Source organism: Pituophis catenifer, unplaced genomic scaffold (genome assembly GCF_029215685.1).
Source record: "Pituophis catenifer annectens isolate HBS135680 unplaced genomic scaffold, rPitCat1.0.hap2 SCAF_3, whole genome shotgun sequence".
Lineage (NCBI taxonomy): Eukaryota > Metazoa > Chordata > Lepidosauria > Squamata > Colubridae > Pituophis > Pituophis catenifer.
The window spans coordinates 160,572,845-161,149,560 of NW_027256883.1; the positions used below are offsets into that span (position 1 = coordinate 160,572,845).

The 576,716-nt window shown below is 38.2% G+C and overlaps 2 protein-coding genes across 4 annotated transcripts in view; both read right to left on the reverse strand.

The window, feature by feature from the left end:
* KDM4A (lysine demethylase 4A) overlaps window positions 1-266 on the reverse strand; it is a 21,977-nt gene extending 21,711 nt beyond the window's left edge. Inside the window, exon 1 of one of the 2 annotated variants that reach the window (XM_070941422.1) lies at window positions 173-266. The gene's annotated coding sequence lies outside the window, so the exon portion shown is untranslated. Of the gene's footprint in view, window positions 1-5; window positions 81-172 lie in introns of those variants that run through there. The other variant, XM_070941421.1, reaches the window with a different exon arrangement.
* A 26,371-nt stretch (window positions 267-26,637) lies between these two features.
* On the reverse strand, window positions 26,638-357,938 carry PTPRF (protein tyrosine phosphatase receptor type F). 2 transcript variants are annotated; one of them, XM_070941423.1, is made up of 32 exons: window positions 357,857-357,938; window positions 284,714-284,859; window positions 283,006-283,147; window positions 148,893-149,081; window positions 133,219-133,329; window positions 112,218-112,487; window positions 110,722-111,303; window positions 110,063-110,196; window positions 108,627-108,771; window positions 100,710-101,015; window positions 98,451-98,644; window positions 93,408-93,434; window positions 85,865-85,982; window positions 82,236-82,814; window positions 81,698-81,795; window positions 76,991-77,244; window positions 76,251-76,341; window positions 72,963-73,175; window positions 69,280-69,431; window positions 66,371-66,486; window positions 62,093-62,190; window positions 48,571-48,694; window positions 47,032-47,207; window positions 41,271-41,390; window positions 39,965-40,119; window positions 38,479-38,764; window positions 36,354-36,532; window positions 34,623-34,749; window positions 31,759-31,884; window positions 31,356-31,510; window positions 30,924-31,059; window positions 26,638-28,203 (listed from the first exon to the last, which is right to left on the reverse strand). In XM_070941423.1, exons 1-32 carry the CDS (start codon window positions 357,936-357,938, stop codon window positions 28,135-28,137), a joined length of 5,700 nt encoding a protein of 1,899 aa, XP_070797524.1. In that variant the 3' UTR covers window positions 26,638-28,134. The 2 variants fall into 2 exon arrangements, with proteins under 2 accessions (XP_070797524.1, XP_070797525.1); XM_070941424.1 differs by lacking the exons at window positions 93,408-93,434; window positions 357,857-357,938 and having other exon boundaries at window positions 284,714-284,851.
* Between the last annotated feature and the right edge of the window lie 218,778 nt (window positions 357,939-576,716).

Sequence of the window (576,716 nt, forward strand, 5' to 3'; positions counted from 1 at the left end):
CTCACCGAAGGCCTCACAGGACCCACCTGCACTTCTGACAGGGCCCGAAATAGAGTTCTGTATTAAGCTTGGGGGCCAACCCCGTCTTTGGTCCCGCCCCCCTTCCACGGTCACGTTCTTGACGTTTTCCCGGCCACGATCCAATCCCCAAGAGTTCCCGCATCCGTTTTACCGTCTCATGGGTTAGGGGAAGTGCCAATCACGCCCCTTGCATTCGTTTCGTAAGCGTCGCGACGGCGGATCGAATGAGGACTCCCCGCTGCGAAAGTAGTTCCGTAGCGATGCACGGATTGAGCGCGACGCGGTTACGCCACTATGCGTTTTTAAACGAAGTTAGACGGATCCCTCCGCTGGAGTCGCTTAGTCGTCTTTTTCTCTCGGCATTTTACCCCTTTTATTTTAATTCGCCGTTCCCCTTCCCCTCCGTTTCCCAAATTTCGCATAATTATTGCTCAGGTCCAGTCAGTAAGAAGTGCCTGAACTGGCCAACCAATCAGCGAGAAAGGATCGGTGTTACTAAGCAGATACTGTTTTGATTAGCGTTAGAAGGGGCGGGTAGAAAAAGCGAGATAGGAGAAACTGATGCTGCTCAGGCTGTTACCTAACCGTTGTGAATGCGTTGCTAGTATCACGTAGGATTGGAGGAGAGCGGTTACGTTTGTTGTTGTTTTTTCCCCCCTCAGCTTTTATTTTGAATGCTAAACAAATGTGATGCTAGATTCCTTCTCTCCTGCAGAGGAAAATGGCTGATAAGCCCCCTATAAATGTTCAGTTGACGCATTTTCAAATTTTTCAGGACTAAGCTTGAAGCTCAAATCGGATCAGATTCAGGTGAAATAAGACGGGTGGAAATCTTTGATCAAAGAAGGCGATTGAGGGAGGGTGGTAAAGCTGTATCGGGAGAGGAGGTTTAAACGTCTGAGGTTCTCCAACTCTGGATAATCGTCCTTGAGGCAAAATGCCCAGTGCTTTATTGCCATTATCTTTCAAGCGCTAAGTAACTTTTATTGGCCTTGCCATTCTTTTATAAGCTTTTTTTTTTTTAATTTGATTTATATGCCGCCCTTCTCCGGAGACTCAGGGCGGTTTACAATGCGTTAAGCAATAGCCTTCATTCTTTTGTATATTTATACAAAGTCAGCTTATTGCCCCCACAAACTGGGTCCTCATTTCACCTACCTTAGAAAGGATGGAAGGCTGAGTCAACCTTGAGCCTTGGCGAGATTCGAACCAGCAGAAATTGCAGGCAGTTGTGTTAATAACAGGGTGCACTAAACCACTGTACTATCAAGGCTTTCCCCCCCCCCCCCATGTACTCTGATAAATTTATTATGGAGTATGTTGAAAATATGGATCCTACACCTGAGAAATAAATCATAAAACTGATTAATAGGAAATCCTGAGAGGACCCTCTGTACTTTTAAAATTTGAATGGCATTAGGTTGCTGAAACATCATGCTTCTGTAAACTCCTCAATGTTGCATCTAGCAGTCCTAAAATAATATACCATATTTGCTCAACCTACAAACATTTCCATAGATTTATTTTTGTCTTATCCATAAGGAGCCGCCTCTGTGGGGTATGATGTAAGATATTGCTTTGAAATATAGCACACTGCAGTATAAATCCTGGTTTACAAATAATGAGACAGGATTTGTCAGATATTGTATATTTCTCCCACCCTGAGAGTGCTTATGATTCAGTCATGGCAACATTTAGTATATGTTGATTTAGAAGGAAGTCCTATTAGGCTCAAATATATATACTTAGTCATAAATTAACTTGGCATCTGATACTTTGGCAGCACAAATTTGTTCTGGATTTCTGCCCTGATTGTAGTATACAGTTTGTTTGTTCAGCCTGGAAAAATACAGTTGTGTGTAGAACTAGAAACAACTGAATGCCAGTTGTGAATCTGACTAAGACTATATTTAATACTACAAAAGGCTAATATGCTTTTTGCCTGTGCCTTAGTATGTGGTATGGGAAAAATCCAAAATTGATAGTTTTCAATTGTTATATTTAATTACTTCAATATTTAAGTTTATAATTTAGAAGTTAGGTGGTATCAAAGTAATTGTCTATTAGAAGCTTCAACATTGTAATAATTGTAAAACAGGGATTCGTGTAATTAAGATTTTTTTCTGGTAGAAATCCTACATTCTCATTATACTTAAAATAACTGGGTATTTGGTTCAATACTGGTAGATGTATTTCAACTCCTATAAACACAGACAAGTTTATGTTGGATAATTTGACTTTAGAATGATGCTTGGAAGAAGGAAAAGGAAAAAAGATGAGCACGTGCCTCACACTGAACTTGAGCTCCTCCAGTTGTAAGAAAAAAAAAGTAATGCTTCCTACCTTGTCATATTTATTTATTGCATTTGTAGGTCATCAAATCAAGAAAGGACTTGAAGCAGCATTTACAGCGGTAATAACAGTAGCTGTGTCTTTTTTGAATTGAGTTCCATTCCTTGTGAAATCGGAGAGCCAACCATAGTTTCATTTTCAATAATATGAAAATGGTTTACAGCAGGGGTGTCAAACTCGAGGCGTCACATTGTCGTCACATGACGTATCATATACTTTTTTCCCTTCACTAAACCAGGTGTGGGCGTGGCCAGTGTGTGATGCATCCGGCCTGTGGACCATGAGTTTCACACCCCTGGTTTACAACATACACACCCCATCCAACTATTAATCCCAAATCAATTTAGTGTCTGAACTCAGATGTGGGAACTAAGTACTGCCATCTGTTGAACCATATTTATTTATAGGAGGTGTTGGGTCATAGATCACTACCCCAATATGTCATTGCTGAAATTAAACTACCCCAACAGGCTGCCAGCAGGAATAGTCACATGCAGGTAGTCCTTATTTAGCAACCACAATTGAGCCCAGCAACCTGGTCATTAAGCAAAGCAGTTGCTAAACAAAACTGTCATTGTTCTTACAATCTTCAGAGTTTTACAGACCTGTAAAGGTCATAAATACAAGGACTGATCACAAATTTATTTTTCATCACTATTATAACTGCGAACAGTCGCTAAACAAGTAATTTTATACTACACCGAGTATACACCGAGAGCGTATGCACCAAGACAAATTCCTTGTGTGTCCAATCACACACAAGATAATAAAGAATTCTATTCTATTTACTAAATAGAGACTACTTGTATGTTACAAGCTCTTTAAAATGGGGATTCATGTACACATTTTAAAAATTTTATCCTGAGCCACTGGTGTCATTTGGTACAGAAATCAAATGCATGTCTATAACTATATTCCAATAAGCAGATATATATTTCGTATCCCAGGCCAAAGATCTTCTGAGCAAAATTCCTTTTTCCAGTCATATACAAAAGATGGTCTTATTGAATCTTTCCAGAACAAATCTAGAAGAGAATGGATTTTTTTTCTTCAGCAAGTGATGAGAAATGTAAGTTATTTTCAAGATTCCTTAATGCTCAGGAGAGTGGCACAAACAAGTTTTAGCTCAGAAAAAGATGGCAAGAAAATATTGTGAGTTGGTCTGCAAAGACTTCTAGAAATATGGATTAAAAATTTTTGTGATATTGAAAGAGCAAGCTGATGACTGAGGAGTAGCTGGGGGGGAAATGCTGTTTCCATCTTCATAGGTTACCAGGCATATTGTTTCAATTCCAAAGTCCTGGAGCAACTTTTAATATTGTGCAAGATGACATGAACCATTTTTTAGAGTGATAAATAGTCTAGAATCTGCAAAGGAAGTATGTGATGTTGCTGACACTTATTGTTACCATGGCTATAGAATCTGCTTATTAAAAAAAACAGTGAGAGGGCAGCAGTAGACAGTTTTTGGAAGGAATCAAAATCATTCCTATACTCAAAAACTATTACAACTGGGCTGAGTAAAAGAAACTGCCTTTAAGGAACTCATAAATGAAAATAAGTGAAAAAAAATATGACCCTTCTTTGATTTGGTTTCCTCTATAAACCTTCCCATGTGGAGCAGACTTAATAGATTGCAATTTAAATTTACAATAATGCTTTCTTTATTGAAATAATCACACATTTCAGCAATACCAAATAAATTTAAATAGTTTATATTTGGGGTATGTTTTTTTTCTTAAGGCAATATTATATGGGCCGTATCTCTCTTATTTCTCTTTTTATGTGATGCATTTTTCAGTTTTCCCTCATCTGAATTTTAACTCTGAACAAACTAGTTTGTAACTGCTGGGCGATTCATTGGTAATTTTGATGGTGAGAGGAAAATCTTTGGTTCCTATTGGTTGAGCTGATGGGCCTTATCATGGCTGTGAATATGCCATCTGCTGAAGGAAATGATCAGCCATGCCTTTGGTTTCACCAGATGAGGTAAATGTTTTTCACAAGAAAAAAAGTGATGAGTGAAAAGCTTGATGGAAAGAGGACCCAGGAGGTAGAAAAGCTGAAAGGCAAATTCTGAAATACAGGGAAGCTGAAGAAAAGTGATATAGAAGCTGATGAAAGAGGAGATAGTGACAAATGAGAAAATTTATTATCAGTTCCTTGCCTGTCTTTCAAGAAAGGGAGGGGAGGCAAGATTAAGGAAAGGAATGGCAGTGCAAAAAGATAATAATCATGCAAGCGTTTTACATGAAAAAGAAGTCAAAGGCTCAAAGTGGTGAGTAGGGCCCTCAGAAAATGCATGATAAAGAAGGCTTGAGAAGGGTAACAGCCAAATATATGTTTTCTGATTTAGCTATAAAGTAGGATTAATCTTTACACTTAAAGGGGTGGGGAGGATGCATATCCGTCGGTGTATGTCCATTCCACTCCTTAGAAAGGCTGTAATATAATGCAATACTACAAAGATATTAGTTACTTTGTAATAAAAAATCATAAGAAAGATTAAAAACAAGATTTTGATATGGTCTTATATGGTTTGAAAGAAGTGATCAAACATGAGGGAGAGAGTAGCCTTTCCAAAACTAGGACCATCCGGAATCCTGGAATCAGGATTCCAGATGTATTGATCTTTTTGCATAATTCATATAAGTTTCACCCAAAAGGTTGGGAGACTTCCAGGATAGAACATACAGCAGACTTCTCCAGTCAGACACCTCCTGATGAGTTTGATTTGAAATTCTGTGAAATTTAGCCAGCAGTGCCAATCTAGGGTGTTGTACTTCTCCTTAAAGTGAAGCAAAATCTGTAGTTTTATTTTTTCGCAGCCTCTTAAGAGAGTTTTTCATAATACCATCATTTTGACTTCCAGACCTCAAAAACCATTTTAAAATGACCCCACTAACATCTTCACTTTGGCTTCTGTCTATAGCTAGACAGAAGCACTTCCATCTACTATCATTGAAAGACAGAACCAGGAGCCACAACATTCAAAGTGATTTCAGGAAATAAATTGCACTTCTTTGAATTTACATTTTTTCTATTCCAATAATCTATTCCACAGAAAAAGATGAAGCAAATAATTTCAATATAATGCTATGTTTGCACAATGTACTAAACGAACTATATTTTAGCCTAGTGTCAACCAGCACTGAGCCTGTTTGGGCAGTTTATGATTCATTCATACAAGAGTACAGAATATTGTCTCAATTGAATAAATCATTGTTATATCAACAATGGATAAGCATCATGCAAACGATCTATGAGAGTAAATGTAAATCAAGAATACTTTTGAAAAGAAAACACTGCAAGGTATTGAGAACTTTTGAAACAATCCACATAATACCATATTTTCCTGACTTTCCTAGGGAACTTTTAACTAAAAGCACTTTAAGTTCCCCCCCAAATGTGGAGTCCCCCAATCTCCAAATCCATTTCCTTTTCTGTAATCATACAAATAGATGTCAGATCATCAGACATTATTTCTTGATTTACATAAACCTGTTTTAGTAAATACATCATTTTCTGGATTTGCATAATACATGAATTGTATAGTAAATGAGTCACATAATATACTGAACTATAATCAAAGTCCCTCCATTAGCTTCTCCCATAAGATTTGGCTGAGATTTACAACCTGCCAATAGTCAACTGAGATTCCCTGTTTGAATCTGGACATAAATCCCTCCGGTTTTAAGTTTGTTGCCCAAACATGCCTTAGCAACATACTGTATATACTTGTTAGAAGAAATGTCCTTCTGGGTTCAGTTCCAAGTGGGGAAAAAGACACTGGAAACAAGGTAGACTGCTTGGAAAGATGGTTTTTAAAGGTGGATAAGACCTCATGGCTTGAGTTCCTGAGCAGAATCACATGGCTTGAGGTCCTGGCAGAAAAGATTGATCACATGCTTCAAGATGTTGAGTGAAGAAAAAAAGGACCGAGATACTGAGAATGCCTGAGTTTATACCCTCTGTTGGGTCCCACCTCAAGAGTTTCCTGTTCCTGTATAAGAAATGCACTCTGATTGGTGGTCAGACTCCCAAGGGGCATGGGTTCTAGGCTTGTTTGAGTGCTGGCTGATGTAATCTTTCCAGGTGCCATGTGGTGAGTTTCTGTTGCTTGATGGGTCCTATTATGTCTTTTGTGATGCAGATGAGCTGGCTCAGACCTTAATGGTCCATTGACAAAGGTGTGGGGAATGAGTTTCTGCCTCCCTTTTAGGGGGAAATATTCTGCCCTTTTTAATATTTCCCAAAATATTTCATTTTCTAGGAGAGGGGTGGGTTTACTTCCTACATACTGTATTTTGACATTGACTTCATCCCATCCCTAGTTCATGGGTGAGAGCAAACTTACAAATCCCTTATTCTTTACTATCCAGGACAGCTTTTAGCAAAACATAAAAATCTGTTAGGTTTTGTCACTATTTTTCCTGTGGGAAAGTCAGGCATCTCTGATGACGTGAAATAGAAGCAAGATGGGGATCAGCAATAGGGACAGCAGACCTCACACTGATATAGTTTTCTGCCTCTTCAAGATGGCTGGACAGCAATAGTGAAAGGGCTAATTAAAGATGTAAACCAATGCATTACACCAGCTCACATTTACTAAGGAAAATGATAGTGATAATGATGGAATGATTCTAATATTCAGAAACAAACTTGTATTGGCTCTGGAAAAATGAAAAAATCCTCCTACATTTGAAATCCATGAGACTTCAAGAAAGATTTTAGGTGCAATTGACAAATGTCAAGGAGCAGACTTAAAGACCGTAAGTGTCAGCTAGCATTATCTCAACCTCTCCAGCTAATACCGTACTATCACTCCTGGAATGAGAGAGGGGAAAGCTTCATAATCAAGTTTAATTACATTTTTTTCTGAAGGAAGAGTAAAACAAGGAGTTTGTTTGCAATTCCATCCTCAGTAAAATCTAACCCATAGATGACAATAAACCTGAAAAAAACATTCTTGACTGAATTGGGCATTCTTAATAACTTAAATATCTTGGCACTGAGAAACTAATGGATATCGGTAGTGAAATAAAATCGTATTTTATTTAGTGCAGAATTGAGAGCCCTTTGTTAGACACCTCCTCCCACGAGCCTCCTTTTGAAATTTTTTTTCAAGAATAACCACTTTAAGAGATAAATTGTTTTTCTACCATTATAATTTTTCTATTCCTTAGCTATCGTTAAATTATACTGTATATTAAAGAGTTCTTTTTTATGTAGAAGTTGCATTTGAGCTTGATGTACAATCTATGTTTGCATATCTGGTGTTTAGCCTTTATTTATTATCCTACCTTAATATTTTTATAAATTCATTCAAGTCGGTGAATGTAAGTAATATTCCTATTTCCCCCCAAAAAACTAGCCTGTGAAATAAGTTTGACTGAGAGAGAGTGACTGGCCCAGAGTCACCCTGCTGGCTTTCAAGTATCAGCTGGGACTAACACTCAATCTTGTTGTTTCTGGCCTGATACCTTAAACACTAGACCAAACTGGCGAGTTGTTAGTGGGTATATTTGATTATGGATTTCAAGAAGTCCTCAAACAAAAGTCCACTTAAACAAAAGTGTTTTGTATAATGTTCCTATTGAGCCATAGAATATTTCATGGTCACTTTTTCAGAAACTGACACAAATGCCGCCTCCTCCTCCTCCTCTCCTCTTCCTCCTCTTCCTCCTCCTCTTCTTCTTTAAACATGAAACTCAGTCAACTGAACATTTAAAAATGTATCACAAATATCATTGACTGGCTCTGATGGTTGATATGGGTTGCTGCCAGCATCCTAGATATTGACTAAGTATCTTCTTAAAATGTATGTTGTTCTGAGTAGTGCAGTATTTTGTAATTCCGCTGGTTTTATTGCAGGAAGCTGCAATTTCTTCATGTACTTTGTAAAATTCTTGGACATGGTGCCAAGTACCCTGATGACAATGGGTATCAGTTCTCTTTCTTCGACTCTGGCATAGAAGAAAATTGTATGCTTCGGTTTTTGACAACTATGACATCTAGCGTGTTGTGTTCCAAACGATCCATCTGTATTTGAAAGTCCCACAAAATCTTCACCTTATTTTCAACCATTTATGTTCCCATGACTTTTCAGATACAGGTAAGTCATATTTTTTACATAATGACCAATGGATTAATTTAGCAACTCGGTTGTGTCTAGTTTTGTAATCAGTTTGTGCGATTTTGCTGCATTCACATGTTAAATGTGAAACAGTTTCGACTTTGTTGTTGCAAAATCGGCAGTTTGGATTGTCGGTGGATTTTTGTATCTTTGCTTTCATGGCATTAGTTTGTAGTGCTTGTTCTTGAGCAGCCAGTATTAAACCTTCCGTTTCTTTCTTGATGGTTCCCATCTTAAGCCATGCCCATGTTAAGTTGTCATCACATTTTCCTTCAATGTTTTTCAAGTGCATGCAAAGCTTTGGTTTTCTATCTATTTAATCTGTCATCCAGCTGTTTTTCCTTATATTCTGCCTTTGTTTCTGTTGTTTTTATAAAGTTCTCCGTTTTCACAGCCTGCAGCAACTTTTCTGTACTTTGGTTCACATAATCATTCAAACTTCGTTTTTCTTCTTCTACAATTTAATGGATTTGCAATAGTCCTCTGCCTCCTATTTTTCTTGGCAGGTACAACCTGTCGATATCACTTCGTGGATGTAAAGCGTGGTACATATTGAAAAGTTTGTGTGTTTTCTGGTCCAAGTTTTCCAGTTCAGCCAAAGTCCAGTTGATGATTCCAGCTGAGTAGCGCATCATTGGAACTGCCCATGTATTAATGCCTGTAATTATGTTTCCGGCATTCAATTTTGATTTTAATATTTTGCGGACCCTCCTGATGTATTCCTTTTGCGTTGACTCTTTGACTTTTCCATTCAAGATGTTATCTGCTTCCAATATGCCTAGGTATTTGTAACCATCATCCTTTGCTAATGCTTTTACTGTTTCCATTTCCCAGTTCTATTCCTTCTATTTTTTCATTTTTCCTTGCTACATTGATATTATTATTATTATTATTATTATTATTATTATTAATAATAATAATAATAGTTGATGTTGTTGATGATGTTGATGTTGTTTTCTTACATTACCAGGAAAAATTCAAATTTCTAGAAACATCTATTTCAGAATAACTTTTGCTCTTCCCTCTCCACAAAGTAGAATGCTAAATTAGTTTGGAAAGGAAAGGACTGATTTTACTTGTTCATGAGTATTTCTATTCAGTATAATAATAGCAAAGGCTTTTAAAGTCCCTAGGGTCCTTGCTTTATGTCTGTAATTTACCTTCATTGTATTTTACAGATGCCTGTTAGAGCAAATTCGTGAAGTGCAATTGCATCAGATGGGAATGCAGAAGAAAAATTACAGACAAATACGAAATACATTAAGAGAATCAAGAAGTGGGATAAAACTCATACAAAAAGGAATAAACCCTGAATACATTAGTACTAATGATTGTCTGGGGGAAACAGACCAAAGGAAGGACTTGCGAAAAGGTTTAGCTAAAACTTGTTGGAAGAGGTGAAACCCTAGAAAAGAAGAGAAGGTGACATTTTAGTGGAAGTTGAATAATGGGGAATGTGCAGCTTAATAAATTTATACAATAATGTTAAATTAATGGGGTTAATTATTTAATGATATTTTTTCTTGTTTAAATAAGAATGGAATGTTAAAAACTATTCAGTACAAAAAGAATTTATGAGACTTGGGCTTGTCCAGGTTTGGTATTTTCCCTTCTTACTCCATATAGCTTGTGCAATGAAGTCTTTATGCTACATGACAGATTTTCATTGTCTGGTTTGTCACTGTCTGATGACATGAGTCACAATTAAGAGCCACAATCCAATCTTCCTTTCCCTACAGTTATTCTTCCCCCAGTCCCTTTATCTGCCTTCCTTTGTGCCAAAACAGAACTTGAATGGTGCCACCATAGGAGTTGGAGATGCACTTGGGATATATAAGCAGCCTCTCCTCTTTTGATGCCTCAGGAAGTGTCTTTCCCTCTTGACCTCTCTCCTGAAAAATCACATTTTCTCCCTTTTACTTCTTTACCAAAGAACAAATTCACAAAGGCTTTGCTTTGGTCTTGTCCAGTGTAGATAAAGGGAATGTAGAGGAATATATGTTTTGTTAGTTTCTGTCATTAGGAAACTAACACTAGGTAATATTAGAAAAGGACTGCAAGTGAAAAGTGCATGTATACATTTTTTTTTAATGAAGGTGATTGCTTCAAGTAAAGCTCTAAAATGAATTCTGAATATTGTCCTCCTTATTCTGTTAGATCTTTATTTTAAATGACAGTAATGAGCTTGAAAATTCACATCTTCATTAATGTGTTCATAGTTCATGCTACCAATGTTAAAGCAATATATATACCCCACATTCTCTCCCTTTAGACTGAGCTATGAGTATGGTTATGAGCTGTGTAATGATAAGAAGAAAAATTGGTATGAAACATGCTTCTCAAGCAAGTTTCTTCCTTAATGAATTGTGTATAATAGTACTGAAACTCCACTTCCAGGTGGCTTCTTCAGCATCCTGTTATTTTCTTCTACCAAATAGCTTTATGTTTTGGAGCAAAATTACTGTCTGACTAAAAAACAATTCTTCCTATTCATACGTAATGGATAGCCCAAGCGGAATAGCTTGGATTGTAGTTTTGTGATGTTGTAATGGTTTTTCTTCGGCCACACGTAGTTTTTTTATCTGCCTGAACAGGGATGAGAAGTATGTAGCATTTTGGATTTTGCTGAATTGCAGCATATAGCAGCTGAAAGCTAGAGTGATAATCCAGTGGCATCTGGAAAAACACAAGTTTATCAACTGTACTCCAGAAAGAGGTAGACTACTGGACTAGATCAATCAAGAAACCACTGAAAGGAATGCAATCATCTAATTTACTCAATTTTAAAAAGAAGAAATAGTTGGAGTTGCATATTAGACACAGAAAACACTCTACTTTCAGAATCCAAAAGTAAGTACTTTATTTTAGTTGGTTTTAGTTTGTTATTTATAAGTATCTTAAGCCACAAGGCAATGAACTTCATAATTTCCCCTATAATTATTAAATTATTTGTGTTATTTGTGAAAATAAACTTCAGTTACCTTATGTTTTATTCTTGGTTGTAAAACAATTGTTTTCTTTTAGGAACTTTTTTCAATAAGTTCTAAAGTTCACAGGAGGTCCCAAAAATCCTCTTTGGAAAGTGAAACTTAGAAGATGGATAGCCTACTTACAAGGAGAACTGGAAACATAAGAAACTTATGCTGCCTTATTTATTTATTTTTTAAATTGGTTGCTACCCATCTCGCCACAAGGTGATAACTTAAGAGACTGGTAGAAAGAATTAAATGATGTGCATATGTGTAATTATATCAGAACTACTATGATATAATGGTTAAAATGCTGGAGTGAAGACAGGTTCCAGTGCTGTCTTGCAAACTGAACTTGGCTTTGGGCCAGTCAGTCTCTCTCAGCTCTCCCCCTGTTTTGAGATAGTGGGTTTAGTTGTTTATGTTGATATGACCTATCTGCTCTCTGTGTGTATCTGTGTCTGTATTAGTGTGAAAAAGGGCTTTCTCATCCTGACCTATCTTTCTGATGATTAAAGGGCAAAACAATTGCAGAAATACTTCCTCTTTGACCATGCAGTGTAGTGATATGATAGCTAAAGGATTCAGCCCTTCTTTTCCTTACCTCCTAACCTTTCATTTGGGAGATAAACCAATGTCAGGCTAGTTAAACAAAGCCACATTTTAAAAAAGACAAAACATTCTTTTTCACTCTAAGTTTTATTTAGCATGAAAGGAAAAGGTTACAGAGCTGCCAGAACAGAGAAATACAGCAGCTTGGAAATTAGAAGAGAAAAAAGCCATACCTTGGAATAACACAAATAAAAAAAAACTTTGTCCAAGACTGGAGAGAGTTAAAAATATTAGATCCATGTCAGATTTAATAAAAAAAATACATCTTCATGCACAGCCTAAAATTAAGCACTGATTATTATAACTTGTGCAGACATGAAAAAAATAAGACCTGTTACAATGTCAAACTATAAATTAAAAACCTAGCAAACAGGTTCCTTGCTCTAGGTATTCTGTATTTCTGTAGGAATTTACCCATTCCTAGAGAAATAGAAGGCTTCCTGAAGAATGTTGCCATCTGCTTCAACTTCCTGGACTTTTCCAGTTCCTTGGAGATTCTCAATGATGATCAGAGGCTGCTGGGAATCATTGAAACCCTGTAGTATATTCAGCCTCTCATCACTCCATTTTTTTTCTCTGTCCCTCTTTTTAACAAAGACCATTTTTTCTTATATCCAGCAGAGGGAGGGGTTGAGGTAATTAGAATCTGAATCCATGAACATGGCAGAGAATCATAGCTCACTTGTAGGATGCACAGCAAATGGCATTAAAAATAATATCTGGTGGTAGATAGTTTGTCAGCTTTTAGACAGATGAAGTTTTGAGCTGTGTTTTGGGCATATGGAGGGTTTTTGCTTACCTTGGTTATATCCACAAATATTCTCTCAACAGTTTGTGGTTTCTGGATGATAAGGTTGAGAACTAATGTATATATATGATAAAAAACATCTTTTCAGGATTTCTAGCCTATTGGCTTCTTAAACATAAAGTATATTATAACTTTTCAGAGTCTAGAATTGTGTGTATTTTCTCACTTGGTCTGGATTACTAAAACTCTTCTAATTATATTTGGGGAAATACGTTAGGGGTGATACTGAATATGTTGATACTGAATATGCTAATTTCTTAATTTGGAACACTTAGAATGGTTCAGACTCCTACAGCATCCTTATTTGGTTTCTACAAGTTAACTGTTTAATAATATTTATGTATACACATATACATACAAATACTACAAACTACACATATACAGTCATGGCCATAAATGTTGGCACCCCTGAAATGAAGTATTTCTCACAGAAAAGTATTGCAGTAACACATGTTTTGCTATACACATGTTTATTCCCTTTGTGTGTATTGGAACAAAACCAAAAAAGGGAGGGGAAAAAAGCAAATTGGACATAACGTCACACAAAACTCCAAAAATGGGCTGGACAAAATCATTGGCACTCTTTATTTAATATTTGGTTGCACACCCTTTGGAATAAATAACTGAAATCAGTCGCTTCCAATAACCATCAATAAGCTTCTTACACCTCTCACCTGGAATTTTGGACCACTCTTCCTTTGCAAACTGCTCCAGGTCTCTCTTATTGGAAGGGCGCCTCTTCCCAACAGCAATTTTAAGATCTCTCCACAGGTGTTCAATGGGATTGAGATCTGGACTCATTGCTGGCCACTTCAGAACTCTCCAGCACTTTGTTGCCATCCATTTCTGGGTGCTTTTTGACGTATGTTTGGGGTCATTGTCCTGCTGGAAGACCCAAGATCTCCGACACAAACCCAGCTTTCTGACACTGGGCTCTACAGTGCAACCCAAAATCCGTTGGTAATCCTCAGATTTCATGATGCCTTGCACACATTCAAGGCACCCAGTGCCAGAGGCAGCAAAACAACCCCAAAACATCAGTGAACCTCCACCATATTTCATTGTAGGTACTGTGTTCTTTTCTTTGTAGGCCTCATTCCGTTTGCGGTAAACAGTAGAATGATGTGCTTTACCAAAAAGCTCTGTCTTGGTCTCATCTGTCCACAAGACGTTTGCCCAGAAGGATTTTGGCTTACTCAAGTACATGTTGGCAAACTGTGGTCTTGCTTTGTTATGTCTCTGTGTCAGCAGTGGGGTCCTCCTGGGTCTCCTGCCATAGCGTTTCATTTCATTTAAATGTCGACGGATAGTTCGCGCTGACACTGATGCTCCCTGAGCCTGCAGGACAGCTTGAATTGCTTTGGAACTTGTTTGGGGCTGCTTATTCACCATCTGGACTATCCTGTGTTGGCACCTTTCATCAATTTTTCTCTTCCGTCCACACCCAGAAAGATTAGCTACAGTGCCATGGGTTGCAGACTTCTTGATAATGTTGCGCACTGTGGACAAAGGCAAATCTAGATCTCTGGAGATGGACTTGTAACCTTGAGATTGGTGATATTTTTCCACAATTTTGGTTCTCAAGTCCTCAGACAGTTCTCTTCTCCTCTTTCTGTTGTCCATGCTTAGTGTGGCACACACAGACACACAATGTAAAGACTAAGTGAACTTCTCTCCTTTTGATCTGCTTTCAGGTGTGAGTTTTATATTGCCCACACCTGTTACTTGCCCCAGGTGAGTTTAAAGGAGCATCACATGCTTGAAACAATCTTATTTATCCACAATTTTGAAAGGGTGCCAATGATTTTGTCCAGCTCATTTTTGGAGTTTTGTGTGACATTATGTCCAATTTGCTTTTTTTCCTCCCTTTTTTGGTTTTGTTCCAATACACACAAAGGGAATAAACATGTGTATAGCAAAACATGTGTTACTGCAATACTTTTCTGTGAGAAATACTTCATTTTCTGGAAAAATTTCAGGGGTGCCAACATTTACAGCCATGACTGTACATACACATAATATATAGCAGCGGTCCCCAACCTTTCTAGTTCCGAGGAGCTGTAGCAATGGGGGGGGGGCAATGGGGGGGCAATGGGGGGGGAGAGGGGATGGTTTCATGTGTGTGCATGCCACTTGCACAAATGCAGCTTTGCACTTTTGACTGCTGCTTCTGCAACCTGGTTTCAAATGGGTGGCAGACCAGAGGTTAGAGACCGCTGATATAGTTTATGTAATACTGTATACACACATTATATGTCTTTGTCTTCATCTCCATCAATTTCATCTCTTATCTATCTGTTTATCATCCATCCATCCATCCATCCATCATCTATCTATCTATTATCTATCTATCTATCTATCTATCTATCTATCTATCTATCTATCTTCTACACACACACACACACACACACACACACACACACAAACACACAGTGTATGGTGTCTTTGATACTCTCTGAGCTTGATTGTTTGGTTGCATATATTATGTTGCCCAAATAGCTAACATCATCAGTACTAGTGAGTGAGGGGTTTGCTCCCTACTTATGTACAGTAGCTTGCCCTGCCAATATTGGTGGAGATGTAGTTTTCTTGATAGTTCCTTAGTTAGGATATTGTCTGATGTTAAAATCTCCTTATCTGGGTATAGATATATATTCTATTTTAACTGTCTTTAGTTCAAACTGTCCACTTCCGCATGTGTCCAGTAATAATTCCAGAAATGTTCTACAAGTTGGGCCAAGATATTAATGATTTTGATGGTGTTTCTCATTCTTTGGATGTATTCACTAATCATATTTTTAACTTGGCAATGCTTGATGTTATCCAACTATCAAATGCCCAGATACCTTTAGGCTTGATTCTGATAGCTTCTGATGGTTTCATTACTTAATATTTCAATTCCATTATTGTTTTTGATTTGATCCCAATTTATTGCTACTGTAGCACATTCCTCTATTAGGCCAAATTCTATTGCGGTAAAATAGAATTTGTGGTAAATTTTTTATGGTATTTATTAATGACTGGAATTTGATTTTTGATTTTCCATAAAGCTTCAGATTATCCATATAAAGCAAGTGTGAGATTTCATTAGCTTTTTTTGCTGTTTAGTAGCCAAGATTTGTTTTCTTCAAAATCACTTAAAGTGAATTCATAGTAATGACAATTAAGGGTAATAATGAGTCACCTGGATATGCTGATAAGCCTGTATTTTTCATTTCCAATCACCAATTCTGTCTTCGACTGCTTCTCATTATTTTTTTTCTATAAACATTCTAATGTTTTACTGACACCAGTTGTTTCCAAACATTTGATGAGCCAACTAATCCTTTTTATAATGAACCAGACATATATAAATAGGTTTTTTATCTTTTACAATACTCCAAAACCATTTTATCAATTGGAAGTTGATCTTGTTTTCATATGCGTTTTTATAAAATACCTCTAAGGTATGGCTGATTAGAAAGCTTAGTTTGTAGAAGGCAAACACGATATTGTTACTTGCCTCTCTGTAGCCCCTCTAAATGTTCTTAGCATTCTAATGTTCTTCCTGAATAGGTAGGCAGATATTTGCTAGAAATTTCCACAGGGAATATGTGAGGCCCGGAAACATTTTATAAATAAAGATTATGATACAATGCCAGCTTTCTATTTATTTTCAATTTTAAAAAAGGAAGGAAGTGAACGTGGCAGATAACTAAGGAAGTCTCTGCAGGGACCTTGTTACCCTTGGGCATAACATTACTTGTCCCTGAGGAAGGGAATGGCAGAATATAGATATTCCCAAGATGTAAAAACTATAAAACTGTACGCCAGGGAGATTTAAGATTGCTTCAATAAATTTAATGTTTCCTATTGCTTTTATAAATCTGACTTAATTAATATAAACAAGACTTGTATGTTACACTATTGTTTCATTATATGGTAAATGGTTTGCTAAGTCATAGCTGGCTGGACTTATATAATATGCTAAACCAATTGCCATGGTTTACAATAAGTATGTTTACATGTATTAAATCATAATGTAATTGACTTATATGTAGCTTAATGTGATATGTGAACCCAGCCATTACGTTTAAATAAGTCATGCTTTAAAGCTTAAGAGTTCTTTTTAGATTTAATAAGCAAATCATGATTTACATTATCATAGCTTACGGTAATGTATGATTCATATCCTGACAACATTGCTTTAAGATTTTAATGAATATATGTAAGTTGTTGAAGTAAAACTCTGACACAAATAGAATTGTTAAACAGTGACTCATATCTGGGTTTGTGACAATTTCCCACTTTTATTACCCAGCAGATTTTCTTAGAAAGTACAGTTGGAATCAGAAGCTTAACATTTGAACAGATAGCACATTTAGTTTTGAATTGTGGACTAAGAGTGGAGAGATCTAGATCCAAGTCTAGATTCAGCTGTTGAATTTCTTCAGATACATGTTCTCCTTTGTAGTATGTAAAGTTGCACCATGCAGATAATTCTTGAATTATAAACATAATGGACCCTTCCCATTACAGTTGTCAGTTGTAATGGCCATAAAACAGATTGGTCCCATGACAGACCCAATTTTACAATGTTTTTTGCAGCGGTTATCAAGCAAATATGGTGGTCAGAAGTGCGAATGTTGTAGATGTTGAGAAAATGCCACATCCGTTAAGCAAACCCATCGTTCACTATGATGCATTTTTGCCAAACCTGAAGTATCTGATTTTCAGCAGAATTGTTACTAGGCAACCAATTGTGAATTGAGGACTACCTGTAAATTTATATGTAACAAAGTGCAATAAATTTTGATGACCAGGAATATCAGATTGTTTAAAATATGAATGAAATTTTAAATAGAATATTAACTATTAAAAGTTGCCATTGCTCATATAAGAATGACAGTGTCGGTTTCACTTAACATATTATATATAAAGTGGAATAAATTGACATTAATTGATTAATGCTTTCAGATTGTCATCAGATTATTCTTTTTGCTAAAAAATTGTCAACTTTCTAAAATTTGATGGTTTTATATTCATTATGTCAAGATGGTATAATTGTCATATTTTGATGAGGAAGCACATACTATGTTCCACTCAGTCATAACATTCAGAATTACCATAAAATAAATTGGACTAAGAGATCTTGTCCAATGTATTTTATGGTAATGCTTTGAGGAGAAAATGAGATTCTAATGCTAGTCTCAAGGATTTTTTTAAGGGAAGCCAAGATATAAATTATATGTCTTTGTTACTACCAAAAAAAAAAAAAAAAAAAGCAGCATGGATTATCCATGTATTTTAAGAGTATTTAATTACAAGCATTGTTGCAATTTTGCTGTTGGTGATAGGGAAATAAAACATCCTTCTATTTATTCCTTTAATTTTATAGCTATTGCTATAAACTATGTTGTATATACTAGGAGCTATTGGTACATCTGAACCTAACAGTGCTGTTTTGGTAAACTAAGAAAACTGAAGGAATTATTTATAACGTATATTGTAATAAGGAACCTATATACTAATTTGGAAATTTAATCATTTTTTTTTTTTTTTTGTAAAACATGACCTATGGGATTCAATTTAAATTTTCTTACTTTAGGATTTCTTTAGAGCTCTTAGCCTTTTTTTCTCAGAAACCCTTTAAAAATTATGGAGGAATGCAAAACAGCTTTTGTTTTTATGGCTTTGTGTGACTTATTTATATGAAAATACTTTATCAATACATACTTATCAATACTTATATTTATCAATATTTAATTAAAAATTAAAAATGATGTATTCACTGCTACTACTGCTTCTCGCTATTGTTTAATGGGATTTTATTATTGTATTATTTTTCAAAATAGACTGACAAATGATTTTGATTTTGCAGTTCCCTTAGAGAGTCTTGGGGAATCCCAGGGATTTGGGGCCACATTTTGAAAACCACCACTTTAGAATGTCCTGAGGCACACCTTGATTTCTTACTTCTTTTAAAGTTATTAGTTAAAATTTTTATTGGAATTTTAATCTGAAATGATAGTTATTGGGTACTTTATGAGATTGCTTGGAGTTTCCCAAGAGCAGCCCCAGTTCCCTATGTTGTGATGAGATTTATTATTTTTATTCCTCCTTTATTATTTGTATAAATAACTTAAGGCAGCAAACATACCCAATACTCCTTTGTCCTTCTATTTTCCCCACAACAATCTTGTCAGGTGGATTGGGTTGAGGGAGAGCGGCTAGCCTAAACTTACCCTGCCAGTTTTCATGTCTAAAGTGGGACTAGAATTCACAGTAGCCTGGTTTCTAGCTCGGTGTCATTAGACCAAACTGGCTTTCCAGAGATTACCAAAATTGGGGATTATAGCTACAGATGTTAACATGCAATCAGTTCAATTGCTTGAATAAAAGAATTTAGGATTCCCCCCCCTCCCCAAGTATCTCTCATTTAGCAAGATAGAAGAAGGGTAGGATTTAGCACTGCTTTGCTTGAACTGGAGGTTGGTTTGAGATCCTTCCTGTACAGCCTTCCGGCTTTATGACGAGCCTGCCTGAGAGATTTTCTGGAGTAGCAATAAGAAAGGGGTACAGGAGAAGGAATTAGCAATGGTTGGGTTTTCTTCCTGTTTCTCCAAAAAGGGAGCCTCATCTGGATTTGGTGTCTTCCTTGAACAGGAGGAATATCCAGTTCAGACCCAAAAGCCACTTTTTCTCACAAAGGACAGGAATTACTTCCCAGGAATCATAGCACTGGTTAAGTGTTCTTACTCATATGGGAATATAATTAAGTAATTACAAATAGTTCAGAAACTTCATCTGTTAATGAGATGCTCCTGGCTGCAATTGTATGCTCAAAACCACCAGTCAGCATTTTTGACTATATTTACCTATTTATTAATTATATTTGTAATATGCTGAATGGTCATTTACTGTATGTGAATGCTATCATTTAGATTTTCTTCTTGAAATCAGTAGGAACTTACTGCAAAAACGCAGAGAACAGCAGAATGAAGAATACTGCAGTCACACTTTTTTTTTGTATTACCCAGGGTCAACTTTTGCTTTGGCAAGTTTTCAGAATGGCATCCTTCTTTGCCTGAAAATACAAGCTCATTGGATTATGCTTGTGCCAGACTTCTGGAGAGAACAAGTAACGTTTAAGTATAATGAAACTTAATTGAGTTGTATAACATGTATCATCTCCTTCTCTTTGGTCCTTTATGAGACTACTGCATGTTCCACTGCTTCCCCCAATAGGTATCGTACATTTAATGGAGGTACATATATTAGCACAGTAGGCATTCAGATATGTTTATTTGGCTCTTAGTTGCTTCAGTATTCAATCAGGAAATCATGTGTGACTGGCATATTAGTTACCACTGTTTGGCCTCATTTTTATTTGTCCACTGAGTGTTTAATTAGCATGTTAGAATGATTTCTCTCTTTTATTTTATGTTTTTCTAAAAAAAAAAAAAATGGGGGAGAGTTGATTGGATTCACAAGCTAGTTGATTGTTTTGGATGCCACTCTGTGTGCAAGCCTTTAATGGGCTGCAGCATTTCTACAGCCTGAATAACAATAACGCTTTATCCTAATGGTATACAAAAATTACCTCATTCTGTTTGAGGTCATTCCCCCAAAACCCTGTACTACTGAAATTATTGCAAATATTTCACAGAACAAAGGCCATGTTTCTTATATGCTGTGCAGAAAATAAAGTGGCCCAGTGAACTAAAAGTCTATAGTGAAAGGGAAAAGGAGAGGTCAAAGACCCACCATTGTGGTAGAACTAGTAGAAAATTGAACAGCAATAGACGAGGCTGCAGTAGTTCTAAATGAAAGGGTTGCCTTTACAAAGGAAACAGTGATGACTTTGGCTGTTACTGAAATAATCATATGGAAATAGGAAATTTTCTTCCAGTAGCAAAGGCTGTGGAAATTCTGGGGCAAATTAGCACAAAAGATGGGCAAGTACAAAAGGATAAAATCCTTTCCTTTCCCGAGCAGCTTAGTGATCCAGAATAAAAAAGTGATTGGACAAAGAACAGATGTTAATTAGAGAGGATCCATCTCGATATTTCACCAATCCCCAGAGTTCCCAGGCCTACTGATAGAACTAGGTCATGAGGAACCTCTGGAAAATTAAGAGATGAAGCCCTTCTGGTAGGTAGGTCCATTCTCATACTACTGGTAAATGAGAGAATCTTTGTTCCTCTCAGTTCCTGGAATAGCTAAATATAGCTAAATTCTTCTTACCAAACTTTAGACTTTGTCAAGAAGGGATGCTATCACCTTGCATGTTCCAGCATTACCCATGCCCCATGCTTTGTTCAGGGACCAGTTTCAAAACTTTTCTAGTTTAGGAGGATGGTTCATCTTTTCGTGCAGTGCATTTCTGAATTATAGTTGCTAGTTTCTACTATTTGTGGAAGAATCCCAAATGAAGCTCCCAGTACACATATTTGACCTTTTATCTGCTGTTTTAGTAAGCAAGAGGATAAGTTGTCAGGCATCACTTTGAATTTCCAAATAAACTATTGTCTCAGAGTTTTACTAGGATGAGAGGAATGTGCAAGGAGCACAAAACTAAAATTCTTATCCATTGTAGAAGAATCACCACAGGATTAGTTTACAAATAATTTAACTGTGTAGTATATGTATGGCATGGATATTCCAAGCCATACACTTAGATTTAGGTACATTAAGTAAAGCAATGAAAACATGAAGTTCATTTTCTTGTAGGAATCACTTTGTAATATTCTCATGCTTTTTCTATAGCATTGTTGAGAGTTTCTGGATGGGTAAAGGGTTTTATTTAATTATAAATACATTCATTGGGAATAATAATTGCTGGCCAATGAAAGCTGCATAGAGGTTTGCAAATACATCTTACTGGTATTGGTACAATAATACATGACCCAAATCTTCATCATTGCAGAAGTAGCGGAATGGGCATTATGTCAAATGCAGCCACCTCATTTCATACCTCAATATGGTGCTCATAAGAAAAGGAAAATTAACAGGAAAGCCCTTTTTATGTCTAGTGTACAACTAGATATTAAATTTCAAATAAAGCATGCTAATCATTTATTGTGGCTATTTAATAATAGCCACAATAAATGAATAATAATAATAATAATAATAAAAAACAATATAATGATACTATCATTCCAGATATTCTTCTAACTAAACTAAATCAGCTAGCTGTACCTGACCACACTTGTAAATGGATCATAAGCTTCCTAACAGACAGAAAGCAGCTGGTGAAGCTAGGCAAAATCACATCTGATACAGAGCCCCCCAAGGCTGTGTGCTCTCTCCACTTCTCTTTCTATACCAATGATTACATCTCAAAAGATCCCTCTGTTAAAGTACTGAAGTTTGCAGTTGATACAACAGTGATTGGTCCATTCGAGACAACAATTAATCTGCATACAGACGGGAGGCCTTGTGGTGCAAACAGAAGAATCTTGAACTAAATACACTCAAAACTGTAGAAATGGTGGTAGATTTTAGGAGGAACTCTCCTATACTACCACCTCTTAACAATACTAGACAACACAGTATCAACAGCAGAGCCCTTCAAGTTTCTAGGTTCTATCATATCTAAAGATTTAAAATGGACACCTAACATCAAAAACATCATCAAAAAAGCACAACAAAGAATATTCTTTATGCACCAACTCAGAAAGCTCAAATTGCCCAAAGAGCTGCTGATTCAGTTCTATAGAGGAATTATTGAGTCTGTCATCTGCACCTCTATAACTGTCTGGTTTGGCTCTGCAACCAAACAAGACAGACACAGACTTCAACAAATAGAACTGCAGAAAAAACAATTGCTACCAACGTGCCTTCCATTGAGGACCTGTATGCTGCATGAGTCAAAAAGAGGGCTGTGAAAATATCTACAGATCCCTCACATCCTGGACATATTGTTTCAACTTCTACCCTCAAAATGATACTATAGGGCACTGCACACCAGAACAAGAAGACACAAGGACAGTTTTTCCCCCGAATGCCATCACTCTGCTAAACAACTATTTCCCACAACACTGTCAAATTAACTACTAAGACTATTACTATTCTTCTCATCCTTACTAGTACCTATCGCTTCCCACTAAATGGCTATATCCATGTTGCTTGTATCTTTACAACTTATATTTTTATTGTTTCCTAGTATGATTTGATAGCTTATTAGTATCTTATGACTATCACTAAGTGTTGTATCTTATGAGTCTTGATGAATATATTTTATTTTTTCTTTATGTACACTGAGAGCATATGCACCAAAGACAAATTCCTTGTCACACTTGGCCAATAAAAAATTCTATTCTATTCTAATGGTCTAAAATAGAAGCTTCTAAAGTCATATGCAGCTGACTGTTCCTTTTTTATTTTCCCCCAAAAAAGTAGTATTGGTTTCTCCTGTATTGATGGGGTTTACCAGGAAAACCGGGGAGGTAACTTTTATTCATGTTGTACTACTATCTGACTGGACAGCCTGGAAGCAAGAAAGGGTAATTCTAAGTAGCAAATGCTGAATATGTAAAATTCAGTTGACCTTATGAAATCTTGGGACTATGGCCTGGTAGACAACGAGTGACATTTTGGTATTTGCTTTTTACCTTTTGAGGAAACCCGCCCCCCAGAAAATAACTTCTGTATCTAGATGAAGACAAATATTTTATCAACAGTCCCACAAGCTACGAATGTCGAGACCCTGATGCCATTATTGTTGACAATTCTGCCACTCCAAGTTCTATAAATAAAACAGCAGGCATAATAAATACAATGCTGCTGGCTACTAATGAAGTCATTGCTCACTGCTTATATTGCTTGGCATTCGATAGTGCCATGCAACAATTCCTGGTCTACCTCAAAATGGTGCCTTGGTTTGTGCAAATCAATGTAGTTTCAGACTCTTTAACAGAGCTGCCTCTTCTTTTGCATTGGTGTAAAAGGGAGATCATCAGTTCTGGAAAAAGATGCAGCTGCTTCAAAGAGCTGTAAACAGATGCTGAAATATTTAAACACTTTTGAAATCAAGCCTAAAGTGCTGCACAACTATCACATTTTATTTTACATTGTACAGAGTGGAAAACTAATCTGCAAAGTGTTTTGTTTCTTCAGCATACTTCTATTATTATGTATGCAGTGTGCTTGTGTATTGACCTCTGTAAAAGTTATGCTAGATAATAAGTCATCCATCTTTAAAAAAAAATTACTTAGGGCTTAAACAGGCACTCTGCTTGCTCTGGTCCTGAAATATTCTGCTTACTAATAGTTGAGGATAGGCCCTCACAACATAGCCTCTATCTGGGTGGCAACCTTTGATCCAATAGAAAAGTGGTGTTTTCCATTGAAAAATGTAATAAAACCTCCTATGCAAACATTCTGTGTCAAGTGAAGAAGCTCCAATGTAAATTATAGTAAAAGAGTAAAGAAAAAAAATGGTTGTAATTAGTTTTCAGAAAAATCGCTTATTTATGTATTCCTGCAACAATAACCAAGTATTTTGTGACACTTCAAAAATTAACCAATTTATAAACTTTGTGGTATGGTCTATTTAATCAGATGCAAGCAGTATAGTCCTGTGAGAGATTATATACTTGCACAGTTGTTGCTAGATATTCCCTTCGTATGTATAAGAAAGCCAAGTAGTCTTTGCTTCTAAACAACTATTAGCAAATGAAAATATCACATACTACATTTATACAGGCGTGACATCCAAACCTTGTGGCTGAACCAAATGCCAGTTCTTCCTTTGGGTCTATGCTGTCAATATGTAGGACCAAATAATGCTACTTTCAGAGACATAAATACTTGCTCATTCTCCAATATATGATCATTGGCTCTTGCCCTGTACACTACTTAATATTTATGCAAAAGGAAGGGACAAAAATCAGGAAAGGCAATAGCCCAAAGCTATTGGGAGAACATTTCAAAAGTTCCTAGGCCACTTTATCTTAAATTTCAATAGCAATTATTGAGAAGTTATGGGGATTAATTTTGCCATAAAACAAGTGAGACGGAATTAATAGTTTTGATGCAATTTCTCCACAGATCAAAGAAAGAGATGTTAACTATATATTAAATAGGAGTTTATTTGATGCTTATTTTGTGCATGGAAACCTTTCTCATCTTTCTTTCATCATTCTCCATTTTTCTTTCCCTCTGCTCTCTCACCTTAGCTCTATGTTTATGCAGTGCTTCACAAGACTTTGTCTGATGAAGGGAATTGTGATTCACAAATAGTTTTGTGAAAATGTTGCTAGCCTTCAAGATGCTAGAAGATTGGTTGTCATTATAACAGATTCAAGCCAGTATTTCTCTTGAAATAACATTTTTAGTTTTAATCACTTTACTCAGAACCCTGGGAAAATATAAAAGTGTGATACAAATAAATAAAAATATAAACTGAACAAGAAAAATAATGGTGAAAGAAATATGGCTAGTTTTTGCAAAAAGTCTGATCACAGTGAGCTGGATCTGTTAAACTAGTTTACTAGAAAGGAGGTTAGGAAATATTGCTGAAATACTGTTAGGACACAAAGCTGCTTGAACAATCAAATTCTAAAAAGAAGTTTCTCCCTTTGGTTTAAAAAAACAAACATTTATATGCTGTTTTAAAGGGTACAACTTCTCAGAATTATTTACAAAACAGCAAATAAAAAGGAAACTTCAAAAGTCAGATCAAAATCATTGATTTAGACCAGGCATCCTTTTTGTCCTTCTGAGTGGGTGGAGGCAATAATTTCAACCCCGCCCACTTTTGGTAGGTAACACTTGACAAGCTATGTAAAGACTTGTGTGGTTTTTGAACCAAGAGAAATGGTAGATTCTAGTATATTAAAGTTAGGCCTTGGAAAGAGATCAAAAGCAGTGTCAATCGTGCTTCCCAGGGAAACAAATTCCAAAGGATGAATGCAGCTCACCTTTTATAGTGCAGGTGGTATTTCCGGTGGTAATCTGATTCCCAGGTTTTGTAATTTTGAAAGTTAAACATAACCCTGGGATTCAGGGGCCTCTAATCTTTATAACTTTATTCTAGATTTGGGGAGTTGGGGGAGCCGGCTAATCATGGATATATAGGGATCAGAAAAATAAATTCTGTAAATGCTCACAATCTAAACAATATAGATTTATTTCATAAGTTTCAGGATTATGAATTCTGGTTAAAGTTGGCACTAGTAATTATGAATGCTAATGGAGAAGAAAAATGTATTTAAAGTACATCTGCCTGCTAAAGCAAATCTAGGGCAACTACATAAATATAACAATAAGGAAATTAAGTACTTAACTACTCAAGTCTCAAAATCATTAAGTAGCTTTTTTAGAAATCTTGCAAGCATAACAAATCTGTTTCAAATCAGTATTTTTGCAGTGTTGGTGGATTCGTGTGGCATTTGAATGTCCCAACTCCTCTGTATTAAGCTCACTTTCTTAGATTGGGTTTTATTGAAAAAGTTCAACTGCATGGATTCTGTGCATTTAAGTGATATGTACTGATTAACAACCTAGTGATAGGTTAATAAATATAAAGGATTTTGCCTAGGAGGGACAAAGGATTTTTTTCCCCTGGGAACAGCCCAATCAATAAGAATGCATCCCTTTTTTTTTGTTCCACTTCCTCTTTGTACTATAAGAACAGATCCAATTAATTCTACCACAACTATAATTTTGGAGAGTTCCTTCCTGAGAGTTTTATCTTTTTACTTATTTCCAAATAAAAGACAGCATAACAAATATGTAGGAAACCTGATTATTCAAATTTATTAACATCAAGAATTATGCAATGATGCTGTAGAACTTTATTAACAAATAGAAAACAGACTGTATACAACAGTGACCCCTACAGCACTATGCTATCACAAGGTAAAAATGAATGTTTTCTCCAACATCACCACCCAGGATTGTTGATTTCAATGCAGTTTGGATACATTGGATAATACAGTTAGAGACCTTTCCACCACCTTTATTTTTAGAGCTATGCACCTGGGAGAAGGCTGTAATCTTCCTGCCTTTAGTGCAAGTGTAAGTTAATAAAGAGGAATAATATATAGTACCATTAAATTAATTCCAGTAGTCTTGCCACATTGGTTAATTAAACCATCTTTACATTGTTGAAAATAACAGCATTCTAATGACTTTTAAATGTTTACAGGGTAGCAAGATTTAGACCCAACCAGCCTCTAAGAAGTGATTTCCTTACTTGAAAACCCCCAATCCTTCTCCCCCTCCTATATCCAAGGCACCCCCATTCGGGAGCTGTTTGTGCAGGAAGGCTGGCCTTCCAGAGTTGTGCTCTTTTACCTTGGAAAATACTCTGATACACTTTGTTGGTCACATTTTCTATGTAACCACACTTCAGGATGCTATTGGCACAAAAAGGACTAAATAAAGGAATGTTATGGTGAGGTCCCTTTTTAGAACTTGACTGTGTGGCAACAATGCCACATTTCCTCCCATCTCAACAAGACAAGCTCTGAGGGCAGTGGGTCTCTCTTTCCATTAGAAATTTTACATGGTATCTGTTGAAATATATGAGGTCACTGGACACATGTCAATAGGATCAAGCATCTGATCTAGCTGCTAGAGCCCCATCTGACAGACAAGCCTATGGAAAAAAAAAGTCTTTAGAAGTAATCATTAGGTTGGCTCCAACTCTGTGGAAATGAATACGGTATTCTACAAAGGACTGAAGAGGGAGTTGGAGGATCCCAGAGCTATGAGCCAGGTGCTAATATTAACCTGGGAGTGCCCGAAAATGGGCAGCGCCACTATGGTTGAGACAACATAAAAGGGGGGGGGGGGAAAGCAAAGGAAAATTCAAACCCCACCACCTCTATTCTCCTGTTTTGCCTGAGCAAAACATTAAGACTTGCAAAAGAATTTTTTAAAAAAGAAAAGATATAAAAGGCTAGTTAACTATTTTACATATATAAAAAATTCTGTCCCTTCCACCTAGTGACCCTCACCATGAAATGTTATTGGGGTGGTGGAGGGAGGAGGAGGAGGAGGAGGAGGAGGAAAAGGAGTGTAGGCATTAACGTAAATCCATCTGGTGCATGGAAATGTGAGAAGATGGTCCCATTTTTAGCATGGTGGCAATGTACCTAAATACTGTGGTCAAAACTGGTTGGTCATGGGGAGGCTGTTGCCGCAACAGCAGCATCTGCACAGAAGGATTAACAAATGGGCGGCTGGCTGGGAAGAACCCGTCTCTGCACTTAGACATTCCTGCTGCAACTTGTTGAAAGCATTAGTTACGTTGCATAGTGATCAAAGCTGCCAAGATACTCCAGAGCAGCCCGATAACACAGCTGATACTGGTCCTGGAAAAAGGAGAAAAATAAAAATCAGTGCTAAGTTGTAAAGGTAGCTGTCAACTGTTCTATTACATCATAGTTCAGAAATTAAGAATAGGAGGTCTTGCTCTGCACTTCATATTACAGGTTTTGCTCTGCACGTCAACCTGATACAATTGTGGCCATTTCTGGACTGGGGGGCCTTGCTCACAGTCACATATGCTTAGTCACCTTCTAATTGGATTACTGCAATGTGCTTACATGGGGCTGGCCTTTAAGACCATCCAGAAGCTGCAACTAGTCCAGAATGAAGTGCAATTTTGGGTATTCTGTGGTTCACTCAAGTAACATCGTTGTGTGAGCTGCACAGGTTTTCAGTTGCTTTCTGGGTACAAGTCAAGATGCTGTTTATAATATTTAGAGCCCTACATGGCACAGGTGGAACTGTCTCTCCCTAAGGGGTACCTGCCCATCATACTAGATTAGGATGGGTGGGTGTGCTCCATGTCTCATCCCTTAAATATTGCTATCTGATGGACATTGGAGGCATACCTCTTTGGTCACCACTCTAATCCTTTGGAATAATCTCCCACTAGAGATTGAGAAAGACTCCTAATCTTTTAGCCTTCAGAAGATGGTGAAGACCTGTCTCTTCCCCCAAACATTGGGCCAGGACGAGAAGGTTGAGCTTAAGGATGTTTGGTCTTGTGCCTGGGGGGAAATTATGTTTTAACTAAGTTCTATGGATTTCTGTAAGTCACGTAGAGTCATTGGATGAGACAGGTGGCCATATAAGCCCTGTAACTAACTAAGTAAATAAATAAATGCAGGAGGTGACTAACTAGTACCAAGCAGATGCTAGAGCTTATACCAAATGAAAAGAAATATCAGACTCATCTTTTTATATATCACACTTTAACGTGCCAAGCAATAAGACTATGGTGGGAGCTAATTCCCAGTACAATCTGTAGCTTTAATGGCAAGCAACTGGTTGTTTTGATATACAGAAAACTCAATTATGCAGAATTTGTGGCTGCGTTTACACTTACCTCACATTAAAAATACAGACTGGAAGATCTATTCTCTCCCATCCAACCCATTGAAAAGGAAAGATTGTCTTGATATCAAGAGTAGCAATTGGGAATAAGGTGTGTAATCAAAAGCAAACTGTCTTACAAAAACAGTTTAGTCTTTCTGGACTAAATACTGGATTCTCTTGCTGTTTTCCTGTAAAGGGGCAAAGGCACTTGACTGGTTTTTGGGGCTCCAGCTGTCCTTTAAATCTGGCAGGCTGATTGGATATCATTGAATTATTCATATGGAATGGTATTCATGTTGCCTTTCAAGATGAATTTACAGAGGGCTGGTTTATCCCTTCTAAATATCTGCTGGAGCTGTTTTTTTTAAATTCTGTTTGTATCTCTTGTTCCAGTTTTTGCAGATTATGAAGTCAGTTTGGGATTTGTGAATGCTTCAAAAAGGACTTGGAAAGAATGTCCTGCTATTTATTAAAGTACCCTTTTTTCAAGCACAAGATTAAGAAAAATGGTGATTCTTTAAAGAATGAATTCATTAAGTTAATTAACCTCTTACAACAGGAACATCTTTTCTCAGTCTTGTGCAGAATATGAAGAAACTTACTTTGAAGCAGGCACTATCTGGTAACACTCCTGCATCATGTGATCCTTGAAAACTTTGGGTATTTTATTTATTTATTTAAATTTAAATCCAATTCTAGTGGACTTTGGGTGGCATATTGCCCTCTTCACTGGAAGCCGCCCTCTAACTATTACATAATTGTAGTTTTAGGATAGGAACTATCATGTTGCTTGTATCCTTACGATTTATATTGATACTGTTTCCTGATTGCTTGTTTGTATCCTATGTCTATCATTAAGTGTTGTACCTTATGATTTTTGATGAATGTATCTTTTCTTTTATGTACACTGAGAGCGTATGCACCAAGACAAATTCCTTGTGTGTCCAATCACACTTGGCCAATAAAAAAATCTATTCTATTCTATTCTATTCTATTCTATTCTATTCTATTCTATTCTATTCTATTCTATTCTATTCTATTCTATTCTATTAATTTTCTATTCTATTCTATTCCTTACCTGAAAAATAACTGCATTATTAATTATAATTAAATTTGAAATTAGTAAAATTATATATTTGTCCTATTTTCCAGTGTATTATTCAAAGACCAGTTGGCAGATCTTCAGACAAAAAAAGGTGGGGACTATTTCTATTTTTTGTAATAGTTCACATAGTGCTCCAGTAGCTTTCTTCTATCCAGCACCTGAATAACTGGCCAAATCAGCTGCTTTCTCTCACTGTGCCTCTTATATGCTTAGAAAATAGACTACCAATATTTTGTCGAAACATTTTTTTAACTAACCTTACTGTCTATATTCTAAATCTCATGTTTCATATAACACTATACATATCATTATGGAAACAAAAACAAGGCCAATAGTGGTCAATTAGCAGCTAAGTTAGGCCAGGGCTGTCAAACTCCCGGCACATGGGCAGGATGGGTCATGCTCTGGGGGAAAAAGTCCCAATACGTCATGTGATGCCGCCGTGACGACGTGCGTTTGACACCCCTGAGTTAGACACTCCTATTTTTAAAATTAGTTTTCTCATATTGGAAGACAGAGCTTCATTCCACTTTCATCTAATGAATGCTCAAGTTTCACCCTCTTCCATTTTAAGGCAAGAAATAGCATGGCAAGTAGGTTTACCTCTGTCTGCACCATGGCTGGTCGCTGTGTTCTCAGGGTCTTCACTGTCTGGAACATGTCAACTACACCTTCATAGCGCATACGCTCCAGTACAATACTCAATGTGATGAACACCCCTGTGCGTCCGACCCCCGCACTATGTACAGAGAAAAGAGTAAATGAGTAACAATCCCAGCTTGGATTACATGCAAGCAATTGACACACCAGAAGCTCACAACTTCACACAAACCTGCATTCTAAACAGCTTCAGTTCAAATGCCATGCTACACTTTTATAATTAAAACAGCAATTTGCTTGTCTTAATTCTTAAAATGCTTCTGTGTACAGAACAGTGACATCAGAAGCTCCCTAGCTTTCCTGGCAACCTTATTTACCTCACCATTAGCCTATCCCTAAATGAGCTTTCAGAGATAGCTTAATGCCCAAACTCACCTGCAGTGTACTGTGATGGGCCCATCCTGTCCAAACTGCTCCTTAGTTTTATGTACTTGGCCAATGAAGTCAATAAAGCCTTCGCCTGTTTTTGGTACTCCCTGCTCTGGCCAGTCAGTGAACTGGAATTGCCGGATAGTTCTTGATTGCCCATCCTAGTTGTAGAAAAGAGAGTAAAGTCACTGCACCCTGCTTTCATCTTATAGTGTTGCTTGCTAGTTCCTGGGAAGACTGAGGGGAGTAAATTAAATCAGAGCATATTAGCTACAGTATTTTATCCCAAAATGTCACTGGCTGTTTAAATAAATAATAAACAATAAAGCAATGCCTTTCTGTACCAGGGAACTGCAGTTTGTGATGGAAACAACATTGAGGAATTCAGAATATGCTGGGTAATACTCACTCTAGCATCAGTGACTTTAAACTCACGAAGGATATATTGAGGCATGTTATATTCAGCCATAGGATCTACTACGAAGTACTGGTACCGAGCAGAGCGTTCTGCTGGCCAGTACTGGTGGCATTTTTCCTGAAAAAAAAAGAAAAAAGAAAAAGAAAAAATTCATTAGTGGCCAACAATATAATATTACTTGCACTAAAGCTATCATATTCAAAAGTGACAGAGTAAGACTTTTCTTAATAAATGGCTCCTCCCTTCCGGCTGGAAATGACTGATGAGTTTTACCTTGAATAGCTCTTCCTCCCTCCACCCCCCAACACTTTCCAATAAGCAATCAGGTTGTACTCTCATTTATCTTCCCAGTTCAATGTTTGATAGGCTTTATTGCTTCAATTGAACCTTCTCATTGGGTGGTCCTCAATAGTTTCAGAAAGGGTATTTTCATGCTTTAAAACTTGCCATTAATGAGTTGATACAGAGAAAAATAACATTTTACATTTAAAAATTCAGATGTCTCATATGCCTTAGGTATTAATGCATCATCACTGACCACAAAATTCAATGAATGAGAACTACAATGAACAAAATAGCTTGAAGGTTTAACTCTCAAATCTGTATCTCCCTCCTGTTATTTCTATTCATGTTGGCACCAGTATTGTTTCTCTTTTAAGAAACATGATTGTCATACCCACTTGCTCAAATAAATTCTAAAAAAATTCCAGACTGATAGTCATTATTTGCAGGGAAACGTTCATGAGTTTCTGTTGTTGTTACAAAATGTACCACTGAAGTCATTTCTTCCATATGGCTGGTGTCAAGTGTGCTGTCTGGCATACCAACAATATTTTCTTGACTTTAGATCTGCCACAATCTTCGGTTTGACTTTTCCTGCCAGTAACAGTATGACCTCATTTAGAATTGTTTTCCAAGATAGTGCTATGTATATATTTCTTTGGTTGTGACTTTTCTTAGATACTCCTAATCCACAGCATCAAATTCAACTGTCATATCTACAGTTTTAAGGAAGTTTCCAGTTTTTGGCACATTTAGCTGAACTGAAGAACCACTCAAAAGCTAGAGTTGCCCAACATTCTTACAATAATGGTAAGCCTTTTCAGAATGTTTTGGCAGGAATGAGACTGATTCAATCTTCTCTTGATGCTGTTCATTCGTGGTGGCCTTTAACCTTGGTCAAGCTCTTCCCACTTATGGGGCATTAATGATTTGATGCCTTCTCAAGTGGCAGATTTTTGCAGTCCTTTATTCCTCTAGGACCCAGTGTAGCTTGAACTTTAGAAGAGTTTACCATAAAAGCAACATTCAAGCCATGGTTTTTCCACTTTTTAATCCAATGCCAATAATGTGTTAGATGAAAAACTTCTGAATTCATTGTGGTTGGGAGCTTATTGTGATCCATGTAGTACAAGAAGTTCTATAAACCACTGAATCAACAGTCCTGGATCATACAGACTTAGAGAATTAAGGAGCAACTTAAAAAGCAGTGTTTGCAACTTAACCACATTTTTCTCTGATCAATACTTTTTTCAGTAATGTGCATGACTATATCCATTTGAAATGGAGACACTGACAGAGGAGTAGCTGCTAAATCAAGAATATCCTGACTAACTAGAAGATCAGGCATCACCTCACTTCTCTGTATGTCTGAGAAGAACTCCTTCCTGCTTAAATACAAAAGCCTCCTCTACTTGTTTGCTTTTTCTGAATGCTGCCCCAAAGGGTTATTGTCTTTCACTTATGGTATAGGATATAGCCACTTTTCTCTGCCAGCTTTGAGGCTCTCAATGCTCAATTTAATGAGACAAATACACAGAATGGTAGCAGAGGCTGACAAGAGAAGATACCATCATCCTAAGGGCCTAAGTGGCTCCTAGTATTATTTTGCCTTGTTTGTGATCAAGTTGACTGTCTGTTTTCTTCAAGTGGATTTGGAGAAGTAGGAGTTCCACAAGAGGATCCCTCACAAAGTGGTGTTAAATCAATCCAGGCTCTTGGAGAAAGTTAGATAAGTACTAGAGGCTTTCTCGCACCTCCTTTCTCTCCTCTATCTAACAGTTTATGCTCCTTTAGTAACTATGCATCATTAATAGGCACAATTTTATTTACTTGGTTGGTTTTTTTTTACTTTACACAATAGTAAGGTTTCCCTTCTCCAAGATCTAGTACTTGAGACAATTCCCATAGGTTGAGGCCAGCCCTGACAAATGCTGGCTGAGAGGTTGCTCAGATGGTTTCAGGGGACAGATCTTTTGGACACCCAGACATGGCTGGGAATCCAGCAGAATCTATCAGCCATAAAGGCTTTGTGTCACATTCTCTACTTTTTATTGATTCACCTGTACTCTGTTCTAATGAGGGAAAGCATGTTCGGCTGAATTATCTGTTCATGAATCCACCAGGACTGGAACGCAGGGTATGTTGTGGGTCCTATTTATTAGAAATGTGTATCTGGTGGCATTATGAAAAAGGGCCTTCTCAGGCCCTTGTGGGGTTCCTTCCCTATGAAACATAATTCTGATGGAGTATGATTGGCCCCATCTTGTTGCTTTTTCAAAAGGCATCTAAAGATGTGGTTTTATCACTAGGCCTGGGGACTGAACAGAGATGGAGCCGATCAAGTGATTTGTTTGTGTTCCTGCTGCCATGGAGGATGAATTGGGTTTTATGGTTTTATATTGCAGATTTTTAATGTTGCAAGCCACCCAGAGTCCCCTGTGTGTAAGTTGGGAAGCCTTATAAATTTGTTAAATAAATAATAAGTAAATAAATCCGGAATCTAATAAGTAAATAAACCCGGAATCAGGTTTTGCAGTTCAAATCTCCCCCTAGAACATAGGATGCTTACTAACCCGTCCCATTTCTCGCAGTTTTGTCAGCATCACTACAATGGTGGAGTTGTGTTCCCACAGCATTCTCCAGAAATCCTCTGTAGTCTCAGCCAAAGGTCCCTGTGTGGCGATGTAAGCCTTCTGTTGTCTGCAAGATATCAAAGAGTTCAGATTAGTGACCACTCTGGTACTTCTGACATGGGAAGGAGACTGTAACATACATCATATGTTGTAATTAGTTTCATTTATTGCTTCAAAACGGCAGGAAACCTGTACTACTAATCTGGTGAAATCATGCTGCCAAAATTTTTGTCACGTAGTTGGAGATCTAACATCACAAAATCTAGGTTCAAAAAAACCTAGAAATGATTGAACATCTGCATGCATAGGGAATTCCCTGTTAAAGCATCCCAAAATCTAAGTCTTGTGAAGTCAGGGATAGAGATCTATATTCCATGGTGACATTAAGAAAGAATGCAAATCCAACCAAATCTATAATTGAGGCTGTGATACCTTTATTTTACCACTATGGGGCACTACAGATCCTTGTATATATAACCTTAGGCACCTCACTCGTTTAATCTCTCCAGCGGTGCTAAAAATTAATGAATCTGGTATAGGACAGCTGTAATGATGCAGGACAGAGATGCAAGCTGCTCCACAGTGGATTTATAAGACATCATAAAAAGTGGGAGCACAGCGAGGGTGAGGGGAGGAGAAACAAATAAAAATGCAGCTTCAGTAGCACCTTGGGCCAGTTGATCCCTTTTGATAAGGTGGAGAATGATTGCTCACTTCAAAGAGAAGGATGAGAAGAGATAAATGGGAGCCCTCAGGGATGGTTTAGGTAAGACATGAAATGTTATCTCCTCCAGTTTGGCAGGCACTCAATAGTCCTCTCTCAATAGCATTTCTGTTTTAGCAGTATATACATGAAAGTGTATCATACTACCTACAGTTGCTTTATTGATGAGAGGGGAGCATATAAACTTAATAAATTAATAAAAATAAGGTGGCATCTCATAGGGTTAATGGCAGGTTATGAAGCTTAGTCATCATCAGCAACTCTTCTGCTTTTCTAGTTGTAGCACAGCTCAGAGGTCTGCTGAAGTTCTTTACTCTTGTGGGGTGAAAACGTCTTTCATGTTCCTAGCTCTCTGCCCACCATGTCTTTTTTTAAGTCATCCTTCATATTGCCAATTCATTTATGCTTTTGCAGCTCATAAGATATAGGGCGGGGGGAGGGGAAGAGGGAGATAATAAAATAAAGGTCAGTGCTTCCCCTCATGCAGAAATGATTATTCCATGAAATATCTCTGAATCCACTACTGTAGGTAAACTGCTCTGCAGCCTGATTTTTTCCTTGGGCCACATGTACTGCATTAAACCTTTCAAGTGATAGTAAGGGGCTTATCTGCTTGTATTGCAGTGCTGGAAGGAGATCTGACAAATAAGATGTGCATGTGTTGGTGAATGAATTATATAGCAAGATGCTTACAGTGGGTTGACTGCAGGGAAACTAAGAATGCTGAAACCAGTATCTTTCAGTTAACTAGATAATAAAGCTTGAAATGAAAAGGTAGGAAGAGAAAAACCATTAAGAAAAAGTAGTTTAATATATGTGCCATGAATCTGACTGATTATGCATGCTCTTCCTGTCTTAGCATTGCTTGACAGAAGTGTCCAAATTAAAGAAGCAGGAACGAACATCACAAAAGAAAGTCAGACTTTGAGCAGGATGGCATACTTTACCTGTAACCATCTACAAAGCTAGCATTGATATAATCTGAGCCTTCAACACCCCGGATTGGCTGTAGGCAAACCCGTGTCAATTCATAGGGCATGATATTCACTAGGCGGTTTTTGAATTTGTTGCATGGAAGATTGGCACTGATGAATCGTGAGGTATGTGCTTTGGAATTGGCAAGGAGCTGTAAAGAGAAGTGACAAATTGGCAGGAGAAATTGGATGCAACACTCCAGGAGTAACAGGTCCCTCAACATCAGGTACAATTTTTCACACTTAATACAGAAAAGAAGATTACCTGAAGAGAGGCTAGAACTTGTTTAGGTAAGAATCACTAACATGCATTCCAGCAGGGAGAATATTCTTGCTCATACTGGAAAGTTTCTAAAAATTTGTTGCTGAGCTACTGTACCATTAAGACTGGAAAGCACAACCATCGCATTTCCACTTTATATTTTTTAGATGAGCATCTCAACACATCTTGCTCATCTAAAAATTCATGAAAACAGGCCCAAATTTGATCTACATACATATCAGCACTGCACAATATTGTTATTCGGCAATATGGTCTGATACTGATTGTGCAATGCCCTCCAAACAGCCCAAAGCCGCCTATCCATTATTTTCACAGGTTTCCCAATCCTTACACTAAACAGGTCCAGGAAGATCTATGAATATCCACATGCCTGGCTGCTCCTGCTCTGAGTTCTGTGGAAGTTTATTTGGCAGAAAACTACTCATGTGCTCCATCACAAAGGAAATGCCCGGAAAGCAGGCAAGAGAAATTCTATTGCTTTTTACCTAGTGCAAAGTCAAACTGAGATTTTGGATTAGATTTTAGAAGCATTCTCCTCCATCCTTCTGTTATTTTTGAGCCTAAGACCAAGTCACCTTTAGTGGTAGGGGTGGTATTTGTATTGTATTCCTGGCAGTTGTTGAAATCTACTGTCAAGTCCCTGGTTTTATGTTCCTGATCTTATCACTGCTAACTGCTAATAGCAGGAGTCACTTAGAAATGGTAGACTGACTTTAAGATCAATTCTTATCATAATAGAAAGGGAAATGGTATAAAAATGACTATTGGTGGCTCTCTTGCCTTAGCAATGTTCGTACTTGCTCTCTCCTTTTCTGCTCTCTGGAAATGGTAGTAATGGAAGGAAGAAGAAACTTTGCTGAATCTTGCGCCCGTCTCCTAACTCTCATTAAAGCAGAATCAGACACCCAACAGTGCTGATGGCGCTAGCTCCTGCTAATCTTTCATAGGAATAGTATTTATAGGAAAAAAGAACAGCTGCTGTTAGCCATCATCCATTCACTCCTTCCTCTGGCTATAGAAAGGATTAAGCCCAGAAACAGAGAGGTGAGTAAATGGAGGTACAGTGAGAAGAATCAAGTTAGCAATGTTCCTAATTCGGCATTGGTTTTGCATTTTGCTGCTTGAGCAATGAATAATTCTGTTGATTTTAAAACTAAATCTAAAACTATACCCGCCACCTAGTTTTTTCTGAGCAAATACACATGTTAAAGCTGTAAGAAATACTGGCATGAAACTACAGATGCAATAAATGCTGACAAGCACTGACACTTGTGACCATCAAGGCAAGAGGCATTGGAACTGCTTGATTTCTCAAGGCTTAAAGTAAAAAGTATGTCCAGGTAAGCTTTTCTTAGTGATATCATGAACACCCCAATTTCCACTGGGTTCTGTTCTGGATATACTGTAGCTCCAGCTGGTAATGATGCTGAGAACTTCATTTTAATCTGCCTGCCTATATACCAGGGATGTCAAACATGACATATCACAACTTTTTCCCCCTTCGCCAAACCGTGTGTGGGCGTGGCCAGTGCGTGATGCATCTGGCCCATGGGCTGCTAGTTTAACAGCCCTGATATATACTTTGCTAGAAGCTTATCAGTACAGGACATATATGTTGAAGACACAGAACTCTGCATCCAAATGTATACAGGTTTAGATATATACCAAAGGACCATTATACTTAGAAAACTATCTTCCTTCAATAGAGGAATAAACTGTCAGTGAGAAATGGCAAACAAACATCTCATCTAATCCTAAAATTGCTCTGTAGAGTTTGCATGCACAGGTACACATTGAAAATAATCTTTTACTCACCTTAAACTCCAGTTCCATTGCTGTGACACTTTCACCTGGCGGTACCTGACTTAGTTTCTGGATGTGGGCAAAGAGATTGCGGGCAGGCACCTCGGTGTTTCCACAAGTGGCTGCTTCGAGCAAGGCTTCGTGGATGAAGATATATTGATCCTCAGTCTGCACCATATAGTTTCTTTGTGAGCGCATGCATGTCACATGCCCATAGATGTCCACTGTCTTTTCATGCTTCATCCTCTCAAGCATGGCATCAATTACAATGAAGCAGCCTGTTCTGCCTACACCAGCACTGTAAAAGCAAGGCATAGAGCATGAAATTGGGCTTCTGCACAGTGGCAAAGCTCTAGATATTCTGAATCTTTTTCTAGTATGATGCAAGAATAGTTTATTTTCAAGGTCACCTTTATGAAGTACTGGTATTAGAAGTTCCGATAGGAAACAGATAGACCTTTGGAAATAAAATGTAACCTGCTAGGATGCTGAACTTCTGAATAACTCTATGTCCTATCTTATATAAGCATCTCTTACCGTGGAAGGCCAGTGTAACCCAAACTTACTTAGTGATGGCAGTCCTTATGGGATAAACAACTGACAACCCACCAACAAGCAACAGATATGGTATCTGACAGGAAAGAATTCCGCAGCAGGACATTTCCTTGCAGCTGCCCATGTGCAATTCTTTACAGGATTTTAATAGGGAGAGAGTATCTGTTAATTATACATGACTCCCATCTGAACCAGAGCATGAAGAGAGAACATTAAATACCGTTTCTAAGGAGTTTGTGAAAGCTGCAATGATGAAGAGGTTTGTTCAGTAATAGTTCCCACTCAGCTGCAAGAAATAAATCATTGGCTGGATAAGATGCCAATTCCTAGTGAACTAAAGTTTATGGCTGAAGCACTTTTTTAGCTCCAGACTGCAGCATAAGAATTTACCACTATGCATGCAAATAGTGTGTTATATACTTAGACAATACCTGCAGTTTTGTGCTTTTATATACATGCAAAATGATGCCAATATGTTTTTCTGTTGTCACAAACATTTTACCGCCATGTACATGTCTGCTTTTGAGATAGTTCACATCGTTTTAGTGAGATTTTTATTTGTTTTCATGTTTCAATTTTAAATAAGAACTGGAAGAAACTCAGTAACACTAATAATGGCATGTTTTGTGAAAATTCACATGCGCACACGTTCAGTGAGATGATGTAGTTGTGCTATTGGATGCATATGTAGAATTTCATTCTAAAGTTCCAATATTAATACTTGTTTCTATTGTGATTGTTTCTTAAAGGAAACAGTGGATTAAGAACTTTTGACTATAAAATGCTGTATATATTAGCAGAGGAATTATAATGCCAATACTATTGTTGCTGCAGCAGTAGGTTGCCTATAAATCCCCAAAATACAGAGATTTATAATTTTTCTCTATCACATTATCCTGATAGTTCATCATTACAGATTTACATGTGCAGGAATTAGCCTTACCTGCAATGTACAACCACTGGGCCAGCATCTGGAGGATTGCATGCTTTCACTCGTCTTAAGAATGCTAAAATAGGAGTAGGATATTCTGGCACACCATGGTCAGGCCAAGCCATAAACTGAAACTGTCGCAGTTCCCGTTTTTCGCTGGATCCATTCTGCAGATAAAGCCGAAATACTTTAGCTGGAATTAATGGGCAGCAAGTGAATTCCTTGATTTGGTACTCATGTAACATAGTAAGGTCTTTTCAACATGCAAGATGATTTCACATCTTCTCTTAACTACATGCTTATTTACTGTATCACTTAGTTCTATTTTTAAATAATATTCTTACAGATCCATGCTGTGATTTATTGTTCAATGAATTTTCTTGTGTCTGTAATATGAATCCTTATGCAATTCTGAAGACCGTATGTACAGACAGTAAGGAATATGACCTTAACAGAGATGTGCAGGAATTGTTACTAAGGCAAAAGGGGCTGAAACATTTTAGAAGTCAAGACCAAACATTCAGAAGTAGTTCAGGCACAGGACTCCCTAATTCACTGAAGCATAAATAGGACGAAGTATAGCACTATCAGAGTTATAAGATTCTGTTATTATAGTCAATCTCATTAAAAATAATTTCAGTCTTCCAGTGGAATTGATTTCCTGGTCTACCTAGTAGGACTGAAAATATCTGAGGAACTGCTTTTAAATATTTAAAAACAATATTCCTCAGGCTATTTACATATTTAATTACAGATAGTCTTCATTTACCGATTGATGTTTTAGTGACCATTTGCAGTTACTACTATGCTGAAAAAAGAAACTTATGACCAGTTTTTAAACTTTGGGCTGAAGCATATCCACAATCTCTTGATTGTGAATCGGATGTTTGGCAATTGGCATATTTATCATTGTCACAGCAATCTGTGGTCAACATGATCACCCTTTGAGACCTTCAAGCCAGTTTCCAACAAGCGAAATCAATAGGGTAGCTGGCAGGAAGTTGCAGTCACATGGTATGATGAGCAGCTGGAACTGACACAATGAGCAGCTGGAACTGCATGGTCATGTGATGTTTCACTTTATGGCCGTGTCATTTAGTGATGGAGTTGTTGGTCTTAATTGCAGTGGGTAAGAGATCTGTACAATATGTTATTATTATAAGTCATGGGCATTTTATTTATTTTATTTTATGATGCTATAACTGATTGTACCATGTTGTTTTAAATCTATACTTCACTTAGTTGTAAACATGCAATTCCTTCTCCTCTTTCTTCAAAATCCATCCATTATAACTTATTTCCTCCCTTTTTCCAGTACCTTGTACAGGGCAAATGTTCGGACTGTATAAGTTGCAAGTTCAACAGTATCCAGCAAAGTCACTTGGATCAACCCATAGGTCTCTGTACCACGTCCAGGCCAGTACTGATCACATTTCACCTGCAATAAAACCTTAAAATTAATGGATAATCCCTGGAATGTACCTTTCATTGGGTTCCACAACATAGATTGATACTTTTCTCCTGTTGTAATTCTCAAATTTTACCTGTATCTACTAGAATTTATTGGTTGACAGAAGAGGACCTATTTGGGAATAAAATACAGAAACACAAAACACCCAGATTGCATTTGGCCATGGCATACAGAGAAATTGAATACTTTTTATCGTATCTTGCACCTCATTTTATGAGACCAATATGACTAAATGACCAGGCAGGGAGCAAAGAAAGATACTTGATGTTCAGAGGCAGGGCTAAGAAGCAAGGATGCTAATAGCTATAAAAGAAAGAAACTGAGAGAAATCGTCAATTCAAAAGCAATTTCTTTCCATATAATTTTCTGTCCTTTCCCTGCTCTTTGGAAAGATTGATATCTGTAGACAAGCATACTCATTTATACTCTTCTCAGGGTGAATACAGGAAGCCTGTCTCCAACCTGTAATCCTCTGCTTGGGATTCTGCTCAGGTTCCTTGCATAAGGTCGCCAGCCTTACTTTTCCTAGGTATCAGTTGTGAGAGGAAGGGCAGTGCTTTACATAGGCAGGATACTGCAGCTGTGTAACAGAGACTCACAGCAAGAGACCTTGACTGAGGGAAACTTAAGAAGCTGAGCAAGAGCAACAAGTTCAGGAGTGGAATGGGTTTCATCCCTTTGCTACAAGGCAGCCCAGTGCATGTCTGGTCTATGTGCACACAGGGAGAAGTTCTTTCAAGGGATAGCTGAAAAGGTTACTCTTGCCTGAGGTCATTAGTCTCCTTAGTTGGGAAGGGCCAAAAAATAGGAAATTAATCAGGCTGTAGTGCCCATTTTATTCTGTTTTTCATTCTTATCTCCACAGCTGCAATTACTGATAGTCAAAGCCAAAGACTAAAATGGAACTAGCAGCATCTTTTTTGTTCGTAGCACAACTATGGATTTGCCCCTCTAAATTCCCGTATTTTCTAATGTGAAGAATTAGCAGTAGTAAGCTTTTGTATGCACAACCCATTCCAGGTCAGGTGGAAGTAGCAAAACATGGACTATATTTCTCCGTATCCAACTGTCACATTTCAAAACATTCATGCATGCTAAAATTTCCCCAATCATATCTTGCCCTCTGGTTTCTATTCTACATCTCTCTCTGTCTTGTCCATTTACACAATGAATCAATGTTTGATTAAAACAGGATAAAACACTCTACCCAAGAAACAATAAACGTAATTATATAGAACGTGTGGAGAAAGTTAACAGACTAATTGGAAATCAATGATGTTCTGCTTTTTAATAGTCAACATTTTTAACGGGTGAGCCTTGTAATCATTCCTGGATGAAAAATGAAAGGACATCCTAGAACTTAGAACACTACTGAAGTGTACCTTGTTTTCTGTGGTTATCTGGAATTCTATGTTCAACCTGGATGGTGAAGAATTTTTTACATATGTAACGATATAACATAGGAAGGCAAAAGTTGGGCTAGCAATAATTTGAGCAAGGGCCTTCTTTTCCACTCTTTCTCCAGGGAAATTGTATTACTGTGTATATACAAGCATAAAACAAACTTTGAAGTAATCTATCCCAGGGTTTAATAGAGAGTCCTAGCTGGTAATTGAAAATTATTTATTCATGACCAGATAAGAGTCACTCACATTTTCTGCCAAATTTACCCATAATGTTTATGCCCCATTTTCAAGCTCTGTAAATTTTATGCTGAAGCTGATGCAGGATGGCACTAAACCAGATAAGAGAGCCTTTCTTCTGGCACTGCTCACTTCTCATTAATGTCAGGAACGCTCACAACCTGGAAATTCATTTACTGCTGGCAGCCCAGTGGTCCCTCAGTTGCTGGGAGAATAAGGAGTTTTAACAATGGGAGAAGAGCTAGTTTGATACACAATTCTACCTAGACTCATTCTAAAGCTCGCAGTCTGCAAATCAGGGAAAAATCTCTAATTTATTTGGACTTGTGTATTTATTAAATGATAGAGAAACTGGAAGTGAGAAAGGGAAGAAAGATAGCCTGGATTAATTTTGCATTTAAAAGAGCCTTAGAGATGGCATATACTGTACTGCTGATTTGGTTGACAACTGCAAAGGCATTGGATGTAGAAAGTGATCTGCTCTTTGCAGCTCTTATGTAGTATACATGATAACTAAAAATGATGCACCTACCATCAGGCTAGGATTTTCAAGTCATAAATACCAAGCAGCTCACAGATCTTTTTCCAAGACTGTTGCTATTTCACAAGATTTGGAAAGCATTTGAAGCACTGAACTCCAGAAATCCCAGATGTCAAATGTTTAAGGCAACAATTCAAGGACAAAGCATTACTAGGATTGAGAAAGTGACTGCACCTGTTAGCATTTGTCTGAAACAGCTTTTAAAACTCCTGGACTGGGAAGAAGCCCTCATGCTTGGAGATAAGAAAAAGGTCAAGCTTGAATGAGCATTGGAAAGATGCTCAAAAGATGTTTAAATGCGCATCCTCTCATTAGAAAACTCCCAGGAGCAGGGATTAGGCTTTTAGTTCATGCTTTACTTCTAGCTCTTCAATGCCTCTTTGAACGATTCCATTCTAAGGCTATTATGACTCCTCAGAGACAGGGTCCCCTAGGTGGGAGTTTCTGTTCTATAGGAACCGTATTGTATCTGTAACTGTTAGCAAAAGCAAGCAGGCCTCTAATGAATACTAGTGTGAACTCCGTTAAGTGCAGAGGAACAACTGGGTAAGCACTCTCCCCCTACTATACTTGGCTGAGTGGGTGGGCAGGCTAACCTGGTGGAGTATGTCACCTCAAGGGTGCTATGGTATCCTCCATTTCCTAGGAAGTAATTAGGAGAGCGAAGGATGGGAAATGTGCTACCAGAAGATAATGTGCATTTCAACAGCAGCAAGGCAGGAAGCAGAGACAGGTGCCCAAAGGATCTTACAAACCATGTTATCTTGGAGAAACATACTCTGTGGGGCATCTTCTATAGCTGGGCAGCCCCCAAACAAAACTAACTGGACTTTGGATATTCACATATTTTGACACACACCAAAAGAGGGGAGGGGACGATTTCTCTTTTAACTCATCTGCAAATATTATTCTAAACACAAAGCCCTCTTCTAGACTAATAAAGCCTAATTAATAAAGTGCAAGCAAATAATATGGCTACTGCTTAAATGCAATTACCAGCAACAGCAACTGAAAAGTGCTTAAATTATTGGAGCTTGTGGGGCATTTACTTCATATCTCAAACTTTTTAAGGCACAAAGCTACCGTGTTTCCCTGAAAATAAGACCCTGTCTCATATTTTTTTGAACCCCGAAATAAGTGCTTGGCCTTATTTTCGGGGATGTCTTATTATTTTGGGGTGCGTGGAGCAAGACGGGGCTCCTCTTGCTGTCTTACCTGATTTCCAGCTCTGTCTCCCTAACCCTAACCAGAGGAAATGGTGGGGATCGGCTGTGCATGGGTTTAAATATTTTCAGGGAGGGCTTATCTTCGGGGGGGGGGAGTGCTTATTTTAGCGCATGCGATTGGGCTTATTATCAGGGGATGTCTTATTTTAGGGGAAACAGGGTATCAGCATTTTGATGTTTAAAACACAACCAGATGTCACATCAAAAAACTGGGTCTTATTTTTTATGTTTGTAATCTATTTCTTGCCACTGTTTTGCTAGAATAGGCTTATTACAATGCTTTCTCTCTTCCCACCCCTTTCATCTTCACCATACGCACAGTAGCGTTCTGGATGACCGCATATCATTCTGCTTGCCCCACCTTAAAAAAGCAAAGGGTACCACTGCAGAACATGCATAAAAGATGAGAAGAAAAACAACAGCATATAAGGACTATCTTTAGTTGAATAAAGCTTTAATAATAGGGGGTATTTATCTTGGAACAAAAGATTACTAATGTGGGAGAGATTTATGAGATTGTGAGTGATAGAGCAGGAACAATTAGAAAAAAAAATTCACAAAAACTTGAAGTTACCTATTAAAGATGAAAGTTATGCATTTATATACTTAAGTCAATTTAAAACATTTTTTCAAAAATGCATATCTAACTTATTAGAATACCCACATTAGAATGAAATGATGCAACATGTACAAATTCTTTTTAAAATTAGGGTATATTAACACATGAAGGAACTGAACAATAAATGGCACTAGTCATGACACCCCAAAGTATATTCTTTTGAGTAGTGTTTGCTATTCATGAGGACAAACACTTTTTCAACCTGAAAAAGAAATACGGGCCCTTTCCAATGTACTCTTTGGGGTTCTGTAGTATTTTTGTGACACAAAGTGGCATTCTTCCTTCAGTATTAATTCAGCAAAGCTTAAAATATATGGTTGCATGCATTGCTCTCCTTCCACATATATCCCCCGCCTTTATTTAGCTGTTCCCTGAATATTCCCTATCTCTATTGCCGTACTCAAATGTATTTGACTAAAGAAATGAGTGCACCACAATCCTGTGGTTGGCATGGAAACATAATGTATTCTGTGCTCATTACAAGAGATGCTATCTTCTGAAGAACTCTTTGCCCAGGATCTCCAAGCGAGCTCCATGTTTTGCAAGGATATTCTGAAACATAGGTGTCTCCCATTCAGAGACCTTAAGGCAAATAAATCCTTTTTACACATTCAAACTGCACGAAAGTCAGAATTTAATATGGCTATAATTTTTGGTGCCAGACACAGCAGAAGACATTTGCAGAATGGCTTATACATGGAGATTGCTTCTCTCTCCCACAAATTTCCATCTATAGATTATATATAACTGATATACACAACCCTACTCTGATGATATGCTTCTCAGTGTATGGGGTCAATTATGCCAAAAGTGTGTGATTTGCTACTGTACTCTCCTTTGAATGCTTTTGAATTTCACAAGGAGTGAGATGAACTCAAACCATTAATTCCCACAATTATTCATGTTGTGATTTTATCACTTATATGGTATTCCATAAATAAGATAAATAAGATAATCTGAAGGGCCATAAATGGCCGTTCATATTATGAATTAGACATAGGATAGGTGACAAATTAATCTCATAAAACTATTTATAAATAATTCACTTAAGAACTAGATGGAAAAAGAAATTCCATGATGGACATGTTGGTAGCAGTGGTGGGTTTCAAAATTTTTTACTACCGGTTCTGTGGGCGTGGCTTGGTGGGTGTGGCATGGCTTGGTGGGCTTGGCAGGGGAAGGATACTGTAAAATCTCCATTCCAACCCCACTCCAGGGGAAGGTTATTGCAAAATCCCTATTTCCTCCCAATCAGCTGGGACTTGGGAAGCAGAGAATAGATGGAGGCGGGGCCAGTCAGAATTTTTACTACCAGTTCTCCGAACTACTCAAAATTTCCGCTACTGGTTCTCCAGAACTGGTCAGAACCTGCTGAAACCCACCTCTGGTTGGTACCATACATTATTCCCCCCTTTTTCCTGCAATGTTGTACAATTGTGATTTTCCTAAAGATTTGCCATTAGAGTCCTAATATATAAAGCTGCTAATATTCTTGGTAGCACTGCATTCCCAGTATCAACATGGACTACAACTCCCTGAAGCTCTTATGGTCAGTAGGAAAAACTAAGTTTGTCCATACCCGAGACTTTTCCTCCAGTCGTGTCATCATGACGATTGTTGCTGTACGTTGCTCCCATACCATTCGCCAGAAGTCACTGAGTGTCTCAGGCAGTGGCCCCTGTGTAGCAATGTAAGCGTTCTGTTTGCGGTAGCCATCAATATAATTGGCATTGATGTAGTCACTTCCAGGGACTCCTGCATGACAGAAAAAGGGCAGGAATGTGTAAGGAAAGGGACAGCCAGAATCCTGAGCCATTCAGAGAGAGGATAAAGATTATAAGGATGCTGATGCTAACATTTGATTTTAATTTTATTTGTGCTGTTTGGATATTGGTATATTATCTTACAGAACTCCTGTAGGAGTGCAGCGGTTTATAAATGCAGTAAATAAGTAAGTAAGTAGCTCTTGACAGAATGCAAATTGATGAGGAATACATTTTAATGGACACTTAAACATTATACAAGAAGGAAATAGCGTGGAATAGGACACATATCCTCAATCATTCTGGAGGCAATCATGGCCAAAGAAAGATTTATGCCATTATTTTTGTGCCTTGTTAATGCAACAGCATAAAATCAAAGATTAGTTATTAGATGTTAGGACAGCTGTGCAATCTAAGTCTCTTAAACAACAATATTTCTAGAAATCCATCTGGAAGAAATGAATAAATAGCTCTTTCAAATAAAGGCAGTTAGTTTTGGAAGATCACAATTTTGTAAACTGACATTCGTTTTGGAATTACTGGCTTTAAATATAAAATGATTAGGACACTTATTAGAAGTAGAAAATAACCTAGTGAGTCACATCTCTTTCCTTTCCCCAACCCAGTTATTGTTTTGTCAAATACAATGTTACAACAGATTGAATGGATCAAATGATTTGGGACTTGAGTGGTATAAATTTAAGAAATAAATTTGATGGAAAAATATACACTGGAAGACTTTAATTCCTGTCCTTAACATAAATTCATGATAGTGAAAATATGATAAGGAGTTACTGTACTTCGGAAATCATAGCGTTGCTCAGACATCTGGATCTAAAACTTCTAGTTATGGCAATAGGAATGGCTGTCTACTTATTCTCTCATATACTAGATGTGGTTAAGAAAGCAATGCACACTCTGAAAAATGCACTTTTTGGATTGACAGGATAATATCCATTGAAACCACATATATACACTGATCGATTCAATAGTGAACAATCTTTGGATCAAAGACCTATACATTAACACACTGCTATAAAATAACCCAAGTGCTAGAGAATGTAAGAGAAAAGCACAGTATATATACACTTTCTTTCAGCCTCATGTAAAGTTTTCAGGTGTGTCTTGAGAAATGTGATTAGTAATCTTCAAAAAGTATGGGTTATGGAGTCCTAGTGTCCATTCATTCAGCTGATCAACTAGATTCTTGACAGTGTTGCAGATGTATTGCTGTCTTATATTTTGTAGTCAAAGCTGGGCAGATTATAATTGATTCCACACTACACTGCAGAAACTTCACAACCTTATTTCTGATGCTGCAGTTTATTAGTGAAAGCAGCTGTTAATAATCTTACCATCAATGGAGGTCAAGATGACCCGAGAGTGATCATAGGCAATCACATTTGCATAGCGATTCTTTGGTTTGTTCACTTCCAAGTTGGAGTTCTCCCAGGTGAACTGCTGCCCAGGATCAATGGACTGCAAGATAAATGATTTAAAAAATGGAAGAATAAGTATCCTTTTTCCTCTCTCTCTCTCTCTCTCTCTCTCTCTCTCTCTCTCTCTCTCTCTCTCTCTCTCTCTCTCTCTCTCTCTCACTCTCACTCACACACACACACACACAGCATATTTATTACCTTTCCAACTCTTACACAGTTTCTCAATGTTGAAACAGTATAGAATATTACACTGAGTAAACATAAGTTTCACATGAGTTATCTGATTGATGATTAGAGAATTTACTTGCTGCGTGGGACATCCAATCTTGTTACCACTTCCATTTATGTTACAGACAATACCCAACAGTAATTTTAAGAACAGGCCCTTTGCCAGTTAAATACAACATTTAATGTTTCTGTCACATGAATTCTCTAACCCTGAAACACAGATGTGATATGAATTGTTGAATACTGTCTCATATCAGTAAATTTTCATATACAATATACCTGAAAATATTGTATGATTAGCATTTTTTGATGCCTAAAGGCTAATTTTCCAAATTTCTTTTTTTTTTTAAAAGTGTAGAAGCTCGTATGCACACAGGCCACACACACACTCTACACACCAAGAATCTCTCAGGAATGAAATGAGGATGTGATGATTGAATTTAGGAATACAGATCAGTGGACACAAAAATGGATTGTTTGTGTGTATGTATTTATGCATACATGGAAAATGAACTGCTCCCTTGCAACCTCTCTTATAGCTATACCTAACTTGGCATGGCAAACATTCGCTATTCATCCTGGAATAAGCATCTTGGAATGTACTATTGAGTGGGTAAATCATCTCTCCCAACTGCTATTGTTTCCCCACAAATAATTTCTCGCAATACTTGGCAGCAAAGAAATGGCAATCCAGGTCCTTAGATCAATATTTGCTGTTCAACATTTATACCAGAACCAAATCCCTCATTTGCTTACCTCAGCTACTATAAAAGAAAAGTATCAGTCATTTTTCCAATAAGCCAGAAGATTATATGCCAGGAAACTAAACAGCAAAGAAATGACAGCAGAAATGCTAAGGTAGAACCCTGAGTAACAAAATCAACTACCGAAGTCTACATTTAGGTTATTTCCAGTATATTGAGGGAGGTCTGTAGGTTGTGTACAATTCCCCAGCACCATCTGTAGTCCTCCAACACTGCATGGCCAAATTTGATGGCAAAGTGTCTACTTTGTGGCAGTGCAACTTTGTGTTCCCTTGCTTAAAGAAAGAAAGGGAGGTTTCTGTGAGATTTCTGCTCCCATTTCCATTTTACAAAGCCTAAGCCTCTGACCAATTCTGAAGTCTTTAAAGATAGAAATAGGGGTAAATCTCTTCTTCTTTAAAGGCCTGATGTTCCCTTAACATACACACACATGAAGGTTTATAAGTCCCTTGAAAGCCAATCTTTATTAACAAAAAGCACACGTATCGGTATCAACAGAAGGAATGATGGCCAAGTTCAAGATATTAAAGATGCCTTTCTGGAAAAATTGAACATCTCCACATCAATTGTAAAGGATTTCCATTTCAAGGAACAGCAATTGAACATATAAAAGGGATTTTCACAACTTCAACAGGAAGGATAGGACATCATAATGTGGCTAATAAACGGTTTGGGAAATGCAAGAGGAAAATAAACTATTATCAGCATAATAAGCAGGCAGTGCAAAGTGACAGACCAATTTTTATAGCTGACTGTAGTCGTATTAAGCACATCTCTCAACTGATAGAGGCAGGTCCAGGAGTGGTTCTAGATAAAACTTTTATAGAAAAAGCTGTATTTCATCCATTGAGTTTTATGAAGGATCAACCAGGTCATCCTTCTATACTCAGCCAATATTTCCCTGTTGTCTCTGTCTAACTCTTCTAATCCTCAAAGGGGGGAGGGGAAAGAGTAGAGTAAGAATGCATTTTTTCAGCCAACATGATGAGAAAATAAACAGCCACGATATGGTTAGATGAACTGTGGCAAAAATGGATTTATTGGATAAATATCTTCCAGCCCTAATATAGTGAGATTGTGAATCTGACCACGAAAAATCATAGTTATTTCTATTATTTACACACCTATCATGCTATTCCTTTTAATGGTAATCAACATTATGTAAAGTACAGATCTCTTGAATCCACATATTTTTTTGCCCATGCCATTTTTAGCTTATAACAAAATGGCAGTGTTTGACAGCACTACAGAAAGCAGCAAACCTTTTAGTCCAAAGTTACTTGGGGCTATTCATCTTACGCTTAGGTAGGTTTGCTTTGTCCCAGGAAAAAGGAATCTATCTGGGTTCCTCATAAAAGGAAGTTCCCAATTTGCAATAAATCTATGATAGAAAGCTTTTGCTCTTGGACAGGTATTTCAATCTCCAAATTAGCACAAAAAATGGAGGCCATCTGAAATCTGACATTATAAAGAATGATGGGCAGTTTAAAATAAACTAATAAACACAATTATGTCTCAAACTACATTTCAGTAGATGTGATATACTATATAATATGCTCAAATTCAGAACTTTTGTTATTTCATCACATTTCCTAGATGTCAAAAAACTTCTGCAGACACTTAACTTTGTGTCATAGAAAATACCTGGTATAACTGAATTTCATTATTTTCAAGTATGTAAGAAGTGAAAACATCCCTCAGAGCTATTTCACAGGCCTTTTTCAAACCCAGAAAGGTTAGGATAGAAGTACAAAACTCACCTCTGTACTAAGTCACACTAAAATTGCTGCAATGTGTTGAAAAAGAAAGGGAAAGGTGGCACAAATTAACCATCCGTTCCCAATTCCCAGCAATGCCATTACAGCAATTGTCTTGTGAAAGTGTAAAATCCTTGACTATGCTGTCATTAACAAGCCCATAAGAAGGCAAACAGGTGAGAAAGGCAGGAGAAGGAATCCACCTGGCTGCGAAGAGGTGCTAATTAAATACGCCTGCAAATGAGTGACTCATTTAGTAGTGAAATGATTTAAACTCTGATGAATTAATGTGCACCTGTTTTGCCCTTAACACAAACAAATGAGTAAATAAGCCAGAGAAGGTGGGGTGCTTAGAATGCATCTGAAGACCATTATATGCTTCTTTTACAGATGGGCCACACCAAGTAACTTCCCACCCATCAAACTACCTTTTGTTTGGTGGAATATTCAATTTTTTTTTGAACATTTGAACACACATTTGAACATGTCCAACATGTCTCTGAATGACAGCAGCTCTTTGTCAACTGACCAATATCCAACCATGAAACCGTTCAAATGAGGAGTCAATCACACAACATTATTCCTACAACCACAAGGAAACAGCCTCTACTAAGGCAGTCATGTTTTTGGCAATTTATATATAATTGAATAAATGTACGGGGGGGGGGGGATTTCACAACCCCAAATGCTCCTTGTCATAAAAGTTCGTTGCTACTGGTGTATTTGCCCATCAATTTTCCCAAATGAGATCTGCCTGTCTGCTGTGGACTGAAGCTCACGTCCTGTATGCAAAGCAGAAAGAAGAGATGGATAGAATAACAGACTTGTACTCTGGTAATACAGAACTGCTCTCCGATGTGCTGAATTCTTCAAGTGACAAGCAGCATCTGAGGGAGCTCTAAGAAATGCCAGAGACCTTGTTCTGCTGTCAAAAGAGGTCTAAGGAAAGTCTGGAAAGGGAGGTCGGAGGCTGCTTGGGCAGAAGGTAGAGAGCTGTAGTGAGGCACAGACCACATTTCTCTTTCTTGTCTGTAGCTGTCATCACAAAACTACGTATTTTCACCTTGCCAGAGCTCTGAAGGGCTCCTAATGCTGTGGCAGATGGTTGCAAGGGAAGGGTTAGAAAATAATAACAGGGCAGATTCACAGGAGCATTTGATAGTGTTATATGAACATTCAAGGGGTAATTATAAACATATTGTCTCAGCAGGTGGTTGGGAAGTGGAACATGTAGGGCTTCCTATTGCCTTCACAGTGTTATCTCAGAAAGAATGAAGCATGCAGGACATACTTGGAGTTACAATTAAGAGCTTCCACTGTAATGGTATAAAAAAAGGGAAGAGGTTGCTCAGAAATATCCTACGTTATCTTCCCTCCTGTTCCGTGGTGGCAGGAAATTAGAACTAGCAACAGAAGCAGTGATTTTCAGGAATTCATTCAGTGCAAGCAGTGCTCTTTGATAGACAAAAGACTGCTGGGATTTGCTTCAAAAATTCTTATGACAATGTATGCGCATTCCATTACACAGGAATATATAATACTACAGAGATTGCCCGTGTCTGTGTATATTTATAAGCAGATTGTACCTGCATTTAATGAATATCATTTGGTGTCTCAGAGTAAGGGCATATAAAGAAAACATTCAAATCTAAGCCCAGGGCACTTTCTCTATTTCCATAGGGAGGAAGTGCAGCTATTTGGAATTTTGAGATCATATTGTACCGTAGTATTCTCACGAAAAGGCTACTGTTGTGGGCACTATGAAAACACCCAATTGCTAGGCATTAAACTGGGAAAGATGCTTTCTGCTACAGCTATTTATTCTTCCTACACTCAGGATCCATTTCCTTCTCTGCCCCCCACTTCTCATTTTCTAAGATTTTCTACAGCATGTGGAATACAGAGGTGTGCTTTTATAGGTATTTAGTTAATTTATACCCTACATGTCTGCTCTGACATGTGGTCAAGATGGCCAACAAAAATTAAAACTAAAATTTTAATATAACGGTTTAAAATATTTCAATTAGAATAAATTGAATAAATTCAAAAATCATTGAACAGTTGAAAGCCTAGCCACAAAGATCACCTTTACAGATTTCCTACATAACTAAGGGAGGGGCAATGCAATTCCAGTGCCTGCATTTGGTAGCTTTGGATCAACACAGATTGTCTTTTCTCTCATTCAAGAAAAAAGTGTTTCTGATAATCAGGGCAGGGCTGGAAATGCTTCTTCTGCTGTTCTTATCAGGACAAGTTTAGTGGTTCCTAGATAGTCAGATTTTAAGTTGTTTAGGGCTTTAAAGGTCAACATCAACATTTTCATTGTATTATGGTAAGCAAATGGCAGCCAGTGCTGATCTTTTCTATGTTTTTTTTCTTTCAGTCTTGTTCCACATTTACTGACATATAGTTGCCAATACAGTACTTATTTCTTTTTCTGCAACTCACACTGTTCAATGTCTGCATTCTATACTTTCTATTGCATAGCTGTCCTACTCCTTGTTACTTTCAAGCAAGTCACTTTCTAGTATGCACTCTGTTCAGTCTTTCAATCACATTTGTAAAGGGTTTCAATACAATTTTCCATCTGCCTTTAACTCACTTGCCTCTATTGGATCTCTTCTATTATTTATTCTTAAGATCTACTTACTTATAAATTTTCTTGTTATTTTTCTGATCTTAAAAAAGATTTTCCTTTTGTTAAAATTTTCTTTTTGCTGACATTTTTGATTGAGGTGCTTCTCATTCTTTCTTGTTTGACCCTGAAAGTCTGCTTTCAGTTGTTGAAACATCTTTTTTGCTGCTTAAAGCTTTCATTTTTTAATTTCTGTTGGGCTATCATGACAGTTTGTGCTGAAAGCCACTAAGATTTATGTTAAATTTTAATCCTCTGCTTCAGTTCTCCATAGTGAAGACACTCCACACTTTCTTCCCATAGCACTCACAGATCTCCTTTAAATGTACAGAATCTTTCCTTATATGGATAACGTATATGTTTTCCAGGTGAAAGTTTGTGGGTTAACAATTGTAGAAATTTAACTTATATATTAATTCTTAATGATGGAATTTTATTTATTGTTTAAGATATTTTTTACTTATATGAATTACTCAGAGTTTGTATAAATTAAGCAGGATACATGTAAGATTTTAAAAGTTTAAAGTTTTTGCCTGTCCAAGTCACGATGCTTATCTCTGATTCTTAGCTGAAGGAGCCTGCATTGTCCAAGAGATGATTCTGTCATCTATTTCTGTGGCCAGCATGAAAATACAGAATGCAGTAACCTTTCCGACCAAAGCGGTACCTATTTATCTACTTGCATTTGCATGCTTTCAAACTGCTAGGTTGGCAGGAGCCGGGGCGAGTAACGGGAACTCATCCCATCGCATGGAGCCTGGGTCTCAAACCTGGGCTGTCAGTTTTCCAGATGACAATCTCAGCATCTTTAACTGCTGAGTTATTGTGTCCCCTTAATGCAAGTATTTTTATATCAGTATTTCATGTTTCTACCCCGCAATCTGCACTGGGGGATATTCTGGCTGATTATACTGCATTTTGCTATAGGAAACAGAATCCTGAAGCAAATAATAAAAGTACATTACTCCACTAAAAAATAAATAACCACAATAGAAGACTAAGGCAAAGAAACTGCATTTGTTTTCCTATCTGTTTCCATTTACCGTATTTTTCGGAGTATAAGATGCACCTTTTTACCCCCCAAAAGGGGGTAAAAATTTAGGTGCGTCTTATACACTGAATGTAGCCCTGCCCACCCACTGGCTCCCACCCTTTGGCCTTTGCCTCGCAGCAGTTACCTTCTTGCAAGCAAACAGCAAGAAAAAACAGCCCCTTTCAGCTTCAGCATAGGTTAACTAGCACAAGTTGACTAGATCGGCCTCCCGACTCTCAGCTGATTTGCTCTCAGCTGTTTTGCGCAGGGCTTTCCTGCTTGCTGCAAAAAGTGCTGGAGCAGATTTCCCCCCTCCCCAGCTATGCTGAAAAAACGAAACTGAAAGTAAAGCAGATTCTTTGCTGCAACGTGAAAATGAGGCAGAAAGAGATTTCTTTTTCTTTTTTCTCACCAAAAAAGGTAGGTGCAAACAATGGGAAATTTAGGGGAAAAAAGGAGAGTTCAAGATTTTAAAACACAAAAGAAAAAAAAGCTCTATTTAACTAGGGAATTGTAATAATTGAGATAGTATTAATTGTATATTGTGTTGAAAGCAGAAATGGTTAAGTTGTGGTTTGGAGGAATATATGGGGAAAATTATTTGGTTTATTATTATTGGTAAATATAATTAACTGATTTGTAAGAAATTGGATTGCATGGAAATAATTGGAATATTCATGTTCATATTGATTAATATACAAAAAACTTAGTTATAACTAATTGATTTATATAAAAATGTTGAATTTGTATTAAACAATTGTAATATTAAATAATTAACCAATGTGAGGATGGATATAAAAATATATGACAATGGGAAGGGCTATAATATAGAATAGAAGGGAAAAATTGAATTTGATTAAGATTAGAGATGAGAATGAAGGGTAATATTGTTTTTTTTAAAAAAAATAGATGAGGAATAAATATGGCAAAAAGGAAATATAGAAATTGTAAATTTAATTGAAATGACTAAACACTGTTTAAATTTGTGAACCAGCCAAACACTCTGTTCAAAGAAAATACATTGTATGTTTGTATGTGTGTTTGTCTAAAAATTTTTAAAAAAAACTTTAAAAAAACAACAACCAAAAAAGGTAGGTGCGTCTTATACTCCGGTGCGTCTTATATTCTGAAAAATACGGTAATTCTCTGTGCATTTATGTGGTTAATTAGAAGATGGCCACTGGATGCAGACAAATGTCACATATTTCACTCTATAATCATCTCTCTACCGTCTACAGCTTCCCATATTTTACTTAATTCTTATGGCAAGATATCATGAGGAAACTCTCCATGGACCTTTTGGGTAGCAAATCCTACTGTTACTACTAATAAAGAGACCTGTCCTTAGAAATTGTTGGAGATGTCAAAAGAAATAGTCTATTCATTTTCTTTAGACATAAATTTGTTGGACATTTTTAAAGGTCATTTATTTCCAGTTCTAATAAATATAGCCAATATTTGCTTGAGCTCAAATTAGAAAGACTGGAGCTGGGAAGCCGCAGATCACAAATATATAAAATGCTAATTTTGAGAGATACTGTATTATTTTACACTATCATTAATGTCTCTTGTAAAAGTCATACTCCTCCCCACCTACCCCCCCGGACATATTCCTGTCGCAGTATCACTGTGCCCATGTAAAATAGGCTGTGTCCAATTATAATGGGTTTGTATACAGGCATATAAGAAGATAATCCCAGATTGTTTTTCATTCAGCCATTTGAAGTGACACCCCTTTTTTTTAATAAAGATGGATCAGCAATGTAAGCATCACAGGTCTCCCAGAATGCCTAGATTTTGCTCCCGCTTTTGATCACTAACCTTTAAATAGCTAGTGCTTCTCTAGAGCTTCTTGGTCCCTATACAAAAGTATAGGGACCAAGAATTTGAATTCAGCATGTAAAGTGTCTTCTGAATCAAGGGAGATATACTATAGCAAGGGGAGATGAGAAGCAGAAGATAGCAGGAACTATAGTACATATAAAAGGCACGTTCTCCACTTATTTTCTGCCTCTCCCCATATGAATGTTTGCTCATGATTTAAACCTTCTGCAGCCGAAGAAGATCCTACAGAGTTTGATGCAAGCACAGGAAAACATTTATCTTGCAATAGAATTTCCTCCAACACAGCAATTTTTCAAATTAACCATTTCCCCAGTAAATGCTTAATCATAGACAAACTAGCTACCAAACAAGACTCATGACAATTCCTGGGCTCCTAATATCATTATTTTGGACTCCATCACAGCAGTAAGAGCACTGCAGTGACTACTGCCAAGTTTCACCATCGAAATATAGTTATTCAGAACTGCAGGAGATAACAGAAAATGTAATGTGAGAATGATCAGATTAGTATGTGTAGGTTTCAGAGAACATCATCAGAAAGCTGCTGTATATAATTTTTATGTTATGGAATTTTATAGAATTTATTAGCATGACAGATGTTTTGATCTTTATAATTGTTGTGATTTGTTGTAAACCACCTGGAATCTATGGTATAAACTGTAGCAAAGGGGGAAAAGTCATATTCAAAAGGGTTCAAATATGAAAGAGTTAAAGAGAGATCTAAATCTGATGTGTCAATCTAAGTTGTGGGTAGAGACAAAGCCTAGGGCAGGGGTGACAAACTCGATTCCATTGAGGGCTGCATCAGGGTTGTGTTTGACCTCGGGTGTGGGGGTATTTATTTATTTATTTATTTTATTAAATTTCTATACCGCCCTTCTCCCAAAGAACTCAGGGTGGTGAACACATAAATACAAAAATTTAAAATAAATTAAAAACGAATTAAATAATTTGGCTGAATTTAAAATACCCCATAATTTAAAAACAAATTAAAATTTACATTTAAAAAGGGGAAAAGATTTAGGCCAGGCCAGCTTGATGAAATAAAAAAGTCTTAAGCGCGCGACGGAAGGTGCACAGATCCGGGATCCTCCGTATCTCCGGGGGGAGCTTGTTCCAGATCGTATTTGGGTATGTGGCCAGGGTGGGCGTGGCCAACTCAGCATCACTCGTGTTGGGAGTGCCTGTGATGGCCCGAGCGCTCTGCCAGCAAAAACGGGCTCCTGAGTTCCATTTTCACTAGCAGAGGGTTGCAGAAGGCCGTGACAGTTGAAAACGGAGCTCGGGAGTCCGTTTTTGCTGGCAGAAGCATCATAAGCCGGCCCGTTGCTATTTCCAGGGCGGCCCCTGGGCCAGATCTAAGCACCTGTGGGTTGGATCTGGTCCCTGGGCCTTGAGTTTGACACCCCTGGTCTAGGGAAATGAAAACTAAGCAGCCAATCAGGAAAAGGAAGATTTCTCTGTCAGGTGAACTACTGAAAAAAGGAAATGAGGCAGCTCAATTTTGTCTTTCTCATTGCTTTTTCTCTCACAAGAGGAATTGAAGCACATCTTTCCAGGATTTCTCTGATTGGAGTAATACTTTGCAATGTCACCTGGGATTCATTTATGTTTTCAGAAACTAAGAGAGTGAATCACATTCTTTGTACTGTTATGTGTAATTTGGACCCTTGTCCCATTTGGTTCCTTCAGGCAGCAAGGAAGACACGAGTGACTGGTGGTTAAATGCTACTTTGAGAGAAGCGATAATGCTGCTCACCTTGAAAGAGTGATGTGCCTTGTTTCAAAAAAGCCATCTGTTGAGCCATCCTTATTTGAAAACTCTTGTCTTGTGTTTAATTTCTCCTCTTGGAGAAAGCTTATTAAGTATGAAGTAGCTCAACTGCAGTCAACCCTAGAGGTTTAGGGTTGGTATGGGATGGAAATAACATTGGTCACTCTGTTGGATGATCTATGCCAAGTTCTGGAGGCTGATATGTACCTGTCTTGGTCCTGTTAGAATTTTTAATACCAGAAACCAGGGTATCTTTTAGACCATAGGAACTGAAGTTGGAAGCACTGATTTCCAATTGTTCTGCCTTTATTTCAGTGGTTGGTTCAAATCAGAAGTGGTGACATCATTCAAATTGTTGGGTACCACAAGCTTTGATTCTCTCCCTTCATCTCTTTAACATTTATGTAATGCTGCTGAAAAAGGTCATCTGTCAGACTGGTATGCGTTATCAGCAATTACAGAATAAAAAGGACGACTAACAGACACAGGCAAGATCCATTACCAGAGTAACAAGGTGAAAAAATATGACTATTAAGATATACAGAAGATACCCCAAAAAACATTTCAGACACCTTACTTTACAGGAATATAAGTTGGGGAGGAGGTAAAACAGTTAGATTTGCAAGATTGATATTAGTTCCAGACCAGAAAGCAAATCCACTGGAAGACAAACCACCTTTATTAAGATTGTTTATAGTAACAGAGTCTTGAATTTAATCCACATTTTTTGCCTCATTGCTTAGGTAAAGAATCTTACTTATCTCTTCTCAAGGTCACCCTTTTTATTCTGTATAGCAATACTCTTGATGATTATCAGCTTTACACTGCCACCCTAGGCTGAATCAGAGATATTGTGGAAATCTTCTCATATCTAAACTTTGTGATGTTCCAGATGGGTAAAAGCTCAAACTAGATCCTAGCAAGAGTAAATTGCTTCTTCTCCAGAACTTTTCTTGTCCAAGCTGTATTCTTGATGAGATTACCCATTCCCTAAAGAAGATAGTTTGCAAGCTGAGATTCCACAGGAAACTTCTCTAACACCAATACTCTTTCTTGTCCTGCATTTTCAGAATAAAACTTCTGCTTCTATTGAATGCACCAGGAAAATAATGTCTGTATCATTCTGATCCTTATAGGTATAGGTACATTTCAGCACTGAAATAGCTTTTCCAAGGCCTTCGTTGCTATTCTACCACTTGCTAATGTGCGGTATATTTCTTGACTGATGATTCCTTTGTTGTTAACACAGTAGTCAATCCTAAAAGGCTAAAACAATCTACTAGGTCGATATCATTGTCGATTCTAAGGCTGGTTGCTGTACTTGTGGTCATTAATTTGGTCTGTATACTTAAGTTACATGTTTTCACTGTGCTCCTTGAATTTCATTACTAGAGCTTGCAGATTATTTCAATTTTCAGCTATCAGGATAGTGTCATCAGCATAATACAGGGTATTGATTTTTCTTTCTTTAGTTTTAAAACCACACTCAACTTCTTCTAAGCTACCTTCAGTATACATTTTGCAAAGAAGATGAATGAGCATATTGCTTTGCTCACTCCTGTTGCCAACCTAAAACTAGAGTGTTTGCCATGTTCCTTCCATACCAAAGTTTCCTATGTATAGGTTTTCTATCCATACTGTGGTTTCCTAACCTGTTTACAGAAAATTGAGATGTTCTAGAATTGCCATTTTTAAGTATTCTTCTGGCCTTTTAAAAAGCCAGCTTGGATATCTGGCATCTACTTTTTCATGTTGGGCTCTAATCACATGGGATGAGCCTAAGCATTATTTTGCTAACTTGTGGAATTAAGGATATTGCACAAATAGTTGGCAGATTGATTTCTGTGGGCTACAATTAGTTCTTTGGGTTTGCTGGTAAAACATAATTAGGACTTTTACTGAATCTTTTGTTACTTGCCATAATGCTGTAGATATTCCATCAATTCCTGTAGATTTCCAACGTGGTAACGACTGAAATGCTGATCTAGCTAGAATTTTTCAGAACCTTCTTGCAAGTACAGAACATCTTCTAGTATAACTTGGATGTTGACATCTATATTGTACAGAATTTCAGTATGTACCTTCCATCTTTGTTCAGTCACCTTTAATTCAAGTATTATCTGTCTGTTAGTGTCCTTTAGCATACCAATTCAAGGTTGCAACTTCCTTCTGAGTTCAGAGATTTTTTGGAAGATGTTCCTTGTTTTTCCATCTTTTATGTCTTTTACAGGTGGTGTTGTAATACTGCTTCTTGTCTCTTCTAAAGGGTCTCTGAAATTCCTTCCTGAGAGCTTGGTCTTTCTTGCTTTTGGCTTCTCTTTTCTTCATGACAATTTCTGCTGTTTCTTGTAACATCCATTATGCTTTCTTCTCTTTCTTGATTTTTGGCAGTCTCTTCTCAGATTCATCCTTCATCATTTCTTTCAGTTTGTTTTAAGGTTCCCCTGATTTCCAACAAAGAGGTTCTTCAAAGCAATTCCTGATTTTAAGTACTATATGTACCTGTTCTTTAATTACAGCACTGATTGCTAATAGATTCCCAGCTCCAATTCAATTAGCTTTTTTTTTTCACCTTTAAGACTTTACATATGTTTGCTCCAGGATAGATTACTGATGACCTCCTCCAAGTGAAATCTGCCTAGTCACTGCATAACTGAGGGGATGTATTCCTACAACAATTCAGAAGGACAAAAGCTTGAAGACAGCTCTTCTCTGTGGAGGCCCTCATGGGTTGGAATATAATGACCCCAGAGTTTTACCCTTACCCCACTTTGGTAAGATGTTGAAAACTCTTTTGTGGCCATTTAGAGTTTAGTAAAGTAGTTTGGGACTATTTTAAAACTATTTTTGGGAGATACTTTTTTAAAAAAAAATCAATTCAGCTTTTCTTTTGTATCATTGTGTTATTTTTATTCTTCTATTTTATGTAAAATAGAGTCAGGAGTCATGACTGAGCTAAGAGTAGATGTTAGAAGACTTGAGAGTGAAGTAATTGGTAGTCAAACAGTAGAATTTCATAAATTGTGAATATGGATATGATTATGTTATTACACAGTCAACTACAGCATAGACAGTTACTCTTTCTTAGTATAAAGGATAGCCAGTTTTGTCTGAAAAACCGGTCTGTTCTAGAGGTTAAGGCACTAAACTAGAAAACAAGAGACCCTGAGTTCAAGTCTTGCCCTAACCATGAAAGTCAGGTGGGTGATCTTGGGCCAGTCACTCTCTCTCAGCCCAACCCAACTCACAGAGTTGTTGTGAGGAAAATAGGAGGGTGAAGGAGAGTTGGATATGGTTGCTGCCTTGAGTTATTTGTAAAAATAGTGATATAAATATAAATAAAATAAAAACAAAACACCAAACTATCCCCTCTCTCGCCAACCCCGCCCCCAGTCTTCTCACCTCATATTCCTGGGAGAATTTCAGTCCATCGTTGGCTTTCAGTCTGTCAATATTGTCAGCAAGGTCTGTCACTGGAATGGGAGGATGGTCACGCATGCCTGTCAGATCAAACAAAACAGAGGGGAACATAGTATCAGGAAGAATCATTCTTTAGCTAAAGGGAGAGGTCGTCTTTCATATGTGCATAGTGGAGCTGATGGCAATGAATAGCAGTAGCACAGAGAACGGAACATGAAGAAGTCAATGTGGCATGCGGTGCCTGTAAAAAGGCAGAAAGTATCTGTTCATGCTTAGATGACACAACAATCAACCAGGTGGTTTCCAAATATAATAACATCCTAGAAAAGGTGAAAAGTCTTGAAGCGATGCCCCTACATGTCCTCAGGCTAAAATAAGGTTGCAGGGATAGCAATAAAGCTCCTGAAGAATGGGACTGTGTCTTCATTTCGTATCAGCAATATGCAGTACAGTGCAGAAACAGAAATTGTGAACAGATGCTTGAGGAACAGTTTGAGTTTCTCTCAACAGCTTATTTGTCATAAAGTGACAGGGGCAGGCAAGTCATAAGTTGTACGTCTACTAAAGAAGCATCAATAAACCTTATCATTTAGAAAGACTGTATATTAACTTTCTTGAATATGCATTCTGGATGAGAATATACAGCCAAACAAAACAAACTTACAGAATTCAGTAAAACCCTATTTAATCATTTGAAGAGAGATGATATCCTATCCATTTATAATATGAAAATATCTCACTAGGACAGTTTGCACCATTTGCAGCAAGTTTTGTCATTTGCCGAATGACATTGTTTATAGGTAATGATGTCACCCTGCAAATAATCTAAAGACATAAATGATAAAAATTGATACAAAGGGTATCATTCGTGTCATTTTCATACTGACAAATTCTGCAAACAGTCTAGATCAGTGATGGTTAACCTTTTTGCCATCGTGTGCCAAAAGCGGGGGGAGTGCAGGGGGGTCACACACGCATAATTCTATGCGCCTCACCCCCATGCATGTGTGTCCGACCCCTCCGCGCTTCCCCCGCTTTTTGCACGCGATGGCACAGTGGGCCCAGTAGGCCCGTTTTTCACCCTCTCCAGGCTCCAGAGCCTTTCTAGGAGCCTGGGGAGGGCAAAAACGGCCTTCCCCACTCCCCAGGAGGCCCTCTGGAGGCCAGAAACGGCCTGTTTGCTGACTTCCAGTGGGCCCAGAAGGCCCGAAAATCAGCTGGAGCTGAGCTTGCGTGCCCATCAATATGGCTCCACGTGCCACCTGTGGCACGCGTGCCATAGGTTCGCCATCACGGGTCCAGATGATAAAAGATGTAAAATCATGGTAGAATCAATATAAATTTAACTGCTTCATTGGACTACTTTGGGTGCAATGCACTTGTCATTTTTTAACACCGGAGTGGGGTGTGAGGAAGAGAATTCCTGGGTAGAAATTTGGTCCACTGTATCTGAAATGTACAAAATAGGAGTCTGCTAAGCTGTGGTCTCATTATAATACTAAGCTTTGTTTCCCCCTCTGACATCTAATTTTGCCTTTGTTCTTTGGTAATTCTTCAAGCATCAATATTCATTTCCTCTTCCTCCTTAGAACATGAGCACCAAATTCTATAACCCTATGGGGCCAATCAATTCACAAATGTTATTTTGCCTGCAAAATATCATAATATTACTAAAATAATGCTTGTTTTATTTGAAGCTCTGTAAGATGGAAGGAAGGAAAGAAAGAAAAAGAGAGCAAGGAAACATGGACTGAAAATGTTTCAGCAAGGTACGGGTAGTCCTCGACTTACAACAGTTCATTTAGTGACCATTCTAAGTTACAATGGCACTGAAAATAGTGACTTAGGACCATTTTTCATACATGATCCTTGCAGCATTCCCATGCTCACATGATTTACACTCGGATACTTGACAACTGACTCATATTTATGACAGTTGCAGTGTTCAGAAGTCATGTGACCCCTTTTGCCACCTTATGACAAGCAAAGTCAATGGAGAAACCAGATTCATTTAACAATCATGTTACTAATTTAACAACTGCAGTGATTCACTTAACAAATGTGACAAAAAAAGGTCATAAAATGGGGCAAAACCCACTTAACAACATAAATGGGCTCAATTGTGGTTGTAAGTTGAGGACTACCTGTATTGCCAAGAGAATAAAAGTTGAAGTGCAATTCAGAGGATGATTAAGTCTAAGCCTACTGGACCAATTTTGGGTAGTGAGCATTTCCACAAAATATTACAAATTAGCTCCTCATAGCCTTATGCAAGGACTACAATTTCATGTTTCAGCCCAGCTGGGAACTTCAAGATTTCTGATTGGAACTGCTTAGAAGATTGTGTACCTTTAAACTCTTTTTCTTTCTTCCTGTGCAAGCTAGAGCATCTTACATGAGAAGCACCAAAAGCTTGTATTGATGAAACATCCTGGCTTACTAGAAAAGTGATCATGATATTACTAAATCTGTGGTGAGTGAGGTCGACCTTCATGATACTCAACAAAAGGAAATGGGAAAGAAGGAGTTGCGTGGAGTGAGAAAAAAGCAAAGCAGGTGGAAAGAAAACTAACTTGATATATTCGGGCAACTGGGGCCACTGGTACCTGTAAGAACAGAAATCCCATTACTGTTGCTGAGGCAAAGTCAAGGAGCAAGAGAAGGTCAAAAGGTAACACAAAAGTCCTCATCACCACCTTCAAAACCAAGTTTGAGGATAACAATTTTAGCTCCACACTAGTTACACATATGGAAGTATAGTAGGTATAGTATTAAAACAATATCAGTTATAACAAGGATTATTTTACAGGTAATTTTATCACCAATATTATCTTGTCTCAGGTAACAATAGTTAGGATTGTCTCAAATCTTATGATAAATGATCTGGCCTTTTCTCAAGACCATGCATTCTTTGTTACAGGAATTTTATGACCAAAGTGCAGTCAGGTAACAGTAATATGTTACCAAATTTGCCTCAGCTGAAAATGAAAATGAATATAAAGAAACTGACAACTCATGTAAGAACTGTTTGTGAAGTAGAAATTATTAAGGTAGAAAGCTTTATAATGAATTAGAGCAGTTTAATTAATTATGTACTAAGCAGGACCTTAGTACAACCTTCAAGAGTTGCTACCAAAGATAACAAACTACCAGTCTGCTGAAGATTTAGTGGTTGTTTGGTTCCAGATATTATTCAGCTCAGCCTAAGGTGAGATTAGATGGAGGCAACTGATAGTTCAGATTGTAACGAAAGTATCAGTCTTGAAAATCAACTGATAAACTAAAATGGTGCAAAGAATGGGAGCAAATTCTGGACATAAAAACTAATTTGCTTTCCTCAAGCTGTATCTTTTAACACAGACATGGGCATTTTATGGTGTCTGGGACACATTTGGCCCTTTGGCTGTCCCTATCCAGTCTGCCTGAGGTCGATCAGAGATCAGAAATCAAATGTAGATAAGTCTACATCATGCATGCGATACAACTACATTACTTCTATTTTGAAGGCGACTGCTACGATTTTCAATTTATGTATGTATTTGAGTGTAGGCCTACGCTTTGGGCCAGCCCTCCACTACAGTCCCAGTTTTCATATGGCCTCTTAGGAAAATTAACTGCCCATCGCCCACCATATATATACACACACAACCTGAATAGCCCTAACCTCTACTCTGTTTCTAAGATGACCTGAGTAGAATAATCATGTCCAGCTGTAGAGTAAGAAAAGGCTACATGCAGCCATAAACAAACTTGCAGATCTAACCTTGAAATGCTTCCCTGCCCCCATATCATTTAGGAAAAAAATGTCCCAACTTGATGTGTAGACCTCAGAAGCCAAATATGTCCTTTTTTAATTACTAAAATGGCTTAAATGCTTTGTAAAGTCCGCCACCTAAGGAAGGCAGGATGGCAAGTTATTTCGCATAAACAAGTGAGAAAACAAATCAAGTCTGTTCAGATGAGAGTGAAATAACCTCCAAAAAGCAATAAATCTAGAAAATGCTGCCTTATGAAGAGACTCTGCTGAGGGTCAGCAGCGACTAATAATTTAACATGTCATAAGAACCAGAAGGTAGGGAGCACTTCAGGAACCCAATCAGGAGCCAGCCTACTAAACCTGCCAACTTGACATCTGATCTATCAGCAGATTGGACTTTTATTTGGCTGATTAATTTGAACCAAGTATGATAGGTACACCCAGTGAAGAGATACACATAACATGAGGGATAAGTATCCCTGGACAATATAACTATAGCCCACCTGGTGTTTGGTAGTTAAGTCGCCTCATTTCAACAGGGTCAGAGGAGTGGGCCAGCAAGGAGTCCTTCAGGCCAATGGAATGTTCATCCTTGGATGAGGGTGAATTGGCCCTTTTCCTAAGGAAAAGAAAGAAAAGCTTATACAAGATAAATTTGGGAAACAATAACAAGATCCCGGCAACAGTCTCAGAAACATATATGGCAGCAAGCAAAAGGACTATTAAAGCTCTCTATCTGACAGGAACACAATGACAAACCTTGACATTTCTCTTTCTCTTCATATTTATTTGTAAGGGACTATTTTCTACGGTGGAAGAATACAGAGGATTCTCTGTATTAAAAATTATTTAAAATGTGAAGAGTTGTAATGTACAAGGATAAAGGGTCTTTAGGGTAAATTTTATTGGTCCATTAATACTTGTCTTGAATGGCTGAAGGCCCTCCAGGCATTTGTTAATAGCATAATAAAATACATTGTTGTCTCTTCGTGTTATATTTATGTCCATAGTTTTGCCACCCTAGGCTCTTATCCCGGTAGATTTCACTAACTAAGCAGAGAAGAACCTGTCCAGAAATTAAATGGGACAGATTTGCAGGAAATTCTGGAATGGCAAGAAATATTATTGGTGAGGTCACTGATTACCATTAAACCACATGACTCCATATGGTTCTGTTGTTTCTTAGCATTCACCTAATGCATGTTACAAAAGGTTTCTTTTTCAGCCAACCCAACTCTTACATATGTGCGTATGTTTGTGTGCATAGGTGTGCATCAGTGGTGGGTTACTCCCAGTTATGACCGGATCTTGAACACCGGTAGTAAAAACAGTGGGAGGCTCCACCTACCCACTTGGATGTCATAAGGTCAATCTGCGCATGCGCAGAAGTGTGTGCGTGCTCCCATTGCGAACCAGTAGTAAAGGAAAGTAGAACCCACCCCTGGTGTGCATGCATGCAAGTGCACATGACTGGCTGTTCAAATCTCTTGAATATAGGTAAAGGCATTTTGATGCACTCCTAGACAAGGTAAATGGGACATTTTGGTAAGTGAATGTCTTCCTGGTGACAAAAGGCCATTTTTTAAAAGGAAAAAAAGTACCACAAAATTGCATGATAGGAAACTACTTGCAACTTATAGGAATTAGTGCGAGTCAGGTTGCTCCAGCAGATGCACTGCTGTTAATATTTTTTTCAAATCATTTTCTATGACATTTCAGGGGTGGAATCTGTTCAACATATTTATTATATATGTTTATATATTTGTAGCGTAGATTGGGAGGAGATAATTTATAAAGCAACCACATGTCAGAAAAAAAGTATGTCATCAATCTGAATTCATTACTCAAACAAAAGTATATAGAAAAATGCCAAGATACTTTGTTTTGGCCTCTAATTTCTGTTAAAAGTCAATTGTGCTCTTCTATAATAGCATTACTTTGTTTTACCAATGATCAGTTATGTAACAAAGTTAGCAGTCAAGTGAGAAGAAATCTGGTTGATAACAGGAAAAAGGAATCATTCAGAACAAGGCTTATGGAACTGATTAATAGAACATGCCACATTCTTAGCCAAACTTTCTCATTGTAGACATGTAAACAGACAAATCCTAAAACATGGTAATCTTAATTGTGAAGTTATTTATTTATTCTAACAATGACACGAGGTAGGTAAAGGATGAGGAAGTATGGCACAGTAGCAAGAAAGGCAAAGAATTATCAAAAACCAGTCTGGTTTGAGCGGTACATATTTTGGTTTTAACAAGATGAAATTCTGGATCTCAGCATAAACAACAAAAAGAGAAAGATGCTAACTACCTTTCCTGTTTGCTAGATCCATGGAGAGCAGAAATAAAGAGGAAACCAGGATTATTCAAAGATACTAACCATATATGCAATAACCCAGTCACTTTCTTTCCCTCCACCTTGGAACCATGCATACGTTTATTTACAGCAAAGTTATGATAGGTTGTTTAGGTAAGAGATGGAAGGCTTTGCATTTGCTGTAAATAAATAAGTTGTTGCTACTTTAACATCACAGGCAGATGACACTGGACATTCTTGCCAAGAACATGGTCGCAACTAACATGATAGGGCCTCCTTCTGCCCCACACTGAATTCTATATTTTCGTGGATTAAAGCACCAAGACATTCACTAAAGTAATGGGGGGGGGAGAGGAGAGACACTACTTGGCATAGATATTATATAATTTAAGCAATAGTAATCTATGGAATTTAACCAAGCACTTATATGAAGTTGCTCATTCTTATTATAGATAGGAACCATGTATAATCATTTGTTTAGCTACTGTTCAAAGTTACAACATTGAAAAACGTATTGAAAAAAGTGACTTACGACTGGGCCTTGTACTTATAAATGCTGCAGCATGCCCATAATCATGAAACCAAAATTTGAGTGCTTGGCAACCAACATATATTTACGGGGGTTGTAGCGCAACAGGATCATGTGATCGCAAGCTTCCGACAAAGCATAGTCAATGGGGGAAGCTGAATTTGCTTAAGAATTGCACGATTCACTCAATGGCAGTGATTCACTTAACAACTTTGCAAAATTGGGCACGACTCATTTAACAACCACCTTGCCTAACAACAAAAATCTGGTCCTAATCGTGGTCATAATTCAAAGACTACTTGTATACACAAAAAGCTTATCAAATGTTGGCAGGTTCATTCATTCCATTCCAAAATGAAATCCATGGACTGTTATTTCCCATCTGCCTTTGCCCTACAAGTGAGCAAAGCTTTAGGTAGAATCAAACTATCTTAGAGATGGCTGACTTTCATCTTAGATTCAACATTATGTTAGTCGCTGTGAAGAACTTAAGCCCCTTTAAGCTGCCATAATATGGGACCGTAGTCACCGCATCTTCTGTAAGTATAGGCTGCTGCTTACCTTTTGAAGAGTAGGATAGCAATAACAATAATGATAATCAAGATGACCGCAAGGACAGGCCCCATCACCCACAGCATTTCTGGTTCATCTTGCTGCTTTGGTGATACCTCCATCACAATCTCATCTGAGTAGGGACTGGCTGCATACTTCTTCTAGAGAATGGGAGAGAAGAGTAGACAAAGACAATGGAAGTGAAGAACTTCTTCCATTATTCTTTTGTTATCCTCTGCCCAATAACCCCATGAGGTCTATCTAAAATTTTCTTGAGCAACAACCCTGGAACCATCAGATACTAAGACCAAAATCAATTGTCTCCCCTTTGGTAAGCAAAAATTTACAACAGCCAGGAAGTATTTCAATTGCAGAATGAAATGGTCCAGTTTAGAGCAAGTTGCCAGTCTCAAATGCCCAGAGTCAAATTACAGTCTTTGGTATTGCAGCTAAGTGAACATGGTTGCTTATAGGTAATGACTAGGTAGTTTAATTTATTAGCCGTTTTAAAGCATGAAAATGTGAGTAGATACAACAGGTACCACTTCGTTGGCAAGACATTCTCTGTGCCTTGACGTATAGTCATGCTGACTACATAACCACGGAAATGTCTTCAGACAATGTCGGCTCCCTCAACTAAGAAATGGAGATGAGCACCGCCCCCTAGGGTGGGACACGACTGGACAGGGGAAACATTTACCTTTATAAACAGACCGCCAAGCTTGATAAGTTAGGGAACACCCACTGGGCAAACTACTGCATGTTAAAAGTCATTGGCAGGCAACAATCTAAGCCTTGAAAATAACATGTTCACCTACGGTTTCCCACATATACATCTGCATTCAAATGGTTATCTATAAAACTAGAGATGTTCTTGCCTGGTGCATTCACAGATCAGCACTTAGGTATGCTATTCTCAAGTCAAAATAGAAACCATCTGTACATTGCCTTTTCAGATTTACCTTACAGGTCAGGAAGAGACACAAGAACGAACACGATTACCCTTTTTATAAATAATACTAATTGCCGTGACCAAGGAAGCAGCATGCGTTGACCTCTTTTGAGCCAGTGAAGACTCCTGCTGATCTAAAGTTGGACAGCTGGAGGATGAAACTTTAAACAGCCTCTATGATTATTTTTTGGCAAGAGAAGCAGAAAACACTCATATCAGTCTCTTTTTGTGGGTTCTCAGCAGGATGCATATATATAGGGCTTAATTTGAGCCATATTTCCTGATTCAGTGTCAGACCTTAATGCAAGAACTTGAGAAATAGGTAATCAATACTTAGAGTCCATTTTAAAGTTGAGAATAAATTCCAAATGTTCTGGGATTGAAGGAAGGAGCTACAGAGATTTTGAACACCTGACCATTCTCATTTTAGAAAGAACATATGCTAAATGATAATATCCCCTGTAATGTTTGCACGGTTCTTCAGCCAACAATACTTAATATAATGAGAATCATAAGGGAAGCTTTAGTTTATAGCAAGTAGGATTAACCAAGCTCAATATTAGAAGGGGCAAGCAAAGTACTAGAGCTTAGAGTAGCCAAGAAGAAACTCTAAGAGCATTGGAGCTTAGCTATAGAATAGCAGTAGCTGGATCACTTCCAGGGATGAATGGACGACTGAAAAAGTGAAGCTGATAATGTACTAAGAATAGGGAGCTGACAAGCAGATTGGTTCCTTTGACCCTCACTGGGCAAGGAGACGATGCAAGATTGCCTAAATTGCACTCCATAGGGTTGCCTCTCACAAGGAGGAGGGAAAACTGGGAGCCACGAAAACGTGTCATACTTGCTCCAGCCACAGTCAGAGTCTTGCAAAAGACACTAATTTCACACTTTTTTTGGGCTAATCGCTGTTTTAGAAATTGCCTATTAACTACTTTAAAGAGATTAGACACCTTCAAAATGACAAGGCAGTGCCTTCAATCCTTAATATAAGAAATTGAAACTTTCTTTAAAAAGCTTTAGAAATTCAAAAGAAATAGCAAAAAGGAACACAGAGTTTTGAGCATAGAAAGTTTTAAATGGATTAAAGGGTCTGAAAACATCAGAACATTTGATCTCGAATATTAAGACTTTGAAATTAATTCTAGAGAATTAAGTATTTTTGTGGGAAAATGTTTTAGATATTGGAGACATAACGAGATATAAAAAGCTAAGCAACTTATAAAGGGTTTCAAGACATTTTTTAAGGAATTGCATCAGGATACTGAATCACTGTCTCAGCAGTGTTGTCTATTCTTAGGAGCAGTCTGTTCCCAGATGAAACTGTTATAGAAAAAAAAACTGCAACAAAATCTGAGAATGTGAACAAGAATTTGTCATTAGACGTGCAAAAAATAAAATCACCTAAGGCTTTAAAAATTAAGAAGAAAATAAGAATGCCAATTTCAGAAAGTAATTGATATAATTTCACCTTGCTGGAATTTCAAGAGGCTTTTTAAAGTTTTTTTAAAATTAGAGATGAGTATCAACAATAATATAAATGGATTAAAGAGCAAGATTGTTTTACCTCAAAAGAAGGAACACAAAGTGGCTTTATTCAATCAGGGTTAAAATGGGGACATGTTTTTACTTTGAGTGGTTGTTTTTGGATTTGCTGACACCCAGACTGGAAAAATGTTGTGTACTGGATTTGCTTACAGTTAACATTATGTTTAAGGCTTTTTTCCCTTGTATATGTATATTGTATCCTAACTGGACAGCATTTAAATTAGTTTTGTGTTTAATTGACTTTTTATTTAAAGTATAGGATCTTTGTGAGCTCGCTCTCTTTAAAGGACATAATGTTCTTTTTTGCCATGTTAAATTTCAGCCTTTTGTTTATATCAGGATACTGGGACCGCTTTATGCCTTCTAAATGCGGACTTGCTTATAGTTGAGATATGGAATAATGAGTTTTATATTTGCTAATCAATATATTTATTTTAGGGATCTGTTTGATCTTTTTGGTGATAGCTGGATTGGAGAAGATATCACTTATTAGATTTGCCACAGTTTAAGAGTTGATTTATGGGATTAAGAGTTTTATTATCTATTATTTAAGGGAATAAAAATAGTGAAATTGTTTATACTTACTATGATGAGCTGGGAAACCACAATTTTTAGTTGTTGCTTTTATTTCTTTCATGTTTTCTTGCACCTTTTATTCTCTTATGTTTTTCCTTTCTTTTTTTAGTGTGCATTTTACTATTTAATTAAATTTTTAAATAAAATTTTTAACAAAAAATAGCTGTAGCAAAACATATCAAATACCTGGAAAGTGCACTCCGCTAGCCATGAGTGCCTTAGTACATTCACTCTTGTATACTGTAATACACAACTTGTCCTCAGCTGGCTGCTCAGAGTCCTCACCCTCCCAACTTGGTTGCACATTTGCTATGTCCGTCACTGAAGTGTTCAGACTGGGTGACTAATGGAGCATTTGACCAGCTCTAACGAGCCATTACAAGTAAATGAGGCTGAAAGTAAGAGCCACAGTATAGGACAGGACAGAACAGAAAGACCCAAATATCTTCATTATGCTGGACATTACTTACTCATCCACACCAGTGTGCAACAAAAGATAATGCAAATGCTTATATGGACAGGCAAGTGGAAGGAAAAACTTCCACAACCTCCACTATGCCAATCATCCAACAATGCTAACTTTGTAACTGTCCTTTTTTCTTTCAAGTGTTCTTACCGTATCACCATCCTCCAGTGAAGCCAGCACAAAACAACGGTAGCTCAAATCTTCTGAAAGTGGCTTATTAAAGAAGCCTTTATAATTTTTTTCATCTCCCAAAACAAATGTTTCTGGCAGTTCTTCCACTTGGGCTGCGATATAAGGCTTCAGGCGTTCTGCTTGTCGACGTTGGCGTCTTTCTGTGGCCCCTTGGTTTATGGCCTCAAGTAGCTGGAGAGCCAAAGAAAGCTTATGTAAGAAAAAGTTCTGCCAGATACCTTTGTGAACTGCACTTCACAAAAACTTATGCTTTTAATAACATTCGTTAATCGAAAAAGGTGCTGCTGACTTTGTGCCACCATAGACCAACATGGCTCACCTCCTTTAGAAGACAAGGATAATCCTAACCCTAACCCTTTCATTATATGAAGAAAAAGGAAGAAGAATAGGTGAAAAGAGTTTAGGGCAGTAAGCGATTGACAATACCCAATGCAAATATTTATTTATTGGATTTCAAGAGCATTCAACTCCAAAAAAGATTCTGGAGGGCTTACAACATTTAAAAGAATTATTTAGAGAAACATACATAACTACATAAATATTTTCCAGAAAAAAAAATGGCCTGGAAACAGAACCAAGACTTGTGGAAGACTTGGGAGACTTGAAGAATGGGAGCAGTTATGTATGTCACACAGAATGCATTGTAGTAGTCCAAATGCGAGGTGAATAGGATATGAGTGACCATCTGAATTTCTTCCTGATTGAGGAAAAGGTGCAAGTGGAACACAAGTACTATTTATTTATTAGTTAGACTTCTATACCGCTTCAAAGTGCTTTACAGCCCTCTCTAAGCGGTTTACAAAGTTAGCATATAGCATATTGCATATTAACATATTGCATTAGCATATTGCCCCCAACAATCTGGGTCCTCATTTTACCCACCTCAGAAGGATGGAAGGCTGAGTCAACCTTGAGCCGGTGAGATTTGATTTGCTGATGTGCTGAACTAGCAGTCAGCTGAAAAAGCTGCAGTACTGCACTCTAACCACTGCGCCACCTCGGCTCATATTTACTGTTTGAGCATTACTTGTGAATCCTAGAGGATTTCCAGACTGCATACTAGTCTCAAATGGGGAAGTACAACCCCACCCAAGACCAAAGATTAAAATATCTGAGATGGGGAAATGTCGGGGTGCTAAAGAGGCACATCCACTTTTGTTGTGGATGTCTTGATAGGGTGCCTCACCCAGCAATTTGATGTGTATATTAAACAGGAGGGACGAGAGCATTGAACTTTGAGGGACCCTCCTTTCAACACCAAATGGTACTGACCATTGAGGAAGGAGGTGAACTCCTGTAGCACAGTATCCCCACTTCTAATCTGCCTAACTAGTCCACAAGGATATTGATAAACAGTATTGAAAGAAATCAAGGCGCTTGAGGATGGATGCAGCACCTCCATCCCAAATCTGCTAAAGGCCAATGACAACCACAACCAGTACTACCAGAGTACTATATCCTGGCCTGAAACCCCACTGAAATTGGTCCAGAACCCTTTATAACTCCTATCCAACCACTTTAACCAAAAAGGGGAGGTTGGAAACTAGATAATCGCTTCCAAAGTATCTATTGTGGAAGCCCATGAATTTAAACTTTCAGAGAAAAATAATAGTTTGGCAGGCTTTGAGATGGGTTTATTTTACCCAACAAGCATACTTTGCAGTCTGGAGTACTGTCAGACACATTATAATTTTCCATATTGTATGTCTGCATTATAGCAAAGGTGTTGTTTTTTTAATAAAATTCCATATGGTACTAACAGATTTCATAGGGGATCCAGATTTGTAAAAATGAAGATCATAGTCACCCATAAATTCATAAGAATGATATAAACATATCAATAATTTAATTACATTGCTTGTATATTTAAGTGTGCTTTTCTAATGAATACAAATGATTGCCAGGGTTTGAAACGGAAATTCTAATTTAAAGTGAAGGAAGGCATAACATATATTTCACACAAAATGGTAAAAACAAACATAAAGCAGAAGAGCAAATATGATTCCCAAAAGATAGACGTTATATAAAACCATGCTGTTATTCAGTATTAGGGATAGAGGCTGTTGACTTTTGGTCTCCAGAATGATATTGTTGCTTTACATCCATACACTGGGTCTTCAAGTCCTATCTGTTGAGGTCAAATACAGATACTTCCAGAGTGTAACCTTTTTGCTTGGAAGAGAGTGTGTGAAATAGAATGCAGAAGGAAATGAAGTGTGATCCATAAATGCAATAACACCTCTGGGAATTCTAGCATAATGACTTCTTTCAAGTTAAAATTGCAGGCAATTTTTAGATTTAGTTGGAGTTAATGGGCATTTGAGGAAGTTAGTGCTTCTAAGAACATTAAGAGATGGTGATAAACTCTGCTGTCCTAGGGGAATAATCTCACACATGCAAAAACAAGGATATCCAGCTTCAAAAAATGCCAAATTCTCTATCAATACTACTATCCCCAGCACACAGGATGAATATGACTGCTGGTGAATATGACTGCTATAATCTTCTCAGTTTAGTATATAGGCTGTGGATAATGCTCAAAGGCCTTTTGGAAAAGATGGGTCTTTACAAGTTTGTAGAAGACCACTGGAATAGGGAGTACTCGTACCTTGGAGGGTAGGCCCTCAACCATTGATGTCCTGAGCAGATATTGTCTGCGTTGTATGGGTAGCTTTTATCAGGCAAAAGTGGCCTTTTTAGATACCTTCATGCCATTAAGGTTTTAAAGGTATTAACAGCATTTTGAATTGTACTTGGAAACCTACTTCCAACTAATGCAATTATTCAATCATTGTGTTGTTTTATTCATGAGGGGAATCACACATATTTATCATTTAGGTCAGGGGTGTCAAACTCATGTCGTCATGGCGGTGTCACATGACATATTGTGATTTTCCCCCTTCACTAAACTGGGCATGGGCGTGGCCAGTGCGTGATGCATCCGAGTTTGACAGCCCTGATTTAGGTGCACGGTTGTCCAATCCTTTGGCTTGCCTGAGCCATACTGAATGAAAAGGAACAGTCTTGGGCCACATATAAAAAATATAATATAGTTAATGTATCTAAATAACAAACTTCCTTTAAAAATATTTTTATTATCTTGTGGGACTGCATTACTAGCTATCCAGGGCTGTGTGTGGTCAGCGGGCCGTGGGTTGGATACACCTGACTTAGGAGGTCACAGATTCAACGCTCAACTAAGAAATCTGAGAAGCCCTGCAGTAGCATATATCTTTCTTCTCATACCTGGTCCAGTTCCATCTCATCTGGACTCTTCAGTCTGGAGGCAAGTATACTGCTTGTGTGCTCTATTGGTACTACCACAATGTAGTACGACCTGTGGAGGAGGAAGAAGAAAGAAAAGGTGAGTTCTAGATATAATGGAATGCCCTCCATAAAATCCTTGTAACGGTCCCTCACTGCTTCACTTTCTTTGCATTCTTCAGACTCTCATGAATTAGAGAAATAATGTTGTAAAGCCTAGTTATTTTATAGCTGAGTACCAATTTCAGTGGTATGTTATGGAACCATAAACACGAATGAGACTTCAACAAGCTTTGCAAGGGATTTGCATTCTTTACTCAAGTAATTGGGCAGATAAGGTCATCTTGGGTCCTTTAAAAGGAAAGAAAGGGAGATTATGGCTTTATGGCCTTAATTACCATAAAGAATATATAACTTAAAGAAGCAATATGCAGTACAAAAAAATAATTGTCTAAAATCAGAATCCTATATGCTAATCTCTTGTATTTTGTCCTTGCTATTGTGATATATTTTGGAGCATTTTGTAGTTGAATTAATCAGTGTCTATGAAATCGGACGTGATTCCCAGTGATACCATCTTACTGCCCATACAAAAACCACTTTGCAGGAATTTCTATTCTGAGTAGGAAAATACAGTACTAATTCTACTATATTGTTTTTTTTTGGAAAACATAGTGACAGATCAATATCAGAATGGAATCAGAGATGTGGACAGAGTATACCTGACTGGCACAGAAGTCTTCACTTTGGGGAGGGTGAAGGTGAACTGTCCATTATGGATATATTTGTATGTGGAAACAGGCTTTGTTTGGAAAACATCAGGTGATGTCCTGATGAAGACCCGATGTTGCAATGCGCCTGCACTACTTCCCCGGTTTGTAAGAGCAAAGGAATAATTTGTGTCCGGCTGCAAGTCATTAATCAGCTTCTTCATAGAATGTCCATCTACCTCCACAGTCTGCCCATTGTATAGAATCTGAAAGCAAAATAAATAAAGCATTGGATTTCACACTTAGAAATTTTCTCCTAGGAAAGAAATTAATTTTGTCACCAAATTTCTATTTCCAAGTTGGGTCTTTGCTGTGATCTTCTGGTAATATGTGAAAACTGATTTTAACTGTAATCACTACTAAAATGAGGTATTTATCTTGGGAGTTTCTCAATATTCAGATAGCACTCGTTTTCTAATTCCACTTCAACTGGGCTCTAGACATAGTTCTTAAACTGCAATTATCTTGATTCTGTGGGAACATTGTTGTCCAAAATGATACCTTGTGGATTGCTTTGGAACTTAAAGCACGTTTTGTTTCCGTAGACTGCAATATACTCTTGATGATTCCTATTTGAATGGATGATTTCAGAAGGTGGCACTCAGAATCTTTCTTGTGCTAGTCTTTGGAAGAAACAGCAATTCATGGTGCCTCACAGTTTTGTTACTGATTTTTAAATATAATTTTTATTGCAGAAAATCTTAAGATTAAAAACAATAGAAATATTAGAAAAGAAACAAAAGATAAGGACTAAATAAGAAAGAAAATAGAAAAAGAAAGAAAAAAAGAAGAAAAATTAAATATAAAGGTTTTGTTACTGATTTTTTTAATGTTTTAATTTTATGTTGTTAAGAGAAAGACAGATATATAGAGAGAATAAAAATTCCTTTTCTTTCATGGCTGATGCAGACTTGCTCAGACATTTGGAATATAGTGAGCATCTCTGGTTTAACAACCAAACTTTGATTCCATCTTTAACTATAGTCTACTATGGCAAAGCAACAAAAGCAATCAAAAACCCCTCCTCTGTTTCTTAAATAAACATCTAATACTTGCTAAAAACTAAGATTGTGGATGGTAAGCCAATATTCTATACGAGTGGTCCTCAACCCCCGATCTGTGGACCAGCGCCGGTCCGCAGCAGGACATGCAAACAAGCAGAGCCCCATCGGTGGGATGCAGGCAGCATCAAAACTGCGCCCCCTCCAGTCTGCGGAAAAACCTTTCTCCACAGAACCGTTCCCTAGTGCCCAAAAGATTGGGGGCCGTTGCACTATATATCCAGGAATATTCTACTTACAATCTCATGAAAATGTGTAAAGTCAGTCACATTTCAGAAGAAAACATACATCTAATACTCCTTGAAGAAATAGGGAAGAAGCACTCTTATACCATGGACATCAGGTTCAACATCAAACAGCCCATTGAAGCATGAATGCAACAACAGACCATCACAGTAAAATGTGAAGAAGGAGGGGGGCCGGTATATGCCAGATGAGGTCTGGGGGCCTACCATAGCTATACATAGATGGGCTCTGGTGTGGAGCCAGAGCCAGCCAGCTGACTGCAACAGGCACCTCATCATAATGCCACTACTACTCATTCCACCAGACCAGTCATTTTTTTTTGCAGGGAATTTATCTCCTGGTCCAGATGAAATAATGATTGTTGCTGGAAGAAACTGAAAGCCTCTCTATTGATTTTCAGTAAAGAATTTCCAAAGGTCCCAGTTCTCCCCCATTAAAAGAAAGAAAAAAAAATCCATGAGATTTATCGTATACCTCCATGCTATCATCTAGACAATGTACGCTTTAATTAAATCTGTTAAAGGGAAAGAGGACACTGTTTGGGCTGTAGATTTAGTATGCAACTGTTTATCAAGTGGAGATAATGCTAATTGTTCCCATGGAGATTTATCAGCAGTGCTTATTAGATTATTAGGCTTTGGCATGGCATTCTACATGTGTGAATTAAACAGTTGGCCACACGTGGAGCCTTGTTTGGAATATTCCTGCTTCACAGATCATATCCAGGCCAGTTATTCCTTCGGTACCTAACCCTGCACATAACCTGCACAGCTAGAATCAGCAATAGGTATAAGGAAGCTCATTTACACTTCTTATAATTGCATGGCTGCTCTACAGTTAGCAACCCAATAGCATCACCTGCTCCCAAGTCTCCATGTGGCCAGCTTGCAGGTGAAATTGATGTCAACTCTAACTTAACCCTCATCAGCAGCCTAAGCTATATTAACCTAGCCAGACCTTCTGAACTTTACACACTGTAGTATCTTGATAATTCATTAGTTCTATTAAGAACACATTGGATCTGTTGAACTGGAAATGAGGAAATCCCAGCACAGAATCCACTATTAATAAACTTGTCAGGCTTCCCTGTCCAGGACTCAGTTGTAAATCTTTAAATCCTGATTTTAACATGCTTGGTTAGGCAACAGAAGTTACATATCTCTGTCAAGGTCATCTTCCCTACTCCCTCCAGGAAGCTTAATCTACAGCAGTGGTTCTCTGTCCATTCAACATAGTGTGACTAAATACAAATCTTTATTGCAACCTAGAAGGCTTATTAAACAGTTGATTCTTGCCGGTTACGGTGAAGGTACAGTTCCTTTCTTATACTCCTGGGACTTTACATCCGTTGATGCTTCCTTGTGCCTTTTCCATGCTTCCATGGATTCTTTGCTCTGTACTTCAAGGCCCTGAACCTGAATATTGCTGACTGTTGACATAATTTGCATCTCTGTTCTGAGAACCTTTTGGCTTAACTCTCACAGTATATCCACTCACTGCTAGCAAGGTCAGCAGGCATAACTTCGTACCAAGATGTTTTTAGTTTGCTCTAAGGCATTGTTTAGAGTGGTCAGATGTCCAGAATTATGCCAGACAGTCTGGATTTTGTAAATATTTTCCCTGTCTACGCTCTGGTGGCTCCCGTTTTGACTGCCATTTTCATCGGTTCCTGTACATGTAGCATATTTGGGTTGTAAAACTCCAGGCATCCAAAAAATGGCATCTCTGTTGCCATCCAATGAAAGTCCAGACTTTTGTAGCCCAGATATGATAGTTGTGTTCTGATTTTTTGCAGGAAATTTGGAGGAAGTGAGAGTACATCCAGACATGAGACTGACTTGGCTGTCCTCCAAGGAGTCTGCATGATGATGGCAGAATGATCTGGGTGGAAAGGAAGTGGGAGACATAAATACAACATCTGATGCAAGATTCTGACTCTTTATCTATTCCCTGGAGGCTTTCAATACAAAATTAAATAGTTTGCTACAGGCAGCTGATGCTGCTAGGGTCTGCTAGTTAATAGAATAGAATAGAATAGAATAGAATAGAATAGAATAGAATAGAATAGAATAGAATAGAATAGAATAGAATTCAACTCTTTATTGGCCAAGTGTGATTGGATACACAAGGAATTTGTCTTTGGTGCATATGCTTTCAGTGTACATAAAAAGAAAAAAATGTATTCATCAAGAATCATAAGATACAACACTTAGTGATAGTCATAGGTTCCTAATAAGCAATCAAATCATACTAGGAAACAAACAGAACAATATAAATCATAAAAATACTAGCAACATGGTTATCGTCATAAGTGGGAGGAGATAGGTAATAGGAAGGATGAGAAAAATAATAGTAATACAGTCTTAGTAAATAATTTGACAGTGTTGTAAGAATTAGTTATTTAGCAGAGAGATGGCATTCGGGAAAAAACTGTCCTTGTGTCTAGTTGTTCTGGTGTGCAGTGCCCTATAGCATCGTTTTAAGGGTAGAAGTTGAAACAATTTATGTCCTGGATGTGAAGGGTCTGTAGATATTTTCACAGCTCTCTTTTTGACTCGTGCAGTATACTGTACAGGTCCTCAATGGAAAGCAGGTTGGTAGCAATTGTTTTTTCTGCCTGTTCTAATTATTCGTTGAAGTCTGTGTCTGTCTTGTCTGTATAAAGGCAACTCCCATCCCAGGTCTCCTTGTGTGTATCAGTAAGAGACAGAAAGCACAGAAATACAAATGTGCATGTGGGAGGGTAGGGTTAACTTGTATCAATCTAGTAAGTACTCATCTAATATTTCCCTCTATCGTTACATTTTTTATAGGTGAAGGTACAGTTTGTTCTCTCATCACGATCTTTCTTTTGCTTATAATTTTATAGGGTTGTTATCTTCCTTTTAAAAAAGTATTTTAATAGGCATGTTTAAATATTACCTTAGCTAAATGAGTTACTCTGAATAAACTCCCACGGTACTAAGTTTATGTTTCTATGCCCTTTACTAATACAGTAAAGGGAGCATTTAGGATATGCAAGGAATTTGGAGGGTCTGCCTAGCAGCTGATTACTACACTTTAGTGATTGAGACTTAAAAGAGGTAGAAATGAGAAAGTGTAAGTAACTCTGCAGCAGCTAAAACAAAGCATTCTGCTGCCAAACTCCTGATGTGGCTGTCTGGGTTTTAAACGCTTAGGTGGTTTCAACAAATAGTGACCTGGTGGCAGCAAAACAACTGTTTTCAGATAAATAGTCTGATCCCTTATCACTTTTATCAAATCAAAGTCAGATTTAGGACTGCAAGGAAGACTCTACAGTAATTACTACACTTAGATAAGGTTTCTATCTTGGATGTTGATAGTACCTTACCTTGAATGGTACTGCCGATTTATAAGAATCAGGCACTTCCCAACTAAGTAGCACTGAGGTTTTCATCACTGCGCTGACACGGAAGTTCTTTGCGAACACTGCAATTAAAAAGACTTCTCTTGAACATTGTCAGGGGAACAACTAAAGGCAACTGTTATCCAATCCTGCCCTTCCACATCTTAGATTTAAACTAACACAGATTTTTTCACTTCCTCCTTTGGCTCGTCATCATAAAAAGTCAAAAGAGAATAGTTACTGGGTACTGGTTCCTGAAAGAAATTCCTTTTTTGAAGTTTACATGACATCAGTTGTGAAATCTTAATCTGTTCACTGCCCTGAGTCCTTCGGGAGAAGGGCGGTATAGAAATTCAATCAATCAATCAATCAATCAATCAATACAATGTTCATGGCTGTTCCTCCCCTCCCCTATTATAAGGTACAGTAAGACTGAACAAGATAAGGTAAGACTAAATGGGATGTTTTTTACCCATTTTCTATCATAGGAATTCAGAATTTGACCACAGCAAGAGGTGCCTACCTTGTTCCATTGGCATCGTTCTTGATTGAATGCTGGGGCTGAGAGGTCCCGCCCCCTTGCTAGTGTGGGCTCTAACTTTGATGTCATAAGTTGTATCCGATTTGAGATTGGTCAGAGTGATACTTTGTTCCTTAGTAACATTGGTCAGGTTTTGCTGGCTGTTTATGTCTCTGTATACAACTGTATAGTTGGTAATTTTTCCATTCCTCTCAGCCAGCAGTGGTGGATTCCATGTCACTTTAGTGGTGGAGGTGGTAAGCCCAACCACCTCCAGGTTCTGAGGGAAGCCATTTGGTGGCTCCTCTGGAGTACTTATTTCCTTCTCAAACTCCTCCCCAGGGCCTGCCCTATTCTTTGCAGACAATTTGAAGATGTAAGTGGCACCCTTGTAAAGTTTGGTCACAGTGTAGTGATCGTCATCTTTTCCAAACTGAATTACTATCATCTTCTCTTCATCAGCACATTTGTATCGCAGCATGTAGCCCAAGAGCTCTCCAACCATCTCTTTGGGTGGCAGCCAATTGATTAGGGCAGTGTTCATAGATGTTGTACTGATCATCATAGTAGGTTTGCCTGGGACTGTGGAACAAAAACAGGATATTAGGCTATGAATGGAAGCGAACTTAAGATCTTGAAGAACTCAAATAGCATTAGAGCAGAACTACAAACTGAATCCCAGCATCTACACAGATTTTTCTGAGATTATGCTGCATCAGATTGCAGATAAATGATCCCATATCTAAATGAATTAGAATGTTAAAAGCATTTTGCGCACCCAGGATGGCACATGTGAACTTCCAAAGTGCCCTGAAGTGGTTGAGCCTAGGAAGAGCTGTTCTTCATTGTAATTCTGAATGGGTAGCTCAGTTTTTACTACTTTCTGTATTCCATACTTAAATAAAAACAAATAATTTGTCCAAGTCTTTATTTTATGGGATGGTGGACACTTTAACTCCAGAAAAGAAGAATAACGATTAATCTAGCATGTTATTAAGTGATGTAGCAACATGCAGAAGAAACCAAATTATAAGATAAATCATTTAAAATGCAGAAGATACAGGTTTGGTTTTTAGCTTTATAAATATATCCAAATTTAACAATTATCCACATTGCAACCAAAATCGGTATCTATGGATTCCTTATCCAGCTCTGTCTTAAATCTCAGTGCATCTATTCAAGCATTCCTTGAACCCCAACATTTTTCAAAATGTCAGATAATGCAATCTTGGATAGTTTGAACAAGGTAAAAAGTATAATTATAACAGAGTTATTTGGTTACTAGTATAAGTTATAGAGGACATGTCCAGACTCGGCTTTGGAATCCCTCCTAGTTTGATGCAGAGAAATTTCATAGTAGCAGTTATAATTTCACCACCTGTGTGAGCTCTCGAGAGAGTGTAGCATGCTGCTTGCAATCAAAATACACTGTGTTTAAGCTGATGAACTGGTTCCTGCTAGGAATGCTGATGTGATGGCTGTGCAACAACCTGATTCCAAATTTTGTATGTGCAGTACAAATTAAGGGCTGCTCCCATCAAAGCTTAACACCTGCTGTATAAAATGGATGGTTTCATATCTCAGTTACACCCACAATAGATACATCTCTTTCCCCCACATCAGGTGAAATTGATGTGTAAATCCAACTGCAGCAGAACTATTGAGACCCTTTTTACTGCCAAAATAAGCATTAGCCTGTGTTGGATTGTGGCACCCAGAGACAAATCACAACAGCACAGTAATATTCCACATATGGTTTGAATAGGTTTAGCTAAGTTATGATGATGATGCTCTGTGAAAGCCATTCAGATTATGGAAAATGTTTTAACAAACTTTTTACTTATTTCATTGGATACTCTGGTGATAGGGTGAACAGAATTGATATGACAAAGAAACTAAGAGATGGCGGCACTAAGAATGGCACAAGGAGAAATCATTCCAGTATCTATGGAATGATTTTGAAGAACTTGGAACTAATCTAAAATTTTGTCAGACTACCTGGCATATATTAGATCAGAAGAGATTAACCCACACTTTTTATATGACAACAAAGCTCCAAAGATATTCCCCATCTCATTTGTTCTCCAGATACCTGGCTTCTCTTTCTACCATTGCATTAACATTTCTGGAACGAGTATATTCTTCAAGGAAAAAGGTTTTAAGAATGTCTGTTGAAATTTGGCAAATACCAAGACAGAGTAGATAATCTTTTCATTCATTGTTTTAAAAAATTTAGTTTACAGTCTTAAAAAATGAGCAAAATCTGAAGCCAACGGAGATTAGCATACTGTAAACAACCAGGCATCATTCCAAAACAAGAGACTACTACAGAAAGTCATTTAAAAAGCTCTGCTTTGTTTCATTTGATATACTTGGATAAGACTGTAACTACAAATCCTGAATATAGCAGGCAGTTCCAATTGAATCCTAGTGTGCTTTCTATTGAGGAACTTTGTGTGTCCCCAAGTACATTTCCATCATCTGTTTGTTTGTGCTTATTTAGCAGGAAGAAGGAACAGGCATAAGAAATGCAGCATTTCCTTAATCAAGGGTAATAATTTCTGTACTGCAACTAATTTCAATGCTCTTCTGTTTTTGTAGTTTTATCTTCGTTTCAAATATCATTTCCAAACAGGTCAATAGAGTTAAGTAATTATTCAGAAACACAGCTCAGAAGATATGATTGAGTCCTAGACATCATTTAATTCATTACAATTGTATACTTCAATGGTTTCCAATCTAAGGCATCACTGGCGAATTGAGAGTCTAATATGGGTAGTTACTGATACAGGTACTAAAAGATTTTTTTTTAATTAAAAGTCTCAGGAAGTCACTAAATTTGATACAATTTTATTCATGCTTGATGTTGGCAATTTCAGTATTTTTTAAAAGTTGATAAATTTTTTTTATTTTGGGTATCTGAAGTATGGCATCAGGCAAAAATTATCTGTGCTGCATGGTGTATATAAACACAATGTTGTCAATTCTTGACCATATTATCTGTATTAAAAGCTGTTGTCCTGATCCAGATAAAGGAAAGATTAAGAATGACAGACACAAAAAGGCATCTAAATGAAAATATATGTTTCCCACCCATGTACCTTGTAAGGACATATAATTTCTTCTTTGTGTGGTATACTAAAGTTGAGATAATTCAATGAATTATAGATAGGATCAGAACAGACAAAACAGTTTATAAGAACATCAATATCAAGTGATGACTATATGCCTGAGATAGACAATTTAGAGCCTATCCGTGCCATGAAATGTGGTAATGGCCACCAGTATAGATGGGTTTTTGAAAAAAGGCAATCCATGGCAAATAAATCTACAAAAAACTGTTAATCATGTGAGCTAAAAAGTTCCGGTTCTGCTTGAGACATCTGCTGTTGCTAATACCTGTAGATTAGAAAGGATGAAATGGACCTTGGGGAACAGAGGTCTGTATTTAGTTCCATTTACTACCAACAGTCTACAGCCCAGGTTAAAGGGGTAGAACTCTCAAATATTCCCAATTTCTTTGAAGATTTACATTTCTGCCATGACTTCAACTACATCAATGATTCAGCAGCTCAAAAAAGATAGTAAAGTAGGCCTGTCCATCAAGACGTATTGTAGAACAAATGGCTTACCTGCTCCAGTTGTAGCAATCACTCTGGCCTTGCTGCGGGCTCCATCCCCTTTAGTGGTATAGGCTGCGATGCTGACAGAATAGGTAGTTTCTGGTAAAAGGCCCCCTATGATGGTTTCCTGTACGGAGAAAAAAAATATCATATATATCAAGCAAATAGAAAAGGAAATGAGTAGCAGAGCATTTCTGACTCTCAGCTCTACTCTGGAGTTTTCCTCTAACCAGTTTAAAAGTGTGTTTGGTTTCAAGCTCTTTTAATTCTCACAGCTAATACATCTCTTCACTGAAACTACAGAGTTAAAATTACAAATCAGAAAGGCACATTTTTAAAGATTATAAATATAGGTCAAGAAACGTCTCTTTTCTCAAATCGGGTACACAGATATTCAACTTTTTTCCTCTAATTTGGGCAGAAAGCAGAAAAAATCTGGAGAAGTTTGTAGAACTTTACAATTATAATGCAACATGACAGAAGTTACTTGTGGTCTGATAAGTGAATAGTGTAATTTAATCAATAAACAACAAAATAATATCTCTTAATTGAACGTCACCAGTGGAGAACCAAATGCTGTTGAGTAGCTAATAAAAATAATCAATCATCCCTTAGTGAGGCACTACTTTGTCATGGTTGTGCTGCTACCGTGTTTCCCCGAAAATAAGACCCTGTCTTATATTTTTTTGAACCCTGAAATAAGCGCTTGGCCTTATTGCCATGCACTCAAAAGCCCGATTGGGTTTATTATCAGGGGATGTCTTATTTTGGGGAAAACAGGGTAGCATGTTCTGAGAAATGTGAGAGCTATGCTAGACCTTCAAGCATTCTGGACAGATGTCATCAGAAGAAGCAGATGAAGAGTGTCTCTCCCATAAACAATATGGTGAGACATAACTTACAGAAACCTATATTGGATCAGTTATTACTTGGGTCAATAAGACCATGCTAGGTGTTGGAGTTTCTGGACATCTGGTGACAAGTGGATTACAGGATTCAGGACTGTTGGCTGAGCAACCAGGGCCAGCAGCTGAAGAACTACTGGAAGAAAAAAATTCTTACCCATTGCAAATATAAAAAGACTGAAAACAAAGAAATAATGATTTGCTATTACAAATCCAATAAAAAGAGGTTATCTGAATAAGGATCCACAAGTTCTGGAAAGAACAACATCAGAATCAGAAATAACAGAATAGCAGCTAGCAGATCAGCATCAATTTATAATATGAAATAAAATACTCAGAAAAGTAGAATTAGGAGAACTGCAAAGGTCTATCCAGGCCAAAGAAACTAAGCCTTGCCAGAAGTAGCTAAGACAATAGAGACAAACCAGAGAGAGTTGATGGTAGAGGAAGCCAGCGTAGCTATTAAACCATTCTCGTTTCCAAACCAGGCACCCTCTCCTCTAACTTCTCAGAAACAAAGAAACCCCTAACTGAAAAAAACAGGAGGAACTGAAATGAAGAATTACGGAGCATCTAGAATAGCACAAAAGCATCAGAATAAGTTTGCCTGATTGAAGCTTATTAAAAAAGCAGCTTGCACAAGCAGTAAAAGATGCCAATACTGTAATATCAAACATAAGCACCAGCTCATTGCAAGAAATAAATCAGCTGATGTACAGCATGGTTGCAATTATAACTGAACACCTGGGATACAAAATCAACGAAGAAGAAAATAAGTCAAATAGTGTACCACCAAGATGGAAGATTAGATTGGAAAACAAGAGCACCAAGATAGAATAGATGAAAAAAAGGAAGCTGAAAAACAAAAAGACCTAATCAAGAAACATCTCCTAGAAACAAGTGAAACTAAGGAAGCACTGGAAATAATAAAGCAGCAAATAACAGCTTTGGCCAAAATGATCAGCAGATATGCTCAACTTGCACACTGCAGAATCTTCAATTTCAATTGAATCTGAAAGGTTTCTACCAATCCATCAATGGAGCCTGCAGTAAATCAATCAACATCTGACAAAGGAAAAACCAGCTCAGTTCCAGGAGCAGCTATGGAACAATCCAAAGAAATATAATTTGTATGCACCTTAGACAAAAGGAGGTGGATAAGAATATAAAGAAGCTGAACTGAAATAACTTGTACTAACTGCAGAAATAGTACAAGAGAAAATAGCAAGGAAGATCAAGAAATGGTCAGCACCAAGTAAAGATAAATTGCATGGTTTTTGATTGAAACACGTCATTGGTCTACAATGACTCATTGCCAAGCAGTTAACAACATACTGCAAAGATATGAAATGGAAGATTGGTTAACATCTGGCAAAACCTATGTGATAATGAAAGATCCAAGAAAAGAATAGAATAGAATAGAATAGAATAGAATAGAATAGAATAGAATAGAATAGAATAGAATAGAATTCTTTATTGGCCAATTGTGATTGGACACACAAGGAATTTGTCTTGGTGCATATGCTCGGTGTACATAAAAGAAAAGATACATTCGTCAAGAATCATAAGGTACAACACTTAATGATAGTCATAGGGAAACAGTCAATTTAAATCTTAAGGATACCAGCAACAAGGTTACAATCATACAGTCATAATTGGGAGGAGATGAGTGATAGGAATGATGAGAAGATTAATAGTAATGCAGACTTAATAACTAGTTTGACAATGTTGAGGGAATTATTTGTTTAGCAGAGTAATGGCGTTTGGGAAAAAAATGTTCTTGTGTCTAGTTCTTCTGGTGTGCAGTGCTCTATAACGTCGTTTTGAGGGTAGGAGTTGAAACAGTTTACAGTATGTCCAGGATGCTAGGGGTCTGTAAATATTTTCACAGCCCTCTTTTTGACTCGTGCAGTATACAGGTCTCCAATGGAAGGCAGGTTGGTAGTAATTGTTTTTTCTGCAGTTCTAATTATCCTCTGAAGTCTGTGTCTGTCTTGTTGGGTTGTAGAATCAAACCAGGGATAGCACCAAGCAACTAGAGGCCAATTGCCTGCTTACCAACAGCGTTCAAATTGCTAACCAGTGTGATAGCTGATGCAGCCAACAGCATCTAGTTGAAAACAAACTCTTTCCACCTTAGTAGAAAGGAAACTACCCAAACAGCTAAGGAACAAAAGATCAGTTCCTAATTGACAAGATGGTACTGGAAAACTGTAAGAGAATGAAGACCAACTTAACTGTAGTTTGGATTGATTACAAGAAGGCATTTGACTCCCTGCCACATGGCTAGATATTCAAGTGCATAAAAATAACAGGATCAGTAGAAACATCAGCAGCAGCAAAGTAGAAATCATCAGTAGAAATCATCAGCAGCAGCAAAGAGCAATGGCACAATGGAAGACACAGTTAATATCAAGAGAGAAACCTTTCAAAGAGTCTGGCTATCACCACTACTGTTTGTCATTGCACTGATTCCTCTGTCAACAATACTGAACAAGTTAGGCCATAGCTATCAAGCATCAAAAATATCTGCCAGACTATCCCACCTTTTTTACATGGATGTGGAAAAACATCATTTGAAATAGAATTGCTGCTTAACAGTGACCAACTAAACAGTAAAGATATTGCAAGTAAGTTTTGACTGGACATATATGGCCATCCTCTTCATCAACCAAAAAAAGGTAGTAAAAACTAAGGAAGCAAGATGCCCTATGGAAATAACATCAAGAGTTTGGATGAAGACCATGGCTTCAAACTGATAACATTAGACGTGAATACAATATGAGAGTGAAGAGGATCTCAAAGTTCAAACTCAGCGGCAGAAATATCATCAAAACAATTAACACTTTGGCAGTTTCAGTTGTTAGATACACAGCTGGAATAATGGACTGGACTCAACCAAAACTAAAAGCCCTGGATAGGAATCCCCAAATATAATGAGAATGAATCATGCCCTTCATCCAGGCAGCAACAAATTCTACTAACCAAGGAAAAATAAGCAGGCGTGGAAGGTTGCAGGTACATGAGACAGGTGAAGAAGAAAAAAGGGCACCGGAAGAATATTTGAAGGATAATAAAGAAGATGCACTGAAGCTAGCATACCATGAAGGCTTACTGTCTCTTTCCAAGACCGAATTGGCCTACAAGAAAGACCAAATGAAGAACAGAAAAGCAACATGGAAAGATAAAGTATTGCATAGTCAGTACAATAAAAGAAATGGCAGGCAAATCACATAACAAGAAGACCTGGCAATAGCTAAGAGCAAGAAAATTGAAGAAAAAGACTGCACAAGATCATGCCTGAAGAACAAATGCATACAAAGTCAAAGCTGAAAAGACAGCAACAGACCGCAAATGCCGCCTCTGCAAAAAAGCTGAAGAAATAATGGACCACCTAGTTAGTTGCTGCAAGAAGAGCACAGGCTAATTACAAACAGGATGACAAGGAAGCAACAATGGTGCATTGGAATATCTGCAAGAAAGACCATTGGCCTGCAAGCAAGAACTAGTGGGACCACAAAATAGAGAAAGTCATAGAAAATGAAAATGCTAAAGTGCCTTGGGCCTTTAGAATTCAAACAAACAGGCATCTGTCACATAACCCTCCAGACTAAACAACTGTCAATAAGAAAGACAAAAAAGTCTGGTTAGTGGATGTTGCAGTATCTGGAGACAGCAGAATGGCAGAGGAAGAACTGGAGAAACACAACAAAGACCTGCAAACAGAAGTAGAATGACTGTGGCAAAAGGAAGCAAAGATAATAATAGGAAATGCCTTGGGTGCAACCCTAAAACATCTGGAGCACCACTTGAACATCATTGGCATTGACAAAATCACCACTAGTCAATTGCAAAGGGCAACTTTACTTGAAACATCTTGGGATGATACCTTCAATACCAGCAAACATCTGCCTGTCCCAGATCCTTGGGAAGGATTTGGTAGGTAGATAAAAATGCCAAATCCAGTCTAAACTTCTGGCTGACTGTGTAACCAACCATAATTTATTATGGCCGTCCATCCCACTAAACCTTGGGCAGTCTACACAATGCAAATACAGAGTTAAAATGGACAACCCAAATAAACAATAACAATAAAGACATGGTTAGCCTCACAGACACATTAACCCCAGACCTGGAAACAGAGCCAATTCTTAAAGGCTTTTTGGAATTCCTGGGGCCTGGGTATCATCCGTATCTCTGGAAGGATGCTGTCCCAGAGGCCAGAAGGAGCAACAGAGATGGTACAGTTCCTGTGTCACCGCAATATAACAACGTTTAATTGAGGGGTCCTAGAGCATAGTCATTCTGCCAAAAGTATTGGGCAGGCAGAAACAATCGGAGTAGCAATAAGGAAAGATTAGTTTGGTTCCATCTAATTAGTATGATAATTTATCTGTTTGGTCTGAAATTGTTAATCTCTCACCTCAATCTTTCCACTTTATTTGCTTTAACTTTCAAAGCTTTTCTTTCAGTTTATAAGTCTAAATTTTACTATGTCTTATTTTCATTTATACAAAATGCTTTCCAGCATCACTGTTTATTGAATTTTAATTGCTATATGAACCACTTACAGGAGACAATTTTTATTTTTAGAAATGGAGTCAAAATTTAACAGAAAGGTTCCTCAAATCAACAGGTCATGCATGCTATGTTATATGCATGTGGTGATAGGAAAAATTTCTGTGTTGCAATGTATTGCTTGGATACATGGCAAAAACAAAAAACAAAGAACTCCACCATCAAACCCCAGGGCAGGGCAGGAAGCTAATATGACTGTGATTACAAAAAGAGCAGTAGTTCTAATTGGCAAGAAAGTTTTCCTACAGAAGTCTGCAACACATACCAAACTTACCAAAAAATAAAAATAAAAATTGGGATGGGCAATAAGATTGTGGGTGAGGCAGCCAAGTTAAATCATTTGCCGTTATATGCCCAGGTGTTCAATAAAATGCCCATCCCATAAATGGAGAAAATAGGTTATAACAACAACCAAAGGAAGTTGCAAACTCCATAGAAAAGAAAGGCATGGGGTGCTAGTTTTCCTTTCTCATTGATGTACTCACAGTTTTAAAGAAGTGTCTAATCGCATTTGAGTGAGTGGAATTGGCTTTGTAGACTGTGGCTAGGGAAAACAATTTCTGAGGTAGTTCATGTGTTTTTTTAAACAGAAGCCTTATTTTGGCCTTGAATACATGAGCTAATGAGCAATCTACAGCTTGATTCATCAAAGTCAGTTAATGTGTGAATGCAAGACCCTTTTTAATTCATCCCAAGAATGAAGGCAATCAAAAACCAGAGCAAATTTTCCTATTTTTTTATCCTGCATGGAGAAGGCCAGAGTCTTGTGTTCATATAGCAGGCTAACCAAACCCCAGATACCCTATTAGTTGCACCTGTTTGCAGGTAAAGTCCCTGTGTGAAATAGAGTTCACTTGCAAATCAACAAGTTGTATGATTTAGTATGCTATGCAAAAACATTCTGACATATTTATTTATTCTGTGGCCAAACTGAGATTCTGTCACAGAATTCTATCGGGAGCAACCTGTTTAAAAGGGATCAAAAGGTTTTCAAGCAGAATTTAAACATATTAACTCTGTACATGAGAACTCTGTACAATTGAATATCCAGGCACTGAATTTCACCAAATCTGTACTATAATGGATAGAGCAGGACACTTTCTTGATTTCTCAGAATTGTTAGCATTTCTTCATTGTTTTCATTTGGAAACCCAAATTAAGAAATACCAATCAGACAGGAATTAGAATAGGAAAAGATTCCCCTTTCCCTGGAAGTTTGCATCAGTGACCTGAATCAATCAACCCACATTAATCACGTCAATTAAAATAACATGGAAAGGGAAACTAAAATATATAGCACTACAGGCTATAAACATCGCCCAAAGAAATAGCGAATACCACAGTGCACACAAAAGACATACTCTTACATGCTATTGGAGAAAGTGAAGTAGAAAGAGGGAGGAAAGAAAGAAAAAAACATGGACTGGGAGAAAAGACAGGTACCATTCCAATGATTGTAGGCATAGGGCTGTCACTGCAAACCCCTTCTAACATAGCCCTTCTGTTTAAGAAGGATTGGAAGTCACACCAGCTAGTTTAAGCATTCTCTTTCTCTCTTAGTTCCCCTGTCCCCAAAGGCAATGTTCAAACTTCTTCCTTCAAATTTATATTTCAAAATTACTTCCCAAAAATTGAATTTGACTGTTTGAATATGATTGCTTTTGTATTGTAGCCCGTGTTTCTACCAAAGGTCATAGCTGAGAGAGCACAGTATATTTCATGATTGGGAACAATGAAGTTTAAAGATTATATAGAACTGATTTTGCCATGTAACCAGTTGGGCAAGGACAGTAAAGAGGGGCTGCTCTCCCTTCATCTGTCTTAAATTGCATTGCAACAAGCAGGGAATAAAGATGACAGAAATGTCAATTGCTTTTCTGCATTATTTGCAATCTAAATGCCAATTTGTTCAGGATTTGTAGCTGGTTGAAGCTTCGGAGTAACTCCTCAAAATATCTGAGAATTGATGGGGATATTTTGACAGCACTATGCACAAAGATTTAAAGATTTCACAAGATGATCCTCAGAACCTTTTGATCCAAGCAAACACACTAATAAATGGTACTTACGTGGTCAGCAGAGTCCTTAAGCCTCAACTGACGAGAAGGAGGAAAGAAAATGGAGATAGAATAAGGGAATGGTGATGCAGATTAACACATTCATACGTGAGGTTTGGCACTAGCAAAATCCCAATAATATATACAGTTCTTCACAAATATATTCTAAAAACGTAAAACGCATTAGAACCTGATATTTAACTTGCTTTCAACTGTCTAATTCCCATCACAAAGCTAAGCAAGAGAGCTTGTCTTTTCAATTTGTGCAGAATGACGACAACTGCAAACCTAAGTATACCTAGGCATGCTCCATCAAAATGAACTGGAATTTAGGACAAACTAGCCACATATCTGGTGGCTTAAGGCATTTATTATATCTAGTGCAGAGGTAGCTACCTTGGTGTTCCTTTGATGCTTCAAACAAATCTCAGAATCTTTCACTATTTACTGAGGAATTGGGGGGAGACGAAATGGGTGAAGAGATGCATAAAGTACTGCTGGAGGGCACTCATAAGCAGGTCATAACATATCACTGATGATGAAATATCACTATTTGTATGGCTCTTCAGTGCCCATGTGTTCAGAGGCCTTGTTTAGGATGACCCAGGTCCTTTTGAATAGAGCAGGCTCAGAGGTCTACCTGTAGGACCATTTGGAGGAATATGTTGGGCATTTATCTGACAAAATCCTTCAGATCTGCTCCAGTTAGACCCCAGTCTTGGGCCAGGGTACAGTTTTGCTTTATTATCTGGGAGGGGTCTGATCCTGTTGGGACTGAGGAAGTGGACAAGTCCTTGTGATTGAGCCTGCCCACATGTATATTAAATCCATGTCTATATGCAAACTTCTTATCCTGTTTCTTTCTTTCTAGCAAAATGTATTAATCTTTATTCATTTCCATTCCTAAATCAAAGACGTAAGGACTGTTGGTTTTCAGCTGCTGTATTATATAATGATGATTATTTTAATATCTATAGACAAATATTCTTTAGTTTATTACATGCTTTGGATTATTTCCAAAAAGTGGGTTTTAGGATAATGACATTGCTAGCAATAACAATCCTCCCCCAAAGAACATTATGGAATAAATATATTAAAATATGACACATACATCACCACTGTTAAAGATAATGTATATCTATTAGTAAAACATTCAAAACCGCCTCACAATTATACAATTACTGTATTTCTTAAAAGAACAGGGTAGAAATATGTAAAATGAGCCAGAAAAATAGTGGTGCATATTCAATTTTAAGTTTGTTTTTTTTAAATGGTTACACTGTCAACTTCAACATACAATAATCTTTCCCTTTCATCAGAGAAACCTCTGTTTTAGGAGCATCTCTATGATGAAATCAGCTACAGGTAAATGTTGGAATTTATAAAACTGCTACCTACCAGATAAAACAGTTCTCTGCTAAAATAGCCCAATTGCTTCTTAAGTATTTAGTGTCACTGAATAAGATAAATGGCTTTGAGGGAACCAAAGGCCTTGATAAAAAAAATCTGCTGCTGTTACTGCTTAGAGAGAGTAACCAATGTAAGCAGAGCTAATGTTGGCAGTTGATATCACCAAATCTACAGTTCTAGTAAGAGCACCAAATAGATTAGTTTGACCAAGACTAGTCTGAGATTTATTTTCTGCCCTGTTTACAAACTGTTGCAAAGAAGGCCTGCCCTAGCACTACACACACGATTGTTGAATGCACATTCTTTACTTTAGCTGTCTGATTAAAGAATTACTGTGTGTGAGTTGGGCAGTCATATAAATGAAATAAAATTCTTTTAAGAGCAGTGAATCTCATGTGGATCTTGTTAATGAAGCCAAACCGAATAGTCAAATAACTCTCTTTCCAGAAGAATAGTTGCTACCCAGGACCCACTTCTCAAGAAAGCAACAGCTATTTTGAAGTCTTATTTCTGAGTTTATTTTATAAGTTGTCAATCAGTGTGGACACAAGGTAGACAATTAAATATCCTCCAGATTTTTTGGACAATTCTCATAAATTTCAGTCAATCTGACTTATCGCAAGAGTTGTGGAAGTCATATTCAGAATCAGGAAGATGCATCACATTGCCTACTGTATGTTCTTATTTTATCCTAAGTAAAATGCTTTTCTAACTTGACAATTAAAATGAATACAGTACGGTCAAGTATCAAAATATTATGTGTCTTGGAATCTTGAAATGACAAAATATATTGGCACACAAAGCCCAGAGTAGAATTGAAATGTGTATATACAGGATGGAACACAGCAGTGTGATTTCTCTGATACTGGAAATCCAAAGTTACTGTCAGATTAGTACCTTTAATTATTGTATTAGAAAAGGGCTGTTGCAGCTTTATACTTAGAAAAGCAGAATATGTTTATGTGGTAAACTATACAGTGGAGAGTACTGTCTCCTGAACTCTGCTGAAGTAATACATACAGGCATATTCTTGAGATAAAGTCATGCTTGTCTGTCCATGTAGGACACAATGATTGACGCTGTCCTGCTAGCTACTTTTCAGCTGGAGGCAGAGACGCAGCACAGAAATTTACTTAAGTATAAAGTTCTCTTACAGAGCAATCAGTTACTAAATTCGAATGAAAGAAGGAATATGTAGCACATTTTAAATTTCCCTTCTATTAGTTTTAAATACAGAATGAAGAACAGTATATATGACAAAATGTTCCTCTAAATATTCTTGACCAATGTGTAATAGGGAGATGAAGGGAAAAGAGGAACTAAATGACAGCAGTATTATTTATCAACACAATGTGAAAAGCTCAGTGCATTTCTGATAATCTTCCCAAAATTTTAGAAGGCAATATTATCTGAATGGTCAATATGAAATGCTGACTGCATTTCTGATGATAAAGTCCCTAACATTTTAGAAGGTGCTATTATCTGAATGGTTTTCTGGCTTTATGACTGTTCTCAGGCAGCTGGATCAAGTACATGATACATTGCTACACCTTTAGCCTTCAAGCCTTTCACCTGACTGTGCTTGCAGCTTTTCCATCTGTCTGGTTATCATCCAAGAACACCCACCCATATAACAAAAATGGCAAGTGCCTCCAGGAAGGACAGATCATTGTAATTCCCATTCACACTGACTGATTCCTTGGATGAGATCCAGAATTAGCCTGCACAAGTAGTTGACTTATTAATTTGCTAGGAATCCCTTGCTGTTTAAATGTATCCCCAGTTTAGCGTTTATGTTTCTACAAGAAACAATGACTGGAGACCAACTGAAAAATATCCCAACAAATATGTGTGAACAGTAAGAATGAAGCCTCTTTCTAGCAGAGAATGAATGCAAATCTTATCTGGCAAATAAGATAAATAGAAAGCTTTGCAAGGCATGGTCTTAGAGTATTATACTGCACCTCCATTTGTTGAAAGATAGGATATTTCTTTCAAGAAATAAAAGGCAAGTCATATCCATGAAGGATAATCAGAGGAATACACACACACACACACACACACACACACACACAGAGAGAGAGAGAGAGAGAGAGGGGGGGGTGTTTTACATCAAAGTTAAAGATATCTGTTCTACTTTGGCTGTTTCTGCATATACTCTTTTACTTTCTTATACAAAATGTGGTGGTTCAATGGGTTTAATTAAATTATTTCATTTATAGGAGATTAACCATATAGTTTATTGAAGAGCAAATCTTTAGCCCTAGAGAAAGATAGCAAACTGATGAATTTTACCAGCTAAAGGGACAACTTTCTCAAAAACACTGTGTATCTTCCCAGATACGAAAATTTTGAAAAGATTCATATAAATTCTGATGATCTAATCCAAGAAATATAATCCTGTGCTAATAGGTTCTTATTTTATTTCTTCTTCATTCTTAGGCTGGGCTTTATTTTCTAGTGTATGAAAGGTGTGTGTGATTTATTTTATTTTCTTATTGTTTGCTGTGCTTTGCTCCCTGTTGAGAGAGAGATAAATAATTCAACTATACTTAGGAAGCAAATCAATTAGTCTGTGCACTTGTCTTGTAATTCTACTGGGTGCCATTAAAAAATCTAGCTCACAACTGATCACCCCAGCTTGCAACTGTAGAAACCTCAGGAACTACAGATTTTTTTTCCAGCATGAATCCTCTCCCCCCTCCCCACCAATCCCTCCTGAATCCAAAAGGTATTCTGTCTTAGTAAGCAGAAAAACTACAACAAATGGTTCAAAACTAAGACTTAGTTTCTTATTTATTTCAGTGACATTATGAGTATACTACTTACACTAAGCAACTCCTGACAAGATACTCAGCTCCAAAGAGATGATAGGCAATGCTTATATTATCTTGCTCCCTAGATTACATTAAGAAGGAGCTTAGATTTCTCAAAAACTATTTTATTCTATTCAACCCTTTCCCTACTGCTTTCATTTCAGAAAGTTTTTTGATTTGACAAGTCATGTCAATCAAATATAACAAAACCTTATTAACACTTGTAGTAAAATACAGAACCATCAATAAAGCATAAATTTATTGCCAGCATACTACTGAAGAATCCCAGACTTTCCATTTAGGATGACTTAATTAACATTAGAAGCTAATTCTGAAACTCATTTAATCCATTTTTAGCGAAATTAGCAACATTTAATAACACTTAACCTTTTGGATGTGTTATTCAAAAAGCCCATTTAGTTGTATTTTCCTTAAACCTATTCCAACAAATTGATTCTTTTAGATTAATTCTATCTTTTCATTCATTACTTGAATTTCATTATATGAGTTTATACTTGCAATCTCTAGTTATATGGTGTTGTATGCCACATACTGTGCAGTTGGCCTTAAATTCCAAATTTATTTATTTAGAGTAAACCTAATGAATCTGTGGCCTTCTAGATGTATTTGGACTGTAGCTTCCATTAACCATGACCAATGGCTCTGTGGATTAATTCAAAGGGGATCAGTTCAACACCATTTGGGATCATAGATTTCCCACCTGTGTTAGAATTTTAACCAGTCCTATGAACCAAAAAAGTAATAATAATCACTGACATGCAGATAATTCTGCAAATAAGTATGCATATTCATCAACAGCGGGCTATACCTGGGATTCAGCTACCATGACATCTTTGATGACATGTGGTCCAACTGGTTCATTGTTCTCCATTTTTACATAGGTGACTTGGTAACCTCGAATTTGGCCATGCTGTTTGTTGGAGATGGGTGACTTCCAGGAAACACGAATTGCTGTTGAGTTCACTGACTCTACCTCCACTTTCCGTGGGGGAGCACTGGGCACTGCAATGTACATAGGAAAACTTAGTTAGAGAGAAATTATCATGTTGCATCTAACACTAGTACCTTAATTGTGATTGCTTTCTCTAATGCCCACTCTTCAAATAGTTTTCTCAGGAACAAGTATTTCTGTACATGCATGTCTGTATAAATAGACATGTCAGATTTCAAAGATTAACAGTGTATGGCATACATGTACAGCATCTTCAATGGTCTAAGCTATCCTGTTATTATAAGAAGATGCAAAGCTTTCCTCAGAAAACTAATCCCCCCCTCTCTTTGCATTAAAGAGTGAGCAGAGAAGAGAAGCAGATTTATTAAAGAGGAAAGAAGCATTTAGAACAATGGCTTACAGTCAGTTGCTCCACTGCTACAGCAAAAGGCTGTTCTGAAGATTGAGATGCCTGCTTATGCTTCCAGGTTATAGAGTGCTTTTTAATAAAAAGTGAAAAATGGCAGTTGCCTGAAAAATTTCAATTTTCTTACAAGGAGGTACTTTCTCATAAGGCAGTGTACAACCTATTTACTATTTGGCAAAATTGCATTCTTATTATTCTGGGTTCTTACACCGAGAGACAAAAATATCAATGCAAATTTAAAAAGAGCACAGAGGGAAGGGATGGAGGAATGCTTTCTCAAAGAAGCTTTTCCTTCCCTATATGAATGGGGCAATGTATTCATTTTAGAGTCCCCCTTGCCATACGGCTATTCAGCCTTAGCTTGGAAAACCAAAACAGCATTCAACTTTTGCAAAAGCAATCCAGGGCATTCAAAAGCACACAGTGCCTCAATTGTCAATACAAGAGGAGGTTAATTGGAGGCTGGGAAGTGGGTGAAATCTGCAAGCATGATTCCAGAAAAAAAAGATATGGCTGGCTGACAGTTGCTCAGCTTTAGGCATCACATTATTTTCCATAGATCTCATTCCTAATTGTAAATAGTTACTTGAAGAGGAGCATCGAGGGAAATCATGATTTAGCAAAGGAAAGGAGGAGGACAGAATGGGGAATGATGTATGTTCTTCAGGCTTTCCAAAAAGCAAGTGGAAAGTAAACGTAACAGTGTCTTAACAAATTGATCCCTTTTCTTATTAGAGTCAGCTATGCCTTGAATGTTGCTTGTGACAGCTCTGCAGGGCCCAGCTACCATGAATCTTACCTGCTACAGAGCCTTATGTTAATGGCAACTACTCAGGAATTGACTTATGTTGGGTTAGTATGTGTCACTCCAATTATAAAAAGAATGTATTAACTAACAAATATATTTTAAGATACAAAAAAGGATTTCATTCACCTTGCCTGCTATTTATGAAACTTCAGTGTTAATGGAAGCTTTCAAAATCACGCCTGACAAAGCCTACCTGGGAGAGCCAACTCTGCAGCCCTCAGACTAATGTTTCAAGTTTGCTAAGACATTTCTAGGGTAGTAGCTTCCCTCTAGCTAAGGCTTTGCTAAATGAGAACTAAAGCAAACAAATCAAGTAGCAGAGCCCACAGACATGTTTCTTTTCCTGGGAAACAGTCCCTGAACATAGCTATGCATCACTTCCTAGAATGTCAGCAATGCAAGGAGTAATACAGCAGAGGCAATAAAACCAAAGAATGCCTGCTCTCAGTTTAAGAGTGGCTCGCTTCCTCCTATGTTTACTTATGGCCTCTCCAGTGTTTTGAGGCCAGAGTGTAACGTAACAAGTGCCAGTCACTCTGAGTACTGTCACTCTCTAGACAGGAAACTTAAGTTGAGACCTAACAGACTTGTCTACCTAATGCAATACATTGTTTTGCTTCAATGTGTCCCTGATAGAGAGTTAAGAAGCAGATCAGTATAGGCAGCAGCATTCTACGCAACTTATCTATGAACCTTACATGGACAACACTCTTATTACTTATTGATTGACTCTGACTCACATTCTAACTGAATATGATTATAAAGGAGCTGCCCTATTTTTTTAAAAAATGAACATAGTTGTTTATATATTGAAGAATAAGATCCACAGTGCATTCCTAAGAAACAAACTTGTAACCATCAATAGAGTCCCTGTTACCTTTGACCATGTGTCAAAACCTACCGTCTTCATCAGTGCGAACAGAGACAGGGATGCTCTCTGGTCCAGGACCAACATCTGTGTGAGCCCTCACCCACACTTTGTACTCTGTCCATTTCTCCAAGTTGCTGATCTCCCAGCTGGAATGCTCATGTCCAATGCCCTCAACCACATGCTTGGTGCTGTCCTCTCCTTCCACTGCCTGGTACGCGATGGAATATTGTGTGATGACTCCATTGCGGCTCTGAGCCGGTGGTGGTACCCAACTTACCCGGATGGTGGTAGAGCTGATGCTTACACATGCGACCTCTTGGGGTGGGGCAGAAGGGGCTAGGTATAAATAAATGAAGTGGGAAGATGTAGGGAAATGGTTGGGCAAAACATACCAAGCACAGTGAGATCTTACCCAACCAACAGAGGTTCTCCTAATACAGAACAAAGTTTGTATTTCTTTTTATTTAAAAATATATATGCACAGGAATTAGGTCTATGTGTGCCATTCACAGGATCACCAGTTTTGGTTACCATAGGATAAGTGTGCCATATATAGGAAAGAAAATTGGAAATCATAGGTCTTAGAAAATACTTAGAAAAGAACAGAAGAGCAGAAGTCCTCAAGAAAGAATGTGAGATCTAAAAAGGATAACAAACCAACTAAGAATAATGTATCACATTTAAATAATTCAGTGATATTCTTTCTGAGGAGTGGTATTTGAGCAGTAGTTTGCATGGATACTTTTTGCTTAAACCGCTTAGAACAGAATCCTAGAATACAAAGTCTACTGAATCTGACATATAATGCCATAGCTTTTAAATTCCTGAGAAGGAGTTGAAATATAAAGGCCACGAAGAAAGTTTTTAAAGAGATAAAAACATGATTTGCAGGATGGAAATATCACTAAGTAGTGAAGGAAACTTAAAACATCATTTTTTAATTTGGTAAGCAGAACAAAAATAAACTAGCAAACATCAGAACAGGAATATTTCATATACTAAACTGGAGGAAAGGCAGATCAAGACAGTTATTAGGAAAAACGTAAGAATTATGTGAAAATTAAACTTAAAGCTACACTTTAGATTGCAAGGACCAACATCAAACTCAGAGTTACCTGAGGATGCTAAAGCAGGGGTGAAATGCTCCTGGTTCGGCTGAATTGTAGTGATGGTGGCCGGTGGTTTGGAAAACCGGTAGCGATGGCAGCGCAAGGCTCCACCCTCCCGCCTGGTTGTCGTTATTTCCTGGTTTTAACCAGGAAGTAATCTGTTTTTTACCCTCTGCTCATGTGCAGAAGGGTTTGCGCATACACAGAGGATCTGCGCATGCATGTCATGTGCGCGCACACACTTCCGAACCTGTTGGGATACTAAGCTGGCAGGAATAGTTAACACACTAGAAACAGGGGTGAAATCTAAATTTTTTCCCTACCGGTTCTGTGGGCAGCAGAAGGATACTGCAAAAATCTCCATTCCTACCCCACTCTAGGGGAGAATACTGCAAAATCCCCATTCCGTCCCCACTCCTGGGGAAAGGATATTGCAAAATCTCCATTCCCACCCCACTCTGGGGCCAGCCAGAGGTGGTATTAGCCGGTTCTCCGAACTACTCAAAATTTCCGCTACCGGTTCTCCAGAACCTGTCAGAACCTGTCAGAACCTGCTGGATTTCACCCCTGCTTAGAATATAGGTTCAAGATTCAGATGGATCGTGACAGACTTGAACACTGGGCCCTATCTAACAAAATGAAATTCAATGTAGAGAAAAGTAAAGTCTTACACTCAGGTAAGAAAAACCAAAAGCACACATATAAACTGGGAGAAACCAGGTTTAATAGCAGTGACTGAGAGAGGGATCTTGGAGTCTTAGTGGACAATCAGCTAAATATGAACCAGCAGTGTGCAGCGGTAGCTAAAAAAGCCAATGCAATCCTAAATTGCATTAACAGAGGGATACAATCAAGATCAAGTGAGGTACTAATACCACTCTATAGTATACTATACTATACTCTATAAAGCCCTAGTAAGACCACACCTAGAGTACTGCATCCAGTTTTGGTCACCACACTATAAAAAAGATGTTGAGACTCTAGAAAAAGTGCAGAGGAGAGCAACCAGGATGATTAGAGGACTGGAGACTAAAACATATGAAGAACGGTTACATGAACTGGGTATGGCTAATCTAGTGAAGAGAAGGACCAGGGGAGACATGATAGCTGTCTTCCAATACTTGAGGGGTTGCCATAGAGAGGAGGGGGTCAAGCTGTTTTCCAAAGCACCTGAAGGCCAGACAAGGAATAATGGATAGAAACTGACCAAGGAGAGATTCAACCTAGAAATGAGGAGGAACTTTCTGACAGTGAGAACAATCAACCAATGGAACAGCTTGCCTTCAGAAGTAGTGGGAGCTTCATCACTTGAGACTTTCAAGAAAAGATTGGACTGCCATTTGTCAGAAATGGTGTAGGGTCTCCTGCTTGAGTGGGGGAGGGGGGTTGGACTGGATGACCTATAAGGTCCCTTCCAACTCTGTTAATCTGTTAAAGATGTAAAACAGTTGCTATTCAATCATTCTCTTCTCAATCAGATCAAATTATGGGAAACCTTTTATGATTGATTATTTCTGTTTATTAGCTGGTTTTGTTAGGTCCACTATTGTTATTGTCACTGTAAAAAAGTAATTAAAATGAAATAGTAAATGATTATAAAATTCTCTTAGGAATCTCACAAAAAGTTCCAAAGTATTCATATTAAAAGATTAAGCAGTGTGTGGGTATCAAAGATATAACACAGCAGACAAATAGCAAATGGTTTAGATGCCATTTTATAGTATGGATATTGCCCAATATCATGGTAGGTTATGCTAATTTTGATGATCAGAGGGCAGGTAAAGCTAATGAAACTCACCAACTTTGAACTTCTAGTATTAATTATAAGCAAAAGCTGATTAACATCATAGCTTTATTGAAAACATACTCTATATTTGAGAGTTAAGAAGTATAAAAGAGATTTATAGAAAACTGAGGAACTAAAGGAAGCAATATGAGATGAAGTGTCTTAAATCAATGTTTGAAACATCAAAGTGCAACTCCGTCAAAAATGATTTATTTCTGATACCCCAGTCCTCTCAAAATGGCTGCTATCTACAATATATCTTCACCAGTCTACCAGTGAGGTATGATACTGGCACATATATGTGGCTATGCTAGGAATATCCAGCAGTAGAAGCTTTCTGGAAACAAGAACAAATTGAGTATATTTTCTTTTTTTTTTCTTTAAAAAAACCCGCTGAACATCAATACAAGTTGAATTTACAGCTCGGCCTGTGCACTGATTCCAATAGAGTTCCTAATTATTTACTTGTTGTAGGTGCCAGAATTTTTTTTAACAAAACTTGAAAAAAATATGGGATCCTGTCACTAGACCTATGCTGCCATGATAATCCTGTTTCATTAGATGAAAAATAATTGTAGATGTATCTTATGCTTTCTGGAATATATTTATTGCTATTAGAACTGTACAACAATGCTTCAAAAACAATTGGGGAGATTATATATAGGTCCCACACAAGCATAGCATTTCTCTGCTCTTCATTAAAATGGCTTGGATTTTTAAGGATGTTGTTTAAACTAAAAAAGGGTGCCACTTCTTTAAGAATTATATTAACTTTAAAGAGTGGGCTTCTGAAAGCAATATCATCTTTAATTCAGACTCACATGGAATCCTAAATAAAGTTGTGCATCTATTATTTATTGAAAACATACACACACACACACACACACACACACAAATAAGGAATAGCTAAGAGCTGCTGTGCCTGTGAAATTTGCAAGCACTTTTTCCTAATCATTTTGAAACATTCTACTACTTATTGTTTATACAACAAAAAGAAGAAAAGAAGAAGAATCCTCCATAATCATGAATGTGATCAAATGATACTCTCTGCTATATGCATTTTCCACTGTAAAATGGAGAAACATTTAGGCTGTTTTGTATGATGTTTGATGTCCTGGGATTCCAAGTTATGATATTTCCCTTTTGATGTTTCTTTTGTTATGCATGTAAAATAAAATTATTTTAAAATGATAAAGCAGGCTTGCAAGCTCAGTTTGCCCAGAAATTTGGCTAGTAAAGGAAGAAAGTCAAGACCGCAAAAGTCAAAGATAAAGAGAAACACGAGGTACCAAGAAACAGGTAGTAAACATGTAGGTTTCCTGGGTACAAATAGCTAAGCAGTTCCTTCCACACTTGACTCATAAACATTTTGGAAATTGGGATTCATTGAGACAATTTTTAGAAATTTAGAAAAAGGAGAAATGAAAGATGTTTAACAAAGTACAGTAAGTGAACCATGTGAGGCACAAAATTATTTTTGACTGCTGATAGCTAATGGCTGGGTAAGAATCTCATCTGTGAGAGTGCCAATATACAAACAGCAAATTAACATTAGAAGAGGTTAAAATTAAATTAAACAATGGAAACATAAAAAAACCTGAATGAGATAAAAATATATGCCAACATGTATCTAGATATTATGCACAGTCAATGTCATAACGTTCACCATGTTCATACAGACAACATGATCACATTTGCAATGCCTTGATTAAAATTTCCTTGCAATGTACAAAGGCCAGCAGTTCATGCTGATATGATGAATACCAGGACCTTAATAATGTAATTCCAATGTATTTTTAAAGGATTGAATGAATAGATCATTCTCATAATGCTGGAAGCAGTATCACTTTTTACAAGGGCAACATAACTACATCCAGAATTAAGAGAACGTTTGGCAAGTAGTTTTCTTTGTAATATTTATATTTATCTAAGTTCTAGATATTTTCTTTTAGCCTTCCATTTGATCCAGGCTTGATCTGAAGTTGGTATACAGGCTTGTAATGCCAGTTCCTCAAAATGACCACCTAGTTTTAAGTGTATAATCTTTCTCGTCATATTCCATTGCTTTTCTCTTGCCAGATTCCCGATAGTTTAATTATTCAAATCTTTACTTATAACCTTGAATCCCATGGATCAGCTACTGGAAGAATAAAACATCTACTTCCTCTATCAGTTCTCTATTCTGAAGGACCCTCTATAGTGAGTGCTTTATAGTGGTTGATGGGCCACTGGCTTAAACATCTGGTACATGTATGTGTACGTGTGTAAAATAATGTGTACCATTATGCAAAACCACAACTTAAGTTCTTGTATCAGATGTTGGGATACAAGTGCAAATAACAGCCCTCATCATGACATTACTGCACATATGTCATTTTAATATAATCCCAGTTTGCTGTAGATGACTACAGACACTGAAGTAATATTAAATGTGATTGAAGTGAATGTGTAGACTGACTAGAATATCTGAAATGATTTCCTTATAATTTAATCATTACAGAAATCTTACACACTAGGGCTTGCAATATAGAGCAGGACTGGAAAATCCTTAATGACTAGAAATAAGGGAGAACAAGAAGTGCTGTGGATGAGTTAATTATGCAGAATGTCATATAATGGGTGTGGAGGGGGTAAATATATTTTTCATTGTTTTACTTTTTAAGCTGTTTTAAATATATTTTCTGACTGACACTATAGTCCTGTGATTTTTCTTGCCTCAAAATGATGAAGTATCTTACTACTGGTTTTCAGCAGTTTGTCCATCCTACATCCTGTTTTGGCACATAGATATGAGCATTATCCAGAAAAATTAATATCAGAGACGTATCAACTAAGTTCAGGGACTTCTTCCCTATTTCTATCTTCAGTGCCAACTTAACATGCAATCTTCAGCTGCAGACTGGGATCTACAACTGCTTATAACACACTATCAGGATTATCCTCCCTTATTACAGGGTAGGCAAAATAGCTCCTCTGGGAGTCACACACATTTCTTTCTGCTGCTAATTCTGGATGTATTTTAATTTGCAAGTGGATGGAAATGTTTTTAAATGAAAGAGTCTTGAGACGCCTAATCACATCTTATTTCCTAGAATGTTTCTATGCAACATCAACTCAGAAACAGTATTAGGAAGGTAATATAACATGAAATAACAGGCAGTGCTTTATTCTGATATTGACTCTAGTGGACCTGAAGTAAGAGATGAACCTCTCTGCCAAATCTAGCAAGGCAGCCAAAGAGGACTTCAAACGTTCTAGGGAAGAGTTTACGAAATCACCAGGACTAGGGTAAGAATGGTGGTTTGATAGGTTTGAAAAACCAAGTCAGGAGTCTACAGACAATAAGAGAGAATGCGAGGCAACACTGAAGATAGAGTAAGGAAGGTCTGTTTATAAATATGCATGTGAGTTTTTAAATACATATGTACTGTAACAGAGAGTATAAATTATCTGGAGATATTCTACGAGGGAAGGAATCACACGAATGGTTCAAGAGTGGTATGTGTGATAGAAGTGTGGGCTTAACAGAAAGAGTGGGAGGAAGTAGATCCTAAATTGGGGAAGCTGTAAGTTCAAAGGAGTGGCTGCATATTTTGATTTAAATTATATGATAAAGCTGGAGCAATCACAGCAGCTATTTAAAGAATGGACTACGCCATTATATACTTTTGTGATAGCACCTATCATACTCTACTCTCTCAAAATGCAAATGTGCTTAACAAGCCAAAATATTGCACTCTAACTGCAGAGGCATCATATATTGCTCAGTTACACACAGCCTTGCATCACAATTCACATTATCATATTTCACATCTGAATTACTCTTTGTTTCTGAGATCTGTCCTTTTGGTTTAAGTACAATGATTGGGAAAGTACCCAATTGCTCCCTATCGATTCATGGATTTCTTCAGTAGCTGCTACCAGTTCTATAAATATCCCCATCCAAATTATGTTCTCCAATATCTAATATTTATAATATCTACATTTGGGTATCATTTGATCTAATTTATTGGTTTGGCATTTCATTAGTTTGAGACTACGATTCCACAAACAGGACTGCTGGAGTCCTTATAAGTGATATGCTGCTAATGAGAAAATGAACCGTAATTTCAATCACAAGGAGAGCAGTTCCACCCTGAGCTGATTCTACTTGGGAAAGCATTGGCTGCACACAGAAAGCTCTGCTGTTATTGCCTTCATTTGTTGCCCCATGGAGTCACTAAACTCTTGACAGATGGCACAAACAGAAATGTCTTACTTCCACCCTGAATGTTTTCATAAAAGCAAGCCCTCAAATCACCAGTGAAAACAAGCTTATCTCAGAGCTTTTTGATAGCCTTAATCTGCTTACGTGCTACATTCTGAGCTGCCAATAAGTGAACTGAGCTTGTACTTCACCAGCACATGGGCTGAGAAGAGAATAAAAAGCAATCCAGTGTCAGTCTCTTTTCATCCGGCCATCTGATTATTTTTACTGTTGCCTGGTATAGTATATAGTATGAACATGCAACATGGCATACCAGACTACTTAATTCAGCATTCATTCTCTGCAGAACGTGTTAATGATTTTCTCTTCTTATAGAGATTGGAATTCCTCTTTTCCAAGTGAATTCATAGAAATTTCCAATGGCAATAACATAATGTGTATAGCACATAGACAGCTGGATGTCCTGGGATGTATGGATATAAGCAAGGGTATTTCTCAAAGGGATATGAGCACATGCAGAGCAGGGATATGCATGCACAAGGTTCAGAGATTGAGTATCTTGTTTGCAACGGAATGGAGAGTGGGAGAGGATGCAGTAAAACTCACAGAGATAGGGAATATATCCTATTTGCTTTTCCCTGTAAATCTGTGAGTCTACCTGTTGAAAGGGCATGATCTGAAAGAGAAACAAGACTTACCCTGGCCAAATGGGCTCCTGCTTCAGAACTATAGCTGGTTTGTCATTCCTCATTCCTCTAGACAATGGTTCTAACTCCCCATCAACTAGCACAGTGGCAACAGCATTTCCCTTGCTTACATTCCCATAGCCATACAGAGACACTTACTGGACTGTGCTGTCCGAGCTTCCAAAATTGGAGTAAGGACTCCTAGTCCCTGCTCAGACCGGGCTCCTAGTTGAAATTTGTAGAGTGTGTCTGGCTTGAGCCCTTCAACTGCATAAGATGAAGTCTGGTCGAATTCCACCTTATGCTGGAAAAGATAAAGAGTCGTTTTCTTTTTATTTGGAGGGGAAATAAGGAAAGCCAACCTTTAATGTTTTTTTTTTGTTTGTTTTTAAATCATTTGCCCATCAATACTTGCAGATTAATCAAGTCAATAATACAACCCAAGTTACCCAACCCAAGTTACTGAATTTGCATAACAGTAGGAAAATCATTATCTTCAAATTGAGGACACTAACAAAGCACAGTCTTGTGCTCTTCGGAAACAAAATATCTATTAGAAATGCAACCACAGCATTCTGTAACATGTCAGTGTAAAAATGTGAGGAAAGCAAAAAGAATGAATTTTCCCTCCCAGAATTTTGTTATGTTAAGTAGCTTTTAAATCAGAGTTTGAGCAATCGTAATATAGAAACTTTATACACAAACACATACACAGAGACACTACTCTCTTGGGTGTAGTCTACAGAAGGTGTCTTGGATAGTATTGTGCATTCCACAATTTTATACAGGTAGTTCTCAACTTACAACAGTTCATTTAGTGACCATTCAAGGTTACAATGGCACTGAAAAAAGTGATGTATGACCATTTTTCACACTTATGACCATTGCAGCATCTCCATGGTCACATGATGAAAATTCAGATGCTTGGCAACTGACTTATATTTATGACATTTGCAGTGTCCTGGGGTCATGTGATCCCCTTTTATGACCTTCTGACAAGCAAAGTTAATGAGGAAGCCAGATACACTTAACAACTGTGTTAACACTACAGTGATTCATTTAACAACTGTGGCAAGGAAGATCGTAAAATGGGGCAAAACTCACTTAACAAATGCTTCATTTAGCAACAGAAATTTGGGACTCAGTTGTGGTCTTAAGTCGAGGATTACCTGTATAATCATTGAAAAGTCACAGAAGTTAATGTTGGTCACAAACAAGTCAGCAACCAGAGTATTTCATTGCCTCTAAGTGTTAATGTATAAAATTGCAAAGAAAAGATATGAAAGATAAGAGTCATGCCTACCGAAAATTCAGTCAGAAAGGTACTTAATAGAATTTCTAGTGAATATATCAGCTGGGCTTCAGCCCTTTATCCCATCAGCAGCAGAAACTAACAGGCACATCCAGATTTGTTTTCATTTGTATAATTCATATCACAAAATCCAGTATTACAGTAATTTTAACAACAATTGTTTTCAACAACAATCTTCTGTATTTACCTATATTTTGACAAGAATCTAACTGGCAATATAGAAAAATCTGCCTCACTTCCATAGGAAACTATAGTATAGCAATCAATTATTATTATTTCTTACCTGGATCCCATTTGTTCCCTCCCAGTATATCAGCTCATACTTGGTGATGCGCTCTTGAGAGGCTGGCAGCCAAGTCAACATGATCCGTGTGTCTGACTCGGCCTCGGCTTGGAAGTCTGCTGGTTGGGCTGGAACTAGGGACCAATGAAGTATGAGTCAGTGGAGGTAGATCTGAGGAGCTTTAGGAAGTGCCCAAATCTTATTACTAATGTAAAACTTTACAGCATTTTCATAACTCTGTTCAGTACCTTCCCTTTCTTGTAGATTCCAAGTTCAACAGTTTTCTGTTTAACCTTGTTAGCTAAGCAGATGTCCATTCTTGACAAACATAAAATGATGATAAAACAACATGGTATTTATAATCTGAAGAAGATCATATTTTCCTCAATCTTAATTAAGAAGCATAAGCTTGCTCCTCAATGAACAAACCCCATGTCTGAACCATACCATGATCATGAACTTTGCCTCAGATGTCTGAAAGAGTTAGAGCAGACTAAGACATAGAGGGGACAATTTTAATTCTCGCTTTTTCCAATCTATTCCTCCCTGAATAGTGTTGAAACAGCAACTCCCAGAATTCTGTATCATGCAATCTCAACTCACCTGAGGGGTTATCAGATTGGGGGAAAGCTAACTTATACCAAACATATGGTACTTACCGCCCTGCTGGGTCTTGACTTGAATAACATCAGAAGGGGGGCCATCTCCTACTGAGGTGAAAGCCAAGACACGGATACTGTATGTAGTCTCAGTTATCAAACTGCCCACAGTGGTAAGATGACTGTCATCAGTGTTGTGCTTCTGCCACATGCTGAGTGGTAGATGGGGATCAGTGGTGTAGTATACCCGGTAGCCTCGAATCAGTCCATTAGGCTCTTCAGGTTGTTCCCACTGGACCAGCATAGTGCTAGCACTCAGCATCCGTGCCTGCACTTTGAGAGGTGGGCTTGATGGAGCTTGTTCTCCTGTCCGCGCCTCAACCAGTTCACTAGGAAGGCTCCTTCCAATGTTGTTTACAGCAATAATGCGGAACTCATATTCTGAGAAGGGGCTTAGGCCACCAATACTATAGCGGGTGGTGGCCACACCATCTACTTCTTGGAATGTTCCTTCCAAAGATTTCGACTTATATTGGATGACATAATAGGAGATGGGGTCTGCATTTCCAGAGTCCCAAGTGAGAGTAACACTGGTGGCTGTTGTTTCAGTCACTAATGGCTCTGTTGGGGGCTTTGGCAGAGCTGAAAATATGAAAACAAAACCATACTATTAATGCAATTGATAGAATGCATAAAAATATAAATGAGGTTCAAAATTTCCTTAACCTTCTTCTTTAAAGGCAGAAATAATTTTACCGAAACATACATTTTACATTACACACTACCACATATTACTTGGAGTGCTTTTAATGAAAGGATAAACATAGCAATCATGTTATTAGATGTGTTCACAGAACTTGTTGGTGGCTGGTTAAATAACCATAATTTAGACAAGAATCCAAGTCAGCTTTCAAATGGAAAAAAAAGGTTCTTCAGCTGGAGTACCCTTCAGGAACTTTTGTTCAGGGCCAATTCACCAAGACAATAATACTTACATTGTACTACTATTACAAGAACAACATTCTTATCAGATGCAAAAATCAGTGGGAGGTACATTTGGGTGATGGGATAGTACAGCATCCTGGCCATAATAACTCCAAGCATTTGCACAAAATGTCACAATCTTCCTGTACTACTAGATAAGAAAATCTAAGGCCAGTATTGTGATCTGGGATTATTTTATATATTGATTTTATGGCAGGACTATATATAAATAAATATATATATAGGTACAAATAAGAGAAGAGTTACATCAGAGAAATTAATACCAAAAACATCTGTAGGTTTGTTTGAGAGTTGTTCTCCATTCTGGGAGATGTTGGGTATCTGTTTTGTGAAGTAAAAAATAATTAGATAACCAAATGAGAAGAGACATGTTACGTGTCTGGGACAGAATCTGCTCTAATTCCACATTTTATATTATATATAAAGCATTATTTGGCCAGTCTCCCTCAGGAAAAAATAAGAATGTAAAATCTGAATAAAAACTAGGAAAAGACAGCTGCAACTGTATATATCTGTCATAATTTCTTTGGACATAATCTGGAATTTCTTACCTTTGACAGTTATCTGTGCTGTTGCATGGATTACTCCCAGTGAGGACATGGCTTCACATGTATAGTTGGCTGATTGTGTAATATTGATCAGTTCTAGAACATTCCTGCCCATTGGCATGTCATCTTCTTTTGTTAATTCCACATCTCCGACAATCCACTTCACATACGGCATTGGAGACCCCACTGCTACACATGTGAGGTTCACACTCCCTCCAGGCATCACCTCATGGTTGCTTGGAGGGATTGAAAATCGAGGAGATACTCGCCGCACTGAAATAAGAAACAGGGAACTAGTAGGGTCACAGCTTCAACTTGTGTATTCATTTTTGCTTTCAAAGTCGATGGGCGGTGGGGACATCAACACTCATCCTATTAAATTGTGGTAAATCACTCTGGAAAAAGAAAATTCTGTGCAAGACGTGTTTACTGAATTTCATGTCTACATGACTCCTTTTTAAGTCACACTGGCATTATTTTCATCAAGAGGTCTGGCATGTTACATCATGTCACTAATATGAATCTTCATTTCCACTGCATCCCGTTAATTAGAAAATGAGTTCATTTTCCAATCCATAAAGTACACTAAAATTCTGCCAGATGGGTTTATTTAAGTAGTATCATTGCAAAGTGGTCTGTCTGCAGGCCAAATCTATGTTATAATGGCAGGTACAAATTTCCTTTCAAAATTATTCTGTATATTATAACTGGCTAAAACAGCATTCCCAGAGAAAATGTAAAGAGGCCTAGGCCATATGCAAACCTAGTTAGCATTTCTTTTTTGGAAAGGAGTTCAGATCCACCTTGACACAAGAGCACTTGGACAATGGATCCTCCTGCCTTTGGAAAGCATTCCAAGGACAAATAACACCCTGTATTCACTCATCAGTATTTTTCTCTTGGTTTGGTGGCAAGCCTTCAGATGTACTAAAGTTTTCCGGCTATTAGCTGAACCACTTCATCTAGGGAAATGGTACATAAATGATGCTCTTCGCTAAGGCCAGTGTTACAGGCCAATTTAAACAAGGACAAAAAACATAACTGAGCAGAGTAAATCTTTGTTTCCTCTGGAAACAAATTAATTCCAGGTTTTAAAAAGGCTTGTGTTGTATTTCCTCTGGGAAACCTGTATCTCCAAAATGAAGTCAGTGCTTATATATGTGGAATCCTCGCTTTCTTAATAATACAGCCTCTCCAATTCATACCTCCTGATTGTTAAGCAAATAGCTAAAGGGCAGAGAATCTATAGAAAAGACCCATTGGGAGTGAGATTGCTGAGCAAAGCTTGCTCAAAGGGCTACAGTCTACTGCAGGGGTGTCAAACTTGATTTCATCAGGTTTGTGTTTGAACTTGGAGGGCCGGGTGGGGCATGGCCATGGTGGGCGTGGCCATGGTGAGCATTTGACACAGGCTTAAGATGCATTTTTCCTTCTATTGTTTTTGTCCTGCAGAGTGCTGCTGGAGGCAGTGGAGGCCAAAAACGAGCCATGTGAGGGCCTCCGCGTGGCAGACCGCTGTTGGAGGCTATGGAAGCCAAAAAAGGGCAGCAGGAGGGCTGCATGCCCCCCCCTGTGGTCTGTTTTGGCTGGCAGAGGCACTGCGGGCCAGTCCTTTGATATTTCCAGGCTGGTCCCATGGGCCAGATTTAAGCACCCTATAGCCTGAATCCGGCCCGCGGGCCTTGAGTTTGACACTCTTGGTCTACTGGGTGCGTTTTATGCTGGACTTCTTCCTGTGCTGGTTCTAGCATCACAAAATCATGTTAGAAAGGTGCAGCTACTACCATATGAGTACAATGGTAGTATTGATGAGACTCGGCTTCAGGTTAATAGGTTAACAGTACCCCTAATAAAGTTTTGCTTGAGTTCTTTTTGATGATTTATCAGTCCAGTGGATTCACAGAAAGAAAACTGGCACTGAAGGCCTCACATTACTATGAACAACAGAATGAAGATTTGAGGATAAATGAAACAATACTGTCAGCAATATGCATATTACATATGAAGTATTTTTGGGGGACAAAAAGGGGACACATTAGCTTCATAACAGCTGGAGAAATAATAATGTGCATGTTTTCAAATGTGTAAAAACAGGTTGGTTTTTTTTTTTTAAATAAATCAATCTCAAATCAACAGTTACATGCATGGTTGCCAGTGAGAGACTTGTTACCCAACTGAAAGGAAGTACTTTATAAACACAAATTAAAGCAAATAAAAAGGGGTCACATTAGCTCTAACATAATTATCCAGATATTTGATGGACATGGCAATGGGTCAACATGATGGGGTGGTTGTCCAACATAGCCTGGATCTGATCGGCAAGAAGCAGGACTCTTCTCTTCCCCATCCCCCACCCAATGAACATGAAGCTGAGCCAATAGAGGAGAAGTTTGCTTATATATTAGGATTTCAGTTCAGTAGACCAACCAACTTCCCACCCCTTCACCAACTAAACTGGTCTCAAACAAAAACACGCTTTAGGAATAATGCTACAAACTCGTGCATGGCAATTATTCACTGACTTGACATGCACCAGACAGACAAAAGACCAAAAAGGGAAAGGAACTAATATATAAAATCTGAACAAAAAAACCAAAAACCCCAGCGGGAGTGGTGGAAATGCACAAAAATGCAATTACTGAAGTCAGAAATGAAACTGGGAGAAATTCATGCAGAAGGATCAAACACAATCAGTAGCATGCCTTTGCCGTATCTACTTCTGTGAAAACCAAGCAAGATAACTCCTACCTCCCATTCAGATTATTTAAACCACATTCAAACATATGCATGCATACTCAGTAGTTAAAATTAAGTTAGTTTTGACAGAACAGAATTTCATGACTTATCCCTCAAATATCAGTCCTCGGTTATCTCCTTTGTTGCCATAAAAGAACCTGTCAGGACTACGCAAGGAAGAAAGAACACAGCTTGTGAATCTGCAGATAAGAGCTTAAGTTCATTCAGCAAAGTGCTATCGAGAAAACCTCTCGCCCTTTTTGAAAGCTGTTGTTTACTATTCTGTGGAAGGGGATGAGAAAAGGTTATTTGACAATATATCAGACATGGGGCTCTTCTAGCCTAGTCCCAGGATGAATGGCAATGAAAATCACCCCCCCCCCTTCAATTTCTGCAAACAAAACAAAATAAGGGGGAAAAAAGATTTTTTTAAAAAAAGCCTATAGGCAAGCCTTTACTTCATAGGTTTTGTTACCCAAAGATAGGATCTAGGGACAGAAAAAAACATTTCCCCAAACAACTCAGCCAAATGCCAATCTCTTGACTGAAAACAGATACACATCTCCCTAAGGCCAATACTGACACTAAGCGGATGATCTCTTTCTTCTTCTTGTGGTAACCCGATTTTGTGGTAGTCCCCTCACATTTGGGCTTAAAAGTGTGGGAATAAGGTTGTCCTAGATTTTTTTTTCATAGTCTATTCTGTTCTGAGCCTTTGGCTAAAGGAATACATTATTTTTTCCATTATGATATTAATAATCCATATGCCGGCCTCCATCTATCCTAACAGAGAAGGGAATGGTTCCTCTGTTGCCCAAAAGGAGAAAATGAGAGTGAAAGGAACTGCTAGGTAAAAAATTCAAGATGTCAGATGTCAAGCTCTGTTGCCTTCCTTAGCATCTCCTCAGTAGTTTTGTTCCTCCCAGTCTGATTATAAATAACCATTAAAAGTGCAGCAAATCAAACTTTAGTTCTCAGCATGCACAAGGGAAAAACAGGGGCAAGGCAATCAATAGAAGCTCAGGTTCTTCCTTATTAAATAAGGATCAGGGGAAAGCTACCCTTCTTTCCCATTTTTAAAATTTATCTTAAACCTCACACTGAGGTCTTCAAGCGTATAAAAGAGCAAAAAATGGGCCCAGTGATGCTATGGATTGGATCAGAGATGCTATAGTCAATCCTAGTTGAAATTCTCAAACTCGGAATGTAACACTAGTGCAACTGGCAATTTTATTTCCTTGAGTTCAATAGGACATGAAGTAAGACTGTCGATTAGCTCTACAATTCTCTGGCAGCACATAACAGAGCTGTGGAATGTCACTTATGCAACAACCATCCACATGTGCTGATGTTCTTCCAGGCTCTAATCTCTTGTTCTTCCCTGCTACTAGTGTGGGAAGTGAAGCAGAGCTGTCAATCAGTGTTACAACATTTTGACAGACAATAGTACAGCTTATGAAAGTCACTTACACAATGTCCACATATGTGTATAATTCCTGCCAGGATCTAGTTCTTGGCCCTTCCTGCCAATGAAATCAGTTACTTAAGGAAATTCCAATGTGCCAATTACAGAAATCTTCATCTAATTTACAAGGTACCAAATTGGTCTTAAACATATTTTAAAAATACCTTTCCCTGACCTATCAGGATTTGCTACAGGTTGGGTTTTTTAAAAAAAAATAAATTAATAAATTAAAAGCAAGTAACAATTTCACATTTTGTAAGAAGCGTATTTGTGAAATGTTACTGTAGGATAATAATATTCAGGATTTCGTTTAGCACATTTTCAGAGAATAAATGCACTGCCAGTCCTCCCAGGTTATGGAACAACATATAGCTTGCAAAAGGTGGACATTCCCTACTGAGCTGAACATGTAGTGTGGGCAATAATTTATAAAATTATTAAGTAAGTGACATGGTCTATCTCAACCTACCACAAAGCAATGTAGGTAGGAAAAATATCCCAGCAGAGACTAGTTTTCCATTCTGAGAGGTTGAGATGAAGCAAACAATACTACAGAGTATTAATAATTCAGCATGCAATAATGTGCACTTTTCCTGCATCCAGGGCCAATGAGCATGTCTCTCACATCACAGTAGTGGCTTCTCAAATTTAATCAAACACTGAGGTCATTCTATTAAAAGTCCTCTTCCCAGCAGTTTCTAGCTTCCTTTTGAGAATTTCCAGGTACAAAGCAATTGCTTAGTACTGAGATGTTGTAACAATAATTAAATGGTTATAACAAAACTAAAATAAGTGGGCTCCCTAAAAAAGAACAGTGAGGATGGCCGGTTTAAACAGAATGTAAAGGCCATTAGCCAAGCTACTTATATGTGCTAAGGTTAAATTCAGACAACTTTCCTGCAATGCGTATTTACTAATGCTATGAGAAAAACCAAAGTCTCTGCTGTATTATTTGCAAGACCATTTAAAAGCAGTTGATATCAGTGCAGCAGAGACAGAGCTTTTCTTATATCATGGGCTTTAAATTTTGAATCATACAGATTGGTTCTGCAGGAAATATATTTACTGGTCCTATGTCTCCTAGTCCATAACTTACTGGGTCAGAAATAAGGGTTGTAAATTAAAGCTCAAGTTACATAAGTCTTTATTTTATGCATCCTAGTTGTGGTAAAAAAAAAAAAGCCAGGATTAGTCTCTAGATAGTCCAGAAAGAATGGCAAAATTGTTACCACCAGGCCTTCAAATTCAAATTTTAAACAAATCTTTGTTTAAATTAAAGCTATTGTTAACAAATTAAAGCTATCATTTAATTAATTACAACTACAACCAAATTTTGAGGGGGGAAAACATGCAAATTAATCCTCCATTCATTATTTAGGGCTAAAAACGGTAGAGCAGCTTTCAAGTTGAGCTTGATTTCAGGTGACTACTGTATTTTGCTATTAGCTTTGGTGTTTTTTTTAAAAAAATAGATTCCAGGTCTAACCTAGAGTCATGGATTTCTCAGGAGGCTTTATCTCCTATTACAGTAATCAAATTTGGCCATATTTAGTGTCCAAGGTCAATTAAGTTTAGCTCACTGACCGAGGCTCACTTAGGAGGAATGGTTATATAAATCATCCACTGAAAATGTTATATGGTTATAACATTCTTGATTTTTGTACACCACTCCCCTTCTTTTACTTGTTTCAGCTTACACATAGGGAATTTGCTTTATAAGAAAGCTGGGCTAGGTCAAGAGAACTGGGATGTTTGCTATTTCCTTTTATTGTCTAATGCCCATTGCATTTACTTATTTTGTTAAATGAATTTGCTTTTGGAAGTTGGAGAAAGTATAGACTGAAAATATTATTTGGGCAATTCTTTTACTCTTTTTCTCCTCCTTACCACAATGATCTTAAAACAAAATCTTCTTGTGGTATGGTGGTACCTGGGGCTTTTCCAACTATTGACAGAATTATCAGCAGGAGAGAAAAATGGAAGCAGAAAAAGTGCATTTAGAAGTCTATCTTCTGCTCAAACAGTGCTGTACTATTTATATTTTTAATGCATCCCTGAGTGCTGACATTTTATATTCCAATTTCCAAACCAGGGCCGAAACATTGTTGAATTATATTTCAGCTATAACTTTTAAGGCTAATTATTTGCACTGACAACCCCATATAACAGAGCATCTATCATTACAGCAGTACAATGCCAAGGACCCATCACAGTTCAGTCTGGTGACATGGTAATAGCAAAGAAAGAGAAAATCAAACTGCTGTTTTGAAATTTGCATTCATTTACTTTTAAAATAACACAGCATTAAAGATGGAGAGAGAGAGAGAGAGAGAGAGAGAGAGAGAGAGAGAGAGAGAGAGAGAGAGAGAAAGAGAGAAATGAAATGCTTTATCAACATTTAACTTTTTAATATATAACCTGGTAGCAATTGCAGAGCAATAATTAAATGCCTGGATGAATCCTTCATAATTGAAAATAAAGGATAAAAAAAGTCTAAGATGTATTTATTTAAATAAATAAATTTAGAAAGCTGCTTTAATCCTGAATTACTTTAGGTAGTTTACAAATTTAAACATTCAGTGCCAAACAAATTATAAAGCCAGGAAACATCCCACAGGAATATTTAACACCTTCTCTATTTCACCCTATTATATAATTGAGCTGTAAAACATTTATGGGTGATAGATCTTAATGAGATCCATTCTTGTTTGTTGAAGGGCTGTTACAAATTCAACATTTTTTCTTCAAGGGTGGTAAAATATATCCATTTGAGAATAATTTTACGTTTGAAATCATGGGGTTTATTCTGTCAAATGGTTTCAAACGTATGCACTTGAAAAATTGATTACTGCTAGGTAAACATTGTTCCTGCAGCTGAAACTGGAACATGGAACTACTTTCAAACATGAAATAGTTCTTAAGTGTCCATCCCTCAGCCAAGGCTGTTGGCACTGATATATATTTCTAAGAACTCATGGAAGAAATACTGCTATTTGATCTTGCACAACAGACCACTAGGTATGAAGAATCTATGCAGCTTTATGATCTTCCTCCTATTTCTCAATTTCCATCTCTGCCAAGATGTCATGGAATACCGCCTTCAATAAATTTCAATTTAAGACTGGAAATAAGAAAACTTTTTTATTCCATTGTTGGTTAAGGGAGCGTGTTAAAAAAAGAATATTGAGAACAAAAGCTACTGCCTCAGGACAACTGCAACAGCAGCTCATTAAACATACTCTAATTATAATCTTAATGAAGTATGGCTTGAGGGGCCTCAGTTTAAAGCAAGTACAAACAGCAGCTTTACACAATTTAGGGCTATTATGCTATACATGGAGCGCAAGAAACCGAAGAAAGCAGGAACCTTTTAGTGCAGACTGCAAACATGAGATCATTTTAAATATATGAAACAAGTCAGGGGAACAATATAGGAAACAATATAGGAAAAATGCTGGGATGGGTGAACTGCAGGATGTACATGACTTCGACCACAAAACTGATGTGTAAACAGACTGCAATTCCTAATATGATTTGCTCCATTATAACCGAGGCACAAAAAAATAACAAGAATTTTCTTATTCACAAAAGAAGAAATACCCTGAGTAAGAAAAAGTTCCTATTATATTAGCATTACAGCTGGCTGAAGCAGTAGCAACTCAGAAACAATTTATCTCTCATCCCAATGCATAGTACCATTTTGGAACTATCTGGCTTGACATTGTACTGCAGCAAAAATACTAGACTTGCTTATTTCTGTCATCCATGCTACTCCTGTCCTCCCTAAAATACATGGATGCCCCAAAGCACCACCAGCAATAGATAAAAAATAAAACAGGGGCACATTTTTCTTTCTCTAGCACACAGCACAGTGGGAAAGACTAACAGCCCTGAGACACTGTACAAAATGAAAACTTGAGAACGTTCATAATTACCTACAGCTTTCTGTATATAAATTCAGCATTTGAAAGAGATAGGGGAGTATTAAATGAAGCTGGAAGCCATGTTATTCTTTGGGGTGGGACAAATGTGTTTTAGCTATACTGCCAAAATTAAGTTACTTCTATTATTCTATCCAATGCTTATACTGTATTATTTGCCCCCTCACATCACAAGACAGTCTAACAAAGTCAGTACCTTCTCTGCTATCTAATAATTTAATTGCATGCAATTCATTCCCCCTCCCCAGCCCAAAACAAGGGAAAAATTGCAAGGGGATTGCATGCAGATAAAAGTCTGTGCATATAAAACATCAAGCAACAAAGGCATGCAACCATGGATCAATGCTATCAGCAGGGTCATAGCAAGTTGGAAGCAGATTCCATCAGGGCTGCAGGGCAGGGCCTGGCATGGAGCCAGCAGCCATCAGATCCCCTTTCTGCAGGGATGACTCTCAATCCCCTACTGGAAAAATCCCATCTGAGGTGGCATACTGTAGGTGGATAATAAGTGAAAAGGACCAACCTTCTCGCTGATCTGAGAGATGAAAGTTTGTTTTGTTTGATGACATTGTGCGATGAAGATGAGAAGGGAATAAAAAAAGACAAGGAAAAACACAGAGAGTAAAAACAGGCCAAGCTGCATGTGTCTGCACAGCACTGAAACAAAACATGATGATTGAGACCGGCCAGGACTACCAATTCTGCAAATTCATATACTGTACAAACATCCTCCCACCCACATCCACTCACAGGTACACAAATTGACCATTCTTGTTTCAAAACAGCAGATCCAGCTTTTCTTCGTTTTCCAGATCCACATAACCCTCAACACGCAGTAAACTGCTTCATCCCTGGCCAAGTGTAGATAAGGGTGTGCACACATTCAATCCAAAGGTACGTATGCACCAAATTTCATTCAACTCAGGATCTCAAAGCCAACCACTGCTATAATATCAGCAGAGCTACTTAAATCCCACCTATCCCATTCGCAGTTTTAATATAAGCACACCCACTCCCCCGCCCCCCCAAATCATCGCAGGAAGAGTCTTGGTGAACAGTGGCAATTCTTCTAGCACGAAGAGCCTCTTGCTCTCTCTTCCCAATCTCAGCTAGAAACAGCAGAGAAACATTAGTGCAATACGAACCAAGAGCTGAATACCGTATGGTATATATATATATACCAAAAAAAAAAAAAAAAAGGAGGGCAAGAAGTGAAAATAACAGCCACCCAAATTGGCAGGGCAATCCAGTACATTTCCTGCTTTTGTTCCTGCAGGAGAAACAGTAAGAGGTTAGTTCTGTTTTCCAGAAGGGCATGAAATATCTCATTTCATCTTCAGGAATGACCTTACAGAAACTAGATATTTGTTGTGCTCTGTCTGAAACCGTACCTTTACTGAAAGAATGTAGAGGCTGCCCTCTACATTAAAAACTGCTTGTGATTAAAAACTGCTTGTGAGTCACATTTTAAAATTGGAGAGAAGAGGGAAAAACATGCTTATCAGCAGGCCATCCATTTAAAAAACTTCATGGGACAAGAGATATTGTAGAGGGTACCATAAATAAATAATTTCCAAGGATAAAATAGAATGAGGCTTCTATTACTTGGTCCATCTGTATCTAGATTCCATCAAATTTTGGTACAACAATCCATGGAATTTATCTTCAGTGTTGACAGTGCGAGCTGAGATACGGGCATTATAAAGAAAGGGTCTTTTCTTTATAGAGAACAGAGACTTAATAATTACTCAATGAAATGTCAACAAAAATATAATAGCCATTAATAATAGATATTAGGAATGTGCTGTGCTTTGGATTTGAGCTCAAAAAGGTATTCCAGAATGTGTCCCTGGGCATGTATAACTCACTTGCTTCTGCCACCTTCAATAAGTCAAGTGATTCAAGGAAAATGTATGTTTAAGTGGCAACAGGGTGTGATTGGATGTTTTGGACTGGACTTGGATAGACAGAAGTACCTTCTTAATTCAATGTTTACTTTCCTGGGATTGATGTGTTACTGTGCAAGCCTAGGAAAAGACACAGCTTGTTTAATGAGGCACTGGCCAGTGGGACATGTGCGCCTATGCCTGTCCTTATATACCTTTTGGGCTTAAAATCTGAAATGTGGCATATCAATAAATTACAGTAGAAATAATACCACTGTTCACTTTAGGAATGAATGGAGTTGCCTGATTTGTTTTCTGGTGTGAATGTATGTCTGAGCATGTAAGAAGGAGGAGTGCATATGTTAAGAATATACCTTTTCATTTTGATAGGACTACATCACTTTAAAATCTCAGTTGTTTCCAAGGCACGATGTGAAGGAACTAAATGATGAGCTTCTGAATATGTAGCCAAAGAAACCATTGTTGAAACAAGGTTTGTTCTCATTGAACTTCAGTTTTCATACAGTTTGGGAGATATTTTATATTAAGATACATTTAATAACAAGAGAATAATATAAATTGATGTTATTGGGTATTTTACACAAAAAATGGAATTATAAAATACCAGCTCACCTTTCTTTCTGTAGTTGAAGATTTTACCACTGGGAGTCATGGCTGGAGGACTATTGAGGAATTAGGGCTGCATATACAAGTTTACATGCTTAACTCTCTGTTCTTTTCTATTGTTAAGTAAACCGACTTCTATATTAATACTGTTAGCTATATAACATGACACGGATATATATTTAAAACTAGTTTTGTTTAACACATTAGAGATGCATGCTTTTGTGATGCTTTTGTGCATGCTTTTGTGCTCTCTGTTGCCGTTATTGTTATTCAAGAAATAAAATCAACCATTTTATTTGGTGCCAACCACAAGCAAATTTACTATCAGAACTGGGCTTAAGGGTCTACTTTGTTCAGAATTATCCACTTTCTATGAAAAGGACCTCTAGGACTGAGGTGAGCCATATAAAAAGAAAACTGTGATGCTCAAAACATTACAGTGGGATAATACTGTTCAATATTGAACTGCCTGGCTTCACCCTGGAGGCCAAAGTGCTTTGGATTACAATAAGGAAGAGGTACTTATGAAACACACTAATATAAATAGTTACCTTGCTGGGCTGTCAGTCAAGAATAAGCTCCGGGCCTGTAATTTACTACTCATGGATTATCTCTTAATCTCTGCTGATACTAATGGACTATAGGGAATAAACATTAGAGCTGATTCCACTCTGGAAAGACTGAAGAATGGGAGAAACTATAGTTTTTCATATCTAATATTGAAATTGCCTTTGTTTTATCAGTAAATATTTCAGGACCTACTAAATTGTAATGCTTATTTTCTCTCTTCTGAGCCTATCATTTCACCCCTTATCTCTGGCACTCTCCCCTCTTTTTAGAATCCTGACATATGAAGAATTGCAGTAAATTACATTGGACCTAGGAAGAGCAACATTAAGATGCAATAACCATATAAATAAATAAAAGCAACCATAAGCTGTTGTCCTACAAGATGCAAAATTGGCTTTTATGGACATTATTTGCTAAAAATAGCCATTAAGTCTGCCTCACTTGATGAGGGCCAATAGCATCAGTATTATAAAGGAGAAGCAATAACAGGACACTCTTCTCAGTGTAGAAATAAACAACAAAATAGAAGATGAATCAAATCAGAACAATAGATGGTTATTGTAAAATCCAACAACAAGAATATTAAACTCATAATTTAGGAACTATGCAAACTAATGCCAACCTTTCCATTTTTAAAATTCTCTTCCTAAAACATGGCACAGCTGGCCTTAGATGTTTATTACAATTATTTCAAAGGATGTTTCTTTCTTTCACATAATCATTTTTTCAGTTACATTTCTCTGATTTATTTAGAAGAAAGCTAGGCAATCATTTTGCCCTGAGGGATGCATCTGGTGCTGGGTTCAATTTTTGGAGTGGTATCCTTTCCCATATTAAAAGTAAACAACTCAGTAGTAGATTGGCTATTACCAAAACTAGGAAGTGATGGAAATAATAACTCCTGCCCTAAAGGGAATTTGCATTGGTGGATTCCAAAGCCAAACCCTCACTATTTAGAACATTCGTGTTCTACATTTCTTCTTTTCAATAAATAGTTGTTTTACTACAAAGAGAACTGAGGCTTTTAAAAATTACATTTATAGATTGCTGTACTTCTGAAAGATTCTCAGAGTTTACAAAGACAAAATACACAGTCAATCAATATGCAGTTTTAAAAATGCAGGAATAAAAGATCCAGAAATCAGTGAGGTTGGGAGCCACCTTGTACTCCATTGGTAATGGTTACCACCAAAGCCCCCTGCACCTCTCTAATGTGGGGAATTATTAACTATTATTAGTTTTGAAGTGCAGATGTTTGCATATGTATTCAAAGATAAGCCAAGAGCATTTATGCCCTAAATAAATAAGACTAGGTTTCTAGTCTGTGCTAAAGTATTCCACTGATTATATGCCTACTGTGTATAAAGTCCTCCTTATTCATTATAAATCTGTAACACCATACAAAATGCATTTTATGCTATTCAACTGTACATTCAGTAATGTTTGTTTATAAGTTATATAAAAATGTTCCATTCAACATTATTTTATTTTTTATTTCTGTCAGTTTTATCTTTAATTCATTAACTATCCAAGAATAAATTTGGCATTAAAGGGAAAACAGAAGCTATAATCATTATGTGAAATCAAAATGTATTTGAATAAAGTACAATTATTTTTCCAAATTTATTTTTGAAGATAAAAAACTATTCTTCTAAGATCTCACTGCTACAAAATGTTAAAACTCATTGAGATTTGAACTTACATAGTCTCTAAGACATTGTGGGGGTGGGGGTTGTAGGATGTTACTGTTCTATTTACTCAGAGGACCAGGTCATCATTAAAACTTTACTACTTAACAATAACAGCTCAGCAGACAGAGTATGATATAAATTGTTTCCTTTTGGGAGAGTGACCAATAAATCTATTCCTCCATGTTTAATTACTCTCTGACTTGTCATAAATTATTATAGTCTCTTTTTTCCCTTTTCTTTCCCCTCTTTATTTTGTGCAATTGTCAACTCTCATTTATCTTACAGTTTCTTCCTCAAGGTTATCTTAGCTTTCTGATTGCCTTCATTATAAATCAATTTATCCTGAACTTGCATTCTATAGAGTAACAAGTTACTTTTTAATCACATGTGCTATTTCAGGGAGTTGGCCAATAATATGAAATGGAAAGGAAGTGATTTAATTTCATATCATCTCATATTATCAATAATGGACATCTAATGTAACTTTAAGGTAAGACCAGTTTCTAATTCTAAATATATGTTGGCTATGTGCTTTAAAATGTCTGTACAGACTGTTCAAGTTATTACAGATCTCCCCAGAGCTACTTTTGACCCATTTTTGGTGTTATGATGACTACACACACACCACACAGTTACGATATCGCATTTTGGGTTCTTGGTCATCAGCTCTCTTTTATGACCATTTACAGCTTTCTGAGATGAGATGATATGACCACATTTCTGATTTTTTTCCCTAGTTTCTGGCATTTACTTCCGGTTTCCAGCAAAAAATGCCCATTGGGGAAAATGGATTTGCTTAATGACTGTGGTGTTAACAACCATCTGCCCCCCCCCGAAAAGGGTCACAAAAATACAAATCCAGTCACATGATGCTTCGATTATAACTGTAATTCCAGGCTCAACTATGGTCATAAATCAAGGACTACCGGTATTGTTCTTTGTAAACTTAAGTCATATTACTAGGTACTACAGTTAGTCCTTGAGTTATGACCATAATTGACCCCAAAATTTATGCTGCTAAGTGAAACATTTGTTAAGCGAGTTTGTCCCATTTTATGACTTTTCTTACCACAGGTAACTGAATCATCGCGTTTGTTAAGTTAGTAACATGGTTTTTAATCTAATTAATCTAGATTTCTCATTGACTTTGCTTGACAGAAAGTTGCAAAAGCTGATCACATGACCCTGGGACACTGCAGCCATCATAAACATGAATCAGCTGCCAAGCATCTGAATTTTGATTGTGTGACCATGGTGGTGCTTCAATGGTCATAAGTGTGGAAAAACAGTTATAAGTCTGAACTTATACTTTTTTCAGTGCCATTGTAACTCTGAATGGTCACTAAATGAACTGTTGTAAGTCGAGGACTACCTGTATACCTATGTGGAAGAAAGGAACAAAAGGAAAACCTATGAAAGAAATTGGCAAAAAAAATAAATAAATGTGGAGGCAATATGCTGACTCTGTAAACTGCTTAGAGCCCTATGAAGCGGTATATAAGCCTAAGTGCTATTGCTATCTTTAAATATTTTTTTTCTTATTAAAGTTCTGTTTGAGAAAGAAATTTGATACTGATCATTCAGGCCATAGGCCTACATGCAGTGGTGTGATTCAGCCAGTTCGCACCATTTCGGGAGAACCGGTTGTTAACTTTCTGAGCAGTTTGGTGAACTGGTTGTTGGAAGAAATCATTAGGGCAGAGAACCGGTTGTTAAATTACTTGAATCCCACCACTGCCTACATGTGTATTTCAATACCCAAGGAAACAGTCCTCCCCTTACCCCATGGGTATATGATTATGGCTTCTTGCAGGGGGTGTCTTCCCTGCTTTTATCTGTGGAAGTGGCAGCTCACACAGGGCCTTCTCAAGAACCCAGGGTTTCTTCAGCAACTGACTGCATTATGCCATGGATGAACCATTATTCCGAGATCACAGCATGACACAGAAAAGAGGAGGGACTGTTCGCCAGTCCTTGTGTGTTGAGATCCACATGTGACTGAATCATCGGAACAGAGCTATGTCTCATGTGCTTATCTTAGTCTTCTTTTTAACATTAGACTTATTCTTAATTATGCATCCTTGCAGGAATGTGCTGGCAAGTACTTAAAAGAATTTAGCTATATTTCTGCATATCAAGCAATTCTGAAAAGAGTTACATTTGCACCAAATGATTTTTATCTTGGGCCAGTTCTTTCCCAACAGTTTCAGCTATTAGAGCATGAGTGGATCATACTCAAGCTTGACCTGTCTAGTAAAATTAGCTTAACTGATTTTACACAGAGAATCTCTGCAGCAAAACTCTGACAGAGCGCCAGTTCTTCGTGTGAAGGATCAAGTAATAAGTGACATGAAAGATGCCAAGAGGCCACCTGGCAGAGCAGACACCTTGGTGCTAAGAAACAGGTTCATATAAAACACCTCCTTATATCTCTTCAGAAAGTAAGGATGACATTTTTTTCTTTCTGCAGGTGCTTGTCCTTCGTGCTAGGACAATCACATCCACAGTAATATAAGGATTTCCCCTTGTATTGGTTATGGTACCAGAAACAAGATGACTGGTTTGAATTAATCCTTTCCAAATACAGGTATTCTCAACTAACAACTCTTACTTTAGCAACTGCTCCAAGTTACAGCAGCATCGAAAAAAGTGACTTAAGACTGCTTCTCACATTTATGACAGTCACAGCATTCCCACGGTCATGTAATTTGGATGCTTGGCAACTGGTATGTATTTACAACAGTTGGAGTACCCCATGGTCGTGTGATCGCCATTTGCAATCTTCCCAGCAGGCTTCTGACAAGGAAAGACAATGGGGGATTTGTTTAACATCTGTGTGATTCACCTAACAGATGCAGTGATTCGCTTAACAACCATGGCAAAAAGGGTTGTAAAATTAGGCATGACTCACTTAACAATTATCTTGCTTAGCAGTGGGAATTATGGTCCCAACTGTGGTCATAAATCAAGGAATACCTACACAGTTTTCACCACAGTTGAAATATTACACATTGGTTAAAGTTATCCTTAAATCCATGGAACTCAGGCATAACTGGGTTTTAGAAAGACAATATGCATTTTTAGAATTACTGTTTGCTCATATTTAAGAATAACAGGCTGAAGTAACAACTAACTGTTATTGACCTTTTGAATTATTGTGCAACCTCTATTTGATTCTACTGAACGTAGTATTTGCAGGTCTTAATTCAAATGTGTCTCTTCCAATAAAGTCTGTACCAGTGGTGAAATCTAAAATTTGTTACTACCGGTTCTGTGGGCGTGGCTTGGTGTGTGTGTGTGTGGGGGGGAGGGGTAATGTGACTGGGTGGGCATGGCCATTTTTTTTTTTTTTTAACTTTTAAAACCATTTTTTCTACAACCTCTTCGGCAAAGAAGAGGTTTTTTAAAAAGCCTCTGCCGATCAGGCAACTCAGCTGGGATCGTCAGAGGCATTTAAAAGAAAAAAAAGGGTTTTTTTTCTTTTAAAAGCCTTTGACGATCTCAGCTGAGCCGCGTGATAATCAGAGGCTTTTTTTTACTTTTAAAGCATTTTTTGGCTGAAAAGGTTGTAGAAAATATGCTTTTAAAAGTAAAAAAAAAAAAAAGCCTCTGATGATTGTGCGGCTCAGCTGGGCATGGGTGGGGGTCAGGGATTTTTGCTACCGGTTCTCCGAACCACCTGCCTCCATCGCTATTGGATCGGGCGATCCGGTCCGAACCGGGAGCATTTCACCCCTGGTCTGAACCCACAGAACCTGTTACATTAAAGGCCAGTCTGGTAGTGGAAAGTTTGGATAGTCCAATGCTTCACTACCACTGGTTGTCTATGGAGATTCTCAAGATATCCAGGTCATGGTTGTCCCAAAGGTGCTTTTTTTCCAAAAGGCAACTGGACTTTTTCCTTGAAGACGTTTCACTTCTTGTCCAAGAAGCTTCTTCCATTCTGACTGAATGATGGAGGTGGAAGGATTTATACAGGTAGTCCTCGACTTACAACAGCTCATTTAGTGACCATTCGAAGTTACAACAGCACTGAAAAAAGCGACTTATGACCATTTTCCACACTTATGACCACTGTAGCATTCCCCAAGGCCACATGATTTACATTTGGATGCTTGACAACTGATTCATGTTTATGATGGTTGCCTGGGGTCATATGAACCCCTTTTGCAATCTTCTGACAAGCAGAGTCAATGGGGAAGCCAGATTCACTTAATAACTGTGTTAGTAATTTAACAACTGCAGTGATTCACTTAACAAATGTGGCAGGAAAAGTCGTAAAATGGGGCAAATTTCTTAACACTTAACAAATTTCTCACATAACAACATAGATTTGTGGTTGTAAATTGAAGATTACCTGTATTCCTTGCACCTTGTTCGTTAGCACTCTGAGAGTTGTGGAGGCCACTTGGAGGTGTATCTGTGCACTCAGGGTCAGCTGAATAGTGCAAATGGGTGTGGAACCTTCTTGGAACTTCTGAAAGGACTGTGTGTTGTAAACAGGGGATAGGTGGTATCAATTCCTTCTCCTGTTGAGCGAGGGCTGTTCAATCATAATGTAGATGGTCTCTTTGATCCTTCTTTCAAACCAGCAGTCCTCTCTGTCCACAATGTGGACTTTGCTTTCTTCAGAAGTGTGGCCTTTGTCTTTCAAATGCAGATGGGCTGTTGAATCTGATCCTGATGGGTTCGTTCTCCTTTGTTGTGCCATGTGTTTGTGAAGTAGTTGTTTTGTTTCTTCAATGTACAGATCTGTACAGGTCTCTTTGCACTGTACTGCATATATCGTATTGCTCAGTTTGTGTCTGGGTGTTTTACACTTGGGGTGGACAAACTTCTGCCTTTAGTGCATTTTTAGGTTTAAAGTGTGTATGTATATTGTGTTGGTTGAAAATCCTCCTGAGCTTTTCAGATATTTCTGCAATGTATGGAATGACAACATTGCTTAATTTGTTGTTCATTTCAGGTGACCCCCCCATGTGGCCTCCACAACTATCAGAAAGAGTATTAATGACCAGATGACTGCAAGGAATATAAATCCTTTCATCCTTCATCATTCAGTCAGAACTGAAGAAGCTTCTTGGATAACAAGCAAAACTTCTTCAAGGAAAAAGTTTCTAATTGCCTTTTGAAAAAAAGCATCTTTGGGACTACCACTGATTATTGTGTTTTTGTTTTTTTTGGTGGGGCTCTGAGTCAGTATTGACTACTGGCAAGTACCTAGACAAGTCCATGCAGTTTCCTTATCAAGATATTCAGAAGTGGCTTACTACTGCCTCTTTCCTAGGACTGAGAAAGTGGTTGGCTCAAGATCACCCAGTTGGCTTTGTGCCTAATGGTCTCTTGGTTCTACTCTGGTGACTTAAACTACTATATCAAACTGGGCTCTTTATCACTGATATGCTACAGCACTATTCCCATTGCACATTATTAAAGACCAGGCAATCTAATTACCAGAAATTAAATTTATCGTACTGTAAATTTATTTTACAAAAATATAAAAATTCCTCTTTGGATTGCAGTGTCAAAGAAGGGTTGAAAATGTCGGGCAATTTAGCAAAAGTAATTTTTAAAGGAGACAGGCATTTTCTATATTACATTCCACTGCTAAAAAACTTCCCAAGGCAACATTAAAGAATTATGTGCCATGAAAAACAAATAGTATCAGAATTACGATCCAATACTAGACCTTTCAGTCAGAAGAACAGTGATTTTGCTCCCCACCAAAATCTCATCTAGACACCCTTGGAGAAGAATTCCTTTAAGTCAGTTTCTTTTGCAGAAAAATTTTAATTTTGCATGCTGACCAGCCTTTTTTATTGATAAGAAGTATAGCAGGACCTTGAAGAGGATTACGCTTTACAGATAATTTCATGTAAGAGAAAGCAGTGATACAGATTATTGTTTAGGTATCTTTACTTTTTGGGTTGTTAAGATCTATTTTTTGGGGACAAAAGAGGCACAAAAACAAATATATGTATATATGTGCAGAAATCACAGGGAAAAATAAGCATTTCTTTCCTTCCCTTCCCCTCCCTTAACCCCTACTGATGCCAAGCAGAAAACCACTATCATGGCAGAAGTATCATGTGCTCCCAAGCAATTAAATTATAAAGTAATTATATGGCTACAGTAATATGTACAATGATATTACACATCCCTTATTTTGCTTACTCAGATGTAAGAAGCCAAGGAAAACAACTTCCTAATATAAAACAGGCATAAAAATGGTCTGGAAGTTAGAGAATTGCAAAAGAAATATTGGTCAACTGGTTTTGTTTTGCAAAACAAAAGCATCTGCCTAAATATTGTCTGGCTAACAGTACCTGTGGCAAACTTCCACAGGAGACAATTTAAGTAGTAACCTGTCTTTTATATACTATGGGCTTTATCACAACTCTGCAGCTTGGAATCCAACTTGTAAAGATTATGTGCAATAAAATGGAGTTTTATTCCAAAATTTATGCTTTAGAAGCACAATGGTTAAATAGAAAATGAGCCATACATGCAGGGCTGAAAAATCTTCCTAGCAGAAGCTGGGCTCATGTCACCTTATCTGCAGACTCAGCCAACCAGTCAGCTAGATGAACAACCTGCTTTTCACATCAAGACTTGAGGCCACAGTTTACTGCACTACTTAAAATCCAAAGGGAGTTCTCTATCTAAATAAAGACTCAGCAAACAGGGAATCAGGCTGGTTTTGAGAAGTTCCTTTGGCTTGGCAAGCTGGGCATTCAGGTGAAACATTAGCTTTCCTAAGTCTGTTTGCAAGCCTGGACAAAGGGAAAAGCACTTAAAAGAGAACGTGGCTGAAAACGTGCAATTGCTTTTCCAACAGTGTAAGAGTGACATACATTCAAATAAACATTTCTGCCCCTCCTGCTCTCTAGAGACAGAGTATTCGTTTTACTAGATTTGGTCTGAAATTTTTTTTTAAATAATACAAAAAGTATGAGATCAAGCATGATCACATTACAGTTGTGAAATGGGTGTTTACACTGAGCTCTAAGCATATTTTAAACTTCAGCTTTTTGTAAGTTTGTCAAAATTGTTTTGTAAAATGGAAAAGCAGTTGTAGAAAATGAGGTCTAAACACTATGAGAGCAACTGAGAAAGTGAGAAGCAATCTTCCAGCATGTCATTTGTGTCTTTCCTTAGAATAACCATTCCTGGGCTTGGTTAATGCAGCTTTCTGTCATAAATGGTCTATGTATGTATATTCAGAAGTGGCTGGGAGTGAGAATGGGAAGGAAGGAAGGGAGGGAAGAAAGGAGGGAGGAAATGTTCTATTTAAACAAGCAGTTGTTACAATCTAGACTCTGGGTAAAAATAAAATATGGATTTAACTGCCCATCAAAGGCTACTACACTGCGGGCTTCCTCCCCCCCCCTTTTAGACAAGTGTCAGACTTTTAACCGTGAAGGGTCTCTAACATAACTTTTTCTTGGCTGATGCAAAATGTTATCTCCTTGTAAAACACCCCAGAAAAAAAGCATGCTCTTAATGAAGTACTGGATTCTTTGACCTACAAACAGAAATTAAGGCTCTTCCTATTTTGAGCACAGGAACGAAATAAGAAATTTGAAAATAGTCTGGCAAAATGGCTTTATGAAACAAACTGCAGCTGGATCACAGCAGGAATTGCAACTATTCTAATAGGTTCAGCAATTATCCCTGTTGTAGAGGAGGTGTTGATCAATAGAACACATGAAAGCTACATCTATTCCTGGGCCAATGTAGTATAGTGCTCACCTGCCAGAGAACAGATCAAACCTAGGAAGAAAAACTTTACAGAGCCCCACAACTCTTTCTATCTTTTACTTTTTCTCCCCCCTCCCCACCATGAATGAATGATGAAAAGACAGATTCTGACATTGACTGTTTCAATCTTACCATCACTCATATTACCCTCAAAGGAAAGGAAGGGTCTTCCAGGGCTTGAATTCATGGGTTAGGGATTTTAGTTTCATCACTCACAAAGCATCACTGAAGTATTCTCTTGCTGCAATGTTGAATGGGTGATTTGAGAGGCAATGACTATGGAAGAGAAGGGGGAAAGGGATGGAAGCTTGCCTTCTCAAACTTTACCTCGCACATAAAGGTTTGCTGGAGCAGAGTAACGGGTCCCTGCACTGTTTGTAGCGACACATTCATATTTGCCTTGATCCGACTCCTCGCTGTTTTCAATTTGGAGAGCCCCTATGTAGAAACAAAACACAAACGACCCTGGTTATAACAAGATGTATGTTACTGTTCTGTACCCTTATTCCAAACATGAACACAAGAGGACAGATGATGCCTGTTGCTTCTTGTAGGGTATCCATACTATAAAGCATCTGTTGTGACCAGTCTTCACAGCTTCATAGTCAAACAAATTTTTGATACATTTTCAGTTGCTTTTTATCTACCAAATAAATTTCTCCCATATGGGGAAACTATCAAAGGAATCCAGACTTAAAATAATTATGCTGAATATTTTTCCCAAAGCAAAATATTATACAATATTTTAAATTGTTGTAGATAGTTCTATGTGTTACATGAACACAAAAACAAAATACAACCTCAATAAACGCACAGTAAATAAATAAATCCAAAGGAATCTAATCTTAGTTCACTATCTTCCTTTAACTATCTTAATCTATAAAATACACTTCATTCCACAACAAAGTATCATTACCTTAAGCCTAGCAATAAAAAGGACCACAACTTTTTCACCTCGAAAAATCCCTTGTTTCTATTGTATTTTACATATAATTATACTGTTCTGCCTACTAACAACATCAACAAGTAACAACATCAGTAGATAGTACAACCAGAATCTTTGAAAGGCCCAGATATATAATCTGAAGATTTTCCAGGGCATACATTTTTTACTCACTATATTCTGTGCCATTGGTTTTTTGTTCAATGTACTTAATAGTAACATAACTCTTGATATTTCATTGGTTTTGCTGCTTTGAATTTTAAGCTACTTCAAATTTTAAAATACATCTTGGATGAGACCCCTTCCATTCTACCATTCCCTTTCTTTAAAAAGAGCCCAAACAGCAATCATATCAATCTAAGCAACCAGGCTGAATACTAAACTCTGCCTAATTCACATTAATTCACATTACAGATAAATATATTGAAACAGTATCCCTCTTCCTTCTTATCTTGCCACTGTGAATGAACTAAATCCTATTCTGTTGTCTTCCAGATTATGGGAGATGTAGGTATAGAAAGATAAAGGCAAAAAATAAGTAAACAATGAACATTTTAAGCAGCCCTGATACTGCTATTCCAAGAATGGGACCTGGTACTTCTCAGGGAATAAATACTTCATTTGTGATTCCAGAAGTTGAGATTCCATAGATCGTAGAAGGCAGCTTTCACTCACAAAAATTATGTACACTCTTGAACCAAGAGAAAAGGCATTAACCTGTCTGCTTGTCAGAGTCTGAATCCATTTCTGTTTGCCAAAGAAAACAGTGCCATGAACAGAAATTGCTGTTTCTGGCCTCCCACTCCAAGGCGTGGAGGTTAAATTCATGTTTTCATATTATTGGAATAGAAGGGAAAATAGTGTGAATCAACTACTGTCCCCTAAATCATTTACAACAATAAACTGAGACCGCAGTATAAGTCTGTATCTCAGGAGAACTAATGAAGTTCATTATGTTCTGCTATTTCATAAAGTGATATAGAGAGCCCTCTCTATTGTTGTATCAGGTCTGGAAAATAAAAATAAACTGATCAGAAAAGTCTGGCTCCTGCTACCTTCTAGGCGGCATTTTATACTTTGTACTTTTAAACATGGCCTTCTCCAATTCGAAGAGACACTTGTTCGGCAGGCTGAGGCAAAGAGGCAGTCCCGGAATCAGTGAAATCTGGGGGCTGGGCAGGGGACAGACTATATCTGCCCTCAGTGTGGAAGGGATTGCCACTCTCGAATTGGCCTTTAGTCACACTAGATGCTATTTTAGGACCTCTTTCCAGAGCACGATACCATAGTCTCTTGAGACTGAAGGATGCCAATGACTTTTAAACAGCCTGAAAGTTTATACCTTTGCTGTTTAGGTATTTGGATAAAGTGTGGCAGAAACAATTTTATGACTTAAACGATGTGGCCCAGAAAACTGTTTTTGCCAGTGGTGAAATGCACTTACCTTCACTACTGGTTCGGGAATGTGAGCACACGCACGCCTCTTTTACACTTGCGCAGAACATTCTGCGCATGCGCAGAGGGTCAAAAACGGGATGTAATGATGTCCCGGCAGGTGGGTGGAGCCTCCCACCCGCCGGCACTACTGGTTCACGTGAGCTGGATAGATCAGGCCAGATTTCACCACTGGTTTTTGCATGTTGGAACAGTGGACAGTGAAGACTTAATGGTACTTTCTTGAGACTAAAGAAAGAATGGTACTTTCTTTCTCTAAATTTAGAAAATCTGTAAATTTATGTCCCCTCTATAAAATTTATATAATAGTTAATCTTAATATTAATTATATTTTATACTTTTTGTATTTTAATTATTGTTAGACATTCTAAGTATAAAACAAATATATTATTTGAACAGTGTGCCAATAACAATTGGAGGGAAGCACCAGAAAAAGGACTTCTGATCACTTATTCCTTGACTGGGGATAGATACATATATCCAAGCTGTGGGTAGGTGAGTGCATGTATGGATGATTACAATATTGAGTCCTCTCTCTAGTGTAGGTACATGTGCTCTACCCTAGGGTGTAAATGGCAGAGGAAAATCATTTGAGTGGGAACGAGGAAGGTTTTATAAAAAAGGGTTAGAGGAAAAAAACTATGGATTTTCCTTTGCTCTCTATTTTTCTAGGTAGGGGCTAGGCTATAAATTATACATATCCTGGCTTTTACTGAATCTGCTTCCATTTTAACACAATGTTTGGAAAGTAAGACATCTGAATAGCAGAAACCGGAAATCTTTTGCACGACTTCATTTCACATACGAGTGCAAGATTACAAGAAGCATGTATTAATTCTGGGAAAATGCTATTTTTTTTATTTCTGAGTGGATCAAAGTAGCAATTCTGTACAGAGTTATAGGAGAATAAAATTAGCTGCACACAAATGTGAGCCATGTCTGTGTTGCTCTGTAAATATGCATTTCTAATAATCACATGGACCTCACAGAATGACAGCCAAACATCTCCAAGCCCAATTTATTGGCAATTAGGCAAGAAAGGGAATCAACCCAGCAATTTTCCTATTGAAGCTCATTATGATCCTGCTTAATTGTTTCCTCTCTGAGGTTGATGATTGGCATGTCAGATCTGGACTGAAACTGAGTTTCTGTGATTTATGCAAGGACTGCAGTCACTGCAAGATCTTTGAACTGAGCAGTTCACAAGGCAAATATAGGAATACAATTCAGCCACCAATTTGCTTTTTTAGATATATTATACATCTAGACTTCAAACACCCTTTATTCCACTTTAGAAAGGAGGGAGGAAGGGAGATTTGCAAGCTTTGCAGGAAGCAAAATTGCAAAATTGCCAAAGGGTGGCAGTCTCTTAGCAGGGTTAAGCAGTATTAAATTTGTATAACATCAGAAGAATTAGATGAAAGATTAATCAGCTTTTCTCTGTCAGTTTTTAGGTATTTGTATTTTAAATTTGCTTTGAACATATAAAATTCATATTAGGGCAGAGAAAAGTGTTAAGTACCTATTTTAACTGTTTCCCATGTATCTGTTATGACACAGCATCATAGAAACGTTATCATTGAGTCACTAGACAACTACAGTGGCATTTGGCTGTATCACCAATTTTGGAAGCTAACAGTGCTATCAAATATTGAATGAGTGAGTGCCCTGGTGACTACACAGAAGCTTTTGGTGAGGAGAATGGGCTGCCTGCACCAACTCTGACATGACAGCACTAACTGCTCCAAGAGAACAGAAGATCAGAATATCTAATTTTCCATTGTGCTTATTTTGTTCCACTTTATGGCAATAGAGGAAGCGGCATTTGATAAAAGAGAAATAAATAACTTCTTCTAAAGGTTCATTTGTTGCAATCTAATCATCATCCCTGAAAACCCATGTCCATTCATCTATCCTTTTCTCTAATTTGCCAATCAGCAACTAGAGCCATATATCTCTGAACAATCTAACAAAACTCACCCTGACCTTTCAGCCTGGGTCTCACCTGAAAGGCAAAGGGGGAATGTTAAAAGTGACAACATGCCTCACAAATACAGAGCTCTTAGAAAAATGACAGCATCTCTGCAGAGGAAAAGTAGGACTCATGCCTGCAAGGCCAACAGAAAAGTTTTCAAAACAGAACACTCTGCTTCTCCAGCTACTTTATCTGATTTCCTTCACACCTTTGCTCAAGAGAGATTAGATTGCCTGGTTTCCTCATCCAATGTACCGAGCAACTATGCATAATTGAAAATAAACATCCAACTAATTGCAGGCACAATAATCCATTAGTCTAGTCTCATTTCGATCAAATTAATACATCATGGAAATGCAGCAACTTACCTTTAGGAAGACCTCAGAACATTATCATTATGTGAGCATAACCTCCCTTCATAAAAATGCTTTCCTCTACCCCTGCTAGAGATTCAGTAGCCTGTATGTTTAACAAAAGGTGTCAGTCTGACAGAAATCCCATATGAGATGCCAAGAGGTGGCTCTTGGCACTTAGAAAAATGTCGGCTTTGACATTCAAACAGGACACATGCGTTTTAAATAATGTCAGGCAAACTCTTAAAATACCTCATTAGAACTCAGATAGAGAGATTTATGTTTTATGAGATGGATGATTCTCATTATAGCAGTAAGTCAATTCTCTCAAAAAGGATATACCGAACATATGGCGGTTCTGGTGCCAAGTTGTTAATGTTCTCACTTGTTGGTAAGAAACACATGACAGTTAAATGCAGGAAAAGCCTCAGTCTGGTATGAGTAAAGATGGGGCTAGAAACAGGCATAGCTTGGTTACTTAACATGTGGTTTATTGTTTTGCTTCAAGATGTTTTGTAATTTTAGATAAATAGCTTAAGAACTTATAACATTACAGCTGATAGTCTTGAATCATTCCAAAGATTGGATGACAATTAGGCCTATACCATTTGGTCACATGACTCAGATTTTCCACTAAATTCAATTCAAACATTTTTGAAATAATAATCCACATTTGTTCTAAAAATATTAACACAACTGAGAACATTAACACCCAGAAACCGAACCAGAACCAAAGACTGCATTATTAATTTGAAGCAATGATTTAATGAAGAAAGACAAGGAAGAAAAAAAAAAGTAGCATTGGACAATTGAGAGAATACAATTTAGCAGAGGTAATAAATTTTAGAGAATTCAGGGATCAGTCAACAGTAGCAGTTACTGAAATCACAAGAGATCAGGATCACTATACATAGTACTGATTACAATTTTAGGATTACTTCCAGAAATCACTTTGAGTATTCAAATTACAAAAATTACTCTAGCAGGCTTGGGACTATGTAGCTGCTACTCTGGAGGTATGCTGAACAACATAAGATTTAAGATGACCAGATATATGTCAGATTCCTTTACTCTCAACAAATCTTTGAGCCATAGCCACAACAGGGCTGTATTAAGTTTCAGAGAGAATGGAGCTGGCTGATTATATCTCTTCCCTCTGCCTTCATATTGAAAGGTCTGGCAAGCTGGACAGACGCACTTATAACTCTCAAAGAAAGTCCATGCTTCCTAAACGACCCTTCAAGAATTATTTTATTTTTAGTTGTTCAGCTTGTCAGTAGTAGTACAGAAGAAAGAACATTACTGTTCTCTTGTGAAAATACCCTAACCCCAACCCTTCAGACAGAAACCACAGTGGATATTTCAACCCTCCTTGGACTCAATACTCCAGACAGTAACTGAATTGGAAAGATCAAAGAACCCTCTGTGGCATGAGCCAGAATTGCACCTTCCAATTTACAAATATTCCATTGAATAACTCCTTTTGACCTATGTACGCCTGGAATGGATGATTCTACAAGGTGCCAGACACTAAAAATAAACAAAAACAAACACGTGTGTGAAGGAATGGCAGATGAGCTTGTGTACTGACAGAGTTTGGAATGAAATCATAGCTGGAGATGGCATACTGCTGAAACGTGTCATGGCAAGAAGAAATGTAGTGATACGAACATTTGAGGCACAGTTTAGCATTCTTACCTCTAATTGGTGTACCACCTGGTGAGGTAATTTGAATGCAAATAAGATTAAAGAGAAGCGTTAGTACAACGAGAAAAGGGAGAAAATTGAAACTAAAAAGTTTTTCAAAGCTAGAATCCGTATTAGAAAAACAGGTATAATAATATATAAAAAAGGAATGTTCAGTAACATTGCCCTAGATTGGTTAGTAAAGCTCCACCAAGAACACAAAGTCTGATCTCAATTTACATATCCCTGGTTCCCCCCAACCCCCCCAAAAAGGATGTCGGCAAACCACTATCATTCATTGTCACAACTGAAATGGAGCAGCAACTGGGAAATGGGAGCCATGCCCTTTTATTTTGCCAGAAGATGGGGCTGTGGGAGCATCAGTGTCAGTGAAGTACAATAAGAATGTGTATATGCACACATGTGTTTGTGAGTAAAGAGAAAAAAATATATGGTAGTAGTTGGCAGACTGTTTCTTGATTTAAGGTTACCTGGACCACTAGAGGCAAAAATCTGATTACATAACTGAAACTGGAAGACTAATCAATGAATGTAAGTTAACTCCTGCAGCAGGTTCTTCCTGAGCGTAAACTATTGTCTTGCACCATTCAGTTTTAAAATATAAATGCAGAGAACATTCTTTTAGATTTCACTTGGACTAATGGCTGAGGCATGTTTTTGCATAGTTGTGCAGCAGGCCAAGGAGAGAATTGGTACCCTTTTTACAAGGGAGTTGAAAATAGTTTCACATGCTATGAACAAATCTTACAAAAAAGGGTTTTTAATAGAAGGGTTTGCTCAGTCTTGGCCCTTATCAACAGCATTGCCTAGAGGTGCAGAAAGAGAATTGCATATGTAAACTGACAACAACTCCCCTTTGGTCCCCGATTTTGTCCCCTTGGTTTTATTTTGTGCAAATGAAATCTGTTAGTAAGGGCAGGGAAATTCATGCAGATCTAATTTCTAGGCAGTTTATGGTATGTGTTGGTTTAATGCAGATTTTGCACATCTGAACACCAAGCACTTACCAAAAAAACAAAACAAAACAAAAAAAAAAACTGGGGAGTTTAAACAGACAGAGAGGGTTAAACAGGACACAAAGCCTCAAATCATGTTCCGTGTATTGATCAATAAATACCAGTAATCATAGAAATGCTGTGTATCTGAGATTAAGTGCTTCCCACATTCCATTATCCACAGCACTGATCACCCAATGGGTGACAAAGACAGACACTCAAAGAGTTTCTGTAAATACAAAGAAGGCAGATTTTAAGCACATTAAACTTGCTTCTTAAAGAATGGTTACATTATTTACACTTATTATTTCTTTCCCTTGCTCTTTTCTAGTGCCTTTTCCTCTGGGCAGTATAGTTGCCGCTTTTAATCAGTGGAAACCGTTCCAGCTGCTTTGACTGGCATTCTCCACAGCCAAGATGATGTTATTCCAGCTCCACTTTACGATGAGATTGTTTTTGCCAGTGCTTTTGTTCACGGATAGGTGAAAAAAAGGAAAGCCCTTATTGCCCGCTGTAAAGGTGAATATTCGCTTACATAATAAATCTGCCTATTTATCTGTTTTTCTAACTACTATCCCATTCACCTCAAAGGGACAGTTCACATCATAAAAGCCTGCATGGCTTCCAAATCTTATCAACAGGAAAAAAGAGGATTATTGCTTCATTCACGCACAACAGAAAAACTGCTGAGTACTCACTTTTCTTCCTAGTCTGCCAATTATTACTGTAATTAAACACTCTAAACCCTATCTTCTTCCTACCTGCAGTTAACTGACATTGAGACTTTCCACAACAGAGCGCAGCAATCAGTCTCCCAGTCAGTGAAACAGTACCTGTTTTAAGTTGCCCTCACTTGGATGTGATGCTGATTTTGGAATGCACTCACATAGCCATTGAAAAGTCTGGAATTAACTGTCTACACAAACACTGAAAAGGGATTCCCTACAGTGCAGTTGGTTCATCTTTCTTCAGGTCTGAAGAATTTTAGATTTTTCTTGCCAGATCCCACATCACAACGGTTAAGCCATTTAAAAAGATGTTCTTATTTCCACAGAAGTCTCCAGATTTTTCTTACTGGTCAGGATTACCACATAGATATCTGAACCACAAGCCACCAAAGCAAAAACCCAGGCATTTTCTTAGAAACCAGAGAGCCATAGAGTTGAAAGATATTTAAGAAGTTGTCTAATCTAACCCAGCAGTCCCCAACCTTTGCGGCATAGGGGCCTGCTGTGTATGTGTGTGTGTGTGTGTGTGGGGGGGGAACGGGATGGTTCCATGTGTGTGGCAGGTGTGCGCGTGAATGCGCCTGCCCACCACTCAAACAAATGGAGCTTTGCATGTGAGTGTTGAGCACAAATGGAGCTTTGCATGTGAGTGCCCGCGGCTTGCATTAGTGGAGCAACATGCGTGCTCATCCACCACTTGTGTGGCCTGGTTCCAAATGGGGCATCGAATAGAATAGAATTTTTTTTATTGGCCAAGTGTGATTGGACACACAAGGAATTTGTCTTGATGCATATGCTCTCAGTGTACATAAAAGAAAAGATACGTTCATCAAGAATCATAAGGTACAACACTTAATGATAGTCATAGGGTACAAATAAGCAGTCAGGAAACAATATCAATATAAATTGTAAGGATACAAGCAACAAAGTTACAGTCATACAGTCATAAGTGGAAGGAGATGGGTGGTGGGAACGATGGGAAGATTAATAGTAGTGCAGACTTAGTAAATAGTTTGACAGTGTTGAGGGAATTATTTGTTTAGCAGAGTAATGGCATTTGGGAAAAAACTGTTCTTGTGTCTAGTTGTTCTGGTGTGCAGTGCTCTATAGCGTCGTTTTGAGGGTAGGAGTTGAAACAGTTTATGTCCAGGATGTGAGGGGTCTGTAAATATTTTCACAGCCCTCTTTTTGACTCGTGCAATATACAGGTCCTCAATGGAAGGCAGGTTGGTAGCAATTGTTTCTTCTGCAGTTCTAATTATCCTCTGAAGTCTGTGTCTGTCTTGTTGGGTTGCATGGTACAATAGTAGGCAATGGCCTGGAAATTGGTCTAGCCCTTTGCTCAATACAGGATATACTAAAAACTCTCTTAACAAATGGTCTCTGTTTCAAGTGAAGAACTCATAACTTTGGTAGCATCCTGCTTGATAGCTTGTATCTAGTCAAAGAATTCCTCCTGACTTCTAGCCTGGATGTACTTATAATTTATCCATTGGCTTTGATCCTTCTCTCTGGAGTAATGAAGAATAACTTCATTCCTTCTGTGAGACAATTCTTCAGATATCTGAAGATTGCTATTGTATTTCCCTTCAATCATCTTTTTTTGTAGGCTAGTCATATCCAGGTTCTTTAAGTATTACTTATAGGACTTACTTTCTTGATCCTTCATTGTCTTGATAGCCTTTCTCGTAATTTGCTCCAATTTGTCTTTGTCCAGTTTGAACTGTGATGTGGTTTATGGTAGGGAACACTGAACTAAATGGATCAATTATCTGACACAATAAACATACTTTCTTGCATCATATTAAAATAACATTCCACTTCTGGTCTGATTTTCATAAGTGCTTACGGTAGTATTTATTGTACTGCTCTAATATATTAGCAATATTTATTTGTTTAACCAATGTATTAGTCACCTCCAGAGCAACTCCAGGAATTATATTTCACATTTACAGTGGATCTAAAGCTAAACATCTTGTACAGCATAGAGTACAATGGTGCTGCCCACAATAACAATCATACCAGTTCTGATTTATTATTATGGGGCAGACAAGAAAGCATTCATATTCAAATCTTGTCCAGTTTGCTGCTTAGCAAAATGAATGCAACTCACAGATACATATTATGCACTCACTGCTTTATTAAAAATATTACCCAGAACAAGTCATAATCCAGGATTTCCTTTCCATGCTGTTATGGAATGAAGCCATTTAAATACATAGCCTTCAAACTTTGTACAGTCCATGTGTTAACTCAACAATACTTTATTCCAAAGAATCTACCAAGCCAGTATCAAGTTATTTCTAATGGGATACTGTCCAAAAAAAAAAAAGATTTTGAGGCAATATATATGAGCTCAGTTTTTAGTTTACACTTTTAAAACTATTTCTGGGATGGGTTTTTTTTGCCCTGTATTAATATGACTAATTTTTCTCAAATAGCATTTAATGTACTATTTTGAGATAAAAGCTGGTTTGCCCCTTTTCTCCTCTGAGATGTATGCAATGTTTGTTCTACAACAGGGAATGTCACTTTCAAACTGATTGTGTGTGATTCTTAATAAAAGTCAGCTGGGTGACCTTGGGCTGGTCACTCTTTCTCAGTGAAACCCACCTCATGGGCTTGTTATTGTAGGGAAAATAGGAGGAAAAGGGAGTATTATATATGATGCAGGGGTGGGTTCTAATTTTTTTTACTACCGCTTCTGTGGGTGTGGCTTATTTTGTGGGTGTGGCTTGATGGTCATGTGACAATTATTTAGGATTTAGCAGAGGTACTTGTCTACCACGCTTTTAACTGCTTGCAGAGCTGTACCGATCCACCCATGTATTTTTGCAGGCACTGGTCTACCCATTTATTTTTGCAGGCACTGGTCTACTCATTTGTTTTCTTTTAACACTGATCAGCTGTAGGGCGGTCCTTTGAAGCCCTGCAGCAAGAGTTTAAACAGTTTTTTTCCCTCTAGCCATCAGCTGGGACTCAGGAGGCAAAATTTATAAAACTAAATTTATAAATATAAAGTAAACAAGATATGCCATTTTAAATTTATTAATCAATTGTCTTCTTTTACTAGTGGCTACTGGCTGATCCACGCAATACATTAAGTCCTGTTTATTTAGTTTTAGTTTAGTACAAGACACAGCTAAAACACTATGATTTATAAAACATTTTTATGGCTCAATATATTAATTCAAGCATACTGCTTATTCTTATCTATTGCTGATGTGCAGGTGTTGTTCATATCTCAGTTTATTAAATTCTAATTTAGCTATAAGGTCATGAAGTATATGGTTTGATTTGCAGCATTACCCCATATCTTGTCTCTGGATCAGCACCTATTCTTATTTTGACATGATGTTCAAGAGCAACATCCCAGTAGGGAAGAGGGCTCAAGCAGGAAATTAGCATGGACTCACTATGTAAACACAAAGTTCTAACCCCCAGTGAACCCCCCCTTTAAACCTCACCTAATCTTTTCCAAGTGAAAGGTGCCAGGCTGGGGAGATTCCTGTACTATAGGCAGACAACAATAAAGTAGCTAGTTTGAACTCTACATTTATGGGTCTGATTGTTTGTGCCTGACACATTCATTTTTTAGTCAAGTTCACTGTGTTTTCTCTATCATGATGGTCCATTAATATTATTACTGTGATAGGGTTATTGCCACAATTTTCTCTTTGGTATTAAAATGTTTAATATGATTTTATTGTTCTTCAAAACATTATTTTATGAACAATAGTGAACACTGAATGATAGAGGCCTGTAATAAAAATACAACTATAATCATTGAAGTTTTATACCACCATTCAATTTGGAGCAGAGGGATACTATTGCTAGTCTTTTAAAATCCCTCTTCCTATTTTATTTTCCTTTCCTTGTAGATCAAGAAATAAAATGGGAAACTATGCATATATAGCAATCCTTCCACAATTGGCCTACGTTTTTAAACCAAGATCCCAAATAGCTATTTAATCACATATCTATAATCAAATGTAAACTGAATGTACAAGTTATAGCAATCTGCCGTTCCTACCTTTTCTGAAAATATATAGTGATTGTATTTTGGAAAGTAGGCTTCTTTTTAAGTATTGTCCTATTTGGATCTCTGCAATCCATACAAAACTGCAGGGGAATTTCGGTCCAGTTGTAGTTTGAATAATGCAGTAAATGCATGAAAGAAAACTGAAAGCTTATTGAGATGATACTTAAAATATAAATGTACTTTTAAGTACTGTGATACCATGTTCCCCCTTAAATTACAGTTGTGGAATATGGATAGCCTTTGATTTACGACCAGTCATTTAGCAAACATTCGAAGTTACAATTAATCTCCCAAGGCTATTTATGAGCTATTTTTGAAGTTAGAACAGCTGCACCCTCTCCTGGTTATGTGACCACATTTTGGGTGCTTGCAACTGGTTCACCTTTATGGCTGTTTGCAGCATCCCATGGTCACATGACCACACTGTGACCTTTTTTTACTGGTTTCTGGCATTTACCTCTGGTTTCTGGCAAAAAATAGCCATCAGGGGTAAATTGATGTTTGTTAAACAACTGCCACATTTACTTAATGTGAATGACACAAAAAAGTAAAAAAATCAGATCTGATCATGCGATGCCTTGACTTACAGTGGCAATGACTTACAACTGTAATTCTAGGCTCAATTATGGTTATAAATTGAGGACTACCTGTACGTTATCTTTGTATATGATTATGGGAAGCTGAACAGTTCTGTTAGAGTGGAACATAATTGCTATTAACTAAAATTGTATTTACCCTGTTTCCCCCAAAATAAGACATCCCCTGATAATAAGCCCAATCGGGCTTTTGAACGCATGGCAATAAGACCAAGCGCTTATTTCAGGGTTCAAAAAAATATAAGACAGGGTCTTATTTTCGGGGAAACACGGTATTACCTCATTTTAGACTAAATAATTCAATGGACAGCAGAATGATAGTCTATAACATGCAGGATCCCAGAGAGCTCTGCCCGCTTTACCCCAAAGATGAGTCATTTAACCATTAATTTAATGGTCAGAAAATTATTACTAAGAGTACTGGACAGCAGCATTGATTAGAATAATTAGATGGTCCATTGCACAAATCCAATTTCAGACTGGATTTGACATTTTTATCCACCTATCAGGTTTTTCCCAAGGAGCTGGGATAGGCAGATGTTTATATTTGACGATGTTGACGATGTTGGACGATGTTTATATTTGACATCACAGGATGTCAACTGTTGTGTGTAAAGCTGCCTTTTGCAACTGACTGGTGGTGAATTTGTCAATGCTAATGGTGTTCAAGTGGTGTCCTAGTTGTTTTGGGATTGCACCTATTACTGTTGGTATAATCTTTGCTTTCTTTTGCCAGTTGTTCAATTTCTATTTGCAGATCTTTATATTTTGTTATCTTCTTCAGTTCCTTCTCTATTATTCTGCTGTTCTGATTTTTTGCACAGTCAACCAGATGCTCAGACTGGATTTGGCATTTTTATCAACCTATTGAATCCTTCCCAAGGACCTGGGACAGGCAAATATTGATATTTGATAGTATTTGATAGCTTACATTGCAGGATGTAAGCTCTTCTGAACAAAGCTACCCTTTGCAATTAATTGATGGTGAATTTGTCAATGCCAATAGTATTCAAGTGGTGCTCCACTTGTTTTGTGATATTATTATGGTCTATTCCACAGACAGCCAGATGCTCAGACTGGATGTGGCATTTTTGTCCACCTATCAAATTATTATTTTGTTTATCTGTATCCCACCTTCACTATTTTGCTGGAGGGTTAGGGTTAAGGCTGGTGATAGCAACTCTGAATTCATATGAAGCAAAATCATTTGTTGACAGAGGGGATAGTCAAATCTATTTGTTAATCAAGACTGAACAGAAAATGCTCTCCAGCTATTGTCCATGTTCCTGGAGGATGTTAGATTCTGGATGAGGAGGAACAAGATGGTGTGACTTTGGAAATGATACAGTTCCAGGAAGATACCATCTTTCGTTCTGAATAGGGTTGTAATGTTCCTGCTGTTTATGATGATATTCTGTGCACTGAGATGTTCTGATCTTTATTTTACATAGTTAGCCTGATTTACAAATCTCAGATACATATACTACTCAGAATTATCAATGACTCTAGTGGCCTATTGGCCTAGTAAATAAATAAATTTTACCCATCAATAGTCTTAGACCACTGGGATACGTTTCCCTGTTGTTATTAATGAACTTGATGAGATCTGCTGAAGAGGGGCCAATATTGAAGTCTAAACCTGATATGAAGTCTAAACCTGATATGCTGTGCTTCTCATAATCCTGTGTGCTGGAACATTTTTTCTTCACAATAATCCTATGTGTGTGTTTGTGCATATGTGTGAATGTGTGAGTGAGGATAAGAAAGATAATATGGATATAATATGTATGCTTTCTAGGCCTATCCACACACAAGGACAAATCTGGGCACATTCCAGAGTGTTTCCTTGATACTTAGAAAATGTTACTCCATAGTGTAAATCCTATTGATTCTGCAAACTGGAAGAAGAAATATATTTTTCCATTGTGTCTGAAGAAACCAGAGTCTTCAGTAGCTAAACAGGTACAAAATTGCTACCTATATTACAAGTTTCAGATTTAGAACTCTTTTTCTTCCTGAGGGACTTTATGAGTGAAACTTAACGCACATTTCTCTTAAATCTGCTAATGTCTCCTTCAGAAATTAAATAACTAGGGAAAATTAGAGTAGTGCGAGAATACCAAATGAAATTCTCTGGAAATATGTTTGCAATATAGAAGGAAAAAAGACCAGTCTAAATTTAGGACATGATGGCAATGTTAAATGTGCTTTGTTTTTAAACTTAGGTTTTCCTCTTAAGCTTGCTTACCAGCAATGGAATTACGTGAAATGAATTTTGCTAAGAGCCTACCATGTGCTCAAGTGCTGCCCTACTCATTTGCAATTCCAGATATAGAAATATATTTAAAAGCATGGAAAATAAGTATCCAATGGCATGTTTCCTAATGCTGCCTGTGTAGCACCTTTCAAATTAAATTAATGAGGGTGTTATTTCCTTTCACCACACGCATCTTGAGAAAAAGGTAAAGGTCAGTGTGAAATTACATAAAATGTAAATGTATCAGTGTAATTATTGCTCACTGTTTTATATGGAAAGATCTCAGAGTCTAACAATTGTCAGCAAGAGGCTAAATATAAACTTGCAACTGCGGAATATACTTTAGGATATAGGTATTGATCACACTGGTTATGGGTATGCATGATTTCTTGACTGAGGCAGAAACTCCACTTACAACTGTAGCAACCTTCCCTTTGCTTCCCTCCCTCCCCGGCACCATTGATATAGCTTTTCATTACCAGTGGACAGAGATAACAGCATCCTTGAAATGTTTAATTCCTTTTAGTACAATCAGACTAAAATATTTAAATCATTAATAATATACATAGCATGATTTTAAGGTGCTGTGTGATTTACAACTCATTCTTGCAGAATCTTATAACGTCTTTCAGCTGAAAAGGATTTTCAGTGCTGAGGATAAGATTTTATAGCCAGTGGACATGGTTGTTCAGAATTTAAAACTGCAAATTTCAATGTCAAAGCTTAGTCTCTGAATCCAAAACAAGTTTCAAAATTACAATAAATATTTCAAAACTGACTAGATGCTCTTAATTGCCTCTGTCCATGGACTAACTGAGCAACCATTTGTTTTTCAACCTGTAATTTTAAGTGCTGCTGCTAGTGTTCTTCTTTCCTGAAAGCAGAATCCAATAATGGAGTCGGAGAGACACATAACATAACAGAGGTTCAGGATATGAAAAAGTTTTTACCTGAACGAAGCTGTTTGATTCTGCCATTGCTAGCAGCTGTGTCCACCGGAAGGAAATCTTTGTACCAGGAGATTTCGGGGTCAGGATTGCCACTGGCAGCACAGAGCATGGTAGCTGTGCGGGCCTTCTCTACTACCTTGAGCTGGGGGCCCATATCTATAGTTGGAAAGCCAGGAGGAAGTTGATTCTCTGAAAGAAAAACAAATCCCATTAAAAGTCAGTGATGGGAAAACTGGAGGAGAGTTTCCCATACTCCAAGCACTAGACAATCAAGACTTTGACACAACCGTGTCTGGTTAATTGGCAGAAGACATTTCCTCTACTTTGGATTCTGAACAGTAAATTGGTTATTAGTACAGAATAAAGCAATTCAAATGTTCTACGTATGTTTCTGGGTCAACCCTTACGCAACATGCATGGATAAAACAAGCAAGTATCTTGTGCTGAACTCTTCTGATTTATGTTCTACATTCCAGCAAAGGTTGATTATTTAAAAACCCAAAGAACAAATGAATATTAACAAACCAAACTAACTGCAGGGCTGGTTAGCCAAATGAATACTGTATTAACAAACCAAAGTAACTGCAAGGCTGGATAGCCATCTCTCTTGGATGGTGTAATGAATTCGGAAGTGTGCATGGAGTTAGATTTGAATGTTCTCTTAGTTCCCTTCTAAACCTATGTTTCTAGGATGCGCACTAGGAAATTACCAAAAACTCTTCCTGACAGTTGAAAATACCTGAGGAAAATGTGTAATCTATCTCCTTGCCTTGTATCGCATTGATGAACATTTTTTTAAAAAAAATATCTAGAATAGAGAGAGAAAGAAATAATTCTACTGATAGTGGCTGCATTATATTCTCACAGATAAACATAGCTAAGTTAATTATGAGGATTCTCTTAGAAAAAGTCCCCAAGTGCTCTAGAGTAGCTTTTGATAACAACTGCCAATATCAGCTCATACTTCCAAGGCAAGAGAACTATTCTCTTCTAAACATGAATTGCAATCAAGATAGGCAAATATAAGGGAAAAGAGCCAGAACTTAAGGGCTTTTTAAAACACTAAAACCTCAAAATCTTTCTTTGAAAATGCTTAAGCAAAATAAGACAGTTTTCCTTTTTACCTTTAGCAGATATGCTAATTTGAATAAAGACAAATATATGCTTCTATGGCAAAAGCCTTGGATTATTATAACTTTTGAATACAGCACTCCTTTCTAGGTTTTCTAAAATAACAAAATATTCATTTATGTAATTGATTAATTGAATAAGGGAAAAAATTGTGCTCATAAATAGATATGCCAAATGCTCAGCAACTACTTTTAGGTAACTTTGACTTCTCTAGTACCATCTGCAATTGAAAATGATGGATTATTTACTTCCCTCTAGAGTCCCAACACCATATCTTAAACAAGGATCTTAGCATCCTAAATTTAAAGATTCTACATTACAGAGATCAAGACTGACTGAATATACTTCATTTGCATCAAACTCCCATGTCTAATGTGCATATACATAATCTTCATATTTTCAGTTAGTTAAAATTTTGGTCCTGGCCTTGTCTTGTCTTGTATTTTCAAAATCTCTAAATCAGTGGTTCTTTGAACAGAGCCTTCTCTGTGGGGGCACCTGCCCTTTGGAACGAGCTCCCTCCGGAGATACGGAGGATCCCGGATTTAAGCACTTTGCGCCATGCCCTCAAGACTTTTTTATTTCAACAAGCGGGGCTGGCCTAACTCTTTTTAATTGTTTAATTTTAATTTGTTTTTAAAAACAGGGGTGTTTTAATTAGTATGGGCCAAATTTATTTAATATGTTTTTAAATTGTTTTTTAAATTTTATATTGTATCTGTTTTATCTTTGGTTGTTCACCGCCCTGAGTCCTTCGGGAGTAGGCCGGTATATAAATCTAAATAAACTCAAACTCAAACTCAAAATACCTTCCCATCACATCTATCAAAAATCTAGACACGGCGTCCCCATATCAGTGTTAGATTTTATAGCATAAGACAACATAAATGGGCTGCAACCTGGCTTTGGTGTTCAGAAGGTAAAGGGTTTGGGGAAGAGCTACATTTTTTTAAAAGGATATCAAAAAAAAAAAAAGTGATTGGAATTTAGTAAGAGCTTGAGCCATTTTGAATCTCCCAGTCCACCCTCTCCAGAAATCTCTTCTTTACCACCAAACAAAAAAAGTCTCTTTGTATAAAAGGTACCACTGAAAATGAAAGGTTTTTTCTTCTTCTTTAAATTGCTTTCTCTTTATTTTCAAAGACAAAAGGTACACACAGCTTAACTGGAAAGACACCAGAGCTAGCATTCATTGACAAGAAGCAGCAGCAGCACTGATTTAACCAGAACACACATGCCTCAAATTTTAACAAAAGCAGGGATATACAAAAGTATCACAAGACACAGCTTAGCTTGCAAGGCAAGACACAAAGAGGAACAAACAAAAACTCTCTTCAAACTAGCCAACTGTGCCTGATTTACCTTGCTGCTGGCAATATAAAGTAGGCGGTTAAGCCAGGGAGGACAAACACTCTAAGTGATCAAATGTAATCCCTAAACCTTCTATATTATTTCTCAGTTTTTGTGAGATAATATTCTAAGCAAAGAACCAGTCAATTCATGTTTCTCCGTGTATCTACACAATTGTTAATAAAAAAACACAATATAAATATCCATTATTTATGTATATGATTATTTATTTTAAGTATTTGCATATTATGCCTCAGTGAAAACCCCACAAAGTAGTTTACAAATTCAACAAAACCATTATAAAAATAATGCAGTATATGCATTGGTGAAATTAATGGCAGGAAAAGCCAAATTAAGTATAGGGCCTGGAATAAACAGAAGAAAAGCCTTTCCAGAGGACAGATGCTATTGTCACTGTCAAACTGAAGTCTCTGAGACAGAGCAGACATCTTCTGAAAATCACAGATCCCTGGGAGGCTGATATAAGCGGAGTCATTCTATGAGGCTACCTTGTCCTATGTTATTTAGGGCATGGGTCTCCAATTCCCCGGGCTGCAGCCCACTACTGGGCAGTGAGCCTTTCGAAACCAGGTTGCAGAAGCGGCAGGCAATTCAGTGTGAGTGGCGTACTTGTGTGGCCGCCACTTGTGCAAGTGGAACTGTTGGCGCACTTGCCCGCCATTCCCACAGAACCATTCCCACTCCCACCCTCTCCCCCCTTCCGGTCCGCAAAGCTGGAAAAGTTGGGGAACTCTGATTTAGAGCTTTCACATTAAAATCAACATTTAATCTTGTTCAATGGCAGCCAGTCAACCACTGCAGACCTTCTAGCACAATTTTAATCTATGTGGTGTAGTATCCCAGTCAGTACTCTAGCTGTCTGCATTCAAGCAATTGATTCTCACTGGCTCAAGATTGGCTCAGCCTTCCATCCTTCCAAGGTTGGTAAAATGTGGAACCAGACTGTTGGGGGCAATAGCTGACTCTGTAAACTGCTTAGAGAAGACTGTAAAGCACTATGAAGCGGTATGTAAGTCTAAGTGATATTGCTACTTGGGTCTTGAAACGACTAAACCATGAAGCTGTATTCAAGTTATTCCTGTCTAGAAAAAAGGGCAGTTGATGTAATGACCTCAGTTAATACTAGATATTCAAAGCAAAAAGCTAGTAGTAGGTCACCTGGGTCCTCAGTGCTACGGATAGATAAAGAGCACCTTCAAATCAAGAATATGTGCTTTGATAGGAAGCGCAACTTCATCTAGAACAGCCAATTTTTCAACAACCTAGACCTAGGTTGTCATCCATAGCACTTCCATCTTCTCAGAATTTATATTCATCTCATTAGCCCTTATCCTGTTTATCACTGCAATCAAGCAATCTTAACCATGGCATCCACAGCTCTAGGAAAAAAGTTTGAAGTTTGCAGATGATACCATAGTCACTGGCTTCATTTGAGATGGTGATGAACCACCATATAGATGGGAGGTTGAACAATTGGCCCTGTGCTGCAGCCCAAACAATCTGGAGCTGAACATGTTTTAAACTGTAGAGATGATAGTAAATTTTAGACGAAATTCTCCTTTTCTACCCCCTCTTACTATATTTGACAGCACAGTATCAGCAGTAGCATCCTTCAAGGTTTTTGGTTCTATAATCTCCCAAGACATGAAATGGATGTTTAACATTAGACCTACCATTAAAAACACACAACAAAAATGTTTCTCCTGCATCAAATCAGGAAGTTCAGACTGCCCTAGGAGCTGTTGATACACTTTTACAGAGGAATTACTGAGTCTGCTATTTGTACTTCTATAACTCTCTGGTTTGAAAGAACAAGCAAACAGGATAGGTACAGACTCCAATGAATAGTTAAGATTGCAGAAAGAACAATTGCAACCCCGCCTGCCTTCCACAAAAGATTTGTATGTTGCATAGGTCTGAAGGAGGTCTAAGCCTCATATTCTAGATATAAACTGTTTCAACTCCTTTTCTCAGTACAGTGCATTATATGCTATAACAATTAGATATAGGAACAGTTTTTTCCCCTTGTGCCATCACTCTGCTGAACATCTAATTCTCATAGTGCTTCCTAATGTCTAAATATACTTATCCATGTAGTATGGCTGTAGTATTATTATTTATCCTTCTTATTATCTTCTTTACTTCCCTCTTTTATTGGTATTATTATTATTACTCTGTGACTTTGCATGTATACTGCTTCTATACCGGAGACAAATTCCTTGTGTATCGAACCACATTCGGCCAAATAAAGTATTCAATTCAATTCAATTCAAGTACAATGCAAAATAAATCTTTTAAATGTTTATTGATTAATTTTAGAGTATTTTTGTTCCTGAAAATATTTCACACTAGTATGTTAGTAAGAAAGTACAGATGCAGTGAGACCCAGCACACTGAGCTCTTCCTTCAAAATTTAACAATAATGATCTTTGTAGTTTATTTATTTTATTTTATTTTATTTTGAATTTGTATACCGCCCTTCTCCCTGAGGACTCAGGGTGGTGAACAGCCAAGTAAAAACATCAAATACAAATATTAAAATACAGTTAAAATATATATATAAATTTGGCCCCATTAATTAAAACGATAAACAAAACAATTAAAAAACAGTTAAAAAGAATTAGGCCAGCCCGGCTTGCTGGAAAAGAAAGGTTTTAAGGGCACGGCGGAAGGCACTGAGGTCATGGATTCTCCTTATCTCTGGGGGCAACTGATTCCAGAGGGTAGGTGCCCCCACAGAGAAGGCCCTCCCCCTGGGGGTCACCAGCCTGCATTGTTTGGCTGATGGCACCCCGAGGAGGCCCTCTCTGTGGGAGCGCACGGGTCGATGGGAGGTCATCGGTGGCAGCAGGCGGTCTCGAAGATAGCTAGGCCCTATGCCATGGAGCGCTTTAAAGGTGATAACCAACACCTTGAAGCGCACCCGGAAGATCACCAGGAGCCAGTGCAGCTCACGCAGGAGTGGTGTTACATGGGAGCGCCACGCTGCTCCCGTCACTACCCGCGCTGCTGCGTTCTGGACCAGTTGGAGCCTCTGGGTGCTCTTCAAGGGGAGCCCCATGTAGAGAGTGTTGCAGTAATCAAGGCGAGAGGTTACGAGGGCATGAGTGACTGTGCACAGGGAATCCCAATCAAGAAAAGGCCACAACTGGCGAATCAGGCGAACCTGACAAAAGGTCCCCCTGGTTACAGCCGTCAGATGTTCCTCCAAGGACAGCTGCGTATCCAGGAGGACTCCCAGATTGCGAGCCCTCTCTGTAGTTATCTTATTATGACAACAGCACAGATGTAATGGAAGCATTTCTATTTGCTGAAACTGTAAACAATCTAGCACTACTCCCATATAAAAGGGGAGAAAGTATTTCACTCTGTTTTCTGAGATTCTTTACAACTTTTCATAAGTAGTCTTCTTTCTTAGACCAGGTTCCTGAAATAAATAGAAATAAATAACTCCTAAAATACCTTTTTTAGGTTTTCCTGAAATGAGAAATGAAAGGTAAGAGTTGGGTCTCTGACATGGTTCCAGAGGCATATGTTTGCCAAAAGACGTCTCCCTTGATATAGCATAGCTTTGTCCTGTGACTTATTTACATTTTTAAGAAATCATTGCAATTTTTAAAAAGCAAAAACCTGGCCTGCTCAAAGCCTCCAGTGTTATATTTCTTTCCAAGATAATTTCTGAACCCACATGGGCCTCAGATTATTGAAGATAATAAACATTATGGTGGCTAAAGCCCAGTTGTTTATTTGGAAAGGTACCTATTTGTTGTAAAATAAAACAAAAGGACAAAGGTAAGCAGGGTTAATGCTCAGCATTGTTCAGGAGGAGATGGTGGCAGAAGGTAACATGCGCTAAATCATTTTGTTATAATTGGGTTTGTTCCCATAGCAGCCGTTTAAGATATATTAAACACCCCAATTTAGGATTTTTTGAAATCTGTCTACATTTCTCATAATTTCAGGTACATCCATCTGCTGGGGGATCCTAAACCTAGAGAGATCTGATTCATTTTTATCATTCACAACTAATAACACTGAAAACAAACTTATTCTTACTCCTAAATATTAATCTTTTATTTTGTTTTTACTTTCCAAATAACATGTTTTACAGTATTTTTAGACTTATACATAGATAGACAGAATGAAAAGGCATTAAATATTTGATGGATGGCAATTCTATACCATTACTCTGGTATTACAGAATCTGAGAGAAAATTTAAAGTATATTATAAGGGAAATACAAAGGAAATTAATGTGGTAACTAACAGACCCAACAGTAGAAGGATTGTTGCTTAAAAGAATAAATATAAACAATTAAGAATATTCAAGGTAATAAAAATTCTAATGGTAAAGGTAATTGTTTCCTCTGTCTAGTCATATCTGACTCTAGAGGGTAAGTGGTCATCTCTGTTTCTTAGCTGAGGGAGCCAACATTGTCTGAAGACACTTCTGTGGTCATGTGGCTAGAAAGACTACATACCAAAGTGCACAGTAGGCTGTTACCTTCCCACCAAAGTGCTACCTATTTATCTATTCGTATTTGCATGCTTTCAAACTGCTAGGTAGGCAGGAATGGAAGCTCACCCTGTTGTGCAGCATACAGGTCTCAAACCCAGACTAAATGGCAAAAATTAAAACAGCATTTCTCTTTGAAATTTCTGAGGGAAGAATATTTCCCATTTACAGAAGAAGAGGAAAAAACCTCTACTGTGCTGGTCCAATTCACGTTTAGTTAACAACATCAAAAAAGACCACTTATTTATTATGTTATATCCATGCTGTAGCTCTCACAACAAATCGCAAACATGAGCCATAAAGATTGAGACTGTAAATTATTAGTGATTCCTAAGGGACAAGGGAAGGTCTTAAGGACCCAAGATAGATAAATATGGAAAGGGTTGGTAGCTAGGAAATGAAAGTGTCATTGTGAAACGGCAGATGTGGAAAAAAGAATATGGATCTTAAGAAACAGAATGGTGAAGGCCACAGATAGGATTGCTATCTTTTTTTTTCCTGTCACGTACTCCAGCCTTTTAACAACAGAACAACAGGCACTTGACAGTTGCACTTCTTCCCTTTTCATTCCATGCCGAGGAGGTGGGGAAAACTGCCCTGTTTCTTTTTGCCTGGCACACAGCTGTCAAGATATTCCCTCAGGCACCGTCTGTATGCTTCAAAGTTCTTGAGTAATTCAATACTGTATTATATATCATATTGATCCCATAAGAATACGAAAACGTAAGAAGAACCATGCTGAATCATTGTAAAGGACCATCTTGTCTGGCAATGGCACAGGCATGCTGTCTCAAGATTTCTGAATTAACATTCATATAATATACACTATCATGGATATTATTCTAACAAAATGTATGCAATATAAACTATGCATTATTATATTAATGTGCTTAATCTTGAAAGAAAATTTTATCATACTGTAAGATCAGAGGCTTCTTAAACCCCATTTGATGATAGATCAAAACCAGAAAATACGCAGCCACAGACAGCCACAGTCACAGGCTTGTAGTCACACAGTGACAGAATTATGGACTATACTTTTAAGGGGAAATAATTTCTGGCAAATACAGGTAGTCCTTGACTTACGACCACAATTGAGCCCATAATTTCTGTTGCTAAGTGAGACATTTATTAAGCGAGTTTTGCCCCATTTTACGACCTTTCTTGCCTCCATTGTTAGGTGAATCACTGCAGCTTGATAAATTAGTCACCCAGTTGTTAAGTGAATCTGGCTTTCTCATTGACTTTGCTTGTCAGAAGGTCGCAAAAGTGGATCACACGACCTTGGGACACAGCAACGGTCATAAATATGAACCAGTTGCCAAGTATCTGACTTTTGATAACATGACCATGGGGATGCTTCAAAGGTCGTAACTGTGAAAAATGGTCATAGGTCACTTTTTTCACTGCTGTTTTAACTTTGAACAGTCACTAATGAACTGTTGTAAGTTGAGGATTACCTGTAATGCAAAGTATATGTAGAGACTTCTGACTCATCCCAAAGACTAGAAGTTTAAACTAAGTTGGCTGCTAACATTCCAAAGATCTCAGATCTCAGAATGGCATTAATTTAGGATTCCTTTACAACAGTGGTCCCCAACCTTTCTGGCACCAGGGATCAGTTTTGTGGAAGATATATTTTCCAGTCCGGCGGTGACAGGGGGAATGGTTTCATATGCAACCTAGATCCTGTGCATATACAAATGAAGCTTTGCTCACTTGCCCACCACTTGCATGGTCTGCTTCCTAATAGGCCATGGACTGGGACCAGTCTGTGGCCTGGGAATCCCTGCTTTACAAGTTTCAACTTTATCCTATAAATACATATTTATTTATTGTATGGCAACCTAAACCATACAATAACTCATAAACATACTGACACACCCGATACTGTATCACTGCAGTAAAATTAGCTCAAACTGCCTGACATAGAGCATATATTTGGAGAGAAAAAATCTTACCACCTGTATGATCGGGGAAAGCATGTTGAGAATTTGCACTGCTAGTGAGGGCTGGATGGCACTTTCCTCAAGAGGGAGAACTATCCCTCCAGGTTTAGAAGCTATAATTAGAACACTCCTGAGGCATAATTAATCACTAAAATTAAATAACAAATTTGTTCTTTTTCACTAAATAAATATTGATAGCTCAGTTCCAAGGATTTTCCAGATCAATCCCAGTCAGGATTTATGTTTCAGTTCAGAACAGAAATGACTTCAGTTGTTCTGGTGCATGATCTATGACTAGACACAGATAGAGAAAAGTATGGTTCTACTGATTTTTTTCTGGATGTCTCAGCAGCTTTTGTTATTACTGCATAGTTTATTATCAAATTACTTCTTCTTCAGTTACAGTTGACACCAAGGCTTGAGAGCTTTTTATATTAACTTAATGCATATTTGTCAGATGTTAGGCATTAAATCTATAATGTTCTTTCAGTTTCATTCTCCTATTAATGTCTTAATATTCCGTCTGCGGGTGAGGCGTCAGAGGCAGCTCGAGAGTTCATGGCTTCCATGACGGCCATGGACCTGACCCAGTTAGTTCAAGGCCCAACTCACATAGGGGGACACACTCTGGACCTGATTTTTGTCTCTGGTCAGTGGTTGAATGATCTTGGTAGAGGGGATCTAGACATCAAACCCTTGTCATGGACAGATCATTCGCTCCTTCACTTAGACTTTCCTGCCGCTTTCCCCCGCCACAGGGAGACGGAACCGACCAAATGGTTCCGTCCCAGGCGCCTGATGGACCCCGAAAGGTTCCTGATGGAGCTTGGGCCGTTTCCTGAGACTCTGGCACACGACTCGACTGAAGAGCTGGTGGCCGCCTGGGAGAGTGCGGCCGCCGGAGCTTTGGACCGCGTCGTGCCTTTGCGGCCTCTGACCCGATGCCGATCTCAATTGGCTCCTTGGTTCTCTGAGGAGCTGAGAGAGATGAAGCGTCGGAAAAGACGCCTAGAGAGCATTTGGAGGACTAGTCAATCCGATTCCGACTGGACACAGGTGAGGTCTTATATCAAGACCTACCTAGTGGCGATAAAAGCGGCGAAATCTAATCATTTCTCCGCTCTTATCGCATCTGCAGAGAACCGCCCAGCCGCCCTGTTTAGGGTGACCCACTCCCTCCTCCGGGGGGGAGTGCGGGAAGATCCCTTGCAAGGCCGCGCTGAGGATTTTGTGCAATTCCTGCATGATAAAGTCGCTCGGATTCGGGATGGCTTGGACTCCGATTGGATGAGTCCAGGGGAGGAGACAGGAGCAGGCCTTGAGAATATTATCTGGGAGGAGTTTGATCCTGTGGCTCCCGAGGATGTGGACAGGGTTCTGGGTAGGATTAGTGCCGCCACATGTTTATTGGACCCGTGTCCCTCCTGGTTGGTACTGGCCTCCCGGGAGGTTACACGAGGCTGGCTCCAGGGGATTATAACTGCTTCTCTAAGTGAGGGTGCCTTTCCCGCCGCCTTGAAAGAGGCGGTGGTGAGGCCCCTCCTCAAGAAACCTTCCCTGGACCCGGCTGAATTAGCTAACTACCGTCCGGTCTCCAACCTTCGTTTTGTGGCGAAGGTTGTTGAGAGTGTGGTGGCACGACAACTGCCCGGGCACCTGGATGAAGCTATCTATCTAGACCCGTGCCAGTCGGGCTTCAGGCGGGGGCACAGCACAGAAACGGCATTGGTCGCGTTGGTGGATGATCTCTGGAGGGCTCGGGACAGGGGTTGCTCCTCTGTCCTAGTCCTATTAGATCTCTCAGCGGCTTTTGATACCATCGACCATGGTATCATGCTGCGGCGGTTAAGAGGGTTAGGAATAGGGGGCACCGTTCTGCGGTGGTTCTCCTCCTTCCTCTCTGACCGCTCGCAGTTCGTGTTGGCAGGGGGGCAGAGGTCGACCTCGAGGCATCTCGCATGGGGAGTGCCACAAGGGTCGGTCCTCTCGCCCCTTCTGTTCAACATTTATGTGAAGCCACTGGGTGAGATCATCCGTGGTTTTGGGGTGAAGTGTCATCTGTACGCTGATGATACTCAGCTGTACATTTCCACCCCAGACCACCCCAACGATGCCCTTGCTGTGATGTCTCGCTGCCTGGAGGCCGTGCGGGTCTGGATGGGGAGGAACAGGCTCAGACTCAACCCGTCCAAGACCGAGTGGCTGTGGCTGCCGGCGTCCCGATATAGTCAGCAGGTGCCATCGCTGACTATTGGGGGTGAATCTTTGCCCCCCACAGAGAGGGCTCGCAATCTGGGTGTCCTCCTGGATGCACGGCTGTCTTTAGAAGAGCATATGACGGCCGTGGCCAGGGGGGCCTTTTATCAGGTTCGCCTGATCCGCCAGTTGCAGCCCTTTCTGGACCGGGACGCCTTGCGCACAGTCACTCATGCCCTTGTCACCTCCCGGCTGGACTATTGTAATGCTCTCTACATGGGGCTCCCCTTGAAGAGCACTCGGAGGCTCCAACTGGTCCAGAATGCGGCCGCGCGGGTGGTTATGGGCGCAACCCGTTGTGCCCGTGTGACACCCCTCCTGCGCGAGCTGCACTGCTCCCAGTGGTCTTCCGGGTGCGATTCAAGGTGTTGGTTACCACCTTTAAAGCGCTCCATGGCATAGGACCCGGGTACCTTCGAGACCGTCTTCTGCCACCAATAGCCTCCCACCGACCAGTCCGCTCCCACAGAGAGGGTCTCCTCAGGGTGCCATCAGCCAAGTTATGTCGGCTGGCGACACCAAGGGGGAGGGCCTTCTCTGTGGGAGCCCCAGCCCTGTGGAATGAACTGCCCCCGGAAATACGCAAGATCTCCGACCTCCGGGTGTTTCGTTGCGCATTGAAGACCCTGTTGTTCCGCCAGGCCGGGCTATCGACTTAATAATTTTAAATTGGGGTATTTTAAATTTTTGGGGTTTTAAATCAGCCAAATTTATTTAATTATTTTAATTTTTAATTATTGTTGTGTCTTGTGTTTTTAAATTGGCTGTACACCGCCCTGAGTCCTTCGGGAGAAGGGCGGTATAGAAATAAAATTATTATTATTATTATTATTATTATTATTATTATTATTATTATTATTATTATTATTATAATATTACTGTATTTTTAGCTAAGTTCAAGAAATGTGGTTCAATTTTGTTTTTATCATTATCGTCACCCCCATCTTATTGAAATATTCTTTTAATTGTCTTTTGCCCCTTTCAAGAATGCTGCACTCTAGAAAGAGTACAGGTAAGAGCAACAAAGATGATTAGAGGAGCGGAAGCTAAAACATATGAAGAACAATTGCAGGAATTGGGTATATCTAGTTTAATGAAAAGAAGGACTAGGGGTGATATGACGGCATTGTTCCAATATCTGAGTAGCTTCCACAAAGAAGAGGAAGTCAATCTAATCCAAAGCCCCTGAAGACAGGACAAGAAGCGATGGATGGAAACTAATCAAGGAGAGAAGCAACCTAGAACTAAGGAGAAATTTCCTGACAGTTAGAAAAATTAATTGGGTCTATGACAATTCGCCAAGGCCCACTCGCCATAGTCAACTCACCGTAGCCAACTTGCTGAGGCTAATTCACTCGCCAAAGCCAACTCACTGCAGGACAACTCACTGAGGGACAAGAGTTACACTAATATCAAAGAAATAATAGTGCAATAGAATCATTAAAGAAAGGATGCAAAAGGGGTGACAGAATGAAATGTGAATTGCAAAAAATATTTTTTTAAAAAATATTTTAAATAATTAAATAGAATTGTTAAATTGTCCCGCAGCAAGTTGTCCCATGGTGAATTGGCTGTAGCAAGTTGTCCCATTCCACAATTAATCAGTGGAACGACTTGCCTCCAGAAGTTGTGGGTACTCCAACACTGGAGGTTTTTAAGAAGAGATTGGACAACCATTTGTTTGAAATGATATGGTTTCCTGCTTGATCAGGGGGTTGAACTAGAAGACTCCAAGATCCCTTCCAACTCTGTTATTCTGATTGCTATTTAGCTTCTGAATTCAATCACTCAGAATCTATTTTGTCATCTTTTTCATTCATGTCATGCCACTTTCAACATTTCAATGAAAACACATTGCATTTTAAAAATAAACTGTCAGATTTTGGGTAAGAAGAAGCCTTTTTAATGAAACATTTACATTTCTGGAGATTGCAACACATAACAAAAGTCAGTGATTCTGCCTTCTGAATATATATTTGTAACTGTTTTTATGTTTTTAATTACTGTGATATTGTTTGTTGCCCAGAGTAAATTGGATTGAGATGGGCAGCTATAGAAACTGAATAAACCAACAAACAAATAAATCTTTTATCTAGTAACATGATGCTGGAGTTCAATTAAGGCCATATGATCAAGAATGGAATAGCAATTCAACAGCCAGAAAAAAGTCTGTTGTTTATGTTAAGTCATTTAGATGTAACTACAACGCCAGTATAAGTTATATATAGACAACTGTCTCTGTGTATTGTGCATTTACAAAATGCACAATACACAATATACAAAAAGGAAATAAATTGAACAATTTGTGGAGAGTGATGTAATAACTATGGTGGACAAGTGATGACCTGCATATCCCAACAGAAACTGTGCCAGGTACACAAAGAAAGGGCTTCAAAAGCCATTTTGCATGTATGATAAAGAAAGCAAAAGATTCAGGTTACTGTTAGCAACAGAAAACAACACAAATAGGTAGTAGTTTATAACAGCCCTGCCAGCAGACTGTGGTGTGGCACTTTGAAGAAACATACTGAAAGTGCACTTTTAAAATGCTCCATTCCGAGTGGAATGCTTTTAAAAGGCTATTCTCTAGGGACATGAAACAACAGACAATAGCAGAACATAAACAAATAGCAAAATACAATAGCAGAATATAAACAAAGTGTTCACAGAGACATACATGATCCTTAGCTCAAATATCTAAGCCTATCTGATTTTTTTTTTTAAAAAGGGAAAAGGTACCAATAAAAAGACTAGCAACCATATTCTTCAGAGCGCTCAAGAACAAATTTGTTAGATGAATTATTCCAAGATGATTCACATTATAATTCTTCTGTGCTTTCTTTCTGCTATATGCAGTCCTATCCATCTTATAAGAACAATTTAATTGAAAAGTTAGAATATTGGTGGCTCTGATACAGAACTCATTTATATATTATATACACTGACTGAAAAGAAAGAGATCAAGAATCTTGGGATATATCCAAAAAAAGTGGCTTGACAGAGAAAACAAAATGAATAAATACAAGTTCTACATAAAGAACAAAAATAAGAGTAAATAGATGAATTTATGTACTGTGATAAGAGTATATTTAGTAAAACCAGGAAAACTGATGGAATAATGGTAAGACATGTTAATGTCACACTTCCCAATCAAATAAATTACTGGTAATTCCTGAAAAGAATTCTTTTTCTTTCAATATTTCAAGTGGAAAGACTTGAACATGTGATATTTGATGTGATATTGAATATTTTTATTTATCTTTTAAAATTCATTTTGTGGTTTCATGGATGCCATAAGGAATGGTTGAGTATGCCATGCTGCCTGCATAATATGTATGACATATTATCGTCTTTGGCTAATATAGCAATCTTCAAAGTACTCAAAAAATCAATCAATCAATCAATCAATCAATCAATCAATCAATCAATCATATAATTGTCTGCATAAAGTAAGAAACTGAGAACTGATAAGAACGTTTATTGATGCATCCAATATTTCAGCTGGCTATTTGAGCAAAAAAAGATAGATCCAAATCTTGTTTCAGTCCTTGGAGATGTTTTTCACAAAGAAACATTTGGCATTCTACAGAACCACCCCTCAACTCCACAACTGACAATCTGAAGAAACTGGTGGTAGACCAAGTGTAGCCTGTAATCCTGTCTTAAGTCTTGCCGTGATCCTTGATTTTCTGCTTTTCTTTCTTGGCTGTTAAAAGCCAATTCAGAGAACAGGAATAGCTTCTGTTGAAGCATCTGTCAGATATATTCTCCAGAGATTTATCCATCAGAAAAGTTCCATTTGTGAAACAAGAAAATATTCAGCTACAAGTAATGAACAGTAAAGGATTAGAAAGAGGAGGAGCTAACAGGATAAATATACTATCCTAAAACACATCTGCCTCTCTATGGGTTAACAACTCTTTTTCTGAAGCCACTAAATTTTAAATCCTTGTTTGGACTCAGGCTTTCTTAAATAAATCAAGATTCAGTTTACTTACCATGAATGAGCTGTTCAATCATCATAATGAGCTGTAAAATTTTGACTAAATTGCAATCTAGTTTCTGGAAAAACTATTATTATAAGCCTGACAGAGCTTTATAAAAAAAAAAAAAATCTTAATTAAAAAAAATCAGATAAAAGCACGCTAACAGGAAATCACACCATAGCCTCAGGATCAGAATATTTATATTCCCTTTTCTGTGTTTGCATCAATATAAACTAAATACAGTAGATTAGCCAAATACCTGTTCCTGAAACTAAGGTGATGCATGTATTAAGATCCCCGTTTCCTGGATGTATTGCTAACTGGCTGAGTTTCTCGGCTGCTATGGATATTTAATTTAAATGTTTTTTATTGTGTTAAAAGGTTTTTAGTGTTTTAATTGTAATATTTTTTAAATTGCATGTCGCCCAGAATCAGTGACTTAGATGGGCAGCCACAGAATTGAAAACAAACAAAATAAATACCTATGTAAACCTATGTAAATTTGCAAATGTTGCACATGCTTATTATTCATGGAAGAAAAGTATTGATATAAATCTTACACATATATATTCAGCAAATGATAACATAATTTGCATCAGCAAAGCATTGGACCCTTCTCATATTAATGCCCAGATAGTACATGGTTTCTTTGTTGTTGGAGATACTTCTGAAGCATTATTCAATAATAAAATGGCCCCTAAGTTTTAAAATTTAGTATGTATACTTGGAAAGGATCTGCAAGCTCCAGTAATAAAAGTTAAAGAATGCACTGAAAAATTGGGACTAAAATTAAACATAAAAATCACCAAATTAATCATAACAGATAAAAGAATCAGCCAAGACAGATAGTCTTTGGGTTATAACTATTTGTCAGCAACCATTCAAAGTTTTGACAGCACTGAAGAAATACTATTTATGATGGCTTCTCATATTTCTGGCCATTGCAGTTTTTTCTGCAGTCATGTGATTGAGATTTCTGATGTTCCCTGTAGGCTTCCTATAAGCAAAGTCAATAACGAAGCTGGCAGGAAGTCAGAAGTTATGGTTAAAAGAGGTCCTTGCTTAATGACCTGTGTCTTTCTTGCTTAATGATGGTAACTAGGGCTGCTGGAAATGCTGTTGCTAAGTTATGAGATCTTGCTTTACAATGGAGTCATTTAGCTACAGAGATTGCTCATTAACCGAGGACTACCTCTAGTACCATTGGTAGATCTGAAGGATCAGGTTAGGGACAGATTATCATAGAAAAAAAAATCTACCTATGTGGTTGCTAAGAGACAACAGCAACTTGATGGTACATAATCAAATGTATCTTCGGCTCCACAAAGGGGAAAGAAATGGACATTGACTTACCTGAATGTCCTTTTTCGGAACGCTGCATATACACTCCAGCATTGGGAAAATCCTCTTATCTGACAGCAACTGAGAGAACTTTTTTTACTTATCTACCCACTCTGTGCTCTCTCCACGCCCCCTTTTGCACCCGAATCCCCAGTCTTGAACGAAGACACCACAGGTGAACTACAACAAAATTTATTAACACAAAACCACCACAAGCCAACATACAAAGAAAGGGAGGGAAATGGAGTGTATACGCAGCGTTCCGAAAAAGGACATTCAGGTAAGTCAATGTCCATTTTCCAGAACGCTGCTACTACACTCCAGCATTGGGACATACCCAAGCCTAACTTCCAGGGTCGGGCAAAACACTATCCAACTCAGAGGACCCAGACACCACTGCTTGCAAAACTCGTCGTCCAAAAGACGCCTCAGCCGAAGCGTAGGCATCAATTCGGTAATGTCTTATGAAAGGCGACAAGGAAGTCCAAGTAGCCGCCCTACAGATGTCCAACACAGAAGCCTGGGTAGCCCAGGCTGCAGATGTAGCCGCACTCCGCGTAGAATGAGGCAGAATGTTCCCAGGAACAGGACGACGCTGATTCTCATAAGCAGCAGCAATACAGGCCTTAATCCAACGACCAATCGTGGTCGACGACACTTTCTGACCCATGGATGCAGGATGGAACGAAACAAATAGGGCTTCCGTCTTCCGAAACTCGGCCGTCCTACGCATGTAACGTCTCAACGCCCTGCGCACATCCAGAGTGTGCCAGAGAACCTCCTGGTGATGTCTCGGCGACGGGCAGAAATCCGGAAGCACTAATTCCTGCGCCCAGTGAAACCACGAGTTAACCTTGGGCAAAAAAGCAGGATCCATCCTCAGGACCACAGTGTTAGCATGAAATATGCACAAATCTTTCCTGACGGATAAGGCAGCGAGCTCAGAAATGCGTCTAGCCGACGTGATCGCCAGGAGAAATGCAACTTTGAACGACTTTAAATCCCAAGTGGGATAACGATGAACCGTAGGCGGTCTCAGGTTCGTAGCTCCATGAAGGAACCCCTTCACCCACGGATGATGAGCCAAGGAAGTGTACGGTGGACAGGATAATACAGTGGCCAGGGCCGCGACCTGGTGCCTGAGAGTTGCGGGAGACAAACCCCGTTCCAAACCCGCCTGTAGAAAAATGAGGACATCCTGAACCGTTGCAGACGTAGGATCCACATGAGCAGTCGCACACCAACGGCAAAAGGCTCTCCACGAGGCTTCGTAGATCCTCGTCGTGGATGGTCGACGGGCCGACTGAATCGTACCAATCACCGTATCCGGCAAACGGCCTTTCTTCAAGATGACGCGCTCAAATGCCAGACGGCCAACTGCAGCCACTGGGGCTCGGGATGACGAATGGCCCCCTGGCGCAGCACGATCCGATGTGGAGGAATCACCCACGGGTCCGTCACCGAAAACTCCACCAGATCCGCGAACCACGGCCTGCGGGGCCAATGTGGAGCCACCAGTAACATCTCCGCCTTCTCCGCTATCATCTTGCGAACCACCTGCTGAATCAGTGTGACGGGCGGGAAGGCATACAGTAGACCCGCTGGCCAACGACACCGTAGAGCGTTTGTGTCTTCTGCCGCAGGAGTCGGATACCGAGTGATGAACCGGGAGAGCTGGGCGTTGGTCGGACTGGCGAACAAGTCCACCAGAGGCCGTCCGAAGCGAAGACAAATCTCCTGAAATAGACTGGGAAGCAGCTGCCATTCGGCCTGGTCTATCACTTCCCTGCTGAGCCAATCCGCTCGTGTGTTGTCTCTCCCGGAAATGTGGTCTGCGAGGATGGACTCCAGATTCCTCTCCGCCCAGTTGAACAGACGTGTCGACTCGAGCATCAACGTCTGTGACTTCGTCCCCCCTTCCCGGTTTATGTGCGCTTTGGCCGATGTATTGTCCGTGAGAATCAGGACATGACGACCCCAAACCAGCGTCCGGAAATGCAGAAGGGCGAGGCGAATGGCTCGAAGTTCCAATAGGTTGATGCTCTGTGCACGTTCCTCTGGAGACCATTGTCCTTGGCCCACCTGGGCCCCCAGGTGAGCTCCCCAGCCATGGAGACTGGCATCGGTGGTGATCACGACCCGGTCTAGTTCCAGGAAACTGCAACCTTGCAGGATGGCCGACGACTTCCACCAACTCAGTGACAGTCTGACTCGCGGTGGCACGAACACTGTCCTTGTGGAGTTGGAACTGCCTGTCCTCTGGAACGGAAGAAGAAGCCATTGCAGTGGACGAGAATGTCTGCGTGCCCACGGAACAATGCGGAAACACGAGACCATCTTCCCCAACAAACGTGACAGGGTCAATAGAGGAGCCTTCCTCCGGGTCAGTACTTGGCCCACAAGCGATTTGATGTTTTTCGCCCGCTCTGAAGACAGGAAAACCTGACCCTTCTCGGAGTCTATCAGGGTCCCGAGGTGTAGAATTGCGGTCGTGGGGACTAGCTGGCTCTTGTCCAAGTTGATGGAGAATCCGTGCTCTCGGAACGCCGAAAGCACCCTGACCCTGTCTTGCGCCGCTTGTGCCCTGGACGAGGACAGGATTAGAATGTCGTCCAGGTAACATAACACCCTCACCGGAACGGTACTGAGAGACGCGGCCACTACCGCCACCAGTTTGGTGAAAGTCCTGGGAGCCGAGGAAAGACCGAACGGCATCGCACAGTACTGGTAATGCCTGCCCGCATACTCGAATCGCAGAAACTGTCGATGCGAAGGAAGCACTGGAACATGCAGGTAAGCCTCTCGCAAATCCACCGACTGCATCAGGTCCCCTTGGCGAATAGAAGTCAGAATGGACCGAAGAGAATGCATCTTGAAACGACGGTAACGTACCGCCCGGTTCAACTCCTTGAGGTTGAGAATGCCTCTGACCCCTCCCGAACTTTTGGGAACCAAAAACAGTATCGAATAGAAGCCGGTCCCCTGCTGGTCCAACGGAACTGGTTCTATCGCGTGGATCTCCAACAGGTGTGCTATCTCTTTCACCATCAGGCTGCGAGAGTCTGTGGACAGTGGAACTGGGCACCGGATGAACCGTCGTGGGGGCCGATCCGTGAATTCGATAGCGAGGCCCTCCGAAATAGTGCGACGCACCCACTCGTCCGGAGTGGACCGGGCCCACCGATGACAAAATGCCCGGAGACGTCCTCCCACTGGCCCTGGAGTCGGTGAGTCATTTGCCCCGTCTGAAGGGCCTAGAAGTGGACCCACGATAGGGGCGCTTGGAGGAGGACTGTGGCCTGCCACGCTCTCTGAAACGCTGTCTGTCAGAGAAGCGTTCTGGAGTCTGGAACGACTGCCGGTAAGTCGAGGGGCCTCCCTGCCCCGAGTAGGAACGAAATGGCTGACGTTGCGTGTAAGGGGTGTAACGCCTGTCTTGTCTGCGAAAGGACGAGGGCATAATTTTGCGTTTGTCTTTGTCCTCCACAAGAATCGGCTCCAATGCCGTGCCAAACAGGTTCGGGGCTTTATACGGGGCCGCCGCCAACTTCCATTTGGTTTTCACATCGGCTTTCCACGGCCGTAGCCAGAAAAGGCGTCGCGATGTGACAGAAGTCGCTAACGCCCGCGATGCAAACTTGACAGAGTTCAACGAGGCATCCGCCGAATACTCTGTGGCTGCAATAATCTTGTTAATATCGTGGCGCAAGCGGGTATCCTCTGGAGGGAGTCGTTCCTGAAGTTGGCGCAACCAGATCAAAGAGGCCCTATTGAAGAATGAAGTAGCCGTGGCAGTTCTAACACGGCCTGATGAGACCTACGAAAGGCCAATTCGGTGCGCCTGTCCTCCGATTTGAGCCCCTCCAGCGGATCAGATGAGACCATCGAATGCGAAGTGAGAGACGCCACCGGTGCATCCACAGTGGGCACGTCCAACATGGCTTCAAGTTCGGGCGCCGCACAGAACAGTTTCTTATCTAAATTGCTTGGTGCAGTGGACGACCCCGGTTGGGCCCAAGGCGCTTGCAGAACATCCGCGAACAGTTGAGGGCACGGAATAAAGTCCTTCTCCTGCTTGACTTGCTTAAACAGGGCATCATGAGGACCGGTCTCAGACGGGGTTGTCGGGGGTTGTGCTCCCACCGAACCCAAATTAGTAGTCAAACGAGCCTTGTGAAGGAGGGACTTAAATAGTGAGGGACGAAACAAGCCCGTGAAGGCTGGAGTGTCAGGTACCAGACCTTCATCCTCAGAGAATTCGAGGTCGTCGGGGCCCTCCTCGTCATGGCACGAGCCCTCAGATGAAACAGACTCACGAGGCGAGGGGGATCGAGCCCTGCGAGAGCTTGAAGAGGCCAGCGTGCTTGAAGTCCCCGCCGCCGATGTCTGGGCCGCTGTTTGCGCTCCGGCCGCCATAATAGAAGCCAACGCAGTTGACAACATCGTCTGGAAGTCGAACTGAGACGGAGGCGGAGGATTGTCCACCTCTCGGAGTCCCGCTGCTGTGGGCGTGAAAGTGGCCGAAGGTTGGCGCCGAGGGGGCGGCAAGGCCTCCAAACCCGCTGAGGAAACATCAGGCATCGACTGGGACACGCCCTTCTGCCAAGCCAAGGAACCGGATTGGACCGCTCTCCGCTCCGAAAAGTCAGGAACCGGAACAGCCTGTTGGGCGGATCCCGCATCACCACGGACTAAAGACGCTGACGCCTGCTTGGCCTTCTCACATCGTTTTTCCAAAGCCTTATGACGCCTGAGAGCATCCTTATCAGCGGCAGAGGAGGTCTTAGAGTGGCGGGACTTGTGACCGCCAGACGCAGAGCGTTTGCCCGATTGTTTCTTGCGGGACTTAGATCTGACAGGGCTAACCTCCTGATCACTGTCTGAGGAGAACGAGCAGTCCGCCATGGTGAGAATGCCCAAGTTGAATAGTAATTATAAATTAATTGACAGATAGATTTGTAGTAATAAATAATGAATCAATGATTGATTGCTTGATTGCTTGATTAATTGATTAATTGATTGGAGAAATGCTTGATTGAATAATTAATTGATTGATTGGATGACTGGCTGCTTTGAATACGAAATTAATAGATATCAGCTTGTTTGATTAAATAATTGAATGATTAGATGAAATCTTGCTTAATTGATAATTGATTGCTGAATTGATAGTCTGGCTACCGCTCTGGGCAATGTACTATGCCCCAACAAGCCGTGCTGGCCCTCCTGCCACGCTGATTCCAAGGGCTCCCTGTTTCTGCCCAGGAGAGAGGACAAGCCTTGCACAAAAGGCTGCAAAAAAAGGGGTGAGCGATAGACTGGTGATGCTCCTCCCCCCCCTCTTTCTTCCTTCGAGTCAATGCCCAGACCGGGACAGAGACTCAGCCAGCCAGACCTCGGAGAAAAGGCTGCGGCCCTCTAATTAGGGTCCGCGCTGCCACGAGGTGCTTCCAAAATGGCGGCCGCCCTGATGGTCTCAAAATGGCGGCCGCAAGTTGGTGGCGTAGTTATAAATGGCGGCCTGCCCGAGCTTCGTAGGATGGCGGAGCGCTTTCCCCCCCCTGGCGCCGCTCAGAAGCGGACGCCAACCAGGGCTGGAGATCGGAGCGGTTTTGGCGCGTCGGGAGGGTAGCGAGCCCCGACAGCCACGCTACACCCCCCCCCCAGTTAAAACTTACGGCCGGAGCTTCGAGGCCGAAAATCAACGCCGCCAGAACACAGCGCCGCCCGCAGAAGCCTGACGGGACGGTCGCTGGATGAGTCGCGCCTCCAAACACAGCGAGCCGGTAGCCGCTCCTGAGATCACCTCCGTTCCGGCTCGCTGTTCCACACGAGAGTCGGGGGAGCTATTCCTTAGCCCCGACCTCTCTGGCAATAGTAAATCTTTACCGGATCCGCCCCGCAGGGACAGAAGCCGGCAGCAGCAGGCGCTGAAGCGCAAAAGCCGGTACGACCCAGCTCCCTGGGCACGAAACCGACGAGCAGCTGATGGACTCACCAAAAAGAAGATAGAAATCTAAACTGAACCGCAAAAAAGGAAAAAGAAAAAGGGGGCTAATCAAAAATAACCAAAAGCCTAACGCAACACTCAGAGCAGAGAGAAAATCCTCCCAGTGTGTCAGCAACTGAGAGAAAGACTGGGGATTCGGGTGCAAAAGGGGGCGTGGAGAGAGCACAGAGTGGGTAGATAAGTAAAAAAAGTTCTCTCAGTTGCTGTCAGATAAGAGGATTTTCCCAATGCTGGAGTGTAGTAGCAGCGTTCTGGAAAATACAATCCCTGAGCTTTACAACAGCTTAATGTGTAATTTCCAAAAATAAATCTAGTAGTAAATCTTGGACATTAATGTAATTTATCAGGGCTTTTGGAATATAGATAGTCCTTGGCTTATGGCCACAATTGAGACCAGAACTTCCACTATTAAGCGAGGTGGTTGTTAAGTGAGTCACACCCAATTTTAACTTTTTTTGCCATAGTTGTTAAATGAACAATTGCAGTTGTTAAGTGAATCATTAGGTCATTAAATGAGTCCGGCTTCCACCATGGACTTTGCTTGTCAGAAGCCAGTAGATGGTGATCACATGATCCCAGAATGCTGTGACTGTCCTAAATACATGTCTGTTGCCAAGTGCCCAAATTTTGATCATGTGACCATGAGAACACTGCAACGATTTAAGCGTAAGGATCAGTCTTAAGTCACTTTTTTCAGTGTTGTTGTAACTTTGACGGTCGCTAAATGAATGATTTTAAGTTGACAATGACTACCTGTAACAAGATTTCACAGGCATGCATATTGTTTCCTTAATTTGTTTGCCAAATAGATGAAGGTTGGGAAGAAGAATAGAAATATTATTTCTGATATGATTTCTTTTAACATACTATATCATGCTAACTATATATAGCTATTTCTCAGACAACTATTTCACTGCTCAGAAAAATACTATTGCATACAAGCTAAGGATTTTTCTGTTGTGGCCAAATGCTTCAGCAACAGATGAAATTGTTCAAAGTAAGCAACATTTAATAATCTTTACAAGTGGAAATAAATATATTAGTTCTGTTAATTTTGCCCAATATTTTCCCATACTGGTCTCAATAAATTAAAATAAAATGTATTAGGCTATTTACAGATATTTTCTTGTTTTCTGCCTCAGCATCATAGACTTACGGCCATCTTATTAATATTATAGCATTAATATCATCCCAATTTTTTTAAAAAAATGTTCTAGTAACAATAAATCCTCAATTTAATAAACCATCAAGGAGAATAGGCATCTGTTCTGCATGGGTAAAATGGAAATAGGATTACATATATGAATTTTTGCAATTTTATGCCTTTTATGTATGTGTACATAAAATTCCAGGATGGGATTTTATACATGTGTAGAAATATATAGTATAAAGGCAATTTTTGCATCCAAAGTCTGCTAAATTGAAGTTATTAAATTTGGATTCATTGTAGCAGTTTCTCCTGTTTCATCTTAATATTTCGTAGAAAATAGCCCAAAGTGTTGCTATGTAGAATTCATTGTCCCATCATTTTACGATGAATAAATATGCTAATACATTTTCTTACAATGCTAAGGCAGAATTTTCTGCCTGCCACACACCATAGATGTTTCCTTTCCTGATACACTTGAAATCCCAACTCTTAACATGGATTAGCATTATCTTGTGTTGCCACATCTACAGTAATTAGATTTTGGTTAAACAATTTGCTCAGTTACTCTGTTTACATTCAGCACGGCTAAAGTAGCAAGCTGGAAAACCAATTTTACCATCAGGTAGTATCAATACTGAATCTATAGACAAGTCATAGTTATCATCATGTCCAAAGTGATTGACCATTTTGGACTTCAATCTCTTAAAAACAAGTAACACCAATTACATACTGTGCAGAAGTGATTCTGTATCAATTCACTGTAGTATATATTGGTCCCAAAGCACTCAACCCAGTTAAGATTTTTGGTTGGTAAAATGTGGTTTTATATTTGGCAGCATCATTCAAACAAGAAACACAGAACCTCTCCGGAAACCAGTGTATTCTAAGGCCTGGCTAATTATAAATAGGTGCATAATTCCTAATTACCAAAGCAGTAGGGATTTATGTCAAATTAAAGATAATTAATTTTTTCTTTCAATTATTTCATAATTTAATTGGTCTGTCTATGACTTAAATTCATCCTTCATGCGTTTAGCCATTTGTGGTATATTCCAAACCTAATTATTACATACCTTAATAGTTCTTTCCTTTATTCAGCTTAATCTGTGATGTGCATAGCAATTTTAGGTGAAATGTAAACTTTGATGTGCATGAAGAACAGTTAAGAAGAAAGTTCCGAATCAAAACCAAACTGCCTGTAGAGTAAGTAATCAGATCCTCAGCTGGTTCCAGATCTCAGATTAGAGGGGAGACTGTCTCACATCCTTTTTCCCCCTACTATTTAAAGGCATGAATCACTACCAATCTTCCATTTCAGATACTTATTTGATGTATAGCACGGCAGAATACGGATAATCATGGTGGCTTTCATTAGCACACTGAGTGAAGTTTCTTAGTACTGATATACAAAAGACTATTTGAACTGCTACTGAACTAGTGCAGTGACATGTGTAAGAGCCACACACTCAAAAGATTTTCCCAGTGATAACACAGCAAGAGGGAATAGTGTTCTCTGCCACAAAAGGTATATCATAATGTATGAGAAAATTACTTTAGAATGTCTGTACTTCTATTTAAAAGGAATAGCTTTGTGGGGATGATTTGCCAACAGCTATTCCTGAAAAAAAAAAGACTAAATTAAGCACTAATAAAATAAAAGTTATAAATAGCAACAACAGATACTGTAGAATACCTGGAAAAACATTACAAAATAGAATCACTGGGATGGTGTTACACATTGACTTTAGTCTATGCCAGAGGTGGGCAACTATGGCCCTTTTATGACTTGTGGACTTCAATTCCCAGAATTCCTGAGCTAACATGGCTGGCTCAGGAATTCTGGGAGTTGAAGTCCACAAGGCATAAAAGGGCCATAGTTGCCCACCCCTGGTCTATGCAAAGCCAGCACAATTCATAGAAGGGAAAGGGCCATACAGATACTTTGAAAATAATTGTGGGTTGCAAATGAATAGCTGGTATGTTGAACTGGCGGCTACCAGTGCAGCAGCAGTGCTGGAGCTGACAGTGTTGGTAAGGCTTGAGGGTATTGGAAATACTTGGCAGTGCGTCTTTCAGGGAGAAAGTGGCTATGAAAAAAACAGGTGGTATCAAATTCTTCCTGGATATGGCAATGTTTGGTGACAGAGGATTTAAGTTTCTTTTTTAAAAAAGCTGATGGGCTGCTTGGTAGATCACATGCAACTGGTGGGCCATATGCTGTGCAAGTCTCATTTATATTATATTATGAAGTAGCTCAGATGGTTGCCCTACTCCAGAAGTGTCAAACTCAAGGTGCTTAGATTTGGTCCATGGGGCCGCCCTCGAAACAGCGAAGAATCAGCCCACAGTGCTTCTGCCAGCAAAAACAGAGCTTGGGAGGTATAGCCCTCCTGAGCTCTGTTTTCATTGGCAGAGGGTTGCAGAAGACCATCACAGCCGAAAATGGAGCTCACAAGGGCCACGCATTGGGTGTCTCAAGGTCTGTTTTCGCTGGCAGAGGGTTACAGGAGACCGTCACAGCCGAAAATGGAACTCGCAAAGGCTGCGCATGGTCCTCCCGAGCTCAGTGTTGCTGGCAGAGGGTTGCAGGAGGCTGTTGCAGCTGAAAAGGGAGCTCACAAGGGCCTCACGTGGCCCTCCTGAGCTCCATTTTTGCTGGCAGAGGGTTCCAGGAAGCCATCACAGCTGAAAACAGAGCTCGGAAGCCTGTTTTCACTGGCAGAGTGCTCCGGCCACAACAGGCACCTATGACACGAGTGATGTTGAGCTGGCTATGCCCACCCTGGCCAAGCCCACCCCAGCCCCCAAGGTCAAACACAATCCTGATACGGCCCTCAATGAAATGGAGTTTGATACTCCTGCCCTACTCTGTTTTTCTCAGTTCAATCCACTTTCCTGATAATGTCTAAAAGCATTCAGATTTAGCAGTATATATGAAAGCCCGCAATCAGGTTTTTTTTTTTTTAAAAAAAATAACAAATACCTATATTTTAAAAAATCCTGATGTTATGTCTATATGTACTACTTGAGACCAAGAGAAAAATCTCCAGCACAGAACTACAGCTATCACATCTTTTAAAACTATGTCTGGAATAGCTTAGGAAGACTAGGTAGTATTTGTTACTGTTAGGTCTATGACAGCACTTTTCTATCTGATCTGATTGGGTGCAGTAGTACAGCATTGCTGTATGAGAATCATAACTTCAGTAAAGATAGAAGAGAATATTTGTAGCTCAAGGCTGAACTGTGTGGGCCTTGGTGCTCTCTGAGCTTGGTTGTTTTCTTGCAGAGTTTTCATTGTCAAATTGCACCGTGCACTGAAGGCAACCAAGCTCTGAGACCACGAAGGACCCCACATAACTTCAGTTCTTGACAGATAGCTATAATTTAAAAACTTGGTGTCTTATTTAAGAAAGGGGGAAGAATTTAAAAAAAGGAAAAGACTGAATAGAAGAAAAAGTAGGAGACTAAGGAAAATGGGAATGGACAGGACCAAGGAAGAGATAAAACTAAGTTACAGAGAAACAATCCAGCTCCCAAACACTGATTGGACTCTACAATCAGTTATGGCCTTGATCTGGCTTTGGAATTCCTTTCATTCATTGAAACAGTCTCTGATAAACTCCAGAGAATGCCTGAGATTGACCATAGACACTTTTTTAAAAAAGCACTGTAGAAATGTATTAGATGTTAATCAGAAATGTATCCATCCAGAAAATAGAAGCATAGCCCAAAGGTGCATGGATCAGTGACCTGGTGAGGGATGAGCACATCTCTATTAACTTCACTCCCTAAACTGACTTCCCAAATACTTTGGAAGAGATGAACATACATTCAACTTAATAGATAGTATCACAGAGCTCAGTTGATTGCCTTAGAACATTTGTTGCTTTTTAAATTCATATCAGCAGAGCTACAAAAGCAGAAAAATTATCAACAAAAGTCAAAGAAAACACAAAGTCATCAATACTCAGACAAGTATATTAAGCAAAAGGCCTTTAATCTTCCTTGCAAAAGACCTGGATAAAGAACCAGGTTTTTAAGGTTCTTGTAAATAACACCAGAGCAAAGGCTATCCAGATCTTTGCGGGGAAGGGGGGGACGGGATGGGATGGAGGACACCTCTATCTATAGGACAGGCACTGGTACTTAAAAGACATGCTTCCAGAGTCTTGATAAATGGCACTGTAAAATCAAGGGAACTGGAGCAAACCAATGCTCTAAGATTGGTCGGGAAAATACTATGGGAGTGAGGTAGCTTTCCCTCAGGTACCAAGCCCTATGCCTTGCAGGACTTAATAGGTAACGATCAGAACTTTTTTTTTTTTTTTAAATTTGATTTATATGCCGCCCTTCTCCGGAGACTCAGGGCGGCTTACAGTGCGTTAAGCAATAGCCTTCATACTTTTTGTATATTTTTATACAAAGTCAGTTTATTGCCCCCACAAACTGGGTCCTCAATTTACCTACCTTAGAAAGGATGGAAGGCTGAGTCAACCTTGAGCCTGGCGACATTCAATCTTACTTTAATTGCAGACAGTTGGTGTTAAATTACAGTGCTTAGTCTGTTGAGCTATCCAGGCTCCTTAAATTGCACTCAGAAGCAAATAGGTAACCAGTACAGGCTGAGAAGCAAATGTGTTACATGAGTGTACTTAGGCTTGCCCATAACTGCTCAAGCTGCTGGTTTCTGGATCAACTGATGTTCCAGCTGGTTTTCAAGGGGAGCAGACACGGAGAGCATTGCAGTAGTCAAGTTGTTAGATGAGCAGGGCATGGGCAACTATCTGAAGGGCCCCAATCTAGAAATGAGTGCAACTGATAGCCAAAATGAAATTTTGCAAAAAGCTTCCTGGCCACTGCTGTTGCCAGTTGTTTGAGCAGAAGTTTTAAGTCCAGGAAGACCCTCAGATTGTGCACCACCCTGGAATGGGGAAGTGCAACTCCTTCCAAAGTCAAAGATGGAATATCCCCAGATCTGAAGGAAAATGACCAAGAAAGTAACTCTTTGGAAATTTATCAAAATATTTGCACTATTATACATGCAAATTGAACATACACACAGAATAAAATCACTTTGCCAAGGGAAATGAATGCAAAACGATGGATAGAGAAATAGAGCTGTAAATTAAATGAAGGAATAGGTTTTGATCAATAAGATTTAAAGAAAAAGGACCTGGCCAGTTCTATTTGTCCTTAAAATTAGCCACATGTGCATAATTTTATTTATTTTCAAGATAGGTTTCAACATTTATGTTGATGGATATGTACTTTCGTTTCCTGAGGTAAGCTTTATTTTTTCTTTGTAAATTGGCAAATTGAGATAAATACTGTAGCTGGATTAAAAAGGACTGGACAATTTTATGATATTTAATAAGATTTGTATCTGTAAAAGTTAAGAACAATAACAATAATGAAATCAAATGCTGTAGGGCATATGCAGTTCTCCTATTCCCATCCCACATAAAGAAATATTTGATAGCCACCAACAGCTAACGAAAGTACCGTAAATATTTCTCCAAGTCATAAAAAAGACTGTTTCGCTTCTTGTATATACAGCCTCCATCTCTCATGTAAATAAATGCACTTATTTCACAAGCAATTCTTCTTAATATTAGTTGAGAGACTCAGCTTTCACTGTTTCCCTTAGTCACATTGCAATTGCCAGATTCAGTGCTTCCTATACATATCCACTAGCTTGCTTGTTCTTTTCTACTGTTGGATCAACCATGATATCAAATAGGCCCAAACTGAATACCAGATTAATTTTACAAGTCTTGAAATAGAATTAGCATATGTAGAACTCAATTTTCCCAGTTTGTCCCTTTGTACAACATATGAAGAAATGACACTGCCCATATCATAGCCCCAAAAAAGAACTTGCAGCTTTAAATCCAATATGGAGAAAACTGTTGATTCCAGAAGCTGGCTGATCAATGTACTTTTATGGCAGTTATCATTTTGAAATACTGAACCATATTTCCCTGTTCAGTAGGAAAAGGGAAAGCTCCCTGTAGCTTGGCAGAAAAATAATTTATGGTTACAACTTTACACACACTAGCTTTCTGCAATGAAAAAAAAATCTGTAGCAGTAAGTTTGCCCTAGGGCTGTCCCTGTGCAAGTCCTAGCTATCTGCTTCACATAAACTACACTTCAGAAGGTGGGGTATAAGAGGAAAGCAGAGGAATGGCTTTTTTTTGGGGGGGGGGAATAGTGTGGGAGAGTGGGGGGAGAAGGCTAGGTAATCCTCAATTTACGACCATTCATTTAATAATGGCCTGGAATTTTTATTGCCACAGAATTGGTGCTTTATGGGCTGTAAAGTACTTCTAAAAACCACAAAACATTGCACACAACCCCCACAGTCACAGGATCCTGATCTGAGTGCTTGGCAACCTATTTGCACTTAGTGATTGATTAGCAATTGCCCCATGACCATGTGACTGCCATTTGCAATTTTCTTTTGTTACTTCCCCAGAAAGTCAATGGGGAAGCTGGTAGGGAAGATTGCAAGTTGCTGCAACCATCTACCATAGAGCCGAGATTCCCTCCTGGCAGACAGCTCTATGAGCTCAAAAGGGCTACCAGCTGAAGGGAGGAGAAATCCTCTAGTATGCTGCAGAAACTCAACTGAGAGCGCAAAGATCTGAGCTCTGTTCCTGTAACTTTCCAGAAAAGTTCTCTGCCATGCATGGAGGGGAGTGGAACTCAGCAGGCATCCCTTTCGCTCTGTCTGCTTAACGACGTGGAAGATTGCTTAATAACTGCAACCAGGAACCAGGATTGCAATCATTAAACAAAACAGTCACGTGGCCAAGTTGCTTAACAACTGATTCACTCAACAACTGAGATTCAGGTCCCATTTATGGTCGAGGACTACCTGAATCCTGGAAAACCATTTCTGATCTTTCAGGTCCATTCTTTCACTTTGTAGCTTTTTATCCGCAACTCAATAGATGGATTGCATCTGAAGGCTTCCCAGAAACTCTCTGCAACATGCTCTAATAAACAGAATATTTTCTTCTGCCACAAAACATGCTGATCCCTTCTCCTGATCCTACTGATGAATGAAGGACAGTTATGCTGAAGTGCATTTACAGTTTTGTAGAGTCTGGGCAAAATACAAGTATAAAGTATACAGACAGAGTTTCTGAAATTGTAGGCTGACTCTCCCTGAGTCTTGCATGCGAACTTGAGAAGGACTGATTCCCCCCCCCATCCCTTTCTTGAAATGCACTCTCAAATGCTTATTCAGGCAGAGTGGAAACCTGATCTGACAGGACTGTAAGTATACTCAATCCGCTTGCTACACTTGATCAACTTGGGCCTTCAACAGCTGACACATGCTTGATTACATACCCACAGTGCTTCATTCGCAACCTTCACTTCCATGAACAGTTTTCAGTGGGAGGGGGTCTACAGATAAGGCAGGGATCAGATACAAGAAAGGGAGGTGGTCTGAATGAAAGGGACCCTGATATAGCTTTGAAGGCTTCCACGAGAGGCAAAGGTCAGATCAGAAGGCTGTTCTTGCAAGAAAAGTGCTGGAACCATCAATGGGACTAAGGAGCAAAAGGAGTAAACTGCAACAATCACACTGTTTCTGTCAAAAACCCGGTGAGGCTGAATCCTACATTCAGTCCTCCTTTGCTTCCAGTGGAGAAATAGCTTGGAAACTGACCAGAGGTATTTGTGCTGGTGGCATTATACATGTCTTCCTTAAGATAGTCAGCACTACATAGCACAGCAACCCTATAACCCAGGTGTCGGCAACCCACGGCTCCAGAGCTGCTTGTGGCTCTTTAGGCCCTCTGCTGCAGCTCCCTGTCCCATCACTGGCTGGCCCCACCTCTCGCCCTCCCCTCCGATACTCCTCACCTGGCCTGAGAAGGTACGGGTGACAGCTGGGGGTGGAGAAGCAGCTGGGGTGGATTCTTTGGTGCCTCACTCTTGCTGAAGCTTCTTCTGGCCCTTGCTGGTATTGGGCATGCCTCAATTGCTTGGGGAGATGGGCAACCTGCTTTCTGCCCTGAGACATTGCCCCGACCCGGCCGCAACTGATGCTGGCCTTGTTAACACGAGGGCTGGTGGAGGGGAATGGGATCCAGGAGGACGGGACAACGGAAAGGGAAATGGGCCCGCAGCGCCCAGCCATGGCTTTAAGAAGCTCGGGGCAGCGGGAAAAGGGGGCTGGCCCTGCCGAACCTCACATGCCCACCCCGGGGGTTAGGAAAGCTGAGGCTGGGCCAAGCTGGTGAGCTCTCCTTGGGGCTCTTCGCTACTGCTTTTCTTTCTTCTTTTTGGAAATCTGGCTGGCTGAGGAATGAGTGTGAAGCGCAGCAGAGGCTTCCCTCGGGCGACCCTCTTCCTCCTTCTCCTCTGTGAGTGAGTGATGTCGAGTTGGCCACGCCCACCCAGATTTTGTGGCTCCCAATGTTTTTTTTTCTGTGGGAAATGGGTCCAAATGAGTGACCCCTGCTATAAACCCTTCACCAGACTTGTTAGAGTCGCTGTGAGTTGTAATTCAGTGATATTTGGGGGCTGCATGGTACAATTAAAAGTTGATTATCAGTTGTATTTTTATTTCTTGCCTATCCTAATACCAATGAAGTAATTAAGTTTTGTTCATGAGGGGTGAGAATCACACACACTGATTTATAATTTTAAGAGTTCATAGTATCATAAGATTTGAGAACCCCTGAATTAAGGTCTTCAGTGCTGCCTCCTAATGGTGATTTATGGAAGCACAGAAGAATCTGACCAAGAAAAAAATCAACCTTAAAAAGTCCCATAAAAAGAGTTCTCAGCTTGCTCTTAGTTCTAATGTGGCCAATGGCTTCCGGTTCTCTTTGCTTCTTACCATTATTTCTGTAGTTGTTATTTTATGAAGAACATGATTGATATATGAGACATTGCCCTACCCAAATAAATCACTTCTTTTAATATTAAACAATTATTCAAAAAATTACTAAAATTTGATAAGCAAAAATCACATACTTGCTGAGGTTTTTCTCTCTCTCACTTGGTGTTAAAAGGAAAATGGGAGAATAATTACTTGCACAGTAATAAATTATGCAAGCAACACAACATTAATATGATGCAAGTAAAACCAAGAATAAACATAAATAAGATACTCATAAGCCAGGGAAAAGAGGCACAATGCAGCACCTGAGGGAGAAGATGGGCAGGTGAATATGTTCCCTGAGCGGTACACCTTAGACACTTAGACTCATCTATCAGGGGCACGTAAGTATGGAGAGGCAACCTGTAGCTACCTGTACTGTGAAAAACCAATATCAGGTAACCTTGGCAACCAAAAGGTCTAGCAATGATGGAAGAGAATGTTTCCTGAAATATTCATAGGACCATGACAAAACATACATTAGTGCTCTAATAACAGAAAGAATCAGTGGCCTGGATTGCAATCTACATTTCCCCAGTTCTCCCCTCGTTTATGAGATATATACATCCTTCATTGTTATGAGGCCATGAAAGTGAGGCAAGCACAGTTCAAAGCGCAGAGACAAAAATGACTGAGTAAGAAAAGAAAACAAAGCAATTTTTTCCTGCTTTACCAAGGCGTGAAATGCACAGGGCTCAGCATGGGAAGTGAATAAACTAAGCAGGTGTTCCATTAACTCAAGTTCACAGTGCGTGCATGTACATATAAACACACCTAGCCAACAATACCAATATTCAAGATCCTTCTGAAGAAGCATCCAATTACTTCAGTGTTCAAACTGCATCAAGCCTTTATCGTTAGGCTATCCTTAAAGTGTATTTGTGTTACTGCTTTATTGCTTGAAAACTGCCAGATAGATCCCATACCACTTGAACATTTGCACTTCCTCAGTGCAATACTACTAAATTTAGTATAAAACATCAGTTTAACTAACACTTAGCCAAAACATTAGCACTTTTAACCAGATGAAGGATCAAACATTTAAAGACCAGGTCAAAATGGGTTAGAAGTTTTGCAATCATTCATATGGTATTGCAGATTTGAGCAGCAACCTATATTCAAAGACAAGAGGAAAGGGAAATCATAATGTGTATAAATCCCAGCAAGAGTAATACTGGAAAAACCAAAACAACACTGTGGAGTTCTTGGTGTTCTTTGAGCTTGATTGTTTGCTTGCAGATGTTTCATTATCCAACCAGGTAACATAATCAGAACACTGTAATGAAACATCTGCAAGCAAACAACCAAGCTCAGAGAATACCAAGAACTCCCTAGATCAACTTGAAGTTACATATAATTTCTTCTCTTGGAAAAGCAACACTGTCATATTTCAAGTTAAAAAAACTCAATTCATGTAAAGGCGTCCAAATATTACATAAGTTTCAGGGGTGAAATCTACTTACCTTCCTTACTGGTTTGGAAGCACACGCGCCGCACACACAGACCTTCTGCGCATGTGCAGAAGGTAAAAAACACATTACTTCCTGGTTAAAACCAGGAAATAATGATACCCAGACAGGTGGGCGGAGCGAACACCAGCCAAGATCGCTACCGGATCGGGCAATCCGGTCTGATCCAGGAGCATTTCACCCCTGATAGGTTTGCAATATATTTATTCTGCAGCCAGAAAAAGAGTGGGTATATGAAAGGAGCCCCTCTTTTCCTATGCTAACCTCAATATGAAACAGTTATTTATTATTTAAATTTTATTTCTAGTTGGCCATCAGCCGACACTGTCTGGAAGGGGCAGTCAGTGTATTCAGTCATTTATTATCATACATTCACTTTCTGACATTCAAAGGATAGTGATCACTGTTATACCAAATGGACAGCACCAATCCAAGAGAGGCAGAAAGTTAAGGAAAGAGAAGAAAACTAGGGAAAGTTCCAAAGAGATTATACAGCACAGAATCTGTCCATGTGCATATATGTGTGTACAGTCTATTTATCAGTGGACTGATGGAAGAAAAAATGTACAGTACAGGTAGTCCTTGACTTATGACTGTTTACTTAATGACAGTTTGAATTAATGACGATCTTGAAAAGGTGTTTGTACCAGTTTTGACTGGTGCTTTGCAGACTATAAAGTGCTTCCAACCACTGCAAATTGTCACACGTGCACACACACCACCTCTGTGGTCATGGGATTAGGATGTGGGTGCTTGGAAATCTGTATGCATTTATGACCTGTTGTCCTGCAATCATCTGATTGCCATTTTCAATCTTGTCTGTTGGCTTCCCTAGAAAGTCAGTGGGGAAGCTGGAAAGGAAGGTTGCAAGCTGTTGCCACCTTCTGAGAATGAGCGTTGGTACCTACCTGACACGCTCCTTCTCTGGCTGGTGGGCACGGCAGTCAGGATGGGAGGCGACACGGGTGTGAGCTGTTTAGGACCGAGTCTGCAGAGGAACGAAGCCCCGCCTCCCTGCTCCAGGAGTCAGTTTTGAGACGAGGAATCCAATGCAGACTGGCGTGTCTAGAGGAAACAAAGAAGACATAGAGGTAAGTGAAGCCCACCCCCCCCCCGATGGATACCACAGACCGGGGACGGCCCGAAGGGAGGGGCTGACTGCCGTGCCCACCAGCCAGAGAAGGAGCGTGTCAGGTAGGTACCAACGCTCATTCTCCTGTCAGGGTGGTCACGGCAGTCAGGATGGGACATACCCAAGCTCTGTGTCCTGTCGGGAGGGAGGCCGGCCCCGGACTTAAGAAGCCTGATGGACCTGTTGGAGGACCCTCCTGCCAAATGCTGCATCCGCCGAGGCATAAGCGTCCAGGCGATAGTGTCTGATGAAGGCAGTAGGAGAGGCCCACGTGGCCGCCCGACAGATCTCCTCTACTGGTGCTCTAGTCGACCAGGCCGCCGAAGTCGCGGCGCTCCTCGTGGAGTGGGCAGTGATGCCCCGAGGTACCGGCAGAGAAAGAGAAACGTAAGCCGCCGAGATGCAGGCTCTAAGCCAACGACCCAAGGTCACTGACGAGATCTTGGATCCCAATGTAGCGGGGAGGAAGGACACAAAGAAGGCATCCGTTCGTCTGATCGAAGAAGTACGGGCCACATAAATCTTGACAGCCCGTCGCACGTCCAAATTGTGCCAATCCTGCTCCAAACGATGTCGAGGACGAGGGCAGAAGTTTGGTAAAATTAACTCCTGGGATCTGTGGAATAAGGAGTTCACCTTCGGGACGAACGAAGGGTCCAGCCGGAGGACAACTCTGTCCGGGTAAAATGTGCAGAGTTCCTTGCGAACCGACAGTGAGCTCAGCTCTGAGATTCTTCTAGCAGACGTAACTGCCACTAAAAGCGCCACTTTCAGAGAAAGAAAACGGAGGGAAACCTCCCTCAATGGCTCGAAGGGAGGTTTTGTAAGAGCCGAAAGGACCCTTGGCAGGTCCCACGTCGGAAAGCGACGAACCGGAGGAGGACGGACGTTAGAGGCGCCCCTCAGGAACTGGCGAATTAGAGGATGACGAGAGATCGAATCCCTTGCACCACAGGATAGAACAGAAGCAAGGGCCGCCACCTGACGACGAAGTGTGTTAGGGGAGAGGCCCGATACAAATCCCTCATGCAAAAACTCCAAGACGTGTTCCAAGGAAGCGGAAGATGGTGAATGGTGGCGCTTCCAACACCAGGCCGAGAAAGAACGCCAGGTGGCCTCATAAATCCTGGTGGTAGAGCCCCGTCTGGATGCCTGAATGAGAGAGATGACACCTTGTGAAAGTGGAATACGGCTCAGGATGCGCCGCTCAGCCTCCACGCGGTCAAGTTGAGCCATTGCGGGTCCGGGTGGGACAAGGGTCCTTGTCGGAGTACAATCCGATCCTCTGGTATCCGCCAGGGAGGTTGTATCGAGAGGGTCCGCAAGTCCGCGAACCAAGGACGTCGGCTCCAAAAGGGAGCTAGAAGGATGAGCTCCGCCTGGTCTTGTAGAAGCTTCCTGATAACAAGAGGAATCAGTGGTATTGGGGGAAATGCGTACAAGAGAAGGACCGAAGGCCAGGTGTTGCGGAGGGCGTCCACTGCCTCCGACCCTGGAGTCGGGAACCTTGAGAAGAAACGAGGTGTTTGGTGATTGTCCCCCGAGGCGAAGAGGTCTATGGCCGGAAGACCGAACCTCCTCACCAGCTCCTGGAAGAGATTCGGAGGAAGACTCCACTCTGCTGGATCGATCGTGGACCGGCTGAGAGCATCCGCCGTCCGATTCTTGATCCCTGAAATATGGGCCGCTTTTATGGAGGCCAGATTGGATTCCGCCCAGGCGCCTAGTCTGTTTGTCTCCCGCATGAGAGATCGAGATCGTGTTCCCCCCCACCGGTTGATGTGGGCTTTGGCCGAGACATTGTCCGTTAGGACGAGGACGTCCCGGCCCTGCAACAGGGGCTGAAACTGTCGAAGAGCGAGGAAAATGGCCCGAAGCTCCAAGAAATTGATGCTCAACCTCGACTCCTGGGCTGACCAAAGGCCTTGTGCCAGCTGGGTCCCCAGATGCGCGCCCCAACCTGACAGGCTGGCATCCGTTGTCAAGGTCAGACGTTGGGGCTCGCGGAAAGGACTGCCCTTGGATATCTTGTCGGAAGTCCACCAAGTCAGAGACTGCGATACTTGGGAGGGAAGGATCACCCTCAAGGTCGATGAACTCCGGCAGGAACGCTGAAATGGGAACAGGTACCACTGGAGGTCCCTGCTGTGCAATCTGGACCAAGGGACGATTCCGAACGAAGACACCATTTTGCCGAGTAGACAAGACAAGGTGAGGAGAGAAGTTGAGCGTTGTCCTTGTACCCGGGCTGCTAGAGATCTTAAGCTTACTATACGGTCCGGGGAGAGGAATACCTCCGAGGAAACAGTGTCTATGATAGCTCCAAGGTGTTGGAGTCTAGTGGAAGGGGATAAGTGGCTTTTCCGCCAATTAATAGAAAAGCCGTGCTCCTGTAAAATTCTAAGGGTCAAAACTAGGTCCCGGTGGGCTTGGGTCGATGAACGGGATAAAATCAAAATGTCATCAAGGTAAAACAGAACCCGTACGGGAAGATTACTGACATAGGCCATAAGGGCTGCCATAATCTTGGTAAAGACCCTGGGTGCTGAAGAAAGGCCAAAGGGAAGGGCACGGTATTGATAATGTCTCCCATTATAACAAAAATGAAGGTATCTACGGTGTTCCGGGAGGATAGGGACATGAAGGTAGGCTTCAGTCAGGTCGATAGATGACATGAAATCTCCCACCTGAAGGGCGAGCAAAATGGTTTGAAGGGATTGCATCTTGAACCGGCGATAAATTATGTGCCGGTTCAAGGCTTTAAGGTCGAGTATGGGGCGCCAATCCCCCGAGGATTTTTGGACGAGAAATAAACGGGAATAGAAACCCTTCCCAAACTCCGAGGTCGGTACCGGTTGAATAGACCTCGAGGCCAAAAGGTGCCTAATGGAAGCCTCCACCCTGGCCCTCTTAGCCCTATTAAGGGAAACCGGGCAACGTAAAAACAACTGAGGGGGAGAGGACTTGAACTCAAGGGGAAGGCCAAATTTAACCACATTCTTAACCCAATTGTCTGAAACAGAGGAGTCCCACTTGGAGGCAAAAAGAGCTAAATGCCCTCCAATAGCAGGAGCCTGGGGAAAGTTAACGAGACCTACGGAAGGGTCTGCCCCGTCCCCCACGCTGATTTCTCCTAGAGGGAAATCGGGTCCCTTGTCTGACCTGATTTTCCGGGAAGGGAGGTCCCCTGTTCTGGAAGGAACGGTTGTAGCGCTGGTGGAAGGACGTCGAATCTGATGAACGAAAGGACGAAGGACGAAAGGAACTTGTCTGACGGTAGTCTGACCTACGAGACAGGGATGGTAAAATCTTGCGATGGTCGCGGGTTTCCACAAGAAGTGGATCCAAGGAGGCCCCAAATAGGTTGGTTCCAGCATAAGGGGAAGATGCCAGGCGCCACTTGTGGCGGATGTCGGCTTGCCAGTTCTTCAACCAGAGTAATCTTCGTGAAGTAATCGTGGAACCAATGGATTTGGCCGAAAAACGAGCCGCATTCAAGGTGGCGTCGGCCGAAAATTCCACCGCTGCCAGGATTTTGGAGATATCTTGGTGTGAACGGACGTCTGAGGCCGGAATGCGTTTTTGCAACTGTCTGAGCCAGAGGATCGAGGCCCTATTAAAGAAGGAGGCCGCAGAGGATGCTTGGGTAGACCATGCTGAAGATTGATGGGCTTTAATCAGAGATCTCTCAGCTTTACGATCCTCCGGTCGAAGTGATTCCTCTGAGGGACCCGATAAGGGAGTCGGAGAAGCGAGGGCTACTATTGGGGCATCTACCTTCGGTACTTGCAAAAGATCTGAAAATTCCGTTGCCAGGTGATAAAACCGTCGATCCAAAGAATTGGGTGCCGGACCTGAGCTTGGAAATTTCCACTGTCTCTGTAATACGTCCGAGAACAACTTGGGTGCGGGAATGGTCTCCGTCATAATCGAAGGCTCTTCAAATAAGGCCGAAGCTGGGTCAGGTGTGGAAGCTTGATTAGCAGGCTTAGCCCCAGGAATACCCAAGCGAGTGGTAGTCTGGGCTTTAAACAAAAGAGACCTGAACATGTGTGGTCGAAAGAGACCAACGAATGAGGGCTGGTCAGGTAGCAACCCTTCGTCGTCTGACAGGTCCTGATCTACGAGAATCTCACCCTCTTCTTCGGCTGAAATAGAACCTTGACTGACCCTTGAAGGAGAGTCAGCCCGCTCCTGATGAGAATGGGCAGGCTCCATGGGATCAGAGCGAAGAGAAAGAGCCTGTTCGTCGAGATAATCGGAGACCCGAGAAAGAGACCGCTCTTGCAGACCTTGCGCGATGCCCTGTTTTATAGATTGCGCAATCAACTTGGCCAAGTCCGGGGAAATAGCCTGTCCCTGGCTAGGGACTGCTGAAGCCAACGGAACAGCCTGTTCCTGTAGGGGAGGATGCGCCCCCGAAGGGGCCTGCCTTGGTTCAGGGACCCCCCGAGTCCCGCCATGGTCGCCTTGGAAGACAGCTGCAGCGTCGGAAAGGGAGACAATGTCTTCCTGAGTGGACCGGTCAGGAGAGAGAGAGGGGGCCTCAAGGGGAATAGGTGCTTGGCCCACTGGGCGAGATTCCTCTAAGGCAACTGCTGAGGCCTTGGCTCTGTCACGAGTAGAGGAGGCAGAGGAGGCCTTATTGAAGGCCCTCTCCATTGCCCTATGCCTTCGCTCTTCGTCCTTTGAACGCTTAGAGGATGAAGAGGATCGGACTCCTGAAGACCTAGGAGGGTCCTGCTTCTTTGACCTCTTAGAGGTTTGGGTCCCAGAACAACCTTCTTCAGGATCGGGCTCCCTGGCTCGTTTCTCCTTGCTCTTTTTCGAGCGGGAAACAGTGCCTAAAGTGGCGTCCGCCATTTTGAAAATTCCCCGAAACCGCCGCTAACTTTAAAACGGGGGGAAACAAGGCCACTCACTGCGCTGATCGGCTAGGGCTCTCCGGTGCCGGTCCAGAACTCCGCAGCAGCAGGGAAATGCCCGAAGAGTCTCCTGATCGAGTGGGGCAGCTGCTTGTGAGAGGCGGCAATAGGGAGCGCTGGAAAGGGCGCGGAATGGACTTCGCGCGTTCCGGCTGCAGGGCAGAGCCCGAGTCGCAGCCTAAGCAAAGCACTCGCCAAAAAGTGCTTTTTAAGGCCGAAGAACGAGCCCGTTCTTGCCAAGGGGCTTGTCAGCCGACAGCCCCTCTTCAGCGGAATCCGAAACGAAGTTCACGCTGGAAATAGCTGAGTCTGAAGAGGAACGAATGATAGACACGCCTGTCCTACTCCACCGAGTCGAAAAAACTGACGCCTGGAGCAGGGAGGCGGGGCTTCGTTCCTCTGCAGACTCGGTCCTAAACAGCTCACACCCGTGTCGCCTCCCATCCTGACTGCCGTGACCACCCTGACAGGAGAAAGTCTTCCTTGTCTCTGGGTGCTGGCTGAAAGAGCTCCTGCCAAAGGATTTCAGCTCCATACAAGCAGGCATGGAGCTGAAATCCTTCAGCAGTGAGCTCTTTCAGCCAGTTCCCAGAGATGAAAGGGCACCAAAATCCAAAGAGGAGGGGAAGTGCGGTAAGGAAAAGAGTATGGGTACCTCGTGGGGGGTGAGGTTCAGGGAAGGCAGCACACAAGTGTTTCCCTACTCAGGCCCTGAAAAATTTGTTTGAATTTTGGCAGGAAGGATTTTCAGCTCTTGAGCATATGGGCAACACAGTTATGATAAGAAGGAGAGGCTGCTTTGGGGGGGGGGGGGTGTCTCTTCACTCAGGAGCTAAAAATTCTGTGTGTCTTCCCCCAACTATTTGAGGCACCCCACATGTCTTATCTAGGACTCCATTGCTTAACAACTCACAAGATCACTTAACAACTACAATCAGGAGTGCTGAGATTGCAGTAGTTGAGCAAAGCAGTCATATGACATCTCATTTAATGATTGCCTTGCCCAATGACAGAGATTCTGGTCCCAAATTGAGGACAATCTTTAAACCATCTTGGCAAAAAAATGAAAAAGCAGAAGATACAAAAAAAATAAAATAATGATTATTTGGATAGGTGATTTCCTAGTCTTCATTTGAAAAGCAATTTTAACTTTTTTGGGAGAACAGATCTGAAAACTGCCCTAAAAAACTAAAAAATTAGTGGAAAAAGCCAATTACTTTAGAGCTAAGTCCTCATTTAGCAACTGTTTCAGGCAGTTCAATGAAGACAGGGCTCCCTCCTCTAGCTAGACTATCACCAGATCTTTGCTCAGATCAAATCAAGCCATAAATACTCCAATGAACTGCATACTGACTGATATGTATATTAGTTAATTAATACACTCATACATTCAATTTGAATGGCCACACATCTCAGCAAAGACTCTAGGCGGTATGGAAAAGAATATGCTTCTAAAACATTCAAAAATGAATATATTTGGACATTAAACTAGATCCAATTTGAGTAAGGGGCTATAATCTTTGATGCTAACTTTCTTCTTCATCTTCATCTTCATCATCATCGTCAAATTTAAGTACCACTCAACTCCTAATGGCCCTGGATAATTTACAAGTAAAAACATTAAAAACAAGAAAAATATACATTATAACAAAAATGAAGAATGGAAGATGGTAAGAATGACAAAAATCCAGACAGGAATGAAAAAGAAATGAACCAACACAACAAAGGAAACTCCAATCACCCTTGTCAAAGTCTGGGCGAAGAACAAAATGGGGGGAGGTTGGGGGCCATTCACATTCCAGAAGACAGGCATTGCTACAGAGAAAGCGTGCTTCCAGGTTCTCAATAAATGGCATTATTTAATCAAAAGATTTCAGAAAGCACCCTGCCAGATCAAATCAGCTGTGCTGATAACTAGAGGAGATAAGATTTTTTACTAATTTTCTCAAATGCATGCTCAGGTAATAATAGTCATAGTGGATAAGCTGCCTCATTTTCTTGTTGCATGTACATGAAGATTCCCCAATATCTCAAGAGTGATTTCAGTAGCCATCTTTTTTGTTTAATAAATAATAATTGTATTTGTTGCCGCCTCAAAGGCGAGGGAGTGGGATTATATGGGTTTAATGCTTTGAATGTTCTAATATTGTAATGCGCCCAGAGTCACCATGTGTGAGTTGGACAGCCATATAATTTGGGTGATCAAAAAAGCAGATCCTAAAGAGAAGGTAAACAACACATTTCATCCAATAACATGATCTCCCTAGCAAGTACCATAAAAAACAGTATTTACAGTGATAATCTGAAGTTGAGATTGAATGGAGAAAAGAAATATAGTTTTTCATACACCAAGAGTTTCTCACAGTAAAGAGAAGTTACAATGAGGTAAGAAGCTGGCTGGTAGTCAGCAGTGTTACGAGTTGGACTCGGGGCTGAAGAAAAAGAAATATGGTTAGCAAAAAAGTTCAGGTTGTTAAGAAAGGCAGGATCCTTAAGACAGGGGTCTCCAAACTTGGCAACTCCCAGAGTTGGAGTCCACAAGTCTTAAAGTTGCCAAGTTTGGAGACCCCTAACTTAAGATCACCAAATAGGAGTGTGACACAGAGAATCATCTGTCAACCCAGCATATACAGTACATTCAGAGGGAGAGAAACTAAAGATAGCAGAAAGAAGCCCAAGTTTGGCTAGTTCTAAAAGGTTGCCAGCTAAGCTTCACAAAAAGCCTGTGATTAACTCTTTGGGGAATTTAAGAACAACTATATTGTCATTTTAGCAGAAGCCATACTATTGCTAGCAAAGAGATAATTAATTTCAGTATGGTAGATCAATTAGACCATAAAGTAATTTAGTAGTTTCCTTTGAAAGCATAAAGGAGGGGGAATTGAAGCTCTCTATGCGTTACTTGAATGTCAGTTGCATAATTAACCAACTGAAATTCAATCTTGTAGAGAAACTAATGTCTTTCTATTCTTTTTATTCTAAGACTAAAGCAAAAACAATCTAAACAGTTCACAAGAAAGATTTTGCAAGCTGGGTCATGTCTGAACAAAAGGCAATGTCTATATATTTTACATAATAAATGTATCTCAGCCTGACATGCTGCATTAATGTCTTTTATATAGTTTTGTAAGGAACATGAAGACATTATTGAAAATATATATTTTTAAATGTAGGGTTGCATCTAACAAGCTTGAATAGAAGGATTAAGTCAACAAGAATTCACAGAGCTCTACAATGCACTAGGTATGAATTGTGAACATCTGAATGAAACCTAGCTGCTCCCTTTACAGTCTTCTTTTCCTTCTAGAATTTGCATCAGTTGAGCAATTAAAGGCCAACTGAAGTGTTATGTACTATACATTACAAATACTAACATACTGTTTAGTTATCAATTTTAAAAGTAATTCTTTCCAGATAAGAAAATCTTTATGTTGATGCTATAGCTGTCAGAAATTTTTCAACTTTCCAAAAGTATAAAACCCAGTTAATAAAAATATAAAACATAAGCTGGTGAATGAGCCAATTCAACTCTATGTAAGAAACCGAACTGGAATTTTGGCAGCCCCAAAATTAGTTGGCATGTATTCAAGAAACAATGAATATGTGCAATCAGATCTGCAATTAGATTATCACAAAAATGATGCATTTATGGTGGTACCTATACATAGAAATACAAAAACTTCCTTATCAATTCTACCTCAAAATTTACTCAATACAATCGTGTCACATGAAAGAGTAACTTTTTTCAGCTTTTGTTATTTGTGGTTCAAGCCACAGAAGTTTAAATGCCCTCAATATTTTAAATAGTGTGGGCAAAACAGATAGTGTGATTTTCAGAAGGCAATGTTGCAGGAAGGAATTAAAAGCACCATATCCTCACCGCCATCTGATAAAGCTGGCAGAGAAAATGCTAATGGTATCTTCAGTAAATGCCATAAGCCAGGGGTATCAAACTCGCATCGTCACATAACATATCGTGATTTTCTACCCCTTCGCTAAACTGGGCATGGACGTGGACAGCGCGTAACACATCCGGCTCGGGTGTTTGACAGCCCTGACATAAGCTATCCACCAAGGTAACCAAGATAGATACAAACCAAACCCTGTGTGAAGTCAGAATTGAAGAGGTATCATAGCAAAAGAAATCCAGCGCTAGTACCTACTACCTCTTATAGACACCAATTTCCTTCCTTCCCTCCTTGCAACCCATCCAAAAAGGGTGTGTCGCAGAGGGAAAAACATAATTTTTGTGTGTGATATTCCTTAAGCAACTTATCCTATTTCCCGCTTCCTTCTCCATTTTCATGTCTTCCTCACCACAGCAAAGAGCCTAAGGAAAACCTATTGTCCCCACTTGTTGTATAAAGTGTAATTTCTTCTGCTATATTTAAAAAAGCATTAAATGATAGCAATTACTACGATTATGCCAATGTAGCTGTTTTACATGGCACCTGGTGGAAACTGCAGACATTGCAGAAATGTATCAGTGTAATAGAATATTTGTGGCACTAGAAATTCAGGACATATATATCAGGAGCTTCCCTAGGCTATAGTTGGCATTTGCTTTTCATTACAAGCAGTCACACCATTGTGCAGCCAGATATATAAACTGGACTCTGGTGAATATAGTGGGAGAAAAAGAAGTGACAGTCAACTATAACAGATGCTCTTGTTTAATCACCCAAGTGGCTTTCATCTTAAAGTAACGTCTGAATCATGGACATTCACTATAGAAAGCTGGAGTCTAAATACATTGCTCTCTCATCTAATTATGACTGTTCTGTGGAATAATACCTGATTGCAAGCAATGATCTCTACTAGGACAATTACCCAGCTTTCCTATACTTAAAATCTAGCAAGAGAAATAATTTGGGATTGGAAAATACATAATGCAGAGGGAGGCATACCAAGTCTTTATATGAAACCATAATCTTCAGGCTTTATAATTCCATTTATTTCACTGAGGAGGCACTTTTCTTGCTAGTTCCTGCGCAATTTGCTTCTAATCATCAGAAGAGTCTTTAAAATCTATTGTTCACAGTTGCTCCATTGTACATATTGCACTACATTCTGGCAATTTTGCCTTCAGAGTTATGTTGAAACATTAAAAATAGATTACTCCAGTATTTCTTTTGATAATAAATCTTTTCTAATTTGAAAGGCTGCTTTGCCATTGACATGCATATGATTGATTAGAACCATATTTACATGGGGATGAAAAATTTTAAGCATCTTTGGTTATATGTTTTAATGAATTTTCGAGTGAACAGAAGATCACACAATCTCTACATGGTACAAAGTTAATGTGATAGCTTTCTGAAAATTTGATTGCCTGCTTGCTATTTATGCGCAACTGTTTATAGATTCAACATTAAAAAAGAAAATGGCAGGTGCAAGAAGTGTGGACACTTTTTCAGTTAGTAGAGTTAGTAACATATTCTTTGGCAAAATACACAGCTTCCAAAAGCTTACTATATCCAGCTACGAATCTCTTGCTTTTGGTTTCAGAATATTTTCTGAGCTCAGAACTTCCTAAATTCAGAAACATTCTTATTTGCATGCATTTCTTGTTTACAATTCCTCTACAGATGGCAAGGGCAAGGTGTTTTTCTTCAAATGCTTCACGTATTCTTTCTCAAAATGTATCTAGTATGGTTCTGGTTGATCAGTTCAATTTTTATTTGATCACTCCAAAGCACTTCATTCCAAAAAATTTAAGGATTATCAAGATTTTCTTCTGCATACTTTAGATGATGACTTTTATAATGAGGAAAGGAAAAAGGATCTCCTTCAACTCTCCCATTCGGAACACTGTGGTATAAGCTATATTGGATTTGCATTTGTGAACAACTATCCCAGTGTCAACTAAATTTTCCAACTGAGTATTTTGCAGTGATCTGGGGATTTGGTTTTGCAAATCTGACCAGTGTTCAGATACTTCTAGCAGATTCTTTTTAGATTTCGGAGACCAGCCTGAACCAACCTGCCTGAAATGGAAACCAGCTCAATAAAGGTTAAGGGCCAATCAGGATTCAAGATACCTAGTTCTAAAGACAGGAACCCAGTCATTCCCTGCTTAGTTACCTTGCCTCTGAGGATGCCAGCCACAGCTGCTAGCAAAAAAATCAGGAAATCTGTTGTCTAGACCACTGTCATTAAACCCAAAAGCCCAACACTGCCCAATGTTTCTCACTGCTAGTTCAAAGCTTTTCAGCTATTTTTCAGAAATTCTTTTAATAGCTTTGTAAGAGTGAATAATCTTCATTTTCAAATGCTGGGGCAGCTGCTTAGAGGAACCTATGGTTTTTGAAATTAAGACAGAACAACAATTTCATAACTGTGAAATTGGCTTCGCCTGACTAACAGTAGGCCTAAAAATATCTAAACTTCTACATGGTTTTCTTACTTTGAATCTGTAAACAACTGCACATAAAATGCAGGCCTTCAAATATGCAAAAATATGCTATCTTTAACTTCATACCAGGTAGAGGCTGTGTTTGGTTCTGTTCAGTTAGGGGCTCAGTGAAACATAAAATTTGACAACGGTAAGCTTTTATCCTCAATTGTAGGCCTATATTTTTTGTAGGCCTGTACAATCTTGTCTAATTCTCAGAGATTTCCTGGACAAATCCTTGCAGTTTTCTGCAGTATCTGGCCAACTGATTGTGTTTCTCCTTGAGTACATGTTCATTAATTAAACAATATTCCAAATCTGATCAACAGAAATACTACTAAATTTCTCCTCCAGTAGGGATGAGGGTCAAGCATTAAGCTGTGCTAAAGACAAGTCTATTCTTTGGTTAGCATGAGTGAGATTAAACAGATAAATAGCTGACTGGTAAGGAACCACTCAGATCAACATAGTTACAGTGAAATAAAATACTGAGAAGAGAATTTGGAGTTGTGGATATTCACTTCAATAATTTTTTGCAGGATTAATTAAAACCATCTTGAAAAGTTAGACGTGCCAGAGATCCATGAGAAAAGATTAAAAGATTAGTTCTGGCCTTAGTAGATAAAATAACATGCATTATGGGAGGCATCTGAAACATAACATGACACCCTACATATTGTAGGAGGAGGGCATACAGTATTAGACCTTGGTATCCAAAAATCTGAAGGAATCTGATAGTAACTTCTAACTAACAAAGTTTATTAAAAAGCATATGCTTTTTGTGAGTTGCAACTCACGTCATTAGATGCACAGCATTTTAAACTGACATAGGATTTAAAATAGGATGAGGTGGGGGGAACACAGGGGAGACAGATTAGATATATTAATAATTAAAATGTAACTGAACCCACAAAAATGAGTATCTCGTGAAATTATATCATGACTTAACAATTTTTACCACTCTATCAACTTCAGCCTTGACAGGACAAGTCTCCTAACCCTAGTTAACAATTAAAAGCTACATACAACCGGGAACCATATAAATACAATCCGTAGAACAGCCCAGTGCATATATTATGGAGAAAGAGAAGTTCCTTGATGATGGGCTCCAACAAAAGCTGAAAGCTTGGAAGAATAAATTTTTGATCTCAGTGACTGACTCAGATTGGATCCTGCAACATTATCCTGAGACATATATGTTAACCTTTATTCACAAATCTCCTAACTTAATGTGATGGTAAAACTACACAATCGATACAGAACACCATGTTGTGCAGAAAAACATATAGATTGCCACATAAACCTATTTATTTCTTAGGGTCCTTATCTGATTGTTGTATGTCATAAGGTTAGTACAGACATGCTTCCATCTTCCATCCAGAATACGTCATTGAATCTATATCACCAGGCTTTATGTTACAAATGTGTTTGTTCTAACCCCATTGACAGAGATTCTGAATTAAACCAGGGATTCAGATCACTTAGAAAGATTAGTGGACATATTGATAGTGCCTGATCTATTCCCAGGGAGAAAGGCAGACTACAAAACAAAACACTATTGGTTGTCCCCTTTACCTCAAACCACTCAAATGTATTATTAATCCATACTTGAATATACATTCAAGATTAGAGAGATGCTTTTCCTCCAACATATGTGCCATCATCAGCCAGAAATGCTTCTTTTGTTTTTACATACAGTAGGATAAATCAGACAAACTTTATGAAAGAGAATTCATGGACACAGGTTTGACACTAAGACTCAAAACAAGAACAAAGTAGTATCGAAGCATTTCAATCTCCCAGTGTACAGTACCACAAATCTCAAAATGACTATTTTTGAAAAAACAAGACATCAACAGCATAACCGAAGCAGTGCCGAACACACATACATGAAATGGTTTTAATGTATTACAGCTGCTAATTGATAAAATACTTGTAATCTGCTTTACATGTAACCTGCACCTTCATAATTTACCTGATTTCTCCTCACTTTCCTCAATCTCACCCCAAGCTAAAAATACATCTATTTAGCCACTCTATACATTCTTTATTCACCAAAACTTATGTCTTTTAATAAAATTTGTAAGTCAGAAAAAATGCTACCAGACTTCTGATTTTTAATATTGCATTCTAAAAATTGTTCTTATGAATTTGTAGTGGACAATTTGCATGGATCTATACTTCTTATAAACACAAATTTATTATTCACTGCCAAGTTCTTAAAGTAGAATCGTCTGTAGAGCTATGCAAACAAGTGTGCATTCATATTTTTCTCCTAAACATATTCAGTAAATATGTCTAAAATAATGCACAAGGGTAGCATAACATATGCAAAAATACTACTGTCAATGGACACTTGTTCTTATATAATTTTGATATGTTTACCCTGCAGATATTGAGTTTCTGCTGAATGTGTGATAGACAGTGAACTGATTTTAGATTAGATGAATCACAGATCAGTTCTGCCTTATCCACAGACAAATCTAATTTTGGTCAATCTGGTGTGAATACTGAACCAACTGCACTGTCACTACAGGAAGTACTTGGAGACATAAACATATTACACAAAATAAACCTCAGCCAGCTTCTTATAATTGAGGATATAGTCATTCACCAAAGGATATCTGACTGACAATGACATCAGTGTAACTAAGTTATGGACTCTTTCATAGCATCTGGCATGTGTCTATTTCTAACAATCTGTTCTTGCCTAAGATGTAGCTAGACAATTGGAGGACCTTTAGTTTCTGCCAGATGTGCTGAGAGTTTAGTGCTATAGTTTCTTCTTCATTACTACTGAAAACTTTCCACCACTGAAAAGTGACTATTTTTTATCACCAGTTACATCAGTCACTGTCATTTCTGTTTTTAGGACTGCCAATTTCTTTCTATTTTATTTTTTAAAATAAATTAAATTTTTAAGGCTGCTCACCTGCCAACAACAATGCACACATATTGGTCACAGGAAAGCTGTCACCTTATCTAGATATGGTGAATTAGCAGAGCTTGGCTTATAGGTAGAACACATGGTCCCATGTCTTCTAGATTTTTATGACAGGAGGAACAGAAGGAATGTAAATGTTACAGAAAGCTTCAGCCAAAATTGTTTCTCTATGCTTGTCTGACAGATAATTCTCCACCCCACAAAATTATTGTTTAAACAAGGAAATTTCATTGACCTGTGCATATTTCAGCCTGACACGATACCTATATGTTGAAATTATTTAGTAAATGCAATGGCATATGGTTCATACATGCAGTATTCTGTCAATATAGCTTTACAATGAAGTAGAATTAGATCATCTAGTCATGAATCCTATTTGGTTTATACCAAAAGCCAGCTCAATCTTGCAAGTCTCAAAAGTACAATCTTTTACCACCCCATCTCCTTTACAGTTCAAGGAATTAGGGAGGGTCTCTTCTGAGCCTCTTTGTCCCACCCTCTATCCAGTTGTGGGCTATGCTGTCTCTTATCTGACCATTCTCTTAATAGGCTCTCTGCAAAGTCTACCAAGATCGTCCCTAGTAAGGAACCAGTGCCTAGACAGGTACATTAGTAGGTAACTTGAGGGGAGACTGGAGCACAGGGACAGGAAAGTGATGGAAAGAACGGAGGGCAGGATGGCTAGTGGTAAATGATACACCGGCATATCAGTGGCTGAGCTCAGGCATGGGGGTTGGGGAAGGTGCTAGGGAGAAAAGAAAGTGGATCTATTAATGTACAGGGCATAAATGTAGTCTTCATGTAAATGTTGGAGGGCCCCTGGAGATTATCTACTCAGACTCCTTATTGAATGCACATATCCTTTAGTATAGCATCATTAACACATCAATCCAGGCTTTGTTTTAAAAAAGAGAGTCTGCCACTTCTCAAGATAGTCTGTTTAATTGATGAATATAATTCACTCATATATGTTTAAAGACCATCTAGCTTCAGATGACTCTGGGTGGTTTATACTTTGAGAACAAGAAACAACAAAATGAAGAAATAGATAATTATGTCCAAAGGGGGCGGGGTGGGAAACCAAAGACAAAAATCTACAGGTGCTCACCACTACCCTACCCCAAGGCATGGGAACATGTAACCATGTTTTTGATGGCTTCCAGAACATCATCGGGGTGGAACCATAAGGATCTCAGGGTGTGTTTGTATATGATGTTCCAGAGGACAAGTGCTATGCCAGGCCAGCACAATTAACATTAGAAAAAATTCTTAATGTTCAGTTGAAATCCTTGTAGCTTCAATCTCTTCTTACTCTGTTTTTCTGCCCTGACTTCTACATTGCAGCCCTTCACATATTTGAAGACGGCTATCATGTCTTCCAGCAATCTTCTCTTCCCAAAGCAAAACATAACAGATGCTTTGAATTGTTCTGATAAGTTTTTTCTTCTAGGTCCCTTAGAAGAACAGACAAGAAGGGAAAATATATACTGCTTTTGTCTTATTTTTTATAGATCCTTTCAGGTTTTGTCCTACATTTTGTTTCTGCTGACCTGAAACAGCCTACCATAAGCTCTGGAGCCTGCTGTTTTGTTCCCAGTTTACAACAAAAAATATTGGTCATTTTATGCATATCCCTTTGCATTTTCTGGGCTATTGTGATAGATCACATATATTTTAGCTGCACTGGGTCTTAAATTCTATGGTTCTCAACATGTGGCTTGGGGAAGCATACTTAACATGTAAACCAACCTGAAAGTCAGCTAGCAACCTGACAATTTCCTCACAGTGAATGCTCAACTAATTTTAAGAAAACTGCATATTTCTATGTCAAAATTTTAAAAGAGAAAAAGTAAATTAAAGCATTTATTTATGGTAGCCATGTTTGCTACAATGCTTTCTGTGACAGAAAGTGGGAAAGCTCCCACTTCAGTTCTTAAAATTTGTTGTAAAGAATAGCTTTTTTTATTTTTATGATTAAATCTTAAGTTGCAATTTGTAGAAGCAGGGGAAGAAGTAATCATGTTTATCATTAGTTATCATTAGTGGCCATCAAACATTCTTCATGTAGGAAAAAGCGCTCCCAGGGCATGGATCAGTAATCTGGGAAAGACCATCTGGTTGAATCCATAGGTAATAATACACTGGAGAAAAGAAGTAACAAGTCTTCAGTGGAGTCCTGAGAGGTGTAACACACTTCTCCAAATGCCATTCTCTCAGGAGAGCATGAAGACTGACAAGCAGTTGTGCTCAGGTATGTGCAAACTCCTTTGCATTGTGAAAAGGAATAAGCACAGAGAAGCACAGAGCTCTCTTGGTTGCAGAATATGTATTTACTGTTGAAAGCCTCCCTCTTCTTTCATCCATTCACGAGGATTACGAATGGCTTGTATTCTCCAAAGAGGATGTGATTATTAAATGCTGAAATGCTCACATTGCCATACGTGGCACAAATAAAAGAGAAGGCTCAGCTCTTAGCAGCTTGCCAATTAAACAGGCAGGCAATATAATCCTCTGGTAGCCCAAGAGGATATCACTAACTTACTCTGGCTTTTACTGACACATGCCAGCATTTGTGGTCTTCATAAAGACAGCTGTGTATAGAGGGCAACTACATGTCTAGGGACAAGGATATAGGACTGCCTGATAAATAATAGAATCAGAACAATATGACAATCCTAATGGCAACACTATAAATCAATATTTTGCAAGCAAGAAGCATTGAAAAGGTAGAATGTAGCAATACTGCTTCAAGAATACAGCTACAATTACAGTGAACAAACCTGAATCTTACGGAAGCTATTTTAGTTATTTTTTTTCATTAATCCAGAGATGCAAACAAACAAACAAATCACGTAAAATAATTGTTAAAATACTGACAACAATATTGACAAAATATTGAGCACAAAGGGTCCACTGGAATAGTTGGTATTCACACCCTTCAAAGTGCATTTACACTCTTTGCTGGTAGAATCATTTTACCTGAGGACTGAATGTATTTTTAAAAAATGGTCATTAACAATGAGGCTGGCACAGCATCACTTGAATAACATTGCATTTCATATCTGGCCTTTTATTAGCTGTGTACTGTAATGTGTCTGAACTTTTAAAGAGAGTCCTTCAAAATAATGATAATCAACATATTTTAGTGGTAATTTATGGAAAGAAGAGCTATCTGCTCAAATGATTTCATGCTTCGCACTTCTTTAAAAAGAAACTCCAAAATCAGTATGTCAAATGTTTATCACTCAGAACCTATACTTGTATTGATTTTCAGCAGGGGTAACAAATAAAACAGTGATAAAAAAAATATAGTTTACTGATCAGTGTTCTGAAATATTGGAAGGCACTTTCCCTGTTATGATTTTATACTGTTACCTGTAGAATATTTTTAAGACATGGAGAGTTAAGTGAAAATTAAATCAGCAATCATTAAAGGATATGTTCACATAGGATATATATATTCATGGCAAAGTGTATCAAGTGTATAATATAAATAAATACAATATTACGAGAAAATTGGGATTTGAAAACTGAGTTCAAAATTAATTACTTTAAAAAAGGAAACAAAAAGTTAAAATATAGTGAACTGTTGAGAATTAGCACCTTTCCCACTTATCATGGTTCTCTTGTCAGGGTTACATATCAATAACCAGAATGCTATAATCTTCTGGAATTTTTTTTTCTTGAATAGTTTTTATTTCTGTAGAGAAAAAAAAGCACTTTTGGTTCTTAAACAAAGAAGATTTAAGCATATAATTCAAAGACATATCTAATTATAACAATGTGGAAATTTATGCAATTTCCACATTGTTATCGTTAGATATTTTTATATAATTGGGTATTTCAGTATATTACTGAATTCTGCCTATTCCCCAGAAAGCATATATACAGGTTCTCCTATTGTTTGCCAAAAGACATAAACAACGGAAGCAGCTTGAATATCCTATTAGTGAGCTTGCTAGGTATGACGAGCTAAATAGTACTGAAAATAAATGCTGCATTAGATGTATCTGAATCTCAATCCCTCATAGCTTTTCTGAATTATTTAATTTGAACATCAGTGAAAACAAGTATAAGATCAATGTAGAGTCCAGCCAGCTAAATGCATTTTTGATTGACTATCACAGGAGACCAAAGTAAAATTGTCTTTAAGTGGAGCTTAAGGATACCAACACATAAGAGGCAAACCAGATTTGTTTGTTTATTTTTAATTCCTACTCCAGTTTCTGGCCCTGGAATTTTCCAGCAGTATTCACCCAAGTACTGTATTAGCCAGGGATCATCCCTGTTTAGCTTTCTAGATCAGCAAAACTGAGTTAGGAGATGCTATCAGTTGAGGTTCCTTAAGATATGCAAATGACTATGTAAATAACATTTATCATATAGAACATTCAACATAAAGGTACAATTCACAAATATTTTGACTAAAAGTGGCATTGAACAATAACCTTAAAATATAAAGCAACAAAGAAGCACCCATTTCTCATGGATTAGATTTTCCTTCCAAAATTGCCCTTTTAAGAGAGTCAGTTTGGTGTAGTGGTTAAGCCAAAGGCTAGAAACTGGTAGACTGAGTTCTAGCTTCACCTTAGGCACAAATTCAGCTGGATGAACTTGGGCCAGTCACTCTCTCTCAGCCCTAGAAAGCAGACAATGGCAAATTCTGAAACCTTGCTAAGAAAACTGAAAGGACTTGTCTAGGCAGTAGCCAAAAGTAAACACTGATTTGAAGGCACACACAGAAGCCCTTTTATAAGGTAATTAGAAAACTGTCAAAAAAACCCTTTTATAAGGCAATTAGAAAGCTGTCAAAAAACCAGGGGCATTCTGACCCTACTTAGCCACTATGGACTCTTTTTATATAAAAAAAAAGTAAACAATTAATTAGATTGACTTCAATTGTATCATTTATGAGCTAAACCAATCTAATTATATACTGTTGGGATGGGCAATTTTTATTGCTAATCAGCTTTTAAAAAAATCTGTTTGCAGGGCATTAAGCTTGACATTCTTTAAATAACTGAGGGAGACTGCACGGCATAGATAATGTCTTAATTGTTCTACGTAAAGGTTTGCTAACTGTGGCTTGTAGAAGAAATTATAAGTTGGTCTCAGTCCTTTTGTACATGGATAGCAGAGATTTGTCGGCCCAGTGTTCTTTTATTCTTTTTAATCAGGATTTAGACCAGAGTATGAGATGGAAATGGCATTGGATACATTTTTGGATGCTCACTGGTGTGGGTGGGATGGGGGTTCTGTGTCTACCTTTGACCTCTTGGCAGATTTCAATACCATTAACCATGGGACCATTCCGGTCTGAGAGAATTAGGATGGGCAATATGGTGTTGTTCTGATTCACTTTCTTTCTCCATGATCAATTCTACTCAGTGGTGACTGGGGAGTGGTGTGAGGTGTCACAGGCAACTGTGTGGGATGCTGCAAGGATCAGTGCTTTTTCCTCTCCTATTTATCATATACAAGAAACTGTTGGATGAGCTCATCTATCATCATGGAGTGAGATATGATTCCTCACATTAATTCTTGGCAAATTAAGCAATGCTGTGGACATCTTATCCTGGTGTCTGGAGGCTGTCTGGATGAGGTGTCTGGATGAGGAACAGCAAATTCAACTAAGCCAAGACAATTCTTAGTGGCTTGGTGTTTTGGGCCCCTCTGGTACTAGGACTACGCACCTTAGGTGCTGGATGGATTACACTGCCCCAGTGGTGAAATCTGAACCGTTTTACTACTGATTCGCTGGCTGTGCATGCGTGCTGAGCGCATGCGCAGTGCATGCACATATGAGTGCATGTGCAGTGTATGCGCAGTGCACGCCAAAAGGAGGCATGGGGTAAGTAGAACAGCAATCTGGGAGTCCTCCTAGACCTGTGATGGTGAACCTATGGTACGTGTGCCAGAGGTGGCACACAGAGCCTTCTCTGCTGGCATGTGCATTGTTGCCCCAGGTCAGATCTCTGTGGTGTTTCTTTCCTGAGCTTCTGTTTCCCTGCAAACGATGAAACAAAAGCTCTGAAAGAAAAAAATCTTACCTCTTGCTGCGCTGCCAGTGTTGGGATGCCCTGCCTCCTGCCGGCCAGCTGGTCTTAGGATCTCTGTGCGGACATGTGTGCATGTCAGCACATGCGTGTGCATGTCCATGCGTGTGCATGTTTGCACATGCGCATGTTTGTGCATGTCAGTGCATGTGCATGTTTGCACATATGCACATTTGTGCATGTCTGTGGATGCACATGTCCACGCATGCACATGTCCATGCATGTCCGCACATGCATGCATTTGTGCACATCAGTTTGGGCACTTGGTGTCTAAAAGGTTCGCCATCACTGTCCTAAACTCACAACTTTTGCTTGATGAGGAGTGACAACCATAGCTAGAAGAGTCTCTGGACAACTTTATATTGTGCACCAGCTAGGTCTGTTCCTAGACTGAGAGGCCCAATCACGATTAGTCATGCTCTAGTCACCTCCAGACTAGCTCTACAATGGGGCTACCCTTGAAGAATATCTGGAAACTTTAGCTGGTGCAAAATGCAGAGGCACAGGCATGTCCTGGTAGAACATATGTTACAACTCTACTCTGCAAGCTACATTGGTTACCAATTTGTTTCTGGGACCAATTGAAAAATGCAGGTTTTGACCTTTAAAATCAAAGGGGCTAGATTCTCTGAGGATGATCACTCCCTGATTATATTTTCCCATCTCACCAGATCCAGCAGAGAAAGCATACTACGGGTTCCGTCATCTAGCGAATTACATTTGGCCAAGACATTGCAATCAAGCTGGCCAAGACATTGCAAATCAAGCTGTTGATGGTGCCCTCGTCACCATCAACAGGGAACTATCAGTGAACCCTGAAGGAATGAAGATGCCTATTTAGTGGGCCACTAGTTATTTACTACGAGAAGATTGTACACACTGACTACAAGCAGCAGCATGACCAAGTTGCAACAAAGGTGCTCTGGAGTATCTGCAAGAAATACCATTTGCCTACAAACAAGAATTGGTGGGATTATAAAATAGATAAGGTAATAGAAAATGAAGCAGCTAAAGTTATCTGGGACTTCAGAATTCAAACAGACCTGCCACATAACACCCCAGACTTAACAATTGTCAATAAGAAAGACAAAAGAGACTTAACAGTAGATATTGCAATACCAGACAAAGCAGAATATAAGAGAAAGCACTGGAGAAAATCACAAAATCAAAGACCAGTAAATTCTAGAAGTAGAATGACTATGGCATAAGAAAGCAAAGATAATACCAACAATAATAGGAATCTTGGGTGCTATCCCAAAACATAAGGAACACCACATGAATATCATCAGGATTGACAAAAATCACCATCAGTCAGTTGCAAAAGGCAGCTTTACTTGGAATAGCTTACATCAGGGGTCCCCAATCCCCAGGCCGTGTCCCACTACTGGGCTGTGGCCTATTCGGAATTAGGCCATGTGAGTGGTTGGCTGGAACTTGAGCTGTGCATGTACACTGGCCCTCCACTTGTGCAAGGCCTGCGTGTGCATGTGCATGCATGCATGGTGGCCTGCCATTCATGCAGCCCAGTCCCCCCCGCCCGAGCTGGGCCGCTAAGCCATAAAGGTTGGGGACCACTCGCTCCCATCTTGTGACAATATCTTTAGTACCATTAAACAACAACATCTGCCTATCCCAGGTCCTTGGGAAAGACTCCATAGGTGGATAAAAATGCCGAATTCAGTCTAAACATCTAGCTGATCCTGTGACAAGCCATAATAATAATGATGATAATAATAATAAATTAATTAATAATAACAACAACAACAATAGTTGTTGTTTTGGGTATCTACTGACTCTTTTTAAGTTTTCTTGCATGCTATCCAGTCTCACTAGTTTTTGTGAGATGGATAGTTATATAGATGTGATAAACAAGTAAACTGACTGGGTTTACATAGTGCATGAAAATAGTGCATAGTGCATAAAAATGTAAAAAAAAAAACTGCTTACAAACTACAATGGCTGAATTCATATAAATTGCTAAGCCAAAATTGAATACACCAAATTTTGGTTCTGTGCAATGGGTAAATCCAGTCAGTCATTGTCTACACACAGTAACTGAATGATGCAACTTATTCCAATGACAACAGCAGGAATTGGCAATGAAGCAGCTGATAAGAATGTAATACTGTTTAAGACTTTAATTACTTTAGAAATTAAGTAATTAAAGTAATGGCATTAACAGTGAATTTGTTAAGCTACAGAGTCAGTACAATCTGCAATTTATTCCTGCTGTATTGCTTCTCTGCCAAAGACTGGCAAGAATTAAAATTCTACTGTCAAAGGCTATGTTTTACATGATTACACACTTTAAAGTTGGTCAGAAAAAAATAAATATATTCACTTGTGCATTTGTCAGAAACAGTAAAGATCTGCCACAAATCTGGTACTCTAATAATAGGTCACTTTGAGTGCTTATTTTGTGTTATTTCCATCCCCTCCAAACTTGTTCTAATAAATATTAGGGAGCAATATTTAAACTTTGTATTCTAAGCAGAACTTCCTTTCCTCTTATCAGGGTGATCTAGGGTCTCTCTCTCGTCCCTATCTGATTCTATTTCCTTCCTTTTGCTGTTTTATATCCCTCCTTTTGCTGTTTTATATCCCTCCTTTTGCTGTTTTATATCCCAAAATATTTACTAATTCTCTCACTTTTATTGCTTAAAATTGACATTCTCTTCATTATCTTTCAAGGCAGTTTTCCTTTCTTTCTTTTTTCTTTTTTTGGTCTTCAATGCAAAGAGAATTCTTGATTCACTTTCCTTTCTCCTGTCTCTGCTAACTCATCTTTGCTCCCTATTGTATAAGGGCTTGGTTCTCTTATCCAAATCTGAAAGCATTCTTTCAAGTGTTTATATCTGACATTCTGATGTGAAACAGAAGCTACAAAAGAACTATTACAGTGGCATCTTTTGTTTTCCCACCTCTACCTAACAGAATATTCCGTAAACGCATTTAATTTTTTATAAAGATCTGTAAATAATCCTTTGTCTTTTACAGAACAGCAAAGGGGAGAAAAGTTACTACACGATAACTGTGGTTTATTTAGCAATTTTATTCTCTATGTGCATTCAGTCACATCTATGAACTTTATTGAAACAATTACAGCTTACATTTCCAATTTACTCATTAGCTCTGCATATAGAGGATATTGCACTGGCTGTGAGAGCAGGAAATGGAATCCATTCTGATTGTGCGTATATTAGCGGAATACTTTGAAAATTTCTCAATGGAGAACCTGTGAACAAGAATGTTGGTTTTCATTTTTCCATCAAAGATACCTATTAAAATAAGGCAAAAAGTCATCATAAATCTATACAGGCCTTTCTCCAATTAGGCCTTTGCCAGATATATTGGACTGTAATTCACAGATTTCCAGTCAGAATGACTAACAGCTGTTAGATAATTGTAAGCAAATGCACTCTGAAAGCCAACTAGAAAGCCTTTGTCCTTTGGGGGGGAAGAAGTCTTGGATGGTATCAGCTAAACATCATGATGATCACAATTGTACTTATCACATGGTTAATATAGGACATGACCACAAAATAACCAAAGTGAAGAAAACCTGTTGTTGACCTGGATGATGACAAAGAGCAGAGAACAGACCTTATGATGCCTTATTACTTGTAGCCCAATAATTATCCTTCAAATAGTATGAAGCCTAAAATGATAGTATATGTCCCAGGCTGCTTTCCCAGCTGTTGAGGAATTCAGTCTGCTTCTGAAGTATGTTGACTCTCTTTCATATTAGAATGAAATATTTGCAGTACACTAGAGATTTTGAATGTCCACTAAAATTGGACCTTCTCTTATATCAGACTTCATCTAAAGCTGTATTTATTTGTTCGTTCACTCACTCACTAACTCACATCTTTGTCTTTGAATAAGAAGTTAAAAGAAAGTTACTGCTCCATGTAATGCCTGAACAAAGTTGATATGATTTACTGGTAGTGACCTCAGGGGAATACATGAAGAAGGAGGCTGCAGCTTATTTTAAAAAGGTAAAAAGTCCTTATAGACAGATAGAGTCCTATTGTTGGATAGATTTGAAAAAGGAGTTTAAAGAACAGTGTCTTCCCTAGGAAAGGTTCTAGTTTTGAATGCATTGTCTCTGGATTTGAGAGAATTAACCTGTTTTTTTTTTTTTAAATAAAAGTATTATCTTTTATTTCTTCAGATGAAAACTAGCACCACTTATTCTCCACCTTGGTTATATCAAACTTGGCATTTTAAAAGCTTATTTTGTTTTTTAATCTCAGTGCTATTCCAAATTGGCTTTAAGATGAATGTTTTTTTTTTCATTCCCATCATGGATTTCAAAATGTACATTTTGGTCTCTCTGCTGCATTTTCTCTACATGTTGCACTTATTAAAGTATTATAAACTGCATCTTATCACTGCATTTTTACAACTTTGCCTTTTAGAGAACTTCTTTTTAAATTCCATATTGTATAGGAATGCCACTAGCTCTCCACCAAGATGCTCTGTTGTCACACATGTCATTGTCAGAAAACATTTTTGATCACGGTTGCTGAATTGGTAATAAAGTTTATTTTATTCTGTTATCAACTAATTATACTTTGCCCATTTAGAATATTAACAAGCAGGCACTGAATCTATATGGTGTAATTGATTGATTGATTGATTATATGCCATCAAATTGTTGTCAACTCCTAGTCACCACATAGATAGATTTTCTCCATGTTTATCTGTCCTTAATCTGATCTTTCAAGACTTCCAATTGTGTCCTCATTACCATTGTAACTGAGTAGTATCTTTGTAGCCATCTACCTTGCTGTTGGCCATTCTTGTCTTTTTTATTCTACCTTTCCCAGCATTAGAGCCTTCTCCAAGAGAAATGATTTAAACTCACCTTCAAGTTAAACTTGCTTCCTCATAACTTCATGGATAGGTCCATTAAGCTTTATTTGCAGTCCTAAATTGCAGTTGCCTTCTTTTAGGATATTTCTTTTCCACCTCTCAATTCTAGTATTCCTGGACTTCTCCCATGCAAACAATAACTAGGTCTGATATAGCTTAGCTTCCTAGCACAGACAATAAAACTGTTGAGATAAGCATGCATTGTTTCTTGAATGCATGTAGAGGATGCATTCAGAGGATTTAGATGCAACCATTTTAAGTTCAGTAGGTGAGATACTTGAAATAGAGGTACCGTAGAAGAGATGGAGAAAACCTTTGGCATCTTAAATATTAATTAGTTTCCAAGTCTTCCCCATTGGCCACTGCAGCTGATGTGATAGGAACTGGAACAGGTATACTAATTTATTGAGAAATTAAAACCAAATCCAACTATTTACTGTATAATAATCATCCTTCTAGCTGAATTAATATTTGGAATATTTGCAGCATGATGAATCTGGTTAAACTTTTCCTATGAAAGAACAACAACGGATAACAGGCCTTTTCTTTTTTGCAAAAGACTAGTGGTTTTAATGAAAATATTCTTTTAATACTTTTGAAAACATGTATCCACAATTCCTTCTAATGCTTTTTGAAATCAGTCCAAATGCTTGTGTGGATTTCTTGGGAATATGCTAAAGTTTTTAAATAAATTTCTTTCTGAATCTAAATGCAGATCCTAACAAATTCAGGCTACTTTAATGCTCCTCTTGCATGACCCCATTACATTACTGTCAGTGAATAAGAAATAGAGGTATATAAAAAGGAATTTCAAAGCTTGGATTTGGTGCTATAATGTGAACTGATGATGGGAAATTATTTTAAAAGAGATCTATTATTACACATTAGGATGCCTAAATAAAAGAGCAACTACTGACATTACTGTGCTGAAAAGGGAAATTACAAAGGACCAGGTTCTAACACTGGTACCTATCAGGGCTTTATGGAATTGTTTTTTGCATCTTTCTTGTTTAGTACCATTTATCTTTCTTCCATTTTAGACTAAATGAGTCTCTGCTAAGTTTGGCAGCCATGTTGTGGAGCAAAGAGAGGGAAGACTATGAACATCAAAAGCTGCTTTATATCAATTCTGACCATTGCTTCACTTAACTGAAGATAGCAATAGCGCTTATATACCGCTTCATAGTGCTTTACAGCCCTCTCTAAACCAGAGGTCCCCAACCTGTGGATTGCGGCCCACTAATGGGACACAGTCTATTTGTAACTATAGTTACAGAGTGGGGCTGTGGTGGACAGCCCCACTCACATGAGCGGTACACGATGCATGTCTGCCATTCACACAAATGAAGCTGTATACGGGCACATACATCTGCCCCTCACACAAAAACATCCCCTCTTCTGCCACCCCTCCCCTGGGCTGCCAATCCAGAAAGGTTGAGGAAAGCTGATCTAAACAGTTTACAGAGTCAGCATATTGGCCCCAACAATCTGGGTCCTCATTTTATTGAGTCAATCTTGAGCTGGTGAGAATTGAATTGCTGGCGGTCAGCAGAATTAGCCCGAAATACTGCATTCTAACATCTGTCACCATGGCACAGATGGGGTGCATCAATTTTCCATAGTTTCAGGAGATATTAAGAATCACATCTGGAATCTTTATATATAAGTAATTGCTCTGTCATTGAGCCAAGTTATATCTTTTTCATCATTAAGTCTGAATCGTCTTTATAGCGTTGTCTTTATAATAGTAGTACTTTCCCAGGCTGTTTCCCTCATAATTTCCCTTTCCCTTAAATTCTGAAGACAAATAATAAACATTTTCCTTTTGAGATCAAGAGAGTTCAATTTGTAATTCACAGATTAGCATATATAGAAAGAGATTTACAGTATGCTATATAAGGATAAGACTAGAACTGATAATTGTATAATTTCAAAATAGCCTTTTAGATATTTTTCTGAGCCTGATTAAAGTTCTAAATCAATAAACATTAGAGAATTTTTAGGTATATATTAATGAATATTCTGATATTCTCAACTGCTGAGGATACATTTTTATCACAGACTACGGACAATTGTGTGTGGAACTTTTAAAGTATAATAAATCCTTAGTGAAAAAATGAAAAAGGCTTATAATGTGACAAATGTTCAAACTCAGAAAGGACAAGTTTGCAAACATTCACCAGAAGCAGACAGATTACAGACAACATCCGTGATGAAGGAATAACATTATCAGAGACACATAATGAACACTAACGGGTTAAAATTTGCAAAATGTTTGGTAATAAGGACAGACGTGAACCATGCTGTAGAAATTTCTTATGGTCACTGTGAAGGTACAAAGAACTCTCTGTTGTAGTACATGGACACAGAGCTTGAGGGCATGCCAGAGTAGCTCCTTAAAGTTTTAAGAGAAAAACAAAAATAACTGGTCTTCAACTGAAGAAGGTAGGGACATAAAGAGAATCAAGAACAGGAAAGAACATACAAAGAGAATAGTTACAGGAAAAAGATAATGGCAATTATAAAGAAGAGGTGAATTAATATGTCAAATAAGAGCTTCAACATGGAACCTATCACTGTTATAAATGAAAAGTCAATTTATTAAGCAAAACTGAAGAGTACTGGTGTTTTCAAGAAACCTAAAATAAATTTGAAGAAAAAAAATGTTTATATTTGTTTATATTAGTTCTGCACAGCTCTGGATGGTGAAAGGAAGGCAGGACGGTAATAACTATTACCATCACATTGAACTTGTCTGATTTGAGAAACAAAGTACAATTTGAATTTAATAAAGCATGGCATTATGTGAAGACCTAGCTCTCTGGAAAATGTTCTATGATAGGGAAGATGAAAGGGAAGAGAAACAAAGGACAACCAACAGAAAGGCAGATGGACTCAGTTTTGGTGGCCATTGGAGACTTAAAGATTAGCTAGGGATAGATCATCATGGAGAAAATGTAACTGTGTGGTCTAGGAGTTGAAACATCTTGATGGCACATAATCAATCAACCAACCATCTGTACTCTATATAAATCTAACCAAAGTGTAACGAAAAACCAATAAAGAAAGACTTCTTTTGTGGAGGAGCCATGCTGATTTTTCTCTCAGCAAGAATTATACATCTATATGTGTATAATCATTTTGACTTAATAGCACATTCTAGAAATTTACATAAGGTAACATTTTAACTGCCTCTATTCCCATAAAATATTAATTAAAATTGCCAATGACTTGGCTATTATTCTGTCCTCTGGAACAGAATACAATATTACCGACACGCTTTGCTAGAGAATCAGCAAATTCCAATTTGATTTAGGAACTTTTGTATGTAATCTCACCCATACTTAATGACACTGAGCTTTAATTAGACTTGATTCACCTCCTTTATGTTAACCTCCTTCAAATTGCTAGTGTAGGTCCAGGATTTTTCACTATCAAGGTTGATGCAAATTATTAAAATAGCTTCTCTACAATTCCCCCATCCTCGTTCAATAATTTTTTCACACCTTTTTGTCTTAACAGTCTTGTTTAAACAAGAAAAAAAAATTAACAAAAGATTGAATATACATCTGTAATTAGCACATTCACGTCTCTGAGAAACAGTTACCAACCAAACAGAAAAACAGATGTTTGACATCTGAGACCCAGAAAATGGCTTGAGCTCTGCAATTAAATCTCCAGTAAGCCCCAAGCCACTTATTACAAATTATACAATAAATGGATACAATGCTAATCCAAATTGTGGAATAGATTTTTGAATCAACACTACAATTCACAAAAGTCTTTTTATTGCTCTGAGAATTAGCTATTACTTGTTGCCCTTTTCCCTATTTCTGTCTAAAACGTTCTGAAAGGACAGCCCTGGGGACTAAAACGTGTTATCTTTTTTTAATTTCATATCTACGCAACCTGCAGAGTATGAATTACATGTGGACCTCACAGCAATATTCTTTTTTTTTTTTTTTTTACCTTGGAAGCCCGCCAATCCATGGAATTGTATTGGGAAAAGAGGACATGCAGGAACGATTTATCTCATATATTCTCTACTCTAAATCAGGATGAATAAAGCCTCACCTTTTCTCCTAGTGATCCTTAAAGGAAACATGGTAGTTGAAAAGTCAGAGATAGAATACTGGTATGTGTTTGTATATGTATGAAACAAGAGTGAACAGTGAATGTAAAAATGTGAATAGTGTAAAATAAGTATGAATATTGAACAACATGAACATGTATAGGTCAATGGAATTGGATTTGACTATATGTGAGATTCTATAATAGGACATGTGGGACTGAGTTAAAGTGGTGATGTATGTTCATACATTTATCAGAGACAATATGTATGAAAGTTGAAGCAGGTGTGTAGATGTACATGTACAAATAACATGGGCATATGAAAGTATCAAAAAACATTTGGACACAAGTCTTTTACTTTCTCCTTTCCTAAGCAATCACTTGCACTCATTTTATCACTTTTCCCCAATAATGTACAGGAAGGTCTCCTCACCACTTTCCAAATTACCGTTTCTGTTTGCTGATCATAGTCTGATCTTGATTTTTGGTCAGGCTCTTATTAATTATGATTTCAAAATGAGAACTAGACCAGCAGAAGGGAGAACCAGATAAACACACATTGCGATGAAAGTCAAACATTTGGAACATATTAAACTAATCTGACATAATCAACAAATTAAAAATGGCTAGTTGAAAAGGCAGCAAGGTAGCAAACAGATCACCTCTCTGCAAAGAGTATTAAGAAAAAAGAAGTTACTCTTTAAAATCATAGGTGATATGGCCTGAGAAATGATTCAGTCTGAATAATCATGGATATCTCAACAACCTGATCTTTTACAGTTTGAGGTGGGCTGAGAGAAAGCTTTCATCTTATGCTTTAAAAAGTGCTCCAAGATCCATAAAACAAAAGCTACAATGAATGTATAGAACTGATAAGCAGGAATAAAATATTTAGGGTGAGGTGTTGCCTCATCTCAAAATTCTCACTACAGTACAACAGCAGAATCTTTTACAGAAGTATAATCTTATTAGTCTGTTGCAGCAAAGTAAGTCTTGTAGCTTTTTAAAGATGAACAGATAACTACATAAAATTTCATGAAATAAGACTTTAATTCATTGCATGCCTAAAATATTTTGACTAGAGTATTTGCATATACATACATACACAGACTACAGAAGAAAGTAAATGAGGTTAGGAAGAAATTAAATACAAAAAATATAGACTGTAATAAGTGCATTAAAGCTTAAATACATTTAAACTCCCAATTAGCTGACTAATGAGGGAAGGGGTGTTTGTTAAAGCAGAATGCCCATTAAATCTAAATAAGATTTTGTGTATTTTACAAGCTTAATGCATTATGTATACATAGAATGGTGAACAGGATTTTATACATGTGCAACAATGTACAGTGTATGGATGCACCTCATGTACACTAAATCAAGATCCATTAAATTACTGGATACACACACACACACACACACACACATCACAGTTCCATAAAGTGTTGATGAAAATGGCTCTGAAAAGATCATTTCATAAACTGATGCAGCTTGCGATAAATAAGGGAAAAATGTTAATGATCTTATATTTTTTAAAACTCTAGTTGAGGTGTGCACGATTTAACACGATTTTTAAAAAGTACTTTTATATACGTTCTCCAGAAGATTCCATTGCCATCTCATAAGATCCAAGGGAATTCTTAATCTGATTTAAATTCATAGACTTTGAAAACTCTGTAATTCTACAGTAAAATGTAGAATCTGCCAGGATGACCAATTCCCACAACCTACCCATCAATTTCCAATGAATATTCTCTGAGAAGAACAGAAAACATCTGGAAACAATCAAATGAGTGGAAGTGCAAATCAATCAGACATCCTGATCTCAACATTACATATTTTTGACGATAAGTTTGAAGATGAGCCGTTTGCTTAGTGAATTTAAAACCTTTTTGTAATGCCTAAACCAGGGGTGTCAAACTTGTGGCCCGTGGATGTGTCATGTGCTGGCCCCAGCGCAGTCTTGTTTAGCGAAGGGGAAAAAAGTCCTGACATGTCACATGATGCCGCAAGTTTGACACCCCTGGCCTAAACTGTTCTTTCCTAACCTCTATTTCTTTTCCACCCCAAAGCAGGTAGGTTTCCATCTCCTTTATGCCATCTCAAGCCTGGTTCCCCCGCTCCTCTTTTTAGCCATTCCTATTGGAAAGAATAGCCTCTCTGTGTATATGTGTCTAACTTGGAACTCTCATGAAATTATGACAAAGCTGGGGGTTTCTCTCTCTCTCTCTGTTTGCAAAGTCATTTTTCTTTACTCCAGAACACAAATTTGTCTACTCATAAATTGAGGTTCACGTCCAGTTCTTCTTAGGACACAGTATAAAATAATTTTGTGTTCTATCGTGTTCCATGTGTAGATGTACATTCACTGAGAAATCTGTTTTATTCAATAGCTAAGAAACCACACAAGCACAGTGCCTCTTTTCTAATCCAAAGAGTGGCTCCAAAGACAGAGCTGATCAAGGAAACCATCATGACTGAGGAAGGAGAAATAAATATAGAACATGGAGCAGACAACCTAACCTCATGTTTCCCAAACTATGTTAATCAAAATCTTGATTACATAAACCAGTATATCCCAAACTATGTGCTGCAATGCCATGACACCACAACAAACTACAGAAGCACCATGGGATATTTTAATGTCTGTGACATCCATTTGTAGAGCTGTAATTTCAGCAATCTTTTGGCTTGAAGGTGCCATGAAAAAAATTTCTGAGATATAAAGGGGTGCTGTGAACTGAAAAAATTTGGCAACCTCTTACCTAATTGTTAAAAAAATATTACTTTACATATGAGCAAATACTCATGAGTACACATGGAGTAGAGATTACAAACAATAAGACCCCAGGTATCCATCAACAAAAATATTCATACAAATATTTATACAAACGTCTACCCAAGGTCTGGTATGTATGTCATGACATGTCTATGTTATTCTGAGTAAAAATAAAACTTTTTAGGTAAAAAGAAAAATATATAAGGGTGAAGGTTTGTTCTCCAAGCTTGTGGGTTGGTTTTTGAACATTTCATTACCAGACTAGGTAACATCTTCAGAACAGTTTAGGGGACGTCAGTGTTTTTCTATTTATAAGGGCTTTGTGTGGTCAGTAGGTCTTGTGATTGGTCAGGTGTGGGTGTGTCAAGAGAAGTTCTTGTGATCGGTCAGGCATGAGTAATCAATGAGAATCTTGTGATGGGTCTTGTGATGGATTGGTTACATCAGGTGAGGGTCACTGGGAGGTAAAGTGCTAGTGTGGGTTAGTTGAGGATCTGTACTATCTCTGGTTGGCTGTGTGGTTGATTTGATTCTGAGGGGTTTGTAGGTTGGTTGTAGGTCAATCTCTGTCTGTTAATGGAATTGTTTGTGGACTGCCAGGCTTTGATGAACTCATGAGCATGGCCGGTGGTAATATGGCTGATGGTTTTTGTGTTGCTCCAATCAAACTGGTGCTATTTGGTGTCAGTAGAGATTAAGAATTTGGGATTGTAGTGTTTGACTGCAAGCTGGTGTTTGTGGATCCTGGTTTTTAATTGACATAATGTTTGTCCCTCATAGAATTGGTTGCAATTGTTACAGTTGATTTTGGAGATTATATTATTTCTTTTATCCTTCTGTATCTTGCCTTTGGTTCTGGATAATTCCTGCCAGAGTGTGGTTGTGGGCTACTGCTATTGGATAGCAGTTGGATAATTCTGGCTGTCATTTCTGACACACCTTTTGTGTATGGTAGGGTTAGTTGTTGCGTGGTGGTTGGCTATGTGGTGTGGTGTGGTGTGGTTTGGGTGCTGTGTATCGGAATATGAAGTGTTTTTTTTTTAAAGAAAAATATATTTTTAAATAAAGATTTGCAAGAATGAGTGAGCATCCTATGCGGCTTCCAAATTAAACTGGAGAAACTTTGCCTAGAATTATTTGAAAATCCATAATAGGATATATCTTAATTAGCCTAAAAGATCACAATATAGTGACAGATTTCTTGAATACACATGGATTTTATTTTATTTTTTTAATAGGTAGCAAAGTTATCCACATATCTTCTGTATCACTAATAACCTGTAAAGAAATAAGCCAGAATGAGAGCTAAATTACCATGATTATTTTCTATTTTACCAAAATGTATAATCTACTGTTAGCTATTAAGATCATCTCCCTTAAATTGTTATAAAATATTTTGCCAGCCAAGAAGATTTAAAAATCTAAGGCTCTGAGAAAACAATGATCAATTATTGTTTCAAATGAAATAAGGTGTATGATATGATTTTTTAAAAATGTACATTTTGTACATATTAGGGGCAGAAATTTCTCCAAATATTAATCAGTAACACCTATTTATGGACAGTACAAAATAAATTATGCAGTGGCAAAACAACCTCAAATTCATACTAACATAATACTATGCCTGCTTTAGAGGGAAAAGAACAGCACATTCTCTTCAGATGCAGAAGCAAGCTAATGTTCCAGCTGACAAATGCATTATTTCTCTGTCTTTCCCACAGTATATAATTGACTAGCTCTCCCTGGCCTTGATGTCTGCAGTACTGCATTTCTACATCCCATACAAAAGACCTGCTTCATTCTCAAAACCAAATTCTCTGGAATAGCTGTAAGTCTAAAAATTCTCATCTTCTGAGACCTTTTCTGTTAAAGTACTGTGAATAATTCTCTTTGCTTTTTGGCAATGTCTGTTGCAGACCTCCTCCTTCAAGCACGAAACATTTTTCTTTTTCAAATTTTCACATCATTTCTCTTAGGTTCACAGCAAAACAGACCCATGATGGGCTGGGCAAAGTTACAAGCTGATTATGCTTTTTCTCAGGGAAAAAGGGCTATGGTTTCACCAGAAGGGCGAAACCTCAGGTAGTCTATTCACTTCCCAATGTAGAAAAATAGCTCAAAGAATCATTCAGAGCACTTCTAAAAGGAAAGCTTTCACTGACGAACTTGCGGCTTTAACAAACAGTTACAATTTTAAGAGATCCAAATCCTCAACCTTTCCTAACAAATCCATTTTGAAGAGCCATTACCAGAGCTTAGTTTGGAAAAAATAACTTCCTCTGCTTCAGATGACAACAGCTAATGGACGTGGGTTCCTACAGCTTGTCTATCCAATTAGAATGAGGAAGGAGCAAAATGAGGAAATTAGTAAAAATCCAGGACCTCAACTTCCTTGCCAAAGCTCATTGGAAAGGGCCTTCCTGTCTTCTTTCCAAGGAATTGCAAAAATATCCTGATCCCTGAATGCAGAAACTTTTTGCACTATGTGAGAGAAATTATAAGATCTGTTGCCATGCACCTGAAGTGGACTAAGAACTGCACTTTATAACCAAACATCATTATAGCCACAGTTAATGGATAGTGAGATGAAGGGTAAATGACCCACATAGGTGAGGTGAAGAGTAAATGATGCACAGCATTAGACAAACAAGCAAACAATGTGATTTTCACTTGTATTCTTTGTGAAGACAGCAATGACTAAGAAGATGTCACTTGCATATTCCACATTTCTCTTCAATTAAAGCAGTAACAGACTTTTGACTGTTAGATTAGGGGTGGGTTTCACTTACCTTTGCTACTGGTTTGCTCGTGCGCGCGAGCTCTGGGCAGTGGTCAGAGCATCCCACCACCGCTACCAGTTCACCCAGGCGAATCGGTAGCAATCCACCATTTTAGATTAAATGTACAAATAATGGTATCTTTTATAAATATTAATTTAAATTAATGAATTTTAATATACAACACCTCATCTTCATTTAGCCAACTGTTCAATAAGAACCCATCTCCATGCACAGCAGGTTGATGGTATACCCATCAACAACCTTCAGTTATAATATTTCATTTATTTCCAATGGCTTGCCAATCAAACTATTTCTATGTTTAACATTAAAGGCTGTTCTAAAATACTTTTATATACATGAGCAACTTCTTTTTTTGCTCTGAGGCTTGCTTATTTTATTTATTTATTTAATTTACTGTATATAACCACCCATCTTTATGTACCATAATCCTGGGCTCTCCACAGAACAATAGTGAAAGTATAAAAACTATAAAAAATTCCTGCTGCCCCAAAAGCAATTCATCTCCACACTTCCACATTCACATCCCAACACTTATGAGAAGAAACAGCTTTTCAGAGTATTCTAGAAGCAAGGAGGGTGGGATCCTGCTGGATCTCATGGAGAAGAATGTTCATAGGTTAGGGGCTACCACAGAGCAGGGTCACTGCCTACGTCCTGTGCCATTACAACACTTATGGAAGGGACCTGGAATATACGTATTCTATCAATACTATTCTATTCTGGTGGATTAATATAAGTGATAAATTAAACAGGATGAACTCCTCTCTGCTTGGATTTGTAAATCACCCTTCTGAAGATCTGAGAAGGTTTCCTAAAGTAAATGTAGAGTAAGAATATATGTTATTTCCAAACTTTATGGTCACATTTGAGATCTTCAGAAGTTGATTTTTTTCCTGAATTGAGATTGTAGAAAATCCATGGAATTTATTAACTACATAACTTGATCTTAAATTCTACTGTCTGTTTGGCCAGTGCTTAGCTACTATGGTTTTATTTTCCTTTATATACTATGGTAAGTATCTGAATATACAATATAAATCTCACTCTGTTCTCTTGGTAAACGTTCAGACTATGCTTTTGAGATTTATTCCAACCTGCCATTGTATCTTCTGCTTCTTTATTATATTCTGCATATTATAACAAGTTATTTTTATTGGATGAGGAACATTTAAAGCTTGGCTTATGTGTATATGGGAAATGGATTTTATGTCAGTGCAAGAAACATAGGCATTATTATTTACTTAATTGTAAAAAATGTGGGTGGCGGCTATTTAAGATTAAGCGTAAATTGATTTGAGTTTGACAGAATGATCCTCCACTCTGCAATTATTCTAATTCAACTTGCCCTCCTATGTTAAAAATGTCCAAATAAGGAACTGGTACTCCAGATGACTAATCACAGATTTATTTCATTGTTAATATTCCTATCACTATCATTCATGCTATTTATTCCTTTATAAAGAATCCCTCTTGCAGAGTGTAAGCATGTAGACTCATTTTATTACTGTTAAATCTGTTCAACCTCTTCAGCTCATTTCTACCACTGAAAAGTCTTGTGTATGTGGCTGAATATCTTCCTTCTATAGGCAATACCTACTTTACATAACTGATAGGCAGACTTAACATTAAATCTATGTCAATTTCAGATCAATTATGATAAAACAGATTTGGGGAAGAATTTTGGTAAGGAGCTCTGAAGAAAGTAAAACTACATTCTCTTTTTCAAAGTCTAGGTTGAATGGAATTTCTGGAATTCTGGAGTAACAGCCAAACCCAATCAGGAGGGCACCAGGAGAATCAATGATATAACACTGCTGTGAATATATTTAACAAACAGCTGTGGGATTTTGCTGTGTCAATCTGATTACTCTGCCATTTCCTAATAAGTTGATTGGCTCAATAGATTTTCTGAATGTAGCCTCTTTGAAAATGTGGCTTTCAAAAATATGCATGATTTCTAATTTAAATTGTTTTGAATATTTCAGAAAGTTAATTTTATATGTTACAGTCAATCACATTAATTGCATGTAGGATGGGTAATAATTATATCGCATACACACAAACAGTTTTTAGCAGTTCAACTCACAGCTATGTCAAAATATTTTACTTACTAAATACTGTAATTAATGTGGGCAACAATGCTTCAAGCCATAATTTATAATGAAATAGTTTGCAGATATAGTTATCTAATGTAATAGCACAGGATTAGGCCCTTATCACCTTGATAACACATCCTAGCTATTTAGTTGAGAAGTTCTACCTGCTCAAATCTGGCCTGTTGGATAAAATGCTTATATTATTCACAGCATTGGTCAGACTTTTTTTTGGGGGGGGGGAGATTGTGCTGGATTTCTTCCTCTCTCCAAGGTCAGTTCCAGTTGGTGTTGACTGAGGGTGAGAGGTCCCATCACAGGGCTCAGTACTCTCTCCACTTCTATTTAACATCTACATTAAGCCACTGCTGAAGTCATCAATCATCATGGGGTGAGGTATTAGCAGTACTGATAATACCCAGTTGTATAACTCTGCCCAGGGGTGAAATCTAAAACTTTTCCCTACCGGTTCTGTGGGCGTGGCTTGGTGGGGGGGTGTCCTGTGACTGAGTGGGCATGCCACGGCCACTCAGTCACAAGCCCCTCCCACCAAGCCACGCACACAAAACCCGGTAGGAAAACTTTTTAAATTTCTACTCTGCTGGCGTGTCCTTACCTTTCTCCCGCAGCTCCGCCCACCCACCCCATTCCCCGACTCCGTCCTTGCCGCAGAGCCACTGCCTTCTCACCCTTCACCACGCAGCTCCGCCTACCCGCCCCATTCCCCGGAGTCGGGGAATGCACCATTCCCCGACTCCTACTGCTCACCTTTCTCCCGCAGCTGGCTGTCAGGGAAGGCAAGCGGCCGAAAGTTACCGGAGTCGCTCACTCTCCTTCTTGAATGAGCCGCTCTGGTTCACGCACCGGCTGCGCAAGCGCACACCCAACCTGCTGCTGATGAGTGAATTAAATAAACGGTGTGCGCTTGTGCAGCCGGTGCGTGAACCACAGCGGCTCATTCAAGAAGAAGAGTGAGCGACTCCGGTAACTTTCGGCCGCTTGCCTTCCCTGACAGCCAGCTGCGGGAGAAAGGTGAGCAGTAGGAGTTGGGAAATGGTGCATTCCCTGACTCCGGGGAATGGGGCGGCTGGGCGAAGCCACGTGGCGAAGGGCGCGCAGGCAGCAGCTCCGCAGCAAGGACGGAGTCGAGGAATAGTGCATTCCCCAACTCCGGGGAATGGGGCGGGTGGGCGGAGCCTCCAGCTGCCATTGCTACAGGTTCTCCGAACCACCGGCCATCATCGCTACCTACTCGCCCAAGCCAGTCCGAACCGGGAGCATTTCACCCGACTCTGCCCCAGGCAAGCTTAGTGACACTATTGATATTCTGTCTTGGTGTCTGGAGGCTGTAGAGATTTGGATGGGCAACAACAGACTCTGGCTCAACCCTGAAAAGACTAAATAGCTTTATGTTTTGGGGTCTTCTAGATCTACCATCTTTGTCTTAGATAGATGGCACTGCCTCAGACAGACCTGGTCCTGCTGGACTCACCACTTCTACTCAAAGAGCAAGTAGCAGTCCTGGCCAGGAGAGCTTTTGTACAATTTCATGTTGTGTACCCATTTCCCCATCAGGAGGCTCTACTCTCAGCCAGTCACGCCCAAGTCACCTCCCAATTAGATCATTGTAATATGCTCTACACACGGCTGCCCCTGAAGAGTACCTGGAAGCTTCAGCTTATGCAAAATGTAGCAATGTGATCAGTTATGTGTGTTCCTAGAACTAAAGGTAACATTTCTCCTTCAGTGGTTGCCAGTTTCCTTTCAGGTCAAATTTGTCATGACCCACAACTCAGATTCTGATGACACTACTCCAGCTGAAAGTGGAGTAGAAATCATCTGATTAAGCTAGGAATCACCTGAGAACCATCAAACACAAGACACCATTAGAATAGCTGGAACCTGTAGAGCAAAGATGCTCAATGAAGCTCCTTCCCAGCCATGGGGGATACCTCTTAATTAAAGATAGCTGGTTGCAGCCTGATTTAAGAGGTAGCCCCGATTATGTTTCTCCATTGGAAACAACCATCTGATCTCCTGCTTTGCTATGCAGTTCCTGTTATTCTGTCTGTGATTTTTGAAACCCTGAACTTGGCCTGACTGACAAAACTGACTTGGCTGTCTGAACTTTGGACTGGATTTACCTTCTCTTCTGCATGTTTTTACTGAAAATAAAACTATTGAAGACACATTTTCTTTTTTAGAAATTCTGAATTTACATTTCTTTCTTTGTCTGCCATTATCCACAAAGCCTTGACTAATTTGCTACTGGTTGAGTGTTGTCAGGCCCAATCCAATAACAACATAGGACAATCCAGCTAAAGTTCAACTCTTTATTTGTTCACACCGAATAGACAGAGTCACGTCAGTTGATATATACCTTTACTACTTTCACCCTAACAGATATACCCTAGGAGCTTCTGGGAATGGCTACCCTAACTCTCTTCCTCTGCCTTCTATCCAATGTTAAATTTCAAAACTAAGATTTTTTTCTAACAGCATATTCTATACGCACACAAAAAATAAATTGAAACACTGGAAATTATTTGTTGCGTCTAAGCTCTTAATCACAATTTTATTTGCTGGCAACTTTTCAGAATGAAACGAGAAGCATTTTTAAATGAATCATAGCACAGCATAAAAATCGTAACATATTCCTTATGATATAACATCGCTGAACAAAATGGTATTTTCAGCATGAACAGCACATCAATAATACTCAGGAAGTTTTTATTTTGTATTTTATTTTAATACTAATTTAAGTAATTACAGATAATATGTATGACAAGAAAGGATACAGAGAGAGAGTGTTGCTGACAGTGTCAAAGAAGCCATAATTGTAAAATTAGAAAGGGAATTATCATGACTAAAAGAACCAGGCCCCAAAGTAATTTAGCACTGAGAGCTTCCTATTGCCATTCTAGCCAAAATACTTAGGATAATCGTGAGACTGAATATAACAATAGGGGTGCAACAAAAGAAGAAAAAGTTGTAGTGAATGACTCACCTTAGACCAGGCTACTGCATATTTCAACAGTTAACAATTTTACATACTCTAAAATATAATTTGTTGTTATTTTTTTACTTTGTTCTTAAAACATACCCAGACGTAATACAAGAAGTGGCATTGAATTGATTGCAAATGGTGACAAACACTATCTATTGTGATTTATTTATATGTTTATAAATAAATGTTATTTATATATAAATAAATAAATAAATAAATAAATAACATAAATAAAAATGAAACTTATTTCCAGTAAATTTCAAGTATACTCAAAATTATAAAGATGAAATGTATGTTAAAGATCAGAAAATGTATTTCCAGATTTAAGAGGTAACCAAAGTAGTTAACTAGAAACATCACTGCAAAGTTTGTTTTTTAAGCTTCCTTCAGAAGATGGAAGCCTTGCCTGAAATGTGAAAAAGGAACAGAGATTTGCATCAAAATGAATGCAAGTAGATAACAAAAGATGCTCAAAAAGAAAACTGAGGAGCCTAATACTAAAAGCATTAAGATCAACAGTAAACATTTCTTTATTATGCAATAGTAGTTAAAGAGATTATACAAAAACTAAGTTAATTATGGTATGACCCTTTCCTCTAATTTCAGGAATCCATTCCACTGCCCAATTTCTACTTTTATGTGGTTCAACAGTGCATGATTGTCAATCATCCTTCTGTGATGAATATGAAAGAAGGAATTTAAGGAAATGTTCACTGCAAGATTCACTTCTGCATTAGTAGGGGGGGAAAAAAACCCTGTTTTAAGGAATCTGTTCATTAAAGTTAAGATAATTTAACAGAGACAGATGGGGTTCTATCATCCTGTGACCAGAATAATACTTTACATTAAATCCAAATGCCATTCTGAGTCACCAGGAAAATAGTATCTCTGAAAGGGCTCGTCCAACTGAGAACGCTTTTTGTACAGCCAAAGACCATGTCTGCAAAATGAATTTGTCTATCTTGTAGTGTCTGATAATATGGAAATGGTAACCTGCGTAGCTTTTCTGCCATTGTCTTTCAGAAGCAGCAGCCCTGCTCCTTCACTTACAGCAGTGATTGCTACCCTTTTCCGGACCGAGTGCCCAAAGTGTCTGCAAATGCACACACACGAACCCGCAAAATGCAATGCCCGCGTGGCTCCCCGCACATGCACTCCACCCCCACGCATGCGCACATGGCCCCCCGCACACGCCCCTCCCCTCCAACATGTGCGGCAGAGACACAAAGGCCAGCTGGCCAGCGGTACGCATGTGCGGCAGAGCTAAACTGGGGTGACGGCTTGCGTGCCCACAGACAGGGCACTGTGTGTCACCTTTGGCACGCATAACATGGGTTCGCCATTACGGACTTACATCATTCCTTCAGGGATTTGCTTCTTGCTTACAGGTCAGTGCAATCCTTCTTTCAGCAGCTTTTCCTGATTTACTGGAAATAGATAGGACGACTGATGACATTATAGTATATATTATAAGCTTCCTGCATAAATCTAGCTTATATCACATATACCTGAGTGGGATGAGTTTAAATAAATCCTATTTACTATGAAAGTCAAAATGTACTTTAGGTGTGAAGTAGGGAAGTATTTATTAGGCCATCTTATCACGATGATAGATATTCCTACCTCCACAACTTTACCTTATTGTAGTCATTTAATTTAATGCTACCCATCTTTCAGATCAAAATCTAGGTAAGGAAATGGTGCTGCAACAACTGAATTAATTGGCTCCTCCACTTTTAATACTGTCCTAAAAATGGGGAATATTGCCAAGAAAATGGAAAATCTAATATTGATGAGGATAATAAAGCAACAATGAAAAGTTGACCTACGTCATTTGCGACAGCAGAAAATACTACAAACTATAACTCAACGGCTTCTGGTTCAACAATGGCTGATACATAATTAGTTGATCATGGTATATCAGGATTGTTATGCTATAAATACTTCAGATCGCTGCCAAAAAATCAGAAGGCCACCATTCATGGATATTTGCCCAATCCTATTATTTAAATTGTGTGGAACTTTGTTTGCAATTGATGCTTGTAAATTACTGTAGTCTGTTGAGTTTACACTTGTTAGTAAACTGAAAGATTGCCTGAAATCTCTTGGGAGCAGCTTTCATGTTCTCTTTCAAATTCTGTATTGGGAAACATGTAGAAAGGCAACTCTTTATCAAGACTCAAAGCATAACTTTGATATAAATCAACAATCAAGTACAATAGCACACAGGGAATGTGCCACACACTGCAAAGCTTTGTAATAAATACATTCTGAAAGCTAATGCCAGATTTGATCCATGCTATCCCTGTGGCTGTTTATCATCATTATCATCATATAATAATGTGCCTTGTTTTAGAGGAAACTAGCTAAAGATGGCTGTTAAAACTATTTCCAATAATGGATTATATGTCCTGTACTTACACTGCTATTTCAACTTCAATTCTGACCAGTTTTTGTTGATTTATAATGTTGTTGCTCACTTTAAGCAGCAGTAGTCATTTTCAATAAACAGGATGTAATGAACAGTTTCAACACCTCCTGATCAAAAGTAAATTATGCTATGAAATTATACTATGAAATACCATTAAACAAGGAGGGGGTTCTGGATGTACTTTTTCTATGTACTCCATAGTAATTCTTTCCGACGGAATCTTTCATTTTAAACAAAAGCCTTCATACACAGAATAATCTTATTGTCTTGCCTAGTTCTGAACTGTCAAATCTGAGTAGTAGCTCTCCAGAATTTCAGGCAGGAATTTTTTGAGCCTAAATGTAAATGTCAGGGATTGAAGCTAGGACCTGTATGTGTAATACACCGATCACTGACCATGCAGCCAAAGTAAGATTTGTGTTTTCTGCAGACAAAACTCAGCAGGTACCTTCAGAATTTTAATAAATGTTATTAATTATGATGACAATACACTTTTCATATGAATAATTGAAGTACCAGAAAGTTTCTGGCTTTTAGTCAACCATTAATAGCCAAAGAACAAGCAGTTAAGAAACCTGCTGCAGATTAGAACTTTGTAGAGCAACTTTGAAGGCCTTGCTAATGATGTGTCTACAGATAGACCTCGATTTACAGCTATTCATTTAATGTCCATTCAAAATTATAATGGTACTGAAAAAAGTGACATATGACCAGGTTTTACATTTATGACCATTTCAGCATCCCTACAGTCACATGATCAAATTTTGGGTGCTTGGCAATTGGCATGGATTTACAATGGTTGCAGTGTTCCAGAATCCTGGGACTGACATTTGCAATCTTCTTAGAGACCTTCTGACAAGCAAAACCAATGGGAAAAGCCAGATTTACTTAATGACCGCATGAGTCACTTAACACTTTCAGTGATTTGCTTAACAACCATGGCAAAAAAGTTGTACGACTCATTTATCAACTGTCTTGCTTAGTAATGGAAATTTGAAGCTCAATTGTGTCATAAGTTGAGGACCACATGTATACTAAAAGATTAAAATAGGTAATGCAATGGCACTTTCTCTGACACTCTATGGAAGTGAAAGTTGAATTTTAAAGAAGCAGGACAGTAAGTATATTGATGTCTTTGAACTTTGGTGTTGGAGAAGATTGAACATCAAGAAAACAAACAAATGGATCATCAAGCAAATAATTGTGGAATTCCAACTCAAGGACAAATGACCGGGCTCAAATTATCCTAGTGTGGAAATCTTATTCATATTATCACTTGAAGGTCACCGAATATAGACTACCTAGAATGGATATTAAGGATTACTATGTACAATGGATGACCATGTATATATAAAGTACTGGGTGAAAGAATGCATTACTTAGTATTATAACTTCAAGGATATAAAGGTCAATCTAGAAAAGACTACAACTTCTGTACCAGTTTAAGCAGGGCAAAGGTTCAACCAGGGCCTCCAGCTCCTGCTTTTGCAGCAGCCATTAGTTTACAACAACCCCAATGGACAGCAAGGAATGTCCAGTGCAATTACTGATTAAAAGTTAAGACCTGATATTTTGAGATAATCAGCAATTCCATCTTACTAGAACTCAGTCCAAACTTATTTTTTCTCTCTCCAATTCCTGAAAGCCTCCAAGCACTGGATGAAGATTATATATGGTCTAGTCTGGGACAGTAATACAAAACTGGCTATAGGTAGTCCTTGCTTAATGACCACTTGTGCAGCAACCATTTGAAATTATAATAGTACTGAACAAGACTTATGACTGACCCTTGAAGTTGTGCTCGTTGCAACATCTCAACAATCAGACAATAATAATTCACACATTTGGCAACTGGGTTTAATTACAATAGTTATGGCATCCCATTGTCATTTGCGGTTTTCACTTCCAACTTCCAGCAAACAAGGGCAATGGGGAAAGCAGCAGGCAGATACAAATGGCAAGCGTGATATTATACTTAATGACTGCATGGGACTCACTTAACAACAGCAAGTGGAACTGCTGCAACTGTAAATTAGCACAATCACTTTACAAACATGTTGCTTAATGATGGAGTTGCCAATCCCAATTACTGTTGTTAAACCAGGAATACTGTATCATCAGCATACTGATGATAATACCTCAGCCCAAAGAGGGATGGATATCTTGCTTCAACAACTTTATATACATATTAAAAAGCATGAAGATTGCTATAAAAATAGGTTTAATAGGAGAAAAAGGGGTATACTGTTCCAAAACCAAGTCCTAATGAAGGTAATCAATCAAGGCAACCAATGTAGCTTTGGTGTTATGTAGAGATCTGAATTCTAGATGAAAGGTAGTCAGATAATTTAATTCATCTATGATTTCATTTGTACCTAAAATCCTTCCTTCAGTACCTTTCACCACTGAGATGGGTGAAGATTGGACAGATATTGTGTAAAGCAGATAGGTCAAGAGATGACTTCTTTACCACTTCCCTCAAAGAAGTCTCCCACATCCAGTCACTTATGCTTCCAATGGCTACTTTAAGTAGTCTGGTAGATATAGGTCCAGTTCACAGATGACCGAGTTATTATCACAGAGAACCCTATCCATTTCCCCAGACTCAAAATATTCAAATGTGTTGGAGGTAACCTTACAAGAAATTGCAGCAGTTATCGCAATAGAGATTGTCCAAATGGTGCCCTACTAGGTAAATACTTTATTCATGGAGAATCTTCAAACATGTCATAGCAGTATAAAGGCATAATAATTTGACCTCCATTCCCCAATAAGGAGTATATCTTTTTAGCTCTTGCTAGTAAAATAACAATTTTATAGAAGACTGCTATATCACAATAAGATCAGATATGGACTTATATCTCTCTGCTTGGTCATATTTACTCTTAGAATTCCACCACAGTTACTCTAAGCATCTTTTCAGATGCTTCATGCCATGGAACTTCTTGTTAACCAAGGAAGCTCCTTTGGATTTGCAAGTGTGTGAGAATGCTCAGAAATAATCTGATCCAATCTTCTCCCCATGCCTGTATTGGAGAGATCAGTACTGCACTGTGGAATTACTTGCCAGATCACTGGGAAACTTCCCAAATATTACCTGGAATGTTTAATCTACCATATATGTTAGTCAGTCCTCTACCCTTATAGAACTGATGAATGGTGATACTCTACAGCTGAACCAGGAAGTCAACCAACTCGGCTAAAGGACTGATAGTAACATCCTTTATATCCAGATCATTCACCTGCTTCAATGTAAACTCCAGGTTCAACATATGGCTACTTACATGATTGGAATTTGGGTTAGATATATAGTTACCAAATCATGAATTCCTGGGTACATCTGGACCATACTATGGAAGAGTAGGCTACTTGGAAAAAATTGCAGGCACCCCTGTTTCCCTCTTTCCCTTCCATTTGGATCTTATTTCCAGTGTCAGTACAGCAGTAATAGCAAACAGGTAATAGTTTTGAATATAGTAATCTTAGCAATAGTGATAGTATAGAGATAGCAATACAGTAGATTATAGGAAGCATTCGCATATCATTTTTATATATCTGTTTTTACAAAGTAAAAGATTTTCCCAACCCTTTATGGAAGAGGTAAGGAAACCACCCATTCAGTGTCTGTTCTCGTGTCTGTGGTGAGTGTGGGTCTATCCAGTTGGGCATGGTTTAAAAAAGAACCAGAGCACAGGTTAATAATCCCAGTATGAAAATCCTGGGAAACTCTACCCATAAACCATAAAATCTAGGACTCCAGGAAAGGCTGTTGCCAGGCAATACACTAACAAATGGACAATATACCATCAGTAACCCTAGTATGCCCCAACAGCCAATAGAGATACACTCACATCATAAAACTCTAAAAGCAGCATCGTTGGTTATTACTGAAGCCTGTCTAATAATCACCCCCACCTATCCCCAGTTACGGCATCTGACGGAAGACCTGAGATCCAGGAGGCAAACCTCAAACAAGAGTACATCTTCATCCAATAGATTTCAGTTAGGTTTAGTACCACAATTAAGTGGCACTGAATTTTGTAGCAAAACTGATTCAAATGTCCTTCACCGTATTTTTATTTTGAGGTTCTGTAACACCTGTCTGACAACGAACTGCCCAAAATGTTATCACTATGGATATACTATATAATACCTGAATCTGATATTCAGTTACAGCTTCTGGCATTTGAATTAGATGAAGGGGGGAGGGGATATCTTTTAATGTCAGTCAGTGAAGTCTGAAGGCCTGGCAAATTTTTAACTTTCTCCCCATTGTAAAATCAATCTCCAAAGCTTTACCAACATCCATTCATGTTTGACAACATGTTCCTTCCTCAAAGTACCATATTATTTTAAAATAGAACATTTATAAACAGAAACTGTGTGTCGATATATAAATATCTTTAGCATGCATGGTTACAAAGGGCCTATCTATTTCATATACCATCTAAGATTCAAAGGCTTACTATCAAACCTATGCTCAACAGTAAGAAATTTTAGTTTTGTGACAAATCTATTTATATGATGCTCACACTTTTCAATTTTAAATATCACCTATAATGTAATATGTTAAGGGGGTCACTGAATTCTTCTTTCTAGATGCATAATCGAAGCAGATGCTGATGGAATTGAATATATATCTCTGCTTCTTTTTCTGGATCTGATGGTTTGTATTAGATGAAAATAAACATGCATATGGATATGTATCCCTCTTTAGCATTTTCCATTTAAAAGGTATCAGATAAGATTAAAAACAGAAATAGGAAAGCAAGATAAGTCAAACAACTAGATGCTGGGGATCATAGACACCAATAACATTTAAATCCAGACTATACCTGACAAGAACTGAATTTTGAATTTTGCAGTGGAAAGATTTTGTGTGAGACTATTTTCTATTATTTATTTAGTGTATGGTGATGTTATATTAGCCAGGAGACTACAGAGCTATTGTAAAGTAGTTGTTTGCCTGCCAATGATTGCCAGTTCAAAGTGTTCACACTTGCATTATCCAGAGCACACCACAGAAGGAAGATTAGTTCCACACTCATAAGGCTTGAAGGTATTCCTCAGCATTATCTGGGGCTTTTCTCACCACCAATGTCATCTCTAATTCAGGTGTTGCATTCAGGTAGGTCCGGCACTGACTGAATTTGTACTGCTGCTCAAAGTAGTGTCTTTTCCTACCAAAGTGGTACCTATTTATCTACTTGCATCAGGTGAAATCCAGGAGGTTCTGACAGGTTCTGGAGAACTGGTAGCAGAAATTTTGAGTAGTTTGGAGAACTGGCAAATACCACCTCTGGCTGATCCCAGAGTGGGGTGGGAATGGAGATTTTGCAATATCCTTCCCCCAGGAGTGGGGAGGGAATGGGGATTTTGCAGTATCCTTCCCCTGCCAAGCCCACCAAGCCACACCACGCCCACCAAGCCACGCCCACAGAACCAGTAGTAAAAAAAATTGAATTTCATCACTGACTGGCATGTAACATGCTTTCAAACTGCTAGGAGGATAAAAGCAGAGGCAAGTGATATGAACTCACTCCGCTTTTTTCCGTATAGTGGGAGAACACAACTATTTATATTTTGTGCATTATTTTACAAGCACTGTTTCTCTTCTGTTTATTCAGCACTTCTCCCTGCTGTGCTCTAGCTTTTCACATCCTTCATTTATTTTCTTCTCTCCACTGAATGATAAGAAGATGCTAAGCCAATGAACTAAGCACATATCTATAGCTGAATTATAATCTATCACTTCCATGATAAATTCTTTTGAGAGTTAAAATTGCTCTAAAGCACCTTGTCTTAATTCTGGGCCCCTGAGAATTTTAAATAGGGAATATTACTTTGCTCTATGTTTTTAGTGTAAAATTACAAAGCTCTGAACAGCTCTGAAGTATTGCCTTAATCATCAGATCCAGATGATGCCTCTTTAGTATAAAGAAACATTCAGATCAGGTATAAGTTAGTCTTATTTTTACATAAATCCTGAGCAGAGCTACAGGGATAAGCAAGCAGTTCTCTAAGGAGAAGCCTTATTGGAAGTAGGCAAAAGCAGCTCCACTGGAGAGTGAAACGCAGAACTCACAGGTCTTATGCATAGGATTTAATGAATAACACTATTCGTTTCAACACTCAGGACCAGCATCCAGAAATAAATCTTAAGGCACAAATTTGTAAATAATAATAATTTACAGAATATTATGTTTATCTGATTTATTTTTTGTTTCTATGTTATTTCCTTGCACTCTTCCATCACCCTATGACTATTAGTAAATCTGAATTTACATATTTTTGAGCTTACAAAAATTATTTGCAGAAGAGGAAAGGATCTTATGAATATTAGTTCCTAATTCTTGTAACGTAAGCTTCAGCCAGAGGAACCTGGCCAGATGCACTTTCTCTTCATTTCTGATTGATCTCGGGGTGAGAAGAAAATGGAGCTCCCAGAAAGCAGATGACATGTAAATGACATGGTCCTTTGAGGCCTAACTTTATTTTCTTTGTTTTATAATTTACTAGATAAAGCTGTATTATTCATAATGGAGCTCAGATGTTCCTTGAAATGAAACCTCAAACTAAAAATGTACCAGATCCTTGAGTTACCATAAATTTTCCAATATCTTCCTTCTGTCAAATATTTGTCAGAGACAGTCTTACTTTTAAATTATTATTATAAAAAAGTTACATACTTATGAGCATGTTACATATAAACACATAAATGGTGCACAAAATAAACTTTGCTATACCCATTTGAAATGAGAGATTATAACTTCCAAAGCAAGAGGGCCATTTGAGAAAATAATGAGCTTTTTAATATATGACATTAAGTGTTAGGCCCAAAGCAAAGAAAAGAGCACCATCTCTCCGCTTGACATGAAATAGGTTAGGAGAAGGGAAGATAAGGTTGCAGTCATCTCCACAATTTGTTGAAATTAAGTGTAACAGTAGTGATGTAGAGACAAGTTTTCTTTGGAGATAATAACAAGTAATACAATTCATTATGTGAGCAATGGTGACCAGTCAATTCTAACTCCAGAAGTCTCAATAGAGATGTCACTCAAAGGTGAATGTTTCCTTGCATACTGTGAATGCCTGTTCCATGGATGTTTTTGAACATATAATTGTACACATATAGGCCTTCGTGCAATTTTGAATGCTGAACAATCTGAATTTATATGGAAACCAGCTTGACCTTTGCATTTCAGACTGCTTATTGTATCCACAAATTGGATACATGGTGCACTTTCGATCTGAAGCTGAATAGGTGTTTGACATCTATCAATACCTCCTTAGAGAAACCATATATTTTTTACCCTGGGTTTGTCCAGTAGCCACAAAAACCCAGAAAATAGATATTAAATGAGATACGAATGTGCTAATAGGGTGCTTTGTTCATTCGAACATGTTATTTTTCTGGGACTGTATAGCTACCATGTGAACCCAGAAAAATACCCACCTTTTTAAAAAACACAAAAAATGTAGCATGTGCATCCATACCTACTTACACTAAAGCTCCGTTTCAACTTCAGATTAGAAGCATAGCACGTGCTAAATGCAGACATATACCTTCAATGAAACTTGCATGTACAGTGTTGTAACAATCAGGACTATTTGCATGATGAACATGACTAGCTAGAATGAGGCATTTACTTTCCCTAGATACAAAATTTCTATTGCAAAATCATAACAGCTAAAATTATAGACTCTCTGGGGAAGAAAAGAGAGAAGGCATCGCTGATCTGCTCCTCTAGTAATTGTGTGGTTTATGTAGGAAAATTATGAATACTGAATTTGGGAAGGCAGGTTGTAATCATGCTTCAGGTAGTCTTTTGTTACCTGTCGGCTCCTAAACCAATATTTTCATAAATCTTAATACATGCATTTACAGTAATTTTCAGTTTTTCATGAGGCATTTTACAATCCCCCTTACAGTGACAATCCTACAGAGAAACCTGCACACTAGAAATTCAGTGAAGTTTTGTCTAATATTACCACTGCACTGAAACTTCTTAGCAGTTTTGGCACATTTTGTATTTCTGCTTACTATAAACATAAAACTTTGAATATATATATAACTTCTAACCTCATCAATACAGTACTATCTTAGAATCCATTTGCACCCCCAAGCAATTGTCCCTGTTTTCGTCAAGCCAACCAACTTAAAACTAGCCTGTAAGTACTGTATACGTTGTATTTTGGGAATAATTATGTGGCCAACATTTCACTATGGTGAACTCTGTATCTTCCATATTCTCATTTATTTTACAAACATCTGCATTTACATTCATGTTGTAGAATAAAAGGAGGCCAATTTGCTGTACAACCAGCTTCCATTTTCCTATCTGCTGAGTGTTCCTTTGAACACGGTCCACCTGGGGACAAAAGGCAAAGAAATACAAACTTAATATAGTCTATTCAGTAACAACCTTAATAAATCAGCAACGTGGAATGTAATTGTATATATCTTAACTGTTTCTCCTTTTTTAATTTAACTTCAAATGCTGCTTAAGACTTATTGTGACATAAATAGAGAAAGTAGATGCTATTATTTGCTCTTTATTTCTTTAAATGTATTGTATGGCTGTCCATTTCACTAATGTGACTCTGGATGGCTAACAAAAGTTTATAAATTCAGTACAAAAATTGGTATCAATGGCATAAAGTGGTTCCCAAAGAAACCTTATGCAAGCAATTGGTGTCCTAACCTTCATGCCTGAGAAAATAGTCTTCAAGATTTTCCAGGGGTGAATGAGATGAGGACCAATTTAAAGCCAAGTATTATGTACAGTAGTTGCAGGTGCAGCCACAGAAAAGACACGCTTCCTAGTTTTTGCTACATTTCATCCCTAATCAATGGGACCCAAAGCATGTCCCTCTTGCCCAATCTAATGGGATAGGGAGAGACGATAGGAGTTGTGTGGTTTCTGAGATACCCTCTGCCCATCATCCTGTTATGTGATTAGCCATACATATAAACAGTACCTGTGTTGATTACTTGAGTCTAGAAACAAGCCGCCCCCCTGCCCCCCGTTTTGGACCTAGGAGGCCTGTCTGCACTTATCTGGGAGCCAAAATGGGGCGCGTGGGAACTCCTGGAAGGGGCGGGGTGGGGCCAGCCAGCAATTTAACTACCAGTTCGCCCAAACCAGTCCGAACCGGCTGAATCCCACCACTGCATGTAACAAACCAGTATATACTACAGGGAAGCTTCTTGCTACAAAATCTTTTCTTGCATAAAAGCCACCACTCATTTCAGTCATCTTTCAAGGGTACGTGCAAGGGATAAAAATGTTTACCTACTTCATATTTTTAAAGGAGGCATTTCCCTGAAGCAGAATTAATTGTTAATATTGTGAAAGGCTGCTTTTCTGGAAGAAAGTATCATGGACCCCAAAATAACACATTTTCCATAGAATAATGAACCCCACATTGTTTCTCAAAGTAACAAACAGTATTTTCCTGAGCATTGGCATTTAGGTAGCAAAATCTCTCCTACTACTACCTGGCATATTTTATGGCAGCAATTTAAATGCTAGAGAACCTATGAAGAAATTCAGCCACATCTGAATATCACCAGAAATCCAAGACTGGAAACCCCTTAAAAAAATCACTGGCAAGCTTTTTCCATACAGATACCAAGTGAAGTTCAACAAAACAATATTTATTTTTCTACTCAAGTACCACTGTCATCCTGGCATGGGTTGTAACTAATTCAAAGGTAGAGTATACTGACTATTATATAACCATGTTTTACACTAAACAATATTTTTCTGGGGCATTCATATCCAAAGAAAAAAGGCCTTTCTAGATTCTTCTTCAACAATAACTCTCTGGCCTCATCTAGAAGAATTAAAAACAAACACACTAACCTATGTATTTTTCCTTGACTGATTTCTAGATCCAACAATAAACTTCTAAATACAACAATAAACCACAAACCACACACTATTGCTTATTGGTCTTTTGAACTATTATGGGTGAAGTTCCTTGAATATCAGTACTGTTTATATCAGCCTGAGGGGGAAAATGCTCCTGAAATCAAGACTACCTCAATAAGTTCAGACCTAGCTATGTAAAGAAAAGCTGTGAGGATCAAATATATTTTAGCTTCTAAGAACGAATAAGAAAAGCACAGTTGGTTAAGGTTTTTGCCGTTACCATTGCTAATGTTGTATAGTTTCAAGAAAAAAAAAACACCTTTACATTATTTATTATAAATTATGAATAAGACTGCATTATGCTTCTGTAGGAGTGTATAGAATCAGATTCAACTCACCATCTATAAACACAGATGTGTTTATATGTATTCTGAATGTTCAGGGACACACACACTCTTAAGTACAAATTCTTCCCATTAGTATTTTAAAAGTTCTTATTAATTTTGTATAAAATGTGGGTATCGCCTCAGAAGAGTATCATAATATTAATAAACTCCATTTTAATTTATGGAGATGTTGAGCTAAATGTAGTATTTACTTTAAATATATGTATTTCAATCATTCTATTTACAGGAGTAAAGGATATATTTACTCTGCACAGCCCATTAAATCTATTTTCACCTTTCCATCCCCCTCACTAGGAACCCTGAACTCCATAAATGTAGACTAGAAAATACAGTACCATTTGCTGGTGAACTGCTGAGAAAAGGTTTCAACATGACTGGTATTAACTGTGGAGATCTGCAACCTTCTATTTATATATAAGATAATTGGTAAGTAGAAATATTTGCATTGCTAATTTTCCTCTATTAAGAACAAATCCAAGGTCTCCATAATAAAGCTTAATGGTTGCACTTAAGTTGTTGTCACCTCCCATCTCTTTCTTCTGACAGAATGTTTCATCCCAACAGCTAAATTCTCAAAAAGCTTACTGTGTCATTGCTTCATTATTACAGAGGTTGGTGCAACAACAACAGGATGCTGACATCCTGTGGACAGAGTCCACAAAGAATAATACCCTTTTCAAAAAACACCAAACCTCACTTTTGTGGATTGCTATCTTCTCATTAGGAATTAGTATTTCCAATTAATACAGTTAAGGGCAGAAATTGATACCTCTTGATACCTCAGTTGAGTAAGATCTGTAGCCATATATTTTAAGATTTTGAATTGGTCAGATAAATTGTACTTTTTGGTTCTATTAAATATAATAATCCTTAATGGTTATTCCAGGGGTGTCAAACTTGATTTCATTGAGGGCAGCATCTGGGTTGTGTTTGTCCTTGGGGGCAAGGGGGCCATGGCCATGGTGGGCATGCCCTGGTGCCTGATGGGCGTGAGCACCTGTGATGGCTGAATGCTAAGGCAGAACTTCTCTCAGACCCTCCCTCCCTCATTATAATCTCTCTCCTTCCTTCCTTCCTTCCTTCCTTCCTTCCCTTCTTCCTTCTCTCTTCATTCTTTCTTCTTCCTTCCCCTCTTTCCTTCTTTTTCCTTCCTTGCTCTCTTCCCATCTTTCCTTCTTTTTCCTTCCTTGCTCTCTTCCCATCTTTCCTTCTTTTTTTTGTCTTTCCTCTTTCCCTTTCTCCTTTCCTGTCCCTTCTTGGATGCTCAAATGCAGAAGGAGAAACATTTCTCCTTTTGTTTTGTTTTGCTTTTAATTTGTTTTGCTAGCCCCCTGCCAGGAAAAATCGAGCTCGGGGGATGGGGGGGCTTGAGGTTGACACTCCTGGATTCTCTACGACAGCTTTCCCTAATAGATGCCACTCAGACATATGTCAGGTATGGTAATAAATTTTAACTTTCTTATAGAAGCAGCTCAAAGATACATTTGGATTAGCTTCCTTTATTGCGAATAAGAAACCATGTGCATGCAGAAGAGATGCCTACCACAATACACAAGACTGAAGGCTAATATATGTCTGCCTCCGAGTTTAAATTATAGGACTCCCTTCTGTCTTTCTGAATCAACTGAAATCTTCAGGGCCTTGAAACAGAAAGACACTGCTCACAGTTTATTTATTGCTTCTGTCTTGCTGTGGGTTTTTGCCTGCCGATCTCAATCCCTACAATATGTTGGAACTACGTGTCACTCATTATATTGGCTGTGGATTCATCAAGTTACAGTTCAAGAATATCCAGAAGTATTGGAGAGTTCACTAAGTCATGAATCCCAATCTCCATTTGTGTTATGAATGCCACAGGCAAAACATTATTGCCATCTACCACCTTACAGTATAAAGTTAACATGTATTTTATAAATCCTGAGAAAGCCAATGGTAAATAGTGACCAATACATATACTGTATACTAGTTGATTTGAAGACTTTATCAAAGAAAGCAATTCTTCAGTGCAATTCTTCTCGTCTGCAGCTTCCTATCATAACATCCTTCCTCTGCAGGATGTGACTTACCATGCAAGAATGGCATACTCTTTCTCTGACAAGAGGTGACTTTTCAACTCCTAAACTATAAAAATACAAGAAACATGTTAACAGTGTGGTTTAGTTAATTGTCTTGAGAAATATTTAATTGTGATCTGCATTCTAAAAAGGGTCCTTCTCATCTTGCTTGCCCCAAGTCATATTGCTTTTCAAAAGGAAGTAAATTTCATCTTTTGCACCTCACAATGTTGTATTTGTATATATGACAACCGATCTCAGAATCTCTATATGAAGTTAGCCTTTTCATTTAAAATACACATTAAAGCTGAGCTCACTTTCTGGAGACTTGATGAATATGTTTGTGTAGTTTTTGTGGCAACAACATGCAAATAATTTGCCTCTTCCTTAGTTTGGAATGGTTTTTCAATTTCCCAGTCTAAAGTATCTAGAAGGCCACTCAGCAATGATATCAATATAATACATGTTGCTCTTCTAGCTATTTTTCATGGAAGCTTAAAACAAAAAGAAAAAATACATGGTGTCTAAAATAACACCAGCTGCAATAATAATAAAACAGTAATGTCTTCGTTGAATTTAATTTGATTGTATGGTTTTTTTTGGCAACTACGTGGAAGAGATTTGCCATAGCATGTTTCCTATATGTTCCCTCCACCCACCCACCCCAAAAAAACTTTTCAGTTTAGTTTACAGCTGTGGTTTCCTGGTTGTCTCAAGCAGGATGCAGGTTCAAACCTATTTAAAATTTTCTGAGATCATCTTCAATGGACTTAGTGCTTCCAAGTGAGCTGGATGCTGATATGGAATCAAATGCAATATAGGTTTTACTTTTATGAACAATATGAAAATACCTATAAAAAGATATGTTTGCCACTTCGTTAACATCTTAATACAAGTGTCAAGTTTGCAACAATTGTATAGAAACAAAGGCATATAAACCTGGAGAGTACGAAACAATGGCAAAACAGTATATACTTACAACAGAACTTTAACCAAATTTAAGCAAGAATGGTTCCCATACATACAATGAATTATGCAGCATGGCAAATGCTGCCACTTGTCTATAAGCATTGAAAATCAACTGATCAGTTGTAGGATTTATGAGGAAAAAAGAACAAAACAAGAAAAGCAATCCGTAAGATACAAATGGTCATATTATGAAGACACAAAATGATTATCTGTATACAAAGATGGCAAGAGCAAGTATAATAGATATATGCCAGGGGGCAACAGTATTTAAGATGTTACTCTACTTACAGCCAAAATAACTGCAGGGATGCTGAGATGGCTGGAACTTTGAGGACTGGTTGCATGTCCATTTCTTTTCAGCATTGCTGTAACTTTGAACAATCACTGAATGAGCTAGGACTATCTGTATCCCTCTTACTGCATTATTTGAGTCCTAAGTGTTTCCCCCCCTTTCGTTCTACTAGTTATGAAAACAGGAATTTACTTAATTTCTGAATTTTTTTTCTTTATTGATTTGGAAACATGTATGTGCCACAAACTGATCCTACTCTCTTTCTATTAGCTTTGGAAAGGGCAGGGCAGTAGGGCAAGAGATACATTAAGTCATAGGTTAATCCACTTTTGTCAGATGCTCTGAAATTACATATGTTTTAGTTGTTTCTTGTACCTGCGGCATGTTCTACAAAACTTTCCTGGTTCAATTAGGACATGCAAAAATGTACTTTTACAAATAATAGCTGTTACAGACAATTGTATAGTTAAAGTATGGGCTTTTATTATTTTGGTAACAGCAAAATGGAACAAAGAAAAGACAATTAAAGACCAAATTTGCAGGAGAAAAAAAACACCTCTCCCTCAAAGCCCTAACCAAAATGCTTTATCATTTAATATACAATATAAAATATCCAAAGCATTGAATACCTTTATATTGGTTCACAAAAAAATATTACAAGTTTTTTCTACTACTATGAATGACATAAGATAGGGCTTTTCAATTATAGCACAGTACTTGAGAATAGTCTCTCTCTCTCTCTCTCTCTCTCTCTCTCTCTCTCTCTCTCTCTCTCTCTCTCTCTCTCTCTCTGGAGATTTGCCTTACTCCAGTATCACTGGAACAATTATCTTCCTAGGCTTTTAAGTTCTAATGAATTTTTCCTGCTATTTTTCCTGCATTGTGTTTATATAAATTGTAAAGACAATTGTTTGTGGGATATCTTTGGTTTTTACAAACATTTTTGATTGATTAAAAACACACCCTGATTATTCTCTAAATAAATTTTTGTCATGCCTCTCAGAGAGAACATCCACAGAAGACAAGGAAGAATCAAGAGATGACTTGGTTCTCTTCTGCTAGAGGACATATTTGTATTTGTCATATTGTGTTATAATAAAAATTAAAAATATATAAAAAAAGGAAAGAAAAGTGATACAGTTGCACCCAAGTACCCTCTTCTCCTTAACTATTTTTGTATCTCAAACCCAAAGGCAATTAAACAAAAAGAGACAATAGCTAGAGCACCATGGAGGAAGACCCAACACAAATTTCAATGAATACAAGTGAGAATTCACGATGAAGTTTACTACATGGCAGTGAGAGTAATAAAGAAAGTTATTTCCTATCTCCTGTGCATATTCATAAACAATTTTAGGGAGATAAGGGCTTGTTACACTCTGATTCTAAAATGGAATTCATAGAACCACAGAATTGTAGATTCAGAAATGATACTAAAAGTTATCTGGTAACTGCACAATGCAGTTCACCTCTGACAGATGGCTATCCACCCTCAGTTTCAAGACCTATAGTAATCGAGAACTCCCCATGTCATATGGCAGCCTGTTGTCTTAGTTATTTAAATTATTTATCAAATATTTTAAACCACCCATCTTGCTCACAGATGGTTAGTAGCCAGTATATAAGTAAGTAAGTAAGTAAGCTTTTATTGCGGTCAGAGACCAAATTAAAATAGACAAAGAAAGGGAGCATATTTTACAAATGTGGATAGATCATGGGACAGTACACCATCTACTGCCTCAAATACAATCTGTACTGTCAATACTAGTGATCCTCTGCCATCGGGCTTACCCGTCTCTTATATAAGTAAATTCTAGGAGAATTCAATTTTATCCTACCACATTATTTAACATCTAAACAAAAATGGTGGTGATGTTATTCAGGGTTAGGAGCCACATTGTCATTAATATGCAAATAATATTCATCTTTTAATCTAAGCCAAAGGATAGTGGATATTCTGAATGAGAGTTTGAACATTATAAAAGACTAGATCATAACTGAAAAACTGAAGCTCAATCCATACAGGACAATACTTTTTTGACTGGGCCTCTTGCCCATATCAGAGGTGCCTCCCCCTAAAAGGTCAGATGTATACCCTGTTTCCCCCAAAGTAAGACAGCCCCAATCGGGCTTTTGAGTGCATGGCAATAAAGCCAAGCGCTTATTTCAGGGTTCAAAAAATATAAGACAGGGTCTTATTTTCAGGGAAACATGGTAGTTTTGGGGAACCATATGGTTTATTTATGGATCCATCGTTGTCACTGGAAGCAAAGGTGGTTTCAGTAGAATAACTTTTTATTACACTACATGCAAGCTCCTGTAGAGAGATAGTCTGGCATCTCTTATATATGAGATAATAACTTCTGGATTACATTGGTGCAGTACATTGTATGTTCAATACCTCTAAAGACAATTTAGAAACCTTAGTTACTCTCAAACACAGCTTTAGGTTATCAACTTAAACTGATCAATACAAGCAACACTGGCCTCCAGTCAGTTTTTAGGGGCAGTTTAAAGTATTGATGTCAAATTGTAAAGCTCTGAATGGCTTGGGGCCAAAGTATATAAAACCATCACCTCTTGTACTACCTGTCTGGGCACGTTTGTAATCTTTGGAGGCTTTTTTTCTAAAACATCATATCCTCATATTAGACAGGTGGCTGCAAAAAATGTTCACAATTGTGGGATTCCATTTATGAAATCCTGACTAAATTGGTCAGCCTGTTGCTTATACTGTTGCCCTTTTGACATAAGCTTACTAGGATATTTCCTTCTCCTAGGTATTTCTGATAGTTTAATATTTTTTTAATTGTGCCTAAATTATACTTGGATAGAATTTTAATCTTTATGGGTGTATAAACGAGTGTGTATATATTTCCTGCAATATGAATTGATAGTTATTTTATTGTTTTTGCTTAGAGTATGTGTTATTATTACTGATATATCAAAGAATATTCGTTGCTGCATCAGAAAGTATAACAAATAACAAACAAATTGTGATAAAGAATGCAAAGCATCGAACAGAAACGAATACTTATATACTATTAACCTGGTGAAAAATAGATATATCTGCAAGAAGATTCTTCTACCCAAGAGAAGTGAAACAAAAAGCCTTTCTAGGGAATGGATTGGCAGGTGAGGCCCCCAGGCAAATGCTTATCTGAGCAGGTTTTAAAACATTACCAGATAAGTCTATTATCTTTTGTGGCTGCCAAGAGAGGGTCCAAGGGCCAGAAGTGGAAATCCAGGGAGGATATTTTATTTCAAGAACATTTATGCAGACTATCAATATGTCTTGTGATTACTTAAAGGTCATCTGACAAGTGCTGGTGAGCTTTTAGAATTAAATGAAGCTCAGTCTTTGATTTAGTAGAACTTGCTATATGCAATTACTTAAAACGTTAATTTCTTACATTGACACTATCCAACACTGGTCTGCCTTTCTTCAGCAATGTCTGCGAATGTGTTGAACTCATTATGTCAAATGTTTTAGTGCTAATATCCTCTGCAGTTGTAATGAAAAATTGCATTTAATTCTGGGGTCTTAAAGATGAAGAATAAATTGAACAGAGAGAAATTGATTGCAGTTGGTCAAAGAAAGTCAGGTGTTATGAGATAAAGTTTAGTTTATATGAAGATGGACTTTTAAGTGATTGTGATAGTCCACCAACATAGGGAAACAATGTTGAACATTCAAAATTCATTTGTGTACACATCTTCATCTTCTGACTGTGATTGAGGCCATAATATCTGGTGTGCCTGCTTTTTTGCTGCCTATCACTGATAGATATGCAAAGGAATCCATATTTTACAGAAACTCCTAAGCATAGTTGCTGCCTTTGCTCCTTCTTCTTCTAAGTAAATTGCAGCCAATTATGCACTGAGTGGAAAATCCTCCCTCTCTTTGGGTTATAAATTCACAATACATATGTAATTGCTCTAATTTTTCCCACCTCCTTTAGGGAGAAAGGCTATTTCTTTGTTAAAGGATATTACTAACCCTCTGGCAATTCCATTTTTCTCTCTGGCACAATGATTCTGAATATATCAGTTCTCTTTCACATACACATAGACAGAAAAAGAAAAGGAAAAAAAGGCCAAGGAATACCTTCTGAGACAATGGGAACAGCTACTGTACATTGCACGCATGTACAAAGACAATATTTCCCCTCTCTCTGTTACAGAAACTGTGACGAGGCTAACACAAAACAACAGATGACACTTTCATAAATACTGAAGTGCAGATACCCTGTAATAATGCAGAGTTAACAATGTGCATATTTTATTTATGCAATAGACAGCAGGGATCTGCTGATTTATTTGCTAGAGCTAAAAGCTTTGGAGGCATTATTGGTGCAACTAAGCAGGAGGGGTTAAAACTAAATTTTAAAATAAAATCCAACAGGAATCAGCATTGCTCCCTTGTCCCATTTTCATAAATCCTGCCTGTTGCCTTCTCCCAAATAAAGAAATTTCAAGACTTTAACCTCCTTATATTTTACTCTTATGCATAATTAGTAACTATGTCAGCAGATTCCTAGGAATTAAAAAGACATTCTGAAAAGCCACCAGTCTGCCACTCTGCATGTTTCGCTTCCTATCTTGGAGCCTGAATGAAATAATCCTCAGGAACAGCCAGGAATTATGCTACTCTTGATTTATTATTATCTTCAGGTTCTTCCAAGACAGCAGTATTTCTCTCATTTAGGCCACAAGATTCTGCTTCCCATATTCATTCACATTCTGGAACCTGGAATACAGCATAATAATACTGCACTTATTTGCACACACAAGATTATTTTTTAATGTCACACAGTAACATTTTATTTTATTTCTTGTTATTTCAAGGAATCAAAGTCAGCTGACAGCCTAAAATGTTATATAGAAGAATTCTGACATGTTTTTAAACTTTATGTCACCAGGATGTTTTCTTTTCATGTTTTACCTCCACCCCTTTTATTCAGAAAACACATGGAGCTATCGTGTTGGGTTTATATCACACACTCAATGGCTACAGGGCGCTTGTCTATTTCTCTTTACTACCTAATCACCAGGAGAGGAAAGATGCAGTACGGCATTCAGAGTATGCCCTGAATGTCTGAGACCAAGACCATTATAAATTCTGATTTTCTAGTAAAAAGTACTCTAACAAACTGTCTTAAGACAACCTAGAAGGTATAATATGGACAAAAACTGAATATATGCACTATCTGGATCCAGAAATTCTGAAGCAAGCCAGACTGTCTTCTCTATAACAGCTTAATTCCCCACTGAATTAGTAGAGAAGTTAATCTATAATAGCATAATATGTTGCAGCATTTCCACAGTTCAGGAAAGTGTTGTCAGCACTTCTCAGTTTCATTCTTTACTTCCAATATCTCTCTTCAATTTGGCTCTTTTTTCCATTTGCAATATACAAAAAATCTGCAGGAGCAGGGAGCATCCCTTATGCCTCACTGTTGACTGGGATATGACTCATTAGAATTTGGACTGGGTCTAAAGTTTTAGACAGATGGAATATCTAGTGGGTACAATGATTTGGTTGCTAAATGTTTTGTAGAGTTCATCAAGCACTAGAAGTGCAACTGGCTAGCAATCAAGAGGCAACTAGGCCAAATGTTTGTCTAATAATCTCTGTAAGTGAAGCTGCAGATAAATTGCTACACAGGATATTACAGAAATATGATATTCTCTCTTTCTCTCTGACAAATGTCTATACTTGCCCATCTACCACAGAAACTCTGGGCAATGAACAAGAATAAAAGCTGAATCCAAACCTAATTTAATTTTTTAAATTAGGAAGGCTGCTTGACTCTAAAGTGACTTTGAATAGCTTTAAATAATCAAAAATTAAAAATAATATAAAGGGAAAGGAATGTGTACACAACTCACTGAACAGATAACAAAAGAAAATCTGCCAACCTAATCAGGTCTGGGAGCAAAGGCAAGTTTTTAAAGACTTGCAGAACTCTTGTAGAGTCAGAGCTATGCCAATATTCAGGGAGATGCTGTTCTAGACGGCAGGTGCTGCAGCACAGATGTAATTCCAGACCATAGATTACATTGATTAATTTAAGGAACTTGGAGCACCCCATACTATCCAACCTTACTGGCAGGCAAAGACCACTAAAGACAAGCAGTCCCTCAAATAACAAGGCCCAATGTCATAAAGGGCTTCATAAATTACAATCACTATATTGAATTGGAACTAATAGCCAACCAGCAACCAGTGCAGCTCACAGATCAGTAATGTCACACGACTGTATCAGAGTACTCCCATTACTTACCATTGCTACTCTACCTGTAGTTTCCAGAGGTCTACAGGTGCAGCACGTTGCAGTAATCCAATAAGAAGGGGACTAGGCATAAGTAATCATTTGAATGATCTTCTTTTTAGGAAAGGATACAACTGATGCACAGGAGGGACCCGTGCAAAGGCCCTTCTGGCCATAGCTGCCACCTGCTCTTTGAGTTGTACCTGTGAATCCAGCAGGATACCCAAGGTGCATACTAGTCTCAAATGGCAAGTGCCACCCCATCTGAGATCAGATAAAAAAAAGTTACCTGATCTAGGAGGCCCTGAATAGCCAGAGCCACTTGGTCTTGGCAGAATTGACCCTTTGTCAGGATATTAACAGCGTTCCTGGACAGCCCAAGGATGTACAATTGACTATCATTTGCACACTGAACTACCAGTATGACCAGTGCACTTTTCCTACTGGATGGAGGGCTGACTAGATCTGGTTCAACTAATGTCTTAATTCCAGAACCCTGTGCAATTTTTGTTTGATTATACTTTCAGCAAACTTCCCAAGAAAAAAAGTTGAGACAGGATTATTACCATCCAAAAGGGTTGGGTTCAGTGATGGCCACAAAAGAGTGTAAGAAAGATGACATTGACAGAAAATGTCACATTGACTACCAAAATAATGAAAAGAAAAGCATTAAATAAGTCCAAAATAAACACGAAGTATAAGCGTAAGTGGTTCACACGGAAAATCTACCTAGTTCATATGGTTATAACAAAGGAAAGAGGCACAATGTAATCAAGACCTGCAAGATTTTGTCATAATAGCTACAGTAGTCTTAATAAAAAGTATTTTTAGTTTTCCTGTAGAGTTGTTTCTTAGTCTGCTCCACCTGGTGGGGCTGACAATTCTTGTAGCAATTATCACAGCTTCTTTCAAGGCAAGATAGCCGGATGTGAGTCCCTTTGTGTGAAGTGGGGCCGTGCGGTGCAGATGGGTTTGCTGACTACGTACCTGGCTCCCTGCCACGTGGCAGCGACCCTGCCCGAGCTACTCGACGTCATTGCCGGGGTGGCGGTTGATACCCCCAGACTTATTGTCATGGGGGATTTCAACCTCCCATCCGCAGGTGAGGCGTCAGAGGTGGCTCGGGAGTTCATGGCTTCCATGACGGCCTTGGACCTGACCCAGTTAGTTCAAGGCCCCACTCACATAGGGGGACACACTCTGGACCTGATTTTTATCTCTGGTCAGTGGTTGAATGATCTTGGTAGAGGGGACCTAGATATTAAACCCTTGTCATGGACAGATCATTCACTCCTTCAACTAGACTTTCCTACCGCTTGCCCCCACCGCAGGGAGACGGAACCGACCAGATGGTTCCGTCCCAGGCGCCTGATGGATCCCGAAAGGTTCCTGACGGAGCTTGGGCCGTTTCCTGAGACTCTAACACATGACTCGACTGAAGAGCTGGTGGCCGCCTGGGAAAGGGCGGCCGCCGGAGCTTTGGATCGCGTCGTGCCTTTGCGGCCTCTGACCCGATGCCGATCTCAATTAGCTCCTTGGTTCTCTGAGGAGCTGAGAGAGATGAAGCGTCGGAAAAGACGCCTAGAGAGCATTTGGAGGACTAGTCAATCCGATTCCGACCGGACACAGGTGAGGTCCTATATCAAGACCTACCTAGTGGCGATAAAAGCGGCAAAATCTAACCATTTTTCCGCTCTTATCGCATCTGCAGAGAACCGCCCAGCCGCCCTGTTTAGGGTGACCCACTCCCTTCTTCGGGGGGGGAGTGCGGGAAGATCCCTTGCAGGGTCGTGCTGAGGATTTTGTGCAATTCCTGCACGATAAAGTCGCTCGGATTCGGGATGGCTTGGACTCCGATTGGATGAGTCCACGGGAGGAGACCGGGGCAGGCCTTGAGAATGTTATCTGGGAGGAGTTTGATCCTGTGACTCCCGAGGATGTGGACAGGGTTCTGGGTAAGATTAGTGCCGCCACGTGTTTATTGGACCCGTGTCCCTCCTGGTTGGTACTGGCCTCCCGGGAGGTTACACGAGGCTGGCTCCAGGGGATTATAGGTGCTTCTTTGGGTGAGGGTGCCTTTCCTGCTGCCTTGAAAGAGGCGGTAGTGAGGCCCCTCCTCAAGAAGCCTTCCCTGGACCCGGCTGAATTAGCCAACTATCGTCCAGTCTCCAACCTTCGTTTTGTGGCGAAGGTTGTTGAGAGCGTGGTGGCACGACAACTTCCCCGGCACCTGGATGAAGCTATTTATCTAGACCCGTACCAGTCGGGCTTCAGGCAGGGGTACAGCACAGAAACGGCATTGGTCGCGTTGGTGGATGATCTCTGGAGGGCTCGGGACAGGGGTTGTTCCTCTGTCCTAGTCCTATTAGATCTCTCAGCGGCTTTTGATACCATCGACCATGGTATCATGCTGCAGCGGTTGAGGGGGTTAGGAATAGGGGGCACCGTTTTGCGGTGGTTCTCCTCCTTCCTCTCCGACCGCTCGCAGTTCGTGTTGGCAGGGGGGCAGAGGTCGACCTCGAGGCGTCTCGCATGGGGAGTGCCGCAAGGGTCGGTCCTCTCGCCCCTCCTGTTCAACATTTATGTGAAGCCGCTGGGTGAGATCATCCGTGGTTTTGGAGTGAAGTGTCATCTGTACGCTGACGATACCCAGCTGTACATCTCCACCCCAGACCACCCCAACGATGCCCTTGATGTGATGTCCCGCTGCCTGGAGGCCGTGCGGGCCTGGATGGGGAGGAACAGGCTCAGACTCAACCCCTCCAAGACTGAGTGGCTGTGGCTTCCGGCGCCCCGATATGGTCAGCAGGTGCCATCGCTGACTATTGGGGGTGAATCTTTGCCCCCCACGGAGAGGGCTCGCAATCTGGGTGTCCTCCTGGATGCGCGGCTGTCTTTAGAAGAGCATATGACGGCCGTGGCCAGGGGGGCCTTTTATCAGGTTCGCCTGATTCGCCAGTTGCAGCCCTTTCTGGATCGGGACGCCCTGCGCACGGTCACTCATGCCCTTGTTACTTCCCGGTTGGACTATTGTAATGCTCTCTACATGGGGCTCCCCTTGAAGAGCACTCGGAGGCTCCAACTGGTCCAGAATGCGGCCGCGCGGGTGGTTATGGGCGCAACCCGTTATGCCCATGTGACACCCCTCCTGCGCGAGCTGCACTGGCTCCCGGTGGTCTTCCGGGTGCGATTCAAGGTGTTGGTTACCACCTTTAAAGCGCTCCATGGCATAGGACCCGGATACCTCCGAGACCGTCTTCTGCCACCAATAGCCTCCCACCGACCAGTTCGTTCCCACAGAGAGGGTCTCCTCAGGGTGCCGTCAGCCAAGTTATGTCGGCTGGCGACGCCCAGGGGGAGGGCCTTCTCTGTGGGAGCCCCAGCCCTGTGGAATGAACTGCCCCCGGAAATTCGTAAGATATCTGACCTCCGGGTGTTTCGCTGCGCTTTGAAGACCCTGTTGTTCCGCCAGGCCGGACTATCAATACAATAGTTTTAAATTGGGGTATTTAAATTTATTGGGGTTTTAAATTTGAGCCATTTATTTAATCATTTTAAATTTTATATCATTGTTTTGTTTGTGTTTTTAAATAGGCTGTACACCGCCCTGAGTCCTTCGGGAGAAGGGCGGTATAGAAATAAAATTATTATTATTATTATTATTATTAAGAGAGACTTCCTTCAAAGAAGTCAACAATGGCACATGGACCCAACTTCATGAGTTATTCCTGGGCTGCTTTAACAATCCAGGGAAGACCTGGATCTAATAAACAAAGAGCTGAACTCAGTTTGAAGATCCCTGTGATTCAGTCCAGCCAACCCCACAAGACCATGTCCCAGGCATCTCACTTACAACTGCCCAGTCAAAGTTCAACTCCAAACAAATCTAAGTGATTTTATCTGCCAACTAGAATGGATATTCCTCACAGCTGCCTTTTAGATGATCCTATGGCTGGTCCCTAATGGATCAACCTACCATATTTTTCGGACTATAAGATGCACCAAGATTTTGAAGAGGTAAGAAAGAAAAAAAAAGTTTTTGCCCTCCCTGGCCCTCAGGAGCACTCTGCAGGCCGCACAAACCCTCTGCGCATTCCGTTTTTCGCAAAAACGGGCAAAAAATGAGGCACACAGAGGGTTTGGGAGACCTGCAGAGTGCTCCTGGGGGCTGGAGGAGGGCAAAAATGCCCTCGTTTTTGCAAAAAACAGGCATGTTTTTGCCAAAAACAGGGCACGCAGAGGGTTTGGGAGGCTTGTAGAGCTGTCCTGGGGGGCTGGGAGAGGGCAAAATTGCCCCCATTTTTGCGAAAATTGGGCAAAAAACAGGCTGTCAAGGTTCCAAACAGAAGGAAATAATAGGAGACAAACCTGGATGGCTGCTATCTTAGTTTAATCACTTCTTTGCACTCATTGACAATCGCAGATGAAAATCTTGTTAGGGCTACTGCCCTGTGCTTCCCACCACCATTTATCCATTAGTTATCACCACCCACCCAATCACACTGCTGCTGCTCCCTCCAATGTGACCTGGAAGCTGGCTTATGTTAAATTCTTGTGTATTTACAACCAGCATCTAAACAGTTAATCCACTTGTTATTTCCGGCTGGCCATGATGATGTCATCCCCCAGCTATTCCCTCCCGTCAATCCTATCAGTTCCTGGGAGATTTGACGATACAGATGTTGGGCTGAAACAAGTGCGTTCCTCCCCCCAAGAATGGCAGCTCCATGCCGACAGCACGCTGGAGCTGACACAGGCCTGTTTTTTCACAAAAATGAAACGAGCAGGGCGGGGCTTTGGGAGGCCAAAAATGGCTGTATTCCATGTATAAAATGCACCAAAATTCCCACCCTCTTTTAGGTAATGGCTGTTGATGGATGCAATAAGGGTGAAATAACAATGATTCACTGTCCTCATTACCTTGATATAATCCCAGATATAATTTATTCATGTCAGTATTGCCAAAAGATAAGAAAGACTTGACATTATTAATTACTCAATTTCTAGACAGATTCACAATTTATGTAAAAAACATCTTTGCTTAATTTCTCTATCTATAAACAATATGGAACGAAATCTTGTCCTTTGCAGCTACTTGTACCTCTAAAAGCCAGCAACAGAAATTGTAAGATCTGAGTAACCACATAATAGAAGCTGTTAAGACTCTAATGAATCTTCAAAAGGTTCAGATACTAGTTTTCTTTGCTAAAATAGTTTTGTTTTAGAATGCTAATGTTTACAGTTCTGCAATGAAGTGGACTTTTAACATTTTTAAAACAGAAGATATCTGCAGTTTGTTTGAAAGGGCCCTCATGTTGCATAACTTTATCTTAATTCATGCCTTTAAACTTTTTGGAAATCCAATGTGTCCTTGAAAACATTTTTGTGTGTGCCACCCATTCACACATTCAATGGTGAAACAGCTACAACCACCATCACTATTATTGTCTATGGATTTGACATTTATACATATTCTTTGTGGTATACTGCATATAAGAGAATTGAATGTGCATGGGTATTGTGTATGAAAAAGGCAGAAGTTATAGAATAAGAAATAACTAAAGGGAATCTCTTTATATCACATAGATTCAGTTGTTCAGAAGGAGCTGTATACCTACAAACATCATCAAATTCTTCAAGGGGCATTTAAATATTATATATATATATATATATATATATATATATATATATATATATATATATATATATATATATATATATATATATATATATATATATATATGTCTTTTTCTTTTTTCATAGGCTTTTATGTGCATATTCTTTCTAGCCAGGTTCCACCTATGTAAGCTAAGTTGTTCTTCAGCCCTAGTTCTGTGAAATCTCATTCACAAGTTTCTGGGCTTTTTGTATCCTGCTGAAAAGCAACAACTCTGTGCTGCAATTTGGGAGACTCAAATAGCTATTTCTGCCTTATAAGGCGTCATCAGTGAGCCATACCCTCTTCTCAAGTAACTCAAGGTTACTTGAGAAGAGGGTGTGGCTCACTGATGACGCCTTATAAGGCAGAAATAGCTATTTGAGTCTCCCAAATTGCAGCACAGAGTTGTTGCTTTTCAGCAGGATACAAAAAGCCCAGAAACTTGTGAATGAGATTTCACAGAACTAGGGCTGAAGAACAACTTAGCTTACATAGGTGGAACCTGGCTAGAAAGAATATGCATATATATATATATATATATATAATATTCTTAGATACAGTGTAGAAAATAAAAAATAGAACTTCTACTCCTACCATTCCTGGAGGAAACTGGCACCTCAACTGATGCTCTAAATCAAAGCAGATCACGCACGCACACTATTTCAGTAGGTGAGCCTCTTTTGTGTATAATATCTAAATTATTATCTTAGGAATACTATTATCCCTAAAGTATTCTTCTGCCAAATGGCACATTATAAAGAATCAAGTGCCAACAGAATCCTTTTGGGGCTATTTAACCTAATATGAAAATTATTCTTCTATATTTCAGATTATTCATCGAGGGAGCTAAATTATAGTTGCCTTTAATAGCAAGGATGTCTTCATACACACAAAAGAAAGATACCCGCATCTGTAGTAAATTCACAGTGTAACATAAAATGGTATTTCATATTTCTTTGTTGGTATTCCAAAGTCCATGTAATTCACACAAATCCTTCTGGGGAGTCAATAAAACAAGAACTGAACACATATTAAGCAAACACTTAATTGTGTTTGTTTGCTCAAATGTGACTTTTTTGAAATGCAGATCAGCAGAAAATTCACCTGATTTTGTCAGTATGAATTCTGTATGAAAACATGACATACATTAAAACAAATGACCAAACAAATATATGGTGAAGTAATAACAGTTTTTGTATATCATTTTTTTCTCTTCCCGGATCCTCCCAAATCAAATTAAACATAAACCAACTTAGTGTGAGAACTTTCTGATATAAAGCTTACTGATGTCTTCGTAATTGTTTCCATACAGTATAGTACTCAAAGTGTATGCATTTTGATAACCTCATATCAGTCTGTTACCATTTCTCTGGAAGTGCATTTTAAATCAAAATACCACGTACAATAAAAAAAAAAAGCTTAAGACCTCTTTGTGCTTTTTGCCACATTTCAAATTATTTCCATATGACAAATAACTGACTCAGACCATTTTATATGTCACGTTTCTGGCTTAAATTGCTTCAATAACTTCTAAATTTTATAGGATGAAAAAAGCTAGATTTCCTGAGTGCCACACTGTGCAATACAACTAACTCAGGCAGGCTATTATTTTGGCCATTTTTCAGCAACACAGAAAAGTGTGTACTGAAAGAAAATAATGCATAATTTTATCCCATGCCTTGATATCTATTACATTTGTCATTACAAAATAAAATCCACTACCACTTTAAAATGAAGCAAAAAGATTCTGTTTTCTACATATTAGGAGGATTTTAATTCACTTCATCATTCCTGATTTTGTATTCATATCAGAGATATGAGGAACATTTGATATATTTCTTATAGAACTTGGATTTGGTCTAAAAAGCAACCTCATATGCTTCTACTATAAAGGAAATGTAATGTAATAGTGAGCCATATGATTAATTTTTAAATGTGCAATCTGAATTCTCTTCCATATCTCAAACATATACATGCAATTATCATTATACAAATATATATGAAAGAAGGAGTCATTAACTTTTAGCATGTAGAGGAAAGTCAGGAAAATATGCTATATGCTCTGTCTCAACTAGGCAGGCAAAGCCATGTGAATAAAAGAACATTCTCTTATTTTCTGTTTATTTCAGCAGCAAGTCATTCATGGAAGCAATTACTTAAAAAGTAATCACCACTGGTTAACGTGAACTCTGGAGTATTGTATATATTGTCTACTATGGACAATACTGGTAATCCTTGGTTTATGACTGGTTGCTTAATGACTGAAGTTATGATGAAGTTGAAAAAAGTGACTTATGACCTGTCCTCGAAGTTATGACTACTGCACCATCCTCATAGTCATGTGATGGCATTTCAGGCTCTAAGCAGTGGCAGCATCACGTGATCATGCTTTGCTACTTTTTTGTCATTTTCTGGCCAAAAACTAACCCTTGGACAAGCTGGATTCGGACTTAATAATCATGTGATTTGCTTAATGTTGTAAAATTGAGACCAGTCATGTGGTTACTCAATTTATGACTGAAATGATTTACAACCCAAATTCTGGGCTCAACTGTGGTTGTAAGTCAAGGACCATCTATAAGGTCTGCCCAACAATTCTGCCCAACAATATTTTCATTTTTCTGATTCAAACAGTATTATTATGTCAAGTTAAATTATCTACAAAAATTACTTTGAATGAGCAAATATATAATATAACATACATTATAACATCATCATTTGTATTGTTCCAGGTTGGAATGTGAGTCTCTATACAGGCTGAATCGCTCATCAGTCTCAGCCAGTATAACCAATGGTAAAACATGCTAGAAGTTAAAGCTCAATATTACATCTGAGAAATGACAATAAAGAAGTCCAGCTTTGTGTGTGTGTCTGATATACATTATGATATTTGAATAAGGCTAATAATGTTATTGTTCTACTAGAAATTTTCATTTAGATTGGTATAGATGGTGTGATTCTTGAAGAATCTGGAGTTTGGATGATGTATACATCTGAGTAAGAGAAAAAGATCACTGGTATTGCATTTTTCAGATACATTGGTAGAAAGCAAGATTAAAGATAGAATTATTAAGCACAGATGAGATAGAAAATACCTTAAAGATTTAAAATAATCCCAACACAAAAAAAGAAAAACCCAATGTACAATTTTGATGTTTTAGTTCATCATTTAATAGTAATATAAATAAAGACAAGGAAGGCACCTAACAATTTATGCCATACTGGTTGTCAAGGCAACAAGGTAAACGTATAATAAAAAGCAGAAATGGTCAGCTGAAATGAGTCGACATCAGAGAAGGGATCTAAGAAGTGGGGCTTAAAAAAGACTTTAAAGATACACTATTAAGATGGAAAACACATTGAACATGTAGCATACTATGTTATCAGTGAATGAAAGAGGAAAAAATAAATTCACAGATCCTTATCTTGTTCTAGCTCATTGTATAAACATTCTAACTATCTCATCACATTCATTATAAGCAACACATTAGCAACAAAACCAAAAACATGCAGTAGTATAAATGACAATATAATATAATATAATATAATATAATATAATATAATTAATATAATATAATATAATATAATATAATATTTATTATATTATTGTATGTATATAGTTGTTTCACCATATTCTTGCATGTTGAAATGTTTCCAAATTGGAATCAGTGGTTTACTAATTGATAGAATTTAATGGCAGATTCATTTACTATATGTGTGTGCGTGCGTGTGTGTGTGTGTGTGTGTAGGTCTTTGGTTATTCGGGCTTTCTCCCACATAAAATTGGAAGTGTCTTGGCGACGTTTCGACGAAGTCTCATTTGTCATCTTCAGGCTGGTGTTTTTGGCTTCGTGCTTCTAGGAGCAATGTGTGATCGCAGCTGTTTCTTCCTTTTAACTGCCAGTGGGGGTGTGAACTGATTGGGTAGGAGCTTGGCTGTTAAAAGCTGCGCTCACACATTGCTCCTAGAAGCACGAAGCTGAAAACACCAGCCTGAAGATGACGAATGAGAACATATATATATATATATATATATTTGTTTTTCTTTTTTGTAGGTTTTACGTGTATTTCTCTTTAGCCAGGTTCTACCTATGTAAACCAAGATATTATGCAGCCCTAGTTCAGTGAAATCACAATTCACTAGTTTCTGCTGGCTGCCAGAAGAAAAAAAAAAAGCCCAGAAACTAGTGAATTCTGATTTCAATGAACTAGGGCTGTATAATATCTTGGTTTACGTAGGTAGAACCTGGCTAAAGAGAAATACACATAAAACCTATGAAAAAGAAAGAAAAACAAATATTGTACCTTTACACGGAAGATACATGAGATGAGGGTGTGGCTAACTGATGAGGCCTTATAAAGCCGAAATAGATCTATCTTAGTCTCCCAATGGGCAGCAAAGGGTCTGCTGCCTGCCAGAAGAAAAGGAAAAAAAAAAAAAAAAGCCCAGAAACTAGTGAATTGTGATTTCACTGAACTAGGGCTACATAATATCTTGGTTTACATAGGTAGAACCTGGCTAAAGAGATATATGTAACATTACATAAAGATTGAAATTCAAAACTATTGATCACTTAGCTTGTATCTATAACATAAATTTATCAACATTTTGGCAGAACTTAATGTAATAAGGATTTAACTTTTTTTAAAAAAAAACATAATATGTCTGCATACAGACTTACAATCTAATGATTATCAAAATATTTTCCCTTTAGAATAGTAAATGAATCTACCATTAAATTCTATCAATTAGTAAATCACTGATTCCAATTTGGAAACATTTCAACATGCAAGAATATGGTGAAGCAACGATGCGCACATAAAATGTGTCCTCAAGAATCTCATATATCCACACCATAATGGATTATTCCACACTGAGTATAATTATCTGTAGAGGAATTCATTGTAAACACTTTCAATTTAATGAACTTAAAACCTCCTACTGATTAAAAATCATGAAAGGCAGAATGCCTGAAATCTAAAGATGTTATGAGAATGCATTTATCCTCATCATCTTTTTAATACTCATGTGTGTACTCTAACACTGCATAGGATTTATGCATTTTTGGTTTCCTGACAGCCAGCAATAACAGAAGCAGCATGTTTAATTTTCTTTTGATGTAAAAAAGCTGCAGACTTATATTTTGTTATGTATATAAAAAATTGTACACCAGGTTATGAATCTTAAATCAGATTTGTAAGACCCATCTCTACCACTTCACTCCTATCCCCACATATGGATTGCATGCGGCTGTGGGTGGGGGCCTCTTCTGTATCTGGAGGTTTACCATTTTAGATGGTATTGCACTGTCCTAGACAACCCCTGTGTAATCTGGGGATCCTCCTAGGCAGATGGGTAAGAGGCTCTTTACTCAATTTCATGTTGTGTGCCAGTTACACCTTTAACTGGATGGAAAGGCCCTTCTCTCAGTTACTCATGCTCTGATCATCTCCTTAAGTATTACTGCAATACACTGTTTATGGTGCTACCCTTGAAAAGCATCTGGAAACTTCAGCTGGTGCAGAACAAGGTGGTGTGAGCAGTTTTGGGAGCACCTATGAGGGTATATTAACTCCTCTGCTGTATGAGCTGCATTGGGTACCAGTTTGTTTCCAGGTTCAACTAAAGGGATTGGTTATGTAACTGTTATGTCTTTCATGATATGGGCCCAGGTTACCTGAGGAATTTTCTTATCCCAGTCACATCAACTTGTTCCATCCAGTTACACGTTACTGATTCCATCAGTTAAAGAATTTCAATAGGCAGGGTCTAGGAAGAGGGTTTCTCAGTCATTGACCATGCCCTATGGAACATTCTTCCCCCTGAGGTTTGATTGGCTCCCACTCTGCTGGCTCTGTCAACTAGTACATGGGTTATAACCCTGGGGGTGATTGGTAGCTTAAGGGCATTCTCTCTGTCTTTTAAACTTGTTTATTTTTGTACGGACTTTTATGTGGATTGTATCATTTTTTACTTGCAAACTGTCCAGAGTTACTTAGTGTGATGGCAGTGTATAAATTTATTGATAAATTAATTAAATTTATTTTTAATAAGTAATTTACAGATTCTACCAATTTTAAAGAGAAATCTATGCATCCAAAATTTTGAACAGCAAGTTTATGCAAAACTATTTCTCTGTTCATTCATTTGAAGGCTGACATGTGTGGATTTCAGAATATCAGAGTACAACTCTCTAAAGCACTACCTCCATTAAAGGATTATGTTGAAAACTAGCAGTTCCTGCTCACTGATCATGGTAGTCAAACTCAAGAATTTAGACATTTCTCAGAGGAAAGTTCTAAGAAATAGCAAAAGAATATGAACAATGTTAGATGCCATCAAAACCAATTATATATAAATCAGAATATATACATAAGCCTTGGAATATGGGCTGGGGAACATTTTAACCTCAGTCAGCATGCTGCTCCCATGTTCCTTGCATCATCCTCAAAGTTTAGGGCAAACTGGGTTTCCTCCTTTCTGAGATCCTCAACCCCAGGCCAAACATTTCTGCTATAGCTCTCACTGTATCCCCAGTTTTCTGCTATGTGTGTTTATATGATCTTACTAAATTTAATCAGAGAAATTTGACCTAAATGTAATTGTTATGATATACAATCTGCTTTAATTCTTGTATTTGAAGTTTTTAAGAAAGTTTGCTTGAATTTTTACAGGTATTAGTTATTAAGGAGGTCTTTGGGTGTATATGAGAACCAAGGGAAATCTAGTGTAAGGGAAACAGTAGCTTGGGGGAAATTATTTCTCTTAATAAAAGAGAAAGGAAATTAATGAAAATTTGAAAAAAGTTGTGAGAGTGCATTTAAAAATATCAGGCTTCAACAAGAAGAATGCAATGATTAATAAGAAAGAATGAAAATATATAACTGAATAGGTGTGGAAAAATTGTAATGTGTAGGTTAACTGAATTCTCAGAGGAAAAGTAGGATAGGAAATAGGAAGGACTGCACTGCAAAGAGATCACTGCATACATGATCTGTCAGCTGCCAGCTTAAAACCCTGCCATTTTATCAAGAGGAAGAAAAAAAGCTTACCAACTTAAAAAGGGACTTCAGATAAGCCGAATCAAAATTGATTATTTTCAGAGTCACCATTACAAACTAAGGAAATGCAAAAATGGCTGTTTAAAAACCAACACACATCAAGGTCAAAAGTATAAACTACATATGCACAGGAGGAACATGAGGCAGGAGGAACTGAGAGGAAGGCACATGAAGCAATAATGCCAAATAACTAAACATATTGAATGGAAGCAAATTTCACATGAGAATGCAGCCCAGAGGAGGTAAAAAGGAGAAAGAGAATAAGCATTACAGTGCTGAGTTATTTTTTATCTAGCGATCTCATCTCAACATACACACCTTCCTTGTACTGTAATTGATTGACATTTTGATAAGTGGTTCTCTTTTGTTTTCCTATTTGCAAAGTGAATGGGTAATCTGCAATGCTCTCAACAAAAGATAAATGTCCTGCAAAGTAAACATTCTAGCATTACAAAGTTAAAGCAACTAGCCTACTCAAAATGAGGTTACATTTTCAAGGACTTATTTAGGATAAACACAATCAGAATAAATAAAAAGAATGATAAAAGAATTTATAGGAGCACTGCTAATCACTAGGCACTGGCAATCATAGTCACATTCCTCTATTATTCTGGAATTTCTTAGAAATATGCGCCAGAAGGCTGTTCTGCATCAAAAATCTGTTTTGAAAATAACTGGCTTTGTTCAATCATCTTCAGGTTGGTTTGTTGCTTTGAAAGCAACACCTGTCCCTCTAATACTTTCGCATTGTGTTGCAAAGCATATGTAATGTGTTTATGATAGCAAACAGAAGGAGTGTGGAAGAGCTTTCCTAGCTCTAATTAAAACAAGCTGCATCCTACAATTTTATCCATGTAGAACAGAGCTAACTTATTTGTTTAAATACACAAGCTTCATTTGTTACTGCTAAATACAAGTATAGTTATGCTAAGATGGGAGGTTTTTGCTAATTTTTAAAAGATGGATGACACACAATATAGACCCCAGGTATCAAACTCGCCATGTCACGTTGCCGTCATGTAATGTTTTGCAACGTTTCCCCTTTTGCGGAGCTGGAGTGGCCGTGGCCTGCTCATGACGCATCCGGCCCACAGGCCGCCAGTTTGACACCCCTGATATAGACTATCCTATCTACACATTAAACTGGGGGACAGTAGTTATGATTATTTCTACAATAAATCTCTTTATCAGAGCTTGTGTCACTGGACACAATTTGGTTCAATTTAGGTTCAGGCCAGAATTCAGCATTGAAAGAGCTTCTAGTCTGTCTGACAAATGATTTGATCTGGAGATTGGGAGAGAAATTGGAGGTACAAGTAAACAGCTTACCAAAGTCAATAATGGAAGATGACTCTGGGAGATTTCAGTTTGGCCCCAAAGCTGTCAAGCTGAAGTAGGCCAGAAGCTTCCATTTATTTTTCCCACTGTTTAATATGTAACTCTTCTATATCTGAAGCTGCACTGGCTGTAGAAATCACACCATCTAGTCTGTATTTTTGCTTTGTTTTATTTTTGCTATTACGTTATTCTTTTATATTCCAAACTTAAAATGTAACCACAACATTCCTTAGGATATAGAATTTCTCTTTTAAATAAGCTTTGGGAAGAAAAATTATCTGTTTTACAATTTTAAATACAATTCAGATTTAGATTTGTTTGAAGGAAATGCATTAAATGGAATCACACTGCTGCTGCAGGTCTGATGACAATGTAATGTTGGCTATAGGGCACTTTTTTAAAAAAAAAAATTGGATTTATATACCGCCCTACTCCCGAAGGACTCAGGGCGGTGAACAGCCACAGAATAAAACACATAAATACAAAAATTTAAAATAGAATAAAAATGAATTAAATAATTTGGCTGAGACAAATTTAAAATACCCAATAATTTAAAAACAAATTAAAATTTACATTTAAAAGGGGAAAAGATTTAGGCCAGGCCAGCTTGATGAAATAAGAAAGTCTTGAGCGCGCGACGGAAGGTGCGCAGATCTGGGATCCTCTGTATCTCCGTATGAACTTAGGAAGTTCATAAGAAAAGGAGATTTGAACCAAAGCCTTTTCCTTCACTATCACACTAGTCAACCTAATAAACCTTTGGAAAGCTTTTCTTGACCAATTACAATTTATTGGATGAGTTACTCCATACTCCATATAACAATCAACCCATCCATCCCCATGATTTGATATGTGAGTCTATAAATATCCGTAGGAGAACCTTAAATCCAAAGACCTAGCTTTATGAGTAATGAACAGTTTCAAGGACAGTATACCAATTCCTCATAGCTGAAATCCCAATTAAGAGCTATACTCTATAGATGTCTTAGGAATTAGGACAAGTCTATTACTTGTTTTATAGACACCAGGCTAGTAGGACAGTTGGAAGTAAAAAAAAGAAACAATGTTCAATGTTCTTTATTGTCTTAGAGAGATTCTAAAGCAGATGGAAATCAGTCAGCGATTCACTCTCAATTTTGTATTTTATCTTGACAACACTCTGGCATCCTTTCAAACATTAGGGATACTGAATGTTTTCATACAGAACAATGTTATTGCATTTTCCAAGCATACATATATTCACAGTGTTTTAAGGGCAGTAAAGCTTTTTAGCAGGATTATTCCCCCAATTAACTAAGAAGATCAGTATAGATGAGGTTTGTGACAAGGCAGGCAGCGATAGAAAGGACCTCCGGCTCCAATGAAGCCTACCCCCAGACGATCTGGGAGGCAACTGCTCTCTATAATGGCCGCTGATATGGGGGAGGCTCAACTAGCTCAGGGAGCCTCCAGCCCAGGTGTACCGCAGTGCGGTCTTCAATGAGCTCAGGCCCGAAGCCCTTCATGCTGGTAAAGCTCAACCTAGGAAGAGGGAGCAACAAAATCTCAACCAATGTGGGAGTTGAGCAGTCAAAACAGGCAGCTCAGAAAAGTGTGTCTGATCCAAATCAGACCGAGTCTGAAGACTCGAAGAGGAAGACGTGACAGGAAGAGGAGGAGCTTCTCAACTTGCAGACTTAGTCCATAAAGATCAAACAGGAGTTAACCCATTCCTGACTACTGGCACCACGCTCAATGAGAATAGATTACAAGTAGTATTACCAAATGTGTCCACCTAATCACTCCCAATATCAGTGAAGTCCTGATTTTTTAAAGAATGAAGATCGGTATTTCGTGTTGGAGACATTTGTCATTAGACAAAAATAAATAAATATAGGAAGTAGTACAATGGTGGTAAGTTACATCAGGCTAAATTACTTTATTCTCCTATATCTATGACTTTGTAAGAGAATCTATAAGTAGATGCATCCTATCTCAAAAAGTTAAAGAAATATATCTTCTGAGAAGGAAATGAATTCCAAGAAAAGTTAATGTTACACAGTCATTCTGGGCACTACTAATTTTAGTAGTATGAAGAACATATGCAAACCATATTTATATATACCTCATGACTATTCATTTTTTCTTTAGAAAAAAAATAAGTGCACCCAACTCACCTCACAAGGTTGTTGTGGAAAAAATAGGAGGTGAAAAAGTGTGTTTGCTACCTTGAATTATTTGTAAACATAATAAAGGTAGGATATATATAAATAAGTAACAACAAATTCACAACTGAGCATGAAAAATTGGGCATGCCATTTCAATTTGAGATAAATGAAAGCAAACAGATTAGAGTAGCAATCTGGTAGAATCCAATCATAAACAACTGATTTTGGCTGCTTCTTCTTTGCCTCCTCCTTATATCCCTCCTACAGACATAAACTTTCATTCAGATGTATGCAACGAGCTAGCTACAGTTAGCTGGGTTAACTAGATTTAGTCAGATTTTACTAGTGTACAATATACATGAGAATAGTGAATACATTATTGCTGTAAACTGAGGAAATTGGTTAATTAAATATTTACATAAATTTATAACAAATGCATTCATTCATTAATTTAAAGTAAAAGGAAGATAAAAAGGAAGTTAGTTTATTGTGATATCTCTATCCCTACTTTATTCATGACGTACACTCTGAAATAGTAAGGACAATTTATCAATTTTTATCTACAATTTATTCAGCTTTTCTCTTCTCAGTCCCACAACACTTACATATTCAGATCAGACACAATCTAATTCCGTGCTCCTAGGAATGAAGCTAAAAGGATTTCAGGCCCTGGAGACTCCGGTGCACAGAACCAGAGTCTCACAAACACTACTGTACTATCAAATATAAGGAATTTGTTACAGGTGTTAAAACATTCGTCCCCTGAATTTCACATTGATGGACCCTCTCCTTCTCCTCTTCAGATTGATCTTCTTAAGCCTGGAAGTTATATCTTTATCTGCCGTGAAAATATTTTATCAGGGTAATCTGGTTACGAATATTTACACAATTTGCCCAAAATTCTCTCATTACAGCTGTCATTCTCAATTATTCACAGGTAAATGATACATGCAGTTTCCGTGGAAACCAGCTGCTCACAGCTAACAGATGCACAATTTATTGCAAGCAATGGCCACTCAAGCAGAACTGGTGGACTTTATAATTATGTTGATGCTTGACTATCTTAAATCTACTGATAACAAAAAGCTGCTTTTCATTTCTATCTTTTATTAGCAGATCTTGGGAGAGAGTCTTAACAAAAGCTGTAAAGAAATGCTATTTCATTTGCTAGCTATCTCAGAAACATGCAATGCATTTAATGACAGAATTGAAATAGTTAAGATTTATCACATTTCACAACCATTTCCAAGATTTAGAACAGCAAATATTACACCAACTCTAAATCAGTTGTAAGTGATTCATTCAAATTTTATAAGTTGGGAGGCAATTAATTAGTTAAGGCTCCCAAACCAATGGCTTGAACTGCTACGAAAGAAGCTTCAGAGACACTAAAATCACACAGTTCATCCTACAGGGTCTATGATTTTACCCAATGCAGAAAGGAAAGGAACAAATCACATATTTTAAGTTTCAGTCAATGATAGAAACTCAAAACCAGTTAGTAGCTTAATTAAAAGAAGCCATCTAGTCATAGTAAACTGGTTTTCAATCTTAAGTATTTTTTCCTTTGGGAGAAAGGTGCTTCTTTTTTATATTGTCAATGTTACAGCACCAGAAATCCTGAAATCCTTGATAACTTTGGGTGGCTTACAACAATAAATAACAATGCAAAAAATTATACTACAGTATATATCATCTTTAAACTGAACAAGGAATGTATGTGATATAATTGTACACTAACTTTATTTATTCCTTCATTTAATTTCACTGTGTTTTCCAGATGTCCCTAAAAACTGAATTAGTCTGGATATAATAGGGTAATCATGCCATTGAATTCAAAATAATTGCTGACTTTTGCATCCTTTAAAGAAATTTGTTTGCTTAAATCTTCCAAGGAAGTGCATAAACCTCCAGGAAAATATCTTTATTTCATCAAGAAACTATACAATTGATAATTAGGCCTATGACAGCTGAGGTTTCATACAATTAATCCATGATTTATACATACACTGCTTACCAAATGGGGAACCTGGATTTATCATTTAAGACATATTTTTTTAAAAATAGAATTCTTTAACATAGGAGCTGGTACTGGGGCTGTGGCTGGTTGGGAACTGGGCTGCACAATCAGCTGCTGAGTGTGTGAAAATTTATTTGCGTATGTCCGGGATTAGGTTGCATTTGTGAAACTATCCCCTCCCCTTCGCCATCACCAGTTTGCAGAGCCAAAAAGGTTGGGGGAACCACCACATGCCAAAGAGATTTATGCAACCAGTTTGTCCAAGGAGAGATACCTTTTCTTGTAGGCTTTTGCCAAATATCCCTTTCCACTTAATAATTTAGTTGTCTATTACTTTGCTGAAATTGCCCTAGATTATCCCCTATAATATGCAAACAATAAACAAATAAAATTATTCTAATTAAATTTCTATAGTTTGTTGACATAACAGAATTGTAAGGACACAGACATAAATCTCATGTATAATGTAACAATATTGTCTGTGCAAAACACACACAAATAAATACACAATGCATTATTTTTTTCTCTATGAATCAGAATGAGCATTTTCTGATTCCTTACAAAACAAACATCTTCACTATGGTAGCTTAAAAAAGCATTCTCATTTAGCATATATTAAACTCAGTATATTATAGTATTGTTGGTATAGCTAGCAAAAAGAAGCCCAATGCATGTAAGAAGTGACTGCCATTTGCCTCAGACCACAGATATGACAAAAATGCACACAAATAAAATTATGTTACATCTCAACCTACATTCTCTCTTTCTGTCTCTCTCTGAGAATTTATCCTTTGTCTGTTTTAAATTATACGTAGATTGCTTGGTTTGAATTGTAGTAAGCAGAAAACAGCAATGGTTGCCACCTGTAAACAAATACTGCTGTATTTGTTCATCCACATGCAGGTTAAAACAAATGCAGAGGTCCAAGCCTTGAGATCATTATCTTCAATGTAGCCACAATACAACTGTGATATGAATTACCCATACAGCCTCTCGCTATAAGAGAGACAGGTGCAAAAACTTTTGCACTCATCTGTCATTCTGTTATTACTCATATGAAATGACTGGCTGCCAAAAATAATCACCTTTATAAGATTGAACATGTCAGAGATTTGGATACCATAATGGAAGTATTCCATACTGTCTTTATCATTATGATTTTTGGCAATGAAATGGGAATATTACAAGATTAGGCAAATAAAAAATAATTTATTTATACATACAGCTGAGTTGGTCCTGAAAATGTTTTAGTTTTGAAATATCAAGTTTCCAGAGTGGTGATGCCATTAGTGCCCTTTTAAAAAAGGGAAAAATGTTGAACAAACTGACTTTTTAAAATGGCATATATTGTACACATTTGCTATTCTTTGTATTTGATTTACCTTTTAATTTATCTTAATAACCCTTTAAGCTAATTAAGCTTATTTTAGTCTTTAAAAAGTGACAAACTTTTTCTGCCGGCTTCCAGAGAAGAGATATTAAACTATTTGCAGAAGAAATTTTTTGAAAAATATATGACAAATAAAAATTATAGACAGACACAATGTAGGGAGGCAGATCTTTGCTCTACTTGTTCCTTCATGTATTATGACAATAAGACTTAAATATTAAACTAAAAATCACAAAAGTAAAATCCTTTCACATTATTACTTTTCAAGAAGAATTGAAATTAAGTAATTATGGGAATTTTAAATATTTTATTTAGATTACAGTGGAATAAAAATAAGTGTTTGGAACAAATTTTATTTGCCAATAAGCTTTATGTTCAACAAACAATAACCATACTTCCTTGACAAATATATGTCTGTGATACATAAAATTGTACTCCAGGTTGGTTCTTATTACAAAATGTGTTGACTGAAATTACCACAAGCTACACATTTTTTTTAGTGAGTATAATTTCTATACCCAAATATATAAAGTAAATATTGTGTAAATCTAACTTATGTTAGCTGATACTGAAAAAGACATAGTACATAATATAGAACAGTGGACATTATTAACACATAAGATACACATTAAGGCAAGGAGGTTTAGCCATTAGGGTCAGTGGTGGGTTCCTCCCGGTTCAGCCCGGTTTCGCTGAGCCAATAGTGGTGATGATATGACGTCACCGAATTGGTTCTGCCCCCCCGCCCCATGCCCCGCCGCCCACCCCCCGTGTTATTCTTATCTTTTATTTGGCCCCATCCCCAATCTATTGCTGCCTCCTGAGTCCCAGTTGATGGCTAGAGGGAAAAAAACTGTTTAAACTCTTGCCGCGGGGCTTCAAAGGGCCGCCCTACAGCTGATCAGTGTTAAAATAAAACAAATGAGTAGACCGGTGCTGCAAAAATAAATGGGTAGACCAGTGCCTGCAAAAATACATGAGTAGATCAGTGCCTGCAAAAATAAATGGGTAGTTGTGCCTGCAAAAATAAATGGGTAGTTAAAAGCCTGGTAGACCAGTACCTCTGCTAAATCCTAAATAATTGTCACATGACCATCAAGCCACACCCACAAAATAAGCCATGCCCACAGAACCGGTAGTAAAAAAAATTTAGAACCCACCCCTGATTAGGGTGTACAGTATATCTAATATAAAATATACAGGATAATTTAAATTCTTTTTAGAAAACATATGTAAAGAAAATTTTAGCTTAAATTATTATGTTTTCATTTTTCAATAGTAATCAAATTTTTGTATCATTTCATTTAATAAACTCTACATTATAAAACCCTTCAGCCATTCATTAGATAAATGTGGGTATACTGAACATATTATTTAAATGTCTGTGGTACATATCTGATTCCAGGGAATTGGCTAAATGTCACCTCTTGATAAGACAGAAAAATGATCAATGGATTGATCTCAAGTGCAATGATATTGTTTGCATGCATTTAACTTTGCCATCATTTTCATGGGTAAATGAAAGAAGACAAGAAGAATTCTAAACAATCTGGAATCTGATGCTACATCACTAAAGTCTCTGACCATAAAGTGTGACTGTAAACTTCATACAAATGGTATACTTGAGATTAATTAGTTCCAAGGCAGATTGTGAGGAAGAAAAGTGACATCAGTGGAGCAGAAACTGCTATGCAGAATATGATGTTACCTAAGTGAACTATTTCTACAGCTTTTCAAATAAAATGTGGTAAATTGTTCATATGTCTAGCAACATTTTGCAGTGTAAAGCAACTGATTCCTTCAAGGTACCTTTTATGCCAATCCCCTGTATATATCCGTCATCTTTTGTGTCCAAGTGCCTATAGTCTGATACTTTGCAATTTTTAGAGCTTTTAAATTCCATAATAAATATCTGAAATTTATAATCTAAATAATTTATTAAAGTTGCTCAAATATATGAAATCTAGGTCTATCCATTTTTTTATTGTTTGATCTGAACAATTGATTTCTGATTTTGAGCATCTAAAAGTTGCTAGTTTGAAGAGCAGTTCAAATTTAAGGCAACTTGTTGATAAGGATTTGTGTCATAAATCAATTTTAAAAAGGAAAATATTTGAGAAAATTTAATTTACATGTTACAATGACAAAGAAGGAGGTTAGGCATAAAGTTATGTAACAAATTATACTATAAGCAGGTATGTTAATCATTTGGAATATTCATCTTCAATTCCAATCTTTGTGTCTGATACGTTTTTTCTCCCTAGAAAATAACTAAATTAATTTTTTTATGCGTACAAAATGGCCAAATGAAAATGTTTCAATTAGAAATAAGTGGTAGAAATTAACAACTGCTTAAATCACCTCCTGTGTTATTAAGATTAGCTTCCTCTTTCATAAACTCTAAAGCAAGGGTGTCAAATTTGATTTCATTGAGTGCTGCATCAGGGGTGTGTCTGACCTCGGGGTGTGCCCAGGGCCGGATTTTCCTATAGGCTAACTAGGCTTCAGCCTAGGGCCTCAAGATCAAGAGGGGCCTACATTCAAATTGTTAGCAAAATTAAAATTACACTTTCACTATAGGTGAAAGGGCCTCATAAGTGGAATAGCCTAGGGCCTCTTTTCATCTAAATCAGGCCCTGGGTGTGCCAGCTCAATGTCACTTGTGTTGGGGGCGCCTTTGGTGACCTGAGCACCCAGCCAGTGAAAATTGGCTCCTGAGCTCCATTTCCAGCTGTGATGGCCTCCTGCAACCCTCTGCCAGGGAAAACGGAACTTGGGAGGACTGCATGTGGCCCACACAAGCTCCATTTCTGCTGGCAGAGGCACTGTGGGCGGGTCCTGCAGTTTCCAGGGCGGCCCTGTGGGCTAGATTTAAGGACCCCACGAGCCAGATCTGGCCCCTGGGCCTTGAGTTTGACACCCCTGCTCTAAAGTCTTCTATTTTACTTAACGAAATAATTGTCTGGGTAGCCATCAGGATATGAGGTAAAGATATATTTATGTATTTAATCAAGAAAAAGCATCTTGGGTACATCTACTATTGGTACACGTTCGTCACTTTTTTCAAGTTAGGAATATTTTACTTCTCCATATAAGAATCCCTAGCATTTGCCCTGAAAAGTGGTTTAGTTCAAAATCTAAATCAAAAAATATGAAATCGTAAAAAGATATATAGACCTATAAAATCTTCCTAATTGAAAAAGAAATACTACAGTGAAAGAAGTTATAAAGCAGCCAAATACTCAGTTCTTTGGGAAGAAAAAAACTCTCCAACAATAATTGAAGATATACTTTAGAAGCAACTAGTCCTTAAATGCTACATTATTACCACCCACGGTCCATAAACTGAGAATTTAGAATGACAATTGGCACTTGGTGTGCAGCACATGCCTGCTACCAAGAGCCTTTCCTAAATAATTAACACTTGGAGAATGCTCAGATATGTCCTTCTGATTCATCTGCACATTGTAATTTCTACACAGATCACAACTTAATGAATCATCAATTGTGACAAGATCAATGAACCAAACCTAACAACAAACTAAAGTTAGTAAATTCATGCCTCAGGCAGGAGGCTGGTTTAAAAAAGCTTCCATCATATTTAGAGTCTAATTAGCAAAGACAAGGCTTCTCCTGCTGCTTTCTCCTCTTGCTTCCTCTTGAGAGAGGAGGGTGAAGGTGGAGAGGGGCAGTTGTTCAGTTTTACTGCATTCAAATCTTGACATGGCTTCTTTGATCAATAACAATGTCTGCAGCAGTAAGACAAGCAGGAGTTTGCAACATGAGAAACAGATTCCCTACTCACCAAATGAATTCAAGTCATGTAGTGGACACAGTAATAGTTCTCAGTGGATCCTTGTGGAAGGGACAAAAGCTATCTTTTTAAATATAGCAGTATTATTCCAGATAGGATAGTAGATCAAAGACTAGTTGGATAATAAGATATTTTTAGACTGCAGGATACACATTAACTTATTCAGTTGGAATATTCAAAGACTTTGCACACAGAGTGATCATCTATTTTATAAATGAGAATTCATGGAGGGTGGAAGAATCCTCTCTGGATTTGATAGTAATAAAAACAATACAGTCCCTTTTTAACAAGGCTTTACATTTCATTTTTGCATCTCATAAAATTGGGCCTCTCATGAAACATAGAACTAATTAGAGTTAAATCAGCTAAATGCTTAATGGAATAGATTATACTGTATAGGCTGGGCTATACCCTAATTACAGGTACCAGTATTTGCAGGGCTAGTCCTGTGCCCTGCCATAATGAGGTCCAGACTTTCTCACCCACCAAAATTATAGTATTGTAAGCATAGCACTGTAAATATTTGTCTGAGAATATCCTTAACATGGAGGAGGAACAAGTCTACAATGAAAGAATGCCCAGCATGTACTGATAATTTCAGTTTATGCAATATTAACACTGTGAAGCAACCAAATTCCTGCTAGCTAAACAAAACCAAAGTTAAGGCCTGACCATACCACAGAAATCCCAAAATCTAAAACTAGAGAGCAAAGGAAGACTAAATTAAAGTGCAAGAAAAATGTGTCTCTGAAGAAACTTTGTATCCTCCTAGATCAGTAATGGCAAACCTATGAGATGCATGTCAAAGGTAACTCACCACAATGTTCTAGGTGGCATACTATTGTTCACCTGAAAACATCTATTCTTGAAAGCATGCCCTGTTCTTGTGTGATTTTTAGAGGCTACAGAGGCTGCACAAAATAGGGTGAGATCTTGTATGACCTCCGGATCCTTTGAAATCACGCAAGAGGACTGTACTCTTGCAGTTCTGGAGCTTCTAAAGAGCTTTCAGAGGCCGCGGAAGAGCATTCTTCAAAGCCACTTCAAGAACAAAGGCCTCATACAATCCGGAGCATCCTCGGGGAAGCTGCAGAGGCCTGTCAAAAGAAAAAGAGAGCACTGCCTCTGGCTGCACAGATCCTGGGAAGCGCTGCTATAAGGGCAATTGTGCCTTGGAGAATGGCACGAGGTGGCCTTTTTGAGTGGCAGCAGTGGCACTATGGCGGAACTTGAGATTTAGGCCTCTATTCAGGATGGCCTAGATATGGGATGGTGGGTGGGGGGGGGGGGAAGATAAGATAAGTGCTTCACTTTTGTTTGGGGAATGTGTCAGGGGTGAAATGCCAGTTCGCCTGAACCGGTAGTAACAAATGTGACTGATTCGCCAAACCGGTAGTAAAAATGCTTTAAAAAGTAAAAAAAAGTTCCAAAGATGGCGCAGCATGGCTGATCATATGATCATTTTTTTACTTTTTTTAAACATTTTTTTACTACCCATTTGGGCAATATGTAGTAAAAAATTGCTTTAAAAATGTAAAAAAAAGGTTCTGACAATCAGCTGTGACAACCAAATGTGCCGCATAATCCTCAGAACTTTTTTTTTTACTATTTAAAGCATTTTTTACTACCTATTGGGGGAAGTCCATTTTTGCTCCCAGGAGCATTCCCTGAAGCCTGCTAGGCCAAAAACAGGAGGGTGGGGAGGGTCCATTTTTGCTCCCAGGAGGCTTCCCTGAAGCCTGCTAGGCCAAAAATGGGGGTGGGAGGGTCCGTTTTGGCTCCCAGGAGGCTTTCCTGAAGCCTGCTAGGCCAAAAATGGATTTTGGGGGGGGTGCTGTCACGCCCATCAAGCAACGCCCAGCTCTGCGTGCTCGTGCATTGAGAAGAGGCTCCTCCACTTCATCCTCTTCACTTGAAGGAGCCTCTGGAGGTTCTGAAGGCCCTGGCTGAATCTCTGCCTCTGGCACCATATCTTCTTCAGCCTCCTAGCTGTTTGACTCGAGCGCCGGCTGCACTGGCTGCTGGCACAACACCACACCAGCCTCCTCGTCGTCGGGATCAGCAACAATCCGCGCAGGCTGCTGGCGGGCCACAACAGTGTATGACAGTTTTGGGCATAGGTATATTTCATAAATGCATTTTTAGTTTGGAGGGAAATGTGAACCTCCAATTCAGAACTTTTCCCTTTCATATTTGTTTATAATATACGTATTCTACTCTTATCTAATTTATGGCTCTCCCATGCACAAACAAGCTAGAAAAGGAGTCAAATTAAGAACTCTTCATAAATTTCAATGTTGAGAATATATGAGTGAGATTACAAATACATAGATATTAAAATATGCTTAAATATTAGGAAACTTATTTCCTTTCTGAGACACACACACACACATACATACATATATGTCCATGAAAGAAATTTGATACTTATTTTGCAAGATTTTTTATTGACCAAAAGGAAGGAAAAATACTAAGAAGTATTTCTAAGAAGATGGTATACTAAAAAGTTACCATCTATTTCCTGAGATTGCATAAGAATAATAAAAAAGAAAAAAAGGTGGATATGATGTACAGGTATCCTAATATTGTCAAACTAGATTGTTCTTAATTCAGAGATCTTACAATACCACTTTTCCATAATGTAGCTAACTCTGTAAGCTATTACCCTGTTTTCCCTAAAATAAGACATCCCCTGATAATAAACCCAATCTGGCTTTTGAGCACGTGGCAATAAGGCCAAGCGCCAATGGTGCGATTCAGCCAATTCGCACCATTTCGGGAGAACCGGTTGTTAACTTTCTGAGCAGTTCGGCAAACTGGTTGTTGGAAGAAATCACTAGGGCAGAGAACTGGTTGTTAAATTACTTGAATCCCACCACTGCCAAGCGCTTATTTCACGGTTCAAAAAAATATAAGACAGGATCTTATTTTTGGGGAAACACAGTATTTTAAAAAAATATTAAAAGTTTTAAAGAGTTTTTTTTAAAGAACTTAAAACCTAGCACGAACTAATATGAACTAGAAAGAAGAAAAGGGAAAAAACCAAAAGTATAGTGAAAGAGAAGGAAAAGAAGGAAGCTTCCTATTTCCTCTGAAGAAAATATAATTACAAAAAAACTCCTTTTTTTCCTATTATCCATTTTTTTTTCCTAATCATCAAAATCAGTTGTAAGTGTATTTCTTCCATCTCATGCAAAAAGTCAATAAGGGGTTTCCAGTCAGCCATAAATGTAGATACTGTTTTTTCTGTGACCAAGGAAGTTAATTTAGACATCCCCAGACTATCATCTGGATAGAAAGTTTATTTTTCTGCACTATTTACTTTGTATGCAATTATTTCATTACCTTGTTCATTTAAAATAAATGTGTAATAATTTATGTCTTGAGATTCAAGGGAATTTGCTCACCTGTTGTGAGACTTCCACCATCACTGAAGCAGTTTAAAGTTGATTCTCAAACTCTAATAGCCTCAGCTGATAGGAGAAAAAAATTGTTTGCTTGAGGCTTGTATGTTTGCCCAGTGGACATTCTCTAACATTCAACCAGACCAAACAATTGAAGCTGTCATCCATTGCTTATTTTTAGCATTTATGACATTAGTTTTCTTGCTGCCAATAAAAAGATCTAAAATTCTCCTGGCCATGTGAAACTGGATACAGATTACAGACATTTTGACCTTTTACAATGAAATACGGTGACTTATCCTTATGGTTCAGGAAATTTTCACAGAACAGAAACCACTTCAACCATTATACCTGCAAGTATTTACTTAATTACTTATTTATGTTTGCAAACTGCACTGATAGGATACATCACAGCTAAAGGCATGCTATAGTTAGAGAAAATATGGTTATTACTTGACATATAAATTGATGTTTTTCTTCACTTAAACTTGGTAAGCAGAACTTGGGAGAGATTTTAGTCCAGCTGGACTAAAATGATAAATGGATTGAAGCCACAGAGGAAAGGATTAGCATGACAAATAAAACAGTGCAATTTTCCATGTTTAAAATTAACATAACTCAATAAAAAGGGCATAGAGATCTTGAAGAATGGAAGGAAGATCATACACTGCTCTGGATGTTTTTTAATATACACCTTATTTACTGAGACAAAGGGAGATTAAATTCTAGCTCTCTAATTAAAGAAACTGAATTGGTAAGAAATATCCAGAATCATTATCAGGCAGTCGTGTATATAAATGTATAGCATTAGTTTTAGTGTTTTGCTAGAAAATTACCTGTAGTTTGTATTCACTATTGCACTTAATACATTCAAAAAACAGAATGCTGGGTTTTCAGCTTTTTACACAGAGCATATGCTTAATGTTGAAAAAGTACACTTAATGTAAAACCTGGTTTGAACTTTGATTATACACTCTTCCTAATTATCCAAATTAAGTGCACATTCACCCCCTGGCAATGCATATAAATAGTATCCCTATGAAACCAGCAGTCTAATCAAATAAACGAAGTAATAGAATTATTCTTTGTATCTCTGTTACCTCTGACTTGCCACATGCATAAGGGAGTCTAGGCTCTATTATTAATACTTTAATTTCTGGGAGAAATTCCAGAGTTTATTGCATTATCTTATTGCTAACATATTCAAAAATAGGTCTTCTCATACTGAACTACTTCTATATGTATAATGACTGAAGATATTTTATTAACACTTTATCAGATTATTAATATAAGTATTAATATTATTTATAGTATTTATATTATAATATTTATGTTAATATAATATAAAGAGAGAATTGATTCATGGTTACAGGCTCTTTTAGATGTATTTTCTTATACTAGTTGATTCTAGTTTCTAATCTGAAAATTCATGGCACATTATTCTTTTCCTCTTTTTTTATTTTTAGAAACATATACCGGTAGGTAAGATTTACTTGCATATATATCTATCTATATCTATATCTATATCTATATCTATATCTATATCTATATCTATATCTATATCTATATCTATCTATCTATCTATCTATCTATCTATCTATCTATCTATCTATCTATATCTGCAATTCTGAAAATCCTATGTTTAATATTTAACACAATTGACGAGTATTGTTCATAGAGATAGAGCCTCCATAAAGACTCTTTTAAGCATTCAAATACCATCCTATTATGTGTATATATAGAACCTATATTTAAAAGAAAAAAGAAAAAGGTGATTAGGTGCATAAAAATAAAAGAACAAGCAAGTGACATTATTAAAGAGAAAGAATGATAAAAAAAGATATAGGAAGGAAAAACAAGCGAAAGTTGATAACTTTCCAAAGATTGTGGTCTCAGCTCTCTTTTTATAATGAAAATTACAAACAGTTCTAAACATTACTACCTGAAGGAAAAGTAATGTGTATTAAAAATAAACAGTAGACTTGGCAATATGCCCAGACTGTCTATCTTGAAAATAACCAAAACATAAACAAAAAAGAGTACAGAAAAATTCAAGGGTAGAAACTTTTAGACTGAGACTTATGACTGAACTGTAGGTAAACTCTTCCACAGCAGATTTTATGGAATATAATGAAATACAATCAGGCTTGTCTATCAACAGATTTTTAAAGATAAGATAAAGACCTCTACATTCAGAGGGTTATCAAATCTGTGAATATTATCTTGATGATTAATGCAGAATATAGCTAGAAAATATATGAAATATTGAAATTGTACTGATTTTTTGAAACTTTAATAAAATAAAGATAAATTGATATCTTGCTTTTACTAGAAAACCAATTTAAAAGAGACTTCACTGATTCCTGGAAAAATATACATAATATCTCATATTTTGTGGTAACATGGAGGAACTACACAGTAATAATACTGGAACCCATTATGCTTTTCTCACTAAAGGAATTTTAATCCCATGATCAGTGTCAGATGGAAAATCTGTTCCCAAAGTAAGAAGCTTTCTGAAAAAAAAAATAGTCCATAAATACAGCCAAGTTTGATTGGCTTGGGAGATACTGAATACTAATGATATATAGCTTTTTCTTATGCAATTGTGATTCCAAATAAAAAATTTGTTTTTCAAAAACGTTATAAGTGGCTTGAGTAATGGTCTCATGAGCATGTAAATGATTCTGATATCAAGCCCCCTTTTTTTAATCAATCACATTTAAGCTCTTGTTGGATCTTGTTTCTTCAAGATTTGTATCTGAGCCAGGAGTTCTTTTAACAAAGTAGTAGAGGAATCCTCCTTTGCACCTTACCTGGCTTTGCAAATCAGACACAGTGAAACTGAGACCGCTGTTGGCATACTTAGATTTATGGCATTATGCCATAACTCATTAAAAACAAGATAACAAGTAATGAAAAGTTATATTTACCCAATAATGAAAGTCCTTATCCTCACAATCCAATTTAGAAGTTTGAAATCAACTTCTGAAAATCAACTTTTTTTAAATCACTAGAGAAGTGAAAGATGTGCACTCACAGAAGCATCCCAAACAGGAAATACTACTACACTGGAAATCCAGGCATTATTATTATTAATTTTTTTTGTATTTGCCTGCTACAAACCAAACAAACACACTAACAAAATGACTTTCTCCTTGGAAATAACTCAACAGACTAAAAGCCTGTTATTAACATTCAGCTGTCTGCAATTATTGCAAGTTCGAATCTTGCAATATCTTGCTGAGGTTGACTCAGCCTTCCATCCTTTCTAAGGTAGGTAAATTGAGGACCCAGTTTGTGGGGGCAATAAGCTGACTTTGTATAAAATATACAAAAGTATGAAGGCTATTGCTTAACGCATTGTAAGCCGCCCTGAGTCTCCGGAGAAGGGCGGCATATGAATCTAAAAATGTCTGCCATCAAATTTATGTTTTGATTAAAGTTTTTAATCTTTTAAATTTTAAATTAATATTTTCCCTTTCTAGTTCATTTCTGACATGAGATGAATCCAGCAAAAAACAATTTCAGATGGGAGGGAAAGGATGGTTTTCTTAACCAAAATGCAGTCATTAATTTAAACCAGTCTCTATCCATGGATCACACCTGAAGTCAAACTGTATTCAAAGTCATAAAACATCTCTCCTTAAAAAAAGATTCAGACAATGAAACTAAGAGTGTCATATGTTCTGACTACACAATAATTTCTTCTACAAGAATAATTAATGTTAGATACATGCAACAAGGTTTATTGCATTGATACCAACAAAGTACTGTAATCACTTCTGTTAAACACTGCCACAAATCTTTCATTTTTACAGTATAGTTTATGCCACAGGCAGGAATCAAGAAGTGGTTGATCAATAATAATGATATGACTTTGTTTTAGCTTGAAGAAAGGAGAGAAAGAAATGCCTGGGTGAAATTCCATCTTCTATCAAAATTGCAGATAAGACTTAAGTGAAAATACTTTTTTCTTCTGAACTGGTTGCCAAATAGTAGTTGGATCTCTTTCAGAGGACTTCTCTCACTTCTACACGTAGAGAGACAGCTAGAACATTTGTATGAACTTCAGTTATAAAGCTGGCCCGTTCTCTTTTGGGAATGGTGACATTCCAACCTTATCTCCAGATGCTCCATCACCATTATAGCTGATTTAGGACCAACACATTTACCTTTGAAGGATTAAAACATTTGTTTTCTCCATACCAAATGCACATATAAAATAAAAGAAAATGCACACTTATGGCCATTATGCATCATTAAAGCGTAAACCTATATTAAAGCGTAAAACTATATTTTTTAACTTTTGCTTGATATTTGCTGGTTTGGTACAACAACCAAACAGGACAGGTACCAACTTCAATGGATAGTTAGGACTGCAGAAAAAATAACTGCAACCAGCCTACCTTCCATAAAGGACTACATATTGTACAGGTCAGAAGGAGGACTGAGAAAATATCTTCAGACCACTCACACCTTGGACATAAATTGTTTCAACTCCTCCCCTCAGGATAGCAATAGCACTTAGACTTATATATCACTTCACACTGCTTTACAGCTTTCTCTAAGTAGTTTAGAGTCAGCATATTGCTGACTCTATAATAATAATATGGGTCCTCATTTTATCGACCTTGGAAGGATGGAAGGCTGAGTCAACCTTGAGCTGGTGAGAATCGAATTGCTGAATTGCTGGTAGCTGGCAGTCAGCAGAGGTAGCCTGCAGTACTGCTTTCTAACAACTGGATGCCGCTATAGAGCATTGCATGCCAAAACAACTAGACACAAAGACAGTTTTTTCCCTCGTGCCATCACTCTGTTGAATACCTAATTACCACAATACTATCTTATGTCTAAGGATATTTACCTTAGTATGGCTGTATTATTATTATTATTATTATTATTATTATTATTATTATTATTATTATTATTATTATTATCATCATCATCAACAACAACAACAACAACAACAACAACTTTTCTACTACCTTCTCCTTTTGGTATTTTATGATTATATTGTTATTTGTACATTTGGTGTTAGTATGTACATGTTGTTTGTATGTACACTGATTATATTACCTTATTTGTAAGTACCCTGAGAGCTTATGCACTGGAGACAAATTCCGTGTGTGTCCAATCACACTTGGCCAATATTCTGTTCTGTTCTGCTCTGCTTTACTCTATTCCCACATGTTTCTTTTCAAAGGCATTATTTATGCAGGGTTGTGCAGAAAACGTGCAATATGGAACTATCTCTTGTCATTACTCATTCTTCCTAGTTATAAGGAGTCACTGTTTCTCTATATCCTTTAAATTGCAGCAGTATCTAGATGTTAGACACAGGCTGAAAACAGGGCTGCAAAAACAAGCAAACATTAATGGAATTAATTAATTGAATTAATGGAAAGGATAAATAGATCCTATCAAGGTATAAAGTGAGATTAATAGCTCAAAAAAGAAGCTACCTTCTCTGCAGCCATTAGCCTTGTTTTAGAAGTATAGAGATGTTGATTATTTATTTATTTATATTTCAATGTATATGCTAATTGTATCAGGAAATGACTCTAAGCATCTTACAGAATAAGATTAAAACATCCTTATTAAAACATCCTTACTGTACTGCTTTCCATTGTGGTATTTTTTATTATTTCAAATTTAATTTTTCAGCACCAAATAAAAGGAAAGTTTCGATTTTCTTAATTTTTAAATTATGATAAATAAATAAGCAGCCTTGACCTCTCTCTTACTCTTGAGTAATATCTCAATAGGTACTGGTAGTTGTTATCTGTAGTGATAGAGGATACTTCCTACCCAAAATATTGATTCAAAATTGTCATAAATGAACATTTCTGCTTTCCTGAAATAAATGTTTTGGTTTATTTTTAAGCTTATGCTAAATTTGAAGATTCACCCATATCCTGAATTTATATATAATAAGTTTTTTTCCTAAAACCACTTTAAGTTCAAAGACTATATCTGAAACAAAATGAAGGAACTATTATTGGGTGAAAAGTAATATCAACATTTAGAGAGCAATTATTAGGTCTTCTTCTATCTCTAGTTCAGGATTTTCACAGGGCTTCTCTTTAATTTTTTAAAGATTAATTTTAAAACTTTCCAGAAGTGACATTTCCTGCTTTAAATATCTTGCAAAATGAACTTCAGTTGATAACACTATGTATAAAAATCTTCTTGCTGGAACTAGTCATTGTGGAAATGTTACATTTTCATATGTCATTGGTCACTTATTTAAACTGTGATAAGACACAGAAACTGATAAATTGTACACATTCACTAACACTATCCTTTTCAGGAGAGACTGATAAATCAAAACCTTCAAAACCTATGTTGAGAAACTTGCTTAAATTATCTATTTCCTATAGAAACCAATACTGATAATGCATAAAAAGACACATCAAAATTAAGTTATATAGATATGGGAGCTTGGCATAAGTAAGAGAATTAAAGAATAGAGATGCCAAGATCATAGATACTATGTAAATTCTTAAAGATGAAAACCTGAAAGCAAAATGTTAAACTTTTTTGGAAGCTCTTAAGGACTGGAAAGCAGAATACGGTATGTCTAACAATTATTTCATGCATTGTATTTCCTGTGAATTGGATTGTTTTTATGCTGAAAAGGTAAAATAAAAGCTTCAGAACCAAAAGAAAAGTAAAATGAGAGCACTGCTTACAATAGCTAGTTTTTTGGGCTGACCTGATGATATGAATGATTCAAACATTTTAATCTTAACATTTTAGAGATATTTTACTTTAGAGGGAACATTTTCACATATAAATGATCTGTAATGTTCATTTATATGCTTGGGTTAAGAGGCAATATTCAAATGTAATCTCCTTTCCTTTAATTTTTCTGATTTCTAATGAAAAGTCATTTCTTGGCAGAAACATATAATAGAGTGAGACAAATATGAACAAACCTCCTTTTTTTTTCAAACTGATGCTTGTGTAACTAATGAGATGTGGGTATATGGGCAAAACAAAGTTAACAACTGTTTGCCGTAGAAACAGAGAAGTTGGTGTTAGATGCGTTTTACATATTGTCTCAGGTCTTGGGAGATGCAGCTTTCTGCACAAATAATTTGTAACTGTCAAATATTTATCATTTACTGCATTTCATATTGGGTAACTCCAGGAACTGGAATGAAGCCAGCAGATGGTGATAGAAATTAAACTTATGATACAGTTCAGTAATCAATAAGCCTTTGAAACACAGATATGCTCTTTCATCCTTACATAATCTCCTCTCTAAATTCCAAGCTAAACTTGATAAATACATTCTACGCTCTGCTCCATTTTCAGTCTGCAATATCCTGTCTTCCTAAGCAAAGACAACTAGCAAAGTTGGATTGACTAAAAGGCTAATCCATCTGAAGAGCCACCTTTGATAGCATTAAAGAGCAGAACTAGAAATCATGAGCATATTTGAACAAATCACAGAGGAGCCATTGTTCAGCTAACACATAATTGTGGAGCCACATTTCAAGGAAGCCTTACAAAAATAACTTAGATTGGGGGGGAAAGAGGATAAAAATTTAACTCTCATTAAAACAGCATAAAACAAAAGAATTAAGTCATATATTTATTGCCTCCAGACTGCTTTGATGTGGTATAAATTGCTTAAGGCTACTGTGGGAATAAAATCTTTCCACACTGAATTGAAGTTCCAATTGTGAAATCCATTGTTTGTCACCACTAATATACTTACAAGAAATTAAATTTATAAACACATAAATCCAAAAGCCTAAGAAAAAAAGTAGATTAATTCCCTATTCTTTCTAGTGTTCCTTCTGGATCCCATTTTGTCAGGAGATGAGCACAGAAGGAATACAGATTACGGTATACAGAAGTGGCTGCCAATCTGATCTTGCCTCTATCGTGCCCAGAAGAGCTGCTAAAAAGGAAGATAAGACATGTCACTCATTTCGATGCAGTACAGGAAATACTGCAACATTCTTCCCTCTCTACATTCTGTATGATGCCGCTGTTTAAAATGCTCTGTAATGCAAACTGTAATCGTCAGTCTTACAACTCAATCAGATATTTATTAATTTGTGACATCATGCCCACTAACTGTCCCTAAAGCTTCTATTGTCTCTCTCTGTGTGTGAGTGTGTGAGTGAGAGATAGAGAGAGGGACGGAGGGAGAGGGAGGAGAGAGAAAGAGAGAGAATGAGAATGAGAATTGATTCTACTCCTTTTCTGCTTGCTTTGCTCAAACCTTTCTTCTGCTGGGCATGCAAGAGTATTTCACTGTTGCAAGTCCTAATTGAAAAAGACAGAAATGCTCAATATGACTCATACATTATTCAACTTATCATCTGCCCAAGAGAAAAAGAAAAGGTTTGCATATCTACCTCTTCTCCTATCAACAGAAAAAAATAATTTTCAATTACATTATATGTATGCAATTCTGTTCATCAAGAGAATCTGGAGCCAGAGAGACAGAAACGCAGACAAAAAGATAGGCCAGGGAAGCAACTGCAACAAATTCACTTATGTGTGGATTCTTGGCTCCAGTTTGCCTCTTTATGATGTATCAAATTGAGAATGTTACCAAATAAAACAAATGTCAAAATCCAGGGCAAAAATATAAATCAAATCCTGTATTAGCTATCTGAAATGACACCAATGAAACTAAATAAATCCTGACTGAATGTGAAGTTCTGTTTTAATGTAAAGTCTTATAGAACCTCTGTTAATACTTTTGTAGCATATATTTATGATAAAACACACAAGACTTTCTTGACAATTATTAAAAAAATACATAACACAAGATTTCTATATTCCATTATTACTTAAAAAAACCAAGAACAACCTGAGGACTCTTGAGGCCATTTTTGCAGGGTTGCTACCAGCATCCATAATCAGATAGAATTTTAAAACATCAACAAACGTAACAGCATTGTATAGGATGGTCAAAATTTTCACAGCAATCCTTTAAGAAGCTGTCCCAAGCCAATTGTTCTTGATTAATAAAATGGACTTGAAATATCATTTTCTTGAACTTCAGTCTCAATTGCTTACATTTATAAAGGTTCTAATGACAAGGAAGTCTGAGGAATCAAAATATTCTGTGCTATTGTTTTATTCATATAAAAAAATTCCTCAGTCATGAACTTAGTTACTTGGGAAATAATCATATAAGACCAACCAAAATCCCACATCAAAGAGTAATTGTCCTCTTGGAAGAACCCAAATAGCATTCATGAACTGGCCCTGCAATCCTAGTCAAGGCTCAAACCAGGACAGAGTTACCCTTTCAAGTTCCTGAAAATATATTTATTTGTATAAAATGATGACAAGGGTAATAAATTCACAAAACCAGTAAGTTACAGCCAAAATCCTGTCACTCCACTCCTCTCTTTTTCTTCTTTTGCTTTCTAATTGGCATCTTTTGTTTCTAATATATATGTCAGAGGAAAAAAACACCAGAGGTTTTCAGATAGGATAGTATAATATTCCTGGTCAGACCGTATCTGATCCATATCACTGACTCTCTACCAGAAGAAATAAAAACAGAAATGTATACAGATATCTATCTGATTCTGTACATTTACAAACATAAAACAAGTTGAACAATATTTATACATTGAACAAAATCCATTAAAACCACAAGAAAAATAAACAGAAACTGCTGGTCTCACACACATATATGATATAGCCCATTTTACAGTATTAAACTATGTTATTACCAAAATATTAAGCAAAGTTGTCACCAAACAGTAAATTGCCCATTTTTGCTATCACATATAGTATTTAAATGCAACACAGCAATTAAGCAAGTTACCTACCTTCTAATACTGTAAGTTTGGCACTAGTGTTTATCTCGCCAACACTGCTGGTAGCCATGCACTCATAAATTGCTTCATCCCGAAGGACACGGAGTGGTTGAATCCGCAGAACTGATCCAGAACCATCATCAAATTCAATAACCTTTTTCAAGAGAGAGAAAAGTTATTATCAATTCATTAGTACAATTGATCCATAGAAGACCACTACCTCTGCACATGTTAGTATTTTAAATTTTTTATCTATAATTGTGAAATTATGAAGTGCTAGGGAAATCATGTATTCCTCTATGCACAACTCCTTGACTGTCACAGTGGTTAAAACTTACATCAACAGACATAACCAGATGGCTATGGCTTCAGATAATATAAAATCCTACTCTTATAATATATCATGTTTGCAGATGTATGGATAGATTTGGTATTATCCAAGACAAACAAAAAACAAAATTACTATATTAGGTATAGATAAAATGCCAAATGTGGCAGGCAGGAAGACAGGCAGGCAGGCAGGCAGGGGTGGCTGCAACTGATGTTCAATTCAATATTTATTAATATTAAAGATTTAAGATGAAATATGCTCATAAATTTCCAGAAGTATTTAAGGCCCTCCAAAGATAACTGGAATAAAGTTTGCCATACTACTGAACTTCAAATTTAATTAAACCAACATTTTTAACGTTCAGTGAGTGAATTATTACACTAAAATTTGGCTAGTGTAACAAAACACCATTTGCTCAAATTAAAATAGGAGTGAGTAGTTGGAGGAGGGGTGAGTAAAGGAAAAGGGAGCATAAACACTCAAAGAGATATAGAGGTATAGAGACCCATTTGTGAATTTCTTGAGAGAGGCAGAAATAGTTAAATAGAGTCTTTATATGTCTATTCCATTGAAATTAAAATAGTGTTTACCAATCCTAAAACAAAGGGTTTTTATTTTACTCTAAAACCATCTATAAATTGATCTTTAATAGCAAAAAGTGGAATAGTTTATTTTATTTTAGTTCGCTGAAGAAAGTGCTTCTGTAAATGAAACTGGGTGGAGTTGATAGCATCAATCTCTTGCAGTCACCAGGTACTCCATACATTCTGCTCAGTAGTGCTGGGATTTCTTTAGAACCATCTGGGAGAGCAAGAAGAAACCATGGAAAGCAATGCAGAAAAGCATGCTTTTTTCCACTCCTTTGCTACTGAATTCCACCCAAAGGCTCCATATTAGTAGACATAGGAATTAAATGACTTTACATTAATCTAATTTGAATTCATCAGCAGAAAGAAATGATCACATCACTGAAATGAAACAATGATCATACATGGAAGTTATACCAAAATGGGATGAAATTTACTTCCTCTAAATAAGAATAATTAAGTCTTGTTAACTGAGAACTTGACAAGCAGGACATAACTATAATAGCATTCTCTTCTCCTTCTCCAACAATTAATACCCGGAAGCATAGTGCTTGTGAAAGCAGTTATATACCCATTTTAACCAACAGTAGTAAACTGTTTTGTTTTCATCTTCTTTTAGATTTGCATATCGTAAACCCCACAGTTAACTGTGCAGCGTAAAAAGTAAAACATAGTCCTACTCAAGAATGTACATATAAAAAAAGAAATGCACCTTCCAGTCCTCAGGTTTCATATTACTTAATTCCGTTCAATATATGAGCATTCTTCCAAAATTACAAGCAAATGTTCATTCTCTACATACCTCAAATCGCTGGGAGCTGACCTTTTTTCCTTTCTTCATCCAAGTGATGCGTGGCTTTGGCTCTCCTGTTGCTTGGCATACAAAGGAGGCCACGCCACCAGAAATCCCAATCTGATCTTCAGGGGTTTTCATAAAGTTTGGTTTGCCTATAAGAAAAAATATATGAACTGGTGAGATATAGCACCTAAAATATATAGCACTTCAAATTAGGAGTAAGTACAAATTAAGTACAACCAAATTGAGCCTTGGTTGCGCAGCAGACTAAAGCACTGTTAAATAACACCAGCTGCCTGCAATTACTGCAAGTTCAAATCTCACCAGGCTCAAGGTTAACTTAGCCTTCCATCCTTTCGAGGTAGGTAAAATGAGGACCCGGTTTGTGGGGGCAATAAGCTGACTTTGTATAAAAAAAAGAACACCACTTGTGGGGGTCTGAAAGCCCTACTAAGCAGGTATATACAAAAGTATGAAGGCTATTGCTTAACGCATTGTAAGCCGCCCTGAGTCTCCAGAAAAGGGCGGCATATAAATCGAACCAATAAATAAATAAATAAATAAAATAAATAAACTTCAACAGCACAAAGCTGCCTTACACAACTTTCTCATGACAATATGTTATTTTTCCTAGGAAAGATATCAGAAGTTAAGAACTTGGGAAGGAATTTGAGAATGGTTTTTTGGAATATTTCTATCTCAAATAATCTATTAATATTACACACATACTTGCATAAATATTACACACACACACACACACACACACACACACACACACACATTTCCTTTGAATTAGTGTTGACTCCTGGGTCCCTACAGTTATCTTGGCATAGTTTTTCAGAAGTGGTTTGCCACTGCCTGTTTGCTAGGGCTGAGAGATAGTGACTGGTTCATGGTCACACAGCTGGCTTCATGCCAAGAGAGACACTAGAACACACGCTCTCCTAGTTTCTATCTAGATGTCTTAACAATTATATCAAACTGGCTCTCATGTCTGTCTATATCCATCCATGGCTGATTTTGCTTTGTTGAGTTGTAAAACACAAAAACCGTTTAATACGGACTTGCTACTTTTTAAAAAAAAAATCAAATTCCTGGTGATGCCAATGCCCAATAAGTGTATACTATTAAAAAAGAGTGAGTGAGTGAGTGAGTGAGTGAGTGTGTGTGTGTGTGTGTGTGTGTGTGTGTGTGTGTGTGTGTGTGTGAGAGAGAGAGAGAGAGAGAGAGAGAGAGAGAGAGAGAGAGAGAGAGAGAGAGAGAGAGAGAGAGAGAGAGAGATTGCTCTTTTCCGTAAAGAGTTGAGGAGTGATGACTTGCTGACTCTGCAAACTGTTCTCAGACTGAGAAGGGAGGAAATCTAGCCAGTCTTTTTATTCAATATAAATACCTTTCTTTAAAAAATGTTTTCACGTGATGCAGTGTATTAAAATGACAGGATCATAATCCCAAATTTAGCTGATCATTGAAAAAAATGGATCAGAAAAATACAACTAAAAAGTTCATGGAATAATACAGTCACTTTATTTACCAGCAGATAATTTGAATACTAAAATTAGAAAGGGATATTAGATATTAATCAGAACTGAGGCCATCACACTGCAAGGTCTTTAGAGAAATATTTAGGAATCGGTAGATTAGAAACAATTTAAAACCTTATTTAAGTATGCAGGAAAAAAGAGAGCAGGGAAGAAAAAAGTGTGCAATTGTACAACTGAACTATTTAAACTTGCAAGCCACCTAGGACTTGCAACTTCCTGCTGGCTTCCCCCACTGACTTTCTTTGTTGGGAGTTGACAAGAAGTCACAAGTCATGATCACGTGCGGTTTAGACTTAACAATCTGTTATCCACACTTAGCAAAGGTAACAGGGACTTACAAGATAGTTGTTGCTAAGCAATGTGGTCACATGATGTCATCCATTACAACCACATCGTTTTGTGACAAAAACTCTGGTCCCAATGATCATTGTTAAGTGAGGACTACCTCTAATCAGGTTGTATATTATTCTAAACAATGATTTAATATTCAGTGGATAGATCTGAAAAACATGAGCAAGACTTATGCTCATAAACTTTCTCTCCACCATAGCTGCCTGAACTTAATATGACTGAAAAAAAATATTTCCCCTTTTTGGGAGCAAGAATCCACTGGAGTTAGGCAGCCAATAAATTTAAATAAATATTGTTTACAAAAATTCATTGAAAGTGTTAAGTAAGTGCCTGGCCTCCCAGGCTTCTTCTGTAATCCAACATGATTTTACTTTATTTCATTATTTCATTACTTATTTTTCACATTTCTCTACTGCCCATCTCCCTCAAAGAATAACCCTTTGGGTTACTAATTATGTCCTTTTAGAACAGCAGAACTCTTTAAAAAAAATGTTTTGAAGGCAGAACAAGTAATTGTATTTTGGAATTTCTGCTATAGTGTTCTAGATCCGTGATGGCGAACCTATGGCACGCGAGCCACAGGTGGCACACGTAGCCATATCAGTGGGCAAGCCAGCTCAGCTCTGGCACGCAAGCGCGTGCCGGCCAGCTGATTTTCGGGCCTTCTGGGCCCACCAGAAGTAGGGAAACAGGCTGTTTCCTGCCTCTGGAGGGCCTGGGGGGGTGGGGAAGGCTCGTTTTTCTTTCTCACCTGGTTCCAGGTCCTGTCTGTGCATCTGGGGAGGGTGAAAATAGCCTTTCCCGCTCCCTCGGAGGCCCTCCAGAGGCCTGAAACAGCCCATTTCCCAACTCCCGGTGGGACAGGAAGTGATGTTTTTTGCTGTCCCCAGCGTCCAGAGATTCCTAGACAGGCTCTGGAGGCTGGGGACAGCAAAAAAATGTCACTCCTGTCCCACCGTGAGTTGGGAAATGGGCCATTTTAGGCCTCTGGAGGGCCTCCGAGGGAGTGGGAAAGGCTGTTTTCGCCCTCCCCAGATGCACAGAGAGCCACCTGGAGCCAGGTGAGAAAGAAAAACAGGCCTACTGGGCCATTGCGTGCCAGGAGCAGGGGGGAAGGGGGTTGCACACGCATGCGCAGGGCGCATAGAATTATGGTGTGGGCGGGTGGGGTAGGGCACACGCACGCGCAAACCTGCCCTACCCCACCCCCTCTAGGCACGCGATGGCAAAAAGGTTAGCCATCACTGTTCTAGATCAACCAAGGGTCAAAAAAGTCAAAATCTGGTATCAAATCTCTTTGCAGAAGAAGATGATCAACAAAATGAATTTGACACAAACTTTCTTTAGTAAATTTAAATGTCAAGGAATAGAATTTAGAGTACAGAATTTTAAGAATTATAATAGAAACCCAGTAGCCATCCTATATTATGAATTTATTACAGCATGTTCTCTTTGAAGCTTTTCCATTTCTTTTACTCAGGTAGTTTTCATTTCAGGCAAAGAATCCAATAATTCACTAATGAATGCTCCTGTCTATTATATGTCTCTGTGTGAATGCATTCAATTTCACTTTTAGCACAAATGCTACAACTGCCTTTGGAATTAAGCAAAAGAATATATTTGTTTAATTGTAAAATATTTCATATAATATATAATTTAGGATGTCTAGATCTGGGGAATGTGGCATCTTTATTAAAGGACAGCAATGTGTTACGACAAATCTATACATTTTAAAATTTCAAGTGCGCAAAGAAAACATCTAAACTTTTTCCTTGTAGATTCTTCTTTATAATTCCAGAACAAATGAGTGGAAGAGCAATTGCTTTCTATAATTTACACAATTAGTCAAGTTTTTATCAAAATGTGTTTTCAATTTATAGCATGCACTGTCAGTATGCTATTAAAATGTTTTGCAGGCTACTAACTTTGAGTTTATTTGCAAAATGAGTCTATTATTGCATTAACTGGATTTTAATGGATTCTTGCAGGGCACTTACATTTCAACTTAGAGTTCTAATTTACAATTGTCTTTAAACTATCAAAATAATCAAATTGCAGAAAAAATATATTAAAAACTGAAAACATACCAGGTCAAGAGAAAAAGTAGTACAAAACCTACTGCCTGGAAAGAAAATGGAGGTGAATATGCTTCCAAAATACAAACATAAACATTGCTTTTCTTTACACGTTTGATATATAAGATTACCAAAAAAAGACTAAAATGTTTTCAGCTCCCTTTGCAAGCAGTTGGTTATTAATACAGCAACTTTATATGTCTCATCAGTCTAATCCCATTCCATTTCAAGGAATTAAGATGAGCTCATCTTTCTTTTATAGATAAATGTAAGGCACATACTTGGGTTTGTCTTCCAAGCTCAGCAAACAATTTCAATTGGTTTCTCAATTGGCGATACAGATAAAAGCAGAGCTCATTTAATGATTATATGTATTATTCATTGAACTGGATCTTGACCTGGTGAGGACAGCATCCACATTGGTAATGAGCACGCTCTGCGATTCACATTATATCAACCATTTTTTTTAACAAAAAATCCTTTGAATTTTTATATATAGAGAATTCAGAACAGAGCAGCAGCAAAACAAAAAATAGGATTACACATAAGTATTAAAATATTAAATTTCATTTCTTGGGAAGGAATTAAAAATATTGTAACACGCATTCATAGAATAATTATTGCTCAGCTTTCAAGAAAAATGAAAATAGCAGTTTATAACCTGTCCATGTGCACAATGTTAACCTCATTCCCAAACTCTGATTTTAATAGATTTAAAGATATTCTTTTTATGTGGATCAAACAGAACATTGCCTAGTTTCAAGTGCACCTCAGTGGTTTAATTAGAATCATCTCTTTTGGAAGGCTCATAGATCGAACTTAATAATGTTATTTTCTACAAGCGATTGAAAAAGCTAATTATCTTTACTATTATGGTTCTAATTTGTCATATTCTTGCACCCACTTTGTATGGATGTTGCGTGCACTCACTGGAAGTCAAGCTCATCTTGAGGGAATCTACTTTTCTGAGAATAGATTTGTATTTCAAATTTCAATTAACTCTCATTTAAGTTCAGATCCAAAACATGAACTTTTTCCTTTAGTAGAAGGGTGTCACTATATGCTGTGAATAAAACAGGAGAAGATGAAACTGCATGTTTTTTCAGTTATCTTCTCCCAGTCATTCCTCATGTATTGTATTAGTAAATTTGATGCATGAACCAGCTACTTGGCCTGTGGGAGAAGTTATTGAATTGCAAATTCACCAGTCATAAAAGATCTTCAAATCAAGAACCTAACTTAATACAGGCAGAAATAAAAAGATAATTTAAGTCACATAAAACAAAATAAAACCATTTATTTTAAACTTTCGATTGAATTTATTTATTTAAGCTGTACTACCTACTGGCGTTCTCAACTGCTTACAATAAAAAACATAAAAGGAGACTTAAAACCAGAGATATTAAAATCAAAGTTAAAATAATCAACTTTTAAAGTCCTATTTAAAAAAAATGTTTTTCTAATATCTTTTAAAAGTCAACCAGGAATATCCCTACTCCTCAACACCTTTCCAGGTCACGAGACAGCATATTCCATAGACCCCGGGCAATTACCCCTAGTCGACCCAAGTCAAGCTGCTGGCATCTCAGGTAACCTCTTTAGATGATATCAGTAAAGAAAGGGGAAAGGCGTTATCAAAAATTGCCTGGATCTAAACTATATAGAACTTGAAAGGTCATAGTCAACATTTGTAATTTGCACAGAAATAATGCTTTTCTCTCTGGGATCTGGTTCTCAAAAATAAATAGGTTGTCATTATATGTGGCCTTTACCAAAAAAAGGAACTGATGGAAACTGCCCCCCCCTCCCACTATAGAGTTACTTCTAGATGTTAACATGGAGTGAGTAGGAGAAAGAAGAACAATTATTTGAACAATGATCAAGGCACTCACATTTAATATACTGCAGTTCCTGAAAATATATGCTTTTCAAAGTTTTCTACAATAAACCAAAAGTTCCTGATTCTTTGTGTCCGATTTGTGTGCTAGATTATTCTAGTCTAGCTCGCTAGGGAGAAATCTGACAGGCAAATTCCTCCTACATAGGAGGCAAGCTTATTTTGTCAGGCTACTGATCACTGAAGACGTCACTAATATTGCTCCAATATATGACCTAAGGAGAGTAGCAACAGAATCTGGTAAACACTGTACATAGTTGAACCAAGTAATTAAGCTAATGACACAAACGATTGTCCAAATCCAGCAACCACAAGCCACTACACTGTTTCCTAATGCCAAGTTCCTTCAGTCTCAGAGTTAATGACAGATAAATACAAGAAACTCCAGACAGGTTTAAGGCATATTTTATTCAATGTGAATTTTAAATCTTCTTGAGATATGGAGAAGAATTTAAAACTATTAAATTGATTTACAATGAATAAAGTTTATGCTTCTTTGGTAGATTTATGTGACAATATTTCCCAAGTCAGCAATTGTTGACATTTTTTTTAAAAATGCACAATTATCCTTTATTCTTTATAAAGAGACCATGAGGGAATCCCAATTATATTGGGAAATCAACTTCAAGTAGCCGGAATATGGATTTACATCTTAATAACTTTTCTTGGGAAAGTCTGTATAACTAAAAATATACATACCACTATAAAATTAGGCAATTTAAATAAAAATGTTTGTTACTAGTCCTTTATTTTTTAAAAATAATTTTTATTAAACAGTTTGTCTTTAAAAACACAAAAAACAATCACACACATATAAAAATAAAACATGTCAAAACATAATGTATAGAACATTACATAACATTAATGGTAATTTTACAGTATTTCGTATCAACTTACATACTTCGCTTTTGTAGTTCTCTATTCTATCATTTCTATTTCAATAGTAATCGCATTACTCCAACATATATATATACACACACACACACACAATTATAATATTCACTTGTTCTTATCTACACATTTATATTCGTTTATATTTACCTCTCTTTATTTAACGTTGTTCAGTTACATCAATATTAAGTTAAACATTTCTTGTTCTGATTTCTATTTTCGAGCCAACTGTACATTTTATTCCATATTTCATAATAGTCCGAATCCTCTCTTACTAGTCCTTTAAATCACATACAAAGAGCACTAGAGATAGCTAAGGATTGTCAAATCTGATTTTTAAAAAATTGTATAAAAATTGTTTATAATCAGAATCTAAACAGACTTTATGTCTATCTATGACAGCCCTGTTTAGCATGTAAACTGACTTTAACAAAGATCACTCATGTTAAGCCTATTTTAGAGTACAAAAGTGCTTTATGGATAACAGTAACAGAGTTGGAAGGGACCTTGGAGGTCATCTAGTCCAACCCCCTACTCACGCAGGAGACCTGTCCTAGGGATTCAAACCGCCGAACTACCGATCTTTCTGATCGACAAGCTCAGTGTCTTAGCCACTTGAGCCACCTAGTCAGGCTGATAAATGAACATTTTTTGCTTGATATGTATGTTATCATTTGTAATTTTTGTAATTTGTAATTTTTTGAAGTAATAACAGAACAGACTCCTATACTAGATCTTTTTACATGTGTTTTATTGCACACAGTGACTATAAGATCTTAAACTATAAGAAAGAAAGTGGCATCTATTTAGAATAGAGGAAAACATATTGAAATAAGTGAAATTGCTTTAATTTGAGGATGGTGGAGCCTTTGAACTCCTGATAATACTGAACCACAGCTAGTTGCTAGTTCTACAATTCTGAGAAAAAATAGTACTGTTAAAGCCATCTATTACACCACTCTTAAAAAGCAGATTTCTAAATAAATCTTTGAGATGCTTTTATAGGATGAACTTCAATGAAACTCCTCTGTTTATTTCCTTCTGATGAGAAATACAATTTTGTCATCTTGTTAAAAATATGGTCAATGCAGAGAGAAGTATTTTGGCTAGCCCTACTGCATGACTTCTGTCTCTAAATGACCAGAAAGAAAATCCCACCAATATAAAGATGAAATTGAAAACCAGTATCACCTTTAGCTTCCTGACTTCCTTTACGCAAAAATTAAAGTGACTGCCCCTTAAAAAAATTCTTTTCCAGGATTTGTCCATTGTACAATGCACTGTTCCAGATTTTGATTTGCCGTCACCAATAGAACATTTGTACATTATTTATTCTTGTCTTGGAGGGTGAGGGAGAGGGTGAGGGTGAGGGTGAGGGTGAGGGTGAGGGAGAGGGAGAGGGAGAGGGAGAGGGAGAGGGAGAGAGAGAGAGAGAGAGAGAGAGAGAGAGAGAGAGAGAGAGAGAGAGAGAGAGGCAGAGGGAGAGAGAAAACAAACAAGACACTGTTAATTCTATACTATTTTCAGCTTTAAAACAGTTGTGCATTTGATTTGGAAACTGAACTGCTGGGTAGCAACAAAGATAGTAGGCTCTGAATTCAATAGCATCATAGCAGCCAGAGTCTGGAATCTATCTTGCAGATTTCTGTAATGATTATTAACAATGTCACCAGCCACTTTTGTTTTGCTAATTTGGTGCTTTACCTATGAATAAGTGAACTTCATGGAATAAATTACATACACAAGGTAAATGCTGCTTTTATGTATATAATCCATCCACTATGATTTCAGAGTATGTCCACATTGTACTTAAGCAATGAGTTGGCATTCAACCAAGCAAACTTATCAGATAAACTGAATTCATCAAGATAGATGTGTGTGTGTGTGTGTGTGTGTGTGTGTGTGTGTGAGAGAGAGAGAGAGAGAGAGAGAGAAACTCTACAAAGAAAAATAATATATTGGCATTTAATTAAAAAATTGTACAAGTTTACATTGAATGTAAGAATACAATTTCTCAAACAACTCATTTCTGTTGTCTAATTCAAAGGTTCCCAACCCCTGGGCCATGGCCCACTACCAGCCATGGCCTATTTGCAACCGGACCACCCGAGCAGCGCGCTGGCGCACATGTAGCTTGATTTGTGCAAGTGGCAGGCTGGTGCACACACACACGCAACTCAACTTGCAATTGAGCTGTGTGTGCCTGAGCATGTATGTTGTGAGTTGAGCTGTGTGCACGCATGTGCACTGGCCTGCCACTCACGCTGCTTGGTTCCCCTCTCTGTCCCCCGCCACAAACCAGACTGCAAAGGTTGGGGACCTCTGATCTAACCTATATTTTTACATCTTAAATTCACTACTTCCTTTACTTTTACTTTTATTTGATTTGTATACCGCCCTACTCCCGAAGGACTCAGGGCGGTGAACAGCCAACAATAAAATACATACATACAAAATTTAAAAAAGCAGAAATAAAATCGAATTAAATAGTTTGGCCCAGACAGATTAAAACCCCTAATCAATTTAAAACAGATTTAAACTTTGAGGATTAAAAATATTAAAATATTAAAATTGTTTAAAAAGAGGGAGAAAGTTAGGCCAGGCCTGCCTGGTGAAATAAAAAGGTCTTTAGAGTGCGGCTGAAGGTGTGCAGATCCGGGAGCTTGTTCCAGATAGTAGGTGCCCCCACAGAGAAGGCTCTCCCCCTGGGGGCTGCCAGTCTACATTGTTTGGCCGACGGCACCCGGAGGAGCCCCTCTCTATGAGAGCATACCAGCCGGTGGGAGGCTATTGGTGGTAGTAGGCGGTCCCGCAAGTACCCAGGTCCTGAGCCATGGAGCGCTTTAAAGGTGATAACCAAAACCTTGAAGCGCACCCGGAAGACCACCGGGAGCCAGTGCAGCTCGCGCAGGAGGGGTGTTACATGGGAGCGCCATGTCGCTCCCATTACCACCCGCGCGGCCGCACTCTGCGCCAGTTGGAGCCTCTGGGTGCTCCTCAAGGGGAGCCCCATGTAGAGAGCGTTACAATAGTCCAGGCGGGAGGTGACAAGGGCATGAGTGACCGTGCGTAAGGAGTCCCGAGCCAGAAAGGGACGCAACTGGCGAATCAGGCGGACCTGATGAAAAACCCTTCCGGTCACGGCCGTCAAGTGCTCTTCCAAAGACAGCCGTGAGTCCAGGAGGACACCCAAGTTGCACGCCCTCTCCGTGGGGGGGCCAATGATTCACCCCCAATAGTCGGTGATCTTAATCTTGTCTTGAGTTCAACCATGAGAAGTCTGGATAAAATACAATCATTTTAATTAACATTTGACTACCAAAAAAAATCTCTTTTCAAAATTTGCTTTTTTAAAAATAAAGATATTGCATTGTAAAAAAAGACTGCAATTATTTTTTGGACAGGAAGTATTTGACAAAGTAAATATTCAAACTGCAAGATGAAGAATGAATTTAAGCCCACTCATATTCTTTCTTATTTATATAACAGATTTATTTAAAAAAAGAATAGGAGATAGATTTCTAACTTAGGTACAATATGAACAATACTGGAGATCTGATGTCAGCTGAAAACTAAAAGGATGGGAACAAAATTGTTTAATATTTGTACAAAATGAGTGGTGTTGCTACAGCAACACTTCTCCAAGCAGAACATGAATAGTCTATAACCTTATGAGCCAGAAAAATAACTTTAGCAGTTGGGGATAGAGTAAGTTTTTACTGGGAGTCCTTCATCTTGCACACATTCAATTCAAGACTATACTATAAAAAAAAATCTCAATCTGTTTTCTTGCTCATTTAATAACTGAAATATAGACTTGCTATCAGGACAAGGGCCAACAGGACAACATTTGATAGTATCAACAACCTTGCTCCTACTCTCTTGTACTAGAGTGTCTTTTTGAGGCAAAGAGTGGAAACCAAGCACTGGGTGTATTCAAAAGGTTATTGTCTATAGCCATGATGGCGAACCTTTGGCACGTGTGCTACAGGTGGCACACAGCAGCCTCTATGATGGCACCCGAGCCGTTGCCCCAGTTCAGCTCTGCTGTGCATGTGTCTCCCGCCAGCCAGCTGGTCTTTGGGTCTCTGCCGCGCATGCACAGGGGGTGGGGTGGGTGCGGGAGCCCACATGCACATGAGCAGGCAGCAGGGGCATGCAGGGGACTGTGCGTACATGCATGGAGGGCAGGGGGCATGCATGGGACTGTGCATGCATGTGTAGGGAGCACATGCATGGGGCCCGCACACGCATTGCATTTTGGGGGTTCGGGTGCATGCATGAGCATTTGCATGCACACTTTTGGCACTTGGTCCAGAAAAGGTTAGCCATCACTGGTCTATAGGAAATGTTAGTAAGGTAAAAATTGGCTTATTTTCCCCCCTCATATTCTGGTTTTCCTTCTTATTAACCTGAAATAGAATCCTTAAGAAATAGTGTCTTTTGTCAGCTACCATTACTCCAGAGGTAAAGATTTTGTCTGCTTTTCTGGAAGAACAGTAATAAAGTAGATAGTGAATTAGCTCTACATAACCTTTAACCCTCAAATCTCCTGAAGAAAATGAAAAAGAAAATGATTTGTTACCAATTCATGACATCTCCTTTAAATATCAAAGACTCACATTAATGGCTGAGGAAGGCTATGCAAGATACCTGCTCCCTAAAGACCTTATTATATTAAGAGCCTATTAAAATTATGAATTAGAATGGTAATACATCTACTTGGGTTGTTAGAACTGAATGCCCAGTAAAATGGTCAATTCTCTTCCTTCTGTTCTAACCTCTTTATGTATCTCCTGATAGAGTTGTGAGCTGGAATGCATATTTTTTATATGTTTGCTTGTCAGGTTTATATCCTGACTTTTTTTTTTCAGGTAGTCAAATTAATGTATCGAGCTCTCCAATCTTCCTCTTATCCTTGTGCGCTAAATTCAGCAAAGAGGGAATGGGTGGCCAAAAGTAATTTGGTGAACTTCTATGATTGAGGGTGGATTTGAATATTCTAACCACTCTCCTCATTTTTTGCACTATATCTGACAAGGAAACATGTTAATAAAATAACTATAATTTGTAATTCAGCTATATAAAGGTAGAACTTCATAATTGTTTCCTGACCTCCAAATAGAGAGATAATATGTTAATATGATAAAAGAATTGACTTTCTATTAGTGCCCTGCAATAAGCTGAACATTTTTTTAAAAAAATTGCAAATTTATTTGGCTTTCACACATAATTATTGCTTTATTACATGTTCCAAGTCAACATTATCTTTCCTTCTCTATATAATCTATTTCTGATGCACTTGGGGCTTTAATAGGGAATGCTTGCTATTACTGTATACAACTCATTTGCAATCCAATTTAGTTTGTAGGATGTACCCGCAGTATTATTTATTTCTAATAATGTACATAAGGTTTGGTTTCCAACATTGTTTACATGTATTTATTTATACACTTTTTACACATTTATATCTGTTTATTTATACAGATTTATGCCCTCATTCTCAAGCATGTTACTTCTCTTTATTTATAGGTACTCCCAAGTAGGTTATACTCCATTAAAAACTTGCAAGCAAGCTAGGAAGTCAAGCTGCTTTGATTTTAAAAGATATAGATCAAGAGGTTGAGTTATGTCCAAGTAGGTGCACAATGCTCAAGAAATATGTACACTTAGGAAATATCCCTATCTGTATGGAAGTACACAAATAAGATTTCACTGCTCAATAGCTATGCTCCTTTCCCTCAGGAACAGAAGGCATGATTTCAAACATCACAAAATCTTTTAATGAGACACAGAAAAATAATGAAGAGACTGCAGAAGAAAATGTGCATTTGAGACAGGCAAACAGCAAACAGTACTATTTATATATTCATACTGCAGTATATGGGCATACCTCGCCATGTGAGTCTAAACTGAGTAATGCTAAATAAAAAGGCTTCATATTAGAAAGTCATGTTTTTCAAACATTATTTGTTCTGAAGATGATGAAATGCAGCATAATTTAGCCAAGGGCCAACTGTACACAGAGAAGCAATTCTGCATGCAGAGGGGAAAACCTGGTCAGTAGGAAAGCACAGTGTGCTGCCAATTACTTTTGAATCAGCTGCTTCACATGAAGAGGTCTTGCCATGCAGAAATTCAAGAGAATATGTTTTTCCCATTTCCTAAGCTCTTTGGACAATAAAAGTTGTAAAGAATGGCTGTAGGATAGAAAAGATTCTTAGAGAGGATGTTAAACACTCTTTCAGATAAAGTTCTGAAATACAGTTTGTTACTAACATTTAAAAGAAATGTAGAACTTTCCTTCACCATAGGAGGTAAGCTTTTCTAACCTTCAACATTACTTTAATCTGCTTTTAATAGTTCTGATGACAGGTCTGAGATTTTATTGTAGGAGATTTTAGAATATGAAAGCCATTCTAAACAGTGTAGAACAGGAAAGTTATAAATTCTTAAATAAATAAAAGTAGCTGAAAGAATCCAAAACAAACAAAAGTGGAAAAAAAACCCTGTATGTACTACTAGTGTGGCAAATAAATTCAGATTTATATAATAGAGGTGCCTATTGAATACATCTATAAACCATGGACATTAAAAAAATTCTATGTAGAGCTATTTTCTCAAAAGAAAACAAAATTAATCTTTATTAGAGAAAGTCAAATATTAGCTGCTTGGGAGTTAACAATAAAATGACAAACTTTCATTTAACAATTTATCCAGAATCTAACTAACTTATGAAGCATTTACATTAATTTTCAAAACAAAATTAGCTTAACCCCTTCATATCTGGAATATTACACAGTCTGATGTGTGGCTTTTCCTTTGTAGGTCATTACTATATCAAACTTGAATTTGATGATCATGTTAAATTAGGATTTGTTTAACAATCATTTAACAACAAACAACTATAGTCAAATTTTATATAACATGTTAAATTAAAAGTAATGGCTTATACCACGGGTGTCAAACTTGCAAATGTCATGTTGCCGTCACATGACATTTTGTGACATTTCCCCCCTTCGCGGAGCTGGGGTTGGCATGGCCTGCCCGTGACACATCTGGCTTGCAGGCCACCAGTTTGACACATCTGGCTTATACCATTAGCCCAGTTGTAAATCTAGTTTCCCAAGTTCATAAGAACCTCAGAACTCTGACCTATTGATTTTATCACAGGAAGAGTAAGTTGTCCTCTATCATATTACTCCACTTCATTGATCTTCAGGTTCTTCAGCTTTCAAATGGAGTGAGGATGACTCTTAAAAAACCCCATAGCCAGTTTGGTCTACTGGTTAAGGCACTGGATAAAAGTTCTAGTCATACCTCTGGGAAGCCAGCTAGGTGATTTTGGGTCAAGCAATTCCTCTTAGCCCATCCCACCTCACAAAAAAAATGGGGAAAGTGCATTATATACACTACCTTAAGTAAATGCAACAGGGGCTAAAGCATGTTTTAAATCCAGGTTATCCATATAGTATTCTGAAGCAGCTCAGATAGCACCTTTCTAATTCAATGAACTACAGGAAGACTTGTTATGACTGGTCATTTAATGACTGGTCAAAGTTATGACAGGCTTTTAAAGTGCTACTTACGACTTGTCTTCAAAATTAGGTTTTTTTATTACATTAGTGTTAAAATCTTATTTTCAAAATTATACTAAGGATAAGCAAATCAGGGTGTTTTTTTTAAAACAAAATAAATTAGATAGTACACATCCTAAGGGAAAATTTCTATACCACTTTTTCCAATTTATTGGGCTGGAGATAGGACAAATTGCTTCCTAACATGCAGTAATCAAGTGTCTAAATGATGCCTCTGTAGACCTACTTCATGGAAGCTGACGAAATCTATACAAATTCATTTTAATATTGGAAGATGTGCGCTTTGCTCATGTTCAATACATTTAGCCATATCAGTGATAAACTGGTAACTGGGGATGAATGAATGAAGAAAAGAAGTGGAATGAGGATAGTTCATCCCTCCTTGCTCTATTTGACCTATTGGCGGTCTTTGATACCATTGAACATGATATCCTTCTGGAGCAGCTTTGGGGAGTGTGAGTGGGCTCCATGACTCTGTGTTGTCCTGGTTCACTTCCTTCCTCTGTGATTGCTTTGACTTGCTGTTGATAGAAAGAGAGAAGTCTGCCCTTCGTCCCCAGCTTTCAAGGGTCCTGCAGGGCTTAGTATTTTCTGCACTGGATGAAATCATCCACCACCATGAATTGAGATATTATCAATACACTGATGATATTCAGCTATATGTCTTGATCCATGGTGAGTTAAGTGACTCCGTGACCTTCCTGTCCCAATGCTTGGCGGTTGTTAAGGTCTGGATGGGAAGCAACGGGCTGAAACTGAACCCTGACAAGATTAAAATAGTTCTGGTTCTTTGGTCCATAGAGAATTGCCACCTCTGGTCTTGGTTGGCTCAGCCATACCCAGTGCATAATCTGGGGATTCTGCTGGATTCACAACTGCTGCTTGAGGTGCAACTGCTGCTTGAGGTGCAAGTGGCGATCGTGGCCAGGAGTACCTTTGAACAACTGTGTGTTGTGCATCACTTACACTCTTCCTGGACCAACAATGCTTATAGTCACTCATGTCCTAGTCACTTCCTGTCTTGACTATGGCAACAAGTTCTATATGAGGCTGCCCTGGAAACTTCAACTGGTTCAAAATGCAGTGGCCCACATGGTTTTGTGCAGACCTATATGTGCACCTGTGTCATCTCTCCTGTGGGACCTGCATTGGCTGCCAATTTGCTTCCAGATACAATTCAAGGTGCTGGTTGTCACCTTTATAGCTCTACATGGCTTGGGACCAAATTATTTGAAAGACCGTCTTTTCCTGATCCACTGAAGCGGGGATATAGCTAATGCTAAGGGTCCCCGCTCCTAAGGTCATATAGCGGGCCTTCTCATGGTGGCTCCCTTCCTGTGGAACATTATCTCCACAAAGATAAGACTGCCCCCTCCCCGGCCCCAACACTTTTTCGCAAGGCCTTGATGCCCTGGTTTTGCCAATGGTCCAGGGGAACCCAGAGTGGAATGCGTCCCATGAAATGGGTTATTTCAGTGGTTCTCAACCAGTGGTCCATGGACCACTGGGGGGACTGCAATGTCATCACAGTGGGTCTGCAAAGGCTGGAAGAAATGTTATGATTTAAATATTGAGTTAAATCTTGGGGGTCCATGGCCACAAAAGGTATTTAAAGGGGACCAGAAGAAAGATTGAAGAACCACTGGCTTATTTGAATGACTGTTGTTGTCACAATGGGAGTGGGAGGCTACTGTTTTTCATTGTTTTTATATTGATTTTTTAGCTGTGTAAGCCACTAGAGTGAGTTAGGTAGCTATATAAATTTTCTTTTAATAAAACAAAACAAATAAACAAACTGGGGATGAAGAAGTTTCTTTTTTTCTGTACTCTCCTTCTTTAAAAAAAAGTACAAATATAAACTGTATTTGTTATATTCTGTAGCTGTATGAGTTTTACTTGTACAATATAATCTTTAATAAAATTATTGGGAAAAAGAACCCTTAAAGGAATATAAAAATCAGATATGCAGCTTATGCATACTTTCACTTTCTGTACAGAAATAAATATTTTTATGAATTCTGTAAGCATCTGTATCTGGAGCGATGGTAATTTTTCAATGTTTCACTATAATTATTCACAGCAAAAATCATTTCTCATCCTATAATAACATACTTACATGTATCCCAAAGTCAATTTGGTTTATATAAACACACATGCACACACTCATTTTGTTGTAGCAATAATAAAGATTTAGAATCCCACTTCATGTAAAATCACTTACGCTCACAGTCTTGATTTATATTCAAGAAAAAAAGAAACTATCTCTTTATTTGCAGTCATGCTTAAGCATAAGCTTACTAACTCCAGTAAGTCCCTCTGCAGCAATAACGTCTATAAGCAAGAATTTGCTTTAGAAAGAAAACAAAAAACACTGTATGCATTTATGTACTTTCTTACTAATAAGTACTTTATACGAAGAGCAAATCTGTTCCCCAAAGAGACAAATATCTAAACCACAATTTTCCATAAAAATTAATTTAACAATAGCACAAAAAGATCAGTATTTTATTCCTCTCACTTTAAAGAACATCATACTGATGAAAAACAAGCAACATCCTTTTTATCTGATGATTTATGGGAAGTCCTGGCATGTACCTTTAGGGTCTTAAAAAGAACAGGAGACTACGCAGCGTGTAACTATCTCCAGGGAAATCTAGCACATCTGAGACATAGTAATAAAGAACCACTATGGTAACATTTCCATATGTCATGCAGCATTGAGCCACCGCTTCTCAGGATACTAGCAATGGAGCTACTGACAGATAAATGTCAACAGGAAAATAGCTGGACACTTAAAATTTTAACCTGCATCTGGCACTACCATATAGATTTTAGGAATCCAATAGCTACATACATGCACAGTTACAACAGAAGATGCTTCCAGGAAAGCAACTCAACCAAAGGATACTGTAACCAAAAGTTAAAACTGAAAAAAATCCCTTTGAATGTGCCAAGGTCTGCATGCATGAATGACAATTTCCACCTTCTTCTCCATTGCAAAAGCAAATCGTCATGCTGAATGAGAATCTATGATAGCTTTCTCTTATGTTTCAAGGACAGTGCAGGGCAGTGCAAATAGCTGATTTTAGGAAATCAGTAATATCTGCTTTATGCAAAGCACAAACCACTCAGCATATTTGGAACATGCATGAGAGAAAGCATGTTTAAAACAGGGAAAGAGAGACAATTTTAATCTATTCTTCTTTATGCCTTGTAAATTGTTCCAGCGTAGGAAATGCCTAGAAAGTGACACAGAATACTGCAAAAAAGTAAAACAAGGATTATCAACACACATTACGCAGTCTCTAAAATGGATGTTGCTTACCTGAACATCCCTTCTGAGCGCGCTGCTGGAGAATCCAAGAGCATGGGTATTTCCTCCAGTCAGGATGATATACTGAGTGCCTGTAGCTTTAAGAAGTTGTTGACTCCACCTCCATGGCCTGGCTGAGGTTCAATTTCTTTCACGAAGAAGTTCCAAGCAAGTCCAAAATCAGCCGGAATCTTAGAACGGAAGGACCCATGCATCTGTCGTGGAGATCTCCCACTGATGGAAGAAGTGGGCGACCCGGCCGCCGATGGGGTGAGACGTGAGACAGTCATTTGCCACGTCTGAAGGGGCGAGAAACGGTACTTCGGAAAGGACGTTTAGCGGGTTGTTGGCGTCTGCCACGGTCCCGAAAGGCCAGGCGGTCAAACGTGCGATCGGAGGAGAAGCTGGAGGGACGATAGGTGGTGGAACCTCTGGTTCCGGGTCTGGCCCGAAAGGACTGACGCTGGCCATAAGGAGAGTAGCGGCGGTCCTCTCTCTGGTAAGAGCGTAATCTTTCTTTTATCTTTATCCTCAATGAGGATAGGATCCAGCGCCTCCCCAAAAAGGTGGGACCCTTAATAGGGGCGGAGGTGAGCTGCCATTTAGATTTTGTGTCCGCCTTCCAGTGCCGGAGCCATAATAGGCGACGGGATGTAACAGTCGACACCAGGGAGCGAGAGGTGAACTTGGCCCCAGCGAGGGCCGCGTCGGCGGAATATTCCGTGGCGGCCACCAATTTGTTTACGTCCTGGTGGAGACGCCTGTCATCGGGAGGAAGCCGTTCTTGGAGCTGGCGAAGCCAGATCAGCGATGCACGATTGAAGAATGAGGCTGACGTGGCCGCCCGAACGGCCCAGGCAGCTGCCTGATGAGATTTGCGAAAAACGAGTTCGGCCCTCTTATCCTCCGAGCGTAGTCTGTCCGCAATGTCGTTGCGGACGACGTCAAGGCGGCGACCGGGGCATCCATGGAGGGCAGAGCCAGCAATTCTTGGAGAGTAGGTGCCGAGCAGAAGAGTTTTTTATCGAGACCGTTGGGTGCCGCCAGCTCCAGGTTGAGACCAGGATTGCTGCACGACTTCAGAAAAAAGTTGAGGACAGGGAATAAATTCCTGATCCGGTTTGGGTACCGCAAAAAGGGCCTTAAGAGGAGATGGATCATTCGGTTGTTCGGGTTGAGCACGAGCTGCCAACTGCATTGTAACTATGGCCTTGTGGAGTAAGGCCTTGAATAGAGAGGTCTGAACAACCCCGTGAAAGCTGGCCTGTCAGGCAAGGCGTCGTCGTCCTCTGAGAACTCCATGTCCCTGTCATCATCGTAGTCCAGTTGTGAGTCATCACTGTGACAATGGCGAAATTGAGGCGGCTCAACCAGAAGGTGACCAGAGAGGTAAGTTGAAAAGGTCCCGTCACTTACTGATGAAGACGATGTAAGGCGTGAGGAGAATCCTCGCTAGAAGCCCAGCCAGCCAATTAGTAAGCCTGCAAAATGGTGCGAGCGCGGGAAGACCCGGCCGTAACGCACGAGGCGGCAACTCGATCAATGGGTTCCCCCCGGACTGCAGGGGAGACGGGAGAACCGTGGAAAAGGCGTGAGGCAGGAGGAGTGCCTCAAAGCGCCGCCGCCAGCCAGCAAATGTCCACAGCGCAGCGAAAATGCGGAAGTCCTTGCTGCGCTTCTGTCTCCAACCGATTGTGCGTGGGATGGGCCGCGGAGCAGGCAAAGAATCTTCAAGGCCTCAGAAGGTTCCAATATCGGAGGCGGCAGTTCAGAGAATCGGCGCGCTCACACACGTCTCGAGTGCAGAGGCAGCTAGGGAGACAGGAAAAGGCTCGCAGAGATGCCGATGGCAGGCAGAGTTCTGCGGCTGTCAGATGCAAAGGGGGGCGAGCGGGAGCAAAGCACAGTCTTGAGCTCCACCGCCGAAGAAGCCGAAAAGCAGAAGAGACGAACGGAGCACATGCAGAGATGCCGATCAGGGAGGCAGAGCTCGGTAGTTAACGGCCAGATATAACGGGTCTTTTTTGGGGCACGCAGAGATGCCGATTGTTAAGGCAGAGCTCTGCGGCTGTCAAATAGAAAGGACGAGCAGAGGCAGCAGGCCTGGAGCCCAGGGACAACACGCCCCGCCGGCAAGTAACAGTCCAGAAGTTGGATCCAAACGAGAGGAGGGAAGGCAAAACCAAACGGAGAAAAAAATTGAAAAAATTGAAAAAAAAGGAGTCAAGTCCAAAAATGACCCAGAAAAATATAATAATGCCAAGGAGCAATTGGAAATGCACTCTATCAATCTTGACTGAGTGAAAGGAACTGAGCCTCAGCCAGGCCATGGAGGCGGATTCAACAACTTCTTAAAGCTACAGGCACTCAGTATATCATCCTGACTGGCGGAAATACCCACACTCTTGGATTCTCCAAGCAGCGCGCTAGAGAAATAATCTTTCTCTTCCCGTATCACTGGTAGAAGATGCCACTTCTGAACTCCACTGAAGAGGAAACGCACAGGACATATGACAGCTGCCATGGCCACCTTCCTAAATTCTCTGGTAGTTTTATCAATCAAATGGGGAGCTTCCACCTGATTGGAGAAAAGGAGGCTACACTAAGACAGGGATGAAGCCATCAGCCTTCCCAGGTATGAGCTAATTCTGTTTTATTGTAAGGCTATATATAGTAAAAGAATCTTGCAGATTTGAAAGTACAAACCTCCCACCATCTCTTTTTGCATTCTGGAGAGTTTTTTTCTCTGCCCTTATACAGCTGTGGGCTCCCCTCTCTTGTCTGATCATTCCCTAAGTAAAATCTCCCCCTTCTCTCAGCTCATTTCCACACACCATTACAAGAGCACAGAGAAAAGGTGAAACTTCGCCTTCATAAAGCTTTATTCCTAACATATTAATCAATTAATTAACCTAGCCTCTGGGTTATCCTGGGGAGGAGTGGGGAATTAATATAGCCCTTGAGCCCAATTCATTTCCCCACACCTGCTTTAACTTGCATTTCTCTAATGCACCCCATGGAGCATTTGAAAGAATTAAAAATAAACACATAAAAGGAAACACATTTAGGAAAATAAACTGAAAATATTCCCAATCCAAAGCAGAAGAACAACATTTTTTTTCTTGGCATATTATTACTTTTTCAGGTTAAAATCTTATTCAATAATTTTATTAGAATTTGCTCCTATTTGAAGAGCTGTTTATTATTTCTTTCCTTCACAAGTTTATAAATCAGTTGTGCCATACAGGATTGTTACACATATATAAAATTGAGTCAAATATAACTAGTATTAAACTAAAGTGGAAAACAATTGCTAGAATAGTTGAAATAATGTTATTTACCGCTCACCCTACTTAATTGTGTAAGTCTGCATTTGCAATTATACTTAATAATGGTAAGATAGAAATATTCCCTCCTGCATCCATGAGTAGACTTATACCAATACAACTCACACTCTGGAGAACAGTACCTAATTTTTTCAGAAATCAGCAGAACATCTGGAAGGTAGTTGGAAAAGATGTCTTGTTAAGTTGGATATGAATGAAAATTCTTGTTCCTTATTTTGACTTTTCTAAATTGCTTCATGTATTTTCACTGCATGTAACGACACATGGGAAAACGTAGCTTGTAAACAGTCTTTCACTCCTGCCTCTTTCCTCTTACCTATACTGGTACTTCAGGAATTAATTTCTTAACATTGAACTAGGGAATGGCTCTCTTATTACTATTGGTTCCAAGTATGTCTGGCTTTAAGGCAGCTTTAACTGCATCTGCACACCATGGCTTGGAAAGTTTCCAGAAGAGTTAAGAGCTCATTTCTTTTGAAACTCAGGGATGGTACTGTATGAACCCAGAGATATTTCTGTTTAAAAAGCATTAATTTCAAACAGTTAACCTCTCTTTGTTTCCAGGTACAGAATCATTTCAACACAATTGCCAAAGGAAATATTGCTAATATTAAATATATTTCAGTCAAGATAAGAAGTCAAAGTTGGTGAGGAAAAATTAATTAAGATTCTTGACCCTATTCATACCCTAATGAATAGAACTACAGAACAGCTATTTGCAAGTGGCATTATCAAGTAGTGGTTCCAGAGAATCAACATCCTAGACAGAAGCTTTTCTTCTAAAAGAATAGATTTTATTCCAAAGGAAAAAAAAATTAGGACCAATTATTTTCTGTCCTTGACTTTAGTTTCGTATAACCTGCATACATTAGCAGTGTTACAGATTAATTTGCCTTTTTTCCCCCCACCTTCAGGGCATAATTCAACCTGTTGACATCAATGTTTAAAGCTGCAATTTTAATGCACAGATATACAATAATATTAATAGTATCATTCATGTCCCATTTCTTACAATGAATACTGTTCCATGTTTTAATGCTAGCTTATTATTATCAGAAAGATCAACATGCAAAATATTGGGCAAAAGAGATGAACACAGAACAGTTGTTATATAATCTAAGAGTTTAAACTCAGAGCCAGTTTATGTTATGGTTAAGGCACCAGGCTAGAAACTAGAAAGTTGAATTTAATCCCGCCTCAGGCAGGAAAACCAGCATGATGATTTTGGGCCAGTCACTCTCTTTCAGCCCAGCTCACCTCACAGGAAGAAGAAGAAAGAAGGAGTATCAGGTATGCTTACTGCCTTGAGTTATTTCTGAAAATAATAATGGCAGGATAAAAAAAAATATCTTTAAATAAATAAATAGGAAATGGACCATTCACCTTTTCCAAAATGTGCTACAAATCTTCAGAAGAGACTAGGCAGAAAGTGAAATAAATATAGTTATTTATTTGATGCCTGTCAATTCCACTCAATAGTCTAATGCAAGAAATCTATAACTATGGGATTATTATTTACTGGTCTTATTTGCAAATAAAGAATCTAACACTGAATACATGCAGTTATGTAAGACACAACGTAAAACAGAATAGAAACATAAGTCATGATGACCATCAAGCAGTGTCATGAGTGACCCAATTTTGCAGCAGTCGTTAAGCAAATGCTACAGTCATGCAACAAACCCATTGCTTGCTATGGGATGCTTTTGATGAAAGTAAAATGCCAGTTCTTGACAAAAACATCATAAAACATGGTCACATAACTGCAAGTTGCTGCAAACAGCCATAAATGTGGGCTGGTTGCCAAGCAGCTGACATCCACTCATATGACTATTAGAACCCAGTTGCAGGTAATCCTGGGGAAGTCTGTTATAATTTTGAACGGTCACTAAGCAAACCAGTCATAAGCCAATTACTATCTGTAAGAACACCTTAAACTGTTTCATTCGTATTAATATTATGGTCACAATCCATAAAGTAATATAGGGTGGAAATACTATTTATAATGCTAATAGATGGAGCTGTCTAAAATAAATTTTGACTAAAGAATATTCAAAAAAATTACAACTGGAAAAGAAATTAATCTATAAATTGCATAATGTTCACAGAAATCCAGCTTACTAAGGAAGAAAGATCGCTTTGAGTAGTGTTAAAATTTCTATTAAATTTTAAATTTCTATTTAATATTTTATTATCATCATTAAAAATAGATGGAAATCTCCAAATGTAGGATCCATTCTTATTGACACAATCCAGTTGACTCAGCTGTAGTGTTCAGTGATGCACCACATTTACACTTTGTGTTAAAATGGAAAATAGATGCTTCTCTGAAAATGTTACTTAGTCATTTGATCTCTATCTGAAGTCTTGATCTAGTTCCACTCCGTTCTAACAATATTCTGTCTTGGAACCTGAAGAAAGCAACCAATTATAAACTTAGAACTGCTTAGACGCCATGACTATAATGTTGCTGAAGACAAGGTGTATCTGTACTGTCTTTGGTGACTGATCATTGAAAGATGTCACAATTAAACAATCTCTAATGTCAGAGCGAGGACTATAAGAAGTCATTATCTGAAAACTATTCTTTCTCTCAATAGGCCTTGGACACATCATATGACTCCTTCCTTTGCTTCCTCATCAGACATGACCATTTTCCTTCATAATTTAGCATTACCATGGTAGGTCTGGGCCAAACAGTGAAAGATTAGAGATCTCAAACCCTCTGTGTCCCAGAAGCTGGATGATATGGGCCTCCAGGCTCTGTTGATATAGCTGCTTGGAAGTAGCACTCTACCACCTATCTTACAAGGCAACACTTTTATCTATCATCTCCATCAATTATCATGTGTGAGAGAGGAGCCCCCTCTCACAGTTCATGCTTTTATTGAGAAATAAAAGGGGGAATGATAAAAATTATTGAGTGCTATCTCCTGAAGCAAAGGAGATAAAAATATAGAATTGCACATACAGGACTACACAGAGCTCTGGACAAAACAAGATGGCACTGGCCTATCCTAATTTAGAAGAACTCTGTGCCCAGGGAAAATCCAAATTTAATGGAAATATGCAGTATGCCGAGTGTGTACAGAGAACCTACGTATCAGAGGCTACAACAGATTTATTAGCAGACACAGATAATAATCATAGAACAATTCTTAACTTTTTCCTATTTCTCTAGAGACTAGTCTAAAGAATATGGTAATTCTATGCCAAGCTGTTACCTGGACAAACAGCGTCCTACAAATCCCAGTTCTAATATGAGACAGAGGGGAGATACTAAATGTTGCCCTTTCCAGTTTCTTTACCTTATTTTATAATGAGAAAACATTTTCCTCTATTGCAGAGGCTGGTTGAATAGATCTGCTTGTTACAAATATGCCCAAACCCATGAGCTTCGGCTAGAGCCTGAGAAAAAGTATTAATTCAAATGTTTGACCTTGTAGCTTGCCATCTAGAATATTGGGAAGGCAGGCTGGCTTTATAGCTTGAATTTTGAAATGTCCTGCTCTTCTCCCCGTCTCTAATAGTACTGGAATAGTTAACTATCTCCCCTTTGCATGTCTGCTCTTTGTGTTTCTTTAGGTATGTCATTCTCTCTCTCTCTCTCTCTCTCTCTCTCTCTCTCTCTCTCTCTCTCTCTCTCTCTCTCTCTCTCTCCCTCCCTCCCTCCCTCCCCCCCCCCTCTCTCTTTGCATGAGCATGAAGAAAATTGCAAATAGGCAGAGGATAAGAAAAACAGGGTCCATTTCATGAGCTGGGGAACTAAAGTGATGGGTTCCCCGCTGTTCCTCCTTGCTCTGGTTCACCACTCCACTCTCAAGACAGAGCCAAGAGAAAGGCTATTGCTTCTCTTTATGAGGCAGAAGAAGGACTGAAAGACTTTCCTCCTTAGGTCAGGAAGGTATACAAGTCCTGCCTTGAAGCCAAAACTAAAGGCATTCACCCTTGCCTATAGTTTTCAATAATTTATAAAATGCTCTCTTCATTCCGGTATTACATTCTTTTTTGTTAAAATGAATACAATACTGTAAATATTCAGGCAGCCTTTGACTTAAAGTGACAACTGAATTTTTATGGTTAAACGAGACATTTGAGTTTTGCCCCATTTTACAACCTTTCTTGCCACAGTTGTTAAATGAATAACTGCAGTTGTTCATTTACTAACATGGTTGTTAAGTGAATCTGGCTTTCCCATTGACTCTATTTATCAGAAGGTCACAAAAGGTGATCACATGACCCCAGGACACTGCAACCATCAGAAATATGAGTCCATTGTCAAGCGTCTGAATTTTGAGCATGTGACCACGAAGATGCTGTGATGGTTGTAAGTGCGAAAAACAGTCATAATTCAATCTTCAGTGTCTTTATAACTTTGAACAGTCACTAAAGCAGGGGTCCTCAAACTTTTTAAACAGGGGGATAATTCATGCTCCCTCAGACTGTTGGGGGACCAGACAGGCTGGGTGGGTGTGGCTAGGTGGGCATGTGACTGGGTGGGCATGGCTAGATCATGTGACTAGGTGGACGTGGCCAATTTAACAGTCCATTAAACGATGCACACAAATTAAACTTTAATTTGTTTTGCTCCTGGGGGTGTTTTATTTGCTTTTGTTTGCATGTTGCTCTTTCGGTTGACTTTTCTTTTTACTAGATCGTTTAGGAGTCTAGTGGTTCAATTCAGGAAACTCAGTTTTGCAGCAATTCTTCTCAGCCCCAAGGAGCTTACAATCAACAAGTCTCTCTCTCTCTCTGTCTCTCTCTCCCTCTCTTTCAGACTCTCTCTCCTCTCTCTCTCTCTCCTCTCTCTCTCTCTCTCTCCTCTCTCTCTCTATCTTCTGGAGGCGGAGGAGGTGAAAAACGCACCCATTTGTGGCCTCCCGGGACGTCCGCACAGAACGTTTTTCACTCCCCCCATCTCCAGAACAACTCTGGCCTGACCTTCCAGTTCCAGTCTGCGGGGGTCACGAAGTCCTGCAGTTGCCGAAGGGTGGGGCGATGTGGGCGGGACAGCCTCGTGGTCCTGTGCAGGCCAGATTAATGGCTTCGATGGATCATATGTGCACCATGGGCTGTAGTTTGAGGACCCTTGCACTAAAGGAATTGACATGCCTCTGAATCTGCGGGGGAAGATGAACTGGAATAAGAACTGACAGAGACGGAGAGGCTCCGTTGGCCTTGGAGGAAACTGGGGAAGGGCAGAGTTATTCCAGGCAAGGCTTTTCTGAATTAGTAAGGCCTGCAGACAGGGAGAGCTCAGACAAGCAAAGACTACCCCCTCCTGATCCAAGAGCAAGGAGGGAAGAGAGATAGTGAGATCAGCGCAGATTGAGCTGGCTATAAGGGAGGAGAGTGCCCCGCCCCTTTTCACAAGGCACACTTGGGGACTGAGATGTAAGGAGGTGCCAGTGGGATGGACATTTATAAGGAACAAGCGTTGAATCGGTAGAGCCTCGGGTGCACTTGCCAAAGCCTGGAGATTGCTGTACTCTGTTTTGTGGGGCTTGCCAGTTTGCCTGCTTTGCTGAACTTCTTGCTCGGGTTACTGTTTAGCTAACCTGGCTTATTGGACTGCTGATCCTGGTTGCTGTTTTATTAACCTGGCTTAGTGGACTGCTGGCCCTGGTTGCTGTTTGGTTAACCTGATTTACTGGACTACTTGCAGCCAGAGGCTTCTGAAGGTGCATGTGAGAGCTTTGCTCCAGGACTTGTAGTGAATGTGGGAATGTTTGGGGGCACAGTTGGAGCAATAAAGGACCTGTTTTCTGGTTGTGTTGCTTTGGTGCCATGCCCCGGGTCATCACAGGAATGGTTGTAAATTGAGGATTACTTGTATTTGGCAGTAGAGGCAGGAAATACAGGTTTCTTTAGACCAAACATAAGAAGACAGTCACTACAAACAGAAATCTCTCAGGTTGCTATCTCATAGCACTGCAGTAGATACTGATGAATTACTGCCCAAGCTAAGGACTTTGCATTTCAGTTTCTTGGTATGAAATTGAAGGATTTCCTGCTCCACATGGATATGGTTTCCCAGCCAACCATTTTCTACAATTCAATTCCCTACTCAGGATTGGTGAGACATTTGGGGTGAAGTTTAGAGTTTATTTTCTGTAAGCCGCAAAACTTACTGACACAACTGTAAACATGTTAATATCAGCTCATATTTACTTCACATATTCTTTATCAAGATACATGACAAAATGCTTGGGGAAGAGAAGGTATGATTATAAAATTAATGTACGATTAACAGAATGGTGTTTGGGGATGTGTCTAAAAAGACTGATGAAAGATCAACATCTGGAAGACTGGAAGATATCAATATGAACAAGCACATTATAACAGTGTTCAGAGGAGGAATCAGTTGCACTTTAATACTGACAATTACTCAATTATCTACTTAAACTTCATTCATGTAAACTTTATACTATAAGGGATGCTGTGTGGCCTTATATTAGAATCAACTTACTAATAGTAGCTCATTATATTTAAAGAAGCCTGAGGTGAAAACTAATCTTTCTCTTTGAGTGCAGCACAGAGGGCAAGGAGAGACATCCTTTGCAGATCACACAAAAGTCCCACTTCAGAAACCATAAAATGCTGTAAAGACCCCATGCCCTAAGCTCAGGAGAAATTGGATCGTCAGCAAGATAATGCTATCACCTAATCTGATTAGCCCCAGAGACAGGAGATAAACATAACAAAGAACAGTCGGACACCAGCTGTAAATCCAATTCAGTCAAGTAAATCAGGCAGCTGTCCTAAGAAGCTCAGCATCTGGGGCCTGTCACATACAATGCTTTTAGGGAAATGACAACCGCTCAGTTCTCATGTTAGACATGGAAAAATGTGTTAATCTGTTTACCTTAAATAGATTTACCTCAGCTCGTGTTAGAAGGGATTGATGTTGGAAAACACTGCCAAAGCAGTGGCTGAACAGGGAAAGAAGAGTTCTGTTAAGGATGTTGGATTTATTGCCCCAAAGAATCACATACGGCACCTAAATTATAATACAATTTAATTCAACAGTAAATTTTAATAAAAGATATAAAGGCTGATTCTTATAACTATGGCTGTGTTTTACTAATCTGTGGTTTTGCATGCTCCCATCTGGAACCTTTACAAGTGGACATGCATGAAAGCATTCTTCCCTGAACAGGAACAATACTGCAGAATTCCTGCTAAGGTAGCTACTATGTTCATTATTCTAATATTATAATTGCAACAATCTGCCAAGCAAAAATTGAGCGCAACTCAATTCAGGATAATATAAAATTCAAATATGGGATTGGACAGCATTCATAGAACATTCAATGTGTTGGACAACATACACTTCCATTCCCACCCGCGTTAGATGTGGGTTTGGGAAATAATCTCGCAATTTTTCATCACAAGTGTTTAAAATTATGTTCCAGTGGTACTGTATTATCTTCCATTTTCTAAAAGCCAGAATCATCTTGGAAACTGAGCTCATTGGGATGAATAGAAGAGAAATTCCTAACACGTGAGAGCTTTCTTTAGATTATCTTTTCCCAACTAGGTGCCCACTAAATATGTTGGGTCTACATGTGTTGGTTAAAAATTCTAAAAGTTGTCAGCTGATATAGTGTAAGATTTGAGGCCAGCGAAGCCAAAAATGTTCCTTTATGCCTAGATGATTAGCTTCAAACCCTACATTTAGAGGGATTTTGCACTGTATACTTAAGATTATTTCAGTACTCCACAGCTGTAAAGTAAAAATAGCATTCATGATACTTAAGAGGGTTAGAATGAAGAAAACTTTCATTATGTATTCATTTAGTTAACAGAATCTTTACTACATTTGTAAAAATGCATGCTGAGGCCTCTACTTTACATCTGATATTTGTTTAAAGTCCTTGAAAACTAATTATATGGCCCAGCATATTCAATTCCACTTTTTTCCTATTAGTTATTTAACCTATCAGTTTATGTTGGTAAAAATTCCCTGAGATCAGGGAAGCCATAGAGAAAATAACTGAAACAATGATAATTGATGTGTGTGCAAAATTGGGGATGAGGGAGAAAGGATGGGGGGGGGGAGTACAAGTTTCTTACAGATCTTTGAACGGTGTCTAGGTAGTCATACATCTGTACAGAGATAATCTAGCAAATGAAGGTTTTTAGTGGGTATCTTCCTCCACCTTTAGACCCTGAGATTCCAAGGGAATATGACTTTAAAATGAGTATAAATGACTCTGACCACTGATAAAGCCTCAGCAGTTTTGTCTTACTCCCATCTGCTTTGATATAAGTTGCACTGTTTGTTGGAGCATGTGGTAAAGGCAGCTCCAGGGGATTCTCCAATGACAGAACAGATGAAACTAATATTTTTTTTCTGTTCAGAAGGTCAGACAACAGAAAGCTACCATTGCAATGTAAATCTCAACTAGAATCACCCTGTGTACCACTGTTACCAGCACTATATTATTAGTTGTTCAAGAAGAATATGCCCTTTCTCTCCAATGTACTGTAGTCTATAAATGGTATGTTACAATCTTCTAGATGATCTGTTGTAAGAGATATAACAAGACCACAGCTAAAAAAAATTCAAGTTTTCTCTACAGGGAGCATTGATGTCAAGGCTTCACAATATGCTCTTCATAGCTGTTCCATCAATAATGTAATAGAAATTGTAAAGTATAAAAATATAAAGTATAAACTAAAGGAAATTTAAAACAATGCATTGAGTTCTTTATTTCAGGAAAACAGGGAATCACAGCCTCAAGTCCTTTCCAATGTTGACTCTCAGAGAGTTCTTGCTCAAATGCATTAGATAATGGCTCTTTTAGCCATTTGATTCTGTTCTCTTTGTTGCAACTGGGCTTTTGGAGTGCTCAATCACATTTCACAGTCACATGCCCCTCATCAGGGTAACAAACAATCACAATAAACCTTTAGTAGTTTAACTCCAAGATACAAAACACATTATTTTTATTAAACCCAGAATACTCATAGGACAATTACTAGCCCGTACATATCAAACACAACTTATTCAACCACTCTTCTCAGTCTACTTCCCCATTGTATGGTCAGAACACTACATTCAAACTATATCCCATTCTTTAGGTGAGCAGTAATATGAGAACCAAGAACCAATTCAGCTTAGGCTGTTTTGTCTTTTTACATGATTAAAAGCATTTACACAGTCACAAAGTTAAGCATCCTAATCTAAAGGTGGGGGAAGAGAGAAGAAAAGAAAGAAATAGGAAGAACAGGAAACATGGATAAGGGAAAATTCTGATGCTCTCCTCCTTATAGCACTGTCATTCTTTTAACATTCAAAATTTCTTAGAGTACATTATCTTCACTTGTCAGTTTCTCCCTCTCACTGACTCTTTCAACCCAATTCACCATATTTGGCCAAGACCGTTTAATGTCCTATTTTTCTGATTTCCTCTTTGTTGCAATCCAGGCCAAATTATGAGCTTCTTCAACAGACTATGTGGCAGTGTTTCTCCAACAACTTTCCACTTAACTTTTTGTGGTTAGCTAAAATCAAGAGCTATAATCTGGAATTCAAGCAGCATTAATTACCTGCACATTCTGATAATACATAGAAGAGAAAGGATGAGAGAAGAAGTGGAGGTTGTTCTAAAATGTCAGCATTTTATGATACAACCTTCTGGCTTACTTCCTCAAGTTTTAATGGGGTCACTTAGGTCAAGCCAGGGAAGCAGAAAATTGAATTTCTTGCATATTAATTTTTCTGTTTCTCGTAAGAAGAAATGCCTTTGCATACAACTACTATCTTTTGGAATATAGAACTTTGAGAATGATTAAAAATGCCAAATACACCAAAGATATAAAGGAAAAAGAAACTAATTCATCAAAACAATAAAGTATAAATTAGAGGGAAATGACAAACAGAACAAACTAATAAAGAAAAAGCACATGGAAAAATCCATTGTTCTTTCTTCCTTTATTTGAGTACAGTTTCTGATGCTTCCCCTGTTGCCATCAAAAACTGAGTGGATATGCTGAAAACATGTAGCTTTGTGTGATTGGGAGAGGTGCTTAGAATGCCAAAACTCTTTTTCAGCTTTAGAAGCTTCCTGAATTACATTATTTGCAGGCACGGAATTCAGAGCTGAACAGACCACAAAGAAGGACTGGGAGCTCTAATATTACAAGAGAAGAGACATACAAAAAATGTCTGGGTGAATGTGGGCAGAGAATAATGAGGTGATATGTCTGGGATATATGAATCTCAAATATCGATCTGGCTCAAACATTCAGATGTACAGTATACCTTGTTAGGAATTATTCATGGGCTTCCAAAGACATTATACTAAGTATAATAACAAAAGCAGAATAAAACACAACTCTCTTACAGAGAGAGAGGGGGGGGGGAGGGAGGGAGGGAGGGAGAGAGACAGGGTCAGGGTCAGGGTCAGAGACAGAGACAAAGACAGAGTCAGACAGACAGACAGACAGACAGACAGACAGACAGACAGACAGACAGACAGACAGACAGCTATCTATGACCAAGAGTTCAAGATGATCTGGTATTCATGAAAGATATATTCCAAAAGAGCTGGATGTAGGAATCGGCAAGAATTAGAAAAGAACAGCACAAATCACTGACAAGTTGTTAAGAGTTTACATGTCCTGCTACATGGCAATTGTATAATTATTCTCAATAGAATTCATTCTGGAGATGGATGGGATTTACAGAACTGATGTTTAAAATCTTCACTTTTCATGTTGCAATAGTTACTTTTGTACATGCAAATCTACTTTGTTTCCTAGAAATTCGTGCACGTGCAATGAATCGGTGTTTAAAGATCATGCAGTTCAAGTACAACTTCAGGTCTACATATATAAAGTTATATACAACTTACAACAATTCATTTAGTGACTGTTCGAAGTTACAATGGCGCTGGAAAAATGATTTATAACTATTTTTCACACTTAACGACTGTTACAGCCCCCACTGTCACATAATCAAAATCAGACACTTGGCAAGTGGCTCATATTTATGACAGCTGCAGTGTCCTGGGGTCATGCGATCATCTTTTACAATCTCCTGACAAGCAAAGTCAATGTTTGTGTCAGGGTTCCAACCAATTGCCCTAATTAAATCATGAGCCTCAAGTCAAGTTTCAAAAGAAATCCAGTTATTTATTAGGGGCTTCATGTCAGCACCTTCCAAGTGAAGCCAACTCTGATCTCACTTAATTCATGCCCTGCCTCTGACCCCGTTTCCCCCTCCTATCAGTCACATTCCCCAATGAAGCAATTTTGTGGGTTGTAGAGTCCCTTTCTCTGGCCACTGTGGGTATCCGTGGAGATGGCCTTGACAGAGAGATGGCTGGAATGTGCTTTTGTTTTGACTGAAGTGGATTCCCTCGCTGTAGCTGTGAGGCTCGGTTCCCCATGCCCCTGCCTATGGCAACTTGAGAGCAGGACAGGAATGCTTCGTGAGTTGACAGTTGTTTATTTGTGTAAGAAACATCATTGCATAGCCAGCAAAGTCAATGGGGAAGCCAGATTCACTTTACAATTGTGTTACTAAATTAACAACTGCAATGCTTCACTTAACAACTACAATTGCAGAAAGATTGTAAAATGAGGCAAAACTCACTTAACTGTCTCACTTAGCAATAGAAAATTTGGGCTGAATTGTAATGTGTAAGGATTTAGAAACAATATTTGGTATAAGATTTAAAACATCAATATTTAACCTAAAGTTTTTGTATGTATGTATGTATTTGTTTGTGTGTGTATCTATATCTATATCTATCTATATCAATGTATATCTATCTCTATCTCTATCTCTATCTCTATCTCTATCTCTATCTCTCTATCTCTCTATCTATCTATGCATGATTTAGTAAGATATTGTCATTTTTTTCTCTCAAAGCTTGGTTTCAAAATTTGATATTTTATTTGTTTTGATCAGATCAAATTCACTTAATAAAATTACAATTAAAAAATTAGATGTAGGATACTGATAACAGTAATAAACTTAGAGTATTACTAAAACAGAATTACAGGTTAAGTTTAGCCTAATATATCTTTAGAATTAAATTTATAAAGTATGTGAAGATAAGAGTAAGAAATATATATATTTCATAGATTTTCGTAGATTTTCACTGGTAGAGGTATACAAGTTTTGGTGTATTCGGGTCTTTTCCCATGTAAGATTGAGAATATCTTGGCGACGTTTCGACGAGATCCCACTAGTGCGAGGAAAGCCTTTCCTCGCACTAGCATGAAGCCAAAGACACCAACCTGAAGATGACATTTATAAAATCTGTAATTGGAATACAAGTGAAAAAATTGGTATCACTAAGAAGCTATTCTTAGTGCATTTACAGTACTAAAATCTGTAAATGTTTATTAGGCTAAACTAGCTTCTTAGTCTAAGGAAAAGGTCTAGTAGTAGTTTTCCTATTTCCTAAAAAATGTTTAAAACATCAAACCAATAAAAGGAGAGAAACATTAAGATAGTAAAGTAGATCAGAATTAAATAAATTTGTTTTATTTTTAAGTAATATGCTAAAATGAAAGGAAGATTTGTACTAACCTAAAACAAGTTTGAGGTCACCTTAGTTCTAGCAGTTGTTTACATTCAATCTCAGCTAGTCTGCAAAATCTAATTACAATAACCGAAACCTCCACTTTCTGATCAGCTAAAAGGCGATTAAGATAATCAGCTTCCATCCTACCAGGGAATCATCTTATGAAAGGGAAGATGAATAAAACCCGGAGATCCCTTTAAAAGAGGCAGCAAAGCAACACTTTTCCTAATGTCTCAATTTCCCCCATACCATAAGGACTAGCCCAGCTGTAATAAGCCAATGTAAAAGCTCTTTTGATGTTTTAGGACACTGTCATGAACATGTATGGAGCAGGCTCAACTCTTTTTGTTGTCTTCCTGGGATTATGTAGGATGGAGCGTGATTGAGGCCTCTTTATATTCCTTTGAACAATGTTCTAATCTGTTCATAGTCCATTGGGATTAGTGCATTAGAGGACAAATTTAAGGTGGCACAAAGTGATTCCCACCAAGAATGGAATTTGTCTTGATGTGTCAAAACAATCATATTGTCCGAGTTACAAATTAGTTTGAATAACAAATGCTACCTGTACATGGATTCTAATTGATAAACAAAGCAAAACCTTATTTTTAAAAAGAGGAAACTATAATAACTTCATAACTTCAAATATTAAAATGCCAGCATTTTCTGTTAAAAGAGATAAATATAGAGCTCTTAAATTACCAGAAAATGTCAATTTTAAAAGGGGAATTTCATGTAAATACAAAGCTCCAGGCAGATCACAAGATGGTGCTAGTCTGCTATGAACAATTGCTACAACCACAATAATCAGTCAGCCTCAATCCAGAAGTTCTTCCTTGATTTCAAAAGGAGAGAAAGAGAAAACTTTTTAAATCCCTACAACAGAAGGAAGGGCTACAGTATCTAAGACCTGCATAACTCCCTAAGTTATAGAACCTCTGGGCATGAATGCTTCTGACCATGAACAAATTGGGTTCCGACCAAAAAATTCACATTTTTTCCCCCCCACAGCCGATTTCCCCTTTCGCGCCATTTTTTGTTTTAAGCTCCAAATTTCCAAAATTAGGTTCGGGTCACACCCAAATTGGTTTGCAACCAAAGTTATGGAACTAATTATGGTCGTGACCAGAGGTTCTACTGTATCTGACCAACAGCACCTTTCCCTGACAAAGATGTGAATTCTATGTTTTCTCCTGGCTGGCATGTAGGATGCCCAACAGTAAATTTTAGGTTTCCAGATTGTCATTCAAAAAACTCCCAAAATGTTATCTTGCGCAAGGGATTTGCTAGTAATATATGATTGTAATCCATATTACAATTCAGCTATCAACTATTTTTTACTAGAGAACACCTATCATGACTGGGTTTCCTAAGATAAGAATTTGATTGCAAAAACAAACAATTTATTAAACTCAACCTGAAGTCTCAACTGCTGCATTTGCTTTTGAAAAAAAAGGCTTGTTGATACTACTTCTCTTAAAACCATCTGTCAGATTTTAGCTGCTGAACTTGTGAACAAAATAACAGGGGCAGTGTCAGAACACTGTCAGTTTCAACACAGAGACTGCCTTACAAAGTTTGTTTTGCTTGCATTATTTTAAATTGGCTTTTGTTTTTGCTTTGGGAACGCAATATCATTGTAAGCTTAATACACTAAACCAAGTATTTTTAATAGCACTACGATTTATATATTTTTACCTCCAGATAAAAAAATTAACTTTTCCAAACTGATAAATGTACTTTTAAAAATATGTATTAGGTAAATTACCATGGTTCTTAAATGGTTTTGTATAAATCATACTTTTTAGCATATAATCATGAGAAATAAAGTAACTATCCTGTTTCCCCCAAAATAAGACATCCCCTGATAATAAGCCCAATCGGGCTTTTGAGCACATGGCAATAAGGCCAAGCACTTATTTCAATGTTCAAAAAAATATAAGACAGGGTCTTATTTTTGGGGAAAAATGGTATATATTGTTGTAAAATGCAAAATTCTAGAACATATGGATGTTTATTTTGAGTAAAAGAAATTGTCTGAAAAAATACTATCATTTAAGAATGAAAAACAAAACTTGAAGTAGACAAATTAAAGAAAAAATGTATATGTTCCTTCTGCTGAAAAGATATTTTATCAAGTGTTTTTTTTCTTGTCACTATTTACCTGTAGTATACCTATCTAGTTCCTTTCCAAATTGCCCTTAAATTGCAATCCTTGGCATTTTTTCCCTTCTGCCTCCTGCCCCTAGTGGACTGAGTTTAATTTTTCAACAAAATTTCATTTACTTTGAAGAATGAGTTCTGTGATGAATGACTAAAGATATAAATATAAAAATAAATTTTGAAGTAGGAGTTACCTATAAAAGACATTTCTAGAAACTGAGGAGCAAGAAAAAAATGTTACTCAGCATTGCTGAAGATGCTATGCTGGCAGATTTCCTGGGGCAAATATAATTCATATTCGTGTGAAAGGCTGTTACTGTAACTGCCCTGCTTTTTTTTGTTCCTAGAACTATAGGGTGAAGAGATGGTCATAGTGATATGGTTCTCTATTGGCCAGAACAGATTCAAAGTTACATAGATAATTATTACGTGTTTATCCCCAAAGAGAGAAGGAGAACAGAGAAATATTGGGTCACTATAATGAGATCACTGTTCCACTCAACCTTACTGAGTCATCTATTGCCAAAAATATGTCTTTCAACACAGACTCACAATTAGATGTTTTCTAACATTATGATACACATACAAATATTCTAGAAGATAGTCTTAGGTTCTGTTTAAAAGAATCATTTCTATTGTGTCATGATTCCTGAGATTAAGGAGCTGAGGTATTCAGGCATTTTCTGAAGCTCTTCGTGTCATACATAGACTCTAAGCCTTTCTAAAGCGTCAAACATATACAGGCCATTTATGCAAGAGCTTCACAAAATATTTTACCAGCGTAATCCACCTTAACAGTGTAGCCTTTGGGTTTGCGAGAAGCTTACAGTTATACCTTTATGCAATTGCTATAGATGGGAATAGTCGCATTTTATAGCGTTTCAAAAACCAGTACCTATGACAAGTTGAATCCCTTTATAGGGATATATAAAGCTTTCATTAGCAATTGAATTAATCATGGTGAATTAAAATACAGAAACTGAAAACAAAGCAATAGCTGTAGAGGCAAGGATAAATGGCTAAATCTAAAGACTGCTTGGTTTGTATTAGCAGAGAAAAAAAAGCTGAGTCTTTTCCTTCATTATTCTCTTTTCCAGCTGTGTTTGTTACTTTTCCTCCCCAGTAGGAGTATATATCCAGCGGTACACATGATTTCTAGGAGCACATCAGCATAATTAGAAGAATTTTGATCTAAAGTCTTTTCTGATCTATCTCTTCTTTCTGTTTCTGCTATCTTAATATCAGCAGTGGAAACATGGAACAACAGAAGTTTCACTGCCTGTATTATGAAGAATTATAACCAGAAAGAATGTTCTCTCGGGGTATTGCTCAGCGGGTTGTTCTTAAAGCAACTGTCTCATAGAATCTTTAAAATGTTCAGGAAACCTAGCTTTACTACTTTATTTATAAAAATTGTTGCTTTCATTTTACTAGCAGCATATTAATCCCAAAGCAGGGATGGATTTCCCTCTATAAGGAGTACACAGCACTGTAATACACTCCATATCATCTGGAACATGTGTTCATTGGAATACATCTTCATTAAGAACACCTTAATTAAATGTTGATACCTTAATTAAATGTTGATAGTCTCCTTAGGGTTTCTGAATTACAGGTAGTCCTCAGTTAACAATCACTTGTGCAGCAACCATTCAAAATTATGATGGCGCTGAATATGTGGTACTTATGATGGGCCTTCAAAGTTCTAGCCATCACATGATTGCAATCTGGATGTTTGGCAACTGGCTTGCAGTTATGACGTTTCAGCATTCCATGGTTGCATACCATCACTTGAAATCTGACGCCTTCCTACAAGCAAAATCAATGGGGAAACTAGTAGGGAAAGTTGTCAATAGTTTCTCTAAGTCTATCTTGCTCTTGCCACTTTTCCTTCTGAGGAAGTCTGGCAATGGAAAACAAGTACCCGGGAATCTTATAATCTGTACCATGTGCATACCACAGCCCCCCCGTACACTCCGTAGCACACACCTGCTTACACACTTGTGCTCACACCAGAAGCTGCCATTTCTGTAGGACACTCAACACTCTGCAGGACATACCCCTACCTGGTCATTCTCACATCACCTACAACAGCCACCCATCTATTCAGAGATACATCATAGTACTCCCCCACACACTGGGCTTCTTGTGAACCACCCAGGATTTATGATTTCCTGCCAGTTTCCCCATTAACTTTGGTTGTTGGAAGCCAGCAAAAAGTCAGAAGTTGAAGTCATGTGAGGTTCTTTGGTTATCCTTGCTTTATAACAGCAATGAGACTTCTGGCATTGCCATCAATATTGATGCAGTAACATGATGTTGCACTTTACAACTGCACTGTTTAGTGATGTAAATTCCATTCCCATTTACTAAGTGAGGACTACCTTATATGATGATAAATTCTGTCTATGAGCAAGATAAAATTATCTAAACAGATTTTTGTAAAATTCTTTACTGACTATGAAAAGTCTCCTCAATTATTCATATAAATAAGACTAACAGCTGGAACAATTAGTCTAATTCTTCCTCCATAATTTTATGATTGGATTAAATTTTCAGTAATCTTGCACCTGGTTCATACCTGGGCTGCAGACCAGATTGGGAAGTAAAAGAAGAAAAAGCATCTCATAAGAAGACAATAGCATATGTTCACCGGTGTCAAGCTCACACTTATATCATCACACAGTCACAAGATCAAAATTTGGGCACTTGACAACCGGCATATATTTATAAAAGTTGCAGCATTCTGGAAGTCATGTAATCTCTATTTCCAACTTTCTGAGCTGGCTTCCAACAAGCAAAGTCAACGGGAAAGCGAGATTTGGTTAACATTATGTGATTCACTTAATTGGCATGTCTCATTTAAGAACTGTGGCAAAAAAAAAGCTGTAAAATTGTACACAACTCAGTTAACTGCCTCATTTAATAACAGAAGTTCCCACTTGTGGTTGTAAATTGAGGTCTACCTTTATACCAAGCAGGCTCTTACCTGGCTAAATCTTGGTTGAAAAGAATGATCTAGCATGTATCAGAGCAAACTGACTGATAGAAGAGAGAGTGCATTACAGGCAGTTCTCGAATTGCAACCACAGCTGGGACCAGAGGTTCTGTTGCTAAGTGAGGCAGTTATTAAGTCAGAACCCCTTTTACAACTTTTGCCACAGTTGTTAAGCGAATCACATGGTTGTTAAGCAACTCTGGATTCCGTCATTGATTTTGCTTGATGGAAACAAGTTGGAAGGTCACAAATGGCGACCATGTGATTTCGGGATGCTGCAATAATTGTAAATATATGCCTGTTGCCAAGTGCCAAAATTTTGATCATGTGATCATGGGGACACTGCAATGGTCTTATGTCTGAGGACTAGTCGTAAGTCACTTTCTCAGTGCCACTGTAACTTCAAACAGTCACTAAACAAATGGCTGTAAGGTGAGGACTACCTGTACTCTCACTGTACCCTACGACTATAGAAATTTCATCTTTCAGACCACATGCTCTATCCATATTTGAATATTTAGTGTTTGCTGTTTCAGTGATCCAAAGACCATAGGGATGTCTATCGGTCTCTTTTTGTCATGAAATAGCTGAGGTGAGTGATGGACTATAGTGTTAATGCTGACATTCCTCAGACAGGGGCAGATGAAGATTTCACGTTCTCCATGATGATTATGAACCTGTGTCAGTTAATATCTCCCCTCCACCCATGCATACACAAAACACACATACACACACTCAAAGAATCCCAATTAAAAGGGATATACAAACAACAAACCAAGAGAGTGACCTGGATAATATTCCTCTATTGGGTTTACACAGAAGAGACTTGTTAAAGCTTTGAAGAATTTTATGAGACAGCACAAAATAAAAATGAAAAGAAATCAAATTCTAAGACATTATTCGCAGATGACACAACAGTGATCGGTCTCATTTGAGACAATGATGAATCCGCATACAGACGGGAGGTTGAACAACTAGCCTCGTGGTGCGACTAGAACAATCTGGAACTGATCACACTCAAAACTGTAGAAATGGTGGTGGACTTTAGGAGAAACACTCCCATACTACCATCTCTTACAATACTAGACAACTCAGTATCAACAGTAGAGATCTTCAAATTTCTAGGTTCTACCATATTTCAAGACCTAAAAAGGACACCTAACATCAAAAACGTCATCAAAAAAGTACAACAAAGAATGTTCTTTCTACGCCAACTCAGAAAGCTCAAACTGCCCAAAGAGCTGCTGATACAGTTCTACAGAGGAATTATTGAGTCTGTCATCTGCACCTCTATAACTGTCTGGTTTGGTTTCTGCAACCCAACAAGACAGACACAGACTTCAGAGGATAATTAGAACTGCAGAAAAAAAAATTACTACCAACCTGCCTTCCATTGAGGACCTGTATACTGCACGAGTGAAAAAGAGGGCTGTGAAAATATTTACAGACCCCTCGCATCCTGGATATAAACTGTTTCAACTCCTACCCTCAAAACGACGCTATAGAGCACTGCACACCAAAACAACTAGACACAAGAACAGTTTTTCCCCCGAACACTAACACTCTGCTAAACAAATAATTCCCTCAACACTGTCAAACTAGTTACTAAGTCTGCATTACTATTAATCTTCTCATCATTCCTATCACCCATCTCCTCCCACATGTATGACTGTAACCTTGTTGCTGGTATCCTTACGATTTATATTGACTGTTTCTTAATATGATTTGATTGCTTATTTGTTCTCTATGTATCATTAAGTGTTGTACCTTATGATTCTTGACGAATGTATCTTTTCTTTTATGTACACTGAGAGCGTATGCACCAAGACAAATTCCTTGTGTGTCCAATCACACTTGGCCAATAAAGAATTCTATTGTATTCTATTTGAAGGGATTAAAGATCAAGATTGTTAAAAGTGAAAGGAAGAAATATAAAGTAAGTTTATTTGATAAAGGTTAAAATAGAAGTTGTTATCTAATCCTTAATGGACTTCTGCTTATCAGGACTAAACATGGAGGCTTTTATGATCTGTTTATAGATAAAACATGGAATGTGGAAATAAGAGGTCATCTGCTGTATTTTAAGAGCCGATGTTACTAAAATTGCTTATACTTGTTGGGATGAAGGGAGAAGTTATCTCTTTATATATTTATTTTCTTTTTGTTTACTATATTCTTATTTTTTTCTTTTGTTTTCTATTTTTCTTTCATTTCTGCACTCTTTTCTTTTTTTTTTACTTAGCAAAGGTTTTTTTTTTATCTTTTCAACTGTAACTTTTCATAAAATTACTATTTAACAACTATAGATCCTGAATTCTTTTAAATGAGGCAACCATCAATTCTTCTAGCAAGGACTTTTTTAGAATATTCTTTCTCTAGAGTGTGTGTAGATCAATAATTGTTTAGAATGTTGAGTTACTGGCTAACAATTCAGAAATGCAAAAATCTGCCTTGTTTCTAGAAAGGCTAGTGACTAGTAGTCACTGTGGTTTAAATAAGTAACAGCCAGGAACCTGACGTCACTTCTTAATAGGACAGAGGGAAATAAGTGAGGTACTACAAGGTTCTGTCTTAGGCCCAGTAGTCTTCGATATCTTCATAAACTACTTAGATGAGAGAATAGAACAGGAACTTACCAAATTTGCAGATGATACTAAGCTGGCAGGAATAGCTAACACCCTAGAAGGTAGGCTGAAGATCCAGATGGATCTTGACAGACTTGAACACTGGGCCCTATCTAATAAAATGAAATTCAATGTAGAGAAATGTAAAGTCCTACACTTAGGCAAGAAAAACCAAAAGTACACATATAGACTGGGTGAAACCAGGCTTAATAGCAGTAACTATGAGAGGGATCTTGGAGCCTTAGTGGACAACCAGCTAAATATGAGCCAGCAGTGTGCAGTAGCAGCCAAAAAAGCCAATGCAATCCTAAATTGCATTAACAGAGGGATACAGTTAAGATCAAGTGAGGTATTAATACCACTCTATAAAGCCTTAGTAAGACCACATCTAGAGTACTGCATCCAGTTTTGGTCACCACACTATAAAAAAGACCACACTCTAGAAAAAGTGCAGAGAAGAGCAACCAGTATGATTAGGGGACTGGAGACTAAAACATATGAAGAACGATTACAGGAACTGGGCACGGCTAGTCTAGTGAAGAGAAGGACCAGGGGAGACATGATAGCAGTCTTCCAATATTTGAGGGGCTGCCACAGAGAGGAAGGGGTCAAGCTATTTTCCAAAGCACCTATAGGCCAGACAAGGAATAATGGATGGAAACAGAACAAAGAGAGATTTAACCTGGAAATTAAGGAGAAATTTTCTGAGTGAGAACCCCAAAGGAACAGCTTGCCGTCAGAAGTTGTGGAAGCTTCATCACTTGAGACTTTCAAGAAGAGATTGGACGGGTGGTTGAACTCAATGACCTACAAGGTCCCTTCCAAGTCTTTTAATTTGTAATTCTGATTTCCTGTCATTTTCAATACCCATGAAAACTATCTACCTAATGAAACTGCATCTTTAGGAGACCATTCTGGACTAAAAATAACATGTGGGGAAGCATTGACATCAATGTTTCCCCACATAGGGACACGTTAGATAGCGATACATATATTCAGCTCCATCAGCTGGTAATCCTCAATTTACAACTATTCATTTTATGACCATTCAAAGTTACAACGGCACTGAAAAAAGTAACACGGCCAGTCCTCACCCCTACTATGGTCGAAGAATCCCCATGGTCACATGATTAAAATTTGGGTATTTGGCAATTGGCATGAAAGTTGCAGCATACCAGGGTCATGTGATCACCATTTGCAACCTTCCCAATTGACTTCCAATGAGCAAAATCAATGGGAAAAGCTGGATTCATGTAATGGCAGTGTGATTCACTTAACAACCATAGCAAAAAAAAAGATTATGACTTTAAGACGTTAAGAATTTATACTTAACAGAATTTCTGGTCCTAATCATGGTTATAAGTTGAGGACTATCTGTAGACCGGGCTGGTCACCAGGATCTTCAGGGCAGGACCTGTTGCACATTTTGGTAGCCATACATTCTCTAAGGTGATTCTTACTCTCTAGAACAGGGGTCCTCAACCTGGGGCCATGGCCCACTACTGTGCTGTGTGAGTGGTTGGCCAGTGCATGCATACACACCCCACTCGCACTAGCAATGTCGCGAATGCACATATTTTTACTCTCGATAGTGTCACAGCATTGCATGGGCATTCATGGCCGTTTTGCATCATGCACGCAATTGAGGCCCCGTTCGTGTGCACGCTTGCGGCCCCATTCGTGCACATGTGCATAAAGGTGCCTCCCCCAGGCCGCCAACCCAGAAATGTTGAGGATCCCTGCTCTAAAAGGCAACCCATCTGAAATTTAGGATATTCCCATTATTACATTTTTTATGTCCCTACTGAAACCTGACTTTGTCAACCAGGCCTTCCCAACATGAATGTTGGAAGTATGTTGGTTTCCCCACCTGTTTTTAATAAGTATGTTTTGGTTTTTTAATAGTAGATTATTTTATAATACTTTAATGAATTATTATGCATTTTACTGCTGTTTTTATTGGAAACAGCTCTGAGATGTTTCAGCACAAGAAAACAGTCCAGAAATATATAATAAAACAAGTTTGCATACTTGTGATAAATTTGATTGATTGGAAATCATCACTGTTTATCAGGCTTGTTTATAGATCCAGAAAGACAGAGAAATCCTGGAAGAAGATAGAAAGTTAAATCCAATTTTTCAGTATATGAGCATCTAGTCATAAATCCTAGTAACTTGATTCTGTCTAATTCTGTCTAAAGTAATTCTGTCTAAATGTGGACAAAAAAGTTAATGTTTGCTACATGCACAGGCCACCTTTAAAAATTGCTATATTTCAAAGAAAATAAGGTATGTGAAAAGCTATAATGGACATTGACTTACCTGAATGTCCTTTTTCGGAACGCTGCGTATACACTCCAGCATTGGGAAAATCCTCTTCTCTGACAGCAACTGAGAGAACTTTTTTTCACTTATCTACCTACTCTGTGCTCTCTCCACGCCCCCTTTTGCACCCGAATCCCCAGTCTTGAACGAAGACACAACAGGTGAACCACAACAAAATTTATTAACACCAAACAACCACAAGCCAACAAACGAAAAGGGAGGGAAATGGAGTGTATACGCAGCGTTCCGAAAAAGGACATTCAGGTAAGTCAATGTCCATTTCCCAGAACGCTGCTACTACACTCCAGCATTGGGACATACCCAAGCCTAACTCCCAGGGTCGGGCAAAACACTAATCACCCCAGAAGACCCAGACACCACCGCCTGCAAAACACGTCGCCCAAAAGACGCCTCAGCCGAAGCGTAGGCATCAATCCGATAATGTCTTATGAAGGGCGACAAAGAAGTCCAAGTAGCCGCCCTACAGATGTCCAACACAGAAGCCTGGGTAGCCCAGGCGGCCGAAGTAGCCGCACTCCGAGTCGAATGAGGTAAAATGTTCCCAGGAACAGGACGACGCTGATTCTCATAAGCAGAAGCAATGCAGGCCTTAATCCAACGACCAATCGTAGTCGACGACACTTTCTGACCCATGGATGCAGGATGGAACGAGACAAAAAGGGCTTCCGTCTTCCGAAACGCCGCCGTCCTACGCATGTAACGTCGCAATGCCCTGCGCACATCCAGAGTGTGCCAAAGAACCTCACGGTGATGTCTCGGCGATGGACAGAAATCCGGAAGCACTAACTCTTGCGCCCGGTGAAACCACGAATTAACTTTGGGCATAAAGGCAGGGTCCATCCTCAGGACCACAGTATTAGCATGGAAAATACACAAGTCTTTCCTAACGGATAAGGCAGCCAACTCAGAAATGCGTCTAGCCGACGTGATCGCCAGAGGAAATGCAACTTTGAACGACAGGAACTTAAGTGAGGCGGAACCCAGCGGCTCAAACGGAGACAATGTGAGAGCCTGCAAAACTAAAGATAAGTCCCAAGAGGGATAACGATGAACCGTAGGCGGTCTCAGGTTCGTAGCTCCATGAAGGAACCCCTTCACCCACGGATGATGAGTCAAGGAAGTGTACGGTGGACAGGACAACACAGTTGCCAGGGCCGCCACCTGGCGCCTGAGAGTGGCGGGAGACAAACCCCGTTCCAAACCCGCCTGTAGAAAGATGAGGACATCCTGAACCGTTGCAGACGTAGGATCCACATGATTAGTCGCACACCAACGGCAAAAGGCCCTCCACGTGGCTTCGCAGATCCTCGTCGTGGATGGTCGACGGGCCGACTGAATCGTACCAATCACCGTATCCGGCAAACGGCCTTTCTTCAAGAGGACGCGCTCAAATGCCAGACGGCCAACTGCAGCCACTGGGGCTCGGGATGACGAATGGCCCCCTGACACAGCACGATCCGATGTGGAGGAATCACCCACGGGTCTGTCACCGACAGCTCCACAAGATCCGCGAACCACGGCCTGCGGGGCCAATGTGGTGCCACCAATAACATCTCTGCCCTCTCCGCCATCATCTTGCGGACCACCTGCTGAATCAGTGTGACAGGCGGGAAGGCGTATAATAGACCCGCTGGCCAACGACACCGCAGAGCGTTTGTGTCTTCCGCCCCTGGAGCTGGATACCGAGTGATGAACCGGGGAAGTTGGGCGTTGGTCGGACTGGCAAACAGGTCTACCAGAGGTCGTCCAAAGCGAAGAGAAATCTCCTGAAATAGACTGGGAAGCAGCTGCCATTCGGCCTGGTCGATCACTTCCCTGCTGAGCCAATCCGCTCGTGTGTTGGCTTTCCCCGAAATGTGGTCTGCGAGGACGGACTCCAGATTTCTCTCCGCCCAGTTGAACAGACGTATCGACTCGAGCATCAACGTCTGTGACTTCGTCCCCCCTTCCCGGTTTATGTGCGCTTTGGCAGATGTATTGTCCGTGAGAATCAGGACGTGACGGCCCCAAACCAGCGTCCGGAAATGCAGAAGGGCGAGACGAATGGCTCGAAGTTCCAATAGGTTGATGCTCTGTGCACGTTCCTCTGGAGACCATTGTCCTTGGCCCACCTGGGCACCCAGGTGGGCTCCCCAGCCATGGAGACTGGCATCGGTGGTGATCACGACCCGGTCTAGCTCCAGGAAATCGCAGCCTCGCAGGATGGCCGGCGACTTCCACCAACTCAGTGACAGTCTGACTTGAGGAGGCACGAACACTGTCCTTACGGAGTTGGAACTGCCTGTTCTCTGGAACGGAAGAAGTAGCCATTGCAGTGGACGAGAATGTCTGCGTGCCCACGGAACAATGCGGAAGCACGAGACCATCTTCCCTAACAATCGTGATAGAGTCAATAGAGGAGCCTTCCTCCGGGTCAGCACTTGGCCCACAAGTGACTTGATGTTCTTCGCCCTCTCTGAAGACAGGAAAACCTGACCCTTCTCGGAGTCTATCAGGGTCCCGAGATGTAAAATTGAGGTCGTGGGGACGAGCTGGCTCTTGTCCAAGTTGATGGAGAATCCGTGCTCCCGGAACGCCGAAAGCACCATGTCCCTGTCTTGCGCCGCTTGTGTCCTGGACGAGGACAGGATTAGAATGTCGTCCAGGTAACATAACACTCTCACCGGAACGGCACTGAGAGAAGCGGCCACTACCGCCACCAGCTTGGTGAAAGTCCTGGGAGCCGAGGAAAGACCGAACGGCATTGCACAGTACTGGTAATGCCTGCCCGCATACTCGAATCGCAGAAACTGTCGATGCGAAGGAAATACTGGAACATGCAGGTATGCCTCTCGCAAATCCACCGACTGCATCAGGTCCCCTTGGCGAATGGATGCCAGAATGGACCGAAGAGAATGCATCTTGAAACGACGGTAACGTACCGCCCGGTTCAACTCCTTGAGGTTGAGAATGCCTCTGACCCCGCCCGAACTTTTGGGAACCAAAAACAGAATCGAATAGAAGCCTGTCCCCAGTTGGTCCAACGGGACCGGTTCTATCACGTTGATCTCCAGCAGGTGTGCTATCTCTTCCACCATCAGGCTGCGAGAATCTGTGGATAGGGGCACTGGGCACCGGATGAACCGTCGTGGGGGCCGATCCGTGAACTCGATTGCGAGGCCCTCCGAAATCGTGCGACGCACCCACTCGTCCGGAGTGGACCGGGCCCACTGATGACGAAAGGCCCGGAGACGTCCCCCCACTGGCCCCGGAGTCGGTGAGTCATTTGCCCCTTCTGAAGGGCCTAGAAGTGGACCCACGATAGGGGCGCTTGGAGGAGGACTGAGATCTCCCGCGCTCTCTGAAACGCTGTCTGTCGGAAAAGCGATCTGGGGCTTGGAATGACTGCCGGTAAGTTGAGGGGCCTCCCTGCCCCGAGTAAGAACGAAATGGCTGACGCTGCGTGTAAGGGGTGTAACGCCTGTCTTGTCTGCGAAAGGACGAGGGCATAATTTTGCGTTTGTCTTTGTCCTCCACAAGGACCGGCTCCAACGCCGTGCCAAACAGATTCGGAGCTTTATATGGGGCCGCCGCCAACTTCCATTTGGTTTTCACATCGGCCTTCCACGGCCGTAGCCAGAAAAGGCGTCGCGATGTGACAGATGTCGCCAACGCCCGTGATGCAAACTTGACAGAATTCAACGAAGCATCCGCCGAATATTCTGTGGCTGCAATGATCTTGTTAATATCGTGGCGCAAACGGGTATCCTCTGGAGGGAGCCGTTCCTGAAGTTGGCGCAGCCAGATCAACGAGGCCCTATTGAAGAATGAAGTAGCTGTGGCAGTTCTAACAGTCCAGGCCACGGCTTGATGAGACCTACGAAAGGCCAATTCGGTGCGCCTGTCCTCCGATTTGAGCCCCTCCAGCGGATCAGATGAGACCATCGAATGCGAAGTGAGAGATGCCACCGGTGCATCCACAGTGGGCACGTCCAACATGGCTTCAAGTTCGGGCGCCGCACAGAACAGCTTCTTATCTAAATTGCTTGGTGCAGTGGCCGACCCTGGTTGGGCCCAAGGCGCTTGCAGTACATCCGCGAACAGTTGAGGGCACGGAATAAAGTCCTTCTCCTGCTTGACTTGCTTAAACAGGGCATCATGAGGACCGGTCTCAGACGGGGTAGTCGGGGGTTGTGCTCCCACCGAACCCAGATTAGTAGTCAAACGAGCCTTGTGAAGGAGGGACTTAAATAGCGAGGGACGAAACAAGCCCGTGAAGGCTGGACTGTCAGGTACCAGACCCTCATCCTCAGAGAATTCGAGGTCATCGGGGCCCTCCTCGTCATGGCCCGAGCCCTCAGACGAAACAGACTCACGAGGCGAGGGGGAACGAACCCTGCGAGAGCTTGAAGAGGCCAACGTGCCGGAAGTCCCCGCCGCCGATGTCTGGGCCGCTGTCTGCGCTCCGGCCGCCATTATAGAAGCCAACGCTGTTGACAACATCGTCTGGAAGTCAAACTGAGATGGAGGCGTAGGATTGCCCACTTCTCGGAGTCCCGCTGCTGTAGGCGTGAAAGTGGCCGAAGGTTGGCGCCGAGGGGGCGGAAAGGCCTCTAAACCCGCTGAGGAAACATCAGGCATCGACTGGGACACGCCCTTCTGCCAAGCCAAGGAACCGGATTGGACCGTTCTCCGCTCCGAAAGGTCAGGAACAGGAACAGCCTGGTGGGCGGATCCCATATCACCACGGACCAAAGAAGCTGACGCCTGCTTGGCCTTTTCACATCTTTTTTCCAAAGCCTTATGACGCCTGAGAGCATCCTTCTCAGCGGCAGAGGAGGTCTTAGAGTGGCGGGACTTGTGACCGCCAGACTCAGAGCGTTTGCCCGATTGTTTCTTGCGGGACTTAGTTCTGACAGGGCTGACCTCCTGATCACTGTCTGAGGAGAACGAACAGTCCGCCATGGTGAGAGTGCCCCAATCTGAATAGTAATTATTAATCAATTGATTGACAGATGGATTTGCAATAATAATAAATAATGAATCAATAATTGATTGATTGATTGACAGATATCAGTTTGCCTGATTAATTGATTAATTGATTTGATGAATGCTTGCTTGATCAATTGATTGGTTGATTGAATGACTGGTTGCTTTAATTAAATAATTGATTAATAGGTATCAGCTTGCTTGATTAATTGATTGATTGGATGAAAGCTTGCTTAATTGATTAATTGAGTAATTGATAGTCTGGCTACAGCTCTGGGCAATGCACTATACCCAGCAAGCAGTGCTGGCACTCCTGCCACGCTCAGTACGAGGGCACCCTGTCTCTGCCCAGGTGTGTGGGAAGGCCTTGCACAAAAGGCTGCCAAAGGGGTGAGCGATAACTGCAAACGCTCCCCCCCCCTTCTCCCTCCTCCTGAGTCAATGCCCAGACCGGGACAGAGACTCAGCCAACAAGCTCTCAAAACAAAGGCTGCGTCCCTTTAATTAGGGTCCGCGCCGCCCTGAGCAATCCAAAATGGCGGCCGCCCCTGCTCAAAATGGCGGCCGCGCGTTGGTGGCGGAGGAATAAAATGGCGGCCCGCCCTCGCTCTGTAGAGTGACTGGGCGCTTTCCCCTGGCGCCGTTTGCACACGGACGCCACTCAGGGAAGATAACCTGGCTGGCCGCCTCACGGCGGGAGGGTGGCGAGCAACGGAAAGCCACGCCGCACCCCCCCCCAAGCCAACACTCACGGCGGTCGAAATGAGGCCGATCAAGCCTGAAATCGCAGCGCCGCCCGCAGAAACCTGACGGGACGGTCGCTGGACAAACCACGCCGCGCTGTGAGGGGCGCTGGTAGCCGCTCCTGGAAACGACCCTGCAGCGGCTCGAAGGTCTGAAGCGGCGGTCGGGGAGCAATTCGCTCAGCCCCGACCTCACAGCGATGGAAATCCGGCCGGATCCGCCCCGAAGGGACAGAAGCCGGCGGCAGCTAGCGCAGCAGCGCAAACGCCGGCACGACCCAGCTCCCTGGGCACGAAACCGACGACCAGCTGACTGATCCACAGAAAAGGAAAACCTAAACCTGCCCGAACTAAACAGAAATGAAAAAGGAAAAAGGGGGCTAATCAAAAATAACCAAAAGGCCTACCGCAATACTCAGAGCACAGAGAAAACCCTCTCAGTCTGTCAGCAACTGAGAGAAAGACTGGGGATTCGGGTGCAAAAGGGGGCGTGGAGAGAGCACAGAGTAGGTAGATAAGTGAAAAAAAGTTCTCTCAGTTGCTGTCAGAGAAGAGGATTTTCCCAATGCTGGAGTGTAGTAGCAGCGTTCTGGAAAAAGCACTATATGTTAAATTAAATTTGGGATTGTCTGTCTGTCTGTCTGTCTGTCTGTCTGTCTGTCTATCTATCTATCTATCTTACATTTATATGGCTCCCCATCTCACAAAAACATGACTCTGGGTAGCACACAATAAAAACGATTAAACAACGATATAAAAATGATTATTTTATATATGAAAATATTACCATTGTATTTCAATAACAAACATAATTATTTCCACTAAACCTAATTAAAAGGTTCTTAACATCACTGGTTATGCACTTTATCAGCCTTCTCATCGCAATTATATTTTCTCGTGTGTAAAATACTGCTTTGCTCTCCTTTAGAGGGGAGAATTACAACAGTTTGGTGTGATCCTCAATGAATTGTCCTCAGATGTTCTGTATTCTTTGTATTTTGTTCCTTTTGCCTTCTGGGATTAAATACAGATATTTGAAATGGATGGCATATCAGGGAAAACAAAAGATATTGCTTGCTTCAAATTTGTAGAATTTTTTTCAGAGGGAAGCAAGTGTATTTCAATGCAAAACCACCTGGATGATGATATTAAGAGAGAGGCAACAAATATTTCAAGATTGCAAACTGCAGTATCAGAAAATAAGACCAAAATACAAATCTTTTCTTAATGTACTGTGCAATCCAATTATTTCATATAGGCTTTGCTATTAGGAACAGCCGGAATTTCCTATCACTGATTATTTTTCTCCCCTTGATTAAGAGCTCAATAGTGGCAGATGGAAAGGTAAATCCACCTTCCCTCCTTTAAAAAGATACAAGTCTCTCCTGGTGGGAATTTACCCACCAAATTCAACATCTCCAAAATAATCAAGGATGTTAATAATGAAGTGTGAGTTTGCCACCTTCAATTTTGAAATTCACTGAGGATAAACAATGGAGGGAGGCTTCTCACATTTTTCCAATGTGATAATTTAAGTAACAAATTAAATCTAACTTACAAGCTAATACAGCACTATTCATAATGTGTGATGAGCGAGAAGCTTAAAGGGTTGAACGACTTAACCAATTATTTTCAGAATGTGTTAAATATATTTTTGAGGAAGAGTCCCTGATATTTCGGAAACACCACTGTCACTCCTTCCACTTTTAGTTTTGTTTATCACTTCCTTCAATAATAATTTACTTGTTTCTTTATGTCTTAATTTCCTGCAACAATACATCTGCAATGAATAATTAAGCAATGCATTTTCTGTTGGCTTGAAAGCCAACGAAATGCTATAATTCATATGTGGGATCCCTGGCCAAGTATGGAGACACAATCAGGGGAACAGCTTCTGTACAGATTATTTATGATGACAGGAAATCAAGAATCAGCAAGCAAGGTCCTCGGCCTCTGTCAACAAAAAATAGTACCCAAACGCCAATTGTGACATTTCTACTTAGCTCTTTCAACATTCTAGGATTATATTCTAGACATTTTAAAAAGTATAGCCCATCAAGGTATCTGATATGTATCCTTTGTATTTTACAATTATTTTTATCTGCAAGTTCTCTTCGTTGCTATGATATCTTTGCTACAATTAGGGTGTTCTACTCAGAAAACAAGTTGATATGCATGAAAAGAATAATTGTTTTACCTGTGGGACAATGCTATCTTTAATAGTTCTGTCCTATTTTGGAAGCAAAACATTTCTGGCTGTCATAAACTTCTCAGTAATGCATGGGATGCTTTGCTGATCAGTGTTTTCTGTCACCCAAGTCATCTCAACACATAAGAGATTACTTTCATTTTTTAAGATTAATATTTGCTATAGAAAATAAAAAGCTGTAAAAATGCAAATTATATCACTTTCTTAAAATTACTATTTCCATGGATGTCAAAGGATGGGAGCAATAAAACAACTTTCCATTACCTGAATACCATCACCTTTTAATTGGAAAGAGGTTCACTTCACACAAAACTAAACTACAATGATCACTGGTGTCTTGGGCTCAGCAAAGCGAGCCCATTAGAAAACTAATCAAGTTCAGGTACTCAACCAGCAAGGTTTAGCAAAATGTCAGTTTGGCCATTAAGATTCTGCATGTCTTAATTTGAGAATCTCACCAATTCACTAGAAGATGGAAAACTTGGAATATTTACAAAAGGTCAAAATGCAGAACAGTTTTCCATTACATTTCTCTAGAAAATTCTCTCATGCAGAAATAATCCATGAAAAAAGCTTGTTCTTAACTCTGATGGCATATTTTAAAATCCTAACTCTTTAACTGCTGTGCTGTTAAGTCTGCTGAGCTGTTTTATGCTGCAGTATTATCATATGGTGTTATTCATAACAGGGCTGTGGTATTTCGTTCCTACTTTTGTAAAGATATATTCTTCGACATTCCACAGAAAAATATCAAGTAAAACTTGATTGCTAACTATACCGTATTATATTTTTAATATACAGTATCTTCAACTGGCATCACTTATTACTGCTCAATCTGGTTGTAAGAAATAAGCACTTCTGGAAAGTAAACATCAAAGTTATACAGGTCAATGCTATTCTAGCAGCAACAACTACATTATTATGCTTTCCTGTTGCAATATTTGACAAAACTGATTTTTTTGGTGTGCTATTTAAAAAAAACCACACACACACACAATTGAGCTGATAGCAATAGTATAGAAGCAAATTCCACCTTGTAAAATGAAAACATAAAATAAGGGCCAGCCTTAAATACATTCATACCGGAAATAAAGAAACAAAATGTACTTAGTTATTTTTAAATTAGAATGCTTAAATTGGAAAAAGAAAAACTGAACACATCCATACTTGATTGTACTCCCTATAGCAGTGATGGCTAACCTTTTTGCCGTCGCGTGCCAAAAGTGGGGGGAGCGCGGGGGGTTTGTGCACCTGTGTGCCCACAACCATAATTCAATACGCCCTGTCTCCCCGCACATGTGTGACCCCCTCCCTGCGCTCCCCCCGCTTTTGGCATGCTGGGCCCGGTAGGCCCGTTTTTCACCCTCCCCAGGCTCCAGAGGCTTTCTAGGAGCCTGGGGAGGGTGAAAACTGCCTTCCCCATCCCTCCGAAGGCCCTCTGGAGGCTGGAAACAGCCTCTTTCCTGATTTCTGGTGGGCTCGGAAGGGCCGAAAATCAGGTGGCCGGCGTGTGCATGCGTGCTGGAGCTGAGCTAGGGCAACACTTGTGTGCCCACAGATACGGCTCCATGTGCCACCTGTGGCACCCGTGCCATAGGTTCGCCATCACGGCCCTATAGCAACCCATAATAAAACCTACCATGGGGAACTCCCATTAATCAGAACCATAATGGTAGTCTTTGACTTACAATAACAAATGAGACCATAGCCCTCTGTCGCTAAGTGATGGGTCATTAAATGAACCACACCTGATTTTACAATCTTTTTTGCTCAGACCCATAAGCAAATCACTGCTGTCATTAAGCAAATCACACAATTCAGGAAATCTGGTTTCTTCTCCTGTTGACTGTGCTTGTTGAGAGTCCCCTGGAAATGTTGAAATAATGTTACTCTGGGATACCGCAATCACTGTAAATACACACAAGCTGACAAGCACCCAAATTTTGATTATGTGACCACGGGGAAGATACAACAGTCGTAAGTCACTTTTTTCAGCTTTGGCGTAACTTCAAGCAGTGGTTAAACAAATGATCATAGATTGACAATTACACATACACACATATTATAGAACATTTCTCCTCCAGTCTTTCTAGAAGTAGTTTAGCAAGCCAATTCTGCAAGACATTCACTGAACACACAACAGAATTGTTTCAGAAAATATCTCTAAATTTTTTAAAAAATTCAGTAGATAATTTTTACAAACTCAACAAGATCGTTTTTTTCCCAGACAAAAATATTGTTGAATGTATTACAGCAGAAAGATGTTCTATATTTAAGGCCATAATTAAATGCATCTTGTTTTAAATCTGTAGAAATTATTTCAAACTAGTGCAGGACAGGAAAATTCTGATAATTTTTATTTACTTTTTAAAAAAATTCTGCCTTCATTATTTTAACAAATAACTCAAGGCAGCAAACATATCCAACACACCTTCCTCTCCTATTTTCCCTACAACAATCTTGTAAGGTAAGTTGGGGGCACTGATTTTTTTTTTTCTAAAGAAAAAATGAATAGTCATGAGGTATGTATAAATATGGTTTGCATATGTTCTTTATACTACTAAAATTAGTAGTGCCCAGAATGACTCTTGGAATTCATTTCCTTTTCAGAAGTTATATTTCTTTAACTTTCTGAGATAGGATGCATCTACTAATAGTCTTAGAAAGTCACAAATACATGAGTCCAACTGTACCTTATGTGCAGTGGTGGGTTGCCCCCGGTTCGCACCGGTTCTATAGAACCAATAGTAAAACCGGTGGGAGGCTCCGCCCACCAACCCTGACATCATCAAAATGCTTCTGCGCTTGCGCAGAGCGCAAGCAGTCCCGTTGCGAACCGGTAGTAAATGTAACTAGAAGCCACCCCTGCTTATGTGGCATAGTTGTTGACAATAATTATACTTTCACCTTTCTCAAGCCTATACTAATTCAGACAACAATTAGAAAACAAACGTTTGCTTCTATTCTATAAGTCAGTAGCTCTTTAATGCTGTAAAGAAAAAAGAAACCTATATAAATAAATTTGATTAGAAATTCAAAACATGTAAATTAATAAAAATACCCACACAAAAATAGAATGGTTGAAATCATATTTGTTTAATTATTAATTAATTATTAAATTACTTAGTTTTTAAATTAATACTAATTTCAGTAAATTTAATAAAATTCTGTTAAAACTCTGTTAAAATTCACAATTAACTCTGTTAAAATTCACAATGAGGAAAAAAGCAGTCAACACTATTTGGGGAAGGAAGAGGATTATATCACCAAGAGGAAAAGTATAATCGGGAACTTTTTTTCAGATGAGATGGATAACTATTTTCTAAATTGGACTATGTCAAGATGAAATTTAACACTTTTTGCCCCTCCCACTCAGAATGGCTGGGAAAAAGACCCAATTTAATCTCTTTAATGTTTAAAAAGATTGTTTTTTCACCACAGCTATTAGCAACATGGAAACAATTATCTTGATTATCTTACAATCACTAGGGGACAAACAAAATTAAAGCCTTTTCTCAATATTAGGAGCATAATAAGAAATTAATCTCACACTTTCAAAGTAACCGTGATTGCAGGAAAAAACTGTCTTTAATCCAGCCCTTCCCTTGCAATTCCAATAATTATTACTCGATCCATCCGTTCACTGTAGTCCTTCAATCAATGTAATTTATTTGAAATAAAGGAAGTCCACACTTTGTTAACAATATATTTGAACTGCTGGATTATGTCCCTCCCTACATTGTACAGCAAGGGTGTTTAACTCACAGCCTTCAAACTAATGCCATACTAAGACATCAGTTTTTCCTCCCAACCCTCTTAGAGCAAGGCTGAAATTAATACAGATATAAGAGGCAAATGGACTTTGAAGAAGGAAGATAGAACAATATTGACTCTTTGGAATTTTGGTACTGTTGAAGTACCTGAGAATATCTACATATCTAGAAAAGTCAATAAACAAACAGATGCATCATCAAACAATTCAGTCAAGACACAAATAATCAGCTCTGTGGAGAAGTCTATAATGCTGGCAAAAGTGAAGGAAAGAGAAGACCAAGCAAGCAGCAAGGTAAATGGATTCAGTTACAGTGGTTTTGGTTACACCACAGAAAGACCTAAAGAACCAAGCTGGCTGCAGATAACCATGAAGACAATCAATCTATGTGGTTGCTAAGAGTAAACCAATTGCTTTTCAATATCTCTGGGCCTAGTGCTCTTTAACATCTTCATAAATGACTTAGATGAAGGGACTGAATCAAGTTTGATGATCTAGATATTTATATGATCTAGTGTTTCTTAAAGACAAACAGATATGGATAGATATAGTACAATATGTATTTTGAATAATTTATGATTTTTCAATTCTGGCCTTGATTGCATTGGTTTGAATAATTTGCTCTTGAGCAGCCAAAATAAAGTTTTCAGGGTTTGTTTATTTTTTTAATGTCTCAAGTATAAGCCATTGATGAGTGTTATCTTTATCCAATTTTCCACGATCTTCTGTGAAAATTGATCATGTAATGCTTTTCCTTGCCAGTACATTGTTTGTATTCTTATTATATTATTTTGATATTCATGTTTACTTTGCTATACTTACAATATGTTGCTTTCTGTACATTTGGTGTGCTAGTTCCTATATGTTTAGTAAGTTATTGTTGTTATTGCTACTATTACAACAAATTATCTAATTTATATCATGATGAGTTAGATTTGGTGCCAAGAGTTTTTTCTATACAACAGGCTATGAAGTACATTATGGGATCTCATCAGGGGTGAAATACAGCAGATTCTGGAGAACTGGTAGTGGAAATTTTGAGTAGTTCAGAGAACCAGCAAATACCATTTCTGGCTGGCCCCAGAGTGGGGTGGGAATGGAGATTTTGCAATATCCTTCCTCCAGGAGTGGGGAGAGAATGGAGATTTTGCAGTATCCCTTCCCTGCCACGCCCACCAAACCACACTAAGCCTACCAAGCCATGCCCACAGAACCGGTAGTAAAAAAAATTGGATTTCACCACTGGATCTCATCCTTAGACATCTCAGTGTTAGAAAGTAGGCTGTGCACTCTCTAGAAGGTGCCAGTTTGCCAAACTATGATAAACAGAAATTATGTGATGCTGAACAAAGGTGCATCAGTGTATCTTTCGGCAATGGAGAACATTCCTGTAAGTATTTAGGTGAATTCTGGTTTCTGTTTCCAAGGAATGGGCTGACTTTCAAATTTAGGTATGTTTTTTATAAGTATGGGAGAGAGAGCTATCCAAGTATAAGAACTGAAAATTGTCAGTTTTATAAAGATCTGTCACTACCTGCTTTGCATCGTTTCTGAATTATGCTTCCTGGTAAAAAAATATCAATATTCTAGTTTAAAAAACAAACAAACTAGGCAGCACTCAATTGAATGCTGCCTAGTTGCATGTTTTCAAATATGTGCAGTATATGTTTGATCCTCAGACTAAATGATACTTCTTAGGGTATTTTCACCCTTCTTTCTTTGAAACACCTACTAAATATTCCTTGACAGTTGAAAGTATTTTCAAATTCTGAGTTTAGACGACAAAGGAGACTATTTTGTAAGAGCATGTATTTCTACATTCTTCCTTATGAGCAAACCCCATAGTTTTATGCAAAACATTCACAGGAAAGAGGTGAAAATAACAACTGATGCCTAAAGATTACTATCGTAATACTGTTGCGCATTCAAAATGAATGCTTAAGTAATGTTTCTACCCCATCCTGAAATCCAGAAACACATAAGGTACATTGTTCCGTCTATTCATCTTTAAAGCTAAATTAAAAATGGAACAAAATGCAGATGTAACTTATTGACTATTATCTAACCATATACTATTAATCTATTAATATTCATTAAATTTAGCATATAAGCAATACTTTTTTTTTGCATTATTTGCTTCTTGACATGCTGCCTTACTGATATTCTGCTCTTCAAAAAGTTTTAACAAGTGGCAGCACCAGGTCAAATCTTTCTAGACTGGGCATCTAAATAGGTTGAGACCTGGTTAGGGGATTAATCAGGAAATACTAGGACCATAAACTAGAGTTAGAAATTAAAGAAATGTCCCAGAAGAAGCCAATGGAAAACCACTTTTATATTGTTGCCACCAGGCTCTGAGCAAAATTTACCACTACTGCTTCTTCCCAAAGAAGGCAGCATATATGCTAGATGGTGTCTAATGATACCACTTAATCTCATTGCTCTTAGTAGAAATGTTTGTAATTAGTTTTATAGGTAATCTTCAATTTACAACCACTATTGGAACTGAAGTTTTGGGTGATATGTTGGTGCAGTTGTACAATACCTCGTCACCATGTGACAATCTAATTTTATGACAATTTTTACAGTAATTGCTATGTGAATCATCACAGTTAAATAAATCACTTGCTTATTCAGCAAGTCATGTGGTTGTTAAGCAAATCCAGCTTTCCCAATGAATTTTCTTTTGCTGAAGACCAGCAACAAAGTCACAAATTGCAATCACATGACCACAGTATGTTGCAACTGATCATAAATATGAGTCAGTTGTCAAGCACCCAAGCTGCAATCAAGTGAGGTGGTGTACCAGTCATAAGTGCAAGTACAGGTAACAAATCACTTTTTTCTGAGGCTGTTGTAACTTCAAACCATCATTAAATGAACAGTTATAAGTAGAGGACTACTTGTATGGGTAAAGCTTTAGGAGAGAAAAATGCAACCATCCATGTTAAGAATGTAACACTAAAAAAGAAAATGGAAAAAAATTGATAAATGGAAGGGAATAGAATTCTAGTCAAGATAATCTCTCTGTACAGATATAAAATATTATTGTTACAAATGCCTAATTATGAAGATATTAGATGACACATTAAAAGAAATGATGATTAGAGCAAAACTATCAATAGTTTATCAAAAAAATTATATATGCACAGAGATGGATAAATTAACTTCTTTGATTAGGGAAAAGACATTTATTGGTGACTGGAAACCTCTTATGGGCTTTTTGTGTAAAAATGAAAAAAGTAAAGTTGTGATTTATGGCTTTGATGATTAGACAAGATAAATTGTAGAAAGAAGAGTTTAATGATGTAACTTTAGAGAGAAGTTAAAATATAACTGTACTTATAACTCTTTTGAAGAATGAAAGACACTCCCCCCCTATTTTTCTTAAATCTTTTTTTTCCTGCTTTTTTTTGCTTCTCCTTGATTTTTTCCTTTTTCTTTTTTCCCTTATGTTATATTGCTTTGAATTATATTTTTAGCTGTTTTTTTAAAAAAAGTTTCACTGCAAAATCTTATAAAAATAGTTTGTCAAAAGAAGATGGCATTTATCAGTAAGATAAATTTATCAGCATTCAATAAGAAATATTTGAAATATTCAATCAAAGATTTACTAGAGAGATAACATAAGAAATTTCAGAGTCAGTTTTGTGGGATATGATATTGCAGGGGTTTGTTAAAATTCAAGGCAATTCCATGTTCTTAATCTGAAATATGATTGATGTCTGAAGACTGAGGGTAATTCATTGTTATTTTCAGAAAGAAGTACTATGTGTTCAGTAGGATTTAACTTCTAATAAATGTGCATTACATTTATGCCTTACCTAATTGTATCTTTTTAAAATTCGCCCTTGCTTTTCCATGTAACTTCTATTGACTGCAATCAAATTAAGAAAAAAATGACACATATCCCCCAAACCACATATACACTAGCAAGCCAAGATTTTAAAGAATCCTAATTTACTGTGTTAATCACTGTAGTCAGCATGATCAATGGTAAAGGAAAATAGGAGTTGTAGTCCAAAACCTAAAGCACATCTGGTTCCCACCTCTAGTTTAGTTTATTATGCTAACAGAAAAGGCCAAGCATAATTAATCAGCCTATACTGATTAACATGCAGTTCGTTTGAGCAGTGGTCCCCAACCTTTGTGGTTTGACATCCTGACTGGGGAGAGGGGAACTGGGCAGCGCAAGCAGAGTGCCAATGCATGCACACACAACTCTTGCATGAGTTGTCGGACAGGGCGCATGTGTGCATCTCGACTTGTTTGAGTGGCGGGCCAGCACGTGTGCAAGCCTGCCGGCCTACCGCTTGTGCAAGTTAAGCTGTGTGCGTGCTCTGGCCAGCCACTCATGTGGCCCAAATCACTACTGGCCATGAGCTAGTAGTGGAGCCCAGCCCAGGGATTGGGGTCCCCTGATTTACTGAATACCAAGATTTTCCAGAATGCTGAGTGCTGTGTGGAAAATAATATATTGTGTATAGATGTGTATATGTATACATATATGCATGTATTATGTATTATGTATTTATGTATGTATGTACCTTCATATACCTTTGAATGTACGCATAATGTTGTATGAAAAACCTATACTATGATACAAAATATGAAGATAAAAAAAAATTGTTTTCAATTTTAGGAAAAATAAGGATAGGAGAATATTAACTATAGACAATTGATTTTTAAAAAGCAAGTATGATATTAAAGACTTTGAAGGATCAGTTTGCAAAATTATATTACACATTCAGTGGTATTAGTCAGCATATTAGCAACAATTTATCACTTACATATACTTTCCAAAGAACCAGCAACAACAGATAGTCCTTAATTTATGACAGCAATTGGGAATGGAATTTTCATCACTAAGCAACGTTATCACATAAAGCATGATTGCAGTGCTTAGCGAAAGCAATCCTGTTGTTGTCATTAACTAAATATCATGGTTGTTGGACCAATTTCTGCCAGCTTCGTACAACCAAAGTCAGCATGGAAGCTAGTAGAAAGTTGCAAGCCCTAGGCCTGCAGGCAGGTAAGTGGTTTCTGATGAGTGGAGAAGGATGAAAGGGTGTGTTCAAGAGATACTACACAGGTTGGAGAGGGTGCACAAGGATATATGAAAGGCACAGCATGGGTTGGGTGTGTGAGAGGCACCACATGGGTCCAAGAAAGTCTGTGAGGATATAAAGGATGCACAAGAGGCATTGTGTGGATTGGCAAGAGGCACCATGTGGGTTGGTGAGAATGTTGGAGGTGTGCAAGAGGTGTGAGGTTTGGGGAAGGTGTGCGTGTGGCCAGTGCAGGTGCAGAGGGGCTGGGGGGGGGTAAGGGTGTGCAGATAGGCAAAACTTACTTCAGCAACTTGTGATTTTCCCCCAGTGACTTTCTCAAATCTTCTAAATACTCACATTTTGGTCTGAGGCTAGCAGGGTATTGATAAAATAAATAAGAGCCTCGATAGAAAAGAAGTGACTAAAAGTACAACCAAGAACTACAGAAGACATTTTCAATTCCCACCTCAACTCCAACCCTTTTTGAAGCTTGAAGTTTACACAAGATTTTTCCTTGAGATTCCTGTTTAAAATGATTAACCAAGAATAAATGAACAAATGTTAATTACAATATGAAGGATTTTAGGATAGGAAGCTTAATTATGTAATTACATGTGATGCTCAAGCACATCAGTGATTAACACATGCAAATTCCTAATACAAGCTTATCCATGAAAACAGAAATTTCACAATGTAAACAAGAACAAAAACTATGCAATGCAAGAATAATTATTTGTCAGAAATGCAATCAATAACTCAATCAGCATGTGGCGCCAGCTAACATAATGAATGAATCACCCAAAATATAAATCCTAGGTGATACTAAATAAAATGACATGACGAGCCTTCCCTCTGGATAATAAAGCAGCAGAGCAAGAATTCTTACATTGCAATATTTCATTTGCATGCATTGTAATGGCATTACTACTATATTCCATTATATTAATCCCCCCTTTGAGCTATGTATACTCTGAAGACAGGCTAATAGTTGTGACTAAAAGCCCCCTGTTTACAGGGGATAACAGCAAGATTAAAAGAATGCACAGCTACATGTTAAATTTTATTTATTCATTTTTATCTTCAATTAACTTACTTGTTGAACGTTCTTAATATTTAAATTTTAAGGTCTCATGTTTTGCTCACTGAATGACATATATCAGAAAATATTATTGGAAAGTAGTAACAGAAAAAATAAACTATCAGTCAAGATTGATGAATTGTCATATGCAAGGTCTATTAAGGCTTTGGCAGCAGTAACGAGCATCTCTAATAGACATTCTTGTAAAGTTTGCAGCATTTTAATTGGATCCCAATAAGATATTAACATGAATGGATAAAAAGAATGTATGGATACAGGTAATCCCCGAGTTATGACAGTTCATTTAGTGACTGTTCAAAGTTAGGACGTAACCCCAAGTATTTACGACACAGTCAGAAATGACAAAAGTTGCAGCACCACGGCAGTCGTTCACGCTTACAAACGACTGCAGAGGCTCTGCAACATTTGCCCTGCCTATTCCTCCCACCCCAAACACTAGGTCTGTGGCTACTCATGATGCAAAGATCTAGTGAGCCTTCGGTTTCTTGGCGTACTTTGGTGCTTCAGCACACCACTCCTGGGCTCCTTTCTCATCAGCAAAGGCTTTTTGCAAAAATGACTGGAGCCTATAGGGACACAGTCTCTCATCCCTGTAGGCCTCTGCAAGCCTTTGCTCAAGGCACAACCGCTGCAGAGAGACTGGAGGGGAGAAAGCTCCATTGATCATCAGATCTAAGTAAGGTAAGTGACCCAGTCGGCAGGATGGTGGTGGTGGCGGTAAGCATGAGATATCTCAGTGGGTCAGGGAAAACACTAGCACCCCCCCATGGCCTTCCCCACCCTGAGACATCTCGTCCACTTAACGACTTGCACATTCAATTAGCGAATGAATGGGCGAAAGCAGGGAGTGATCACATTCAAGTTACGTGATTAACTCCTATGAATTTTTGTATTACAAATGTAATTGGCAGGCTCCATACTCTATTTTTCAATATTAGTGTAACTCTTGTCCTGCGGCAAGTTGTCTTGTGGTAAGTAGGCCATGGCGACTTGTCCCACAGCAAAGTGGTTGCATAAGTTGACCATGGTGAGTTGGCTGTGGCAAGTTGGCCACGGTGAGCTGTCGTAGACCCTAATGTTTTAGGATGTAAATTATGATTTGCTATGGGTTTCCTAAATGCAGTAACAAGGTTTTCTTTTTGTATTCAACAGTAGCTTAACATGATGTGCAAATGAAAGTCCTGGTCAGTTTGTGGTCTCCTAGTTTATTTGTTTGTGTTTCTGCCTTAAGTCTATAAGCAATCCATGAAGCAGGAAACTGCTGGTAAATTGTGGGTAAAAAAAGAAAAAACCAACCAGAAATGCAGACTACAAAGTAACTTGGCAGCTTGTAAGGCATTAACTATTTAGACAACATGGGTTAAAACAGCCAAGTAGCCAAGAATAAATTAGGACCACAGATCATGATTAAGGCTAAAAAATGTAAACTACTTTGTAGCTATCTGACCAAACCCAAGTGACACCTTAAAGCTAACTACAATATTTATTTACATTTAAACAACATGCCTTGTATTATTGTGCAAATGTGCTCTGATGTATTTTCTGGATTCTTCAGCAAGCCATTGTTGAAACAAACCTTGATTTAATCTGGAATTAGCTCATCAATAAACTGCAGAGAGTTCCTTTTGAAAGGACACAAATGTAATTGTGTTTGTTTATAAAGGAAAAGGGAAAACCTTTACTTAAACTTCAGCAATAACCACAGAGCAGAAACATTAAACTCTAAAAACAACCTTTGTGTGGAAGAAATTACATTTCTTATATAGAATACATAAACAAGGGTACATCAATTTTAGTAGCATTTAATGGAATTGTACAGAGTGTAGAACTATGAACTGCTTGATTTTCATGTATGAATTCTATGTATTCAACTTTAACAATATAAGGTACTATTAATTTTAACTCACTGTGTGCTCTTGAAAAATGGATTTCATGATATTCAATGAATCAGGGAGTCAGACAATAGCATTAACAGGTTATTAAGAATTAAAATGAGGGGGGGAATGAACAGTTTATTCTAAAAGCATTACAATGAGAATGGGTATTCACTGATTTAAAAGAAAATAAAAAGCACATATACATTAGATATCATAGTATAATCAAAACAATATATAAGGAAATAGAACATACACAATATGATAGTCCAATGAATTTATGAGTCTAATCTAAAATAAAAAGGGGAAAGCAAAGAAATAAAGTCCACTTATCAGTGTTCAAACCAAGGACTTTATCCTTGGCCATGCTTGATCATTTTAATTAGGACTGGGATATGTTTAGAAAGATGAAAGAAAAATTAGATAAAGAGCGCAAGAAGAGAGGATTTCCTCTTAATTCAGCAAGCTTCTCAAAACTCAAGACAAATAAGAAAATACATTCATCTTATGGATGAATCAGAACATTTTGAGAGATGAAGATTTTGAACAGTATCATGATATAATGGTTAGAGATCATAGTAGATGAGAAAGTTCAGGGCAAAAAGAAAACAGGAAGAGGGATAATGGCAGAAAGTGAACACTCTCAGGGGAAAAAATACTTACAGTTTAGGGACTTTCTATACCAAGTCAGGTTTGATATACTATGGGATGACTCAGCAGTGGTATGAACTGATCCATAAATGAATGATTTTAGCATGCTTTCTTCAGAAAAATGTGATCAAGAGGAACAGACAGCAGTAACTGGATGCTTGACTATTTCTGATGGCAGGATTCAGCCTTCCATACCAAGAGAAAAGATGCAATGAACTTGCTTTGTACACATCCAGGTGTACACTGATGCTATCTAGTTAAGTAATGAAACATCTACAAGCAAATAATCAAACTCAAGAAGTAATGAGGACTCCACAATTCAGCTCTGAGTTACATATATTTATTTTGTTCTGTTGGAACTTTCAAGTTTCCAAAAGTGGAAGAGAATGTAGGAGTCTGATCACACACATTCATCAACATGTTTCCATGCTACAGCGGCTGGTCCAAGAGAGAAAAGGCTGAAAAGGATTTTAATAAGCAGTTATAATATGCAAATCTTATCCAGAAATGTAAGGGTGGATGCTAAATAAAGTAGTCTGCAGACATACATCTTTATTACCTAATCAAGCCACAAAGACTTCAGCCATCCTGTTTTTGCAAGTTAGTATTCTTCTGCATGGTTGCTTCAGTTCTTTATCTTAAAAAAGCTTTAGCTACTTAAATATATTGTTGCTAGCTGCACTTGATCACTTGCAATTCAGAAATGTTAGTAAGCAAACATCATCCATCTTAATAAAACTGTTAGCATGCCTGCACACAGTTTAGGAAGATAAAGTATAAGGAAGTAGAATGGGATAAAGGAGTTCTTTAAAAAAAAAAAAAAAAAAGCTACCCTGTGTTAGTCACTTCTGAGCCTTTTCAAATAAACTATCACTGTTAGTGAAGTACTAGAAAAACCAATGAGTGAAAGAACTGCAATGAGTAATTAGTTTAAGTACAGAATGCTAGAGCTGTATTTAAAAATGTGTTATGTTTTCCCCCCAGATGCAAATTCTGAACACAGCTGCGTTCAACATGCTAGAAGTGACAAGTTACAAGGGTCACTTTATTCTGCTAGTTAAAACTCTGGTTGGCCTAGGGTTTCCAGGTCTGCTTCCAAAAAATAGCGGACAAGTGGGGGGGGTGTTAAGTAGTAAAAAAATTAAAAATTTTTTTACAATTAAATTATATATTTCCTTACAAACATTTTAACACGTATTAAAATACTCACTTCAAAACTTTACTTAAAATTCAAAACATCAAATATATTATAATAATATGTAAAATATTAAATTACATTTTACTTTGCTGTCGTGTGTATTTTTTATTTGACTGCGCAGCTTTGATCAATTCTTTGTGTTTAAGGAATAATTCTTTAATTTCAGTACAACATTGAGAAATATTAAAAAATATACAAAGTTCACTTCGAACTGATACAAGCAGTCGGTTGCGTTTGTCAGTCCACAAATTTCCCATGACGCTGAAAATTTGTTCAACATTTGCATTTGATACCGGAATTGATGCACAATACTGGAACAGTTTCAGTAAACTCGGAGCTGGCTCTTTCTTGAAAAAGTACATCCACTTATCAAGGGATGAATCGCCCTGCAGATGAACATAAACTTCTTCTAAGGCAGAAATATCATCGAAGAGAGTGTTGGGTGGAAGTTCTTCTCGCCATGGTGATAATAACCAGATGTTCGTCATTTCTTCTAAAGTTGGAGGATTATTGCTATCAATTAGATTGAAACAACTTACCGTCTCATATACTGAATCGATGAAATTATACCACTTTTCTAGGTACGCAATGGCTCTTTGATACACGTTGATGGCTTCTTTCTTGAACTTTGCACGACATTCTCAGGCAAATGTTTTTTACGTAAGGCAAATAAAACTTTCATTCCAAAAAACTGCTCATCGTATTTTTTTTTTTGCAAAGAATCACACAGCTTACACATGATAACGTGAAGATCACATGCAAGAATTTTCTTGCTTTCCAGCTTCAGTAGGGTGTCTTGCATTATTGACATGAAGAAGTGCGTGAAATATAAATACAATTCTGAAATTGTTGGTTCATTGTCCTTTGTGAGTTCATTTTCCTGATCCGAAATAAGGTTCCAGATAACCTTATGGCACTCATCAGATCCAAGAGAAATAAAATACGATTTTAGAGGTATCCAGTTTAAAAGAAGTCTTTCAACCGCTTTAAACAAACTTAACCAACGTGTTGGAACATGGCGTAAAACTTCATGGAATTCTGACTCGCAAAACTCAAAAAATGATTTCAACTCTTCTCATTTCTTCGCAGAATTCGAAAATTCGGCAAAAACCTTCAGCACTACATTTTCGATATCAAAAGATAACTGCTTTAATGCATTTTTTGCGCTGTTGTGTAAAATGTGATTATTGCAGTGAGCATTCGATCTTTGTCTCATTCTAACTTATGAAAAAAAAAGACAAAACGCGATTCTCCTATCCTTATTCTCTTAGACTGTACAGCTTTAGATTACGTACCATTTCATCATAAAGCTTTTGAATAAAAAAAATGTCCACTATTTTGTGAAAAAAAAATAGTGAACATAATGTGAAAAAAGTGGACTGTCCGCTCAAATAGTGCACACCTGGCAACCCTAGGCTGGCCTCCAGCAAAATTGGATGGCAGAAATATTGAGACTCTCAGAACATTTCACATGGCTATCAAGAAAACCCCAGATGTGTAGCTCAAAGGAAAAGGGAATCCAGAAATGACAAAATATTAAGAAAAAACAAATCAGCTTATTCGCTGGGAGCACAAAATCACAGCAATGTAAAGTGAAGACCTTACACCTTTCAAGGAAGAAATGCCCACCTACCTATATATATAAAAGTGAAATGCCACTCATGCATCATCACAAAATCTCCAGAACCGTAAAGCCTATAAACTTGAAATTTGGCAGTATGTTCCTCTTGGCTTCTAGTTGCTCACTAAGAAAGGATTTTTTCGAAATGACCATCAGACCATTAGTATTTCCTATATTATTATTAACACACTCTGATGCTAAGGAGTTCTACTCCTCCTCCCCACCTGAAAAGAAATCTGTTCCAAATGCATAACACAAGCAGAGGAGTTTCAGTTTCAGTTTTACTTTCACAGCAGCAAGCAGCTTTACTACAGAACAGTTGAGCTAAGCCACGCCCAGCCTCCTTCCTGTCTCCTTCTTGCTCACACAGCAAATACTGTTTCACTCTCCAAACAGCCCTCTGATGCTAAGGAGTTCTACTCTCCCTCCCCACCTGAAAAGAAATCTGTTCCAAATGCAAAACACAAGCAGAGGAAAGATATTTCAGTTTCAGTTTTACTTTCACAGCAGCAAGCAGGGGATAGGATGGGGAGGCTCCTATGAGGCAAGCCTGAGAGAGAGAAGGTGGATAGGATAGGAGAGGCTTCTGTGGGGCAAGCCTGAAGAAGAGAAGGGGATAGGATAGGGGAGGTTCTGTGGGGTAAGGCTGAGGGAGAGAAGTAGATAGGATAGAGGAGGCTTCTGTGGGGAAAGGCTGAGGGAGAGAAGGGGATAGGATAGGGGAGGCTTCTGTGGGGAAAGGCTGAAGGAGAGAAGGGGCAAGGAGAGGCCGATCATAACTACTCATAATTTTCAACCTGTAAGTGTTGATTTATCAAGCCCGATCACATAGTTTCGTAGCGGAGCACGGGTATTCAGCTAGTTGTGTATATACACATATACTGATAGTTAATACTTTCAATAAGAAGAGGTCATGTACACTCCAATAGCTGTAAGAGAAATGGGAATGCCTTCTGATTAGAAAAGCTGCTGCTATAATCTCTTGAAATGATGCTATTTATTACAGGTTTCCATTTGCTGGAATTAATTAAAGGCACATATCTGTATGTTGGAGAAGCTATTAGTTATAAGATTGAAAGACCCATGAAAGGGATAACCATATAAATCCCAGATTCATCAGTGCAAGTGTCAGACGACAGGACAGGTCCCCTTACTGAAAACATATCCCTGGTCTTTCAGTGAAGAAACACAGTTCCTCTCAAATGTCAATATGTCAAGTGTAGGTAATTGAGCATATCCTCTATTGGCTAACACCTCCATTTACTACTTTTGTTCTTCCATCAGACAAGGTGATTTCTGATCCCTGCCAGCCCCAGCCCCACCCCCATCTCTTTCCAAAGGCTTGGAAATTGTGTTTCAGATAAACTGAAACTCACCTGCCATGGAAACAGAGCTATGGCAGGTCATTCAGACCTAGCCTTGGCTAATGGAAGCCTTGCTCCAAACGCCAAACACAAAGCCTAATAAAAGGACTAAAATCATGCAACAGCCTCCCTGGGAAGAACTAATTTTCAGTTCCCCATTTTCAGAATTTTATTTTTTGCAGTGTTTGGGATTTTAGTACGAAATAGATTCCAGGAACCTGGTAAAAGCATTTTTTCTTTGACAACTGAAATTAACATTAAATGAAATCTGAAAGCTGCTTTCCATTGCACAGTAAAAAGCTGATAGAAGGGGAAAAACAGAGGTCACATAAAAGGGAAACAAGAAGAAGCAGACATCAGTGCAAGAAAATGTACAGCAATCATTCTGATTCACTTCTAAAAATACGGTTATCTTTACAAAACCAATGAAGAAGAAATTCAGTAAATAAATAAATGTCAAATTAGTCAAATTAACATATGTGCATTAAAAAGCCCAGAAATCACTCCTATTTTTGTTAGCACCAGCAAGTCTATGCCATCTCCACAGAAATGTTTGACTTATATGTTTTTTACAGCAGAGAAATCTGGACACTCCCTGCATTCAAATACTGAAAAGTGACTACTTTTAAGTCTATGTATAACCTAAGTGGAGGAAAACCTGTATTTTCTCATTTTTATTATAAACTCCTAAATGGCATTTCATTCATCTAAAAAGCTTCACTCTAGGCCCAGCTGACTACTTATCCAGAAGCTGGAGCATCAGCAGCTGCATAAAAATTGCCACTGCAACAATAAACAGGTTTTGAAGTGAGAAACCTAAGGCTATATGCTTTCAGATACATACAGCACAAATGCTCCATACATATCCTGCTGCATTATTAATTATGCTCCATTTCTACATATAATTATCTTACAAAGCCCAGGTCAATTATAGCTCTAATCTGTACCATCGCCTTAGAACAGAGGCATACAAAACATTTAGCAGATCTTAATTGGGTCTGACATTCCTATGGTACTTTTCTGTGACTTCAGAGCAGTAGGGGAAATGGCTGTGTATAAACTGAGGAGAAGGGTTATGTTCATAATTATACCTTCTCGGCTACAAGGAAATTACCTGAACGCAGTTTAAAAATATAAATGAAAGAAGTCATCGATAAGTCTTTCTCCTGACTCCATTTTTTGAGTAACCATTTTAATGCTATTCACCAGCATTCAGTTTCTCCACAAAATCAATAGGGACACCTGCATACATGGAGTTCACATGCCCATACCGGATCAGCACTTTACATTCCACTACTTTGATTTCTACCTGTTTCACTGACTTCAGGTAAAAATGAAATTGCCAATATTCAAGACTGCTATCATTTGTAGCTGATCTATTTGGCCAATTTGCTCTGAACAGTATCACTTTGTTATCATGAGTCCCAGTAAGAAGGTATAAGAAAAAATCTGTAATTTAGAGTCATTGCTCAAGTGCAAATCCATCCGTCACGTGCAACAAGGTCATTCATTAATTTGTATGCAATTAGAAGCAAGTATGTAAGATATTCTGGGTTCCAGCACTTAAATGTTTTGTGCATTTCTATGACCCTGTGCATAATCTGGGGCTTCTCCTGGACTCACAACTCCTGCTTGAAGAGCAGGTGATGGTTGCGGCCAGGACGGCCTTCACACAACTGAGACTTGTGTGCCAGTTACACCCTTTCCTGGACCGGCAATCCCTACTCACAGTCGTGCCCTAGTCACTTTCTGTCTTGACTATTGCAACGCGCTCTACATAGGGCTGCCCTTTAAAAGCATCCGGAAGGTCCAGTTGTGCAAAATACAACGGCCCACATGGTTTTGTGCAGACCCCGGTGTGCACACATATCATCTCTCCTGCGGGAGCTGCATTGGCTGCCAATTTACTTTCAGGTGCAATTCAAGGTGCTGGTTGTCACCTTTAAAGCCCTCCATGGCTTGGGACCAGGTTAACTGAGGAACCGTCTCTTGCTGGTCACATCTACCCGACCCATTAGAGTGGGGAGGAAGGGAATGTTGCGGGTCCCATCCCTGAGGGAGAGACACCTGGTGGGACCCAGAAGAAGGGCCTTCTCCGTGATGGCCCCCTCTCTCTGGAACATCATTCCCCCAGAGATTAAAACGGCTCCCACCCTAATTCTCTTCCAGAAGGTGCTGAAGATCTGGTTCTGCTAGCGGGCCTCAGGGACCCAGAGCAGGATTGAGCCTATTAAATGGTTTGAGTGATCGGCTGTTGCTGGGGCGGGAGGTGGGGGTCAGGGGTGATTTTATTACATTAATTTATTTGATTTTTTATGAGTTTTACTGTTTTTTAAATGTGGTTTTTTATATTCTGTAAACCGCCTTAAGTCGCCATGGGCGAATAGGCGGCAATATAAATCAAATAAATAAATAAATAAATCAAATAAATCAAATAAGTAAGTAGGTAAATAAGTAGTACACTAGGGACATTTTGCACTAAAACAGTCCTTAAATATTTAGCTTGTACTCCCTCAGACAGGTAGCAGAGTTATAGGGTCCCAGGTGGGCCCAAATAAAACACTATATGAAAGTCTGCTGAAAAATAGGTTATCTAAATAGTGGCCCTCCAGAATGATCACAGGGCAGTAGCGGATTTGGGGGCATTTTGAACAGTATAATCCTAAAAGACTCCCAAATTACTAGTTCCAAATATTTAAAGATTTTAATTTGCTCAATTTTATATCCATCCAGCTAAGTAGGCAGTTTAGAAATTTAGCAAACCCCAGGATCTTAATTTCAGAATAATTTATCTCTAATGTTTCATCTTGACAATAGTCAGATAAAGTGGACAGAGTTCATTTTAAACCAACTGGTGTATCAAGTAGCAACGCTGCATCATTCACACACAAAATATCACAATGTGTTTATTGGTTAGCTTTAGAGGGCGGTTTGCAAGGCTCTTTAACCTAATCACTACAGAGTTAATATACAAATTGTATAATAAGGGTGAAGGATGCACTCATGCTTAACCCCTCTGTGAATAGTGATTTCTCTGTTGTAATCTCCCTGGATATGGCAATGAATGTTTAATCTCGAATTTACTCAGCAGCAGGAGCAAGCATCTATCTACAATGGAATTTTAAAATTTGCATCAATCCTTGATCTAGGAACACATTCAAACACACACTTGAAATCAATGAACACAGCAAATAATGTGAATCCAACTTTTGGTATATATATATATTTTTCACCAAATGCAGTAAATGCAAGCTCGAAAGCAGGAGACTATAAGTTGTAGACCTGCCTTAGCTATAAAAGCCAGCTGGGTGACTTTGGGTAGGTCACTCTTTCTCATCCCAACTGATCTCACAGAGTTGTTGGGAAAATCGGAGGAGAAAGGGGTGTTGGATATTTTCCCCATCTTGAGATAGATGATAGATCGATAGATAGGACTGATATAGAGATTCATTCCATTACTAAACAATTCTCATCACGAGGATATACTTTCTTATATTAAGCCTACATTTCAATTATTTTCAGTACATCCCATTGGTCCTTATCCTGCTCTTAGTTTCAGCAAAGAAGAACTCTGCTTCCTCTTGTACCTGATAGCTTGGCAAGCTGAATGTATGTAGTTCCATTAACTGTTCTTCATAAGATTTGGTTTCCAAATCCTTTTTATCTTGGTAATGTTTATGAGAGTCTACTACTGTTCCTTTATGTCCATTTAAACTGCAGTGCCCAGAACTGGAGACTGTATTCCAAGTACAGAGTACAAAGTATTATTTTTCATGATCGAGAAGATGTAGTTATTTTGTTATACAAGTAAAGACTGCATTAGTCTTTCTGGTTGCTCCATGACATTGCCTGTTCACATTCATCTAGTCATCAGTCAGTCCTCCTCAATCCATGTCACACACATTGTCACTAAACAGAACTGTCCAATTCTGTATCTTTTGATTTTTCCTAATCAGATACATGTCATTATATTTGTTGCAGATGAACATCATAAAATATTATCATCTGATTCATATTAGTGGAGATTAGTGATTAGATGTTGTGGAAATTCCACAACATCTTCTGAGACTGAGCTATTGCATGAAATTCTGGTCATTATAAACATCTATAAATTAGTGCAATCCCCAATTTTCTCAGATCCTGTCAATAGTCTCAAAATCTTCCCTATTCTTAGGGGGCACATGCAGATTTTCTGTAGTTAGTCAAACACTGAATAGTAATTTAACTGTATATATAAATTGTATGTGTAGGTACATATATGTAAATATGCAGTTGGTATATGTATTCATATGCCATTCAGTGCATAAAGTAAAAGGCTTTAAGAACACATGTACTACTATATAAACCCAATTACTTACATGATTGGTGATTAAAATGTGCTTATAACCAATTTCCTAAACAGATAATGCAATATATAATTACCATTCAAAAGAAAAAGTGTTACTAAAATGTGTAAAGATTTCTATATTGTAGCTAACTATGAAAAAATATATTTTTTCTTTCTTTTCTTTCTCAAAGTCAATAAATCCTAAGTGGGAGCACAAAAACTATATAAAAGACAAGAATACACTGCATGTGAAAAATTTATAACATTACCAAGAAAAGAAACAACATTAACATTAAAGGAATGAAAACATGATATTGGGCAAAATATGCAATCAACAATTGTCCTGGTATCCATGCAGAACAATGCATGGACAATGCAATTTCAGCCATGAGCTGAAATTTAGTAATGAAAGACTATGAAGGAATTCAATATACTTATGGTAAGTTTATGATTTGTTTGCTAGCATCATACAAACAAAAATTGATGATTTACCTTTACATTCTATCATTTGAAAGCTAACATTTTATGAAACAATCTTACAATGATCCTAATCATAATATAGTTCCATCAGGAAATTACTTACTATCTGCCTCTGTTGACGACATCAAGGAGCACAAAATTGCTGCTACCACAACAAATGTTGAGATGCTGAAGTTAGGCTTCATATTCCAAAGTAGAAAAAGTGGTCAATACATCCAGTATCACACATGCAAATTTATTCCTGTAACCAAAGAAAAAACAAATTCATTACACTCTTAAAAAACTCCAGTTTTTGAAAAAGCTAGGGGCATTTCCCATTTCAACGAGAAGATGCCTTGTTCCATAGAACTTATGTTAACTGTAAATGTTGTCTATTTACTAGGCTTTGTAGGTCTTTTATAGTTCTTTATTTCAAGGTAACTACTACAGTTCACAACCACTGGCTTTTGTAATCGTTACAGATATTTTCAGATATGTTTTCTCATGTAGGTAGCAGGAATGGTATCCATGCTACTTCTCAAAAGTGAATGGAGATAGAGTATTTACAGATAGTTCTGGAGGATAAACTGCAATTTTTAAATCAATAGGAACAATGATATGTAAAGAAATGACAGAGAATTATACTGAAATCAAAGCAAATGATGTGCTGTTTAAATGTATTGCTCCCTACTATCATTTGTCCATAGTGAAAAGTATATGGCTCTCCAGTTTTCTCCTACACAACAAATAGTTTTGAGACGATTGAAAATCAATGAAATAATATGGCGAAGAGTACAATGTCTTTACCTGTGAGACTGAGCTCTGGAAAGTCATTTTATTTCTCCTATTAATTGTTTTAGAGATGAAAGAAGGTTTAATCATAGATCACTATATCATAGATATCTTTGTAAAATATGGTTCTTGCAAGTATGGCCAATTAACTATCTACTAGCAATATCTATCTTCAGATAATAATAATCAGATTTTGCACAGATTACAATCGAATCTTCAGCAGTAACATCTGAAATATACTTCCATATTTTATGACACCCTCATAAAATAAATTCAATTTTGATCTTCAGCCAAACAGATTTATGATTTTCTTTCAGCATCAAGATGGCTATAACATCTACTAAAAAACAACTAATGAACTGCAAGTTACCTAAATGTCATTCCCTAGTTCTGCTCTCTCAAACACCATTTATTGCTTTCTATGTGAGCTCTAGGAGTATGTGTTTTATTCAATTTAATTTAGAGATCTATCAACTACAGCTTTAATAGCAGATTAAAGTTTACCCTCCACAAATTAGTCAGTGGAGCTAAAATTGAAGACTATCATGCACGCCTCACAAATATTCTGGCACTTTCTTCCTTGTACTAAATTTAATTTAATATAACTTTTAAAGGATTCTGCCTTAATCAAGCGAAGTTTTTTTAACACACGGTAAGTTATGAACATTAGACCAACTATATATTTTTCCTCCACTGTTGGCTAGAAACTTCCATTTTGTTAACAGATTTTTTAAATTAAAACTGCATTCCCAAAGATAGAATGGATCCCTTGCCATTCAGCATCAACAATATTGGGCTAGATCAGGGGTTGGCAGCCTTAAACACTCAAAGAGCCATTTGGACCTGTTTCCCACAGAAAACACCACAAAACCTGGGTGGGCGTGGCCAACTTGACATCACTCACTCCCACCCAGTCACATGGCCTCCCAAGCCCCATCTGCCCTCACCTCACCCCTCACCTCCCAGCCACCTCTTGTCACACCTGGCCTCGCCTCGCCTCCCACCTCAAAATATCTATAGTTCTGTACAAATGTTGTTCTCCCTGCCCACCGTCTCTGTCTCTGATTCTGAGGCACCTCATCTCTAGCTGGGTCTCACTGCCCGACAGATTGCAGCAGGAAACGTCAGATGGCTACTTTATTAATATGGATTTTTATGTTTTACATCTATAGTTTTTATATAGTGCTATCTCATTGTTGCGTGCTACCCAGAGTCACCTTTGGTGAGCTGAGTGGCTATTTGGATTTGATAACTGCTTCTGCCTTGAGATATTGGCCTGACCCACGCCACAGCCGATGCCGCTGCTGTTGCCAGGGGCAAGTGGGGCAGGGTTGCATTGTGACTCCGCATCATAATGGGCTCCAGGAGGAGGGGACCTCGTCTCCCCCATTGTGAAGCACGCTAAATTTCACTGTGCTGCGCAAGGTGCTACAAAAACAGCAGGCAGGCCATGGAGGCAGCAACAGCTCCAAGCCCAAAGTGGGGGGAGGCGAGGGCTGCCTTGAGTGCAAATGTACCATGACAAAGGTGGAATGCTGTTGCTGTGCAAAGGCAAGTACAGGGGTACTTTGCTCCCGCTCTGGAATATGGAGCAAGTTTCCATCCCCACCGCTGCCCTTACCTTCTCAGGCCAGGCAAGGAGTAATTGAGATGGATGAGGTGAGGCCAGATAGTGATGGGATCAGCCTAGAGGGAGCCGCAGCAGAGGGCTGTGAGTTGCTGACCCCTGGACTAGATGGTTTGCTGGCTAAAGCAGTCTATTAAGTAATGTATCTTCTAAAAGCACAGTATGATATATTACAATGATAGTTGAGTTGTCATTCTGCTTTCAATTCTTCTGGAGTATCAATTATATAGAAAAATTAAAAATATAGTATCAATCAGAATTAATTCTCCTAATGTATTAAGGGAGCTATCATAGTTTAAAAAGTATTTAGTAACAAAAAAAAATATGCACACATTTGTTTGAAATTCTACCAACTTTTTGCTAAAGAAAAAGAAGCAATTGGATAGATTGGAGAACTTTGGAATCATTTAAAAAAACCTCACAAAGATGAAAATGGAAAAAATATGTAGAAACTATTTGTTTATTCAAACAAAGCAGAAGAAATAGAATTTACTATTTACACCTTGAATTACATAAATGTGACAGCATATACAATGTTGAATGAATTATTGAGTGAATAGATAAATTAGATAGATAGAAGTATGTGTTTGCTTAGTAATCAACCTTATGAGAATCTTTAAAATCAGCCTTCCATAACCTAGTGCCATTCAATTTTTCTATAAAATAATAATCCATCCAATTTGAGGATGATAGAAGTTATATTTCAAAACTATGAGAAACAGCAGATTGAAAATTATGTCTAATATGAAGACTTGAAGTATCTCTTTAAATGGTCCAGCCAATAAGTTACCCAACTGAGTAACAGGTAGAAAAACTAAATGTAATATCAGAAAAAAATGGAAGGAACAGAGTATTTGCACAAAGGTTAAAATACATAGCTCTTATCTTGCACACAGTGATGGATGGGATAGTTCAGCATGGCAATATGGGAAAAAAGAAAGGATAAGGATTGTTTTAGATGGTAAAATCAGAAGAAGATAGAGAATTATTGTGGCAATAGTGGTAGTAGTATCAACTACTTAAACCATTGCACAGTTTATTAGCTATATTAAAGCTGTATTTGATACACAAATCAGGCCTAGGTAACTTTGAAGATACTACCTATATATTATATTGTGTTGTGTTGCATAATTATGTATTATATTACATAACATTATGTCCATTCCATTATTACCAGACAAGTTCTCTTCACCAAATCTCAAATACACATTATTAATATTTTCTTCCTTTTTCTTGTTTTATTTGGAAACATATAGCATAATAAATAATAAAATAAGTAATTTCCAAAAAAAGTGATAGAATCAAAATTGCAATTCCACTCTCAATGAACTTATCACATATTCACTGGCCATAGTTGCTGGAAAACCAATACAACAGCAATATCTTAAGTGGGAATACAGCAATCCTGGCATGATGTTACTAGAGACCAGAAACATTGATATGAACATTAAATATATCAGAACCTCCCTTAAGAACTTCTCAAAATCTCCAAGCTATATCTGTAGATATTCTATTCAACAACTTAGGATATAAGTCATAATTTATATACCATATTTTTCGGAGTATAAGATGCACCTTTTTACCCCCCAAAAGGCGGTGAAAATCTGGGCGCGTCTTATACTCCGAATGAAGCCCCACCCACCTACTGGCCCCCACCCTTGGGAGGTTGTCAGCCTCCGTGCGTCGCATTTTCCGGTGGTTTCAGGCAGTGGGAATCCTCACGTGGCCAAAAATGAGCATCGCATTTTCAGTCTCCGCACGCTGGGAAATAGGTGGCAGAAACAGTTAGGGTGCTGCTTGGAAGGCGCGCAGCTGTGCGAATTGCATTGGGGAATCAGGGAGGAAAACGCCAGAAAACTCAATGTATGGAGGCAATGCTCCTGCGAAGTGGGTGCTTCTGTGTGAGAGGTGTAAGGCAAGGTGGCTCACTGCCCAGCCTGCCCCTTCTCCAGACAACCCAGGCTGAGGGCGGTCAGCTTCTGCTCCTGGCCCGGGAGACGGATCTGGCCAGGAGGGAAGAGAAAGTGAGACTGCCAAAAAGGAGGAGGAAGGTGTGTGGCTTTGCGAATTGCTTTGGGGAATTGGGGAGAAAAACGCTGGAAAACGTGATGCATGGAGGCAATGCTCCTCCCCAATTCCCCGAAGCAATTCGCAACTGCCCACCCTCCTCCTTTTCAGCAGTCTCACTTTCTCTTCCCTCCTGGCCAGATCTGTCTCCCGGGCCAGGAGCAGAACCTCAACCTGAGTAGTCTGGAGAAGGGGCAGACAGGGCGGCAAGCACCTTACCTTTTGCCTCTCCACGCAGAAGCATCTGCTTTGCAAGAGCATTGCTTCCATGCATCGCATTTTCCGGCGTTTTTCTCCCTAATTCTCCAATGCAATTTGCAGAGCCACGCACCCTCCTCCTTCTTGGTGGCTAAAGGGGAACAAGAAAACTCTGGGCATGTTGAGAAAGCGCACACTCCTGTTGCTGGAAGAAGGTCAAAGTTGGTTTCCCCCCTCTTACTTTCTTAAACTGAACTGCACTGCTTTTCTGACTTGTTGATAAATAATCCTGGGAGAAAGCAGCAGCCGGCGCTGATCCATTTCGGGTGGTCAAAATGCCAAGTGGCTGTGGGGAGCTGAGACATTTCTCCTTCACCCCCCCCCCCCAGCTGCTCAATGCAGTTCAGTTTAAGAGAACAAGGGGGAAGAAAACCAACCCCAACTACGGATAGAGTCCCTCTGGGCATGAAGACTGTTTGGGAGGAGAAGGTGGCTGAGGAGGGAGGAGTGTAGGCGCAAGGACAGGGGGTGGGGGTGGGGGAGACTGCAGGAGAAGCAGCCCATCTCACCTTCTTCCAGCAACAGGAGTATGTTCTCAACGTGCCCAGAGTTTTCTTCTTCCCCTTTAGCCACCGAGAACTCCGAGTTCTCCCAGGGTCTGCCTGGAAGCAGCTCCAGCAGTTCTGACGGCTGCCTTCACAACTTGTGCGAGGACTGGAGATCCCCACTCCCTATAGCAGCAGACTTCTCCTTAACCTCCTGAGATTTCTGCCCCCATGAAAATCATCCCCCACCCCACCTCACCCTACCTAGTCCAGTTAAATAGATAGGATTTGTTTAAAACTGATAAAAATATCTGTGCTACTCATTATCAAAATCCAAATGGAAGTGAGGATGCCGGTGATTCTGATTGCTGGTAGGCAGAGGCAGAATTCTTGTTCCCCATCAAAGACATAACAAACAGTAACAAATAATTATTGTTGCTCAAATGTTCCTGCATACAAACATGTTATAAAGAAACATGTTATTGCACTTTCTACCTCATAGCGTATTTCTACCATTGTTATCACTGTAACAATTCAAAGTGCATCAATATCAGGAAAAAGCAAGCATTCTGCCATGGAATGAGAGGAAAAATAGGAATTAAGCCTAATGAAGTTATACTAAGAAGTATCATTCATTGCTTACATGTGAACTGTTTATTCATCATGTAGGATCAAGGTGAGAGAGGCAGCTCTAGGACATTTTAAAGTATTGTTCCATAACAAAGCTTCTTCTTCTTTCTGCTAGAGCTGTGATTTTGTACCAATCAATCAACAAGCCCTCATGAGATTTCAGATTACTCCTATAAACACTTTGTGCATTTCAAATAAGGGGGCGTGATATGCAGAACAGTTGGGTGACAAAGAGAAACCTGTGGGTTTTTTATGCGCATTGTTGATGATGAGAAGATTTGGATGCACAAAGACAGGCATACTTTTTAGTCCAAGGTTTCAGTTGTTCAAAAATCCAACTCTTTCTAATGAACAAGTATATCTGCTGAACAAAAGTATTTTAATAAGACTCTTTTTACAGAGTTTTGAATAAATAGTCTTGAAGAGAGCCTCAGTATCACAGATACCATATCTTTCTTACAATAATATCTCTACGTTATTTGTGATGTATTTTATGAAAGAACTTTTCTGTATCTTTGAAAATACTAAAGTATTCATGGGTTTAGGAACAATGGAGGGACCTGAACTGTGTTTCATGTCAGACTATGGTTTTAAAAAAAGGAATGAAAGAAAGAAAGAATCATTATGGTTGTTACTTTATCTCTGAAGGCTAATGCAGTTAGGAGCATTTAATAGAAGTCCCCTAGAATGAAGTGGTGCCTCACTGACATAGTTTAGAATCTTGTAAATTGACTCTCTATAAAAAAATTAACTATTCAAATATTCTATATAATAAGCCACAGAGGGCCAAGGGGATATAAAATTTGATATAAGAAGTCAGAACTGTATGAAATAAACACTGTGACCACTTAATTCTTCTTTTTAATATATGTATTCGATATGCTTTACAATATGTTTCCTGATTTTTTAATGTACAAACAAGTGCTTGAAAAAGGTTTAACAGGTATTGCAAAATGTACCAAATTGTCCTACATCAGTCACAGCATATACTCAATTAACATCAATTAAAACAATACAGACCAATTTCAGGGAGCAATAAATCAGGCTTTAGAAATAATTAAACCAGATTTTTATTATCTAAGATCTTTTATGTTCACAAGATTCTATTCACACCAAGAAAAAACAAACCGCTGAAAATTCAAGATTGCCCTTTTTTGCCTTTGCATGCAGGACGATATTATAAGAAAGAAATTATGGTTTATTAATCACAGTGGGCAAATTTGCACCTCACGAAGAATAAAAAGTAAATAAGCCACATTATGGCTTTATTAATTGGTGCTCTCTCCCTTGTCTCTTGCAAAATACACATATAAATGGATAAAATAATTTAGTAAGTAAGTGGTTTAGCTATGACAATGCAATTTTTAGTACAACTGCTAATACTTATCCCATCTTCCTGGAAGGATGCAAAGTCATTAAAGAAATGGTTCAGGAAATAATTTTAACTGAGAATTAAGGTCTTGACTCATTCATCTTGATGGTTTTCTGAATATTACAGGATAGCAGAAAGAAGCAGACTTTTCATGTAATGACTTATATTTAAAGTTTCTACAGTTTTCTGGCGTATATGCATAATCAATATCTATTTGAGTAGAATTTTTAAAACATTTCCAGCTCAGAAGAGAGAATGGGCAGCTTGAAATATCCAATTAATTAATTAATTAATTAATTAATTAATTAATTATATTTATATACCGTCCTTCTCCCGAAGGACTCAGGGCGGTGAACAGCCAAGATCAAATACATAAATATAAAAGTTAAAAACAATTTAAAACCAGATTAAATACTTTGGCCCACAATTAAAAACATCCCATTAAAATCCAATTTAAAATTTAAAACCATTAAAATTAGGCTAGCTCGGCTTGCTGGAATAACAAAGTCTTCAGGGCACGGCGGAAGGTGCGCAAGTCCGGGATCCTCCGTACCTCCGGGGGCAGCTCGTTCCAGAGGGCAGGAGCCCCCACTGAGAAGGCTCTCCCCGGGGGTTGCCAGTCAACATTGTCTGACTGATGGCACCCCGAGGAGCCCCGCCCTGTGGGAGCATACTGGCCGGTGGGAGGCTGTCGGTAGCAGAAGGCAGTCCCCTAAGTACCCAGGTCCTAAGCCATGGAGCGCTTTAGAGAGGTTAATCAACATCTTGAATCGCACCCGGAAGACCACTGGGAGCCAATGCAGTTCGCGCAGGAGAGGTGTTACATGGGAGCGCCCCACTGCTCCCATAATCACCCGCGCGGCCGCATTTTGGACCAGCTGGAGCCTCCGGATGCTCTTCAAGGGGATCCTCTTACATAAATATGTTGCAGTTTTCCAGCATGTCCTCAGTTCATTCTAACAATACAAAAGATTTATGCAAACAGGTAATATAATAACAGTGACAAGCATAAATCGCAGTTCATTCGTTTTCATTGACCTGCAATTCTTCAGTCTATTATTATTCTTGGTTATTGATTATAAATGTGGTTGAACAAAAGAACAAAATCCTTGGGAGGGAGAAACTTTGCTAACTGATGTTCAGTTATGTGATATACCAGTTTCTCTTGAACTGTATCAGTTGTTGTCTCTTTGAAATTATTATTTCCTCTGCATCTTTCCTCTGTATTGTCATAGAAACAAATAAAGAGCAGTATGTGCCCCAATTGAAAACTGAATCTTTTAAGAGAGAAAATCAAGAGAGAACCATAATTATTTTCAACAATACCAGAGAACTTCTGAGAGATGGTAGTTCCATACGTTTAAAAGTTGGGAAATGAAATCAATAAAAAATCTCCATAGATTTTAAGAAATAAGTCAGAAAATGAAATTTTAGAATGAATACACAAGAATCCTAAAAGATGAAACCGGTTCATAATTTCATGTTGTCCTTAAAGTTTTGTCTTTAAATAATTCGAGAGTGTGTTACTACAGAAGACCTGTAACAAATGTTCCTGTTTCATCTGTGACATATGGAAATCCAGGACTGACATATTTTGATTCAACTTAATAGTCAAGCTATTATAGTTTGACTATAGCTATTACAGCAAGTATATTATAGTCACATTACTTGTGACCATTACCTCTCCTTTCCCAGTTTGGTGGCCTGAGCAGAGAGTGGAGGGAAGACAAGGCTATTAGTCCTTGAACTGGATGTTTGCAGCAGACCCATAGCAAGGCAGAAGAATCATACCATTTCAGGAAGATTAGTTTCTTTCTGTTCTCTCTGATTCTTCTGAGAAGCAAAAGCAGCACAAAACAAATACTAACAATTTCTGCAAAATGCCTGCTTGTAGGAGAAAAATTGGGCATTTTTCACTCCTGTACTTTTGGATTCTGCCACAAATAAAGTAGAAAAATAACTTCTCCTCACCATTCCTATATTATTCATGGAAGTATTTCTATCACTTGTGGCCAATTGCATTGATGAGATACTTCTCTCTTATCTCATGGAAACTCTCTCTCTCTCTCTCTCTCTCTCTCTCTCTCTGTGTGTGTGTGTGTGTAAGTAATATCCTCTTTCTGATGGGCCTTTTGTAAAAGGCAGCAACAAAAGGCGGCAACAAAAATAAGGATTTCTCCCACAAGGAAGTTTTACAGAATTTTAATTACCGTATTTTTCGGACTAAAAGACGCACCAAGATTTCGAAGAAATAAACAAGAAAAAAAAGAAGTTTTTGCCCTCCCCAGCTCCCAGGGGCACTCTGCAGGCCTCCCAAACCCTCTGCATGGCCCTTTTTTTTTTTTTTTTTTTTTTTTTTTTTTTGCAAAAACAGGATGCGCAGAGGGTTTGGGAGGCTTGCAGAGTGCTCCTGGGAGTTGGGGAGGGCAAAAATGTGACGCATGGGCAGGGTTGAGAGGCCAAAAATGGGCCCATTTTTCGCCAAAACAGGGCACCCAGAAGGTTTGGGAGGCCTGCAGAGTGTTCCTGGGGACTGGGGATGGCAAAAATGCCTCTGTTGTTGCAAAAAAATGGGCCCAATTTTGGTGTCCCAAACCCTCATGTCGCTTTTTTGCTCTCCCCAGTCCCCAGGAGCATTCTGCAGGCCTCCCAAATCCTCTGCGCATCCCGTTTTTGAGGAAAAAGTTTGGCCTCCCAAACCCCTCATGCATCGCATTTTTGCCCCCCCCAAGCCCCCGATGCATTGCGTTTTTGCCCTCCCCAGCCCCCAGGAGCACTCTGCGTATTCCATTTTTGGGGCTGTTTTTGGGGAAAATGGGACGCACGGGGAAGGGTTTTGGGAGGACAAAAATGGCTGTATTCAGTGTATAAGATGCACCAACATTGCCACCAGGGGTGGTATTCACTAACCTTCGCTACCGGTTCACAAATGGGAGCGCACGCACCACCTACGTGCATGTGCAGGACCTTCTGCGCATTCGCAGAGAGTCAAAAATGGGATGTGATGACATCCGGGTGGGTGGGTGGAGCCTCCCACAGCTGCCGCTACCGGTTCACCCAAACCAGCTGAATAGCACCACTGATTGCTACCCTCTTTTGGGAGGGGGCGTGTTTCTTATACGCCGAAAAGTACAGTAACCCACGACAACAGAACAAGAATACAGAAAATATACAAGAAAGCACGTTTTGAAAGACTCTGTATGCAGTTGTATTATTTGTCCTTATAATGTGTATCTTGCCCCAATTCAGTAGATAATAGATGGCTCACATTCTTATAGCAGCATATGTACTACAAGTGAAATAAGATGTACTTGAAAAAAAGTCTGTTCCTTTTCCCCCCCAAGTCATCTGTGCTGAGATGAAAGAGAAGCTATCTACAAAACACAAAACCTGAGTATAGCTTTTAAAAAGCATATTATTGAAGGTCCTACTGCCACATATTATAAGTGGTTTTCCTTATATCTCAATTATAGCTCACAATTTTTATATCTACTTCAGCAAGGGAATTGTTCGCTATTAACAGAGTGATTAGAGATAAACCTAGATTATAAGAGAAGATCAACCTCAACGAGTTATGTACCTTACAAAAGAAAGTAGCCTTTTATAATGAAGATTTTTGCTGATGGTAAATGGAAAGACCTCTCATAAGTAGCGCTTTCCATCTGCTCTCCAAGAAAGTCAGTGATTTGCTATTTATGTTTTCACTTTCTTTCCAGACTGCTGTCTTTAACTGACCTTGTAAGATATCTAAAGGGAATGCAGAATATTCAATCCCTTGAGAGGGCCTTCAGTAAAATAAAATATTTACTGAATCTGCTACCTGATTTTTCAATCCATTCAGGCATTAATGTGCTGAAATGTACACACCAAGTTATTATGAGATTCAAACACACACCACTTAGCAAAAAAGCCATAATAATTCCATTGGTTACCAAAACTTACATTTCTGAAGGCAAAAGCTTTATGGAAAGAGGGAAAGGCCAATAAAGTGAATATAACGCTGCAAGAGACACCTAGCAAATGTTACATTTCAGCCTGTTTATGACTCAAAGTAATCTAAATAATAATAATAATCAATACATCACAAATACATCTCTTCTAGCTGCAGAAAATAATTAATCCCCCAACATATATACACACACACACACACTTCACCTGCCCAATTTGTGCATATAGTACGGTGCTACCTTTACATATATGTTACTTTGCAGTTCTCAACTTTTAAGGTTAATTAAACATAAAGCAATTTTCTGCCATTTCAACAATTTCCTCATAGTTTGGAACCTATAAATGTGGATTTACAACACTGTCACTGACGGTGCTTTCAATTCAACCTTCAAATGACTTTTGTTCATACAACGGGGCTAAAGGCAATGCTATGCCTAGATTCAATGTGCTATACAGTGTCACGGAAAATTTAATTTTTCCAAATTGCCTTTTATAGAGGGATGTGTGAGAAAGAGAGAGGAGGGGAGGGGGAGAGAGAGGGAGAGGGGGAGAGAGGGGAGAGGGAGAGCAAAAGGGAGGGAGGGAGATGAGGAAGAAATGGAAAAAGATTTTCAGGAAGCTAACAGAACTAAAATTCTAGTCTTAATGTTTCCTTAAACTCCCCCATTCACAATTAAACTCATTAAATGCAACTATGCATATGTGAAGAGAAATAAAAAAGAAGCAGAGGTTTAATATTGGTGTTTGTTTAGAGTAATATGCATAATCTGGAACAGAAAGTATATTAAGATTCCAGAAGGGAAAAGGTAATAATTATCACGAAGCTTCTTCTATTGTCAAGCTATTCATTAGATCTCTTTCATTTCAGTCTCTGTGGCTTTTAATAGTGCACGTTAATCAGAAACTACTATAGGCATATTTTAACAATCTTGCGAATTAACATTTCAAACCGCAAACTTTTTTTTTACATTTTAATTATTGCTTATTAGCTGCAACCAATCAACTTATAACTACTCCTTTGTAATAATTCAGCATAACCCCTGCAATAGTCTTTGTCTTAGAGTGGATTAACTACTACTTCATTCATTAAAAAAGTGAGTAAGAATTACAAAGTAATAAATCCAAAATCCATACGTTTTCACTATAGACTAACTCAAGTTTCTAAAATAGTACATGTGTTCAATTTCCAACATGAAAAGAATCTAAACCTAGAAAATTGATAAATGTCTGTGTATGCCTGTAGCAGAGGGAAAAAAAAGAAATATATAAGGTAATCCGTTTTCCTTCCTCACAAGTATTGTAACAACTTATCATCTCTTAAACTAGAACAAGATATTCTTCAGCCCGTATCTCTATCATATTTATAAATAGATCCTTGCAAACTAGTTTATCAGTCCTAGCCAGCAAAAGTCTATGAGTAACCAGAATAAATGTAGAAAAAAATAACAAGATATCTATTTTATCCTTGATCAAATAAAGCCACTTTATATTCTTTCCTTTTACTTTTAATTATCTTGCTAATTAATCCTCTCATATAATGTCCTAGCGTTCTCATTTTTTCTTAGCCCCTTCTCACAAAATCCCTCACTCCAGAGTTACTCTAACAGCTCTCTTTTCTAGATCTAATGATAGAAATTTATCCAAATTTGTCAGTTGTATATCACTTTCTATTAAGAAGACATCAGCCGATTTCATTTGTATATCCAGTGTAAAATCTTTTTCTGTATCACTCTTGCAATGTCCCATTTATAAATTCTCTTTCAGATCACTCCCAATCCTGTCTGGCAAAACTGGCTCATCTTCCACACTATCTCTTAACAGTTATCTATAGCGGCAGACATTTTTAAGCTTAACCTCTGACTCCATTGCTCACAAATATCCAAAAAATACATCCAGTGTTAAAATATTTTGTTCCACACTGTATAAGTCAAATTTAAATGCTCTTTTCCTGGAACTGTAATCTTTAGTTTCCTCAGGTTTCTTCTAGCATCCAGTGTTCAAATTCCCATTCTATCATATTTGCTCTCAAAAATTCAAAACAACATTTTCCCACAGGAAGGATTCTCACAATCAATTTTAAAATCTTATTTCAAATCCATCTGGATTCCTAATCCATTTATAACTTTCCAAAATCAATATACTAATAACACCTTTGTCTCTTATTACAAATACAAAAGAAAACACTTTTTAAAATATTCTTAATCTTATCTTTAAAACTTCTTTCGTTATATTTTACAACTTTTTGTTTGGTCTGGATGATGATAGAATGGGTATTACTGAGGAACAAGACAATTTTAAGAGTTAGAACTACACAACTTTAGGGTTAGATGACATGGACACTTATGACAACACAAAATTAAGTTAATATGTTTTTAAATCACTTTATTAAATGTGCCATATTGAGAATATGGAATAGATTTAGACTCAGGCTGTGCTCAAAATTATCTCTGTTGATGTCAGCACAAGAAACATTCCATAGAACAGAAATAGCAGCCAAAGATAAATGGTTTAAGTACCAGGAATTATTGGAAAATTATCAAGAAGAATATAAAATTAAATCAAGAAAACAACTAATGACAGAAGTATATAATTGTCTGTAGTTTTCTCATTTAGAATTATTAAAGATTCAAATGGATAAAAAACCAAAGTAAGACAGAATTTGAAGTACAATTATATACTGATTATGAATATATAATTTCTAAAACATAAAAACATTTGTTGAAATTTGAAAGAGGAAGAATTGGTTAAATAATATATGATAAGATGGGCTAGGAATGTTGGTTATAATATACAGAGGCATCAATGGGAAATTATTTAAGAGGACTGAAAGATATTATATTATATTATATTATATTATATTATATTATATTATGTTATGTTATGTTATGTTATGTTATGTTATGCTATGCTATGCTATGCTATGCAATGCAATGCAATGCAATGCAATGCAATGCAATGCAATGCAATGCAATGCAATGCAATGCAATGCAATGCAATGCAATGCAATGCAATGCAATGCAATGCAATGCAATGCAATACAATACAATACAATACATTATATCAAGGCCGGGCTATTGCATGTTGCATGCTTTTCACTCCAAGCAGCCTAGGTTTGAAAACGCATGGCTGAAGCGGAGGAGCAGTCCTCCTTAATAAGCTCCAAAACTGCTCCAAGTTTAGGTTTCTCATGGGCTCTGGAAGTACCGGCCTTCCACGCTCAGTCAGCCCGCACTCCCCTCTCACTCCAGGCACTGATTCCCCCTGCGGCCCAAGCACGCAACCCCCCAGAATTTTCCACAGGGAGGAAAGGAGCACTGAGGCTACCAGTGGGCTTGTTAAGGCAAGCCTTGGTGGCACAGCAGACTAAAGTGCTGTTAAGTAGCACCAACTGCCTGCAATTACTGCAAGTTCAAATCTCACCAGGCTCAAGGTTGACTCAGCCTTCCATCCTTTCGAGGTAGGTAAAATGAGGACCCGGATTGTGGGGGCAATAAGCTGACTTTGTATAAAAAAGAACACCGCTTAGGGGCCCCGAAAGCCCTACTAAGCAGGTATATACAAAAGTATGAAGGCTATTGCTTAATGCATTGTAAGCTGCCCTGAGTCTCCAGAGAAGGGCGGCATATAAATCGAATCAATCAATCAATCAATATGCTGCTGCTAAGCTCCCTGGCTTCCTCGCATGAGCATGGAAGAAAATTGGGTGCTGCAGCCAGAGCCAGGCTTGAAGCAGTGCAGCAGCAAGTCCGGATGCTCAATCTACTCCTCAAGCTCCCAATGCCCAAACTGGTGAGCTGGAAGAGATTCTTTGTTTTGCTGGTGAGTACGTACGATACGGACTGAGTGGGTTTTTTTCCTTTTCCCCCACACCTCCCCATCACGATCCAGCATGGCGCAGACAGCCGAATGAAGGCAAAAAATGGGGCATTTCCATCGGCCCTTCTCTTTTTTTCCCCCCTAGCCTCCTTTTGCCAGAATGCGCCAGGCAGGCTCGGCAGGCAGTTGCGCTTTTTAGATGGGCTTTTATTTTGTCAGCCCAAGAGGGTGGGGGGAAAGGGGCTCAGAATGGTACCTAGAAATCACTCTGTCTCTGCAGCATCGGCCCGCCTGCGCAGCCCCATATTGCCATGACTGATGTTGAGTTGGCCACGCCCACTCAGTCACATGACCACCAAGCCACTCCCACCAAGCCACTCCCACAGAACCTGTAATAAAAAAAATTGAATCCCACCATTGGTTTTGATGATCAGATAGGATAGATTTATAGAAAGAAGAAAGTCACGATGTAACTTTAGGTAGATAGGTCAAAATACAATTGTACTTATAACTGCCATTAAGTATATCAGAAGCCAATATTTTAAACTTTATATCTTTCTCTTTTTTAAGTATCTTCTACTTTTTTTATTGCAACATTATTTTTTATTTGTTTTGTTTCTTCTGTTCTATTTACTTTGTGTTAGTTCTTACCATTGCTGTTAATAATATATTATTATTACTTTTAATAAAAATGGATGGATGGATGATAGACAGACAGACAGGCAGGCAGGCAGGCAGGCAGACAGACAGACAGACAGACAGACATACAGGCAGACAAAGAAACCTTTCATCAAGGATTTAAAGAAACACATCCAGTATATCTTATCAAAAGTATCAATTGGAAGGTTTTTAATAGTTGAAAATCAATTAATTAACAATTTCCAAAACTGATTAAGAAATGAGGTTTTGCAGAAGTTTGTGTCCATAAAGCCGTATTGCAGTTGTGAGTTTGGTGGGAATCCCTTGACTTCCAGGTATTCATCTCATGAGCCAGCTGCAGAAATCTCAGTTCCTACAGTTTACTCATGAAGAACAGCTGCCCAAAGTGGACAATTTCATTATCTCTCCTTTACCTGGAGAGATTTGGCTGGTCAGAAAAATGCTCTTTGGTCCTAAGCTATTATACATAACCACCATTTTGAATTGGATTTAATAACAATAGACAGCCAACATTGTTATAGAATATACTGTAGAACATGGCTCTGTTTAGATAGGAATGTGAGCAAACCATGTCAGATTCACTTATAATAACTTAACTTCTATTTGGTCAATATCTAAGTGTCATAATCCAGAGATAAATGGATTATGGAGATAAATGGAGATAAAAGAATCCCTCTTTTATTCAATATGAAGGTGAAATAGTCCCCCCCCCCATTTACAACTTTTGTACTTTTTACAGTGTTTTTTTTTTTTTTAAAAAAATTGATTTATATGCCACCCTTCTCCGGAGACTCAGGGCGGCTTACAATGCGTTAAGCAATAGCCTTCATACTTTTGTATATTTATACAAAGTCAGCTTATTGCCCCCACAAACTGGGTCCTCATTTAACCTACCTTAGAAAGGATGGAAGGCTGAGTCAACCTTGAGCCTGGTAAGATTCGAACCTGCAGAAATTGCAGGCAGCTGTGTTAATAACAGGGTGCATTAAACCACTGTACTACCAGTGTTTCTCAAAAATAGCAGCCATCACCTCACAATCCATTTGTATTTTGTACAAGAGATTCTGAAATCAAAACATTACTTTTGTGCCTTGGATGAACCATAACACGTTTTTTTAAAGTTTGCTGGATAAGTGGGGCAGATATGTTCTTTTTGACCCAAATTTTTGACAACTAAAAATTGCAAAGATTTGTAACATTAATTCAGCAGCATGTAGATTCTGAAGAAAGGGTTGAATTTTTAAACATTCTAATTGTATGTTGTTTTTCCTAATAAAATGCTAGGCTTTGTGGGGAAAATGGTCAAACTCCAACTAAGGCATAAAGTATTGAAATATTTATTAAATGATAATCTTCAAACACTTCTAGTTAACACTAATGCAACAACATTTATGGCATGAATCTACAATTTAGAAGGTACTTTTTAGCAGAATTTAAGCTACTATTGCCAAGAGAACACATCTGAATATGTGATTGTTTTTTATAGGAAAGTTTTTAAAAATCCTCTGCCATCTATTATTTACTTTGATAGAATCTTTCATTTTTCTAGACAGATGAAAGCTTTAGAAAACTACAGAAAATACAGCAAAATAGTTATGTTTTTGTTTATTAGAAACCTAGATTTATCCATGTAGCTATAAGAATCTTGAACTATGGGAGAATTTTTTTAACCAATAATGCTAAGTCACTTGGACTGCAAGAATGAAAACAAAGTCTTAAATCTTTATATGTAAAATGCACACACAGACACAAATTCACAACTCATTGATGTCTTGAGAATTTGCATTTGTCATAAATTTAAGTCTTAGATAAGATTATTTTGGTCAGTCCGTCTTCAATATGAAAAAAAAGCTACAGTAAGCACTAAATATACTTTTTGCTGAATTTATTGCACTGCAATGCTGCCCATCTTATGGAACATTCTCCCACCCAATCCAAATGAGGACAGCACCATCCCTCCTTGATTTCCAGAAGTCCCTCAAGATCTAGATTTGTCATCAGGCTTGAGGTCCCAGGGGACAGGTGAGATTTTGAGGGGGCTCCCTTGCTAATCTCCCTTGCTCCCTTGCTATGCCTTGTGCTTTTTTCATTCCTCAATAATGGTTTCAAACCCATGTATTTTTTATATCTTTGTTGTACGCTGCCCAGTCACTTCTTGTGAGATAGGTGGCCATATAAATTTGAAATAAATAATTATTATGTTTGTAAGGCATAGTGATAAACAGCAGTCTGTGGAAAGCTGGAGACAGATAAAATTTCAAGTGGCTAACTTTAATTCAGTCAGCTAATACAATGCTAAGGAAGTTATATCCATGTACCAAATTATGTAGGCCATTAAAAAAAACTTAGAAATTTAAGGCAACTAATTGGTCTCACAATTCACTTAATGCTGAAGGAAACAGAGTCTTCCTTGCAAGTAATTCCACTCAGCATGAAACAAGTAGCTCAGGTAATTGATTTCATGGAATCTTCACTGAATATAGCAGCCCAACACAGAGGAAGGGGTGGCAGAGAAATACTGAATGAATCCGTGGTATTTCATTTACTAAATGACTGCTGACAGCTGGGCAGCCCAATTCGTTGCTCATGACATTCTGCCAGAAGGCCCAACAGCATTTTATAGTGGGGACAACTGGGACATTTTTTACTGCATTACTTTATTGCTTTCCCCCCCAGGAACTCTTAATAGATGAAATAGGTACTGAATACCATTATAGTACTCCATATCTGAATGCGCCTCTGCAGACAGATACAAGACATAGATTTGATGCTAATATCAAATATCTGCTATACTGATAATTAAACTAGAAAATACAATGCAATCTTCCTTAAATTAAATTACCTGTAGGATTGAACAGGTTATTCAGTTGCAAGTGCTGCTGTAAGGTTCACTGGTGTCATGATATATTTTTCATGGAATAAATGCATTTTTAGTCAAATGAATATATGTGGTAATAATATATAGATCAGAATTAGATCCAGGATTAGACAATTATTTTGCAGAATCTACATCAGCTTGAAAGCTTTTGCTGCTCACATAATAGGAGAAAAGTGATAAGCAAAGTCTTCCTGTAATTGAGATCATGTTTAATTACCGGTTAATCCATTCTCTGGCCAACTCATTGGTGCTATATAACAACTTGATATTTTATAGAGCTTTAAAGATCAATAAAATATTACATGCCAAAAGCACAAATATTTTGCTTATAAAATGCATTGGGTGAATGGCCAGGCATCAGTTTCAAAGCAGTTTTACAAAACTTAAATGTTTTTTAAAGCTACAATAAATACTTGTATTATGTGTTTATCGCTCTTTAGATATCATATTTTTCTATTCTTCCATTCCACATAAGAATATAAAATGTTACAAGTATGGAATAAAGAAAGGGGTGTTTTAAGCAAGATAGAATAATTTTTCTGAATAAAGTATTCTATCTTTTGGGAGAAAGTCTTCTTAAGGAAACAGTATTGCAACAGAATGGTTGAGCCCCTGAATAGAAGGCTGGAGTTTTCAAATTGCCTCCCACAAAACCTCTCTGGATTTTCACATCTTCGTCTTATTTGCTTCTTTGCATTAGTAGCTTAATAGTCCCTTCTGCTACTAGAGGAATCTCATTCGGCATTGTCCTCCTATTGTGTGTGTGTGTGTGTGTGTGTGTGTGTGTGTGAGAGAGAGGGAGGGAGGGAGGGAGGGAGGGAGGGAGAGTCAGGGAGGGAGGGAGAGAGAGAGAGAGAGAGAGAGGGAGGGAGAGAGAGGGAGTGTGTTTTCTCACAACTTAGGCTGTCATTCAAGAAATTTAAAAAAAAAGGTGGAATATGATTTACACAAGCCTACTTCTTGACCATGTAGGACATAAGGGTGTCACTAAATGTTTCAATACTTATTTTCCTTCTTGGAAGATAAATCAATTCCAACATGCATAAACAAAATCCAACTTTAATTACAATCAAGAAAATTTAATATAGCACTCCTTAACACTATAAAATCAAATACAATGTTCCAAACAAACTACACAATGGAATTTGTCTGCTACAAATAACCACCTTCTCCTGACATGGGAGATAATGAAATTTAGTTTGCAGATGCCAGACATTTATAAATAAAATTAATACTTTCCAACCTAGCCAGTAGAATGGTATGCAAAGCTGGGGAACATACTCAATCCCCTTAAATTATAGAAAAATAAGAATTTTTAACTCCATGTAGAATAAAGAAAAAAAACATCTAATGTAATTTACTGTTAGATGTTCTTTGCTGGGTTACTTATCATTTCTGGGAACTCCAATGAGTTACTTCTGAGTCTATTGGGGATATGTAAAGTGATTCTTCTAGCTTCAATCCAGCCACTTCTCCGGTTTCTTCTGTTGTTCCTGCTTCAATGTTTGAAGGGCTGGAGTGTCTATCTGAAAGAGCATTTCTTCCCTATGAACAGGGGTGGGTTTCACTTACCTTTGCTACCGGTTCGCTTGCGCCACTTCTGATCATATTTGATGACATCCGGGAGGGTGGGCGGAGTCTCCCACTGTCACTGCTACCGGTTCACCCAAACCGGGGTGAACCGGTAGCAACCCACCACTGCCTATGAAGATATGGGTTCTGTGTCAAGCAGGTTGCCTTAACTCTTGTGCAGTTAGTATACAAACCAACGAAGATTCAAGGACACAGTTGGTATAAACAGCCACTTGTATTTTCCCTTCTTATCAGTGAAAAAAGAGCTGCCTTCTCATCAGTTCATAAGCAAGTTGTAAGAAGGAACCTAAGAAAGTTCCTGCCTAGAGTTTTGGGGAATAAATTGGTTCTAAATTGGAAATAATTCAGTTGCTGAATTTTTTATAACCCTATCACTTTAATCTCAATACATCCTGTTGAAGACTTTTAAAGAGGTCTGCATAGAAAAATATCTGGCAAGAGGAGCTATATTTGCTCCATATATTCAAGCATAAATTGCAATTCTAAACAATTTTCACCCCACAACATTACTGCAATATGGCAATCATGGGTCTATTCCAACTTCTTACTTGTCCAACACATGCAGCATGACACTCTCCAGATCTGTATTTTTTCCTACTGGGGAAGAGGAAAGAGATCTAAAAGCTATTATACTAATCATGGTTTAACTGCTTTCCACTAAATTGTACACTTGCATCAACTATTCTTCAGGGTAGGAAGGGGGTTAACCCCGAGGTTAATGGATTTCAAATGATATTCCAGCTAGTATGGTGGGAGTTTCTGTTGTCACAGGTGGCTATGGAAAACAGCAATGGCTCAAGAAACTGTCATAATTACTTCTGAACACCGAGCAGACTCATTGGTAACACTTGGAGGCAAAGAAGTAAATTTTGTTCTCCATTATTGAATACATTCAATGTCATACAACACTTTTCTTAGTAGTTGAGTAGCTTTTGGATTTAGTTTGGCATAGAACCATGTTCAACCTCCGAGAACTTGCTATGGCACACTGATTAAACTGAGAACAATAGTGTTCATATTTGCTATGACACAGGTTGCAGTTTGGGCAGTTCAATCTGATAACAGCATCAGGATAGGTTCTAGGGGGTAAATGTCAGTTTTTGAAGACTTGAGCAAGTAGATAAGGAACACAGGTACTTAATTTCCAGTGAAAGAGTGAAAGAGTAAGTGCCAAATTCATACAAGGAAGTTATTGTCCAATTCAAGAATGTACATAATGTAAGAAAAACAGGGGGCAGTAGTTCATCAAAATAGACAGCTGCTTCTATTACCTGAACATTAATGTACATACCATTGTACTCAATAATAAATAAACCTGAACTACAGCCAACTGCTTCTAAACTGATCCATTACTAGCTGGTCAATGAAAAATATAATGTTTCTTCACAGAGTCTTCTATTACAACTTTGCAAGAAAGAGTAATTAATCAAAGCCCCATCTTAACATATAAAATGAAAATGGTTTTAAAATGTGCCTGTACACATCAATTAATTATTTAAAAGACATTAGCTAAAGCTTTACACCCATCATTTACAAAATTAGAAGTTGGATGACATACCATTCATTCAGCTAATGCACTAATATTCATCAATCCAAACCATCCTTTTTGATACACACAGCTGCATTTCTGTAGTGAAGCCAGTTCCAGCTACAAACAGCTCGCCAAACATATCCACAGGAATAAATTCCAATAATTAACACTCAACAGAAATGTGACAACTGAACAGCTAGAGCGAGAGGAGAAAAATCCTAGACATAATTCAGTAAACTGAGAAACATACCTTTTAATGTTTTAATAAATGATAGGATATCATGAAAATCTAACTTGGAGTCACTGTAAGGTAGACTCTGATCTAGACCCAGAGTTAGATTAAATCTTTCAGAAGAAATGAAATTATGCATCAGTAGACCCTAAGTTTTACTCTAATTGCTTAAACTTAAGATTTAATAAATAAAAATATAGAATATTTTCCTTATGTGACAATGTCCTTAGCAATATAAACTCAGTATAAGGTTTTAATATTAGAATACAGATAATCCTTGCCTTACAATCAGAATGGAGCTTGCCTATTACGGTCACAAGTTATGACACAGCCATTAAATAAGATGGCCTCACTTAATGACCCCTCCTGCTCTCCTAGATGGAGTAATTAAATGATGGGGTGCCTCGGGGATGGGGTAGATCCCAGGAAGCTTAATACAGGTTCAATTCAATATGTCCTGGACTTCCCAAGGCCTCCCGCACCTCCTGAGACACCCCGTGCTTCACTTCATGCCCCTGGATTATAAATAGCTTTTGGGGGATTTGCTGAAGTTTGAAAAATTGCCTAGCAAACAGTGGTGAAATGTAAAATTTGTTACTACTGGTTCTGTGGGTGTGGTGTGGTGGGGGTAATGTGACTGGGTGGGCGTGGCCAACTTTTTTTTTTTTTTTTTTTACTTTTAAAAGCATTTTTTCTACAACCTTAAGAGGTTGCAGAAAAAAATGCTTTTAAAAGCCTCTGACAATCAGGCAAGTCAGCTGGGATGGTCAGAGGCTTTTAAAGGCATTTTTTTTCCTACAACCTATTCGGCCGAAGAGGTTATAGAAAAAATGCTTTTAAAAGTTTAAAAAAAGCCTCATCTGGGCATGGGGGGGGGCCAGGGATTTTTGCTACGGTTCTCACCCGCCACCATCGCTACCGGATCGGGTGATCTGGTCCGAACCGGGAGCATTTCACCCGATAGCAAAAATTACCTGTTTTGAGAAATATAAAACTTGAAATATTTCTATTGGAATATCATAAAAGTATCATTCTAAGTGAATAAGTAAGAAGATAATGAATTATAAGTATTTACTTTATATTTGCAATATTTATATTTACTGTACTTACTTTATATTTACTTATATTTACTATATATAGTAAATATATTTACTTTCTATTTACTCTAATGACTGGTTAGAAGCAATGAAGAAGGAACCTTTTGCAAATATCAGGCATGACAACAGGGCACAAAAATAAAGTGGCATGCAATATTAAAATATAAAAGATATTTCTTCTGTTTCTACCTTTGTTTATCACAGCAATTTCATGATACTGATTACCATCAATTTAGGATATTTCTAGTAATATGTGTCAGTAGCTTACTCTCATGTATCATAGGACCATTGGGCTGGAAAGAACCTTGAGGATCTTCTAGTCTAACCTCCTGCATAAAGCAGGAGTCCTCATACTATCTTGGACAAATCGTTGTCCAATCTTTTCTTGAAAACCTCCAGCAGTGGAGCACCTACAATTCCAGGTGGCTAGCTGTTCCATTGCTAAATAGTTCTTACTGTCAGAAAATTCCTTATTTCTAGATTGGATCTCCTCCCAGTGAGCTTTCACACACTGCATCTTATTGTACCCTCAGGTGTTATGGACAATAAATCAAAGTCCTCTTCCTTGTGGCAGCCCTTTAACTATTGGAAGGCTGCTATCATGTCTCCCATCAGCTTTCTCTTTGTTAAGCTAAACATTCTTAGTTCCTTCAGCTAATAACTAAATATACTTAGTTCCTTCATAAGATTTAACTTCCAGGCTCCTTAGCATCTTTATTGCTCTTCTCTGCAGCAGTTCAGGTAGTAATGGACACACCTTAGTACACCCATATGACATCACTATTTTGCAAGCTGCAGTGGTTCCCAGTAGGCTTTTATGCATGATTGAAGATGCTGGTTATCGCCTATAAAATGCCACATGCCAAGTTATCTGTGGTGCTGTCCATCTCTGGTTGTTGTGGGTTTCATAGAGTGGGCATGCTCCAATCCCTACCTTAAGCAGCATCAGCTAAAGAGAGAAGTGCCCTTTCTGTTGCTGTACCTTCCCTTTATGACAAACTTTGGAATTAAAGTTCAATTGGCTCAAATTATATTAGGTTTCCATAGAGCTGTGGAAATGTACAACTGAGCATCACCAGCATATAACCCAAAATCCTGCTGAAATCTAGTAAGAGTCATCAGGCACTTGGGAGGGCAACTGAAACTGATTCTTTCTCCCTAAAACACAGCTAGCCACATTTCTGAGCTGGGAAATCCTCCCCCCTCTCCGAACAAAAAGTTGTTCTCCCTTCACTTTCCTTGAAGAGCCCTGTTTTCAAGGAAACTAGCCCAAGCCCTAGCTTTAATTTTCCCTGGCATTAGGATTTTGCAATGCAGTTACTGTGCTCCAAACTAAGTTCAAAAAGAAATCTATAACCTATTTCATTAGAGAGCCTCTTCAAATCTAACACAGATGTTCATTTTCAGCCCTGGCTTCAAGGAAGCCTAATCCTAACCCTAGTTTTAATTTTCACTGGGAATAGATTTTCCTAATGCCTAGCCATGTCTCACTCTCAGTAACATGTTATAGTTAATTATTACCATAGTGTTACTATAGTTAGCTATAAATTCATTTTTATAATATTTCCAGCTAACTCCCAAAGACTCAAAAATCACACAGTTGAATTAGCTTTCCTTCATTCATCCTAGAATTTAGAATTCAAAACAGGGAAGCATTATACAGGGCTTAAATCACAATATTATAACGGAAATGCCACTGAATTATCTGCAATATGAGTAGTAGATTAATAGTTTTCAATATTTTCTATTGCAATCACCTCATCACTAGGCTGCACAACTGTTGTCTGTACAGCATTCCTACTCAATTGTGCACAGACACATGAGCTAAATTCTCTGTGGGCCGAGTATTTCACCTGTTAATGGAAACACATTGGAAAAAAACTAAAATGAGACATGGCAGATGGAGCCATATATTCTGCCCATCTCCCGAGACCAGATTTGTAATGCAAAATACTAGATTCAAGATGCAACCCATGGATACTAGGAAGCAATCAAGAACCAAAATGATTAAACAAGGCCCAGTACTCAGTATGGCACACAGAATGCTAAACAGAAAGAAGGATGCCCTGGAGGGGAATAAATCACACAGTAAACTACAGGCCAGAAAAGGTTTCATTTTCAAGATTATGGTCCTCTTCTAAAGATTGCAGCACTTCAAATAATTCACTGCATGCAAATAGATCCATATCTAAAAACACAGTTTTAGATAAAATAAACTCCTGCAATCTTTACTAATTTCAAATAGAACAATTTACATAGGGGCAGTTTAATGGCTGAGCGAGCTGGGCTTGTACTCAGGACCCCCAGCCGAACACTGTGCTTTACTGATTTGTTGAATAAATTACTCCAGTAAGCTAGGAAACCAAAAGAAATAAACAGAACAACTGCAGTCGTAATGGTTCCCATATATATCTGCATAAGATCCAACTCAAAATGTCTTTAAATTTCCCTAACCCAAAAGCATATCAGATTAAATTTTGAAGCTTATTTCTTTAATCTCCTCCTCCCACTCACCACCTAAGATCTACAGATTCTTTCAGTACAAACTGAATTTTTAAATTAGTGCCTTAAGACTTGCTTCTTTTCCCATTTCAAGTTTGATACAATTTATTCTGCATCATAAAACTCACTGGAAATGGCCTTTAAAGCAAAAGTCCTACAACTATTGCCAATAGTTAATGTTAACATTAAGCTAGAAGAATATTTGCAAAATGTAAAAGTCTTGTTTTGTTCACAAGCAGCAATGACCCAAGACGATAAACTGCTCAAGGCAGCTAGCAAGTCTCCATTACCTCCCTCTCTCATCTTCCTCACCCACTGTCTGCCTCTGAGAGATCCTCAGAACAAGGAATTTTGAGTGCAGAGGCTCTACAGACACCCTATGACAGGGCAACATTGCTACCTATGTTGATGGAAGTATTTCATTTCTAGGATTTCTTACAATAAGAAATTGAATTAAACAACTATGCTAAAACTCTATACCCGTGATAGTGAACCTATGGCACGGGTGCCACACGGGTGGCACACAGAGCCATATCAGTGGGCATGCGAGCATTGCCGTAGCTCAGCTCCGGCGTGTATGCGTGCACTGGCCAGCTGATTTTTGGGCCTTCCAATCCCACCGGAAGTTGGGAAATGGGCTGTTTCTGGCCTCTGGAGGGCCTCCAGGAGGGTGGGGAAGCTGTTTTTGCTCCCCAGGCTTCTAGAAAGCCTCTGGAGCCTGGGGAGTGTGAAAAACGGGCCTACTGGGCCCACTGTGCCATCGCATGCTAAAAGCGGAGAGGGGGGCACGGGGGTGGAGTGCATTGAATTATGGGTGTGGGCATGCACGTGGGCAACCTCCCCGTGCTCCCCCCGCTTTTGGCACGCGACGGCAAAAAGGTTAGCCATCACTGCTCTATATTCATCTGCAGAGAAGGGTATGTCAAGAAAGTATGATCCCAATCAATCATCTGTAGTAGAATATTCACTCTGCTTTACCAGTGAACTTGTCTTAACTAACGATAAAAAGCTGGATAAGTTGGATTTCCTAAACAACTGTTTAGGAGTTGTTTAGTAAGTTTCTTACTTAGGGCCACAATGACTTACATTGCAAATTCCAGCTCCAATTGTAATCGTAAGTAGAAGACTGCACTCCAGGGGCGGGTTTCAAAACCTGTTGCTACTGGTTCGCTTATGGACATGCATGCACAGAAGCTTCTGCGCATGCACAGAAGCATCTGGGTGGGTGGGCGGAGCCTCCTGCTGCCGCCACTACCGGTTCACCCAATCCGGGGCAAACCGGTAGCAACCCACCACTGCTGTACTGCAATATAATAGGCATTTTAAATACACATAAATAATATCAAATTTAATACACGTTTGATAAACTCTCTTAACAACTAAATAAAATGATGGGACTAGAACGTTGGTGTAGAGAGAGCTGGAAAGGATTGATCAAAGAATATTTGTGGTCTTTTTTCTCAATTTGTTTCCTTACTAGGGAAGAATTAAAGTGAAAGAAGGGAAAGACCTGAGAAACTTCAGATACTGAAATCCTATTGAAGTATAATTCAGTATCAACTTAACAGTTCTGGACTTTTTCAAAAGGACATGGAACTGTTACATGGATAGATTTCACAATTCTGCATAAGGATTATATTCAGAAGCTGTGCTACAGAACTGACCTACCAAAGAAGGCCAGTGTAAGTATTCGTAGACCAGAACTTTATTTGTTCTAAAACAGATGATTCTACAAGGGTACTGCAAGGAACTCTTATGAGCTTTGAGCTTCTGTGTCAAAAATCTATTCTTCCAAGCTCTCAATCTGAAGGTTTTCCATTTTAGTGACATAATAACTTTGGATCTGAATCTTTTATTCGGGATTTATCTTTTGACCAATTCTTTCTTTCAGCTTTTATTTTGAAAGAATGTTGACCAAACTCACAATACTGTAATGCAATATTCTTTCTGCCTACATCCCTTACCAAATGTCCAGCCACTTGTCAGACTTAATCAATTTCTAACCTTTCAGTCCAAGACTTCTTTCCATTTACATCTAGAGATGATCTCTGATAGAAACTCTTATTTTCCATATCAGTACTGTACTGAACAGATTCCACCCCCAGTGATTCACCAATTAACGGAAATCTCTATAAGAGCCATCTTAGTTGTGACAATTACTTTCCCAGTTATGCTACACAATTTAGCTGTCCTTTTTGCAACAGCCACCAGAAAAAAAGATAATAATTTATATTTCCAATACTATCTTGGAGAAACATAAAAACAAGATATCACAAAACTGTATTATTCTGCTCATACTCAGCAGAAAACAGGAATCCAGACTACAGAAATTAGCTCGTTATTTATCTGAAAAATCTCACAATTATCTGCAGAACAGATAAAATCACAATACAATCCTGTAACAGAAGGATCTTATATGCAACAACTAATTAATCAAACTCTGCTAAACCCTAAACTGGACAGGTTTTTTATTACTCCCATGATACTCTGGTAGGTATTCTTCAGGCTATATATGAATCATCTCTCCAATTCAGCATTTGTAATTCAGCCTGCCAATAAAACAACTAACATTTTAAAACAAAGAATGTGATTAGCTGTCTCACAAAATATAGGAAAGAGACATAGAAACATTTTATACATCTAATTTACTTAATTTACACTGGTACAGAAAAAGACTTCATTTCTTCTCCCAAAAAGTTTATTCTTTGTATTTGGCAAACACAACAGTTCTAGGGTCTTTGGTTTAAAATAAAAAGCCATTACAATGTTTAGATTCTTGAGAGTTCATGAAAATTCCATGTATAAAAATTTGCAAGTCACGTCAAGAAAGAACCATCCAGTAAAAGTTGTCCTTGATTTACTAACATTTGTTTAAAGACGATTTAAAGTTATAACACTACTGAAAAAATGACTTATGACTTGCCCTCATGCTTATAACCATTACAGCATTTCCGGGGTCATGTGATCAAAATTCAAGCACTTGATAACTGGCATGTATTTATGATATTTGTTGGGATCATGTGGTTACTATTTGCAATCTTTTAGGGAGAAGGCTTCTGACAAGTAAAGTCAATGTGGGAAGCTGGATCCCACTTAACTGCTGTGTGGTTCACTTAAAAACTGTGGCAAAAAAAAAGGTAAAATCAAATGTAGCTCACTTAACGAATTCATTGCTTAATGATGGAAGTCCCTGTCCCAATTATGGTCATAAATTGAGAACTACCTGTAATCTAAAATGCAGTCCAAGTGGAATTTAAATTCCATATTTACTGTAACTGGGTGTAAGATGAAGGCATATACCGGTCCTGTATCTGATTTTTTAAAAATATAAACAATAATGCGCTTCAATTGTTAGATGGCCTAGACATTGATATAGAAGAACATAGATTTTCTTAACAGTTAAATTTTACTCAGTTCTATTAATCTAGTGGAAATGTTCTGTACATTGCTAGTCCATGTATGAGGTGCCATATGCTAAATAAAAAAATTAATATTATTTACAATGTACATTTTGTAGAAATATAGTGGAATCTAAGAATGTAAGGCAATTAATTCAAATATATTATATCCAGTAGAAAGTATCCCAGCACTATATAACATTCAGTCAGTTATTTAATTCCTAATTTTCTAAGCAAGTACAAAACATCCTACATGTATAGTCAGAGGGGTGGATAAAAATCGATGATTTTTTAAAAAAATTTAAATCAGATTTTTAAATTTAAATCAAATTTTTATCAAATTTATTTTAATAAAATGCTTTTGGAGTAAATATCTATCTAAAGATAGTTTTCTATTTAAGATAGATAAATAATTTAGTTTATTCAGCATGAAATGGAGTTTAGTTATGTAGCGTGAGGCTGTATATTCTGCAACATTGGGACTGTCAGTAAGTCAACAGAGGTCAGAGGTGTAGCAGAGATGACAGTTGCTGTTTAAAAATTATGATTTAAATCAACTTGATTTAAAGCAAGCCTTTTTACTAGTGATTTAAATCGATTTAAATCAAATCCACCCTGATAAACAGTAATACATTTTAAATCAATATTATACATTCTAATATAAAACTTATCAGGATTAAGAAATCTCAATGTAAACTATCAAAATTACAATACTAACCAATTACAATTGTAAAACACCTGACTCCAACCAGCAATTTGAAGCTGATCTGAATACTAAAGTCATTACAATTTGTTGAAAGGCAAAGTAAGGGAGCTAAACCCACATTTTATAGGATAGAGCTCACAATCACAACTGAGAAGGTCCTATTTTTTGTATTCTTAAGAAACACTACCATAGCAACATATACAAGATGATTAAAATTAAAATTTAATAGTATATGCATCTGCAGACCTCTGAATATTTTTATGTTAAAAAATAATAATAATTTATTCAAGCCCAGACTCACTGGAAAATCTACTTCTCAAAGGTCACCTTGAGCATGACTATTGCATATATTTGCTAATTGAAACTTCAACTGCATATTGTGACCTATACGAATGAATGTGCAAAATCAAGTTCAACTTAAAAATACAGAAAGGTTATCTGCAGTATGTCAAGTAGAGTAATGTTACTTGAAATAATATACGGTTTCTTGTGACAAAACTTGACCAATAAACAGTTGTTTCTAACTATGTTGATCAAAATAACAAATGTATGCCAAGATGTCACAATCCAAGCTCCATTTTTTAAAATTAAATTAATCAAGATGCCCAATGGAAATAACATCAAGAATCTACATGAAGATGCTTGATACAACTATTTGGGCACCCTTCAGGCTGATAACATCAAGCGGCCTAAAGTCACAAAGTAAGTTTGAAATGAACATACCATGAAAGCTAAGATCATCTTAAAAGTCCAAACTTTTTGTACTTTTCGAATGGAGGAAGAAATGCCATCAAAGCAATTAATACCTGGGCAATTCCAGTCATTAGATTCATAGTTGGAATAGTGGACCGGGCTCAAGCACAACTAAAAGCCCTGGATAGTAAGGTCAGAAATATAATGACAATGAATTATGCCCTTCATCCATGCAGGGATGTTGACAGATTCTTCTTACCAAGAAAAATAGGTGGGTGTGGAAGAATATCTGAAGGACAGTGAAGAAGATGTACTAAAGCTAAGATACCATGAAAGCTTACAGAGGCAAAGCAGATAATAAGGAGACCTGGAAATGGCTAAAAACAGGAAAATTGAAGTAAGAGACAGAGAAGCTAACTCTGGCTGCAAAAGACAAAGCCTTAAGATCCAAAGTCAGAATTTAAAAGATAGCAACAGAAAGTCTCTGCAAAGAAGCTGAAGAAACGGTGGACTGCTAGTTAGCTGCTGCAAGAAGATTGCACTAACTACCCGTGTTTCCTCGAAAATAAGACCGGGTATTATTTTCTTTTGGGCCCCAAAATAAACACTAGGGCTTATTTTGGGGGGCGTCTAATCCTCCCCCCCATACAGGAGGCTCACTTTTTCTGCTTGTTCGCGGTGGTGCAGGAAGCCATGTGACGCATTAGTGATGCTGACATGAGTCCCACACAGCTAGGCCATGCCCTGACACCTGCCTTGCCTCACGGCCATGGCACCAACACACCACTTAGTCTCCTGCTCCATTGCAGCCACGAGCAAGCAGAAGAAGTGGGCCGGCAGCCATGTGGGTTCCTGCTGCTCATGGTTGCCGGTGCTGTCACCATGAGGCAGGTGTTGGGGTATGGATGGCCTGACTGTGGGGTGCGTGGGGCAGCTCCACCACCACCCTATCTCGTCACACGGGCAACCAGATGGAATGGACAGCCAGGTGACTGCACAAACTCTTAAGTAGGGCTTATTTTGGGGGGTAGGGCATATATTAGGCACATGTGTAAAAACATGATAGGGCCTATTTTCAGGATAGGGCTTATTTGCAGGGAAACAGGTACAAACAATGGCATGGACAAGTAGCAACAATGGTGCATTGTCTGTGAGAAATATGATTTGCCTGCGAGCAGGAACTTGTCGGACCACAAGTTTCTGTATTCCCAATGGTCTGGGACTTTAGAATACAAATAGTCAAGCACCTGCCACTCAACACTCCAGACTTAACAATTGTTGATATGAAAGAAAAACATGTCTAGATAGTGGATATTGTAGTGTCCACTATCCAGACATGTTTTTCTTTATCCAGAGACAGAGAAATAGACAAGAAAAAACTGGAGAAATTAACCAAATATAAACACCTGCAAATACAAATAGTCCTCGACTTACAACCATTCATTTGATGACTGTTAAAAGTTACAATAGCACTGAAAAAGGTGACATTACCTGTCCTCGCACTCATAATTGGCCTAACTCTCCAATGCTGTAATTTTAATTTTAATTTTAATTTTAAATGGGGGATTTTAACTGTTGAGCCAAATTGTTTAATATATTTTAAATTGTTTTTAAATTTTGTATTCTATGTTTTTTACCTATGGCTGTTCACCGCCCTGAGTCCTTCGGGAGAAGGGCGGTATATAAATTTAAATATTAAATTATTAAATTAAATTAACAATTGATGCAGCATCTACACATAGTCATAATTTTAGTACTTGGTAACCAGCATGTATATACAGTGGCTGCAGCATCTCAGGGTCATGGGATAGCCATTTGTGACCTTCTCAGCTGGCTTGTGACAAGCAAAGTCAATGGTAGTCAATGGAAAGCCAATTTGCTTAACAATCTCATGATTCAATTAACAACTGCAGTGATTCGCTTAACAACCCAGACATAAAGGTTGTACAATTGCGTGCAACACACTTAATAACCATCTTGCTTTACAACAGAAATTCTGTTCTTAATTGTGGTTCTAAACGACTGTGGCAAAAGAAAGCAAAGATGGTAACAATATTAATAGGTGTCTTGGATGCAATTCTAAAATACCTGGAACACCACTTGAATATCATTGGCATTGACAAAATCACCACCAGTTAGTTAATTGCAAAAGGCAGCTTTACTTGGAATAGCATTTTGTGACAATACTTTTAACACTGTCAAACAACATCTTCCTATCCCAAAACCTAGGGAAGAACTTGATAAATGGCTAAAAATGTCAAACCCAGTCTAAAGATCTGATTTGTGTAAGTAAGTAAGTAAGTAAGTAAGTAAGTAAGTAAGTAAGTAAGTAAGTAAGTAAGTAAGTAAGTAAGTAAATAAGGAAGGAAGGAAGGAAGGAAGGAAGGAAGGAAGGAAGGAAGGAAGGAAGGAGCAGCCATGAATCCTTTAAGAGGACATGGCTGTTTTAATACTAGAGATGGTTTGCTTATGCTAACACACTTTGCAAAGCATCCCTTTCAAATCATTTAATCAAAACTATAATAAAAAATATATTAAAAAACCCCCAAAATAACATTCTGGACAGAGAGGACCACTGGTTTGAAAGAAGGGTCAAAGAGACCATCTACCATATTTTTCGGAGTATAAGACGCACCTTTTTCCCCCAAAAAAGAGAGTGAAAATCTGGGTGCGTCTTATACTCCGAATGTAGGGCCCCCCCCCAGCCTCGCAAATGGAGAATTCAGAGGCTGAAAGAAGCCTCTGAAAGAAGCTTCAGCAAAAAAAGCCTCTGAAAGGCTTTTATCTAAAATAATATGGCAAGCAACAAAAGAAGAATCAGTAAAGATTCTACCCAAACTATGCTAACAAATCTGGAGAATGATACAATAACCAACAGATTGGAAGAGGTTAATCTATATACCAATACCAATACCAAAGAAAGGAGACTGAAGAGAGTACAGAAAGTCCTTCAGAATAAAAGCCTCTGAAAGAAGCTTCGGAAAAAAAGCCTCCAAACAGAGCTTCAGAAAAAAAGTCTTTTTTTCTGAAGTTCTGTTTCGGAGGCTTTCAGAGGCAGAAAAAAAAAGTTTTTCCCAAAACTGAGTTTCAGAAGTTTCAGAGGCAGAAAAAAAAGCAAGGCACAGAACTCACAACCAATGAACCTGTTGCTAAAATTCACTGCTGGAAACAGCTAATTGGGGGTATTCCGGGAGGCCAATCCACCCACCAATCAGTTTTTTTTCTTATTTTCCTCCCCAAAAACTAAGGTGCGTCTTATACTCTGAAAAATATGGTATGTTAAAATTGAACAGCCCACTTTCAAGGGCTCAAGAATGAGGTTCCCACCATGATCCAGAAGGCACCCCCACTCTGTTGTTGTTTTCAAGAACTGTGAAGATCTGGCTCTTCATTCAGGCCTTTGGTGAGGGAGACTGAGACCCCTTGTTTCATCACACTTGCCATCTTTTATCTTTATCTCTTATGTCTGATTGATTTGATTGTAATTATTTATTATTTTGAGCCTCCCAGAGTCAATTGAAAATCAGGCATCATATAAATTTAATAAATTATATTATTTAATTTAATCTAATTTGATATAGTTCCAAAATTCCATATATTTTAGTATTTGGGAATCCAAACTTATAGTGCATGTATAGTTGTTTGGAAACTGAGAATCTTTTCTGTTATACTTTTTTTGACTTTTCTTATTTAATTTCTTCTTTTCTTAATATAATATCTAAACAACTATGTTTAATTCTTCACTTTTAGATTGAAAGGCAGTAAAAAATGACAAGCAAATGCAGATTTTCTAGTTTAAAAGCAATTTCAGATCTGAAAAATATGCAATTATTCAGATGATTATTACTTAGCACTGCAGAAAGAAGTCATTACATTGTTTCCAGCATAGTACAGTATGCTATTAAACCTTAATTAAATCCCCTCTGTGAACATACCAGGTAGTATGATGACTACATACAATAATTAATGTTTAATTAATGTCAAAATCATCATGAATTCCTAGAAATAGGTCTAGATATTCTACATATCTGTGAATTATAAAGGCTAGGTTGAGAAAGATCCAAAATAAAGGATCTGAGACTCATTTATCTTCTCACAAAAAAAACTCATTAGGATTCATGGGTGAGAGTGTCAGGTATATGGTTGTAGGTAAAGATGCTGGTTTTCTTTTATACTAGCAGGTTTTTTTAACTACCTATAACAAACTACTTTCTCAAGATCTATGTACTTGAATTTCAGTGTATGAGCTTTCTAGTTCAAGTAAAATCGATTTACATGTGGCAACTTGTATTTGCATGTCTCAAATATAAGGCTTAGAAATAACATTTCAGATTTATTTAGCCTTATGATAATTTAATAGCTACAAAAAAGAAAAACCCTTAATTGAATTTAAAAAAAACAAACAAACCAGTATCAACCACACAAAATTTGATAAGCGAACTGCTTTTGCTACTAAATAAATATATACATCTACCCTTAAGTTTGAAAGATGGCATATCATATACATTTAGAATTCAAATTGAATCTCAGTAAGGTGCTCCTTGTGAAAAGAGAAAGATTCTTACTGTTTTTTTTGGCTATTCCCACATTTTCTAAATTGCTTTCATAGCTACCATAGAGAAGACACATTGATGCTATGCTGTTAAACAAGTGAGTTCATATGCTTCTCTCCATTTATTCTGCAGGTAGTCCTCACTTAATGATCATTCACTCAGTCATTTGAAATTATGATGGCACTGAAAAAACTGATTCTTTACCTGTTCTTGCAGTTATGGCTGTTGCAGTGCCCTTGCAATCAACTTGTTTGCACTAATGGTTGGCTGCCAAGCGCCCCTCGTTCTTTTGCAATATTCCCTGTTGCCTTCCTCAGAAAGTCAATGGGGAAGCCAGCAGGGAAGGTCACAAGCTGCTTCCACCCAGTGAAAGTGGAGAGACAGTGAGGTACTGTAAATTAAGAAGTGAAGGTGCCTCAACAGGGGTGGAGGAGGCCCGGGGAGGCTCAACATAACTATAAATGAGTATCTCCCTAATCAGGTCTAAAAAAATCTTGGATTGAGTGGAGAGTGGAGAGACGTTCAGACATGGCCGGTGCCAAGCCTCCCACAGTCTCCCCCATTCCCCTGAGGCACTCTGCACTCTTTACATGAGACACTATCTGCTTAACAACCCATAAGATTGCTTAACCCCTGCAGTGCTAAGATTGCTGCTATTGTGATATTTCGCTTAATAACTTCTTCACTCAACAATCAAGATTCTGGTCCCAACTGTGGTCATTAGGTGAGGATTCAAATTATTACACTGATGTTACTGTAAAGTTAAAAGATTAAGCCATGTATCAGCAAGTCCCTAGTTGAAATATCTACATTGTCATAAGTAACTCTACTTTTATACCAAGCAACCTTGTGAAAGCCAAACCAAAAATGACTCTTGTAAACATATAAATGTTTAATTTTTTAATCCCAAGCCCATCACATCACCATTTTTCTTTGGAATTACAACATGACAGCTGGTTTAATCTTCCCTTCCTAGCCTTGATCCCAATTAAAATTGTACCTATGCTACCAATATCTTTGGGAAAAGAAATTCTAAAGAGCTCCAAAGTTAGAAACAGCTGTTCAGAGCACAGCTTGGGAGAGAAAGTTTAAACATATCTGTTTGTGCTTTATTTTATTTTTCAAACAGTATGCCCACTCTTCAAAATCAGACTTCAAGATAAGATAAAATATCTCTCCACCTTATGCCTATATTTTTTTTAAAATGAAATCCTTCCAAATATTATGTTTAGTGTCACATGCTCTACTTAAAAGCACTCTTTCCACTCATCAAATAAGAGATGTATATTTTTGTAATTGAGTAATATGCAACAAATGACTAGTCAATATTTAATACGTGCATTTAAACTATACAAACAGTGCAAGACATTCTTGTTAGCAATGGTGACAACTTTACTATATATTTACTAATTAACATTTGACTAGGAATAAAGGCCAGACATACACTATTATCAAAGAAAAGCCATAAGGTATGATCCGTAAACAAACCTAATAATCTAGCTGATTATAACAGACCTTTAGACTTAAATATCTTATTGTATGCAGAAAGTTAGCATTAAACTTGATTAAAACTGCTATTTAGACAAATTGCTTACCTAATGGCTGAGGAAAACAAGTATGATACAATTTCTTCTTCAAAATAAACAATGAATTGGACTTTGCCCACCCTAAACTTCAATTGCAAAAGATCACATTGCTAATCCAAGTCTTCAAAATTAGTTTTTTAAAAAAGGCAATTGGATGATCACAGTGCTAAATTTAACTGGACATCATAAAAAGAATGAATAAAAATCAGAAAAAATATGGATTGAAGTAAGAACCTGTTCTCTGTATTTCTAGGACAATACAAAATATTAATATCCTTCTATCCTAATCCTAATTACTATCCTAAGCACAACTGATTCTGCTTAAAGCAGACAACTCCCAGACTCTTTCCCTTCTTTTCCCTCAAAATCACTGTAAAAGTAACATGAAACAGCAGTGACAGATGCCTCTCCTTTCCTCCTGAAAAGGACTTTATCCTGGCACTGGCCTTGCCCACAAATTAAACTGTAGAGAATTATCAGACACTTTGCACTTCAGTCTTTGAACAGTAAAAAATCTAATTGTTTCAGAGAAAAAAGTGGGGGCTGGTAAATGTTTCCCAGAAAATAAAAGTTTACTTAGTAAGGTATGGTTCCAATGACTTTTGTCTCTACACCTGACAAACCAGCAGGATTGTAGGATGAGTAAAATTTGGCTTTTCAGGTATTCTGAATTGCCCCAGTCTGTTCCATTCTTTCAGCAGACTTTTCACTCAGTGGTTATAGTTGATATATCACACTACATTCATAGGAACAGTTTGAGACAAAGTGACTGATGGAGGCACAGGAAGGAACCCTTTCCACAACCTCAAATGTTTGAAGGATATAGACAGAATCGCATTATGTGACAAATCTGTAGAACAGTAATCTTTTATCACTATATAATGATAAGTTATACAATGCTTGATTGCAATTTTCAAGACGACTCTTAACAGAACATTTAAAATCTGCATTGCAGAACAAATGACTTGCCTATAGAAAATCCCAGGATTGATTCCTGACATCTCCTGCCAATGTACTCAAAAAGCATATCACATTTAACACTCACCTAGATTAAGTGTTAGGTCTTGGCAAGAGAAAAGAACAGAGCAAAAGACAAAGATCACACATTGCTCTGAGACATGGATCTGTCCTACAGGCATGCTCTCCTTTTGCAGTGGTCAACCTCCAACAGAAGTCTACCCACACTTTTTCCCCCCACACTTCGACTCACCTTCCTGCCTTGGTGTTATGCTTAGTTGTTTTGGCTGTCATCGCCTATTTTCTCGGGATGATTACTTTATCGGGCATCTTTCCCCTTAATAGTAGCCCATGAGAAAAATAGTAACCCATACACTATGGCCTTACAAAGAAGGGAGGGAGAAGGAATGTGACATCACCTCTTGGCCCTTGAAGTTTTGAGGTGTGTGGATAGGGAAAAGAGTGCCCGTCTAGTGAGAATTGGATCAAAAAAGCATAATCTATTATTTTAAAATAGAGGAAAATGAAATACTTCTTTTTACAATACTGTAGTTCACAAAAGGTTATGCCTATTTATGAAATGTGTTAGCTGGAAAAAGTGCTACCTGATTTCTAATACATCAGTACAAACATCCTTGCAAGAAGTACATTCAACTCAGATACCATCTGGCTTCTGAATGATTTAGTAAATGTGTGAGCTTTGCCCATTCACTTCACTCTCTTTAAAGGCAATCAACTGCCTAGAATACTGAATTGACAGTAGACAGGAATCTAGCAAACCTTGACTGGTCTGGAAAAAATACATATACAGAATTGGAACTGGTTATTCCTGGGATAGAAGATCAACAGGAAAGCCCAAGACAGAAGACAGCAATGGCAAACCATTTCTGAATTGTTATCAAAGGAAATGACGTGAATTTGTTCTTATGACTGCTAAGACTTGAGCCTAATAGGAAGAAGTCCCTACTATCTCAATATAATGCAGGTTCATACAGTCCAACTAAAATATTAGCATATATTATATATTAGCCCTTAATTGCCTTTAAAATGACAACAAAATAGATGATGATAGACCAACAAATAGGGGATCTATTTTTGCATAAACCAGAGGTTGGCACAGTGACAATATGATGTTAAATGACACTATACCGCACAAGGAAGGAGACAAAAATAAACTCTTACCCTGGAAAGGGTATGACAGGCAGTCACATTGGAAGGGTTCTACCACGAAGCTCTGCTAATACTTAATGGTATTTGGTTTCACTAGACTGAACTAAAATTTAAGATATTAACAACTGAGTTGAGTAAATAGTGGAAGGAAAAAGAGGAAAAAGACTGCCAACAGCAAGATGGATGGATCGGATTACAGCAGCAATGAATGCTGTTCTGTGAGACCTAAGAGTTGACACCAGCTTGATGGATCTTAATCAATCTATCTATCATTCAATCAATCACCCTTTTCCATCTCCTATCTGTATAAGAACAAAGGAGTCCTTTAGCAGTCTTATCTATCACCAGACTGGCTTAAGGATTATATTTATTTTAAGGAAATTATTACCTTATACTCCCTCCACATGGTGTGCTTTCCACATTCAAGAAGGAGTATTAGTGCACCTTGCCCAAAATTTGCAAGAGATATTCCTCAGTGCATGATCCATATACAGTGGAAATCTTACTACATTCTTAGAAAAATGTAACTGTTTTATGACATCTGAATTTAAAGCAGTGTAGGTTGATATCCTCCACACAGGTTTTCCTGAAACAGCAATAACAACAGCACTTTACAGCCCTCTCTAAGCAGTTTACATTGTTGGTATACTGCCCCCAATAATCTGAGTCCTTATTTTATCAACCTCGGAAGGATGGAACTCTGACTCAAGGAAGTCAACCTTGAGCTGGTCAAGATTGAACTCCTGACACTGGGCAGAGTTAGCCCTGCAGTCCTGCATTCTAACCATCATGCTTTTTTCTCAATAAGAATCCTGTATTATTGTAAATTTAATCTAGTTCTGGTGAACAGCAAAGAAGATTACAAAAACAAATGTTAAATTTATGGTTTATATAAAATTTATATAAATGTTTACAAAATTATCTGAAAATTGTATAAAAACACACATTAATTGTACTCTAACTGAAAACCCTATCCTATTTCTATGAAACCTGATTTATTTTCTCTACTTACAATGTTTTATTCTTCCTGCAATGTCAACCCATTGTAGTAATGAACAAACTAGAACTAAGAAATATAGTATTATCCTTGACATTTAAATAGGGAGTAGGTGGAGATTTGACTGATCACAATCATATACTCCACTATTATTACATATACACATACAAAAAAGAAGGCAAAAGAAGTCACCAATCAACATATTTTATATACAGTACTGATTCAGGATAGATATGGCATCCAGGATTAAATAATTTAAAGGATTAAACAGTTCTTGGACTGGGACACCATCAAAGTGAGAACTGAATTCCAAAAACCTATCACATAAAGAAGATAGGTAGGTGGATAGATAGATAGATAGATAGATAGATAGATAGATAGATAGATAGATAGATAGATAGATAGGCAGGCAGGCAGGCTGACTGACTGACTGACTGACTGACTGTTTTTTAGCACAGAGTGTTTTTTTAATACCCTCTGTGGTTTGCTTAGTCACCTTTGGGTACTATTAAATAAGAAAACAGGTATTGATATTAAACCATAGATGTATAAAGGCACAAACCAGAAGATGTGGAGATAGCATATTCTATTACGCAAATGGTTTTAACTCTGATGTTCTACTTTTTATCATTTGTTTTTAAGTACTATTTTTCTGGAATCATGTGCCATGCACACTATCATTTAGTAAATATCAATAAGCACATACAGTAACAGCCTTCTCACATACTGAAATGACAAACCATCTCAATTCACAACCAGTTGCTTAGCCCCCACAAACAGAAAAATAAAATCCCAGGCTGAATGTATCATTCCTTTTGTTTGCTAAATTTGTTCATTTTGGGCCTTCTCCTCAATTCCCCTTTTCTTCCTCGGCATTCATATCCCAGTTTAATCCATGGGCAGCTATGGTACCCAAAACAGATATTTAAACCCCTTTAAGTTACTGCATCCTTCCCCAGCAACATGTAGCTACCATCTGCAGTTGCCTTATGATCCTTGTTTGGTTTAAGAAGAAGTGGTATGTCTGTGCCTAGGCATACTCTAAGATACATTTATCCTATCATATTCAAAGTGCCTTAATAACTAGACTGTGGACTTACGTGAAGGGATAAAAAGAGAATATTCAGTTATGTTGCACTTATTCCTGGCTGTTCAAATATGATTTAACAAGTCTGGTATGGGGCCTCTGAATTAGATCAAACATGTCAAACTTAACAAGTCTCCTACTATAGTAACAATGTAGAGCTGCAATGGTAAATTAGAAGTGACTAGAAAACACAGCATGAAGGGTCAGTTCAAATACAACAGAATTTCTTGGAAATGGAACAGAATTAATTGTAGGTAAGGAATAACGTAAGTAGGAAAAATGAAAAATGTCTTAGAAGAATTGCTGAAAAGTTTTGGCAGCAATCCGAACACCTAAGACTTGGTGAGATAAAAGAAGGCAGCAAGTCAAACTAAGAAGGAATTCAAGTGCTAGGTTTCAACTCAATTTAAGATTGCATTTACTACCTGGATTGCCCACCATTAATAATAATATAGCAGTGGAACATTAAGAATGCTAGCATCTCTCAGCTTCCTGTACATTTAATAACAATGTGTGAACTACTTACCTTTTACAGAAACAGATTTCAACATTTTTCCTTTTCCACTTTGTAGACCAGGTGGACTGAACATACTACAACAATCAAATGCAGTATTCCTCCACTTCTGTAAAACTATATCAAGAGGGCATAATCTTTATTGGAGTGAAGACTATCTAGTCTTTGAATAAAAGTCCAAAGCAAATGGAAGCAATGTCATAGTAAAATATTTAACAGCAGAGAAGAAGAAATGAATAGTAATAGTAGTAGTACTACTACTAAATAGTAGTTTATAATAGTATTATAAACATTTAAACTTTAATGTCAACACAAACAGTGAACTCCATCTCACTTGCTGTTTGCCAATTATCAAATGAATGAAGAACTACATGAGCAAAAGACTAAAAATAACCACACAGAAATATTTTCTCACAAGTTTATGTACACCAAATTGTAATGGAGTTGATGAGATAAGGCAAGAAAAATCAGAGTGGCACTTCTGTGATAAGCGTAACAGGATGCTTCCATAGAAAAGGGACGTGCCACAATGGACTATAGAGCTTCTTCTTTCAATATGAATAATCTTGTCCACCTGTCAGTGGTGGGTTGCCCCCAGTTCGGATCAGTTCTCAAGAACCGGTAGTAAAACCAGCAGGAGGCCCAGCCCACCACCCCGGATGTCGTCATTCGCAATCTGCGCATGTGCAGAAGCAAGGTGTGCAAGCGAAGCGAGGGCACGCACACGATCCCGTTGCGAACCGGTAGTAAAGGTAAGTAGAATCCCCTGCCACCTATGCCTTAGTTTCATTGAGCCCAGATGTTGCTGACCATATTTTTATCCTTTCAGAAACAATGCTGTCACAAAGGAATGTGTCCATAGGCACATGGTAGATGTTCCTAAAAGGGCTTAACATTATTTCGTAACATTATTTCATCATGGCTTCTTAAAAAGGGAGAAGACAAAGTGGGCAAAATAATTAAAGTCTGGAGGCAAGATGGGATAGAAGTCCAAAATAAACCATGGCTGCTGAGATGAGTTCAGGCATAGAGCAGTGTTAACCTGAAAACATAAAGCTTGGAAACAAACTGCAGTTCCCTTTTCTGGGCATAATTCCAAACCTATCATTTTCAGACCCTTCTCCCCTTGGAGGAAATGGACGTTGGTCCTACCTGATACGTCCGTTCTCGTTGTAGGGAAACGTCTGTCACTCTGGGGTTCGACGTTCCATGCAGCATGTGACCGGGTCCTATAAATTAACATAGCTCCGCCCTCTTGGCCCAGTGTTTCGGCGAGGGCGTTGCGTAGACTGACGTGTCTCCCTAGAACGAGAAAGAATTAGTACACCTCCCACCCCGTAGACCCCTGAGGGAGGGCGTGACAGACGTTTCCCTACAACGAGAACGGACGTATCAGGTAGGACCAACGTCCATTCTCCGTACTGAGGGAAACGTCTGTCACTCTGGGGACATACCAGAGCTGAATGTCCTCCAGGGCGGGAGTAAGAAAAACCTGAACAGCTGGAGTCACGGACGATGAACCGCCTGTAGGACCCGTCGGCCGAAAGCAGCGTCCGATGAGGCAAAGGAATCCACCCGGTAATGCCTGATGAACGGGGTGAGAGATGTCCAAGTGGCCGCACGACAGACTTCTTCCAATGGAGCGCGGGTAGCCCAGGCTGCAGATGTTGCGGCACTCCGGGTGGAATGTGCCGTGATACGAGGAGGAACCGGAAGACGGAGGCGTTGGTAAGCCGTCGCGATGGTGGCACGCAGCCAGCGGCCCAGAGTAGGTCCAGAAACCCTAGTACCAATGGATTCCAACTGGAATGATACAAACAGGGCTTCCGTCTTACGGAAGGAGCATGTCCGCGAAATGTAAATCCGGAGGGCTCGTCGTACGTCCAGAGTGTGCCAGGAACGTTCGAGATGGTGAGACGGACGGGGACAGAAGTTAGGGAGGACCAGTTCTTGAGACCGATGAAAAAGGGAGTTCACTTTGGGGATAAAGGCCGGGTCAAGGCGGAGAACCACTCTGTCCTTGTGGAATATACAAAGGTCCTGGCGAATGGAGAGCGCTCCCAACTCAGAAATACGACGCGCCGAGGTGATCGCCACCAGGAATAACACTTTGAATGACAAAAAACGTAAGGAAACCTCTCGGAGAGGCTCAAACGGAGAATCCATAAGAGCTCGAAGGACGGAATTCAAATTCCAGGTAGGAAATCTGTGGACCACGGGAGGCCGCAAATTAGTCGCTCCACGCATGAAAGTCCTGATGAGCGGATCACGGGCAAGAGTGTCTTTAGAGCCACACGTTAGGACCGTAGACAGAGCAGCCACCTGCCTGCGAAGGGTAGAGGGGGCCAAACCCGCATCAAAACCCTCGAGCAGAAAGGAAAGAACTGCGGTAACAGGAGCCGTCAGTGGGTCTATCGCGTTCCTCCGGCACCAGGAAGAAAAAACGGACCATGTCGCCTCATAAATGCGTGTAGTAGAACCTCGGCGGGCAGCCTGCATAATGGAGATGACTCGTGCAGGAACGCAGGCGGAGGTCAGCAAGCGCCGCTCAGCCTCCAAACGGTCAATTGGAGGCTCGACGGATCCGGATGTTGAAGAGCCCCCTGGGAGAGAGAGAGAGAGGCTGGAGGGATGCGCCAAGGAGCTGTCACCGACAGGGAAAGGAGATCCGCATACCACGGTTGACGAGGCCAATGCGGGGCAAGGAGAATCAGTTCTGCCCTCTCTTCCAGGAGCTTTCGAATCACCTTTGCCAGAAGAGGCAGAGGGGGGAACGCGTAGAGGAGGCCGGCAGGCCAAGGACTGCGGAGGGCGTTCGTGGCCTCCGCCTGAGGGTCCGGATAGCGGGAGAAGAACCGAGGGACCCGGTGGTTCGATGAGGAAGCGAATAAATCGACAACAGGCGTCCCAAACCTGACGATGATCTTCCGAAACAAGACCTGCGGGATGCTCCATTCCCCCGGATCCAGCACGTGGCGACTGAGGGCATCTGCTTGAGTGTTTAAGGCCCCCGAAATGTAGTCTGCTTTGAGCGATCGGAGGTGACGTTCGGCCCAGAAGCCCAGACGCAGAGACTCCGTTAGAAGCAATCGGGAATGAGTGCCCCCCTGACGGTTGACGTGGGACTTTGTAGAAATATTGTCCGTAAGGACAAGAAGATCCTGGCCCTCCACAAGATGCTGAAAATGAAGGAGAGCTAAACGGACAGCTCGCAGTTCCAAGAAATTTATGTTGTTCTGACGTTCCCGCACCGTCCAAAGGCCCTGGGCCTGATGATGAAGAATATGGGCCCCCCAGCCCAGAAGACTGGCATCTGTCACTAGTGACAAGCGGTGAGGTTCCCGAAAGAAACTGCCTCGTTTGATGGCGTCCGAAGTCCACCAGCGAAGGGACGCGGACACTTGAGGGGACAACCGAAGGAGGACGAGAGAAGAACTGCGGCCGGCCCGTTGGAGAGGGAGCAGAAACCACTGGAGCTGTCTGCTGTGTAATTGAGACCAGGGAACTATTCCAAAAGTGGAGACCATTTTGCCCAATAAACGAGAAAGCTTTAACGCTGAACAAGAACCCTCCTCCAAACACTGAGACGCTAAGGAAGAAAGACTGACCTGGCGCTCTGGGGAGAGGGAAACCATAGAAGAAAACGTGTCAATAGAAGCCCCCAAGTGGATAATACGGGGACCAGGGATAAGCTGGCTCTTGCCCCAGTTAATTGAGAAGCCATGAGCCTGCAAAATGGCCAGGACAGAAGACAAATCCTGCCCGGCCGAAGAGGCCGAAGAGGATAGAACTAAAATGTCGTCTAAATAAAATTGCAAACGTATAGAGAGAGTCCGAATATGCCCAATAAGAGCGGCCATAATCTTAGTAAAGACCCTCGGAGCAGAGGAGAGACCGAAAGGGAGAGCCCTATACTGGTAATGGCGTCCTAAAAAACTAAAACGGAGATACTGACGGTGAGAAGGAGCAATACGAATGTGAAGGTAAGCCTCGGTTAAATCTATAGAGGAGAGCCAATCCCCTGGGCGAATACATTCCAAAATGGTGGACAAAGAATGCATCTTGAACCGGCGGTAAGTAACATACCGGTTCAAGGCCTTCAAATCTAAGATGGGACGCCACCCCCCCGAGGACTTTTTAACAAGAAACAAACGGGAATAAAAACCCCGGCCCCACTGCTCCAGAGGGACCTCCTGGATGGCCCTAATGTCTAAAAGATGGGAAATAGCTGAAGACACCAAGGCCCTCTTAGCGACATCTCGGGAAACGGGACAGGGAAGAAAAACAGAAGGAGGAGGGGAAAGGAATTCTAGATAAAGTCCGGACTTAATGGTAGACAGGACCCAGGCATCAGAGGTAGAAACCTCCCACTGATGGAAAAAAAGGGACAAGCGCCCCCCAATGGGAGAATTAGCGGGATCTACGTTGGAAACGACCCCTGCCCCCCCGGAAGGAACGTCTAGGGAAGAACCGGTTTCCCTGTCTAACCTGATTGTCCTGGGAGAAGCCTCTCGCCGGAAGGGGACGTTGGAAACGGTGTTGGTAAGTACCCGAGTAGGGAGCACGAAAGGACTGGTTCCGTGGGATAGCTGAAAAACGAGAATCGGAGCGTCTAGAAACCGAAGGAAGAATCTTACGTCGGTCCCTCGTCTCCACTAGAAGAGGTTCTAATGGAGGTCCGAACAAAGAACCTGCAGAATAGGAGGCCGAAGCTAGTTGCCACTTGCTTCGCATGTCGGCATTCCAGTTACGTAGCCAAAGGAGGCGGCGCGAAGTCACATTGGAACTTAGGGCTTTTGCCGCAAACCTAGTCGCGTTAAGAGTGGCGTCCGCTGAATATTCAAGGGCCGCTGCGATTTTATTCAAATCCTGACGAGACCGCGAGTCGGAAGGCTGGATGCGGTCCTGAAGCTGCTTAATCCATAACAGAGCGGCTCTGTTAAAAAACGAGGCCGATGTAGAGGCCTTGATGGCCCAGGCAGCCGCCTGGTGCCCCTTGACCAAGGTTTTTTCAGCCCTGCGATCTTCTGGACGCAAGGAGTCCTCAGGAGGACCAGCGGGATGAGAGGAGTTGCACAGAGCCACTATCGGGGCGTCTACCGGAGGAGGATGCAACAAATCCGCCAGGGCGGGAGCAGAATTGTACAGTTTTTTGTCCAGGCTATTTGGACTAGGACCAGCCCCTGGCAAATTCCACTGGCGATGAAGCACATCCAAGAAGAGCTTGGGAGCCGGGATAGTCTCGGGGTCAACCGCAGGCTCCGCAAAAACCGCCGAAGCAGGATCAGGGACAACGGGATCCGGAGGGGCAGATGAAACATTGCCCAGACGAGTTGTCACTATTGCCTTGCGTAGCAAAGATCGAAAAAGCTGCGGCTTGAAAAGCCCAATGAAGGGAGTTTGATCAGGAATAGGCCCCTCGTCGTCAGATAGGGCGGAATCAGGAACCTCATCCAACTCGAACAGAGAAGCGTGGTCCGGGGAAGCAACGGAGTCCACCGGATCTAGCTCAGACACGGAATCTCCAGTTGGATCTGGTTGGTGAGGTTGCAAGAGACGAGGTTCAGAACCGGGGTCGCCCTGCTGTAAACATTGGGCAAGTCCTTGTTTAATGACCCTAGCCAGCATAAGCTCAAATCCCTCTGGAATGGGCGGAGCAGGTACCACTGGAGGAGCCGAAGGGAGAGGATTGACTGTGACTATCCCCACGGGAGCCTCCGGATTAGAAATTGTTTGAAACATAGGCTCAGAGCCCGGTAAATGAGGCAGTGCTGCCGCAATAGAACCATCTGGTGAGAGCTCCCGGGCGGCACTAGATGTTAATGATGGGACTGGAGACCGAGCTCTCGAGGGAGCAACTGGGGCCTTAGGATTGGCCTGTTCAGCGAGCGACTGGGCTCTAGTAAAGGCCTTCTCAATGGCCTTGTGGCGCCGCTGCTCATCTTTAGAAACTGCCGATTTGGAGGATTTGCCTCGATGATGGGACTTGGGCTGCTTAGGGGAGGGACCCTCCAGCGGATCTTCCTGTGCTGGTCTCTTTGAAGCTCCGCCTGAATGTTGCAAGGCCGATTGATGCCTAGCCGCCATTTTAAGAATAGCAGCAGTCCAGCAGGTTAAAATGGCCGCCCGCACAAACAGCTATTTGCCGCCGCTGTGATAGATCAGGAACGGGGCCAAAACCAGCTCCGAAGCTTGTAGGGAGGATCGGTGGTTCAGCGCTCCAAAAGGCAATAATGAGATCGCTAGCTCAAGGCTATTAATGCGATCACTGCAATCCCGGCTGTCAATCACTTTAAACAACGCCGCCAGCCAAAGGACTGTTAAAGCGGCAAGCGGGAGAGCGCGAAAGTGCCGGAGCTGTGGATGAGGTTCGATCGCAGACCCGCAGGCCGAGTAGCGATGAGGGAAACCTTCGTCACTTTAAAAATGCCGCCAATTTTAAAGAGTCTTAAAAGTCTTACCCGGTGGTGGGGAGTTCAGGCAAAAGCGCGCGCTGAAGCGCCGCCGCGCTCAACCCGATGGCTGAGGGGAGCGCGAGGCGGCGAAACGCAGCGCCAACAAGAAGGCTAGGCAGAAAAATAAAACAAAGAAAAGAAGAATCCAAAAAAACAACCCTGAGTTGTAGCAGGAGACGAATGAAAGGTCTACGAGGGAGACACGACCGGTCAGCATAGACCGAGTCGAAACACTGGGCCAAGAGGGCGGAGCTATGTTAATTTATAGGACCCGGTCACATGCTGCATGGAACGTCGAACCCCAGAGTGACAGACGTTTCCCTCAGTACGGAGAATAATATCTGTAACTCATTAAAATACATGAAGTACAGGGTGAGAATTTAAAAATGCCCATATTATGTTCTCTATGGTTCCATTCCTTGAAAAAAGTCAGAGATGTATGGTAGGTATGGCAGACTGTTGCTGCTTGAAAGTCTATTTCCAACTTCTTCAAAATCTGATTATATATTGTATTAAGAAGTGCTGCTTTTGTTAATCCTAAATCTTTCCACATTTAGTTTTAAAGGATGGAGAAAAACTCTCTGACCATATTTTCTACACCATAATATAAATATAATTTTACACTACTCTCATAGTTTGCTAATCTCCCTCCCCTCTCCTGCTGATATTGCCATCTTTCTTTCTGCAGGAATTAACTCCATACATTTATTTTTGTTTGTCTACACATTCTTGTCTCTCTACAAGTTCCACAAATAACGTAAGAGCATGGTTCTTCCCTCCCCTTTTTTTAAAGACAAGTAACCCTCAGATTACACATCATTTATCTATTCTGGAGAGCAATGATTTTTCAACATATTCAACATATGCTTCTATTGTTTCCTGTTATTTCTTCTTGAATTAGGCAATATAATCAGGGGTTCTCACAAATGTAAGGAACATCAAGCATGCATGATATAGCAGAATATATCGAAATATAGACAAAGAGGTATCTGCTATATATTTCACCATTGTCTTTCCGCAGGGAAATACCGCTTCAAACATCTCAAAACATAACAATTACTATTCATATTTTTCCATTAAATATATACATGTGTCAACACTTCCACATACTCTCAAAAGAAACAATAATTTTTTAAACATACAAATGATTTATTTGTACTTTGTAAGGTTACAAATATTTAGATGTCTATCCTGAGGCTCATGAAACAAATTTTCTAAGAATGATTGCTGAGGCAAACTCACTGAGAATTATGCTACTACTGTTTGTTTCCTACAGTATTTTTTTCACAGCTGTCCAATCTCCTTTGTCAGATCATATTAAATATATACATACAGGCTATGGGAATAGGAATTAGGAATGCTATCTTGTTATCTCTCTTACAGACCCTCAAGTGGCAATATATTGCTTCTGAGTATCTCAGAATCCTTCTTGAATAAAGGAACCTGGTTTGGTTTCTAAAACCATCATTTAATTTATTTATTTTTTTAAATTTGATTTATATGCCGCCCTTCTCCGGAGACTCAGGGCGGCTTACAATGCGTTAAGCAATAGCCTTCATACTTTTGTATATTTTTATACAAAGTCAGCTTATTGCCCCCACAAACTGGGTCCTCATTTCACCTACCTTAGAAAGGATGGAAGGCTGAGTCAACCTTGAACCTTGGAGAGACTCGAACCAGCAGTAATTGCAGGCAGCTGTGTTAATAACAGGGTGCTTAGACCACTGTACCATCAAGGCTCTTAAAATCAGTGTTTTTCAAACTTGTTACTTTTAAGATGTGTGGACTTCAACTACCAGAATTCCACAGCTAACCAATCATTGTTTACAAAATAGAGTAACAGGATCTATTTGACCCTAAATACAGAATCTACCTCAGACAATATTAGAAAATTGAAATAAAGGCAGGATACCGTACCTGATTGGTAAAATAAAATGTAACTGCATTAAAGGGGCAGCCATCCATGCCTGGTTTTACCATGTACCATTTTCTTAATGCAACATTTGAATAGTGCATCATCATACTAGGCTATTTCTTTCAAATTCATTTTTGCCTTTTTTTTTTTTACCCTTTATCATACTTGCTTGCTTTTAGGCCCTCAAACTGTTATGTAGCAGAGCACTAATTTTCCTAAAGTACCTGTTCATTTGTTGCGAGCAGAAGTGAAAATGCTGCTGATAAACAATTGCTACAACTGAGATAAAAACCTTCAGAAGGTTTCAACATATTGGAACCCCAATACATATTCTTCCTCACTTAAGTTACATTGTCAAGCTTCACAAACTAATTGCTTACTTCCATTCTTATAATCCATCTGATTGTTCCACAAGTGCCAACTGTGCATGCATTTCCAAACCTCTGCAATCTTCCCTGGACAACTAGATGAAACCTATTTCAAAATCCACAACTTTCTATTGTGCTCATTAAGGGATAGGTAATTTTAATCAACTTTTACTTGCTTCAATAATGTGCCCTGGTTCGCAGGGGAAGATGTTCTCCTCTTCTCTGCCTTACCTGCTGGACTGAAAGGCTTTTATAAATAGAAAAACTAAACTCTTTTCAGAAGGCTCACCCAGTATCAACACCACAATCTGGAGGTGACAAACCTGTGAAGTGAAGTGGGACAGAACCTATATAGTCAGTAGAAACAGTTGCCACTGTGCCCCATTTCTAGCCATTTATTCTATGCACATGTTGTTAAGATGCCCCTAAGAGAATATATTATTAATAGCTACTGCAGGTAGTCCTTGACTTACAACGGTTCATTTAGTGATCATTTGAAGTTACAATGGCAGTGAAAAAAGTGACTTATAAATTTTTTTTGCAACTGACGACCTCTGCAGCCTCACCATATTCACTTGATCAAAATTTGGACACTTGGCAACTGACTCATATTTATGACTGTTGCCGTGTCCCAAGCTCATGTGACCACCTTTTGTGACCTACTGACAACCAAAGACAATGGGAAAGCCAGATTCACTTAACAACTGTGTACCTAACTTAACAACTGCAGTGATTCACTTAATAAACTGTGTAAGAAAGGTTATGAAATGGGGCAAAATCCACAACGAATGTCTCACTTAGCGACAGAAATGTTGGGATCAATTATGGTTGTAAGTTGAGGAGTACCTGTATTCAGCTTAATTCTGACAATCCTATACATTTCCTTTTCAATCAATTCTGTCCAGCCTGTATCTAAAGCATTGTGCTTTAGTTTTTTGTGGAGGATATAAGAGTTTAGGGCAGCTCTTCCCTGATATTTGTACCAAACTTCTGCGACTCTAAATTCATGAGTAAAGATTTACTGCCCTAGACAGAGAAAAATGGACAAAAAAATTCAGAGGTGTTGGGTTCCCTGGTTGGTGGACAGCATTTATCATTGTGCCCAGCAGCTTTGCATTAATTGACCAATTTACACCTGCTGGTGGGAAGCCAGTAATGTATTTTACAGAGTAGCAAGAACCCCACTCCTGCATCATTGATGGATAGTATATTTTACCCTTGGGTCTGAATTTAAAATAAGTGCTAATATAATAGGGCTCTCTATTTCAGGCAGGCAGTGTCACCCATCCGTGGCGGAAATCAGTGCGGCTGCCATTACCAGATTATTTAATTACTATTGTTGCCACACTGTGCAATCAATCCCAGCATTTTAAACAGTACATTAAATGTGTAAATATGTCCACATTTTCTTAAAGACAAAAACTGTTTTATGTACTCAGTAAATGTTTCATGGTTTATACTATTTGTATCTTGTCTTATGCACAAGAGGGGAAAAAACTGAAAACAAACATAGACAAAAATCAAGACTACAATATCCCTCAAATTCTCACTACAATTAAAAGCCTTATTTTTATTAATGAGTCTGTATGCTGTGTTTATCACCAAGAGGCATAAAAGTTGATAAATTGCAGACAGCCACTCTCTCACGTGGATATATTTCATTTTGGGATCGAGGGACAGATGATTTTAGGTGACAGGTCAGATCCAAACCATTAGGTTTACCCACTTGATAGGTGGATAAAAATGACAAAGCTAGTTAAACATCTGGCCTGCTTTGAGATGAACCATAATAATAATAGCAGCTTTACTTGGAACAGCTTACATTCTGATACCTTTAACACCATCAAACATCCATATCTGCCTATCCCAGTTTCTCTGAAAGATAGGTGCATAAAAATGCTAAATTCAGTCTAAATATCTGGCTGACTGTGTGATTTACCATAATAATAATCTCTTTTTTTCTTAAAACTGTTCAAAATTAGGTCAACAAAAAAATGTTGATTAGATTTTATGGTTATATTAATATTAGTTGTCCCTAAGGGTAACACAAGACATTTTGCTGCTTGAAGCAAAGGAAACAATGACTTTCACCATTTATGTCACAAGTTAAATCCTAAAGTTAGGCAGTTAATCCTTAATTCAAGGGGTGGGAATGTTATATACCTGAGAACTACATGTTTTCTTAAAATGGTCTGAAAAAATTGTAGGGAAATAGACATTTACCAAAGCAAACTTCCTCACTTTGTCTAGGGCCGTGATGTCGAACCTATGGCACGCGTGCCAGAGTTGGCACACGGAGCCATATCTGAGGGCACGCGAGCGTTGCCCTAGCTCAGCTCCAGCACGTGCCGGCCAGCTGATTTTTGGGCCTTCCGGGCCGACTAGAAGTCAGGAAATGGGCTATTTCTGGCCTTGGGAAGGCTGTTTTTACCCTCCCCAGGCTCCTATAAAGGCTTTGGAGCCTGGGGAGAGTGAAAAACAGGCCAACCATGCCATTGCGTGCCAAAAGCAGGGGGAGTGGGGGGGGAGCACGCGCACATGCATGGGAGGGTAGGGCGCGGGGGGCATTGAATTATGTGTGTGGGCATGCATGCACACAATCCCCTCCGTGCTCCCCCCCCCGCTTTTGGCACACGACGGCAGAAAGGTTAACCATCACTGGTCTAGGGATATGACTGGTCCTTGACTTTGTTATGATGACCTTGTCATTAGTGTTTAATATGCTGATATTTTAAGGGGACTGAAGTAGAGGCTTTGCAAGAAATTGCATAATTTTTCTTTCAAAAGGTAAATTATCATACTTAAAGAAAAGGCTGAGCCATTTTGAAGGGACCCAGAAAATGGAAGCATAATATTAATGCTGTCACTCTTTCTGGATAGGCTGCATTGCCTTTAATATACAGTTATTTAGTTATTTTCAGAGAAGCTCCCAGTGTACAAACTATCATGGATTATTAGCAAAATGATTCTTAGGATCATCCACCACAGGAGAGCACCACATGGAAATGAAGACGCCAGATGTTGAAGCTGGCTTTAGAAAAGGCCAAAAAACAAAGGATATTGAAAGATGGTGGACAACTGAGCATATGGGAAAGCCTTTGACTGTGTTCACCATGTCAGATTGTGCAATGAACATAGGAAAATGAAAATCCCAGAACATTTCATTAACCTCATGCAAAATATTACACAGCATAGGAAGACACAATCCTAATGGAACGTAGCTCCAGGTTAGTTAATAATTTAGACAAGACTACCGTATTTTCTGGCGTATAAGACAACTGGGCATATAAAACGACCCCCGACTTTTCCTGTTAAAATATAGGGTTTGGGCTATACTCGCCGTATAAAACTACCCCTCTTCCAACGCACACCAAATAAAAATTAAAAAACATCAACTGGCTCACCCACAATGTAAAAGCAGCTGTGCTAGACCCAAAATGGCCCCTGCAACAAGCAGGAACCTCACACAGCCACAAAAAGCCCAAAAAAACAACTTTCACACTTTACACACACAAAATTCCACATACAGCTTTGTGAGATTTTGTGTGTTTGTGTAGTTAGAGTGAAACACTACAGAAACACACTAAATCTCAGAAAGCTGCACAAATATTATTTTATTTTATTTTATTTTATTTTTATTTTTATATGAAAGCTAAATTTAAAACTTGCTAAACTTTAAATGGCTAGGTCTAAAAAAGAACAACTAAAAAAAAACCCCCAATTAACTATTTTTTTTAAATCTCCCAAAGGGGAAAAAAACTTACCCAATAGAACAGGGGTCTCCAACCTTGGCAACTTTAAGACTTGTAGACTTCAACTCCCAGAATTCCTCAGCCAGCTTTGTTTTGCTGGCTGAGGAATTCTGGGAGTTGAAGTCCACAACTCCCTGCCTGCTTGATTGCAGGCAGGGAGTGGCTTGCTGATGGAATGGATTCAGGCAAGCGAAGCAAGGCAAGCATTGCGACTAGCAGCTAAGGTAAGCAAGCTGGAGGGGGAAAACTTTTTTCCTTTTACATGGCTCTGGCGATCCAAGCTGAGTTGCCTGATTAGCAGGCAACTCAGCTGGGATCGTCAGAGCTTGGATCGCCAGAGCCATTTAAGGCTTGTCAGAGCCTTTCAGGCTGGTCTGCCTGGTTACAGGAGAACGACACCCGGCGTATAAGACGACCCCCTGAGTTTTGAGAAGATTTTCATGTGTTAAAAAGTTGTCTTATACACCGGAAAATACGGTATATACTTTCTCCAGTCTTATTCAACCCATATACTAAATATATATACTGAAAGAGGTTGGATTGGAAGATGAATATGGTTTTAAAAACTAGAAAAAGAAACATTGGTACCCCATTAATAACACTATTCTGATAGCCGCAAATGCAAACGAACTGAAAATCTAGTAATAAAAATCAAGGAATAGTGAAAAAATGGAACTAAGTGTAAAAAAAGAACATACTAATGATAGCACATATAGCAACCAATCTTGGAATTGATAATGAGATATTGATTCAAATTCTGCCTTTATGACTGACCAATAACAGTAAAGGAACAAGCAGTCAAAAAATATCTGCAAACTAGGACTTGGCGGAGTAGCAAGGAAGGCCTTGGAATAGATATTCAGATTTTATGATATGTCTATACCTATAAAGTTCAAAATACGGCAGGCAATGGTTTTTCCTGTGGCACTTTACAGAAGTGGGAGTTCACTGTGAAAAAGCAGAATGAAAAGAATACTGACACTATTGAACTCTGGTCTTGGAGATGACTCCAGAAAATACCGTGGACTATTAAGAAAACTAACAAATCGATCATAGAACAAATCAATTCACAGTTTTTATTCAAGGCAGAAATGATCAGGTTCAAATTTTTATATTTTGGACAGATATGTGAAAACCCAGTTCCCTTGAGAAGTTTATAATGCTGGAAAAGGTTAAAGGAAAGAGAAGAATGATCATCAGCAAGTTGGTTAGACTTCATTACAACAATAATGGGTATACAACTGGAAGACCTGAAAGAACAGACTGGGGATAGATCATCCTGGAAAAGATCAATCTTTGCTAAGATTCAGCACCAGCTTGATACTAAAAATTCAAGAACTAATTTTTAAATTTGACATATATTTGGGGCAAGGGAATTTACAAACTACGGTTAAGTCAGACTATAGATAGTTGTTAAGTCTTTTAAGTCACTTTTCAATTATTAGCTTTAGAAATTGGTTCCTACAATGTTTGTAACTATAAAGGTAGGCTATCTTAAAAAATAAGCACTCTTCTCAGTCAGACGCCCTCATTAGTTTAATGGAACTGACTGAAAAAAGGGCAGCTATGTGCTGTAATTCATACACCAGACAAAAGTGAAGCACACAATTACTCTTTCACAGTGGCCAAATTGGTCCCCTAGTAAGTAGCAGAGTTAATATTTTTGGGAAATTAAAAAAAATTCCAAGAAGACCCTTTACACTAAATTCTTCAATATTGGGAGTAAAAAAAAAAAAAATCTTTCAAGAAACACATTTTCATTTAATTGTTTATATAGTTCATGAAAGAGTGACTGCCTTTGAAAATAAGAACTTGCTGCATCAAGAATCCTCATTATGAAACTTTCAAAAGAGCTTTGAAATTTCATCATCTGTAAGATTCATTCTTGAGCTTTAAACATTCCCTATGCATATTAATATTTAACCACCACACATAATGTATTGTGTTTCACTGCATCCATTACAAGCCATTACTTTGGCTAGATACTTTCTCTTGCAACTGATATGTTCAACTGAAAGATTTATTGAGCTCCATTTATACAGAACCTTATGTTTACTGCATGGCCCATTGTAGACTATGCACAAAAACAAATTGCAGAAGATTCTAGCACTTCTATACACTATCTGTGTATAGCATACACAGATCATATAAGAACAAAAGAAGGCACAATACAGTATTGCCCGAAGATCCCAAGTTACTAAAAGGAGATATATTCAATATTTCCATAGCTCTAAATAACTTTAAAAAGTATGGGGTAGTATATAGGGTAATGCACTAAAGGACTTTGCGGTTGTGATTATTGCTTTTTTTCAGTTATTGCCATTGATTGAAAACTAAAATAGTTCAAAAAAGGAATTCCATACTTATAACAAATTATTCTGATCAATATTTATTCCAAATTACAAATGATCTCCATTAGTAATCAGCATTTTGTTTCATCCTAGAAAGAGGACAAAACAAGTTCTTGAAAAAGCACTGGAAAACTGATAAGTCCAATAAGTATTTTTTTAAATAAACTGCTTAATTTTTAATGAAGAGTACTTAAAATATTTGTTAGCCAGTCATGTGAGAAATTACTTATCAATTTTAATTCTTTTTAAAAATTGTTGCCTGTGTTAAAGTGTGCCCTCATTGCCCTCCAACTTCAGTGGTGGGTTGCCCTCGGTTCGCACCAGTTCTATAGAATTGGTAGTAAAACCGGCGGGAGGTTCTGCCCACCGACCCTGACGTCACCAAAACGCTTCTGTGCATGCGCAGAAGAGCACGCGGCCCAGCTGCGAACCGGTAGTAAAGGTAAGTAGAACGCACCCCTGTCCATCTTACCAATTATGTTTCAATTAATGTTTTCTAAATGAACTTTTGTAAGTCGGGGACTATCTATATTTTATTTATTTAGGTAATTTGATCAATTGATTTTACCAAAGGATATCAGGCCTGCCTTGGATGAATTCTTGGATGAGGAGAAGGGACAGCTTTCACTGGAATAGGACCTGGAAGAAATGGTTTAGGAATAACTGCTTGATTAAGGTGAAGTAATGCTCCCAGATGCATCTCCTGCTCTCTAAAATGTGGTGTTACCTTAGACCAGGGCCATCAAACTTGTGGCCAACGGGCCAGATGTGTAACACACTGGCCACACCCATGCCCAGGTTAGCGAAGGGGGGGAAGTTGCAATAAATCACATGATGCCACCGTTACAATGCAAGTTTGACACCTTAGACGAAAGAATGGGGAGGAAGAAGGCAGCTGATTATCTTACATCTCTAGGAGTACTGTTTGGCCTTTATCTGGCTAAAGACTTTATTACAGACTCAGGCAGCAAAGGAGATCAAAATTGTTCATTGGACTGTTTAGGAATTAAATATATACAAACATAGAATTTAGTGTAAGTATAAAATAATACAGCATAGATGTAGTGTTAAGTGTTAAAATAGAGGTTAGGAGAATAAACTTCTTAAACTATCTATCTATCTACCTATCTATCTATCCTGAACTCTTGAATTTCTATAAACTTTAACTGGCAAGACGGTGCACTAAAGGGCAAAGTTTTTGAACTATGGTATCTCAAATGGGCTAATTTTAGAATGCATCAAAAATCCCATGCTCCCACAGAACTGAAATTTGGCAATTTTATAAAACATTTTATAACATACATGATCATAAAGCAATTTAAGATATACCGTATTTTTCGTAGTATAAGACGCACCATTTTACCCCCCAAAAGGGGGTGAAAATCTGGGTGCGTCTTATACTCCGAATATAGCCCCACCTGCCCGCAGGCCCCCACCCTTGGGACATTTTCAGGCAGTTCCAGGTGGCGGGGATCTGGGTCGGGGCACAGCCTGAGGAACAAACCTCTTCGGGACGGTCGGGGGGGGGGGAAATCTGCCCAGCAGCTTCGGGGAGGGCAGCTCAGGGCAGACAACGGTCATGATGACTTCACTCCCCAGCAATGTGAGGAACCGTTGCCACCTAAACCCTCTCTGCGCCCAGGAGCCGAGCTGAGCCGAATGGGAGCCCCTAAAGTGAAACGTCCCTCCTTTCCAGCCACTGCTGCCCATTGGCCGGATTCTCCAATCCAATTCTCAGAGCTGCATTTCAGGTGGCGGCCAGTTCCCCTGCAATGTGCAGCGGGGAACCGGGAACTGTTTTGGATTCGGCGAGGGGATTGCAGCACTGCTGCCTGAAAAGGCTTTCTTCCCATTGCCCATTGCCCATTGCAAAGCTGCGCGCCCTTATCCTCCTTCTCAGCAGACTCACCTTTCCTGACATCAGGATTCCATCCCAATTCCAAAGGAAAGCATTTTCAGGCGGCAGCCCTGCAATCCCCTCCCCGAATCCAAAATGGTTCCCAGTTCCCCGCTGCACATTACAGGAGAACTGACCACCTGAAATGCGGCTCTGAGAATTGGATTGGGGAATCCGGCCAACGGGCAGCGGTGGCTGGAAAGAGGGACATTTCACTTTAGGGGCTCCCATTCGGCTCGGCTCGGCTTGGCTCCTGGGTGTGGAGAGGGCTTAGGCAGCAGTGGCGGCTCCTCACATTGCTGGGGAGTGAAGACATTGCGACCATTGTCTGCCCTGAGCTGCCCGCTGAGTGGCCAGAGAGCTGCAAATTGTGGGGCCCGCCTTGTTCCCGGGCAGATTCCCCCCCTGACTGTCCCGAAGAGGTTTGTTCCTCAGGCTGTGCTCTGACCTTCTCCCCAGAGCATGCGAGGGGTCTCTTTGGGGGAAAGCGAGTAGCCCCTGCGGATCGCAGGAGCATCCCGGTAAGTTTTCTGGAAAAGAACTTATCAGTAATCAACACCCTCTTTCCCAGCCAAGTTTCTGAGGCACCTCTCGCTTGCAGGAGGAGGAGGAGGACAGAGTAAAGCAGTGCCACCTTAAATGCTGGTAGGCAGAGGTAGAATTCTTTTTTTCTTGTTTTCCTCCCCAAAATTAAGGTGTGTCTTATATTCCGGTGCATCTTATACTCCAAAAAATATGGTAATACAAATAGTCACAAAACATTTCCTATAGCGATGTTTTTGCTATACAGTTGAACATGGGCTATTTTCAAGGCAGCTACATCTCTGAATGTATCCCAACTTTTCCAGTGAAAGCAGTGCTCTGTCACTGTTGAAGGCACTGAGGAATTTGGTAAGAAATCTCTGCGAAATGATGACCCAGCAGGGCACGAGTTGTCTAGTATATTGCAAAAGCCTCATTGGAAACACAGGGAAATTAACAACAGTCCCTTTGTTGAAGGTCTATACATTAAAAAAAAATCTCACAGATATAAATATGACAAATATTTAATTTTAGTGAAAGCTGCTTAAGAAACACCCCCCCTTTTTTTTTTGCCTGAAAACTAAGGCATAAATGTTTCTGTCCACCAATCAGACAGCCAATGATGTCTTGAAAGAATCATGAACAAGAGTCTCAAACATACATCCATAAAATAAAGGCGGGATAAAAATCTAATGATGATGATTAATTTTAAAACAAAGATTACAAATAAAGCAGCAGTATTTATTTTCAAATACAGTACCCATGGAAATCTGGAACAGCCAGCCTGCTCTAATAAACAGATATTGTACTGCTCAGAGGTTCAAAATTCAGATCATTTTCAAAACATGCTCAGCCAAGACAGCAGATCTGTCTAATTTAATCATGTGCAATGTGTCTTGTTTTGGTAGTCTTTAGTACTACATACTTTTAGCAGTATATGTTTTTATTATATTGAATTCATATATTGAGTTTATTTGTATATTTCTGTTTATTCACATATACATTCATATTTCAATATTGGAAAAATAAAATGAAAAATAATAAAAATTGAACACATTGGTCTCTTGACTTAAAAAAGTATCAAAGAGAAAATTAATTCAATTTTTTATTTAATCATTATCTATTATCTATTATCACATTATTTTCTTTTGTGCTAAAATTATAATTTATTCTTCAACAAAGCATCACGTCTTTAGATGCTATTTCTTCCTAATAACACATGAATTAGATTTGTGTGCCCAGTAATCTATTAAACTATTCTGTAATCATAATTACATTTATCCAAATGAAACATCATCATTATGATTATTATGGCTGGTCGCACAGTCAGATGTTTAGACTGGAATTGGTATTTTTGTCCACCTACTGAGTCCTTCCCATGACCTGGAATAGGTAATTGTTTAATAATATTAAAGGTATTGTTGCAGGATGTTCCAAATGAGAGGTGTAGTGACCTAAGATTGAGAGTTCAATCCTAAATAGTGGCAGAAGTTTCTCTCCTTGGGCGTGAAGAAAAAAAATTGCTGTGAACTCCGTGTGGCATCAGGAAGGGCATCAGTTCCATCCAGTTGCTCCAATTCTACCCCGAATTAAGGGATTACAGGATCATAAAAAGGGAGGTTGCAGGATGTTCCAAGTAAAGTTGTATTTTGCAATTGACTGATAGTGATTTTGTCAAGGCTGATGGTGTTCAAGTGATGCTCCATTTCTTTTGGGATTGCAACCAAAGTGCAGAGACAGCATTTGCTGTCTGTTGCTCTATTCTCAATACTAGCTTTGTACGCATTTGTTCTTACGGCTTGCTGTTGTGAACTTGAAGGATCCCAAGGTATTTATGGTGTTCATCCTCATGCAGACTCTTGATGTTATTTTTATAAGCATCTTGATTTCTTCAGTTTTCACTATTATTCCCCAGTTGATTGTCATTTCTCTAAATCCAAACTCCATTGCAATATCTTGGCTGTTCTCTTCCAGTTTTCCAAAATCATCTTGTCTTTTAGGTGATGATCTTTTGTCCCTCTACTGTTTGGACAGTTTCATTTACATTTTTATTTTGCCTTTTTATATTGAATTCTAAGTGGCAAACATACCTAACGCTCCTGCCTCCTATTTTTCTTCTAACAACCCTGTGATATGGGTTGGGCCAAGCGAGCATAAGTGGTCCAAAGTTGTCTAGCACCCTTCATGTCTACGACAGACTCAGTACTCAATCTTCAGGTGTCAAGGCCAATACTTTAACACTACATCACAACAATTTGTCTTTAAAAAAACACCTTGTACCTTGGAAGATGTAACAGATCTGAAACCGCTAACAATATCTTAGAATTACTATAGTAATTCTCTTCTCTTTGAATATTGACATTTGAATTTGCAAAAAATATTAATTAAAAAGTAATAATCTTTTTGTGCAATTCAATTCAGTTCAATTCTTCAGTATGTTCTCATAAATAATACGACCTATTTTTTTTTTACATTTAAACACCTTAATACAAACCATTTATATGTCTTTTGAACATTATTTTTACAACAGTCTACTCTGACCAACAGTTTCTTCACCGTTGGTGTTATTTTCAATTTCAGACAGAATCTTTACTGACATCTGTTATTTTACAACTCCAAATTACCAGGTTTGAAATGGGATCCTGGCACATGGGAAATCATGGTAGAATCTCACTTTCTATTTTGCTGTTCCAATTGGAATAATTAAAATACAGTCACACAAAATTAACCACTGACGAATTCTTAGAGATGCTACAGATACCCCTATTTTTTACATTTCACACATTTAAATATTTGCTTTTGTTACAAATGTTTTGTTCTTTTGTTCTTCATATTATTCATTGGGAACTGCAAGATTGTTCAAGTGCAGCATAACAAATTATATTGAATGCATGTGAATTCTTGAATCTTTTGTTTCCAACCATAAAAACTGCCATAGTTCCAACAATGCTTAGAATATAACTAGAAGTGAAAGAAGGTTTTCTTTAGTATCATCTTTCCATACCATTCAGTATATGTTTAAACATCTTATATTTAACATTCACCGAATCCCACACCTGACATAAATATACCATGGATGAAAAATGTAGATCCATGGCCATTAAACAGCTGGCAAAATGTTACATAGTATCTAAGTTAATTTAACAGATATAATAAAATCAATTTTATTACATAAGCTTCAGACACCTGAATTAATTTAGGATTTGACAATGAAAAAATAAAAAATGCCAAAGCATATACTAACAGTAGAAAGAAATCAAAACAAAGCAGAGAACTTTATACATGATATTTCAGTCCAACAAATTATACAAACTGTAGAAAAGCTACAAAACTTGTTGAGGACCAAGTCATTACTGATTGATATTAAGAAGCTTGCAATATTTTTATGCTACAAGCCAGACATTCTGAATGAATTTTGAGAAAACACAGGGAGTGGATATGGGCAGAGTGATCTGTGGATATCTAAATGCAACAACAACACATCCCAATGATCAAAGCACTTGACATACTGCGATTTTACTTCTTCCTCACTGTAAGCAGTTCTAGTCAGCAGCAAACAGAGAAGAGAAGAAAAGTCAACCCAGTGGCCATTCCTGGGTGCAATACCACAGTATCTGGGCTTCCCACCATATACTGTTTAATATTTACATGAAGCTGCTGGAAGAAGTAATCCTGAGGTTGGGACTGAGTTGATCATTACTATATTAATAATACTAAATTATACATTTACAAACTAGACCTAGATGAAGATGTCACGGAAAACCTGTCCTACAAGCTGTTAATAGTCTAGATGGGGGAAAACTTATTAAGCTTGAACCCTAGCAAGATAAAGTTGCTGTTTACAACTCCCTGTCAGTTCTGGGGTAACCTCAAGAGTAACACTGTTCAAGAAATATTTCCTTACCTAATCAGAGAAAAAGAATGACCACAGGCAGGCAAAAAATCAATGGGAGTCAGAGTGACTTCCAACTTGCTGTCAGCTTTCCAACTGAATTTCCTTGTGGGAAACTGGCAGTGAATGTCAGAAACCTCCCTCGCTCCCTTTTCCTCTCTGCTTCCCTGTTCCTCCTCTCTTCTTTCCTTCCTTCCTTTCTCCCTACCTTTTTTCCCTCCCTCCTCACCTCCTTCCTTCTTTCCCTCCCTCCCTCCTTTCTTCCTTCTCCTTTCCTTATCTCTCTTCCTTTCTCCCTGTTCCCCCCTCTCCTTTTTTTCCAGAAAGCAGGCAAGTAGCACAAGGAATTGCTGTGAAATGGCTGGGAAGTTATCAGGGAACACTGAAACTACGGATGACATGACTCAGCAGATCTAAAGGAGCCAAAAGTTTTCCAAACTGCATTCCCTCATGAGTAATAGATCCCGGCATCCTGAAATTTAGCTCATTTGAGGTATCTTGGTTCAAAAATTGTTTTAGCATTTTGCCCAGTTGAAGATTTCAGACATGGGAATGTTAGTAGTATATAGATTATATACTGTATGTCTCTTCCAAGTAAAATATGTAAAATGCAAATATTATGTAAGAATAGATTTATAAGGTAGATGTAAGTTTGAACAGAAATTATAAGCAAGAACATTCTTTTCCCTTTCAATCGTATGTTTATGGCAGGAGTAGAAAGCCTCACCATAATACTGATTAAGCAATTATCTGACCCAGTATACTGAAACTACTGTACATTCACATTGGCAAAACTGTTTAGCACTATGTTTGTTAACTATGCTGCCATTTATTTATGGACTGTATTTCCTTCTTGAAGAAAAGTTGTAATTCAAACTAGATCTATAGTAACTCAACCTATAATAATTATCTATTATAGCTTATTTCTCAAATTACATGTGAACACATTGTAATTTATATCTGAATTATGCTCTGTTTTTGTTTTTTTTAGCCTCTCTCTTGGTTTTAATAGATTTCTGGATTTTATTTTGGGTGTTCAGAATATTTGACTTAGTGGTCAAGGCAAGGAATCTGAGATGCTAGTATTTGATGGCTGATAGTTGTTTCTCAGAAGTTATTTCCAAGTTTGGCTCTACCAATAGTTCACTAGCAATTTCCAGAAAATCAAGATGAAGTTCCCGATGAGAGCTGGCTGAACTGCAAGGGATGTAGTGCAATCAGAAATCTACACACCTTTCAGGCAACATTCATTTCATTTCAGAGAACATTCATACAATTTTGATTTCGGACAACAGTCATACAATTTGTATGCTTCTCTTTAAGCTAGGCAAAAGGACAAATCACTACGTCCGCTGAGCAGCATTCGCACTGGTGTGGACAAACATGGGTCAAGGGGGCAATTCGGAAAGAACATAGCTCTAGTATTTCTTTCCAGTCTTCAAACTTTAAAAGCCACAGGAAAGGAAGATTACTGGTTTCTTCCTCTAGACAGATGAACTTGGAGTTAATCCCAGGAAAATCAAAAAGACAAACTTCAAAAGCCCTGGTTGCATATGAGGCAGTGTGCTTTTAGATTCCATTTCTCACAGGAAGTGGAGATGCATCCTGATGCATCTGACCATCACCACCCTTTTGACAGTTCAGAGGTCACCAATTCCATTAGTATCCATTTTCTCATTGACTCACTACCTTCCTTCATTTGTTCATATTTGCACATTTTCTGGGTCAGCTTTGTCAAGAAATTAAGTCGCATTGCACAGCCACATATATGCACAGCCACATATATGCACAGCATAGAGGATGTGGTTTCAGGCCCTGCAGCAGTTAAAATATCAAAGCGGAGGAAGAAAGGCTTGTCAAGATTATCTGGGTGATATGAGCATTGCCTGAAGTGATGGGCTCCTAGTGCCCGTGCATGAAACAGAGTCACATTGACAAGGAATGAGTGCTGCTCATCTATTGGGCAGCCCTCCATAAACTTCTAGATCTTGTCTCAGTGCTGGTGTTGGAGATCATAAGATTTTTATCTTAGCCTACTTGAATCCTCAAGCTCTGGGAAAGAAGGTTAGTGAGTTCATGTCCTCTACGGCAACCCACAAATTTGCTCCAAATAACTGCAGCCTAGAACACTTTGAGAGATACATACTAGATCTGGTCCAGATGAGGTGTGATCTGAAAATGGAGCACATTAACATATTTCACTACCATTGTCACATCACTTCCTTCCTTGTTAAACCATGGGACACAGAAGTTTGGGTCATCATTGGTTGATTTGCCCAAGGTGCTTAATAGACCTAGATGATTTCCAGAGAACTGGAAGAATCCTGGGAGAATGCTGACAATTTGGCAAGCACTTCTGTCTAACATCTTATCAATCTGTAGAAATCAGAGATGACCAGACCACTGAATGAGATTGTCCCAGCGTGGTTCTGCAGTCACTGATCCTGAGAGGCTTCTCAGTTTACTGAGGACTGAGGGAAATGAAATGACTGGAAAGATAGTGGCATAAAACTAAAACTGGACGCAGCTGAAAATTAGAAGTTCAGCTGGAACAGTGAAGCATTAATATTTCCTCTATGCTTCCTGCATCTAAAGATTGTTTTGTGACTCTACTAAGAATAAACCTTTTTTAAAAAAAGAAAAGAATGGGTAAGATAAAATTCCCGCCGACACAGTAGATAAAACTGCAAACTTCTTAGTGGGTAAAGACAAATGATATTCACTCAGGTCTGGAAGCCAATAGGACATGAGCCATTGAATCTGGGACTCCGTCAATGTTAGTGCACTTTGCAGAGAAAAGTGTGCCTTCTCTCAAAAATATCCTTCCTAGGTTAAGCTATGTTTGATAACTTCTAATCAGATTCTAACCTGAGCAGTGTTCATTGGAGGGTGGGTGGGTAGAAAGTTTGAACCTCTGAGAACTTCAAGGTAGAGCTCTCCAGGGCTTTGCCCTTTCTCCTGTGTTATTTAACATTTACACGGAACTGATGGGTTGATTTGGAATGAGATGTTATCAAAATGCTGACAGCACACCAGGGGTGGGTTTTACTTACCTTTACTACTGGTTCGCAACGGGGCCGCTCGCGCAGAAGCATTTTGATGATGTCGGGATCAGTGGGCGGAGCCTCCCACTGGTTTTACTACCAGTTCTATAGAACTGGTGCGAACCGGGGGCAACCCACCACTGTAGCACACACTCATTCCAGTGTTTGGAAGCTATAAGGTACTACACTGGGAAAGCTCACTCAGATTAGATCTTTCATAGATGGATGTGCTAGTACCGTGATGGCGAACCTATGGCACGGCTGCCACAGGTGGCACGCGGAGCTGTATCTGTGGGCACTCAAGTGTTGCCCTAGCTCAGCTCCAGCATGCATGCGCGCGCCGACCACCTGATTTTCGGCTCTCCGGGCCCACTGGAAATCAGGAAACAGACTGTTTCCAGCCTCCAGAGGGCCTTCAGGGGGATGGGGAAGGTAGTTTTCACCCTCCCTCTGGAGCCTGGGGAGGCCAAAAAAAGGGCCTACCAGCCCACCATGCCAAAAGAAGGGGGAGCGCAGGGGGGTCACACATGTGCGGGGGGACAGGGCGCATTGAATTATGGGTGTGGGCACACAAGCGCACAAACCCCCCACGCTCCCCACACTTTTGGCACACGACGGCAAAAACGTTAGCCATCACTGTGCTAGTAAATAGCTGGGAAACCCAATAGCATCGATCCCAACAGCCAGATTTGTTCATTAACAGAGGGGCCTTCCTGAAGTTTCAGCTTCTGCTGAAAGAGCAGGTGGAAACTATGGCCAGGTTTGCTGAGCTTCAACAGGTGCCCTTAATAGGATATCAAGCTGGAATACTGGAAGAGGATATGCTATGTTTGCTATCAGGAACTCTTGGATGAAAGGTAGAATATTAATCTAATAATTAAATGAAATAAGTAACATTTCAATTGCTTTCAACTTCTCAAGAAAATGCAAAATATAAACCCAGTAATAAGTAATAAATAAATAATTTAATCAAAATATTTAGCTTTCCTGTTGCTTTTTATGTAAAGTTTATTGTGTTCTGAAATTGTTTCTAACATAATCAGATTAATAATTTCTTGGAATTATTTTTTTTAACAAAATACTTATTAAGGAAGTAGAATATAGTAGATTGAAGCAGCATTTAAATTATGCTTATGCCTTGCCTTTCTGCTTAAATGAGTACTAGAGGTGGCAACAGTGAGAGCACCGTACCTGTAGGTATCTTACACATTATTCACATTTATATTTGCATCAAAAGAGAATTTCTTTCACATAAGTATATTTTACTGTGATGCTGGGCACTGAAGCCTACTTATTCGCTTTCTTATTTATTTGCCTACATCGAAGAATAAAAAGGTACTTCTGCTATGTAGCAGAAGTAGAATTCCCAAGCCATCCAACAGAATTACTCTATTATTTACATAAGCGTTTAGGAAAGGACAGTCTAAAATAAAGAAAAATCTCTTCTCTCAGCAACACTATTTTTCTTCTATTATTAGAATTAAAGAATGGAAATTTATGAAGTTAATGCAGATAAACATATTTTTCATCTTCCTAGTATTTTAATTAAACCCTTTGTCGTGTGTGCTGAGCCAGTTTGAAATGTTGCAATGCAGTAACAAAGAAAACACAGAAGCCTCATTATGTCTGAAGAAAGAAATGTTTTCAACTTACCCCAAATCAACTACTATAATTACAATAAAAAATAAATCAAATTTATAACAGGCAAACGCAGGGTATAATCCTTTTTCTGCAGCAGTAATTGAGTTTATTTTTGTTGAATGCAAAAAAAAAATGTACTGTTTTTTGCATGTCAGACAGAAAATTCTGATAATATTCCTTGCATTTCCTTATTAATGGAACGAGAAATTTATTATTCAGATATTCAAGTTATCACAATCTGTCTTCTTAATGGAAAAGCTTCAAGAAGATTTAAAAAACACTTTTCAGAAGTGCTAATATAATACAGCCACAAAATTGCCATAAATGTTATACAATATTCTTTCAAACATATCAATAGCTGAAATTTAGCAGCATGGTAATTTAGTTAGGTTGCTTTTGTTTCAGAATACTGCACAGAAAATAAGGAAGTTCTAATTTTCATTGTTTTCATGCTGTTTTTTTCCAACCATGATCATTTTAACAAAATGTGTACAACACGTTGCTTTTTACCATGCTGCAGACTACAGATGTTTTTAAAAAGCACATATAGCCCCTGCCCTCAATTTCCAAGCAATTTATCATTTGCCTGTTCTATCCACAATAATGAAGTGCAAGGTGGCAGGTTCTGGAAATTATCATATAGTTTGAATAGTATGCATTCATACAACTGATTATTCCTTTACAGAAACTAAACATAATGTCAACATGTGATCACTTGTATACAAAGGTAAAGCTCACTGCAGAAGAGCAGTAAAAACGTGGATAAGTGGAAACATTCCCTTCAGCAGAACTGCATTGCATGCATTAAAAAAAACCTGTGCCTGGTTAAGAAACCACTTTTAATATGTATATTCATCCACTTATACCTGATACACAATATGATTTTATATCTGAAAATGTATTTATTCCTAGGAGCCAACAGACATACATGCAGAAGCTTACTCCACAGCCATAATCTACAACTGCCAGTAAATTCTGAACACCCAACCATTAGGGAAGCCTGCCTCAACTGTGTGCTATTCAGATAGCTAGGAGTGATGGGCTGTAGTCCAATGCATCTTGCAGGGTTAAGTTTAAGGTAATATAACTGCTCCTTAAGGTACGTCATTTAGTAACACCCATCAGCAGGTTCAACAGAGTAGTTCAAACAAAAATTCTAACACCTTCAGCAAACCAATCTTTCTTAATGCAAATTTTATTCCAGAGTCAAGGTACTGCAATTATTGAAAATAAACAAAAAAGCTATCTTCTCTTAACTAGTTAAAAAAAATTGAATCAAGAGTTATTGAGATTGATTACAGATCAAATATGACAACAAAAAACAGTACTTTTTAATGGAATAATTTTACACATTAAGTTGTAAAAAATTAAGTGTTAAAGATTTTTACTGGTCAAAAGTTTATTGGTTTTAACAAAGCATAAAATACACAACTATAAAGAAATGCAAAGCTAAAATAATGGAGGAAAAGGGGAAGAGAGAAAAGTGTGGGGTAGAGGGAAAAAGAAAGAAAAAAAGTATTGATTCCTACCCTGATTCCCCTAAAATAAGACATCCCCTGATAATAAGCCCAGCAGGCTTTTGAGCGCATGCAATAAAGTAAGCCCCCCCCCGAAAATAAGCCCTCCCCGAAAATATTTAAACGCATGCGCAGCCAGTCCCCGCCATTTTCTCTGTTTTCCTTCATGCGCCCCAAAATAATAAAATCTCCCCGAAAATAAGGCCAAACGCTTATTTCGGGGTTCAAAAAAATATATAAAACAGGGTCTTATTTTCGGGAAAACACGGTACTCTTTTTGGTGTAGTAGAAAAAAAGAATAACATGAAACTGCAACTTTTTACTTTTATATAATAGTATGTACTAGTCATTTCTATCATACCAAACCTATTTAATCAGCAAAACCCAAAATCAAAGTTTCATTTTTTTCCACCTCAAGCACAAAGTCCAAAAGTGGATTCCTAGTAGAAACAAAATTGTGTTTTCTTTAATCAAAGCAGTCAATTTAGTCATCTCTGCTAAAAGCCACCAAACTTTTGCAGCCACAAAAATATTATGTATTTGTGAATGGTTCTTGAGACTTCCAAGTTGATGTTTCAATCATTTCCCAATAAATAAGAGTAATTTCATTTCAAAAGCCACTATCTCTTCTTATCTCTTAACTGGAAAACCACTACAGGAAAGCAGAACAGAAATTTTTTTCATGTAGACAGCAACCTTCTGCTAAACAATTACCAACTTAAAAGAAAAGCTGATTCTGAAAACATTTCTGGAAGACCTCTGCCTTTATCAGGTAGTGATATAAATCTATTTTCCACCAAGGAGCCTTCAGGTATAATGTGTCAAAAGAAGATGTAAAAAGCAATTCATCAGTTCAAACAGAAATGGTAATCTGAAAGTAACACCAGATGGGAACATTGTTGAATTATGTAGATTGGTCACCTAAGCCCCGTGATCAGATACTATTATTGTGAGTTTCATATTGATAATCTTTGTGTCTGAGTATCAACCAAAACATGCTACTCAGCCTAAATCAGAAAGCCTAGGATTTGGAAGACTGCAACTTTAAATAACTTAGAATATCCATATAAGACTTCATGGAATAAAGCTCAGTAATTACTTGAGAAAAAGGATTGCACTTATGTTTAGAGCATAATAGAAATGGTACTATATAGATGAAGGATATATCTAGTTCAAGAAATATTTGCAATATTCCACTTTACATCTTTAAAAAGTATCAATTGAAAATTTACCTACAGAAGGGAAGGAACAGGAATATTTCCATTTGTTTTTTCCTCAGCATCATATTTATCTCTCAAATTCTGGTTTGGACTTTAAATCCTCCTAAAGTTTTCTAAACATTTAGATTCCAAAAAGAAAAACCACAGGGTATCTGCAATGTAAAATTTTAGAATGTTTCCTACTGGTCAAAATAAATCCATAAACACTAAATAAAGATTCTGAACATGCTGTACTAAAAACATGATCGGAGACTGACTCCTATTAAGACAAAAGATGCTTTGGCTTAGTGGCTTACAGGTCCAGGAAATAGAAAATTCAGGAAATAGAAAATCTCTGATTCTGGGTTTCACTTTAAGTTCACCAGAAATGTGATGTGATTCTTTTTTTTTTTTAATTTGATTTATATGCCGCCCTTCTCCGTAGACTCAGGGCGGCTTACAGTGCGTTAAGCAATAGCCTTCATACTTTTGTATATTTTATACAAAGTCAGCTTATTGCCCCCACAAACTGGGTCCTCAATTTACCTACCTTAGAAAGGATGGAAGGCTGAGTCAACCTTGAGCCTGGCAAGATTCGAACTTGCTTTAATTGCAGACAGCTGGTGTTAAATTACAGTGCCTTGTCTGCAGAGCTATCCAGGCTCTGGATAGCTGATAGCTATCAGAGCTATCCAGGCTTCTTGAATATGATGGCCTAGAAGTTGATCCACAAATTACCGGAAGAAAAGCTACTATCTGGAATACCTTTAAGAGGCAACATAATTCTGGTCCTAAAGAAAATACAATGGCGGCCTATATAATACCAGCTGGACTTTAATGTTTTGATACTGTTTAAGATACTAAAAATATTTGCGGACACCCCCCCCCCCCCCCAATACATGAGAAAGCACATTCCTGATGTTGTACCTCCCAACATTCAGATCTAGAAAGCAGTTTGATATCAAATGAAGGCCAAATTAAGTTTAACTACAAAGTCTGGACTTTTCTTGCCCCTTTTTTCTTGTCTCTACTGTTTGTATTATAATTATTGTTTTAATCCTTTGAACATTTTTTCTGTTTTACTGTTCAGTATTCTATGAATGGTAACATATTTCAGTTTTGAGAGAGAGTTGATGGGCCAGAAATAAATATATACATTTTCTTCTTTATATTCCCTAGATGATCTCTTCCCTATAACACTATAACAAAGACTACCTCACACAGGGGTGAAATTCAGCAGGTTCTAACAGGTTCTAACAAATTTTGAGTAGTTCGGAGAACTGGCAAATATCACCTCTAGCTGGCCCCAGAGTGGTGAGGGAATGGGGATTTTGCAGTATCCTTTCCCTGGAGTGGGATAGGAATCGAGATTCTGCAGTATCCTTCCCCTGCCACACCTACCAAGCCACACCCACCAAGCCACGCCCACAGAACCACTAGTAAAAAAATTTGAATTCCCCCACTGACTTCACACTTCATATATTTCTTTTTATCCATATGCATTATAATTAAATTTTTACACTGTACAGACTCTGGATAAAGTAAACATATAATATAGATGGAATGTACAGATTTTAGGAGCTGCAATGTCTTGTTTGATGAACATAACTTGTTGAGGAAGTTGTTCGGCTGGAAGTATTACTTGAGCTTGGCTAAAAATATTATTTGAGCTTGGGGCTGGGCACAGTTTTTACTTTTACTTTTTTATTGACTTTCATTTTGTTCCTATCTCACTAGTTCCCCCATTTATGAAGAATATTTTCATGGGTTTTTTCCAATCGCATTTTCTTAAAATGTCATTATTTCTTTCCAGTTCAATATTAAATATTTAGCTTGAATAAATATTTTGTTTAGTTATTTCCCCTATCTTGGGATGAAGTATCATCAATACACTGATGGCTGAATACAATATGCTGATGAGCCCCAATTATAATTGCCACCTCAGGACATGTTGCAGGGGGCTCACATGGTGAATGTGTGGTTTTTCCTGGAGATCTGTTGGGCAGTTAGTAGGCTTCTAGATGCAAATCAAGCTGCTGCTGCTGCTCACTACAATGTCCCTTATAGCATAGGATTCAAATATTTGAGGGACCTATCTTTCTCCAATTGTTTATCTATCCCCTAAAATCTGACAGGGTTGGTATACTTGAGGCCCTTTTTGTTAAGCAGTGCCCTCTTGTGGACTCCCAGAGGCATGCCTTCTGGGAAGGTGTCTGTTCTCTGAGATCTGAACAGAACTGACCCTGCAGTCCTTCAAGAAAGCCCTAAAGACCTATCTTTTTTCTCCCAGGCTCTGGGCGACGATTGGGTTGCACCTGCTATGCTGACAATGGTTCAATGGTTGGAGTGTTTCCTTTGGTACAACTGTACTTTATCTTACAAATGAAGGCGAATGTCCCAAGATAATGTTGCAGGAGCCAAGCTGGGTCAGTCATTGGGTTAGTAGGACCAGCAGTTTTGTCTTCCGAGTTTTCGGAATCGTACTGGAGCCCATCTTCAGGGAACTTTTCTCTGCTAGGAAGACAAAACTGCTGGTCCCAGTGACCAACTCATATTGGATCCTGTATTTTATCTTATTTTTAATGTATTCGTTATTTGTTTTAATTGAAATGTCTTTGAACATTAGTAGCTTAGTTTGGTAGTTGTGTTCTTGGTTGAGCTCTGAGCCACATCACATACAGCCGATCAAATAAACCCAAAACCAGACCAGGACATCAGAAGACATACAAACAACAACATCAGCACAATTTACATCACACAGACGGTACTTAAAACCAAGTACTGTCTATGACTCAGCAACTACAGCCAGTTACAACTACATAACCCCAAATCAGACCAGGACTCAGAAAGGTATTTAAAGGCCAGTGCTCCCCCAGACAAGAACAATCCAAAGTGCACTGAATATGTCTCCTCAAATGGAGATGAAACGTTTGCAACCAGCTTGGAGCTCAAACCAACAACATTTGTTTTAATCCCAGTATGCCACCCAGAGTTGATGAGAGGGTAGTCTCAGAAGTTTAACTTATAAATAAATAAATAAAATAGAAATGACAATAGAATCAAATTAGGAATTCAAGCAGAACATTATTCTTCCCACATTTTTCCAGTTGCAACCTGCCTATTCTTATTTGAATACCAGATCAAGGACTACATATTAGGGAATCTTGGTTGACAGCAGCTCTTGCCCAATGTAAAACAGGCACAAAAAGGTTAGAAAGATGATGAATTCTCTATTTCATTCATCAGATACTACTGTCTATGCAACCTTTGGTTATTCTGTCTTATTACTCTCATTACTCTGTGCTTTAAAATATCATCTCAGAAATTAAATTAACTTTGTACAGTATTGACATGACATTTTGAAATGAAATCTCCATCAAAATTAATCAGCTAACTAGTTCTGAACTTGCAAACAAATTAAATTAAATCATGATATATTCACAATTATGAATTATTCCAAGTTACAGGTAAAATTTAAAGTATGTTATATAATTGCTTGCTTAAAAATAAGCCAAGAGAAATAAAGAAAAGCAAGTTTTATTAGGACTTCAAAACATTTTCTACTCATCAAAACTGATACAAAAATTTATAGAATATGGAATAACAGCCCCAGTTTTATTTCTTCCCCAACTCTTTGTCCATCCATCTATATGACACAATTATTTTATAGAAGACTCACTTTATACATGAAGGGGCTGATGTCATTTACCCTCCAGCATGTTAATATGGATACATCATGCAACTACAATATATCTGTGTTTTGATTGACAAGTTACCTTAATTCTTCTTATAGACTTTCTAGTTGGTTGAAATCAATCAGGGATTTTCTCTTTTTGAACACATATCCCAAGTATGGGTTTTATTAGAATATGCATCCTTCTTTCAACATTACAAAGCCCCTCCTCTCCTTATCACAAATTTTCCACGCACTGCTTCTACTCTCACTTTCCTCTTGTTCTCTCTACCAGCTGCAGTCTCTTCTCTTGTCCTCCCTGTCTGTTTTTGAAATCCAAAATTAACTTTTTGCCATCCTGATCTGCTTTCCCATTGGGAATTCCAAGTCCTCATAAGTAACATTTTATTATGTTCAACTTCCAGTTTTTTTGTAGTAATGTCTTTTTTGTATATTACTTTTTTCCTGATTAACACATACATTTTATTTGAAAGGGGGGAAATAGTTGCTAGATCTCTATTTCTGTTTTCAGTCTATATTCTCATTTACTTTGCTTTGTTTACAAATGTTGTTAATGACTACCATTAAAAAAGTACTCTAACTGGTTTTTAATTGTATTATACATACTTTCAGCTGATAATTTTGTATTAACAAGAAATGATGCATGCACATTTATTGCTTTATTATATAATTAGTCACAAGTATAGCTTTTTCTTCTTGAAATGTGACTGACCCAGATTGAGACGGACATAAAAACACTTATGCTGCTTTTTTTAAAAAAAATAATTTTACATAAAATTGAAAACAAATGTGAGAACACCACATGTAGAACATCAAAATACATATACACGAAAAATCAGTGGGAAGTAATATTTCAGGAATTACATATTGAACCACCACACAAAGAACATGTGACTACCAAGTAAGTTATTTATGTAACATGTTTTGCATTATCCACACATTAAACATCAATGAATTTATCTCAAACCAACTGCATTTGTTCAAAAGGGAGACTAGTTTTAGAGAAATAAATAAATTCTATTAGTGTAGCAGCATCTGTTTTATACAAAGGGTATTAACAGACCATAGAATTAATTTTTAATGAACAGAAAATTCACTTCCTCATTGCAAAAATATTCAAGTTTTCATAGGTCAAAATTAAAAGTCTGAAACGTACTTAAAAGAATAAGTGAATTCCATGAAATCCTGGACTAACTGCATAATGTGCTCTCAATGGCTCATTCAGCTTGTAAGACATCACTGCCTGTACCAGTTGCATTTTTCACATGTTTTAAAATCTAATCCATGTAGATGGCATTACAATATTTAAGATGTGATAGTAGTAATTTATGCACCCAAAAAAGGCATCCATGTATGAGATTCCATGGAAAGAATTCCTGGTTGTCATTGCAATCTGAATTTAGATAATTTCTATGAACCATTGCAAGGTCAGGAAATTATTCCAATTAGTTCAAAACAAAGGAACTTCTATTGTCCATAGAAACGGTCTCACCAACATTCTTCAATAAATTGACATTAACAAGTAAGAGAAATATCTATCTTTAGACAAGAATCCACAGAGTTTTAATGTAGGAAACTGTAAATTGATATATGACATGATAATTTTGAAAACAAAGAAGTCACAGACAGTTTCAATACTTTACTGGCATAATCATTCTCCATTCCCCAAAGCACAGATAAAATGTATTGTCCAGTGATGTGAAACAGTATGTCGCAATACGATCCAAAGCCAATCAGTTCCAATAACTTTTATTTCTTACTATAAAACTACATTGTGTAAATGCTTCAGCAATCAAACACCAGCTTCCTTCACTGCAGATTCTCAAGGATGAGGCAATCCATTACAGAACTAATTTAACTGCACACACATGCAGGCAGCAATCGCTCTTAACAACAGTTCAGGGAATGATGCAGTTATCGCAAAGCTAAGTTAGCTACAAATTTACACTAGCTATATATGCCTATAAAATGTTGTATTTACAGCAGTTTATTATCTTAAACAAAAACAATGTGTTAGTATGCTTCTTGGAATACATCATAGCTTCAGCTCAAATCATCCTTGCATACAAAGTAAGATTGTATGAAAGGAACAAGAACAGTCAATACAAAACAGTGTGGAGTATATGTAGTCCTCGACTTATGATCACAATTGAGCCCAAAGTTTCTGTTATTAAGTGAAACATTTATTAAGTGAGTTTTGCCCCATTTTATAACCTTTCGTTCCACAGTTGTTAAGTGAATCACTGTGGTTGATAAGTTAGTAACCTGATTGCTAAGTGAATCTGCTTCCTCATTGAGTTTGCTTGTCAGAAGGTTGCAAAACGGGATCATGTGACCTCAGGATATTGCAAACGTCATAAATATGAATGAGCTGCTAAGCATCTGAATTTTGATCACATGACCATGGATATGCTGCAAAGGTCCTACCTATAAAAAATGGTCGTACATCACTTTTTTCATTGCCATTGTAACTTTGAAAGGGCACTAAACAAACTGTTGTAAGTTGAGGACTACCTGTACTTCATATTGCAATACTGATTAATAATTGGAAATATTAAAGATATTGTCAAGCTTAGAACAAGAAGTTAAAACTTTTATGTATCTGCCAAAGCCCAGAAAAAAAGATGGCAGGCAATTTTTAATACCGTGTTTCCCTGAAAATAAGACCGTCTTATATTTTTTTGAACCCTGAAATAAGTGCTTGGCCTTATTGCCATGCGCTCGAAAGCCCAATTGGGCTTATTATCAGGGGATGTCTTACTTTGGGAGAAACAAGGTACATAAAGGATATACATCTTTCCAAATAAATTTTATTTCATCCTGAGAAGAAGTCTGGATTATTGTGAACAAAGTTACCTGCAGGGAAGCTCTAGCTTTTTTTTTTTTTTTTTTTTGTAATTATAATTAAAAAATTAGTGATCCAGAGACTTGGTACTAGAGGATTTCTTAAAGAATCTACCATCATTTCCCAGCAGGAGAAGTATCTCATGTTCCTTCAGGGCAGCAGTGAAATCCACTTACCTTTGCTACCAGTTTAGGAATGGGTGTGCACACCTCTTCTGCACATGTGCAGAGGGTAAAAAACGGATGTAATGATGTCCCAGTGGGTAGGCAGAGCCTCCCACTGCCGGCGCTACCGGTTCGCGTGAGCTGGATAGATCCAGCTGGATTTCACCGCTGCTTCAGGGTTGTTTTCTGAGGCTCTCATGTGATACAATGTCATTAATGCAGAGATATTAAGAGGAGATATAGCAAAGCAATGTGTAAATCTAGCTATATGCTTTTACACAAGCAGTGACTGATGACACTGGAAAGAATATAAAAGCAGCTTATTTTTAGAAGGCCGTAAACTTGCACAGTGTTTCAAGAAAATTATATGGATGTCTTCATGAAGCTAACAGGAGTCAAGGTGACTCAAAGCAAACTTTCCATCTAACCAAAGTTCCTATATTTTATAAACGCCAAATTTCATCATCATATATTCCAAAGGTGCCTTCTTTTTCTAGGCCAAATATATGTGAGGCTACTGTGTATCTTAACTCAACTATGTTCAATAAAATGAGAGACTAATCTCTTGAAAAGCTTACAATGCATTATAATGTACATTATCTGAACTGTTGTTGATAACACTATATCTTTCAGTTATTGGCTCCCCTTACGTTTCTTACTTTTTTTTTTTTTGAGTTTTTGCCATGCCATCCTAAATGAATTTACTTTTTCAGATTACGAAGATTCTATACAATATGTAGAAGTCTATCTGAAGCATTTTCCATCACAAATTAATATATCCATTATTTTACTAGCATACCTTTAAACTAGTATTACTGAAAAGATGAATTTGTGGATAAATATGGGATCCAATTAACTTAATTGTCTCCTGTAACACATTTTAGTTTGTTTATTTTTGGCACGTAACAGTGCATTGTGATGGGTGTATTATAACAGGGATATCAATGTCATATGATACAGTACCTAAGTCAGATGCTAAGTATTAAATCAATATTAAACCATCATAATTGGCTCTAGATTGAAGGAATTCAATTGAAATGAATTTAAACTGTAATTTTAAAAAAGGAGTTCTGAAATCAATAGAGATGAGGATAAGAGGAAGTGTTAACTACAAAGGAAAAGATGGGAAATGGAGGGAGAAAATTGAATGCAGATAAGGCAAGGAAGTGGTTATTGTATAAAGAAGAAAAGAAAAGCCATTTCTTGGGCATAACAAAAGGGTTTTAGAATATTTCATACCTGTACAGCCAATTAACAGTTACTAAAATTAATTAAAATAATTAGGATACCTGCAAACTAAATGAAGATGGTAGGCCTGCATATTTACTTCATGGAAGAAAAAAGTAAATAGATAATACAGCTCTTCAAAATAGGCCTTTATCTGTTTTTCCTGGTATTATCACAGTGACAGGTTGTTGAAAACACAATAAAGCAACTTTAACCAAATATGCATTCCAAGTCCAATCAACTTGCATTTTACAGTATAATCCTAATGGAAACTATGTTGAGGAAACAGCAGCCACTAAAGGAGAGGTGTCAAACTTGATTTCATTGAGGGCCACATCAGGGTTGTGTTTGACCTTGGGGAGGGCTGGGGGGGGAGTGGCCAGCATGACATCACTCGTGTTACTTGGTTGTGACGGTTTCCTGCAGCCCTCTGCCAGTGAAAACAGAGCTTGGGGGTGCACATATGTTCCTCCCAGGCCCCGTTTTCAGCCATGACTGCCTGCTGCAGCCCTCTGCCAGAGAAAACGGAGCTTGGGGGGCCACACACGGCCCTTCCAGGCCCTGTTTTCAGCCACGACGGCCTCCTGCAGCCCTATCCAGGAAAAATGGAGCCATTGTAACTTCAAACGGTTATTAAGCGAATTGTTGTAAATCGAGGACTACTTGTATACTGCCTCAATGAAGAGATGCAGATAATATCTGATGATATATGATAGAAATGTGGGCAAAGGACAGTACTAAATCATGTCAATAAAATACATGTTAAAATTGCTGTTTATAACTCAATTTTTCTAAAAGCTACATTTTGTTTTGATTTATTTACCTTTCTTACAAAGGAGGTATTTTATCTAAAGTCTCATGGTATCATTTATCATATAAGTCTCCCATAAATACTTTCAAACAGCTTGGTCAAGGCTCACTTTTTGAATTTAAAACTCTTCTGAACAGTATACTTAAAATGATCACCAAACAAAAGTGACTAATGGTGACAGGCAGCCTTGGAATCAAGAATGGAAGTAAGAAATTATTTTTTTCTTCTTAGTAAAACTGCTTAATATCAGAGATCAAATAATAACAATTGCATTTAACCCAACTGAAGAAAATTATATCCTTTACAGGATCATAAATCAAAATATTCGCAAGTAATATTTAACTATGTTTGGGATGTGAGTATACAACTGATTCATTTCCAGAAGCATAAATCTGCCTGTTGTTGAAAGAGACATTTTAAATAGAAATACAAACAATTCAAGTACATATTGTTGTAACTGTTTACCCAGGTTAAAAAGGCTGATAATATACACACACTACAATATTCAAAGTGATCTTAAAAATAACTTCTGGGTGCTTAGCAATCTGTTTGCACTTACGGCCAGTTGCCAAGTGCCCCATGATCATGTGATTTCCATTTGCAATCTTCTCTTTCAGCAGAGACAGGACCCCACTTGTCTATGGGGCTGGCTGAAGGAGCTCTGTTCCTGCAGCCTGCAGTTCTCTTCTGCGGAGGGGAAGATTAATTCCTCCAACAGGATGCAGAAACAGAGTTCAGATCCAAAGATCCAAGGTCCATTGATGCAGCCCACCAAAGCAGTTCCCGTCTTCACATGGAGGAGAGCTGAACTTGACAGGCAGTTTTTTCATTCCATCCACTAGCAACCTAGGAGGTTGCTTAATGACTCCAATTGAGAGTGCTGAGATTGAGCAAAGCAGTCATGTGGGTGTCTTGCTTAACAATCACTTGGTTCAATGACCAAGATTCCAATCCCAATGTTGGTCTTAAATTAGGAACTCGCCCCCCACCCCAATCTTTTGCAGTACCTCTTTTGAACAAAGGGTGCCATGGTTGTTTTTTTTTAAGTATCTGATAGAGATTGATGCTTTAATACCAACATCCTAAAGTTTTCATGGTTAAGTGGATCAGGACCTCTAGTTGGCACCAAAGAAAATATCCGCAGGACTCTACCTACTGTACATATCCTCTATGACCACCACCAACTATTAGGGATATCAAATTGTTTGTCTTTTATTCTCCCCTTGACACATATTGCTCTCTTACCACAATCGTTTAGTCCAAGTAGTGGGATCTGATGAATATCTAGCACACTGTAGAGTATATGAAGGATTAATTTACACTATTTTTAAAGCAGACTATTCAGACTGTAGGAGCAGGAATCCTATAGAAAACAGAATTCAACGAATTTTGCATCAAAACTTAACATATTTTAAGCAGTAATACAACTTAAGGTCTACAAGAGACACTTCTTAGTCTAACCTGAACATCAGTGTACAAGCTGATTAAAAGAAGGTAATTTGAGAACTAATAGCTAAAATTACATCTGCTTGTTCAGATTGCTAATGATTCCTAATTAACAACACAGCTGAATATTTTGCTTACTGCATGAAAACCAGAAGGGAATTGTTCTTGGCAGATGAGTCAATGCATCTTTCAGGTTGATACGCCTGATCATTTGAGTGCTTTTTATTTTAGTGTGACTTGTGAACTTATTAGCCAATTGTAACAACAGAGATGACTATTTTACTGTCTCACAAAGGTTTAAAAACAATCTATAAAAGGGCAATCTTCCAAGTGTTAGCCAAAATGTAGCCATGGTTGCACAGAGAATAACAATTTGATGTATATGCCATGTATTAATCTAAATATAGCCCATGTCTCACTACAATTAATAGCTATTGCTATTTGCTGTTAAATTTGCACCTATAGCAGCTGCAAAGTCTGTGTCTGCTAAATGAACCTCTGCTGTTCATTTAATGCTTGCAGTTTTGACACATTTCTCATGAAACACAGAAGACACAGTATATTGCCTGTTGAATCTCTACTGGTGTTCAAATAGACAGCCACTCCCAATTGCATATCCTAGAAAAATAGCTCAGATTAGATATATATTCTCCCTTCAAAATTAATCTAAATATAGCCATATGTTATACTGATTTTGGGAAAGGGTGGAATCAGGCAAGATAAGCATCTGGGGAGGAGGAGATAAGAAAAAGGTAGAAGTCTCATAGCTATTAAAATCAAACAATAAGCCTGAGTTGAGCAATTTTACTGGGATAATTTAGGAAAAAGTTTCTTTGATCATTTGCAGTACCTCCTTTGAACAAGGGAGCACAGAAACAATCTCTCACTAAAATTCTTAAAACCCGCATTTCAAGACTTAACAAGATTTCAATTTTGACCTCACCTGGTAAAAAACTACCATACCGTCTTTATACTGGAATGATTTTAAACATAAGTATATTGCTTACTTTAAGTCATGATAGCCTGTAATGTGCTGATACAAAACTAAATGCAGAAATGGATTGTACTACTTTTTTTCAAGTGAAGTAATATGCACTGCTAAAGTATATATTCCTTTGTTTTTCTCCCTTTGTATTTTCCGTCCAAAGCATGGCAAGCATGGTGAAGATACTATATATATATGACATTTCAACATGACATCATATATCCCCTGAACATCTATAAATCTGGTGAATAAAAAATTCTTGTTGAATATAAAAGGATAGCATCTGGATGCTCATTAACTATAGCTTCTTTTAACATTTATTTCCAGGATAGGCATCTGATTCTCAAAATTCCATTAATTCCACTGTTAAAGAAGCTAATGAAATGAATGTTAAAGAACTTTAAAAAAAAAAAAGAATGAATTACTGTCCATGACAACAAGAAAATTCACTTTCCAATTATCCTGTCCTTGTAAATGAAATATATCGAATACATGCTACCAAAGCGTTGCATATTATATATTACAGGGGAAAAATCCTGCATTAATTAGTTGTGTCATTTTTGTACTATAGCTTCTAGTTAAAATAAAAATGACAACACCATTTAAACAGAAGGACAATTTGTTTTTTATTATTCCAGTGGTCATTTGGGAACTAAAAGTGTTCTATTTTCAAGAAACAGCGAGGAAGCACACTGGAGATAGGAACTGGGAATGAGAAACCTTGAATCAGGCTGTTCACGGTGACTCTGCTTCATACTTGCATGAATTAATTTCCCCAAAGCTTCCACAAACTGCAGGTAAATGGATAAAAGCATTTCATTTTGTAAACGTTTACTGCTTTTTCAAGGATTTATTTATTGTAACAAAATCAAACACAGGCCAGTAGAATCATTAAGCGAGAGATCCCAGAAGTGTCATAGTCTTCCAAATTACGAAAAGGATTGCCCCACCCCGACCCACCCCCAGAAAAAGGCAGGAAAAAAGCTCAGATCTTTAGCTATATTGGACATAGCTTTTAACATGACTTCTGTAAAAAAAAAAAAAAAAAAAAATCATTGTCACCAGCAGTGGTGGGTTTCTACCTGTTCGCTCTGGTTTGGGCGAACTGGTAGTGGCGGTGGCAGGAGGCTCCACCCACTCACCCGGATGTCATCACGGACGCTCTGCGCATGCGCAGAAGCGCTGCGTGCGAGTGCGCTCCCGATTCTGAGCCAGTAGCAAAGTTAAGTGGAACCCACTACTGGTCACCAGCACATTTGTTCTTTTAGGGTTGTCACCATTTCTGTACGAAGCAGTTTTCTGAATGAGGAATTTTTAGTATTTCACACTGTGTTTAAAAGTTGGAAAGTAATCCTGAAAACTACTACCAAACACTGCTGTAAGACATGTCGGTGGCAGGCATGAGTCTGCCACCGACAGCCATTCTCTCTCCACTTCATGTGGCTCAAGCAATGTAAAATGGAGACAATAACACTACCTTTTAAAAAAAGAGAAGAAAAGCAGAACCCTGCTATATCTTTCTCCATTTCTTATATTGTGCTTAATGCACGTACATATTTTTTAATATGCGTTTCTCCAGCAAAACTAGCTTTAAACTTTTAAAAATATTAACATTATTTTGCTCCTTTTTTCCACATGGGCAGCTTCAATAGAAAAGGCTCAACTATTCAACTATTAGAAACGTCTCTAAATTACTCTAAACATTGCCCTGAATTTGTTCTAAATTCAGGTACTGGATTAGGCATATTCCCCCTTTATTTTATTACAGTAATTACTCATAGATCAACATGTCAGGGTTTCTGATTATTGGTAAGGAGATTTTAAAATGTCTGTACTTTTCAAAGATTTCTATTGTTGAATACAGTACTGAATGTAGAATGAAAAAAGAAAGCAGGAATGTGCAACAATAGAAAGAAATGCAGCTGATATAATTTTGTGTTTATGTGTGTCTGTTTATGTGCTTGGTTAATAGCAGGATTGAAACATATCAATTGTTTTACCTAGCATGCTTCTATAATAAAGATATTTTATTTGGGAGATATGATGCACATATTGTATTGATACCATGTTAGTTTGAACAGTTTGAGGGAGAACCTATGGCTATCTTAAAGAAAAGAGAATTCTTTATGAAGCAACTAGACCTAAAAGGCACTGTTTGGGCAACATGTTATTTTGCTAGCTGTTTTCTATATACCAATGACAACAGGGTGGAGAGAGAAGAGGAGACATGAGTGACTGACATACCTTCCTTCTAATCAGAGAATTTTCTGATCAGAAAACAGATAAAGTTGGTGTCAAGAGGTCAATAGGATTTTGACTAGGAGCAAGTGCTTAAATTAGATATCTTAATTCAGAGGAAGACTTTAGCATTACCTGCTATGATTTCCTGGATTTAGGATGCAGCCTATAGGATACAAGACCTAAAATACAAATTCTTTCTATAATTTTTATATTTTTTTTTAAACAACACAAAAAATCCTCAGCTCCAGAAAGATTAAAGGGCTCTAAACCCAGATTTAAGTGTCAAGAGCAATCAGGAATGATGCTAAGGAATCACCTGGTTCTTAATCCTTCTTAAGCAAAAGAAAGTGTTTCAGTAATGGTCCTTACAAGTGGTTTTTGCTTAACAATAGTAATTGAGACCACATTGCTTAGTGATGGAATTCCCAGCAGCCCTTGTTGTCTTATTGAGGATTGCAGGTCATTAAATGACTCTCAGGTGGCTAGCAAGGTGGCTGGCTGGCAGGTAAGTGGTTGCTACCAGGCAGAGCAGGTGGTGTGGGTGGCAGAGAGTCATGAGAACAAAAGCTCAGAAGTGGCTGCTACCAGAAGGGGGTGGGTGGGGGGGGGTAGGAGGGAGGATGGACAAGTTGCCTGCAAGGTGCAAAGCGAGCATGGCAGGGGTAAATGCTGCTAGGTGGGGGTGAGTGCAGGCAACTTATCAGAGCAATTTGCAACATTGCCCATTGACTTTGTTTAAGGATGCAAATGGCAATCGCATGGCTGCAAGACACTGCAACTATTGTGAGTGCAAGCCAATTGTCAAGTGCCCAGACTATGGTCACACAAACGGAGGGATGCTGGGGCAGCTGGAACTTCCTGGACTGATCATAAGTAGCACACATTCAGTGCTGTTGTAACTTCAGTTGCCAAACATGTAGTTTTTGAACAAGTACTATATGTATACTGAACATCAGTCCAATCTGAATTTCTTGAACTGAGCTTTCTACTGCCTTTCTTTCTGCTGGGGAGCACACCTACTTTAGCTATTCACTTTAAGTACCTGGAGTCATAGGAGACTGAAGAGCCATTTAGACCACTGAATTCAACCTTCTGCTCAGTGCAGTAATGAAAAGTGAAGCATCCTCAGCTATGTAACTATATGCATCTCTGCTTGAACACATCACTATGAGAACCATCACTAATTAGTTACACTGTCAAAAGCTGTGCTGTTAAGAAGCTTCTCTTAACAAGAAATTTAACAAGACCTTAGTTGATCTTGCAAAAAAAGATAAGCAGATATGGTCATAATTAGCCTTTCTGTGGAAAACTACTAAAGAATCCCAGATCTTTAAGGCTGGATTGGGACTTAAATAAATTTTAAAAAATCTGAGCTTTCGGACTGGTGCTGAAGCCCATCTTCAGGGAACTTTTCTCTAGCTTCTGGCTAGAGAGAAGTTCCCTGAAGATGGGCTCCAGAGTCCAAAAGCTCTAAAGACAACCTCTGGTTCTGGGGACTGACCCATACTGGACCCTGAAACATTGTCCCGGGACATATATAACCCTTCATTCATGAAAAATGAATCACCAACAATCACCAAAAGTTGAGCTTAGCTTGAGGAAATATTTATCAAATTTATATTAATTTATATAATTAATATATAAATATTTATCCAATTGTCAGGCTCCCATGTACTCGTTTTTAGATCTTCATGGAGCTATGTTTTTTGTTTTTTTTGCTGTGATACATTTTTTTGTTTATTATTTGATCACTGGAATTGTTTATACTTTTAATTTTGGTCAGTCATTCATTCATTGCCATCTATTCTGAGCTCCTAATAGCTCTTTACATGGAATCCTACAGAACTACTCTTAGCTAATTAAAAGCAGTTTTTTTTTTATCCAAGATATCTATTTCTACTATACTTGGCTTTAATTTTCCTTATAATCAAGTCTAGCATTTCATGGTCATTTTCCCCCAATGCTCTGTTACTTCACTTTCTTGACTAATGTCCTCTTTGTTAGATATTATTGATAATTGCTGATCTCTTTTTCCATCAACTAGAGAAAAATGTCAGCAACATTTTTGTTGGCAAGATCATGTTTGATGGTGTTTGTCTCCCAACACATTTTGGGACAATTCAAATCCACATCATTATTACTTCATGTTTATTTGAAAAATCTGTAATTTACATCGTAAGCTATTACATTTACATATCCTCTCTTTAGTTGGAAGGCAGTATTAGTGTAGCCCTGCTCTATCATTAATTTTTTTTTTTCCATCTCACAGATTCACAAAATAGATTTACAACTCCTGCTGTTGGTTTGTCTGATTGAGCTGTCCAGTATTTCTATATAGGGAAAAACTTCTGGGACCGGTTGCAAAACAGCTGGTCTCCAATAGACTAGTCAGCCAATGTTCTTTAACTAACTGGCTGGCTGGCACTTTGCCCCTTGAACTCTAAACAGGCAGTGGATTTTTGAGAAATGTAATCTCTAAAAGTGACGGTGTGTACTAAATCAAAGTGCCCGGGAGTAGAACTACAGGCCCCAGTAGCCCAAAGTGAAGAAAGGGAAAGGGAAATTGAAAAAGGATGCAGGGAAGTGGAGGGTTAGCTGCCAAGTCTCTTGGCTTCTTCTGAGGGAGAGAGTACTGTGGTTGTAAGTGTGAACAGGTTGCCAAGCACAGAGCATGATCATGTGATCATGGGACTGTGGATGCAATGTTTTGCAACAGGCCAGAAGTGCTTTACAGGCCATAAAGCACATTATTCAAATCCATTGTAATTCCGGACTGTCATTAAATCAACAGTTGTAAATCAAGGAGTACCTGTTTCTATCTACTCTGATAGCATACAGGGCCAGTTACACCAATACTGTAAATGGCTGGCTGGCAGGCTGGCTGGATATCTATCTTATTATATGTTCACAAGTATGAAATCTAGTTAGCCATGTATTATCAGAATATTCATGACATCACATAAACTGCTTTTTAATTCAGTATCACTAAGGAATACCACTAAAACAATATCTAAATTTTGCACAATATATATTCTGAATAGATAGTAGGAATTGGTTTTATAGTAGAAATATATTACAATTCACCATCATTTTTCTATTCTAGAATTTTAAGGATTGTTAATAGCAGAGTTAATAGCCCGTTTTAGTAAATTATTTAGTAAATAATTTAGTAAATTATTCCTCTGATAATTTTCCACCAAACACGCTGAAAATAAATGTACAAAATCATTATTTTAAGTCTGATGCGTCAAATTTAATCTAGCACCTGTATAAAACTTGGCAGTCAGACTGAATACCCAGTTTTAACCAGGATGTATTAGTGACTGAATATTCCAGCATGGAGTTTCTCTATCTCATTAGTGTTCCACTAGTCAATATATACCATTTGCTAGCAAAATACTGAGCAAAATATACTCAATACAAGATTGGTTTATGGTAATTGCAAAATCACTCTCTAGAACCACTAAGCCATTTTACTTGCATGCAGAACAGTTTAAAAGTAGTCATTCTTCCATTATTAGAAACATTTCTTATTGAAGTGATTTCAATATATTACATCTTCTAAAGAAATCAGAGGGGAAAATATGATGCAGAACTACCTATTTGTTTAATATCCCAACTTTATTATTTTTATAAATAACTCAAGGCAGTGAACATACATAATACTCCTTTCTCATAGAATAGAATAGAATAGAATAGAATAGAATAGAATAGAATAGAATAGAATAGAATAGAATACAATACAATACAATACAATACAATACAATACAATACAATACAATACAATACAATACAATACAATTCTTTATTGGCCAAGTGTGATTGGGCACACAAGGAATTTGTCTTGGTGCATACACTCTCGGAGTACATAAAAGAAAAGATACATTCGTCAAGAATCATACGGTACAACACTTAATGATAGTCATAGGGAAACAGTTAATATAAATCTTAAGGATACAAGCAACAAGGTTACAGTCATAAGTGGGAGGAGATGGGTGATAGGACCGATGAAAAGATTAATAGTAATGCAGACTTAGTAACTAGTTTGACAGTGTTAAGGGAATTATTTGTTTAGCAGAGTGATGGTGTTCGGGAAAAAACTGTTCTTGTGTCTAGTTGTTTTGGTGTGCAGTGCTCTATAGCGTCATTTTGAGGATAGGAGTTGAAACAGCTTGTGTCCAGGATGCGAGGGGTCTGTAAATATTTTCACAGCCCTCTTTTTGACTCGTGCAGTATACAGGTCCTCTATGGAAGGCAGCTTAGTAGCGACTGTTTTTTCTGCAGTTCTAATTATCCTCTGAAGTCTGTGTCTGACTTGTTGGATTGCAGAACCAAACCGGACAGTTATAGAGGTGCAGATGATAGACTCAATAATTCCTCTGTAGAACTGTATCAGCAGCTCTTTGGGCAGTTTGAGCTTTCTGAGTTGGCGCAGAAAGAACATTCTATGTTGTGGTTTTTTGATGATGTTTTTGATGTTGGGTGTCCATTTTAGGTCGTGAGATATGGTAGAACCTAGAAATGTAAAGGTCTCTACTGTTGATACTGTATTGTCTAGTATTGTAAGTGGTGGTCGTATGGGAGGGTTTCTCCTTAAGTCCACTACCATTTCTACGGTTTTGAGTGTGTTCAGTTCCAGATTGTTCTGTTTGCACCACGAGGCTAGTTCTTCAACCTTCCGTCTGTATGCAGATTCATCATTGTCTCGAATGATATTTTCCCCACAACATATTTTCCCCACAACAGCAATCTTATGGCCCAAAGCCACCCACTGGCTTTGATGTTTTAAGGTGGGACTAGCACTCACAGTGCCCTGGTTTCTAGCCTAGTATCTTACCCACTAGACCAAACTGACTCTCATATGTTTGTATGTTGGTTAAAGCTTTATTTTCCAGCAAAACACACACACACACACACACACACAAATCATAGAACCTCACACTGATGCATCAGTTACAAGAATAATTTACAAGAAGATTATCAACACTTGCGAAAGTGATGGTATCGAAAATCTGAAAGCCACAGGAGAGAACATGTGCTTCTCAATTCACCCTCTACTGGAATTCTGCAAACAACAGCTCTAAGTTACAGAAGTGCATCTTATCTGGCAACTCATCTGTACTTCATTTCTAGTGTACTACACTGAATAACTCTGGATATAATCTTTTAAAGGCATGCAAATAATACTATATCCTGTATTACCTAGTAAATCAAATGCTGCCTTCTTCTTTATCTTGTTAGCAAAACTCATTACTGTATACCTCTTTTCATAAGACAAGATAAACTTAACACAAAATCATTTTAGGAGACCTAGAATCAAATAGTATATAAAATGCAGTTAATTTTTCTCAATTTTTCAAGCTGTATGAAACAATGTTATATTTAGTGTTCAGCATGTCAGGTTTACTTTTCTAATACTAGAATTAATGCTTTCTCTGGTACATTGTCTGCTTTTTTATAACTGTGTATTACGATTAATTTGGCAGTCTTGTTTCTTAACTGCAACTTTTGTTAAACTTGAGGGGAAACTGGATTCATGTTTTAGGTTATTTGTTAACCTAAAAAGTTTAACCCATTGAATGTCTCTATATATTTGTTTTCTTGGCTTAAAGAATCAAATTATCTAATAAGCCAACAGAAAATGATGTCCTTTTTCATTCAGTACATTTCTTTAAAGTAGTCTTAAATATGCAGACCACTAATTGATTTTTAAAAGAGAGAAGAAAAGGCTTTTTTCAAAATGTAAAGGTCAAATCAGAGGAAAAAAAATCTACATTACTCCATCATAAAACCTTCATGATTCTTGACGAATGTATCTTTTCTTTTATGTACACTGAGAATGTATGCACCAAGACAAATTCCTTGTGTGTTCAATCACACTTGGCCAATAAAGAATTCTATTCTATTCTATTCATGCTTCAGACCAGCTGGCAAATCTTATATTAATACCTTGGATGTATTATTATTTTTTTCCAGCAACTCAATGAAAGATGTTGATGTTTTTGTAACAACAGATACATGTAACAAATACACTCACAATTTTATTGCCTTATGAAGGCAAGGACAATTAGGCTCAGAAGTGGGAAATATAACAGAGGAAGAGATACAAATTGCAGGATGTACCAATTATTCCAAGTGACTTCAAAATGTACACAATTTATTTTTAAAAGTTTTTTAATTGTCAATAACAATTTTTGATATTCTATCAAAAAAATGAATAATAACAGGAGAAGATAAGAAACTGTGATCATGGTGTCTCCCCTGCCAGGTACAATAGTAAATACAGTATGATATCTGATTTTGTTATTTATTCATGGGATAATGAAACTATTATAGATAGGTTGTGATAATTTTATCCTTTACCTTACCCCCAAAAATAGAATCTTGAAACAATATTTAAAATTTATTATAACAGAACATAGAGAAAACTGAAAATAAATGCAGATTTAGACATAATGATTAATTTTTAGAATGAGCACTCACAGCATTTCTAATTTAAAATATAAACACAAATTTATTTATACAACCATATAGAACTTATCACTCCAGACAAGAACAGAATTCTTAGTATCATATTTTTAACTTCAATTTTCAAATAAATATAAAACGTGATAAAATCAAAACTGTGTGTAAATATAGTTTATTTCTATGTGTCTATTAATGACATTCAAAACAGACAATACAAAAGCTAAGAAGAACATGAAAAAAATCAACGCACATCCCTTCCAACAGCCTATACCCAGACAAGCAGGGATTAACACTAGAAAATACAATGCCCTAATAAAGAATTACCAAGGAGAAAACCATGTCCCCACCAAAAATGGCGGGCAAGCCACTATGTTTCCCTGAAAATAAGACCCTATCTTTTTTTTTTAACCCCGAAATAAGCGCTTGGCCTTATTTTCGGGGAGGTCTTATTATTTTGGGGCGTGTGGAGCAAGATGGGGATCCTCTTGCCATTTTACCTGATTTCCAGTTCTGCATTTAAATATTTTCGGGGAAGGCTTATTTTCGGGGGGAGGCTTATTTCAGCGCATGTGTTCAAAAGCCCGATTGGGCTTATTATCATGGGATGTCTTATTTTCGGGGAAACAGGGTATTATATATAAAGAGAGAGCAAACCTTACACTCACTAGCACTGATGATGTTACCTAGTTGGATAATGAAACATCTGCAAGCAAACAACCAAGCTCAGGGGAAGGGCTTCTTTCCACATTGAGTTACATCAAAGAATAATAAACATGATAAGCATGTTGGGTGACAAAAAAAAACTCTTATCTCTGAGATGCTCTATATTCTCACAGATGTATGCTACTGATTTACAGTAGGACTTTTAGAAATAAGTTTAATTTGGCCAGACAATATTACAAAGAGATTTAGATCTATGATGCATAAAATCTAAACGTACTGATTAAGCATTAATTATTCATTGCTCAGGCTGAAATCCTACATTTCTCTTTAAAGAATATATTATATTAGCAGGAGCATTGTTTTGATGTTACTAAATAACTATTGGTCTGTAGATAAAATTGTATAATATTGATTGAATAAGAATATTACAGTTAAAATTATGTTAACACAACTCAAGTGAATATAGAAGCAATTCTATTTTTATCCTGTGCTAGCTTTAGAATCACATCAATCAACTGGAGCATTAACTTTTGCTTATTACACAGTAGGCTTCACAATGTATGACATATATATTTGTTCAGGGTAAATGTATATTTTAAAATTAAGTAAGGGTGTTTTATGACCAAGTCAAAATGCAAAATTTTTAACAATTCATGGTGTATTGCTTTTAAATTTTCTTTTCTCTATAATCCTGGTAGGAATCAGTTAAAAAAGAGATCATACTTTTTTTCATCTCAGTCTGACCTGTGAAGTGCCTTTTGTTCTCTGCATCATCTGCAAAATATATGGCCAAAATTTACAATTGTATCTATACGTGTCTTACAATTACAATTAAGACATGTACAGATACAACATGGTTTGGATGCTTTAGCATCTGAAATATTTGCATGTATAAGACATTCTGTATTTTTAAAAAACTATTTTATATAAAACTAAGAAACAGAATGATAGTTCATATTCAAATTAGATTATGGAAAATCATTGTATCCAAGTTTTACAAAATAAATATATACTTCATCTAAGAATGAAGTGAATTCATCAGACGATCTTTCATTTTTATTGGATTCCTTGAAAAATATTTTTAAAAGGTTGGATATCAGATTTTGTTGTTATTGTTGGCACTGCTGTTGCTATTGCCACTGCAAGAAATCTGTCAGTTCTCTGACTCATATGGTTATGTCCATCAAGTCAAATTATATTCTTAAATTTTGGAAATGAGTGTTTTATAAAGAATTTAGTTTATATATTTAGAGCTACCGGTATTATCTATAGAATTATTCTTTTAGTTTAATTCACTTTAATAATTGCTATGTATCAAATTCTTTTTGAGTGCATTTTTTTAAAATTTCCCCAAAAAATATTTCATCAAAAATACTTTTTGATTTAATGTGCAAGAAAACAAAATACAGCTCAGTATATAACTGTTACACAAAACTTTTTGGTGCACATTTAAATTTGGTAGTTTTGCATTTTGATTTATGGATGCCTTATGTATATAATGTTATGTTATAGAAAGTTATTGTTCCATTTTATCCATAAGGAATGAAGAAGAACCAATTATGCAAGATAGCTTTATTTAAACAACTTTTAATGTAAATTTTAGATGGCTTTTATTGATTATTTTTCTCATTTTACTATCATTTCAGAGAGTTTTATTGATGTTTTCATTTATATCTGCTTTTGTTTTGCTTTTTCTCCACCGGAAAAATGTCGTACTGAATTGTGAGCTATGATATATTTTTTTTAAAAAAAGAACAACATAATTTCTGCAGATGAATATACAATATTATATACAATAGTTAATTTTATGCAGATTTGAAGTTCTCATTTTAAGCACTAAAGCGCCTTGTAGACTTTAGATACATAATATTTAAAGAAATTACAGCTTTATACTAACTACAATAGCATGCTTTCTGTTCATTTCCCATAGTCATGCTTTTTTGTGATCCATTTTTTCAAACAGCTGTTGCCAAAGGCACCTAATTACAAGGAGATAGTGGACGGCCTTGTTTTAGACTCTGAATAGTACATAATTTGTGAATGCATGGAAATTACACATTTCAGATACTCGTTGTTTAAAGCAACTACAATTCTTTTTAATAAGATTAGCTAGGCAACTAAACAGTTAGGAAATAAATCTCTCATCCTGAATATTAGATACATAGATCATGTTTTAATCTTATTGCTCTTCAACAACGTATCTCACTATGATCAATAGTGTTGAAAAATCAGATTATATTTTACAACTGTGTACCAAATAATGTATATACCCTGTTTCCCCCAAAATAAGACATCCCCTGATAATAAGCCCAATTGGGCTTTTGAACGTATGGCATTAAGGCTAAGCGCTTATTTCAGGGTTCAAAAAATATAAAACAGGGTCTTATTTTTGGGGAAACACGGTACATATATTTAAATTGATGTTCTGCATTTTAAGAAAATATATTCTGGACCAAGAGGAAATATATAAATCTATTCCTGTATCTCAGCACTATTCCTTTTATAATTTGGCTTTCTCAAATACAAATATGCAAATTTGCAAAGTACAAATATGATGGAGTCTCCCTTGAGTCACAAAGAAGGAACTTTATAAACATATCCATATTGTGTTTCACAGTCATATGAAATGTGAAATTTCTCAGTCATATGAAACTAATCAAGGAGAAAAGCAACCTGAAATTAAGGAGAAACTTGCAACAGTGAAAACAATTAACAGTGGAAGAGCTTGCCTTCAGAAGTTGTGGATGCTTCATCATTGGAGGTTTTTAAGAAGAGAATGGACAGTCACTTGTCTGAAATGGTATATGGCACAGGTGTCAAACTCATGGCATCACGTTGCTGTCACATGACATATCACGACATTTTTCGCCTTCGTGGAACTGGGGTGGGCATGGCCTGCATGTGACACATCTGGCCCGCGGGTCACCAGCGGGTGACATCCCTGGTATGTGGTCTCCTGATTGAACATGGGGTTGGACTAGGAGACCTCCAAGGTCTCTTCCAGCTCTATTCTGATTGATTGATTGATTAATGTTTCGCCACTGCCTTCTTCCAAGCGAAGTTTCACATGGCAATTAATTCTAGTATAGAATGAACCACCCTTACCTACATTTCAGTGGTGGGTTGCCCCCGGTTTGCACCGGTTCTATAGAACCAGTAGTAAAACCAGCGGGAGGCTCCGCCCACTGACCCTGATGTCATCAAAACGCTTCTGCACATGTGCATGCGCAAAAGGAGCCTTGGTGGCGCAGCGGATTAAAGTGCTGTTAAGTAGCACGTAGCTGCCAGCTGCTTTCAATTACTGCAAGTTCAAATCTCACCAGGCTCAAGATTGACTCAGCCTTCCATCCTTCCGAGTTAGGTAAAATGAGGATCCGGATTGTAGGGGCAATAAGCTGACTTTGTATAAAAAGAACACTGCTAAGGGGAGGCTGAAAGCCCTACTAAACAGGTATATACAAAAGTATGAAGGCTATTGCTTAATGCATTGTAAGCCGCCCTGAGTCTCCGGAGAAGGGCAGCATATAAATCGAACCAATCAATCAATCAATCAATAAATGTGTGCGCGACCCCATTGTGAACCGGTAGTAAGGGTAAGTAGAACCCACCCCTGCTACATTTTCATATTTTTTCTCAGACCAATTGGCAATTATAGTAAATATAGTAAATTATAGTAAATCTGGTCACATATTTCTCTAACTACTCTTTACTCACTCCCAGAGAAGTGAAAAAGTGCCTAAACATGCTTTTCTATTTATTTTCTCGATCAACTCAATTTCAATAAACATGTCTTAAACAAATAAGCTTCAGATAGAACCTTCATCTCCATCATCTGTTTTTTGGGGGTGAGAGAAAAGGAAAATATTCCAATTAAAAGTCATAGGTAATGTATGTTTGCAAGCCCTAATGAACCAAAGTTTTAAACTAACATAATTGCAAAATGTACTAAAAAAATTTCTAATGTGCTGATTTGTGTGATATGTTTCTGCAAAGTATGTACTTGTACGGAGATATTTAGAACAGAAAGAATGAAATCGGTGGAAATGAGGAACTGAAAGTAATAAATGGCTGAGTGCTTCAAATGTACACGGGTGTTTACATAAAGTGACGATCAGTAAGAAAGTAAGAAAGAACAAGGAAGTGAAACTGTGGAATGTGTATGTCAGTAAAAAGGAAGATATAAGAAATGTGGCTTGAGATGAGAATGGTGTCCTTTGCCCAATAGTAATCCTAGAAGGAACTGCTGTATCTCTGGATCCCATTGCAATGGTTTGATAATGTGAGTTTTCTATTGTTATTATAACTTTTGCTTCTTTCTTTGTTCCAAATTATTAGAAACAATAAACCTCTGATTTTAAAGTAAGAGTTATTGTCTGTGTTGCTGTCCTTTGTTTCTTTATTGGAATTTTCCTATGACAGTGGGAATGAGGATAACTACACCACAATATCCTGCAGTTGTGCCATGACAGCCTTTGGGCAGAAGATTTTGGAATATGTAAAACTTAACAACTTTGTGTTACAGCCTATTTTTTCACACCTTTTGCAAGGTCAAATTATTCACTGCCAATTCAGCTGGACTGTTGTATACACACCCCTGCAGAAACTATTGGAGACAAATTCTTTTAAGTATTACAACCTGGTTTTGGTTGCATTTGACCTTTTCTCTAAAATAACTCATTTTATCAAACCATTCAAGAAAGCTCATTTATCTACTGCACATGTTTTCCAAGTCTGAGACAATCATCTCTTTTCAGAATGAGGCCCATGGCTCATGGGATATATATATTTTTTGAATAGTTCTTTTCAATTGTTGAATGTTAAAAGTTCACTTCTTCTCTGCAAATTAATCCAGTAATGAAAGGAGAGAGGACAAATCATACCTTGAAGCAATACCTCACTATAATCAAGCCTGAGCTTATCCCTATGTATGGTCAGGTTTATTTATAATAATTCAACTTTTCTACTCAAATGTCACTCTTCCGGGCTACATTAAGGCTACAAACATGTCAGTTTCCTGACACTTCCCAAACATTTCCCATTTCTGGGGGCTCCATTTTCTCTAAGAATCACAATCACACACAACATCTCCTCAAGGAGCAACTGGATTACGCCAACATCTCCTACAAGTGCAGTACTGACAATTATTGTTAAGGAAGGTTCCCCCACTGCTGTTTGAAATCACATCTGGCTTTCAGCCAGGCTTCCTTCCTCAATATGATTCTCAAAGAAGCTGGAGGCCAATTTTATTGGTGTCAGCCTCCACTTTTGCTGCTTTGGCTGCCATAGGAACCGGGAGGGGGGAGAGCTGGGAGTTTGGGGGGGGAAGTGTGCTGGAGGAGGGGCATGGCTTTGGAAGAAATGAAACTGAATCCTTGAAGTGGCTATCGGGTCAACCGTCGTGGCATTCCTGATTGATGACGCTGCCAGACGTGCTTCCACCTGACCCTGGGAGTCCTTTGAATTGGATGATTTATGATGGACAGTGGGAGGGGATGCTTTCTATATGCACTTTTCGCGCCTATTGCTTTAATTTCAGCTTAGCCGTGGTTGCGTTCACTTCATTTCTAGTAAAACGTGGAGGTTGGGTCATTCTTTCCTGGACTTTGAAGGAAGCACACCTGACAATTGGCCTGTTTTCTATTGACCTGCATAGGTCAATCACACTGTTTTTCATCTGTAACTCCCAGTCACACTGAAAATGCAACCAGTTTTTCCCCATTGCCTCTTGCTCATCCCTCCTTTTGTGTGCTGGTACTACTGACTGGCAGCCAACAAGCTAGCAGGCTGGATGCCTGCCATAGTCCAGCAACATAGGAATTCATGCAGAAGAGTATTTTGGAAGCAAAAAATTACCCTCTTTATTATCAGTATCTTAGGACTGTATCAATAAGTTTGGCATGCGTCAGGACCAGGAATCTGATAATCAAGCAATGAAATCACCTGCTTAAGGACTATTGTTACTAGATATCCCTGATTCCGCTTCCTCCCCCTCTTCCTTTGTGAAAATGTATCTAGCAGGACAGACTATAAAAGCCCCTACTCACTTGTCCATGGTCTCCCTACTCATTTCAGTGGAGGGGGTAAAAGAGGAAAGTATTTCAGATACTTGCTCTGTAGGCTAATTTATTCCTCTTAAATTCCAAGTCACATTCTTCTATATGCCATGGATGGTTACCAGACAGATCCACAACTATTGATCTTCACTTGGTCTATTAAGTCTCATAACACTTTTTATAATATATTTTCTGCTATGGTTAAGGACAGTACTAATCGGTTTTGTCATGTTTGGTCCAGTACATTACAATCATAGCCAAAGCCAAATTTTATTTCAATCATACTCACTTTATTCCAGAGATTCCCAAATTTTCTCAGTTCACAGTCTTTTAGTCCCATTTTAGGTATGAAAGACAGGGTTGTCATTGTTGGGAAAACAAGGGCAAGAAGGAATATTGGTATTTTGCCATCTTGAGTTATTTATAAAAATAATAAAGGCTAGATAAAAAATATTTTTAAAATAGAGTTTGCAAAATATAATATTCTGCAGTACCCCTCTACATTTGCTGTGGTGTCCCTGTGAGTTTCCCTTCAACATAGTAACAACCATAACTCTACTATAGAAACCAGAATTTCTACTGTTGCCTACTTCCCAAGTTTGGAGGTATATATACAGGTAATCCTTGATTTACAACCATCCGTTTAGTGACTGTTTGAAGTTACAATAGCAATGAAAAAAGTGACTTATAACCATTTTAAACACCTTACAACAGTGGTGGGACTCAAGTAATTTAACAACCGGTTCTCTGCCCAAATGATTTCTTCCAACAATCAGTTTGCCAAACTGCTCAGAAAGTTAACAACTGGTTCTCCCGAAGTGGTGCGAACTGGCTGAATCCCACCACTGCCTTACAACCATTGCAGTATTCCCATGATCACATGATTAAAATTCAAACACTTGGTTCATATTTATGACAGTTGCAGTGTCCTGAGGTCATGTGATCACCTTTTGCAACCTTCTGACAAGCAAAGTCAATGGGAAAGCCAGATTCACTTAACAACCGTTTAATAACTGACAAATTGCAGATTCATTTAACAACTGTGGCAAGAAAGGTTGTAAAATGGGACAAAACTCACTTAACAACCGTTGTGCTTAGCAACAGAAATCTTGGGCTCAACTGTGCCCAAGTAGAGTAGAGGACTACCTGTAGTACCTATATTGAGTAACATTTAGGATGAAGGATAAAAACTGTTATAATCCAGCAATATTAGAAGGGTGCAGACTTCCCTTTGAGATGTTTTATGCAGAATTAGCACCAATAAATACATTAGCTTTTTGAGAATCGGAATTGCTTTTAACTCCTTTTTCATGATTTGTTGTAGAATTTTAGTCTTAGCAGATGTCTAGTTCTAATAAAATTTGTAAAAAACTATGGACACAAGTACTTTGCAATTATTAAGTATGAATTATATAACAAATATTACAAGTGATTCAACTGTAATACTATTTTATGTCATACACTGGTCTAAGACCATAATATAAGTCATTTGCTTTCTATTTTATGTCTTCAGGAGTTAATTGATATCAGTTTTTGTTTCCTCTACAAATAATTGGCCTGTATATGCAGTGTTTATAGTAGAACAATGAACACAAGGACATTTACAAGTCATTTGCTTTGTTAGTTGTGTCATTTAGTTGCTTCTCATACAAAATATATATTTACTAACACCAGCCTGAAATGTTTGAATGGAGATCTCAATAATACAGACTCCAATTTTAAGCTGAGCATTATAAATATAATTGTTATTAGACTGAAAGCATAAATTAGCAATTATTAAATACATAATGTAGGCAAGACCAAAATCAACCATCCCCTTCCTAAATTTAACTAAATGAGATCCATTATAAGTTTAAGATATCTCCACAGCATTACCATACTTTGTCATTTCAGATACAAGAAAGAAATGAAGCAGCAAGGATATTGTATGAACAAAAGGTACTGCTTTAAAAAAATAATACTGTAGTAGATGTTTAAAAACAATAATGACTCTTCTATCCTTTGTTTTACTGCTGAGTATATACAGTTTGCCTTCTACATCTTTATGAAACCCTAGCAATCTAGTTAAAAAATATTACACGGGGATGAAACCTTAATTTTGAACCCCATACACATGATAAATTTGCAGTGTGAAGTTGCAGTAGCAGAATAAGCCCATAATGTAAAAGAGATTCTTGTCTACACACCCTACCTCCGTCACTCGGCTTGGTGTAGCAACTTGGCAATTAGTGCTACCACCACCTATGGACAGGGGGTATCTGGTGCCCTCTCTTAATGCTGCCATGTGAGAGAGATAGGCCCCACACCCTATTTTCCTAACCGACAAGTAAAAGGACGAAATAAATTAATAAAAGAGAAAAAATTCTACAGCACTACCTTCTGGTCCTTCTTAGGCATGTAACTAGGGAAATCAGCTCCCTTTAAAAGACTGATTAATCTCATAAAGTATCATTAAAATCAAATGTTTATCAAAAATAAAAGGCATTCAAGTAGCAAAAGTTTTAAAAAAAGGAATGATATTTATTTACTTATTTATTTATTTAACACCATGTCATTCAAAATCATTAATCTTTCTGTATCAATCTTATTATATGATGTGATATTTAAATTTCTTCATCCATCTTGGGAGGGATGTGGTCAGGCACCTATCTAATAATGTTTGCAAATTTGCTGTGGAATACTTAAGAGTGAAATTTTCATTTGATTTGCCTAAAACAAGCTATCTGAAATAGGCAGTGTGAAAAGTTAGAATAGTAAAACCAGAATGATAAAAATCAATGATTTTTTTTAAAAAATAAAAAAAATCAGATTTTTTTTATTTAAATCGGATTTCTTGATTTAAATCGATTTTTTTATTCAAATCAGATTTTTTTGATTTTTATTGAATTTATTTTAATAAAAAACTTTTGGGGTAAAAATCTATCGTAAGATAGTTTTCTATTTAAGATACATAAATAATTTAGTTTATTCAGCATGAAATGGAGCTTAGTTATGTAGCATGAGGCTGTATATTCTGCAACACTGGGACTATCGGTGAGTCAACACCGGGTCAAAGGAGTAGCAGAGATGACAGTTGCTCTTTAAAAATTATGATTTAAATCAAGTTGATTTAAATCAAGTCTTTTTACTAGTGATTTAAATCATGATTTAAATCGACTTGATTTAATCAAATCCACCCTGAGTAAAACTACTTTATATACCGAATGTTGTAGAAATTTAAGGTCATTTGATGCACAATTTTGTGTTGATTCGTTTTTTTTTTTCTTTGTTTTTTTTGCTTGTTCCACACAATCAGAACTTACTGTAGATCAGGGAAATATAAAGGACAAAGTTATGTTAAATCCTAATCATAACACTTCCCTTCCCTTTCCATGGCTTGATGAAAAGCGCAATAGCAAATTCAAAAAACATACTGGACTCTGGTCAGCTTTAGAAAGCACCTAAAAATATTTTTGTTTGTCATTCTATAAAGAGAGCAAAAATGAACTAATAAACATAATACAGAATACATAATCTGATCATAACGATCAATGATTCTAAATTAATTATTTATTTTTACTGGAAACTGTAACATATGCCCAAAACCAAGAAAGGCATTTATTTGCACACTACATTCTTGTATTAACACATTTTGTTTCAAATAATTAATAATGAGCAACCTAGAAAAACAGTGACAAATTTATAGTGGCAGAAGTAGGAAAAAAGAAAGATAAAAATAATATATAAACACCATCTGTAACACAGTGCTGTGGGAGAAATTCTCCTGACAAAGCAATCCCACTTTGGATTTTGAATACGGTAACTTTGAATTATTTTACTGCATCTCATACAAGAGATTACGCTTTGGAACCAGCCAAACCTACCTAAATATCCTACATTTCTAGAAGACTTACAACAGTTCATTTAGTAACCGTTCAAAGTTACAACAGCTCTGAAAAAAGTGACTTATGACTGTTTTTCACACTTACAACCGTTGCAGCATCCCTATGATCACATGTTCAAAATTCAGACACTTGGCAACTGGTTCATATTTATGACAGCTGCAGTGTCCTGGGGTCACGTGATCAGCTTTTGCAACCTTCCGACAAGCAAAGTCAATGGGGAATCCAGATTCACTTAACAGCCGTGTTAACAAATGCAATGCTTCACTTAACAACTGGGCAAGAAAAGTCATAAATTGGGATAAACTCACTTAACAAATGTTTCATTTAGCAACATCAGTTTTTGGCTCATTTGTAGTCATAACTCGAGGATTTACTGTACTGTATTAAGGCAAACATCTTCCCTAGAAAATGATATTTAGAGACATGCTTTCTTTGGCTCTAGAGGTCCTATGTAGCCATCGTGACAAGAGGTTTTCTCTCCACAAGTAAATCTAATTATGTTTTTAAAAACACATGGACACAGGACATCTTGTAGCAATGAATTAAAGAAAACACATGTATCAAGCACAGGAATCAATGGAGAAGAAAGACAATTTATGTTTTGGATCAGAGCCCTTCTGCACATTCATACTGACAAAAATTAGCATATACAGTATGAAGATGAGGAAAACCTGTTATTCTCCTGTGTCCATTACTGATCCTGAATATCACATATTCTTGATAAAGAATTTCAGTTCTTTGAATTATTCATTTTAATGTTTGCACAGATAGCAATTTTGAAGCTTTGCAGGCAATTTCCAAAACTTTATGGATTAAGGAAGATGGGTTGGGAAGAAAGAAAAATTTAGGTAGAGTATAATGTTTTAGAATTGTTACCCTTGTACTTACTTAAAATCTTGTACAAGTCTCCTCAAAAGCCAAAGGAGATGTCCCAGCCGGTTTAAATGACTATACTTCAACATTTTCTTTTCACACATGCTTCCTTTCTTAAGAGTCATGTTCGTACCAGTTTATTTTAATCATGGCTGCAAATCCACTTTAACAAAAGTTGCAAAATATAATCTGAAATTCAACTAAAATTGGGAAATAAACATTAGGAGTAAAAATAACAAAGGTGTTGAGAACTGCATATCTGAAAAGGGGATCGCTATTTTTTCGGTAAAATTGTTATTTTATGTGTTTTGTATGAATTTGATTTTTTTAATGCAAATAACTATCATTCTAATTATTATTTCCATCTCAATAGTCACAATTCATACTTTTATATTCAATTCATATTTTAACATGAATGAAAAGAATCATATGAATTCCTGTATTTCTATTTTTCAAAAGTATACCCTGAAAGGAGTAGGTTCATCTAAAATGAAAAAAAAATTGGGTCATATCTCTGATTTTGAAACAAAATTTTTATTTTATCATCTCAGGGTCAGAGTCAGTCTCTGCCTTGTATTCAAGGAGTGAGTTGCCTTTACTTATGGATGTGAAAAAGGATGTTTTATAGTCCTTATGACAGCCAAATGTATTTGGTATTTGAGATTTAAGATTATAATTTAACAAATGAATGTTTTCTATAGAATGTTTACAGTAATTCACAAATATATACATCATCTTCTTGCATCATCATCACTAATATGTAATATGCCTTTTATTTTTCAATGCATTTATTACTGTCTGAAAATTATCAGAGCAATTATCATTCCTATTTTGCCAGATCATGAGAGTAGAATTTAATTTTGATATCTTAAAATCATGCCCAATGGATAGAAGCCAGACCTGTTCACATAATGAAAATCTGCCTGAACACACAAAACATGTATCTGTTACTGGAAGGATTAGCTGGTCTTCCTTTGCAGGGAATTCCAAAGCTCAAAAGCACCCACAAAAATATCCTTTATCATTTCTGTGTAAGCATGGATGTAGGAACTGCCAAAAAAAGAACCTTACTCACAGTTCCTAAAATCTAAGCAGATTTTGGAATAACATCCTTACCTGGAATAACATTATTACCCAGAGCCCCACTCTGAGAGAGATAGGAAATACGAAATATAATTACATAAAAATAAAACATGGTTCAATGTAGCTTCTGGTTTATGCATTGTATCATAATGAATTGTGCCTGGAAACAGACAGTCGCCAGTAGCACAATTTTAATAAAGCACTCATATATACTCCACAACCGTAAGAATTTCACTGGGGAGAATTAAGCTTGTCATTTCCAGCATATTGAACAGAAGAAAGAGAAAGAAATCTATTTAATAATATAAGGAAGACCATTTAACCACAAAAGCTTCCACGCTGCATTATGAAGTGATAAAGCAAGACACACTGTTCACTGTCCCTTTAAAATTCAAAACAATGGCATATTGTTCAGATCAACACAAATTAACTCTTAACCTTGTCTACAAATTGAACTCTAATCTGAACTAATTAAAAACTCTAAACCAAATAACAAAATGAAGAAGAAGAAAAATCAGCAGAGGATTCTCATTAACTTGTCCCTAATACTTGCAATCAACTTTGTTCAGTGAAGAATTAATCCTGCATAGCCAGGGAAAACTTTAAGAGTTATTTATGATGCTGCATCTTGTTCTTAAGATGAAAGTCATTTTCTAATTGCTGAAAATTAGCTATGTCTTATTTCTAGGCCACAAATATTCTCATAACTTGTGGGCTATGCATTACATCATTATCCACTTTCAGAGCAGACATTTAATTGGAATTTCTGACAATCCATCTCCAGCTGTGCTCTCAACCCCTAATGATTTATGTCTTCTGATGAAATATATATAATGACTTTACGTGCCCTGTGAAAACATTAGCATTAAAATCTGTAGCTGTGGCTATTTGAATAGGCTTTTATCCTTTGCCAGTAACTACTCCAGGTGCAGACTGATTTAAAGATGTGCTATACTTTTGCTTGGTTGTACCAACAGAAATACAAAAGCTGAGGAATTATATCACAGAATATAAACATCAGCAAGTACATATCACCAATTGTCCAAGCTCACAGGGATCTGTACATGTTAGCATAGTCATTCAAGGTACTTTGCTAGCATGCAAGGATGTTTTTATTCTTCCTTGCCCAACAGTTTCATTGATTAATTAATTAATGATTAATTGATTTATTAATGAACTTTCTGTTGACCTAAACTGAAAAATACTAGCAACTAAACACCTGAATTAGTTTAAAATCCACAAATATGTAGTTTCACTTAATTAAGTCAGGACATAGTAGGTTTCAATATTTCTTTTTTAAAAAAACCATGGTTTTCTTCAAATAGTTCTAAAAGTATTTTCTTCCCATTTTATTTAAGCAACTTAATATTTAAACTGGTAATGTGATTACAACTCTAAAGTTTACTATTGCTAATAGCAAGAGAGACATTTTTCTTCAGTGAGGTAATAGTGATAAAAGTTCTGCTAAATGTTAGTATTTGCTTATCTGAAGTCAATGATTCACCCATGGTTTCTTGCATTTAGCCTTAAAGAAATTTCTGGTCCAAGGGTTTGGTCTGCCAATAAATAGAGCTTGGGATGAATAATTATACTTTCCCATTAATCAGAAATTCAGTAAAGACTTATATAATACCATAGCTATTTTGTTTCCTATAGTATTGACATACATTTCCATAGCATTTCTACTTTACTTCATTTGCTGCTATATACATTATTTGGAGAACAGGAAGAAATTCAATATTTCCTACTTAGAATCTAGATCATAAATATGTAAGTGAAATCTAAGTAGAATACATTTATGATGAAAAGGTTTTATTGTTCAGTAAGCCTCAAGAATTCAGGATTTTCCTAATGTTTTAGAAGATAGGGTAGTAAAATAAAATTAAATTTCAGCATTTTTTTTAATCTGCCAAGAAGGTTGTGATTGTTGTTTCTGTCTTCTAGGTATTAGCTATCCCATCCATTTTTTAAAATGATTTTCAGATATGATTAGCATATCCTCTTCATTGAAGTTATTACAACAAATTGAAAAGAAGCATCAGAACTATACGTCGTGGCACCCACCCACCAGAGGTTGGCAAATGGGCCATTTCTGGCCTCTGGAGGGCCTCGGGGCAGGGGGAAGCCGTTTTCGCCCTCCTCAGACTCCCAGAAAGGCTCTGGAGCTAGGTGAGAGAGAAAAATGGGCCTACTGGGCCATCACATGCCAATCAGCTAGCAGACGAGGTCAACCCATTCCTGAATGCTATCTCCACCGCAATGGAAAAAACATCAATTTTCATTTCAATTCACTATTTAAAAAACAAAATAATTATATTCAAGCTATACATTTTTAAAGGCATTAGTTGCTACACTTCTTACTCCCTAAAGTATCATCTTTATCAATATAAGTAAATGTACTTTCATGTGCTTTATTTGCTCTAAATTATCTTTTTGAATACTTTCAAGACAAAATCATTGTTAAAATTAATATGCACCAAATATTTCCCTGTAACTGGTAAAAATACTTTTATTATCTTTGCCAAAAAAAGATTACTGACAGATTTTAATAATACATAACTATCTTCTTACTAGTAGATGCTTCAGAGACTATTCCCTCCTTTTTGAATAAAGTAGAAAATCCACAAATTACTAAACAAAAGGGGGAAGAAAAGGAATTGTAAAAAGATTTTTCCCCTGAAGAATCTCCAATGCACTGCAGCTGTTTCAGGCTTTAAAGAACACAGGACAATTTTTATTTTGAGGTCTTATTTCTCTTTTCTGAGGCTATGATCATATAAACATAAGCAAACTGTGTAATTTACTTCTCCCACAGCTATTCAGAGGGAGTTTCTTACTGATGCTTTCTTCATACATATTTGAAATACAAATATTTTAAACTGCAACAAAATTTTCTAGCATAACCAAATACCATTGCCTACCCCAAGATATTCCATTACATTCCCCTACTGACAGACTTAATTCAATAATCCTTATCAGTTCTATTAAAATTTTATAAGATTCTCATTGGACTTGGTTTTTCTTGAAACTAAGAAAAGTCTTAGTTTCATATTGCAACAAACTTCAAAGCTGTGGAGGTTTATAAGCAGTAGTCCTCATGCCTGAAAATTTGAATTAGGGTATTATATTATTATCTTCTCCCAATATTAATACATGAATATCATTGTGGCTAAAATAAACATATAGAACAGAGAATAAAATGACTAAAGACAAAATTTCCTGGCCCAATAAATGAAACCTTCATCTCAAGGGACCATAATAAATAAATAAGGCCAAGGATTCATAGCATCTTGTGTTAATAATCATTGCATAACCTCCAAACACAGTGATTTTGAAATATTTAACTTCATTCAGACTGCATACCACTTTAGAATTGTCTGCCAAGTCGGTGAATTTTTCTTATCAAAATCAAAATTCTTAGTGTACTCTTCTGCTATCTAGACTTTTTAATAGTATTAAGAATTAAGTTAAAGATTGCTTTGCATATTTGTTAAGTGAACTCCAACATTCCTCACCTGATTGTCAGAATATTTTTCGAAAACTGAATATTGTTAGCAGTATTCAAAAATTCAAATCTTCCTTTCTTGGCAGACTTTTGTTATATAAAATGACCATCAATGCCCCTTATAAAAGGCTGTTTAGAATTTGTTCTCTTGGTGGCACGTAAGTTCTAAAATATACACTTCTTTAAAAAGGTACATAAAGAGGATGTGATCTAGACAAAGATAAATGAAAATATTTTACTATTTCTTGTATTATCTTTCAATCTTTATAATGCACATATACAAATATATTCTTTTATAAAAAGTTCAAGAACGATGTATACGGTAAGCTCCAAACCAATTTAAATGTCTGAACATTGTATAGATCTAAGAAAGGTAGGTCTGTTGGCTGTTAAAAGTTGTATTTCAACTTTCTTTCAGGAGCTCAAGATAGCATATTTCCCCCCCCCCTATAATTGTTATTTTTCTACAAAATAACAATTGGCCACTGTGGGGTAGGCTGAGGTGGGAGACAAATGACCCAAATTGATCTAGCAAGTTCAAGGTTACGGTAAGAAGATTCCTCTGTACAGTGAAAAACAACTAATGAATGTTTATCTTTAGTCTCCCATCTACCTGCAAGAATTACTAGCCTGAATCTGGTATGTTAATCCCACCTCTTCTAGTCAAAAGGCAGGTTTACATATATATCATTTAGCGGAAGAAAGCTCTATTGCTTTTTGCATGCATTGATTTCATCTGAGAGTAATTTACCAGCATTTATCAACCAGTTTCTGCAAATAGGTACTGACATATGGAAAAATGAAATACAACAGAATGGTGAAAAAACAGTTATAGAAACAAGCCATATGCATGAGTTGGTGTTTTAATTCTTAAATCTTTTATACAGTCAGAAATATTAAAGCCTATTGTTAGATATGACTGTTGGGTGACCAGAATGGTACTTCATGATAAGTTCAAGTATTATTTTCTGTCACCATCAATGGTGCCAACAGGAAAAAGATATAGTACAGCAGTATCCCAGGGAGATTAAATCATCGTCTGCAGAAAGAAGTACCTGAAGGTCCCATTTGTGGAGCAAAATTTGTTTATTTTATAATGCATAAATAGAAGCTGATTTCATCCAAAGATGCCTATCAGTAGAATCCCTATTGATAGAGCTGCTTGGACTACGATGATGAATGGAAGTTGTTTGTTGCTAGCAGAGTATTGGTAGGTACCATCCTTGATCACTTTTACTATAATGGAAAACCTAGGTCTCTTGGAGCAGAAGGAGATGACTGGAAACACTTATGGCTTGAGCATCATTGTTTTGCGAGTTAATTGGACAATGTTGGTGCTAATGAAAAAGCTTGCTGGCTGTGGTGTTACTCGTGAATCAATTCCTTCTTTTTTTGTTACTTTGGAATTGGGAAAGAAAATGTCTCACTTGTATGATGTCCACTGATATGAACAGGTCAAAAAGAGGGCTTCCCTCACGTCCCTGAGATATCTAAGAAAATCTCTAGGTGTACAGCATCTTACTCCAGGCAAGAACAGTCAATTCTACTATTCTGTGCATGCATACATGCACACACAGAGAGAATAATTAACATATATGTAGAATATATAACAATATAGTCTATACCAGGGGTCCCCAACCTTTTGGATCTCAGGGACCACTAAATTCATAATTTTAAAGGGGCACCTCACTAGCCTCTATTTGCCCCTCCCACCCACTCCTCTCTTGCTCGCCCAGATCCTTAGGGTCCCAACAGGAAGCAGTTGTTGGAGCTAAGCAGCCACCACAAGAAAGAGTTGGCAAAACAGCTCAGTTCAAATTGGATCTGACCGAGAAGGCGGCTCAGCAGAAGCACTTCACTGAGGACTATGAGCATAGGCTTTCCAGGCGGAGGGAAGACCTGTGGGAGTGCAAGGCCAGGTACCGGCGCCTGGAGGCTCAGTGGGATGAGATGATCAACCAGTTCCAGGCCATGATGCAGTCCCACTGGAATGAGGCCCTCTGGCTCTTCGCACACCAGCGGTGCTTCCATCCAGCCTTTGCCCAAAGCCCCGCACCAGGAGGCTGAAGTAGACCCCAAGTCAGAATTTCTGCCCCCCTCCGACTCTCACAAAAAGACCCCAAAGGAGGAGACTCTCTGCAGCAACATAAATGTTCATTGCATGTATCCAGCCCAGGGCCTGTAGTTTGAGGACCCCTGATTTAGTGCAATATTAAAAATGCAAATAATTTTTCTGCGGACCACCAGTTGGTAACCGCTGGTCTATACATACATACATACATACATACATACATACATACATACATACATACGTATGTGTATGTGTGTGTATGTGTGTGTGTATGTATACACATATATACATATATACATATACATATATACATATATACATATATGTCAGCGTCTCAGCGCTGACATAGAAAAGGGAGATAAAGCCTGAATTTTTGCCTGCTAAATCCCTTTGAAGCTCGGTCTCCTTGAAAATGAAGAGGGGGGAAACATTCCTGTGAGCTGACGAGAAAAGGAGTCAGGAGAGTGACTTGGAAGATAGCCAATGAGAAGCAGAGAATTGGGGATCGGAAAGGGAGGGATTGGGGGGCAAAGGTCAGTCCTGACCGCACGAGCCATGATCCGGTTGCTGTACTCGAATAAAGAGAAAATTTCCTTAAAGATTGGCAGTTTGGAAATTCATTTATTTTGAGATAGCATCGAAGTCTGACAATATACATATACATACACATACACATACACATACACATACACATACACATACACATACATATATATGAGGTTCACTACTTCCTCATGTAAGGGAGCCCTGAAGAACATGTTGCCAAGTAGATACAGAATTGTACCACAGCCATTATACTTGGTGAACACTTTGGGTGTTGAGACTAATCCAAAGAGAAGTGATTTGAACTGGAATTGCTTCTTTTCATACATGAATCTGAGGAACCTCTGATTTTCCGGTCTGGTAGGAATTTGCAGATGAGCTTCCAACAAGCCTACCAAGATTGTTCGATATAATAGTTTTTCCCATGCATTTCTTTATCCCCAATCTGAAGGTTAAATTTTTGATGAACTTGTTCAATGGTTTGAGGTTTAGGATAGTTCTAAAATTCAATAATAACTAAATAAATAATGGCACAATGAACAAAACACTAAAAACACTAAAGATATTATCCTGTGCACAAATCCTTTCCATTTTGTCAATGCCCAATAGCACTCCCTTCAATCTTTGATGATATATCTTATTCCTGCAGATGCAGAACAGCAAGATCTCTTGGCTTTCATTTCAATTTTAGTTCCATGAGACAGTATCTAGCATATTTGTCTCTGCATACTTATACACAAGTGTGCCAGAACCTCTGCAGTCCAATCACAGGAATTTGATGCTATCAGTTTGAGAAGCATTGTCCTTGAATCATGGTTCTTCAAATCTCTATTTTCCTTATCTACTTCCAACGTCATGGTCAGTTCAGACTCTGAGGAGGAAACTAACAGTAAACAGCTATTTTTCAGAGTTGCCAGGTGAATCGCTTCCTGAGGAACTGCAGGCAGAGGAGGCTGCGCTCCTGATAAACAAGAGACACAGGTCTCTTGGGAATTAGAACTCTGAGCTGCCATTGTCTCCCAGTGCAAGAGCTTTCCATGTGGAGAGGAAAATAGAGCAAAGATGCTCTTTGCAAGAAAAGAATCCTTCTAATTGTGACACTGGACTTGAACTGGTTGGTGACCCTTTTATGATGTTTTGCTTTGACTTCACTTGACCACTCTACCTGCTATTTTGGATCTGGAATTTCTCAAGGCAAGTTTGCTGGACTTTGGAGGACTTGATTTATTTTTTGTATGCGCATGTGCATTTTACTCACATTTCCTTTACCACTTATTTGTTTCATAAACTTCCCAAATAAAGCCTGAGATAGGACATCCTGTTCAAAAGAAACATGGCATCTTGAGAAATCAGGGCTACCATCACATCTTGAAAAGAAGAAAGAACTAACCACTGCATAGTCTCATAAAAATTGTTTATTTTATGGAGTTTTCCCACTTATTCTTTCCTTGGCTCAAATAGCACTGGGCTCAAATTATTCAGAACTGGATATGTGTTGTACAAATGAGGCAGAGGTATATTCTACCAAGATTATTTTTCAAAAGAAAGAGAGCAATTTTATACACACATTTATTTTCCTCAGGGAAAGAAAATCAATGTTGCAACTCTTCCAAGGAAATCCTCTTTTTTTTTTCCGTAATAGACCCACTGAATTTGCTCTCTTCAACTTGATTTCTCTTAAACATTTTAGATAGTCTCACCATTGAGCTGTTAAGACAGTGCAAATACAGAGGAAACAGCCTTGCCAGTAAAGATGTAATAAAACGGGCTGAAAATCCTTTGCACAAAAATGCTAGAAGTAGAGTACAACATGCCCTACTATTACAAAACTGCTAGGGAAAGAGAATGCTAGGTCACAAAGTAAGTGACCTGAAAACTCAGCATTATGCAAAATACGTACATGTATTAAGAACTCATCCAAATTACTTGAAGTTTTACACCGTGTGACCTCACTGAAAAAAAATTACCTTGTTTGATTTATGCCAGTAACTGAGGATATTGCAATGCATTTTAGACATTCTACAAAAAGAATAAAGTGCTTTCATTTAATATATAACACAGATGATGCACCTTTGGATTGGTTAGAGTAAATTCTGTAGGGCAAAACATCAATACTCTTATTGTCAACTTATCTAGAAATGTAAAAGATGTATAGACATAATATGATTTTTATTTACTTACTTTATTATTGGTTAAATTTATTTGCCGTCTATTTCTCTGCAAGGCTACTCTAGGCAGCTAACAACAATAAAAAGGAAGAGAAACTAAAGGTGTGTAAGCAAAATAATAGAGCAATAAAATAAACAATAACAAAGAAACACATTGAGAATAAATACATCAATATGATAAACAAAAAAGGTGGAGGGGGGAGTGGAGTCTGCCATCAATCTAGAAACCACCTCCAGTGTGGAACTCCCCCATCCAATCCCCAGGCCAACCTTTTTATTATTTTTAGCTTATATCATTCTGCTCTGTTCAATAAAGCAAAAAATAAAAAGTAAAAAACAATTCAATAAAACGTTCTAGAGGAGGCCTGCAAAAACTGTAGCAGGAAAAGGGATAGACTGATAAATTAAAAATTACCACAACCTCCAAAATAATACCTCATACACTGAGTAGCTGATCCAGAGCTAGCAGAGTGGCGGCACTCTGAACGTGCTTGGCAGCACATCTTTCCACAAAGTGGCAGTGAATTTATTTGCCTTTTTAAAAGTACTCGTGGGGTGCAGGCCTGTTCTAGACTGTAGCTACAACTTGCCAAATAAAACATGAAGTCGATATAAATAAAATTAAATAAAACATAGTATAAACCTGCTTCAGCCAATTTTTACAATTACTCATTAAAACATCTGTTCTTGACCTAGAAACATTTTCTGAAAATGCTATTTCTACAGATTTCACCAGGCAATTCACTATACCCCCCCTAAAAAAAAAGCATCTTAATTTAGCATGCAAACAAACTCAAGAGCATGCTAATTCAATAACAATATAGTGTTATGCATCTGACAGGTTTATTTCTGTAACAGTTTATGTTTTCATTATGTTCTGTCATCTGCTACATGGATTTTGTATTTAAGAGGATCTTATTGCATCTACCATGTTTACTATGAATTTAAAATAATGAATTTACAAAAGATACCTTGTTTAGAAAGTGTTCAAAATTACTTTTTTATTTGTAGCAATAGGTAAAACATCAGTTACTTGATGTTCAAATCCAGACAAATCAATAATACATTATAATTAGTCTAGATAAAATTGAAAAGACCCAAAAAAAAAAAAACCCACCCCAAATGATAACGCTATTTATATTTTCTTGCTAATGTGCAGAATTTGTCAAGCTCCTACCTGAGACTAGCTGGATCAGAACAGGCACTCAAAATTCTAATTGTAGAATTAAGAAGCCAATAGAAAAGAATTCCAGCAACTATTGTGTATCAAGTGTGAATTCTATTTATACTGTAAACATTGTTCAAATTATTTTTCTTTTGCCATATTATGTAAAGGACACAAAGCCACTCTCTTTTGGATGGTCTGTTTCCATTTGTTCCTTGTTTTGGAAACGGTTAGATCCAGTACCAGTTGAGGAGTAACTAACACAGTACTTATAGTTTCTTTAAGCATTCCTGTTCATATAATTATTTTAATATCATTGGCTAGCAATCTTAAAAGCCATTAACAAAAATTGTCTGAAAAAGGACACTGTCTTCTTCGTCTTCTTCTTCCAGCTCATTAGCAGGACAGACACTACTCAGGACAGATGCAAATGTTACAATATCTAATATCTGACTCTTTATCACTGCTAATGAAAAAAAAACTTCAGTAATACAAATAGAACTGTTAGCTGTCACAGTAAAAATAGGAAAAATTTAAGACAGATAATAGAACATTCAGAATTGAGCAAAGTAAGGCAGAATTTGAAATTGAACTATGTACAAATGATGAACATGTAATTGCTAGAAAGGGAAGACTTTTATTGAAATTTGAAATGAAAAAGAAAAAGAAATAGTAAAGGATTGTATATTAAAATGGGCTAAGAACTTTGGATCTAATATACTGATGGAACAGTAGGAAAATACATCATTAAAAGGACTGAAATTTACCTTATATCTTACCTTAGAATTTTTATAAAATGATGTACCATTAGTTGTCTAGATTATATAGTTACTTCAAATTTGTGTTAGGAATGTGGACAAAATGAAGGATCATTTGATCATATCAGATGAACTTGTAAAAAAACAAGAAATTTCTGGATTGAAATATATATAATACAAAGAATTTTAAAGATCAACATTCAAATGAAACCAGAAATTTTCTTTTTGGGATTAGTGGCAATCAATTAGAAAAGAGCCATGAAAGACAATATTTATATACAATTACTGCTGCAAGGTTATATGCACAAAAATGGAAAGACTAAAGACCCTACAACAGCAGAATGATTGGGAAAGGTGAAAGAACTAGTAGAGATGGCAAAATTAATTTGTTTGATTAGAGAAACATCAAAAACTATATTTACCAATGCCTGGAAACCTCTTGTGGCATTGCTTCCCAAACCTTTTCCTTCATTACCCAAAACCAAGTATTCTATCAGAAAGTCCTTTTTACCGCTTATTAGAAAGTCCTTATTTAAATGTCCCTGTTGTGATTGGATAACGGATTCATAATTTACCCAGGTTTGGGAAAAAGTACCTTGCGGATCTTTTGCTGACAAAAGGGGAAAAATGAACCTGTGATTTATGGCTTCAAAGATTAAAAACGGTAGCTAAAAATAAAATAAAAAATAAATGCCATTCATAACTGCTGTCAAAAAGATCAGAAGCTGCTTCTTTGTAACCTTTTCTTTTTATTTTCTATTTTTATTTCTTTTCTTACTTATTCACTATGGTAGTCTTTTGTTTCTTTTCTAATGTTTGTATTGTTTTTATTCCCTCTAAAAATCTCTTCAATAAAAATTATATTTTAAAAAAGAAGGATTTTGTGATACCTTACATTTATCAGTAAGATCATTAAAATCAAAATTCTTTAATCCGCTTGCTGATTTTTTCTTGAAGCAGTGGGAAAGTTGCTGTATATAGTTCCCTGATATAGAAGGAATGTACAGATGTTCCAAGCCCTATAATATTTTAAAAGCCACATCTTCCCTTCCCAGCCTCTGAGAAGTTCAGTACATCTTATGCTTTAGCCTCACTATCACTTACAACAAAACAAACTCCTAGGCATTCTTTTTCAAATGTTCTTTTCCTTTTGGAGTCAAGATTTCTAGGTGTGCAGATCCACAGATTACATGATCCGACTATCCATTATGTTCATAAATTCTCCTTGATCCTCTTATTCACAGTGAAGTGTTTTTTTTTATTGTTTAAAAATGGAATTTGTAATTATCGATGTGATGATGCCATTTTAATCCAGTAGTACAATAAAAACAGATTAACAAAATTTCTTTCAATGCTTCCACTGACATAATTGCAAGCTCCCAAGTTGGGAGAATATAAAATAGAATGAAGCTAACTAAAGAAGTAAATGGATTTAAGATTAAGACAAATAACTTTTCTAACTTGCAATTAAGCACTATCTAAGGAAATCAGGCTTGAAGATAAGTATCAGAGATTAAAGGTGACACAGTATAATTCATACAGCTATTATAAACCAGGTCAGAGATAATAGAAGAAAAATTTTAAATGAATCATAGTCTACTTCATTCAAATAGACCCAATGGTTTAAAAAAATTCACATTCATCTGTATTTGGTTTTTTAAAAGACAGCATGTTAATAAATATGCAGTAATTTTAATTCTAACAATTCAAAGGATTGAATTATCTATTTTCCTCAGCTAATATTTCTTCAAGTTCAAACTTTATAAAATGAAGCAGACATTCTGAATCAAAATTTCTTTCCTCTCAGAAAAAAATTTGTGACCTGGAACACCACAACTGTAGCTTTTTCCCAGCATCACCCTATCCTGGAGAACAGATACTGAAACAGCGTTCTCTAGTGTGCATGATTCCTCAACACTAGTTAATCCTATCTGTTTTGGTTTCTATTGACTCTAAATATAATACATTGTAAATTGCCTCCAGCTTTGTTAAAATAAATGCTACTTATTTTTTATGCATTTATTAGATTTAGAAAGCTGTTCCATTCTGCATTGATTCTGGGTAGGGGTACAATTAAAATTGTTATACCGTATTTTTTGGAGTATATGACACACTTTTTTCCCTCCTAAAAGAGGATGAAAATTTGGGTGTGTTTTATACTCTGAATGTAGCCCTGCCCACCTGCCCCACCCTTTGTCCTCCGCGCATCCTCTTCCTGGCTGCAGAGATTGCCACCAACAATGGCTTATGTTTTTGGACTCCGTGCGTCATAGCTTCCAAACGTTCCGTTTGAGAGCCTTTCAAGGCTGTGGGGATTGCCAAAGCGTATCACCACCGAAAAACACAATGTGTTTGGAGGCTGAAAACACAATGTGCGGTGCCCAAAATGGCTACCTGGAACAGCTTCTGCCTTCTCTTACCTCTTCCCGCTTCACCTGCTTTAGTCACTGGAGCTCCCTCTGACGATCAGCTGTGCTTTTGAAGCTGTTTTTCAGCCCCAACGTGAGCGAAGCGATCTTCCGGGCTTTGCTTGCTTTCCTAATTGCTGCTCCCTCCGACAATCAGCTGTGCTTTAGAAACTGTCTTTTTAGCTCCAACCAGTCCCAACATCAAAACCAGTGAACGAACTAATGTGCTGAAGCTGACCAGGCTAAGGATACTAACCAAATGAATACCTGGTAAGCAGATTTTTTTTTACCTATTTCCCTCCCCAAAAACTATACTCTTATACTCTGAAAAATACAGTAATTTTATTTTACTCTTTTAATATTCTGTAAGTCAAGAAAGAAACAAGAATACAGACCACAACAATATTTCAACATTCAAACTATTACATTTATCGAAGGAAGTTATTACTGTTAACATAACTTTCCAGATCTGATAAAAATGTGAGTCATCGCTCTGAGATCTGACTATGACAAAAGACTGATGGCAATCTGAACCAAGACAAAAGCCAGATGAAACATGTAATGACGTGGATCAAGATTACCATTCTGAGCCACATTACACTACACATTACACACACACTACACACATGGGGATAGGTTAGACTCTCCAAAAGCTATGAGACTCAGAGTCTCTGCTTCCAATTTAAGAGGCTGAATCAAGCAGCTCAGTCAGGGAGATAGCCTATACAGCAGGGAAATCAATACAGTAAAAACAAACACAACTGCTCCCTAGTGCCTTCAGATCTCACATCTGGTTATTTCTAGTGCCATGGGAATGGGCCATGCATGGGGAAGGTGTGGTAGATATTAGATACTGATTTTGCATTCCAGCTCCTCAATTTTGTATTCTAGCTCTAGAATGGGACAACTCAGTGCAGCCAACTAACCGCAGACATTTTTGTCAATGGAAATCATGTTGCAGAAACAGTGGTGGATAACATTTATCATGTTGAGTTATCCCATGTGGAATTGTCTGTCCTGTGGCATGATGGCCATGGCAGGTTGGTCACTGAAGGTTGCCAGTGGCAAGTTCAGTAAACGCAAGGAAATTAAATTCTCTTGCAGGCTGCCTGCATAACACCTCCCACCCAACTCATTCATACCTGTAGTACTCCAAAGCCAATGGGGTTAGCTCAGGGGTCTGCAACCCATGGCTCTGGGGCCACACGTGGCTCTTTCATCCCTCTGCTGTGGCTCCCTGTTGCTCAAAAGATGCATCACAATGTGTGATACCCATCAGCACACAATTTATTGAGCTTTTCGACCCATCTTTTATTTTTATTTGGAGTTCAAAATGATTTTGTTGCATGCAGAAATAAAAATTTGTTTTCTCTGTAGCAATTCATTGATTATATAAATGCAACACACTATAGTTTTTTTATACATAGCATAAAGGTAAAAAATGACATATGCAGTGTTATCTTCATTTAGAATAGAACAGAATTTTTTATTGGCTAAGTGTGATTAGACACACAAGGAATTTGTCTTGGTGCATATGCTCTCAGTGTACATAAAAGAAAAGATATGTTCATCAAGAATCATAAGGTACAACACTTAATGATAGTTATGGGATACAAATAAGAAATCAGGAAAAGATATCAATATAAATCGTAAGGATAGGTTTTTGTGGCTCCCGGTGTTTTCTTTTCTGTGGGAAACGGGTCCAAATGGCTCTTTGAGTGTTTAAGGTTGCCGACCCCTGGGTTAGCTGCTGATAGAATACTAAAACCTCATACTCAGATCTTCAATATAAAAGCAATCCAAGATTTTAAATCTTCAGTAATCAATCATATGAGTAATCCCAGAAGCCATTCTGCAAGTAATGGCTTGCACCACAAACAGTCAAATGAACAGTCCTTGGAATGATGGTAGGAAACAGAGATCATAATCCACATTTAGGAAATCAACGCTCAGGCAGCTTCAAGTGTCAGGTGAATTCAATACTCACAGCCTTCCCACTCTGGTTCCCACTGCCCATTTCTCAGCTTGACCTCAAAGAGTCTCTGCTCACTAAAGAAGCAACTTCCCAGCTGCCACATCACCTCCCAATTGATTATGCAACCCAAAGCAGCAGAATTTTTAGTTGGTTGCCAACACTGGGCTAAATGAGAGTTTTCCTTCCTGACATGGAGAGAAACATACTATGTGGCCAAGACACCTACACAAAGACCTGTAGTTTGCACTGGGATGAAATGCTCCCGGTTCGGACCGGATCACCCGATCCGGTAGCGATGGAGGCAGGTGGTTCGGAGAACCGGTAGCAAAAATCCCTGCCCCCCCCCATGCCCAGCTGAGCCACACAATCATCAGAGGCTTTTTTTTAACTTTTAAAAGCATTTTTTCTACAACCTCTTCGGCTGAAAAAATGCTTTTAAAAGTTAAAAAAAAAAGCCTATGATGATCGCGTGGCTCAGCTGGGATTGTCAAAGGCTTTTAAAAGAAAAAAAGCCTCTGCCGATCAGGCAACTCAGCTTGGATCGTCAGAGGCATTTAAAAAGAAAAAAGCCTCTGCCGATCAGGCAACTCAGCTGGGATCGTCAAAGGTTTTTGAAAGCATTTTTGCTTTTAAAAGTTTTTTTAAAAATTGGCCACGCCCACCCAATCACATTACCCTCCCCCTGCCCCCCACCAAGCCACATCCACAGAACCAGTAGTAACAAATTTTAGATTGCACCACTGAGACACTATAGACACATTTCTCAATTTTTCCACATTGTCACTCTGCAGTGTTCCAAATCTAACACTACAATCAGAGCAGTCAAAAATCACAGGAAACAAAATCTTCAAAAATCCATCCAAGTTCTCCCAAAATAGAGGCATTTGACATTTAATTTCTCCCTGATTACCACCTTGGGAGGGAACAAAGGAATGGACAAAACTTAATTGTTTAATTTATATTTTCAGAAATAGATAGCCAATAATTATTTGCTTGTTTATTCTATTCAACAATCTTTGGAAGATTCCTTACTACATCTGATATGACTTTTAATTAGTCTTCAGATTATTCTCAAGCTTGCAGTATAGACATGACTAAAATATCAGCTACTTATTCTTATCACTCTTCATTTTTCTTGGATTACTTTTACCATTTTGTCTGATTAAAGAGTTCCTGGAAGTTTTCTAATTTCTTTTTTTCTCCTTGTTGTTAATATTCATATGTGTGCTTTTGGTTTTTAACATCTTATGTACTTAATTAAAATCCTTTCCACTTCTTCTTTCTTTTGAACAATACTTTAAGCTATCCTAAGTAATCCAGTTAAAAACAAATACATACATTCTCCAACTGGCCTGCTCACAAATTACATTCATTGAGAAATTTTCAACAGATCCCTGGCAAGCAAAATTATCCACTCTAAGACTAGAACCCAACTACATAGAGTAAACCTCCCAAGTATTCTCTTCTACCAGTATAAAGATGTTTTTTTAATAGGAAGCTATCCCTATTCCTATGTGTTTTTATTTACCATATTAACTAGAAAACATTCTTAGAACAATTCAAAACTTTTAATTCTTGGTATTTTATACCAAGTCAAGTTTTCTTTTAAAAATAACACACTGAACTATTGTGCCCTTCTACCTATTATAAGTCAGAAACCACAGTTTACAATTGTCAATGGTTAAATTGAAGATTAAGCCAAAATGAAAGCTAATTTGTTTATTACTGCAATTTTCCATGCTTGCTCTATTTTTCTGCCATGATTTTTCCTTGAGAACTGTACATCATTTACTTAAAAATTTTAAGAGTACTTGAAAATATTTTATATACAAAGACATCTTTAATTAGCAATCCCAAAAACATGATTGTCTGCCTATCGTAAGTTAATACTCACCTCTGTGCAGCAAAACTCCTCACACCTTTTGCAAGCAAATGTTCAAGGTCCCTTTCACACTGATCAGCCCATTCAAGTGGTACCCTATAAAATACAAAAGAGAAAAAGATCTCAGTATGTATGTAAAACCATCATAAAATTATATATTCAACCCATCTGCAGGAGAGCATTACTTAAGTCCGTTATAGCTCCACATGCACAATTAGCACATATCTGCCAAAGGAATACTAAACATAGATTTGCTTTTATGGCTAAAAGATGCTACAAGCTTTCTTGGAGGTTTCCAGAATGCTAGGATGTAGGTGGGGAGAGAAATAAGTGAAGCACAAATTGGAAACTAGTCTAATTGTAGTATACCAATGGGGATCTCACTTGAACAAACACTAGAGACAAAAAAAAAAAAAAACAGTTTCATAACAATAAACCTTACTTTTGGGGTCCACTGAAAAATGATTCTCTGTGCAACAACAGAAAATACTTATATTGTCAAACGTTAACTCATTAAAATTGACCAATTCATCCACTGGCATTTCTTTAAGTATATTCAGAAATCCAACATTGCTCTTTTTTTATTGCTGATTCTAAAATTTACAAGATTCCAACCATGCCAGTAATATAGTAATGGCTGAAAGGAGACGCAGCTGTATGTTTTCTGTTATGTTTAATATCAGCTCATAATTATTTAGAACCAATAATTAAAAGACTCCAGAAAAGAAAAACTGAAATTTAATCAACTTATATATTGTATCTCATATGCTACCCCTTTTGCTTGTATTCAAAGAAAAGATCCAAGGAACATTAATACATAACATCAAATTTGGACTAGAATTAGCAGATAACTGTTTTATTCAACACTTGATTATTTAACAATCTGACTGTCATTCATTCAGATTCATTATATTTACAATTAAAGCATCCTTTTTTTTAAAAAAAAATAGCTTGAATAATACCTACAAAACCTACATTAAAATAGTAAACAACAATAATACAATCGCCACATAGCAATAACTTCCATTTCTACCGACGAATTAAGATACTTAATACACCAGTCTTATAACAGTTGCATAGGGACTCACAGCCTTCAATCACCATAAGCAGCTAAGGCGGGGACTAGAACTAAAGTTTCAGATGCTGCTGAGAAGCCCAACAGGACTAGAAGGGGGGACACTAACATGTAAGTTGTGACACAAATCATCAAATAGCATGAATACTACTTCCATCCTATGCACACTTTATCATTTTTTTATTTTTTTTTTATTTATATGCCGCCCTTCTCTGAAGACTCAGGGTGGCTTACAATGCATAAGGGCGCCCTTCTCCGAAGACTCAGGGCGGCTTACAATTTGTCCATCCCTTCCATACTCCCTCTGTGGTTACCCTTGGTACACCTCTCTGAAATGAATTCCCACCAAAATAAAATATAATTTGTTACAATTTGGGGTTCAGAGTGAATAAGATTCTCTTCACCACAGTATTTTAGGGTTTATAACATTATTTTAGTCGTATTTTATTTATAATATGTACTTGTGTATGAATAATCTGGTTGTTCTCATTTGTTCAGAGTTCAAAACACAACTTCCTTTGGAAATCCTTGCAAGAATTATGGTAGAACTTCATAAAGTATTACATTAATTTCAGCAAAAGGAACTGTTACCTAGTTTTGTAGTCCTGAATCTGCATCAACAGGGATCAATTACTTCCTATATTTATGGTCTCCGAAGAAAATGAGATCCAGATTTAGTAGCAAGAATCACTGATGATCTTATCTAGATTTATTCAATTCTTCTCCATATAATTCAAGTTTGAAGATGTTATATTTTCGGGGCTAAAGGATATATTTTTGATGCTGATTAAAATATTTAAGAAATGTCAAAACTATTTTTCTACAAACCGTCTAGTACAACACTGAAATTTCAGTGACCATATACTTTACGTGATACTTGAAAACCATCTATTTTGTTATTTGGTGAAATGCAGGTTTAGGAATTGAAGCAACACTTCCTTTAGAAAGAACTGGTATAATACCGATACATGTTTCATGCTTCCATATTTTTCAGGTTTACTCTAAAAGTTGTTAAAATGCATTAGGATTAACTTTTACATACTGCATAATAAATATACATTAAAATTATATTTAAACACCACATTAAAATGTTCTTTTTCTGTGTCTAACTCAGTGCATTACCACCTTCTCCAAATATATTCTAATATTTTGTTAATTTAAACCAAAATAAAATTCTCAGAAATCATGATTTATGATCTACATACAACTATGGTTCCCAAGTCAGCTATAAAGCATAATTGAAACAAATACTTCTAATATCCTCCTTATAATTAATTAAGAGGAAAACATGGGAAGAGGAGGTTCATCCATACTCCGCTAAAACCATGTTTAAAATTAACATCTCAAATCTCTTATTATGCCTGATATAATATTTTTGGATCAGTACAAGAAACTCAATCCCCTCCTGACTTTACTGCAACTTTTTTTTAGCATAAGAGAGATATTCACTATTAATATGGCTATCATCAATAATGTAGTTAAAACAGATACCATCTATTGATTAATTCGACGGAAGTCTAGTGTTTTTTGAAGGGAGAACATTTCAGCACATTCTTCAGCCAAATAAATGACCAATGACTTTTTGAAATTAAGGTTTCTATATGAAAGAACAAGATTCTCTTGCTTTATGAAATCATAGTTGAACTTCACTGTTATTAATAAAAATAATGCAGGCCAAAATAATGCAAGTTAAGACCACTGCCAAACAGACATGTTATCACAATTCACCCTGAAAAATGGGACCAAAGAAAGAAAGGAAAAGGGTGAAAGATGGCCAATTCTCAATTCTTATAGTCTGGTTGAATGATCACAAAAATAATGTATCTTTCAGTTTTAAGGTTAATTAATTCTTTTATCTGAAAAAAATAGTCTTGATAAACTTTAGTTCAAAATACTATTTATGTCATATAAGTAAATGCAGGCCATTTTAAATATTCCTTCATATTGCTTTATTCAGTTATTCTATTTAAATGGTTTATCAAATGTAATGTGGCTAGGTGAACAAGATTAAAAACAATAATAAAATGATCTTACACATGTATCTGCAATTATAAGGAAGCAACACATGATACTAAAATTATATGCAGAAATCATGTTTTCTGGATTGCAGAAAACATGATTTCATCCTTGAAATCAATGATTTTAGGCTACCCTACTTTTTTCCCCAAATCTACAAACAACCTGTGAGATGTTATTTTGCTTTAATTTACCTGTTTTAGGCACTATTTAATTATAACTCTGGGTTAGAAAAATATCTGTTTAAAATGAAGTGCAGATCATGACCTGCAGAGATAATGTATTTGTTGTACTCCCCCCCTCTTCAAGACATCTATTCCTAATTGGCATTTCTAGCACAAGTAAAATAACAAGAGAATCCCTATGAAAAATGTGAAGTTGCAAAGAATTATGTGAAGCTAACAAACAGTTTGAAATCAGTAACAACTTCATAATTTGACAAAGGAGATTAAATGATGCTGTGCAAAATCTATTAACATTCTTCTAGCAAATGAGGTGATAAAGACAGAATATTAAGCTGATAGATGCCAAATGCTTTACATTAAAATATTGACACATCAAATATAGCCTTCAATTCTCATTATAATATATTTTAATAGATGACTAAAATCAGTTCTTAATTGGACTGATAAATGGAAATACTAAGATTATGCCTCAAGCTTAAATATTTCATAGTTAGCATCTGTTGTCTCCTTTTATTTTTAGCCTTTTAGATTTTTTTAAGCCAAAACACCATCAAAAAAGAAACAATATTTTCTATTTCTGACTCTAATATCTCTACCCAAAACAAATTATAAAAACAATAAAAATTACTGGCACACTGAGGACTAAACTGAGATTTTTTTAAAAAAATAGTTACAGAACTGTTGATACAAACCCAACTCAAAAATTGAATTGCAATTTCAGGTAATTAAACTGTGAAATAAAAGTAACTGTGTTGTCATATGAAAACAGAGTTTAGTAGAATATTTTACTGGCTTCCATAAATTATCCGTGCTATACTCTTTTAAAGTAGTATGTCATAAAATTTAACACTGAAAAAGAAGAATACAGAATCAATGGCAATGTAATGGAAAAGAGCATCAGCACCATAAATTCTGTAATATATAGATACTACCTAGGTAATTTATGATAATGATAGAATATTATGAAAGTGACTATATAAACTGCAGTAACAAATAAACATTCAAAATGTTAAAGATCAACATAGACCATTTATCTCTGCATTTACAATTCTGCATTGCAGGTCTTCCAGACTGTAGTGCTGGTGATTCATCATAATTAAATTAACTTCTCTATATAGTTTTTATGTGTCTTCATTTTTTAGAATTTACTAAAGCAAAATTATTTTCTGTAGAACAGAACTGGCATTTATTGTGAATAGATCATTTCAGTAAACGTTCAGAAATTTGTGCTAACCATTAGGAGGTTTTTGGGGAGGGGGAATGTTTCACACATTTGAAATTTTCACACATTTGAAGGATTTCTAAGCCATCCCTAAGTATGCAAAAATAAATACAGTCTGACAGAAGTCTCTCCCATCCAAAGATATGTATATATAAAAATAAGTCTAAATAAATGGATTAAACTTAAGACTTCTCCACAACTTGGATGATGATGACGATGAAGGCACTAAGGTGCAATTATAAAATCCATCCATCCAAAGTCACAACTTCCAGTAAGCACTATATCAAACCATCATCACTTTCAATCCAATGCCCATGCTCCTTTAGGAAGGAAATCAACTGGATGCAGAACTTACGATCTACTTTTCACTGGAGTGTTATAAAATAGTATCCTCTTTGTAATATTAGAGGGTCATCAGGATACATTAAATACTTCATTGCTATAACTCTGCTGCTTTAGATCTTGAAATCCTTCCCTTCCAAAAATGAGTAAGTGGCTTTCGTAATCCATTCCAAAATTTATTAGAACTACAGTAAGTGGTTCCATCCCACTCTATGCCAAAACTCTTTGGAGTGCAAGATGAGGGGAAAAGCAGAACCATCTATTTCTGCCCAGTCTTATCCACGATTATTCAGCAGAGTTCATCTCAGTGGGAGGACATAAAGGAAAGTGTTTTCTGAATTGGCTTTTGTTCTCCTAGTGAATTCATTATCACAGCTAAAATTCAGATTCTTAGTTTCTGACTGAGCCCACTCCAACCCCAAGCTGTTGAGAGGATCTTTATTTATCTTTACCAAAAGGTGATAAAGATTTCATACTAAAAGTTTAAGGATGCCGAACTTACCAACTCTTTAATTCCAATGAAAAACAACACAAAAATCTTATTTAATTAATATCTTATTTAATTATAACTAAAAATATTTCACTTTGGCTATGAGTTATTTAAAATAATAAATCAGAGATCGTATTCAAAGAAACAAGGGTTTTTGGAAATAAGATGAAATTTATGATGGCAAAAATATTCCTTTATTATTCAGTTGGACTGAACTAATTATTACAAAAGTACAAATTTGACCAATAAACCTAAACTACTATTCTCTTTACTTTTCCAGTTTTGAAGTCAAAGTTTAGACGTTCAACAAAAAGTATTTAGTAATAAAACTGCCTCTTTATTTGTGATCTTTATTCTTCACCTCTTTTGCTGACCATGTTTTTCTTTCTTTCATTGATAGTATTTCCTTTAAATATAAGAATTTATATAAGACCTTGCAAAACCATTCCTTAACATAGTATATTAGCCTGAGCCAAGCACCTTTTCCAAAGTATTAAAGAATCCATGTTCTTTGGATGGCTTGCATGGCTACTACAAAGGTTGTCCAACTGTCTACACTTTATATATGCCCAGCCATGGTGTCAGAGGAAGGTCCTGATGTTTGTGCATACAAGTATAGAAGCTACTGAAATCTTTGAATAATAAACAAATCAACATCTACTCAGTTTTTGGGATGTTAGAAGAATATAAAAAGAATTCATTTTTTCCCTAAAGTGTAAAATATTTTCCTGTCACTAATATTTTTCCATAAGCCCTAGAACTGTATGTATTCTTAATACATTTCTGATTTAGCCAAAGCCTTATTCACATATATTGATATAAGGATAGTCTAAGTCAAAGCGGGGAGGAGCAAAGACGAAAATTATCATGGAAATTTTATACTGAAGATCAAGGAGCAACATTCTTTATCTGCTCATCAGGTGTCAAATAAATTATTGTATTCTAGGAATTTTTAAAATTATTATTAATATGCAGAGAGGGAGGGATAGAAATGCACTCTGCTCAAATCTGTCAGGTGATCCAAACTGTTGTGAATGTAGGATTTCCCTTAAGTTTTTCTAATTCTCAGTGTCCTCTAGCTAATCATATTAATTTATCAAGTTGGTCAACTCTGAGAGGAAAGCATTTACCCTCACAAAAGTTGACCTGCTCTCTCAAGGACAGATACTATATTCTTTTCACAGCCATTTGCAAAATACTAACTAGATGGTAATAGCTTTTTGTTTAATTTAAAAGCCCATCAACATTTCATTAAAACTACTGATTTAGCATCAATTAACAAACCGCAATTTTATCTCACCCCTGCCTCTTACTCATAGTATTTCTTAACTCTGTCCTATAATCTTTCAATCACAGCTATCTGTCATTTGGCAATTGCTGCATTAAACTAATTTTCTTTTAGTTATTCATACTAACCCAGCCAGAAACAAGAGCAGAATGGAGGTCTAGACATCTGCTCTCATAGGATGTCATGCAGAGACATACAAATAGCATGAGAGCTTTTTAAAAGTTGATTTTGAAAAACCCTGTCTCTGATACAGTAAAAATACAAAGGGTTCCAAGGGCAATTAGAAGCCTAGAGAGGCTTATATATGGGAAAACATTTTGAAAGATCTACACCCTTCAGCTTGCTGAAGGAGATAAAAGAGTTACCAAAGATAATCAAAACAATGAAGGATAGAGGAAGGTCATTTCCTTTTTTTAATACACATATTTCTGCTAGGGAAACAAGACATTATTTTGGATATCTTTTTTTGTTCTCAAGCAGTGTTTTAGAAAACAGTGGTTTTGACATAATAGCAATCTTTAAAGTCTTGACTGCTACCAGTAATTACCCATGACAAACAATTCATGCTGGTCATTTGGGGGGAAAATACTAGCTATTACGCTTTTCTGTGATCTTGAATTGGCCTAATAAAAACATTCTGACAACGTGGATTGTATTCATCATAGCCCCACATATTCATAAAATACTGTTACATCCCTAATAGGCAAATGTCTCTGAATTCACTGGAGGGAGTCAACTGGACAATTCATCCGCCCTAGTAAGGCAGGAGCTAGTACTACAATAGCTATGTTTCCAAAATGAAGTTAATGCAATTTTGCAGGAAGAACAGAACATATGGAAGAACTTTATTTTAAAGAACAGTAACAGGAAAATCTGCTTCCTTTCTCTCACCTCACAAACCATGAAAAGAAATGTAGGTTTATTACTACACCAGAAGACTACAGCAAATCATAAATTAATATTAAATATGTTTCCATAAAACATGTTTAACAAACATTACACAATAATTCTGTGTATCTACTTGAAACATTTTACAGGTGGTTCTCGCTTACTGACTGCCTCATTTAACAACAGCTCAAAATTTAAGATACTGTTTCATCATGTCTGTCACTGTCACTACTACTAATGAAACATCAGCCTATATTCCTTGTTTCATACAGTACTGTCCAGAAGTTATTCCAGCAATACATACCAGCCTTGAAACCTCACACCAATGAATGTCTATCACTCTTTCTAACCATACTTGGCTATTATAACTTCTAATAGGTTTATTGCAGTGGTGAAATCCAATTTTTTTTACTACTGGTTCTGTGGGCATGGCTTGGTGGGCGTGGTGTGACTTAATGGGCGTGGCAGGGGAAGGATACTGCAAAATCTCCATTCCCACCCCACTCCAGGGGAAGGATACTGCAAAATCTCTATTCCCACCCACTCCAGGGGAAGGATACTGCAAAATCTCTATTCCCACCCACTCCAGGGGAAGGATACTGCAAAATCTCCATTCCCACCACACTCTAGGGCCAGTCAGAAGTGGTATTTGCCGGTTCTCCAAACTACTCAAAATTTCCATTGCTTTCATTCTTTCTTTCTTTTTTTTCACTATCAAGTCAAAGCAAAGCTTAACAGCTTGACATGTCCACGATAAGTTCCATAACATTTTATGGAATATAATTTCCTTTCAATTTCTTCTACATTAAATTTTCTATTGTGTTTATGGCTAGAAAATAATGATTTTAATATTATTTTCATTTATAATTCTTAATAAAATTATTTGCAAAAAAAAAGACAGAAAGTGATTTTAAGGAGAAGAGGATAGTTCATTTACAATAGCCATTGGATGCCCCAGCATTACTCTTGTTCTTGCTAACTAAATCAGTAGCACAGATGTTAACATGTAGAATTGGCAATTCACCAGCAATTATAGCCAAAAGACAGATATGTGGATTGTTATAACTGGGTTCTAAATTAATGAGTAGAAATCTTTTTGTTATGAACGATAACTGACCTAGGAAAGGCCAATCAATGATGGATGAATCCCAATCTGATAATGAAGAGAACCATATTCTGGCAATCAAGCAGGCACCATGTTGTGAAGATCAGACTTTTATCATCTATACCCAGAAATTTGTTTTTTTAATAGGGCAAGTCCTCCCATATTCACACTTGATACTCATTCCATTTATTGAAACACCTGGCCCTAATTTCCTGCTTATATGAATTGATAGTCCTAGAGGTTCACATGTTTCTTTAGCTTTCAATCATTTTTCCCAATAAATAAATGAGCAGGTATAATTTTTTGACTGATTTATTTAATTGGGCTCTCTTTATCTAGCTTTAGATCTTGTGTGCAGATAAGATCACATTTTAGGTAATATTTGTGCAAAAATGTCCAAAACTTTACAAACTTCTAAGAATCTCCATATGCATAAACAAAAGCTAATACAACTTCCACATAGTACCAAATAAATGTAAAAGCATGGTCATTATTTATGTATAATTGTTTACAGATTCAAAATATGAAAACAAGACAATGTTTACAATACAATAGTGTTTAGCTTTATATCACATGTAATTTGTATCTGCTTGTTTTGTAAAGCTACAGATTTATTGAAAGATACAGCTTGACAGATTTTCCTGCAGATATTTCTTTATCAGAACTAGATAACATAGAAGACTGTCAAAACCAGTTCTTTCTTTCCAGAATGCTGAACACAGCATAATAGATTTAAATTACAGAAAAGGATATTAGGAGGGGGGGAATCAATTATCCATGATATGCTGGCCTGGCTCTCCTAGATGGGATATGTTCAAGTGGAGACTAGATAGTTTTCAGTCTCATATTCTATAATTGGCTTCCTGCATTGAGCGAGAAGTTAAACATGATGGCTTAAAAGATGTTATCCAATTCTAAGATTCAGTAGCACTGCTTAGCTCTTCGCAAATATTATATCTCTCTCTGTCTCTGTCTCTGTCTCTGTCTCTGTCTCTGTCTCTGTCTCTGTCTCCCTCTCTCTCTCTCTCCATCTAATTCAAACTAAATTTAAAGAAAGAAAAGAAAATAGAAAGAAGTAAACAGTGAAAGGAGTAAACAGTGCAGGGAAAAAGAAATAAAAAGAAAAGGAGAATGAAGTAAGAATATAATAAAGAAAAAAGAAAAAAGTATTTAAATAACATACTTCCAACCTTCATCAGAAATATAAACAAATTTAGTAACTCTTCACCATCTCATAATGTTATAAACATTTATCTTTTCATCCCATATCTCATCTCTAAACAAATCCATAAAACAGCATCTTTTCAGTCCTGGTGTCAACTGAAAGTCCAGAAAGTGGATCACTTATTTTAACCTTGACCAAATAAACCAACCTTATATTTCATTTTATCTGTTACTTCTAACAATCTTAATCTTTAGTTTGCTCAAATATTATTGTAGGATTTTATTTCTCTTCACTTCTTTTTCCCTTGGTTTCAAACATTTCAAAACCTTAGCCGATTTCTTTTGTCATCCAGTGAAATATCCTTTTCTAAATCACTCTTTTGGCCTGTCAGTTGTAAATCCAATTTTGATGCCATCTTTATCTTGACAGATAAAATTTGTTACACATCTGACAATTCTTCAATAACATCTTTGGAGATAGACTAGCCATAGAAACAAAGATCATTACTTTGTTGATATTGTGGCTACTGTTTTCTGATTTCATTCTTCAAGTCACCTTCAGTGTATTTATTGTCATAAACATCTTGTAGGCCTGTATATCATCTCGCTACCTAAAATCTTTAGAGTCCAGTTTTTGGAATCATGAAATTATTTCTCTGTGTTGTGTCTTGTAAAAACCAGGATCTAAACCAGGATCTATTTCCTATATGAGAAGCTCTTTGTACTTTATAATTACTTCCAAAATTTTATTGTGAAAGTTTCAATATTCCAATTTTATCTAGACCTTTAGTCCATTTATAACTTTCTAAGATCAAAATCTTATTTACCGTAACTTTTTGCTGTTTACTTCAAATTCTTTAAATTCTTAAGCTTATAATTAGAGTTTTCTTTTGTTCAGGATTAAAGGCAGACTCACCCGACATTTTCAAACTTGTCATTCCAAAGGTCTCTAATATCTCAGAAGTAGCTAATGAGCAATTTCCAAAAGGGATTAGAAGGTAAGCTTTGAAAACTTAGTGTCTTTTAAAAGTCTCCCCAGTGGTTGTAAAATGGCCAATTCTGTCATCTCCTGTCACTCACGCCCATAGAAAACCGCTGCTGTGCAGTCTCCTCACAGAGAAAACCATTCAGAGCATATGTATGTGATGTTCTGTTCTGTTCTGTCCTGTCCCCTTCTTATCCAAAGAGGTTCCAAGGAACCAGTGTACTCACCAGTTCTTTGCCACAGTTCTCAGTTCAATCTTCAATTCGCCATGCCTCCCCTAGGAATTATCCCTTCTCCACTTCTACCTCATGCACACAGATATAAAATGAAAGCAATTTCCAAAGGTACAATCAGAAGTAGAAAAATGGAGCAATCCATCTAAATGGGAGGATTGAGAAATGAGTCAATTCATTAAAACAACCTTTTTTCAGGTTTGTTAAGTAGTTCTGAATTTGTATTCCTATGTCTTCTGAAGTACCTTTTTTGAATCACTTTTGAAGCATGTATATGCCTATTATGTATTAATGGTACCTGATTCTGCATATGCTCAATTATATAATACTTTAGGTTGCTTTTGGAGAAGAAACAACATAGACCATTCTGGGACTGTTTAGAAAACTGAAGAAAAATAATATTAAAATACCAGAAGCCTAATATATCAGCTATTCATTTATGGCACATTCCACTTCACATCTAACAGATCTCTTTCCATATAACAAATCCATAAAACAAATCTGCCTACTGGCTTATAAATCACCCCACTCTTCTTGTACACACACAGCTGTTAAATTTTGACTGCCAGCTTCAGCAAAAATTACAAGAATTCTTTGTTAACACTGCAGGCCACTGATACTTGTTCCTTGATCCCAAGCACATTCTTAATAAAAAGAAAGAATGAGAAATAATAAACATTTATTGTTTTCAATTGTTTTTATACTTGTGACTAATCACTGAATTTGTTTAACAGGTATGGAAATGTTTAAAAACTGGTTAGCAACAAAAAATAGAATCATTAAGAATATTTAATGAAGAAAGCTCAAATTCTTCAACATTTTGATCCCATTTCCAAGAGTGCTCTATTTCTACTTTATGGGGAAAATCTTAAAGGAGCACTAATACAATTTGTAGAAGTAATTGTTTGCAAATTGTAATTTCACAATGTGAAATTCAAGCTTATGCCTGGCAAGTTTTCCTTCTCTCTTTTGATCGTTTGCATTTTACATACTGAAATAGAAAGCCTTATATTTAAACTGGTTCACATTTTTAAAAATATATTACTTTTTTTGGATTTATCCTTCTTGCCAACATTGAAGGAGCAACACATGTTTAATATAGCATTTTGGAAACTATTACTACATCATACATAATCATGCTATTGGGAATCTCTTACTCAACCCTGAGAGAACAGCAAGAATGCTTTCTTTTTCCTTATGCTGCCAGAGCAAAAAGAGCTGGTGATAATCCCCTTCCAATGCAGTATTTAACACCTATCAGGCAGGTGACAAGTACTGCAGTGTAAGGAGGATTAGCACAGTGAAGCCCTTTACAGTGAAGTGAAATTCTCAGCAAGCACCAGTGTGAAGATACTATGCCCTGATCAATACTTCACAGTTTTTTTTAAAAAAGCTGTGTCCCACAAGACTCTGAAATCAAATAAAGAATAACACAGCAAAGCACACTATAGAATTTCCATCAGATCTATTTTTAGTTAATGAAAACAGTGCAGAAAATTATTATTAATACAAATTTTAAAAGAAATATTTTTTAGGTATGTTTTCACATGTGTTGATAATGATACCAACCCTAGATTTAGCAACTACGGAATACCTATAACCGCAATCAATATACTCCAATTCAGCAGCACAGATTTTTCTAGCAGCACAATGCAACTGACAGTGAACTTTGACATTTCCTTGAGGGTAGACTGCTGAAGCTCCATAATGTGAGAGGGCATATCAACAATCCCTATGTGTCAGTCCTGGAAGTCAACTTTTACTTTGGATCCTCAGGACTGCCACATTTAGTGCTGTGGGAAACTGGGAGGGGGAATTGTATGGAGTGAAGTGATATCTAGCCATAACAACATTCTTTTCTTTGAGAGTCAAGGACATCTTGCCCTGTACCTGGAGTGGTGTGACTGGAAGGCATCTGCAGTTGGGATGGTGCATTGATTGGACCATGTGATGTGGGTGCTGGGGCAAGGATTTGGGACTTTTTTTGGGTGGGGAAAACCTGCAAGATTTCAGATTCGGCTTTTCCCAGATGTGCCAATATCTCTATTAGGACATCTCTAATAAAATGGAACTTTGAGGAACTTCTAGCCTCAGAGTCTTTTTTCGTTGGGGGTGTTACTTGGAACCCTGACACTATGGCTGTAATGATACAAATTTCTAGGAAACAAAGTCTTATTATTATAATACAGGAGGTATCACCAATGTCGAGGCATAAAATAAAACCCATTGGCCATAAATAACTAACATGAATCAGGAAGAAGCCACTGTTCCCCAAATTTCCTGGTGTTTAGCTTTTCTAGAACTTGTATTTTTGAAACTACATTTATAGAATCTATAATTCTGAAATTATCAGAATGATAATGTCAGTAGCTGTAATGAATAAGTCAGTAGCTGTAATGGCACTACTGCCATTACACCAAGACTGGCACACTAAGACTGAGAGAATAGACAGCAGATAGTTTTTCATCATCTTGCAAACCGTTGCTGCTGCTCTTTGTAAATTAATCTCTGCAAATAAGATTAAATGCTAGAAGGAATGGTAAAAAGTCAGCATGATGTCTCTCCAAACTGCAATTGACAATCCTGGCACTTTATTCTGCCATTCTTTCACATTTGAATTTTCTGTTAGTGCAGGAAGAGCCAAAAGACAAATAAATTTGGATGGAGAAACAGAAGACAATGCTTCATGAACTGTGGGTTAACTGTACCATCAAGATAGCCAGTTTGGTTTAGTGCAAGGGAATCAAACTGGCGGTCCTGCGGGCCAGATGCATCACACGCAGGCCACACCCACTCCAGCTCTGCAAAGGGAGAAAACATTGTAATACGTCACATGACGGCAATGTGACGCCACAAGTTTGACACCCGTGGTCTAGTGGTTAAGCACCTCGCTAAAAAGTGGGAGGCCGGGTGACTTTGGGCCAGTCACTCTCTCTCACCTCGTAGGATTATTGCTGAAATAAAATAGGAGCAAGGAGCAAGGTGTGTTGGATATATTTGTCTTGATTTATTTGTAAATATAATAAAGGTGGCATACACATAATAAATAATAAAAGTTTGAACAAAGGGAAGTTCTGGTTTTTCCCATCTCAGTGAATCAGCCTGATTTTACAGTTATGCATGCTGCTGAGTTATTTCTCCCTATTCCTCCTATATGGACACGTACAGTTCTTTACATTGGCACAAAGCCTAGATTCAGATGCAGTTCAAAAGTTAAGGCATCCCTAAACCAAGACAGCCTATTTTGGAGTAATTTGAATCACCTCGAAACTGAGGCCACTTTAATCCAGCATTCCAAAATGAAATTGACTCATTATAAAGCTCTGGACTTTGAAGGTTTAAATAATAATATTTTGTTTTGCTTGTTAAATATGTTTGATGCACTTCCTCCAAATTGTACATAAAAGTATAATGCAAAATCAGGTTAACACATAGAGAAAAGTGGATGTATTGACAATTCTATCTCCATTTTGTAACCAAACTGAAGGACCTGAACAAAAACACCGTTCTGATTCATCTGAAATAGCAATCACAGATTAAAACCATATCTATGACTGTACCTTTAAAATAGCTGTCAAAGATGCAGAGTAATAAAGATGGAAGAAGAAAAATGCAGAAGGAAATGGGAATTTGATTGCACATTTCTTTAAGATGAATTGTGGATGTCAAAATACCACCTTTTCAAAACTCTGGGGGGCACTCTTCACAAAGCCAAGGCAGTGGGGTAAAAGCATACCTTGCAGGATTTGTTTGATTTATCAATAGTTTTCTAGCTATGATTTCTGTTGCCTAAACAGATTCTCTAGAGCAAAATGACAGGTGAGTGCTTGCACGCTCGTGCTTAATATAGATTATTGTATCAAGTTTCCCATATCATTTTTTCTCTACTCAAGGAGCAATTTGCAGTGCTTAAATATCTGGATATATTTGTTGATTCTGCTCTGCTCTTTTGCACTCTCTCTACATCTGGAACAAAAAGCAATTTAACTACTTTATTCAGAACTATAAATTCAGAATTCAAAATAAGGAATACTATTTGTCATGTGTAGGGAGTAAGTCTAAGGTTGGAAAAGAAATGCTCTCCACTTATCATAATAGGACTTCAGGATGGTCACCCATCTGGTGTCATTAGCATTCACCTAATATGCATTCAATTTTACCCAAACAAGATTCATAAATACTTGTTTATCAATATTTTGTTACTTGAAAATTGATGCTTTTTAAAAATATTATCCAAACAAGCATAAGTGATCAATTCTTATACTTTCATTCTAATTATAATTTGAGGCGCCTGGGATTACCATTTCTATGTCACCATTGCTATTAATATCCCTTCAACAGCTTCTATTTGCAAAAGCATGAACTGAAAAGACAATATTGTTTTACTGCTTTTACAGAAGATTTTAAAAATACGTACTTTGAAAATCTTGCTGGTTTTCTAATGATCTTTAAGCATAATATCATCATCAATATCCTCCTGCTATATTATATTATATATTAATTAGAGGATGGTTAATAAGGACGTTTCCAACTTTAAGAGCCTACAAATTCTTGTGGAGTTCACTCTACACAGTTTAACTATTACTGTAGCCAAAATTATTATCAATAGTTAATTATAGCTGAAAGAATATCAGTAGCTGTCATTATTATTGACTGAAGCTTTATTACACAATTTTCCTTAGTCTGTTGATGATCAATTTAGAATAAATTGAAATAGAACCAACAATAGCAGATCATCATTGATATACATACCTTATAATTGACATTTTAAAGTTAATTAAAGTTAATTAAACAAGTGGCATATCATCCCTACTGTTCTGAATAGATGCTATTAGAATTAAGCAAAGTTGCATCACAGCTCAGTTTACTTTAGCAACCAAAACTAGAAATGTAATAGTTCTCTGTTTAGCATAAAAGTCTAAGTTATCATCCCCCCAAATGTCTTTGCTTTTATATATTTCAATTATATTTTTCTTGTGCATAAATATAGCAGCAACACCACCAATAAACCTTAGTGATACTCCAGCTGTCTGTTTTGACAAAGTGAAAAAAAGAACAAAGTTCACACAGTTCCAACTTTCTTTTACGTAAAAGAGGTCTTCTGGAAATATCACAATGCAGAAGCACAATTTTATCCTGACAATTGCTTCTATATGTAATATATTGAAAACTATTTACTATTCACTAATGTCCACGTCCTTAATTTTCTTGACTTAGTAGAGAAGATATAAGGGTATTTATAGTATGAGTAGATTCATCATTTTTAAGCAAAATTTGGTAAAACTAACCATATTACTCAGTAAAACTAACCATATCAGTGTGATAATGGTACCTAATTTATATTGGTTTTATTCCAGTTTAATTATCGGAATACCCTCTCAAATAATTGACACAATATAGTTGACAAGCAAATACAACCTCCTAGAACAATGCAACACCTTTGATCTGAAGGCAAAAATGTACTTCAGAGAACCGGGGGTGTGAATTTGATAAATTCTTAAATTAAAATTTCAAATTGTTCCTGGGATGCAGCAGCAACTAGAGAAGGCAGACATATGATTCAAAAGAACAATTTAGTTAATTTAAGCAATTGGAGTTAGGTATGCTTCAAAGCATCTTTTTGCCTTCAGTATGAATGCCACTAACTATACTGTTTAATTTCATTTTAAATAGTAGTAGTTTGAAAACAAGCAAATGCAAGTAGATAAATAGGTACCACTTAGGTAGGAAGATAACAGCATTCTGTGCACCTCTGGCATACAGTAATGCTGGGTACATGGCCATGGCAATGTCTTTGGACAACGCTGGATTCCTCGGTCAAGAAACTGAGATGTGCACTACACCCTAGAGTCAGAGGGAAACTTTTATCTTTAGTATACTTTGCTACCACTAATTTCATCTTTAGAAACGGTCCGTTCAGTTTAGTTCCTTTAAGAAGCTGAAGTTAAGGATCTTTCCAAAAGATATTTTTGCCTTCAAATCTGAATACCACCAATTATACCCTCTAGTTCCTTCTCCTTCTTCTTCTGAACTGGAACCTACAAGTTTTCCCAGGAGGAATTATTGCTAAACCAACCCTTGGAATCCAAACATTGTTCAAATCTTTCAATTCAATCTTAACTGCTACCAGAATAAAAAACATAAATGCATTAAAAATGAGCAAAGTCCTCAAAAGACTTTGGAACATGAGGGAGCATGTATAATCCACCTCTTTTCAAATAAGTAAAGCAGCTGCAATTTCTTCCAGACTCCTGAGGGTGCTTTGTACACTGCTTCCAGCTGTCTCAGCACGAATGCATAGGTGCAACTTCTGAAGCAGTCACAAGTTCATGGAAAATGACCCAGATACTGAAACAATTTAGGGAGTTTTTGCTGAAAACCAAAAAATGAACTTGTGATTTATAGGTTTGACTATCAGAAAGAGTAGAATATAAGGAAGCTACAATATAACTTTAGAAAGGAAAGATAAAATACAATGCATTTATAACTGCTGTAAAGAAAACTGAAAGTCATTTATTTCTTTTTCTTTTTTCTTTCTATTTATTTATCACTTTTATTTTACTTTTTTTCTTTAAATTTGTATTTTTACTTTATAAAAACCTTTTAAATAAAAATTAATAAAGAAAATGACACAGATGCTTTAAAGATTACAAAAAAGTAGTTCCAGATGCTTTCATACAATCTGAAGCACACCTTTCAAAGGATTTGAAGCCATAGTAGATAATGATGCTACTTTTGATATGTAATTATTTTAAAAGCTAAAATAAGAAAGTTCTATACCCTAGAGTAAAGAATTATTACAAAGTGATACATGCAATATGTTGTCACTGGCTCATATCAGCCATGGATTTGTGCATTAGGGTGCATGCATTTTTACTGCCCTTCCCAAAGGTAAAAAGGCCATTCTAGTGTCCTATTTTGCTTTGTTTTTGTAATATTCCCATATGGCCACCTTGATCATCGGTTTCCATATAGTTTTCTTAATATATTTTGTTCAACCCTTTTTAGTGGTCTAAAGTATTTGACTATAGAATAACTCTTCTTGTTTAATATACAGTACAACAAACATGTCAGTCAGGGGTGGGTTCTAAATATTTTTACTACCGGTTCTGTGGGCGTGGCTTATTTTGTGGGTGTGGCTTGGAGGTCATGTGACTAGGTGGGCGTGGCTAGCTGGTCAGAGTCATTTCTGGAAGGTCCTCACACTTACGACCAGTCCTCGCACTTACGACCCAACTCATTTGTTTGCTTTTAACACTGATCAGCTGTAGGATGGCCCTTTGAAGCCCCGTGGCAAGAGTTTAAACACTTTTTTCCCTCTAGTCATCAGCTGGGCTCAGGAGACAGCAATAGATTGGGGGTGGGACCAAATAAAAGGTAAGAATAACGTGAGGGGTGGGAGGGCGGGGGGGGAGAACCAGTTCGGTGACGTCATATCGTCACTGCTACCGGCTTGGCCGAACCGGACTGAACCTGGAGGAACCCACCACTGATGTCAGTGTAGCTGAGCAAAAAAAAATATATGTACATAAAAATCCTGGACAGAGCTACATGATAAATCAAAAGAGAAAATAAACTGAATATTGTTTTATACCAATGTGATAAAATATGTAAAGATTTTTGTTGGAAAATTTTGTTCAAAAGCAAATAATCTAGTTTTCCATCATAAGAAATCCTCTTACTTATAAAACAGATTAATAATTACAAAATATTCATATATACCTTACGAATCTCATCAGTAAACCATTCTATTGCAAATCATTTTCAACAGAGGATTGTACTTAATCATGCATGTCTATTTCTGTTATATAATAAATTGATTAAATATTAAATTAGCACAGATTTATTTATTGTTCTATAGGAAACAAATTAAATAATATACAGAGCTTTGTACAGGAAAGAGGTTTTTAGTAATAGGTTGATTTGCTGCCATTGTAAAGTATCTCAAAGGAGACTTTACATTTATGGTATTTGCAGTTATATTTAAAATGCATCAAGGTTTTGATGACATCTCTTCCTGCAAAGTTGAGAGTATAAAGCTTAACTAGAGGGTGGCTATGGCAACAGCAGTGGGAATAAAGAAAGTGATGTTCAGCAGCTTATGCAGATAGTCAAGATTTTCTTTGTTTTCATTCATAAGGGGACAGATAGCAATATCCACAAAGATGTCAGGAGGTGTATAAAAAGAAACTATTGTGCTAAGAAAATATTTTAAACAGTCAACGCTTTTTCAGTATTATACTATTTAAATAAAAACACAGAATGTCCCACTGTATAATATACAATTAAAAACTTTACTGGAAAACCCTACACAATACCCATATGTCTTTCCACATCTATGCACTATGGAATTATTACTTTCATATTTTATCTGTCTTAATCTGTAATGTGTTTTCATTAAGCAAAGACTACACCATTATTTCACTTTCCTCAAACATGCTTTGGATCTCAACCCCATGCAAAACCATTATGAGCCAGGGTGATGCAGTGGTTAGAATGCAATATTTCAAGATAATTCAGCTCACTGCCAGGAGTTTAATCTTCACTGACTCAGCCTTCCATCCTTCCGAGATCAGTAAAACAAGGACCCAGATTATTGGGTGCAATATGCCGATACTGTAAACCGCTTAGAGAGGGCTATGAAGTGGTATATAAGTCCAAGTGCTATTGCTATCGCTATTGTCAGTATTTATTTTATAAACTCATCTACAAAGGCAAATCCAGAAAGATAAATGTTGGAAATTTGATACTTTACTTCAAAACTCTCAACTGCAGTGAATACATACGTTACAGGTTACTTGACTTATGACCACAATTAAGCCCAAAATTTATGTTGCTAAGTGAGACATTTGTAAAGTGGGTTTTATCCTATTTTATGACCCTTCTTGCCACAGTTGTCATCACAGCTGTTAAGTTAGTGACACAGTTGTTAAATGAATCTGGCTTCCCCATTGACTTTGCTTTTCAGAGGGTCGCAAAAGCTAATCACATCACACAGGACACTGCAATTGTCATAAATATAAATCAGTTGTCAAGCAGTTGAATTTGGATCATGTGACCATGGGGATGCTACAATGGTCATAAGCGTGAAAAATGGACATCACTTTTTCCAGTGCCGATGTAATGTTGAAAATTCACTAAATGAAAGAGGACTACCTATATATAATAGCATTTCTCAACCTTCGTAATTTTAAGATATGTAAAATTAACTCCTAGAATTTTCCAGCCATCCATGCCATCCAGTCCATCCATCTTAAAATTGCTGAGGTTGAGAAACAATTGCATGCAAATTCTCCAAGAATAAAGACTGAAGTTTACACTATGTATATCCTTACTGTATCACTTAAAATAAAACCAAATAAAATCCCTTGAGCAGATTTAGAGATAACTCCTCCTCCTCCTGGCCTTCAAAAAATAACTACCATAGCTTTATGTTCATGAAACTGTAAATATGCTATCAGTTCTACTTTAAATTTCTGAAAACACTCTACAAAGTTTTCAAACCCAGAGAAATTTGACGCTCTTCCTAATAAATTGCAATGAGTAAATAACTTCTGAGCTACTGCTTAATAAACTGTTAACAGAAATTGGAATTTGTGCTCACTTATGACAAATGACACAATTACTGTATATTTAATAAAATATGTTTATAATAAGTAAAAAAGAATTATTTTTCAAATGCAAATAATTTGATAAATATACAGTGCTAACAAAAGTATAAAAATTTGAAAAAAGTATAAACTATGCTAGGGTCTTACTGTGCAATCAATAAATGAAACTGCAGCCTATGTTACTGGCAAAGTGCCATAATAATCTTCTAAAAGTTATTTAATAACTTCATTAACAGAATAAGGAGAAAATAATGAAATTTTTAGAATTAAACTAAATATACAGTATATGGGATGTGAGTTCTATCCTAAATGTTTATATTACATTATTGATGGAAGAATGAAAATGTGACATAATCTGTTAAAATGTTTCTAATAGTGTGCATGTTCTAGGGAAGCGATTGTGACAGCGGTCAGGAGAGGGTTAACTACCCTGATCTGGCAAAGATCGAGTCAGGAAGTTAAGCTCCTCCTCCTGCTGCTCCCTCCAGCTTTCTGACTCGATCTGTGCAGATCAGACGCACCTAGCCATTCTCCTCATCGAGTCTATAAAATTACTGAAGGTTTCTTGCTTTGAGGTGCAGACAGCGCGGGAGACTTCTCTTTCTTGCTGCTAGGGCCGCTTGCGGTCTTCGGGGATTGAGGCTGTCGTCAGCGCCTCTCCCCTTCCCGGCGAGTACGGCTCACGCCCAAACCCGCCGAGGGGAACTCCCTTTGAAGGTCGCAGTTCCCTGGCTGCTCGGCGGCTGAAACCTTGATTGGCGGCTTGGATTCCGGTGAGCGGGGCTTTTCTCCGCTCCCGAAGGCACCTCGCGGCAGAGTAATCCCTCTGCCGCTATTCTCAGCCGCCCCCTCTCGCTGCAGCCTTACTCTCCCGCTTCGAACTTTGCCGCCTGGGAGAACCATCTGCGCTCGCCGCGGGGGTGATTGACAGCCCATCGGACCGCTCCACAACGGTGATAGCGGTATTGTACCTGGCTGAGGGCCTGGCCTGGGGCTTACCGTGGGAGGTTTTTCCCTATATTAGAGACAGCGTTTGGCGAGGTTTCTGGCTAACCGCCATTTGAGTGCCCCTTCGGCCGCCATTTTACTGCTGCCTCGTGGCCATTTGAGGCCCTTACTTCTAAAATGGCGTCTCGTACTTCGAAGTCTACCAAACGCCAGGCCTCTGAAGTTCCTGAGGCCGGACCTTCTTCGGCCCTACCTTCCAAGAGGGCCAAAAAGACTCACTCCTCCAGGGAGGACAAAAAGGCCGCTGACAAGGCCAAAGAAGAGCTACGCCTTCATCAGGCGATCGAGCGTTCTATCCAGAAGGCCATTAGGGAGGCCTCAATTAGGGACGCTCCAGCACCATCTATGTCAGCCCCCCCTCAACCCCCGCTGGCACCCCAACCTCCCTTGGCTCCTCCACCTGAAACCTCTGGGGAGCATCCTCAGGCCTTACAGCCCCTATCTCCTGATGGGGACCATTCTCTTCCTCCTTTACAGGAGGATGTTTGTGAGGCTCTCTTCGGGCCACAGTCCGATTCACCTCCAACCCAGGGACAAACTGCAGTCTCCTCAAAGCCCGTGGGAGTCCCCATCCCTGCTGGCTTGAATTTGACCCCAGAATTCCTGGACTTCTTTCAGTCTGCCATACAAAAAGGGGTGCAAGCCGAACTTCAGCGCAGAACCTCCTCCTGGGTGGGGGGTTCTGACTGTTCTAGGGTGGACCTAGAGGGTTCCCTATTAGAGGAGGCCCATCCTTCAGCGGGGGCCTATCCCCATTCGGGGGCTCCTTCCGTGCATCCATCAGCCACTGAGGACGATGGTAGGGACAGGGACCTGTCCGAGGATGAGGATTTAGCACCTGATCAGCCATCCTTCATTGGATTATTTAAGCCACAGCTTTTCAGGTCATTGTTACACAAGGCCAAATTGATCACTCGCCTAGGGAATCCCCCTGCCCCTTCCTCTTCAGGGGGCGATTCAGGGACTCCCTTATCCCTTTTTGAGGTTCCAGAAATCGAAACTGAAGAAATACCTGGGCCTAGACTTTTTAAAGACGTATTGAAGAAGCAATGGTCGGCTCCCTCATCGGGGCCTAACCCCAATCAGCTTGACCGGCGCTTCTATAATTTGGCACCAGACTTGTCATCACTTCTTCAGGTCCCAACGGTTGATGCCCCGGTAGCGGCCCTTACGGCCCAAGCTAACGTTACCGGTCCTCCTGAGGACAACCTCCGCCCGGAGGATAAAAGGTTGGAACAGTCCCTAGTGAAATCCCATCTGGCCTCAGCCTGGGCAGCTAAATCGGCCATGGCTTCATCTTTTTTTAATAGGGCATCGATCCTTTGGATCCGACAACTGCAGGATAGGCTCCCAGTGTCGGATACCAGGACCCATCAAGATCTGAACAAGATCTTGGCCGCTTTAGAATTCTCTGCGGACGCGACTCTCAATGCGTCTCGCTTTACGGCCAAAGCAATTGGGTCCTCCGTTACTGCCCGACGACTTTTCTGGCTCCGCAATTGGCAAGCGGACGCCAGGTCAAAGTGGCGCCTCGCCTCTTCTCCCTTTGAGGGCCCTTCCCTCTTTGGGGCCCCGTTGGAGCCTCTTTTGATAGAAACAAGGGACAAGAAACGTATCCTTCCCAGTGTCTCTAGGAGATCCGAATTCCGGCGTTCCTTTCGTCCCTTTGACAACCCCTTCCCAGGGGGGCGGTCTCCTAGGGGTTTCCCCCCACGATCCCGACCTCCGGATCGCCAGGGATTCCAGCCCCAGAGGGGTTTCTCCAGACGCCAGTTCCGTGGGGGCCGCGGTCGGCCCTTCCGTAGGTCCCGTTAACTGCACGTCCATCCCTCCCATTGGAGGCCGCCTGGCTCTCTTTGCCAGCCAATGGGAGGCTTCGTCATCGGACGCTTGGGTCCGGGAGACGGTTAGGTGGGGCCTCTCCCTAGAATTTCTCTCCACTCCCCCCGACAGGTTTCTCCGATGCCCTCTTTCCCGGGATCGGCAGAAACGGCTCCTTCTGGCGTCGGCCATCAAACACCTCCTTGATATCCGGGCCATCGAGCTGGTGCCACAGGAGCAGCACGGACAAGGTTTTTACTCCCGCCTGTTCGTCGTTCAGAAATCCTCGGGGGGCTGGAGAGCCATTCTGGACCTCAAGTCCCTGAACCGCTGGGTTCCCTACCGGCGGTTCAAGATGCAGTCTCTCGCCTCCATTCTGGAAGGCGTTAGGGTCGGGGATTTCCTTACGTTGGTCGACCTGACGGAGGCCTACCTACATGTCCCCATTCATCCGGCGTACGTAAAATTTCTACGGTTTTGTCATGCGGGCCGTCATTACCAGTACCGTGCCCTTCCATTCGGCCTTTCCTCAGCCCCCCGGGTCTTTACCAAATTAATGGCCGCTCTTGCGGCGCACCTCCGAGCTCGACCAATTCGGATCCAGTGTTACTTAGACGATCTTCTTATCCTTTCGAGTTCAGAGGTGCGGGCACGTCAGGACCTGAATGCCACCCTCCAGGTCTTAGAGGCTCACGGTTTCTCCATCAATCGGACCAAGAGCCACCTGGTACCTACGACCCGCATCCAACACCTTGGGACTATCATTGATACGGTCGAGAGCAGGGTCTACCTTTCCGAGGAGCGACTGTCCAGCTTGCGGTCTCTGGTCAGCTCCGTTGCTCAGGGTGATCCTGTCTCCCTGGCAACTCTTTTTCAACTCCTGGGAAAGATGGTCTCATGCATTGGCATCGTGCCGTGGGCCCGTCTCCACTGCAGGGCCCTGCAGTGGTTTCTTCTCCCGTACCAGAAGTCCCGTAATTCGGACTCCAATATTATGGTTAACCTTAACTCTTCTGTCATTCAGTCCCTCCACTGGTGGTCTTCCGGGGCCCTATCCCAGGGGAGGGAGTTCAGGGAGCCCAACCCAGTCATTCTAACTACAGATGCCAGCCTCTCTGGCTGGGGGGCCCACATCCAGTCCCGCCTAGCCCAAGGCCTTTGGTCCCCGCAGGACAAAGGCCACAACATAAATTGGCTAGAGCTCCGAGCCATCCACCTGGCCCTTCGGGTGTTCAGGGAGGTGGTAAGGGACAGGCATGTCATTGTCCGGACGGACAACGTGGCCGCCAAGGCCCATGTCAACCGCATGGGGGGAACACGGTCTCGCTCTCTCATGGAGGAGGCGGAATGCCTGGGAGCCTGGGCGGAGGCCAACCTGAGGTCTCTCCGGGCTTCCCACATTTCGGGCCTGAGCAACACCCAGGCAGACTGGCTGAGTCGATCGATGGTGGACCACGGCGAATGGCATCTCGACCCGGCCCTGTTCCGGAGGATCACGCAACGGTTCGGGGTTCCCGTTGTAGACTTGTTTGCCACACGGAACAACCGGCAGACGGACCGTTTCTTCTCCAGATTTCCGGACCCGATGGCGGATTCCACGGACGCTCTTCTGAGCAGATGGCCCAGGGGCCTCCTCTATGCCTTCCCCCCCCTTCCTCTCCTATCCAGGGTGGTGCGGAAGCTCCTAGACGAGAAGGCGGACCTGATCCTCGTCGCTCCCCATTGGCCTCGCCGGCCTTGGTTTGCCGACCTCCAGGCTCTGTCGGTCCGTCCTCCTTGGCGTCTACCCCCCGCCGACGTCATCCTCCGGCAGGGCGCACTCCAACACCCGGACGCCGCCTGGCTTCAGCTAACCGCCTGGCGGTTGAGCGCCAGCTCCTGACGGAATTTCATCTCCCCACTGACGTGGTCGATACCATCCTGGCGGCTCGTCGCCCGGCCACACTACGTATCTACGGGGCAACATGGCGATCCTTTGCGGGTTGGTGCGATTCTAGAGGGCTGGATCCGAAAATGGCCTCTACGGAACAGGTACTCGTTTTCCTTCAACGAGGGTTGGCTGAGGGACTCTCACCCAACACCTTACGCAGGCAAGTAGCCGCTTTGTCTTCCATACTCTGTTTGGGTTCCCGTCACTCCTTGGCTCACCGTCCCTTGATCAGGCTGTTCCTTAGAGGTGCTTCTAACTCACGCCCTCCCCCCGTACATCGGTACCCTTCCTGGGATCTCCCTAAGGTTTTAGACGCTCTTACACGAGCTCCGTTTGAACCCCTCCGTACCGTGGGCCTGCGATTCCTATCCTATAAGGTGGCTTTCTTGGTCGCCATTACTTCCGCTAGGCGAATTTCGGAACTGGCTGCCCTCTCCACGAGAGCTGACCTGTGCACCTTTCACTCCGACAGGGTGGTCCTTCGTTTAGACCCCACTTTTCTCCCTAAGGTTAATTCCCTGTTTCACCGGTCCCAGGAATTGGTTCTCCCGGATTTTTGCCCGCACCCGTCTCACCCTCGTGAACGGGTTTGGCATTCTCTGGACGTTCGTCGTGCCCTACGCATCTACATTCGCCGAACGTCCTCTTTCCGTAGGTCGGAGGCTCTCTTCGTCTCCTTTCAACCTTCCACCTTGGGGCTAAAAGTTTCCTCTCAAACTGTGGGTCGTTGGCTTCGTGCCACTATTGCCTCTTCCTACGAGGCACTTTCTCTCCCTGTCCCTCGCCGTGTCACGGCTCATTCCACGCGCAGTGCGGCCACATCGGCTGCGTGGGCCACTCAGGCTTCTCTGCTAGAGATTTGCAGGGCCGCCACTTGGGCGTCCCCCACGCCCTTTATCCGCCATTACCGGATTGATAGCTTTGCGTCAGCAGAGGCGGCTTTTGGTCGCCGGGTTCTTCAACAGGTGTGCGCGGACCAGGCCTCCACGTCCCGGGCGGATCCCTCCCATTAGGTCACGGGCTTTGGCACGTCCCTCTCCTGACCGCTGTCACAATCGCTTCCCTAGAAAGGGCGTTGTCTTACCTGAACGCCCGTTCTGGGGACCGATGTGACAGCGGTCAGCCCCGCCCTTCCTTCCGCCGGTCCGTCTCGGCTGGGAGCACTCCTGTTGTTTTTTTGTTTATTTGTTTCAGGTGGCTGGTGCGTCGTCAGGACATCACTTCACATTCCTCGTCCGAAAGCTGGAGGGAGCAGCAGGAGGAGGAGCTTAACTTCCTGACTCGATCTTTGCCAGATCAGGGTAGTTAACCCTCTCCTGACCGCTGTCACATCGGTCCCCAGAACGGGCGTTCAGGTAAGACAACGCCCTTTTTACTCAGATATTGTAAAAAAATGGGACTTTCTTCAGTGTAATCTCCTAAAGTTTTGTACCTGCAGATGTGCTGGGAATTTCCAAACAATGTTGGGATAAGATGTTCATTTGATTCACTAGATTTACCATATTTTTCGCTCCATAAAACGCACTTCCCCCCTCCCCCCAAAAAAGGTGGACGGTGCCGGTCTTTTGGCAAATAGCAGCCAGGCTGTGGTGGCAGGGTCCTTTTACAGTGCTGAACCTCGCCTCTTCTGTCTTTGTCATTGCCTGCCTCTTCTGTCTCTTTTCCGCAGTGCAGTTATCAATAGGCAGAGCTGGCACATGAGAGGTCCCTATCTGTGATCCCCTCAGGCTCCGCCTGATATTTTTTTGTCTTGTTTTCGTCCTCTAAACCTAGGTGCATCTCATGGTTCAGGGTGTCTTATGGAGCGAAAAATACAGTATATCCCACATACCCCAGAGTAATTTCATTATGAGATGGGTGACAAATACATTTAATAATACATACATACACATATATAGTGATAATACAGCACACATTCCTCCAATTTTATTCTCACAAGAATCACCATGTAAAGTAGGCTGTGCTGAGAGGTATCACCTGGGTCAAAGTTAGGTGGTGAATGTCTATGGGTAAGGCAAATTTGAACCAGGTTCTTCCTGATTATAGCCCTACACATTAATTATTGTTAACAAGACTTTCACAAACCAAAAATGATTATCAGCTTCATAATAAAACTGTACAGTTTTTGATGTCTCAAGGTTTCTCTGAAAATGACCATGGAGATCTGGTAAAGCAAATTAATCAAACTGGATTTATAAATAGAAATGATGAATCACTTCCTCAAGACATGCAGTGGACTCAATACAAGCTTCATCTTGCTTTACTTGCAACCAATCATTTCAGCTTAGCTAAGTATGTCCAACTTTTCAAAAGTAAGCTTTCACAGTATTTGAAAAGTATCTGCATTTGGACATATCTCCCCATTTTGATGCCTTCCAGATGCATTGAAGTACATTTCCCAGAATCCTCTTTCAAGGAATCTAAATTAGTAGCCATCTAACTGGATCCTAATATTATATAGGAGAAAATTTTCTATCCGATTCCATCAGCTTGATCCAGCAATAGCTCTTTTGTCCACTTTTTCTTTTTGTTATCTTCTTTGGAGGACAGGGGGGCTAAATGATGATTTTCTGTCATTCAGGAAGATGTCTCTTTGTTTCTCATTTCCAAAGTTTTTAATTCTGTATTGTAGTATTATTTGTAACATGAAATTATAAAGAGCTTTTAAGAATGGACAAATATGGTCTATCCTAAAAATAATGGGAACAGAAATGGTTTTTTTTTTTACGTATGTCCTATATTTTTCCAAAAGCTAAACAGTTCTTACAGAAAGCTTTGTTAGGGGGAGAGGAACAGAAATGTTAATCCTAAATTTGCAAAGAATGTGCTGTTTTAATTCTCTAAATTGATTGTCAAAGAAGAAATATCAGCTAAGGAAGATGGCTTTCTATTGACTGCTGTTAGAGGAGCAACACTTAACATTATTAAATTTGGTCCAACCAGAGTGAACATGTAATTTCTTTTAGCAATTATATACCATATGGACTATATACTAATTGAAGGGGATTTTTACCTAAAATACTTTCTAAATTGTTATTTGGCGTTTAAAGTTAATGCATGCATTGTGGATGCCATTATTATTACCAACCATGCTTCGCATAAAGCTTAAAGCCTTCTTTGGTAATAAATTTAGCCATAAAATTTAAGTGGGCTCTGAATTCATCTCCGCTGAATGGTCAAGAATGATCATTCTTCCTTTCACTTCTGCGACTTTTCTTCACTCTGCAGTTGTAACTAGCTTGTCATTCATGGGTGTCTAGAGGTGATCAAATGATGCCAAAACATGATGTTCATTACATAAGGACGTTCAGACGCAACAATTTCTGTGATGACATCATATGTTGCATTTCAGCATTATAGCTTGTTGCAACACCATTATTGTTTCCACTTCAGCAAGAAGTGACAAATTGGAGACCAATTTCCTTTGTTTTGTCCTCTGAAAGCTGATTAAAAGATTATGCATGGAGAAAATTACAAGAGAAGGGAAAAAATGTCAAGAGAGGCTTCTTTTAAAGAGAAATAATTATGCTATCTCTTATGCATTTTAAGACTGGTTTTATAGAGATGCTTTCTGAACTATATTGGAGTGTGACAAGGAAACAGGACGTTTAATTTTCTGATAAATCTGCAGTATAGCCAGCTTAGAGGGAACAATGTGATTTTTGTAATTCCTCTAACTCATGTTAGAAAGGTAAAAATGCCCTGCTTGTAATCAGAAGCACTTTTGCTATGGTCCCATGGGTTGGTAAAATGGGTTGCTGTTAAGTCTGGGCATAATTTATGGATGCTTGCTAGGATACAATTTATGGAAATGTAAAGACTAAGAAAGGCAAACAGCATTATATCGCCTTAGTCCCAACCACTGTGGCTGTAATTGCGCCCAGGCAGGCTGCATGCCGCTCCAGTTTAATTTTTAGAATGGGAAATCAGTACACACTATAAAGTAAACTTGTAACCTTAAACATAATCCTTTTTTCCCCCAGAAAAAATGTTTTTGCATCCACGTTAAATATTTTCAGAAAACAAACACAAATTGTCAATTGGCTCAATGTACTCAGTTTGAAAATGTACTAGAGAGGATGATAGAGAAGAGCTCACTATCCCCTGCTCTAGAGAATGAGTATTTTATTACTGATCATGCAGCCATTTTGTGATAGCAGGGAAGAACAGTGAAACTCCAACAATACGTTTTTTCCCCCTAATGAACAGCTGAAGTATAAATACAGTTCAGAGAGAGACAGATCCAAATGGAACTGGCCTCAAAATAAAACAGATGAAGTAGCCATAGCCTCATAAACTCATCTTCCATTTCAGCAACATGGATGGCCTCATTAGAATTACACCCAAAATTTATTCACATGCCTAGAATAAATTGTTTAAAGCACCTATTAACAGATAATGGGAACTATTTTAAAATAAGACAATTGTAGCTAGAATCAGCCTTTGGTGCAATATAAAAAATGCCCTTTTCCACATAATAAAGTGAATTAGGATGGGAAGGTCAAAGGGTACGGGGTTTGGAATTAGTTGCTTTTTTGTGTGTGTGTGTGTTTTTTTTTTACTCTAAAGAGTAAAATTATTTTAAACTCATTTTTATTGGACAGAAAGTCAGTCTGCTAAAACTGAATCAGAAAAAAGGTAGATCAATAACAAACATCACACTGAGTTTTCCAGTGTCACCTGGCAAGTCATAAAGTGAATCTTGATAAGCCTTCCAGTATTATTTGGTATTTTTATTTATCCAAAGACTCAAGACATGTAGGAACCAATGCTTGTTTACAACTTTAATTTGATACCTTCACAAAAAAATGTCAAATCACACTCCATGCATAGTTAGTCAGCTCAAAGCTATTTGAGAATTTATCTACCATGCATTGTACCTCAGTCTATGTAATGGTTCAAAAATAAAATATCCCCTCCAACAAGGCTTGGGCAGACCAAAATAGGTACTGTTGTCATATCTCTTGGAACTTTTATATTTGAGAAGCATCACCTTATCCACTTCATTTGGAGATTATGTTGTTGTTGTTGTTGCTCTTGTTGTTGTTGTGAGATCACGCTCTTGTTTGATCTACTCCAAAATTTCAATTAGAGACCATTTAGAATAATGGCTCTCTAGCCTAGAAACTAGGAAACTGAAAATTCAAGGCTTCCCTTAGGCATGAAAGCCAGTTGGATAACTCTGACTCAGTCTCTCCCTCTCTCTCAACCTACCCTACCCCAACCCACAGGGTTGTTGCTACAGAGGAAATACAAAGCAGGAGTATTGGGTATATTTGCCACCTTACAGTTATATTTTAAAACAGTGGGGCAAAAATCGAATAATTATATTTATTATGTTTTTTTTCCATTTCTGCAGAAAGTAACATGTACTAAATCCTTTTGCTTTAGGACCTATTGATGTACTGTTCTTTATGTAAGTATACAACTAAAAGTTACAGATCAAAGCACATCACAACTTTAGAATGACATCAGTAAAACTATAATAACATCAGAAAGAGTTTCTATAAGAACCACACAGAGACTTCAACCTCTTAAATCAGAAGACCAGAGAAATGTAGAATTCTTACAGCCACAAATTATTTACAAAGATAGCAACAATTTATTGGCCTTTGAACAGTAATTAGAATTGAAAATTATGCAAACTTTTTGTAATTTCTCTAACAAAAGTATCTGCTCCTTGGAGTTGTGATTACAATATTGTATAAAAATAATGGATCAGGATTAGCATACATGATCTCATTAATGCATTTTACATCTTGCTCCACATTGCTGGAACAATTAATGCTAAATTGCTTCAACTATAATTGAATATGTTAAAAAACAAAAGTAGTGTATTGTAAAGCAGCACTTAAAAACTACAAATATATTACCACATTTTTGTATCTATGATACAATTTATAGGGAGATTTCTTAACAGGGTACATCTGGATGTCTGTGTATGTGTGTGTAAATAATACTTTTGCAAACAGCTCAGCAATAAACAGGAGCTGAGTAAGACAAACTCATATTAAAGTGAGGTTGGAGATGAATGTATATAATGTGATTTGTTGAAACTTTTTCAAATGGCTTCAAGTACAAAAGCTGTAGTATTCTGTGAACGCTTATAATCTCAGGATGGATTTTAGGTAACAGATAACTTGTGGCATGTATGACAGCACGAAAGCTTTATAAAAGCAAATAAAGATTCAGAATCTCAAAGGTGTTAGTGATATGTAAGCAAATGTTCTGTCCTTTGCACCCCCAATTTTTCTGCACTGCCTTCAACCCCCACATTCCCCAATTATTCTAATAGAAATACCATTTGCCTGCCAAGAGCCCATTAATCCTAGCCCATCTTCAGGGATGGAACACTGCAGTACCCTGGTCACCAGTAGCAACCAGCTAATTAGGTCTGGTGCCTGGGAGAGAGAAAAGTATGCAATATTTTCCTTCCCCGACACAGAATGAAGGAGCAGGAAAAGCTAAAGTAGCTAAGTTGCTCAGGGCAGTCTTGCCAATACACAACAGACTGTAAGCATGAAAAGGTCATAAGGTTACAGTCACCCTGGTGCTTTAATAGGAGGATAGATCGGTTTGGCAATTTATTTTCTTAAGGGTCAAGTTAAAGAGAGAGGCTGATACATGTGCCAAAATAAAAAATCAAAACAAAAAAGTAGCTTAGTACAACTTAGAGTGACACACAAATTGTGCACATTAGTTGATTATATGTCATAATATAAGTGTTATATAATAAAATTGATCAGCACTTCTGCTTACTTTTACATGCAGGATGCAAATCTATTGTGAGACTTTTTAGATATTGGATGATATTGTGAGACTCATTAGATATTGTGAGATTCATTAGATAATGAATGACAACTGTATCCTTCCTAAATAAGGCCAACTTTTCATAAATGTTAATATACTAAAGAGAATGTAACAATACTGAAATCTCATAAAATTTGGCAGTATTATATAACCTGGGTGTGAAGGTTCTTTGCTTTCCAAGGACTGGATACATCACAGTATATCAAATCTGTACATAGTGTTTCATTGAAAACACACCTTTCTCAACAATATGCTATTGTTCTGGGACAAGGCCACCCTTCTAGACTTTGTACGGTGATGTTTCCACATACAAGTGTCTTTAATAACTCACATTTTTATACCCAAGTCAAACAAAAGTCTCAAAGCCTATAAGGTAGCACAGAGTACAACCTTTGCCTTTTTCCAAAAGTTCTTACACTGATTGAATCACTGATGAATTGTTTCCTTTTCTGGTTGCTATCAAGCTCCTGGCAAAGCTCTAAGTACTCCAGACAGTCCTCCCACCCAGATATGCAGCTCACCATAGCTTGCAGTCCTGGCAGTTGAATGACAATCTTCTTGCCTGTTTGGAATAGCTGCCAATTTCCACGTGTCACCCATCAGTATGCCATTTCTTTATCATTTTTCCTCCTATACACACCCATTTTCCACTCTGTCTTAATGTTTGCTTTTCTAAGCTAAGAGCCTGTGTGGGATGAGGCTGCTTTTGGATGTCAGCAGGCAGGGTGTGGCTCAATTATCAGAGGCAGCTGCAACACTGGCTTAGATGCTGAGTAAAGTTGTCTATGAATGTGTGAACTGTACGAGGGAAGTAGGGATGGGAAGGATTTCTACATGACTACTTTTTTAAAAAAGCTACTTTTAAAAAAAAAAAAACTGGAGAAAAAATGGAGACAAAAACTCCATTTCCTCTATTATTTTTAAATTTTAATTTAATTTGGAGGAGGCCTGGCGGCATTCCAAACACTACTTTACAAATACAAATAGATTACATGATGCAAACAGATTACATGATGCAAACCTGCTTAATATAATATATGGATGCATGATTCTCAACATAGAATGACTTAATCTTTTTGCAAGCAAAAATAAATAAAATTTAGAACAGCAGCACCATGCCGATACATGCATTCTGTAACTACCACATTGTCAATATACAATTCAGGATTCAGAATCCTCTGCTCAGATGTCTTGTTTTTAATTATGCCGGGCTTGCAAAGACTGACAAACTCTACAGTACGGATGCTCTCTTGGCTATCATGTGCAGGGCTATCCTGCCCTCACCACCAGCTTCCTCTCAGGCCACCTCAACTAAGTAATTGCCAAGAATCACTAATAGACATCCTATCTACCCATGAGAAGACACCGTGGAAATGAAAGGATTTCTTTGGCTGGCAGTGGTTCACAGTACAGGGGACTCATGACCCTAGCAAAGCAGCAGCAAAACACCCCCATCCACAGAGTCCGCCATCTGTGTTCCCTAGTTCCCACCCATGGCACTTCATCTGTGCTGGCACCTGCCCCCCCCCCCCCCGGCTGGCTTGCTTGCCTACATCTTCCACCTCTTCCCACATTATGGTCACAGAAGGTCCTCACTTAATGATCCATGCAGCCTTGCAGTTACAATGGAATCCCAGATTATTTGGATTGCCATCAACTAAGCAATGCAGTCATGTGACATCGCACTTAATGACCGCTTAGCAATTATCTGTACAATGCTGAACTGAGCACCTATGTCCCAATTTTCCACAGCCTCAGACAACTTGGCCAATTGTGATGGTAGTATAACTTGTACTTCAACAATATTAGAGGTCCCCAAATTATCTGCCCTTAATGTACATGTATATTAACCTTAAAAATTAACCTTTTTAATTTTATAACATTTTTAATACACCTTGTTTACAACTGTAGATAGGCAGAAAAGATTGGATGAAATTCAACTGTGAAGATTTCAAACTAACAAAAACAAGTTTCATCATGTATTCTCTACCACAGATTCAGCTTAATGTGAACACAATTCAAAAGTTCATTACAGGTAGTCCTCAACCTATCACCACAATTGAACCCAAAATTTATGTTGTAAAGAAAGGTAGTTGTAAGTGGGTTTTATCCCATTTTATGATTTTTCTTGCCACAGTTGTTAAGTAAACCACTGCAGGTGTTAATAACATGATTCTTCAGTGAATCTGGCTTCCTCATTGACTTTGCTTGTCAGAAGGTCACATGATCCCGGGACACTGCAACTGTCATAAACACATGCCAATTGCCAAGCGTCCGAATTTTGATCACATGACCATAGGGATACTGCAACAGTGTGAAAAATGGTCATAAATCAATATTTTCAATGCCTTGTAACTTCCAACAATCACTAAATGAATGGTTGTAAATCAGGGATTACTTGTATTCCAGTTTGTTACAAAATGCACTTATCTTCTCAAATTACTACAGATCAACACATCATATTCCCTATATTTGCTTTTCTGTAGCAGTTAAAGTTACAAGATTTATTAAGAAAAAGGCCTGAAAATTAAAATTTAAGTACATTAATAATATGGTTTAAATTTGGTTTACAGCTATCAATAAAAAAAAAGATCAAGACAGTTCTTAATTTATACATAAATATTAATACATCAAAATAAGTAATTCAAATGCATTAATAACAAAGAAAGAGCAAGATATCGTCTGTCCTAAGAAATGGTCAAAACAGCAGAATGAACTCTATTAAAGAGCTGCAGAAAGCAGCAGGGCCAGTTTCCAGTTACTGATGTTGTAGGAACAAGATGAAAAAGTTTCTAGTCTAGACTGTAAATAGCAAAAGTCTTTGTCTCTCTAATACACTAGTTAGGGCATGTTATTCATTGCTTGTTTTCCCACCTCAGCTTGTCATTCAGGCTACAATGAATTCAAGACATGGACTTCCACAACTTTTTTCCAATGGCTCTTGCCATATATAATACCGTTTGTCCTATGGGATATATTAGAAACTAAATGATCTATGTGCCAAAATGATGCACCCACGGGGCAAGGCCAATGCTTCCTCTTGAGAAAAAAATCTTGAAATTGTTAACAAGAATGTAGGGAAAAAAAGGGAAATTATTGTAATTATTTGGCAAAATTTTGCTAAAAGGTTAAAGAAGAATATTTGAATGCAATTCCCGGTAGGGAAAATTTGCCAAAAAATACTTACAACAGTTTGTTTAGTGACTATTCAAAATTACAACAGCACTGAAAAAGTGACTTATGACTGTTTTTCACACTTTAGGACCATTGCAGCATAACCATGGTCATGTGATCAAAATTCAGACACTTGGCAACTGAGTCATATTTATGACGGGTTGCAGTGTCCCAAGATCATGCAATCACCTTTTGCAACCTTCTGACAAGCAAAGTCAAAGAGGAAGCCAAATTTCACAACCAAGTTACTAACATAACAACTACAGTGATTCACTTGGCAGGAAAGGTCATAAAATGAGGCAAAGCTCACTTAACAATTGTCTCACTTAGCATCAGAAATTTTGGGCTCAATTGTCATAAATTGAGGACTACCTGTACTGTTAGCTAAACAACGTATTAGAAGACTTTGGGGAACATACAGATTGGGTAATTTCTCCAAGATTAAAAAGAATAAAGATTTCTTGTTTAGAAATTAATTACTTTTTTTAACAGTATTTATTTGCCAAACAGAGATAATACCACTTTCAGGTTTCTTCTACAGACTATTAATCATCAACATAACCCTTGAATTCCTTCTACAATCCCATATCTAGCACAAAAATACATAAAGTAACTTGGGCACGAGGCAGCTACAATTATGGGTATATCATAAAGTCCCAGGTCACAGAGAAAAACCTATAGCTATCTGTGTAAAACAACTGTGTCACATTAAATTTTCTCAGCATAGGTACATGAACCAATAGAAGTTACATCTATTATAAAGTATAACTTTTTTGACTCTAATGGATTTTATATCAAAGGTGAAATCAACTACTTATCTCAGTGTTACTTCACTAAGGGGTAGTCTCCAGGAAACTAGAAGGGGGGTAATAATTTGGACAAATCAATGGAGAATGAAAAATGGAAGTAGTGTTAGGGAGGTGTCACAGAAGGAATATTGCCATCCACTACTAACATTCTCCAAATTGCCTTTAGGACAAAAAAAAAAAAAAAAAGATTTAAGATCAACTACTGTCCACTCCACATAGTTAAGTATGCATCTACTACATTCTACCTCTGCTTGCGTGGGAAAAGCAAGATTATGCTCAAGAGATCCACAAGTTTTCTTGTGCCTAATTAGCAACTTTCATTAATCTCTCTCACAGACAAATTCCTCTATGCTTTCATGTAATAAGACATGTTGAAATCTCTTTTCTTCAACAATATAGCAAAAGCCGGTTTTCATGAACAGTAGCCTTGGCTCAGCGTAAGACATCTTCCAACTTGATAGCAGGGAAAAGAGATTTCATGTCATAGCAATTAAGATCTGTAGAGACTTGCCCATTCTTTTGTCCTTCTGACTATGGTATTTGAATCCCGAACAATTTTTTTTTAAATTCTTGGTTTTTTTAAATGAGGCAGATGAAGTTGGAAGAGTTCAAAAGTCTTAAAGTCTGAAATTTACAGAACAGAATGAGTATTCTGGGGTGTGATAACAGAAGCATTACTATTATATCAATTATGAAGTTACAGTTATTTTCAATTCACTGGTACAGTATTAAAAAAATAAACGCAGACCTCGAATAGCTCAAAATTTAAGGTATCAATCAATAATTGAAAGAAAAAATGATTTCTATACTTAGTTCAACATGGAGCTTTTAGAAATATGAAAAACCTGGGCAATATTTACACCATGCTGTGACTACGCATTTAAATATATCCATGTTCAGGAACAGTTGAAGAGTAGTATAAGTGAAAAAGTACTGGTGAGCTGAAAAAATATTGTTACAGATAGTAGCATCTTTCAATTTAAAGTAATGGGTTCCTATATTTGGATAGAGCAACAAATGAACCAATGATTACCAGTATACTGCACAAATCCTATCACAAATGGAAAATGAAATGTGTTTCATTTCCAGACCTTCTATTTAATACATTTTTATCCAATTCTTTCTTCCATGCAGCTGAAGACAGAGTAATTGTTTATCCTTCACAAAAAGGCTGCTCATTAGAATGCAAAAGAGAGACTAGCTCAGAGTCACTCAATGAACTACATTACTCAATGAGGATTTGAAATCAGGTCTGGTAGGTCCTTGCCCTGTATTTAACTGCAAGGTTAGGTTCTGACTTTGTATATAGAACAAAATCAGTCAGACCAAATTATTTTACATATCAGGTTCTAGAACACTGTTGGCTTACCAAGGTCCTATATTACATCTGAACTCTGAATGATTACAGGAAAAAAAATTGTGCATGTAATCATATACTATATTTTAAAATACCAATTTCTGCACTTCTTCAGAAAAATGAAACAAAAGGGGATGTCAAAAGTACTGTGAAACTCACATAGCACATACAATTTCCAAACGGTTGGACAATGGAGAAAAAATAAGGTTGATTAGATCTTAGACTAGTATATAGTACAGCAGCTGCAAGCTGCTTATAAATTACAATGAGCTGTATTGTGCAATACTGAACAATGATTTCACAAAAAGGGACATAACTTTCCATTTTCTCGCTGCCCAAAAAAGCAGGCTGATTTTGACTGCACTATTTTCCAAATCTTATTGCTCTTTCTCATCAAGAAAGTTATGGAATAGGAAGTAAAGATCAAGCAAAGAGCAATGGGTGAAGATGATTCATAAGCAGGTCTAATTGTCCTCTAAAATGTTTTAGTATTTGGTCAGTTGGTTTCAAATAGCAAGGCCCCTTAAAATCTCTTTTAACTAGAAAATATATACTTTTGAATAACTAATATATTACATACACTTGGAAAAAGGCAACATAGTTCAATAATCTTTTGGAAAAATAGAGGATGCTACTTTTATATACAGATAGTCCTTGGTTAACCATTCGTTCAGCAACCATTCAAAGTTAGGATTTATTTCATTTCATTTTATTTTTATTGGTTTATCCCTTTATTATTTATACAAATAACTCAAGGTGGCAAACAAATCCAACACACCTTCTTCCTCCTATTTTCCCCACAACAATAACACTGTGAGGTATGTTAGGTTGAGAGAGAGTGACTGGTTCAAGGTCACCTAGCTAATTTTCATGGCTAAGATCTGACTACAACTCACAGTCTCCCAGTTTCTAATCTAGTGCCTTAACCATTAGACAAAACTGGTTCTCATTCCATCTGTAACATATTTTAGAACATAAAATAATGACCACAACTGAACTGCTGAAACCACTCTTGTAAGTTAGCATGTGTACACAAAGCTATGTTTTACAACCATGTCACTTAGTGAGAGAGTTCCCAGTCCCAATTACATTTGTTAACCAAAGACTACCTGTATAAGATAAACTTTTATTATTTTTGCATAGCCTTCTTCACAATCCATGCACAGATATATTCAACATGGTTGATCTGAACAGAATATTTCTCTAAAAGCAGCATTACTTTCCTGTAACAACAAAAAAAAAGTTATAACTTCCTTGAGATTTTTTTCCCTCAGATTTTCATACCAATAGACAGGAAAAAAAGGAGTTTTGTGATGTAATCACTTGCTAGTTGTTAATACTAAAATAAATGTTTTGTTATTTGATATTTCCTACTTGCCCCTTGCAGGAATAAGAACATGTCATCAATTCTAATTGTCTTTTATGAAGTTCTAGATGTGACATGATTGAAATATTATCAATCAAGACAGAAGGGTTCATATTAGCTGCTCTCAATCATACTAATAATAATGATGGACCAAAACTGGATTAGGCAAGTCCCTAAGTAAAGAAACTGATGATCAAAGTAAAACTTGATACTCAAAAGACATTTTATAACCCAAATTACTTCTGTTTTGAGTAATTCATATCAATAGTTTAAAAACCTACAAATCATGTTGTTTATTCAAGTATTAAAAAACAAACACAAGAATATTTAGAAAGGACGTTGCTTACCTGAACACCCGTTCTGCTGATGGGGGGCCAGCAGTCAGGAATGGGTTAACTCTGTCTGATGTCCTAGGACTGAGTCTGCAAGCTGTTAAGCTCCTCCTCTTCCTCTTGCTTCCCAGCTTTCTGATGAGGGAGATGTGGCAGACTGACATGCTGAACTGAAATGACAAGATTAGTGCCCATTCCAGAGCAAGAACCAGGAGAAACAGGGTGGGGCTTACTGCTGGCCCCCCACTCAACAGAACGGGGATTCAGGTTAAGGCAACACACTTTCAGGTAAATGTGGGGCCATCAGTCAGGAATGGGACATGCCAAAGCAGCAGTCCTAATGGGAGGGTCCGGTCCAAAGCCCCCAAGCCTGTATGCACCCATTGTAAGACCCTGTGGCCAAATGCCACATCCGCCGAGGCATAGATGTCCAATTTGTAATGGCGGATAAATGGGGAAGGAGACGACCAGGTGGTGGCTTGACAGACCTCCTCTAAGGAAGACTGAGTGAACCAGGCAGCCAAAGTAGCGGCACTCTTGGTCGAGTGGGCTGTGAGCCGGCGGGGGGTGGCCAAGGTCTGAGACTCGTAGGCCTTGGTGATAAGTTGCCCGAATCCAGCACCCTATCGTGAAGGAAGTTACCTTGCAACCTAGGGTAGCTGACTGGAAGGACATGAAGCAGCTCTCCAACCTCCTAAGGTCTGTTTAAGATAGATACGGAGAGCCCTCCGGACATCTAAGCTCTGCCATGTCTTTTCCAAGCGGTGAGAAGGATTAGGGCAAAAATCAGGCAACACCAGTTCTTGGGTCCTACGGAAGGACATATTAATTTTTGGTATGAAGGTAGGGTCTAATCGAAGGACAACCCTATCTGAATGGAAAATACATAGGTCGCTCCTGGTGGAAAGGGCCGCCAGCTCAGAAATCCAGCGGGCCAATGTAATAGCCACCAGGAAGGCTACCTTGTAAGACAAGAATCTAAGACCAACCTCCCGTATAGGTTCAAATGGGCCCTTGGTGAGAGCAGTGAGACCCCTAGCAAGGTCCCAAATAGGGTAACGATGTAGCGTGGGAGAGCGCAGGTTCATCGCTCCTCTGAGGAATTGCCTAACCAGAGGGAGCCTGGAGAGGGCGCCTGGAGAGGGCGCCTGTGGAACCACATGACAAGATAGAGGAAAGGCTGCTATCTGTCTCCGAAGAGTGTTAGGTGACAATCCAGCCTCGAACCCGTCCTGCAGGAAGTCCAGGACATGGGCCATGGAAGCCTCCATGGGGGCCAGGCTTTGTCTGGTGCCGGTGAAGGTGGCCCAAGTGGAATTATAGATGCAGTTGGTGGAGGCGCCAACCTGTATACCTGCCTGTATAGTGTCGATGACCCCCGAAGAGAGGTCACTTCCCCTCAAGAGGTGGCGCTCAAGTACCAGGTGGTCAGTTGGAGCCACTGGATGTCCGGGTAGACCAACGACCCCTGGCTGAGGAACACCCTGTCCAGGGAGAGCTGCCAAGAAGGAGCCACTGACAAGGCCATCAAGTCCGCGAACCAAGGCCAACCAGGCCAATGTAAGGCTATCAGGATGAGCTCCGCCGCTGCCTCCAGCATCTTCCGGATGACCTTGGGAATCAAAGGAAGCAGAGGGAAGGCATAATGCAGGCCCGGCGGCCATGGACTGCGTAGAGCGTCCATGCCTTCTGCCCCTGGGGCCGGGAACCTGGAGAAGAATCTTTTTCAATTGTCCTGGGAGGCAAAAACGTTGATCGCCGGGTAGCCGAAGCAGACAGCTATCTCCCGGAAGAGGACTGGGTGCAGGCGCCAATCCCCGTGGTCCACTGGGGCCCTGCTGAGGCAGTCTGCCTGCACATTTGCCTTCCCTGAAATATGTGAGGCCCAGATGGACCTCAAGTGTGTCTCTACCCAGAGGCCCAACCGCCTCCTGCATGAGGTGCTATGAGTGGGCCCCTCCAAGGTGGTTTATGTGGGCCTTGGCAGCCACGTTGTCCATCTGAATCAGAGTGTGTCAGTCCTGTACCTTGTCCTGGAACATATGGAGTGCTAGATGGATTCCCCGAAGCTCCAACCAGTTTATGTTGTGCTCCAGATTGGCCTGAGTCCACCAACCTTGGGCCATGTCCAATGTCAGGTGAGCACCTGACATAAAGGTTGGCGTCCATAGTGAGGACCAGGCAGTGAGGTTCCCTGAATTCCCATCCCTTGGAGAGTGCTGGAGAGGACCACCAGCAGAGGGAGAGACAGACCTTGGGAGGGATCAGAATACGTTGTGCAGAGGTACTCTGGTGAGAACGTTGATACGGGAGAAGGAGCCACTGCAGAGCCCTGAAGTGGAGTCGGGCCCACAGCCCAATGCTCGTTCTCTTCTGCATCTCAGTGGCAATGCCTCGCTGAATAGCCTCCTGGATAAAGGCAGCCAGGCCAGGTGCAATGAGAGGCTCCTCCCTTGCTTCAGCAAGGCCAGCTGGCGTGGTTGGGCGGACAGCCTTGGAAAGGCAGTCTGTGTCCCTTGTGGCCTGGTAGGAGGGGGGAAGGCTGTGAAATAGGCCCAAACAGCCAGTCATTGACTCCCTGCCTGCAGGAGGATGAGGCATCCACATCAGGAGACCAGGCCAGGGGAGGACATTGGCCCGAGGCAGGAGTCCCTGGGGTACTAGAGCAAGCAGGCTAGTCGAGGATTCTCCCACAGGAGGTGTCATCTCCCTCTGAGAAGCCTCCTTTATGGCCTTCTCAATAGCCCTCTCTATGGCCCTGTGCCTCTTGATTGCCTCCTCCTCTGAAGCCTTTAATAAATAATAATAATAATAATAATAATAATAATAATAATAATAATAATAATAATAATAATAATAATAATAATAATAATAATTTTATTTCTATACCGCCCTTCTCCCGAAGGACTCAGGGTGGTGTACAGCCAATTTAAAAACACAAGACACAACAATAATTAAAAATTAAAATAATTAAATAGATTTGGCCGATTTAAAACCCCAAAATTAAATTGAAGCCTCCTTAGGGTTGGAGGCTGCAGGCTGGGAAACTTTGCCCCTTTTTGATGGCCCTGGGTGAGAAGGGCCAGCAGATTCCAGGTCAGGTGTCTTAGGACCTCATTTAGAGGAGGCGGCAGCCATCTTGGAATTCCGTTTAGGCTTCTAATAAGTATGAGGCAGCTCTAAAATGGCAGACGGCTTCTGAAAAGGTCTGAAGCGCAATGCCATGCTGTCAATGCCGCTAGACAGCCAAACCGTGTGGCACCTTCTTGTTAAGCCTGCTGGGCCCTAGATCAGAGAGAACGTATTGGGGCCGCTGCCTCTGTCACTCAAGTGGCCGTTGCTGTGCAGTCCTCCGTCGGCTTGCTCGTAAGGAAGCAGAGAAGCACTGGGGGTGTTTGGAAGCCTCCACACCCCACGCACGCCAGCCAAGCATATGGGCAAGGCCCAAGAAATGCCGCTCTGGTGATCTGTTGGCCAACAGATCTGCCATGAAAATGGCCTTCAGTGGGCTCCAGCACAGAGCCATTCACGCTGGAATGCAGGGCCTGCCACCAGCCAAGCCGGGAGGCACCTGCCTGCACCACCGAAGCGGTCTTCAGCGGAATCAGGTGTGAGCCTTTCATGCTGGTAAGCTGAGGGCTCTACCAGAAGCCTGGGAGCCCTCAGAAAAGCTTTGCCAACAAGCAGCCTTCAGCGGGATCAGGAATACTCCCTTCACGTTGGAATGGCTCAACCAGATGTTTGAGGAAGCACGAGTGACTGTTCAAAAAGTCTCTGACTGACAGACAGAAACGGGCAGCTCAGCAAATTATATCCGTCCAGATTGGACTGAGTCTGAAAACTGGGAAGCAAGAGGAAGAGGAGGAGCTTAACAGCTTGCAGACTCAGTCCTAGGACATTGGACAGAGTTAACCCATTCCTGACTGCTGGCCCCACACTCAAGGAGAATATTTGGGAAAAAAACTGGACACAAGATTTGTCAAATGAGGAATACTTAGAATGGTGTTTCTAATGATATATTGCATGTAATAAAGAACTGTCTCTCTTTCATCTCAAAAGAGTTGGAACTAAAGAAGAGATAAATGAAAGAGAGGAAAAGAATCAGATTTATCACGTCCATTTATTATCTTTCTAGAAAGGGTTGTCAAGGGAAAAACATAAACTAAAGCAATTCCACTTAGTTCTTTTCAGGCATTTCCAATGCTTGTTTTCAGATCATATGATCAATTCTGACCTTTACATTTCTTTGTCTCTACCTCCCTACAGTGTCTTATTCAGACTATCAGATTCAATTAATGAAACTATACTATTCTTTCACACTTGACTTCTTTCACAGATGAACAGTTCATCTTCATGCAGTTCCACTTTCAACTTCAAAAGGTTTCTTTCCATCTTAGCCTCTTGTTTAAAATACTTTCAGATATAGAATTTAGGCAGTGGAGAGGATATAGCCGCTAGAAACTACTAGACAAATAATGAAATTCCATAATAACCACAGCAAGGCAGCAGACATTCAAAAACTCTCAACACTGTGCATAGTTGGTCTATACACAATCAAGGTCAGAGGGCAGATGCTTTGAAATCTAAATTTGCTGCTATTGCTGCAGCTTCACTTTCATGAAGATGCTTGTCTGTACAATATTCACTTAGTGAGTTCTCCCTCTCACAAATTATTACTTATTACAGAACAAAGAGGAAGAATATCTGCTGGAAATGTGACACATTCCACAAATCAAAAAGGCGACTTACTCATGACAATTATATATTGTGACAAATATGAAACAACTTTCAATTTCCAAAAGTGAGAGAAACTGTTTCCTCTCTTCTTTAAACTGCCAAGGCAGAAATAGCGGCTGGGATTATTACTGTCAATTAACACTAACAGAGCAGTGAACAAGGGAGAGTTTAAAGACACTGTTTCTGCCCTGCAGGCATATAGCAGATGTAGAGGATAAGGGTGAAAAGAAAGGTTGATAAGATGACTAAATGAAATCTTTCCAACCGGCCATTTTTTCCTGCTTTCTATGGCTTCAAGAATATACTAGTACAGTAACTGGCAGTGCAAAAAATACTTCAGGTCAGGCTATATGTAATCAGACTGTGAAAATCTCGAAGAGGCATTTTGTTTTTATTTCCGCAAAGTGTCTCCCTAATGTATGTCTAAAAAGCCAAGTCTTGTTTCTAGGCACTGCAGAGAAGCTAACCAAACCGCTTTACCGGCTTTTAAGGGTCTTCTGTGCATTTATAGAAGACATTTCTGTCAGAGTCCACTTCAACACTTCGAGTGGAGAAGCTGAGACTGAGTGCCTCATTTTCCTGTGTTTTAGCATTACTTCACACCAGTAACTGAAATTAAAGTAGCTCCATAAAGAAAAGCAGTGGCCCTTTGCACACTTGAAAAATGTACTACGGTATCATCTGTTTCACAGAACCCCAAACCTGTAGGATTTTGATGATTAAACAAGCTGGATTATAAAAAGAAGAGTATGAAGAAGGGTTAAAATATAGTTGTACTTATAACTGCTGTGAAAAATATTGGAAGCTGTGCATCTTGTTTTTTTTTTCTATTTTTCCATAACTTTTTTCTTTTTCTTACATCTTTTGGTTTTTCTCAGATTTCTTTTTTCTTTCTTTCTATTAGTTTGTGTATTATAGGATTGTAAAAAGAGAGCAAAGTCCATCTCTTACTTTCTTATGCGTAGGTGCTAAATCTATCAGTCAAGAAAGCTATTCATTCTTCCTTTCAATTTCTCAAACTGAGTTTCTTTCCCAGCTAAAAGTGGGTGATTGTTAACGAAGTTCCATTATAGAACAGTTTCTAATAAAAAGCCATACCAAATTATGGGGGAAAAAACAGATTGAGTACGGTCTTAATATCCCTGCCAAAACTGTTGTAAGGATAAAATGAAACCACACAGGCCACAGAAAGTCTGCTTTCATTGCAGTGGCCGAGAAATATGTTTAATAAATAAATAAAGAACAGGCAAACCTTTCTTACCAACATTCATGTTTCTCAATGATTTTTGTTAATTTACAAAAATCTAGTCTCCACACCCTCTGTCCAATATAAAATAAACACTGCATTTCCCAAATATTGATCACTAAAAGAGTATGAGAAGTAGTAATCTTGGTTTCTGCCAAACATCTTGTCAGGAATGATTAAGAAATTAATCACACTCTATTTTTTCATTCATTTCCCTTTTTGAGGGGAGAGGGGGAGAGTATCTTTCAATTAGTCTTGAGTCATAACGTATGGACAAGCCATGCAATTTTCTTGCCAATATTTTTGGAAGCCCCTTGCTACTGCCTTCTTCCTAAGACTGGAAGAGAGTGACTGGCCCAAAAAGGAAATTGCTTTGAAGGACAGGAGGAAGAACCGCTGCCAAGGCAACAGTCAGATAAAAGGGGCGAGAGCAAGGTCAGAAAGTAACATGAGAAAATATCTCTGACAAGTCCCCTCCCTAGTTCACAAAGATAAAGGGAGTGAAGAGAAACCACATTCAGACTTGCAAGATTCTATTACTACAGCTATTACAATAAAAGTAATGCTGACCTCACGGCATTGGTTTCTTAATCTCATCTGCCTTCTAGGACTGACATCAATCTTGCAAGTCTGAATATGCAATGCTATTTATTAGAGAAGAATGCTATTTTGTTACTATTTGAATGCATATTTCCCTTTCTACCAGAGGAGGTAGGTAGTAGTAATAGCAAAACTTCAGTTGTTTGTTCCTCTTCTAAACATTATAAGGATAATATGAGATGGTTAAACAGCTTCAAAAAACACAAAGAAATGTTTTGCAAAAGTTTTTTGCTTGTTTACCCAATGGGAGTCAAGAAGTCTGTCTCGAAACCTTCCCTTGATGAAGTGTCAGAATGAACTCTATGAACTCCGTAGTTAATCTTAGTTTTTTGTCCAAGGGCTGTAAAATCAGGTTTGACTAAGAACTTCAGTGTTTCACCTCAAACTCCTTCTCACCATTTAAAATTTGTTTTACTGGGAGGAAGGGAAAGAAGACTTCATTCCTGCACAGCTTGTGCCTAACCCTATCATTAAATACCTTTTCTGCTCTAATTAATATTCAGAGAAGTTGTGATTTCTACACAGTAAAATACTATTTATCATCTTAAATTAAATTACCTAACCCCTCTGATCTACAATAGTTGCTCATTTTCAATTTTTCCACAACAGGGATGAATGTAAATATAAATGGCTTCCTGAAAATGTGTTTTATATTTGCAACTGGATTGTCATTTTACTTCACAATATTATAGGAAAAAGGGGGAGAACAAATTCTCCAAAAGTTTCCTAGAATTCCCCTATTGATAGGGGTACAAGGATAGGGTTGTTGTTTTTTCCATTTAAGGGATTTTTCAGATTTTGGATAATGCAGCAAGTACACAACTATGTCAGCCATTTTGCATTCTCTAAAGAAATGTTTCTCAACCTTGGCAATTGTAGGATGTGGGGACTTCAATTCAGAATTCCCCAGCCAGCATAGCTAGCTGGGAGTTGAAGTCACACATCTTACTTTCCAAGTATGGGAAACCCTGCTCTAAAACATCAAGACCTAGAATCAATTCCAGTTGGTCAGAATAGACATAGATACAGGGTTGCTGGAATTTGATGCAGAACCATATCCGTTTCTATCTTGGTATATTACTCCCAAGAGACCATTATTCCTAGAGAACTCTTCAAACCAATCTAGCTTGCCTCTCAGGCTTTCATATTTCTATTTTATTCACCCATTCGTTCACAAAATGTATATAGCTGTCCATCTTAAGCAAATGACTTTGGGAAGTTCAGAATACAAAGCAATACACACAAAAAATTTACCAAATCAAAATCCAAAACTGAGGAATCTCAATTATAAATTTCAATTACAAATTCACCAACATCTGGCTCTACTAACATTCCAGCTCTTATAGGGGGGGGAGGGGGGATAGGTTTTTACAGCCTTTTACAAGATTAGCAGGATCAGGGCATTTCAAATCTCCAGGCAAAGGCTGTTCAACAAGGCTGTTCCTCTAAGTTGTACTGGCAATGATCAGAATTTGTGGCATTTAGCTCTACCATAGTTCCAATGCTATATCGTGGCTCCCAAAATTATGTCTGGCCAATGAATCCTCTACCCCTAAACTTTTTCTCTTTCTTTGATGAAGATCTTTCACTGACCCTTTTAATATGCTATGATTCTAACTTGTTCCTTCTAATTGTTCTGGCAATGTTTATTCCAATATGGTATGCCAATATTTAACAATAATGTCTTGTGCATTTTCCATCAGACAGATAGTCTAATCCATATGCAAAACAACAGATAAAAATCTGATGACAAAAATTACATTATTCAAAGACCAGTGGAGAACACTTAGTGTTTTAGAACTCCATCCCTGATTTTAAAGGGATTATTCCTGAACAAATAAAACCAAAACTAATGAGAACATATATTCAAATAATCATTCTATCACTTGTATTTTGAATTTAGATAGATTTGTTTTTGTTTACTTATTTAACATAGTTACGTCTTTTAATTGGCTTATACAAAATTAGATATCAATAACTGCTTTATGATTTGTGACTCTTACATGTTGCTTTTTGCCATCTGTACTAATGTTACTATTTATAAACACCTGCCCCACAATTATGTATAATTTTAATTCAGCAAAGCAACCCGTGCATCTGATTTATTCATCTGCAACGCACTAAACCTTAAACCATAATAAACTACTTGCTTTTGCTGTAACACATTAACACTGCTATCCATCTAAAAATCATTACAATAGAATTCAATAGTGGTAAGATAACAGTTATTAAAGTTTGGTAATATAGAAAGCAAAGATAAATACATTGTCAGCATAAGATGAAAGGTAAAGTAACTATGTTATGAGCTTTGCTTTTGGAAATAACAATAACCACAACATTTTAGCTGAGAAAGTTATATGAACTCTAGCCCCTAGAATGTTATTAGTTGGAAGATAGATTTTCTTGTACACTTGACACTTCATTAATTGATAAAGTATTAGGTAATATGAGGTGGATTGGCATATTTTAGAATAATGATTTGCTATGCTTGGAGAAGAAAATAAGTCTATGAAGACTATTCTCCAGATTAACGGAAAGAAGATTAGGAAATTGCTACTTCCTGTTTTTTCCTCCAATCCAAAATTCAGGGTGATTGCAGAGAACAGCCGAGGAGTCGACAAATGGATGAGTACCCTGAAATTCCTCTCTGGATAAAGGGAAGGATCTGGGAATATGGATACTCATACAGATGCTCCCCATAACAAAACCATAAAAAGTACTGGGAATTTTAACACTCTGGGAACCGGGAGAGTCAGTTTTGGCCAAGTTGCAGTTCACGGTCTTCAGAAGGACACTGGGTTTTTCCACTTCCATTCTTAATAACTTCTGGAAATGACTTATAAATAGCCTTTTGGATATTGAGAACCTTCAGGAGGACAAGTGTCATCACACAAGTTCCATCTTCCCACTTACTTTGCTTATTGGAAACTTGCACTGGGTGTGGGAGGGAGGGAGGGATTCTCAGACAGAAGGGGAAACTCACAAAACAGTGAAAATGAAAATCACATGACTGCAGCAACAGCACTATAATACAACAGCTGTTGTAGAATTGAAGCAGCTGTAACGTCCCCAAATTTCATTCTCTTGGAAGACACTGGTCCTGGATTTCGGACACATTCTGTAAATTAGCCCATTTGAGGTGCCTTGGTTCCCTTATGGATGGGTTACTTTGCCCAGCCATTACAACAAGATTTTTAGTAATCTATAGATATCAAAGGAGGTGATAAGTTACTGAAATTATTTGTACTTATCTCAATGAAGGGGAAAGCAATTTTTAATATAAATTTTTACTTTATATTTTTCCTTTTCTCTCTTTTTAATTTTTTCCCTTTTCCTTCTCTTTTTTTATATTTCAGTTAGTCTGTATTAGTTTTTGACCCTTGTTTTTACATTTCAATACAAATTATTATCATAAAAAGGTCAGTATGATTCCCCGCTAACTCTATAACAGATTCTAAACTTAAATTGATCTTTAGGGCTTGTATGATATATTTATTAATCTTACAAATACAGGCCTCACATTATTACATACTGACCTAGATTTAACAGAAAATTGGGCTTTTCATCCTACGTTATTTCATGTATTCCAACAGTAAGAAATGGGAACTCAACCCATTATTCATTTTTCGCATACATTTTGGCACAATTTTTCACCTTTCACAGGTAAAGTGAAAATTAACTTACAGAGAACTTTGTAAAGGAAATTTTAAAAAAAAATTTATGTTAACATTTTGATTATAAACTATTTTTAAACATTTTTTAAAAATTCATAGCAAGAAGTGGTGGAACAAAACACTTGATGATCCTCAAGTAAATGTTGTAGATAATTGTTTTCTCTGTCTTAAGAGCAGATACAGATGGATAAGTAAAAGGTGATTAACTTTAGGTAGGGAGACAATGATAAACTCTTGACAAGATAATGAATAATAAGTGTATTTTATGATATCAAAGATCAGAATAGCTGAAGCAATGTTTCCCCACCCCCTCCAGGGAAAATGTATAGTTATGAAAGTTAGATTTTGTGAAAGATTCAGTAAAAAGTAGACAGATGCCTTCCTTCAAATTATGGGTTTGAAAGAGTTACCATGAAAACCAACCAATTAATCAATCCTGGACTAAATAAAGAATAACTGCTCTCCTGAGGCAATGATCAGCAAGCAGGTACTAACCTACTTTAGTCATGCGATAAGAGCAGATGATGATGGATTTTTAAAAAAACTCTACTATACTTGGAAAAGTTGAGGAAATAAAAAGGAATAACAACAAACATGAATGTAAAGGATTAAAAGATACATTTTGAAAACATTACCAGTTATTATTTGAAGCCTGTCAAGATGTTAAGCGGTCATCGAAGACTGAACCTGACATGGCAGCAACTAACTATTGATTATATTATAGGTAGCTCTCAGGTTAATTGGGCCTGGAATTTCCGTCACTAAACAAAGCGGTCATTAAGCAAAATATGTGACCAAACCTCTTTGTAATGACAGTCCCAATTGTCATTAGGCAAGGACTACATAGTTGTTATTCTTGCCCTGCATTAACTCCATTAACTCTCCCATTTGTCTATCACCCTCCCACATCTTTGCCCTTTAGGCGACCTCTCACAGCTGAGATGAAGAGATCACTGTATTGCACCACTGTCTACCTACTGTTGCTCCTAAAGCCATTGCCATCCCCAGTTGATGTTCATTATCTTCTTTGCCTGCCTACCCTCTGCTGGGATCACCACTATGGGCCGGTTTCAAGTCCTGTGTCCCTCACTGCTGCCTCGCTAGTCAGTAGGTTACTGGTGGTATGCCCCATTTCAGCAGTCTCAGCCTCCTACCAGCCAGGAGGGCCCTGCATGCTCTGCACATTCCTGCCCCACATAAGGAAGTACCTCCACTGATGCCACCTCACACAAAGGAGAAAAAGGTCCAAAATGCTCCTTTTTAAAGTCCTCGTACTGCACAATGCCCCATAATGCTCAAATGATGCACAAGGTTATGCAAATGAAGATGTAAAGGTGATCTTTCAATACTCCTTAACACTATATCTCTTATCTCTCCTGCTTGGCCAGGGCTGATCAAGGTCTTTAAAGCCAACTACAGAATGGGCATTGGTCCTACCTGAATGCCCTTTCTCTGCATTGTGGGACCGGCAGACAGGTATGGGTTAACTCCGTCTGATATCCAATAGGACCTAGTCTGCAAGTTGTTAAGCACCTCCTCTTCCTCTTGCTTTCCAGCTTTCCGACGAGGATGATGCTGCAGATTGACGTGCTGAGCTGCAAAGACAAGGTTACGCCCCCACCACAGGAAGAGAAATACTGCGCCCACGAACCCACCCACACCGGACCCAGGAAGCCAAGGGTAGGGCCGGCTGCCGGTCCCACAATGCAGAGAAAGGGCAATCAGATAGGACCAATGTCCATTCTCCAGAACAGTGGGACCAGCAGCCATGCATCAAAGCTGATGTCCTACTGGGAGGGAGCCGATCGGCCTGGTTTGTCCGGACAATGGACAAACAGGCTCGGGGGGGAGGGGAGAGAAATTCCAGGGAGAGGCCCGACCTGACAGTCTCCCTGACCCAAGCGTCGGTGGTGATAACCTCCCATTGGCTGGTGAAAAGCGCCAGTCTGCCCCCAATGGAAGGGTTGGATGAGCAGTCAATGGGAGTATCGGAATGGGTGACCCCTCCCGCCCCGAAAGGGACACTTGGGAAGGCCTCTGTGTCCCAGGCTTCCCTGTCTGTCCTGGGGTCTATCCTGCCTAGGGGAAAAGGACCACTGCGATCTCTGTGGCATAAAGCCAGTGTCTGAGCCCAAAAGGGACGAAAATAGGGTGCCGGTCTAGAATCTGACCTGCGGGACACATTAGGTAAAACCTTGTGCTTATCTCTGGAGCCATGCCTGAGGCCAGCGGCCGTGGGCATAAACGTGGCTTTGGCCTGTCTCACAAGCTGGGCCCATTGGGTAGTCATGGGGTCAGGGCCTGAGAGGGGACCAAACAGGAGATCGCTGGTCCCTGAAGATGTTGATCTGGGGCTCCAGCCTCATCCAGAGACCAGGTAGCCATGGCCTCCTGCTGTGGGAGGACCAGTTGGTCCAACTGAAGTGGGGGGGGAACTGGCTGAATAGGTTGGTCCCCCACATGTAGGCTCTGAGACCTTTTGTCAGCCTCCTTGATGGCCCGATCTATGGCCTTTTCAATCACCTTGTGGCGTTTACTGGCCTCTCTCTCCGAGGCCTTAGAAGCCTGTTTGGGAGGTTTGGCCGATGGAGGGTGGTTTGCCTTGCCCTGAGAGGAGACCCTGGTACCTGAAGGGCCTGCCTCTACCTGGGTGTGAGGCCCATCTGCAGTAGCTGCCTAAATGGCCCGCTTGCCAGGCTGCTTGGAAGGAACAGTGGCCATCTTGGAAAGGGCCAAGGCCTGAAAGGCTAGGCCTCTAATCTGCACATGGCAGGGAGCCTCATAAAGGACCATTACTGGGCCTGAAGCCTCTGGAGCCTTCGTATGGGGATGGACGCTGCACTCTGCCTTCCCGCCAAGGGAGCAGTCTTACCGGGCTCTTTTGGAGTCTCTGCGAAGCCAGGAATCCTGGGGCCCGCCGTTGTTGCGCGCTCCTGCGCACGTGGTCCATTGAAGGGAAACCCTCAAACCCTGGCTCCAAGGCACAGCAATCAGGACACAGCCCGGAAGCGCCAGTCCGACACCCTGCCAATTGCAGGAGCGTCACCGCAAAGCGGTCTTCAGCGGGCTACAGCAGAATGCCGTTCACGCTGGGAGAGAAGGGAGCAATCCAAGGCAGGCTCCCAAGCCGATTCGCATACCCCGAAGGTGGACTTCAGCAGATTCAGGCTGGATTGCCCTTCTCGCTGGCATGGGAGGCTCAACTAGCAGCTGGGAGCCTCCCCGGTGGTAATTGCTGTGAGGCAACCTTCAGTGGTGTCGGGCTGGATCACCCTTCACGCTGGAACTCGACACTTGGTAGGAATTTTTTTTTTTCTGTAGCAACGGAGCATTTCCAAAAGGCAATCTGTCCCAATCAGATAGAGTCCGAAAGCTAGGAAGCTAGGAAGCAAGAGGAAGAGGAGGTGCTTAACAACTTGCTTAATGGTCCTACTGGATATCAGACGGAGTTAACCCATGCCTGGCTGCCGGTCCCATTGTTCTGGAGAAAATATCCTCAAAGCCTTGGACAATGATCAGAATGTCAACATTATTACCAAATTATTACTGCCTTTTTAGATTATAGTATTTGGACTGTAGCTGTTTTTTCATAAAGTTGCTATCTAAAACAAGCTTTAGTTTAAATTACAACATTGGCCTGACATATGTTTGCTGATAGAATTTTCAAAAAAATTGAACAAGATATTCATTTATCAACTTTCAGGAATGTTTTAACAATTGTTAAAGATATGCTTACTAACATAATTCTGTCAAAATGCTATTTTATGTACCTTAAACAAACATCCTAGAAGGCAATAGCAAATCTATGTAGCTACCAAAAGTCAAGCTCAACTTGAAGAAGATTTGACTTTTTTGCTGTAACTCAAAACAATATGTCTCTGTGAATGTTTAAAGACAGTCATAAAATTGTAGAACTTTGTAAAGGACACTATTTTTTATCTTAAAATATTATTTCAATTATATTGGTCTTTTTATATAATAAATTGACCTGTCAATGCAGAACAGAAATATTGGAAATAAAATATTGCACATTTTACAATTATTTAATTTGTTCTCACACCACAATGTGCAAGAAATCTCTCGTTTTACAACGAGAGAGTAGAAGCCGAGAGATTGAACATAAAATCTCAGTTACATGTACAACCAAGCACTCAGTCCAATTCTTCAAAACAAACCCTATCATTAAAAACCAAAAAGTTTACTAGTTTTTTAAACCACGCTCCATTTAATCTCGCAGTGCTGGGCATCAGTAGGCAAATTGCATATCAATACGCCCAAACAGACAAATGGCTTCTGGTAGCATTTAATGTTTTTCATTTCCATTCAAGCCCAAATATATACATGTTTCCCAGTCTTGAAAATAAATAAATAAATAAATAAATAAATAAATAAATAAGTAAGTAAGTAAGTAAGTAAGTAAGTAAGTAAGTAAGTAAGTATGTATGTATGTATGTATGTATGTATGTATGTATGTATGGCAGGAACATTTTCTCATTTACAATAGGATGCAAAATTCTGTTGACTCAATATGGATAAATTTATTTAATCCCCTGTCCTGAAGTATTAGCTATAATATGCCTGTTAAAATTGCTACAATTATCTGTCAGTTCTAATGTGGCAATCCTGCTGAAATTGTTCTCTCTCCATTAATTCATTAGGATTACACCAAATAATGTTGATATAACATTGTTTAAACAGCATTTAACTCATATATTTGCAACTTAGCTACATTATGGGCAGTAAAAAACTTACATAAATATTTTGAGGTAAATGGCCTGAGCTGTTATCTAAAACTAGGAGAAATAAGATCATGGTATAAGGCTGTGATGGTGAACCGGTGGCACACGGAGCCATATCATTGGGCACGCCAGCGTTGCCCTAACTCAGCTCCAGCGCGCATGCATGTGCCTGCCAGCTGATTTTCAGGCCCTCCAGGCCAACCGGAAGTCGGGAAACAAGCTGTTTCCGGCTTTCGGGGGGCTTCCTAGGGGGTGAAGGCCCATTTTTTCGCTCTCCCAAGGCTCCAGAGGCTTTCTAGGCGCCTGGGGAGGGCAAAAACGGCCTTCCCCACCCCACCCCCAAGGCCGAAAACAGCCCGTTTGCCGACTTCTGGAAGTCGGCAAATGGGCTCTTTCTGGCCTTCTGAGGGCCTATGGGGGGGGGAGGCCATTTTTGCCCTTCCCAGGCTCCAAGAAAGCCTCTGGAGCCTTGGGAGAGCGAAAACAGGCCTACCGGGCCCACCGTGACATCATGTGCCAAAAGTGGGGGGAGCGTGGAGGGGTCACACACGCTTTTGCAGGGGATAGGGCGCATTGAATTATGGGTGTGGGCACACGTGCACGCAACCCCTCCCGTGCTTCCCCCGCTTTTGGCACGCGGCAGCAAAAAGGTTAGCCATCACTCTTATAAAGTTTCTACCAATTTACCCACACACCATGAGAATCTGAATTTCATACAGAATTATCCAAAATGTTTCCTTTTTCTATTGCACTTTGCTGGAATTCAAAACAGTTATCTGAAATATGGATGCAACAGTAAAATGTCCATTTTTAGCTGGTCTTTTGGTTATAAAGGTTAAAGCAGCAGGAGATATTTGAATCCTCTCCTTTTTTATAGAAATTTAGGGATTGTATTGGGAAAGTTATGAAAGAATACAGATAGTCGTTAACTTATGACCACAATTGAACACAAAATTTCTGTTGCTAAGCGAGATATTTGTTAAGTGAGTTTTACCCCATTTTACAAGTTTTCTTGCCATAGTTGTCAAGTGAATCACCACAATTATTAATGTAGTAGCAAGATTGTTAAGTGAATCTGGCTTCCCCATTGACTGCTTGTCAGAAGATCGCTTAAGGCACGGGTGTCAAACTCAATCGTGTCACATGACATCACATATCACAATGTTTTTTGCCTTTACGGAGCCGGGGTGGGCATGGCTTGTGTGTGATGCATCCGGCCTGCGTGACACCAGTTTGACACCCCTGACATAAGGTGATCACAGGACCCCTAGGACATAGCAACCATCATATATATGAGTCAGCTGCCAAGCATCTGAATTTTGATCACATGCTGGGGATGCTGCAAACTGTCTTAAGTGTGAAAAACGATCATAAATCAAGTTTTATTCAGTGCTGTTATAACTTCGGACAGTCACTAAATGAACTGTTATAAGTCGAGGACTACTTATAGTTAAGAAGTAATTTGTAGAAAAAAATTATACAGTCCAGAAACTGAAGCAGGTGTTAAGAGAAAAGAAGTCTATTTCTAATTCTAGTTGCTTTGCAAAATAATCTGTCTCTAATAGTCTTTCTTCAAGTAACCACATGGGCCTTTTATTCCATCACAGTGAAACAACTTTACTATCACGACACGTAGTAGGTGCTCCAACACATCCTCCTAATTCTATTTTTCTCTCAAAATTCGGTTTCTTTCCAAAACTTGTATTTTGACTGATCACAACTTCTGTGCATTGACATTATGAAGCAGACTACGCCATATCTCTTTTGCAGGCCATAGAGAAGCAGGACAGAGATGTAAAGGAAAGGGAAGAAATAGTGAAGTAAAACAATTTATCCACTCAGCATGATCTAGACCAGCAAAATATTGTTTTCTAGGAGAATTATGCTGTAAGCAATCCTTGGAAAATAGAATTTGCAGGCAGAAAACTTACTGTTTTTGTTTACTTTTTTTCCAGTAATCAGCCTTTTTCCCACTGCATGATCATAATGCTACAAAAATGTGAATAAAATATTAATATATTAACATAATTTGTAGAGGTATATGTACAATAAATGGATGTGGATAAATTTCTATACATTGCTACTTCTGCCTGGCTTAGAATATTCTATATTAGGGGGTGTTTGATACCCTCAATGCAAACAGTGGGAATAATGCAATGAATTAATTATGTTTCCACCAAACAGCAACTGCATTAGCTGCATATACCTGTATTACTTACTATTCCAGTGCCTTGAAATAGCCCTGTAAAATAGATGCCTCAATTAATAATACACATGGTTTTCTCTTGAAAAGAGTTAAAAAACTGCATCTTGTGCAAAATGCAACTGCCCACATATTAATTGCAAAACAAGGCTAGGCCAAAACAGTGCCTTAAAAATCTGTACTTACTGCCTATTTATCAGTTGGTCAAATTAAAGATTCTGATCCAATAAACCTCTAAATTGCCAATAATCTAGAGAAAAAGAAATCTACCTTCCCAACGATCCTGGCAATGATGTGAAATCTAGGGCTAATGCTCTAATGGTTATGCTATTAAGAAAGAAACTTGAACGTCTAAAGAACAGTTCCTCATAACTGCGCAACAACCAGCTCCCACTGATTAGACACGTGAGAACGCTGGCTAATTTTTAGTGTTTCAAAAAGGCAACTTTTTCATGACAGATATACTTTTACTGTATACATTTATTACAGGCAATTCTGTAGGTGTTCTTTGTAAATCTCAGAACCACTGTACCCTATCTTTCAAAAATCCTGGAACAATAGGGAATTATTTGAGGATTGGAAAAGAGATGATGTGGTTCCCATCTTCAAAAAAAGGGGGAAAATAGACCCAGGAAACTACAGACCAATCAGCCTAACATCAATATCTGGGAAGATACTGGAAAAGATAATTAAAAAACAGATCTGCGAACATCTAGAAACAAATAAAATTATAACTAAAAGCCAGCATGAGTTTGTTAACAACAGATCATGCCAATCCAATCTTATTTCATTCTTTGAGAAAGTGACTGAATTAGTATACCAGAGAAATGCTGTGGATATAATATACTTAGACTTCAGCAAGGCATTCGACAAAGTAGACCACAATGTACTTCTTGATAAGCTAGAAAAATGTGACATAGATAGCATCACCAACAGATGGATTTATAACTGGCTGACAAACTGTACTAAAAGAGTTGGCCTTAATGGTACTACATCTAGATGGAGGGAAATAAGCAGTGGGGTGCCACAGGTTGCATCTTAGGCCCAGTATTCTTCAATATCTTCACAAATGACTTAGGTGAGGCAATAGAAGGGGAACTCAACAAATTGACCATTTTCTTTTTTTCTTTTAAAATATTCTACATGATTATAAGTAGCAAAGATTATATTAGTGAAGAAGAAAACAAGACAATGACATTACGTATCTTCAAATTACTTATTTGTACAGGGCTATTATAAATGTGAAAAAAATCTAATTTTCAAAAACTATTTTATTACAGTGTTGCAGAATCTATACCTCTGATAAGGCGATGGGTTCAAAAAAAGCATCAGTATGCTCTGTTTTAAAGAGAAAATTAGAAAGTTACTTGGTTAGTGCCTTTAACAATCTTTTTTGATAAATAAAACTATATTTGCTTGACTCAGTTAAAATAAATCTTCCTTCCAAATGCAAAATTAAAATTTAGCAAAGTTGTTCTAACAGATGGAAATCTCAGTAGCACTTCATTTTATTTAATTAGTTAGTCATCATATTTATATGGTATGATTCAAAGTCTAGTAACGCCTTCTATGTTTTATTTATAAAACATTCTGAAGTTGAGTCTGTTTTTATTTTTATTAAAATGGGCAACACAAGATATAGGATTCAAATTTTCAGTCATGATTAAGACCTCCCAAGAACAACAAAAATTGGAGGAAATTCAGAACTGGGCCATTTTATCAAACACAGCATGGCTATAATTTACTTCTCTCTGTTCAAATATGAGTAGTCCTCAATTTATGACCACAATTGAGCCCAAAATTTATGTTGCTAAGCAAGAAACTTGTTAAGTGAGCTTTGCCCCATTTTATGACCTTTCTTGCCACAGCTGTTAAGCGAACTGCTGCATTTGTTAAGTTAGTAACATGGTTGTTAAGTCAGTTTGCCTTTCCCATTGACTTTGCTTGTCAGATGGTTGCAAAAGGTGATCACGTGACCCTGGAACACTGCAACTGTCAAAAATATGAGTCAGTTGTCAAGTGTCTAAATTTTGATCATGTGACCATGAGGATGCTGCAATAAATTGTTAAGTGTGAAAAATGATCACAAGTCACTTTTTTCAGTGCTGTAGTAACTTCCAACAGTCACTAAACAAACTCTTGTAAATTGAGGACTACCTGTACTACATTCATCTACTTTAGGTATACAATACAAGCAAACCAGGGAACGAAGTATCTAATCACAGAGTTATTAATTGATACTACTATATATTCACTGATATCTCAGATGAGTTGACAGATTATCTTCACTATAATGTAGTCTGTTTGCTTTTGCCCAAATAACTACTGTATACCCAGTTGTACCATGATTTGTGACTTATCACAAATATCACATTAATCCAGTGAATATATATTTTGCTTGGTATTCATGTTTTTGAGCAATTTTCTTGTTTTATAGTACTATTTATTGTGCCTTACTTTACTATGAAGAGGATATATTATTACTAACTGCACTGACACTTTGATGTTTTTACTTGGTTGTTCACCGCCCTGAGTCCTCAGGGCGAAGGGCGGTATACAAATTCAAAATAAAATAAATAAAATAAATAAAATAGGACTCATTAACATTCCAGATGTGCTTTCTAATTGAAAAAGATTGGAGACTTGACTTGATTTGAAAGGAATGCAGATCTGTATGATAGCAGAAATTATCATGAGTTACAAAACCATAGATTTGGAAGATGCTATCTAGATCATTGAGTCTAACTCTCTGCTCAATACAGGAATCAAAATTACAGCGTCTCAGACAAACAACTATCCAGCCACTAGTTAGACATACCAAACCTTTAATTTAAACATAGATGAGTTTATCCAGCTGCACAAACTGATTTAATTAAATGTGTATGAAGCAGAGAATTATAAGCCAATCAATAAACAACATCTATGACTTCATAAATATTCTGATAACTAGATTCATAACAATTGAAGTCAAGCAAAAAAATGGGTTGTTAAAAATAAGAAAGTGAGAGCAACATCTATATCCCCTTATTCTTGGGAAAAAAAACTTTTCAGAATTATAAATAGGCAGTTGAATGGTGGAGAGAAGCTTCAACATTGCATCAAAAGTGTCTTTGAAGCAACACTGCTAGCAAATTGTTCCATTTGATCCATATTAATTCTGCGCTATTTCTTTATAAAAATAAAAACAGTAAGAATTTCTGATATCCACCTGTCCAATGTAATTGAAGCTTCCAAAAATATATTTCTAAATAAATGATATCCAAGGAAGGCCTTGCATTGAGTTTTAATTGAATCAGATGTTTTAACTGATTTCTAATCATTTGTTTTGTTTTTATGCTTAGAAGCCTGAAAAACATCAAGCCGTGCTTTACACTTTCTTCATTCTGTTTTTGTTACTATTACTATTATCTAGTAATTCCTTCCTTTTAAATAATTGTTTTAATTTATCCAAACATTTTGTTCACACTAAGCAAACGAAGAGACACGTTTAAACCTGAGGTTGTAAGAGACAATTTCAACAGTTAAAAGGTTTACATTCACAGAATCTGCCCAAATCCACTTAAAAATGCCAAACTGAACTAAAACAATAATAAAATGCATCAGTCCTACTGTTTTAATAAAAATGGAAGAAATATCTGTGGAGAAATTTACATGGAGCATGTGTTAGAACAAATCCATGACTTTTACAGAAATTCAAAATGATCTGCTAACAAGGATATCAAGATACTTACTTTCTATGGGGGGAAAAGGGGGGGAACATTTTTTCATGGATTTAAATCATACGGATAGTTCTTTAAAACAGAAGAGAAATAGGAGTAGATTTGTTGTATTGTGTCATAGGTTTCTTCCACAGGCATCAACAAGAATTGAGTTAGCCAAGTAATTAAACAGATTAGCCTGTAAAATTCTAACCTGCCCAAAGCTTCTCATTGAGATTCAAAACTAGGCATGTAGCTTGGATATTCTACATTTTCCAAATTAAACTGTGTAGTGACTAAGTAGGAGGGAAAACTAATTCTGCATCATTAGGTTTCATTTGTAGAATTGTTATCAGCATTTTTTTGCTGTATGCAGCTGTTCTGTCATCTTGAGTTCACATTTAGATACCATGTTTCCCAGAAAATAAGACCCTGTCTTATATTTTTTTGAACCCTGAAATAAGCGCTTGGCCTTATTGCCATGTGCTCAAAAGCCCGGTTGGGCTTATTATCAGGGGATGTCTTATTTTCGGGGAAACAAGGTAGCAAAACAAAAACAAAACTTTGAGGCAAATTCAAGGACACTAGTACAACTTTTACAATTTTGGATTGTTGTTCCAATTGTTCATGAAAGCAATTTAAACAGGTTGCAAAGAAAAGTCCGTTCAAAAGGGAGGAAAAAAGCAATAATTCTAGGAAAAGTTTTATCTCTTAATGTCCTTCCTTCCCCCCCCTCCCTCCCTGCTTCCCTTTCCTTCCTTCCTTCCTTCCTTCCTTCCTTCCTTCCTTCCTTCCTTCCTTCCTTCCTCCCTCCCTCCCTCCCTCCCTCCTTCCCTTCACCCCCTCTCTTCCCTTCCCTTCCTCCCTTCCTTCAGGAATAGCTAACAAAGACAAATAATAAAATGTTTTTTTAAACAGAAAATGTTTTACCTTGAATTTTTTTTCTGTGCACAAAAAATTAAGAAAAACAGAAAAACAAAACCTTTGCATAGCCATCATTAAGAAAAACATCTGGTAATGGTGATCTGGTTTTCAATAATAGACACTGAACAGAAATGAAACACTGCAGAGCCTACCCCTTCTAAACTTAATACTTGAATATTCCTATCTACACATAACTTGTCATTTAGCAGTTGCCTGAATCTGATATTATTGAGCACTCAAGTCAAGCAGATTTTGTTCAAAGCAATGATTACATTATTACTAGAATATACAATTAAATAATGAAAGAAGTAGAATGACACTGTGCAGTAATGTTTTGTGCCCTTTCAAAAATATCACTGGACTGAAAACCTACAGAACAATAGAAATAATAATGAAAACCTTCAACTGTACTGTGATAATGCTGAATTTAAAATTTCTGCCACAGGCAAAATATAAAAATGATTAGCATTATGTTGTTTATTTTAATTACACTCTATAATTACATCCAACAGGCTGTCAAATCATTTTGGATACTGAGAAAACGTAAGGATACAAGCAACAAAGTTACAGTCCTGCAGTCATAAGTGGGAGGAGATAAGTGATAGGAACGATGAGAAGATTAATAGTAATAGAAGACTAATAGTAATATAGTAATAGTAATATATGTTAACAGCAGAAGGTGATCATTCATACAATTATGAATACTAAGCATGCTGAAAGTGTGTTATTACATTGCATGTTACCTTCTGGCTGGTGGGAGCAAAAGTAGCAAAAGTAGACTGGCTTGCAAGGAACACACTACCCTCAAACCCTTTTCTTCTTCTTTCCCTGGAATATGACAAAAATGTAACTACTTTAGTTTCAAATTAAACAAAAATACGTGGTTTGCAAGAATGTCCATAGCAGGACTTAAAAGCATCAAAATGTAGAATTAACTGGGCAATCAAAGACTATCCCCTTTGTTCATGTGCGCCACACACATATTTAAAAAAAAGCAGAGACTCCAGTCATACCCATCATTTTAATTTGATATCATCATCTTGCAGACACCCCTGGACAGGACACTAAGTTATTACAAAGATATAGTAAATTACACAGCTGTTTATTGGTACAAGTATAAAGTATATTATCACAGAATTGTACAGTGGTCTGAAATTGGATTTCAAAAACTAGAACTATAAATGATTCCCCCAAATTCCAACTCAGAAAGATATTAAGTGGACTATACATAATATATAACTTTGGAAAAGGTTGATATAACAATAAAAGAGTTGGAAGGGACCTTGGAGGTCGTCTAGTCCAACCCCCTGCTCACGCAGGAGACCTATACTAGGGATTCGAACTGCCAAACTGCTGCCCTTTCTGATCGACAAGCTCAGCATCTTAGCCACTGAGCCACCTAGCCATGTTTAAGAGGATCTGGAAAATTTTCCATGACCTTCCATTTTATGCTATTTATCAACAAATTTGATAAATTGGCACAACCAGGCCTGAAGCTTATCTGAAACAGATCTAAATAATTTCATGGAGATTATTTAACAAAACAATTCCTTTCTTGAGCCTAAGGAGGAAATATAATAAACAAATATGAAAGAACCAAAAGGTTTTTTTTCAGGATTATTATATACATAATATATTATGTATATAATATATTATATATTATCGCAGCTCTGTGCAAAGATTCTCTATACTTACACACTAAAGGAAATGTGACATATATAATATGGATTAGAAGGGTTAACATTTAAGAAATATGAGAAACACTGCCTTGAGGGCTTATATAAGCAAAAGAGTAATCATTTATTAATTTTGTAAACTATAGCTTTAACTATATTCACTGCATTTCTTCTACCCAAGAGAATTGTTAGTTCCTCTGAAGAAACATACTAAAATAATTCTTTAGTTCTGGCAATTTACACATTGTGCCAGAAAAACTATAAAGCAAATCCTCTTCTAAATATTAAGAAAAGAAGTCAGAAAAAGACAGCCAATTATTAGCCTCCTTTCCTGAATTTTAATATACTAGGCATGCACACATGATCTTATGATCTAGGGAGGGAAGCCAATTACTGTAAATAAGAAATGTAAAACTTGACAAAGGTATTTTGAAAGCTGCATAACTATACTGTGAAAAAATTTAGATTACAGTAGTCACATTTCCCTGAAAGTCCTTTTTAAATGTAATGTGAGATATGTTTAATGTCAGATTTGCGAATTGACATTCGTCTTCCCTATACGCCCTCACAGCCCCAAAAACAGGGATCCAGGGCACTTTTCAAGCCCTAATAGACTCAGGCTGCACTAGATGCCCGACTAACTTAGCCATGGTTCTGTAACAGGGATTAGAGTGAAGAGACTTGGCCCACCCAATCAGTTTCAAACCCATCAATGGGTCCCTATTGGGGGAACCTACGGCACCCATCTGACTGAACCAGTGAAACTAGAGCAAGCGGACCACTGGTAAACAATTTGATTCATAATAGCCCCTGGTTCCGACCGATGCCTAATTACCGTATTTTTCGGAGTATAAGACGCACCTGAGTATAAGACGCACCCATCTTTTTGGGTGAGGAAAAGAAGAAAACGAAATCTCCTCTGCCTCTGCGCAATTTTGCTTAGTTGCATCAAACAGCCTGCTTTACTTTCATTTTCGTTTTCAGCATAGCTTGATTAGCACAAGGGGAAAAAAATCTGCTCCAGCAATTTGCCTCTTTGTAGCAAGCAGGAGAGCCCTGCGCAAAACACTTGAGAGTCGGGAGGCTGATCTAATCAACTTGTGCTAATTAGGCTGTGCTAAAGCTGAAAGGAGCTGTTTTTTCTTTCTGTTGGCTTGCAAGGAGGTAACTGCTGTGAGGCAGAGGCAAAAGGGTGGGGGCCAGTGGGTGGGCGAGACTACATTCAGTGTATAAGACGCACCTAAATTTTCACCTCCTTTTAGTGGGGGGAAAGGTGTGTCTTATACTCCGAAAAATACGGTAAATCATGAGCCTCAAGCCAAGCTTCAGAAGAAATCCAATTATTTATTAGGAGCTTCATGTAGGCACATTCCAAGTGAAGCCAACTCTGACCTCACTTAATTCGCGCCTTGGCTCTGACCCTGTTTTCCCCTCCCCCCAAAGTGTGTCATCAGTCACATTCCCCAACGAAGCAATTTTGTGGGTTGTAGAAGTCACTCTCTCCAGCCAGTGTGGGTCCCCCTGGATATTACTTTGATGTTGCTGCTGGAATGTGCTTTATTTTGACTGAAATGCATGTTCCCCGATGCAGCTGCAAGGATCGGTTTTCCCATCCCCCTGCCTATGGCAACTTGAGAGCAGGTCAGGAATGCTTCGCGAGTTGACACATAACCTGACTAAAAAACAAACCAGTTAATATTGGTAAATATGGATAAATTGAAATATAGATGGTTGACATGTTTTTCCCTGCCTTTAAGGAAGCAGCTATAAAGCCATAAATAAAAACAGTCATCGTAAATTATAAAATCTGGTTTTATGTCTCTAGGTAACTATGCTCTTTCATAAATGTATGATTTTCATTTTAACAACATTGATAAACAGAATGAAAAGCTTTTCCAGTTGCTGAAATTCTTGTTTCTATTGGCTTAATTCGTCTTTATATCTAGCACTACAAAACCCCCTGTAACAATATCTGAAGAAAAAACCAATTCAGCAACTAAATAATACTAAAGAAAAAAATGATTACAGATGATTCATATGATTGTGATTAACCACCCACTTAAAAATAAAAACAGCTGCTCTAAAAATATTGGTTTTAATAATAGTTATTTATAAATTTTAATAACAATACATAAAGAGGAAAAACATAAAATCGGGAAAAGACTGTTTCACACAGTAGTATGAACAAATTTATAAGTTGTATTTTCATGTAAAATAACCCAAAAAGGTATAAACGTTAAATTCATAAAGTATTTTAAAAGTTGCTACAGCTCGGCCCTTCACAACCCAACTACCTGTATATAAACTTACTTGGATGTCTGTATGATTGTAGTACTAGGGCTATACATTATTTATTGACGATACTGTTCAAATCACTTCGTCACCAAAAATGTTCAGATATTTTATGTAGTTTAGGTTGATTTTGGTAGATCAACTCAGGTTTGCAGAGTAATATAATTACTGAAGGAAAAGAATATTACATGTGTGTATATGTCATAAGTTGCATTTATGTCAGAAAACAGCACAAGTTTACCGACTGTAACTTAATATACAGACACGTTTAAGATAACTGCACCTGTTTTCAGTATGCCTCTGGGATTCAACTCAAACTGCTAGAATTGGCCTGCTATCTACATGACCTAGTTCCTGATATCTCAAGGACCTCCTCCTCCAATACAAATCAGTCCATGCTGTCGAGGTCACTCTCCGGGATCACCAGCAGCGCTCTGCACTGATGCCCTTTCTCTGGGAGAGAGGGAGACATTCCTTTAATGCCAGGTTATTTTCTTTTTTTCCAATCCTTTGAAACCAGCAAGTATCGGTTCTCTAAACTGATTATCATGTTTCAAAGTTTCACAGAATTTGTGGTTGGTTTTAATTTAGCTTTGGGTTATACTTAAATGGGAAGTGCCTTAGGAACTCGACATAGTGCTCTGATATGAACTCCTTATTTAAGTTCACTATTCAAGCATCAAATCAAGACTGCAAGGTATATGGAAAACAATAGTTGAATAGTTCCTAAGATTAGTTCAGATTACTGCAGGGTGGATAAAAATCAATGATTTTTTTTAAAAAAATCAGGTTTTTTTTTTATTTAAATCGGATTTTTTTTATTTAAATCGGATTTTTTTGATTTTTATCGAATTTATTTTAATAAAAAACTTTTGGGGTAAAAATCTATCGTAAGATAGTTTTCTATTTAAGATACATAAATAATTTAGTTTATTCAGCATGAAATGGAGCTTAGTTATATAGCATGAGGCTGTATATTCTGCAACACTGGGACTATCGGTGAGTCAACAGTGGGTCAAAGGAGTAGCAGAGATGACAGTTGCTCTTTAAAAATTATGATTTAAATCGAGTTGATTTAAATCAAGCCTTTTTACTAGTGATTTAAATCATGATTTAAATTGTGATTTAAATCAACTCGATTTAAATCAAATCCACCCTGGATTACTGCATTATCAAATTTAATTTTACGTACCTTATGGAGACACAGAACTAAACAATAATTGGGTTTTTTTTTTTTTACTTTTGACAGGTAATGTTTAAAAACTATATCTCTGTTAACACACACCAAAAGCCTTTAAATAGATGGGCCATTAAATTAAGAAAATGACATTATTCGTATTATTTGTCCCACAATAATTCTTTTGACTCTCAAAGAGGCTTATCTGCTTTTCAAGTACTGTTAAACTTGTGCCAACATAAACAACAAAAAAGACAACAAAGGATGTAGATTACCAGTAGGGAAAAGACAGCATACTTATTGGCTCAGGGATAATTTGGCCCAGTGGAATGAAAATCTTTGGAAAGGGAACAGATGGCCCACAGCTATCAAAAAGCAGCTTTTTCTCAGTCTATTGACCTGTTACACTACACTTCTTGTCTCACAGAAAATACTTCTGCCTTTTTAAGAAATATGCTTTTTAGTCCATATCCTGTGAGAAGTCTTCCTAGTTTCCAATATGGAAAAGAAAAATTATTCTAACACTGGTCAGATGAGTCAACAAGCTGTGAGGCTTTAACCAGGGTATTTTTAAAAAATATTTCTTTATTTAGGCATTGTTCCTTATTAATCTACTTTAGGTTAATTTTTTTTTTTAACAAAAGCTTTTCATGAGTAGGCAAAAAAATATTTGCCTACTCATAAGAGATTAATTCTATTCCTCATTCTTTTCCAAGAGCACAGAATCAAGAAATATGTCTCATCATGAAGCAAGAAAGAAATGTTTTTGGTTTGTGGTGCAATGTAACGGTTGAGTACTGAGGCCACAACACCTCATGTATAGTATATACCATATTTTTCAGAGTATAGACGTACCGGTGTATAAGACACACCTTAGTGTTTTGGGAGGAAAATAAGAAAAAAGCTGATTGGCAAGTGGATCGACCTCCCAGAATACCCCCAATCAGCTGTTCCCAGAGTTGAATTTTAGCAACAGGTTCCTTGGCTGTGAGCTTTGTGCTTTGCTTTTTTTTTTTTTTTTTTGCTTTTTTTCCTGCCTCTGAACCTCGGAAACGGAGCTTCAGAAAAAAGGCCTCCGAAGCTCTGTTTGGGGGCTTCTTTTCTGAAGCTCTGTTTGGAGCTTCTTTTCTGAAGCTTCGTTTCTGATGCTTTTTTCAGCCTCTGAAACCTCCATTTGAGAAGCTGGGCGGGGCTACATTCGGAGTATAAGACGCAAGCAGATTTTCACCCTCTTTTTTTGGGGAAAAAGATGTGTCTTATATTGTTGGAAGAAATATCTTTCTGGGTTCAGCTCCAAGTGGGGAAAAAGACACTGGAAACATGGAGACTGCTTGGAAAGATGGTTTAATGGTGGACAGGATCACATGGTTTGAGTTCCTGAACAGAAAAGGGTCGAGATGCTGAGCGTGCCTTAGTTTTATGCCCTCTCTGAGCTTTGAACTTCCTGGGGCACAGGAAGAGTATCCTGATTGGTTGTCAGACTCCCGGGGGTGGGGGGGTCTTAGCTAGCCTTGCTGGCTGATGTAATCTTCCCAGGTGCCATGTGGTGAGTTTCTGTTGCTAGATGGATCCTTTGTGTTGCAGATGATGGTCCATTGACAAAGGTGGGGGGAATGAGTGAGCTTGGCTGAGGCTTTAATGCCCCATTGACAAAGGTGGGGGGAGACAGGAAGCTGCTTTGTCTTTAAAACATGTTTCTCCATTTCTCATCCAGGGAAATATAATATTCTGCCTTTTTAATATTTTCTAAAATATTTCATTCTTCTAGGAGAGGGGTGAGTGCTAACTTCCTACAATACTCCGAAAAATACGGTTTGTGTGTACAACTGCTTCAGTAGTTTTTAATTTTATTCATCATCACATTCCCCAGGAACCCAAAACAGGGAAGCCACTGGGATAATAGTAGTAGAGACTCAATTTCAGGGCATAGGATAATTCAGGTACCTGTAGGTAGCAATTTAAGAGATAGAGATAACAGTATAGCTATCTACAACAGCACTAATAATTGTTAATGGAGATTTAATCAAATCACCTGAGATACAAAAAATAACAACACAAGGCTGCCCACTATCCTCTCTTTTATTTATTTTAAGTCTTGAAATACGGAATAGAGACATAAGATCACATGAGAGGATTATGGATGCAAAGATTATTAGACACATATAAGAGCTTTTGAGGATGATTGGTTCTAATTTTGGCAGCCCCTTTAAAAAGAATTGAACTTAATGAGTAATTAGAAGAATTTAGGCATTAACAGGTTTCAAGATTAGTAAACAGAAGACAAAGATGTTAACAAAAATTGGAAGATACAATATCAAACAAAATTGATGAATAAAATGGATTTTAAGATTGAGAAGATGGTAAACAATTGGGTATAACTATGTTAAATATGAATTGTATGTTATTTCAAAATAATTATGTTAAAATATGGGATAAAGTTAAAGAAATGTCAAGGTTGAATAAAGTGCAATTGGCACTGTTGGCTAGAATTTCTGTGATTAAGATTAATGTTTTACCTAAAACGTTATTTTTGTTTTAGATACCTCTTTTGACAACTGAGCAACTATTTAAATAGCAGAAGGATATATCTAAATTTATATCGCATAGTAAAAATATTATGAGTTAAATATTAGGAAAGGGGACAATTGAGTCTACCAAACAGAAATTATATTTTGCTGCTTGTTGTTTAGCGTGGATAGAAGAAAAGGTATTGTTAAGAAACAGAAGGCTTTTGAAGTTAGAAGGAGTTGATTTGAGATTTGAGTGGCATAAGTATCTATGGAATGATAAAGGTAAGTTAATGTAGATTTCAAAAACCATTATGTCAGATGAGCTATTCTTAAAGAGTATGGAATAAATATAAATGTAGATTGTGCGCAAAAATATTTCTGTGGCCTTCAGAACAAGAAGCACTTTACAGATGAGAAATGATAAGAAAGAGGAACTCATCAATTTGCAGATGACAGCATGCTGGCCAACACTCCAGAAGATAGGCTCAATATACAGAAAAATTCAACAGCTGGGAACACTGGGCCCTATCTAACAAAATGAAATTCAGAGGTGAGAAAATAAGTTTCTATATATTGGGAAGAAAAACTGAATGTACAGGTATAGAACAGGTTGTACCTGGCTCTATATTAGTAACTGCAAGAGGGTTCTTCAAGTCCTAGTGGACCATCATTTAAATATGAGCCGGCAGTATGCTGCAGCTGTCAAGAGTATGATGCATCTGCAAATGTGGTCCTAACCTGTACTAACAAGAGTGACAGAATCAAGATCACATGAAGTGTTAGTACCATTTTATAATGCCTTGGTAAGACCACACCTGGAATATTACTTTCGGTCGTCATGATATAAAAGGATGTTGAGACTCCAGGAAGAGTGAAGAAAATTGTAACAAAGATGATTAGGGGATTGAAGGCTACAACATATGAAAACAATTGCAGGAATTGGGTATGTCTAATTTAATGAAAAGAAGGACTAGGGATAACATGATAGCAGTGCTCTGATATCTAAGGGGCTGCCACAAAGAAGAGGGAGTCAACCTATTCTCCAAAGCAGAGCAATGGATGGATGAAGGCAGAGCAATGGATGGAAACTAATCAAGGAGAGAAGCAACCTATAGAACTAAGGAGAAATTTCCTGATAGAACAATTAATCAGTGGAATGACTTGCCTCCAGAAGTTGTGGGTGCTCCAACACTAGAGATTTTTTAAATGATGGATTGGATAGATATTTGTCTGAAAAGTTATAGGTTTTCCTGCTTGAGCAGGGGGTTAGACTAGAAGACCCCCAAGGTCCCTTCTAACTCTATTGTTCTGTTATTCTGTTAAAATCAAGAAAAGATTAACAGTAGGATATACTTGTCAATAGTTTTCTTTTGTACAATTATAAGGTTTAAACTGAATAAAAGATTTTATGGTTTTGAACAATGTAAGACTGAGTTTGAAACAGAACTACATACTAATAATGGAACATGTTATTGCTAAAATATATAAAATTTTGTTGAAGTATGAAATAGAAGAACATGTAAAATAATGCATGATAAAATGATCTATTGTTTTTGTCAGTATCTGTCAGCAGAAAAGTTGTCTAGAATGTATAAAGCTAGTTCAAATCATGTTTGGTGGACTTACAAAAAAGCTAAAATATTTTAATACCAATATATAATTTCAGAAGATTTTGAAGATTTGAGTACAATTGAAACCAGACTCATCTACAGTAATGGTTGACTGGAAATCCCTAACATGTAACTTTCAACTATGACCATAATTGAGCCCTGAATTAGTTGTGTGGCAGTAGTTAAGCAGGACACCATGTGACCTCACCCAATTTTATGATTTTTTCCCCATAAATGTTGTTAAGTGAACATGAAAAAACTAAGAACTAAGATCAAAACCTATTCCAAGATCCTAATGCATAAGGGTACCAAGATCTTGGGCTACTTAGATGGAGAACATGCAACTACAGTGAAGGAAGAATGTGAAAATTTCTTAACATTTAGGCCCTTTTATCTGACTGCAATGCTCACATGCTCTTATTACTGTCAATTAACCAGTTATAGTAAGAAAATTTCTCAATCGTTCCTCCTAAATAAGTTTGAGGCGTAAGAGAAAAGTCAGAGAATTGGATTTTATAAATTAAAACTATATAAACTTCCTCATCTTTCTCTGTAATTTGACTGTTTACTGGACAACTGATTACACTAGACAACATTTTTTCCCCAAAAGTTTTCCTTCCTGAAAAACCTTTAGTGATTATGATAGATCAATTCAAACTGTACACAAGTACAGTATATTCTCATTACTGATTGTATCACATTGGAATCTTGAAATATGAAATTAACTTTAAATGACTACGATGTATTTCATTTTATAATATTTCCAACATGCTGCATGAATTCAATAGGGCTAAGTGTTTTGCTGCTGATTTTTGTTTGGGCTTAGTGTCTGATGCATCTCGCTGCAGTGTCCAACAATAATCAGCCAGCACTGATGGATTCCAATTGCCCTGATGACGTTTTTCCATTATGGCCATGTCCTGGTGAAACCTTCACTATATATGCCATGAGCTGCACCTAGATTTTCAGGGAAGAAATCCAAGTGTCAATGCAGAAAATGATTCTTCAGTGACATGTTGAACTTCATAGTATGCTATAAGAGAAGTTTGGTCAACCAGCTGAATGTAGTTTGGTGCTCTGCAGTTGCCAAGAAAATTCTTGATTACATTCTTGAATGCTTTCCGTACAATTTTCTCCACTAACAGGCCTTTGAATCGCTTGTCATTGATGACATATCTGATATGTGAACCAACAAAAGTGCCTTCTTTAATCTTAGCATCAGTTATTATTGGAAACATCTGTTTCAAATAGTGAAAATATTTGCTTGTTTATCACTTTCACAAAATTGTTCATTGGAGTTTTATGTAAAGTGGAGGCAAAAATATATTTGTCAAGTGAACAAGTGGATCATGTGCCAGGTATTTTGTCCTAGAACCAAATTCTTTCAGAGTGGCTACTTCTCTTTAAGGCAGGGCTATGAAACTCGTGGCCCATAGGCCAGATGCTCACGTGCTGGCCATGCCCACACTCGGTTTAGCGAAGGGGGAAAAAGCCCCAATACGTCATGTGACACTGCTGTGACATGAATTTTGACACCCCTGCTTTAAGGTAATGTGACTCTTTTACACAACTGTCCCATTGGCATCAGTGTTTAATATATCCGAGGTGCATTCCAAGCAGTAGAACCACTACTTTTAGATCTCCAGTACTCCAGTTGGACTTTGTGTACTGGATGTATTTCAACAACAGTTCCATGTTTTTGTATGTTGTTTTTTCATTTGTGAAGAATAGCTAAGTGTTTTGCTGCTGATTTTTGTTTGCACTTAGTGTCTGATGCAGCTCACTGAAGTGTCCAACAATAGTCAGCCAGCACTGAAGGGTATACATTGTTATTGTGTAAAATCAGTAGATTTCTATAATACATGATAGGTTAAATTACAGGTTATTTTCATGAATAGTAGTGAAATATCTGTAAGATACATCTGAGTGTTCAGGAAGCAAAATCTTTGCTGTCCAGTGTTATGTGGCACCAAGATGTTTTCATCTTCTAGTGGCCATATAGATTTTTTCCATGATCTGTAGTTTGGAATGAGAGTTAATCTTTCCCCCTGGCTACCCTAGCTACTTTTTTCTTTAACTGTACTACCTTTAAATTTGTCTCAGTATTGCATCTGCTCATTTATGGGAATATATGTCCCACTTGTTCTTGGGACTCCTTTTCAGACTTATGAATAGTGATGTCTGTAGAAATCCTATTATTGTTCCTATCTTTCTTCTCTCAAGGCCAAAGGAAAACCAAAAGAGGATAATGTTTTAATGAACTGGCAATATAGCCACTACAAGATGTTATCGCAATGGATATATGATCAGTAGTAGCAGTAGCATAAAAATATCGTAACTTATAACTGTTAACTTAACAAGAGCCTCCTAAATAATATTGCTTCAATGGAAAGACCAAAGAAATACAAATGTTGTTCATCAACATCAACAAAAAATAAATAACAGAGTCTATAGTAAGTATTGTCATACTCTGGTAAGTCTCGCATGCAGACAAATAGGGGCATGGGCTGCATGGGCCTTTTTTTCCCACTTCACTACAGAACATGGGATAGTGGTGATGGAAAATAATCTAGCTCATGGAGAAAAATAAAAGTAATGGCTTTAGTTTTATTGATGCAGGCTCAAATTCCCACTGAGCAATTGCAATTATAAGAAAAATAACATCTGTGGGGTTGAATTACATCAGTGTTATTTCATCATGCATATATCTAAAATGCCTATGTTAAACAGATTTTTTTTCCCTATAATGTAGAAAACCCCATAAGCAATTTCAATAAAACAATTCACTATCGCCATTCTATTGGATTCAATATTACCATTTTATAAGGATTGTCTTCTATGTAAAGCTCCAATCATTTCTGGTATTAAACTGATATAAAACAACAAAGCCATTACATATATTATCCCATCATTACTTTCAAATGTTCCCTAATCAGTTTCCCTCCAGATTTGTTGAACCAAGGATTCCAGAATTCTCAGCCAATGTAGCCAGAAGTAGCAACTTATCTGGGGACATCAGACTGGCAATAACACCAAGAAATAGTGCTCCATGAGACCAATTAGTCATAAATACCATTTTTTCCAAGGTGCTGGCTGTCATCTTTAAAGCACTTTATGGCTTGGGACTGAATTATCTGAGGGATCATCTCTTCCCAGTTACATCCATCCGACGCACTAGAGAGGGGAGGCAAGGAATGTTGCAGGTCCTGTCTCCTAAGGCGATACATGTGGCGGCACCTCCATTTGTAATATCATTTCCACAGAGATTACCCTGCTTCCCACTTTGATACTCTTGCATAAAGACCTAAAGATCTGGTTTAGCTGCCAGGCCTGGGGAACCCAGAATTGGATGGAGCCCCATCAAGTGGCTCATTTGATTGTGTATTGCCACCAGGAAAGTGGGGGTCTACTTTTTTTTTATTCTTTTATATTGGGTTTTTATTCTTTGTAAATTACTCAGAGTCACTGAGAGTAAGTGGGCGGCCATATTAACAAACAAACAAACGCATACATTTGGGCTCCAAAAATCCAAACAACCACTGCATAGCAGCAAATAAATGGCATTTTCTGCATCCCTTTGCTGCCATCTAGCTATTCTCTTGAATGTTTCAGTCTAAAAAGTAACTTTTGAACCAGGCTTCATAATCCACACATAGCTAGCTACTGAAGTTTCTGAAATCATCATTAATAAGAACAATCTTGAGGGAACTTCACAATTTTGAAATTTCGGGGGGGCGGGACTATTATGGAAAAATTTTACAACAGCCCTACCAAGACTGACTGCCTTCAGGATCTCCAAAATGCTGACTGGAACTTGGGGTGGGAGGAACCATATTATCCTAGAAGTTGCTAGGAGTACTTGGTTGGAAAGCTCATATTAAATACTGCAACATTTTGCTGCTAGTTGATATTTAAAGCAATGATTTAAAATGTTATGCAACCATGCTTTCTTTAAACTACAATTATATCCCCTTTTCCCTCTGAGATGCAGTCAGTGATTCAAGTAATATAATAGGAGGCTCTTGTCCAAAAGAGTCTTTAGAATATTCTAAGTAGCAATACCCATGATATCTTAGCTAATTTTTAAACAATTTTATAAATGCTTTACTGGTGCTAATCAGAAAAGCAAACCAGCCACAACCATTGAAGGCATATTATTTTAAAACATGTTATAAAAATGTACATTGTTTTGGGGACAAGGCAGAGATAACCAGTGTTATCAATGCAAACGTATATTTATTTAACCTTAAAGCATTTGCATAGGAAACATTTTCTATTCAATTTCTCGCTCCATTGCATTTCTTCTCTATCCACTATTTCAAATGATCTAATCCAGTATTTCTTAAATGTGGTCTTACCACACATTGGGGATGGGGGGGGGCATCCTCCAAGACCTCCTCTGAGGTCTACAAAATCAAAATTATTTGTCAAAACTATTTTGATAAAGAGCCCATAAAACAATCATGGTAGAGGCAGTGAATTAGTCAATTTTAATTTTTAACATGCTAAATATTGGTAAATATAATCCATAAAACAAAAGCTATTTTGGGATTCCCAATTTTTAAAAACGGAAAGCAGTCCTGACAGAAAAAACTTTAAGAAACATTGATCTAATTCATAAAGCCTTCATACCTCTGGAGTAGATTCTAAGAACACCTCAAAATTATAAAGGGAAGAGAGAAATCATATCCTAGTCTATTCTGCACATAAATTATGTTCTGCAGCAAAGGTATTCAATCCAAGATACTAAATGACATTAGTCCTCTTTCTTATTCACCCCCAACATAAATGTCAGCTCATATAACCATTTTCAGGGGATATTCAACTGTTTTTGGAGAGCAACATACCGGTAAATGGCAGTACATTGTGTAGGCTGGATATGAATTCTGTAATTTCAGATATACAGGACCTAAAGTAATTGGCTAAACCTTTTACAGGTAGGAAGAATCAAGAGATTGGACGTTGGTCTTACCCGATATGTCCTTTCTCTATGAGGAGGAAAGTACTCAATATTGGGCATATTGTAAAAAGGGTTTAAAATCATTATCAGCAGCAGATGTATTAATTTCAATTTATTAAATAATTTTTCAATCTTATGAGTATTACCTATATATATTGCAAAGTTATAAACAATGGAAGTACTATATATTAGTATTATGGAAGAAGACTCACCCCACCAATATCCCCACAAAAAACTTTTTTTTTAATTTTGATTACAAACCAGATTACTATGCTAAATAATACAATATAAAAGCTTGGTTCCTTAACACTTGCAAATTTTGTAATATCTTTGGAACAATTTTAAAAGATATTACAGTCTGGATTGTCTTCTGAATATGTTTTTAAAAATCTCCCATGCCATGTAAAAGAAAAAGAAATCTCAATGTGATAGCAGAATTATCATGCCATTAAATTTTTGGTTCAGAATTCAGACTTGAGAACACTTGCACAAATATACAGGCTTCTAAGAACTTGTGCATAAATTATGCAATATGCAATTTTAAATACATACAATTTCAAGTTAAATTGTCAAACTATTTTGTTTTTCAATGTAATTGTCTCATTCTGCATTGTTCGAGAAACACTTATTTTTCTGTTGAATTAGTATTATACAGCAGCATTTTGCCCTAAGTATCTTAGATTTAAGTTTTTTATTACTACTTTAGGTGCATAATGGGGATCAAGTAGTTTTAACTCAGCCTGTTCTAAAAAGCACTTTAGAAACCACTGTAAAACTGGAATGGAAGAACAGTTACTCTTATAATGTTTTGACAAGCACAAAACAGCACTGCACAATGATATTTAGCAGTCCAAGGCAACCTTGATGTTTCTATAAGTTTACAATCCAATTAACAATATGAAATGTTAGTCCACACATAGTTTTTTTCATAATCATGCAAACTATATAAAAAGTTTAATCACAAACTAAAACTACAGTCACATTAATTTTACCGCATTGGAGCAGTTTTCTACTTTTTATATCTTTCAATAGCAATAGAGGAATCAATTTCTATGAGGAACCATTGCATTTGTTAACCTCGCTAAAAGGCTAATGCCACACATTAATGCAGAACACAGAACATTTAAATATATTTAAATAAGGTTTTTGATCAACAATAATATATTCCTTATATTAAGGATATAATATCCTCTATTAAATCTTTTAGAAATATTTCCTACAAATATAACACTAACATTGAAATGTATACCAGGATATATCTTGGTGTGTGTGTGATTAAAAAAAAAACACCTAATAATTGTTGGATTTCCAAATACAAACTGATAGGGCCTTGGTGTACTAGATGTAATTGTGACAGAAAAGAAGAAAGTGTCAATAATTTATGTGGCAAAACCAGGGAATAGTAGAATAGAAAACAAAGAATTAGAGAAGATCACACAGTGTCAAGATCTGAAAGTTGAAATTAAAGGATTATGGCATGCACAACACTTAGAAATTCTGGGCATTGACAAAATTTCCATCAGTCAATTGCAAAAAGTCAGACTGCTTTGATCTGCGCATACACTATGTCTATATATTTTGACACCCAGGGTTTTTGGGAAGAACCTGATGCAAATGAAGGGCAATAATATCTAAAGAACTGGCAGCTGTGATTTTACATTGTTATGAAGAGTTGATGTAACAAATGGAAATACTAAATTTATAAAATCTAAACACTCTAATTTTCCCCACAAAAAAACTTATCCTACTTAGAACTGTCTCTATTCTCAGATGCTACTTTAATACAGGTAATCCTCAATTTATGACCACAATTGAGCCCAACATTTCTGTTGCTAAGTGAAACATTTAAGTGATTTTTCTCCATTTTACAATCTTGCTTGCCACACTTGTTAAGTGAATCACTCAGTTGTTAAGTTTGTAACATGGTTGTTAAGTGAATCTGGTTTCCCTATTGACTTTCCTTGTCAGAAGGTCACAAAAGGGAATCATATGACCCTAGGACTCTCCAACTGTCATAAATATGAGTCAATTGCCAAGTGTCCAAATTTTGATCACATGATCATGAGGATGGTTATAAGTGTGAAAAAACGGTCATAAGTTACTTTTTTCAATGTCACTGTAACTTTAGTGTCACTAAATGAACTGTTGTAATTCAAACACTACCTGTAATTCTTAAGTCTTTGGTTAGGACTTAATTTATTAAGTTTCCATCAGTGTTAGACTGTGATTCTAACAGTAGATTACCCATACATAACCATAATAATAGTATCCTAAGAACTGTAGGTTGTTTTTTTTAACAATATTGCATTCACAACCTTCATCGCTGCTATATTTAGGTATATACCGGTATTTTCCAACGACAATGGAGAACTTGGTCTTTAAGGCACTAATAACTTAAAGCTAGATTGTATGTGGATTTGTAAAGACCATGACTTTAATATTTTTATATAAGCAATTATGCTAATTAACCAGTATTATGCAAACACAGAAAACATAATGGTTTAGTTGCTCTAAACCATGATTTGTTTAACAGTGATTCATGCAATAAATGGTTAGACTACAAAAAGTCAAAACCAAACAAACCATATTCTTTATTAGAGAGAATGTACTGAACTGATATGTATTGCTGTAATTTTATATGAATTTTGCTAAAATCTATGGTTACAATATTTTATATATAAAATAAAACAAACAATATTAATGGCTTAAAGAGTATTTCTTTAAGTATTTCTTTTGTTACCACTTTTCTTCTTTGGAGGTGAAAATTCAACAACTCAGTCTAAAAGGCACAACAAGTACATAAGGATCAAAACAACCCAAGTCTCCACTCAGTAAAAATCAAGGGCATCAATCCAGAAATGTTCTTTTTTTATCAAAATATTTGGAAAATAATTTGCTTTTATTTCTTTTACTGTTTCTGCCAAAAGTCACAGTGAAATCAGAGATAAGCAACACATAAACAGCAGAAAAGTGGAAAGTATTAATATATAATGGACTTCTGCATCCCAAAAACCCCTTTGGATAACACCAATCATATACACATAGATTCATGAGAGAAGCCTGGATGAGGTGGGATTGACATTGTATGGTTAATTTTTTACTATACTGTAAATTGTTTTAACTTTTTGCTTTGAAAGAGTTTTCCAAGAAAGGAATTGGTTTCCCAAATTATCTAAATCAGATGTGGCTGAAGCACTTATTTTCTTTATTCATATGAAAATCCGAAAGGTAATTCAGTCAATAAAATATAAATATAAAGCTTATATAATATTAGACCTAAAATTAAGCACTGACCTAACACACATTGTATTTGTGTGTAATCAGGACATTCTGCCCTTCGAGATAAACAGCAACAGTATTCCATATAATAACTGCTTTTGCACAAGAAAAGGTAATGCAAGTTTATTCTATAATTAAAATTACAGATCTGAAAAGTTCTATCCCAATTAGCTTCACATCCTAAAAATCATACGTATGTGTCCAACATTGCCCAATATAATGTTGGGAATCTAATTATTCTATCCGAGTATAGCACTGGCTGCTTCTGGCAACACGGGCTACCTTGTATGAACATTCAAAACATAGTATAACCCAAAAAAAATATCAATCCTCATTAATATGTCATTGAGAGCTGAAATTATAGAACTAAAACACATCATACACATTATATATTTTAAACCAAATACAACTTTTTATTTTCTTGAGGTTATTCTTCAGCAACTGCGGGAGACAGCCATTGATCCCTAGAAAAGATGTGGTTGTTTTAAGAAGTTACTATTAAATGCTACATGGGACACTCTCTTCCTAGCACCATATCCCCTTTGAATAAACAATGCTGTACAGCAGTGGTCCCCAACCTTTTTATCGCCGCGGCCCGCTGAGCGCGCGCAGGGGTGGGGGCACGGCCCAGGAGCTTTTGCGCACGGCCCATTGCGCACGGCCCAGGAGCCTTTGCGCTGCAGCATTCATGTCCCCCGGCCGCTGCGCGGCCCGGTGCCAGGTACTCCACGGCCCGGCACCGGTCCGCGGACCGGGGGTTGGGGACCACTGCTGTACAGTATTACTCATACTTCTCTAAGCGGAAAACTCTACCCTTCATGATAAATAGTAAACTGATATAATAAAAACAACCATATATGTAATACATACATGACAAGCCTATATAAACATTAAATTTAAAACCAAAAGTAGTGTACCGCGCAATTAATTTGGTATACTTCGAATCATTCACACTGACATGCCTTACTTTTCAGACTACAAGACGCACTTCCCACCCAAAAGTGGGTGGAAATGTCTGTGCGTCTTATAGAGCGAATGTTGAAGCCCCGCCCACCCACTGGCCCCCACCCTTCAACCTCTGCCTCCCAGCAATTTGTCTTCTTGCAGCAAACAGCCTCGTCAGCTTCAGCACAGCCTGATTTAGCTCAGGCAGCTGATTGGTGGTTGGATCAGCCTCCCGGAATACAGATTATCAGTTGTTCCAGGTTGCAGGGATTGCCACCACCGCCACCACGTGCCCCATTTTCAGCCTCCATGTGCCCCATTTCCAGCATCCATGCATCCCTTTTTGACCCATTCGAAAAACGGGCTGTGCATAGGCCGAAAATGGAGCGCAGAGGCCAAAAATGGGGTGCACAGAGGCAGCAACAGCCATGGGTGGCAGCGATCCCTACAGCTGATTGTTGGTATTCTGGGAGGCCGTCAGCTGCTCATGCTAAATCAGGCAGTGCTGAAGATGACCAAACTGCTTGCTGTTTGCTGCAAGGAGGCAAATTGCTGGGAGGCAGAGGCAGATTTTTTTTCCTGTTTTCCTCCCCAAAAGCTAGGTGCGTTTTATAGTCCAGAGTATTTTATAGTCCGAAAAATATGGTAGTTCTTAATAGAAAGGGGTTGCAGTTTGTCCAGCCCAAAGATTTCTATATACACAAAATACCACCCCAATGGTGAATGACACCATAAAGAATTTGGCATAATTATTCCATCTAACTCAGAATAGGTAGAAATAAATAGGCCTTTGCCATCTCAAAGCAACAGACAACTCGCATCCAAGCCCATATGTGCAAAAGACAATCCTGAATGTGACAGGAATGCAGATTAGCAGGCCTGCTTGACAAGCCCGAAACACAGTTTTTATATTGGGTTAGCATGCATTACATTACATGCTCTTCAAATAATATTGTTATATCAAATTAGAGGTTATCTTGAAGGGCACAGTGTCCTCATTACAAAGATTTAGGATAAGCATTAGTTCTATAATTAATTTCAGGCCCAATGTTATATATAAGGTTTATATTCATTTTACTGATTAAGCTGTCTTGAATTTTCATGCAAACGTGGACTTAGAAATTAGTAAAAAGTCTTAGTCTCCTCAAAATTTATGGATTAAAAACAAGGAAGAATTTAAATGTAACTATACTATTTTACAACTTGCTTTAAATATAAAGATTGCTGTAATGATACATTTATTTCTTTCTTACTTAATAATGAGTTTGTTAATTGCATTTTTGAACGTAAGAACTACGTATATGACAACTTGGCAAACTACTAAGCCAAAGATTAAAGTACACTGACAGCAATATAAACCAGCCATTGTGATGTAAGTATTGAGATAGTAAGTTATATGTAGATTTTCATATGATTTTTATAATGAAGTCACACTCCAAGATTCCAGTGATCAGGGGAAGTAAGGAGAACAACTCAACAACACTGGTAATTCAGTAAACATCTCCTTTGTGGAGATGGCATATATAGTGATATTGACATAAACAAAAGGTTATCAATCTTTGTAGAAGCTCCACATAAAAAATAACTTAAACTATGTTCATAGTTTCTTATTACTTTGCATAAGACTTCAGTGGGAAACATTCCTGTTGAATAAGATATTATTTGTTTATTTCTTTACCAAGATGTCCTTAACTCAGATGTGTATTAGATAGGCACTCATAATTTCACCTGAAATAAGCAAAAATCACATCCAAGAAATCAGGCAACTTTTAAAAAGTTATAGACACCCTTCTGGGCAAAGCCATTATTCATTTAGACATGCTAACTGAGGGCTATATTGGACAAGCGAAGTCTTTATTTCTCTTCCAGATATAGGAAGGCAGACACAGCCCAACATATGGAAACTATAATATCATTTTCTTTTGTCTTCTGAAAGTCTGTTTGGTAAGGGGGCAGCATGGCAATGGAAAAATACCAAAAGAATGAGCATCGATTAACAATCAACCTCTTATACTTTATCTATAAGTATGAGTTAGCCATATTCAAAATCCTGCAAATACTAAAGCAGTTAATTTCTCAACCCTAATCATTTCATATTGAACAAGTGCAAATTAGGAATAATTTCCAGTTATTAGCCCATAATTTGCAGCTAACAATAATAACATTGAGGGAAAGGGGAGAACAGTAGTGAAAAGTCCTACAAATCTGGTTATGGTCGCATAGTACTAGACTGAAGGCGAGCTTAGAGGCAACCAGATTCCTTAATTCTTTTTGTGTACATCCATCTGACCTGATTTTCACTTAGCTATAGTAGTGGATATCTGTACTCCAAAAGAAACAACATAGATCCTACAAACTGATTCAAATGACAAATGGATAGTTTGTTAGACAATATACAAAATTAGGATGTACTGTCAATGTTTCAGTATAGTAGTAATTGATATAAATCACTGGAAATTGCAGTATTAAAGCTCCATGCTTTAAGAATTCAAAAATCAATATTCAGACTGCATTTTCAAAGTGATAAATTTATGGAAATGGTAAAAATAAGAACGCATCTCTGTGTTAAATAAATTCAAACAATATTACAGTTATACTACCTTGCATAATAGTGAAGTAAAAAATAATGACAATGATTCTGTAATCCAAATTACCCCTATGTAAAGCTAGCATTGGAAAAAAAAATTAAATTAACAAATGGGACACTGAAAATATTATAGTTCTCTCATCCCTGATATTCAGAAGTCCTCTTGGGATTTCATACAATCTACTAGTCATTCTTCAGTTAAAAAGAAACCAACAAGTTGAGTGGGAGTTGGTTGACAAAGTGCCTACACCATTTGCATTTTAAAAGGGTTCTTTCCTTCTCATCTAAAGTACTTCTGCCAGTCCAACAGGGGGCAAAAGTTTAAATCTTGCATACAAACATAACCCTCTTCCAGGACAAAGGACAAAATAGAATTTAAGGTGGCAGAATGCTCTATCACCTAATTCCAATAAGAAATCTTCCACTGTTTAACTCTATATTAAAATTCTGAGATATGCAAACGCCGTTTTGTCCACAACACCCTGGAATGCAGAGAAACTTCAGTTGTATTTAACATTCACTACAAAAAGCTATTTAAATGCTGTTAAAAGAACAGAAAACTATTTTTTTTTGTCTAAAAAGGTATTTTAAGAAGTCAGTATTCCAAAAACAAAACATGCAATGCTAAGAGCACCCAAAGCTCTCCATGTTTTTTATGCAGCCTTTATTTCGAAGAAAATAAAATGATGAATACTAACAGCTAAATGTCAGAATAGAAACATTTATGAGTTAGTTTGGTAATCACCCATTTTACTTAAAAGCACAAAGTGCAAACTCCGAAGCAAGAAAGCACTACTCTAAAGCTGTCTGGAAGTGGAAAACCACAAATCTGTCTGCCGAAAGCCCCAAAAACTCATTGTTTATCTCAATCCTTTCCAATACGCATACATGCATAAATAAATAAAGCACACATGCATAAATAAATACATAAGTATTTAACTCAGCTCCTGGGTTGCGGATTGAAAAAAGCAGGCATTAGGGAAGCATTTGGTCTGCGGGCTACTGTTGCAGGGGTATTACTATTTCTCTTTTCCAGACTGTATTGTAAACCTGGGAGAAATCCAAAGATTTTGTTTCTGAACGTTTGTCTCTGGGTGGAGAAGCAGGCAAGGCAGCATTCCTGGCCGTGAGAGTCTTAAGCACCGCAGGTGAAGTCAGCAGATCTCTTCAAACCGCCATGGGGTGTGGGGGGGGGGATGGATATATACCCGGAGAACGATTTTCTTACACTTCGTTGACAATTCGTATATTATGTCGTGTGGAGGGAAAGGTCACCAGGCCATTTTCATTAATAAGGAAACCGTATTTCCAGGCAACATGAACATTCGGACACTTGATGCATCTCCTTTGATTCCTTCAGGTTTTAGGGAAATCCTTTTATTTATTTATTTATTTAAAAAAAAAAACCACTCCGTGGACGCGCAATCGGGAAGAATCTCCTCAACCTTTAAACTGGATTTAAAAAAAGAAAAAGAAAAATATCCGCAACCGTCTGGTTTACAAAACAGGAGGCGGCGGATTGCGCCCTACCGTATCCTAAAAACATACATCCCGAGCACAAATCACGGAAAAGAGAGAAGTGGAGAAAATGCAAATACCCTCTCGTGCAACAGTTCCCAAACAGTCACGCCAACACAATACAGCGCAGCGCATTAAAAAAAAAAAAAAAAAAAAAAAAAAGCAGCCCAGAGGTGGTGCAGGTGGAAAAGAGGAAGACGGGAAACGGCCCACAATTGGATTCCGGAATAAAAAGAAAGAATCGACCGGAATGCCGGCAGCAGGTGAGAAGAGGAGGGCGGGTCGCGAGGAACATTCCACCCCCCCCACCCACCGCCACCCAGAACTCCACATTCCGCGAGTAATCGGATGCAAAAGACCCCCCCGCACACACACACACACACACCCGAGCGAGGGCGAGTTCCCGCCGCTGAGAAGATTCCCCGGAGGACATGGGAGGGTGTGGGGGGGAGGCTGCCTTCTGCGGAAAGCAGCGGAATGACCAGGAGAAGTCTCTCCAGTGGGAAACCCCTACACGACGCGATGGGACAAGTTGAACGTGGCAAGCGGGGCTTTCAAAGCCACGGGAGAAGCCAGCCTTTCCTACCATGCTCAACAGGCAGCGAGCGACAGAACGAGCGAGCAGGGAAGGAGGCGAGACATTACTCACCACGCGCGCCCAGAGCGCCGCCACCCGCATGCTGCTTATGCTCCGACCCGCTAACGAGTCTCGGGCGTCTCGGGCTCCGCCACCGTCTCTCAGCGCACGTAGATAAGACGCCGGCCGATCGCGGAGCCCTCCGATCGGTTCGCAAGCGCTACTCTCTCCGTGCGCGCGCGGGAACACGCATCCCGCGCGCCACCGCCCGCCCGGGGAGTTGCTTAGCGCAGCTGAGCCGCCTCAACTAGGCCCGCGCTGCGCGCGCCCGACGCCAACTAGCCCGCCTGCCCGCCGAGCGTTACCTTGCACCCGCCTGCCGACCCCTCCTACTCTACGCGCGCCGCTCCTCCCGCTTTCTTCTCCTGTGGGCTGCCGCTCCGCTTGCTCTTCGTGCTTTCCACCACCACCACCACCCCCGGCGTCACATTCTGCGTGCCTGGCGCACCCCAGAAAGCCCCCTTCGTTCGTTCGTGCCACTCCTCCTCCCTCTCCCGTTCCGCATCCAGGCTTTCTTCGATCCCGCTCCTGGCCAAGGAGTGCTTGCCGTGCCCGTGTGAGGCTCTCACCTGCCCCTCCTCCCCCCACCCACCCACTCTGGAGCGAGACAATTCCCCAGGTAGCCGCCGAGCGCTCACCTCTGGGGGACGGTGCCCGAGGAAGTTCCCCTGGCGCCGCAGTGCTAAGCAGGCGCTACTTGGGAGTAAGACCGGTTTTAAAGGAGTGGGAAAGATTTCCCGGTAAAGCGTCTTAAAATGCCATCGGGGTCCAGGCTTCCGTGAATTGAACTGAGGCACGGACACCCCCCAGGTTACACTTTTCTCTCTCCTGCTCCTCCCCGTTTCTCGGTTCCTCCCTCAAAACCTGCTTCACCCTTTCCCGACGGCCTTTTCATAGAATCGCCACCATTAAAATCCATATTCCTTCCAAGTTCTGGGTGCCTCTCGTCCTCTTTTCCGCCTTTCCTAACCTATGCAGCTTTCTGTTGCAATCCCCGCAGTACTTCTCCTCCTCCTCCTCCTCCCCCAACCAACCACCCCCGCTTCAACCTTTCTCTTTTATTACGCGCGGCGCCCCTTGAAACCTCCCCCCCCCCGGCCCTTTCGTTCGCCCGTGGCTGTTGCAGGGAGGATATTTACACGCCAAGGGACGCGGGGCTCCCTCACAACAGCCAGATTGTTTGCACTCTTTTGTGTGACTGGCAATGTGCGGGCTTCGTTTCTCCACCCTCGAAATGGTTCGCTCCCCTTTCCATTGAAGCACGCCGTTTTCAGCAACAATAGGTGCGAACTTGCTTTGAGGCCGAAGGGCTAAAGGTTAGCGCCCAGCTACCTCCTGCAGGTTTTCTTTAGCAGGAGTTCATAGCTCCTCCTCCCCCTTCAAACCACAGATGGAGGTGGGGCTGCGTTTTGATTGGTGCCTGAACGCCCCGCCTGCAGAATCTCTTCCAGCCCCCACAGGTAACCAGGTAGGGTAAGGTAGGCACTCTTTGTTGAGGATCCTGAAGAAGACGATGTTTCTCTCCAAACGTTTGGTCGGTTTTGATTAGCTTGCTCTTAGTACATTTTACCTTGCCCAAGAATTTGGAGTTCTTAACACTATGTAAATAAATACTTTTAACTATCTATCCTTGTCTAAAATTGTGCATTTAACCAAGTCTTTACAATTCCGACTTCTTTCAGTTATGTTGTGCTTGTTGGAGCCTGTTGCCTAGCCTTGGGGCCAAAAGATGCTGCAGGCAATCACTTAGCTGCTACTTAACTTCTTTGAAATGAAGAAACTAATGCAACAAGAAAGGAGAGGTAGACAGAAACAAGGAGTAACAATCTAAATTAAGTGAAGCAGTTCCATTTCATTCCAATATACTGGCAAGCCTTTCATTCATCCACAATGTCAGGATAACTGAGCTGGTCTTCTGTATTTGTCCACTGCTGAAGTTAAGAGAGCAGAATGCTTTTGAAACATCCACTCAGAACAAAGCAACAATGGCAACTATGTCTCTGCACCCATAGCAACCTTACTGATTCACTACAGATTGTAAGAGGAGAAATACGCAAGACTTAAAGAGTTGTAACAGATTCACATCCATTGAAACTCTGACGAGAGTAAAAACAATAACATTGTTTTATGTATAGATCCTTGTGGAATGTGTGCATACGTTATACCAGGTCAGAAAAACATAGTCCATATTGGACATTGTCTACTGGGACATATTCTACTGTTGCCATAGTGTGATTAGAATAATGTTTGTACCGATGAAATCATGTTCCATCACAGTATAGTAGTTAGAAAAATATATGCAGTCTTGCAGTCCTGAGCTTATTTTGGACGGGTTGTTGAAAATATCAGTGTATTGTGGAATTGCTAGGAAAGAAGTTGAATTCGGCATTATTAGCAAGGGAAAAAAATAAAGCTGCCAATATCAAAAAAACCTGTATATGGAACTATAGTATGATATTTAAAATGCACTATACAATTCTAATTACTACATGTCAAAGTGAATGTTGTAGAGTGGGAGAAATTAAAGAAAATCATCAAGCATAACTTGTTATGAGAGAAAATTACATTTGTGACTCTAACTAGAAAAATGTGTAAGAATGGAAGCTATGTATGGTACAGACAAAAATGGAGAATGACAAACTTTATTTTCTCTCTCATACTAGAATTAGAGTGGTCCAAGGTGTAGGATAGTCATAACGAAGTAATTTTTAACAGTACAGTGATAGTTGATATCTTGAATAGCTTTAAAACAGAATTAGACAAATCAGTGGAAAAAACTGCTAGTGTCTGTCCAGTATTAAAGGCAGTAAATGAACATAGTTTGTTAGAAAATGAGCAAAAGGCAGCAAAGAAAACAATTGCCACTTGTAATGAGAATGAAATGACTGCCCCCTCTTATTGACCAAATTGTCTTCATCTAAGATAAAGTCTGGTCAGGGAATTTTTTTTTTTAATTTGATTTATATGCCGCCCTTCTCCGGAGACTCAGGGCGGCTTACAATGCGTTAAGCAATAGCCTTCATACTTTTGTATATTTATACAAAGTCAGTTTATTGCCCCCACAAACTGGGTCCTCATTTCACCTACCTTAGAAAGGATGGAAGGCTGAGTCAACCTTGAGCCTTGGAGAGATTCGAACCAGCAGTAAATTGCAGGCAGCTGTGTTAATAACAGGGTGCTAACCCTGTACTATCAAGGCTTTTTGAAGGGACACAGTGGCTCAGTGGCTAAGACTCTGAGCTTGTCGATCGAAAGGTCGGCTATTCAGTGGTTTGAATCCTTAGTGCCGCATAACGGGGTGAGCTCCCGTTACTTGTCCCAGCTTCTGCCAACCTAGCAGTTCGAAAGCGCACAAAAAATGCAAGTAGAAAAATAGGAACCACTTTGGTGGGAAGGTAACAGCACTCTGTGTGCCTTTGGCGTTTAGTCATGTTGGCCACATGTCAATGGAGACTTTTTCGGACAGTGCTGGCTCTTGTTTGAAACAGAGATGAACACTACCCCCTAGACTCGGGAACAACTAGCACATATGTGCGAGTGGAACCATTACCTTTAAGTTAAAGTCTGTGTGTGTGTGTGTAAAAATAAATCAATCATCTGGACTATAGTTTGAAGATCTGTAATGTAACCTATAATCTTGCTTCATGGATCTGGTCATTGTATAAATGGAAAATAAAAATATTGCTTTGAATTTCAAGACAATAGAGGTATAGCATGTCAGAGTTGCTATTTATGTATGAAACTAAATGTCAAAATCAATTGTCAGGAATACTTGTATGGTACAAAGATGTGTGTGTGTGTGTGTATATATACATATGTATGTATATACATACATATGTATTTCTCTTTAGCCAGGTTCTACCTACGTAAAGCAAGATATTATGCAGCCCTAGTTCAGTGAGATCACAATTCACTATTCTGGCTGCCAGAAGAAAAAAACCCCAGAAACTAGTGAATTGTGATTTCACTGAACTAGGGCTGCATAATATCTTGGTTTACGTAGGTAGAACCTGGTTAAAGAGAAATACACATAAAACCTACGAAAAAGAAAGAAAAACATACATACATACATATATATATATATATACAAATGCACATACGTACATTTTAGTTGCTATTTTTAACACTTTTATTCATTGTAACATATTTTAAAACAGCAAAATGCTGTTTTGTTTTAATTACATTTTCATGATTTTTGTTCAGTTTATTGTGTACAGCATTTATACTCTGCCTTTCTACTACAAGAGCCTGGGTGGTGCAGCAGACTAAAGTGCTGTTAAGTAGCACTAGCTGCCTACAATTACTGCAAGTTCAAATCTCACCAGGCTCAAGGTTGACTCAGCCTTCCATCCTTTCGAGGTAGGTAAAACGAGGACCCGAATTGTGGGGGCAATAAGCTGACTTTGTATAAAAAGAACACTGCTTGGGGGGGGGCGAAAGCCCTACTAAGCAGGTATGTACAAAAGTTTGAAGGCTATTGCTTAACGCATTGTAAGCCATCCTGAGTCTCCAGAGAAGGGCGGCATATAAATCGAACCAATAAATAAATAAATAAATACAAAACCTTGTATTAAGTAGCTAACAAAAAAAAATTAGAAAAAAATATTTTTGTAGGTTCTTAATGTGTGAATATTAACCCAAGATATTTATTGTTTATTTGCTTTAATATGTAAGCTAAATAGCACATAGTTTTAGTTAAAACTTTGATTATTACAGTGGAATTATGACAGTTAATATTTTTATTACCATTAATTGCAAAAAGTATTAGAATTTGCTTTGTAGTTTGTTTTTTTCTCCTTCCACATTGATTGTGGATAGAGGAAGCTGGGCATAATATGAGTGAAATTACACTTCTTTACAAACAAGTCAACGTTTTGCTTAGTGAATTGCAAAACAGCAATTATTAATTCATGAGGTCACAGTAATCATACAGTCTTTAAGCAATTAATGACAGTATACTTCTGTAAAATTGCTCATATTTGCAAGTCTCTGAAAATCTGGAAAAATAGTGTATAACAATTAGGTCCTTATGATCTCTTAAACTCACAAATAAGATTTCCAGTCTTTTTCCATGCTGTTCTAATACTGATATCTATACTAAGAAGATTGATTCTTCTGACAAAGTCAACTATAAATGTTTTTAAGACTTTGAATCAGCTGTGAATAGTAGACATTCTTGCACATTCTGCATCTAATGGCCTAAAGTGGCCTTCATGAAGTTTTTTTTTGAAGCTTTCTTATCACATCTTAGCTGGAAAAACAATGCTGTTAACTTTAGATAATTAGGTCTTAGAATGCTGTAAGTCTTCCCCTCTCTGCAACTATTTTACTGAAGCAAATATTTGGAAATACTTTAACTCAGAAAGCTATTCTCTTGAAAAATGTCTTTTTCCATAATCAGTTTCAGTGTATTATCTGTTCAGCATCATTGTTTAATCTATATGTTTTCATGAAAAAACAACCTGTAAATTGTTTTAAACTTATGAAAATGCAGACTTTGTAATCTCTGAAGTCAGTCACAAAAATATTGTAAATTATATGTGCATCTATCCCCGTCAAGGATAGCCAGAATGTTCCAGAATAAATCGGAGAAATGTTGGAAATGTCATCAGACCTCAGGATCCTATTACCACATGTGGTGGATATGCGTAGAAGCAAGGAGATATTGGACTAAGATACACACGTGTTTGGAAAAAATGATAAAGAGACATATTGACTTTAAACCAGATATATTTTTATTAGGGATTATACCGGAGACATATAATAAAGAACTGCAATATTTAATTGTGAATCTTTTGACAGCAGCTAGAATTGTATTTGCTAAAAATTGGAAAGGAGAAAAATTACCTAATGATGAAGAAATTATAAAGAAAATGATGGAATGTGCTGAAATGAGTAAACTGACATTTGAAATAAGAGAGCAGGAAGATAGACAATATTATTTGATATGGGATTTATTTTATCAATGGATAGAGAATAAGAATTGGAAATAATTATGATATAAATGGATGTTGAAACTTTTGGAAATAAGCTAGCATGTTTAGTGATAAATTGAAGAGAAGAGAAGCACAAAAATACCACCGACTGATACATTGTCTATAATTGTATGGAATGATAATGTTTTTATGTTTTGTTTTGTTTGTGTCGTTGAAAATAAAAAAAAATTATCAAAAAAAATTATTGTAAATTATATGTGGGTTTCTTCCATACATGGAATTGTTAAAAATCAGGAAGTAGAGAATGGATAACTCTTAACTAGGAAACTAGCATGGATTCTCCATAAGATAAATTTGGGGACTGGGACTTTCCAATTCAGGGTTGAGTGAACAACCAGGTTTATGGAAGACATGAAAAAAATAAAAATAAAGTACTAAGTGATGGCCAGTCACTTTGTAGAAAGTTGAAGATATTTGTAGCTCTGGATAAAAAGTAGTAACATTATGTATATGCTGAAGAAACTAATTACAAATAGATTTTGAAGTGCACAACACTACTTTTTGTAAGTCATCATTTCTAAAAGTTTAAGTGAGTTTAGATCAGAGAATTTTGATGGATATGAAAATAAAGTGTCTGCTTTTAAAAGTGCTCTGTATTCATCATGAAGGTAATCATCACCATAATTTATTTTACTTATATGCTTCCTGACTCTCAACAACTCTGGGCAGCTCACAATAATAGAATTTATTATCTGGAGGAAAAGACTAGGATGGATCATTAGTAACCAGTTTAAATCTTTTCAATTTATCAGGAGGATTGGAATGGAATTTATTTATTCATTATATTTATATAGCTACCACTTTCCCAAACAGGACTCTGGGTAATGTGCAATAAAAACAGACCATAAAAAACAAAATTATGCTACAATAAAAACTATTATAATTTTAAAAATAATTACAAAGACTAGGAGGGAGCATCTTAATATATATACAGTTATGTATTTTATCAGTTCCCCATTTCTCTGAGATCCCCAAGCCACCTTTATTTATTTTTATTTTTATTTATTAAATTTTTATGTCACCCATCATGTTAAGGAACTTCCAGAAGATGGCAGAAATGGGGCTAATCTTATTCCATACCATCAAGGTACTTTAAGAACTATGTATATATTTACTGAATTTGATATATATTCATTATTCACAAATATATATTCAACTGACATTGCAGGTGCAAGAATACGCTTGGATTCCTTTTAGAAAGGACTTCTTATTTCTGCAGAAGTATTAAGTTGTGGAGATTTGTTTCAATCTGCAAAATAATTTTATATTTCAAAAATAAATGTGAGATAGAATTTAATTCAATTTGGAAGTAATTTTTAGACTACAATTCTATAAATTAGATAAGATAATCTTTATTGTTATTTTTTACTGTGAGCACACTAGCACCCATTAAAAATGAAATTTTGTTGCCTGCTCTCAAAAGAAATTATATAGCTACCCATACCCATACATAACAAACATATACACATATACACATACATACACACACACACACAGCTGTGTGTGTGTGGGAAAAGGTGCTACCAGTCTACTCATCTGAAATATAAGTTTCTCTTAACATAAAAATTTAATGTCCTATTTTTATAAAATCTGTTAAACCAGAGTAAATCTTCAGTAGCTTGGATAGAATTTACTGTAACTTCTAATCTTATAACCAAATAATATAATGCAATGATATTTATAAATTCCTTGTTTATTCACTTGTTTATTTTTTCCCTCTTTTAAAAATATAATACAAAATTTTGAAACAACTATTTGCATATTGACAGTGCGGTTTGCTTCTGATCTTGTCGGAAGTGACAAAATGGATGAACAGAAGAGAGATTTAAAGTAATTACTATTTAATCTAAAATTTCAATACAATTCATTCTCAAATTTAATAAATCTTAAACAATGATACCTCATGAAATCTTAAGTTATTGAGCAGACAGGCCATTGATGCATACATGCGCGCGCGCACACAATTTTTGTAATAATTGCCCTTTTAGAAAAATATATTGTATTTTTGGTGGTGCTAGCCAAGCACTTCACTGCAGTGTAGAAACTTCATTATGTAGAACATTCCCCCCAGGTAAGTTTTTACCTAGCTGTACATAAAATGTGATCTTACTGGCCAATTGTCTTCTTTAACAGGTATGTCTCCTGATAAAACCCAGGAAGTTTGCAAACTGTGTGTCAAGACTCTTAACTGCAGAACACAATCAAGGAAGAAAGACTCATGCAGAATTTCCTTAATGCATTTTAATGCCAGGAATTAGATGTTACACCACAGATTCTTGAGAACTGAGAGGGGAACCCTCCAGCCCTCCCTTATTACTGAGTTCATTAAGGCAGAGTCTCCTTGGAGCATTTGACTTTTTTCCCCCCAGGCTATTTGCATAACGCTACAAATCCATTTCTTTGATAAGTCAGTAGCAACCTCTCCCATCTGTTGATTGATTGTGTCTAAAGATTCTCTTCTTTCTCTCAGGCTCAGTACAATATCTCACACTCTTTTTTGCTGCTGTGATATCCAAAGAACCCAATGACACAGTCACTTAGCACGGATCTCTTATCATATTGGTCTCTATCAGAAGAGACATTGTGATCTTTCTATTTACAGTTACTTCATTTAGCAACTGAATGTGAAGGATCTGGTATATGTTTGATCATAATGAAAGAGGCATTGTGCCATTATTGCTCATTAATTGGTGCCTATGCTACAAAGATGGTGTACGAGAGTAGCAGCAATCTAACTTGTTATTTCTTAAAAGCATCAGAATTATCAAGAGTGCGGTGTGAAAGTTTGCTAATATGTTAGTGTTTATTAGCTGTTAGTGAAGTTACAGTGACATTAGCTCTGATAAAGCAACATAGTATGGCCATACAATTCTCTTGCATGGTAAATGAATTTCATATTTCCCCCCCTAAAGAGAGATCATGTTCATACAGAAAAATAGTGTGTGTGAAGTGGCCCTTCACTAACAGCTGTTCATCTTCCTATTTCCACTAATTAGTTTAGTCCCTACGTTTGCACAGCAGCAAATAGAAAACAAGATAATGCCATCTGGATTCTGTCTACTCATTAAAAATGAAGAAAAATACTGTATCTAAGAATCTGGCATTTTAATGGTGATGGAAGTAATATATCTTAATGTCACCGACACAATAAAATGTAAAAGATAAATAGTCTAATGAAGTGGACCCCTTTCATTTAGGGCAAATAGTAAAAGAATCCTGTCAAGCTGAATTAAAATGAAATTGTTATGACATAAGCAACATCACTACATGCATTGCATAAGAATGAAAATGAAGAGGATGGCTACAGGGATCTGCATAAATCTAACAATGTGGAATTCTTAAATTCTTTCTCTACCCTTCTCATTAGATGGAAAGTCTCACAAAAGTTCATACTATATTTAGAAGAAAAGACAAATACCAACACCGGCTTCAATTGTCCTAAAGTTGCAGTTGAGCCATGATAATTAACGGTTATTATGAATATACATATATCAGCATAAACATATTTATACATGCTTATGTAATCAGTCTCAAATGAGCACTGGGCTACACACTAGTTGACCTTTTCACAATTGGGGAATAAGTCTTCCAACCTGTTCAAGGCTTCAATCTGTTTAGAAGGTGAGAAACTATCTTCATGGAAGTTGCATCCTTTGTAAGGAGGCCCTTGGTGTGCTGGATAGTTTTAGAATTTCAGTATTTTTATTTGGTATAAATAAAAGTGTGGTATATCTAAGTGTGGTATAGGACCCATTTTTCTCCACAAAAACAAATTTATGAGCTAGGTTGGACTGAGCGAATGACTATCCAAAGTAATCCACTGGATTTGCATGGGTTAGCAAGAACCACAACTTGGTTCCCCTTGTCCATAGCCACCACACCACATTGGCTCTTATTGTTTATTTAATGGCACAGGGAGACTGACGTCCATATATTTAAAAGTCTTTTAGAAGCAGTTGAAATTTATTGCTTAAGTATTAGTGGAAAAATTAAGTACATGTCAAGATGTACTTATTTATTTAGAAATCTATCTCATGTACTGGGCAGGCAGAATTCTACAGATCTTTCATTCATTGGAGTCCATCATCATTTTGATGTACACTATGTTGTTGTTTTTCTTGAACTGCTGAAATGTTCTTTCTGCAACTTTTGCTTCACCAGTTCTAATCATTTTTGTGTACTGAATTTGTTGCCATACTTTTCAGCGAATTATTATTTTAGCTTAGTTATGTTTCTTTATTCTGAATATACAAGTTCCAGAGAAACTAGAAATGAATTTATTTTAAGTAGATTACATAAATAAGGCTTATAATAATATCACAATACAGCAGATCTAAAATTTTATGTGTTATGTTGGTCAGGAAAAGGAACTATAATACTAAAACTATCACTCAAAACAATATCATGTATATTTCGTGCCAGGAAGGTAAGTGTTTGTGCTCTGAAAGATACATCCATGAAATTTTTTTGCAACATTTTTGGAAGCAATTTGCTGTTGCCAGATGCTTCTTCCTATGACTGAGGGGGAGTAATTGTTCAAAGTTCTCCAGTGGATTTTGTGCCCAAATCAGGACTGGAAGTCACAGTCTCCCTGTTTTTAATCCAGAAACTTTAACCAGTACAGATAGTTCTAGTTTAACTACTACCTCATTTAACAATCATTTGGAGTTACAACAGTAATGAAAAAGAAACTTTGGGACCAATTCTCCCATTTATGATTTTTGCTGGTTGGTAAAGCAAAGGAAAGCTGAAATAAAATCATAAATGCAATTGCAGTTTCAATTAGTGACCACTTTGCTTAATGGTCAAGTTTCCAGTCTCAACTCTGGTTGCTAAATGAGGACTGCCTGTACACCTAACTGACTGCAAATGCTAAAAAAAGGATAGAAATTACTATTAAGTCATCTTGTAATACCAGTTAACAGAATACTCTAACAAAGTTAAACTTAATTATGATATTAAGTAAGACTGTTACCCCTTTTTAAATTAGTTTATAAAAGTTAATTTGATTTCTTAATTTTTAAGTCTCTGTGCTATTGTGTTTTTTCCCATATTCCACCAAGTCACATTACCTCAAAGAGAGAGAAATTGATTTCCAATTGAGAAAAGGATTTGATAGTGGCGGCAAACCAAAATATTCTTTACAATTTAATTTTCAAAAAAGGAAAATAAGAAATGAACCTCCATGAGAGTACTCAACAGATAGAATACAACATTGTTGTACAGCAGGAAGGTGAATTGTATGTTTGGCATACAATTGGCATACAAGGTCAATGGAAATACTCATTTGGCTAACTGTAGTGCTTCAAAATAACAAGAACCTTTTGAAGTATATCTTCCTGGAGAATTGGGAAAGTGATTCCTATGAAACACTTATGATAGACATTTTCACTTTATAAAACAAGTAAATTGTTTTCTTAAAGCAAGAGCCAGTTTGGTATAATGGTGAGGGTGCTTGTCTAGAAACTAGGAGACTGTGAGTTTTAGCCCACTTTAGGCATAAACACTGGCTGGGTGATCTTGGGACAGTCACTTTTTCTCAGCCCAATCACCTCACAAGATGGTGGTTGTGCAGAAAATGGGAGGAGGAAGAATATTGGGTATGTTTGCTGCCTTGAGTTATTTAAACAAGTAATAAAGACAGGATAAAAATCTAATAAATAAATCTTAGTATTAATTTTTTCCTCTCAATCATTTCTTATATTTACAAATAGAGTAATAGGTTATACTGCCAACACTGCTTTAAAGGCACCTTTGTTAATCCAATAAATGTTCCTCACATGGGTGTTCCATAAAATGATATTTTTCATTTTAAAATGATGCAATTCTAGAATTTCTATGTATAACTGCCAATGTGCAAACACTGGTTTTGCACATAGAACCCAACAGTGATGTTTGTAGTATTTATTGTCATCATAAATATCACCATTAAAGGAAATTATCATTTTTGCATTTTGACATAAGTGAAGTGTCTGAAGAAAAGCCTTGGTGGCGCAGCAGACTGAACTACTGTTAAGTAACACCAGCTGCCTGCAATTACTGCAAGTTCAAATCTCACCAGGCTCAAGGTTGACTCAGCCTTCCATCCTTTCGAGGTAGGTAAAATGAGGACCTGGTTTGTGGGGGCAATAAGCTGACTTTGTATAAAAAAGAACACCGCTTGGTGGGGGACAAAGCCCTACTAAGCAGGTATATACAAAAGTATGAAGGCTATTGCTTAACGCATTGTAAGCCGCCCTGAGTCTCCGGAAAAGGGCGGCATATAAATTGAACCAATAAATAAACAAACAAACAAACAAACAAATAAATAAATAAATAAATAAATAAATAAATAAATAAATAAATGAAATTTATTTATTTATTTTATTTTATTAGTCATATTTCTATGCTGCCCACTCTCTGAGGACTCTGGGCAGCTTACGCCAAAGACAGTATACTAAATAACATATTGCCCCCTAACAATATGGGTCCTTATTTTACCCACCTCGGAAGGATGGAAGGCTGAGTCAACCTTGAACCGGTAAGATTTGATTCTCTGATCTGCTGAACTAGCAGTCAGCTGAAGTAGCTGCAGTATTGCACCCTAACCACTGCACCACCTCGGCTCTAAATCCATCATGGAAGTACTTCTTGATTCCTAGATTCTTCTGTTGTCATCCTCTTGATTTTCAATTGTTATGTGCATGTTCAGTAATGTTGGTCATATTTCGTTTATTAATCATTTGTCTGACTTTCTTAGAAATACAAAAATCTTTGTAACATAGAAATAACCTACTACTTTCTCATGAATTGGGTAATCTTTGAATTCTTTATTCACATAACAGTTTCTTGTGTGATTATTCTACATGGAAAAGGGATTCCTATACTTTTTCCTCATCATACTCCCCTTTAGTCTTAATGTACACATTAAGTCCCCTAAAATTTCAAACATCAAAATAAACACAAATAAACAATTAAAACAATATAGTGAAACTTTGGAAACATGGATTTATTGTAACAATGTAACTAAAAGGTTCTTCACACCTCTTAGGAGAGCTACACGGGAGATACACCTCAACGTTGCGGAAACCCTGACATAGACATTTTGCTTGAATGCTTAAATTTTGAAAGGATATTATGTCATTAGTTATAACCCTGTGGTCATTGCTTTGAACCAAATGTCAGATATTTAACGTAAGCAATGATCCTACGAGTTTATCTTGCTGCCTCTCTCCCATATTTACTTTTGTCTATTATATAATTCCATTTGAATTGGTTATCAATGGATAGAGGAAGGACATAGCCTTCAAAATTTATTTCAAGTAGTCTAGTAGTATATGTTCCATTTGCTTATTTACATGGAAGGAGTGTTTATTTTGTAGGAAAGGCCATGCTTTAACAATAAAATTTGAATGCATTTATTAAGATCCCTCAACAGTCATAAGGACCTTTCATTCTTAATGAGTCCTTGTGAAAGCTTGGTAATTTAGCAATATACACAGTAGGAAATATACTGGCATGTTTCCTCACATTCATTTCATTAAGATAATTCCAATGAATATAGTAAGTAATTACTTTATTAATTAGCGATAGACATTGCCAGTCCAGATGAACTACTAGGATTATTGGGAGGTAATGGCTTGTTTAACCATATGTATTTAATAAATCAGAATTGCTTGAGTTTGTTGCAATCTAAATGAGGAGTCACAGTGCTTAGGTTTGCTTAGATTACAGAGTGAACCTAACTTGTCCCAATCATTGTGAGAAGGCAAGTAGGTGATTGATTTAGGCAATCCAACCCAGAAAGAAGTAAACATTTCTGACACACATATAGGATTTACTGAGAATTTAGGATAAATAGTAAGTGGGACTCGGGAAGAATAGACAAGTATTATGGCCTCTTACTCCAGCACCTGCCGCTAAGAAGATGCCTTAACTGATGGAATCAAACTTCTTCCCTTGTTTTGTCAAGCTACTCCATGTGCTAAAACAGCAGCAGTGCTTTGTGTTCTATTTAACATTTTTGGAATAATTTCCCCTTTCCTTCCAGTGCTGGCAGGAGCAACAATTTAAAAAAGGCTAAAGATGTGTAATTTCTGTAACACCTACTGAATTAGTTCTCTATCAAGCTCCCTATCCAAATTATATTTTCAGCATTGTTTTTTGTGAATGAAGGTCAATATAGACCAGAGGTTTTGTCTTCTGAGCTTTCAAACTCATGCTGGAGTCCATCTTCAGGGAACTTCTCTCTAGCAAATGTTTTTTGTGTGTGTAAATGAGATTATCTACTTTTGTTTCATGTCTTTTCTGCTATTATTATTGAAAGAAATGCTCACAAAGAAGTAATTAACATCACTGGCCAGGAAAAACAGAAAGCACAAGGCTGTGTTTGTCTTGCAAGTTAACACTACAGCAGAAGTGTTATTGCTATTTGAATCTGAGATTGCGTGTGGTGCTTGCATAAGACACATGGTCCACATGCAAGTGAATTTGATTGATAGAGTGAAAGTTGTGGTTTATAGAGAGAGAAAAAATATACCTATATAATTATATTGGTATATAGAGGGGAAAAAAGAGCAGCCAATGCTATGAACGTATAAATAGATTAGCAAGAGACAAGAGGGAGGTAACAATAGCACAATAGGCAGCTCAGCTGCAGTTGATAAAAGTTTATAGTGTGAGACATAAGTCACTATATATTTTTCACTTTGTTAAAGTGTCTTCTCCTGAAATATTTATTAACATACAATCTGGGGGAAAATATGATCAAATCATAAGTTTACAAAAGAAGAGACCTACTTGTCTTGCCCCATCACGCACTGATTCATGAAAAAGAAGAAAAAGCCCTTCATGAGCGAAGCTTTTATTTCAGAACCATAGGGTATGCATCTACAGTATAATGTATAGATTTGAATGAGTAACAGCTATTTAGGGATCTTATGACCCTTCAATATTATTCTAATGGATTGTTATTGTACAAATAACAACGTTATTGTATAGTTTCTAAGATGGCGTAAAACTCTTGGGTGGTTTTGCTACATGAATTGAATATTTCTTTACATTGGCTGTATGCATGCATTGCAATGCAAAAGCCTACACTGAATGGTTAAACGAAGATGTATTCGTTTCATCAATTTTATCTTGCAAAAATTTTGATGATAAAATAAAATAGATAATCGTTGAGAAAGTGTGAAAACAATGCAGCGATTAGAAACACCAAGCTTTTAAAATCAGTGACTCTCAGGCATGAAAGGCTAGGTCCATACTGTATGTGAAGGTTAAATTAAACTGATTTATTGCTAAAAGCCTATGTACAGGAATCTTCTCATCTAGCATTTGGCGCCTACTTAGAGTTAGATAAGGGTCAACAACATTCAAAGGGGGGTTGGACTTAAGTTTTCTTGAAGCTACATAGGGATTCTAACCTGATCCCCCTTTTCACTTTACCCCCAATTTTCCTCCCCGCCTATTTCTGGCATGAAAGCCAGAAATGGATGGTTGAGCATCATCAATCGCTCAGCCTCCCCCTGGATGTGTACACAGAGGTGGGTTAAGATGTTCAGCTACAGATTCCTCAGGCAGCACAAGGTGGGGTACCAGGAGCTTGGTTGGTCATGGCTTTTCAAGGAAACATTGGTGAAACTGACGAATCAGTTCAGGGTCATGGACATACTCGGCATTCTCCTAAGAGCATTTAGTTTCTGGGTAGCTATTCCAAAGGATTAGATACTCTGTACCTCTGCACCTTCACCTAGAATCCAGTATTTTTTCCACTTCGTATTCAGTTTCTCCTTCTACAATTACTGGTATTGGGTGTTCTGCTCCAGCTACAGATCCCAAAGAATGTAGCACACACAAACTCCGAACAAAACTCAGTTTATTTCAAAACACAGTCTTTTGCAAATGCAGGCTGTTAATAAAACGTTCTTAACAACCTGCCAGAAATTCCACAGATAAGATAGAGTCTTACTAGAGTTGGCAGAAAGCCCAGAAGCCAGGTTTGCAGAGAAAATTCAAACTCAATGATCAGCGAACGAATGAACGAACACACGTTGTTTCCTGCAGCTTTTTACAAGCTGTGTGCAAACTTAAATAGGCTAAGGGAGTGGCCAATTAGCCCCAAGCCTTACTCTCGAGGAGAACTCCTCCTGAGTAACCACTCCTGCCTTTTG

Excerpts from the sequence above, each read along its gene's own strand:
- PTPRF (XM_070941423.1), bottom strand. The coding sequence starts at position 357,938 with ATGAAGCCTAACTTCAGCATCTCAACATTTGTTGTGGTAGCAGCAATT. Across the intron at positions 133,330-148,892 it reads AATCAAACAGCTTCGTTCAG|GGGCTCTCCAAATTGAAAAC; the intron begins GTAAAAACTTTT and ends GTTTCTACATAG. Across the intron at positions 101,016-108,626 it reads AGCTCGGACAGCACAGTCCA|CCCCTTCTGCCCCACCCCAA; the intron begins GTAAGTGTCTCT and ends ATTTATACCTAG.